Here is a 576,716-nt window from a genome sequence, read left to right as displayed (position 1 = left end):
CTGTAGAAGTTATCTTAAGTACTGCTTTTTTTTACTGATCTTGTTTTGCATCTATATTTTAGCCGTATTTTGCCTGAATTATTGGCTCCAATTTTGAAGTACATCCGTCCACAAACTCAATTTAGCCCTAACACCTCTTTTAGAAGTATGAGCATAAACCTGGTGTTCTGGACGGTGAAAAATAGATGGCGTTCTGTGGGGAAAACCGACAGGAGGAAAACATGCTGCAATTTTGTCAGCCTGATCAATGGCCCGTGGGGAAAACTGCTTATGTGAAGTTACCCATTCCGTTGAATGAGTCCGTATTCAGCGCTGTCTGTTGTAAACTCGGACAGCAACCAGTTAGGAAAAATGTCCATGTGAAATTAGCCTTGAAGGGAATCTGTCACCACGATCCTGGACTATTATCTGAAGTAATACATAAATAGTAATGCACATAAACAGACCAGATGGACATTTTTTTTTATTTTCCTACAGCCCCCCTTCCCCCGCTGTCAGAATTTAAAGCTGCACTGAAATACATTGTCCGGACTGCTGTGCATGCACACAATAGTCCTCTCCATTATGTTAGCACAGCACAGCCTGGACTGTGGATTTCAATGCAGCTTTGAGAGCAGACTGCGGGACAAACGGGAGACAGTAAGAAAATAAAAAATGGACTCCTTATGTGCAGTGCTACTTATGTATTACCTCAGATAACTGTCCAAGATCGTGGTGACAGATCCATTACGTTAGCAGCACAGCGGTCTGGACTGTGTATTTCAATGCAGCTTTGAGTCCTGACTGCTGGACAAACTTGAGGCAGTAAGAAAAAAAAATGGTGATCTGGACTCCTTATGTGCCGTACTACTTATGTATTACCTCAGATAATAGTCCAAGATTGTGGTGACAGATTCCCTTAAAATATTAAACACAAATCTAATATGTGGATGCAAGCGTGGAGAAAACAGTCTTTATTACATGTTCATATTCGTCCTGTGTTTCAGCTCTTATATTGGCTGTGGCTATATTCGCCATCTATACAAGACCTATCAATGTCCATTTTTTCCAACCAATAAATGTTCATGGAGGCACAGAATATAGCAGTAATTATGATAAGTAACTAGCAGAATCCGATACATAGCATTTGGTAATAATATACCTATAAGGCTACTTTCACACTTGCGGCAGTGTGATCCGGCGGGCAGTTCCGTCGTCGGAACTGGCCGCCGGATCCGCCGATCTGCTGCTGCCTGAAAGCATTTGTGAGACGGATCCGGATGCGGATCCGTCTCACAAATGCATTGCAAGGACGGATCCGTCTCTCCGCTTGTCATGCGGACCGACGGATCCGTCTTGTACATTTTTCGCATTTTTACCGATCTGCGCATGCGCATGCCGGAACGACGGATCCGGCATTCCGGTATTCTGAATGCCGGATCCGGCGCTAATACATTCCTATGGGAAAAAATGCCGGATCCGGCGTTCAGGCATGTCTTCAGTTTTTTTCGCCGGAGAAAAAACCGTAGCATGCTACGGTTTTCTCTTTTGCCTGATCAGTCAAAACGACTGAACTGAAGACATCCTGATGCAAACTGAACGGATTACTCTCCATTCAGAATGCATGGGGATAAAACTGATCAGTTCTTTTCCGGTATAGAGCCCCTGTGACGGAACTCTATGCCGGAAAAGAAAAACGCTAGTGTGAAAGTACCCTAAGAGATATATATATATATATATATACACTCACCTAAAGAATTATTAGGAACACCATACTAATACGGTGTTGGACCCCCTTTTGCCTTGAGAACTGCCTTAATTCTACGTGGCATTGATTCAACAAGGTGCTGATAGCATTCTTTAGAAATGTTGGCCCATATTGATAGGATAGCATCTTGCAGTTGATGGAGATTTGAGGGATGCACATCCAGGGCACGAAGCTCCCGTTCCACCACATCCCAAAGATGCTCTATTGGGTTGAGATCTGGTGACTGTGGGGGCCATTTTAGTACAGTGAACTCATTGTCATGTTCAAAAAAACTATTTGAAATGATTTGAGATTTGCAACATGGTGCATTATCCTGCTGGAAGTAGCCATCAGAGGATGGGTACATGGTGGTCATGAAGGGATCCACATGGTCAGAAACAATGCTCAGGTAGCCCGTGGCATTTAAACGATGGCCAATTGGCACTAAGGGGCCTAAAGTGTGCCCAGAAAACATCCCCCACACCATTACACCACCACCAGCCTGCACAGTGGTAACAAGGCATGATGGATACATGTTCTCATTCTGTTTACGCCAAATTCGGACTCTACCATTTGACTGTCTCAACAGAAATCGAGACTCATCAGACCAGGTAACATTTTTCCAGTCTTCAACAGTCCAATTTTGGTGAGCTTGTGCAAATTGTAGCCTCTTTTTCCTATTTGTAGTGGAGATGAGTGGTACCCGGTGGGGTCTTCTGCTGTTGTAGCCCATCCGTCTCAAGGTTGTGCGTGTTGTGGCTTCACAAATGCTTTGCTGCATACCTCGGTTGTAACGAGTGGTTATTTCAGTCAACGTTGCTCTTCTATCATCTTGAATCAGTCGGCCCATTCTCCTCTGACCTCTAGCATCAACAAGGCATTTTCGCCCACAGGACTGCCGCATACTGGATGTTTTACCCTTTTCACACCATTCTTTGTAAACCCTAGAAATGGTTGTGCGTGAAAATCCCAGTAACTGAGCAGATTGTGAAATACTCAGACCGGCCCGTCTGGCACCAACAACCATGCCACGCTCAAAACTGCTTAAATCACCTTTCTTTCCCATTCTGACATTCAGTTTGGAGTTCAGGAGATTGTCTTGACCAGGACCACAACCCTACATGCATTGAAGCAACTGCCATGTGATTGGTTGACTAGATAATCGCATTAATGAGAAATAGAACAGGTGTTTCTAATAATTCTTTAGGTGAGTGTATATATCTATATATATATATATATATATATATATATATCTATATATATATATATATATATATTTATATTTATATATATAAGAAATCCCTCTGTAAATGGTGAAAAAAACAAGTGTATGTATTCACACACACACACACACATATATATATGTATACATATATATATATTTACTATAATATAAATAAGTGATTAAAAGCTAACAAAAAAAATCTCTTTAACCCATTGTAAATATGCCTGAGAAATCTTGGCACCTGGCACCACCAAGGGATCTACTTCTTTAAATGCGGAATTCTTCATGTGTCGGAAACAATGGCCACATGTCACTTCCTATTGTCTTGTTAGGGACGAAGATAAATGAGCCTCTGTCGTAATTTAGATCAACTGCTCCTCTGCTAACTTCTATTATTTGCTTATTTATGGAGTGGTATCTAATTAAAAGCACAGTCAGGTGCGTGCACTGCATACAAAGTGAATTTGGAAGCGGTCTGGGCAAATCAATACTCATTTTTGAAGGTGCATTTAAAGCACATTTACAACAGAGGTATGCAAAGTACACAGTACACACATTAGGACTATCGAGTGCAAACAATAAGAAAGATGGATTATTCTGTCTCCGGACGCGCTGCTAAGACTGCTTCTCCCATGCACATTTAACCGCTTTCTTGCTGGCACATTTTCTACAGTATTCTTGAGTGTATCACAACATACAGCACAGCATTGCCACGACTACTTGCTAAATTTGGTATTCCTCTAGGTTTTCACTCCCTGTTTTTGGATGATTCCACATAATCTATTGAAATGTTAGTAGTGTGGTTTAATTAATCATTGATTTCACCATGAAAGGTTCGTAAATTAAAGAATATTGTTAGTGGCGAAATAACAAAGCCATCCCAGTGTATGGAATAGTTATTTATCGTGTTCAGAGCTATCAGGTACAGGATGGTCATGGTAGGGATTATCCCATGACTAATAGAACAAATGAAAATCAGACATCATATAGTACATGACAATCTCTTTCTAACAAAGCTAGAACCAGCCCTGTACCTCACATGGATCCAGAGATCTCTCCATTCATTGTCCGCTAGATTTATATCAAGATGAAAGCTAAAGGGGAGTGTCTTTTCTCTTGAAGCTCAGGGGGCGTGTCTTGGCTCTCCCTATCACAGCTCAGGAGGCGTGTCTCAGCTCTCCCTATCACAGCTCAGGAGGCATGTCTCAGCTCTCCCTATCACAGCTCAGGAGGCGTGTCTCAGCTCTCCCTATCACAGCTCAGGAGGCGTGTCTCAGCTCTCCCTATCACAGCTCAGGAGGCGTGTCTCAGATCTCCCTATCACAGCTCAGGAGGCGTGTCTCAGATCTCCCTAACCCAGCTCAGGAGGCAGTTGAAGGATGAAACTGAGCATGTGCGGCCTTCTCAGTGATCCGGTCAAAGAAATAAGAAAAAAACAGACTGCAGGTGGCGCTATACAAATACATTTTATTGAATAATTCAGTGTCTGTGCAAAATTTTTCTAATCCAGGTGCTGGTTCGAAAACTGTAGAATATTTTTTGTGAGGACAACCCCGTTAAGACAGTTATAAATAAAAATCATTACCTCCACCAATCCCTGCTGCTGCTATCATGTAATACACATTGTGAATAGCCACATCCTGATGTGTATTGTGTCATTTGCTTCTTCCAAGGGGGTGAACAGCATAACATATTTATTATGTGTTTTAGATCATTTTTGCGCCTATCTCCATGGTGTAATTTAATTTATAAAGAGCACCTGGTGCAAAACTCTGGTATGCAGTTCTCCAGCTAGGTAGTGAACACACGACAAAAGTGTCTACCATGTATCACCAGTTTTATCATAGCATATTCAATTTTGGATACATCTGGCATAATTTGTGCCATGTGCATCTTCTTGCTAGGCTACATTCACACAACCATATCTGTCTGGCGGTCTGCGTTTGCTGCCTGCATCCTTATGTCTGTTCCGCAAAGTATAGAGCGCGCCCTATTCTGGTCTGCGGACCAGTGACCCATTGAAGTCAATAAGTCTGCAACAAAATGCGAACTGTACATGGATGGTATCTGTGATAACGCTACATCTCGCCATAATATTGATAAAGCTCCTCCATCAACTTTTATTCATCGCTGACAGTATATTCCAGGAAGTATGGCCAGATTTTGCCCTGCTGTGAGGGCAGTTGCTCCCAGTACTCCCAGTCATTGGTTGATAAAGAATAGTGATTAGTGAATTATTGAAAAATTCAATATGGCTGCTTTGCCGAATTTTACAAAAAAATTGGCTTTCTGATGAATTACATTGTCACAAAACGCATTTGTTTATAAGTAGTGGGTGCAATGACAGGGAGAGGCGCTGTCCCCGTCATTGTACCCCTCAGATGCCACGTTCATAATTAATCGCGGCATCTGACAGCAATAATACAGTGTAAATTTTACTTACCTAATCCATTTCATAGCGAAGACCCGGCCGCCGCCATCGTCATTGAAGATCTGTCTCGAAATGTTGTGTGCCCCGTGATAACTTTGTATGTCACCACGCAAAGGATTTCTTGCGAGATCTTAAATCAAGATGATCAAACGGATGAGTTAAGTACAATCTTTTTTATTTTTTTAACGTCATTCCCTGAAATTCGTATCGAAGTCCACATGCTCAACACTAGATAATATGATTTACTGTACCTGCCATTCAGGGTCAGGGCAAAGCTGTGAAAATCATAAACCGTACATAGTACCCATTTTATTGCGAAGAGCTGGCCATCTTGATTGAATATCTACCGTGAAATCTCACACGGTGACGGTGACCTATGACGTCGGCCAGCGTGGTAACGTCATACGTCACCGCATACGGGATTTTGTGTGAGATCTTCAATCAAAACGTAGTACGCCGGCTCTTCACGCTCAAACGGAGGATGTAAGTATGATTTGTTTTCTTTTTTACCGCCATTCAGGGAAAATCGATTCGCTACCACAAAGCACCAGGAAATTTGGCTTTGCGGTGGATCGAATTTTTCCTGAAATTCGGATGGAAGGTTCGATTCGCTCAACACCAATAAAGAGTGTTGATGCTGTACCGCCACATAAAGTCTGCTGGATTCATGAGACTTAGGGCTCATGTCCATGAACGTAAGGGCTCCGTGCCCATGCTGCGGTCCGCAATGCACGGGCACCGATCATGGGTCAGCCGCATGTGGATCAAGTGAATGCTTATGCGGGCCACAATACGGCCACGGCGGGGCAACGACCATGTGCAGGAGCCCTTAGGCCACCATGATCTGTGTCCTACAGTAACTTGCCGCTTGTTCTCGGCTCATTTTTCAGTTGTGGGTAGACTTGTAGCAGTATGGTGGCTTCTTTACTCCCCAGATAATTACAGGTTTGTGGAACACTCAGCTCGAGGACTTTGCTGATAATTTGCAGCTTCACAGTCACTGCTGTTGCTTGAGTGAAATAGCAATAAAATTGGGGATTACCATATGTTTTATTGATATGTAACATTTAGGTCTTGTTAATACAGTAACTGTGAGGATATTAGCATTCTCGCCTCAAAGAGGTGAACCCATGGGGAAACCACTTTTTTCTCAATTACTTGCTTGAATACCTGAGCTTTTCAGTTAGAAATTTTAGGAAACACTTAACAGAACAGATTTGTATGCAGAAACAATAGGCTGCCTGTTAGGCTCCACAGTATAAGCTTTGTGTATTATTGGGAAGGCACTGCCGGCAATTGTAAATTGATGCCGGCAATTGAATGGATAAAAACCTAAAATCAGGTAGGTTGGTGGGACACAAAGTAACTTATACTTAAGAAAATATAATATGCTCTTTTAAAGGGGTTCTACCATGGAACATAGTCTACATTTTCCAAACCAACACCTGCTGTTTGTTCTGTTCCTTATTTCTTGTCCACCTCACTGAGGTGGTCGCACGCGCTCAGTTGAAATCTTCAACTACCACCAACCATATGTTAGAAGCTGTGACACAGCCCCAAGAAAAGACAACACCTTAGCTGCAGCCTGAAGAGAATCTACCAAACCAATTGGAGCAATCGATGGGGAGATCTCTGAATCCATGTGAGATACACGGCTGGTTCTAGCTTTGTTATGACTGGTGTAAATAATGACTGAAATCTCCAACAGCTCCGAGCTGCCACAGATTTCATTCCGGCGCACGGACCGCCAGAGATGCCATGCAATTTATGTTGAACAGACACCACTGGGCTTGATGAATCAGGGCCAAAGTGTTCTGTTTTAATCCAAAAGGGTAATTTTGGCTGTAATGGCCTTTCTCAAGCATCCCACCCACTCACCCACACCACAATTATTAATAATTTTTCAGGAAGTGTGGTTCAAATATCATTGTGGATTACTTACCTGTCTCAGCAGTCCATACCTGTACCTACATTTCTAGACACTCAAACCACTCTTAAAATCATTGTTTGAATCAAGCATCAGGACACTGGGGGACAAAAAGTGTTTTTAAAAAAATATATATAATAATGCCTGCAAACACTATACCGAAAAAATAATAGTGCCGTACATATAGTCCACCCATAGTAATCGTGCTCCCCAAATTCCCACCAATTGTAGTAATTCTCTCCCAGACTGCCCTCATTAGTAATAGTTTCCCCTACAGTGCCCACATGAGCAATAATGCTCCTAGAGTCCCCTCAGTAGTAATGACGACTGCCCCCATAGTGCTCAATAGTAGAAATATGTTCCCCCTATAGTGCCCCAAGTAATAACAATGACCCCTGTAGTACCAGTATGTATAATGTCCCCTGTATTATAATTCAAGCTATAGTGCTAGTATATACACTCACCTAAAGAATTATTAGTAACACCCTACTAATACGGTGTTGGACCCCCTTTTGCCTTCAGAACTGCCTTAATTCTACAAGGCATTGATTCAACAAGGTGCTGATAGCATTCTTCAGAAATGTTGGCCCATATTGATAGGATAGCATCTTGCAGTTGATGGAGATTTGAGGGATGCACATCCAGGGCACGAAGCTCTCGTTTCACCACATCCCAAAGATGCTCTATTGGGTTGAGATCTGGTGACTGTGGGGGCCATTTTAGTACAGTGAACTCATTGTCATGTTCAAGAAACCAATTTGAAATGATTCGAGCTTTGTGGCATGGTGCATTATCCTGCTGGAAGTAGCCATCAGAGGATGGGTACATGGTGGTCATGAAGGGATGGACATGGTCAGAAACAATGCCCAGGTAACCCGTGGCATTTAAACCATGGCCAATTGGCACTAAGGGGCCTGAAGTGTGCCCAGAAAACATCCCCCACACCATTACACCACCACCACCAGCCTGCACAGTGGTAACAAGGCATGATGGATACATGTTCTCATTCTGTTTACGCCAAATTCGGACTCTACCATTTGAATGTCTCAACAGAAATCGAGACTCATCAGACCAGGCAACATTTTTCCAGTCTTCAACAGTCCAATTTTGGTGAGCTCGTGCAAATTGTAGCCTCTTTTTCCTATTTGTAGTGGAGATGAGTGGTACCCGGTGGGGTCTTCTGCTGTTGTAGCCCACCTTTATTTCCCATTCTGACATTCAGTTTGGAGTTCAGGAGATTGTCTTGACCAGGACCACAACCCTACATGCATTGAAGCAACTACCATGTGATTGGTTGACTAGATAATCGCATTCATGAGAAATAGAACAGGTGTTCCTAATAATTCTTTAGGTGAGTGTATAATATTCCCTGTAGTGTCCCCTTTATTATAATTCTCTCTGTAGTGCCAGCATGTATAATGCTCCCAGTGGTGCAGACATATAGAAAAAAATAAAAATACTCACCAGACCCCTGCTCCACACCACTGTCTATGATGCAGGCCATAGACCTCTTCCAGCCTACATCTTCAGTCCGGCATAGATGGCTCTGCCTACTTATCTCTTTCTCACATCTTGGTTCTTAAAATTATTATTATTTATTTTAAGGCACCATTAATTCCATGGCATTGTACATCCAGAAGGGGTTACACAAATATAAAAATAAACAAACTATTAACAGACTGTTACAGATGGGTAGACCGGGACCCTGCCCACAAAAGCTTGCAATCTATAAGAAAAGGGGAGAACACATTAGGTGAGGGTATAGGCTGCTCATGTGGCTATGTGGTGGCAGCATGCTATTGCAGGTGGTAGGCTTTCCTGAAGAGGTGGGTTTTCAGGTTACTCTTGAAGGTTTAGGTGTTGGGGGAGAGTCTGATGTGCTGAGATAACGAGTTCCAGAGTTGGGGAGATGCACGTGAGAAATCTTGTAGTCGACTGTATGAAGAACAGATGAGAGGAGAACAGAGGAGGAGGTCCTGTAAGGATCTGAGATTACGTGTGGGGACGTATCGAGAAAGCAGGTCAGAGATGTAAGGAGGGGACAGGTTGTGGACGGCCTTATATATAGTTGTAAGTATTTTAAACTGAATTCGCTGGGCAATGGGGAGCCAGTGAGGGATTGGCAGAGGGGGGAAGCAGAGCCAAAATGAGGGGAGAGGTGGATTAGCCTGTCAGGGGAGTTGAGAATAAAATGGAGGGGAGCGATAGTGCTGGTTGGGAGGCCGCATAGGAGGATGTTGCAGTAGTCCAGGCGGGAGATGAGAAGAGCATGCACTAGTATTTTAGTTGACTCGGGGGTGAGGAAGGTGCAAATAAGAGAGATGTTCTTTAGTTGAAAATGGCAGGTGGACGTGAGGGTTTGAAAGTGTGGCTTAAAGGACAGAGCAGAATCCAATGTTATGCTCAGGCAGCGGGCCTGGAAGACAGGAGAAAGTGTTGGGCTATTAACTGTGATGGACAGGTCATGTAGGGGGGCTGAGTGACATGGGGGAAAGACAATGAATTCAGTTTTCTCAATGTTGAGTTTTAGGAAGCGGGTGGAGAAGAATGAAGATATTGCTGACAGACACGGTGGGATTCTGGATAGCAGGGAAGTAACATCTGGGCCAGAGAGGTGGATTTGAGTGTCCTCAGCATAGAAGTGGTATTGGAAGCCATGTGTCATGTTCGGGTGTGGGAGGGAAACACCACAACGAACATAGGAGGGAAAGGGGTGAGGGAATAAGACCTGGAAACTAGGGAAAGGAGATGGACACCTCATAGTAAAACCCTAATCAAAGTCCTGACTAACTACCAGTATGAACAAACCCTAGTGGTAGGTGAGTTCATACACAGGAATACCTAGTGTCCTAACTCACCCTATAGGACCCTGGTACTAATGTCAGGGGTGAGAAAATCCTGTTCCTCCAAAAGGAAGGACGAACATGAGTTTCCCTCAGGCCTTAATACAAATGACAGGGAAATGCAACACACAAAAACACCAAAACAAAATACAAAAGGGAAAGAAAACTATTTAAGTGGCTATGGCAGCACCAGGAACTCAGCTGAGATCCACACACCAGCTATCCACAACTCCAACAGAAGCTATAAACCGCATAGCATAGTGGGAGAAACAATAAAATAGAGAAGGTTAAATGACCATAAAAGCCACACCTGGGGAAAGAAGGTGTGGCAAGCAGCAGAAACAACACAGATTTAATCCAAATGGAAAACATGTCAGATTAAACCACTTGTTGCCAGTCTCACCGATCTCTTGTCACGAACGTCCGTGACACCATGGGATTCTATGAGCTGTCCCAGGCCGAATGTATAAATGGAGAAATGTAGGGGACCCAGGACAGACCTTGAGGGACACCAACAGAGAGTGGTTGTAAAGACGAGGTGATGGATGAATGGGAAACACTGAAGGTTCTGTTGGTGAGGATACGAGGAGATCCAGGAGAGACCTAGGTCTTTGATGCTTTGGGAAGAGAGGATTGGTAAGGCTACTTTCACACTCGTGTTTTGTGCAGATTCCGTCATGGATCTGCAAAAATTGATCCGTTACAATAATACAACCGCATGCATCAGTCAGGAACGGATCCGTTTGTATTATATGTAACATAGCCAAGACGGATCCGTTATGAACTCTATTGAAAGTCAATGGGAGACAGATCTGTTTTCTTTTGTGCCAGATTGTGTCAGAGAAAACAGATCCGTCCCCATTGACTTACACTGTGTGCCAGGACGGATCCGTTTGGCTCAGTTTCATCAAGCGGACAGCAAAACGCTGCAGGCAGCATTTTGGTGTCCGCCTCCAGAGCGGAATGGAGACTGATCGGAGGCAAACTAATGCATTCTGATCCTTTTCCATTTAGAATGCATTAGGGCAAAACTGATCCGTTTTTGGACCGTTTTGGTCAACAGTGTCAAAGGCAGAGGAAAGATCAAGAAGGAGGAGCACAGAGTAGTGACGTTTATCTTTGACAGCTAGCAGATCGTTGGCGACTTTGGCTAGGGCTGTTCCGGTGTAGTGATTGGGTGGAAGCTGGATTAGAGTGGATCAAAAAGAGAGTGGGGTGAGAGGACAATTCCAGATCAACATTTTGTTCTAGGAGTTTGGATGCAAATGAGAGCAGTAAAATGGGATTACAGCTGGATAAAGAGGATGGGTCCAGAGAAGGCTTCCATCTTGAGTATGGGTGTGATGGTTGTATGTTTAAAAGAGGAAGGGAAGATGCCAGTGGTTACCAATAGGTTGAAGAGGTGGGTTAGGGCAGGGCTAACTATAGTGGTGAGGTTAGGGATAAGGTGGGATGGGATTGGGTCAAGGGCACAGGTGGTGAGGTGTGACTTGGAGACTAAAGTGGAACACTTTTCTTCTGTGGCCGTGGTAAAGCTGTACATAATATGACTGGTCTGACTAGTGATTTATATCATTAAGTTCTTAGAATCTTCAAATGTTTCTGTTGATGTGTCCCATGCTCTTATCTGCTTTAGGGCTCATGCACACAAACGTATTTTCTTTCCGCTTCCGTTCCATCTTTTTTGCAAAAAATTTGTGCATGTCCTATTATTGTCCGCAAATCACGATCCGAGGCCCCATTCAAGTCAATGGGTTCGCAAAAAATTAGGAACGCACACGGAACACATCTGTATGTCATCCGTATTTCATCTGTATTTTGCGGATCCATACTGTAGAAATGCTATGCCCAGCCCAAATTGCTCATGTATTTGGTGATTAATAAGTTACTGTTTCCATTTCCGATCCACAAAAAACGGATCGCATACGGAAACCACACGGATATGTTTTGTGGAATAAGGGAACGGAAGAGGACTTAAATCAGAGGGGAAAAAACCTCAGATACGGAACAACAGATCGGTGAAATCCGCACAGACAACTGATGTATGTTTTAATATGTAATGGTGAAATGTTGTCTCTCCACCTAAGCCTAGGTGCCTAGTTGCATAGAAGCAGAATATCGGAATCGCCAGATCCGGCATTTGACAGATACTGCCAACATTTGCTTGATCATATTAACTATAATGGGGTCTGCTGGCTTCCAGCATGAGTACCAAAGTTTTAGTGGCATTTTGCTGGATGAAATAGTGATGCATGTAGTGGTTAGTGATGAGCAGCATAGGCAATATTCGTTTTTGCGATATTTTGCTAATTCTTGGCCTAATATTTGCAATAAATTAGCAAATTCTAGAATTCGTGATTTCCAGTCATTATTTTCTTGATTGCGAAAATTGGCAATGTAATATGCGCGTATTGCGTGTGCAATACAGACGTGGGTCACTTTTGCAAAATTTTTCAAGCTGCTAGAAGTTTCCTGAGACTGGAGAAAATGCACAGTACAGTAATCCCTATCACACTACCTAACACCCTGCACTGGAACCTATCAGCTACACTATATCAGGATCTAACCTACACTGACTATCTCCCACTAACTATCTGTATAATATATATGAGCTAACCAGGGCCGAAATCCCGTGAGATGTGGGCGTCCATGTTCCTGGGTTAGAACGGAGCAAACGCGAATTCAGCCATGAGGCTACAGGTGCGTTTTTCTAATTGCCAAAAATGGATTTAATCAATGTGGGTATCTAAGGTGGGTTGGTCACGGTGGAGGGATGCACCCCCAGGAGGAAGCAAAGGCGAAACGCGCGTCGGGGTTGAAGCCCCCCCCCACTCCTGGTATATACTACTCTGTGCTATGCAAGTGTTACACTCCTTTTAGACCATGGCTTATGTGCCCCTGCCTTTAGCCATTGAAGCAGTGGCGTACCTCCAATAGAGGCAGACCACGCAGCTGCTATGGGGCCCCTGGGGGAAGGGGGCCCGCAGTGGAGGATAGGCCCCGCCCACTAATTACACTTGTATGGCTACCTGAGAAAGTAAGAGGTGGAGAAGGACCTTTGGTGATGTCATCAACCATGTGACCAGTGCAGGAAGCCAATGAATAGCAGAGCAGCAGAAGTCTAAAGGACCTTTGGTGATGTCATCAACCATGTGACCAGTGCAGGAAGCCAATGAATAGCAGAGCAGCAGAAGTCTAAAGGACCTTTGGTGATGTCATCAACCATGTGACCAGTGCAGAAAGCCAATAAATAGCAGAGCAGCAGAAGTCTAAAGGACCTTTGGTGATGTCATCATCGTGTGACCAGTGCATAGGACTGGTGAAAGACCTGTGGCATATCACTGTGAGGGGGCGGAGCTTCTGTGTGGTGCCTGCTGGAGGAGAGGTTAGTGGTGTTCTGGGATAACCCATAACATCCTAGAAAAGCTGGGAGTTGTAGTTTTGTCGTATTATATGTTTCTCAATGTAATTTAAACGTATGCCCTAGTACAGGCTGGTAATGCTGGGAGTTGTAGTTCTCTCTTATACCCCCTGGAATGTATACTGATGCCCCATAATAAGTCTGGCCATACTGGGGGTTATAGTTATTTATTTTTAAAGCTCTTACCTGGTACAACTAGATGATGTCCTATAATCTGGACATGCTGAGAGTTGTAGTTCTCTTTTCTTAGGCTGGATTCTCATCACAGTTTAGTTTTCCGTTTTGCATGCAGGACTTTTTTCTGTCTAAAATAACGGATCTCCGACAGAAATGGCATAAACGGATGCCAAATGTGCAGAACTGATGCTTGAAATACAGGATCATTTTTTTTCTTTATTTTTCTGTTCATCTGACGGATCAGAAGAACTGAAAACTAAACGGTGATATGAACCCGGCCTAATACTCTGTGTAATGTCTGCTTGTATCTGATCATAACAGCCTGGACATGCTGGAAATTGTAGTTCTCTCCACTTTCACCTCTCCCTGTGTTGCTCCCTAATTTCCAATAATAATCTGGTGATGATGAGACTTGTAGTTCCCTTGTCACTATTATAATGTTCTGCAGCAGCTGAGGTGTGTATTACTTGTTCACTTCTGTGCTGGTGACGGTCGCTGTTCTGCTGTCATAGGAGCAAATCAACGAAAATCACTGCAGTTCCGGATCTGGCACTTCATGGACGACAACACCTGACGGTTCCCGCTGACTATGATGAGATGTCAGGTTTCCATCTTCCAGGCTATAAAATTGTGTCCAGCATTTATGACCTGATCCACGAATGAGGCCCCAACACAGATGTGAACGAAGCTTTATATGTTCTGCAGCAGCTGAGGTATGCATTAGGAGGTTCTGACAGTTCATAAGGCAAGGGGGGATATGGTGGCACTGGTATACTATTATGCCAGCACCACCATAGCCCACCCCCCCCATGAGCTGTGCCTGTGTGCTGCTTATAGTGGACAGTGCCCTCAGACAATGAATGGGGACAATCAAAAGTGTTTTTTTTTCCGGTATTGAGACCCTATGACGGATCTCAATACCGGAAAATAGAAATGCAAGTGTGAAAGTAGCTCCTAATGTCTACACGGCTGCAACTGCTGGGGGTATGGCAGGGGAGAAGCCAGGGCAGGTGGTGGGATGGGCAAGTGGATGGAGTTAGTGGGGCCCCAATAAGATTCTTGCTATGGGGCCCAATGATTTCTATGTACGCCCCTGCATTGAAGCATTTATAGATGTTATAATAAGGTTATGGTTACGTAAGAATCCCCTTTTGGGAGACTTTGTACACTTGTATAGCAGTATATGGCAGTTAACCATTTGTAATCTGGACTTACCTGTTATTAGTGACTGTACAATAGCATTATAATTGTGCATAGATCTTGCAAATATTGTACTGTGCCCAGCAGGAGTGATGTGAGGGGGGGACCTTTTGTGTTCTCGCAGTACTGTCCTGTAGTCGCTGCCATTAAATGTAATCTGTCCATAATAATGTATTTATATATATTTTTAAACAATAAAGATTGAATTTATAATATATGTCTGTGTTTATATATTTGGTGAATCATTATAAGCTGGCCCACGTATTAAGCTGGTGTTTTGTAAATATCAGTGTTTCTAACCAGGGACGTCTTTAATGCGGGGCAAAAGGGGCAGCTGCCCCGAGCCCAGTTGCTCCTGGGGGGCCCAAGGCAGTTGCCTATTGAGCCCCACTGTGGCCCTGGTGACAAGTAGGGGGCGGCGGCAGGGCACAGGGAGATGAGCGTTTCTAATGTGGAAGCGCTCATCTCCATAGTCATCTGTATCACCGTCCTCAGGATACAGATGGAAGTGCTGCGGCGGAGCAGGGGAGGGAGAGGCATATCCCTTCCCCGCTCCTCTGATAGGCTGCAGGCACTAGGCCGGCAGCCTATCAGAGGCCAGTGCAGGCGGCGCAATGACGCCATCGCGCCACCTGAGCCATATAGAGCGGGACACAGGCCGGAAGAGGCCTGCATCGCATCGCATCGCTGACATGGAGGTATAAGTGTTTATTTTTTTCATTTATTTGTGGGGGCATCTATGGGGGCACCTGTTACTGGCACATGATTGGGGGGCATCTATGGGGGCACTTGTTACTGGCACATGATTAGGGGGCATCTATGGGGCACTTGTTACTGGCACATGATTAGGGGGCATCTATGGGGGCACTTGTTACTGGCACATGATTGGGGGGCATCTATGGGGGCACTTGTTACTGGCACATGATTAGGGGGCATCTATGGGGCACTTGTTACTGGCACATAATTGGAGGGCATCTATGAGGGCACTTGTTACTGGCACATGATTGGGGGGCATCTATGGGGGCACTTGTTATTGGCACATGATTGGGGGGCAACTATGGGGGTACTTGTTACTGGCACATGATTGGTGGGCATCTATGGGGGTACTTGCTACTGGACCATGATTGGGGGGCATCTATGATGGTATTTGTTACTGGCACATGATTGGGGGGCATCTATGAGGGCACTTGTTATTGGCACATTATTGGGGGCATCTATGGGAGCACATCTTACTGGCACATTTTTTGGGGGAACTGTGGGGGCATCTATGGGAGCACATCTTACTAGCACATTATTGGGGGGCACTGTGGGGGCATCTGTGGGGGCACTTCTTACTGGCACATTATTGGTGGTACTTTTTACTGGCACATTATTGGGTGGCATTATGGGGGCACTTCTTACTGGCACATTATTGGGGCACTATGGGGGCATCTACTGAGGCCACAAAGAAGGGGTATTTTATATGGGGGGCTCTGTATAGGGGCCTTTTATACTGGGGCACATTATGTTGGGTACTATTCATCTACTGCGGCACTATATATGGAGCATTTTATGCTGGTACATTATGGGGGGCAATAGGAAGAAGGGGGAGAGAAGCATTATGGGGGCATTTACTGGGGGCACTATATAGGGGTATTTTATACTGTCACATTATGGGGGCACTATGGGGACATTAGCTCAACTGGGGGCATTAAAAGTGGGTATTTTTTGCACTGGCACATTACAAGGAGAATTATTACTACTGGGGGGCATTATGATGAGCTTTACTACTACTGGGGGTCTATGGGAAACATGATTACTAGTATGGGCACTATGGGAGCATTATTACTTCTGGGGCACAGTGGGGACATGTTGGGGGCACTGTAGGAGCACTATTACTACCATGTGTGCTCTAGCAGATAATTATTCCTATTGGTGGGACTTTTGGGAGCACTATTACTGTGGGGGCACCTTGGCACAGTATCAGCTTACCACAATTATTTTTGGGGGACGTTATGTTTACACTATTAGTGTCAGGGGCACTATTTGCTGGGCGCAGTTATTTTAGGATCCTGTGTGGCAATAATTATTGAAGGGCACTATCTGCATGGTACTACTATTATCAGGGGGTTTATCTGTTTCTGCAGTATAGTATTGGGGAGCACAGCGGCACAGTATTGGGGTGGTAGGATGATGGAAAAGTAGTAAACTATGATTTTGTTTGTCAAACTGCAGAGACGAGAAATGGCTGAAAAATGGTGGTCTGGTCTGAAGGTGTGAAAGGAGAAGATGAGGAAAGAGAACATCTACATCAAAGAGACGTCACTGGATGTAAGAGGTATGTGGCGCTGTATTACACTATATGTAGGGGTGGATGGAGGGGTTAGTAGTACAGTACTATCTGCACATTGTAAAAATATAGTAATCTGGAAAATGCTTTATATTTGTGTCAGAAGTTGTGCTTTATTAATTTTTAGAATAATGATACAGCCATTTTATTTGATACTTTTGTTCTGATTCTTTTTTTTCTCTCTATATTAAGGGACACCATAGTCACCAGAACCACAACAGCTAAACGTAGTAGTTCTGGTGTCTATAGCATGTCTCTGCAAGCTTTGTAATGTTAATACTGCCTTTTCAGAAAAAAAGGCTGTATTTACATTACTGCCAAGGAACATCTCTAGTGGCCACTTATCATTATTAACGTTTGCTACTCTACGAACTGTGTGGATTGTTTTTTTTTTTTGTGTGTGTTGTGGTGGAGGGCGTGATTGCATGCTAGGGTGTGGGAAGGCGGGATGTAGGCGGCCCAAGTAAATTCTTGCCTAGGGTCCAATTAATATTAAAGCTAACTATCTAATGTAATTGGCTAAGGAATAGGATCCAGATGACAGCACAGAGCACAGTAATGACACTGCTCTCTCTCTCAGAAAATGGCTGCTGGGGAGGTTCTTATATAGTAAGGGGTGAGCAGCTTTCCTATTGGTTGCTAGGGATGTTGCTAAGCTCTGACAAAGACATTGCAGCCTTCTCATTGGCCCACAAGCAAGAAGGGAGGTTACTGATAAAAAAAATAATAATAGAATATTCGCGATTACGAAGATATAGCACTATATTCTACTTCTTCGCAAATTCTAAAAGTGCCGATATTCGCAATAAAAATGCAAAATTTGAATAATCGCGATCAACACTAGTAGTGGTATTTTGTCCTTTTATTTTTGCAGGAATCTACCCTAAACCAAATGATAGTTTATACACAATTCTTTATTCACATAGCAGCAGCTCACCTATAAAAAACATTGACTGCCACAAACTTTATTAAATGGTGCAGGTCCCTTAATACATTTTTGGATTTTGGACTGTCCTAAAGAAAATAAATCTCACACTCCGGGTAAACCACACCCACTTCTTGGACTTTTGGCAAGCATTAACTCTTTAAAATTTTGTGCAATTTGAAACTTTTTGAAACTTTTTGTGCAAATTGTGACTTTTTAAAGCAACAAACTGCTGCAATTCGGTTGTTAAATTTCATCTAATAATTTGAAACTAAAAAGAATTATAATTTTCTTTTTTGCTGTTTATTATAACATAAACTATCCTAGAGTTAGTAACCTGCAGGGTTACCACCGTGTGAACATTGAGTTATTTTATGCGTACTCGGTAACCCAAAACAGGCAAAGACCTCCTAGCGATCAACTGATCTCCAGGGGTGATCTCCATGGGTGCTACAAGTAGAAAGGAGGTTGACCTTATTACACATCCCATAACTCAAATTGCAGCTTCAGCAAATACGTGTGTATGCAGCTCAACACAGACACTGAGGAGAGAAGGTGACTTTCTCAGGGGTAGTAGAGAGGTCACTTTCTCAGGGGTAGTAGAGAGGTCACTTTCTCAGGGGTAGTAGAGAGGTCACTTTCTCAGGGGGTGTATACTTTCTGGGGCAGCTGGTGGCAGTTGAAGGATGGAACTGAGCATGTGAGTTAACCTCAGTGAGCTGGACAGAGAATTTAGAAAAAGAGCAAACAGCAGGTGGCGCTGTACAGATAGATTTCAGTGAATAACTCAGTTGGTATACAACATTTTTTATTACATGCAATTACAAACGTATTCAGATCCAGGTGCTGGTTTTAAAAATGTCAACTATTTTTTGTTGGACAACCCCTTTAACCACCTCCGGAGTTCGCGCCGGCATTTCGCACAGAGGTATTTCGTCAGCAACCTGCCAGCCAATGATCGTGGCTGGCAGGTTGCTGATTTTTAAAAAATCCAATCAAAGTGCCAGATAGCAGATCATATTAGTAAATATGATCTGTTATATGGCTGCCTGCTCCTCTGCTGGTTCTTTTCGTCGGTTGGATCCAGCAGAGGAGCAGGCTTCACAGTGAGTACACCAAACACTACACTTTAGCCCCAGATCACCCCCCTGAACCCCAATTAACCCTTTGATCACCCCTGTCAATCACAAGTGAAAAGAAAAAAGTGATCAGTGCAAACTGTCACTTTTTTTTTCACTGTTATTGACCGTTAGGTTTTAGGTATAGTTTAGGTCCCTTGGTTAGGTAGTTAGCGATCAGTTAGCGCCCAGCCCACCGCACCGCAGTCCGTTATTCGCTGATTAGCGTATCGCTAATCAGCATTTGTACTTTTATAGTATCTGGAAGTGATCAAAACTGATCACGGTCAGATCTATAATTGTATTAGTGTCACTTTAGTTCGCCCTCCACCCAAAACGCAGTGTTTGCCAGATCAGGCCTGATCGGTCGCCCACACGTGTGTTCGCCCACACCCGCCCCACCGCAGTGACAAAAAAAAAATTTTTTTTTGATCACTAACGCAGATGTGCGGTCCGGAGGTGGCAGCCCTGCGCACAGTCACGCATATATGCGTCATCTCGCGAGACGCGAGATTTCCTGTGAACGCGCGCACACAGGCGCGCGCGCTCACAGGAACGGAAGGTAAGCGAGTGGATCTCCAGCCTGCCAGCGGCGATCGCTCGCTGGGACGCTGGAGATCCGAATTTTTTAACCCCTAACAGGTATATTAGACGCTGTTTTCATAACAGCGTCTAATATACCTCCTACCTGGTCCTCTGGTGGTCCCTTTTGTTAGGATCGACCACCAGAGGACTCAGGTAGGTCAGTACAGTCGCACCAAACACCACACTACACTACACTACACTACACCCCCCCCGTCACTTATTAACCCCTTATAAACCCCTGATCACCCATGATCACCCCATATAAACTCCCTGATCACCCCCCTGTCATTGATCACCGCCCTGTCATTGATCACCCCCCTGTCAGGCTCCGTTCAGACGTCCGTATGATTTTTACGGATCCACGGATACATGGATCGGATCCGCAAAACGCATACGGACGTCTAAATGGAGCCTTACAGGGGGGTGATCAATGACAGGCGGGTGATCACCCATATACACTCCCTGATCACCCCCTGTCATTGATCACCCCCTGTCATTGATAACCCCCCTGTAAGGCTCCATTCAGACGTCCGCATGTGTTTTGTGGATCCGATCCATGTATCCATGGATCCGTAAAAAATCATGCGGATGTCTGAATGGATCCTTACAGGGGGGGTGATCAGTGACAGGGGGGTGATCACCCTGATCACCCTGATCACCCCCTGTCATTGATAACCCCCCTGTAAGGCTCCATTCAGACGTCCGCATGTGTTTTGTGGATCCGATCCATGTATCCATGGATCCGTAAAAAATCATGCGGATGTCTGAATGGAGCCTTACAGGGGGGGTGATCAGTGACAGGGGGGTGATCACCCTGATCACCCCCTGTCATTGATAACCCCCCTGTAAGGCTCCATTCAGACGTCCGCATGTGTTTTGTGGATCCGATCCATGTATCCATGGATCCGTAAAAAATCATGCGGATGTCTGAATGGAGCCTTACAGGGGGGGTGATCAGTGACAGGGGGGTGATCCGGGAGTCTATATGGGTGATTACCCCCCTGTCATTGATCACCCCCCTGTCATTGATCACCCCCCCTGTCATTGATCACCCCCCCTGTCATTGATCACCCCCCCCCCCCTGTAAGGCTCCATTCAGACATTTTTTTGGGCACAAGTTAGCGGAAATTTTTTGTTTGTTTTTGTTTTTTTCTTACTAAGTCTCATATTCTACTAACTTGTGTCAAAAAATAAAATCTCACATGGACGCACCATACCCCTCACGGAATCCAAATGCGTAAACATTTTTAGACATTTATATTCCAGACTTCTTCTCACGCTTTAGGGCCCCTAAAAAGCCAGGGCAGTATAAATACCCCACATGTGACCCCATTTCGGAAAGAAGACACCCCAAGGTATTCGCTGAGGGGCATATTGAGTCCATGAAAGATTGAAATTTTTGTCCTAAGTTAGCGGAAAGTGAGACTTTGTGAGAAAAAAACCAAAAAAATCCATTTCCGCTAACTTATGCAAAAAATAAAAAATTTCTAGGAACTCGCCAGGCCTCTCATTGAATACCTTGGGGTGTCTTCTTTCCAAAGTGGGGTCACATGTGGGGTATTTATACTGCCCTGGCTTTTTAGGGGCCCGAAAGTGTGAGAAGAAGTCTGGGATCCAAATGTCTAAAAATGCCCTCCTAAAAGGAATTTGGGCACCTTTGCGCATCTAGGCTGCAAAAAAGTGTCACACATCTGGTATCGCCGTACTCAGGAGAAGTTGGGGAATGTGTTTTGGGGTGTCATTTTACATATACCCATGCTGGGTGAGAAAAATATCTTGGTCAAATGCCAACTTTGTATAAAAAAATAGGAAAAGTTGTCTTTTGCCAAGATATTTCTCTCACCCAGCATGGTTATATGTAAAATGGCACCCCAAAACACATTCCCCAACTTCTCCTGAGTACGGCGATACCAGATGTGTCACACTTTTTTGCTGCCAAGGTGGGCAAAGGGGCACATATTCCAAAGTGCACCTTTCAGATTTTGCAGGCCATTTTTTACACATTTTGATTGCAAGGTACTTCTCACACATTTGGGCCCCTAAATTGCCAGGGCAGTATAACTACGCCACAAGTGACCCCATTTTGGAAAGAAGACACCCCAAGGTATTCCGTGAGGGGCATGGCGAGTTCCTAGAATTTTTTATTTTTTGTCGCAAGTTAGTGGAATATGAGACTTTGTAAGGAAAAAAGAGAAAAAAAAAATCATCATTTTCCGCTAACTTGTGACAAAAAATAAAAAATTCTAGGAACTCGCCATGCCCCTCACGGAATACCTTGGGGTGTCTTCTTTCCAAAATGGGGTCACTTGTGGCGTAGTTATACTGCCCTGGCAATTTAGGGGCCCAAATGTGTGAGAAGTACCTTGCAATCAAAATGTGTAAAAAATGGCCTGCAAAATCTGAAAGGTGCACTTTGGAATATGTGCCCCTTTGCCCACCTTGGCAGCAAAAAAGTGTGACACATCTGGTATCGCCGTACTCAGGAGAAGTTGGGGAATGTGTTTTGGGGTGTCATTTTACATATACCCATGCTGGATGAGAGAAATATCTTGGCAAAAGACAACTTTTCCCATTTTTTTATACAAAGTTGGCATTTGACCAAGATATTTTTCTCACCCAGCATGGGTATATGTAAAATGACACCCCAAAACACATTCCCCAACTTCTCCTGAGTACGGCGATACCAGATGTGTGACACTTTTTTGCTGCCAAGGTGGGCAAAGGGGCACATATTCCAAAGTGCACCTTTCGGATTTCACCGGTCATTTTTTACACATTTTGATTGCAAAGTTCTTCTCACACATTTGGGCCCCTAAATTGCCAGGGCAGTATAACTACCCCACAAGTGACCCCATTTTGGAAAGAAGACACCCCAAGGTATTCCGTAAGGGGCATGGCGAGTTCCTAGAATTTTTTATTTTTTGTCGCAAGTTAGTGGAATATGAGACTTTGTAAGAAAGAAAAAAAAAAAAAAATCATCATCATTTTCCGCTAACTTGTGACAAAAAATAAAAAGTTCTATGAACTCACTATGCCCATCAGCGAATACCTTAGGGTGTCTACTTTCCGAAATGGGGTCATTTGTGGGGGTTTTCTACTGTTTGGGCATTGTAGAACCTCAGGAATCATGACAGGTGCTCAGAAAGTCAGAGCTGTTTCAAAAAGCGGAAATTCACATTTTTGTACCATAGTTTGTAAATGCTATAACTTTTACCCAAACCATTTTTTTTTTGCCCAAACATTTTTTTTTATCAAAGACATGTAGAACAATAAATTTGGTGAAAAATTTATATATGGATGTCGTTTTTTTTGCAAAAAAATCGTTACATTTTGATTAATAACAAAAAAAGTAAAAATGTCAGCAGCAATGAAATACCACCAAATGAAAGCTCTATTAGTGAGAAGAAAAGGAGGTAAAATTCATTTGGGTGGTAAGTTGCATGACCGAGCGATAAACGGTGAAAGGAGTGTAGTGCCGAAGTGTAAAAAGTGCTCTGGTCATGAAGGGGGTTTCACCTAGCGGGGCTGAAGTGGTTAACTTCATCCCCTTTTATACCGATATCATTACAGTTGCTAAATATATTAACATTGCATTACTGTTTCTGTAGATCCCAACTTCTCCAGTCCTTAGCTTTTGGTGTTTTATGCCTAAACAGGCAGCATGTTCGGTGCACATTATTTGTCATTTGCAGCTGACATTACTGAAGTGAGGTCATACGTCGTATATTTTGTGTGTGACAATATCAAGGGAAATTGTCACACTCCCTAAAACACAAATGATGTTCAGATGTGGACTGGAGATACTACAAGGACAAGCCAAGGGTGTATCATGCACTGAGACAATAATGCAAGGAGAGAGACACAAAGGGCATCATTCATCACACAGTGGACACTGGCACCATTTGTTCAGGCTTTACCATCCCTTAGCAGAGGCGACGAACTGTCAGCGAGAGGAATACATTTCACATGTGTCCCATGTGCATCCTGGCTGTAGTATCTAACAGGAGAAAGAGGCTCCACTTCTATTAGTAAAAGTTATAAAAGTTCTGACTCCACATCGACTACAGTTCATACAGGACTGTTAGTCACAGCCATAGGAAGTACTTATGAGGACTATGGAGGTAGAAGAGCATAAAAAACTGAATGCAGGTCAATGAGAGACCAAGGAATGTAACCCCTGAGCTGAGATCAATATATGCATTATCCTTGTACTGTGACATCACTATGTGCATTATTCCTGTACATTATCCTTGTACTGTGACATCATTATGTGCATTATCCCTGTACATTATCCTTGTACTGTGACATCACCAGGCTCGGACTGGCCCACAGGGGTACAGGGGAATTCCCCGGTGGGCCCCTGGGCAAAGTGGGCCCCTAGTCTCCCACCCCCTGCACAAGTGGCACATAACACATTAGCTTTACTGCACTACATACATATATTCAATGTACAGCACCTCAACCCGCCTATGTTCATATAAAAAACTTGTTAGATTATTTATTATATTTGAATGTATCCATACGGTGGGCCCCCAAAATAAATTTTACTGGTGGGCCCTAGGTACCCCAGTCCGACACTGGACATCACTATGTGCATTATTCCTGTACATTATCCTTGTACTGTGACATCATTATGTGCATTATCCCTGTACATTATCCTTGTACTGTGACATCACTATGTGCATTATTCCTGTACATTATCCTTGTACTGTGACATCATTATGTGCATTATCCCTGTACATTATCCTTGTACTGTGACATCACTATGTGCATTATTCCTGTACATTATCCTTGTACTGTGACATCATTATGTGCATTATCCCTGTACATTATCCTTGTACTGTGACATCACTATGTGCATTATTCCTGTACATTATCCTTGTACTGTGACATCATTATGTGCATTATCCCTGTACATTACCCTTGTACTGTAATATCACTATGTGTATTATTTTTGTGCATAATCCTTGTAGTGTGACATCGTTATGTGCATTATTGATGTATGTTATCCTTGTACTGTGACATCACTATGTGCATTATTTCTGTACATTTTCCTTGCACTGTGACATCTAGGGATGGCCTTGTGGTTCGCCCGGTGGTCGTTTCGCGGTGAACTTTGCTCGTTTGCAGTTCACCGAACAGGCGAACATATGGCGATGTCCGCCGGCGCCATATTCTTTGGCATTGTGCAGAATTTTAACCCATGATGCATCCATCAGGTTTAACAGGACAGCCAATTGAGATGTTTCAGCACATAGATACACATTGCTGTGTGGAGCAGGGACAGACTGTAAGGGACACCAAACACTAGCTGATAGGGCCACAAAAGTCCTTTTAAGGACTAGTATAGGTGTGCTATCAATAGGTGTGACTTACTGAGGGGTGTGATATACTTATAATATACTTTCTAACATAGAAAGTATATTATAGTGCATTTGTATTGTGCAGCAGTTGTGTGCGGTTCTGCTGAGATACCACAGCTAGATGGAGGGACAAACGCTATTGGAATAACTAATTGCAACTGGTGTGATATACCTGTTGCCCCCCCAAAAAAAACTGATTGAGGGGTGTGATACACCTATAATATACCTTCTAACATAGAAAGTATATTATAGTGCATTTGTATTGTGCAGCAGTTGTGTGCGGTTCTGCTGAGATACTGCAGCTATATACAGGGACAAACGCTATTCAGCCTAACTAATTGCAACTGGTGTAAGATACCTGTTGCCCCCCAAAAAAACTGATTACGGGGTGCGATTTACCTGCTTCCACAAAATAATGATTAAGGGGTTTGATATACCAGCTTCCCCAAAATATCGATTGAGGGGTTTGTTATACCGGCTTGCAGCAAATACTCATTAATGGGTTCTATATACCTGTTTCCACAAAATACTGATAGAGGGTATTGATTCACCCCCTTCTACAAAATATTGATTGAGGCCTGCGATACACCAGCTTCCACCAAATATTGATTAATAAGTTTGATTTACTGGCTTCCAGCAAATACTCATTATTGGGTACTATATACCTGTTTCCACAAAATACTGATACAGGGTACTGATATACCTGCTTCCACCAAATATTTTTGAGGCCTGCGATACACCGGATTCCACTAAATATTGATTAAGGGGTTTGATTTACCAACTTCCAGCAAATACTCATTAAGGGGTTCTATATACCTGTTTCCACAAAATACTGATAGAGTGTATTGATAGACCTGCTTCCACCAAATACTGATTGAGGCCTGCGATATACCTGCTTCTACAAATACTGCTCTTCTATAGGGACTTTGTCACAGGGTCATGAAAATGACAGGCAGAGGAAGAGGCAGGCCATTCCGCTGGGGTAGTAGGGGTCGGGCAGGTGCACCAGGACGGAGCCTAAGTGGGCAGTTGGAGAAGGTGCGTGCGATTATGTCAAAGGACGCACCAGACTTGGTTGAGTGGCTCACTCAGCCTTCCGCTTCTGCACCCTCCTCATCCTCTGTATCAGCACCCTCCTCACTCTCTGCTGAATGCACCCCCAAAGACACCACCACCACCACCATAGCCCCTCCACTCGAGTCAGAGGAATTATTTTCCCATCCATTCCCAGACCTTACCGATGCGCAGCCATTCTTGGCATCGGATCAGAAAGAGGAGGTAGCAACGGTCGCCACCCAGCGTTCTGACCACAGTACTTAGATCAGCCCAAGGAAGGGGGTCCCCGCTGTTGCTGCCTACTCTGAGATCTCTAATGTCAGTGGTGGTGAAGGTGACGATGATGATGATGATGTGTCGATGGCACGTGGGTGTCCACAAAAGAGGAAGAGGAGGGGAGATCAGAGGGAGAGACAGAGCAGCAGATAGGGGGTAGAAGGAGGAGAAGCAGGCAGAACTTGCAGTGCACAGGAGGCAAAAAGCAGACTGCAAATGTATATGGAGCGAGCCATCCACCATGCACGATCACATCTGGCGCTCCCAGGACACCGGCACATGGCTGCGCAGTGTGTTTTTTTTTTAACGTGTCAGCTGCTGACAATAATGTTGCCATCTGCAGCCTGTGCTGTCAACGCATAAGTCGTGGTAAGCCCAACACTCACCTAGGGAGGACCGCCTTAAGAAGGCACCTGGCCTCCCATCACCGAGCCCAGTGGGAGCAACAGTGTCAGAACCCACAAAGCCACACTCCCGGTGCTACACGTCCTGCCTCTTCTTCTTCTCCTCTCTCCTCCCATTTGTCCACTACTCTACCTTCCACCATGCCGTCATCGCGTTCATCTGGCAAAAGGCAGGCTTCCGTGGCCCAAATGTTCGAACGTAAAAAGTTGATGAGGCCGGATAACCCTCTTGCCCAACGGCTGACTGCTAGCTGCTCATGCGCGACGCATGCAGACTTCTGCGGCCATTTGATGAGATCACCAAACTGGTCAGTCGCAGCCAAGGCACCATCAGTGACATCGGACCTTACTCCTTCTTTCTGGAGTGTGCATTGCTTTGTGTCATTGATCAAGCTGTCGAGGAGCAGGAGCTGGAAGATGAGGAAGTCGCAATGCTGGATGAATTCCCAGGGGGGCTACTCCATCTGAGACAAGTCAGCAGGAGTCTGAAGAGGTGTCAGAGGAGGATGGTGGCTGGGGGGAGGAGGTGGAGGAGGTGCAAGCAGGATTTAAACTTTTCAGGGATCCCTGGTGTTGTCCATGGCTGGGGAAGGAGACCGAGGACGACATTCTCCTGGGCGATGAGCAGGAACCAGGGCACTCCTACTTAGACCTCAATACAAACACAAAATGGCGGACATGTTACCAGCATCACAGAGGGCTGTCAGAATGCAGCATTTCCAGGCCTTACTGCGAGAGATGCTGCATTCTGCTGTTGCAGGCAATGGCAGAGGAATTTCCATCGACAGCGAAACAGGTGCAGGTACCAAACCTACCGCACATGCAAGAAGAGGGCGGTTTAAAGATATGTTGATCACTTCAGATATGAGATCATTCTTGCAACCAACCCATCGACACAGCTGCCCTCCGGATCCAGCCTCAGGGAACGCCTAGACCGACAGGTGTCCGACCACATCGGGTTAACGGCCAATGTGGACGCTCTGAGAAGTGAGGAACCCCTGGACTACGGGGTGTGCAAGCTTGACCTGTGGTCATAGCTGGCACAATTTACAATGGAACTCTTGGCTTGCCCCTCGTTGAGTGTCCAGTCCGAAAGGACGTTCAGCACAGCAGGGGGGATCGTGACCGATAAGCGCACTTGCCTAGCTCACGACAGTGTGGACTACCTCACATTTCTAAAAATGAATTAAGCATGGATATCGGAGGAATTCAACACCTGTGATGACCACATGCAATTTCCTCATGCCCAGACATAGCCGCTACTACCCAGAACAAAGAATGGTCCTTGCCTTATGTTTATACAGCAGCATAAAAGGCCTTTTATGTCAGGTGAATGTCTAATTTTTGTGGCATGTACTGGCCAACAGTTACATGTTTATCCTGTGACTGCCTAATGTCCCTCCAGCCGCAGAATCCTAAGTTCTTTGCTGTCAGGTGAATGCCTATTAGCTAATTTTTGGAGCCTGCACTGACCGACAGTTAAATGTTTTATCCTGTGACCGCCTAATGTACCTTCAGACACAGAATCCTACAAAGTTGTTTGCTGTCAGGTGAATGACTTTTGGCTAATTTTTGGGGCCTGTACTGGCCGACAGTTATATTTGTATCCTCTGACTGCCTAATGTCCATTTACCTGCTGTTATGTGTCGGCCTTATTCTACAGCATTACCATTTACCTGCAGCTGTCAGAGGTGTTTAAGTTCATTTTAGGTGTTGCCCCGGTCTGGTAGTGGGCCATTCCTGGGAACACATGCATGCTAAGAACCTGTGCTGTCTGTTCCTGCTGAGTTTTGTGTAGGCCTTATACTCAACCGTTACCTTTACCTGATGATGATGATGATGATGATGATGATGCTGTCTGTCCTGATCCTGTTGAGTTTGCCCTGGACTAAAGGGGCCTTACGAAGGTGGAGAGCGAACTAGATGTTTTTAAGGTATTTTTTCAAAGCTAATTGCTGGTCCATTCAATGGTTAATATGTCTTAATTTATTCATTTGTTTAACTGTTCAATAACGTTGGCCGTGGCCTAATTTATCCATTTATATTATGTGTCCATGTTTCTTATTTTATTATTGGTTAATTAGGTTACGTTACTGGGGTGTGTGTATATATATATATATATATATATATATACAGTACAGACCAAAAGTTTGGACACACCTTCTCATTCAAAGAGTTTTCTTTATTTTCATGACTATGAAAATTGTAGATTCACACTGAAGGCATCAAAACTATGAATTAACACATGTATATACATAACAAAAAAGTGTGAAACAACTGAAAATATGTCATATTATAGGTTCTTCAAAGTAGCCACCTTTTGCTTTGATTACTGCTTTGCACACTCTTGGCATTCTCTTGATGAGCTTCAAGAGGTAGTCACCTGAAATGGTTTTCCAACAGTCTTGAAGGAGTTCCCAGAGATGCTTAGCACTTGTTGGCCCTTTTGCCTTCACTCTGCGGTCCAGCTCACCCCAAACCATCTCCATTGGGTTCAGGTCCGGTGACTGTGGAGGCCAGGTCATCTGGCGCAGCACCCCATCACTCTCCTTCATGGTCAAATAGCCCTTACACAGCCTGGAGGTGTGTTTGGGGTCATTGTCCTGTTGAAAAATAAATGATGGTCCAACTAAACGCAAACCGGATGGAATAGCATGCCACCGCAAGATGCTGTGGTAGCCATGCTGGTTCAGTATGCCTTCAATTTTGAACAAATCCCCAACAGTGTCACCAGCAAAGCACCCACACACCATCACACCTCCTCCTCCATGCTTCACGGTGGGAACCAGGCATGTAGAGTCCATCCGTTCCCCTTTTCTGCGTCGCACAAAGACACCGTGGTTGGAACCAAAGATCTCAAATTTGGACTCATCAGACCAAAGCACAGATTTCCACTGGTCTAATGTCCATTCCTTGTGTTCTTTAGCCCAAACAATTCTCTTATGCTTGTTGCCTGTCCTTAGCAGTGGTTTCCTAGCAGATATTCTACCATGAAGGCCTGATTCACACAGTCTCCTCTTAACAGTTGTTCTAGAGATGTGTCTGCTGCTAGAACTCTGTGTGGCATTGACCTGGTCTCTTATCTGAGCTGCTGTTAACCTACGATATTAACTTATCCTCCGCAGCAGAGGTGACTCTTGGTCTTCCTTTCCTGGGGTGGTCCGCATGTGAGCCAGTTTCTTTGTAGCGCTTGATGGTTTTTGTGACTGCACTTGGGGACACTTTCAAAGTTTTCCCAATTTTTCGGACTGACTGACCTTCATTTCTTAAAGTAATGATGACCACTAGTTTTTCTTTACTTAGCTGCTTTTTTCTTGCCATAATACAAATTCTAACAGTCTATTCAGTAGGACTATCAGCTGTGTATCCACCTGACTTCTCCACAACGCAACTGATGGTCCCAACCCCATTTATAAGGCAAGAAATCCCACTTATTAAACCTGACAGGGCACACCTGTGAAGTGAAAACCATTTCAGGTGACTACCTCTTGAAGCTCATCAAGAGAATGCCAAGAGTGTGCAAAGCAGTAATCAAAGCAAAAGGTGGCTCCTTTGAAGAACCTAGAATGACATATTTTCAGTTGTTTCACACTTTTTTGTATTGTATATAATTCCACATGTGTTAATTCATAGTTTTGATGCCTTCAGTGTGAATCTACAATTTTCATAGTCATGAAAATAAAGAAAACTCTTTGAATGAGAAGGTGTGTCCAAACTTTTGGTCTGTACTGTATATATATATATTCTATAATCCCATGCAATTTAAGTGGGGGATGTACGAAATCAGCCGGTTACATCATAAATCTCTACCTTGCTGTGTGTATAAATATATATATATATATACACTCATGGCGAGGTAGAGATGTATGATGTAAACTGCTGATTTGCTACGTGTCACACCAGGTACTAAGTAACGATTTGTGAAGGCATGAAATACGTATTTGCATAACTGTATGTATACATTACAGAGTGTTGGCGAGAGATACAAAAGTAATGTACCTGGGCATGTTCGGTCTCAGATCTCTCTGATCCACTCTGGATTCCTCCGCTTTAAATCGGACCATTTTTTTTATAAGGGCCATTCTGTGGTGCTTAACTTTGAACTTCTGCAACAGCTCGTAGCCTAGTTCACGGACTATCCTCTGTTTTCAGCATGGGCCCGGGTCAGATGGTATCCCCGCCGCCCAAGATAAAGATGCAAGCATATAATCCCAATTTTTTTAAATACTAGTATTGAAAATAATGTCCTCAACAAAACAGCAAAAGTATTTAAGTCTTTGAAGGGGAAATATTAGATTTACTGTTACAGTTAGAAGATCAGATTGTACTGCGACTGTATGTGTGTGGGGTCTGAGTGAGCTATCACATACTGCCCAGCTGAGCAGAGATGTACATGTCTAGTGAAGTGACGGTATGGGGTGTACAGCTGGTTCGTCTCCCCGTGATGCACCCTGGGTAACTCTAAATGAACCAGCAAATACTGGCGGTCTGACAAATAAAGCTTCTCCTGAGTCCTGACCAACAGGACACAAACTATAATCTATACACTGCGTGTGGGGGGGGGGGGGTTATATAGTGTGTGTGCGCGGTATATAGTGTGTGTGCGGTATATATTGTGTGTGTGGTATATAGTGTGTGGCAGGAAAATGGATGTGCAATGTGCAATGTGAGAGAGATTTCTCTGCTGTCCATACAGACATGCTACAGACATAGTGCTGTGATGTCACAACAATAATTAGTGCACCAATCAGTAATATCCACCGAGACCTTATAAAATGTGAAGTTCTGTGTACTGAGAATAAAAAAAAATCGCATCATTAGGGATTTTCACAATGGCGCATTTTTTTAAACACTCTATCTGCAAAAACAGCGATTGTTCTGACATGCATGTGAAATGTAATCAAATACACTGCTGTGATGTCAAATGAATTACAGTGATCAGGAGTTCTTCCCCAATGTCGCTGCCAACCGACTTTTCTGATCACATCCAACTTCAGGTCGGTGGAAACCGGTTGCTGTAATGTGCCGCGGCTATTTTGCACATGCGCATACGCGGAAATTACATATTAATATTTCACAATGAAAAAAATAATGAATAGAGAACGCAAATTCGCATAATACATCTGGTATGTCACTGTCCATGTTGTGGGACGATTTGTGCACTTCTAGTAAGTATTTGGTGGCTGCAAATATGAGCTGAGGGTTTTTCAGGTTCACCTGCCATTAAAGTCAATGGGGTCAGCCGCGAACTTGCGGTTCGCTAACATTTGATCGCGTTTGCGAATCGTCCCAGTCGATGTTCGTCCATCACTAGTGACATCACTATGTGCATTATTCCTGTATGTTATCTTTGTACTGTGACATCATTATGAGCATTATTCCTGTACATTACCCTCGCACTGTAACATGTGTTTTATTTCTGTACATTATCCTTGTACTGTGACATCACTATGTGCTTTATCGCTGTACATTATCCTTGTACTGTGACATCATTATGTGCATTATCCCTGTACATTATCCTTGTACTGTGACATCACTATGTGCTTTATTGCTGTACATTATCCTTGTACTGTGACATCACTATGTGCTTTATTGCTGTACATTATCCTTGTACTGTGACATCATTATGTGCATTATCCCTGTACATTATCCTTGTACTGTGACATCACTATGTGCTTTATCGCTGTACATTATCCTTGTACTGTGACATCATTATGTGCATTATCCCTGTACATTATCCTTGTACTGTGACATCACTATGTGCTTTATCGCTGTACATTATCCTTGTACTGTGACATCATTATGTGCATTATCCCTGTACATTATCCTTGTACTGTGACATCACTATGTGCTTTATTGCTGTACATTATCCTTGTACTGTGACATCACTATGTGCTTTATTGCTGTACATTATCCTTGTACTGTGACATCACTATGTGCTTTATTGCTGTACATTATCCTTGTACTGTGACATCACTATGTGCTTTATTGCTGTACATTACCTTTGTACTGTGACATCACTATGTGCACTATGTACTTTTTTCTGTTTTTGTGAAATCATTGAGTATATTTCCTTTGCTGTGACATAGGTATATAGCTGTGACATTGTTTTGTGCATTTTGCTTGTAGTTTTTATTATTTTTGCACGTGACATCACTGGTTACAGTTTCCCTGTGCTGTGACACTAATATTTACTTTATCAAACTATTGCTACATCACTGTTTGCATATTTCTATGTAGTATCATTACTGTGTGCATTATCGCTGTGCTGTGACATCACAGAATGCACTATCCCTGTGCAGTGACATCACAGTGAACATTGAGTAGACATTAAACCCCAAAGTAATATGAGTTTCTTCTTCAGGACTCATCCCCCACCCAAAGTGTTTCCTGAATTTTTTGAGATGATCTGAAAAGAAATACTGAATAAAGTAGTAGTAGTAGTAGTAGTAGTAGTTGTTGTGGTGGTAGTAATAGTAGTTGTAGTTGTTGTGGTGGTGGTAGTAATAGTAGTTGTAGTTGTTGTGGTGGTAGTAGTAGTAGTTGTAGTTGTTGTGGTGGTAGTAGTAGTAGTAGCAGTAGCAGTATTTTCCCTTCTGGCTTTCCTTGCTAGAATAGACTATACTGATGACATCATCACATCATTCAAACATCACCTTTTCTAATCCATTTCACAAAATACTGACAAACATCATTTGGATGCTGTTGGTTTCTGGCGTTTTCATGTACATCATTTCTAATATGTATCCAGTAATACGAGGAGGATTTCATGGCACCTCCAAGGGCATTTTTCTTTTAACATGTATATATAAACATATATATTTTTATTTTTTTTTCAAATTTAAATTGGTCCAAAACTCAAAGCTGATTAACCCCTTAAATACTGCTACTTAAGTAAATCCTTTTTAGGGTGGGTTCACATAATGTTTTTGTCATATGTTTATTGTTTAACATGCTCAAAGATCTTCTATGTTAACAGATACCTCAAACAGATGTCATACCGTGGCATCCGCCATCGCCGTACAGTTCCATTGTAAAAAAAAAAAAGGATACGTTAATATGTTTGAGGGATACGTTAACTTCAAAGATTTTTTGTATACGTTAAATGCGTGACAAAAACGTGATGTGAACTCACTCTTTCATGTTGGTTAAATAGATCAACTTATTTTTCAAGTGGTTCTTGCATCTTTTTAGTGCAGAAAGAGCTTTGTCGCACTTTCTCCCCCTTAGTTGATCTGCTCCTTGTTGTGTAAGAATAAGACTAAACCACATCCTTGTTTTTCAACTTTTGGCAGACTTTCTGTAAAAAGTGAACATTTTGCACAATTTGAAACAATGTTTTGCGCAAACTGTGACTTTTTAACAGCCATAAAATCGCCTCAAAGCTGTTGATAAACCCCACCATAGTGTTTTTTTTATGATAGTGCTTTAAATCTTTTCTACCGTTCTACCACTTTTTATATATAACAATGCCTTTTTAGAAAAATTTCATGAGGACTGTGGGTTTTTGTTTTATTTTTATTTAATAAAATATTTATATATTTTTATTAATTTCGCTTTTTTCCATTTTAAAATTACATTTTGTGCACTAAGTATAGAATAGACCCTGGTGGAGCATTTCTTAACTGCATATTACACCTGATGCTGGAGTTACCTGCCATAACAGTCCAAGCTAGAGCTGAAGCCGCCCTGATGAAGCAATAGTTGTCACAGTCTAGTCTCTGTTGGGTGACTGCTCTCGGGCATCGGGTGATCACTGGGCCCAGTCTAGGCAATGGCACTGTTGCCACCTATATTGTATGTACGGTGCTCGGTGAACACTCTATATGCACAGATTAAGAAGATAAAAATGGTAAAAAAAAATAATTCTCTATAGTGGGTGTATGACCTGTGCTACCTGACTCTGTGCTGCCTCTATTCTAAAACAATGTACAATTGTTAAGGGGTTAACAACCCTTATGGAAGGTACAGTATATTGTCAGTCATATTGATTTTAACCCAGAAGGATATTTTATTATGTTTGCAGAAAAGGGAGACCTTGGGGGGGTGTATGACACGGGCATTCAAAAAACATCATCAGACCGCCCCATCAGACCCTGCAACAGACATGACCCAGTGGTCCAGAGTTACATATCCTGTAGATGGTCCCAACGTGGACCTGTCTAGACCTGCACCAGATTTATCCCAGGGGCTGAGGCTGGAGGATAAATGTGGTGCAGGGATAGACACTTTTGTCTAACATTACACCAACTATTGGTTGGCTTACAGAATTTTACACCAGAATTGTGGCACATGTTAGGCCACGCCCCTTCCACTGAAGCCCCACCCCTTGTCATAAACCCCTATGCCAAATATGGCATTAAAAAATGTAGAAACCCTAGTTGCCCCCAAATAATTGCTCCAATTTATGCAACTTTTTAGACAGATTTTAGGTACTGACGCATTAGTAAATGCCCTCCAAGCCCCCAGCTACCGTTATGGAAGCGCGGTCACTTATGTTTGTCTACCTCTTGTCCTCTTGAGTGTAACGAAGAAAAAGAACTTTGACTGCATTTAGGTGCCAGTAAGACATCACAGAAGTGAAGCTGCTCTCCCAAATGTTCCTTCTCCTGCCTTGGCTGACGCACCACAGGCTGGGTACATCATCCACCCTCCAGCACATGCGCAGTAAACCAAGGTGTATCTGTTTTTAGGTCTGTGGAATTACCAGACATTTACCAAGATCGCCATAATGGCTCATGCACGTTCTTTTTTTACTCCTGCAAATACCTGTATGTCCTATTCTTGTTCGCAAAATGGACAAGAATAGGACATGTTCTATTTTTTTGTGGGGGCCACGGAACGGACTTGCGGAGGCAAACAGCGCATGGGTGAGATGAATAGGAGCGCATCCAAAAAAACAAGGACTGAATCTATGGCCGTGTGCATGAGCCCTTAATTATGCTTTTCAATTGATTTGCTACTAGATGAGTTGTTTGCTGATAGGGTAAATAATATAAATGCAATGGTTTCCCTATATAATATAAAGAAGGTGGTGCATTGCAGAAATGGTTAACTCCATGTATTTGCACGCAGATATTTATTAGACACTATCCCTAGGAGAAGAAAAAGCATTTGTGTATAATACGATCACTTTTATAATGCCTTCAGGGATGTCATACCTTTACTTAGAATATCTGTGTCTTATGCAGTTTTCCCAAGTAGTAAAAGCTGTCGGATTCTGCAATAACGATAAATGAATATATGAAGCCACAATAATCGCAGGCCCCGGGATGTAACAAAGCTATTGAACAAGTCAGCTCCTCTTCTGTTGCTGGGACCTGATTACACGCGCTTTACTGTGTAGAGTTTCCACCTGAAACACCTTTGTGGGCCACTAGAGGGCAGTATAAAGTCACCGAAAAAAATGCGCAGAGAAATTTCAGCGGAACAAAAGGTTTTCTATCAAGAGGCGTGTTTTTGTAGAGCAGACTGCCGCTGAAATCAATAGCACCTTCTGATGAAACAAGAGAGGAGAAAATCATTCCGCAGTCATATTTAAAGAGTGATTAATTTATAAGATTTAAATCTGCGCTGTAACATAATAACTCCAGCCATCACACTCTGTATGGTAATCCGAGCTAATGGATGCCAACTTTCCAAAATAGATTTCAGCGACAGCTTTCCGAATAATTTTGGGGCACAAGGTCCGGAATTCCATCTGCCAATGGGTGTGACAGTTTTGGATGTTCACAAGATCCGCCACTGTTGAAAAGCAATGGGTTACCCAGTTGTCCCATTTGGTTGTTTTGGCTGATGGAACAGTTCCACTGTCACTCCATAAACTCATCACAGAAGCAGGAGACCAGAATGTGGTTGGGGGAAATAAAACGTAAACCGTTCAAATATTTATAGTGTCGTTCTATCAGAGGAACTCACTGGGGATCACTTTTGCAATTTTTTGCAATTGCAATTACTTTACTACATCACATGCATCTAAAGTTCTGTCGCTCCATTCGAGATTCCCATGGTTTATTCTAGGCACACTGTACAAAACCTGGATTTTGCAATAGAACAAGATACAAGAAGATAAGATATCACTTTTATCATTTAAACAAGGTGTCGTTCTTTATAAGTAAAGCTCATGTGGCATACTTACAGGTGAAACTCCAAAAATGTGAATATCGTGCAAAGTTCATTTATTTCAGTAATGCAACTTAAAAGGTGAAACTAACATATGAGACTCATTACATGCAAAGCGAGATATTTCAAGCCTTTATTTGGTATAATTTGGATGATAATCGCTAAGTTTATGAAAGCCCAAAGTCACAATCTCAGGTCCCCTTTGCTCGGGGGGTATGGATTAATTAGCTGACTAGAGGGCGACACTTTGAGCCTAGAATATTGAACCTTTTCACAAAATTCTAATTTTAAGCTGCATTAATGCAATTCCTTTTAATTTGCATTACTGAAATAAATGGACTTTTGCATGATAGTCTAATTTTTCGCCTGAGTTTTTTGTAAGGTAACCTGTCTGTCAGTTGTCAGAATCTTTTTACGAAACCTCTCCAACAATTTATGTGGATAACCTCTCTTTGAGAATTTCTCACACATTTCAGTAATGCAACTTAAAAGGTGAAACTAACATATGAGACTCATTACATGCAAAGCGAGATATTTCAAGCCTTTATTTGTTATAATTTGGATGATAATCGCTTACAGTTTATGAAACCCCAAAGTCACAATCTCAGGTACCCTTTGCTCGGGGGGTATGGATTAATTAGCTGACTAGAGTGTGACACTTTGAGCCTAGAATATTGAGCCTTTTCACAAAATTCTAACTTTAAGCTGCATTAATGCAGTTCCTTTTAATTTGCATTACTGAAATAAATGGACTTTTGCACGATATTCTAATTTTTCGAGTTTCACCTGTAATGATGGGGGCTCTCTATGTAGACAACTAGTATATATACAGTACTTTTAGTCCGGCTGCCTCTCGCCATGCTCTGCCGTGCTGCCGCCGGAACTCCACCTCCGCCCCCATTATAGTCAATGGGGATGGAGCGACAGTCGGGGGGCACACGTGAACTAGCGGCAGGATGTATCCAACAGGCTGTTCACCCGCCAGAACAGCCTGCCGGACTCCCCCACTGCTAGTGTGAAACTAGCCTTAGCCAGTAAAAAAAAGATGAAAAAAAGATTGAGATTTCTCAGTGGTTGATACGTTTTAATGGCTAACTAAAAAGATGATGACCAAATTGCAAGGTTTCGAGGCTACGTGGGCCTCTTCATCAGGCGTCTCTAGCCCTAGTAGCCTCGAAAGCTTACAATTTTGTCATCATCTTTGCAGTAAGCCATTAAAAGGTATCAACCACTGAGGAATCTCAATCTTTTTTTCATCTTTTATCTTCCTCCCATGTTGATCCAGGGAGGTTTTCTGATTGCCTGATTGAAGTCGGAGAGGAATTTTTTTCCCCTTAAATAAGGAAAATTGGCTTCTACCTCACAGGGTTTTTTTTTTTTTGCCTTGCTCTGGATCAACTTGCAGGATGACAGGCCGAACTGGATGGACAGATGTCTTTTTTCAGCCTTATAAACTATGTTAGTATGTATGTTACTATGTTTTATCCTATACTCAAAAAAATAAATAAAGTTGCTCCTATGAAATTAGCCAATTGGCCTAAATTTCGGCCGACACCTGTTACTCCAGACTCCACCGTAAATATGCATGCTAGGCCATGTGTGCATGTTGTTTTTCAGTTGGGAGATTAGCTACCAGACTCCTCAGGTTGTAGCTTATCTATCAGGGGAACAAAGAATGGGTCATGTTAAAATCTAACATGCCCTGTCCTTATTTCTCCTAAATGTGCCACCAAGGCAGACTCGAGAGATCCCATGCACATTAGTATCATTTATTATTATTTACATTTATTTACATTTACCGGTATTTATGTATTATTATTTACATTTAGTCTTATTTATTTATTTGTTTACATTTGTTTATTATTATTATTTACATTTATTTATTTACATTTACCGGTATATATGTATTATTATTTACATTTAGTCTTATTTATTTATTTGTTTATGTTTATTATTATTTACATTTAGTATTTATTTGCTTACATTTGTTTATTATTATTTACATTTAGTATCATTTACTTATTTATTTATCAGTATCACATCTCATTTTGTGAACATGCTCGGTGTGATTTCAGTGCATACACCATTACACCAAACATTTCCACATGTCCCCAATGCACCCAGTATATGCCAAAAGACAGGGGCGGACTGGGAGCTTAAAGTGGCCCTGGAAAAAATACTAAAAGTGCCATAGTTTTGTAGTCGGGTCTAAATTGATGGAAGGCAGGGCCAACAGTACCATATTGTGGCACATTATACCACCCCAACAGAGCCAAATACCACAGTCCATCACAAAATACCGCCATCCCCAAAAACTTTTACTGGCAGGCTGTGAGGAGGGCCCAGGTGGACCCCTGGGCATTGGCCCACTGGGAACTTTCCCTGTAAGGTCTATGGCCAATCCACCCCTGCCAAAAGAGAATCCTTTTGGCTTATGCTGGACTGCTATGTGTCTGTATCCTATGTTTTTACTGTATAAGAAAGCGTAGGTAATGTATGTCATATGTTACTACCTTCCACTGAAGATATATATCAGGAAATACTCCTAAAGTGCACCTACAATGGAAGAAAAGACAAGATGTGAATGCCGATGGTGGGTATGGCTGGCTTTGGTGTGTAGATTATGAGCTTCTCTGAGGTCAGGAACTGCTGTGATCCTCCGTACAACCCTGTGGAATATGTTGGTGCTATATAAGCAATGGGAAATACATGAGTAAATAATTGTCCTGAAGGAAAATGTTTATAGCAGCTATGATAGCAGTAAAGGTATAAGGCTACTTTCACACTTGAAAAACAGATCCGTTACAATAATACAACTGCATGCATCCTTCAGGAACGGATCAGTTTGTATTATCTGTAACATGGCCAAGACGGATCCGTCATGAACTCCATTGAAAGTCAATAGGAGACGGATCCGTTTTCTATTGTTCCAGATTGTGTCAGAGAAAACTGATCCGTTCCCATTGACTTACACTGTGTGCCAGGACGGATCCGTTTTAACTCAGTTTCGGCAGGCGGACAACAAAATGCAGTGTTTTGGTGTCCGCCTCCAGAGCAGAATGGAAACTCATCGGAGGCAAACTGACGCATTCTGAGCGGATCCTTTTCCAATCAGAATGGATTAAGGTCAAGACTGATCCGGTGTGGACGCTTGCGAGAGCCCTGAACGGATCTCAGAAACGGAAAGCCAAAACGCCAGTGTGAAAGTAGCCTTAGTCATTGCTATGAATACAGTTGTCAGTTGTAGATGGAGGTGGATATGTGCCCGTCCAGGGACCTGCAGGGACCCGCTGTATTCCATTGTCAATACTGTGAAGTATTAAAAATGTCTTTTCCTTTTCTATTACAGAAGAAAGGAATAAGTGCCTCGTAATTTAGCAAATCTCCGTGAGTGATAACGAGCATTTCTGACGGTGACAAGCGCTAATTGTCACCCCAGAGAGAAGTCCTAAGTGACTGCTCACCACATCGCGCTGCGATTCTGGAGAGGACCCGGACGGAGCACGTCTCCATGTTTAGTAAAACTTTTCTTGCATTTTGTCAGGAAATGGCTATTTTCATCTACTTTTTGCTGCCTGTCTCCTGAATGACTTATTGAAAGTCTGGCAGAGAGACCATAAAGAGGAGAAATACAATTAGAAGCAAATGAATGTTCCCGATATCGAGGTCCAGCCTGCCTCGCCGGACATTACCTGCACCTGCCGTAATCCCTATTAATCTCTCATTTCAGACGCGTTATGCACAGACAATGGACAGATATTGATTGATATTTGCAGGGTGTGAAAAGCTTTAACCATAAGATTAGGCTGATACTCCATATTCAAACACAAGCCCTGATATATGTGCCAGTGCTATTGACCTTAATCTCTGCCTTTTCCTGACAGCCGTCACTGGCTATTGACAGAGCAAACAGTGGTGACAAAGTAAGGGGCAAAGTGTAACCTTTCATTTACCTTCATGTCCCTCAAATGACTGCTCTAGGTATATTTAGCGCCACCTCTCCAGTTCACTACCCTCCTCACTTTACTCCGTGGCCTTTTGTCTTTAACCCCATCCGTTCCCAGTTCTGAATTAAGTTGTTGGTCTCTTTGACCAGTTTTACGTCTGATAACACTTGGATATTTTTCTTTTATGCACAATTTGCATTTTTATTCTATTAAACTAAAAAGTGACAATGCTAGACAACATCCACCTGCAAATAACATACAATTCCAGCGTTTCTGGATAGAAGAAAACACAAATTATTGCCAACAATCACTTAGAGACGAGTCAACTGCAAAAATATTGGCTCTCCAGTCAAATTCTACATTTTGTACAAACTAAAAAACACGTTCCTCCCTTTTCTGCATCAGTTCTAAACTATGATTGTCAGCGTCTTCAATAAAGAAGCCGAGCTGGGAGGTGCAGGAATACTTATAATACACAACTGCCTGGCACAATAACCAATCCCAAATAGTGCCAGTCACAGTGCATCTAAGCAGTGTCTGCCCTGCCAACAATGTCAATCATAAACCCATCCAATAGTCAGCTAAAGTACCCCCAAGATGGTGCTGGTCATGATGCTCGTAAACAGTATGACCCATTTGGGGGAATTTATCAAAACTGGCATTTGTAACATCATTCTTGATCTCCAAAGCGGTGGCTGAAACTATTAAGAGGAACATACACCACTTAAATAATCCTGGCACACCTCGGCCAGTCTGCGCCAGAACCTGAAAGCTCCGCCAGCTAGGAGCTGGTATAAGTTTCAGGCAATACGAAACTAGTGTAAGTAATGATAAATGTGTCTGCCCACCTGGGCACCATCCTTCCTGTCCATGCACAGCCCACTTTTAACAAAAGTGGCAACTGTGGTGTAAAAGGGGCAAAAAGTTGCCAAAATCTACAAAGCAATGTACTTATATACGCCTCAGATGCAAAACCATGGCTGCGAAAATTAAAGGAGTTGGTCAAGTTTATGGTAAATGTGAATGCTCTACAGAAGATTACGTAGCTCAGAAGTCATCCATTTACATTGTCTTGCCCAGCTTTGTGATGCATCTTTACTTTGATGCTTTAAGTGCTTCCTGTGGGCAGGATTTCCATGTAAAGAACTACAGTTCCCATGATTCCACTCGCCTCTCACAGACATTGCATCTATTTACAGCCGCCTGTCTGCCCCTCTATTACAAGGGGCAAAGTAATGCTGTGAGTGCTCACTGTCTTCACATACAACACAGACCTGCTATTGACACTACATGATCTGCTGCCCAGCATGTGATACATGATCCCTCCATGTCAGGATGGGAGGGGGAGAACCAGGTAGTAGTGGAGATAAGAGGCATGTTTTACGTAAACGTCTGTACTACAGAGGTACTAACCATATGGTCAGAGTAGGAGACAAAAAACAGGACCAGGTGAAGAGAATATATATTAGGCTACTTTCACACTAGCGGCACGGACCTCCGTCAGGCTGTTCCATCGGGAGAGCAGCCTGTTGGATCCGTCCTGCCGCTAGTGACCGTGTGCCCCCGGACTGCTGCTCCGTCCCCAATGACTAAAATGGGGGGGGGGGCAGGGCGGAGTTCCTGCGGAGGCACGGCAGCGCACGGCGAGAGGCTGCCGGAATGAATGTCGGACATGTCGTAGTTTTATTCCGGCAGCCTCTCAGTTACATGTCACTACCTGTAAAATATATGCACATATTTTTAAAATCAGAAAACCCCTTTAAGGCTTAGATAGATTATAGCTAGTTCACTGAGTTCATAACACAGAAGTCATCCTGACTTGGTACTAATTCATAACTTAGGATGGTGGCATACCTACCATAGTGGTTATAGAGAAGTCCTCACAATCAAATGTTCCTGCTCCTTTCCTTCTCAGTAAAATGTTGGTTACCTCCAAGGGCAGCACACTGCATACGGGGTTAACCCTAATTCACACGTTAGTGTTCCATGGACGTGTGCTGTACGTCTTCTCCACGGACAGAACACGTCCCCATTCATTTTGATGTGTTTATTCACACATCAGTGTTTTAGCACGGTCCGTGGGTCCGTGTTTTTAGCACGGATGCATACTCTATTTTGTCTGTGTTCACAGATCCATCACGCCCATTATAGTCTATGGGTCCGTGAAGACCACGGATGCGATCCTTGTGGCATCCGTGTTTCACTGATCAATAAGAGATGCTTTGAAAATTATTTTTCAGCTGTTCAGTGTCCGTGAAACATGGATGGCACACGGACAGTAAAAAATGGATACATGAACCCAACACGGATCCTTCATAGCTTCACGGCTGCATCACTGACCACCTTCTCACGGATTTGAGTACGGACGTGTGAATGAGGCTTTTTTTCAGGTCCCTTTAAGTACATTAAGACCTGTATGCATCTACAGTATATACAGTGCCGTAACTAGAAATGACTGGGCCCCACAGCAAATTTTTGAACAGGACCCCCCACCCAGAAACTTCTTCGCAAACCCCTCCTTCCATGCAACTCCTTCCTGTGGTTAGTGAGGATCGCCCTCTCAGATCAGGCCCATTTCCTACAGTATCACTGTACAGGTGAAACTCGAAAAATTAGAATATTGTGCAAAGTTCATTTATTTCAGTAATGCAACTTTGGCCTCATGCACACGACCGTTGTGTGCATCCGTGGCCGTTGTGGCGTTTTCCGTTTTTTTTCGCGGACCCATTGACTTTCAATGGGTTCGTGGAAAAATCGGAAAATGCACCGTTTTGCAGCCGAGGCCGTGATCCGTGTATCCTGTCCGTCAAAAAAATATGACCTGTCCTATTTTTTTGACGGACAACGGTTCACGGACCCATTCAAGTCAATGGGTCCGTGAAAGAACACGGATGCACACAAGATTGGCATCCGTGTCCGTGATCCGTGGCCGTAGGTTGCTTTCATACAGACGGATCCGAAGATCCGTCTGCATAAAAGCTTTTTCTGATCTAAGTTTTCACTTCGTGAAAACTCATATCCGACAGTATATTCTAACACAGAAGCGTTCCCATGGTGATGGGAACGCTTCTAGTTAGAATACACTGCAAACTTTGTACAAGACTGCCCCCTGCTACCTGGCAGCACCCGATCTCTTACAGGGGGATATGATAGCACAATTAACCCCTTCAGGTGCGGCACCTAAAGGGGTTAATTGTACTATCATATTCCCCTGTAAGAGATCAGGGCTGCCAGGCAGCAGGGAGCAGACCCCCCCCCCTCCCCAGTTTGAATATCGTTGGTGGCACAGTGTGCGCCCCCCATCAGACCCCCCTTCCTCCCTCTAATGTTAGAAATCGTTGTTGGCACAGTGTGCGCCCACCATCGCCCCCCCCCCCCTCCCTCCCTCTATTGTAAAAAATCGTTGGTGGCACAGTGTGCCAACCACCATCGGCCCCCCCCCTCCCTCTATAGCAGTAACAACATTGGTGGCAGTGTGCGGCCTCCCATTCCCCCCCCCCCATCATTGGTGGCAGCGGAGTTCCGATCGGAGTCCCAGTTTAATCGCTGGGGCTCCGATCGGTAACCATGGCAACCAGGAAGCTACTGCAGCCCTGGTTGCCATGGTTACTTAGCAATAGTACAACAGTATAAGATTCATACTTACCTGCTTGCTGCTGCGATGTCTGTGACCGGCCGGGAGCTCCTCCTACTGGTAAGTGACAGTTCTTTAGCAATGCGCCGCACAGACCTTTCACTTACCAGTAGGAGGAGCTCCCGGCCGTTCACAGACATCGCAGCAGCAAGCAGGTAAGTATGAATCTTCTACTGTTGTACTATTGCTAAGTAACCATGGCAACCAGGACTGCAGTATCGTCCTGGTTGCCATGGTTACCGATCGGAGCCCCAGCGATTAAACTGGGACTCCGATCGGAACTCCGCTGCCACCAATGATGGGGGGGGGGGAATGGGAGGCCGCACACTGCCACCAATGTTGTTACTGCTATAGAGGGAGGGGGGGCCGATGGTGGTTGGCACACTGTGCCACCAACGATTTAATACAATAGAGGGAGGGAGGGGGGGCGATGGTGGGCGCACACTGTGCCACCAACGATTTATTACAATAGAGGGAGGGAGGGGGGGGGCGATGGTGGGCGCACACTGTGCCACCAAAGATTTCTAACATTAGAGGGAGGGAGGGGGGGCCCGATGGGGGGCGCACACTGTGCCACCAACGATATTCAAACTGGGGAGGGGGGGGTCTGCCCCCTGCTGCCTGGCAGCCCTGATCTCTTACAGGGGAATATGATAGTACAATTAACCCCTTTAGGTGCCGCACCTGAAGGGGTTAATTGTGCTATCATATCCCCCTGTAAGAGATCGGGTGCTGCCAGGCAGCAGGGGGCAGTCTTGTACAAAGTTTGTAGTGTATTCTAACCTGAAGCGTCCCCATCACCATGGGAACGCCTCTGTGTTAGAATATACTGTCGGATCTGAGGTTCACGAAGTAGCTCATATCCGACAGTATATTCTAACATAGAGGCGTTCCCATGGTGATGGGGACGCTTCAAGTTAAAATATACCATCGGATTGGAGAAAACTCCAATCCGATGGTATAAAAGAACTCCAGACTTTACATTGAAAGTCAATGGGGATGGATCCGTTTGAAATGGCACCATATTGTGTCAACATCAAACGGATCCGTCCCCATTGACTTGCATTGTAATTCAGGACGGATCCGTTTGGCTCCGCACGGCCAGGCGGACACCAAAACGACTTTTTTTTCATGTCCGTGGATCCTCCAAAAATCAAGGAAGACCCACGGACGAAAAAACGGTCACGGATCACGGACCCACGGACCCCGTTTTTGCGGACCGTGAAAAAAAACTGTCGTGTGCATGAGGCCTTAAAAGGTGAAACTAACATATGAGATAGACTCATTACATGCAAAGCGAGATATTTCAAGCCTTTAGTTGTTATAATTTGGATGATTATGGCTTACAGCTTATGAAACCCCAAAGTCACAATCTCAGGTCCCCTTTGCTCAGGGGGTATGGATTAATTAGCTGACTAGAGGGCGACACTTTGAGCCTAGAATATTGAACCTTTTCACAAAATTCTAATTTTAAGCTGCATTAATGTAATTCCTTTTCATTTGAATTACTGAAATAAATGGACTTTTGCACGATATTCTAATTTTCCGAGTTTCACCTGTATGTAATGTCATTGCATAACACTGAGGGGGCCCTGGCAATAACATTTTTTAGTCCTTACCCTGGGTGGGCCCCTTCAGAGTTCAGGCCCCAAAGCAACTGCTATGTCCCTTTCTATATATTGGCAGTTTCACCTACTAGTAGCTACAGCCAACACAGAATTTAGGACTTGGAGTGTCAAGGTCTATCCCAATGGTCTTTTTTCATTGATCCAAGTCAACTGTACAACATTTATTTCAGCAATAGAAAGAACCAAGGTATTAATGCACCATAGACCAACATACCAGGTTTTCTCTACACATACATATCCTAGTCTAATTCCTAATTACTCTTGATACTGGAAGATGGTAAAGAAATTTTGAAATTAAGATTTAGTGCTTGACAGTCATATTATGTAATATGTTTCATGCACCCAAATCAAGCATTGCTATGTAATAATCCTGCCCAACAGCTGGTGTCCAGCACAGTGGTTGCACTAGTAATGGCACGACATGCTATACATACAGTATAAGGGCCGGATGTGTTTGTTCAGATAAGGCACACATTAGGACATGTTTGCTTTTTCACTTTATCTCTTTAGTTTGTTGTAAAGATAGATGGTTTCACGGAAACTCCCCATAGTCAGCTGTGAATGACATTGGACCTCATGTCTGTAATCTACATTAGGTCAATAACAGAAAAATAATAATTTATTACACAGGCAGTATTGTCCACCCAACATCTCACCTGCGGCCCAAACTAAAAGCCCTTGAGAGGGGTTTAAGGCTCTTTCACACTTGCGTTGTCCGGATCCGGCGTGTACTCCACTTGCCGGAATTACACGCCGGATCCGGAAAAACGCAAGTGAACTGAAAGCATTTGAAGACGTATCCGTCTTCAAAATGCGTTCAGTGTTACTATGGCAGCCAGGACGCTATTAAAGTCCTGGTTGCCATAGTAGGAGCGGGGAGCGGGGGAGCGGTATACTTACAGTCCGCGCGGCTCCCGGGGCGCTCCAGAATGACGTCAGAGCGCCCCATGCGCATGGATCACGTCATCCATGCGCGTGGGGCGCCCTGACGTCACTCTGGAGCGCCCCGGGAGCCGCACGGACGGTAAGTATGCTGCTCCCCCGCTACACTTTACCATGGCTGCCTGGACTTTAGCGTCCCGGCAGCCATGGTAACCATTCAGAAAAAGCTAAACGTCGGATCCGGCAATGCGCCGAAACGACGTTTAGCTTAAGGCCGGATTCGGATCAATGCCTTTCAATGGGCATTAATTCCGGATCCGGCCTTGCGGCAAGTCTTCAGGATTTTTGGCCGGAGCAAAAAGCGCAGCATGCTGCGGTATTTTCTCCGGCCAAAAAACATTCCGGTCCAGAACTGAAGACATCCTGATGCATCCTGAACGGATTTATCTCCATTCAGAATGCATTAGGATAAAACTGATCAGGATTCTTCCGGCATACAGCCCCGACGACGGAACTCTATGCCGGAAGACCATAACGCAGGTGTGAAAGAGCCCCTAGCCAGTAACCCAACAGAGCATTATGACGTGCAGTTACATACAGTACCCACATCTTGTACTACATATGAAGTCATCATTTTGCTGTTGATAGTGTCTGTGCATAAAGCATTACAGGTGATGATGAAGAAGCCTACAGCCATGTCAGCACTGGTGGAGTGAGGACGACCTGCTTACCTTGGTTCATTCCTGTATCCATTAGTCCAAATGCTTGTTGCTGGATATTAGTTAGGACGGTTTGACCTACGATCACTTATGTACATCATTGACTAGTAGGATCCATCCATGATCTGCTATCAAGTTGTGAACTTGCTTAAATCTTTCCATCTTGGTGCTATGCATTTTCTTTCTCATTAAGGGTACGACCACACGGTCAGGTTATCTGATGCAGGTTATCTGATGCACACTGCATGCAGAAACCTGACCTTGTGGCTGTACCCTTCTGTAACTAGTCCACCAATAATTGTCTTTTGCAATTATTTGACTTGCCATCATATGATATATACACAAACCTAATTTCTATGGGCACTCAAGTTCTGCCTGATCTCCACTTTTCTTGTCACAGACCTGTCTGTCTCCAGCTGGTTTACAATTCACCTGCACCTACAGGACACAAGCATTAGTTCCCTCTCGACTTGACCAGACAAGGCTGGGAACAAGGTCCTTTAAAGCTCGGTTTTTTCATTGTCTTTTCAGCCCTATTTTTTGGTTTTCTTCACCTTCTCAAATTTCCACCCCCTCAGCTTAGCATTTATGGGGCGAGCAACGATGGACAAGGCATGCTATGATGACGTTTCTCTTAAAACAACACATCAGCAGGATCAAGTCTATTAAACAAGACATATTAACTGATATGGCCGAACCTGCTGATTAAAATGATACCTGTCTTGTCAAAAACTCCTGACACATTCCCAGAAAAAAAAAAAAAACATTTTTCTTTATCAGATCAAAAAGCAGGGAAATTACATTGTTACGTCACAGCAGCATAAAATGCCATACAAAGAACAGGAAAGAAATAAAAATGAGACAAACACTAATTAAATACATTTTAAAACTAGATAGTAAAAATAAATACCGTATTTTTTGCCCCATAAGATGCAAAAGTGGGGGGAAAATAGAAGCGCTCATTAGTACCAGAGGACCAGGAAGCGGTAAAGGCTTTGTACTCACCGCTTCCTGGTCTTCGGCTGTCGGCTGTGCAGGACTGTGCACAACGTGAGGCACTATGTGACGTCACGCTGTGCGCAGCCTTCACAGCACAGCCGACAGCAGAAGGATGCAGATCGCGCTGGAGGAGAGGAGCGGGGGCGTCCAGGAGCAGGTGAGGTTAGTGGTTTATTTTATTTTATATTTATGAGGCAGATGGACACTTCTGGAGGCTGGTAAGAGGCTGCTGGGAGTTGATGAGAAGCTACTGGGGGCTGATGAGAGGCTACTAGGGGCTGCTATAAGACTACTGGGGGCTGCTATGAGGCTAATGGGGGCTGCTATGAGGATACTGGTGGCTGCTATGAGGCAACTGGGGGCTGGTATAAGGCTACTGGGGGCTGGTATAAGGCTACTGGGGGCTGGTATAAGGCTACTGGGTTCTGCTATAAGGCTACTGGGGCTGCTATGAGGCTAATGGAGGCTGCTATGAGGCTACTGGGGGCTGCTATAAGGCTACTGGTGGCTGCTATGAGACTACTGGGGGATGATATGAGGCTACTGGGGGCTAATATGAGGCTTCTGGGGGCTAATAAGAGGCTTCTGGGGGCTGATATGAGGCTACTGGGGGCTGATGAGAGGCATCGGGCTCTTATCTGAGGTCTGATTGGGGGTCATTCATATTGGGGTCTGAGCTGAGGTCTGATTGGTGGTCTGACCTGAGGTATAATGAAAAATATTTTATTCTTATTGTCCCCCTCTAAAACCTAGGTGCATCTTATGGGAGAAAAATACGGGGGGGGGGGGGGGGTTTTGGCTACAAAACCCATTTACCAAATATACATCAGCACTCTTTTATAAACTACCAACCTGCAAAGATTTATTATAAATAGTAATAGAATTGGGCAAGAAGGACTTCCTGTACGGATCCGTACAAGATCTCTTAGCCAAAAATGTGTCCCAGTAAGCCGAAAACCTTTCCACCCAAAACTTTAGACCAACTTTAAAGTAGCTAATTTGTGCCACTTTAATGCATGAGAATCATGGATTTCTGCTAAACCAATTCAACAGAAAGTTTTTTCACTCTTCATTACTTGCAAACATTTTCTGACTGTCCTCACGAGAACTTACTTTGCTCGCTTTTAGCGTTTTTCAAGTGTTTTTCTTAGAAAATCAAGATCATCTCTTAATTTTTAAATAATGCATTCTTTGACACTGGCATTTTAGACAAACTTTTCCTTTACATCCTGCAGCTGAGGGACAAATGCACAGCTCTGAAGCTAATAGAGATCCAAAAGAAACAGCTTCAGGGTACGTCCACTTGGCCAGGTTTCTGCAGGTGATTTTGGAAGACAGAAATGGATCATTAAAGAAGAGAAAGCATCAAGGACAGTTCTTCTCTGTTTGGAATTTACTCCTGGTTTAGACTTCCAAAACTGCATGCAGAAACCTGACAATGTGATCATACCTTTACGGTACAACGGCCATTTTCAGAACCGTTGCAGTCTATGGGTCTATTCACACGGTCATTTATTCATGGTCATGTGAATGTAGCCTTAGAGCTAGTTTACAAAGGGGTTGTCTCATTTCAGCAAATGGCATTTATCATGTGTAGAAAGTAAGTACAAGGCAGTTACTAATGTATTGTGATTGTCCATATTGCTTCCTTTGCTGGCACGATTCATATTTCCATCAGGTTTACACAGTTTATTTCCAACAGCGATGGCCGTGCTACAAGAAAAAGGTCTGGCCCCTCTGGCATCCGCACTGCAGCAGAGGCCTGGAAACAAGCAGTGAATAGCATAATGGAAAAATAAATCAAGCCAGCAGAGGAGGTAATATATGCAGCGAGCCCCATAGGAGCTGGTGCAGAGAATTGGAGTGGTAGTGGCTCTGATGAGGCGTGTCACAGTGTACTCCTTCAGGCTGTTGCTCCCTGGGGATAAGTGCAGTGGAAAGGTAGTTTGAAGACTCAGGTTAGAAGAAAACACATATAAGTCTCTCTTTACTTAGTGCAAAATATAACTTGAGGCACATTCAGCAGTACTGAGTACAAAGTGCAGTTTCTGGCACCAGATGAGGAGGTACAGTGATAGGCTGGAAGGCTATTTAATTGGCACTAGCAGGCACTTGTGAATATAGGTGTCCACTGTGATACAGGCTTGAAGTTAGTATGTCCTGCAGGATATTCTAGGTGATGAGTGTCTGACCTGTTTTACCTCACCGGCAGCAGGGTCTGTAAAGCCGAATCTTGCTGATCACCCTGCTGTCTTTATCCACTGTAGCTATTGGGAAAGCTGTATCTTGACTCTTCCTGGAGTAAGGGTCTCACAGGAAAAAATAGGAGCGCTAGCATGTGCTTCCTTCCTGTAAACTATCTGGACTTGAACTCCCCCTCCTGGCCGGAAGCAGCACCAGCCCACTCCTACCAAGAGTGGAGGAACAGGGTGCTGTTGGAATCAATGGCATAAACATAATACAGCAATACATAATAAAATGTTCTAAAACTTTTGCAGATACTCCTAGGTCTGGTGTACTGCATACGGACAATCACAATACATTAGTAAGGGCCTTGTATTAACTGTGTCTACATGATAAATGCCATTTACTGAAGTGAGACAACCCCTTTAACCACTTCCAGACCCGGCCATTTACCCCCTTCCTGACCAGGCCTAATTTAGCAAATCTGACATGTGTCAATTTATGTGGTAATAACTTTGGAACGCTTTTACTTATCCAAGCCATTCAGAGACAGTTTTCTCGTGACACATTGTACTTCTTGACAGTGGTAAATGTGAGTCGATATATTTCATCTTTATTTATAAAAATATCCAAAAGTTAACCATTTAAAAAAATTCACCGTTTTCTAAATTTGAATCTCTCTGCTTTTAAGACAGATAGTGATGCCTCCTAAAATATTCATTAATTAACATTACCTATATTTCTACTTTATGTGGGCGTCATTTTTGTAATGTAATTTTATTTTTTTAGGACGCTAGAAGGATTAGAATTTTTGAAACAATATTTGAAATTTTTAAGAATATTTCCAAAGTCAACTTTTTTAAGGACCAGTTCAGTTCTGAAGTCACTGTGTGGGGCTTACATAGTGGCTACCCCCCATAAATGACCCTATTGTAGAAACTACACCCCTCAAGTTACTCAAAACTGATTTTACTAACTTTGTTAACCCTTTTAGGTGTTCCACAAGAATTAAAGGAAAATGGAGATGAGATTTCAAAATGTAACTTTTTGGGCAGATTTTCCATTTTAATCCATTTTTTCTTTAACACATCGAGGGTTAACAGCCAAACAAAACTTAATATTAATTACCCTGATTCTTCAGTGAACATAAACACCCCATATGTGGTCGTAAACTTATGTAAGGGCACATGGCAGGGCGCAAAGAAAAGAAGAGCCATATGGATTTTGGAAGGAAGATTTTGCTGAACTGGTTTTTAGATGCCATATCTCATTTGAAGCACCCCTTATGCACCCATACAGTAGAAACTCCCAAAAAGTGACCCCATTTTGGAAACTAGGGGATAAGGTGCCAGTTTTATTGGTACTATTTTGGGGTACGTATGAATTTTAATTGCTCTATATTACTTTTTTTGTGAGGCAAGGTAACCAAAAATGGCAGTTTTGGCACTGTTATTTTTTACAACATTCATCTAACACGGTAGATCATGTGCTATTTTTACAGAACAGACTGATGCAATGATATCAAATATGTCTACTTTCTTAGTTTTTTTGTTTCAGTTTGAGGCTACTTTCACACTAGCGTTCGTCGGTCCGCTCGTGAGCTCCGTTTGAAGGGGCTCACGAGCGGACCCGAACGCAGCCGTCCAGCCCTGATGCAGTCTGAATGGAGCGGATTCGCTCAGACTGCATCAGTCTGGCGGCGTTCAGCCTCCGCTCCGCTTGCCTCCGCACGGACAGGCGGACAGCTGAACGCTGCTTGCAGCGTTCGGGTGTCCGCCTGGCCGTGCGGAGGCGTGCGGATCCGTCCAGACTTACAATGTAAGTCAATGGGGACGGATCCGTTTGAAGATGCCACAATATGGCTCAATCTTCAAGCGGATCCGTCCCCCATTGACTTTACATTGAAAGTCTGAACGGATCCGCGCAGGCTACTTGCGCACTTGCGAATTTTTTTTAAGTTATTAATGCAGACGGATCCGTACTGAACGGAGCCTCCGTCTGCATTAATATGATCGGATCCGTTCAGAACGGATCCGATCAAGCGCAAGTGTGAAAGTAGCCTTACATAGTAAAGTTTTTGTGTCTCCATTTTCTGAACGCCATTTTTATTTTATTTTCTGCAGATCGTCTTGTAATGGGGCTCGTTTGTTGCAGGAACAGTTGATTTTTTTATTAGTACCCTTTTTGGCTACATATGACTTTTTTATCATTCATTATTACACTTTATGGGGCAAGGTGACCAAAAAAGTGGTTGTTTTAGCACAGTTTTTATTTATTTATTTTAAAGCGTTCATCTGATGCGTCATGTGACATTTTTATAGAGCAGATCGTTTCGGACGCGGCAATACCTAATATGTATACTTTTTCTTATTTATTTAAGTTTTACACAATAATAGCATTTGTGAAACAAATAAAAAGATGTTTTAGTGTCTCCATAGTCTGAGAGCCCTAGCTCTTTTATTTTTTAACCGATTGTGTTAGGCAGAGTCTCATTTTTTATAGGATGAGGTGACAATTTTATTGGTACTATTTTGGGGGGCATACGCCTTTTTGATCGCTTGGTGCTACATTTTATGTGATGTTAGGTGACAAAAAATGGCTTTTTTGGCAGTTTTTATTTTTTATTTTTACGGTGTTCACCTGAGGGGGTAGATCATGTGATTTTTTAGAGCTGGTTTTTACGGACGCGCCGATACCTAATATGTATAATTTTTTTTATTTATTTCACTTTAACACAATAATAGTATTTTTGAAACAAAAAAATGTATGTCTCCGTGTTCTGAGAGCTATAGTTTTTTTTTATTAGCCAATTAGTCAATTAGCAGAGAGATGCTGTGTTCCCTGCTCTGCTTATTGACCAGCTGACACTATGGCACTATGACCTGAACTGTCCTCCAGTCTTCACTCTGCAGCTTCACTGTCTGATGTGTCTAGCATTATTACAGCAGCAGAGCTCCGTTACAGAGGGGGGCCCGGCAACTTCAGCAGAGCTTCACTGCCCTTGTAATACCCCAGAGTTGTATTACTACACACCTCTACCCCACTACTATCTTCTAAGAACTTTTGGACTGTCATCAGAAATGTGCAAAAAGCTATGTTAAATGTAATGGTTCATGTAATTATCCTGGTTACCAGCGGGTGGCAGTATCATTGGTAGATATAGTCTTAATGTTATGGCAGTTCAAAGTGGAACAATCCTGTTCTATTCTACCCCCCCTTCCCCCCCCCCCCCCCCCCCACACACACACACACACACACTTCTAGAGGGAGTGGGCTAGTCCGTCTTCCTGCAGCAAGGGAGGGAAAAATCAGTAAGAGCCAGATATAGTTTACCCCCTGCATAGGGAAGACGGCAAGGACCTAGTCTCGGCTGAGACTTGGCCATATACACAGTCTGAGCACCTTCAGCTCTGCTGGATGAGGAAAGAAGATACTACAGGCAAACTCCAGAGTTCCAGGAAGAAAGCATCCCCTGAGAATCCATCAGTGAGAAAAGTCCAGTATCCTAGGAGAAGCCCTTCCTCCTCAGCTAGTCTGTCCCCACACAGCAGAAGTTACAGATAAGTGCAGAAGCTAACCCTGCCACAGTTGCAGAGCTACCAAGCAGACATTTATCCTGCAAGCTCCACATTTAAAGCAGAAGTACTTATTACTGCCAATCATTGCTAAAACCTGCTGGGACCAAGAGACTAAAGCTGTATACTGTTTGGATGCAAGTTACCTCAAGTAAAGCAACGTTTGAACTTCATCTAAAGGTCTGGACATCATTTATTCTGCAAAGTTCATCTATTACTCCTACTATCACTACACTCAAATTTATTGCAAATGAGCCAGGAGCCAGGAGTCCGGTCGTACCCAGGTAGAAGACACTTTGACACAACTCCCACAAAACTATAGAGACATTATAGGCCATTACACCACTCTGGCATTTCTAATCTGGGATGTACATTATAACACCTTGGAATGGCCCTGAGATAGTACCCTGTGCACGCTGCAATTGGCGTCACGACAAATACAGAATATTATCCACCCATATCTGGCCACTGCACCCTGACCTCCCAACAAGTGACCTCCCAAACTGAGCCGGTACAGGCCCAGCAGACAGTGAGATCACTACAATAATCATAGGTGACTGCTGGCTGAGAATAGGTGTGTAATATATGTGTAGCAGGGACAGGGTTAGTAGGAGTGCTGGTGTGCGTTTATATACTGTGTGTGCATATAAATATATATATATACACTGCTCACTGACTACACAGCAGCCTCCATATGCTTCCTACCACTCACAGACACATGATTGAAATTCAGGGAATTCAGTCTTTGCCCCTCATTGCCCTATTACAAATAGCTTATTTCTAATAGGATAAGAGACAGGGACTGAACCCTCTCTATATATTTTTTTAGATAGAGAGAGAGAGAAAGAATGAGATCTCTCTCTCTCTCTCTCCATATATATATATATATATATATATATATATATATGTATGCCAGAAATAGGACAGCACTCCAAGACTTGAAAAAAGGGTGTCTTTATTCACCCATGTGAAGCAGTAGCGACGTTTCAGCTCACAACTGAGCCTTTCTCAAGCAAAGAAATACAAGCTTGTGCCTTCCTTAAATAGCACTCAAATAATCAGGCGACCAATGAACATGCAGATCAAAAACACGTGACCAATTAACATGTGAAGACCATTTACCTAATTGAGTCATGTGAGCAATTACATATGCAAAATATCCTATAATATCCATATGCTATTTCAGGAAGGCACAAGCTTGTATTTCTTTGCTTGAGAAAGGCTCAGTTGTGAGCTGAAACGTCGCTACTGCTTCACATGGGTGAATAAAGACACCCTTTTTTCAAGTCTTGGAGTGCTGTCCTATTTCTGGCATATATTAAGGGTGAGAAGCTCATTCCCTTGGACGCTGCACCTGAGCTAGTTTACTGGTGCCGCCGAATCCTCATTTTAACCCCTTAGGGACCCATGACGTACCGGTACGGCATGGATCCCGAATCCTTAAGGACCCATGACGTACCGGTACGTCATGGCTTTAATTTGCGATTCTGGCGCCGCGGGAGTTAATCTGAACGGGCTGACATTGGGAAACTGGCTGACATTGGGAAATCATTCAGCCGGCATCCCGTAACAATGCAGGGGGGGTCATTTGACACCCCCCCCCCCCCCGTATCGACGATCGCAGAAAACCGCAGTTCAATTCAGACCTGCGGTTTTCTGCGTTTCCGGTCCATTCGGGTGTCCTGTGACCCGATGAACCGGAAAAAGACTGCGATCGGTGGCGTGATTACACAACACCAATCGCAGTACGAAGCTTTGGAGAGGCGGTGCTGGCCCTGGTGCTGAACACTGCTGTCCAGGGTGCTGATTGGTGCAGGGGAGAGAGGCGCGAGATTCAAACCTCCTGCGCTCCTCTCTCCCCTCCTCTTCCTGTCCAGCACCCTGACCGTGCAGCATCGTCCAGCACCAGCTCCTGCGTCCCCCTAATTGTTATCCATCACCCTCCTGCACCCATCACCACCCAGGTAGGTTAGGGTCAGTGAGGGAGAGGCACCATTAGGAAGGGAAAAGTTAGTTAGGAAAAAAAAAATAACTTTTACACTAAACTTTCTTTGATCCATCTATCAGACCCCAGACCCCCCCCTGCCCACCCCCTCCAGGTACCTATCCCCAGGGGTGAGACCCGTGCACTTACCAGTGAAACCTGTTGCTGGTCAGGTATAAGGACAAAAGGGATGTCCTTATGCTGTCCACAATCCACGGTAACAGCACCACCCCTGTCCCTGTGCAAGGTACCGCGGCAACGGTCCTCAAGCCCGATTGTATCATCGACTACAATCGATATATGGGAGGAGTTGATCTCTCTGATCAAGTCCTCAAGCCATATAATGCCATGCGCAAAACCCGGGCATGGTACAAAAAAGTTGCGGTCTACTTGGTACAGGTTGCCTTGTACAACTCTTTTGTACTATCCCGAAGCGCTGGCAGCCCAGGGACATTCCTCCAGTTCTATGAGGCAGTCCTCAAAGACCTGATCTTTTAGGACTGGGAAAGAGCAGGCCGGAGTACCTCGGGAACTGGAGGCGCCCGGATCGTCCCTGGCCAACACTTTCCAGGTGTGGTCCCCCATACTGGAAAGAAGGGACGAACCCAAAAAAGATGCAGAGTGTGTCACAAGAGGGGGATACGGAAGGACACTACTACTCAATGTGACACGTGCCCCGATCATCCGGGCCTCTGCGTTATCGATTGCTTCAGGGAGTATCACACTTCCATAGAGTACAACATTTTTATAATCCCCAACAGTCCACTAGAGCAGTGGTCCCCAACCGCCGGGCCGCGGCCCGGGACCGGGCCCTGGAGGATGGCTTGCCGGGCCGCGGCGATCAGGGCAGTCTTTAACGCTGTACTAATGAAGCGCTTCCATTATGGAAGTGCTTCATTAGTACAGAAGGACCAGGAAGCGGTGAAGGCTCTGTACTCACCACTTCCTGGTCCTCGGCTCGGCTATCGGCTGTGCAGGGCTGCGCACAGAGTGAGGTCTCTCTGTGACCTCACACTGTGCGCCGGTATACACAGCCAGCTGACAGCAGAATGAAGAATGAAGAGGATCGCGATGGTGACCAGGAGCGATAAGTGTTTATTTTATTTTATTTGCACTGGGGGCTGATGGCTGACCTGGGGGACATGGGGCAGACATGAGGGGCTAATGGGGGCTTATGTCTGACATGAGGGGCTAATGGGGGGGCTTATGGCTGACATGAGGGGCTAATGGCGGGCTTATGGCTGACATGAGGGGCTAATGGGGGCTTATGGTTGACATGAGGGGCTAATGGGGGGCTTATGGCTGACATGAGGGGCTAATGGGGGGCTTATGGCTGACATGAGGGGCTAATGGGGGGCTTATGGCTGACATGAGGGGCTAATGGGGGCTTAAGGCTGACATGAGGGGCTAATGGGGGCTTATGGCTGACATGAGGGGCTAATGGGGGCTTATGGCTGACATGAGGGGCTAATGGGGGCTTATGGCTGACATGAGGGGCTAGTGGGGGCTTATGGCTGACATGAGGGGCTAATGGGGGGCTTATGGCTGACATGAGGGGCTAATGGGGGGCTTATGGCTGACATGAGGGGCTAATGGGGGGCTTATGGCTGACATGAGGGGCTAATGGGGGGGCTTATGGCTGACATGAGGGGCTAATAGGGGGCTTATGGCTGACATGAGGGGCTAATGGGGGCTTATGGCTGACATGAGGGGCTAATGGGGGCTTATGGCTGACATGAGCGGCTAATGGGGGGCTTATGGCTGACATTGGGGGGGTTTATGGCTGACATTGGGGGCTGATAGATGGCTAAAGGTTTAGGGGTCTGATCTGAGGCCTGATTAACATTGGGGGTCTGATTGCTAGTCTGACCTGAGGTGTAATGAAAAATATTTTTTTCTTATTGTTCTCCTCTAAAACTAGGTGCATCTTATAGGGTGAAAAATACGGTACAGTGCAGCAGAGACCAGTGCAGCAGAGACCAGTGCAGCAGAGACCATAGTCAGTTTATATAGTCGTTATATAGTGTTATATATTTTAATATGCCTCAATAAATCTATAAATGTCGCACTAGGACACTGAAACCACACCAGGTGCTCCTGTAAATTGAGACCACTCTCTCAATACAGCAAATAATGTAAAATGGATAAACAGGGCACTCACGGATAGCCGAGACCAAGTATTAGAAGCAATTGTTAGCTTTTATTTTATCAGGATATTAAATTCGGCTCGTTTTTTTCCGTTACGGTCGGTTGGTTGGTAACTTCAATATTTCAGTACAGCAATGGGGTGTAGCACCAATTGCTACACCCCATTGCTGTACTGAAATATTGAAGTTACCAACCAACCGACCGTAACGGAAAAAAACGAGCCGAATTTAATATCCTGATGGAATAGTGCTAAAATACAACAAAAGGCATATTCTGGGAACAAAACATCTGAAGGCTTAAAGTGATATTTCCGGATGAACTACAGGTCGATGTAAAGGTAACGGATTATCTTTCTTTGCAAGCTATTCAGGAGCGGGACGCCGCTACCTTTATTGCTTCGGCGTGACGCCGCCATTCTCAATTGAAACACTGCAGTCAATGAATCATTGATAGTATTTTCGGATGCAACGTCATTGGACTGGAAATAAATTAGATCGCATTATTGAACATTTTTCAGCTGGTCAATAGACTACAACATATTCTATCCACAGCTCACCTACGATATTGATTTTTGTGATACATTGTTATATCTATTATAATTGTGCCACACTGTGCTACATTGTTTTATCAACTTTATTTGTTGTAATATTTTAATATGCACCTTGTGTTTTGTTATGTTCATGAATCAGTCAGCCCCGCCCACCCCCTAAGCACCGCCCCAGAACCCCCGCCCCCTTCCCCCCCACCCGGTCCCTGGGAAAATTGTATTGCATGAAACCGGTCCTTGGTGCAAAAAAGGTTGGGGACAACTGCACTAGAGAACATAAAAAACTATGGCTCTCAGACTTTGGAGACATGGAAACAATTTTTTTTCCCCAAAAAAGTTTTAGAGCAGGCATCCTCAAACTGCGGCCCTCCAGATGTTGTAAAACTATAACTCCCAGCATGTCCAGACAACCTACAGCCATCAGCAGGGCATGGTGGGAATTGTAGTTTTACAACATCTGGAGGGCCGCAGTTTTTAGGATGCCTGCTTAGTGTCTCCAAAGTCTGAGAGCCATACATATTGGGCATCGTCGCGTGCGTAAAAGTCGTCGCTATAAAAATAACTTTTGACCAAACGCCTCGGATTGTCACAACCAGACAGCTGAGAAGCTCTGACAGAGGCCTTTCAGAACCTCCTCCTTGAGTTTCTGTGTTGTGGTATTCAGCTCCTCCTCTCATTAGCCTCTCTCAGCTGTTATGTGTTGGACTAATTGCTTCCCTTTAAATTCTTCCCCAGAAGGCTTTTCTGGGCGGCTTATATTTCTTCCTGGAGCATGTGTGCATGCCCATCTGGTTCTCCTCTCCTCTACAAAGTTAAGTGTTATACTGTTATCTGTTATTTTCTGTTTGCTGGATCCCAGGTGACCCTGACTCCCTCCGTGTCTGGTGTAGGGAGCCGGTGGTCGTGTCCCCTCACTATTGCAGGGTGCTCAGGGGTTATATAGTCAAGGTACGTGGATATGCATACCTCCACCATTCGGATCTATGCATAGGCTGAGCAGCCAGGGAAAGTCCCAGGTCTTCTACAGGGGTCCCCCTTTTGTTCCTTAGCTTCTGGATCCAGCGAGTCATTTATGCATGTTGTTTTGCCTTGTTTCCTGTACACCGTCCGTGACATTATAAGCCGCCATAACCGTCTCAAGCATGGATCCGGTTTCACTTTTGGCTGAACGCCTTCAGGGTCTTTCATTGGAGGTAGCTGATCTCCGCAGGACTTTTTCTCAGCTTCAAGTGACCGGTTCAGCTGGCGTTCATGGAGTTTGTTCTGAGCCTAAGATCTCGCTCCCGGATACGTTCTCCGGGGGTAGTGAGAATTTTGTGCGTTTTAGAGAGGCTTGCAAACTCCATTTTCGCCTTCTTCCCCATTCTTCTGGTGATGAGGAACGGAGGGTGGGGATCATTATATCGCTGCTCAGGGGTAACGCTCAGTCCTGGGCCTTTTCACTGCCGGAGGGGGCACGGCCCCTCCGTTCAGTGGATGAATTCTTTATAGCCCTGGGTCAGATATATGATGATCCGGATCGTATTGCTCTGGCGGAGTCTAGACTACGTCTCCTATGCCAGGGTAAACAATCCGCAGAAATATACTGCTCAGAATTTCGGAGATGGGCAGCTGATACTGGTTGGAATGATGCTGCACTCCGAAGTTAATTTTGCCATGGTCTTTCAGAGGGATTGAAAGATGCATTTGCCTTTCATGAAAGGCCTATTTCTTTGGACTCTGCTATGTCTCAGGCCGTTCGTATTGACAGGCGTCTTAGAGAGAGAGGAGAGATCTCTCCTTCCTGTCATACTCGGTCCCAGGACTGTGCAGCGGTCCCATTCTCTGCGCAGGGGTCTCAGTCGCTGTCAGCCCCTTCTGAGCAGGAGCCCATGCAGCTGGGGTTGATTGCTTCTGACAATAGAAGATTCAGCCCGCATGGGAGGGTTTGTTTTTGTTGTGGAGGTATTAATCATTTGGCAAATATTTGTCCCTCTAGGAGATTCAGGCAGTTCTCTGGGTATAATAAAGAAACAAAGAGGAAAAAATCTTTGAAAAATGTTCCGTCTGTTACTATTGGCAGGATTGAGGCGGAGATTGAAGATTTTCCGTTTGCTTGTAGTTCCCGTTTTGTCCTGCAAGAAGCAAGAACATTTTTTGTGAGATTTTTGTGGATAGTGGAGCAGCGGTCAATCTCATTGATAATCACTTTGCGATAACTCATGGTTTCCAGGTGTACGCTTTGAGAAAGGATATTCCTGTTTTTGCTATCGATTCCGCTCCACTTTCTCAGAAATCATTAAAGGGCATAGTTCACAATATCCGTTTAATTGTGAGTGATGCTCATGTTGAGGATGTGTCATGTTTCGTCCTTAGCGGTTTTCCCACCCCTCTGGTGTTGGGGCTGCCCTGGCTCACTAAGCATAACCCCACCATTGATTGGCAAGCGAAGCAAATAAATGGTTGGAGTGACTTTTGCAGAGAGAATTGCCTCATGACATCTGTTTCTGAGGTTGCTACTAAGACTATACCATCTTTTCTCTCTGAATTTTCGGATGTCTTCTCTGAGAGTGGAGTTCAGGATTTGCCCCCGCACAGGGAGTACGATTGCCCTATTAATCTCATCCCAGACGCCAAGCTGCCTAAATCTCGTTTATACAATCTTTCCCAACCTGAGAGGATCGCTATGCATGCTTATATCTCTGAGAGTCTGAGAAAGGGACACATACGACCCTCGAAGTCACCTGTTGCCGCTGGTTTTTTCTTTGTTAAGAAAAAAGATGGTTCTTTAAGACCTTGTCTGGATTTCAGGGAGCTGAACAATATCACAATTCGTGACCCTTATCCGCTTCCTCTGATCCCGGACCTATTTAACCAGGTTGTTGGGGCTAAAGTCTTTTCCAAATTAGATTTAAGAGGGGCATACAACCTGGTCAGGGTCAGAGAAGGGGACGAATGGAAGACGGCCTTCAATACCCCTGAGGGCCATTTTGAAAACTTGGTTATGCCTTTTGGTTTGATGAATGCCCCAGCCGTTTTCCAGCATTTCGTGAACAGCATTTTTTATCATTTGATGGGAAAATTTGTATTGGTGTATTTGGATGACATTTTGATTTTTTCTCCCGATTTCAAAACTCATAAGGAACATTTACGTCAGGTCTTGCTCATCCTGCGGGAGAATAAATTATACGCGAAACTGGAAAAATGTGTGTTTGCGGTTCCAGAAATTCAATTTCTGGGGTTTCTTCTCTCCGCTTCTGGTTTTCGCATGGACCCCGAGAAGGTCCGCGCTGTGCTTGAGTGGGAGCTTCCTGAGAATCAAAAGGCGCTGATGCGTTTTTTGGGCTTTGCCAATTATTACAGGAAGTTCATTTTGAATTATTCTTCTATTGTTAAACCACTCACTGATATGACCAGAAAGGGGGTAGATTTTTCTTCTTGGTCAGTAGAGGCGCGTAAGGCTTTTTCTGATATCAAGGAGAGTTTTGCTTCCGCTCCCATCTTGGTGCAACCTGATGTTTCGTTACCCTTCATAGTTGAGGTTGATGCTTCTGAGGTGGGTGTGGGGGCGGTCTTGTCTCAGGGTTCCTCTCCTGCCAATTGGCGACCGTGTGCCTTTTTCTCAAGAAAACTCTCCTCCGCAGAGAGAAATTACGATGTGGGAGATAGGGAATTGTTGGCCATCAAGTTGGCTTTTGAGGAATGGCGCCATTGGCTAGAGGGAGCCAGACACCCTATTACCGTATTTACTGACCATAAAAATCTGGCCTACTTGGAGTCAGCCAAGCGTCTGAACCCGAGACAGGCCAGATGGTCGTTGTTCTTTTCTAGGTTTAATTTTGTTGTCACGTTCCGCCCTGGAGTTAAGAATGTGAAGGCAGATGCCCTGTCACGTTGTTTTCCGGGAGGCGGGAATTTTGAAGACCCGGGTCCCATTTTGGCTGAAGGTGTGGTGGTCTCTGCTCTTTTTCCTGAATTGGAGGCAGAGGTGCAGGCAGCCCAGTCAGAGGCTCCTGATCTTTGTCCTCCTGGGAGCTTGTTTGTGCCTCTCGCTTTAAGACACAAGATTTTTAAAGAACACCACGATACAGTCCTTGCTGGGCACCCGGGGGTAAGAGCTACACTGGATCTCATCGCTCGGAGATTCTGGTGGCCTGCGCTTCGTAAGTCGGTTGAGGGTTTTGTGGCAGCCTGCGAGACGTGCGCTCGTGCCAAAGTTCCTCATTCACGGCCATCAGGTCCTCTCCTTCCCTTACCCATTCCTTCCCGTCCTTGGACACATCTGTCCATGGACTTTATCACGGACCTGCCTCGTTCCTCGGGGAAGACTGTGATTCTGGTGGTGGTGGACCGTTTTAGCAAAATGGTGCATTTCATCCCTTTTCCTGGTTTGCCCAATGCTAAGACGCTGGCGCAGGCATTTGTTGATCATATTGTCAAATTGCACGGTATTCCTTCAGACATAGTCTCTGATAGGGGCACGCAGTTTGTTTCCAGATTCTGGAAGGCTTTCTGTTCTCGCTTGGGGGTTCGGTTGTCATTCTCTTCTGCTTTCCACCCGCAGTCGAATGGCCAGATAGAGCGCGTCAATCAGAATCTGGAGACATATCTGCGTTGTTTTGTGGCGGAGAATCAAGAGGATTGGTGTTCTTTTTTGTCCCTTGCTGAGTTTGCTTTAAATAATCGTCGTCAGGAGTCCTCTGATAAGTCACCATTTTTTGGTGCATATGGGTTTCATCCACAGTTTGGGACTTTCTCGGGAGAGGGGTCTTCTGGTTTACCTGATGAGGACAGATTCTCCTCGTCTTTGTCATCTATTTGGCAAAAGATTCAAGATAATCTAAAGAGCATGAGTGAGAGATATAAGCGTGTGGCTGATAAGAGACGTGTGCTTGGTCCGGACCTGAATGTTGGTGATCTGGTGTGGTTGTCTACCAAGAATATCAAATTGAAGGTTCCCTCCTGGAAGTTGGGTCCTAGGTTTATTGGGCCTTACAAAATCCTGTCTGTCATCAATCCTGTTGCATACCGTCTTGATCTTCCTCAGACTTGGAAGATCCATAATGTTTTTCATAAGTCCTTATTGAAACCTTATGTTCAACCCATTGTACCCTCGCCTTTGCCTCCTCCTCCGATTATGGTTGATGGGAATCTTGAATTTCAGGTCTCTAGGATTGTGGATTCTCGTCTTGTCCGCGGTTCTCTTCAGTACCTTGTTCACTGGGAGGGGTATGGTCCTGAGGAGAGGATGTGGGTCTCAGTGACGGACATTAAAGCCTCTCGTCTCATCAGGGCTTTCCATAGGTCCCATCCTGAGAAGGTGGGTTCTGAGTGTCCGGAGTCCACTCGTAGAGGGAGGGGTACTGTCACAACCAGACAGCTGAGAAGCTCTGACAGAGACCTTTCAGAACCTCCTCCTTGAGTTTCTGTGTTGTGGTATTCAGCTCCTCCTCTCATTAGCCTCTCTCAGCTGTTATGTGTTGGACTAATTGCTTCCCTTTAAATTCTTCCCCAGAAGGCTTTTCTGGGCGGCTTATATTTCTTCCTGGAGTATGTGTGCATGCCCATCTGGTTCTCCTCTCCTCTACAAAGTTAAGTGTTATACTGTTATCTGTTATTTTCTGTTTGCTGGATCCCAGGTGACCCTGACTCCCTCCGTGTCTGGTGTAGGGAGCCGGTGGTCGTGTCCCCTCACTATTGCAGGGTGCTCAGGGGTTATATAGTCAAGGTACGAGGATATGCATACCTCCACCATTCGGATCTATGCATAGGCTGAGCAGCCAGGGAAAGTCCCAGGTCTTCTACAGGGGTCTCCCTTTTGTTCCTTAGCTTCTGGATCCAGCGAGTCATTTATGCATGTTGTTTTGCCTTGTTTCCTGTACACCGTCCGTGACACGGATGAACGGTGCCAAAACACCAATTTTTGGGCCAAATTTTCATTTGAATCCTTTTTGCCGGTAATAAAGCAAGGGTTAACAGCCAAACAAAACTCAATTTTTATGGCCCTGATTCTGTAGTTTTCAGAAACACCCCATATGTGGTCGTAAATGGCTATATAGCTGCACGGCAGGGGATAGAACGAAGGGAACTCCATATGGTTTCTGGAAGGCAGATTTTGATGGACAGGTTTTTTTTTTACACCATGTTCCATTAGAAGCCCCCCCTGATGTAGCCTAGACTAGAAAGTCCAAAAAAGTGACCCCATCTAAGAAACTACACCCCTCAAGGTATTCGAAAGTTACTTTACAAACTATGTTAACCCTTTAGGTGTTCCACAAAACTAAATAGCGAATGTAGAAACTATTTTAGAATTAAATTTTTTGTTACATTGCCTCAAAAAAGAGTAATATAGAGCAACCAAAAATCATATTTACCCCTAAAATAGTCCCAAAACAACAACCACCTTATCCCGTAGTTTCCTAGATGGGGGTCACTTTTATGGAGTTTCTACTCTAGGGGTGCATCAGGGGGCCTGAAAGGGTACATGGTGTAAATAAACCAGTCCAGCAAAATCTGCCTTCCAAAAACCATATGACGTTCCCCTTCTTCTATGTCCTGCCGTTTAGCCAAATAGTAGTTTACGACCACATATGGGGTGTTTCTGCAAACGACAGAATCAGGGCAACCAATTTTGAGTTTTGTTTGGCTGCTAACCCATTTTTTCCAGTAATAAAGTAAGGGTTAAAATGGAAAATTTTCCAAAAAATAGAAATTTCAAAATTGTTTCTCCATCTGCCATTAACTCTTGTGGAACACCTAAAGGGTTAACAAAGTTTGTAAACCCAGTTTTGAATACCTTGAGGGGTGTACTTTCTTAGATGGAGTCACTTTTTTGAAATTTCTATTCTAGGGGTGCAACAGGGGGCTTCAAATGGGACATGGTATAAACAAAACCAGTCCTGCAAAATCTGCCTTCCAAAACCCATATGGTGTTCCCCTCCTTCTATGTGCTCCTGTTTGGCCAAACAGTAGTTTATGACCACATATGGGGTGTTTTTGCAAACTACAGAATCAGGGCAACCCATTTTGAGTTTCGTTTGGCAGTTAACCCTTGTTTTACTCCTGGAAAAAATTGATTATATTGGAAAATTTTCAAAAATATAGAATTTTCAAAATTGTTTCTCAATCTGCCATTAACTCTTGTGGAAGACCTAAAGGGTTAATAAAGTTTGAAAAAACAGTTTTGAATACCTTGAGGGGTGTAGTTTCTAGAATGGGGTAATTTTTGGGAGGTTTCTATTATGTAAGCCTCGCAATATGACTTCAAACCCGAACTGGGATTTTGAAGATTTCTGAAAAATTTCAAAATTTGCTTCTAAACTTCTAAGCCTTGTAACATCCCCAAAAAATAAAATATCATTCCCAAAATGCTACAAACATGAAGTAGACATATGGGAATGTAAAGTCATCACAATTTTTGGGGTTATTACTATGTATTACAGAAGTAGAGAAACTGAAACTTTGAAATTTGCTAATTTTTCAAAGTTTTTGATAAAAATTGTATTTTTTTATGCAAAAAAAATTTAATTTTTTGACCCAATTTTACCAGTGTCATGAAGTACAATATGTGATGAAAAAACAATCTCAGAACGGCCTGGGTAAGTTAAAGCGTTTTAAAGTTATGAGTATTTAAAGTGACACTGGTCAGATTTGCAAAAAATGGGCAAGTCCTTAAGGTGAAATAGGGCTGAGTCCTTAAGGGGTTAATATATATATATATATATATATATATATATATACATACATACATATATGTAGGAAAAAGGCAGCACTCCAAAAATAAAAATTAAGAACACTCTTTATTCACCTCAGTGGCAATGGTGACGTTTCGGCTCTACACTAGAGCCCTTCTCAAGCAAAGTAACAGGACATAGTGAACAATATATATACACCCACAAATGATTACATCATATCATGTGACCAATACATAATTAGTGAATTAACTCCTTGGTGTCAGAATACAAAAAATAAAAACATCTCTTAATCACAAAATTACATAATAGTGGTAATAAAATGCTATTACAGCTATTAAACTTTAATTTGTGAAATTACATATGACATATACATGTGACCTATACAGATACATTTTATTCACTTATATAGCCTCCAAACATCAGATCTTTCTGTAGCTCAAGTGCTGAAATAGTTAATAAAGTAACATGTGCAAATGATTAGTGATGCTTAGGAAAAGTAACATGACAGCTGGGAGAACACTGACCCGATTAACCGCGATCCCGTACATGCAGCAATGTATTAGATCTTACTGCGCATGCCCCGGTTTGCGTGTAAAGCCTATACGTCATTATGACGAAGGAGGATCTCTGAGAGTGTGCGCAGATCGGTCTCTCACTTCAAACGGCCATCTTGAAAGAGGTCAATGACCACACGAGTCGCAGCAAACAAACCGGATTGTCGCGTAGGTCCAGACCTCCTCCAAAGGGGCCACTCTCATTCATATTTGCATTCATACGGCTATATAATGACGGATCAAAGCGAGAGACAATTGTTCACCATCAAGTGGACATCGTCATCACATAACACTGGGAAGGTGGAATGGATACCTGCATGATCATGCTGCATCCATTACTATTATCCCTGTGGATCCTTGCGAAGAGAATTCCATTTATCTCTACATATACGGAACATAGTCTAGACATTTCCAAAATAATTTAAAGACATTGGAATATACTAAAGGGTTGTCATAAATCAGTTATTGAATTTCAGTCACCACCAATAATGTCATACCGTAAATCAAAAAGTTTGCGTGACCAACTTGTAAGAGCCGATGTTGGTCAAAGTAAGATATTGAAACAAACCACATTGGCTTCGGCCGGACTCGGTTGCTTTCCATGCCTTAGTTGCGTACATTGCCGCTACATAGTGAAAGAGAAATTTTTTCTGCATCCCCACAGAGGGGTACAATACCCAATACGGTTTCATTTAACTTGTAATTCAAGTTATGTTGTGTATGTCCTTACCTGCCCCTGTAAACTACTGTATGTGGGGAAACTTCTACGGTTTTAAAAACATGTCTCAACAACCATAGATTATCAATTAGGAAAAAGCGTTCTGATCTGCCGGTCTCAAAACTTTTTTTTTTTTTATGAAGCACACTGAAAGGGACCTCAGATGTTATATAATTGATCATGTACCTATGCCAAGACGAGGAGGTAATAGATCCACTCTGTTGAAGAAGAAAGAACTAGAGTGGATCTATGCAATTCAATTTCCTTTAAACCTAGGGGTCTCAATGTAGAATATAATGTAGGGATGGTTAGGTAGGATTGTGGTTTGCCCCTGGTTCCCTTCTGCTCTGGTCCGACCATTGATGCTATTCTATGCTAGTATTTGGACTGTTATTAGTCTACTATCACCCATATACTAAAAGACTTTTCTTTCTCTCCACCCCTTTTTTGTTTAGATATGCTGATGGATGATTGACATGAAGAGATCTGGGCAACACACTGGTCTGATGTCCCTGCGACCTCCGATTATATATGATTTACATGTGTTGTAATATACTGTATGTCCCCGGATTGCGTAAATAAGATATGAATGGATCTCCTTGATATGTCTCTCTATGGAATGCTGCATGGTTTAGAGGAGATCCCTCCTGGGCTTTGCAAGGATCCACAGGGATAATAGTAATGGATGCGGCATGATCATGCAGGTATCCATTCCACCTTCCCAGTGTTATGTGATGACGATGTCCACTTGAACAATTGTCTCTCGCTTTGATCCATCATTATATAGCCGTATGAATGCAAATATGAATGAGAGTGGCCCCTTTGGAGGAGGTCTGGACCTACGCGACAATCCGGTTTGTTTGCTGCGACTCGTGTGGTCATTGACCTCTTTCAAGATGGCCGTTTGAAGTGAGAGACCGATCTGCGCACACTCTCAGAGATCCTCCTTCGTCATAATGACGTATAGGCTTTACACGCAAACCGGGGCATGCGCACGTAAGATCTAATACACGCCAATGCCGACATTGCTGCATGTACGGGATCGCGGTTCATCGGGTCAGTGTTCTCCCAGCTGTCGTGTTACTTTTCCTCAGCATCACTAATCATTTGCACATGTCACTTTATTAACTATTTCAGCACTTGGGCTACACAAAGATCTGATGTTTGGAGGCTATATAAGCGAATGAAATGTATCTGTATAGGTCACATGTATATGTCATATGTAATTTCACTAATTAAGTTTTAATAGCTGTAATAGCATTTTATTACCACTATTATGCAATTTTGTGATTAAGAGATGTTTTTATTTTTTGCATTCTGACACCAAGGAGTTAATGCACTAATTATGTATTGGTCACATGATATGATGTAATCATTTGTGGGTGTATATATATTGTTCACTATGTCCTGTTACTTTGCTTGAGAAGGGCTCTAGTGTAGAGCCGAAACGTCACCATTGCCACTGAGGTGAATAAAGAGTGTTCTTAATTTTTTGAGTGCTGCATTTTTCCTACCTACAATTGTGGCTTTTCCCAGCGGGCCGTGCACCCATATCTGGCTTTAGGCTGTGCTGCCCTTTTTTTCATTTGTATACATATATAGGGAAGGCTAAATATTCAGCCTGCAATTGTGGGAGGGGCGGAAGGTCTTTATATTCTCCGCCTACTATTCACCTGTGCACATGCATTTCCGGTGCCAGGGGCGTTCCTGAGCTGAATTTGCGCGCTACTACGAGCCTCCAGGAGTTGCTTGGGTAAGTTACCTACCTCACCGCAGTACAATCCGGCCTGTAGCCAGCATACAGGTAAGTGCCGCTACACACGCCACTAGCTCCTTACCCGTGGTTCGGGCTAAATAGCGCGGCTACATGCATTGCAGTCTGCCACTTTTCAGGACACCGGCTCGGTCCCTGTCTGCAGGGAAACTTTCCGGCCTCACACTACGCACCCACAGAATAGTCCTACTTCTGTCCCAGTGTAGACTGCACTTCCCGCTTCGCAGTCACACAAGTCATCAGCTCCAGGCCGGAGTCCTGCACAGCATCACTTACCTGCCCAAGGATCGCCCCGATCCGGAGAGAGAAGCAGCAGCAGCCTGTTTATCCGATGGCTGCAGCTGTCCATGAGGAGCTGGGAAGGTTTCCAGGTCCCACCCGGCTCTCTCCTCCAATAGTGACAGGCGCCCCTTCCCCGCTGTGTTCAGCGTGCGCTGCTGCCCGCGTCCTCACATTTGTAGAGCCATGTAGTGCCACTCCTCTCTGTGTCCTAGATTAAAAAAAAAAAAGGTTTCTATCGCCACCAAGTGGACGTGGCGCGGAATGCCTCCTCAAAAAGAAAATATAAATCACTACCAGGCGGTCACGTCCCTGGCTTACGTTGCTCAAGTTTTAATGTCTAGCCTATTACGTTTCCAGGCTTACATTTGTTTAAGTTTAGCCTAGCCGGCCGCGCTTCTAGGCTTAGGTTTGTTAAAATCAATGTCTAGCCTATTACATTTCCAGGCTTACGTTTGTTTAAGTTTAATGCCTAGCCGGTTACGTTTCCAGGCTTACGTTTGTTAAAATCAATGTCTAGCCGGTCACGTTTTCCAGGCTTACGTTTGTTAAATTAAGGTTTCTGCCGGATACATTTCCAGGCTCACGGTTGTTAAAATCAATGTCTAGCCGGTCACGCTTCTAGGCTTACGTTTGTTAAAATCAATGTCTAGCCTATCACGTTTCCAGGCTTACGTTTGTTTAAGTTTACTGTCTAGCCGGTTACGTTTCCAGGCTTACATTTGTTAATTAATGTTTCAGCCGGTTACGTTTCCAGGCTTACGTTTGTTAAAAAAATTGTTTTTTTATGTAAGCACATACAGGGGGCACACAATCTGGCGGCGGATGCGTTATCACATTTCAATTTCCCTACTTTCTTTCAGGCAATGCCGGAGGCAGAACAGACAGGACTATTCCCGCCAGCGTCCACAGCACTGATAATGGATTAATGAGTCATATCTCAGCAGCCAAGTCACTCATCCGCAAATCACTATCAATCAACACCGCTAGGCATTACAAAACGGTCTGGAATACCTTTATCCGATTCACAAACCGTCATCCCAGGAATAACGTCAACAGAACCACATACATTATGGCTTTTCTAGCCTACTGTCACAAAGAACTCAAACTTTCCTATAACACAATCAGGTTATATTTGGCCAGGGTACATCACCAGTACATGCTGACACCCAGACAGCAGGTCATTGTTTGCTTCACAAGCAATCAAAGCAACCTTAAGGGGCATACTGAAGAGTTCCAAGAATCCAAGCCCAGGTAGACAACCAGTTTCAGGAGAGCTATTTGGAAAACTGTCCACCTCCCTAGACGGCAATCTTTTTGGGCCCTATACCAGTACAATCATTAAAGCAGCGATGTATCTCAGATTTTACGGCTTTTTAAGACCCGGAGAGTTCACTCGCACCTCTCCTAGGGTCAAAGGCTTGTCCATAAGTCAATTGGTACAGCACAGTAATAATTTCAGTTTATATCTATATTCGACCAATACTTCGCAAGTAGGGCCCCCGATAAAAATAAATTATTTTCAGACAATCAAGAGTGGTGCCCCGTCAGGGTCTTTAAAAAGTTACTGTCTGTTTTGGGCAACTCCTCACCAGATAGCCCATTATTACCTTTTAAAAACCGACCTCACTTCAACGCAGTTCATCACCCACATTCACACCCTGGTTTAGGTTTCAACTCCAAATTAATCTCTGGACATTCCTTCCGCATTGGAGCTGCATCATCGGCTTCTAGACATGGGGTTTTTGCCCACATCATTCGTAAAATGGGGCGCTGGCAATCATCCTGTTTTGCTCGTTACGTTCCGAACCCACAGGCAGAGATATCCTAAGCTTTTTTCAGCCTGGCATTGTAAGTTGTTGTTTTTCAATAAATTGCTATATACTAAATGGTTTGGTTTTTGCCCCCTTATAAGCATACCCTCACTCTTGGCTAAGGGCACACCACTAGCCATCTTAGATAGGTTCGGTATCAGTAAGTGAGATAGGTAACTTGCCTCCAGTCAGGTTCCTCGTCCCCTGCAGCCTTGACCACAAATATGGAAGGTGGAATATTCAGCCTGCAATTGTGGGAGGGGCGGAAGGTCTTTATATTCTCCGCCTACCATTCACATGTGCACGTGCTTTTCTGGTGCCCCACCTAGGGCCGTCTTTAATATTGATTGGACCCTGGGCAAAAATTTACTTGGGCCCCCAGGATCCCGCCTTTCCACACCTTAGCAGGCAATCACGCCCTCCACCACAACACACACACAAAAAAACCACACATCTGGTAGAGTACAGTGAATGACTGTAAATACTTCCAGTTCTGAAGACTCCAGCGGCTCAGGATCAGTGCTTTGGGCTCAGGCTGGAAGTGGGCACCGCTCTGCAGGAAGGAGACCAGGGCTCGGCTCACCCTAGTGTTACAGTGCACCCCAGCACCCCACAGTATGCAGTATAGCACCCTATAGTATACAGCACCACAAAGTATGCAGTATAGCACCCCACACTATACAGTACCCCACAGTATATAGTAGAGCAATATAGCAGCCCACAGTATACAGCACCCCACAGTATACAACACCTCGCAGTATAGCACCTCACCGTATACAGCACCCCAAACTATACATGATACAGCCCCCCACACTATACAGTACAGCAGTATAGCACTACACACTATACAGCACCCACAGTATACAGACCCCCACAGTATATAGCCCCCCCACACTATACAGGCCCCCCACAGTACACAGGCCCCCAACAGTATACAGCCCCCCACACAGTATACAGCCCCCCACACAGTATACAACCCCCCACTATACAGGCCCCCCCACACTATACAGGCCCCCCACAGTATACAGGCCCCCCACAGTATACAGCCCCCCCCCACAGTATACAGGCCCCCCACAGTATACAGGCCCCCCCACAGTATACAGTCCCACACAGTATACAGGCCCCCCACAGTATACAGCCCCCCACAGTATACAGGCCCCCACACAGTATACAGCACCCCACTATACAGTAGTTTACAGTATATTAGCATAACAGCCCCTGTCACCTTTTTTCTGATGTAATCTTCACAAAAAAAAGCTCCACAGTTAAGGCAAACTTCTCCTGAAACACTGCTGGTAGAACCTGTGATGACCTCATAGCCATGTGACCAGTAGTATTGCTAGGTTACTGGTCACATGGTGATGATGTAATCTAAGGTCCTAGATCACAGCTCTAACACAGTACGATGCCTGGACTCAGTGCCGGCAGGCATGGCAGCACCCCCTGGGTAGCTGACAGCCTGACACCCGGGGCATTGGCTAGCAAGGCTCAAGAGGCAGCTGCCTTGGGCCCCCCAGGAGCAACTGGGCCCAGGGCAGCTGCCCTTTTGCCCCTTGGTAAAGATGGCCCTGGCCCCACCCCCCCTTCCCCATTCTTCTATATGTCCCTAGGGTATGCCCCCTTATAGGCATACCCTCGCTCATGGCTAAGGGCACACCACCAGCCATCTTAGATAGGTTTGGTATCAGTAAGTGAGATAGGTAACTTGCCTCCAGTATATAGCTGATACATTGCTCAAACTGACAGATGTGAACTAGCTCCAGTTCTGCCATTTTAACCCTTTGGGGGGGGGGGGCAATTCTGAGTTTTGCTATGGGGCCCCATGATTACTATGTACGCCCCTGCATGGGAGGTTTAATTTTAGCAGTTTATACTTGTTACCTAAAGGAATACATTTTTTTGTGCAAATACTCAATGTGGATTTAAAACTCTCCCATTTATCCTCAGTATTATTATGTGACAGTAGCTGCTCCCAGTCTATCCCCTGAAATGCTGCCCTCAACCCAGGGAAATTAGCCTTTTTAAAATTCAGTGTTTTTGCTCTGCCTGACAGAGTTTGCTTCTTATAGTTTAGGGGGAATATAATATAGACTTCTGTCTGTAACATAGGTCCCCGTTAATGGACCACTAGTCATTGACCATAACATGGTGCAGTGCGGATGAGACTGTATTCCTCCAAAAGAACACTCCCGAAGTTGGGGACTGACTTGGTCTGTCTGAGTTTCCAGTCTGGCAGCATCAGGCATTTATGCAACCAGCCAGCCCCGCAAGCAGCCTTTTTAATCCAACCGTATCGCCATCTTTAGGACAGCCATACAGTTGATTACTGTTGTGGGCCATGGGAGTCGATGGTATTTAGCCCCATAGGTTTCAGGCCTCAAGGACAGAAGCCGATAAGATGGTGTGTGAACGGGACACTGGACACAGACATCTCAGGCTGCAGGCCAAGACAGGCCTGTGTCCTGCACTGCAGACAGCTGCATGGAATGGGAGTGAGCTGAGTATTTTTATATATTTTTTTACTTTCGGACACTTGTGGAGTGTACAACTGGGTCACTATAGAGTTGTTTTTTACTGTTACGGGGGGCACTATAAGGGCATTATTACTACTGTGGGGCACTATGGGGGGCATTATTACTACTGGGGAGCTTTAGGAGGGCTTTGTTAATAATGGGGGTATTAGAGGGGCAATTATTAATACGTGGGCACTAAAAGGGCATTATTATTACTGTGGGCACCAGTGGCATAGGGTGGGGGAACAGAGGAATGGTTGCCCTGGGTGAAAAATCCCAAGGGGGTGACTGCCGCAGGTTGGGTGTAGCTGAGCCCACTGACACTGTTAACACTGATGAATCATCAGGGTGCGCACAAATACTGATGCATCATTATGGTTTCCACATCCTCATAGGTCGCAAGTCAGGCCTAAATCAGCTTTTGCGCTGATTAAGTGTACCATGGACAGTGTTTATCTTTCTCTCGCAGGCCACAGAACACACATACCGCAGGAGGACTCATTTAAACAGCACAGAGGGTAGACTTTAGTGAGTAGGGCAGGCCAAGGGGGGCTTGAATGCAAATTACAATCAGAGGTGACTGGATGTGATATGCATGTAGTGCTATATGTTTGGTAGAGCTGAAAGACCAGGCTACATGCAGTTCATAGGTCTGAATTGGTGCTGTGTCCATGCCTTACCTCCTCAGCCTTCTACTCCATATCTTAATTAGCAAAAAGGAGGACACGAGAATGGTGCTCATAGGGTGAAAATGTATGAAATGTATGCCTTCACTAGGAAGAATGATGCTCACCTTCTTTAGTTGTGCAGATAGGCACAACACTAGTATACAGCCTGTAGAAGTAGCTGGTCGGTGCTGCCACTGTTAGATTACAGTCCTAACTGGTTGGGTGGCAACCACGGGAGGTCAAAGAGAACATAATGTAGATAAAATATTACTGTTGGGCCAAAGCGCCATATTTGTTTGCATCACCTCAGGGCAAATAAACACAACCACTTTAGGAGTAGGATGAACCTTCTTTAATAGTACATTTTTAAAACAAGTGTAGCACTCCTTTTTCAAGTCTTTAGAGAGGAGAACATCCTTGGAGAGCATCTCCAACACAACGTGCTCCTCTCTAAAGACTTGAAAAAGGAGTGCTATGCCCTGAAACGCGTTGTTTTAAAGAGATACTATTAAAGACAGTTCATCCTACTCCTAACATGGTTGTGTTTAAGCGGCCTGAGATGGTGCAGATCAAATATGGAGCTTCAGACCAGCAGTAATCTTTTACCTACACTATGTATATCTTAATTAGAGGACTAGGGCTCTACAATGTCCTCTAGTTGTGTTACTTTAAAAGGGTTAACCAATGAAAAGTGTCACTTATCCTGTGGATAGGTGACAACTGTTCGATTGCTAAGTGTCTAACTGCTGGGACCCCCAGAGATCCCAAGAGTCTGTGAATCCTTTCTCTAAATGAAGTAGTAATGTGCATGTCGGACCACTGCTTCACTTTATCTTTAATATTTCCACACGGTTAAAAATATAGGTAATCAGTTGTGCAACAGTCATGGTAACCCACAGATTTTACTACAGCTATGGCTGTGGAGCCTAATCCTTATTGGCAGTATGATCAAATTAAAATACCATGTTTTTGCCATCTCATAGTTGAAAAGAGACGTTTGTTATCTACCATCTAAGCATTACTATAGCAGTATATGCAATGAGCCAGACCGCAGGGGAAACACGTTAGGCTACGGTGGGCCGATGGGGGTAGTAGTTCATGTACTCACGGTTAGCAGAGCCTCCCTGGATCGGCAGTGCAGTGGATGGGAAGACAGCACTAAATCCTCCGGGGCAATCTCTACTGCAGGGAACACCAGCCAGATGGAAGTTGAGGTGCCCTTGATGGTATAGGTGTTTAAGGTGCTTTGGTGGCTGGGCCTTTGTGTTCCTGATGCCAGCATCGTAAGGTGCAAATTTTGAGTGTAGTAGAAATGATGAGAAGTCGATTGTAATCAAATAGTTGAACATTTACTGAATCAATTGTCTTCAGGTAGTCAGTACAGATACAGTTCATTTGTATGGCATGAGTGATGATTCAGAAATACGTTCAGTAGTATTCCTTTTATCAGATTTAGGCAATTGTCAGTTGAGGAGTTCTCTTTAAGGCTGACACTTTACAGGCACGACTTCTGTAATTATTCTACAGGCAAGACTTCTGTAATTATTCTAAGTCCAAACTATAGCACTCTGGTACTAAATATGCTGTTTTCTACTTATCTTGAGCTATCCAATAAGGGCGTTTCTCCCTCGCGGCAGGCAAACTCTCTGCGACATTATTTGCAGGATGCTCTCCTGAAGGATTCAGGTTCACTATATCCCAGTAGGCTTCTAGAAAATAAGGATAATTATGGCCTTTAATCATCCAGTCGTCTCAAGGAACTTGGAAAGTTACTCTTGGTCACTTGTGCTTGTGAAGTCCATAGGCCAGACTCAGCTCTAAACTTCACTAGGCTTACTTCATATTTAGACATATACTTACTGTCTGGTGCTTGGCTGCTGTAACTGTCACAAAGAGGGGGAGGGGATGGTGCACCACTGACTCCACCCACACCCCTGTCCCTGCCTACTTGCACTATCTGTCCTAGGTAACGGTGCACAACTGGGCAGCGTTCCCTAGCCTTAGTAAGTGCGGAGGGACAAACAAGACCGACAAACATAGAATGGTCAACAAGCTGAGTCAGAACCAGGAGATAACTACAGTACCAGAGCATAAGCAAAGACGGGTCAAAAACAAGCCAAAGTCAAAAACCAGGAGAAGCGAAGCAGACACAAGGTGCAAGCAAGGACAGAGACAATAAACCAGTCAGGATTCAAAAGCCACGGAATCACACCAAGGAACACTGGATAGGACCTTATTCACAGGCAACCTGTGGCCAGCAGGTTGCCTGTATATATAGTAGGGAAGATGAGTCTTTGTCACGGCGGGGAGTGGGGAAAACCCCCCACCGTACAATGTCATTGATATAAGGTAGCAACTAAGCCTGGATGCTGGGATCAGGGAGCAGGTCACCTCCTAAAGCATCCCTAAATCTCGCCCTAATCTCCTATCTGTATGAGCCGACCCTGAAGGTAGGAGGCCCCATACGCTGGAACCTCAGAACCCTGAAATACTTGAAATACCCTGAGGTATGAAGAAAGGACAAGAGACCAACTGGTTCATCCACGACATGGATGAACCAGAGTCTCCCACAGGCCTAGCAGCAAAGGACAAACAACACCAAGGAAATGGAAGGTAAGTAACCAGTGGCCAGAGACAACTGAACCAACCACAACAGTAAATCTGATCACTTACCTGATGCAGCTGCTGAAACACACCAAAGAAGAACACAGCTGAAGTAACCTGGAAACCAAACAGACGCGCTGCCATCCAAACACCTTCTGGATGCAGTCCGTACTGACACACAGGAAACAGGACTCCAGCAACAGCACATCCTAGGAAAATGGTTCACCCCTTCCGGAGGGACAACACACACAGGGAAAACGTCTTGCACTCATGCAGGGACAAACACCAACAACATCCCAACCATGTAACAACAAACAAGACGTACAACAAACCCTGAACATAAACCCACACTAAACATACAACAAGTGAGGTTGGGTACATAGAGGATACAAGGGAGACAAAGGAATGACATTGCTAAGAGACCTCAATGTCCAACAAGGTGACCCTCAATGACTGAACAGATGGAATAGCCACAGAATGGAGCATAGCTTCCAGCCCACAGCAAGGCTAGAGCACAACTAAATATTTCTGAAAAACTCTGCTAGGAAATTTACGTTTCATGATCATTAAAGGAGTCACAGCTGGAAGAAACGTTGTGATTAAGCTAAAACATAAATTTATTGCATATACACTAAAACTAGGGAGAAGTGTGAGAGTCCCTAAATCTACAAACAAACAAAAATTATTATATACTCTATGTTGACACTAGACGTATAAGAGATGCGTGAGGATCCCACCAGTACATGTGGCTGTACAGGAGGTGCGGAGCAACCACAGCACCAGCTAGTCATACAACATATGATAAACAATGGCAACCTCATGCAATGACAGCACCTGTGTAAGAACCACTGTGGTGTGCTCAAATCACAGGTAATCATGTGCTATGACATCAAGTACAGTGTTGCCAAGTTTAGGACTAAAAAGTTGCCAGGGGGAGGGGAGTAAGCACCTTTGCATAGGTGACCCTCAAAAATGAACACCCGGTGAAAAAATCCTCCCTACGAGCCCCTCCATGCAGCAAACACTTAAAGTCCTAACTAATCCAGCTGATGGCTATCTGGCCTAAATAGCATGTGAATGCACTCTGTCCGTGCCCTAAACCTATTATTCAAGCTCAACGTTTCACCTTGTAGAGGCTCATCAGGAGCTAGGTTAAATGTTGGACAAACAAACATGTAGGTGCCGTTAGCCTCTGGTGGTGAGGCGACAGCTCCGGCGCTATGATGGCTTTGACAGCTTTGGCGGTATAGAGCACAACTAACCTCCAACCTACAAGTAAAAGCTAAATAGCTAGAAGAGACCACACCCTGATCTAGTCAAGTCAGGATATTAACCCCACGCACACCACACAGCAAGGAGACACAACTTAAAGGGGAAGTGCACGAGCAAACCACAAACTACACGTTGCCACAAGCAGCGAGTCTGCACGGCAACCACATCACGGTCAAACACCAATATGACCGTGACAGTCTTGGGCAGCGCCACATGATTCTCCTGCAAAAAGCCGAGCGCCGAGTGCTCAGCTCGGTCCTCGGACTCCTTACAGTCGTCATGAGAGTGGAGGCTGCCGACCGCGCTAAGGAGGTGAGTGCAGCCGGGTCCTCCCCCCCCCCCGTTGCTGTAGAGACAAGGACGCATCACCACATCTTCGCTTCGTACTAGACGCAGGGCGCCGGCGGCACTGAGGAGCGAGAACATGAAGCCGGCATCTCATGACAGTAACTACTCCTAGTTTGTCCTCTCCAGGATTGATTGCAGCTACATTGTGGATAAGGCCTGTTTCTCTCCTCCATACACTTGCTTTCCTCCTCTCCTTCATTACACTCTGAACTAACTGAATTTACTTCCTGTTAACTAACTTTATTAGCGAACCCCTGGCCATACATAATATGTGGCTCCAGCACCACCTAGGGGCGAATGGGTGTAATGACATTGCCAGCCTGATAAATAGGAAATACCATACATTGAAAATACATTAGATAAATCGGCAGATGTTTTAAGTGTCCCTTTTACACACATACAGTACAGACCAAAAGTTTGGACACACTTTCTCATTCAAAGAGTTTTCTTTATTTTTTTGACTATGAAAATTGCAGATTCACACTGAAGGCATCAAAACTATGAAATAACACATGTGGAATTATATACATAACAAAAAAGTTTGAAACAACTTAAAATATGTCATATTCTAGGTTCTTCAGAGTAGCCACCTTTTGCTTTGATTACTGCTTTGCACACTCTTGGCATTCTCTTGATGAGCTTCAAGAGGTAGTCACCTGAAATGGTTTTCACTTCACAGGTGTGCCCTGTCAGGTTTAATAAGTGGGATTTCTTGCCTTATAAATGTGGTTGGGACCATCAGTTGCGTTGTGGAGAAGTCAGGTGGATATACAGCTGATAGTCCTACTGAATAGACTGTTAGAATTTGTATTATGGCAAGAAAAAAATCAGCTAAGTAAAGAAAAACGAGTGGCCATCATTACTTTAAGAAATGAAGGTCAGTCAGTCTGAAAAATTGGAAAAACTTTGAAAGTGTCCCCAAGTGCAGTCACAAAAACCATCAAGCGCTACAAAGAAACTGGCTCACATGCGGACCGCTCCAGGAAAGGAAGACCAAGAGTCACCTCTGCTGCGGAGGATAAGTTCATCCGAGTCACCATCCTCAGAAATCGCAGGTTAACAGCAGCTCAGATTAGAGACCAGGTCAATGCCACACAGAGTTCTAGCAGCAGACACATCTCTAAAACAACTGTTAAGAAGAGGCTGTGTGAATCAGGCCTTCGTGGTAGAATATGTGCTAGGAAACCACTGCTAAGGACAGGCAACAAGCAGAAGAGACTTGTTTGGGCTAAAGAACACAAGGAATGGACATTAGACCAGTGGAAATCTGTGCTTTGGTCTGATGAGTCCAAATTTGAGATCTTTGGTTCCAACCACCGTGTCTTTGTGCGACGCAGAAAAGGTGAACGGATGGACTCTACATGCCTGGTTCCCACCGTGAAGCATGGAGGAGGAGGTGTGATGGTGTGGGGGTGCTTTGCTGGTGACACTGGTGGGGATTTATTCAAAATTGAAGGCATACTGAACCAGCATGGCTACCACAGCATCTTGCAGCGACATGCTATTCCATCCGGTTTGCGTTTAGTTGGACCAGCATTTATTTTTCAACAGGACAATGACCCCAAACACACCTCCAGGCTGTGTAAGGGCTATTTGACCATGAAGGAGAGTGATGGGGTGCTGCGCCAGATGACCTGGCCTCCACAGTCACCGGACCTGAACCCAATTGAGATGGTTTGGGGTGAGCTGGACCGCAGAGTGAAGGCAAAAGGGCCAACAAGTGCTAAGCATCTCTGGAAACTCCTTCAAGACTGTTGGAAGACCATTTCAGTTGACTACCTCTTGAAGCTCATCAAGAGAATGCCAAGAGTGTGCAAAGCAGTAATCAAAGCAAAAGGTGGCTACTTTGAAGAACCTAGAATATGACATATTTTCAGTTGTTTCACACTTTTTTGTTATGTAAATAATTCAACATGTGTTAATTCATAGTTTTGATGCCTTAAGTGTGAATCTACAATTTTCATAGTCATGAAAATAAAGAAAACTCTTTGAATGAGAAGGTGTGTCCAAACTTTTGGTCTGTACTGTATGTGTGACGCTGCATATAGGCAACTTGCAGGCCTATATTATTCTGGATCATCACACCCACAATCATTATAATGCAACCTAATCATGTCACCTTTTAATTCTGTTACTTGGTGGGCGTGATGCAATGCCTTGCTAGGTTCTGAACATTAATGATACAGATGCAACTGTTTCCAAAAATGTTACTGAGATTTGACTTTACTACACTCCCGTTGATTTGAATGCATTTGTTGTACTTTTATCATAAACCACTTGTAATAAAATAGACAGGTCTATGCAAAACAAGGGATGCACTTCAATCTGTCTACAGTTACAGGCAAACATCTACAAAATGGATGGGTTAAATATCCATTATGCTAAAGAGAGGAAATGTGGAGTGATATGATATATTAATGTACAGCCGTAGATCTCAATACTTGAAAGCACCTTATCCTGGGTGAAGACATGATAGATGGAAAGGGTGTGATTGAGTCCTAATATCAGTGTCAAATCATTTAGATTTCAGAGGTCTGAATGGAAAACTGACATTTTAATGTTATCGTAGAGATATCTATTTGCAGGAGATGTTACTATGATATCAGCTCTGTCAAGTTTCATTTAGGTGAATACTGTGTTATAGGGCAACGAACTCTGGTTCCATCATATTTTAAGTATGGTTTCAGGCTAAAGATAAAAGTTCTGCTGTTGACTTGTGGGCCTAGTACATCTGCCATGTCTAATGATTCTGCCACATTGGTTGCTTTAGACCAAAGTGAAGCTATACATGACATGAGCAACATCCAAAAAAAATGGCAGGGTAAAATATAATTTATTTATCTAAGTATCAAAATGGGCGAAAATGTTTTTAAAGGGGTTTTGCCACAATAAAATAGTCTACATTTTTTAAACCAGCACTGTAATCTGAATACTTTTGTAACTGCATGTAATTAAAAATGTAGTATAGCCACTAAGCTATTCAATAAAATATATATTTTCATAGCGCCACCTGCTGTTTGTTTCTTTCCTTATTTCTTGTCCACCTCATTGAGGTGGTCACATGTGCTCAGTTTAAATCTTCAACTGCCACCGGTGATATCATCTGTTAGAAGTTGTGGTAGTTACAGGGAAAATACTGCAGCAGGAAGGACAGGCTCCCTGAGCTTCCAGCCTTTAATAAATGGAGCAATGAATGGAGGAGATCTCTGGAACCATGTGAGATACAGGGCTGGGTCTAGCTTTGTTAGAAAGAGATTGTCATGTACTATATGATGTCTGATTAAAATTTTCTACATGAATCATGGCATAACTCCTTTAAGTAAACCTTATGTAAAGATGATTTTGGAGCTTTACATAAAAAAATAAGGTACAAGTTAGCAATCATAAGTAAGACGCTGCAAACATAAATAAAGAAGATGCACAAATGTAAGAGATCTCCAAGGCTCACAACTATCTTTATAACCAGAAAGTCCTAACGGGTTCCCAAGTAAAAGAAGAGAAAGGGAAACATAAGAAACTGTAACAGTACTGGGAGGTAATAATACTACAAAACTGGATTTCACCTACAGCAGTTGCCTTTTCTGGGTACCAGCTGTGTATCCCAGATACCCCCAGGACTTACAGTAGGGTCAAAATGTATAATGACCGGAAAGTCACAACAATATTATTATGAAGCACATATGGAAAATGGTAGTTAATAAATATACAGAAGTAGAAATCCACCAATAGATGGCAGGAATCGAATGATGAGCAAAAAGATGATGGCACAAATGGTTAAAGTAGATGTCAGTCAGGTAATGAAGCAGTGAAATAAACAAAAAAATCATACTTACCTGATCCATATGCTCACAATGGGCCAGCCACCGCCATCTTGCTTGAAGAACTTAAAGGGACACTGACAGGGCCAATAAGCATATTGAGGTCTATATATGTCACTACAGGTCTTATAATGGGTATTACAATCATATAAGTATCCCCCCTGTCCACATTATACAAACAGTAAACTTTAAGTTTTATAACCTGCTCCAAGGTCTGCAACCTGCCCAAGGGGCGGCGTTTCACTTCTCTTGCGCCCAGCCAGCCTCCCCAATTGCCGATTTGAAGTGCCGCCCAGCTCATGAATATTCAGTTTGCTGGGCGGCTTCTGCGGTCCCCGCTCTGAAGCGCTTCGCTTAACAGTGCCCGGCGCATGCGCCCGGATCTTGTGAAGTCCGGTAAGTAAGCGCCGCCCAGCTCATCAATATTCACTTCGCTGGGCGGCGCTTACTGTCCCCGACTTCACAAGATCCGGCACATGCGCAAACTGAATATTCATGAGCTGGGCGGCGCTTCAAATCGGCAGTTGGGGAGGCTGGCTGGGCGCAAGAGAAGTGAAACGCCGCCCCTTGGGCAGATTGCAGACCGTTGGAGCAGGTTATAAAACTTAAAGTTTACTGTTTGTATAATGTGGACAGGGGGGACACTTATATGATTGTAATACCCTGTATAAGACCTGTAGTCACATATATAGACCTCAATATGCTTATTGGCCCTGTCAGTGTCCCTTTAAGAAGAAGAAGAAAATCCCTTTATTGTCCCTCAGTGGGGAAATTTGGGCATAACAGCAGCAATCACATTCACAACAGGAGCAAAATAAGAGCAATTACAAATTAAAGAGTAAAATACAAGAAAAACGTAACACAGAATTTACTTTAAAAATTCACTACTGGGTTTCTGGGAACAGTGGTGTTATAAATCCTAACCGCTGCTGGGAGGAAGGACCTCCAATAACGTTCCTTCGTGCACCTAGGATGCAGCAGTCTGTCACTGAAGGAGCTCTCCAGCTCCACAACAGCTTCATGCATGGGGTGCATCTTGCACGAAATCTCGTGCACTGTAACGTATGGCCGATCGTGAGAAAATGGATCAGGTACAGTAAGTATGATTTTTTATCTTTTAAAAAAAAAAATCACATCCTGTTATTTATATCAGATATCACGATAAGGAAGAACGTGGTATCTGAGTGGTACAATGGCAGAGAGCAGTACAATTGCAATTCACAAAGAAATGCACTTCATGACAAAGTAATTCATCACATGGCAAATTTTTTTTCTTTTTTAAATTTGGAGAAGCAGCCGAATCGAAGTTTTTAAAAATTTGCTCATCTCTAATGATGACGGTGACAGTCAGGTAAACAAGCAGCTTGATCAAGATAGCCATGGATAACTGACAATAACTGACCATGACTCAAGCCTTTCCCTTACTCTTTCCCTAGGTCTATCCCTGAACATTGACCCTCAAACAAAGCGCTTTCACTGTTCCTGAATATATCCCTGAAACAAAAAAATCTAAACTACTCACCCTGACAAGAACAACAGAAAGGTGCTAGAAGAAAAAATGAGCAAAGCTGAACTGGAATCAAAGCAAAAAGAATCAAATGTCAAGGACACAACTACAAGACTCAGAATAAAGATCTAGACTAAAAATAATCATATGACGTACACAGACTTGGAGGGACTAGATGTAGATACAAGACATCTGAGTAATAATTGCCCCAAACAAACTAATAGACAGTAGGGGGATGACAAATCAGGCGAAACCCTGCTGGTCAAAACAGAAACTAGAAAGCACACAACAAAAACAGAAGCCTAATCGCCCTTAGTCACCTTCCGACATTCATGCATAACTGCTCAGAGGACTTGGCTTGGGGCCCTTTTACATGGGCTGATGATTGGGCAGGAATGTTTGTGTGAACATTCGTTCATCCGAGCATGGCCTCATGTAAGTAATCCACCGATCACCCACCAAACGAGAAAACACTTGTTTGTCGGTTGATTGCATCTTCTATGCGGCATGAAAAATCATCAGTTGTTGGCAGAACATTACCCTGTGTACTCAGAGATGTGAAAGTATAATGTGCCCGAACGAGCGCATTAATGACACATACAGCGCCAATGATTGCCCCACGTAAATGGAGTTAGGCAAGCAGCAGCAGTCTAGCTTTATTCATCATTCATCAAACCATTTCAGGTGAAATCTGCCCACGTAAAAGGACCTTTAGTCTTTATTTAAAACAAAGTGCAATTATTCATTAATTATTTTGGAAAATGTACACTTGACCAAATCTATTTTTAGCAGCAAGTAGTGTTGAGCGAGCACCAAAGTGCTCGTGTGCTCGAGTAGAACACTTCACGATGCTCAGGTGTTCTACAATGGAAGTCAATAGGAGAACCCCAGGCACCCTCTGCTCTGAAGAGGGGAGGGTGTCGGGACTCTAGTTCGGCTTATGGAGTCAGTGCTTGGGGACGCCCCAGTGTATTTAAATCTAATTTAGGGCTCTTTCACACCTGCGTTATAGTCTTCCGGCATAGAGTTCCGTCGTCGGGGCTCTATGCCGGAAGAATACTGATCAGGATTTTCCTAATGCATTCTGAATGGACAGTCCGTCCTTCAGGATGCATCAGGATGTCTTCAGTTCCGGAACGGAACGTTTTTTGGCCGCAGCAAATAGCGCAGCATGCTGCGCTTTTTGCTCCGGCCAAAAATCCGGAACACTTGCCGCAAGGCCGGATCCGGAATGAATGCCCGTTGAAAGGCATTGATCCGGCCTTAAGCTAAACGTCGTTTCGGCGCATTGCCGGATGCGACGTTTAGCTTTTTCTCAATGGTTACCATGGCTGCCGGGACGCTAAAGTGTAGTGGGGAGCGGGGGAGCAGCATACTTACCGTCCGTGCGGCTCCCGGGGCGCTCCAGAGTGACGTCAGGGCGCCTCAAGCGCATGGATCACGTGATCGCATGTACACGTCATCCATGCGCCTGGGGCGCTCTGACGTCATTCTGGAGCGCCCCGGGAGCCGCACGGATGGTAAGTATACCGCTCCCCCGCTCCCCACTACTACTATGGCAACCAGGACTTTAATAGCGTCCTGGGTGCCATAGTAACACTGAAAGCATTTTGAAGACGGATCCGTCTTCAAATGCTTTCAGTACACTTGCGTTTTTCCGGATCCGGCGTGTAATTCCGGCAAGTGGAGTACACGCCGGATCCGGACAACGCAAGTGTGAAAGAGGCCTTAGCCTGTATTTCAGAAAAGTTTCTGCCGGGATTCAAACTCATGACCTTCTGTATTAGAAAAAAAGGCACGTAACCACTCAGCTATAATAGCTGCATAACCAGTTACTTGAAAAAATTAAAATATGAGACTTCTACTGTACTGGACTTCTACTGAGACCTATACAGTAGAAGTCTCATATTTTTATTTTTTTTGTGACTTGCTATGCAGCTATATAGTAAAGTGGTTAAAGTTCTGGGCTGTGATGCAAAAGCTCTGAGTTAAAATCCTGTCAAACTTTTTTAAGAAATAGAGGCTAAACTTAATATATATATAGTTTTTAGCCATAATATATTTACACATATTATATATTTAGAATATATCATATATTATAATATATGTAAATATATTATGGCTAAAACATCAGTAGTAGTTTCCCACATATTATGCATTCATATATATCAGAAGTATGATTTTATCTATATATCTTGACAAAGACTGCATTGAGCAGTTGAAACGTTGCAGTGTGGTAAAATAAAAGGATCCACTTTTTCACTATAAGGGTCCATTCACACGTCCGTTGTTTCTTTCCTGATCTGTTCCGTTTTTTGCTGAACAGATCTGGACCCATTCATTTTCAATGGGTCCTGAAAAAAGGTCTGACATTGTGCTGTCTGTTTTTTTTCAGGACCCATTGAAAATGAATGGGTCCAGATCTGTTCAGCAAAAAACTGAACAGATTAGGAAACAAACAACGGACGTGTGAATAGACCCTTAGGGTCCATTCACACGTCCGTTGTTTCTTTCCTGATCTGTTCCATTTTTTGCGGAACAGATCTGGACCAGATCTGGACCCATTCATTTTCAATGGGTCCTGAAAAAAATCGGACAGCACAATGTCTGATTTTTTTCAGGACCCATTGAAAATGAATGGGTCCAGATCTGGTCCAGATCTGTTCCGCAAAAAACGGAACAGATCAGGTAAGAAACAACGGACGTGTGAATGGACCCTAATGGAGTGCTGCCTTCATATTGTTCTATTCACTGTGGATTTTTGCCCAAAGGAATCTGGATTTGCACAGGGGCTTTTTGTTTGGAGTGCTGCTATATACTAATTTTTTTGCTCTCTCTCTCTATATATCTATATATATATGTATGAAGGTATTGTGTGGCCTGTAATTGTACCATGTAATTTGTCTATTGGGCACTTTTCGTGGGTTTAGTGTCTGGAGATAATAAGTTATACAGTGTCTGGACTAATTATCTCCAGGCAGACAAAGGGGGAGACCTGTGAAGGTATGCGTATTGTGTTGTCACGGCCACGGTTATGGTCGTGACTCCTTGGGAGCCGCATACAGTTGCCCGCGGTTGTGGTTGTTGTGTCAACCGCAGCTGAGGCATAATGTAGTTGGCCTCAGTGCGGTTGCCGCGGACAACAGCTATGTGTGCGGTTCCCAGGGAGTTGTGTGCGTGTGTGGATGCACTTTGTTTGTATGTATGGTGTGCACTTGTTGTTGATTGGTGCGCACGTGCATCTTCCTTTCACTGTGGCTGCCCGTGGCAGCGTCTGGTATGTTGTACATGTGGTGGCAGTGTCCTGGCCTCCGGGCTGTCTTTCTAGACAGCTGCCACCCATGTCGTTGCCAGCCACAGTGTTATCTGTTGGACACTTCCCCTGTCTGTGACTTTCCCTTCTGTGGTGCTGGAAGGGTTAACTCCCTTCCCAGTGTGTGAGTGATGTCACTGGGTGTGTCTGACTGTGGGTGTGGCTTCTTGGCCTATAAAGCCTGAGTGTTTTGCATGGTTCAGTAGGTTGCTTCAGCCCTGCTAGCTGGAGCAGCCTCCTGTGTATTTGACCTGCCTGTGAGAGCCACCCCTGTGGTCATAAAAATTATAGTTCTTGTTGATGTCTTTATGTTGGTGAGGTTGTATGTTCTTCTGTTGGGAGCTTTCTATGTTTTGGTGCAGCTAATGGTTCTGGATTCCTGTCTCTTGAGGGATCCAGTCAGCAAGGCTGTGGCAGGTTGGTAGAACTACTTAGTTTGCCTGCCATTTCCATTAGTCTGTTAGTGTTCCTCTTTTCCCAACAGCTTGGCCATTGAGACTCCTGCTCCTCCGTGCCTAGGAGGAGTAGGTCGTCTACCCAGCTCCTAGCGCAGGGATCTGCGGAGGGTAAGATAGGGCTCCGAGGTTCCTGCGCATGGGTCCTCCTACCTTAAAGGTCGGCCCATGCTGGTTAGGAGTTAGGGTCAGGTTAGGGATGCGTTGAGGAGGTGACCTGCTCCCTATCCTGTGCTCATGGCCGAGTAGCCACTACAACACCTGGCATCGCACGGCGGAGGGTTTCCCCCATCCTCAGCCGTGACATGTGTGGCCTGTAATTGTACCATGTAATTTTTCTATGGGGTAATTTTCGTGGGTTTATTGGCTGGAGATAGTTAGTTTATACAGTGTCTGGACTAATTGTCTCCAGGCAAAAAAGGGAGGAACCAAATTGTAACGCATGTACTTTTGGTTGTTTCTTGCCTCCCCCGAGGAAGGCCCCCCCCTTTTCAGGGGGTACAGTATAAATACAAGTTCGGGTCAATAAAAACAGAGTCTTCTTACACCCTTCATCACGTTTCAGCTGTTGTTTGGGTACTTGTGATGTGTGTGGGAGTGATACCGCTGGCAGTTACACCTTGGGAATCTACCGAACCAGCACCGAACGGAGGGCTATACTTACTGCGTTCTTCTCCGTTCGGGTAAACCAGACGAACCAGACGCTACTACTAACGGGGTTTGTTACAATATATATATATATATATATATATATATATATACACTCACCTAAAGAATTATTAGGAACACCTGTTCTATTTCTCATTAATGCGATTATCTAGTCAACCAATCACATGGCAGTTGCTTCAATGCATGTAGGGTTGTGGTCCTGGTCAAGACAATCTCCTGAACTCCAAACTGAATGTCAGAATGGGAAAGAAAGGTGATTTAAGCAATTTTGAGCGTGGCATGGTTGTTGGTGCCAGACTGGCCAGTCTGAGTATTTCACAATCTGCTCAGTTACTGGGATTTTCACGCACAACCATGTCTAGGGTTTACAAAGAACGGTGTGAAAAGGGAAAAACATCCAGTATGCGGCAGTCCTGTGGGCGAAAATGCCTTGTTGATGCTAGAGGTCAGAGGAGAATGGGCCGACTGATTCAAGCTGATAGAAGAGCAACGTTGACTGAAATAACCACTCGTTAAAACCGAGGTATGCAGCAAAGCATTTGTGAAGCCACAACACGCACAACCTTGAGGCGGCTGGGCTACAACAGCAGAAGACCCCACCGGGTACCACTCATCTCCACTACAAATAGGAAAAAGAGGCTACAATTTGCACGCGCTCACCAAAATTGGACTGTTGAAGACTGGAAAAATGTTGCCTGGTCTGATGAGTCTCAATTTCTGTTGAGATATTCAAATGGTAGAGTCCGAATTTGGCGTAAACAGAATAAGAACATGTATCCATTATGCCTTGTTACCACTGTGCAGGCTGGTGGTGTTGGTGTAATGGTGTGAGGGATGTTTTCTGGGCACACTTTAGGCCCCTTAGTGCTAATTGGCCATCGTTTAAATGCCATGGGCTACCTGAGCATTGTTTCTGACCATGTGGATCCCTTCATGACCACCATGTACCCATCCTCTGATGGCTACTTCCAGCAGGATAATGCACCAATGTCACAAAGCTCGAATCATTTCAAATTGGTTTCTTGAACATGACAATGAGTTCACTGTACTAAAATGGCCCCCACAGTCACCAGATCTCAACCCAATAGAGCATCTTTGGGATGTGGTGGAACGGGAGCTTCGTGCCCTGGATGTGCATTCCTCAAATCTCCATTAACTGCAAGATGCTATCCTATCAATATGGGCCAACATTTCTAAAGAATACTATCAGCACCTTGTTGAATCAATGCCACGTAGAATTAAGGCAGTTCTGAAGGCAAAAGGGGGTCCAACACCTTATTAGTATGGTATTCCTAATAATTCTTTAGGTGAGTGTATATATATATATATATATATATATATATATCCAACAAAGAAAAAACAGCAGCAGTTATATGATAAATCCTGGTGCAAATTCCTCAGACCACGGGAAAAGTAGTCATCAATGGTAGTAGTGCTCCAAAAAAGAGGCAGCACTCCAATATAAAAGGTGAAATTACCTGCTTTATTCCCTTCTGCTGCCTCTTTTTTGGAGAACTACTACTATATATATATATATATATTTTATATATATATTTTTATTTTTATTTTTTTTTATTTTCTAGTAATTACACATTTATTTTGTGCCATACATTTTTTGAAATTACAAAAAAAAATATAAAATATATAAATCTAATTTAACCTCTATTTCTGAAAAAGTTTGCGACAGGATTTGAACTCACAGCTTTTGCATCATAGCCCAGAACTTTAACCACTACACTATATAGCTGCACAGCCAATCATAAAAAAATATATATATGAGACTTCTACTGTATAGGTCTCAGTAGAAGTACAGTACAGTAGAAGTCTCATCTTTATATTTTTTTATTTTTTTAAGTAACTGGCTATGATACTATTATAGCTGAGTGGTTAAGTGCATTGCCTCTAATACAAAAGGTTGTGAGTTTGAATCCTGGCAGAAAATTTTCTGAAATACAGGCTAAATTAGATTTAAATACACTGACTTGATCGAGCATCGCGCTTGAGCACACTTGATATTCGGCCGAACATAGCGATGCTCGAGCCGAACTGGTGTCCGGCAGAGCATGCTCACTCAACACTAGCAGCAAGAAAGAGTAGGTAGCAACCAGTGTGTAAGGGGGTAAACCATATAGCATACTTCCGCCTTGATCGGTTGAGAAAATGTTCTGCTGCTTAAAGTAAATGTATTGTCAAAAATGTTATCTCCTAGTTCAATCCAGATAGTAATACGTATCCTTTTTTTCTAATCTGGTTTTATTTTCTGAAGACAGTTTTTTTTTATTTCCTAAAAATTATTATGGGGCAGCCATCTTGCCTGAGCTTTTCTTAACAGCATTTAGAGAGCATTTAAAAAATTGCTTTACAGCGGCCCCATGGTCCATAGACACAATGATCAGGATGGGACCTCATTGAGTTCTTTGGGAGAGTTTTCTAGGCATGTTCTCTGACCCATGCTCTCCCATCTGAGGTCAGGTGGGAGCTGATAAGCTGCGATATCACATTTTTTGCTAAATTACATGCAATTTCAAAAGTATTCAGATCCAGGGGCTGGTTTGAAAACTGTAGAATATTTTTTCTTGGGACAACCCCTTTAAAGAGGTCTACTTTATTGTTATTGCTTTGTACATGCAATTTAAATATAATGTATAGATGTACGTTATACTCTGTGGATGTGATTATGCATTATAAGTACCTTAAGGTCCTGGGCTGCTGAGGCTGGCCGCAAAGCCCTGTCACGGTGGTTGACAGTGAGAATAGGAGGAGGCCCAGGAAGAGCCTGACACAGATGTGGACATGCGCATTGTGATGCGGGAGAACATTTTGGTGTCAAGAAAACTAGCTTGATTGGCTTGTGTTAAGCCTGGGGCTTGTTTATCTGAAGTTCATTGATTTGCTGGAGGCCAAATTGAATGATGCTGGGTCTGTGAAGATGCTGCAGAGAGGGTTACTTGGCGTGCTCTTGGTAGATCCATAAGGCAAGAAGAGTCACTGCGGCACCAACTAAGCATGGAGAGTCCTGGTGGGAAGCAGATGATGAGCTGGACTAGGAAATTGTTGCTGCTTGGAAGTAGAGGCCCTTGAAAATCTAACCATGGCAAGGGACAGCTTGCAGTTCTCTGTGTACGTCATTGAGCAACCAGCTTGGTCTGAGTTGAGTCATTCTTGGGAGCGGAAAGCACTAGTGGCTTGGATAGCGCTAGTTTCAAACCCAGGGAAGTTACAAATAAGGCTGCTTTCAGACTGCCGTTTTGGTTTCCGTTTGTAAGATCCGTTTCAAAACGGATTAGTTTTGCCCTATTGCATTCTGAATGGATAAGGATCCGCTTAGAATGCTTCAGTTTGCCTCCGTTCCGTCTCCATTCCACTTTGGAGGTGGACACCAAAACCCTGCTTGCAGCGTTTTCGTGTCTGTCTGACGAAACTGAGCCAAACGGATCCGTCCTGACACACAATGTCAGGGGACGGATCCGTTTTCACTGACACAATGTGGCACAATAGAAAACGGATCCGTCCCCTATTGACTTTTAATAGTGTTCAAGACGGATCCGTTTTGGCTATGTTAAAGATAATACAAACGGATCCGTTCTGAACTGATGCATGCGGTTGTATTATCGGTGCGGATCCGTCTCTGCAGATCTATGACGGATCCGCACCAAACGGCAGTGTCAAAGTAGCCTAAGTCTTGAAGGAGCTGTGTGAGTAGATGGCTGAAAGGTAGCTGGAGGTTAGCTGCCCTCAAGGCTGTAGTTTGGCCTCAATGCTTTGGTCCTGTGTTAGAACTGACTGAATAGGAGTAGTAGGAGAGGTTAATTGAGAATGGGCTCTCAGAAGAAGGGTCACTGTTACCAGGGGTCAAGTCCTGGGAAAAAAAGTGTGGGAACTCACCCAAGATCCACTGCAACCCCCCCCCCCCCCCCCCCCTCCAAAAAATAAAAAAGCACAGAAAATCTAGCATGCTGTAATTTGTGTCGCTGCGGACTAAAAAATAAATTAAAAAAATAGCACTTTTAGAAAAGTTTGTCCTGGGATTCGATCTCATGACCTCTACACAGCAGAAGCAAGGCATATGCCCTCACAGCTATGAAAGCTGTCTAGCTTGCTACTTAAAAAAAAATATATATAAGACTTCTACTGTAGGTAACTTTGCCCACTGTGTATGGATGTAGCAGAGCTGGGTGTGTTGGGGCAGCTGTCATGTGTATGGTTGTACACTAGGTATCAGTACACAAGGTATCAGTAGAAGTATCAGAAAAAGAAAAAAAAACACTTTTAGTTTGTCCTGGGATTCGAACTCATGACCTCTACACATTACAGGCAAGGCATTTACCCTCACAGCCATAAAAGCTGTTGAGGTAGTTGCTTAAAAAAAAAAAACTAAGACTTCTACTTATACCTAGTGTACTGATACCTAGTGTACAACCATACACATGACAGCTGCCCCAACACACCCAGCTCTGCTACATCCATACACAGTGGGCAGCTGTCATGTGTATGGTTGTACACTTGGTATCAGTAAACTAGGTATCAGTAGAAGTCTTATAAAAAAAAAAAACACTTTTAGAAAAGTTTGGCCTGGGATTCGAACTCATGACCTCTACACATTACAGGCAAGGCATTTACCCTCACAGCCATAAAAGCTGTTGAGGTAGTTGCTTAAAAAAAAAAAAAACTAAGACTTCTACTTATACCTAGTGTACTGATACCTAGTGTACAACCATACACATGACAGCTGCCCCAACACACCCAGCCCTGCTACATCCATACACAGTGGGCAGCTGTCATGTGTATGGTTGTACACTTGGTATCAGTAAACTAGGTATCAGTAGAAGTCTTATAAAAAAAAAAAAACACTTTTAGAAAAGTTTGTCCTGGGATTCGAACTCATGACCTCTACACATCAGAGGCAAGGCATTTACCCTCACAGCCATAAAAGCTGTTGAGGTAGTTGCTTAAAAAAAAAAAACTAAGACTTCTACTTATACCTAGTGTACTGATACCTAGTGTACAACCATACACATGACAGCTGCCCCAACACACCCAGCTCTGCTACATCCATACACAGTGGGCAGCTGTCATGTGTATGGTTGTACACTAGATATCAGTACACTAGGTATAATTAGAAGTCTTATATTTTTTTTTTTAAGCATTTACCTAGACGGCTTTCATGGCTGTGAGGGTAAATGCCTTCCTCTGATGTGTAGAGGTCGTGAGTTCGAATCCCAGGACAAACTTTTCTAAAAGACATTCTAAATGATCTCGTAGTGAAGGAGATGATGTCATTAGGGGGCGGGGCGCCATGAGAGGAGTCGCAGGCACCGCACAGACAGCTTCCTCTCAACTGAAGCCGCCCCTCCTCCCTTAACCTGCCCTGCACAGTGCGCTCCGTCTCCCCTGTGAATCTGATTCAGCCGTGTTCTCCTGGCTTGAGGCTGAAAGGGAACGGCGTTCCTGCCATGAAAAAAGTGCAGGAACGCCGTTCCCATGCGTTCCCCCTCCACTCGACCCCTGACTGTTACTCATGATCCTATTCCTAACCCCATATCTTAGCATAGTTTTGCTCAGGGCTGACATCTCCTGTGAGGCTCTGTGGGCATTCCTGTTGATTTCACATGCACCAGCATAAGCTCTGCTACCCCGCCCCCACATCCTGTTCTATTTTACACCAGTTTGATAAATGACATATATATATTGCAGAAGGGCGCAAGGGTCCGTCGTTGACGGAAGGTATGTGTCACCGAGGTTCCTGGCCTCGGTGAAGTAAAAGCCGGTATTTTCAAGTGTCAGCGGCAGCTAGTGCTGGTTGACACGTTGCTATTTTAGTATGGCTATAAGCTGATCCAGGCCGGCTTTTAATGGGAGAAGCCAAAGTGGTTGGGTGGGTGGCTTCTGCCCAAGCTCCAGGCAGGGTCTTTTACTGGCCTATATCAAACCCAGCCAGCAGTCTCAGCTGGGTGTAGATTACTCCTCTCTGACAGTCCCTGTGTGTTTTGGGATCTGAAAACATGTGCTGTGCAAAAGTGCTGGGAGCCGCATCGTGAGAAACAGGCCCCTAAAGCCTGCTGTGAAGAAACTGTAAACCAGGTTAAGGTTTTTTGTTCTCTGGACTTTTCCATTGTGTGAACTAACACCAAGACTGCAAAGTGTCGTATTGTTTTTGCCTTATGTGTGAATAAACACTGAAGTTTTGCTTTATAAATTGGCTTTTGCCTCTGTACTGTGTCCGCTTACCCTGCCTACCAGAGCGAATCCCCACAATATATATATTGTAAGAAGGTACAAGGAATCATCGTGGATGATAGGTATGTGTCACTGAGGTTCCTGGCCTCGGTGGAGTAAGAGCCGTTATTTATGTGTCAGCAGCAGTTGCTGTTTGACACCTCGGTACTTAGCATGGCTGTAATAGCTGATCCGGGATGGCTCTTACTGGGAGTAGTCAAAGTGCTGGGTAGGTGACTACTCATCACGTTCCAGGCCTGGTTTTGCCAGGCATAAAAACCAGCCAGCACTGCCAGGTGGAGAGGATTACCTCCGTCTGACAGTGGAGCTCAGGAGGTCTGTGTGCTGGGATCTGAGGCCTGTGCTGGGCTGGAGAGCGGAGACCCGTGTGTCAGGGGAACAAGCCGCCTAAAGCCAGTATTTGAACTTTCTGAGACAGAACTGCCACCAAGGTGACTTTTATTTTATTAACTTGCCATTGGGTGTGAAGTAACACCAACACTGCAAAAGTGAAGTTTTGTTTTTGGCATCATGTGTGAATAAACACTGAAGTTTGAATTACGAACTTTTGCCTCTGTTCTGCACCAGCTTATCCTAACTACCAGAGCAAATCCCCACAATATATATATATATATATATATATATATATATATTGTGACGCAGTGAGGGTTTGTGTCTGGCAAGGCAGGTATTTTCCTCCCAGCATGTGTGGCTGGGCTGGTTTCCAGACAGATGAGGTCAAATACTGGACCGGAGTTTAAGTGCCGGTCCAGGTTTTGGCAGCACCTGGCTGTCCTTAAATAGGTAGCTTAGCAGAAATGTCTCTGTTTTTAGGATCTGAGTCTTTGTGCCCCCTAAAGCCTGCTGTGGACTACTGGAAGCAGAACTGCCAGCAAGGTGACTTGTGTTATATTAATTTTCCATTGTGTGTGAGTTGACACCAAGACTGCAAAGTTATGTGCTGTTTTGTGCGATTGCCTCAAGTGTGAATAAACACTGACCTTTGAGTTAAGAACTTGTATTTTGCCTGTGTACTGTGCCTGCCTACCCTATCTACCAGAGCGAAACCCCACAATATATACAGTGAATTGCAAAATTATTCACCCCCCTTAATTTTTTTGTATTTTGTTACATTACAGCCTTAAGTTCAAGTATTTGTTCATCTGAATTTTATGTGATGGATCAGAACACAATAGTCCAAGTTGGTGAAGTGAAATGAGAAAAATATATAAATCAAACTATTGTTTAGAAATAGAAAACAGAAGATTGGCATGTGAGTATGTATTCACCCCCTTTTTTAGGAAGCCCATAAAAAGCTCTGGTGCAACCAATTACCTTCTGAAGTCACATAATTTGTGAAATGATGTCCACCTGTGTGCAATCTAAGTGTCACATGATCTGTCATTACATATACACACCTTTTTTGAAAGGCCCCAAAGGCTGCAACACCTAAGCAAGAGGCATCACTAGCCAAACACTGCCATGAAGACCAAGGAACTCTCCAAACAAGTAAGGGACAATGTTGTTGAGAAGTACAAGTCAGGGTTAGGTTACAAAAAAATATCCAAATCTTTGATGATCCCTAAGAGCACCAACAAATCTATCATAACCACATGTAAAGAACATTGAACAACAGCAAACCTGCCAAAAGACGGCCGCCCACCAAAACTCATGGACCGGGAAAGTAGGGCATTAATCTGAGAGGCAGCACAGAGACCTAAGGTAACCCTGAAGGAGCTGCAGAGTTCCACAGCAGAGACTGGAGTATCTGTACATAGGACGACAATAAGCAGTACGCTCCATAGAATTGGGTTTTATGGCAGAGTGGCCAGAAGAAAGCCATTACTTTCAGCTAAAAACAATAAGACACGTTGTGAGTTTGCGAAAAGGCATGTGGGAGACTCGCAAAATGTATGGAGGAAGGTGCTCTGGTCTGATGAGACTCAAATGGAACTTTTCATCCATCAAAGAAAACGCTATGTCTGGTGCAAACCCAACACCTCACATCACCCAAAGAACACCATCCGCACAGTAAAACAAGGTGGTGGCTGCATCATGCTGTGGGGACTGGGAAACTGGTCAGAGTTAAGGGAAAGATGGATGGTGCTAAATACAGGGATATTCTTGAGCAAAACCTGTACCACTCTGTGCGTGATTTGAGGCTAGGACGGAGGTTCACCTTCCAGCAGGACAATGACCCCCAAACACACTGCTAAAGCAACACTTGAGTGGTTTAAGGGGAAACATGGAGATGTGTTGGAATGGCCGAGTCACAGCCCAGATCTCAATCCAATAGACAATCTGTGGTCAGACCTAAAGGTTGCTGTTCACAAGTGCAAACCATCCAACCTGAAGGAGCTGGAGCAGTTTTGCCAGGAGGAATGGGCAAAAATCCCAGTGGTAAGATGTGGCAAGCTCAAGGAGACTTATCCAAAGCGACTTGTAGCTGTGATTGCCGCAAAAGGTGGCTCTACAAAGTATTGACTTTAGGGGGTGAATAGTTATGCACAAATAATAAAAAAAACATCTTCAATGTTGTGGGCATGTTCTGTACATTGAATTATCCAAATTCTCAAACAATCCATGTTAATTCCAGGTTGTAAGGCACCAAAAATACGAAAAAAGTCAAGGCACTATATATAAAGAAATAAAAGACAGCATTCTCAAACACGTGGTCGCACTGTCTGCATCCGGCAGTGACGGATCCGGTGAATTCCGGCAGGCTATTCTCTACCTGAACAGCCTGCCAGAATTCACACCGCTGGTGGAAAACTAGCCTGCGTGTTCAGCCAACAGCTGTCTCTCCTGATTACCTTCTACACATACACGCTCAGTATAGCCGGCCATGTATGTGTTGGTAATGGGGAGAGAGGAAAAAGCCACCTCTGACGTTGAAGGTCAGATGGATGGGGGAATGTTGTGATCTTTTAATGCACATTCCATTGTCAGCCAGCCCCAACGAAAATAGTGGGTTATCATTGTTTTTTATAAATAGATTGATAGAACATAACATTATTTATATGACTCCATTGACTCACTGAACCGGGGTGAGTCAATAGATGTCATCTATCTTGACTTCTCCAAAGCATTGCACCGTGGAGGGCGCATTGCGCATGCGCAGCTGCTGTACATTCATTTCTATGAGGCCGCCAAAAATAGCTGAGCGCTGGCTTGGCTATTTCCGTTGGGTCCATAGAAGTGAACGGGAGTGGTGGCCAGTCCGGCCAGACCGGAGTTCTCCAGTCACTACTTTGCGGGGCTCTGTTTAGGAGATAGGTGTCAGTTCCAGCGGTGGGGCCCACACCTATCAGACAATGGGGACATATCCTAGCGATATACCTCCATTGTCTGAGATGAGACAACCCCTTTAAAGTCTACAGTACATTGTAATTTTTGATGATGTTATCCAGTATTTCCCTATGAATATTTGCTCAGATCTGAGAATGTAGCTGACTTTTTACATGCAACATTTTTGTTGAGTAAAACCTTCATTCGGTCTGTTTTCCGTGTACTCAAGGGTAACAGTTTCTTGGCAGTCTTGATTTAAGAAGATGCAGTAACTTCCTGCCCTAAATCACTTCATTGTAACATCTGCCCTGCTATTTCCTTGCTGTACTTCCATCAGATAATGAGGCCTCGTGTGTCACACTTGTGTCCACCCATCCGTACTTGTGTCCCAATATTAGGTCTTTGCTTTCAGGCTACTTTCCAATTACAAATCAAATGTGATCATGCAGACAACACCTATCCAGATCATCCCTTTGTGTTCTGCTGCCTCACTAATGCAGATTAGCCCTGAGCTGTCAGTTGACAAAGATTAATAACACTGCACCAAGTCCTTTGTTTCTCTCTGTGGCCGTTTAGTGTGAAATACTATCCAAAAACATTATCCATCCTCTATTAATCCCACAAATTTGTTCACACCATGCACACTGTTTAGGGCAATTTACAACAGGAACATACTGAGCACAATTGCATTTAATTACTTGGGTTCTAATTACATTCATTAAAGGCTAATAAAATAAATGAAAGAAGCAGCTTTAAAGACTTTTGTAAAATACACAGGCCTCGTCTCTGCCGTGAAACATGGCTGACAGCTTGTAGGGGGTAAAACTTTTACGGGAGTGTGCACGCTGCAATTTGAAAAGCCTCCTTTGAGGCCCCATTCCCAGTTTGTTACATTTCTTATAGAAGTTTCGGAAGTTATTCTAGCACTTTTTATTTTATTTCCAGGTATGAACCTAGCCACTGTCAGGGAAGTTATCATTTATAGCTACGAGATAGCGGATAACCACAGTGGTTTTACTATACCACTGCCCTAACCTACTCCTTGTCGATAGACAGTGCCGGTGGGCCCACCGGAGGAAATTATTCTGAGGACTCACTATACCTTATATGCACATCCACTTTAAAGTCATTTTTGTTATCATTGCACATGCATGACTTATCTTCAATAAGGTTTAACCCCTTCCCAACATCAGCCATACGTGTACAGCACAGCAGGAATTGACTTCCCAACAGCTGTCGTACAGATATGGCATGCATGAAGGTGGAAATACTCATACACCGTAGCCTAGTTCCTGAAGACCCTGGAAGGCCCTAGGAATGATGGCAGGGAATGAGCCTACAGGTTACTTCCCAGAGGAAGGAACCAGCGTCTCCCTGAGGCCTAGACAACAACACACACAAGCAAACAACAAAATGCAAGACAAAATGCACTTAGCTTAAAAAAAAAAAAAAAGAAAAGCAGAATGGAGGAGCAGGAGATCCAAAGGAACAACACACCAGCTCAACCAACTCCAGCAAGAAATATCAACTGCATGGTGAGCATGTGAGTCAGAACTAAATATGGCCTTAGTAATGACTAGTGTTGAGCATGAATATTCTTATTACAAATTTTTCTCAAAATGACCGTGACAGACAGTAAATGCAATACAATGCACTATGTATTGTAATGCATTATAGAGGGGATCAGACCCCAGAAGTTAATGTCCCAGAGAGGGACAAAAATAATGTTTTTTTTAAAAGTTAAAAAAGTGTTTGCTTTTTTAAATAAAAAAAATAAAAGTTTCAAGTTAAAAAAAGTCAAGCCACATACAATAAAAATAAAATAAAAATAGACATATTAGGTATCGCGGTTTCTGTAATTACCAGCTCTATAAAAATATGACATGATCTACCCTGTCAGATGAATGCCGTAAAAAAAAAAAAAGACTTGAATAACGACTCATTTATCACTCGATGAAATCAATTATGTACTTGTGCAAAGGGACCTTAAATCTACCTAATTATGCCCCTTTACACTCTCCCTATACTCTCTTCACACCTAGCATTAGTAGCATGTGTATGTATTCGCTTTTTGTCAGACACAGGCAAGACACATGCTCTCAGGTCACAAGCTGCACAAATAATGAAGTTCTATGGTGTTCTCAGCAAAATGACCTGTCAGAATCCTGCCCCCTGATTGGCTGACAGGCTGTCTGTCAGCCTCTGAGCCATTCAGGACAACCCCTCCCCCCTCCCAGGGTCATGTGACCCTACATCTTCCTCCTTCTTCTCGTTTTTCCCGCTAATTTTCACAGTAAAATGGTGCTGTGCTGTTTTTGCACTATTCATCGAAGCAAATCTCAAAACTTAGAATTCGTTTGGCAAAATTTTTGTGAAATTCGTAACAAGTCGGATTAGTTCAGAATCAAATTTCTCATCTCTAAAAGAGACGTTTACTGTAACTAATCCCTCTAAGAATGAGATTTCAGGTTAAACGTCTTTCTTATTCATCCTTAAAGGGGTTATCCAATTCTAAAAGTGCCCCCCACTATCCCCGGGCCCCTCCTATAGATCATACTTACCCCGCTCCACGACACCTGCGTTACTCGGAATCCATGACAGCAGTCGCTGCATCTCCCTGCCACGCAGATCAAAACAGCTGGTGACGGGGGTGCAGCCAATAACAGGTCACGTCGGTGACCAGCCCCCTTGCATCGTGAGTGACATCACTCATGCTGGTAGGGAGGCTAGTCACCATTGTGGCCTGCTGTTGGCGGCACCACCATCGCCAGCTGTTTTGATCCGTAAGATGCGGAGATGCAGCGATTGCTGTCAGGGATCCGGAGTGATGTGGGTGCCGGGGAGCGGGGTAAGTATGATCTATAGGAGGAGCCCGGGCATTGTGGGGGGCATTTTTAGAATTGGATAACCATTTTACCTGTTTTGCAGTACATAAAACAATGAAATAATGCTTTGCGGTGTGTGGACATGAATGGTTGACATCACAAGATAAATGTTATGCAGTGATTTGCATTGAAATGTCACACTTCATACAATGTTAAATAAGTGAAAAAATAAATAAAAAATTACGACTTTATTTGGATTCGCAGGGCACCTCATTTTCCATTAAAACGGCAAATAGTTTAATTACATTTACTTAGTTGAAGCTGCACTTTCTTTTCTCAATAGGAGCCAAGCTGTTTCATTATAAAACCTGATGGCCTCACTACATGATGTCATTTATAGGCTGAACCAATCACTGGATTTGTTAGAGGGAGGCTGATCCTTAGGCTATGTTCACCGGGGTCGCATTTCCAAAGGCAAATACATTTACTGTTGATTTTTCAAAAATTCACAGCAAAAATCTAGATTAGCCCTATTATAATTGAAAGTAGCAAATGGGGGTCATTTACTAAAGACCAGCATTTCACACAAAACTGCGACCAATTTGTTAAGAGGTGCAGGCCTCTTGGTAAAATTGACGCTTCTTCTGTTGTCCGTGCAAGAGAACAGGAATAAACTCTGGCCAGAGGACCACTGGTTTTCTGGCCCAGCATCTCCTGCTTACACCTCGCCCACTTTTTGAAAAACGGGCAAGGGTGTTGGAAAAGTGCGAATAATTTACAAAATCTGTTTAAAACAAGCACTTGCAACAACATTTGCAACTTTTCTACGCGAAAAAAACTGGAGTAGAACATTAGGACATGACCCACAATCTGTGGCTTTTCATTCATGGCAGTAATGAACATACTTTGGATTTTAAAATAAATTTTGTACTGCCGATGTAATGTCAGTGGATTCTGCAAGGATTTAGCCTAAAATCTTGACTGTGTGAATATGACTGGGGTTTTGTCACTTCAGCAAATAGCATTTATCATGTGGATAAAGGTAATATAAGGCACTTACTAATGTATTGTTATTATCCATATTGCCTCTTTTGCTGGCTGGATTCATTTTTCCATCACATTATACACTGCTCGTTTCCATTGTTACGACCACCCTGCAATCCATCAGCGGTGGTCGTGCTTGCACACTATAGAATAAAGAACCAGCCTACCTGTGTTCTCGTGGTCTTGACCACCAGAGAGGCTGTCACTTTTCCTATTGTGTGCAAGCACGGCCACCATTGATGGATCCCAGGATGGTCGTAACCATGGAAACGAGTAGGGTACGGTATAATGTGATGGAAAGATGAATCCAGCCACTGAAGGAAGCAATATGGACAATCACAATACATTAGTAAGTGCCTTGTATTAACTTTCTCTACATGATAAATGCAACTTGCTGCAGTGACACAACCCCTTTAAGTGTTCTATCCAGGACAAACATCAGGACAGTAGGGGAAGTGAAGTAAACTAGGGAAATAAGTAACCTGATTTTAGTATTATTTTGTGTGCATGTGACTGTAAAGTAAGGTGCAAAAAGGAACTTTTCTTAAATGGGTTATCCCATGATTAATGTAGAAAATTCTAATCAGACATCATATAGTACATTACAATCTAGAACCAGCCGTGTACCTCACATGGATCCAGAGATCCCCCATTCATTGCTCCAATTGTTCTGCTAGGCATGTCCTTACATACGTTAATTTTTACACAACATCTTGTACCTACATAATTACATAAGTTAATTACATATACATATTCCCCCCCCCCCTCCCCACCCATGGTTAGTCGGTTGCCAAAAAAAAAAAAAAAAGGAAAGTTTTCCAATGTTCCGTCCTCCCTCCACTGCCCCTCTCCTCCCCCATCCCTCAATTTTTATTTAGCCATCTCCGCCACAGCCTGGCAAATCTATGTTTTTTCATCAATCCGGTCAAGCAGAGCTCCTCACTGGCTATCGACATCCTTGTGCGATTTTCTCGTTCTTTAACTGTGGGGGCCTCACTCCCCATCCCCCCCCCCAGTGCCCAACTATACATTTCCTGGCTTGGAACAGTAGTTTGGTTGCAATCTCCCTATGTTGAGACCCTTCCACACCATCCAGCACCTATAGGATGCATTCCTCAAAATGTCTGGGCACTGTAAGCTGATGGTATTCCTCTATTTTTTCAATTATTTTTGCCCAGTAGTTTTGAATTTTTATACATGTCCATAATATACGTATATCGTCCACCCCTATCTCTCCGCACTTTTGACAAATAAAGACTTTAGTACTATAGTACTTCATTAGCTTTTTAGGAGAGTAGTAGAGACGATACATTATATTAAATTGGATTATTCTATAAGAGAAATTCCTTGAAACCCTAGACTTCCTTGAGTCCCAAAAGTCTTCCCGCACAGGTTCCAGAGTACCCTGCCATTTATGAGATAGATTGTCAATTGCTCTTCTATTATTTTTTTGATGCGATAGCCATTGGTATATTCTTGAGATCAATTTCTTGCCAGGTCTTAACTCAATAATATTTTCCAAAGGCTGTGGCAGAGTAGCTATTAGTGTGCCCTTCCCTATCGTCTTATACAATGCATGTTTTAGTTGTAAGTAATAGAACCTCAGCCCTATCTCTCTCAGTTGGTGTTTCCTTTTTAACTCTTCATAAGATATTATATCCCCCGCCTCCCATACCTGTCCCAATTTATATATCCCATATTTCCACCTGATCTTCTGCTCGATTAATTCTAACTCTATGAGGCTAGTATTGTCCCATAGTATGGTGTCTACATGTAACACAGTTTGGGGCCATAGTTCCTTTACCGTCTCCAAGCTCTTGGCCATCAAGAAAATCAAAGGTCTATATTTACCTCCCTGTTGGGCAAGAATCACATTTAGTCTAACATAATCATTGGGATCCGAAGTGATCTGAATTCCCAAATATTTAACGGGTTCATTCATCATCTTAATTTCCAACTGGCCCGGTCTAAAGTCGTTTAGAGGGTCAATCGGATTGCATGCCGATTTAGACCAGTTTATACTGAGTCCTGCATGTCTACCAAATTGTTCGAATACCTGAAATATCCTGTTTAATGATCCATGTGAACCCACAAATAGCATGATGTCGTCCGCATACAAGGCAAATTTTTCCTCATGGGTACGATATCTGAACCCCACAATTCCCGGATCCTGTCTAATCATATCTGCAAGGCATGTCCTTTCTGATGTTGCTCTTTACCTGCCACAGCTTTTAAAATTAGATATGGCTGGTGACAGTTGAAGATTTAAACTGAGCGTGTGTGACCACCTCAGTGTGGTGAACAAGAAATAAAAAAAAGATAGCTCAGTGACTATACTAAAAAAAATTATTACATACAATTAAAAAGGTATTCAGTTCCAGGTGCTGGTTTGAAAAATGTAGAATTTAATTTTGTGACACAACCCCTTTAAGTCAAAGTCAAAACTCCTGGTCACAGTTCAAGGTAAAACACAGCAGCTCTAAGGCTGTTATCAGGGCACAGAAACTGAATAGTACAAAAATGTACATTTTGCCAACGTAGCATACGTACACATAAAACTGACCTACTGGCACATTCCTTCCATCTGGATTCATAGGGTTCACCAAAGTTCTAAGATTTACACCTTCCCACCTTCTGCATAGCTGGAAACAGTCCTGAATTTGCCAGGATTGCCCTGAATTTTCAAACACAATTCCGGCAAAACACAATTCCGGAATTTGCCAGGATCCCACCCAGAGGTGGACGTTCCATCAAGTGGTTGGGTGTGTACCATGCAGGGATTGAATACCCCAAATCTATCAACACAAATGCTGGTAAGTATGCCTTCAGCCTCTTGCCTCCCTGGTTGAACTCGATGGGCAGTGGCGTACATAGAGAAGTAAGGGCCCCATAGCAAGGATCAAACCGCACAGGACAGAAGGGTTTCTGCCTAAGCCTCGTTCAGTGACCCATGGGCCATTTTTACCCACTGCCTCATTTGCTAAAAGTTGTTTCTTTAGAGGGTAGAGTCCTGACCAAGTTTTCACCCCCAGTAGAAGAGGGAATGGTCCTAACTGGGCCCTCTCTTGCCCTGGGCCCCATAGCAGTTGCATGGTCTGCCGCTATGGTAGTTACGCCCCTGGGCATGGGTAATGAATGGGGAAAGTCCACACATGGTTTTTTGGAGGTGGTTTTAAGGCAGATTTCCTTCAGGTTTTTCTGACAAAGCCAGAAGTGTATTTGAAAGGAAACAGAAATATGAAGGAAGTGCAGTCTGTGCCGTGTCCCACTACTATGTTAGTGCTCCACTGCAAAATGGCATTTTTTTAGGCATTTATTAAATTTATGCTGCTAGAGAGCAGGCCTGTAAGTTATTGTCTCACTGTATACGGTCTGAGTATTAAAGGGACACTGACAGGCAAATTCAGCATATTGTGTTATATATCTGACATTACAGGTCTTATACAGTCTATTAAAAGCATGTAAGTATCCCCCCTGTCCACCTTCTAAATACCGAAATATAAAGTTTTATAACCTGTCTGTCTCCTCACCAATCTGCCCAAGGGGCGGCGTTTCATCTGAAAATGCGCCCAGCCAGCTGCTCCCAACTGCCGTTCTGTAGCCCCGCCCAGCTCATCAATATTCACTTCGCTGGGCGGGGCTACAACTCTCCCCAGTCACAATCCTGCCTATGGTTGATAGAATCCTCTTGGCAGCGTCCATCTAATCCTCTGCGCCTGCGCCCCGCCGTGGTTAGATCGCGCCTGCTGTACACATCCTGCCTGCGTTCCCAGAGGCAGCTGCAGCCTCTGCCTCATGCGCATGCCCCAGGCACTGTTCAAAGCAGCGCTTCAGAGCGCTGCTCACTCACATCTCCAAAGGGGTTAATGATAGTGCGGAGAGTTGTAGCCCTATAAAAAAGAAGCACTAAACATTTTGAACGATAAAAATTACTACCAGAAAATAACGGAAAATCCCTTCCCCAGTATAATAAAAAAACTAACCACCTTTATTAAAAATGCGCACGAGAACCAATACATTAACAAAAAAGAAAAAAATTTCCTGACCCCAAAATCACCCTCTAACCCATACTTCTACCATCTGCCCAAAAATACATAAAAACATCACAAATCCTCCAGGGAGACCCATAGTATCAAACACCAATTCAGCAACAAGCAACCTATCACACTACCTCGATCTATTTTTACAGCCCTATGTACGAAATCAAAACAGCTACCTGCATGACTCCAGACAACTAATTCAGGAACTAGCAGACATCCCCTGGAAGGATACATATGCCTTACTTTGTTCAAGATGTGAGCAAATTACCCGTTTGGAATCGCTAATCGAGTCTCTAAATGGGCAAATTGCAACACTGAGAGGCATTGACAATTTGCTAAAGAGTTTGCTTCTCACCGAGCAAGCACTCTTTGGGGTAGATGAGGGGGAGGGTGACAGAGAGGAGGCTGAGGAAAGTGAGGTAGCTAGCTGGGTAACATTAAGAAAGCGGGGTAGAGGGAAGAGTGTCAGGGAGGCTAGCCCTGATCTGACACACCCCAACAAGTTTGCACGTTTGGCAGATGAGGGGGATGTCAGTCCAGGGATGGCACTGCTGCAGCCAGACACTTCCTCTGCCAGTCAGGGGAATGTCAGCTCCGGTAAGCAGGGGCCCAGGAGAGCAGGGCAGGCCAGACAGGTGCTGGTAGTGGGAGACTCAATTATTAGGGGAACAGATAGGGAAATATGTCACAAAGACCGTGATCGCCGAACAGTGTGCTGTCTTCCTGGCGCTAGAGTTCGACACATCGCGGATCGGGTTGACAGATTACTGGGAGGGGCTGGAGAAGATCCAGCGGTCATGGTCCATATCGGAACCAATGACAAAGTTAGGGGTAGGTGGAGAGTCCTTAAAAATGATTTCAGGGATTTAGGTCAAAAGCTGAGGGCAAGGACCTCAAAGGTAGTATTTTCCGAAATACTACCTGTACCACGGGCCACACAAGAGAGGCAGCGGGAGATTAGGGAAATTAGCAAGTGGCTCAAAAACTGGTGTAGGAAGGAGGGGTTTGGGTTCCTGGAGAACTGGGCCGACTTCTCTATCGGCTACAGGCTCTATCGTAGGGACGGGCTGCACCTCAATGGGGAAGGGGCAGCTGTGTTGGGGAAGAAGATGGCTAGAAGGTTGGAGGAGTGTTTAAACTAGGGACTGGGGGGAGGGTAATTATGTTATAGAATGGGAAGATAGTGCAGATAGAGACCGGGGGCAAGGTAGTGAGACTGGGGGAGGAATGGAAGGAGGGACTAGAACAGTTCAGAAGGAAAGGTGTAGAGTAAAAAAGATACATAAACCTCTCAAATGTATGTATACTAATGCCAGAAGCCTGACTAATAAAACTGGTGAACTGGAATTAGTGATGTGTGAGGAGGACTATGACATAGTGGGAATAACTGAGACATGGCTGGATGATAGCTATGACTGGGCAGTTAATGTACAGGGTTACAGCCTGTTTAGAAAGGATCGTCAAAACCGGAGAGGGGGAGGGGTCTTGCCTTTATGTAAAGTCCTGTCTAAAGCCCACACTCCGTGAAGATATAAGTGAGGGACATGAACATGTGGAGTCACTGTGGGTAGAGATAATTGGCGATAAAAACAATAATAAATTACTAATAGGAGTTTACTATAAACCACCTAATATACCAGAGTCCACAGAAAATCTACTACTAAACGAGATAGACGAGGCGGCAAATCATAATGAGGTGGTTATTATGGGGTACTTCAACTACCCAGATATAGACTGGGAAACTGAAACTTGTGTATCTCATAAAGGAAACAGGTTCTTGGCAATAACCAAAGACAATTACCTCTCCCAACTGGTTCAGGACCCGACTAGAGGGATGGCCATACTGGACTTAGTATTAACCAATAGGCCTGACAGAACAACAGATGTGCAGGTCGGGGGACACCTGGGAAATAGTGACCACAAAGTAATAACCTTCCAATTATCATTCAAGAGAGCGGTTGTACAGGGAGGAATAAAAATACCAAACTTCAAAAAAGCTAAATTTAGCCAACTAAGAGAGGCCATAGGCCTAACTAACTGGGATAAAGTCCTCACAAATAAAAATACAGCCACAAAATGGGATATCTTTAAAAGCATCCTACAATCTCATTGTGAGAGGTACATACCGTATGGGAATAAAAGGTTAAGGAACAAAAAGAAACCAATGTGGATAAACAGAACTGTAAAGAAAGCAATAAATGACAAAAAGAAAGCATATAAAACACTAAAACAGGAAGGTAGCACGGAAGCACTGAAAAACTATAAAGAAAAAAATAGAACATGTAAAAAACAAATAAAAGCGGCCAAACTAGAGACCGAGAGATTAATTGCCAAAGAGAGTAAAACTAACCCTAAAATGTTCTTCAATTATATAAATGTTAAAAAGTATAAATCTGAAGGTGTCGGCCCGTTAAAGAGTAATGAGGGGGAAGTCGCAGAGAGCGACGAGGAGAAAGCAAGGCTGTTAAATATTTTTTTCTCCAATGTATTCACTGAGGAAAATAAACTGTCAGATGACATGCCGAATGTTGAAATAAATTCCCCATTAAAAGTGTCCTGTCTGACCCAGGAAGAAGTACATCAGCGACTTAAAAAGATTAAAATAGACAAATCGCCAGGACCGGATGGCATACACCCTCGTATCCTAAGGGAATTAAGTAATGTCATAGCCAGACCCTTATTTCTGATATTTGCAGATTCTATATTGACAGGGAATGTCCCACAGGATTGGCGCATGGCAAATGTGGTGCCAATATTCAAAAAGGGTCCAAAAACAGAGCCTGGAAACTATAGGCCGGTAAGTTTAACATCTGTTGTGGGTAAACTGTTTGAAGGTTTTCTGAGAGATGCTATGTTAGAGCATCTTAACGGAAATAAGCAAATAACGCCATATCAGCATGGCTTCGTGAGGGATCGGTCATGTCAAACAAATTTAATCAGTTTCTATGAGGAGGTAAGTTCTAGACTTGACAGCGGCGAATCAATGGATGTCGTGTATCTTGACTTCTCCAAAGCATTTGACACTGTACCACATAAAAGGTTAGTATATAAAATGAGAATGCTCGGACTGGGAGAAAACGTCTGTAAGTGGGTAAGTAACTGGCTCAGTGATAGAAAACAGAGGGTGGTTATTAATGGTAAATACTCAGATTGGGTCACTGTCACTAGTGGGGTACCTCAGGGGTCAGTATTGGGCCCTATTCTCTTGAATATATTTATTAATGATCTTGTAGAAGGCTTGCATAGTAAAATATCAATTTTTGCAGATGACACTAAACAGTGTAAAGTAATTAACACTGAAGAGGACAGTATACTACTACAGAGGGATCTGGATAGATTGCAGGCTTGGGCAGATAAGTGGCAGATGAGGTTTAACACTGACAAATGTAAAGTTATGCACATGGGAAGGAATAATGCAAGTCACCCGTACTTATTAAATGGTAAAACACTCGGTAACACTGACATGGAAAAGAATCTAGGAATTTTAATAAACAGCAAACTAAGCTGCAAAAAACAGTGTCAGGCAGCTGCTGCCAAGGCAAATAAGATAATGGGTTGCATCAAAAGGGGCATAGATGCCCGTGATGAGAACATAGTCCTACCACTTTACAAATCATTAGTCAGACCACACATGGAGTACTGTGTACAGTTCTGGGCTCCAGTGAACAAAACAGACATAGCAGAGCTGGAGAGGGTCCAGAGGAGGGCAACTAAAGTAATAACTGGAATGGGGCAACTACAGTACCCTGAAAGATTATCAAAATTAGGGTTATTCACTTTAGAAAAAAGACGACTGAGAGGAGATCTAATTAATATGTATAAATATATCAGGGGTCAGTACAGAGATCTATCCCGTCATCTATTTATCCCCAGGACGGTGACTGTGACAAGGGGACATCCTATGCGTCTGGAGGAAAGAAGGTTTGTACACAAACATAGAAGAGGATTCTTTACGGTAAGAGCGGTGAGACTATGGAACTCTCTGCCTGAGGAGGTGGTGATGGTGAGTACAATAAAGGAATTCAAGAGGGGCCTGGACGTATTTCTGGAGCGTAATAATATTACAGGCTATAGCTACTAGAGAGGGGTCGTTGATCCAGGGAGTTATTCTGATTGCCTGATTGGAGTCGGGAAGGAATTTTTATTCCCCTAAAGTGAGGAAAATTGGCTTCTACCTCACAGGGGTTTTTTGCCTTCCTCTGGATCAACTTGCAGGATGACAGGTCGAACTGGATGGACAAATGTCTTTTTTCGGCCTTATGTACTATGTTACTATGTTACTAACAATGGACGTAACAGCACTCTACTCCAACATACGACATGATTTAGGCATCAAATGTGTAGAAAACACACTGAGAGAAGACCACACACTCAAACCACAACAAATCCAATTCCTGCTAGAAAGCCTCCGTTTTATTTTAGAAAACAATTTTTTCATCTACAATGATCAGACATACCATCAATGCCGCGGGACCGCGATGGGCACGAAAGTGGCACCGGCCTTTGCAAATATTTTTATGGGCCATTTTGAAAAAAGTCTATGAAAGCAATAGGAAAGAAATCATATATTACAAAAGATACATAGACGATATCTTTATCATCTGGGACAGAAACGAATCTGCATCAATAGAATTTTGCCAAAACCTAAACAGCACCGACTGGGGGATTACCCTAACCCCAAACTTCAACAGAAGCCACATAGATTTTTTAGACATCTCAATCACTATCACAAACAACACCATCATAACAAAAACTTTTTTTAAACAGGTAGACACAAACAGCTACATACACTACAAAAGCTTCCACCACAAAAAATGGTTACAGAACGTGCCATATAGTCAATACAAACGGGTCAGGCGCAACTGCACAGAGGATTCAGACTTCAAAAAACAAGCCAAAATTCTACAAAAACGCTTCATTGAAAAAGGGTACCCAAAAAGTCTCGTTACAGACGCATACAAAAGAAGCATTAAAAATACTCAAAAAGATTGCCTGACCAAAAAAATGACAGAGGAAAACGGAACCCAAACAGAACGACATCTCAACCTCATCACACAATACAATACATCCAATAATGACATACGCATAATATTAACAAAACATTGGCACATTCTGAAACAAGACCCTTATCTCGAAAAATACCTACCCAATAAACCAATAATTACATACAGAAGAGCCCCCACAATCAAGAGTACCGTGGCCCCAAACAAACCAAAACAGGACACAGGAGAAAAAAAGTGCACAACACAGAAAATAACGGGCAGCTATAAATGTAACGAAAGACGCTGCCTCTGTTGTAATACCATTACACATAAAAGCACAACCTTTACATCAACAAAAAACGGTGCCACTTTCAAAATCAAACATAACCTCACCTGCAAAAGCAGCTATGTCATCTACCTGATTGAATGCCAATGCGGCCTCCAATATGTGGGCCGTACCACACACCCACTACATTGCAGATTAAATCAACACAGATATAATATACGGAAACAGAGCATGAAACACAGCATCTCCAGACACTGCATGACCACAGCAGAAAAAGACAAACACGAGATAAAAATCACACCCATTGACTACGTACCAGCAAACCCCTACAACAGATTCACCAGCCTGCAGAGACGAGAAGTATTTTGGATATTCCAACTGGACACCCTAACCCCCTTTGGATTAAATGAGATCAGTGAAACCATCCTGTAATTCTGAACTATACTCATGCCCCACAACACCTACAGACACACATACGTGCGCCCATGCGCACTAAACATGTAGCTCACTTTATGTTGAGCACACTTATGGGTATGTATTAATATTGACCATTCTAGGATTCCGCACTTACCCTTTACCCTCACCACCCTACCCTCTCTTTGCCCCCGAAAGAGAAAAAAAACCTCCTACAATTGACCCCCACAACATACAGACATAAACCCCTCATCGACCCTCACCTACTACTATCTACGATAGACGGACCCCAGCTCGATGGAAAATATACATCCCTTTCACAACAAGAACACCTAGAGTGATAAGACCCTCAGACTAACAGTCCCACCTCTTCACTCCATCCCCTTTTCCAATACGTTCTCGTCCTTCATCACGACCACCACGAGCATGTATATATATGTATATACATTTTTATATATATACACTATCTCTATTATATTACTAATACTCCTATTCCAACTATAATTATATTTATTTTCATTTTTATATTTATTTTATATTTATTCTTATTTTTATCTATTTATATTTATTTTTACTATTTTTATTATTTTTTCCTCTATTCACACTAGCCCCGTGTGTACCTACACTTGAGATTCATTTCATCTCCCTTTCTTCATGATCATCGGTTTTACACACTTTACGCCCCGCCCACACGCCGCTTATAGACAGAAACACCTGCCCATACCCCAACCACAAGAATAACCCCTCTATAGACGCCTACACATGTTGCGGCATGTAACATATCCATATGAATCTAGGCCACATGTTGCGGCATGTAACATATCCATATGAATCTAGGCCAGATACGGGAACAATTGTCTATACCCTTTACACACAAATTATCTCAACACAGAACCACACATATGCTTGGGGCATATTAATAACCCCTTTTTGAGTCTGACAGATCACCCCCATTGAAGACCCGAAACAGCACCCGAGCCACACCACTCACTTCTCTATAAGACAGAACGCAGCAGACCAGCGCTACCCTAGCCACGCCTACCACTATGATGGACACACCAAGCAAGCGAGGATGGTAACCGCCCCCAAACACGGTAACACGAGGACCACCGCACCGCCCACAGAATACGTCACCTAAGCCCTCCCAGGAGACGCAAGGAAAGCCGGCCCATACACCAATAAGCCGTGCAAGAGCACTACAGTCCGACCGCCCACTTTAAGACGTCAGCAAAACTAAGCCGGCCCAGACACCAACGAGATAACCAGGAGAGTGACGTCACCACCCCGCCCAAGCTAGGTCCTACAACAACCGGCTGGGAATATAGACATAGCCAATAACATACCAGCAAGCGCCATAGCAACGAGAACAACAAAAGCACGTGCGGACACGCCCCCCGCCGGCGCCTCCACGCCCACAGAATCCCGTACTTTTTGCGCCAAAAACCCCAATAAAAAGCACAGTAACAATAAACCCCCAATGAACAGACCCATTGTCCTGATGAAGGGGGCAGTCCGCCCCAGAAACGCGTAGACTTATATTAATAAAGAACCTACTTTATTTTACCTATCTGAGTCCTGTCTTCTGCAGCAGCGCCGTTATAAATAAGGTTCTATATTTTTTATCACTATCCACCACTGCAATATAACCCAGCTAGACAGCCAAGACAAAAGAAAACAGAATCACAACATACACAATAACTATGCTAGCAGAGATGAAATACAGTAGAACCACAGGTCCCAGGATACACTGACACAATACATAAGAGTATGATACAAGAATCTGGAAACAAATGCACACAGCTTTTGCCAAGAAGCACAGAAACTCTCTAAAACTTAAAAGAAAGGCTACACAATCAAATACTCCTCTCTATATTAAAGGGGTTGCCTGACGTTATTACATTGTCTGCATCTAGCAAATAAAAAGAAAAAATGAAATCCTGGACAACCCCTTTGAAGATCAATTAAAGGCCAGGACATTTACAAATTGTACGTTTAAAGATATCAAAGTCTTTTTGATAAGCTTTTAGGGTCTCCCTAATGGCAGCTGCAGGCAGACAACTAACTAGAATGGTGCACATATGATTGACCTTTCTTCACATACTAAAGTAAGAGATTTTGTGGCAGGTATAAAATAATCGATTTCAGTGAATGGCAATGTCTATAACTACGGCTTTTGAGACTTAGAAGTTCAAATGAACAGTGGCTTTGGCCGAGTAATTAGGGCTGCTGGTTAGCCACAAAGACAGTAATGAGAAGCCAGTTCCATCCAAACCGTGGAGTCCAGCACAATTAAGATTTGTATTCAGCTCTGCAATGCTACACCCCATCTCCAAACCCTGTAGTAGGCACCAAGAATAAAAAAAAGACCTTTGTGGCAAGTTCTTGTATGTTATTACTATTGTTGGACTAAGCCGGTAAGAAATATCAAGACAACAACACACAAGTTCAACATGATAGATTCTTCTTGGTTTAAAGACAATAGTCCACCTCATAAACACAGAAATCATGCAGGGCCACCATCTAATATGTACGAGGAGCTCCCAATGTTCTCCCAATAGATAATGTCATGGAGAGAACTATCGGGAGAGTTTAATTGTTTTACTTTTATTTTCCAGGAGTCAATACTTTTGTTCTCCAGAAGTTGTCAAGTTCATCCAGAAGGTGTCTAGCAGCAGCTTTCCCCTCTCTCCCCGCTGAAAACACATACACACTGAGCTTGTATCGGGGAGTCGCAGGAGATTCAGATGACAGCTATTTAGGTGTTTGGGCACCTTTCTAAAAATTTGCCTACTTGGTGGAGTAAAGCCAGCAGCTATCATTCCCGATCCGCTCATAGACATACATGCCCACATCAATGGTTCTCAATAGGAAAGAGAGGGGAAGCCGCTGCCAGACTTTTCTCCCCGAGATTAAATGGATCGAGCAGCTGAAATCCAGCATCTGTCATCAAGGGAGGGATAGGAGGCCTCCTACACCACTGCTGGATCCTCCATGATCTGACAAGGTATATCTGGAGCTAGGTAGTTATAGGATTTTTTATTTTTAGAATCAGGTCGGTTCTCATCCTTTTTCATGGCCTGCGTACAGATTTGTGTCTTCACAGGTAACCATTTCATAAATAAACCAGTCACGTCAATGACCAGTAGTTTGTTCCAAAGTGAAGCAGGAAATGAACTAAACACAATAGAATTGTGAACAATCAGGGATTTAAGAATATAGTCGTACCATGAGAATTTCTAAATTTGCCTTTCGTTAATAGAAGCTGGTCCATTTTCAAAAGGAAATGGACCTTGTCAAGAACCGAGGAAACAGGAAGCGTTGTATCAGTCAGCTATGTACTGTACCAATGCGATATTGTATTGTGTCGGATCACAACCACCACAAATAGCACATTTTATCTCCAGGCTTTAAATTTCTAGCTGTCAGATTATTAAAAATAACCATTTTGAGAGTCATGAAGCAGATGTGTAGATTGTTCGATACAATGCCTCTAAAACTTTCCGGGTTATTGTGGTTATAATGAATGTTACAACCAGTGATTTATTTTATATTGCAGAGGTCAACGGATGGTTCTGTTTTCAAAGGGCTTTATTCACATGCAACAGGTAGTGATGACCCCAAGAAAGCCTTGGAAACCTACTGTTAAAACTCAAAAGGGTTTTCCGAGACTTTAATACTGATGACCCAGTTCATAAATATCTGATCGGTGGGGGTATGACACCCGGGACCCCCGCTGATTGAGAAGGCAGCGGTGCTCCTTGGAGTGCGGCAGTCTTCTCTCTGCTCACCAAGCACAGTGCTGTCCATTTGATAGCACCTGTGCTTAATATTGCAGCTCAGCCTCATTCACTTCTATGGGGCTGGGCTGCGTCTAGACCATGTGACCAATGAACGTGATGTCACACGGCCTAGACTAAGCTGTCAGAAGGCTGTGGCACTACTGTGAGCACTGGTGCCCTCTCAAACACCTGACTGGCAGGGGTCCTGGATGACGGACTCCCACTGATCAGATACTGATGATGTCAGGGTATGACGAAACAGTATTGCATACACACTTCCCAGACCCACTATCCCTGCCTCCTCGCATAGTCACCCTACGCGGTGACCCCACAACTGGTCGACGGTCCATATACTAAGTAAGTGAAGGAGCGACTCACATACAGGAAACAAACAAACAGACAATTGCAGTAGTTATACGATATCATGTCAAAAGCCAATCAACAAAGTACCCAGAACATCAGAAGCAAACGAGAGAGCCAGAAACTCCAGAAGTCAAAACCAGGAGAGCAATACAATACCAAATTACAACTGGACGCTGCTGACGCTCAGAGGCTGCAGCTGGGGGAACCGTGACAAATGACCTATGCAGAGGATAGGTCATCAGTATAAAGATCTCAGAAAACACCTTTAAGGAGATATTTCTGAGACTTTAATATTGATTATCTATCATTCTTAAAATAATTCATCAATACAGGGGTGGACCTTACCACCACACAAACCAAGCAGATGCTTAGGCTCCTGTCCTATGTCCAGCCGAGCAGTGCTTCCTGCTTCTGATCCTGTCCTATGTCCAGCCGAGCAGTGCTTCCTGCTTCTGATCCTGTCCTATGTCCAGCCGAGCAGTGCTTCCTGCTTCTGATCCTGTCCTATGTCCAGCCGGGCAGTGCTTCCTGCTTCTGATCCTGTCCTATGTCCAGCCGGGCAGTGCTTCCTGCTTCTGATCCTGTCCTATGTCCAGCCGAGCAGTGCTTCCTGCTTCTGATCCTGTCCTATGTCCAGCCGGGCAGTGCTTCCTGCTTCTGATCCTGTCCTATGTCCAGCCGGGCAGTGCTTCCTGCTTCTGATCCTGTCCTATGTCCAGCCGGGCAGTGCTTCCTGCTTCTGATCCTGTCCTATGTCCAGCCGAGCAGTGCTTCCTGCTTCTGATCCTGTCCTATGTCCAGCCGGGCAGTGCTTCCTGCTTCTGATCCTGTCCTATGTCCAGCCGGGCAGTGCTTCCTGCTTCTGATCCTGTCCTATGTCCAGCCGGGCAGTGCTTCCTGCTTCTGATCCTGTCCTATGTCCAGCCGGGCAGTGCTTCCTGCTTCTGATCCTGTCCTATGTCCAGCCGGGCAGTGCTTCCTGCTTCTGATCCTGTCCTATGTCCAGCCCGGCAGTGCTTCCTGCTTCTGATCCTGTCCTATGTCCAGCCGGGCAGTGCTTCCTGCTTCTGATCCTGTCCTATGTCCAGCCGGGCAGTGCTTCCTGCTTCTGATCCTGTCCTATGTCCAGCCGGGCAGTGCTTCCTGCTTCTGATCCTGTCCTATGTCCAGCCGGGCAGTGCTTCCTGCTTCTGATCCAGTCCTATGTCCAGCCGGGCAGTGCTTCCTGCTTCTGATCTAGTCCATTCCTTGTCTGTCCTGCAGTGCCTTACTCCTTCTGTTCCTGTGTTTGTCCTGCCTTCGTGAGAGGGCCCCTGGGTTCTCTGTAGGGAGGATCTCTAGTCTGTGTGCAGCTCTGCCTGTGACCGCCATGCTTGCGGTTCTGCATGGGGTCCAGGCATCTGCTTCTGTGCTGGTTCCCGTTTGTCTTGTTGTCTGTTCCATGTCCTTTCTTTGTTTATGTTCCAGTCCTACTGTCTGTATCCGCTGGTGCTTGCACTAGCGTGGTTCTCTGCAGTTAGGGGCCAAGTGTACTGGAACCTTCCTGGAGGTGCGACCAGTAAGCCCTCGGCCCAGTTCATCCCCACCTCCAGGGGCTCTGTGAAGAACGGGGCTGACTGGCTCTTCACCCTCTGGGGTTTGCCTCTGGTCTGCCGTTGCACTTGGTTCTGTTGTAGTGCTACCAATATTGCCTAACCTGCATATTATACTGTCATGTGCTTTAATTACATGTGTAATAAGGTGTACTCTGTTGGTCTGTTTTGCCTGTGTCCTGTTTGCAAGACGTCCCGGAGATCTGCCTTGGGCCTCCGGTATGTGACAATAACACATTTACACCCTCTTATAACGTGCAGTACTACTTTATAATACATGTACACCTTCTTATAATGTGCAGTACTAGTGTATAACACATGTAGATCCTCTTATAAAGTACAGTACTACTTTATAATACATGTAGGCCCTCTTATAATGTGCAGTACTAGTGTATAACACATGTAGACCCTCTTATATTGTACAGTAGTACTTGATAACACTTGTTATACACTAGTACTGTATATTATAAGAGGGTCTACATGTGTTATAAAGTAGTACTGTACTTTATAAAAGTGTGAGCAGGTGTTATAAAGTACTGTAGTAGTGTACATTATAAGAGGGCCTACATGTGTTATACACTAGTACTGCACATTATGAGAGGGTCTACATGTGTTATACACTAGTACTGTACATTATAGGAGGGTCTACGTGTGTTATATACTAGTACTGTACTTTATAAGAGGGTGAACATGTTTTATAAAGTACTGTAGTAGTGTACATTATAAGAGTCTACTTGTATTATACACTAGTACTGTACATTATAAGAGGGTCTACATGTGTTATAAAGTAGAACTATATTACATGAGGGTCTAAATACATTACAGTGGCGTAACTGGAAAAGACTGGACCCCACAGCAGGTTTTTAAATGCCACATACATTATAATGGACTGTACTTTATAAGGGAGTCTGCATACATAATAATGGACTGTACAATACATGAGGGTCTATATACTTTATAATAGACTGTACATTATAAGAGGGTCTACACACAATATAATGGACTGTACACTACATGAGGGTCTACATACATTATAACAGACTGTACGTTATAATAGGGTATGCACACATTATAATGGCCTGTACATTACACGAGGGTCTTCATATATTATAATGGACTGTACATTATAAGAGATAGACTACATAGATTATAAAGAGCTATACAATATAAGAGTTTTAATGGGTCTCACTCTATACATTTTAAAGGACTGTGTACATAATGGGGGCTTGATTCATAAATGTCTTTATACTCTGTAAGGAGATATAACATCATTTATGTTTTCGTTCTCTTTCTTGCCCCTTTACACCCCTCAGGTAAAGGGTAAGGGTGCAAAGGTGTTAATGTGGACTATTGTGACCAGCTCTGTTTTCTTGCACTGGGAATATTTATGTATTTTGTAAGATTTTGGAATAAAAAGAATTAAAAAACTATAACATGTATAACAGGGTATACAGTATAATAATCATAACTAAGGCTACTTTCACACTAGCGTTTTTACTGGATCCGGCAGGTTTCAGCAAAAACACTTCCGTTACTGACAATACAACCATCTGCATCCGTTATCAACGGATCCGGTTGTATTATCTTTAACATAGCTGAGACGTATCCATCATGAACTCCATTGAAAGTCAGAGAAAACTGATCCGTCCCCATTGACTTGCATTGGGGGTCATGCTCCGCATCCCAGGACGGAAAGCAAACTACAACATGTTGCGGTTTTCTCTCCGGTATGGGAACGCAACTAAACGTAATGGAATGCATTTTGGAGCATTCCGTTCTGTTGAATTCAGTTTTGTCCCCATTGACAATGAATGGGGACAAAACTGAAGCGTTTTTCTCCTGTATTGAGCCCCTATGACCGATCTCAATACCGGAAAACTAAAATGCTAGCGTGAAAGTAGCCTTACTCTAGTGCTGATCCTTCATTACAGAGCTCTGCTTCCTACTATTGGAAACAGTCAGTAGCTTGTAAACAGTAGCTGAACTCCAAAGATCCATATTTCAGGTGTGACACCAAAAGAACTGTGATTGCAGCTCTGGAGCATAATGCAGGCTGTTACACAGAAACAAAATAAATAATGGAAATCATTATGCAGAGTACTTATAGACGTAAACTGTGCAATAGTGTAACTGTACGCTGTAGTTTATAAACGTCGAGGCGACAAAACGTCTTTACTTAAACAGAAGGAATCCTACTGAATACATCGTCTTAGAACTTTATTACAAGGGTCCTAAATAGGGAATGCGATTTTACATAAATTTATAACTGTTTTGATATTAATCTTTTATCCTTTTTTTTCCAGACCATCTGAACATTATTTTTGAATAGAACATTCATCAAGGGTGAGAATTCCTTCCCCCTTTTACCGCTCTTCTCCCATCCCTTCCTCCTTCTTTTCCCATACCTCCCAACAGTCCTGAATTTCAGTGGCTATTGCGCGGTCAGGCCACGGCTATGGTAGGTATGTCCCGTTCCCTGCTGATTGTAATGGTGAAGCAGGGAGCCATCCGCTCTCCGCTTCACCATTCGCCTCGGCTGCTGGCGCTCCCCAGCGGCACAGTATACTGTCACACATCACTCTGCTGGACGGTGTAGGAGCGGTGGAATCAGCCTGTGGACGCCTTCTCCTACACAGCCTGCAAGCACAATGTGTAACCGAATCCTGCCTGCTGGGGAGCACCGGCGGCTGAGCTGTCAGCATCGGAGGAACTAGCTATTTACTGTTTGGGGGCACATCTGGGCATAGCTACTATAAAGGGGGCACATCTGGGCATAGCTACTATAAAGGGGCACATCTGGGCATAGCTACTATAATGGGGGCATATCTGGGCATAGCTACTATAATGGGGGAATATCTGGGCATAGCTTCTATAAAGGGGCACATCTGGGCATAACTACTATAAAGGGGGCACATCTGGGCATAGCTACTATAAAGGGTGCACATCTGGACATAGCTACTATTAAGGGGGCACATCTGGGCATAGCTACTATAAAGGGGGCACATCTGGGCATAGCTACTATAAAGGGGCACATCTGGGCATAGCTACTATAAAGGGGGCACATCTGGGCATAGCTACTATAAAGGGGGCACATCTGGGCATAGCTACTATAAAGGGGCACATCTGGGCATAGCTACTATAAAGGAGGCAGATCTGGGCATAGCTACTATAAAGGGGGCACATCTGGGCATAGCTACTATAAAGGAGGCACATCTGGGCATAGCTACTATAAAGGGGGCACACCTGGGCATAGCTACTATAAAGGGGCACATCTGGGCATAGCTACTATAAAGGAGGCACATCTGGGCATAGCTACTATAAAGAGGGCACATCTGGGCATAGCTACCATAATAGGGGAACATTTGGGCATAGCTACTATAAAGGGGGCACATCTGGGCATAGCTACTATAAAGGGGGCACATCTGGGCATAGCTACTATAAAGGGGGCACATCTGGGCATAGCTACTATAAAGGGGGCACATCTGGGCATAGCTACTATAAAGAGGGCACATCTGGGCATAGCTACTATAAAGAGGGCACATCTGGGCATAGCGACTATAAAGGGGGCACATCTGGGCATAGCTACTATAAAGGGGGCACATCTGGGCATAGCTACTATAAAGGAGGCACATCTGGGCATAGCTACTATAAAGGAGGCACATCTGGGCATAGCTACTATAAAGGGGGCACATCTGGGCATAGCTACTATAAAGGGGCACATCTGGGCATAGCTACTATAAAGGAGGCACATCTGGGCATAGCTACTATAAAGAGGGCACATCTGGGCATAGCTACCATAATAGGGGAACATTTGGGCATAGCTACTATAAAGGGGGCACATCTGGGCATAGCTACTATAAAGGGGGCACATCTGGGCATAGCTACTATAAAGGGGGCACATCTGGGCATAGCTACTATAAAGAGGGCACATCTGGGCATAGCTACTATAAAGAGGGCACATCTGGGCATAGCTACTATAAAGAGGGCACATCTGGGCATAGCGACTATAAAGGGGGCACATCTGGGCATAGCTACTATAAAGAGGGCACATCTGGGCATAGATGTCCACCTTGTATATTATTTATTTGATGCAATTTGGATTTTAGACATTTCTACATTCAGATAATTTTCCCTGTTGTGTAAATGTGCAGGACAATGGGGCTCTCACAGGATGAGCCATGGGTGTATATAGCTGTGCTTTAGGTGGAGTTAAAGGTGTGGCCTAAAAATACTGTCCCTCTTTGCAATTTTTAAAAGTTGGGAAGTATGTGTCCCCCCCCCCCCCCCCTCTTTTTCTTTAATTTCCACTTATCCTTCTCTTCCTGCTCCTTCTTCTTCCCCCCTTTACTGTTTTTCTATGTGTCCTTCCTAATATCTTCTCCCCCGTTCTTCTTTTTTTTCCCTTTTCCTTTCTCACTCGTCTGCTTTCAGTATCCTTTTACATTACATTTCCACATTCACGCGCCATTGCCAGTTTCCAATATGGCCGCCGCATGCACTCGTCCTTAGTGCACATGCCCAGGACATACCCACAATCCCTCAGCACGTCAGCTCTGTGTAAACTCCCGGGCATCCTCGCGCAGGAGCAGTACTACTCCTGGACGCACACCAGTGACGTCACAGCTACAAATACACGCTGCCTCTGCTCAGGTATTTATTCCAGGGCTCGTGCCTCCTCCACCACCATTGTACTGATAGCAGCCAGCCCTGCTGTGTCCCTACTGTCCCCCTGAGTACACGCAGTTGGTGACATGCTCCAGGCTGGTCACATATTATGTATTGTTTTTTCAATGGTTTCTCTGCTGTATTAGTCCCTGTGCTGCTGAAGGTCTTAGGACAGAAACGTCCAATTTCTGGCAATTACGCATCTACTTGTGTACGGACTATATGCGCCAATAATATGCATATGATATTGTATACATCCTGGCCCATGACTGGCCACCACATAGCAGGACTGCTGGTTTGTCCTGTTCACACAGTGCGTTTTCTTCTTACACAGGTTTTGATGGTCTCAGACGGCTTTACCTCCAGTGTGTACATGTCCTGTTCATGTGATGATCACCAGCAGAGGACCTACCTGTCCATCACATGACCAGAACTTAAAGGGGTATTCCAGTTCTTGCAGACTGCTGGATCCTCATTGACTGCAGGGAGGTCCGGCGGGATCAGGCCTATTTTCATCATAAACGCCGGGTTTCGGCTGGACAAAATCTGTTGCATGCAACAGTCTCTTGCCTGGCTGACTGTTGGCATTCGCGCCGGATCTCCGATGTGATGTGAACGCAGTCTTATTTGTTTAACCCCTTCAAGACCAAGCCAGTTTTCACCATCAGGACCAAGCCACATTTTGCAAATCTGACATGTTTCACTTTATGCGGTAATAACTCTGGAACGCTTTTATATAAGCAATTCTGAGAGTGCTTTCTCGTGACATATTGTACTTCATATTAGTGGTAAATTTGAGTCAATGTTTCACCTTTTATTTAAAATAAATAAATAAATATTTCCAGAAAATTTAGAAAAATTCACATTTTTTATTTGAATGTCTCTGCTTTTAAAGCAGATAGTGATACCTCATAAAATAGTTGTTACTGTACATTCCCCATATGTCTACTTTATGTTGTCATCATTTTTTGTAAACGTAATTTAATTTTTTTAAGACATTAGAAGGCTTAGAATTTTAGAAGCAATTCTTAACATTTTTAAGAAAATTTCCAAAACCCACTTTTTAACCCCTTAAGGACCGGGCTCATTTTCACCTTAAGGACCGGGCCATTTTTTGCAAATCTGACCAGTGTCACTTTAAGTGCTCATAACTTTCAAACGCTTTGACTTACCCAGGCCGTTCTGAGATTGTTTTTTCGTCACATATTGTACTTCATGACACTGCTAAAATTGGGTCAAAAAAGTTATTTTTTTTGCATAAAAAAATACATTTTTTACCCAAAATTTTGAAAAATTAGCAAATTTCAAAGTTTCAGTTTCTCTACTTCTGTAATACATAGTAATACCCCCAAAAATTGTGATGACTTTACATTCCCCATATGTCTACTTCATGTTTGTAGCATTTTGGGAATGATATTTTATTTTTTGGGGATGTTACAAGGCTTAGAAGTTTAGAAGCAAATTTTGAAATTTTTGAGAAATCTTCAAAATCCCACTTTTTATGGACCAGTTCAGGTTTGAAGTCATATTGTGAGGCTTAGATAATAGAAACCTCCCAAAAATGACCCCATTCTAGAAACTACACCCCTCAAGGTATTCAAAACTGTTTTTTCAAACTTTATTAACCCTTTAGGTGTTCCACAAGAGTTAATGGCAGATGGAGAAACAATTTTGAAATTTCTATTTTTTGGAAAATTTTCCAATATAATCAATTTTTTCCAGGAGTAAAACAAGGGTTAACTGCCAAACAACACTCAAAATGGGTTGCCCTGATTCTGTAGTTTGCAAAAACACCCCATATGTGGTCGTAAACTACTGTTTGGCCGAACGGGAGGACATAGAAGGAGGGGAACACCATATGGGTTTTGGAAGGCAGATTTTGCAGGACTGGTTTTGTTTATACCATGTCCCATTTGAAGCCCCCTGTTGCACCCCTAGAATAGAAATTTCAAAAAAGTGACTCCATCTAAGAAAGTACACCCCTCAAGGTATTCAAAACTGGGTTTACAAACTTTGTTAACCCTTTAGGTGTTCCACAAGAGTTAATGGCAGATGGAGAAACAATTATGAAATTTCAATTTTTTGGAAAATTTTCCAATATAATCAATTTTTTCTAGGAGTAAAACAAGGGTTAACTGCCAAACAACACTCAAAATGGGTTGCCCTGATTCTGTAGTTTGCAAAAACACCCCATATGTGGTCGTAAACTACTGTTTGGCCGAACGGTAGCACATAGAAGGAGGGGAACACCATATGGGTTTTGGAAGGCAGATTTTGCAGGACTGGTTTTGTTTATACCATGTCCCATTTGAAGCCCCCTGTTGCACCCCTAGAATAGAAATTTCAAAAAAGTGACTCCATCTAAGAAAGTACACCCCTCAAGGTATTCAAAACTGGGTTTACAAACTTTGTTAACCCTTTAGGTGTTCCACAAGAGTTAATGGCAGATGGAGAAACAATTATGAAATTTCAATTTTTTGGAAAATTTTCCAATATAATCAATTTTTTCTAGGAGTAAAACAAGGGTTAACTGCCAAACAACACTCAAAATGGGTTGCCCTGATTCTGTAGTTTGCAAAAACACCCCATATGTGGTCGTAAACTACTGTTTGGCCGAACGGTAGCACATAGAAGGAGGGGAACACCATATGGGTTTTGGAAGGCAGATTTTGCAGGACTGGTTTTGTTTATACCATGTCCCATTTGAAGCCCCCTGTTGCACCCCTAGAATAGAAATTTCAAAAAAGTGACTCCATCTAAGAAAGTACACCCCTCAAGGTATTCAAAACTGGGTTTACAAACTTTGTTAACCCTTTAGGTGTTCCACAAGAGTTAATGGCAGATGGAGAAACAATTATGAAATTTCAATTTTTTGGAAAATTTTCCAATATAATCAATTTTTTCTAGGAGTAAAACAAGGGTTAACTGCCAAACAACACTCAAAATGGGTTGCCCTGATTCTGTAGTTTGCAAAAACACCCCATATGTGGTCGTAAACTACTGTTTGGCCGAACGGTAGCACATAGAAGGAGGGGAACACCATATGGGTTTTGGAAGGCAGATTTTGCAGGACTGGTTTTGTTTATACCATGTCCCATTTGAAGCCCCCTGTTGCACCCCTAGAATAGAAATTTCAAAAAAGTGACTCCATCTAAGAAAGTACACCCCTCAAGGTATTCAAAACTGGGTTTACAAACTTTGTTAACCCTTTAGGTGTTCCACAAGAGTTAATGGCAGATGGAGAAACAATTATGAAATTTCAATTTTTTGGAAAATTTTCCAATATAATCAATTTTTTCTAGGAGTAAAACAAGGGTTAACTGCCAAACAACACTCAAAATGGGTTGCCCTGATTCTGTAGTTTGCAGAAACACCCCATATGTGGTGGTAAACTACTATTTGGCTAAACGGCAGGACATAGAAGAAGGGGAACGCCATATGGTTTTTGGAAGGCAGATTTTGCTGGACTGGTTTATTTACACCATGTACCCTTTCAAGCCCCCTGATGCACCCCTAGAGTAGAAACTCCATAAAAGTGACCCCATCTAGGAAACTACGGGATAAGGTGGTTGTTGTTTTGGGACTATTTTTGGGGTAAATTTGATATTTGGTTGCTCTATATTACTCTTTTTTGAGGCAATGTAACAAAAAAATTAAAATCTAAAATTGTTTCTACATTCGCTATTTAGTTTTGTGGAACACCTAAAGGGTTAACATAGTTTGTAAAGTAACTTTTGAATACCTTGAGGGGTGTAGTTTCTTAGATGGGGTCACTTTTTTGGAGTTTCTAGTCTGGGCTACATCAGGGGGGGCTTCTAATGGGACATGGTGTCAAAAAAAAAACTGTCCATCAAAATCTGCCTTCCAGAAACCGTATGGCGTTCCCTTCGTTCTATGCCCTGCCGTGCGGCTATATAGCCATTTACGACCACATATGGGGTGTTTCTGCAAACGACAGAATCGGGGCAATAAATATTTAGTTTTGTTTGGCTGTTAACCCTTGCTTTATTACCGGCAAAATGGATTTAAATTGAAATTTTGCCCAAAAATAGGTGTTTTGGCACCGTTTTTATTTTATATTTTTAACACCGTTCATCCGAGGCGTTTGGTCAAAAGTTATTTTTATAGCGACGACTTTTACGCACGCGACGATGCCCAATATGTATGGCTCTCAGACTTTGGAGACACTAAGCAGGCATCCTAAAACTGCGGCCCTCCAGATGTAAAACTACAATTCACACCATGCCCTGCTGATGGCTGTAGGTTGTCTGGGCATGCTGGGAGTTATAGTTTTACAACATCTGGAGGGCCGCAGTTTGAGGATGCCTGCACTAAAACTAATATTTTTGGGGGAAAGAAAAATAGTTTTCGTGTCTCCAAAGTCTGAGAGCCATAGTGTTTTATGTTCTCTAGTGAACTGTTGGGGATTATAAAAATTTAGTACTCCATGGAAGTGTGATACTCCCTGAAGCAATCGATAACGCAGAGGCCCGGATGATCGGGGCACGTGTCGCACTGAGTGGTGGTGTCCTTCCGTATCCCCCTCCTGCGACACACTCTGCACTTTTTTTGGGTTCGTCCCTTCTTTCCAGTATAGGGGACCACACCTGGAAAGTGTTGGCCAGGGACGATCCGGGCGCCTCCAGTTCCCGAGGTACTCCGGCCTGCTCTTTCCCGGTCCGAAAAGATCAGGTCCTTGAGGACTGCCTCATAGAATTGGAGGAATGTCCCTGTGCTGCCAGCGCTTCGGGATAGTACAAAAGAGTTGTACATGGCAACCTGCACCAAGTAGACCGCAACTTTTTTGTACCATGCCCGGGTTTTGCGCATGGCGTTATATGGCGTGAGGACTTGATCCGAGAGATCAACTCCTCCCATATACCGATTGTAGTCGACGATACAATCGGGCTTGAGGACCGTTGCCGCGGTACCTCGCACAGGGACTGGGGTGGTGCCGTTACCGTGGATTGTGGACAGCATAAGGACATCCCTCTTGTCCTTATACCTGACCAGCAACAGGTTTCCACTGGTAAGTGCACGGGTCTCACCCCTGGGGATAGGTACCTGGAGGGGGTAGGCAGGGAGGCCGCGCTGATTTTTCCGCACGGTCCCACAAGCGAACGTAGATCTGGCGGCAAGGGACCTGAACAAGGGAATGCTGGTATAAAAGTTATCCACGTACAAGTGGTAACCATTATCCAGCAGTGGGTACATAAGGTCCCACACGAGTTTCCCGCTAACACCCAGAGTGGGGGGACATTCTGGGGGTTGAATACGGGAATCTCGCCCCTCGTACACACGAAATTTGTAAGTGTACCCTGAGGTACTCTCACAAATTTTGTATAGCTTCACGCCATACCTCGCTCGCTTTGTGGGAATATATTGGCGGAAACTGAGTCTCCCCTTGAACGCAATGAGCGACTCATCAACCGCGACCTCCCTTCCAGGTACGTAGGCCTGCTGAAATGTGGCCCCAAAGTGATCGATGACAGGCCGTATCTTATACAGCCGGTCATAGGCAGGATCACCTCGGGGTGGACATGCTGCATTATCGGAATAATGCAGACATTTCCGGATGGCCTCAAACCGGGAGCGTGTCATGACCATACTGTACAGTGGGGTCTGGTACAGGACGTCCCCACTCCAGTATTGCCTGACACTGGGTTTTTGGACTAGACCCATATGCAGCACGAGGCCCCAAAATGTCCTCATTTCGGCTGCACTGACCGGCGTCCAGCCACCGGGTCTAGCCAAAACTGAGCCTGGGTTTTGAGCGACGAACTGTTGGGCGTACAGATTCGTCTGCTCCACCATCAAATTCACCAGTGGGTTACTGAAAAAAAAACTAAAATAGTCAATTTCAGTAAACCCCACTGTGGGAATCTGGATTCCAGGATTGCCAGCGAAATCCGGAATCTCAGGCTCAAAGTCCACTGGGGGACACCAGCTAAGTTCATCGGCAGGGGTCTCCGGTGAACTTATTTGGTGGGCCGGGAAACCAGTACGAACCCCAGGGCGGCTCGTACTAGGGTGGGCCACAGGATCCCTAGCATGTGCGGCCCCTGGCTCCGCCTGGCGGCGTCTCCGCCGCCTTGGTGGCTCATCGTCATCCGATGATGATGAGGAGGATGCTGATGATAAGAGGAATGTGGGGTCATCCTCATCCTCACTGGGGCTCTCGGAGTCGGAGGCAATCTGGGCATATGCCTCCTCGGCCGAGAACACCCGGCGGGCCATGGGTGTGTGTGCGTGTAGGTGTGCGTGTGTGTAAAACTTTATTATATGTGCGTGTGTGTGGGGGCAACGGGTGTTCGCGTACTAAAAAAAGGAAAAAAGGGCAAGTGTTAGGAAAAAAAAAAAGTTGCTGATTAGCGGTACAACGCTGATCAGCGGTGGGGCAGGCGATGCGCTAACAGTGGACGGACGCTAAAAAGTGCCGACCAGTCAGCGAACGCAGAAAAAAAGTGGTGGTGAGGGGGCTAGTGGTGGTGGTGGGGGGGGGGGGTTGGGGGGAGTGGTGGGGGGATGGGTGGAGGGGGTGGGGGGGCTGGTGGTGGTGGGGGGCTGGTAGGGGGGGGCAAGTGGCAGGGGGGGGTCTGGGGTCTGTTAGATGGATCAAAAAAAGTTTTGTGTAAAAGTTAAAAGTTTTTTTTTTTTTTTTTTTTTCCTAACTAACTTTTCCCTTCTTTCCCTGCCTAACGATGCCTCTCCCTCACTGACCCTAACCTACCTGGGTGGCGATGGGTGCAGGAGGGTGATGGATGGCGATTAGGGGGACACAGGAGCTGGTGCTGGACGATGCTGCCGGGTGCTCGTGCAGAACAGGAAGAGGAGGGGAGAGAGGAGCGCAGGAAGTTTGAATCTCGCGCCTCTCTCCCCTGCACCAATCAGCACCCTGGACAGCAGTGTTCAGCACCAGGGCCAGCACCGCCTCCTCAAATCCTCGGACTGCGATTGGTGGTGTATAATTACGCCACCGATCGCAGTCTTTTTCCGGTTCATCGGGTCACCGGACACCCGAATGGACCGGAAACGCAGAAAACCGCAGGTCTGAATTGACCTGCGGTTTTCTGCGATCGCCGATACGGGGGGGTCAAATGACCCCCCCCTGCGTTGTTACGGGATGCCGGCTGAATGATTTCAGCCGAAATCCCGTTCCGATTAACCCCCGCGGCGCCGGAATGCCGATTTTAAGTCAGGACGTACCGGTACGCCCTTGGTCCTTAAGGACTCGGGAAATAGGGCGTACCGGTACGCCCTGTGTCCTTAAGGGGTTAAGGACCAGTTCAGGTCTGAAGTCACTTTGTGAGGCTTACATAGTAGAAACCACTCATAAATAACCCCATTTTAGAAACTACACCCCTCAAGGTATTCAAAACAGATTTTACAAACTTTGTTAACCCTTTAGGTGTTTCACAAGAATGAAGGTAAAATGGAGGTGAAATTTTAAAATTTAACATTTTTTTGCAGATTTTCCATTTTAATCAATTTTTCCCCGTAAGTCAGCAAAGTTTAACAGCCAAACAAAACTCTATGTATTACCCTGATTCTGCAATTTACAGAAACACCCCATATGTGGTTGTAAACTGCTGTACGGGCACATGGCAGGGCGCAGAAGCAAAGGAGCGTCATTTGGGTTTTGAAGGGCAGATTTCACTGGGATAATTTTAAGCTGCCATGTCACATTTGAAGACCCCCTTATGCACCCCTAGAGTAGAAACTCCAAAAAAGTGTCCCCATTTTGTAAACTACGGAATGAGTTGACAGTTTTTTGGGTACTATTTTGGGGTACATATGATTTTTGATTGCTCGATTATTATGCTTTTGTGAGGCAAGGCGGCACAGTTTTTATTTTAGTTTTTTTACAGAGTTCTCCTGACAGGATAGATGATGTGTTGTCTTTATAGAGCAGGTTGATACGGATGCGACAATGACAAATATGTGTATTTTTTGTTGTTTCAGTTTTACATAATAAAGGATTTTTGAAAACAAAAATAATGTTTTTGTGTCTTCATTTACTGAAAGCTCCATTTTTTTTTTCCTGCCAATCGTCTTGTGCAGGGGCTCTTTTTTTTGCAGGAAGAGCTGACATTTTTATTGGTACCATTTTTGGGTATATATGATTTTTTGATAATTCAATATGACACTTTTTTGGGGCAAGGTGACAGTGTTAGGCTACTTTCACACTAGCGTTCGATCGGATCCGTTCTGAACGGATCCGATCATAATAATGCAGACGGAGGCTCCGTTCAGAACGGATCCGTCTGCATTATTTTAGCATAGAACAGCTAAGTGTGAAAATAGCCTCGTACGGATCCGTCCAGACTTTCAATGTAAAGTCAATGGGGGACGGATCCGCCTGAAGATTGAGCCATATTGTGGCATCTTCAAACGGATCCGTCCCCATTGACTTACATTGTAAGTCTGGACGGATCCGCACGCCTCCGCACGGCCAGGCGGACACCCGAACGCTGCAAGCAGCGTTCAGCTGTCCGCCTGTCCGTGCGGAGGCTGAACGCCGCCAGACTGATGCAGTCTGAGCGGATCCGCTCCATTCAGACTGCATCAGGGCTGGACGGCTGCGTTCGGGTCCGCTCGTGAGCCCCATCAAACGGAGCTCACGAGCGGACCGACGAACGCTAGTGTGAAAGTAGCCTTAGGGCTCATGCACACGACCGTAGGACCTCAGAGACATACGGTCCGTGAGCGGGCCATATGTCCCGTAGCGGCATACATAGGTTACTATGATGCTGTGTGCATCGGGCCGCCCGTGGACTATTGTCCCAGACTCATATGATATTGTGATATTTTTATAGAGCAGGTTTTTACGGACGCAGCAATACCTAATATGTCTATGTTTTAGCATCTCCATTTTCTGAAGGCCATATTTTTCTTTTATTATTTGGGCGATTGTCTTATGTAGGGTCTCATTTTTTGCGGAAGAGAAGACGTTTGGTACTATTTTGGGTTGCATATGACTTTTTGATCGCTTGGTATTACAGTTTTTGTGATGAAAGGTAACAGAAAATTGCATTTTTTGCACAATTTTTATTAGATTTTTCATGGTGTTCACCTTAGGGGGAAAGTCATATAATATTTTTATAGAGCAAGTTATTACAGACGTGGAGATACCCAATATGTCTACTTATTTATTTATTTTCAGTTTTACACTTTAAAGAGGACCTTTCACTAGTTTAAAAACTAACTATATCAGTGGGCAGAGCGGCGCCCAGGGGTCCCCCTGCACTTACTAGTATGTCTGGGCGCTGCTCCGTTCGCCCGGTATAGGCTCCGGTGTCTGCAGCTCCCTCTGTTGTACTTGTCAGAGTTTTTGTATTAGACTCCTTTCACACAGGCGAGTTTTCCGTGCGGGTGCGATGCGTGAGGTGAACGCATTGCACCCGCACTGAATCCGGACCCATTCATTTCTATGGGGCTGTGCACATGAGCGGTGATTTTCACGCATCACTTGTGCGTTGAGTGAAAATCGCAGCATGCTCTATATTGTGCGATTTTCACGTGACGCAGGCCCCATAGAAGTGAATGGGGTGCGTGAAAATCGCATAGCATCCGCAAGCAAGTGCGGATGTGGTGCGATTTTCACGCATGGTTGCTAGGTGACAGTCTATTCACTGTATTATTTTCCCTTATAACATGGTTATAAGGGAAAATAATAGCATTCTGAATACAGAATGCATAGTAAAACAGTGCTGGAGGGGTTAAAATAAATAAATAAAAATTTAACTCACCTTAGTCCACTTGATCGCGAAGCCCGGCATCTCCTTCTGTCTCCTTTGTTGACTAGGACCTGTGGTGAGCATTAAATAGAGGTAAAGAACCTTTGATGACGTCACTCCGGTTCTGTATTCAGAATGCTATTATTTTCCCTTATAACCATGTTATAAGGGAAAATAATACAATCTTCAGAAAATCAATCCCAAGCCTGAACTTCTGTGAAGAAGTTCGGGTTTGGGTACCAAACATGCGCGATTTTTCTCACGCGAGTGCAACGCATGACAATGTTTTGCACTCGCGCTAAAAAATCGCGCATTTTCCCGCAACGCACCCGCCTCTTATCCGGGCCAAAAAACTGACGCCCGTGTGAAAGAGGCCTTAGGGTTGTCCCTTGCTGCAGCGCTGGCCAATCGTAGTGCACAGCTCATAGCCTGGGAGTCTCAGGCTATGACATCAGCGCAGGTCCTTTTGCAGGTCCTGCAAGAAGAAGAAAGAAGACTGCCCGATCAAGTGGATGAGGTGAGTAATTTTTTTATTCTTTTTTAACCTTCAAGGGAAATTTTACTTATCATTCTGTATTAAAGAATGATATTATTTTCCCTTATAACCATGTTATAATGGAAAATAATAAAATCTACAGAACACCGAACCCAAACCTGAACTTCAGTGCAGAAGTCCTGGTTCGGGTCTGGGTACTACATTCAGTTTTTTATCACGCGCGTGCAAAACGCATTCAAAGGCTTTGCACTTGTGCAGGAAAAAGTGAACAACTGAACGCAATCGCAGACAAAACTGAATGAAATTGCGTGCCTACTCGCGCGGGTTTGCCGCAATGCACTCACAACGCTTCCGGCCCTCACCCACGACGCTCGTGTGAAAGAGGCCTTGGTACTATTTGGGGGTACGTATGTCTTTTTGATTGTAATTACACTTTTTGTGATGTAAGGTGACAAAAAAAATAACACTATTTTATGGTGAGGGGGCTTTATTTTTTTTTTTACTTGAAACTTTAATTTTTTTATTATAAAAAAAACACTTTTTTTTACTTTTTATATTTGTCCCACTGTGGGACTTCACCTTTTCAGGGTTTGATCCCTATTTCAATTCAGTAAAATACATTCTATATTGTACTGAATTGAACTGTCAGCCTCTTACGCAGTAAGAGGCTGACATTTGCCTAGGAGACCCAGCCCTCAGGCTGGATCTCCTGGGCTTCTGTAGCTGGCAGGGGCTGCCATGGCAGCCATCGGCCCCCTGTCAGCGTGGGAGGCCGATGGAGTCAGAGGGAGCTTGCTCCCTCTGTAACCCCCGCACGTGCCGCTGTCAGCGGCATGTAAAAGAGTTAATCCACCGGCATCACTTCATACATCGATGCCGGGGGATGTAACAGCCGGGCCTGTGCTGTGGATCGGGCGGTTACAGCTCCTGCACCCGCCCAATCACATCACGTACAGGCACGTGAGGATGCGGCAAGAAGGGGGTTAAATAATAGGAAATCATAAAACTTTCTAATATACATGCATTTAGAATTCTGCATACATACCTTTGTCGTATCAGGAGGTTGACCCCTATATGCAGAAGAATGGTATAGCCCATGTATCAGTCCTGTGTAATGTAGCCATGGCCTGACATGCCATCAGTCATGTGACACACTTTACACCCCGACATTCAGTAAAACATAGAGGACACATTCATGGGATAAGTACTAGGTCTAGTGGTGGAGTCATGATTTTATTGTGGTTATTGCAGTAACTACATCATTATGTGCCTGTTTGTTGGTAATTCGTAAAATGGCTGCTTGTCTCTAAGTGATGTCATGTTTTGTGTAAAAACAAACACACACTCCTAGATCTGCTTGTACACTAGCAGACATGATGAGGTGCTGCTGTAGGTAGGAATGCTGTATATACTACACATGTTGTGCTCCCAGTACACTACTATTCACCTAGTAGATACCTGGGCAGTTAACTGAAAGCCGGGTCACACGATACTTGTCAGGGTTACTTGACGGCTAACATGACTAGAGCTATGTTTAGTCCTATCTAGTTCTCCTATGGATGCAGTTTACAGGACTAAAATGGACTGTACCGGTTTTTTCTATAGGGATAGGCAAATGCACGAATATAGTAAAGGTCTGCTAACAAAATTTTATATAGATATATTAGAAAAGTATATTAGTATAGTATATTTAAAAAATGTTCCATACCCTAACATAATAAATGTACCGTAATCGCTAACACCAGAATACTACTTAAAAAAAAAAAGGTTTACTGTCAATAAGCAGAGATCTAGAACATCTAGTTAATGCACTTCTCATTCTAAAGGAATAGATGTCATACAGATTTGGGGCTCATGCACACAACCGTGGTTTTGGTCCACACTCGATCGGCATTTTTTGGGGATCAGACGCGGAGCCATTCACTTTAATAGGGCTGCTCTGCGGCCCGCTAAAAAAATATAAAAATAGAACATGTCCTTTTCTTGTACGTTTTACGGACAAAGATAGGACATTTCTGTAGAGGGTAGGACGTTCCATTCGGCAAAATGCGGAACGCACATGGCCAGTATCTGTGCTTTGCAGATCCACAATTGGTGGACCGCAAAAACAGCAATGACCGTGTACATGAGCCCTTAAAGGAACTACCTCAATAACTGGAGTCTGTCAGCAGGGAATTCACTGGTAAACCAGGCACAATGTCTGTGGTGCCACTGCGGCTGAACAGCACATTTTACTTTCACAGTGAACACTGAGGAAGAAAAGACTGACCCTGAGGTTTGCGGCTTTAGCCTCATTCAGCGGAGCTAATCTGTATTTGAACACCACACCAAAGAGGGATATGTTCTTTCTTGACCCAGTTTGGATATCTGCTGTGTGCACGCGCCCTATGCGCTTATGTACACAACAGAGGGGTATGTATGGCCTCCAGCATGGATCTGTAAATCCTCTGTGCACTGCCATGCAGGCTGCAATGGACTCTGTGTGTACAGAGATATTGTTTTAACGTGAATTCATTTGAGAATAAATAGGCTTAAACAGGCTAAGTGAATAAATATATTTATGTAATAAAAAACATAGAGAGTAGTAAAAGTGCGGTAAATAACAATCACTGGCTGCAACACAATAGGGGTAAACTCCTGTCGCTATGTCGTAGCATATGTTCGACATCCTATGGTGATGCAAGAGAGTGATAGTGACCTTACAACATCCAAACTGGATGATGTTCTCAGCTAAGTTCCCCTATTTGCCTTGATGCTTAAAACTATACCTTTTCCGCCCTCCTCCTAAGGATGTCCAGTGTGCAGCATGCATGTAATAATTCAGTAATGCAGCTTATCAGCACAATGGGGGATTTGTCTATCTAACTATCCCTAATCACTCCATTACACAGAATATAGAAGATGGTATAATTAAAGGGGACATAACCAATCAGTAGTTAATTAAGTAGGTAAAATACCTGTACAACAGATATTCTTCTCTAGAAGCCATGCCCTACCTCTGATGGAGCAGGGCTTGGTTTATGAACAATTCATATGGAGTCAGAAGGTAAAAAATAACCTGTGTATAACTCCAGTATCATTGAGTACAGTAGGGGGACGTGGGAGCCCTATTGCAAGACAGGGCTGTGTGCATGAGCCCCAAGACTAAGCACCTCAAGTGTTACAAGCTTATCATATTAAAATGTTGCCTCTGAGCAATAATGTCTATTTGCTTGTACAGTATGGACATATTTAAGATTCGATGAGGAATCTGGAAAATGTAATGTTGAGTGTTCAGGATTGCGGAATAGCGGCCCATAGCAATGCCCATGACTAGAAGGAGCATGTCCGTTCTCCGTGCATCTGCAACTTTAACCCTGGGTTTAGACCTGAGCGTTCTGAAACGAGCGCTCTGTATGCGCGATTGTACCGGCGTTTACAATCGCGCATACAGAGACAAGCGAACACACATTGTCGCGCGTTCCCGAAAGTCTATGTACGGGAACGCGCGACAAACGCCCCCAAAAAAGCTCAAGAACTTGTTTGAGCGTCGGGCGTTTTGTAAAACGCCCAGGTGAGAACCATTCCCATAGGGAAGCATTGGTTTCTCCTTGTTGAGCGTTTTACAGCGCATAGGAACGCGCTGTAAAACGCTCAGGTGTGAACTTAGGGTAAGGCTGAGTTCACATCAGCGTTCAGCCTTTCCGTTCCGTTATAGGAGCAGGAGAACGGAAAGGACAGATTCCCCACATAACTGAGCCGAACAGAGCCTACAGCCCCATAGACCATAATGGGGTCCATTAGGCTTCTGCTCAGAGGAAGATTTTTTTAAGAGGAGACAAAAGTTGTGCGTGCGGGAATCCGAATCCGTCCTTTCCGTTCTTCTGCTTCTATAATGGAGCAGGAGGATGGAAAGGCTGAACGCTGCCGCTCCGCAATCCTCAGTGCTGCCTCCCGTTGATATGAATGGGAGGCAGAAAGTAGGCGGTTGCTGCTGGGTTTTTGATGAAAATTTGGCGCGGCTGTCCATGTCAAATTCTGCTGTAAAACCTAGTGTGTGAACGGACCTCAAGTGAAATAGTCTTAGACTCCTGCAGAGCTGGCCATATTCAGTCCTTCCTGCTCTTCTCCCACAAACTCATTTCTGCTCTGTACGACATTTGAGAAATGTGATGTCCACTTTCACCACTTTAATCTCTAGCTCTAAAAGTTAGTGCCTTGTGAGCGGTGCGATCACAGCAGAATGCGCAGTGTGGGTGGAAGTCCTGTACGGCTTTGTCTTGCACCCTTTTCTACCATACAGAGTAATTTGGATCTTCCTGTGATTTGTGTGTCTTCTAGATGCCACGTATTATGGGCTCTAAGTGAATTTCTCTTTTAACTGGTGAAAATCTTATTCTCTTTGAATTTACTTTGCCGGGAATGGACAAAATCCAGCTAATGTTACTAATGTGCTTACAAATTACAGCCGGTGTCTAATCCTGACATTTCTTTTTATTCATCCTCGCTGAAATCATATCTTCTCTAATGGCTTCTCCAGATCTATAAATGCTGCGTTCTGTTACTGGCTCCACATATGGGCAAAGTCAATTAGATGAGTAGTTTTTCTTCTTTAAACTACATGAAAACTTTGTCACACAGAAGATAGCAGTAAAAGTGAGAACGAATGGCCCAGATATCGCACCGACCCAGTCACGAGCATCTGTCTGCTGTGGTAGATGCCAAGGGAATGCCCTGTGTGAGACTGGCTGCCGTTTGTATGAATATTCTGCTAATCCTTTCCAGAAGAACTGGAAGGACTAGAGAACCTGGACCATTATTTTGTGTTTGGTAAAAGTAAATTTCCTCCATTTTTCATCTTACTAGGTCCAGAATTCTGTGATCATGATTTCTTTCTTTATTTTACAAATTTGTGAGCCCCTTTTTCTGTTCCACAGCTCTTTATCCCCTACAGTAGTGTTATATGATAACATTCTGCCACCACTAGGGGGAGCTTACTGCATACTGTGTATACAGCTAGCTCCTAAGCTCCCCCAACTGGTGGCAGAATGTTACCATTTAATGTACCCATGTGGTTGTAGCACTGGCTGGTATATATAAATTACTCAACACACATTACTGAACCTAAAACCGACCTGGTGTTTATTGGGGGTCATTTGCTGTAAGATAAAGCCTAGAAATAATCAGTTGCTGTTTGTTTTGCAGGGATTCTATAAAGGTTGACCTCTACCCTTGCTTCTTTTGACTGAAGCTGAACCGGTTTAGCGCAGAGATGAAGCTGAGTAAAGCGCAATACGATGAAGTCGCCCGCTTCATTACTAGACTGAAGCCCACAAGGCAATGCATGAGGCATCTGAAGGAGAGGTTCCCCCAGTAAGTCGGGCTTATGCCCTTTATTTTCTGTATCGGTAAATCCTCAACCAGTCGTTTGGGTGTCACATGTAGGCCTTCATGATGCCTGCTTGTAGCTGCAGCACCATTAATTGAGGTCTAGCAAATGGGTCATAACGAAATGACGGGCTCAGGGTCGCTTGTACAGGTGACATAGATGGCAATAACGAAGCTCCTTACTGTCAGCCAGTGGTAGGCAACGCCGGCAGAGAGTGAGGAGCTTGTTCTTGCTAACCTCTTAATGCAAAATGATGTAAATGTACGTTATCTGCATGTTGGGGGAGAGTGGAGTGAGCTCACTCCATACATGATGGATGCTGTCTGTGCAATGCAGCTGACACCCCACCGCAATGACCTGAATGGGAGTTACCCCATGTCCTGGGATGTCACGGTTAATACAATGCCGCATTTAAGAGCTTAGACACAGGGGGCTCCCTCTATTCTGAGCACCATAGGACTGACACTTGGCTCCTAGGTCAGCGCCATATAGCACCATAACTGCCTCACAAACCTTCCAGGGCAGGAGCGCTGCACTGCAAAATAATGTTGAACCCTGAGCAGGGTGGATTTGATTTAAATCATAGTTTTCTACATAAAGACTAATTCTTGCTGGTATAACTTATAATATGCAAGTAGATGAAGATTTTTAGAACAACAACTTTTCATATTAGTTTGATTAGGTTGATTCTGTATTCATAAGGTTTGTAGAAGTTATGATTAAGGTATTTTTCTCAACTCTGTTCATGTAACATTTTTGCTGTGAAGAAGAGGCATGTGATCTCTGCTGAGTCAAATTCTGTTTTGGAAACTGCAAAAGTAAACCAAGCATCTGTGATAATATCTTGTAGGCAGAGAAACTGCCCAATAATCTTACAAAAACCTCTGGAAGAGCATGACATTGTGAATGGATTAATGGAATTTATTTACCAAAAAAACTACACATATAGAAACAGTAGAATGTGTCGGCAGATAAGAACCATTTGGCCCATCTAGTCTGCCCAATATACTGAATACTATGAATAGTCCTTGGCACTATCCTATATTAAGGATGGCCTTAATCTCCTTCACTGTATTTGCAGCTACCACGTCTGCAGGAAGGCTATTCCATGCATCCACTACTCTCTCAGTAAAGTGATACTTCCTGATATTACTTTTAAACCTTTGCCCCTCTAATTTAAAACTATGTCCTCTTGTAGCAGTTTTTGTTCTTTTAAATATTCTCTCCTCTTTTACCTTGCTGATTCCCTTTATGTATTTAGCAGTTTCTATCATATCCCCTCTGTCTCGTCTTTCTTCCAAGCTATACATGTTAAGGTCCTTTAATCTTTCCTGGTAAGTTTTATCCTGCAATCCATGTACCAGTCTAGTAGCTCTTCTCTGAACTCTCTCCAAAGTATCAATATCCTTCTGGAGATATGGCCTCCAGTACTCAGCACAATACTCCAAATGAGGTCTCACTAGTGCTCTGTAGAGCGGCATGAGCACCTCCCTCTTTCTACTGGTAATGCCTCTCCCTATACACCCAAGCATTCTGCTAGCATCTCCTGCTGCTCTATAACATTGTATGCCTACTTTTAAGTCTTCTGAAATAATGACCCCTAAATCCCTTTTCTCAGATACTGAGGTTAGGACTGTATCACTGATTTATATTCTGCTCTTGGGTTTTTACGCCCCAGGTGCATTATCTTGCACTTATTAACATTACATTTTAGTTGCCATATTTTTGACCATTCCTCTAGTTTTCCTAAATCTATATATTTTCCTCAAAAAGCATTTTATATAAAAAAAAATCTGATTTAAATAAAAAAAATATTGATTTTTATCCACCCTGACCCTGAGAGTATTTACATATTATGGTGTATGAATTGATGGTAGTGACCTATGGCACACGCCCAGTCCCGCTATTACAAATGGCACATTTTCACCTCTGTTCTTTTTCATTAGTAATGCTGTGTAAATGCAGGTAACATTTAATTTGGGTCTCTTCAATAAAAGGGTAACAGTACTGTCCTGTTCATGCGGTCGTTGTGATGAGATGCAAGGTGGTGTCACACACAGTCCTTTTTTATCATGTTTGTGGACCTTTGCATTTTTTGTTATGTTTTTTTCCTGTCGTTTTGTGCTGCATTTTTTTGGTAAAAGAACATTATTAGTGTACTATTATTATTAATTTACAAACATGCATTTTTTATGAGTGTGTAAACAAAAAATGCTGCAAAAAGCTACAAAATGCCACAAAAAAAAACTGGAAAAAACCCCCCACTTAAAGCTGATATATATATATTTTACGAAAAAAATGCACACTTCATGACCACTACGTGGTGGATAGAACCTCTTTACTTCCTGCTCCATTCACTGTATAGTTCCAGCGTTGGCAGTTGCCCAAAACAGTTGATTGGTGGAGGTGGCGGGTGTCAAGCTTCTAATTACATATTGGTGGCCCATCTGGAGGATAGGTCATGAGTATCAAGAAGCTTGCAATACCCATTTAAGGGGTATGCGCACAGCCATGTTTTTCTTCAGTATGCTACCCATTTTTTTTTACGAATAGCAAACTGACCTACACATTTGTGCGGTTCCATGTGTCCAATCTGTAGATCCCATCACAGGTCCTAATTCTAAACATACTTGTGGATGAGAAGAACCTTTCTAGTGGTGGGGGTGAGAAAATACTTTTTGTGAACTGAAAATACAACCATGTGTATGAGGCCTGAGTGTGGTTCTTGACCGAGGACAAAAACTGAATAAATCTCAAGGAGAATATATTCACGCTTGGCAGATTTGTTCTAGAAGTTTCTGTGACTGTCCCATTCATTTGATAGGGGCTTAGAGTAATGCATGTGATTGCTGCCACACAAATCCCATACAAATGAATGGAAAATTTTCAACTACAAATCTGCTGCTTGAGAAAAATACCCTTAGGCTCTATTCACACGGTTGATTTTGAACCACAGTGGTTTCTGCTGTGGGCGGTCATTTCAGACTCCGCAGACCTGCTGGTGGCTTAGCGCCACTCAATGAAGCTTAGTTGCGGCTTCAATGGAGGGCTTCCCACACACTGCACCAGGAAAGGACACACCAAGAAGATGTGACGGCTGGCTATGAACTGCAACACTGCCTCCTATTGAGAACACCACACGACCGCTGCAAGAATTTTGGTGTGGTGTCCGTGCCAAAATTCCAGGGGCAAAATCCACCCTATGAACAACCCTTTTTTTTTTTTGCTAAAAAAAAAAAGCCTGCAACAATGCATGCTTTCTTTCATGTTATTTTTTACAATAGTTGGGCCCCCCCCCCCCCCCCCAAGAGTATAGGAAAACACCAGAACATGCTGGCATAAAATAAAAAATGCAAAATAATAAATAAATACCAAAGTAAATAAAAAATGCTGCCTAAATGCTTTTTATAGACTTTTATAGCAAACATCTGGAGTTGACACAGCAAAAAAGCATCTAAATAAACTTCGCAAACTAAATTTTGCAAATTAAACTTTTTATCTAATGAAACTTTCCAGCAAACACTATAGCTGTCCGCACACTTCCCTTCCTCAGTGTAAATGGGGATCAACATCACCAAAGCAAAGACACTAGTCTTTTCTGCTGCTGTTTTGGGATGGAATCCTTGTTTCAGTGGATTTTGGTAGGTGGTACAGTAAACAGCTGGATTGCTCAGCACAGTAAACAGCACATTGCTATTGCCCGCAGTAGTAAGTGGTTTCAGTCTGACTGCTGCTAAAGGAAAAATGGCATTTTATTCTATAGCGTTGCTGGGTTAACAGTGATGCTTTGGATTGTCTTCTCGTGCAGATTGCACCCAGTGGCTAGTGATTATGTGGAGGTGGCCCCTCTCTGGCAGCGCCCAGCCGCTATAAAACCGATGGGTTATGTGCTCCGTGATAATCTCTGAGTTGCAGAGTGAAACTCTTCTCTGTTCTGCTGCCAGGAGGATGTTGGCACGGGCCGAGCTTGTGTTTGCTCATCCAGAGTATTTGAGGAGGAAGCTAATATCGTGTAGCATTAGCTTGCACTTCAGGGTCCATTTAGCTAAGCTGGCAAACGGGCCAAGCCCATACCAGTAACTAAAAGGTACATGAGGGAGTCAGTGTGGTTTTCCTGGCATAACAGGCTGCTTGGTTGTAATTATCAAATTGGGAGCTATTCACTCAGCTAACAGTCTGGATGTGATGTGAAGGGAGGAGAATGATGACATCCCCTCTCTATGTGCGGGCGCTAAGAACTTAAAGAACTGCGATGTAATACGGACTGATTAACTGTCATCTGCGAAATCACTTTACAGAGTTTTCCATTTTTAAGATTTTCTTTGCAGTCTTAGGGCTCGTGCACACGACCGTCGCCTGTTTTGTGTTCTGCAAATTGTGCATCCTCGGAACACAGATACCGGATGTGTACGTTCCGCATTTTAACGGCCCATAATAGAACAGTCCTATCCTTTTCTGTCATGCGGACAAGAATAGGACATGTTCTATATTTTTATTTTTAGCTCACAGTGTGCTGTCCGCATCTTTTCCGGTCCCAGTGAAATGAATGGGTCGGCGTCCTACCAACTAAAAATGCGGATTGAATACAGAGAAAAAATGCGTTCGTGTGCATGAGCCCTAATTCTTATGACTTCACATTTCCCCCTTAAGAGGTTATCGGCTATAAATATTTCCCTTCCCCGTCCGGCAACTTACTAATACACTTGTGCTACTTTTTCTGTCTCACTCTGGAGAGTGGTCATGTGACTGCGCCCTCTGTGGAGACTGCATTTCCTCTGACATCACAAGGAATCTCCGCCCGAATGGTCGTGCTGTCAGACCCATGTGATCTTGGACTGGGCTGGTTGACGCTCTCAATCCACTAGCAGGGTAGGCAGAGTCCACTTCTTGTCATATAGAGGCTGTGTGGGAGGAGACAGCAAGGAGATGATGCAGAGTGCAGCGGGTGGAGTTTTTGGCCCAGGGAAGGGTGTAGTGGGTGCTTACATGTCTGGCAGATCCTGTAGCGTACAGCACTGTGGGAAGTGTTGTGGCTGCTGCTCTTCTACGCCCACAACCTGGAAGTTCGCATTGTAAACTATGGAGCAGAGCGGGAGCATGGAGACTGAAGTGAAGAGGTACACTATTATGTTCTGTATGAGAGCTGATGAGGTTTACACTTTTAACTGACGTTTTTTAGCATTCCGCACAACCCCTTTAAAGGCATTGTACACCTGTGGGGGCAATTTGTTTATTATTGCATTATACTTATTTTGAGCTAAAAATCTTTTTTTTTCACTTGGTCTTTATTAAAAAATATGGTCCCTTTTTTCTGTACAGAGCTGAGATGCTGTAGTAGCAGCCTATGGATTTTCTGTCTTTCCCGTCAGTTGGGGAGGTGACGGGCTCCTTATATCTGCTCTCTGACATTATAAACGCTTATTATAGCTCAGTTCATATCTTAATGATAAGGATGTGGCTTAAAGGGGTTGACCCACAAATTTTTTCAAGCCAGCACCTGGATCTGAATTGTTTTGTTATTGCATGTAATTAAAAATTTAGCATAGCCACTGAGTTATTCAATAAAATGTATCTGTACAGCGCCACCTGCTGCTTGTTTTTTTCTTATTTCTTTGCCCTGCTCACTGAGAAGGCCGCAGATGCTCAGTTTCATCCTTCAACTGCCTCCTGAGCTGTGATAGGGAGAGCTAAGACACGCCTCCTGAGCTGTGATAGGGAGAGCTGAGACACGCCTCCTTAGCTGCAGCAGAAAAGACACTCCCCTTCAGCTGTCAGCTTGATATAAATCTAGCAGAGCAATGAATGGGCAGATCTCTGGATCTATGTGAGGTACGGGGCTGGTTCTAGCTTTGTTAGAAAGAGGTTGTCATGTACTATGGGATGACCTCTCAGTAGTTTAGACATAAGGATTATTAGGGGACCGGCACAAAGTTAACATACCAGTCACACAGCTAGAAAAACAGTTAACCGTTTGTGACAGGATGGCTCAATATTTTTTATAAAGGCCAATTGAAAAAAAAAGTTTTTTTGCCAAAAATTTGTAAAATGCAATCATAAACAAAAATTGCCTCCGAAGGTGTACATAGCCTTTAACCATCTCCCGTCAGCACGTTGCCTTTAAACGTCCGGGAGGTGGTTTTCTATCTTTGAATGGACGTTTCTGAACATCCATTCAGAAACTGCAGCTGCACGCTAATCGTGCAGCTTCAGATTGGGTTGCCTTCTATCAGTGACAGCAGGGCAACCCTTAGAGAAGGCAGGGACAGTTCCCAGGTGTCCCTGCCTTCTAGATCACTGTATACACATAGCTCGATCAGCCCTGCACTGAGGCTGTACTGCGCAGTATACCGCTGTACAGTCTCTCTGGGGGGGTGTATGTCCACTGTAACTGGGGCTACTACGTCAGCCCCAGTTACAGGAGAAATCAATAGTGGAGGAAAAAAAAAATTAAGTTAAATGTTCACCAGAGGTCTTGTATGACCTTATGGGGGACGCAAAGTGTAAAATAAAAAAAGGTTTCATATGTAAAAAAAAAAAGAAATTCCCCAAGTAAGGAATAAAAAACAAAAGTTAAAAATAGAAAAAAAAAAAAAAAATAGACATATTTGGTATTGCCGTGTCCGTGACGGTCGGCTCTATAAATATATCACGTGATCCACACAGTCCGATAAACACCATAATAAATAAAAACTGTGTCAAAAAAAGAAATTTTTGTCACCTAACATCACAAAAAGTGCAGCACCAAGTAAGGCTACTTTCACACAAGCGTTTGGGGCTCCGCTTGTGAGTTCCGTTTGAAGGCTCTCACAAGCGGCCCCGAACGCATCTGTACAGAATGCTCAGAATGCATCAGTCTGGCAGCGTTTGGCCTCCGCTCCGCTCAGCAGGCGGACACCTGAACGCTGCTTGCAGGCAAACGGATCCGTCCAGACTTACAATGTAAGTCAATGGGGACGGATCCGTTTGAAGTTGACACAATACGGCTCAATTTTCAAACCGATCCGTCCCCCATTGACTTTCAATGTTAGTCAAAACTGATCCGTTTGCATTATCGTAAACCAAAAACGGTAATGCAAACGGATCCGTTCTGAACGGATCTAAGCGTTTGCATTATAGGTGCGGATCCGTCTGTGCAGATACCAGACGGATCCGCACCTAAACGCAGGTGTGAAAGTAGCCTAATCAAAAAGGCGTATGTCCCACAAAATGGTACCAATAAAACCATCACCCCATTCCGCAAAAAATGAGCCCCTACATAAAAAAAAATCGCTCAAAAAACAAATAAAAATATAGCTCTCAGAACATAGACACATTAAAACATTTTTTTTTGTTTCAAAAATGTTATTATTGTGTAAAACTTGAATAAATAAGAAAAAGGTTGCATATTAGGTATTGCCACATCTGTAATGATCTGCTCTATAAAAATGTCACATGACCTAACCCCTCAGGAGAATGCTCTTAAAATAAATAAATTAAAACTGTGCTAAAACAACCAATTTTTTGGTCACCTTGCCCCATAAAGTATTTAAAAAATCATATGTCCCCAAAAATAGTACCAATAAAACTGCCACCTTATCCCCTAGTTTCCAAAATGGGGTCCATTTTTGGGAGTTTCTACTGTAAGGGTGCATCAGGGGGGCTTCAAATGGGACATGGCATCTAAAAAACAGTTCAGCAAAATCTGCCTTCCAAAAACCATGTGGCACTCCTTTTCTTCTGCGCCCTGCCGTGTGCCCATACAGCAGTTTATGATCACATGTGGAGTGTTTCTGTAAACCGCAGAATCAGGGTAAGGCCCCCTGCACACGGCCGTGTTTCACAGCCGTGTGCGGGCCGTGGAACCGCGGCCTGGATCCCTCCTGAGGCAGCAGGGAGCGCACGGCGTCATAGCAACCAGTGACGCCGTGCGCTCCCTGCTGCCGCCGCAATACAGTAATACACTGGTATAGATCATACCAGTGTATTACTGTACTGTGCCGGCAGCAGGGAGCGCACGGCGTCATAGCAACCAGTGACGCCGTGCGCTCCTGCTCTCAGGAGGGATCCAGGCCGCGGTTCCACGGCCCGCACACGGCTGTGAAACACGGCCGTGTGCAGGGGGCCTAATAAATATTGAGTTTTGTTTGGCTGTTAACTCTCGATGTGTTAAAGAAAAATATTGATTAAAATTGAAAATGTGCCAAAAAAGTGAAATTTCAAAATTTGATCTCCATTTTCCTTTAATTCTTGTGGAATGCCTAAAGGCTTAACAAAGTTTGTAAAATCAGTTTTAAGTAACTTGAGGGGTGTAGTTTCTACAATGTGCTCATTTTTGGGGGTATCCACTATGTAAGCCCCACAAAGTGACTTCAGACCTGAACTGGTCCTTAAAAAGTGGGATTTGTCAATTTTCTTCAAAATTTGAATAATTGCTTCTAAAATTCTAAGCCTTCTAATGTCCTAAAAAAATGAAATGACATTTCCAAAATGATGCCAACATAAAGTAGACATATGGGGAATGTTAAGTAATAAATATTTTATGAGGTATAACTTTCCGATTTACAAGCAAATGTTCAAAATTTTAGGTACATTTGGGATTTTTTCATAAAGGTGAAATATATTGACTAAAATTTATGACTGTCATGACGTACAATGTGTCACGAGAAAACAATCTCTGAATGGCTTGGATAAGTGAAAGTGTTGTCAGATTTGCAAAATAAGGCTCTGTCAGGAAGGTGGTTAAGGAGGTTGTTCGAGACTGGACAAAAATTCTCAGGGGCCTGAAAATGATGTACATGATAAAAAATAAAAAAAACACTCTGCTTCATCACAGCAGTCACGTGTTGTTCCTACACACTGTACCACTGAGGCCATTGCTTGGCTGGCAGCGGATACATACATGATGTGCTGTCACATTTCGGGTCCGGTAAACACAGAAGCCACACACAGTGTTTTACCTTGTACACCATTATTTTACACCATTTTTTTTTCTGGTCTTGAACAAAGATCTATAAATAATAGTGTAGGGGATGTTCACCTATCCTCATTTGCAGGCAGAATTTGGCATGGCTGCTGGATGGCCGTTCAGAAATGTCTCGTACTGTTTTCATGTCCATGTTTGGTGCGGTTGTGGCAAAAACTGCAGCCTTCCATTAATAACAGTGTTCGCCGGCCTCCACACAGGATTTGCACCAGGTCCTGTCTGCAAAACTGCTTCTTAGATATCTATGGCAAGAAGATTAAATCTCTGCAAACATCTTATTCATCCTGACGAGGTTTGCAGAAGACCATGCAGCGAAACCATGTGTGAAACTGATTGCATTTTGCAACTAATTTGCTGCTTGTGAACATAATATTGCAGTTACAGAGTACCTGTGTATGGACAAGCGACGGCATTAGCGATCATTCCTCCCCATACAGTGAAGGAGATCGCTGCCTGTAATTGTAGTGGTCTCCTTCACTGACGAGCAGGCGATTGTCAGGAAGGAACGCTTCTCCGCTAAATTGTGCAGTGTAAAAGGGGCTTTAGTCTCAAGATGCTCCAGATTGATCGCAGAGGCCATGCTGGAAGCTAAATTTGGTGTACCTGTAGACTGACTCTACAAATTTTCAGCACATGTTGTCGTGTCTTAAATCCTATCCCCTTGATGAACGATCCAAAAAAGGCATTGGTATCTATACTATTTTTTCGCCCAAATGGCAGCAGAATACTGATGCGTTTTGATGAGTAATTCTCCCATAAAGGAGGTCTGCCACCTTTTCATCAGGAGTCCTAGCAAGAACAAGCCATTGAATGCTTCTGCAGTTACTGATCCAATCCCTGTTCTAGACCCTGATAAAAAAATGTGCCCCCCTGTGCTAATCGGGAATTTGAGCTGGAGCATCTTGAGTATAAATGCGGCCGGGATGTGGCTCCATAGTAGTGTCGGAGGCGTAGTTTGCACGCTATGCTCTGTTACGTTCTCCTTCCATTGGATATATGCATTTTGGTAGGATTTCACAGCATATGCGACTAAGACCACGTTCACATCAGCATTAACAATTTCCATTGTTCTGCCCAGTTAGAGGAGTAGAACAACGAAAATAACGGAATGGCCGAATTCAGCACATAGCTTAAATGAAGGGAGCCGAACAGACCACCATTGGATATAAAGGGGTTTGTTTGGTGTCCGATTATGTGCTTTTTTTATTTTTGCATCAAAGAAAATCTGGTTGTAGGACTTTTTTGTCCGCTCTTTTTGTCGGAGTATGTGACGGAGGTCCAGAACGGAGACTCCAACGCAGATCTGATGCCCTAGGCATAAAGTGGGATATGCTGCTTATAGGTATGCTGCTTATAGGCTCCCATGTAAGACAAACAAAAAAAATGTGTACCTCACATTATACTTTTTTATTGCGTGGTGCCTCTGCATTGAAGAGTGCAGTCACCTCCTCTTGCTATATGGCATTGTAGGGGGGTACTATCTCTCCTTAGGGAGATCGTCCTAATCGGTGTGAGGAGACTTATAGGCCATACATGCTCCTCTTGAATTCTGGGAAGAAAGGGATTCAAATGCTTAACAAGCTCTGCCTCTAATGTCACCAGATGTAAGGCAGCTATCCTGTAAGTCAATGTTTAACCCTTATGGAGGAAGACGTGGTGCCAAACACAGCCCATGGCCAATAGTTATGTCAGTGTTGTGTTTGCTCTTTCTTAATTTGGTGCACCCTCCCAAGGAAAAAGAGAGCGTCTCATTGTTTGGCTTGACTATTTACATTATTTTAATGGCTAAGGCCGTGTTCACATCTCCGGCAGACTGGCACAAATGCCGGCTGTTGGCTGGCCCGAAAACCGTTGCATGCAATGGTTTTTGTCAGGGTGAAACCCAGCATTTATGCTGGAAAGTGGCTAGATAACCGCTGGAACTCATTACAGTCAATAGGAAGCCGGCGGTGAACTATAGAATCAGGGAAAATCTGCTGCCGGAGATGTGAACAAGGCCTTATGGTTAGAAACTGCTTCTTTTCTGGACTAATGGACTCGGAGCAGATCTGTTTCCTCGACATTCAAAATCTTTTTCTTCTAGACACGAATGGTAGTTTGGACTAAAGATGAACATGACAAGGGATGAAATGAACCCAATTTACTTGCCGTCCACAGAACGAGCCGTGGTTTCTGCCGTTTCTTTTCCATGGTTGCTGCACAGCATTATATTATCTTCAGTGTAACTGCTGTAATGAAATATAGCAATGTATGTCTCCACATTGTACGCAAACCCAGAATGGCCCGTGTCAATTACTTTGTGAATGCCAGTATCCTAAGGGAGCAGAATTCCAGGGACAAGTTGATTTCACTTTGGACAAGTCACTTTGTCACGTTACACTGAATTAGATTGTATACTCCTTAGGGTACAGATACAGGGTCTGACTTCGCCATTAGTCTTTGCCTCCATTTCTTCGCAGCGGCAATCCGAAGTATGGCATTGGTGGCGACTTGGGTATTGTTCTGTTCCACTCTTCTCATTGACTCCAAATTAGGAGGAGATGACGTGGGGCATCCATCATTTACCAGCCCAGCTCTTATGTGCGTGAGGAGCACTCACTTAGTAAATACTCGCCTCCTACAGAGAGAAGCATCTGATTGCAGCACGTCTGTAAGTGGCCTGTCATGGTCACTGCCTCCATGCCGTGTACACCGCATTATTAATATTTCTTCCTACAGAAAGATAATGGACTTCAGCTTCAAGGTTTTAACTCATCTGTTCCTTGAAGAGATAAAGAGTTCTTGAGGATGACTTAGGTGGCTATACAATGTGTATACATTTAGTAGAGTTCCTGTTTCATTTGGCCTATCTACTTATAAGCCCAGGTAGGTAGTCAGTGCCCTTAGATTCTTTTTGGGGTTGTTTACTGTTAAAGTGGCTTCTGGGAGTTAAATAACGATGAGGCACGTGGCATTTTTCTGCTGCTTCATTCATCTCTATGGGACCGCTGGAGCCAAGGACGGTTCTCGGCTACCTCCGTCCCCCAGAGACGACCAAAGTGACTGCATCCATGCCTGACTACCACTTTTATATTGGGGTGGGACACAGGAGCCGCATTATTGTGATCAGTGAGGGTCCCCGTGGTGGTTCAGCACTTTAGCTTGTGAGTGCTCCCATACGGCGCACATGACCGTATGTATTTTGTGGTGTTGCAGCACGAACGTCACATGGACGTCATCGTATTTTGCAGATCTGCTTTTTGTGGACTGCAAAATACATATGGTCGTGTGATTGCACCCTTATACTGATAAAGTAGGGGTATCAGACACCCTTAATTAGCAAAGTTCACCTGGGAAATGCTTGACTCCCCTGCCAAACAGCAGTTGTCATTGCTGGGTGCCCATTGAAATAAACGGGTGTCCATAGTTTTGATGGATGCGATTGGCCACAGTTCTGGTGTCCAGCTGGTGGACAGTAATCTATAGAATACTGGTTTATGGACAGATTTTGTTTTTTTTAGGTTGTCCCTTCCTTGAGAAATCCCGCTCCTCCTATGACTCTTTTCTCCTTATTGATCAGTTTGCACCCACAGGGTGACAGGTGCCCACGGACGTTGGCAGGGTGGACAGATGGGAAGGCTCGGCTAGCTTCTAGTTCATCTTTATGTTCTTGGCACATTTTTGTGACCACTGTTAAATATTAAATGACTTAATTGATTTAGTTTCCTCTTTAAGCACTAGCCGTTCCACGTAAGTACATAAAGAGCGTGCGTCTAACTGGATGTGCCAGTAACATCTGCTGAGGGAGTATGGCATTGATCCGTGCAGAATAATGGCTCGCATGAGTTGTGAGTTTTCATGAACTGTTGTGATTATTACTTTTACAATTAAATCTTTTTATGTCCTAGACATCACACCTACTAAACCAGCAATAATGAATGCCGTTACTACAGTTTAAATGCTCCCAGAAGCGACCAAGGAACATTGTCTGGAATACAGTGCTGTAAGCGAAAAAAACGGAGATGGCACCAGACACACAGATCTGTATTACGGCAGGGTCTTACTGGCCACTCTTATTTTCCTTAGTGTTCGGTTTGTAGTTATTGTAGTTCATGGTGAACGCGGTCTGCTACTGTGGCTCTCCTCCATGCTTTAGGTCGCCTTCACACAGTCAGTGTTTGATACCAAACCAGCGGAGTGAAGGCTACGCAGAGATAAGGTCTAATGGAAAGATTTGCATCTGTTCTGTGTTTTTGGCTCACAATAAGGCCTCATGCACTTGTGGTCCCCAATGCACGTGCAACATCCGTGCAGCGGGCCGGACCCATTCAACTTGAATGGGTTCGTGGTCAGTCCACACCGCAAAAATATATGACACGTCCCATATACTTTCTATGGATCCTTGATCTGCCTGCTGCAGGAGCAGATTGCTCTGAGAAATGCCGCTACATCTACCGTGCTTTGTGTAAAGGTTATCAGATGAATAATGTCAAAATGTGTCCATGCTCTCCCTATCACAGCTCAGGAGGTGTGTCCATGCTCTCCCTATCACAGCTCAGGAGGTGTGTCTATGCTCTCCCTATCACAGCTCAGGAGGTGTGTCCATGCTCTCCCTATCACAGCTCAGGAGGTGTGTCCATGCTCTCCCTATCACAGCTCAGGAGGTGTGTCTATGCTCTCCCTATCACAGCTCAGGAGGTGTGTCCATGCTCTCCCTATCACAGCTCAGGAGGTGTGTCCATGCTCTCCCTGTTAAAAAATAAAAAAATTCTAGGAACTCGCCGTGCCCCTCACGGAATACCTTGGGGTGTCTTCTTTCCAAAATGGGGTCACTTGTGGCGTAGTTATACTGCTCTGGCAATTTAGGGGCCCAAATGTGTGAGAAGTACCTTGCAATCAAAATCTGTAAAAAATGGCCTGTGAAATCCGAAAGGTGCACTTTGGAATGTGTGCCCCTTTGCCCACCTAGGCTGCAAAAAAGTGTGACACATCTGGTATCGCCGTACTCAGGAGAAGTTGGGGAATGTGTTTTGGGGTGTCATTTTACATATACCCATGCTGGGTGAGAGAAATATCTTGGCAAAAGACAACTTTTCCCATTTTTTTATACAAAGTTGGCATTTGACCAAGATATTTCTCTCACCCAGCATGGGTATATGTAAAATGACACCCCAAAACACATTGCCCAACTTCTCCTGAGTACGGCGATACCACACGTGTGACACTTTTTTGCAGCCTAGATGCGCAAAGGTGCCCAAATTCCTTTTAGGAGGGCATTTTTAGACATTTGGATCCCAGACTTCTTCTCACGCTTTAGGGCCCCTAAAAAGCCAGGGCAGTATAAATACCCCACATGTGACCCCACTTTGGAAAGAAGACACCCCAAGGTATTCAATGAGGGGCCTGGCGAGTTCATAGAATTTTTATTTTTTTGCATAAGTTAGCGGAAATTGATTTTTTTTTGTTTTTTTCTCACAAAGTCTCACTTTCCGCTAACTTAGGACAAAAATTTCAATCTTTCATGGACTCAATATGCCCCTCACGGAATACCTTGGGGTGTCTTCTTTCCGAAATGGGGTCACATGTGGGGTATTTATACTGCCCTGGCTTTTTAGGGGCCCTAAAGCGTGAGAAGAAGTCTGGAATATAAATGTCTAAAAATGTTTACGCATTTGGATTCCGTGAGGGGTATGGCGAGTGCATGTGAGATTTTATTTTTTGACACAAGTTAGTGGAATATGAGACTTAGTAAGAAAAAAAAAATATATATATATATATTTCCGCTAACTTGAGCCAAAAAAATATCTGAATGGAGCCTTACAGGGGGGGTGATCAATGACAGGGGGGTGATCACCCATATAGACTCCCTGATCACCTCCATCATTGATCACCCCCCTGTCACTGATCACCCCCCCTGTCAGGCTCCATTCAGACGTCCGTATGATTTTTACGGATCCATGGATACATGGATCGGATCCGCAAAACACATGCGGACGTCTGAATGGAGCCTTACAGGGGGGTGATCAATGAAAGGGGGTGATCAATGACAGGGGGTGATCAGGGAGTGTATATGGGTGATCACCCCCTGTCATTGATCACCCCCCTGGTAAGGCTCCATTCAGACGTCCGCATGATTTTTACGGATCCATGGATACATGGATCGGATCCGCAAAACACATGCGGACGTCTGAATGGAGCCTTACAGGGGGGTGATCAATGACAGGGGGTGATCAGGGAGTGTATATGGGTGATCACCCCCTGTCATTGATCACCCCCCTGGTAAGGCTCCATTCAGACGTCCGCATGATTTTTACGGATCCATGGATACATGGATCGGATCCGCAAAACACATGCGGACATCTGAATGGAGCCTTACAGGGGGGTGATCAATGACAGGGGGTGATCAGGGAGTGTATATGGGTGATCACCCCCTGTCATTGATCACCCCCTGTAAGGCTCCATTCAGACGTCCGCATGATTTTTACGGATCCATGGATACATGGATCGGATCCGCAAAACACATGCGGACGTCTGAATGGAGCCTTACAGGGGGGTGATCAATGACGGGGGGTGATCAGAGAGTGTATATGGGTGATCACCCCCTGTCATTGATCACCCCCTGTCATTGATCACCCCCTGTAAGGCTCTATTCAGACGTCCGCATGATTTTTACGGATACATGGATCGGATCCGCAAAACACATGTGGACGTCTGAATGGAGCCTTACAGGGGGGTGATCAATGACAGGGGGTGATCAGGGAGTGTATATGGGTGATCACCCCCTGTAAGGCTCCATTCAGATGTCCGCATGATTTTTACGGATCCATGGATACATGGATCGGATCCGCAAAACACATGCGGACGTCTGAATGGAGCCTTACAGGGGGGTGATCAATGACAGAGGGTGATCAGGGAGTGTATATGGGATGATCACCCCCCTGTAAGGCTCCATTCAGACGTCCGCATGTGTTTTGCGGATCCGATCCATGTATCCATGGATCCGTAAAAATCATACGGACGTCTGAATGGAGCCTTGCAGGGGGGTGATCAATGACAGGGAGGTGATCAATGACAGGGGGTGATCAGGGAGTTTATATGGGGTGATCAGGGGTTTATAAGGGGTTAATAAGTGACGGGGGGGGGGGGGGGGTGGAGTGTAGTGTTTGGTGCGACTTCACTGACCTACCTGTGTCCTCTGGTGGTCGATCCTAACAAAAGGGACCACCAGAGGACCAGGTAGTAGGTATATTAGACGCTGTGATCAAAACAGCGTCTAATATACCTTTAGGTGTTAAAAAAAAATCACATCTCCAGCCTGCCAGCGAGCGATCGCCGCTGGCAGGCTGGAGATCCACTCGCTTACCTTCTGTTCCTGTGAGCGCGCGCGCCTGCGTGCGCGCGTTCACAGGAAATCTCGGGTATCGCGAGATGACGCGCCGATGCGTCCAGGAGGAACAAATCAACCACCTCCCGGACGCATCGGCGCGTTAGGCGGTCGGGAGGTGGTTAAAGAACAGAACTTGGTAATGAAACTTGATTTGTATAAAATTTGGTGCTTCTATAACAGGGATCAGTAACCTCCGGCACTCCAGCTGTTCTAAAACTACAACTCTCAGTATCCTCCTTTCACTTCTATGAGAGTTACAAGAATAGATGAGTAATAGTGCATGCTGGGAGTTGTAGTTTGATCGCAGCTGGAGTGCCGAAGGTTGCTGGTCCCTGTTCTATATTATGAGGTCCTCTGCACCTTCCATAGTGTATGTTCCCAGAGGCCACAACTTCAGCCATCCCGGACTACACTCCAGTCAAACTACACTCCAGTCAAGTGGTCAATGTGTCCTGTTGCTTCTGGCAAACAGAGATTAGGCTCATTTTTAATTCCAAAAGTAATGAATCATGACCTTCCCCAGCAGAGACATGCCGTTCAACCAGTCCACATAGCCAGAGGAGATGTGTCTGATGCCCACTGTAGGTTTCTGTTCAGTGTGTGGACCTTCACTCGCTGCTTGGTGTCATCTTTGCAGTTCTTTGCTCAGGGAGGCCTGCTTAACCCCCCCCCCCCCCCTTCCCAGACTGTTTTGACTCTGTTTCCTGGTCACCAAAACCTGCTCCTCGGACTTACTGGAAGAGTAGAAACAGGCCTCAGACTCTGGCCTGCCGGTCATATTGCCCCTGGTGTTTAGGTTACTCTAACTCAACATTGCAGCAGCCAGGATTGTATCCCTGCAGCCGAGCATGTCAGTTGGGGACCCTCTCTAGGAGAATGGACCCAGTCACCAGAGACGGGGAGCCAGCCGGTGCAGGCTATCGTGTAAATGCCTGGCTACACTGCAGGCTATAGTGTAGATGTCCCGATGTACTGCAGGCTAATCACGTCAATTGTTTATGCAATCCAGCACCATCTGTAGAGTGGTTTTCCCCATAGACTTTACCCCTTCCTGTCGTTGGGAGTCGGGTATTTCAATATGGAGCCCGCTTACAAGCGCAGTGGGTGCCATAGCCATTGGGCGCCTACTGTTTTAAACACCAGACACCCAAGGCTAATGTATGCTATAGAGGACAACTTTGATGCACACATTTAACCTTCAACTGCCGTGGTCTGTTGTGACCACGGCATCTAGGAGCTCAAAAACCCAGGAGAAGCACGCTCCTGGTCGTGCAATGGCTCCCCCTAGTGAGGATGGGGGGAACCGGATCCCAGACTGCTGCAGATAGGCTCCTATGGAACATAGTGAAATGCTAATACATTGTAGTCTGAGAGAAGCAATCTTCAAAACACTTTGATATGGCAATGCAAAGAAAACATTTTTTTTAAAAGTTTTTACTTTTTTTTTTTTTTTACTTTACTTTTACACAAGAAAAGCTATATAGATGCGGTATCACTGTAATTGTACTGACCCGGAGAATGAAGGTAACAGGTGAGTTTTATCGTATAGTGAACATTGTAAAAACAAAACCCATAAAACTGTGGCAGAATTGTGTGGGTGTTTTTATTTTTTTTTATTTTTATTTCACCCCATTACCCCATTAAAAAAAAAAATTCCAGCTCCCCACTACATCGTGTACAATATTAAATGATGCCATTAGAAAGTACAACTTGTCCTGCAAAAACATTCCCTCATATCTATGTGTGAGTGGAAAAAAAAAAAGGTTATGCCTCTGGGAAGGCAGGGGGTGAACAACTAAAACAAAAAATGGAAAATGGCCTGGCCCTGAAGGCGTTACAATTGTTGTCAACATAAACAGAAAATACTCAACAAAATATGCAATAAAACCACAATAAATGCACTAAAATCTGATAAAGGGTCCATTTACACGTCTGCAATTTCGTTCCACATTTTGCAGAACGGAATTGCGGACTCATCCATTTCTATGGGGCAGTACGGTGTGCTGCCGGATCCAGAATTGCAGATCCGCACTTCCAGGTCCGCAATTCCGTTTCCGAAAAAAAATAGAACATGTCCTATTCTTGCCCGCAATTGCGGACAAGAATAGGCATTTTCTATTAAGTGTCGGCGATGTGCGATCCGCAAAATGTGGAACGCACATCGCCGATGTCCCTGTTTTGCGGATCCGTGGATCCGCAAAATACACACGGACGTGTGAATGGACCCAAATAGTGTGGATTTATGTGTGGCTTTTATGCAGATTGATGCGGATTTCATGCAGGTACCCTAAAGGTGTCAAAGTGCAGAAAACCCACATGAATTTCCATGCGTTTCTGCACTAGAAACCGCAATACATAACTGTGGATTTGATGCGGTTTTGCCGTAGATTTCACCCTTTATATGAAAATGATGAATTCTGAAGCTAAAACCGCAAACATAATTGACATGATGCGGAGTTTGAAATCCTCACAGCAGGTCAATATCCGCACAAAAAAAAAATCCGAAATGGGAATCCATGAATGTGTGCAGGTGGCCTTAGGGTACCGGCTCACAGCACAGATTACATGTGTTTTCAGTGTGGATTTTCATGTGGAAAAACCTCAGTGTAAGGCCCCATGCACACTGCCGTGTTTCACAGCCGTGTGCGGGCCGTGGAACCGCGGCCTGGATCCCTCCTGAGAGCAGGAGCGCACGGCGTCACTGGTTGCTATGACGCCGTGCGCTCCCTGCTGCCGCCGCAATACAGTAATACACTGGTATGATCTATACCAGTGTATTACTGTACTGTGCCGGCAGCAGGGAGCGCACGGCGTCATAGCAACCAGGGACGCCGTGCGCTCCTGCTCTCAGGAGGGATCCAGGCCGCGGTTCCACGGCCCGCACACGGCTGTGAAACACGGCAGTGTGCATGGGGCCTTAACACAGTACCAGAAAAGTGTATGAGATTAGACAAATCTCCTGTACACCTGCCGTGTGGATTACAAAATATGCATAATGTCAGTTGTTTGTGTGTTTCTGCACCTTGTGTAGAATGGTTCCCCCGTAGGGTTGTTTACGTAAACAAAAAATCAGCGACAAAACCCCCCCCCAAAAACCGTGATAAATAGTGCAGATTTATGTTTGTTTCTTTGTGCAGTTTTGGCACAGATTCTCTGCCCTGTGTGCAGGTACCCTAAATGTCCCGATATACATTCTGATATACACTACGCGCTGTAGTGTAAAAAAATATATACATTTCTAACTTCTTGTAACGCAGAAATTCAAAGTACAAATAATGACAATGTAGAAATTTTGGTAACGCCCTAAAGTAATGTATATAATATAGTCAATACACCGACATGTCTCAATTAGGACGCTGTATTTTGTCATGAAGGCCTGAGACATCCCAGGCATTAATAGGTTAATCACGGAGCAGCCGCTTTCTAGTATCCACCACCCAGTCAGTCTGTGCTACCGTTAACCAGGCGAATGTGTAAACTGGAAGCGGCCCCTCGCTGCACTGGATTTCTTTTCCCTGCTGCTTTGGTTTTCGACTCTGTTACAAGGCGCTTCTATTGTTGGCAGTGTTTCAGAGGACCCCGTAATATAAATCATTGATTCTAGCAGCATGGGGGCGGCTGTGATGTGGCCTCTGGCTTCTTCTTCTCCCCAGGAAAGGATCCAATTGGCCTCATGGTGCAGTTAGCGGGAACGACCTTACCAGCGACACAAAAGATCAGACTCCAGGTTCTTAAGTGCAGTATTTACTCTTTAACCTGTAACATCTCCAGCTCCCTGGTGGCGCCTGAAATTACGCTTTTACAGATCTGTCACTTCTCCGCTTCTCTAATTTGGTGTCGCTACAAAAAAAAAAAAAAGCTGTTTTGCTTTCTAACAAATCTGTTGCTGCCGCCTAACCATGTAGCTGTCCTCTACAAACCTGTCATTAGGTGACTAGGTAAGGCTGCCCTCCATGTCCTCACTATGCAGTAGTGTATCCAGACCGCAGACTGCAAAACGGATACGGTCGCGTGCATGAGGCCTGATTCTGCATTTTGGCAATTGGGCATTAAACTGAGGAATCCGCCGTGTTTTCATGATAAGGGCTCATGCACACAGCCATTGCCGTGTTTGCGGTCCATACAAAACATAGATACCAGCCGTGTGTTTTCTGCATTTTGTAGAACGTCCTGGCCATAAAAGGACACGAATAGGACATGTTCGGTATTTTGTGGGGCCGCGGAAAACACACGGATGCGGACAGCACATGGATGTGCTGTCCGCATCTTTTCTGGTCCCATTGAAGTGAACGGGTTCGCATCCGACCTGTAAAATCAGATGCAGACCAATAATACGTTTGTGTGCATGAGCCTTAAGGCTAAGCTGCTTGTATCAGTGACATCTTGGAAATTTTAGATGGATGCTGCCATCCTAAAGTTATTGTAATGTGTATTTGAAACATTTCTATTGATATCGTCATATAATTTTTTTCCTGTATAGACAGAGAGCGAGCCCCTCACAAACATTTCCTCTGAAGGTAGCAAGACATGGTCTCATAGGAAGCTTAGATACCTACTCCTAGTGCATCAGGCATAAGGAATCAGCATGGCTACTGATATATAGGAGCGCAAAGAAATTCCTACATGTTTGTCACATACATCCTTGTTCACCAGACGTTTCTTGGCTTAAAGGGGTTGTCCTCAGGATAGGTCATCAATATCAGATCGGCCTGGGTCAGACTCTCGGTACCCCCACGATCAGTGACTACTACTGAGCTGTCCCATAGAGGTGAATGGGGACGCCATACTTGTAATTACACTGCTCACCACTGCAATTGCTTCAGCGAAAACAGGTAACCAGAGGAGAGAAGGCAGCGCTTGTATGAGCTCTGCTCTCTCCTCAAACAGCTCATTGGTGGGGGTGCCAGGAGTCTGACCCCCGCCGATCTGATATTGTTAACCTATCCTGAGGGTACGTCACCAATAGTAAAAAGTAGACAACCCCTTTAACTCCCTGTAAATCCATTATATGTCATATTCAAATAAAAGCAGCTTTAGTAAACAAAATTACTACTTGGGGTGTCAAAATACAGGACGTAGCTAAAGGTTTGTGGACCCTGGAGCCCCAACACCCCCTTCCCCTCCAGCTTTATTTTTTATGGCCTGTCTGTAACTTTCTGTGCCATTCCTGGCTAGATATGGCACAACCCCCTAAACATATACGTCCCCTCCCCCAAATTATGTTGACATTACTGCCAGTGGATGCTCCTAATGGTGTGGGTGTGGGGAGGGCCTATTTCCTAACGGATTTGAGCCTTTGCCATAGGGTTGTATCTGGTATCTGTCGTTCCATTAAAGGGGTCCTCAGGATAGGTCATCAATGCCAGATTGGTGGGGGGCTGACTCCCGGCACCCCTGCCTATAATCAGTTTGAAGAGAACGAGCGCTGCCTTCTCCTCACGGTTTACCTGCTCACCATTGCATCTACAGCGGTGAGCATCCCCGTTCACTTCTATGGAATAGCTCCCTTCATTTGAGGGCTTATTTTTTGCTGGAAATTTTTAATTTTTTAGTGATATGGTTTAATTTTTCATATATTATATTGGAAAATGGGGAAAAAATATTTGTGGGATGAAATTGGAAAAAAAAAAAAACAATTACCAACAAGGTTTATTAGGTTTTACTATTACAGCGTTCACTATACTCTAAAAATGACGTGACCTCCTTATTCTGCAGGTCAGTACGTATTATGGCGATTCCAGATTTGTATAGTTTGTATAATTATAGGAACCCGGCACGGCCACTAAAACCACACAGTGCACATTCCAGTGCCGGGGGAACTGCTGATCAGAGGGGCTACGGCTTGTCAGATTCTCACCCATCGGATATTATTGCCCTGTCCTGAGGATGCGTCATCAATATCAGGAGCCTGGAAAACCCCTTTAACTTTTCAGGAGTCGATTAAAAAGCAGCAACTCCCTAAGGAAATTCATAGAAGGAAAGCATCACCTATAGTTAATGACTTGCACATCATTTTTGACCTTCTGAATGGACAGTTGTGGTGGTGATATACATTAGGTGTCTGCCTGCAGATTAGCGAGTTCGGTCTGATGTCCCATATAGACATTAAGAGAGTCTGTCTGTTTGGTGCAGATTCTGTTGCACGCCATGCTGCGGCAGAGTCTGTGACTTCTTCCCTGATCACGCCAGGTCTAAAATAAAGTCGGATCGCTGTAGGGCGCAAAAACACAGAGGACGGATGTTGCTGATTTTGAGATCTTCTTTTTTTGAAAGTGAATGCATCAACAGGAAACTACGCGTTTCGGGGATACTCGGGTCCCCTTCACCAAGGTTAGGTTAAGCATCTCAAATCTGATGAAGGTGACCTGAGTATCCCCGAAACGTGTAGTTTCCTGTTGATACATTCACTTTGAATAAAGAAGATCTCAAATATGTACAGCAACAGCCGTCCTCTGTGTTTTTACGCTCTACAGCGATCCGACCCTAACTACGATATACCTTCCTGCGAGATTGGGCTTCTCCATCTTAATGGTTCGATCCTGCGGCAGCATACCCGGTGAACAACTATATATCAAAGCATACAATAGGTTTGGGCCTATGTCTAGCACAACCCAATAAGGTGAGCGTCCAATTTTGCTGTTTATTACTGACAATTTTGTTTGGATATACTACCCTATGGTGCGCTCTCTCTACTTGTCTCTATACATCTAGCGACAATACGCCCTTATTCCCGAGGTCTAAAAAAGAGGGCATGCCGCGGGTTGGATTGGCGGTGGATGTGCTTCTATATAACTTTGGAAATTTACCGCCAGCTATAGGGGTTATTAAAATGTTGGTCTTAATAATTGACTCCCAGGGGTGCACCTAGCCTTTCTGCTGCCTGAGGCGAAAACTTAAATGGCGCCCCCCCAAGCCAATTTCTGAACCTAACTCCTTTGCCACAATGAAAGCGCTCTTGCCCCTTCCTGGTGCTGCCCGAGGCGATCGCCTCACCTGGCCTCATTGGTGGTGCACCCCTGATGAACCTGTAATTTCTCAGCTGACCTCACCAAAATGGCTGCATTGTTCAAAAAATATCTGCTACCCTCTGCAGTGTCTATAATGCAATGGTAGCCATATTTTTGTATCTACAGTATTGATGGTATGTGGACAGGCTGTTAGCTTTCTGTAGGTGTCTGTGGATTTTCCACACATATGGACGCCCACGGATGCACAGAAAAATGGACAACTGAATAAGGCTCTGTTCACATCTGTATGAAGCCTTTAGTATGGATTACAGTAAAAGCATAACAGTACTGTCTTATAACTATTGTTTTTGGAGCGGCGTGCAGACCTGCCAGGATAGGAAGAGACCCTAACAGGCAGACATACTTGATTTTCTTACATACCAGTATAACTGCTCCCATAGCTGTGAGTATCCAGATGAACGTATACTAGACGGCAAGTGCACTTTCCTCTGGGTGGACTAGTCCTTTAACCCAGGAACAGATGCTTTCTCACACCTTACCAAGCAGAGAGCCTTCACTTTTCTGATGTATTGTTATAATTACCAGTCCTCGTATAATCCCCGATAATAATCTCTCCACAGTATATATTGATTTCACACTTCGGAGACAAAGGGAAAAATCTATTTGTTAAAAGTGGTTTATCCACAGAAATTGTACTTTAGTAAATATTAATTTTTACATTTTTTTTGTAAATTCTGCAGGTGTCGGGTATGGGAACGTTTTGATGGAGACTACTTGGTAAAATGCTACTTTTCTAATTTAGCGATGTCATTTTATTCTGCTGGGTTAAATAATCACCTGTGTTCGTATATTCTGCATTGCAGTTTCCTTTTTGTGGTGATTTGCTTAAAGGGGTTCTTCGGGGATTAAGAAAATGAAAATACTTAAATATTACTTTATTATAAATATATTCACAAATACCTTTCATTATTTATAATGGCTCATTTTGTCTAGGGAGCAATCATCAGGGGAAACAAAACGGACGCTGTCCCATTAGTTTGCACAAAACCTGTCCTGATCACACAGCAGGACAAGTTACTTTACAACACTGAGGTAAAGAGCTGCCTCATCCTCCTCCTCTCTACTTGTCAGGGATTATGATCCTGAATACAGATGATAAGAACTTTAGCTTAACCCATTAGGGACACATGACGTACTGGTACGGCATGTTTCCCGAGTCCTTAAAGAGGACCTTTCATCAGAATTAAACTTCTAAAGTAACTATACAGGCATGTAGAGTGGCGCCCAGGGACCCCCCTGCACTTACTGGTATACCTGGGCGCCGCTCCGTTCTCCGGTAATTGCCTCCGGTATCTTTACAGTAGGCTCCACCCAGGGGAACCTGCCGGCGCCTCCTTCTCCCATGCTGCAGCGCTGGCCAATCACAGCGCTCAGCTCTCTCTGAGGCTATGAGCTGAGAGTGAGTGCAGGGGGGTCCCTGGGTGCCGCTCTACACGCCTGTATAGTTAATTTAGAAGTTTAATTCTGATGAAAGGTCCTCTTTAAGGACACATGACGTACCGGTATGTCATGTGTTGATCCGATCACCGCCGCCCGGCGGGCGGTGATCGGAACAAGGTGCCTGCTCAAATTATTGAGCAGGCACCTCGGCTAAATGCGCGCAGGGGTCGGCGATCGCCGCAAACCGCAGGTCAATTCAGACCTGCGGTTTGCGGCTTTTACCTGGTGTGGAGGCGGTGCCATCGGGTCCCCATGGGGCTGTGGGGGGGACCCGATGGCATGAAAGGCAGCGTGATGCCTTCCTGAGGCATCTGCGCTGCCTTCCGGTGAAGAGCCTGTGAGATCCATCCCCCTGGATCTCACAGGCCCCGGAAGCTGTATGAGTAATACACACTGTATTACTCATACAGCCAATGCATTCCAATACAGAAGTATTGGAATGCATTGTAAAGGATTTGACCCCCGAAAGTTGAAGTCCCAAAGTGGGACAAAAAATGAAGTGAAAAAAAAAACAGTTGAAAAAATAAAGTTTTCCCCCCCAAAAATTAAGTTTCAAGTAAAAATAAACAAAAACGTCATTTTCCCTAAATAAAGTTAAAAAAAATTGGTAAAAAATAGGGGCAAAAAAAAAAGTATACATATTAGGTATCGACGCGTCCGTATCGACCGGCTCTATAAACATATCACATGACCTAACCCCTCAGATGAACACCGTAAAAAATAAAAAATTAAAACTGTGCTAAATAAATCATTTTTTTGTCACCTTACATCACAAAAAGTACAACAGCAAGTAAAAAAAAAAAAAGTCTGCCCACCAAAATAGCACCAATCTAACCGTCACCTCATCCCGCAAAAAATGAGCCCCTACCTGAGACATTCGCCCAAAAAATAAAAAAACTATGGCTCAGAATATGGAGACACTAAAACATCATTTTTTGTGTTAGAAAAAAGCTGTTATTGTGTAAAACTTACATAAATAAATAAAAAGTATACATATTTGGTATCGCTGCGTTCGTATCAACCGGCTCTATATAAATATCACATGACCTAACCCCTCAGATGAACACCGTAACATTTTTTAAATAAAACTGCTAAATAAACAATTTTTTGTCACCTTACATCACAAAAAGTGTAATAGCAAGCGATTAAAAAGTCACACGCACTCCAAAATAGTGCCAATAAAACAGTCATCTCATCCTGCAAAAATCATACCCTACCCAAGGTAATCGCCCAAAAACTGAAAAAATGATGACTCTCAGACTATGGAAACACTAAAACATGATTTTTTTTTGCTTCAAAAATTAAATCTTTGTGTAAAACTTACATACATAAAAAAAGTATACATATTAGGTATCGCCGCATCCGTGACAACCTGGTCTATAAAAATATCACATGATCTAACCTGTCAGATGAATGTTGTAAATAACAAAAAAAAAAACGGTGCCAAAACAGCTATTTCTTGTTATCTTGCCTCACAAAAAGTGTAATATAGAGCAACCAAAAATCATATGTACCCTAAACTAATACCAACAATACTGCCACCCTATCACGTAGTTTCTAAAATGGGGTCACTTTTTTGGAGTTTCTATTCTAGGGGTGCATCAGGGGGGCTTCAAATGGGACATGGTGTAAAAAAAAACAGTCCAGCAAAACCTGCCTTCCAAAACCGTATGGCATTCCTTTCCTTCTGCACCCTGCCGTGTGCCCGTACAGCTGTTTACGACCACATATGGGGTGTTTCTGTAAACTACAGAATCAGGGCCATAAATATTGAGTTTGGTTTGGCTGTTAACCCTTGCTTTGTTACTGGGGAAAATGGATTAAAATGGAAATTCTGAAATTTCATCTCCATTTGCCAATAACTCTTGTGGAACACCTAAAGGGTTAACAACGTTTGTAAAATCTGTTTTTAATACCTTGAGGGGTGTAGTTTCTTAGATGGGGTCACTTTTATGGAGTTTCTACTCTAGGGGTGTATCAGGGGGCTTCAAATGGGACATGGTGTCAAAAAAACAGTCCAGCAAAACCTGCCTTCCAAAAACCGTATGGCTCTCCTTTCCTTCTGCGCTCTGCCGTGTGCCCGTACAGCGGTTTACGACCACATATGGGGTGTTTCTGTAAACTACAGAATCAGGGCCATAAATATTGAGTTTGGTTTGGCTGTTAACCCTTGCTTTGTAACTGGAAAAAAATTATTAAAATTGAAAATCTGCCAATAAAGTAAAATTTTTAAATTGTATCTCTATTTTCCATTAATTCTTGTGGAACACCTAAAGGGTTAACAAAGTTTGTAAAATCAGTTTTGAATACCTTGAGGGGTGTAGTTTATAGAATGGGGTCATTTTTGGGTGGTTTCTATTATGGCGAAGAAGATAAGTAGAAAAACAGCTCCAGATTCAATAAACGTCCTCTAAAACTTCTCCTTTATTTCGATAAAATTAGTACAGCAGACACATCCACCTTGTATACAGTGATTGTTGACGCGTTTCAGACACTACGTTCTTAGTCGTAACAAAGTATCATAATGGAGAGCATGAATTTAAGTGTGCCCTAATCCCTCCTCTACAAAATCAAGGGGAGGGAAAGGCCTCCACCATTGGTCACTCCATCATGATTAACACCTGTCACCTAAACACATATAATCAAGTTGTAGAAGCCCATCACACTGTGCACTGGTTTCTTTCCCAGATTAACCCCTACTGATCACTGATCATGGGGCACTGACAGTCTCCACCTCCAGACTTCCAAAATCTAACTGGATAAAAAACCGCACAGTGTGAACAGCAAACTACCTAATAAAACATATGGTGACTAACACTTGCATGTCCCCACCCTATACCATAAAGAACCTTCATACAGGGATCCAAAAATGACCAGCTTGGAAAAACATCCCTTTGCTGATCTTTAGCATACCTTATTGATAAATATACACTTATTGGTAAATATACATCAGCTCCTTTTTTAGATTCAGGCCCGCAGGAGCTCTGCTATTCAGCCTGAATATCCAATACGCCTCACGAAGGAGGCGTTTTTTGCGGTGGTCGCCACCTCTCGGCGGTGCAAAGACCCTCTCAATTGCAAAGGCACTAAAACCCTTTGTCCTGCGGGCGTGAACTTGCACAAAATGTTTTGCTACATTGGAGATCTTTACAGCATTGGGATTACTGATATACTTGAGATGTTCCAGTAATCTGTTTTTAAATTTACGTATAGTGCTTCCTATGTACATAAGGTCACATTCAGTGCAGTAGATTATATACACCACACCTGTGGTATTACATTTAATGTAACTCTTGATTGGAAAGCTGCAGGAATGGTCTGAATTTTCAAAAGTTTGTAATGGAATCACATAATTGCATGTTTTGCATGGGCTACCACCACATTTCGTGAAGCCTTTATAACTAAGCCAATTGTCTCTTTTTAACATTTGTGTTGGATGAGAATAATGACGGTGACTAGGAGCAGGACAAAGTGGGAGCCCTCCTTGGCACTATTTTGCATCCAGATTTGAATGCATCATATAATATCCCATCATCATACAGAATCGGCAGACAGCCGTTTACTATATTCCGTATTTTGCTAAATTGTTTACTGTATGTTAAAGTCAAGATGGGAACACAGTCCTGCCCCTTGCTGCCATGATCATCTACATTTTTTACCAGATTTATGCTGTTGTTCTTGCCATTCTTTAGACCAAAGAGCATATGAAATCTACTTTTTTGTATTGCTATACGCCTGCCTCTCTGGAGCATCCAGTCCGGATAATTTCTCGCCTTCAGTTTTTTATCTATCGCAATAAATTCCTCTTCAAGAGAAAGAGAAGAACTACAATTCCTAGCGGCCCGTATATATTCACCCACAGGGATCGCTTTAATGACATGTAATGGATGGTGGCTTTTTGCATTCCGAATAGAATTTCCTGCTTTCTCTTTCCTATAAGTTTGTGTGTGTATGATCTCATCTGGAAAACCAGTAAGTGTCAGATCCAGAAAATTGATGCTGGATTCTTCCACTATACACGTGAAGCGTAAATTGTATGCATTATCATTTCTATCATTTGGTTTCTATTATGTAAGCCTCGCAAAGTGACTTCAGACCTGAACTGGTCCCTAAAAATTGGGTTTTTGAAAATTTCTGAAAAATTTCAAGATTTGCTTCTAAACTTCTAAGCCTTGTAACATCCCCCAAAAATAAAATATTATTCTCAAAATAATCCAAACATGAAGTAGACATATGGGTAATGTAAAGTAATAACTATTTTTGCATGTATTACTATGTATTATAGAAGTAGAGAAATAGAAACTTGGAAATTTGCAATTTTTTTTCAAATTTTTGGTCAATTTGGTATTTTTTTATAAATAAAAATGGATTTTGTTTACTTCATTTTACCATGAAGTACAATATGTGACGAAAAAACCATCTCAGAACGGCCTGGATAAGTCAAAGCGTTTTAAAGTTATCAGCACTTAAAGTGACACTGGTCAGATTTGCAAAAAATGGCCTGGTCCTTAAGGGGTTAATCTCTGGGGAATTTAGTTCATGAGGAGACACGAAGTACAGAGAGGACAGACAGGTCAGGCTGTGGTAATGGAGACTGTATACAAGTGCTGCTGCTCATTAGCCACACTTCACCCTCCTCTCATGTCTCCTCATCATCTCCATTCCCACAGAGATTCACCTGTCTTCGGGATCATGATTCCTGACAAGCAGAGCAGAGGATGAGGCAGCTCTATGGCTCATTGTGGTGAAGTAACTTGTCGTTCTGTGTGATTAGGACAGGTTTTGTGTGTACTGATAGGACGGCAGCCATTTTATTACTCCTAATGATTGCTCCCTAGACAAAAAAAGCCATTCTAAGTAATGAAAGGTATTTGTGAATATATTTATTATAAAATAATATTTTAAAGAGGACCTTTCATCTGGCAAAAAATTCTGAACTAAGTATCATGATCTGTACAGCGACGCCCAGGGATCTCACTGCACTTACTATTATCCCCGGGTGTCGCTCCGTTCTCCTGCTATGCCCTCCGGTATGTTCGATCATTTGGTTATAGTAGAAGGAGACTTAGGACTCTTGGTTATAGTAGGAGGAGACTTCCCTTGTTCTCCTGGGCGTCTCCTTCTCCCAGGCTGCAGCGCTGGCCAATCGCAGCGCAGAGCTCACAGCCTGGGAGTTTTTTTTTTCTCCCAGGCTGTCAGCTCTGCGCTGCGATTGGTCATCGCTACAGCCTAGGAGAAGGAGACGCCCAGGAGAACAAGGGCAGTCTCCTCCTACTATAACCAAGAGTCCTAAGTCTCCTTCTACTATAACCAAGAACATACTGGAGGGCATAACAGGAGAACGGAACGGCGCCCGGGTATAATAGTAAGTGCAGTGAGATCCCTGGGCTCCGCTGTACAGATCATGATACTTAGTTCACAATTTTTTTGCCAGATGAAAGGTCCTCTTTAAGTATTTTAATTTTTTTAATTTCTGGAGAACCTAAAAATGTCTTAACTGTCTGTTGCTATACCAGACGTATGTTTAAATGTGTCTACAAGCCATCCCCTTCTATGCTTAGTTTAATAGGCAAAAATCTGCCGACCGAGACTCCCTTTAATTAGGTGTATTTAATATTTTGTCATATTTTGAGTGTGCACCATTTTTGTATGTCTTTTTGTTGTTGGACATAGACCTAAGAGTAAATTATCAGTACTTTGTATAGCATGGATTTGTTGTAGATTTGGTGGCAAAATTGCAGCTCTTGCATTTGAGTGGGATTTCTGCAATCACATTCAGGTGCATAATAAAGAAAAATATCCCCATGGAAATCAATGGCCTTTTACTTTTACAGGTGGAACATTTGAGCATTATCCCCACATCAGTGACCCAACCCATGTATTTCTCTGCAGTGGTGCAGCCTGGAAATCTGTGGCACATCTGTGGCAGAAGTCTGATCATTTTAACGCAGCCTTAGGGGAGACTATGTCAGACATATGGTGTTGTGCGGCAAACAGTGTCTCTTACTTAGATCCAGAGGTACTCTGCCTGCCATCCTGTAGGTTCCTGCATGTGTTTTCAAGGGAGCTTCCAGATTGGACCTCCTGGATCTTGGATCCTAAAGCGTTCTTACTATAGAAGTGTTACGGTAGTAATAATAGTAGAGAGATACACTTTGGGAGCAGTATGGTGAAAGTTGCCCCAGTTTATGGTGTGGGGCCCATTAGTGTGCCTAGAAGCAGGCTGACCATTGATGAGGGCAATGTCTGGTGGTGATCTCCTGGTTGAGGACAACATGCTGGAAACATTGTAGATTTAGCGTAAGGTAGTATTTTTCCAGTGATCCGCAACTTGGACACAATTTAGTAAAAGGACCCTTAATAATCTGGCGTTCACCCCACATTCTCTTTTGGGTGGAGCTTTGATTTTTTTCCTATCAACAATAAACTAGACGACGAATGATTCTCTCCAATAAGCCAATTTCCTATGCAAATGGTTTACTGATTGGCCTTTATGGTCAGCGTCTCTTACTATGACACTTCTGCGTCTTCGCTTCCAGGCTGTCGTGCTCTTCTTTTTTTTTATCTGTGAATTTTTTTTCCTGCTGGTGGAAGAATGTCAACATCTTCTTAACCCTGAATGAGTTTACGTCCCTATTGATTAAGATTTGTGCAGAGGGACTTGTGTAATGAGTGTGTGGTTTTTCATTGTTCTCCTCCATTTAAAAAGAAGGCTTCAATAAAAAATAGTGAGTAAATGTGAGTGAAAGCTTGAGTTAGATGACAGCTTAGGAGCAGGAACCTAAGCCCAGCCGGCCACATAACACAGATGTCTGAGGGAGTCATCTGCCAGCTATGCCTATCCCATGGTGCTGGACTTTCCCTAGGTGAACGCATTCGTCACAGTGCTGTCAAGGATGCAAATTACACAATAGAATAGCATGCAAATTGTGAGCCCCTGTCGTGTAGCACTGCCCTATTAGCTGCTGACCGCCAGTGAGAACCATTATAGGAGCGGGACTTTAAGAGCTCCGGGGCCAGCAAAGGTCAACAGCCATGGGCATTAGACTTGGAAATTGTCTGCTCTCATTTCTAAAAGAGGGAGAGCTCTGGGGATAGACAGACATAGGGTGCTGTGTATAACTGAATATCTGTCTGTCTATTCATTCTATCTCATATCTATCTGTCTAATCTCTCAAGCCTATATATCGAATCCATCTCATATCTATCCACCTAATATCTATCTAGCTATAATCTATCTATCCTTCTATCTCATATCTATCTATCTATCTAATCTCTCAAGCCTATATATCGAATCCATCTCATATCTATCAATCATCTATCTATCTATCAAGTCTATATATCGAATCCATCTCATATCTATCTATCTATCTATCTATCTATCTAATCTCTCAACCTATATATCGAATCCATCTCATATCTATCTATCTTATATCTATCTATCTAATCTCTCAAGCCTATATATCGAATCCACCTAATATCTATCAATCTGATCTATTGATCAAATCTTTCTATCTATCTAATCTCTCAAATCTATATATCTGATCTATCTCATATCTTTCCATCTAATATCTAGCTATGAATCACCTATCTCATATCTATCTATCTAACCATTCTTGCCACCTTGTATAACTTTTTAAACGATAAATGTCTTTCAGAACTATCAAGCGCCATTTACGATCCTGGCCGTTGGGTATCTGTACAGTGGGCATACTGTGGGTACAAATGCCCTCTAATTCCTGTGTGTTGCCCCCTGTCAGATGTCACACTGCACTTAGCCACTCAGTTCACTTGTCATTTTTTCCAGAATTCATTAGCCATCATAAAAGCGTGCTGTGTCTTTTAGGTCCAGGATGGAAAATGACTGATTTGTGAACGAAGCGTTAAAATAAAGGAACAAAAGATAAATCTGGCATCATTTTAAGTGCAAAGAATATAGAACCGCACATTTGTCACAGCTCATAGATACAATTAGTCCTTTGTAATAGGGGCAGCACACAATATGGACATGTATATTAATAGTGTCGTCATTTAAATGAGAACAAACACCCAATGAATATTTTTGAATGTAATACTCTTAGTTTACCCACTTTCCATTGATGTAGACCTGAATATTCATTTTTCATGCCTGAATCTGCAGACTGTCTCCACCTCTGAATAATTATATAGGGTTAGGATTTTCCAGATGATCTGTGCCTTCTTCGGAGCGCTCTAATTTATATCTATTGTAAGACTTATTAAACATGGTAAATGACTTTCTCGGCGGCTCTAGTTAACAATACAAGAATATGACAAATGTTCAGTACAAAGCCGACTAATTCACTTTATTGCAGCCTATAAACTCCACCTAAAATTTGTGTTCCCTGTAAACTGTTTCTTCAGCTACAGAGACCTGATTTAGTCTTTAACGTTTACCAGCAAAATGTGGTCAAAGATATTTATCTTATGTAGACTACGTTCACATAGGCTTTTGTGAACCCCGGTGGTCTGCTCCAGCACCAGGTTTCTGGTATAAATGCCAGCTTTTTGCCATATTGCATGCAGTATTTTTGTCTGGCCGAAAGCTGGCATTTATGCTGGAAACTCATCGAATCCTATCATAGTCCATGGGGATCTGGTAGTGTCCGGCTTTGCTGGATACAGTGAACTCTGGTATTCTCCAGAAGTCTGTTCTGCTGGAACGGATTACCGGCGTTCACAACGCATATGTGAACATAGGAGCATAACTGGCGTTTTAGACCCTAAACTGGCGGTGGATCCGTAGAAGTTATGAAGAGGTGATGGCATTTTCATAACTTTGGCAGATCCTCCGCCAGTTCTAAATGTAAGACAGCTTCCTAACCTTGGGTTGGGTAGGAGACAGGGTAATGTTTTTTGCTTTCAGGTTTCTCTGAAGTCTAGAGGTAAAAATTGGCCTTCAAAGTCAAATGTAATGGACACTGTAAATAGTTCCTACAGCAACGCTTTAAAGGAGGGCATAACTTTCTTCCTTCAGTGCACACTCTGATGTTGGGGCTCTGGCCTGATGATAGTTGGGGTGCCCTTGGTGTTATGAGTGTTATAAGGGTGTAACACAGGACATGTAGATGTAGTGGACGGCGAATGGTGCTGGAGTCAGTAACGAGGCCAGTTGTAGAAAATAAATGTCTCTCTTTACTACAGTGCAGAATGGGAGTAGTAGTACATCCAGCAGTATCAAACAGATTCCAAACAATGCACAGTGCAAATCTTCCCAGATAGAGATGTATGGATTTAAGCAAGGATCAGGGTAAGGTTGCACCGGCTATCGAATTATCGATACCCAATCGATATTTATGTACCGGTATCGATTCTATACCGGGATTTGCCTTTTGTCCCTCCAAAAAGAATAGGATAGAACTGTTCTATTATGGGCCGGACGTTCCATAAAATGCAGAGTGTGGAAGGTGTATTAGTAATGTCCCTCTTGCTGCAGTAAAGTCTATATCAGACTAAGGCCCCATGCACACGGCTGTGTTTCACAGCCGTGTGCGGGCCGTGGAACCGCGGCCTGGATCCCTCCTGAGAGCAGGAGCGCACGGCGTCACTGGTTGCTATGACGCCGTGCGCTCCCTGCTGCCGGCACAAGTACAGTAATACACTGGTATAGATCATACCAGTGTATTACTGTATTGCGGCGGCAGCAGGGAGCGCACGGCGTCATAGCAACCAGTGACGCCGTGCGCTCCTGCTCTCAGGAGGGATCCAGGCCGCGGTTCCACGGCCCGCACACGGCTGTGAAACACAGCCGTGTGCATGGGGCCTTAAACAGCAAATACCTTACTGACTGTTTACAATGCTCGGCCATGCAGATTCTGGACCTTCTAGTTTTCTCTCTCTCTCACTTTCTAGTGTAGAAGAGATGGCTTTCTTAATGCAAAGATCCAAGGAGCGAGCACAGCTAGCACGGTAACACTCTACAGGGGCAGAATCAGGGTTGTTAATGCTGGCTTAGCCATGGAAAACTATACTGGGTAGTACAATACACTAGAGCAATACATAATGTGACACAGTGAGGGGTTGTATCTGGCAAGGCAGGTATTTTCCTCCCAGCATGTGCGGCTGGGCTGGTTTCCAGACAGATGAGGTCAAATACCGGACCGGAGTTTAAGTGCCCTTAAACTGTCCTTAAATAGGCTTAGCAGAGATGTCTGTTTTTGGGATCTGAACGCTTTGTGCCATGCTGGAGGGCTGAGAGCCGCATACTTGGGAAATAGGCCCCCTAAAGCCTGCTGTGGACTGCTGGAGGCAGAACTGCCAACAAGGTGACTTGTGTTATATGAACTTTCCATTGTGTGTGAATTAACACCAAGACTGCAAAGATACGTGCTATTTTGTGCAATTGCCTCAAGTGTGAATAAACACTGACGTTTTGAGTTAAGAACTTGTATTTGCCTCTGTACTGCGCGCCCCTTACCCTATCTACCAAAACGAAACCCCACAATTAGTGGAGGATGCGGGCAAGAGCAGTGAGGCTGGCGTGAATGATCAATATTTTTAGTTTCTGCATTTTTCATGCATGGTTGTATGTCGTACATTAAACCAGCTGTATAACAACCAGTGCCCCACAACAAAATGGAGGCTGTTGTGAAGACCCTCATGGAGGCTAATCTGCAGCAGCGAGAGACAAACCTGCAGCAATGCAAGGCTAATAAGCAGCAGCAGGAGACTAACCAGTTACTGCTACAACACATGATGGCTTTGCAGACAGGAGGAGCAACCCTGAGCGTCCACGATGCCCAGAAAGCAGTCCGTGCCGTGATTCCTAAGATGACCCCCGCAGAAGACATCAAAACCTACCTGGCGATGTATGAGAAAGTGGCCATCAGGGAAAAGCTACCCCGTGACCAGTGGGCTGAGGTCGTCGCTCCATTCCTGGCATCCGATTCCCAGCAGGTGTATTTCGACTTGCCAGACGATCAAGAGGCCAACTACCAAAAAGTAAAGGGTGAGAGTTTGGCAAGACTGGGGGTGAATGTGTTGGTCCGGGCCCAGCGGGTACATCAGTGGGGGTTTAAGCCGGCTGAGCCTGCGAGGACCCAGTTTTATGACTTACTCCGCGTCTTGCAAAAGTGTCTACAGCCTGATGTGCTGAGTCCCACGGCTATGCTGGATAGACTATTGGCTGATATGTTCTGGAGGGCTTTACCACCCCTCTCCAGCACTGGATCGGTCAGGTGTCTCCTGGCAATGCCCTAGAAATGGTGGACCTGGTGAAGCGCTATGAGGCTACTAAGGCTGTTACAGGGGGTTCTTTTGGGAGTGGGGCAGTCAAACCCCGTAAATCTCCATCCCAGACCCGATGACTTGTACCAACCAAACCCACTCGGGGTGTACCCTCTACGGACCTGGCTCCGATAGTCTGCTGGTGGTGTCAGGAGCCGGGCCATGTAAGAGCTGACTGTCCCCATCAGGTGGAACCCATGGATACTAACTATGGCTACCGTCAGTCGCTATATGCCAGGAAGCTGTGTGCAGCAGGTACCCCAAAAACTCTAAACCTCCTGTGCCAGGTGGAGGTAGGGGACACTCCAGCTGAGGCTCTGCTGGACTCGGGGTGTCTGGTGTCCCTCATAAGGGCTCCCCTGGTATGGTCAGCGGAGTATACTGGCCGGAAAGTCTGGGTCATGTGCATCCATGGAGACCACAGGTGCTGGCAGATGGACTTATGAAGTTGCAGTTTTCCCAAATTTACACTATGAACTTATAATAGGGAGAGACTTCCCGGGCTTCTCGGCACTGTGGCCTGCTATAAGAGTGACTGATACCCTTGAGACAGGTGTAACCCTAGCAGAGTGGCCCGGCTCAGGGGGAAGACCAAAACCCTGGGAACCTGAGACCGAAGGGCCAGCGGTAGGGATGACAGTCACTTCAGTGGAAGAGGGGGAGACAACCCCGCTAAGTGTGATAGTGGGAGACGTGGAGGACTTGCCGCCGGGTCCTGAATTGGCAGACCTCAATGTCTCCAGGGATAATTTTGGCACTGCCCAGCGTCGGGACCCAACCCTATCCTGCGCCTGGGAATATGTGTTAATAGTAGATGGTGAACCACAACAACCTGATGTTTAACATCAGGTTTTAAGCATATCAGGCAGGCTATTCTGGACGGGAACACCCTGACGGATCCATCACTGCAGGGCGATGCCGGAATTCCATCCAGCCCTATTTATTACAATGGGGACCAGCAGAGATCCGGGTGCAACACAATAAATATGCCAAGAAGCCGCCAGACGAATACAGCCTTCTGGAACTGCATAAACACAGATGTGAAATGCGCAAGCTGTGTGTTTGTAACTTTTTAAATGTGACTTTTTGAGAGAAAAAAAGTCGGAAATGCCTCTTTTTACACCGCTCTCCCCACTTGTCTAAAAGGGGGCATGGCAAGGGTGGGAAAGGGGTGTGGCCAACAGCCAAGACAAATTTATCTTCATGTACACTAGTTTTTTTGGTGCAAATAAATCCAGAAATCTACGGCAGCTCTGAGCTGTTGTAGGATTCTGTTTAGGTGCATGGAATGGCGGGCGCATGCGCCTAATTTATGACAAAGCTTGTACTTCATCATAAATTAGTCGCATCCTCCAGCAGCACAGGGGATATCACGACCTGCAGAGAAAGTGCCTGTCTTGACAAATCTCCCCCTTAGTGCTGTTATAGAAATTATTAAACTCCTAAATGTATTTATTTTTTGCTTGATGTAAAACTTCTGTCCCTTCTTGGCTCATGTAGTTCTGATCAGTGGGTGTGGTTTGTCGGCTGGGGGTTGGTCAACGACTTTCTGGCAGATTTATTAAAGGGAACCTGTCACTGGGATTTTGGGTATAGAGCTGAGGACATGGGCTGCTAGATGGCCGCTAGCACATCCGCAATACCCAGTCCCCAAAGCTCTGTGTGCTTTTATTGTGTATAAACAAACGATTTGATACATATGCAAATTAACATAAAAGAGTCATATCTTACTTGTGTGACCAGAGAAGTCATATTTTCCAGCTCTGACTCATCTCAGGTTAATTTGCATATGTATCAGATCGGTTTTTATACACAATAAAAGCACACAGAGATTTGGGGACTGGGTATTGTGGATGTGCTAGCGGCCATCTAGCAACCCCTGTCCTCAGCTCTATACACAAAATCCCGGTGACAGTTTCCCTTTAAGCTCAGAGACAGAAAATGTGGTAAATTGTGGTGTAGGTTTTGATCTTATTTTCTTACTTAAAGAGATAATCCCATGACTAATGTAAGAAATGAAAATCAGACATCATCTAGTACATGATAATCTCTTTCTAACAAAGCTAGAACAGCCCTGTACCTCACATGGATCCAGAGATCTCCTCATTCATTGCTCTGCTAGATTTATATCAAGCTGACCGCTCAAGGGGAGTGTCTTATCTGCTGCAGCTAAAAGGGAGAGCTGATACACGCCCCATCACAGCTCAAGAGGCGTGTCTATGCTCTCCCTATCACAGCTCAGGGGGCGTGTCCATGCTCTCCCTATCACAGCTCAGGGGGCGTGTCCATGCTATCCCTATCACAGCTCAGGAGGTGTGTCTCAGCTCTCCCTATCACAGCTCAGGGGGCGTGTCTCAGCTCTCCCTATCACAGCTCAGGAGGCAGTTGAAGGATGAAACTGAGTATGTGCTGCCTTCTCAGTGAGCAGGTCAAAGAAATTAGACAAAAAAACTGCAGATGGCGCTATTCAGATAAATGTTATTGAATAAATCTGTGGCTATGCTACATTTTTAATTACATGCAATTACAAAAGTATTCAGATGAAGCTGCAACCCCTTTGAAGACAGCTCAAGACATGCCAAATTTATGAAGAGGTGTGCACCTTTGAATAAAATTGGTGACTTTACTCCACTAAACTTCATTTTTACATTGATAATTTCACCTCTTTTTCTCTTTAGTCCAGTTGTTCTGAATCCATGCGCAACACATTTTGAGCGAGCACTGTGGGCTCTTATAACACAGGGCATATTATAACATTTTTTCTAAGTATTTGGCATTGTTATAAACCAGCATTGTTGGCAGTACTGATAGTCATCTCTTCTAGAATGGATGGGGCCAGACAGCGGATCTACATGACATCTTGGGCGGTGTCATCCTGGAGAACAGAGTAGACTTCATCTGGAGGAAGGACAGGGACACAATATGCTTTGTGCCTCTCTCTAGGGGCACATGAATGCAGATGAAGAATCCTCCCAGGCTTAACGTTTTCAGAGCAGTGTCAGAATAATGGATGTTGAGCACATGTCAAGCATTTGTTAATTTCTCTGTTATTTGGAGTTTATCTACCATGATCAATCTAGTAAACGAGCGCTTGGCTCCTGTGGCATGTGCCATTGAAATGGTGATTAGGCAGGCTGGCGGAGCCTTCTGCCTTCTAGTTTCCTTCTTTGCCAGGTAACCAGCTACGTATGAATAGCAATCGCTTTCCAATTAAGGGCCGGTTTACAGTTTAAATTGGTGGAAATGTATTTGGAAACTGCCACATTAACTTAATGCTTTGCAGCTAACAAAAGTCCTCTACTCGATTCTAATTCTGCACTTAACAAGGACGAAATGAACCCAGGATAATGCGATTAGGAAGGAGATAAATACGGATACCTCCCTCTGCTCTTCTGTTTCATAATTGCAAATATAATGCTGTTTTGTCTTTGAAAATGTAAATGATGATTTCAAGATTTGCCAGAGGGAGATCACTTTCAATTTAGTTTACACATGACGAAAAAGAAAGGCAGTGGAAATACAGTATGTGCGCTTGGAAGCGCTCGCATTGAAATTGTATTCTCCGACTCATCATGGCAGAACAGTTCTAGTTGCTGTGTGCTTCTATAACATATATATACACTCAGGTAACCTAGATCCTGACCAAATTGTCCTGTGCACTCCCCGTGTGTTTTTTAGCTTCTTCCTTTTGGAGGCCCACCCGTCTAGAAAACCATGTTTCTTTACAATTTTAAGTGGATATATAGTAACAAGTTTATGAACAGATAGCTCTGGATTCCAAAGATGCCTCTCTATAGATGGACAACGATTTCCATGGAGAAGTTTAACCAAACCAAGCAGGACTATAGGGGAAGAAGGTGGAATTTGCAGAGTTGGGAGAATCCAAAGGCTCCAGCATCCTCACAGTAATGTCAGCAAGTTACTGGTAGACACACCAAGTCCAAAGTCTGCTAGTGTGGCTCAAGGCGATGTATCATAAAGCCAGTGGCAGCAAAGACTCCAAACCCCGCTATACGTAATCTGCATGTTAAAAAAACTAAGGATCAGAAATACGTCTGTATTTCTGGTGCAGATTGTGACGCCAGGCCTAAAAAAGGGAGCGGGGAAGGTGCGAACCAGCTGGCGCGTTTCATTCATCATCTTCTATGCTTGTTTTAGGTTTAATAAATTACCCCCTAAGTCATAGAGGTGTTGTCTGGCTGGTGTTTTGTCTTTTTCTTTATTTTAAAAGGGGTCATATTGGCTTGAAAAAAAAAAAATAAGTGATTCCTCACCCGCTGGTCTGATTCCACTTTCTGGTCCCAATTAACACACAGAAAATGATAACTCTTTTCATCCAGTGTTTGGTCATTTTCTGTGTGCCTAGATGGACCAGGAATGAGAGATCCGTGGAGACCAGGTAAATGATATAATGGGAGTAGCAGAGGATCTGTGAGGTGAGTTTCATTATTATTATTTTTTATTTATTTATTTATATTTAAATGTCATTTTGACTCATTTTAGTTAATGGCAAGTGGTGGTAATGGTTTGGATTAGGGCTGCACGATATGGGAATTTTGTGCGATTGCGATTAGGGCCCTAAAAATTGCGATAACGATATGCGATGCGATATTTCACACACACACTAGTAAAATACTTTACACGCAAAGGCAGTTATGTGCGCAGGGCCCCTTTATATATAATCGTGGCATTTTCGGGTCGGCCAAATCGCCATATCGCATTTGCCGATTATCGCGATTCGATTATTTTTTCGATTTATCGTGCAGCCCTAGTTTGGATGTGTCGTTTGAAGGACAGGGCAGAATTCTTGCCACTCACAGACAAGTGATATTGAATCATTCTCAATAAATGACCAAGTCTATAATGTTTAACTAATTTGTTTGTCTACTTTTTGGACTTGCGTGAAAATATGCAGAATTTTCTATATTTCTGCATACATTTTACCTACACCGTAGGTAAAATTTATGCAGAAATCTCGAAAATTCAGAAACTTTCAAGTAGGGCTGTTTTGAGTATCGAAATTTCGATACCCAATAGATACTTTTGTACAGGTTTCGATATGATACCGGAATTTCCATTTTATCGATATTGGGCTGCACTGCTGCGCAGTCTAGTACCACAGAGCTTGGAGCGTGCTGCTCTAAGCGCGCTCCACATTCCCTTAGAAGCACAGGGGAGAATGAAGCAGTCTCTCCCTCCCCTTGTGCCGCCGCTGCCAATGAGGAGAGACGGGAGGAGGAGGGGCGGGTGCACTGCGCCACCAATGAAAGTTTACTTCTAATACAAATACAGGAGGCAGCAGAATCACATAGCCGGCACCCTGCCTCTATGACATGGCGCTGCAATCAACCGCAGTTAACCCCTCAGATGCCACACCTGAGGGGTTAACTGCCGCTGATCGCAGCTCCTTGTCAGAGGCAGGGTGCCGGCTATGGGATTCTGACGGCACCGCCGCCTCCTGTATTAAAGGTTAACTATCATTGGTGGCTCAGTGCGCCCTCCCCAGTATCAAAATCATTGGTGGCAGTGGCCACAGGGTCCCCTCCCCTCCTCCTCATTGGTGGCAGTGGCAACTTCTGATCGGAGTCCCAGCAGTGTAATCCTGTGGCTCCGATTGGTTACCATGGCAGCCAGGACCCTACTGAAGCCCTGGCTGCCATGGTAATCTCCCTGCTGCTGTGTGTACTATGTACAGGGCAGCAGGGAGAGTGTAAGATCCTATTCACCCTGATAGAGCTCTATTAGGGTGAATAGGACAAGGGATTAAAAGATCCCAGGTTCTGGCCCCTAAGGGTGGAAATAGTTCATAAATAAACAGTAAAAAAAAAAAAAAAAAGAAAGTTGAAAAAAACACCAAAATACTAAGTATAAATCAAATCCTTTCCCAATTTTACATATAAAATATATAAACAATAAATAAACATATCGCATATTGCCACGTCCAAAAAGTCCAGACTATTAAAATATAAAAAAAATCTCCTATGCGGTGAACGCCAGAACAGAAAAAAATATATAAAAACTGTGTGATTTGCCATTTTTTTTGTCATCTTGTCCCCCCAAAAAATAGGATCGGACTGTTCGATTATGAGCCGGACGCTCCATAAAATGCGGAATGCTCATGGATTTTTGGGGTGTTTTTATTTTTTTGCGTAGTCATACACGCTGGCTCCCGTGTGTCCACCTTCCAGTCCGTGGCTTGTTTACTTTCTCTTCAGCATGGACATGGTCACTTGCTCCGCTGTGTCTTATGTGGACACTTCACTGCTGAAGCAAGTCATTGGCTGCAGCGGAGCAGGTGATCATGCCCAAGCCGCAGGATCCAGTGCGCAGGACCAGAGCTGCAGATAGCAGGCACCGTAAGTATGCATCTTTCTGTAGCAGAGGCAGGCTGCGGGCCCCTGTGAAATGTTATTTATTCCCAGACAACCCTCTTATGGCAGCACTGACTATAGCAGCTAGACTTTTTAAGTGTTTTAGTTTATTCCCATTTAGACTTGTACATGATTTTCTGCATTTCCACAATGTATACACGTGTATAGCGTTTCTAACGGAGTCGTAAATTTCTTTAAATTATTAATTGTATAAGTATTTTCCAGTTAGTAAATGCATAGTGCATGTTTACTTACAGGAATTTAGAAAATTTCAGGAAGTTCCGAATTGTATTCTAATAAATATTTTTAATGTTCTGTCTAAGTACCGTATCCTGATTACTTGCATGATGGTGAGAAAAAAGCCTGATGTTTACCATAATTTACCATAATGTTTTTCTGTTAAACAAATTTTTTAAGAATTTATGGTGATGTTATTTAAAGAGGACCTTTCACCGCTCCTGACTTGTCTGTTTTAATACCTTCATGCATTCCCCATGTAATAACAATTCTGGAGCATCTATTCTTATGTCTCTATGCTGTGCCATTCCTCTGTTATTTCTACAAGAAGTTATGAATGAATTGCTAACAGTCTGCAGTAAGGGTACAGAGGGGAGGTAACAAGTTGGGGGCGTGTCCCTGCACAGACTGAAAATGTCAGCACTGATTGGATACAGTGAGTCTGTGCAGGTACACCCCCCCCCCCCCCCCCAACTGGTTACCTCCCCTCTGTACACTTACTGAAGGCTAATAGCAATTAATTCACAACTTCTAGTAGGAATAATAAAGGAATGGCACAACATAGAGTCATAAGAATAGATGCTCCAGAATTGTTATTACATGGGGAATGCATGCAACTAGTAAAACAGGCAAGTCAGGAGAGGTGAAAGGTCCTCTTTAAACAAAAAACATAAAATCCTGTAGATTTCACACTGGCCACTAGGCCTAAAAATGCAAGTCATTTCTGGGTCTGTACAGATGCATTTTGCATTCCGATTTTGAGATCCGGCAGAGGATCTCAAAACTGGAGCAAAACGGTTCAGTTCTATTTAATACATCCAGATGCATCTGTTCCATTCAGATGCTGTTGTATTAAATCGAAACTGAACTAACCGGATCCATCACCAAAGACATTGGGTCAATGGGTGCTGGATCAGTTGTTTTTAGTGCTGGATCCAGTTTGTTCAGTTTCGCAGACCGGACACAAAACTGCAGCTTGCAATGGTTTTGTGTCCGGTCAAAAAACTGAACAAACCGGAATGGAATGCATCCTGATCTGGTTGGTTCTGTTTTGCCCCCATTGCAATGAATGAGGACAAACCGGAAGCGTTTTTCTCCGGTATTGAGATCCTCTGTCGGAGCGTTATCATTACAGGCAGGCTTAGAATTACAGAAGACACCTCTGTGTATAGAGAATACAGGATCCACCATTAACAATAGGTGATATCACAAATCATCTACTCCCTCCTGACCTCTGCATGCATAGAAAACTCTCCCACAGAAGTCAATGAGGGCCCCTTCTGTCCATTGTGTTTATGGCCTCAGTGGTGTCTGGCATGAGACAGCTGAGGCCAGTGGCTGCAGCAGTGTACGGGATGTCACCACTGCAGCCAGAACAATAAACCGCAGCTGCAGCCCAGAGGAGAGGATGGGATGTGGAGCTGGAGCTGGGGGACATCTAGAAGGTGAACGGTTTAAGAGTGTTTTTACATTGTCAGCCTCTCTGCAGTTTGCCCCCAAACCTTTCAACACGTTTTTTATTTATTTAATTATATATATATATATGCCCCGTTTAATTATCCCAAGGTGGGATATATTACAAAAAGTTAGGTCTTGAAGTTTGAAATGTGTTGGAAGCTGGAAAGATAGGCAACACAAAGGAGTTGAAGGACTGTGACAAGGGACAGTTTATGATGGCCAGACAGCTTGGTCAGAGCTTCAGGTTGGGATGTTAATGGTAGCCATTGGTTTGTACTTACAAAAAGTTGCCCAAGGAAGGACTACAGGGATTTGGCGATAAGGTCGTGGGCACCCAAAGCGTATTAATGTGTGTCCGATCCCTGGATCCCTCCCTACCTCACAACCTACAGATCTTAAAGGGTTTTTTCAGCCCCAAACCCTATTTTAATCCCAGTGAACATTATTGTACATAAAGTAATTAAGTCGCTTGCTCATTGCTGCCCTGTTTCACGCTTTTTCCAGTCCCTGATGTGTAACCTTTAAGATGGGATTATGTATGGCGCAGGAGCCATTAACTGGCCTCAGCAGTGACCTGTTCCCATGTGGCAAGTGACACCCAGCAATGACATACCACTTCGGGACATGTCACCTCTGAGGCCAGTAAATGGCTGAAGCAGCCCATGTAACCACGTCCAGAAGTTCAGAAGGTACGTGAAACAGGGCCTTCCGTGCTGGGATGGAGCTATGGGGCACAGGTGAGCGTGTAATAGTCTCAAGTCCCTAATTAAAATGAGGTTTGGGGCTTGAAAACCCCTTTTAAAGGAGCTACTGCTATTGTCTTAGTGCCATATACCGCAGAAGACCTCCAAAGGTCAGAGCTGTTTTGGTGGCACAATGATGATTTTAATGGCAGCCGTGTAAATCGCCATTTCCCCCATGGTGATGCAGCAATGTTTTCCCACCGATCACAAGAGTGGCAAGCTTATCACTTCTTATCACAGAGATTTCCTAACGTGGACAATCCCTTTGAGGCCTCTTTCACTCGAACCATACGGATTGTGTCAGGCTGTGCGCCATTTCACAAGCAAGTTCAGTCAATTTTGAATGCAATTGCATTCAGTGTTTTCATTATTTATTTTTTTTTGCGTGGGTGCAATCCGTTTTAATGCTTTACAAAAAACGGAAGATTTGCAAACAAAATCTCCTAGCAACCATCAGTTTTTTACTGAAGCCCCATTTCCTTTGGGGGCCAAGGCTGCGTGAAAAACGCAGAACATACAACATACTTCGATTCTCACACAATGCAGAAAAGAAAAGCGTGAAAAAACAACGCTCATGTGCACAGACCCATAGAAATGAATGGGTCAGGATTCAGTGTGGGTGCAATGCGTTCAATTCACGCATTGCACCCCCACAGAAAACTCACTCGTGTGAAAGGTGCCTAAGGCGACCTTCATACATGGTTGTGGGTAAACATGAAGAAGATCTGCACGAATTTCTGTGTGGATTTCTGGATGTTTCTGAAAACTGGATGTCCTAGGCTGGGTTCACATCACCATTTCATTTTCCGTTCTTCTGATCCAGGCATCCTCAAACTGCGGCCCTCCAGCTGTTGCAAAACTACAACTCCCAGCATGCCCGGACAGCCTACATGTATCAGCCTACAGCAGGGCATTGTGGGAGTTGTAGTTTTACAACAGCTGGAGGGGCGCAGTTTGATGATGCCTGTTCTGATCCTTCAGAAGAACAGAAAAAAATAGGATCCTGTAAAAAAACAACCAGATCCTGAGCATCCTGGAAAAAAAAGTCCTGCAGACATAACTGATGCACAGAATCCACTACAATCAGCCTAAGGGTCCATAACCTACAGAACCATTTTTCAGCTATCCCAAATAGCACCGATACTTGTGTACCGTATGTTTTATGCAAGCTCTTGTTTATTCTGCGCGTCTGATTTGGGTTTCGGAGCATTCATGGTATCAGTGATATCATTGTATCGTATCGCTTTTGCAATGTGCTCGTTAAAAGACTAAAATCTTTGTATCCAAGATGTTTAATGTATTTAGTACGGGGCCATCTACGGTTTGTCTGAATAAAGAGATATCCGCACATTACTGCGCAGTAAACGAATAGTGTGGAAATACCACGTGTTTTCTAATATCATATGGCCCTTTCTATATACAGATTTTTCAGATTCGTGTTCTAGTTAACAATTTGTGATATAAAGTCTATTTCAGCTCATTGTTGCAGTTAGCAATGACATCTGCAATCGGCTACTACTCCCTGGTGCAACTTCATGTAGGGTATTTGAAGCTCCGCTGAGTTTTATGGCTGTGACACAGCGGAGAGTGTCGCAGATACTACAGGTGAAGTAATGGCGTTAACTATGTGTTATAGCTCCGCAGAGTGTCTAGAATAGCCAGCTGTACATCCTGATCCAATAAAGCCACCGATAGTGAGGGGTTAATGCTGCATAGAGCTCTCTAGACTAATTAAGGACGCCTGGCTCAATCTGCTCGCTTAGCCTCCCTCTATACTTTATGCATTAGTGCATCCCTCTCTATGGACAACAGTGTAAACATGTGGGATCATTAGTACTCTGCTTATGGCTACCAAAACTGGTGATATGTTCTGTTTCTAATACTTTTGGAGAAAATAAAGTTTATTTAACTTGACGTTTTTGATAGCACTATGACCTATTTCAGTTGGACACCTCAGAAGGTGACATGGTTGCAGATGTTGGGGCCCTTGATGATGCTTCACCTGGTAGCCATCTCTTCACTGACAACAATTGGATATTTCTCTCTGTGCATGTGTGGGTGCGCGCCCATTATGTCAAAAGCGGGTTAACTTTTACAGCAGACGCGATTTTCGCATCCATTTTCAGACTGCTGCTCATGCAAATGCTTGCTAACCTTTTACCATAACTCCCATAGACCTGAATGTAGACATTCACCGGACCTCTCGGTCTATGGCTACAGCCATGCTTTTCAGCTTTCATTCAACCCTTTTAATTCTCCACATGCTTAGGCTGGAACTACACGGCGATAGCCAATGATCCCTGTGTATTAGTGCAACCATTGAACTGAATGGGGTTCCACTTCCACGACTCGCAGGTTGCTGCAGTCACGTCCCCAGAATTGCAAAAAAAGCTGTGTTGGGTTATTTTTTATATTTTATTGTGATTCTGGGGTTGTTGCAGCTTGTGAGTTGTGCTGTGACCCCATTCAGTTCAATGGTGGCTAATATCTTCATGTAGTCCTAGCCTTATTTCTAGAACTTCCTGTGGAGAAGGAGATCCTTGCGCAGATTCTAAATATATCAAAAGTAGTCAACCTGGTCTTTTCACCCCCCTTCCTTTTCTAGGATCACCCTTGGAGCTCTGTCCTATCATAGAAAAGAGCCATCTCTGATCCTGCGGCGGATTAAGTGCATGATGGGCCCGGGGCTGTCTACCCAACTCGGGCCCCTCCCTCCATTTTAGTTTAGTTTTTTTTCTCTATATTTAGAGGCTGTAGTGCTTAGCGCCACAGTCTCTTTCTAGGCCATAGGACATCACATTCATCGTTACATGGCCTAGGTGCAGCTCAGTTCTATCCGAGTGATTGGGGCTGAGCTGCAATACCAAGCATGGTGCTATCAAATGACAGCGCTGAGCAAAGAGGCTGCGGCGCTTACTGGAACATCGCGGTCTCCTCAAACAGCTTATTGGCTAGGGTGCCAGGAGTCAGACCCCCACCAATCTCCTATTGATGACCTATCCTGAGGATGGGCCATCAATATATAAATCCCAGATAACCCTTTTACCTTATGCTATCTGTAGTGTTACATCGGACTGCAAAAATAGGAGCCAAATAAAAATAATTGTTGCCAAATTTAAAATACATACCGTATTTGTCGCTTTATAAGACGCACCCCAGATTTAGGGGAGGAAAATAATAAAAAAACATTTTCAACCTGAAGGTGGGCTAAAATATGTGCAGTACATGGGTGCATACCTATGGATGAAGGGGTTTATAGTCATATAATATAAAGACTGTCCAGTGTACCGTAATTCACCTGTGTTATAACCCCCCTCATCCATAGGAATGCACCCACATACTGCAGTACATGGGTGTGTTCCTATAGATGAGGGGCTTATGGTCACATTTAATATATACAGGTCAATTATGGTACAATCCCTGGACAGTGTTAATATTAAATGTGACTATAACCCCCCTTATCCATAGAAATTCACCCATGCACTGCTGCAGATGGGTGTATTCCTATGAATGAGGGGGGTTATAGTCACATTTAATGCAAACACTTAGGCCAATAATAGTACAGCTCCTGGACAGTGTTTATATTAAATGTGACTGTAACCCCCCTCATCCTAAAGAGTGCATCCATGTACTGCATCACATGGGTGTATTACTATAGATGAGAGGTTATAGCCATATGTAATACGTATTTGTCCAGGTCGGCCCTTGAGCTCCCCTTTTTATATCCAGGCTGTCACTCATCAAGTCTCAGGTAGGGAGCGCCCAGTAGTCCCAGGAGGTTCAGTAGTGACGAGCAGTTGGTAGTGGCGAGCAGTCGGGTAACTGACTAAACTGATTGGAGGCGACAGAGCAGCAGTTCCTGCCGTGCTCACCACCAGTCAGCTCAACATACAGGGCAGCAGTGCCGGAGCGCGTCACAGTAGCGGAGGGAGGTGATGTTCGGAGGACAGCACAGCGTCAGTGCTGCTACGCAACAGCAGACTGAGCGCTCACACGTCCTATTAAACATGCCTGCTGGTGGCATTTAGCTTCAATGACCGCCGCCCGCCCCACACTTCCTACTAGAGGGCGCCGCCTCACATTATTAACACTGGAGGTGCGTCTCTAGATAGCAGCCTGCAATGTGAGGGCCATATTTCTGGGCACGTTTGCTTTATAAGATGCATTGACTTCTTCCTCCCATTTTGGGGGGGAAAAGTGCGTCTTATAAAGCGAAAAATACGGTAAATTATAATTAAAAAAGACTTGGAGGAGAAGATGAGACGCAGCTCACAGTAGAAAGCCAGCTCTCCATATAATAGAATACAGCACCACCTCTTACTTCCAGTGACATCTCCTGTCATGTAGATCTTCTCTTTCCTCTTCTCCTCCGTTTGCCCCAGAACGCCATGACTAATTCTTTTAGCCGCATGACAGACATGTTAGATTTCACATAATTGGGGTCATTTATCAAACTGGTGTAAAGTACAACTGGCTTAGTTGCCCTTAGCAACTAATCAGAGTCCACCTTTCATTTTCAAAAGGCGCTGTCTAAAATTAAAAGTGGAATCTGGTTGCTATGGGCAACTAAGCCAGTTCTACGTTACACCAGTTTGATAAATGACCCCCAAATGTCCCTATAGTGTCTACAGCAATTATAATGTCCCCTAGAGTACCCCCAGTAATAATAACATCCTATATTGTGCTCCAGGTAATGCCTGTATAGTGTCCTTGAAAAATAATGTCCCCTAATATGTCCTTGTAATAGAAATGCCCCTATAGTTCATACCCAATAGCAACATCCCCCACTCTACCTCTATATAGTAGTTTGCCCCCACAGTATTAATTTCCCCACACTTCCCCCACAGTATTAATTCACCTCATGGTAGTAATTTCCCCACACTTCCCCCACAGTATTAATTCACCCCATGGTAGTAATTTTCCGCCACACTGCCCCCACAGTATTAATTGTCCCCCACACTGCCCCCACAGTATTAATATACCCCCACGTAGTAGTTTGCCCCCACTGTCTCTTCAGTAATATTCTCCTGTGCCCACCTGTAATGTCCCCCAAAGTCGGCACACAAAGAGAAAAAAAAAGAAAAAAGCTAATACTTACCTGTTTCTAAGTCACGCTCACTCGTAGATGGTAGGCAGGTGCGCTGCGCACACACGTAAGTGTGCTGCGTCAGGGCACAGGGGCGTGATGACGTCATCACGCCCACAGGGATTTTATTACCACATAGTAGAGATGAGCGAACTTCTGTTTTAAGTTCGGCGTCTAAAGTTCGGGGGCGGGTTAGCGGAGAATCCCGATCTGGAACCGGATATGGATTCCGACTTCCGTTGTGGTCCGTGGTAGCGGAATCAATAATGGCCGATTATTGATTCCGCTACCACGGACCACAACGGAAGTCGGAATCCATATCCGGTTCCAGATCGGGATTCTCCGCTAACCCGCCCCCGAACTTTAGACGCCGAACTTAAAACAGAAGTTCGCTCATCTCTACCACATAGGCTTCAGGCCTACTAGGCCTAAAGCCTATAGTGGTGATCGGGGGGTTTGGGGGCGTTTGGGTCAGCGCTGGGCCTCCCAGCGATGCCGAGCCCGATGCTACAGACCCAAACGCCCTAATTATAATCCGCCACTGCTCTGATCACTTTAACTTAGTGGTAGGAAATAAGTTGGGATTGTTAATTTTTGTCACAGACTCCAATGGTTTGCGGTTAATGGTATGGGGTACCTGTAGTTGGCACTGGAACATTCATTGAAAACTGGGTGTTACCCTTCTGCTTGGTGTTTGAAATAATAATGGTCTTGGATTATCCTTTTAACATCGGAAGTTTATAAAACCTTGTATGAGTCCACCTTTAACCTCTTAAGGACATAGGGCGTACAGGTACGCCCTTGTGCCCTGGTACTTAAGGACACAGGGCGTACATGTACGCCCTGTGCATTTTCGATCACCGCCGCACGGCGGGCGGTGATCGGAACCCCGTGCCTGCTCAAATCATTGAGCAGGCACTTGGAGCAAATGCGCCGGGGGGTCCGGTGACCCCCCCCATGTATGCGATCGCAGAAAACCGCAGGTCAATTCAGACCTGCGGTTTTCTGCGTTTCCGGGTTATTCGGGTCTCTGAAGTCCCGATAACCCGGAACAGGATGGTGATGGTGGTGTGATTTCACCCCACCAATCACCATCCAGCGATCCTGAGTGGTGATGGTGACATCACCACTCAGGATCGCTTTCTGATTGGTCTGTGGGCGGTCCGGCGGCAGATTCAAAAGAGGCAGGCGCTCCTCTCCTCCTCCTTTTGTGTTCCGCAGCCGGAGGAGAGAGGAGCTGCCTGCACGTGTCTGCCACCGCTGCCTGCACCCCGATCTGTGCCCCCCAGGACCCCATCAGGTACATAGGGACAGCTAGGGAAAGTTTGGTTTAGGCAGGGAAAAAAAAGGGAAAGTTAGTTTTTGAACTTTGATTGCATCACCCTAAGTTAGGGTGTCTGGGGTCCACAGCACAGCTGTGTGACCCTAGACCCCCCAGGGGTGCTGCCACTTGCCCCCCCCCCCCCCCTGCCCCCCCCCCCACCTTTTTTGGGGTGCATTTTTTTTTTTTTCGTGTACGCTGACTGTGGCCGGCACTTAGTGTCCGGCCACTGTTAGCGCATCGCACACCCCACCGCTGATCAACTTCGGACGGTTGATCAGCGGTTTTGAATTTTTTTCCCCACATTTTTTGCCCTTTTTTTTTGTTAGTTTATTTTATTTTTTTTCTGTTAGTTTTAGGCCTCTTTCACACGACCGTTTTTTTTTTCCGTTTTGCGGGCCGTTTTTTGCGGTCCGTATACGGTCCGTATACGGAACCATTCATTTCAATGGTTCCGCAAAAAAAACGGAATGTACTCCGTGTGCATTCCGTTTCCGTATTTCCGTTTTTCCGTTCCGTTTAAAGATAGAACATGTCCTATATTTGGCCGCAAATCACGTTCCGTGGCTCCATTAAAGTCTATGGGTCCGCAAAAAACGGAATGCATACGGAAATGCATCCGTATGTCTTCCGTATCCGTTCCGTTTTTTGCGGAACCATCTATTGAAAATGTTATGCCCAGCCCAATTTTTTATATGAAATTACTGTATACTGTATTTGCCATACGGAAAAACGGAACGGAACAACGGAAGGAAACGGAACCACAACGGAAGCAAAAAACGGAACAACGGATCCGTGAAAAACGGACCGCAAAACACTGAAATGGACATACTGTCGTGTGAAAGAGGCCTTAGGGTGAGTTCGTGAACACCCGTGCCCCCACACACACGCACACAAAATAAAGAGTTACACACACGCACATATACACGCAGACACACACTCCCCTATGGCCCGCCGGACGTTCTCGGCCGAGGAGGCATACGCCCAGATTGCCTCTGACTCCGAGAGTCCCAGTGAGGATGAGGATGACCCCACATTCCTGTTGTCATCCGCATCCTCCTCATCATCTAGCGATGATGATGAGCCCCCAAGGCGGCGGAGACGCCGCCAGGCGGAGCAAGGGGACCGCCATGTTAGGGACCCTGTGGCCCACACTAGTACGAGCAGCTCTGGGGCTCGTACTGGTTTCCCGGCCCACCAGTTAAATCCACCGGAGCCCCCTGCCGGTGAACTTGTCTGGTGTAGCCCAGAGCGATACGAGCCCGTGATTCCTGATTTTGTAGGCCAATCAGGAATCCAGATTTCCACAGTGGGCTACACTGAATATGACTTTTTTTGTCATTTTTTCAGTGACCCACTGGTAAATCTGATGGTGGAGCAGACGAATCTGTACGCCCAACAGTTCGTCGCTCAACACCCGGGCTCCTTTTTGGCCAGGCCCGGTGGCTGGACGCCGGTCAGTGCAGCCGAAATGAGGACATTTTGGGGCCTCGTGCTGCATATGGGCCTGGTCAAAAAACCCAGTGTCAGGCTGTACTGGAGTGGGGACGTCCTATACCAGGCCCCACTTTACAGTACAGCCATGACACGCTCCCGGTTTGAGGCCATCCGGAAATGTCTGCATTATTCCGATAATGCAGCATGTCCCCCCCGAGGTGATCCTGCCCGTGACCGTCTGTACAAGATACGGCCGGTCATCGATCACTTTGGGGCCAAATTCATGGAGGCCTATGTACCTGGAAGAGAGGTCGCGGTTGATGAGTCTCTCATTGCGTTCAAGGGGAGACTCATTTTCCGCCAGTATGTGCCCTCCAAGCGGGCGAGGTATGGCGTGAAGCTATACAAAATTTGTGAGAGTACCTCAGGGTACACTTACAAATTTCGTGTGTACGAGGGGCGAGATTCCCGGATTCAACCCCCAGAATGTCCCCCCACTCTGGGTGTTACCGGGAAACTTGTGTGGGACCTTATGTACCCACTGCTGGATAAGGGTTACCACCTTTACGTGGATAACTTTTATACCAGTATCCCCTTGTTCCAGTCCCTTGCCGCCAGATCCACGTCCGCTTGTGGGACCGTGCGGAAAAATCAACGCGGCCTCCCTGCCCACCCCCTCCAGGTACCTATCCCCAGGGGTGAGACCCGTGCCCTTACCACTGGAAACCTGTTGCTGGTCAGGTATAAGGACAAGAGGGATGTCCTTATGCTGTCCACAATTCATGGTAACGGCATCACCCCTGTCCCTGTGCGAGGTACCGCGGCAACGGTCCTCAAGCCCGATTGTATCGTCGCTTACAATCGGTATATGGGAGGAGTTGATCTCTCTGATCAAGTCCTCAAGCCATATAACGCCATGCGCAAAACCCGGGCATGGTACAAAAAAGTTGCGGTCTACTTGGTGCAGGTTGCCATGTACAACTCTTTTGTACTATCCCGAAGCGCTGGCAGCACAGGGACATTCCTCCAGTTCTATGAGGCAGTCCTCAAGGCCCTGATCTTTTCGGACCGGGAAAGAGCAGGCCGGAGTACCTCGGGAACTGTAGGTGCCCGGATCGTCCCTGGCCAACACTTTCCAGGTGTGGTCCCCCATACTGGAAAGAAGGGACGAACCCAAAAAAAGTGCAGAGTGTGTCGCAGGAGGGGGATACGGAAGGACACAACTACTCAGTGCGACACTTGCCCCGATCATCCGGGCCTCTGCATTGACGATTGCTTCAGGGAGTATCACACTTCCATGGAGTACTAAATTTATATCCCAATTTAGCACTGACATCGGATAAAAAAAACTGGTTCTCAGACTTGAGACACCCAAAAAAAACTAAAATAATTTATTAAAAGTAGACATATTAGGTATCGCCGCGTCGGTAATAATCTCCTCTATAAAACTACCCCATGACCTAACCCCCCAGATTAACACGGTCAAGGAAAAAAAAAAAAAAAAGGTGCAAAAAAAGTTTTTTTTTGTCACCTTACATAATAAAAAGTTTAATAGCAAGCGATCAAAAAGTCATATAGCCCCCCAAAAGTGCCAATAAAGCCGTCCGCTCATCCCACAAAAAATGAGCCCCCACATGAGATAATTGGATAATTTTTTTTTTTACAAAAATGACCCTTAGACTTTAGAGATACCCCCAAAAAAATTTGAATCAAAAAAGATAATATAGTCTAAAACCAAAATAATTGTAAAAAAAGTTGACTTATCAGGTATTGCCGCGTCCGTAAGAATCTCCTCTATAAAAATACCCCATGACCCAACCCCCCAGATTAACACGGTCAAAAAAAAAAAAAAAATAGGTGCAAAAAAATAATTTTTTTGTCACCTTACATAACAAAAAGTTTAATAGCAAGCGATAAAAAAGTCATATAGCCCCCAAAATAGTGCCAATAAAACCGTCCGCTCATCCCGCAAAAAATGAGTCCCCACATGAGATAATTGGATAAAAAAAAAAAAAAAAAATGACCCTTAGGCTGAGTTCACACGGGCGAGATTTCCGCGCGGGTGCAATGCAGTAGGTGAACGCATTGCACCTGCACTGAATCCTGACCCATTCATTTCAATGGGGCTGTGCACATGAGCATTTTTTTTCACACATCAGTTCTGCAATGCTTTAAAATCGCAGCATGTTCTATATTCTGCGTTTTTCACGCAGCCCTGGCTCCATAGAAGTGAATGGGGCTGCGTTAATAACGCATTGCATCTGCAAGCAAGTGCGGATGCAATGCGTTTTTCACTGATGGTTGCTAGGAGATGTTGTTTGTAAACCTTCAGTTTTTTATCACGCGCGTGAAAAACGCATCAAAACGCATTGCACCCGCGCGGAAAAAAACTGAACAACTAAACGCAATTGCAGCCAAAACTGACTGAACTTGCATGCAAAATGGTGCAAGTTTAACTGAACGCACCCTGAACGCATCTGGACCAAATCTGTCACGCTCGTGTGAACTCAGCCTTAGGCCTCATGCACACGACCGTTGTGTGCATCCGTGGCCGTTGTGCCGTTTTCCGTTTTTTTTCACGGACCCATTGACTTTCAATGGGTCCGTGGAAAAATCGGAAAATGCACCGTTTGGCAGCCGCATCCGTGAGCCGTGTTTCCTGGCCGTGAAAAAAATATGACCTGTCCTATTTTTTTCACGGCCAACGGTTCACGGGCCCATTCAAGTCAATGGGTCCGTGAAAGAACACGGATGCACACAAGATTGGCATCCGTGTCCGTGATCCGTGGCCGTAGGTTGCTTTCATACAGACGGATCCGAAGATCCGTCTGCATAAAAGCTTTTTCTGATCTAAGTTTTCACTTCGTGAAAACTCATTTCCGACAGTATATTCTAACACAGAAGCGTTCCCATGGTGATGGGGACGCTTCTAGTTAGAATACACTGCAAACTTTGTACAAGACTGCCCCCTGCTGCCTGGCAGCACCCGATCTCTTACAGGGGGATATGATAGTACAATTAACCCCATCATATCCCCCTGTAAGAGATCAGGGCTGCCAGGCAGCAGGGGGCAGACCCCCCCCCCCCTCCCCAGTTTGAATATCATTGTGCGGCCCCCCCCCCCCCTGTTGTTAACTCGTTGGTGGCCAGTGTGCGCACCCCCCTCCCTCCCTCCCTCTATTGTTTTAATACATTGGGGCCAGTGTGCGCGCCCACCCAACCCCCCCCCCCCCTCCCTCCCTCTATTGTAATCATCATCGGTGGCAGCGGAGTAGAAGATTTTCATACTTACCTGGCTGCTGGCTGCTGCGATGTCTGCGTCCGGCCGGGAGCTCCTCCTACTGGTAAGTGACAGCAATGCGCCGCACAGACCTGTCACTTACCAGTAGGAGGAGCTCCCGGCCGGACACAGAGATCGCAGCAGCCAGCAGCCAGGTAAAGTATGAAAATCTTCTACTCCGCTGCCACCGATGATGATTACAATAGAGGGAGGGAGGGGGGGGGGGGGGGTTGGGGGGGTGCGCACACTGGCCCCAATGTATTAAAACAATAGAGGGAGGGAGGGGGGGTTGGGGGGGCCCGCGCACACTGGCCCCAATGTATTAAAACAATAGAGGGAGGGAGGGGGGGTTGGGGGGGCGCGCGCACACTGGCCCCAATGTATTAAAACAATAGAGGGAGGGAGGGAGGGGGGTGCGCACACTGGCCACCAACGAGTTAACAACAGGGGAGGGGGGGCCCACTGGCCACCAATGAGTTAAAAACAGGGGGGGGGGGGGGGGGGTCTGCCCCCTGCTGCCTGGCAGCACCTGCCAGGCAGCAGGGGACAGTCATGTACACAGTTTTTTTGTATATTCTAACCTGAAGCGTCTCCATCACCATGGGAACGCCTCTGTGTTAGAATATACTGTCGGAAATGAGTTTCACGATGTAGCTCATATCCGACAGTATATTCTAACATAGAGGCGTTCCCATGGTGATGGGGACGCTACAAGTTAAAATATACCATCGGATTGGAGAAAACTCCAATCCGATGGTATAACAGAACTCCAGACTTTACATTGAAAGTCAATGGGGACGGATCCGTTTGAAATGGCACCATATTGTGTCAACATCAAACGGATCCGTCCCCATTGACTTGCATTGTAATTCAGGACGGATCCGTTTGGCTCCGCACGGCCAGGCGGACACCAAAATGACTTTTTTTTCATGTCCGTGGATCCTCCAAAAATCAAGGAAGACCCACGGACGGAAAAACGGTCACGGATCACGGACCAACGGAACCCCGTTTTGCGGACCGTGAAAAAAAACGTCCGTGTGCATGAGGCCTTAGACTTTAGAGATACCCAAAAAAAGATTTGTATCAAAAAAGATAATATAGTCAAAAACCTAAATAATTGTAAAAAAAAAGTAGACTTATTAGGTATTGCCGCGTCCGTAAAAATCTCCTCTATAAAAATATCCCATTACCTAACCCCCCAGATTAACACAGTAAAAAAAAAAAAAAAAAACAGTGCCAAAACCGCTATTTTTGGCACTTTTCCATTTCAATCAGTTTTTTCCGGTAATAAAACAAGGGTTAACAACCAAACAAAACTTAATATTTATTACCCTGATACTGCAGTTCACAGAAACACCACATTTGTGGTCGTAAACTGCTGTATCAGTAAAAGGGAGGCCGCAAAAGGAAAGGACCGACATGGTTTCTGGAAGGCCGATTTTGATGGCCTTTTTTATTGACACCATGTCCCTTTTGAAGCCCCCCTGATGTACCCTAGAGTAAAAACTCCCCAAAACTGACCCCATCTAAGAAACTACACCCCTCAAGGTATTCAAAACTGATTATACAAACTTCATTAACCCTTTAGGTGTTCCTCAACAGTTAATGGCAAATGGAGATGAAATTTCAGAATTTCAATTTTTGGTAACCTTGCGTCACAAAAATGTAATATAGAGCAACCAAAAATCATATTTACCCTAAAAATAGTCCCCAAAAAAATGCCACCTTATCCCGTAGTTTCCAAAATGCGGTCACTTTTAGGGAGTTTCTACTCTAGGGGTGCATCAGGGGGCTTCAAATGGGACATGGTGTAAATAAACCAGTCCATAAAAATCAGCCCTCCAAAAACCAAACGGCGCACCTTTCCCTCTACGCCCCGCTGTGTGGCCGTACAGTAGTTTACGGCCACATATTGGGTGTTTCTGTAAACGGCAGAGTCAGGGCAATAAAGATACAGTCTTGTTTGGCTGTTAACCCTTGATTTGTTAGTGGAAAAAATGGGTTAAAATGGAAAATTAGACAAAAAAATGAAATTTGCAAATTTCATCCCCATTTGCCAATAACTCTTGCGCAACACCTAAAGGGTTAACAACGAATGTAAAATCAGTTTTGAATACCTTGAGGGGTGTAGTTTCTTAGATGGGGTCACTTTTAGGGAGTTTCTACTCTAGGGGTGCATCAGGGGTCTTCAAATGGGACATGGTGTAAATAAACCAGTTCATAAAAATCAGCCCGCCAAAAACCAAACGGCGCACCTTTCCCTCTACGCCCCGCTGTGTGGCCGTACAGTAGTTTACGGCCACATATTGGGTGTTTCTGTAAACGGCAGAGTCAGGGCAATAAAGATACAGTCTTGTTTGGCTGTTAACCCTTGATTTGTTAGTGGAAAAAATGGGTTAAAATGGAAAATTAGACAAAAAAATGAAATTTGCAAATTTCATCCCCATTTGCCAATAACTCTTGCGCAACACCTAAAGGGTTAACGACGAATGTAAAATCAGTTTTGAATACCTTGAGGGGTGTAGTTTCTTAGATGGGGTCACTTTTAGGGAGTTTCTACTCTAGGGGTGCATCAGGGGTCTTCAAATGGGACATGGTGTAAATAAACCAGTTCATAAAAATCAGCCCTCCAAAAACCAAACGGCGCACCTTTCCCTCTACGCCCCGCTGTGTGGCCGTACAGTAGTTTACGGCCACATATTGGGTGTTTCTGTAAACGGCAGAGTCAGGGCAATAAAGATACAGTCTTGTTTGGCTGTTAATCCTTGATTTGTTAGTGGAAAAAATGGGTTAAAATGGAAAATTAGACAAAAAAATGAAATTTGCTAATTTCATCCCCATTTGCCAATAACTCTTGTGCAACACCTAAAGGGTTAACGACGTATGTAAAATCAGTTTTGAATACCTTGAGGGGTGTATTTTCTTAGATGGGGTCACTTTTAGGGAGTTTCTACTCTAGGGGTGCATCAGGGGGCTTCAAATGGGACATGGTGTAAATAAACCAGTCCATAAAAATCAGCCCTCCAAAAACCAAACGGCGCACCTTTCACTCTATGCCCCGCTGTGTGGCCGTACAGTAGTTTACGGCCACATATTGGGTGTTTCTGTAAACGGCAGAGTCAGGGTAATAAAGATACAGTCTTGTTTGGCTGTTAACCCTTGCTTTGTTAGTGGAAAAAATGGGTTAAAATAAAAAATTTGACAAAAAAAAAGAAATTCTCAAATTTCATCCCCATTTGCCAATAACTCTTGTGCAACACCTAAAGGGTTAACAACGTATGTAAAATCAGTTTTGAATACCTTGAGGGGTGTAGTTTCTTAGATGGGGTCATTTTTGGGTGGTTTCTATTATGTAAGCCTCGCAAAGTGACTTCAGACCTGAACTGGTCCCTAAAAATGTCGTTTTTGTAAATTGCTGAAAAATTTCAAGATTTGCTTCTAAACTTCTAAGCCTTATAACATCCCCAAAAAATAAAATATCATTCCCAAAACAATTCAAACATAAAGTAGACATATGGGGAATGTAAAGTCATCACAATTTTTGGGGGTATTACTATGTATTACAGAAGTAGAGAAACTGAAACTTTGAAATTTGCTAATTTTTCCAAAAATTTGTTAAATTAGGTATTTTTTGGTGCAAAAAAAATATTTTTTTGACTTCATTTCACCAGTGTCATGAAGTACAATATGTGACGAAAAAACAATCTCAGAACGGCCTGGATAAGTCAAAGCGTTTTAAAGTTATCAGCACTTAAAGTGACACTGGTCAGATTTGCAAAAAATGGCCTGGTCCTAAGGTGTAAAAAGGCTGTGTCCTTAAGGGGTTAAAGTCTGTATGCAGCCATCCTCCACTCCAAGTCTTTAAACAGTGGTCCAAGATGATGATGTCCACTCTGCTGAATCAGGCTCCTAAGCACTGAGACCTCTTCTAGTTGTCCCCCTTTCTCCTGTAAGGTGGGGGATAGTGTGTTCTATCTCGTTGACTCTCGTTGTCACAGACGTACAGAGACATACGGATGTTCCCGCAACAGGTGACAGGAGATCTGTGAGAATGGCAACATGTGATTTCATCTGACATGTTTTCCTTTTGGATCAAATTACTTCTGTATTTTTCTGGTGTTTGCCACACCATCTTTCCCCAGGTGTGGCTATTGTGGTCATTTAACCTTTTCAGGCCCGGGCCATTTTTCATTTTTCACTCCCCCCTTCCCATAGTCCTAACTTTTTTTATTTTTCCATTTACATAGCCTTATAAGGGCTTATTGTTTGAGGGACAAGTTGTACTTTCTAATGGCATACCATGTAGTGGGAAGCGGAAACAAAATTCCAAATTGGGTAGAATTGTGAAAAAACAGAATTCTGATAAAGGTTTTTATTTTTTATTACACTGTACAGTATGCGGTAAAATTTACCTGTTATCTTCATTCTCCAGGTCAGTACGGTTCCAAGGATACCACACTTGTATAATTTCTTGCGTTTTAATACTGAATTTTTTTTTTAAACCTTTTGAGGAAAAAATATACATTTCAGAACCATATTCTGACCCCTATCACTTTTTTTTAGTTATATGTACGGGGCTAATTTTTTTGCGGGATGATCTGTTCTTTTCAGTGATACCAATTTGAAGTGTGTGCGACTTTTAGATCACTTGTTATTTTAAAAATTATTGGGTAGTTGAAGTGACAAAAAATGGCAATTTGCCGTAGGCCCTTAATATTGTTATATATTTAGTATTATTATTTTTTTTAAGCAAGGGGGGGTGATTTGAACGTTTGTTTTTTCTTTTGATATTTGTAAAAAAAAAAAAAAAACTTTTTTTTTTTTTACTTTTTTTTTTTTTACTTTTTTTTTTTTTACTTTTTTTTAAGTCGCCTTGTGTTCATTGATGTCTATATAGACATCATTGAACGCTTAATTTGCACTATACTAATACAATGCTGCCACCTAGTGGCCTGTATTGGTTTAGTCCTTAAATAAGCTCCGAAGCCTGCTTGAGGCTTTGGGCTATTTCATAGATATAACAGGTTCTCCGATCTCAGTCAGGGAACGCTGTTACCGGAGCGGAAGTGCGCAACTTCCGCTTCCGGACTGCAAAAATGCCATGGTCACATTTGACCCACGGCATGTGAAAAAAAGCCTTATGGCACGCGGGATCGGGCGCCATGTTTAAAGACTGGCCCGATGACATACATGTACGTCATCGGGCGTGAAAAGGTTAACCTTCTCTATTTATTGTTGTTTCTCCCACTATGCTATGCGGTTTATAGCTTCAGTTGGACTTGTGGTTAGCTTGTGTTTGGTTCTCAGCTGAGTTCCTGGTGCTACGAAAGCTTCATTGAAGATAAGTGTTTCCTTTCCCTTTTTGTATTTTGTTTATATATATATATATATATATGTGTTGCCTTTCCCTGTTGTTTGTCATTAGGCCTGAGGGAAACTCCTGTTCGTCCTTCCCTTTGGAGGAACAGGTAGACTCAGTCCTGACATTAGTTCCAGGGTCTTATAGGATTCTAGATATCCAGTGTATGAACTTGCCTACCTTTGGGGGCTGTTCATACTGGTAGTCTGTCAGGACTGGAGTTAGGGTTTTCTCTAGGAGGTGTCCATCTTTCTTCCCTAGTTTCCAGGCCTTATTCCGGTATCCCCTTTCCCTCCTATGCTCGGTGTGGTGTTTTCCTCCCACACACGAGTGTGACATTGACCCTACAGAACCACATTTTTGTTAAATAGAATTTCACCTGCACCCACCTTGTTCCCTTCATGTTACAGAAAGGCACAAAGTCAGTCATAATATGGCTGCAAGTTAGTGTTCATTTTATGGACCCAGTGGCAACAACATAATTCAGTTAGGTAGAACTGCAGGGAATTCAAGTGTTAATAGTGTAATTAGTAGGAGGTTTACTCTAGGTTCACATCTGCAGTTCCTGTAACAGAACAGAAAATGGAAGCCCGGGATCCAGGAATGGTGTCTGAGGAATCCCATTGACTATAATGGATCATTTGGGTTTTCATTAAAGGGGTTATGCCATGATTGTTTGATAAAAAATCAGACATCATATAGTACATGACAATCTCTTTCTAACAAAGCCAGAACCAGCCCTGTACCTGATTTAGTTTTACCCTGGCAGCACAAGGGGCGTGTATTTATGCTGCAGCCCAGGGGGTGTGTCCTTTCTGCTGCAGCTCTCTCCCTATAACTGCCACAGCTTCTAACAGAACATATGGCTGGTGGCAGTTCAAGATTTATACTAAGCACATTCGACCAGCTCAGTGAGATGGTCAAAAATATGAGTAAAAGAACAAACAGCAGGTGGCGCTATACAGATACATTTTATTGAATAACTCAGTGGCTATGAATTTTTTTTAATGACATGCAATTACAAAAGTATTCAGATCCAGGTGCTCGTTTGAAAAATGTAGAACAGGGATCAGCAACCTTCGGGACTCCAGCTGCTGTGAAACTACAACTCACAGCATGCACACTTACTTGCTGTTTTTGGAACTCCCATAGAAGAGAAATGTGTATTCTGGGAGTTGTAGTTTCAGAATAGCTGGAGTACCGGAGGTTGCTGATCCCTAATGTAGAATATGCTTAGTGACACAATCCTTTAACCCCATAGGGACACAGCCTTATTTCACCTTAAGGACCAGGCCATTTTTTGCAAAATCTGACCACTGTCACTTTAAGTGCACATAACTTTAAAACGCTTTGACTTATCCAGGCCGTTCTGAGATTGTTTTTTCGTCACATATTGTACTTCATGACAGTGGTAAAATGAAGTCAAAAAAATTATTTTTTTTCCACAAAATAATACCTAATTTACCCCAAAATTGCAAAAATTAGCAAATTTCAAAGTTTCAGTTTCTCTACTTCTGTAATACATAGTAATACCCCCAAAAATTGTGATGACTTTACATTCCCCATATGTCTACTTCATGTTTGTAGCATTTTGGGAATGATATTTTATTTTTTGGGGATGTTACAAGGCTTAGAAGTTTAGAAGCAAATTTTGAAATTTTTCAGAAATCTTCAAAATCCCACTTTTTATGGACCAGTTCAGGTTTGAAGTCATATTGTGAGGCTTAGATAATAGAAACCTCCCAAAAATGACCCCATCTAAGAAACTACACCCCTCAAGGTATTCAAAACTGATTTTACATACGTCGTTAACCCTTTAGGTGTTGCACAAGAGTTATTGGCAAATGGGGAAGAAATTTGAGAATTTCATTTTTTTGTCTAATTTTCCATTTTAACCCATTTTTTCCACTAACAAAGCAAGGGTTAACAGCCAAACAAGACTGTATCTTTATTGCCCTGACTCTGCCGTTTACAGAAACACCCAATATGTGGCCGTAAACTACTGTACGGCCACACAGCGGGGCGTAGAGTGAAAGGTGCGCCGTATGGTTTTTGGAAGGCTGATTTTTATGGACTGGTTTATTTACACCATGTCCCATTTGAAGCCCCCTGATGCACCCCTAGAGCAGAAACTCCCTAAAAGTGACCCCATCTAAGAAAGTACACCCCTCAAGGTATTCAAAACTGATTTTACATACGTCGTTAACCCTTTAGGCGTTGCGCAAGAGTTATTGACAAATGGGGATGAAATTTGAGAATTAGATTTTTTTGTCTAATTTTCCATTTTAACCCATTTTTTCCACTAACAAAGCAAGGGTTAACAGCCAAACAAGACTGTATCTTTATTGCCCTGACTCTGCCGTTTACAGAAACACCCAATATGTGGCCGTAAACTACTGTACGGCCACACAGCGGGGCGTAGAGTGAAAGGTGCGCCGTTTGGTTTTTGGAGGGCTGATTTTTATGGACCGGTTTATTTACACCGTGTCCTGTTTCAACCCCCCTGATGCACCCCATGAGTAGAAACTCCCTAAAAGTGACCCCATCTAAGAAAGTAAACCCCTCAAGGTATTCAAAACTGATTTTACATACGTCGTTAACCCTTTAGGTGTTGCGCAAGAGTTATTGACAAATGGGGATGAAATTTGAGAATTAGATTTTTTTGTCTAATTTTCCATTTTAACCCATTTTTTCCACTAACAAAGCAAGGGTTAACAGCCAAACAAGACTGTATCTTTATTGCCCTGACTCTGCCGTTTACAGAAACACCCAATATGTGGCCGTAAACTACTGTACGGCCACACAGCGGGGCGTAGAGTGAAAGGTGCGCTGTTTGGTTTTTGGAGGGCTGATTTTTATGGACCGGTTTATTTACACCGTGTCCTGTTTCAACCCCCCTGATGCACCCCTGGAGTAGAAACTCCCTAAAAGTGACCCCATTTTGGAAACTATGGGATAAGGTGGCATTATTTGGGGGACTATTTTTAGGGTACATATGATTTTTGGTTGCTCTATATTACATTTTTGTGAGGCAAGGTTACCAAAAATTGAGATTCTGAAATTTCATCTCCATTTGCCATTAACTGTTGAGGAACACCTAAAGGGTTAATAAAGTTTGTATAATCAGTTTTGAATACCTTGAGGGGTGTAGTTTCTTAGATGGGGTCACTTTTAGGGAGTTTTTACTCTAGGGGGGCATCAGGGGGGCTTCAAAAGGGACATGGTGTCAATAAAAAAGGCCATCAAAATCGGCCTTCCAGAAACCATGTCGGTCCTTTCCTTTTGCGGCCTCCCTTTTACTGATACAGCAGTTTACGACCACAAATATGGCATTTCTGTAAACTGCAGTATCAGGGTAATAAATATTAACTTTTGTTTGGCTGTTAACCCTTGTTTTGTTACCGAAAAAAACTGATTGAAATTGAGTTTTTGGCACCGTTTTCATTTTTTTTTTTAACCGTTTTAATCTGGGGGGTTAGGTCATGGGATATTTTTATAGAGGAGATTCTTACGGACGCGGCGATACCTAATAAGTCTACTTTTTTTTTATAATTATTTAGGTTTTTGACTATATTATCCTTTTTGATACCCAAACATTTTTTTGGTATCTCTAAAGTCTAGGTGTCATTTTTTTAATTTATTTTTTATCTGATTATCTTATGTGGGGGCTCATTTTTTGCGGGACGAGCGGACGGTTTTTCTGGCACTATTTTGGGGGCTATATGACTTTTTGATCGCTTGCTATTAAATTTTTTGTTATGTTTGGTTTCAAAAATAAAATCTTTTTTTGCACTTTTTTTTTTTTTTTTTTGGACCGTGTTAATCTGGGGGGGGGTTGGATCATGGGGTATTTTTATAGAGGAGATTATTACCGACGCGGCGATACCTAATATGTATACTTTTAATAAATTATTTTAGTTTTTTTGGGTGTCTCAAGTCTGAGAACCATTTTTTTTTTATCCCATGTCAGTCCTAAATTGGGATATAAATTTAGTACTCCATGGAAGTGTGATACTCCCTGAAGCAACCAATAATGCAGAGGCCCGGATGATCGGTTGCTCCCTGAAGCAACCAATAATGCCCGGAGGCCCTATCTGGCGGCAAGGGACTGGAACAAGGGGATACTGGTATAAAAGTTATCCACGTAAAGGTGGTAACCCTTATCCAGCAGTGGGAACATAAGGTCCCACACAAGTTTCCCGGTAACACCCAGAGTGGGGGGACATTCTGGGGGTTGAATCCGGGAATCTCGCCCCTCGTATATACGAAATTTGTAAGTGTACCCTGAGGTACTCTCACATATTTTGTATAGCTTCACGCCATACCTCGCCCGCTTGGTGGGCACATACTGGCGGAAAATGAGTCTCCCCTTGAACGCAATGAGAGACTCATCAACCGCGACCTCTCTTCCAGGTACATAGGCCTCCATGAATTTGGCCCCAAAGTGATCGATGACCGGCCGTATCTTGTACAGACGGTCATGGGCAGGATCACCTCGGGGGGGGACATGCTGCATTATCGGAATAATGCAGACATTTCCGGATGGCCTCAAACCGGGAGCGTGTCATGGCCGTACTGTAAAGTGGGGTCTGGTATAGGACGTCCCCACTCCAGTACAGCCTGACACTGGGTTTCTTGACCAGGCCCATATGCAGCACGAGGCCCCAAAATGTCCTCATTTCGGCTGCACTGACCGGCGTCCAGCCACCGGGCCTGGCCAAAAAGGAGCCCGGGTTTTGAGCGACGAACTGTTGGGCGTACAGATTCGTCTGCTCCACCATCAGATTTACCAGTGGGTCACTGAAAAAATGACGAAAAAAGTCATATTCAGTGTAGCCCACTGTGGAAATCTGGATTCCTGATTGGCCTACAAAATCAGGAATCACGGGCTCGTATCGCTCTGGGCTACACCAGACAAATTCACCGGCAGGGTGCTCCGGTGGATTTAACTGGTGGGCCGGGAAACCAGTACGAGCCCCAGAGCTGCTCGTACTAGGCTGGGCCACAGGGTCCCTAACATGGCGGTCCCCTTGCTCCGCCTGGCGGCGTCTCCGCCGCCTTGGGGGCTCATCATCATCGCTAGATGATGAGGAGGATGCGGATGACAACAGGAATGTGGGGTCATCCTCATCCTCACTGGGACTCTCGGATTCGGAGGCAAGCTGGGCGTATGCCTCCTCGGCCGAGAACGTCCGGCGGGCCATAGGGGAGTGTGTGTCTGCGTGTATATGTGCGTGTGTGTAACTCTTTATTTTGTGTGCGTGTGTGTGGGGGCACGGGTGTTCACGAACTCACCCTAAAACTAAAAAAAAAAAACTGACTAAAAAAAAGGCCAAAAAATGTGGAAAAAAAAATTCAAAACCGCTGATCAACCGTCCGAAGTTGATCAGCGGTGGGGTGTGCGATGCGCTAACAGTGGCCGGACACTAAGAGTGCCGGCCACAGTCAGCGTACACAAAAAAAAATAATAATAATCCTGCACCCCAAAAAAGTGGGGGAAGGGGGGAGGGGGGGGCAGGGGGGGGGGGGCAAGTGGCAGCACCCCTGGGGGGTCTAGGGTCACACAGCTGTGCTGTGGACCCCAGACACCCTAACTAGGGTGATGCAATGAAAAGTAAAAAAACTAACTTTCCCTTTTTTTCCCTGCCTAACCCAAACTTTCCCTAGCTGTCCCTATGTACCTGATGGGGGGGTGCTGGTGGCAGAGATCGGGTCCTGGGGGCACAGATCGGGTGCAGGCAGCGGCAGCAGACACGTGCAGGCAGCTCCTCTCTCCTCCGGCTCCGGAACACAAAAGGAGGAGGAGAGGAGCGCCTGCCTCTTTTGAATCTGCCGCCGGACCGCCCACTGACCAATCAGAAAGCGATCCTGAGTGGTGATGTCACCATCACCACTCAGGATCGCTGGATGGTGATTGGTGGAGTGAAATCACACCACCATCACCATCCTGTTCCGGGTTATCGGGTCTTCAGAGACCCGAATAACCCGGAAACGCAGAAAACCGCAGGTCTGAATTGACCTGCGGTTTTCTGCGATCGCCGACATGGGGGGGTCACAGGACCCCCCGGCGCATTTGCCCCAGGTGCCTGCTCAATGATTTGAGCAGGCACCGGGTTCCGATCACCGCCCGCCGAGCGGCGGTGATCGGAACCATTCATGACGTACCGGTACGTCATGTGTCCTTAAGTACCAGGACATCATGACGTACCGGTACGTCATGTGTCCTTAAGAGGTTAAAGGGGTTGTCCCACAAAAAAAATTGTTCAGTTTTCAAACCAGCACCTGGATCTGAATACTTTTGTAATTGCATGCAATTAAAATGTTTGCATAGCCACTGAGTCATTCAATATAATCTATTTGTAGAGAGCCCCCTGCTGTTAGTTTTTTTCTTATTTCTTTGACCTGCTCACTGAGAAGGCCGCACATGCTCAGTTTCATACTTGAACTGCCTCCTGAGCTGTCATGGGGAGAGCTGAGACACGCCCCCTGAGCTGTGATAGGGAGAGCTGAGACACTCCTCCTGAGCTGTGATGGGGAGAGCTGAGACACGCCTCCTGAGCTGTGATGGGGAGAGCTGAGACACGCCTCCTGAGCTGTGATGGGGAGAGCTGAGACACGCCTCCTGAGCTGTGATGGGGAGAGCTGAGACACGCCTCCTGAGCTGTGATGGGCAGAGCAGAGACACGCCTCCTCAGCTGTGATGGGGAGAGCTGAGACACGCCTCCTGAGCTGTTATAGGGAGAGCTGAGACACGCCCCCTTAGCTTCAGGAGAAAAGACACTCCCCTTCATCCTGATCTAAATCTTGCAGAGCAATGAATGGGGAGATCTCTGGACCCATGTGAGGTACAGGGCTGGTTCTGGCTTTGTTAGAAAGAGATTGCATACTACAGTATGATTTCATACTATATGATTTTTTACATTACCCATAGGATAACCCCTTTAGCATTTTGGCATTCTGCCTGAGAAAACACTACTGCATGCATGTTCTCGTCAGCACCACTCCAGCGGGTTCTGATTCTCTGCATGCCCTTCTTTTACCCCGTCTGTACCTGACATTTACAGTAGCCCAGCAGGTCAGCAGAACTTCTGGCACTGAAAGAATATGTAGTGTGAAATTGTAGGATGTTACCCGTTGTGATGTAGTGTTCTTCAGTAGATGGATAGAGAAGTGTACGGGGGAGGCCGTAACAGTATTTTTGGGATGCGTCATATTGACTGTACTGACTAAAATGTAACGGTTCAAACTAAGCCCTCATTTTTTCATCTGCCATATGAGAGGCTTTGAAATCTGTTTGGTTTGGCAGAGGACTGGACATTAATCATAGTGAAATGGGCAGGTCTGATCCTAGTAACATTCATTAACTAGCCCTAATGTTCTCCAGGACATGTCATATTATTTTTTTTGTTGTAAATAAATGTTGATCACCATTGCCCTTCTGCATTAGCATATGTACTTCTTGCTCTTTGTTAATATCATTAATACATTTGGGTAGTGTGAGCGTAGATCCTGTTCAGCTGGTTTTGCTTCCCAAGTCTCCCACTGTCCAACCACCATACATATTTATCTCAATACATTGCCACGCTCTGCTGCTCCTTTTGATGCGTGTCCCACACCAGGCTTGACAGAGCACTTATGCCCCCAAGAAGACAGTTCTGTACTCCTACGCACGTTTGACACATGGTTATGCTAAATACTGAAACAGCATGAGGCTCATGTCATTAGCGGTAATTAACTTAATGAAAGCCACCTGGCTTTAAAAAAAATAATTAATTGGTTGTAAATAATAAACTTAGATATAATTTATAGGTTCTGCTATTTGGTTTAGCATACAGTCCCAACAGGCATAGTTTAAAAATACTCCTGAATCGTGACACAGTCGTAAAATCTCGCCTCACGTAGAATACACAAGGCATAGATCCCTTTTATAGGCACGTGTGGCCACAATATCGTTCCATCGGTTTATTACCTGTTTTTTTTTTTAAATACGGTGAAAGTCTATATATTGCTGCTCTCCCTGAATTCATTGGAGGCTTGATGGCCCCAGAAGATGTATCAGATGGGGCAGGTTCAGTACATATGCAGAGCCTGCTTTCCCAAAATTATTTTGATGCCAGTTGGTACAAGAAGAAGTATCGTATAGGGTGGGTTCCCATCCAAAAGAGGTCACCTTGCTGTGGTGGATGGGCACAAATGATTATGATCCAAATATATTTGCTAAGTATCTCACATCTATTTATATAGTGAATGTAGCTTTCGGGGCACATTTATTAAGACGAAGATTTTAGACGCCGATCTTAATAAAGGCCCTGTGCTGGTGGTGGATCCATCAAAGTTATAAAGAGGTGCACCTAAAATACGCCTAATTTAGGCGTATTTCAGATTAGTAAATGACCCCCTTAGTTCATATAGTCTGTGTTTGCAGAGTGCTGTTTCATTATGTTTGATTATGTTCTGTATGTTGTCCTATTCATCTCTATGAGCCACATTCATCTATAATAATGAATTACCAGTAGGGTCACTACAAATATTCATTTGCACTGGTGTTTTTTTACTAGTTAAAATAAAAAAGTATGTCGAATTTTTTAAAAGAAGCCAGCAAAAAACCAAAAACCCAATGAACAAAAAAAACGTCAGGAGCAAAAAATGCTTGTGTGTCCTACGTTTTATATTTCCTGTAGACCTTCCGCTAATATATGTAGCTGTGTTTTTAGCCTGACAAAGCACCAAAAAAGGTAGATGCAAAGAACCCTACATAAACCGCATAAGCGCTCAGAAATAATAGCAAAAACCTTCAGTATGTGTGACAACACCCAGTAGACTCTTCATACTACATCTGCAGTGTTTGTCTGAGGTTTTCATCACCATAGGTGCCTATGTTAAAAACTATTTGATATAGTTTTTACGTGTGTGTGTGTGTATATATATATATATGTATATATACACACATACAAACGCATACAATGCTCAAGTTTAACAGTGAAATTGCAAGAAGGACAAGCCATAAGGTTCTGCAAATCAAAGAAGTAGCAGATGTCGATAATATCTGCTGATGTTCACATTTTCAAGCACCTAGCTCCAATCTTTGGCATGGGGGAGGGTCATAAAAACCAGATTGAAAGCAAAGGGAGTCATTTATTAAATAAGGCCCTGTGCTGGCGGTAGATCCACCAAAGTTATGTAAAGGTGCCGACCTCCGCATAACTTTGGCGGATCCACCTCCGGTTCTAATTCAAGGGAGCTGGCGTAGATTTAGACCATTTTCTACGCCTAAAACTGGCATAGAAAATGATGAATGAAACTGGCCTGCCTGCCCACTCCACACTACCTTTTTTAGACCTGGCTTGAGCGGAGAAAAGTTACAGATTGTGGCGCAAATAACCTTTGCGCCGGAAATACACCTAATATAGAGGTTTTTCTGGTTAGTAGATGACCCCCAAAGTTTATCAGCCACATGAAACCTCCGAAAATTAGGTCAAGTCACGTGGGATGATCGTGCGATTTGTCCATTTTTTTTTTTTTTACTTTACTAGACTCCTCTGTGTGGAACCTGTCCTGTTACTACAGTAAAAAAAACGATTTCTCTGACAGAGGTCAATAGAACATTCTTTTGGCCTCCGTCGGGTAAATATACACTACAGGGAAAAGACCCCAGTTGTTTAAGAAAAAAGAAACATTTTAATAATTGTGTACAGGAAAACAAAGTCCACTCTTTTGCTCATGTTAGGCCTCTTTCACACTTGCGTTGTCCGGATCCGGCGTGTACTCCATTTGCCGGAATTACACGCCGGATCCGGAAAAACGCAAGTAACTGAAAGCATTTGAAGACGGATCTGTCTTCAAAATGCGTTCAGTGTTACTATGGCAGCCAGGACGCTATTAAAGTCCTGGTTGCCATAGTAGTAGTGGGGAGCGGGGGAGTGGTATACTTTCACATCATCCATGCGCGTGGGGCGCCCTGACATCACTCTGGAGCGCCCGGGAGCCACACGGACGGTAAGTATACTGCTCCCCCGCTCCCCACTACACTTTACCATGGCTGCCAGGACTTTAGCGTCCCGGCAGCCATGGTAACCATTCAGAAAAAGCTAAACGTCGGATCCGGCAATGCGCCGAAACGACGTTTAGCTTAAGGCCGGATCCGGATCAATGCCTTTCAATGGGCATTAATTCCGGATCCGGCCTTGCGGCAAGTGTTCAGGATTTTTGGCCGGAGCAAAAAGCGCAGCATGCTGCGGTATTTTCTCCGGCCAAAAAACGTTCCGGTCCGGAACTGAAGACATCCTGATGCATCCTGAACGGATTTGTCTCCATTCAGAATGCATTAGGATAAAACTGATCAGGATTCGTCCGGCATAGAGCCCTGACGACGGAACTCTATGCCGGAACAAAAGAACGCAAGTGTGAAAGAGCCCTTACTCCATAACTTTTTTACTTTTTTTTTTTTTGCTATCAAGTTTCCAATTTTTTGTTTTATGATGCTTTAATATAATAAAAGTTGAGTGACGCTGGGTTCACACGCGCTGTAAAACGCTCAACACATGAAAACCAATGCTTCCCTATGGCCCTGGTTCACACTTGAGCGTTTTACAGCGCGTTTTACAGCGCGTTTGAACGCGCTGAAAAACGCCCTACGCTCAAATAAGTTCTGGAGCTTCTTTGGGGCGTCTTGTCGCGCGTTCCCGTACATAGACTTTCGGGAACGCGCGACAATGGGCGTTTGCTTGTCTCTGTATGCGCGATTGCAAACCCCCGTACAATCGCGCATACAGAGCACTCCTTTCAGAACGCTCAGGTGTGAACCCAGGGTTAGGGTGACTTCACACGTGGCAGATTTTCTGCAGAAAATTCCATTGACTGAAAATCATTCCTGTTCATCTAAATGGAGTTTTGTTGGGAAGCACATGGATTTCTGCAAGCTCCATTTGGGTAAATTTTTATGTAACGGCACCCTTCTATTAAGAATTTTAGCTCAAAGTGCTTTTCCGGGCTTTTAATATAGATGACTTATCCTAAGGATAGGTAATCAATATCAGATTGGCGGGGCTCTGACACCCGGCACCCCACTGATGAGCTGTATGAAGGAAAGGCGCGCAGTGTGCACGAGCCGTCTCTCTTCCTGCTCGCCAAAGACATAGCACAGTGAGCAGGAAGAGAGACAGGAGACGGCAGGCATTCACAGCACGCGCCTTTTCTTCATACAGCCGATAGGCGGTGGGTGGCGGGTGTTGGACTCCGCCGATTTAAAATTGATGACCTATCCTGAGAATAGGTCATCAATATTAAAAGCCCAGAGAACCCCTTTAGCATACCTAGCACCACATAGCTTAGACTACAGTGTCAGTGCCAAGTGGTGTGTCCATTGCTGACTATAGTAGCAGGAATACCATCTTTACCCTGGTGCCCAGTAGCATGGTTAGGATATGTTTACATAACAATTCTTGTTGAGTTCTTTACTACAAATGGCACGAAAATATTTTGCACAAAAATGCACCAACAAAAAACCATAACCACTTGAACATAAAATGAACATTACAATTACCATGAAAATGAACATAACCTCATAGTGCGACTATTCAGTGCCTAGTGCCAGGCATTCAAGATTGAGCTCTTCTTAAGCAAAGCACTAGTGATGGTTATCTGTATTTATCGACTACTCCCTCATGTTACAAGCTCTCTCATCCCTCAGCTTCAGAGACTTTTCCTTCTCCTGGTTCTTCTCATATCTCTTTTCCAAAGAAGCTGTGACAAATGAAAGGTGGAATCTGATTGGTTGCTATGGGCAACTAAGCCATTTCTACTTTACACCAGTTTGATAATGTCTCCCCCACAGTGTCTCCCACTCACACACCGCTTCCTTATCTCACCCTCTCTCGTTCTGTGTCTCTCAAGGCTCTGTCCTGGGACCCCTACTCTTCTTCCTTTTATACCTCTGGCCTGAAACAGCTCAAAGATTCCAATGACTTTCCATACCACATCTATACTGCTGATACTCAGACTTACTTCTCTAGACCAGATGTCACTTCTCTGCTCTGCAGAATCCCAGCATGTCTTTCAGCAAATCTGCCTTCTTTTCATCCTACTTTCTAACTCAGCATGCGTCCCCCATGTTCTGGAACTCGCTACCCCAGCACACCCTCCACTGTCTAAACTTTCAAAAGCTACCTGAGAACCCACCTCTTCGGGAAATTCTACCACATACAATAACCCTACTGTTACTACACAGCTATATGAGCAACTTCTACCCTCACCTGCTGTCTCCTTCCCTTGCAGGTTGTAAGCCTCACGGGCAGTAAGCCTTCTTGTACATGTTTTGTTTTATGTATATATATATACAGCACCCTGGAATTAAGGGGGTTATCCCATCTTAGACAATGGGGGCATATTGTTAGGATATGCCCCCATTGTCTGATAGGTGCGGGTCCCACCTCTGGGACCCACACCTACAAGGAGAACGGAGCGGAGAAAGTTGAGGAGGGTGCACTGCGCATGCGCAGCTGCCCTCCATTCATTTCTATGAAGCTGCCGAAAATAGTCGAGCTGGCTCGGTTATTTCTGTCTGCCCTATAGAAATGAATGGGAGCTGTGGCCGCGCATGCGCTGTGCGCTCCCATTAACGTCAATGGGAGAGGCGGGGATCTGCGCCTGGTTGTGGACGGACCCCGGGCAACCCGGGGTCCTCCAGCCACAACTCTCCCTGGCTCCGTTCTCCTTGTAGGTGCGGGTTCCAGAGGTGGGACCCGCACCAATCAGACAATGGGGGTATATCCTAGCGATATGCCCCCATTGTCTAAGATGGGATAACCCCTTTAAGGGTGCTTTAAAATGTAAAATACAACACTTGGTTGCTAGGCTTGAATTTGACCAAGGACAACATCTGCATGGAGTTTGCATGTTCTCCCCGTGGGTTTCCTCCTGGTTCTCCGCTTTCCTCCCACACTCACCCACACATAAGGATAGGGAACTTAGATGATTGTGATCTCCATTGAGGACAATGAGTGGTGATAATGTCTGTACAACGCTGCGGTCAGCGCTATGTAGGTGCGTAAAATAAAATAAAAAATGAATAAAAGTAAATCATAAGTATGACTCAATATGAAAGGTATTTATTTGTACATTTTAATAGACCCTATTGTTCGGCACAATCACTTTTGATGATCACATTGAGACACTGCCGTATGATAACCAGTTTAGGACTCCTGAGATGTCCTACTTCGTAGTTCGTATTCTTTCAGTTTGACCACATAGAAGATCCCAGGGGGCTTCATGTTCTTTCTTGGAATTTTACAAACTGAAGAAGTGCTCCTTTGAAGTGGTTTAAGTGGTAATTTCTTTTTTTTTTTTATCTGTGCACAGAGGAATAAAACTTGTGGAAGAAGATAATTAATCCTATATTGCATAGCTTCATTGTTGTGTTTGCCTATTGAAATGCCTCTAGAAAGAAAAGAAGCGTAAGACGAAAGAAAAACACAATATGCTAATGATTCTCCCCGTACAGTAAAGCAGATTTATTGGAAATGTAATTTGTGCAAGCTGTGTCCAGTAGGAAAATATATCAGAAGTAATGAATTGTGTTTTAAGACGGGGTGAGGTGTAGATATCCACAGAGGGCAATTGAGCCGAGGCCGTAACAGTCGTTCTTATTGATCAGCGAGTTGGAGGCTGCACAAAGTGTCCCGTGTCTGCCTGGTAACACTTTAGGTGCCAGAGCGGGTTAGCTCAGCCTTGGCAGATATGGTGGACTCTCTCTGGACGGCAAGAAGAGTTAACCATGAAATATGAGGGAGAAATGAGATACAGGTTGAGAGGAAATCCCTGTTGGAGGAGCTGCTTCATTGCCAGGTGCTTGACAACAGAGTCGACTACTGGATGGATGAAGCCTTGGAAATGACCGACTGGAAGGGAAAGAAGCCCTCCTGCTGGGAAAGTTTCTGTTTTCAAAGTCCTGTCGGTTTCAGTGGGAATGTTAGAGTCCCATATGCTGCTACTGACATTGAGTTAAGCCCCCTCGGTCTCTCCCTCCTAGCAGGCTACCCTTTAATAAGACACAGCTACCAAAGAGGTTTCCCTCACTGCTCACAAAATGAATTTCAATATGTTGCCAATGAGCTAAGCGGCATGTTCCCAACTGCTAATGGATCTGAATTTCCATCCATTATTAATAGGAAGTGTACTCTGTTTTCTTTTCTGCCCCCCTCCTCCCTCTCGCTCCTTGTGTTTTACCAGCAGGACATGCCACTAATACAGCTTTGTGGGCCTGGAAAGTGAAAAAGGATCCTGCCAAAACACGAACCTGCTGTACTCCTCGCTGTTCCTGGCCTTCCTACCACATTTCTTCTAAGTTTTCTGCTCCTTGCTCTTCATCCCCTCTCCCAGGTTCCTTGACCCAGGCTTTGTCTGAGGTGTCGGTCTGGAACAAGTTTTCCGCACTTGTTTTCGTGTTCTCTTAGATTACAGGGCAGCGGGGCCTACCTTTGAAACTGACTAGCCTTTTGTCCCCCCCCCCCCCATGCACTCCAGTAATTAACTTTGTCCATCTTTTATTTTCTTGCAGTCAATCGCAGTCCACTCTGCTGAGCATCTTCTCCCAGGAGTACCAGGTTAGAAGTTTCCTCTTTTGTGAAGCTTGACAGGTGCTTAATTGAATGATGAATGTCCCTTTATTTCTTTGTAATTGAACTGCCAGCCCGGTGATTGGTTTGGAAGATGTAAACCCCTCCGCCTCCCTCCCGTCCGCACTACCCCCTCCCCTTATCAAGCGTTGCTTGATCCTGAGTGGATGGCTGCCAAGCTTTACCCATCCATCTGTCTAATAACATCTATCCTTTGCTTATTTGGTGGACCCGTAATAAATTATGCTAAACCATTATTATTCTGACAATAATAATTTCCCTGCGTTGCACGGTTCTGTGTGCTAAATGTTTGCTGACTTGCACTGTCAGGGCTACTTTCCCTCGCTGACAGAGATTATGATAAACGACCCTCTCTTGGACTGGCAGAAGGCAAGAGAGGCAGAAAATGGAGTCATTTATCATCCTGTGACGGGTGTCACTCATATGGCAGCTCTCCAAGGAACCGTCAATGTTTTCCTTTCCCTTTTCTCCCCACTCCTCTGTGTGTATACTGTGTATACTGTGTGTGTGTGTGTGTGTGTGTGTATATATATATATATATTAGAGGTTTTATATACTGTATATATGTGTGTTGTGTATTTTGTCAATTTATAGTTGTGTTGCATCTTCAGTTTGTGTGTGTGTAATATATTATAATTTTATATATAATTTTTATATATTATAATTTATATATATATATATATATATATATATATAAATATATATAAAATGTTTATTATATATATATATATATATATATATATATATACTGTATATACACACGTATATATTATATTTTAGCAACCATTACCTTGTCTTGTCAGAAGAAATGTGTTGAGAGGGACATGAATTGTTGAACCAGTTTAGGGGAACCGCAGCCATAAAGTATAATTATCAAACCAGTCATAGAATTTTATTATGTAATGCACTTACATAACTAGATACACTAGACCAGGGATGTCAAACTCATGGCCCTTCAGCTGTTGCAAAACTACAACTTCCATCATTCCCACACAGCCTACAGCTATCAGGGCATCCTGGCAGTTGTAGTTTTGTAACAGCTGGAGGTCCATGAGTTTGACATTCCTGCAGACTATCTCTGCCAGAGAGTTTGTGGGAGCCAGTAGTAACTGTGCTCACCCTGGTGCCACACATAGATTTCTGTGCTCCCCCTAGTGCCACACATAGATTTCTGTGCTCACCCTGGTGCCACACAGAGATTTCTGTGCCCCCCCTGGTGCCACACACAGATTTCTGTGCTCCCCCTGGTGCCACACACAGATTTCTGTGCTCCCCCTGGTGCCACACACAGATTTCTGTGCTCCCCCTGGTGCCACACACAGATTTCTGTGCTCCCCCTGGTGCCACACACAGATTTCTGTGCTCCCCCTGGTGCCACACACAGATTTCTGTGCTCCCCCTGGTGCCACACACAGATTTCTGTGCTCCCCCTGGTGCCACACACAGAGATTTCTGTGCTCCCCCTGGTGCCACACACAGATTTCTGTGCTCCCTCTGGTGCCACACACAGATTTCTGTGCTCCCCCTTGTGCCACACACAGATTTCTGTGCTCCCCCTTGTGCCACACACAGATTTCTGTGCTCCCCCTGGTGCCACACACAGATTTCTGTGCTCCCCCTGGTGCCACACAGAGATTTCTGTGCTCACCCTGGTGCCACACACAGATTTCTGTGCTCCCCCTGGTGCCACACAGAGATTTCTGTGCTCACCCTGGTGCCACACACAGATTTCTGTGCTCACCCTGGTGCCACACACAGATTTCTGTGCTCCCCCTGGTGCCACACACACATTTCTGTGCTCACCATGGTGCCACACATAGATTTCCCTAGTAACTAGAAAATTACAGCCATTGGGGAAATTTCAAAATTGCCTTTTTTAGCCGGACCGCTCTCTCCTGACACTGCCATTAGTAAACCTATTGTTATTCTGTTTGTTTGCCACGCAGTGCGAGTGCATCTCAGGGTCTAACGCTGATGCCTTGCTTCAAGAAATTGAGATTAAATTACCGTACTAGACAATATATGTAAAAAAAAAAGCTAAAACTATCACATAAACTGGGGAAATTAACATTTTTTTTGTGAAGCATTTAAAATACATCTGAAATCACCAGATTCTCAATGAGATGTCTTCTACCAAAGACATTTGTAGATGTGGACAGTAGACTTCCATGGACTTCACAGAGATGTACAGGGGGTGATAACCTCAATAACGTTTTGCAGGAGTCAGCAAATCACTCCTTCCCAATCCCTGCTGAATGTGCATGCTTCTCATAGAGATGCTTCATGCATAGTTATTTCAGTCCAGCCTATTACCCAGCACTGCTGATCCGAGAAGTGGTTTCCAGTTGTTTTCCCAATCCACAAATCACAGTTACAACAGATCCATGGATCCCATCTTCGCAGGATATTCTATCCTTCTAGGAAGGCATCCAGAGCCATGACCCATCACAACGTCCTGCGGCACCTGAGATCTATAGTCTCTCGGCCCTTACAACAGTGGGTGATGGTGAAAACTTTTTTGTATAATGGAGGAAATTTACTAATCATATTGTGCCAGAATTTTGGTGTAAAAGGCGCTAAAAATGTATATATTTTGATTTGCACCAAATTTATCAACTGTTTTCCCCTTATTTTTTGCCAGAAAAAATTAAACCGGCCAGAAAAATGTTTTAATTGTCAAAGTCAGTGAAGCTAACAAATTATTACTCCCCCACTGGAATTAATCCCCCTTCCCTTAGTATGTATGACCACCGCTCCACTCACTTCTGTGGTGACTGATGGACATAGCCACGAGTTGTTCTCGTGAATGGAGCAGTGGTCCCTGCAGATTTAGAGACAACTCATGATTGCTGGGGGTCATGATTGCTGGGGGTCCCAACAGACAGCCCCTTGTGTGCATTGTCACCTACCCTGTGGGTAGGTGAGATATGTATAAATGTTTGTAGGTCAATCCCTATAAGGGCACGGTGCTGCAATATAGAGGATCTGTACAAGGTCTTAGGGTACAGTAAGGGCCACACTACAAGAAGATTAGTGAGATATACTTTCTGCAGTGGTCTTGGTGTTTTGTTAAAGAAACCGTCAAAGGAATTTTTTTTCTACAACTGTGGTTTTTACACTTGGTTTTTGAAGGTGTCGGTTTCTTTATTAAAGCCACTGGAGAAAACCACAGCCAATAGCTGCAGGCTCTGGCTTTAATGGGGGTTTACCACCACGACAGACCCCTTTAATTAGAATCTTTCTCCTGACGTGTCTAGACATGTCTCCTGTATTCCCCAATTTAAGGCTAGTTTCACACTAGCAGCAAGGAACTCCGCGTATCCGCGCTGCCACTAGTGCAAGCGTGCTGTAGGACTACCGCTCCGGCCCCATTGACTTTAATGGGGGCAGACCGGAGTTCCGGCGGCAGCACAGCAAACATACCGAGAGGAGGCTGTTATAAAAGTACGACAGCAGCACTGATTGGACAGTGTCATATGATGTAGGAACTAGGGTTACACCAGGTATCGATGTATCGATACCCGAATGATACTTTCAGACTCAGATTGATACGATACTGGGTCTTACTATTTACCGATCAGTTAAAGATCATGGCCCGCGCCGCTCTCAGCGCGCGCCATGTTCTCTTCACTAGCACAGTGGAGAAGGAGGGAGTCCCTCCCTCCCCACTGTGACATGGCTATCTCTGCCACCATTAAGGAGATAGCAGGGAGGAGGAGCGGAGGGACTGCGCCACCAATGAATGTAAAACACATTAATTCAAGTGTAGGCAGCAGGTGCCGGCAGCGGTATCACGCACCCGGCCTCAATAACAGGATGTGAATGTGAACCGCGGCAATTAACCCCTCAGGTGCCTGAGGGGTTAATTGCCGTGGTTCTGTGGATCGCATACCCTGTTATTGAGGCCGGGTGCCAGGACTGTGATACCACTGCCGGCACCCGCTGCCTCCTATACCTGAATTAATGTGTTAATTACATTCATTGGCACAGTGCGGCTGTCACGGATGGTGTTGCAGAAAGCTGGAACTTATAAATAAGCATCTGACTGGCTTGATCCCAAACTAAGGAGCATATGGGTGAGCCCTATAAAACCCATAGAGCTCTCCCTGACTGCTATGCCCATGCAAAAGTCTTTATGGTAGACGATTGCATGCCCACATACCTAATACTGTGTGACACCTGAAAACCCTATAATAGTGAGGGGACATGACCACCGGCTCCCTGCACTTAATACGGACGGAGTCAGGGTGACCTAGAATCAAGCCAGCAAAGAAACACAAATAAAGGAAAAAGACTTATCTGAGGAATCAGCAGCCGCAGCCTCCAGCAGTGAACACCTCACCCAGGAAGTAGTATAAACCGCAACGTGAGGCAGTATGGGATGGAATGTAATGGGAGACAATTAGTGTAAATAGGTGACAGCTGGGAGAAGGAAAGGAGATGACAAAGTGAAACCAAAACAAAGAACGTCATGCAAGAGGCAGAAAAGAACATCTGCCAGACCTTCTCATAGAACTGGCGGTGACAGCGGCCCTCCCAGTATTAGTTGGTGGCGTAGTGGCCACAGGCACACTGCCCAACCCATTGTTAAATTCATTGGTGGCAGTGGCCACAGGGTCCCCACGCCCCCTCTTCATTGATGGCATTGGCAGTTCCGATCAGAGCCCCAGCAGTGTAATCAGGACGCTACTGAAGCCCTGGCTGCCATGGTAAGCTCCCTGCTGCTGTATGCACAAAGCTCAGGGCAGCAGGGAGAGTGTGAGGTCCTAGTCACCCTAACAGAGCTCTATCAGGGTGAATACGACAAGGGTTCTAGCCCCTAAAGGGGGTAAAAGTAAATAAAAAATAAAAAAAAGTTTAAAAAACACCAAAATACTAAAAGTTTAAATCGCCCCCTTTCCCATTTTTAAATATAAAATCTACAAACAAAAAATAAACATATTACATATCGCCACGCCCGAAAAAGTGTGAACTGTTAAAATATTTACAAATATTTCCTATGCGTTGAACGCCGTAACAGAGAAAAAATCAAAACCGCACGATTCACCATTTTTTTGTCACCTTCTCCCCCCAAAAAATAGGATAGGACTGTTCTATTATGGGCCGGACGTTCCATAAAATATGGAATGCACACAGCTTTTTTGGGTGTTTTTATTTATTTTTTGCTTGTTATTGAATGGTATCGAGTATCGCAATACTATTTTTATGGTATCGAAATCGAATCCAAATTTTGGTATCGTGACAACCCTAGTAGGGACACCCTCCAGTTGGTAAAACCCTTATTTATCTTAAGGCATTTTACCGAATCCATTATTCAGATACCTTAAAGTGGTTTTCTAGAATTTAAATATTGATGACCTCATCATAGGTCATCAGTATCAGGTTGTTGGGACTCTGTTTCCTTGCCATCCCGCCTCTCGGCTCCTTAAAGGGGTTGTCAGAGACTATTACATTTCCACCCATATGTCTCTCCCTGTGCCACTCCTGGCCCTTGCACCACCACTGCTGCTTCTCCCAGTGCTCAGATGAAAACATCCAGGGTCAGGGAGGAGCAGCCAATGGCAGACACTTGAGCCTCCCTAGCATCATGGGTGATGGGGTAGCCATGTAAGTATATTCATTGTGAGGGGCCCATGCATATGGGGGAATTTAATAGTCTTGGACAGCCCCTTTAAAAGAGCCCTTTTCATAGTATACTGTGCGCGGTGCCGTACATTGTATAGCAGTTGTGCTTGGTATTGCCGATCAGTCCCATTCACTTGCATTGAACAGAGTTGCACAAGACCATGTGAGTGATCGACATGATTTCACAGGACTCCTTCCAACAGCTGACTTGCAAAGGTGCCAGGAGTCGGACGCTGACCTATCTGATATCCTATTTTGAGGATAGATCTTTAAAGGGGTTAATCACAAATTACCTCATTTTCTGCAGTGGCAAAAACAACTTCTGTGAATGTCAACCGTAGTAGCTGAATGGGCAGTATCTTTAGAACCATGGACCCATTGTCCTGAATGTGCCTTAGTCGCTGTGAGGGCTAACCTCCGGAACTCCAGCTGGGGTAACACTGCGACTCCGAAGATGTACACTTGCTGTTCTCAGAACTCCATAGAAATGAATGGAGCATGCTGGGAGTCGTAGTTTTGCCACAGGAGATTAGCCATCACTGCCTAGTGTGTGTGTGTCTATGATTATATAATATTTCTCTGGTTAGCTTTCTTTCTTTTAATTGCCTTTGGATTGTGTTATTCCCATTTTAGAAGCTTATAAAAAGGACCCATGCAAGACACCATGCTCCTGACACCATTGAAAAGTACTACAGCAGGTAAGTTGTCAAGCCTTTCCCCTGAATGTAGTAGGCATTTGCTTATAACTTGTTAGGGATTTTAGGCTGAGTAAAAAAACAAGGCACTGGCTTGCATCCGTTTTTCAGTGCCCAGTGGGTTAAGTCAACACATTATTTCTGACTGGAATGAAAATCGCGGATACACTTTTTTTTGCATTTACTCTGTGTACAATAATAGAAAAAATTGTTCTGTTTTTGTATGTACTCAAAATCTAAAAACATTTACATATTCCTGCAAAAACAAGCCTCACATTAAAGTACACATGCTGAACTTAAAGGGGTTGTCTGGGTTCAGAGCTGAACCCGGACATACCCATAATTTCATCAAGGTAGCCCCGCTGATTTGAGCATTGGAGCGGTTCATGCTCCAATGCTCTCCCTTGCCCTGCGCAGGATGGCGCAAGGCAAGGGCTCTTTAATTTACCATAGCACACTTCCAGGCGGAGGCTTCTTCCCAGCAGTGTGTTCGGTGATGTCAACGGCTCTGATGGGCGGGCTTTAGTCCTGCCCTCATTGTTTTACAGGCTAGGGCAGCGCTAAAGCCCGGTTCATCACCGGAACTCCACAAAATGCCTTGCACGATTCAGCATCGGACCATAAACTGCTTCACTGCTCAAGGGGGCTGCCTGGGTGAAAATGGGGATATGTCCGGGTTCAGAGCTGAACCCCTTTAATAAGCTTGCAAACGGTCATAATGTACCTAACTTCTCTATATTATGTACCTAAGGGCTCATTCAGATGACCGTAAGAATGAGTCCACATGCGTTCCGGGTGCGGACCCATTCATTTCAATGGGAACGCAAAAGATGCTTGCAGCGCACTGCGTGCTGTCGGCATCCGTTATTCCATTCCGCAGCCCTGCAAAAAATATAGAGCATGCCCTACTTTTGTCCGCGATTGCGGACAAGAATTGGCATTTCTATAATGGGCTGCCCGTTCCATTCTGCAAATTGCGGAACGCACACGGGTGGCATCCGTGTTTTTTGCGGACTGCGAAACATGGCGCGGTTGTCTGAATGCGCCCTTAAATGGGTTGTCCCACAAACAACCTTCAGAACCTACCCACAAGGTAGGTGATAAATGTATGATTGCTGTTGATCACAGGTCCCCGAGTCTACAGTGTGGATATTGTGGTAGTGCGCACCGTTCCATTCACTCGGCAGTTTCATAGGCAGTGACTGGAGAGGTGGTCATGCATGCGGACTACTGCTTTGGTCACACTGGGGAATTGGGACCCCGTCATCCTGAGCAGTGGTGTTCCCACCAGTTGGACCCCCAGCATATTATGCTTCGGCCAACCCGTTTTAAAGGTAATCTTTCACCACAAGCCTTCAAATAAATGCCGCTAACGTTGGAGATGTGCACTTGGCAGCTGAATCCAACTCCATTTGTCCCATGTTAATTGGTAGTCCATATTCAGGTATATAAACATTTTTTAATTATCCAAATTAGCCCCTTGGAGCAATGAGGGTGTTACCGTTGCATCTGAGGGTCCATTCACTTTCTTTGCAGGGCCAGGCAGTGTAGATGTAATTATGCATGGCTATACCTAAGCGTTTACCTCTTTGAATGACGCACATGATCTACAGTACTGAAGCTTGCCAGGGGAATGTATGTGTGCGCGGTACAGGTTCCGTCCGCCCAGGGAGCTTCAGTACTGTACAGTGCATGCGCTGATCAGAGAATGCGCAGCCTTGAGATTTCCGGGCGTAATAACGTCTGCACTGCCTGGCCCCGTCTCTCAGAGCGAGTGGCATCGTGGCTGGCACAGAAAGCGAGCAGAGCTCCAGATGCAACAGCAACGCCCTCCTTGCACCAATGGGGGCTAATTTGCATAATTAAAAATTGCTAATATCTCTGGATAGGGACTACCAAGCAACGTGGGGCAAATGGGGTTGTATTCAGCTCCCGAGCGCACCTATCCAGCGTTATCTGGATTTATTTTGAGGTATGTGGTGACAGATTCGCTTTAAGTATAACTGCAGCCACAGCTGCCAGCATTGCCTGATATTCATCGTCCCTTTGTATTGTAGGTACTTACATGATATAGCAGTGGATCCAGCAGCACCTGTCTTGTTAAACCTGGCCAATGAGGTAAGCCCTCTAAATATGTTCATGGGGGGAAATATTATACATATGATGGACACGCAGGTCCAGTTACAGCACAGTGATTGGAGCTGAGTCATGTGATGGGGTGTGCACCCCTGTGTGTCCATCACATGACCAGGACTTTGGAAGGGAGCAATGATGGCTCCTATCCAGTGACAGCAAGCAGGTAACTTAAAAAAAAATGCTGTGTATTTACTGACCAATACACATATGCAAATAAGGCCTTGACAGTTCAGAGATTCTCCTGGAAACAGTTGGAGCACCGCCAGGCCCCATTAACTAAAGTAGGATCCTGACAGTTTCCGGCATTACGGTTTTTGTCCTGCCGAATCCCGGCACTAATGGCGATTCCCTGCCAACAAGGGATACGATAAACTCCGGCAGGCTGTTCCTCTACTGAAACAGAGGCTGCCGCAGCAGTTTAGCGCTAGTGTGAAACTAGCCTAAGCTGACAAGCAAGTGCACTACCTGTGATGTTTAGAGAGAATGAAAAGCTGCATGTAACCTTTCATGTTTTCGGTAAATGCCATTCCATGGGAAATCCAAGTGCAGAGCGCTGTTTGCACACGTAGCAGTAATGATGTGAGCACGTTTGCCCTTACAGAGGAGAAGAAACGGCCACTGAGGCTTGTGTACTGACTCTTGCCTGTTCCTGGATTCCAACCCTCTGCCGCCTGCCTTGACTCCAGCCTGCCCTCCTGAGCTGCCTGCCCTGACCATCAGACTGTTTTATGAAGAGAGATCCTGGGACCTTGCTGACAACATTAATGCATCGGTTTTCAGTCCGATCTGCCGGCGCCCCGCGCTCTCATTAGACAACTGGGGTCACAGTCAGGAGCTCTGAGATCAGCAGAAAGGGTCTCTTTGCGTGGCATCATTGTAGCAGAGTGCTGCAACAATCCATTGCAGTGTAAAGTAATAAAGCCGGAAAGAGAGTGCCCATTGCTAAAACTGAAATATTGGTCTGGTAAACACATGGTCAATGAAGTGGTTAAAGGAGTTGTTTGGGTTCTACATATTGAGAACCTACTCTAAGGGCGATTGTGAAAGCTGATGGATTATAATATATTGGTTCTTGCTTGTTTCCACCGGCCTGATTACACAGGCCAATGCAAGCTGAACCCCCACCAATCTGATATTGATGATTTATCCTAAGGACAGGTCATAAGTATGGAGACCCCTTCATTTTTCATATTTTAAGTTACTGTACAGTGCTTGGTATATAGACATTTATGAGGAGCTACATCACATTTTATGTCGATTCATTCTAAGTCTATGCTATGTAACAGTGTCCAAAGCACCAAATGGTAGCCATTCCGTGGGCCTCTGTGCTGGAACAGTATGTGGAGCCCTAGCTTTCCAGCTTCTAGTAGACCGAACGCTCCCTCATGGCACTCTACTGTAGTCCATTTTTTTTTTAGCCTCCTGGACCCCTATGCAGTTTGCACATATGAAATATCTGCCCCTGGTTGGGATCCAGTCTCGGACAATACCTGTACGCACCGCTGGCGATCTGCTTTATTATATGGCCAGTTAGGTAATAGTCTTGTGGCTCTCTGTGATTTTTCAGTGTTGTACCCTTATATTGTTTATTAGGATAATAGCCTTTGAATAGATTTAAGCTGGCAATAGGAATACTTTTCAATTTCCCCAATTATCCAGTATTTTTCACTTGGCAACAGAAACGATCAGAACAATTCACCCAAATTGTTCTGATTCTTGCAAATATCATTTATGTGCTCATACGTGAAGCTGCCTAGACAGCAGAGTTGCAGAACCTTTCTGGTCCGAAAGCTAAAACATTAATGACACTCCGGGACACCTACCTATCTAGACAATGGGGAGGGCCCATTCACACTCCAAAAAGGAGGAGGCTATGTTTGGAAGTGTTTAGTTTCTTCATAAACTACAATGAAGGTAGGCGCACACATGCGTCCTCTCCACCTCATCTACTTCTTTATGGAGTATCTCAGGCTACTTTCACACTTGCGTTCGGGGCTCCGCTTGTGAGTTCCGTTTGAAGGCTCTCACAAGCGTCCCCGAACTGATCCGTCCAGCCCTAATGCATTCTGAGTGGATACGGATCCGCTCAGAATGCATCAGTATGGCTCCGTCTGTCCTCCGCTCCGCTCAGCAGGCGGACACCTGAACGCTGCTTGCAGTGTTCGGGTGTCCGCCTGGCCGTGCGGAGGCAAACGGATCCGTCCAGACTTACAATGTAAGTCAATGGGGACGGATCCGTTTGAAGTTGACACAGTATGGCTCAATTTTCAAACGGATCCATCTCCCATTGACTTTCAATGTAAAGTCAAAACGGATCCGTTTGCACTATCATGAACAAAAAAAAAAATTTTTTTTTTTTTTTGTTCATGGTAATGCAAACGGATCCGTTCTGAACGGAGCCACCGTCTGTATTAATATGAGCGGATCCGTTCAGAACGGATCCGATCGAACGCTAGTGTGAAAGTAGCCTCACAGGGGTCATGAGATCCACATTCTGCCAGTGTAAGGGGATAGGTAGCTACTAATGTGTGGCCATGTCTGGGATCAAACTCCCACATTATGCACCACTCCTCTTACATAGAAAATACTGTACATGTGAGCATGTAACCAGATTTTGGGGGCAGCACAGGATGGCATTGAGTGCCGCGGGTTGTGCACCCCTGCTATACAATCTTCTTCAATGCTTTTTCAGGTCGTGAAACACAAGGTAATGGAGTCAGTCTTGGGCTGCTTTCACATGTGCTTTTTTTTCTTTTTCCTTTCCGGTATTGAGATCCGTCATAGGATCTCAAAACCAGAGGGAAAACGCTTCAGTTTTGTTCCCATTCATTGTCAATAGGGACAAAACTGAACTGAACGGAACAAAGTGCACCAGAATGCATTGCGTTCCCATGGCGCACACAAAAAAGCTGCAAGCAGTGGTTTTGAGTGCGTCATGGGATGCAGAGCAAGACGGATCCGTCGTGAAACACAATGTAAGTCAATAGTGCCAGATCCGTTTTCTTGGACACAAAAGAAAACGGATCCGTCCCCCATTGACTTACAGTAGTTTTAGAGATGGATCCGTCATGGCTATTTTAGAGATAATACAACCGGATCCATTCATAATGGATGCAGAAGGTTGTATTATTCTAACGGAAGCGTTTTTACTGATCCATGACGGATCCACCAAAAACGCAGATGTGAAAGTAGCCTTGTATAGATCTAAAGATGATTACAGGGGCAAGGAAAATCTGTATTTATCTTTGCAGATCCGTACGATTGAATGGCGTTATATGTAGAGGTGGCACTACCGCTGCGCATTCTCTCAGCCTCATATATGTATTATGTAGAAATTGAGAGCGTTCATAGCATAAAACAAGGGCATATTTAATATCGGTGTCACGTGGAAGAAAACACAAGCTGGGCATGAATTATACCAAGAAGTTTATGTTTTAGATTGAATTCTGCTTCCAAGGCCGTCTTCTTCCTCCCACCATTCAGACTAGTCGGCATCCTCTACACAACCCCCTCCTCCCTGCCCTGGGCCTTATTGTGTCCTCAATGTGAGCGCTGCTTAATGCATTAGGGAAATGTTGCAATAACCAGTAGCACATTATTACCTCCAAACAATCAAGCTGCCATTTTTATATGATACTTAATATTTAAATGACACCTCGCTGCATCTGCTGACGATTGATGTAACGGCGCTACTTTATGAGTCAATATATATTTAATCAGTGGAAACTGTAAAATCTGATGAGAGATGTATAACATAGTGGCAGGGTATGGTTGCAGAAGGCCAGTTAAATCTGCTTCTCTGTCCTAGGATGCTGTTTTGCATGCAGCTCAATGCGCTCCTATATTTCTTACCTGAGCTCCTGTATATATTTGTCTGATTATATCTTTGCACACACATGAGGCAGTGCCGGAGCTGTAGACTCTATTATTAATGTGTTCGAGAGAGTGCGAACATGGCGAAAAAATAGCTGAATATGTCCAGGTACCATAAACAGCCATGATAATTCAGTCTGCTGGATTCCGAAAATGTTGTGTCCTTGCTTTATTTAGTAGCCTTCCTCCCCACGGAGCTTGGGCCCAATCATTTATTATCATGACTTTCCTTCTAGATATTGGGCAACTTCAGAGTAAAGCAAGTAACTTTTTTCTGATTAACGATATAGGTAGTTTTTGGTCCTACAGGATAGTTTGGAAATAAGACTGTTTATTGTCACATGTTGTTTCGCCACCTTTATTCTCTGCAATTTTTACAAAACCGCAAAAAAACACACAGTGCACATTTGCAAAAATTGATGAATGTGACAAAATGGCAGATGTTAGAATACAGCATAAAATATCCCAATAGTGTGTGACTTTTGGACGTTTACCACTGCTGACGCCACTTTCCACATGCTGGATGCTGCTGTCTTCACTAGCTCTCAGGAGAGCTTCATTCCTAGACTGAATTCTTCTACAGCCCATGAGGGATCTCCTCTCACTTGTACTGACTGATGCTGAGGCTGTGTATAATTTCCTCCCTGCTGCCTGCTGTGTGTACTCCACTTTCATACTTGTACACTGTCATTCTCCCCCTATAGACTGCCTGGCGTGTGCTTTACTCCCTGAAAGCAACTGGTGTGAGCTGCCTTCCTTTGGTGCTTTCTCCCCCTCCACACTCTGATCTGCTATGTCACTGCCACTCCCTGCAGCTATCTCTAAGACCAGTTTCTCCCCAGTGTATTACGGCCTAATAACTCGGCCTGATCAAAACTCTAATGACTTGAACTGACAGCATTGTGGATACCTATCATGCCCTCAGTTTTGGTCATTAGACCCCTACACTAGTGGAACATTTTTTGTAACACTGTGGAAGGGGAGAGCAAAGAGAACTGACACAACGAAGAGTAGTATACTGTTGATCTATGTCAGATGTACAGTATGTCAGGAGCCTTTAAAAGGGTTGTGCCATGAAAAGTATTCTCAATTTTTTAATCCAGCACCTGGATCTGAATACTTTTGTAATTGCATGTAATTACAAATTTAGTATAGCCACTGAGTTAATCAATGAAATCTATCGGTCTAGCACCACCACCTGCTGTTTGTTCTGTTCCTTATTTTTTTGTCCACCTGGAACAGGTGGTCGCACACTCTCAGAATAAATTTTAACTGTCAACAGCTTTGTGTTCTGCTTTGTTAGAAAGAGATTGTCATGTACTATATGATTTCAATTTTTTTCAGCATTCATGGCATAACCTCTTTAAAGGGGTTATCCCATGACTAATAAAAAAAATGAAAATCTGACATCATACAGTACTTGACAATCTATTTCTAACAAAGCTAGATCCAGCCCTGTACCTCACATGGATCCAGAGATCTCCTCATTCATTGCCCTGCTAGATTTATATCAAGCTGAAAGTTTAAGGGGTGTGTCTTTTCTGCCTCAGCTAAGGGGGCGTGTCCATTTTCTCCCTATAACAACTCAGTAGCCAGTTGAAGGATGAAACTGAGCATGTGCGGCCTTCTCAGTGATCAGGTCAAAGAAACAAGGAAAAAACTGACTGCAGGTGGCGCTATTCAGATACATTTTTATTGAATATCTCAGTGGCTATGCTATATTTTTAATTACATGCATTTGCTAAATTATTCAGATGCAGGTGCTGGTTTAAAAACTGTAGATTATTTTTCGTGGGACAACTCCTTTAAGTTACAGGCTTTTCATCCGTTTTTAATACATTTTATACATTGATAAAAAAAATAAAAAAAATGCATTCAGAGTATTTAAAAAAAACACAAAAAAGATTTGACTGAGTATTATGTGAATCAGCTTATGTGCCTATGTGAAATATAGGAGTTTTGTCTAGCTCATGTATTCCTCACCATGTGTCAGATCTTCACCATCTGCAGAGTTCAGCTTCTGTTTCTACTAATGCCATTGACTCAAGATTTTTCTGCAGTTTTGCCAAAATAGCACATAGATATAATTAGGCTGAACAAATGCTTTTTCTTTTGACAGGTTGACTTTAAGATATGATTTTTTTAATTGTACTTGATAGTCGCTTGGAACACTGCTTGTCTAGGTGCCATGAAAATAGGACTCATTAAATGTGATACCTCATTCTCCAGTGCTAGGTCCAAGCAGTACAGAAACAATGACGTCAGAGGACCAGGCACCGTTTACTCATGGATTTGTCAGAAACTGCAAAATCATTCAAGACCTGTTAGCGGTGAAGATGGCCAACAGGTCAACTTCTGGTCGGTGACTGGATAGACCCAGGACTTTATGGAAAACAATTTGAATGAGTTATCATTTACCCCTTTCAGAGATTTCTCTCCAGTGTCTAGATACAGATGAAAAGGAGGTGTAATTATTAGCTTTGAAAAGCTGTCAGGGTATTCATTATACAAAGAAGTCTTCTGCAACTCAACTGTTTGAGGACATTGATTACATTTCAGGGTGTAATTTGAGAATGGAAAATTTTGTGTGGCGTGTGTTCCTACAGGTTTTTCACACATCATCTCCTCTTGTCATGGATGGTTGTGTTATGTCACACTTTTGTTTTGAAGGGCATAAGTTATCCAGTATCACATTTCTGTCTTCAGTAATCATCATTCCAAGGCAGCAAGCAGATGTAGTAGAGTGCAATTGTTCACACTTGTGGAAAAGTGTACAGTATAGAGTTTAGTAAGTGTACAGTAAGCGCTGAGCTCCCTCACGGACATTATTTTATCAGAATTTTTGAGTGCTTGTAAAAAAACTTTTTTGTGAATGAAGCACTTGTGATGTGCTATTAGCTTCATATGTAGCTGTGCAGTCTGCTTGTGCATCTCCTCAGTTCCTCTTTACTCATAGAATTGCATCAACATGTGTGATATGATCTGTCATCAGAATATGCCATCAATATTTGATCCGCGGTGATCAGACACCCTTATCGATCAACTGGTTCAGAATAGCTCTGGCGATGCAGCTTTAAATCTCTGTGTAGTAGAGTGAACTGCTTACTGCAGCACTGCTCCCATTGAAGTGAATGGGGGCAGTGCTGCAGTAACCATCTGGGTCCACTACACACTGGACGGAGCTGTGTAGATCCGGCAGCAGAGCTACTCTGTAACAGCTGGAGGGGGTGCAGGATGTCGGGTGAAGATAGGTCATCAGTAGTAAAGGAGGGTATAACCTCTTTAACCCCTTAAGCAGGCCTCTGCGGTGAGCCCGCTCCATACGCAGAGGGTGGCGGCTGTATAATACAGTAGGCACCCAGCTGCAATGACAGGGAACAGCAATCATGCTGAATCTCATCATTTAACCCCTCAGATGCCGTGTTCAACAGCGATCCCGGCATCTGTGAGGTAAGGAAGAGGGATGCGGCTCCCCCTGCCTTCCTATCGGAGCCCTCACTGTGAAATCTCATGGGTCTGATCGGTTACCATGATAGCCTTGGGCCTGCTGAGGCTGTCATCGTAACCTTCCTGCTAAGCTGTGCATATGGCACATCTCAGCAGGGAGCGCATCTGAGTGTCATTTACCCTTATAGATCCATATTAGGGTGAATGGGACAAGGGATGAAAAGGTCTGATGTACTAGCATCCTAAGGGGGCTAATAGTTACAAAGTAAAAAGAAAAGGTTTAAAACAAAAACACAAATATTAAAACTTTAAATCATCCCCACTTTCCCAATTTTATGTATATAAAAATAAACAAATATATTTTTATATAAAAAAAAATGTAATAAAATTAAACCTATTGGGTATTGCCACATCCTGAAATGTCACGATTTGCCATTTTTAGACACCTTGTCCCCCACAGAAAATTGAATAACAGTGATCAAAAAGTCGTACATGCCACAAAAATGGTACCAATAAAAACTACAGTTCGTTCTGCAAAAAAAAAAAAAGCCCTCATACAGCTCTGTAGACCGAAATATAAAAAAGTTACGGCTGTCAGAAAATGGTAATGCAAAGCAAATAGATTTTTTTTTCAAAGGTTTTTATTTTTTAAAGTAATAAAACAAAAGTATACAAGTTTGTTATCGCCGTAATCGTATTGATCTACAGAATAGTGTTAATATCATGTCATTTTTATCGCACAGTGAATGCCATGATGTCAAAGCCCCCAAAACTTTGGCAGAACTGTGTTTTTTTTTTTCAATCTTAACCCACAAAGAATCTTTTTCCCGTTTTCCAATAATAATAAAATAAGCCCCCATATGGCTATGTGAGCAGAAAAATAAAAAACTTACTGCTATTAGAACGTGGGGAGGAAAAAAATAAAATGAAATGCAAAAATGAAAATAGGCCTTTTAGGCTTCGTTCACATCACCGTTCAGCCTTTCCGTTCTCCTGCTCCGTTTAGGGGCAGGAGAACAGAAAGGACGGATAAGCACATAACCGACACCAAACTGAGCCCTTAGGACCCCATAGACTATAATGGGGTCCGTTATGTTTCCGCTCAGAAGATTATTTTTAAGCGGAGACAAAAGTCCTGCATGCACAACTTTTGTCTCCGCTTAAAAATCATCTTCTGAGCGGAAACATAACGGACCCCATTATAATCTATGGGGTCCTAAGGGCTCCGTTTGACTCAGTTTGGTGTCTGTTATGTGCTTATCAGTCCTTTCCGTTCTCCTGCCCCTAAACGGAGCAGGAGAACGGAAAGGCTGAACGCTGATGTGAACGAAGCCTAAGTGGTTAAAACTGGGAAAATGCTACAAAGTAGTCTAGTCTAAAACTGTTATCTAATTTTAGGTAATTAAAGCTCACTTATTGTGTAAAAAAGTATACAGCAGTTGACTGGTATATGTTGTGTATTAATTGTTCACCGTTGTCAGTGAATGAGAACATTTTTGTTCACATGTGTCTTGATCATGATCGGTTGACATGGGTGCATAGTTCAGGGTATTACCGCTCTCTCTTGTACATAGCTGTATACTTGTGTCTCATCAAGAAGAGATCTTGAAAAAGGGAATTGAAACTTAAAATATGTTAGAAACCTCATATTGTGTGACCTCGTATTGATGGGCTTTCCTAAGGATAATCCATCAATGTTACGTCCAGAAAAACACTTTATGGTTTATTTACATAAGACTGACCGGCCCTAAGTGGTATGTGGTGAGCTATAATTAATAATGTGGTATGGTCATATGTGGTTAGCCCTGAGATTGGAGGAATGAAGCTTATGTGTGGGAATGTATGATTATTCAGTGCCTCTAAGATGAAAAATAAGGCAACCTTACAAATGTGTCTCCATGGTAACAGACTGCAAACATGCCCTTTGTAGTCTGCTCCTGCAGTTATACTCATTCCTATTTGTCTCCTACGTAGGGCTCATTCAGACAACCATATGGATTTTACAGTCCGCCAGTGGCGACTCTAGGAACAATATATAGGGGGGGCACAAAGATACCACAGTCAAAAATGGGGGGGCACAAACAAAATAAGTATATATCAATAAGATTACAAAATACGAGTGAATTGCGATATGCAGGGATACAGTTATAATAAAGCAATTTACTTACAAAAGAAGCTATTCAGTCGTCTGCAGTGCCGTCCTCTGCTTGCTTCCACGGATTCTTTCCCCTTCTTTCTGTCTCTCGTCAGTGCACAGGCGCACTGTTATGGTGGATCTGTGGAAGACACACTGTTATGGGGGCATCTGTGGATGACACATTATGCCTCTCATTAGCCCTCATTATGCCTCTCATATCAGCCCCCATATCAGCCCTTATGCCTCATTAGCCCCCATATCAGCCCTTATGCCTCATTAGCCCCCATATCAGCCCTTATGCCTCATTAGCCCCCATATCAGCCCTTATGCCTCATTAGCCCCCATTATGCCTCTTATTAGCCCCATTATGCCTCTTATTAGCCCCATATGCCTCCTATTAGCCCCCATATGCCTCCTATTAGCCCCCATATGCCTCCAATTAGCCCCCATATGCCTCCTATTAGCCCCCATATGCCTCCAATTAGCCCCCATATGCCTCCAATTAGCCCCCATATGCCTCCTATTAGCCCCCATATGCCTCCTATTAGCCCCCATATGCCTCCTATTAGCCCCCATATGCCTCCTATTAGCCCCCATATGCCTCCTATTAGCCCCATATGCCTCCTATTAGCCCCATATGCCTCCAATTAGCCCCATATGCCTCCAATTAGCCCCCATATGCCTCCAATTAGCCCCCATATGCCTCCTATTAGCCCCCATATGCCTCCTATTAGCCCCCATATGCCTCCAATTAGCCCCATATGCCTCCAATTAGCCCCCATATGCCTCCAATTAGCCCCCATATGCCTCCAATTAGCCCCCATATGCCTCCTATTAGCCCCCATATGCCTCCTATTAGCCCCCATATGCCTCCTATTAGCCCCCATATGCCTCCTATTAGCCCCCATATGCCTCCTATTAGCCCCCATATGCCTCCTATTAGCCCCCATATGCCTCCTATTAGCCCCATATGCCTCCTATTAGCCCCATATGCCTCCAATTAGCCCCATATGCCTCCAATTAGCCCCCATATGCCTCCTATTAGCCCCCATATGCCTCCTATTAGCCCCCATATGCCTCCAATTAGCCCCCATATGCCTCCAATTAGCCCCCATATGCCTCCAATTAGCCCCCATATGCCTCCAATTAGCCCCCATATGCCTCCTATTAGCCCCATTATGCCTCATATTAGCCCCCATATGCCTCCTATTAGCCCCATATGCCTCCTATTAGCCCCATATGCCTCCTATTAGCCCCATATGCCTCCTATTAGCCCCAAATATGCCTCCAATTATCCCCCAAATATGCCACCAATTATCCCCCAAATATGCCACCAATTAGCCCCCATATGCCTCCAAATGCCCCCATATGCCTCCAATTAGCCCCCAAATATGCCTCCAATTAGCCCCCAAATGCCCCATATGCCTCCAATTAGCCCCCATAATGCCCCCAGCTGCCACATTTTCTATAAAATAAAAAATAAAAACACTTACCTCTCCTGCTCCTGGACGGACGCCGCCTGCCATTTTCTCCTCAGTCGACTGTGCTCTAAACTGGCGCGCACAGCGTGAGGTCACAGAGCGACCTTACGCTGTGCGCAGCCCTGCACAGCCGACAGCCGAGGACCAGGAAGTGGTGAGTACAGAGCTTTCACCACTTCCTGGTCCTTCGGTACTAATGAGCGCTTCCATAATGGAAGCGCTCATTAGTATTCACTCTGGGGAATCAGCGGGGGGGCACCCGGGGGGGCAAGGGACAACATAGGGGGGGCAATTGCCCCCCTCTAGCGACGCCACTACAGTCCGCAAATTTTAGATCCACAAAACGCGGATACCAGCCGTGTGCGTTCTGTGGAACGCACGCGACCAGCCCATTGATAGAAATACCTATTCTAGTCCGCAAATGGTTTCAACCATAATAAAATGTACGCGTACTGCTATGTAAAATCTGGTGAACATGGAGATAGAGTACCGCCTCATTGCAGGCTATAGACACTGTGGTTACGCTGTTTGGACTGTAATACAGCTATATGCATGTGCACTTAAGCTAGCCATACATTAAAGTAGAACTCCACTTTTAACAAACTTTGCATTAATCACTAGTACCATGTGTGTACACGAGGATTAACGCTATTTATTACCAAGATATGACTTGTATCTGGCATTTTTTATCAGTTTTCATCTGCACTTCCTGAATATCTGTTTTGCAGCTCTGAGACATGGTGGGTGGAGGCTAGCAAATCTCCTTCCTAACTGTCTCACCGTCACAGAAGCAGCCCCAGAATAATGGAAGACATTACTGAGAAGTACTGACCTGTATTTCTGTGAAGTGAATGAAGCACTTGTGATGAGCTATAAGCTTCATATGTAGGTGTGCAGTCTGCTTGTCTGTGTGCATCTCCTCAGTTCCTCTTTACTCCTCCCCCTCCCCTCTCCATAGTCTTGCATTGACATGTGTAATATGATCCTTCTGCAGAGATGATCCTGCCCTGGACGGGAAAAGGGCATTTTCCAAAGTGAAAAGCAATTCAAACACGAGAACTAGACATTTCTCACTGATAAAACTTATTACAGAGTTTCTTATTCAAAGTTGTGTAAAAGTTAGTGACCATTTAAAGCAGGGATGTCAAACTCATGGCCCTCCAGCTGTTGCAAAACTACAACTCCCATCATGCCTGGGCATACTACAGCTATCAGGGAATGATGGGAGTTGTAGTTTTGCAACATCTGGAGGGCCATGAGTTTGACATCCATGATTTAAAGGGATTGTCCGCTTTTTACAATTGATGACCTATCTACAGGATAGGTCATCAATATCAGATCGGTGGGGGTCTGACTCCCGGCACCCCTAATGATCAGTTGTGTGAAGAGAAGGCAGCGCTTGTTCGAGTGCTGCCTTCTCTGCTCTGTTTACATGCTGGCCGCAGCAATTGCAGTGGTATAGTATGGCGTCCCCACTCACTTCTATAGGACGGCTTCATCTGTTCAAGTGAATACTACAGAACGGTCTTATAGATGTAAATGGGGACGCCATACTTGTAATTACACTGCAATTTCTGCGGCGAGCAGGTAAACAGAGCAGAGAAGGCAGTGCTTGTATGAGAGCTGCCTTCTCTTCAAACAGCTGATCAGCGGGGGTTGGATTTTAGGCAGCTGTTGTATTCATTTTATTTATATAGAGATTGTCATTAGGTAATTTGCATTGTCCCCATCCCTATTGGGGATCTCAGTATGTTTTTAAAGTGTGGGAGGAGACAGATGCAAAACATGAAGCCAGGACCCCAGTGCTGCAAGACAGCAGAGATAACCACTGAGCACCATGTTTTTTATGAAGGTTGTCTTCTTGGATGACAGTGCCATATGTTGAAAGGGAAATTTGGACCAAACGAATGATAAATCTGTGCTGTGATCTGTAGCCTAACCTGCTCTTACATTGAGGGGATGCAGTACCCAACAACATTCAAAAAAATACACAGCAGATCAACCTTCTGATAGGTACCTGCCATCGGTGAACATCTGTCACATGAAAAGGCACCGTTCTGGTGTTCAGCCCCCCCAAGTAAGTTTGACTGTAATGATACCCTTAGACAGATGTATATAGCAAGGGCTATATTCAAAAATGGTGGAGAAAAGAGACAAGCTAAGCGATTCACCTAAGCATTTGCACTCATTATGTCTGTCTTTTATCAGTCTTCGCTGATGCAGCAGACACAGGGAAATCGTTTCTACATTATAATCTATGCGTTCTCTCTACAGGTAGACTTTTCTCCAGCCTTGATCGCACGAACAATTTTGGAGCGATTCCTTCAAGACCAGGATGGAGTCATGCGTAAGTCTTCTTTCCTGGTAAATTAACTTTTATTGTAATGTCTGTAATGGCGAGAGAATATTTCCCTCCTGACTCCTCAATGGCCCATTGCCAAGGATTGAACTTTTATTTTAATTGATTAAAAAGTTTGCAGTTGTATTGTTAACGTGTTTGACAGATTAGCTCTGTATTTCCAACCACCCTTTATTGGTTGGAATACATTAAAATGGCCATTGGAATTTTTTTATATTTTTATATTCTCCAAAAACAGGCTCAGCCTCTTTGACTTGAATGGAGCTGAGCACCAATATCTGACATGGCCAAGAAGGCTGCTGTTTCTGTATAAGAGAGACACTTCATTTATCCTATACAATCACTCTAAAATCCAGTCATTTTAAAGGATCGTCAGGGTTATTTAAAGGGAATGTGTCATCTAAAAATAACCTTTTTGTTTAAGGCCTCATGCACACGACCGTTGTTTGCTTCCGGGTCCGTTCCGCCGATTTTAGCGTTTCAGGTGCGGGCCCATTTATTTCTATGGAGCCGTTAAATAATTGCAGATAGTGCACAGTTTGCCATCCGCGTCCGTGATCCGTGGTTCCAGTCGGTCCAAAAAATATAACCTGTCCTATTCTTGTCCGCACGTCCATTTTATTCCTATCATTTGCATGGCAAACCTAAGTTTTTATGTTTTATAGATCTTTGGGTTAGTTTATTTTGGTTATGTTATTTTTCATTTTCTGTGTTTTTTTTTTAATCCTTCAATTTTAGTCTAATAATAATAATTGCCACTTCCTGTTCTGTACAAATCACTTTTCAGCAGTCATCTCAGTATTATCACAGGCAGGATTACAATCACAGATAACATTTATCTTATAGAAATTGGGTGGCTCACTTGCTGACTATCAGGAATTGGTGCTCTAATCACAATGGCACACCCTGACATTCACAGTTAAAATATATATTGGCATTCTGTCACTGGAATCACTATGAGACATAAAATTAATTAATAACACATTTGTTTTGAATTAAATTCACCTTCATATGATAGAGTTAAAATTGCCCAAAAAAATCCCCAAAAATTGAAGCGTCTATATCCACTCAAGTTATAAAAATATAAAAAAGATAAGAAAGAATAATAATATAGGCAATCTATAATGATGCAGTAACAATACAGTCCTGATGTAATCATCTATGCATCAGATTAGTTGTCCTTAAGCCTCCAAATAAACGTCCTGTCCTTTATATTCTAAATGTCCTTTAGGAAGTAATCAGTTGTTATTTTCCAAATGTTCAGGTAAGTATAAATCCTAGAATATATAGTATCAATAGGTTCCACTATTGGTAATTTTATACTGCAGCCAAGTTTCTTTCTATCATATAAATATGTCCGGTTATATGTCCAGGAACTTTCAATCAAATCTATAGATTAATCTAATTGAATACATAGGGACCTTTCAATCAAATCTCTTAGTGCCAAGGTTGCGATCTTTCATGTATGTTTTTTCTCCTCATACACAAGTGCTCCTTTTTCATGCACGTGGTTATAGACCCACTACTCACGGTTAGTTGCTGAGGGATCGGTACCTCTTGCCGGCTGTGGCGTCCCATGTGTTGCTCGGCATGGAGCGATCTTCCACCCAATGTTGTGTCTCTCTAGCCCCGTGCACCAGGGAGCAATGCCGTGACGTTCGCAATCGGCGTACCACGTGGTATATGTTTAGCAGGCTAGTCCGTCCCTTGTATTCAGCTGAAAGTTGCGGAGCGCTCCATTCCACTTTAAATCATGTAGACTGACCTTTGCTGTGACATTGATTTGCGGGGGTTTCTAAGTACCAAACGCATTTCGAGACCCTCAACGGTTAAGTGGTTAGGCCCCCATATTGTTGAACTACCCTAGGGCCCATGTATCATTGGGTAGTTCATAAGTCATGGACCGGAATTCAGTGGTTGTAACAAGCCATCACTCATTTTCTTTGTGTCAATCAATATCAATATCCACTGTTATAATGTTGCAACCTTACTTATATTCTGACGTTGTTGTTATCCAGCAGGTACATTCAATGTGTCAGGTAGCCTCCAATAAACTTTAATCTAAGGTGCAAGTGAATTTTGAGTCGATGCGTTACTGATGCGGTATCAGTGCGATTCTACTGCTATTAGGGTACTTTCACACTTGCGTTGTTTGATTCCGGCAGGCAGTTCCGTTGCCTGAACTGACTGCCTGATCAGGCAAACTGTATGCAAACGGATGTCATTTTTTCTGACTGATCAGGCATTTTTCTGACTGATCAGGATCCTGATCAGTCAGAAAAATGCCTGATCAGTCAGAAAAATGCATTGCAATACCGGATCCGTTTTTCCGGTGTCGTCAGGCAAAACGGATCCGTTTTTTTTTTTTTTTTTTCATTTTTAAAGGTCTGCGCATGCGCAGACCGGAAGGACGGATCCGGCATTCCGGTATTTTGAATGCCGGATCCGGCACTAATACATTCCTATGGAAAAAAATGCCGGATCCGGCATTCAGGCAAGTCTTCAGTTTTTTTCGCCGGAGATAAAACCGTAGCATGCTACGGTTTTCTCTTTTGCCTGATCAGTCAAAACGACTGAACTGAAGACATCCTGATGCAAACTGAACGGATTACTCTCCATTCAGAATGCATGGGGATATGCCTGATCAGTTATTTTCCGGTATAGAGCCCCTGTGACGGAACTCTATGCCGGAAAAGAAAAACGCAAGTGTGAAAGTACCCTTAATTATACATCAAGTTTGTCATACCTTAATTTCACTTGCATTTACCAACTGTTCTCTTATAATTTAAGGGTGATGCGAATCCCCTTTCAAAAGATTTTTTGGCTTTGTTTATTGCTCCATATTTCTGGAATACGGTATTTCCTTTTTATATATATATATATATATATATATATATATATATATACATAAAGGGATGCCAGCTGACCTTAGACATAACGCAATGAAGACAGATGGATGGGAGCCTCCCGTTAAGGGGGACCAGGATGACATAAGAGTACTCCCCTGGTCTCCCGTCGGCGAAGGGCACCCACCCAATCGTTACAGAAATCCAAACCGTTCTAATTCCGCATTCAAACCTTCAGGTAAGAGAGAATTAAATTCAAAAATTCGTCTCGATTCTAACCTTGACATTCTACTTACCGTATATGGTCACCACCGCTCCAATGTCTTTTACTCTTTCTAGGGCTGCAAATCTTATTCACGATGGATCTTTATTGGGTATTTGTTTAAAATGATTAGACAATGAATGTTTTTCGTATCCATTTCTTATATTGGCAATGTGTTCTGAAATTCTCTTTTTGAGAGTCCTCTTAGTTCTTCCGATATACTGTTTGTTGCAGGGACACTGTATTATATAGCTAACATTGGTGGAATCACATGTTAAGCATTATTTTATTGTGTGTACATATGTATTGGTGGTTGACTTAACCGTCGTAGTTTTTTTAGGGAAGATCGTAGTCCTGCAATTTGTGCATTAAGCCTGTTAACCCAACCCATTATGTACCGGGCTGTCCCTTTCCTTATTTTTCTTGATAGAGGGGGCTACTTTGAGGCCTAAATTCGAGGCTTTAGTAAAGGTTATTAATGGAACATCGGACATGAGGGGGCCTATAGTTTTGTCTGTCAGGATATAGGGCCGATGTTTTTTGATTCTTTGTATTTTCTCCTCTGGTCCATTCGGACATCTAATCTAATCTTTAAAAAAATCCTCTCTATTCATATCTCTAACTTTAATTAGTACATTATCTACTACCGTAGTTGGATACTTTTTTGTTAGAAACTGTTGTTTCATTTTTACTGCTTCCCTTTCAAAGTCGTCTTCTTTTGTGCAGTTTCTCTTAATACGTCTACATTGACCTAAAGGGATATTTACCAACCATTTTGGTTGATGACAGCTAGTATGTAAGATGTAGCTATTTTTACTGGGAGATTTCTGAAATGTGTTACACATTAGATGTCCTTTTTCTATAGAAATCTGAAGGTCTAGAAATTCAATCACAGAGTCGCATATATTAGATGTAAATTGTGAATTTCTGGTGTTAGTGTTAATGTCTTTTAGGAAAGTTTGGAGTTCATCTACTCCCGTGAGTAGTGGGTCTATAACCACGTGCATGAAAAATTAGCACTTGTGTATGAGGAGAAAAAACATACATGAAAGATCGCAACCTTGGCACTAACAGATTTGATTGCAAGGTCCCTATGTATTCAATTAGATTAATCTATAGATTTGACTGAAAGTTCCTGGACATATAACAGGACATATAACAACATATTTATGTGATAGAAAGAAACTTGGCTGCTGTATAAAATTACCAATAGTGGAACCTATTAATACTATATATTCTATGATTTATACTTACCTGTACATTTGGAAAATAACCAAGAACAAAAAAGTATATAACAATATTGCACTAACTGATTACTTCCTATAACTAAGGCTCCTTTCACATCACCGTTTCTCCTTTCCGTTCTCCGCCTCCGTTGAGGAGCAGGAGAACGGAAAGGACGGATTCTGCAGATAACTGAGACCTAACTGAGTGTAACAGAGCCTAAAGACCCCGTAGACTATAATGGGGTCCTTTCGGTGTCCAGAATATGATTTTTGAGCGGAGACAGCTAGGAAGCTCATATTCTGAACTTCCTAGCTGTCTTAAATTTAGACCATTTTCTACCCCTAAAACAGGCGTAGAAAATGGTAAATGAGATGGCTGTCCCCTTCCCCACACACTCCTCCTTTTTTAGACCAGGCCTGAGTAGGGAAAAGTCGCATATTGCGGCTCAAAGGACCTTTGCGCCGCAATCTATGCCAGAAATATGCCTAATTTTGGCGTATTTCTGTTTGCTGAATGACTCCCTTCAGTTTTTGTGTTTTTTTTCTGAGCTGACCAGAACCCAGTCTCTCTATGCAAGCCTTTGAGACTTACATTGAGCATGTTATAGAACTGCATAGAAAAATTGACTTCTGATCCACAAGGCAGATGCTGTAGGACACAGGCAGTCATGTTACAAATCTCCTAGAAACAGGCAGTTGTGTTTTACAAATAAATACACACGCAGAAGTAGTTTTGGTAATGACCGCAATAATTATCATGTTTCCACCATTACTACTATTCATTGTTCAAGGTTATGCAAATCAAGGAAGTAGCAGGTGTCACTAATATCTGCAGATGATCAAATTTTCAAGCACCTAGCTCCAATCTGTACAATGTGGGAGGGGCATAAAAGTCGAATTGAAAGCAAAGTTTTCTTTAGCCAATTGAAACTTAAAAAATCTGATCAAATGCTGATCGACAGGCCAGTTATTGCCAATTATTGCAAATTAAGAGGGACAGAATGCTTGAACTGAGAGACCTTGGTTTATCACTCTGACAGATCGCTAGATGTCAGCATTGTTCAACATTGCATCTCTCAGTAGAACAAGTAAGAGGTGCACAGAGGCGAATCACTGCACAGACGAATCGTCTGATTAGAAGAATGGCGTGTAGTCATCCTTTCTGTACTGCAAGTGAAATTGAACGTCACATCCCAGGCCTAGGGCGGCAAACAGTGTCTACACAGAATGTGTCTGCATGACATTGTTCTACGAGCCAGACATCCAACTACAGGCGTTCCATTGACCTTACGTCACTTCTCTGAAAGGCTATCATGATGCACAGCAAGCAAGATGGCAATGGAAACTGAAATGGAGGTCTGTCCTCTTTTGTCTCGGATGCAGTGATAGACGGAGATTAGAATGGAGCACACTTGGGCAATGAAGGGTTTTTCACAAGAGAACATCACACCGGTCCTACTTCCGGGATTATGGTGTGGGGTGGCATAATGTACGGTAGCCGGACCCTTCTAGTCTTCGTTTCAAGTACACTTATAGCCTGGCGTTTCCATTGATTTGGCCGTAGAATCAGTGGTACAGTCATTTCTCCAATCATTTCCATATCATTAACACGAACATGTCTATCAAACCTTTGATTTCCAGAATTCCATGATTTTTCCTTGGTGTTAGTTTCAATGTTGAGTGTATGTCATGTAACCCTCTTGTATACTGAACTCCACATATCACGTGACATGTAGGATGTCTCATGACTGTTGCTATGTTTAGACCAGTTATTAAAAAGGACCTCTCACCACTCCGTGTTTTATTAGCTTCATGCATTCCCCATGTAATAACAATTCTGGAACATCTATTCTTATGATTCTATGTTGTGCATTTCCTTTATTATTTCTACTAGAAGTTACGAATGAATTACTAGCAGTCTGCAGTAAGGGTACAGAGGGGAGGTAACCAGTTGACGGTGTGTACCTGCACAGACTGAAAATGGCAGCACTGATTGGATAGAGTTATACTGTGCAGGTACACCCCCCAACTGGTTACCTACCTCCCCTCTGTACCCTTACTGCAGACTGCTAGCAATTCATTCATAACTTCTAGTAGAAATAATAGGAATGGCACAACATGATAGCTACAGTGCTTAGTATCGCACCTCAGCCCCATTCACATCAGTGGGGTAGAGCTGCGCCTAGGCCATGTGACCAATGAACATGTCGTCACTTGCCTAGTCTAAGCTGGAGAAGGCCATGGCACTACTGTGAGTGCTGCTGCCTTCTCAAACAGCTGATCGGTGGAGTTCTTGTGTCTCAGACCCCCACTGATCAGATACTAACAATCCAGGGATAGATCATCAGTGTAAAACTCCTCAAAAAACCCTTTAGGCTACATTCACACAACCGTATGTGTTTTGCAGTCCGCAAATTGCAGATCCGCAAAAAATAAAAAAAGGATGACGTTCTGTATAGCATCCGTTTTTTTGCGGATCCTTTTGTAACAATGCCTATCCTTGTCAGCAAAACGGACAAGAATAGGACATGTTCTATCTTTTTTGTGGGGCTACGGAACGAACAGACAGATGCGGACAGCACACACACAAGACTATTCCCTCAGATCAGGGGTTTCCCAATGCTCATAAGAAGTTATCCAACATCCACAGGACAAAGGATATGTATCTGATCAGTGGGGGTCTGACTGCTGGGACACCCACTGATCACAATTATTAGATGCCAGTTTCCGGAGTGGATAGATTAGCAACTAACTTTTTGACGTTCAAAGGTATATGAATTTTATAGAAGAGTGTCTGCTGCTCATGATGGTGGCTTTATTGGTGTGCACTGTTTGATAGCACAGATACTGGCTGCTGACTGTCTCCTGCAAGGTTATGCGTACTTCCCTGTAGTGTAAAAGATTGCTGGACCATTGTGCAGATGAAACCCTTTTCTCTCTTGTATCACCACAGTTTCCTCATAGATTTTAGAGCCACTGTGCAATTTCATTTCAAATAATAACTTTGTATTTGTAACTAGCAAATTTCTAAATCGCTTCATTTAAAAAATGTGCCTGTATCAATATGAAAAAAGCCATGGCCACTAGGGGTCTCACTTCCATCTAAGTTTCAGTCCACTGCCTGTTGTTAGGCAAGATCAGAGACGCAGAAGATAGCCGAGAGGAAGTGGGGGCATGTCAGAGCTAGCTGAGATCCCGAGCCTGATAACGGAACTGCTTCTACACAGCTTCTGAACATCAAAGGAGCCTCCTGTGTGGCTGTGTGATCTCTCCCTCCTTATCTGTTCTGTGAGCTCCAGAGGTTAAAAGTAACATAGTGGGAAGTAAGGGAAAGGACGTCAAAGCAGTACAGTGCTGGCAGATTTCCATAGAAGGGATACACCTTCTTCTTCTGATTGAAATGCATCTAGCTGTGCAGCTCAAACAGGCATTAATATGGATAAAAAAAACATTAGGGAGGTCCAAACATAACTTTTTCACAGATTTCACAGATATGAATTGTACAAACAAGCACATCTATTATTAAAACTTTTTTTTTTGTTATCCGGCCTCTTATTTCTCTGTGGGTTGCTGATTAGTCGGTGACAGTGTGCAGTAGATGTTGGCTCTATATAAAGATAGTGTTTTTTTTTGTTTTTTATTTTATTATTATCCACTACAGGTTGTGTCTCCTGCACTGCACATTGCCACCGTGCATGATCTCCCATCCATACAACACTGCATGGAGCTTCCCATGGCAATCACAACTGTTAGCAGGTCTTGCTACTTGTGGAATGACCCCTTTAAAAATGTTTTCCCATGTGATGAGTCTGATTGGTGTTGGGTCTGTCCGCTTGGGATACCCTAGTCACAAGAGACGGGGTGCTATATAATCTGAGTGGAGCGGCAGTGACTCCATGTAAAGTCTGTGAGAATGACTTGCGTTGCTTGTGTTGTTGTCTCCACTCCATTCAGCATGCATGTAGACACTACAAGCTGTTTTTCTACTATTTATATATATTCCAAGTATTTCTTTCTTGGAAGGAATCATCTATTTTCTCTGTAGTGGTAATATTTCCAGATACCATAGACCACCATGATAACGTGTACTTGTTTCCCCACAGAGGAGCATCCTCATATAACCCCACAATCCAGCCGTCACCAGAAATAAAACCTCGTCACCATCAAACGCCTTTGTTCTGCTTGTGAATTCTTTGCTTGTGTTGTTCTGTTGTCCTTCCGCCCTGGAATCCTCCTCCCGCACAGTAACACCAGGCTCAGCGAGAGGGTAGGAGGAAATACTCTGCTGCTACTAATAATAATAAAAAAATAGATAAAATGAGAAGAGATGAAAAGAGCAGCGCTTCAGGAGGAGGTTCAAACTTAAATTAATTTGCCACTGAAAAAATACATTTTGTTATTTTCTCCGTGTCAACTGCATGATTAAAACTGGCTGTTAAGTGAGCTCAGGGGATCTTCTCGTAAAAGATTTATGAGTAATGTTCAGTGCAATATTCAAAGTGAGCCATGAATATCAGGGTAATTGCTCTCTCTGCTGCTTCTTTTACTAGGCACGAGTTTGTCAACTGCGCCATAAATATTTGCCTAGTCTGGTGAAAAAAAGACAGTTCCATCGCCTGCATTTTTTATTACCTGGTGTTATGTTTACCTTTTGAGTCCCGCCTTTAGGCACATAGGTAATCTAACAATAAAGAAGAAAGGCAGCAAATAATTCTTTGTGGGTTTCATCCTTCCCGTTTTTTTCTTTTTTCTTTTTATAATTCAGTTCGCTTTTAGAGCTCCATTGTGCGCGCTATACCATGCATGCTTAAACCCAGCTCCCCTGCACAGTACATCAGTAGGATCACTGTGCTCAGCGCTTGGCTTTTTATAGGCAGGTGAATTCTGCTTTCCTAACAAAAAGATTTTTATTTTATTTTTGTATTTTTTTTACATTTACCTACCAGTTTTTTTTTTATATACAGTTTTTAACAAATATATTCAAGGCAGCAGCATCAGTGTTTCAATCCTGCAGAACTCCTATTGGAATAATGTAGCAGAGCTCAGCTTGTCTTGATGTCTAGGGTTTTACACATGACTGCAGGTAAACCACCACCATTGGTCCGCACAAAAAATACTGATGACGTCCGTCCGTGTGCATTCCATATTTTGCGTAACGGAACACCTGGTCTCTAATAGAACAGTCATATCCTTGTCCATAATGCAGACAATAATAGGACGTGTTCTATTTTTTTGCGGAACGGACATATAAAAACGAAATGCACACGGAGTAACTTCCGTTTTTTTTTTTTTTTCTGCGGACCCCTTAAAATGAATGGTTCCGCATACGGTCCGCAAATAGAACGGAACAGACATGGAAAGAAAATATGTTTCGCATGCATGAGCCCTAACTGAGAGGATTACCATAGCACACAAACAGTGCAGGTTCCTGGACCAAATAACAACTTGACGCCTGCTACGTCTGCTGATTGTGTATATGTGTTTCCTATTTTTATTAAAAAGCAGAAAGTAAATTTATTGGAAGTGAACCCATCAGGCCATTCTCTATGAAAACACCCACATATTTTTAGGGTGGCTCCTAGTCCTTTAATCCTAGCACGTTTTGCCTTCTTTTTAAAGACCTGGAAATGTAACATTTTATACCCAGCATGCTGAAACGCGCCGACGCTTTGTGAGCAAATCACATGATGTCAGAACAGCACGGCTTTAGATTTAATCAAGAAAGAGATTAAAGTGAATGTGTCTCCACTCCCTCCCGCCCTCCCTCTCCACAAGTCTGCCGCAGCATAGCCATTTGTCAACGTCAGGCGGCCTGATTGCTTTGGACCTACTTCTATCCGACTCCCGTCAGCCAGCACAAGGGCAAAGCAGGCAGATTAGCCTATACCATACCCAGTAAAGCAAAATTCATTGAGTGGGGTAATTGTAAAGTTAATAGGCTGACCGTAAATGTGACGTCTATTAATATATTTCCTTTTCTATTGAATAGCACTCTCTTTTATTTTTGTGTATATTTTTCCCCCTGAGCTTCCTCCAGATCTCATAGAAGAGCATCAATCTTCTTTACACGTAATATCATTTCCCTGAAGTTACATGTGTTCTTTCAGGTGATAACGGAATAGGTTTCCTTGTTCCGATCCGGATATCTGTCCATCAGGGAGAGCAGACCCCTGCATTGATCATGGATTTATCTGATAATGAGTGTCGGCGAGGAGTGGACAGCCAGTAAAAGCAGTAAAAGTCTCTTCCTAGAGCTGTCTGCTATCTGCATTACTTGCGGATGGTACACTGACCCATTCACGGGGGCGTTGCTAGGTCAAAACTTTGGGGACCTGGGCCCCTGATGTTTTGTCCCAGGCCCCAAATGTCCCGCCTTCCTGCTAGATACAACTGTATTGCCATTCTCAGGACGGCAATACAATTGAATTGAATGCCCTGCAAGAGCTGAAGGACCTGTGACCATGTGATCAGTCCTGAATGCAGTAGCTGAAAAGGACCTGCAATGATGTCACTGTCATGTGACCAGTGCAGGAGAGGATGGCTCAGCAGTGAAGAGAAGTCCTGGGAAGAGGCTGAGGTGAGGTCTGCTACATGAGGAGAGGTAAGTGAAGGGGTAGATTACTTAGTTTTAGTGGCAGAGCAATGTTGGGAATTGCAGTTATTTAACTGGGACTGTACGTTAGGGCTGAAGGGAAGTTATTTACATGGGACAGTGGGGTGGAGTGATGTTATTTACATGGGACTGAAAGTTGAGGGAGTGATGTTATTTACAAGGGAATGCATGTTGAAGGTGGCTGGGACAGAGTGATATTATTTACATAGGACTATATGTTGAAGGCGGCTGTGGGAGGGAGTGATATTATTTACATGAGACTGAATGTTGATGGATAATGTAATTTACATGGGACTACATGTTGGAGGTGGCTGGGGAGGGGGTGATTTTATTTACATGAGACTGTATGTTTGAGGTGACTGGGGAGGAAGTGATGTTATTTACCTGGGACTGAATATTGAGGGGGTGATGTTATTTACATGGGACTGTATGTTGAAGGTGGCTGGAGAGGGGGTTATGTTCTTTACATGAGACTGTATGTTGAAGGCAGCTGGGCAGGGGGTAATATTATTTAAGTGGGACTGTATATTGAGGGAGGCAGGAGAGATGGTGTGATGTTATTTACATGGGACTGTATTTTAGAGGGGGCTGTAGATAGAAAGGGATGTTATTTACACAGGACTGTATATTGGAGGGGGCTGGAAAGTTGGTGTGATGGTATTTACATGGCACTCTATGGCGGAGAAGGGAAATAATTTTATTTACATGGGACTGTATGGTGGAGGGGCTGCGTAATTATAATTTTTGAGGACAGTAAACAGAGGAATATAACTACAGGGGGCACTGCAGGGGGCATTATAAATACTGAGAGGGCTTCAGGGCGAGCATTATAACAGTAGGGGGCGATATAAATACTGGGGCACTTCAGGGTGAGCATTATAACATTAGGGGGCATGATAAATACTGGGGGCACTGTGGAGGCATTTTAAATCCAGGAGACATTAGACATTCTTATTACTACTGTTGGCTCAATAGGAGGGACTGACTTATAGATCCGCATTATTTCTACTCAGAGCACTGTGGGGGTATTATTACTACTGAGGGGTCAGTAAATAGCTTTATTACCACTGGGAGAACAATAGGGGGTCTTATTTCTACTAGGAGCTCTGTAAGGGCATTATTACTAATGGAAGGGAATTACTATTAGTGGGACTATTAGGAGCACTGTTACTAATGGGGGCACTTATTTTTCTTTAGAATAGTATTTGGGTGTACAGAAAAGAGGAAGCTAAGATGTCTGTGTGTCGCACTCTGTAGAGACGAGGCGCGGCTGAGATAAATTGTCCGGATGGAATGGAGAAGATGATGTCAGAGAAGATCTACATCAGAGGAGATGTCACCTGGGAGGACCTGGATGTGAGAGGTACGTGCTGCTGTATAGCTATAGCGGGCTTAGGAGTCGGTTGGTCGACTTAGAGAATCGGGCCATATGCATTGGGGCTTGGGCCCGGATCTTTTGAGACCCTAGCAATCGCACCCCTGCCCATTCATTTCTATAGGACGATCCACGTCCACGTGTGGCCGCTCCACAAATTATAGATCAGGTCTGCATTGCAGATAAGAATAGTCCTTTCTATAGACAGGAGTGAGAAAAATACGGAATGCGTACGGAAGATGTCTTTATTTTGCTAATCCGTTTTTTGCAGACTGAAATATAACACAGCAGTGTGCATGAGGCCTAACGCCTATCTCTGTGGAGAGAAGATGGTCCAGTCGTTTTGCAGTTTAGATATAGCAGATATTACTACACATGCATATTTTTAGCGGCGGCATAGCAGCATGTGTAAATGCAATTTCACACTTTATTGCCACATTAAATTAGTTTGCTCACCTTAAAAGGGTTGTCTCATCACAGAGAATGGGGACATATCGCTAGGATATGCCCCCATTGTCCATTAGGTGCGGGTCCCACCACAGTGGACGTGCATGCGCGGTGCGCTCCCATTCAGGTCTATGGAGAGAGCACTTGGTGGTTATCGGACCGGAGTCCTCCAGCTACCAATTTGCTCGCTCTGTTCTCAGTATAGGTGCAGGCTCAGATGAGAAAACCCCTTTAAATAGCCTGCAGTCCTAACAAACATCAAGTCTTTAAAGGGGTTATGGCATAATTGATGTTAAAAATGATAATCAAACATTATATACTACATGACGACCTCTTTTTAGCAAAGCTAGAACCAGCCCTGTACCTCAGATGGATCCAAAGATCTCCCCGTTGATTGCTCCAGTTGTCTGCTAGATTTATTTCAGGCTGGCAGCTCAGTGGTAGTGTCCTTTCTCATAGGGCGTGTCCTTTCTGCTGAAGCTCTCTTCATGTAACAGCCACAGCTTCTAACAGAAGATTTGATTGGTTGCAGTTGAAGATATAAACTGAGCATGTGCGACCACCTCAGTGAGGTGGACAAGAAATAAGCAAAATAACAATCAGATGGCGCTATATAGATACATTTTATTAAATTGCTCAGTGGCTATACTCAATTTTTTATTACAAAAGAATTCCAGGTGCTGGTTTGAAAAATGTAGAATATTTTTCGTGCCACAAACTCTTTAGAGTTGTCTGAATCAAGCAAAAACCTTTTTTGAAATACCATATCAAGGTATTCTGAGCTTAGAGAGGAGGGAGCTACTCATTCAGGACCTCCTTCAGTGACATCAGAGAGGCACAAAAGAGAGTGTCTCTCTCCATGGAGGACCAAGACAGTCCATTGTGTTAAAAGTTCAATCATGTAATGCTTCATTTGTCCTGTAGAGGTGCTGCAGAGGAAATGAAAACTTGCTGATATATTGCCTGCCTGATACCTGGGGGTCCCAGGATCATGACCTTTTGCAACCAGCTTACGGTGGCCAACTGTCTGTAAATTCCTGGACAATCCAGAAAAATAGGGGATTTTTTTTCCAATGTCCATGAAACAAACATAGATGTGTCCATGATTTTTAAGGCTGTTGGTACTTAAAGAACCGGTCGCCTCTCCTGTCTTGTCTGTTACAGTAAATAATTTGGTTCCACTTGAAGTAACAATTTTCTAGCAACTATTCTTAGGACTTATGTTGTGTCTTTCATCTATTATTCCTACTAGAAATTTAGAAATAAATGTAGACGTGTGCCTGCACAGTCCTACCGTGTCCAGTCAGTGCAGACGCACACCCCCAGCTCCCAGGTGTACATTTATTCATACACTTCTAGCAGGAATAATAGCAGACCTGCAGAACATACACTTATGGTGCATTCACACGACTGTACGTATTTTGCGATCCGCAAAAAATACGGATAACGCCCGTGTTGCACAAGGTTTTTGCAGACCCATTGTAACAATGCCTATTCTTGTCCGCAAAACACACAAGAATAGGACGTGTTCTATCTTTTTTGTGGGACTGCGGAGCGGACATACGGATACGGATGCGGACAGCAAGCTCATTTTTTTAGCAGCACCATTGAAATAAATGGGTCCTCCTCCAATCTGCAAAAAATGCGGCAGCAATAACTTATAGCAGGGATGCCCAACCTGCAGCCCTCCAGCTGTTGTAAAACTACAACTCCCACCATGCCCTGCTGTAGGCTGTCCGGGCATGCTGGGGGCTGTAGTTTTGCAATAGCTGGAGGGCCAAAGGTTGAGCATGCCTGATAGGATAGCTGCTGTACCTCTGGTGGCATCAGGGCTTGCTTAGAGCTCATTCACATCCCTTCTTCCAAGTATTGCCCTTGGTTTTTCAAAATGTGCTCCGTGCCAGTGATTGCTGTAAAATAAAGAATCGTCCTATACTGATGTGTTCTCAGCCTCGCGTCTCTGTCCTCCTCCTGGTGTTTGTATACAGCTGTATCATAAAGGTATACAGCACCCAGTGTCTGTCCTCAGCAGTGTACAGCACGAGACTGCTGAGGCCAGTGATTGGCTGCAGCGTTGTATACAAAGACTGGTAGACGGACCGGAGCTATGGCGCCAATAATGGCGGGGGACATACAGATGGGCTGTGCTGGCATGGGGCATGAGTGGGTTTTATTGCAATAATCAGCAGCTGGAAATGAGTTCATATCTATACACTGAGCTATAGACCTGTAGTAATTCTAAGCGTTACCATTCACAGTCTAGCCGCGGTCTGCGTACATCACAGCAGCGCTGTATTGTCACCCGCACCGCTCCGGCCTTGAGTGGAATGGCCCCATAATATCCTTTCACATTCTCACCATTTCAATAATTTCTATTTCAATTTCTGCACAGATTCCTAATAATAATTAAACACAATGCAATTAAAATGATGAATGTCTTTCCTTTCAGTGCTTGCTCAGCAATGTGTGGACCGTATCTGTCCCAATTATATAGCTGCTAGAAGCAGAAGTGGCAGTAGAGGCTGGATCTCCAGGCGTTCTGTTTCAGCACCCAGCCTTACCATTTCTCTCCCTAGAGATGACATTTGCTGCTTACTTTACACTTTGGTCCTTTTTAGGTTGATGAGCTCTCATGTGCGCCTGTAGTTTGTTATACTGTAATTAATGCATTGTAAGAACGAAGCGGGTCTGTGTGTATATAGATAGAGACAGATATATTATATATATGTGTGTGTTACGTATATATATGTTTTATATTATTTTATATATATATTATATATCATACATGTATTTCTTTGGCATGACCTCTTGTATACGAATGCGTAAACACATGAATAATTACATGCCATTACTACAATGGTCAATTAATGGATGAAAGTGATTACGCCCCTCATTGGAAGTGACATGTATTGAACATGTTCTAAAGGGTTACAGATCAATACCAGGAATTATTGAACATATGGTTTTACATTTTAATTTGTAGAGCTCCTTTGTAGTTCAGTTAAATATCTCCAACTCTCCCTGCTAATCTCTGTATAAATGTAGAGTTACATAATTAGATTTTTTCCACCACTAGGGGGCGCATGCTTAACATAGATTGATTACTGACTTCAGTGAGCTCCCCCTAGTGTTGGCTTTGAGGAGCATGATTTTTGTATTATTATTTAGAAGTCCAGTGTCTTCTTTTGACTACTGTTCTGTAGACCCCCAAGAACACGATCAATAGTGACCCTTTCTACCCCTTTATTAGTTCAGCCTGCCTTAATAACGATTGTATAATGCATCTAACCCCTTTAAGGCTGGCACAACTCAGCCCTGATTAATATTTTATCCGGACAGAGTAAATAAAATAAAGAAAAGCTTGTAGACTGTGAGTGTAGGCAATTACTGGATCAATACCCAATTAAAGATGTTTTATTCTGAATAGAGGCGAGGAGTCAGACTTGTGTACACATCCAGCGTGTTGTAGCAGCCATATGCATCCGTAATTCTCTGCCGCGCAGTATAGTGCCACGAGTGCTCTGCTGAGGGGCTTACATGCAAGTTAAAGGGCTGTCACCCCTGTTTAAGTTGCATGTAGCACCCCCCCCCCCCCCCATTCATTTACTAGGATTGTACTGTCTACCAGTCAACATTCAGATAGCTTGGTCACCGATATAGAAACTACAAAAATTAATGGTCTCCTCAACAAGAAGATGCTGTGCTAGGTTCCTGTAGTGTATATATAAGCCGTGGAGATCTGTCCCGTGTGTGGAAGCGATCAGGAGCCCATAGACTCCAACAACATGAGTCTGATCAGGATCAATTCCAAATGATAAGGTAATTTCCAGTGAGATTATGTCTAATCATTGTGCATATCTATCACTGCCGGGAACATGTAGAAGTAGTACTAGGATGGTGGAGCAGAACATCGGACTGGAGTCATCAGCTATCCTTACAGCTGGATAACATCAATATTCTTCTAGAAAGGCACGATCCAATGGCCTGTTGAGAATTTGGACTATGGTACAGAGACTTTAGGGAAGATTTATCAAGTTGAGTGCTTTCTGTACCTGCCTTGATATTCCCTGCGCTCCTGGAGAATGTGCCTAATTTATGACGAGGAGCACGCCTTGTCAAAAATTAGGCGCATCCTCCTGCAGTCCGTACGCCTAACCAGAAATGTTGTCGATTTCTGGCTTCATTTACTCCAGAAAACTGGTGTAAATGAAAATAAATTTGTCGCAGCGGCTGGCCATACCCTTCTCCCACACTTACCATGCCCCTATTTAGAAAAGTGGCAAGATCGGCGAAAAAGGGGAGATGAGTCTAAAATTGATAACTCTCCCCCATAATCTTTGGTCCTGCGAAATGAAAGGGGCACAGTGTTAAAGGGGCTGTCCAGTTTAGAAAACCCAATTTCATACACCCTATTAGGGATTTCTGAGTTAGCACATGGCGGTCCTCAATTCACAGTCCTGATCTTGTCCGGAATTCTCTCAGCCTGGAGGACTTGTCCTGTCCTGCATTACACAAATATCACATTTACATTGATATTGAATTCCGAATGTGCAATGCCTCATTTTTCCTGTGGTGGCGCTGTGGAGGAATAAAGCCTTTAAACAGTTGTCTCCAACAGAAAAGTTAAAAAGTTATGTGTCTCAGAATATGGTGACCAAAAGCAAATTTTTAAAATATTTTTTTTTTTATTAAACTAGTAAAGCTTAACAAAAGCCATAAAAATTTGTTATCACTATAATAGAAATGTCCCACAGAATAAATTTCACATTCTTACCACACAATAAATGTTGTAAAAACACCCCCCCCCCAAAAAAAATAAAAAAAAATTGGGAATTGCCATTCTTTTTCTAATCCACCCCACAAAAAAAGCAAAAACTTTTTCAATACATTATATGACTGTTTGAAATAAACCACTCTTCCTGCAAAAAACAAGCCCTCGTAAGGCTATGTTAATGGGGAAAAAAAACGTATGCGGTAAAGAATAAAGAAAGATATTACTACCACTACTAGGGAGGGGGTGATGTAAAAGTTTTTTTCTGGTTTCATATAAATTAAAGCTATTCTTTGTGCAATGAAGAATTATTCAACCTGTTATATGGTTTTATATCAGTTCGTCAACACGGAGAACCTGGAAACAATAACATTTAGAGGCTGGAAAGCTGTCCAAATCAAAAACATATAAATAATATTCAGAATTCTTGATGTTAAAAATGTGTCCACCGCCCACAGTGCCGTATTTTATTAGATTGCTTTCTATAATTAATCGCTTCTTGCGCAGGATCCATGTTTGAATTCTGCCATGCCATTTCCTCACTCCATTCAAGCTGGTATCAAGATTTAGCCCACTAGTCCCTCCCCTGGCACCATCCATCACTCTGTCACTTATCGGCAGGGTGGGTCGGAATAGAACTCTTGTTACTCCACCAGGATGTGCACTGGAACCACTTCATAGCTGCTAAATGCCTCTTTATTTTATTTTTTGAGTAATGAGTCAGGAGCAGTTCATTAGCTTCTGGGGACAAAAAGACAAGTGCGGCGAGGAGCAGAGCGGCCCCTAATTTGACAAGTAACACTAATTTTTCTGCTCTGTGCTCGGCTGTTGTTCTTTGGGTTTAGGTATAATACTAAAATGTAAGTTTATTCTCTAAATCTGGTGTCTTCCGAATGATTCCAAATACATTAATTCAATAATAGGCGGTACACAATGGTTGTCAGTTCTGCTGCCATAAATCTGATTCTGAGCAGGCTAGTGTCTGTGTTAAAGGGGTTCTCTAGGAAAGATTTATAATGGCCGCCAGCAACCAGTCCTAGTATGTGAGTGGTACTGGTTGCCACCACTTGCAGAGCTGCCTAGGGGGGCCTGACTGCACATTACACTGCTCTACAGTGATGCAATCCTGCCTATGATCTGCCATCATGGCTGAGCAGCCTGACAGGAGAACTCACCAATATGTAGTATGTGCCATAGTGTAATGTGTAGAAAGATCGCTCTGCAAGTGGAGGCAACCAGCCCTGCTCCCATTCTAGGACAGGTTGCTGACAGCCATTTAAAAAAAAAATTCCCAGAGAACCCCTTTAAAAGGGGTTTCCATAACTTATTATATATAACTTGTCCTTAGGATAGGTCATCAGGATGAGATTGGTGGGTATCTCGTCCTCGGCATTCCTAACAATCAGCCGTTTTTTTTTACTAGCTACAGCATCAGAACCATTGAAAAGAACCAGACAGCTCCACACACTGTGTACTTGAAAGTTACCAAACACGTCCGCTATACAGTTCACAGATACAGGGGTCGATACTGCGAATAGATCAGATTGATCTACAGTATCAGACAGAACCCACAGTAGATTGTTAATGGACACCTGGCTTCAAGGGTAAGTCCTCATGCACACGACTGTGTCCATATTTTTATTTTTTTTACCTCCCTATCCTTAAAGGGCTTCTGTCACCCCACTAAACCTTTTTTTTTTTTGCTTACTTATAATCCCTACACTGCGATTTATGGCTACATGATCAAATTAATCATGTAGCCATCCTCCGATCGTAAAGACGCCCCCTCCACATTGTGATTGACAGGGCCAGCGAACGGGATCGTTCTCTGCTGGCCCTGCCTGTTTGCATTTAAAATCTTGCGCCCTCGCTGCGGCCGTACCTGTCTTCAATTGGCGCAGGCGCACTGAGAGGCGGCCGCTCTATCCTCAGTGCGCCTGCGCCGATGACGTCACATCTACACCCGGCGCAGGTGCATTGAGGATGGAGCGGCCGCCTCTCAGTGCGCCTGCGCCAATTGAAGACAGGTACGGCCGCGGCGCAGGCGCAAGATTTTAAATGCAAACAGGCAGGGCCAGCAGAGAACGATCCCGTTCCCTGGCCCTGTCAATCACAATGTGGAGGGGGCGTCTTTACGATGGGAGGATGCGGCTTCTACCAGCAAGTAGCCGCCCTACTTGCTGGTAGCAAGGTAATTAGCATATTTTAAAAGCTTGTTTTAAACTAAATCTACAGGACCAAAATGATTAATTTGATCATGTAGCCATAAATCGCAGTGTAGGGATTATAAGTAAGCAAAAAAAAAAAAAAAAAGGTTTAGTGGGGTGACAGAAGCCCTTTAATAGAAATGACTGTTCTTATCCACAATTTAGAGAAGAATTGGACAGGTTCTATCTTTTTTGCTGTACAGACACATGGATGCGTCAATGGATCTCTGTGCAATCCACAAAAAACGCGGATCGGACACTGATCGTGTGCATGAGGCCTAAAACTGCGATATTACCAGTAAAATCATGTGACCTTTTAACACTCTTTGAAAATCTCATTTATGTGGTCATGGTTCCAACCACACATGGCTTGCTGCAGCGTGGTGACCTGGCCTGATAAATAGCGCATTTGTAACTTATTATTGTAATTGTCCTGAATAAATCTTGCATTGTGTTATATGTGCCTTTGTAAGACAATAATAAAGTAAACGTGATGTTCAATACGTTGCCCATATAGTGAATAGGTAGAGACTGCAGTACCAGGCTCAGCCTGTGCACAAATATAGCGCTGTTTCTGGAAAGAAAGCCGACCTTTTTTCTAGTCCAGCACAACCCCTTCAATGAGCATGGATTTCAGAGGAAATCTGTTAAAGTGAACTTGTTTCCAGAGTGTAAGTAGAAGATAGCGTATCTGCTGAAAGAATAAACGTTAGATTCCATGCACATAATGTCATAACTGGATTCAACTGTTGATGGTGCTGAGCCCCCGTGCCATGTATTAATTGTAGTTATTGTAATTAACTGTAATTCATTTGTACTAAGGTATTGATATCCTGTCCTCAAGATAGGTTATTAATGTCTGATCAGTGGGGGTCTGACTCCTTGCACCCCCACCTGTAACCTGTTGGAAGAGGTCATGGCACTCAGGTGAGTGCTGCATCCTTTTCCTTGGCTTTTGATGTCATGTACATTGGTCACGTGGCCTTTGTGCTGTTCAACTGCAAAAAAAAAGGAGGCCAGTCAGCGCATCCCAATGCACAGGTGCATGCTGCCATGGCTAGAAACACCAAGAAAAAATAACAATGCAATAGCACTCTGCAAACAAAATAAAGTACAATAATGCCATAGTTATAGAAAATATTCTGGTGCTGATGCTGCACTTATTTTATAAATGTGAGATTCTTGGCAAATACATTTTGTACGAAATAGTTTGGACCCGTCTGCCGGCGTCAAGTCGATCTCTATAGGACGGGAACCTAACACTAAAGACTACCTGCAATATGGCACTATAACAGGTAGTATCTAGTGTTAGGTTCCCGTCTTATAGAGATCGCCTTGACGCCAGCAGACAGGTACAAAATGTATTTGCCAAGAATCTCAAATTTATAAAAAATAAGCGTAGCATTAGTAACAGAATATGCAGAGTGTATAGGGGAGTACAGTGGACACAGTATTGGGAGGGTGATGGAAAAGTGAGAAACCTAAGATGTCTGTGGAGATGAGACGTGGCTGAAAGAAATTGGTCTGGTCCGAATGAAGAAGATAAGGAAAGAGGAGAAATCACTTTTGTGTTTTATTTGAAATTAATATGGCCCATCCTAGTTTGAGATCCCTGGTATGGAGGATAAATCTGTCTAGTATAATACTGTGTACATAGTACCACGCCACTGGTTAGTTTATATTAGCAAAGAGCTTTATTGGTGCACATAGTCATAATAAGTTTGGACACAGATAAATGCACGATTGCCAGAAATACTCATTACAATTGGACATGTTGGTCATAAGACCTTCATCAGCAGAATGAGTCTCAAGCAGAAGGCAAAGGCTGTGGATGCCCAGCATTTGAAACGTCCAATTGTAATGAGTATTTCTGGCAATCAAACCTTTATCTTTGTCTGGACTTATTGTGACTATATGCATCAGTAAAGCTCTTTCCTAATATAAATGAGTGCTGTGGTACTATCTACATGGTATTGAGAACATTCACCTCCCACTGGCACAATACTTCCTAAACAGAATGTAGGTGTCAACGTATTATTCTGCTGTCTTATAAGTAATAGGTTATTTCACCATTCTACCACCTTCGTGACTGGTGGATTTTGACTCTCGGGATGTTTGAGGCCCATTTGCAGTTGGTACCTCTACAATCCTTGTAGCTCCTCCACTGCTTGCACCAATAAAATAAGGCCAACAAAAAGTTTGTTGGATGTTAAGACTATGGGGTTCATGTATCATCCAGATATACGCCTATTTCTGGTGCAGATTGCAGTGCGAAGGTTATTTACGCCGCAATCTGAGACTTTTGCCCGCTCACGCCAGGTCTAAGAAAGTGGGCAATGAAGAGGATGGATTGGCAGGCCATTTTCTAAATATAAGCCAGCAAGGAAGCTTGCTGACATTTAGACTGGTGCTGGATGCGCTCAAGGTATGTAGAGGCCGGCGCCTCTTCATAACTTCGGCTATAGAGGTCCAAAACGCCGGTGTTAGTAAATGACCCCCTATGTCTTCCATCTTTACTGATAGCAAATAGTTAAATTGTGCAGTGTGTAAAGTTGTGTGAGCACACAGGTCCTTGCCATGATCCCCTTTGCCAGGTGAGCAGTAGCAGGTGGAAGGGGATTAGTTCTGCCAGAATGGCTCCCCCCTCCTCCTGTGTCTGTCGCCTCCTGGAGCAGCACAAGGGAAAAATATCAGCACTTTTTATTTTTAGTGGGAAGATAAATTTAAAAGGAGTAAATTGGAAAATCAAATGAGGGCTGTGGAAGCCGGGGAGATTTGCAGAGCTGTCTCCCGGCGTTTGAATGAGCCATTCATCATCCCTTAGAAGTAGTCAATTCCTCTAGTATCTGTAAATGTTTTCAGATATTAGCCAATTTATATGCTCTGAGATTCATCATGGAAAATCAGCTTTACCGATGCGCATTATCTCCATCGGAGATGAAGTTTGATGTATGGGCATCTTTGGAACTCAATGAGATGTGCGTTCAGAGAGAGAAAAAATAAAGGGGAGGAATAGAAAAAAGAATCTTTTTTAATTAATAAACAAATTTGCTCAGGAGCTCATCAGTGTCAGAAACAATAAGCAGCGTCGTTCATTACTGTTTATTGCGTTCCACCCTCAACAAATGTTGCCTTCTAATGAGATTTTGTTTCCTCCCCCCCCCCCCCTTTTTTTTAATTTGGTTAATGGCATTCTCAGGAAGAGAAAATGCAAATTTATCCTGAATGAAAAATAAAATTGAGTTCAAATTTCATGTTTCTGGAATTGGAGTAGGATTTCTTTGAAGGCTGACTGGTTGTGGGACAGGCGGCCAGCAGGGGCGGCGAGGTTTCCAAACCTTAGAGCCTCCCAGCGAGTAGTCGCCGGATGTTGATTGGTTCTCTTGGCTGTCGGTTTACATCTTTTCACCTTGTGTCCACTGCAATAGATTTCTTATAAACTTATTAAGTTGGCTGCTTAATATGTCCGGACAGTGGTAATAATGAAAAATATCTGGCGCACACTGATATCCGGAAAAAGTCAGCTTTGTTCAGGCAGTTTTGGGTGATATTTACAATAGGTCTGTTCATATATTTAGGTAATGTTCACAAAAAGGCAGGTGATTCACATAAAGGGAAAATAAGCTACTTGCTAAGAGGGATTATGTAAACTAATTTATTTTTATGAATTAGAATCACAGATATTTTCTGATTGTATGCTCTGTGACCTGTGCAGGGAAGGGGAGTAGGTCAGCTGTGACAATCAACTTTAATGAATGTTGGATCATCTATCTATCTGTTACTTGTCATTGTAATCCTGCCTGTAATGATAATGAGATGACTGCTGAAAAGTGATCTCTACAGAATAGGAGTTGTCAGTCTATTGTGAAGCTCAATGTGAAAACTGCAAGACTATTTCAAAATATACACTGACCTAAAGAATTATTAGGAACACCTGTTCCTTTTCTCATTAATGCGATTATCTAGTCAACCAATACATGGCAGTTGCTTCAATGCATGTAGGGTTGTGGTCCTGGTCAAGACAATCTCCTGAACTCCAAACTGAATGTCAGAATGGGAAAGAAAGGTGGGCTACAACAGCAGAAGACCCCACCGGGTGCCACTCATCTCCACTACAAATAGGAAAAAGAGGCTACAATTTGCACGAGCTCACCAAAATTGGACTGTTGAAGACTGGAAAAATGTTGCCTGGTCTGATGAGTCTCGATTTCTGTTGAGACATTCAAATGGTAGAGTCCGAATTTGGCGTAAACAGAATGAGAACATGTATCCATCATGCCTTGTTACCACTGTGCAGGCTGGTGGTGGTGGTGTAATGGTGTGGGGGATGTTTCTGGGCACACTTTAGGCCCCTTAGTGCCAATTGGGCATCATTTAAATGCCACGGGCGACCTAAGCATTGTTTCTGACCATGTCCATCCCTTCATGACCACCATGTACCCATCCTCTGATGGCTACTTCCAGCAGGATAATGCACCATGTCACAAAGCTCAAATCATTTCAAATTGGTTTCTTGAACATGACAATGAGTTTACTGTACTAAAATGGCCCCCACAGTCACCAGATCTCAACCCAATAGAGCATCTTTGGGATGTGGTGGAACGGGAGCTTCGTGCCCTGGATGTGCATCCCTCAAATCTCCATCAACTGCAAGATGCTATCCAATCAATATGGGCCAACATTTCTAAAGAATGCTATCAGCACCTTGTTGAATCAATGCCACGTAGAATTAAAGCAGTTCTGAAGGCAAAAGAGGGTCCAACACCCTATTAGTATGGTGTTCCTAATAATTCTTTAGGTGAGTGTAGATGGTGACATTAAAATACATAAAACATTTTTATACAATAGATGATGAAATTCTGTGTAAGGCTTCTTGCACACAAGTGAGGATGCATTCCATGTTGCGAACGGACAGCATCCGGACTGAACCCTTAGGCCTCTTTCACACGGGCGTCGCGTGTGAGGGCCAGATAGGATGTGGGTGCATTGCGGGAAAATGCACGATTTTTCAGCGCGAGTGCAGAGTGTTTTAATGCGTTTTGCACGTGCGTGAGAAAAATCGGCATGTTTGGTACCCAGACCCGAACCCGGACTTCTTCACAGAAGTTCAAGTTTGGGTTAGGTGCTGTGTAGATTTTATTATTTTCCCTTATAACATGGTTATAAGGGAAAATAATAGCATTCTTAATACAGAATGCTTACTAAAATAGGGATGGAGGGGTTAAATTAAACTCACCTCATCCACTTGTTCGCGCAGCCCGGCTTCTCTTCTTTCTTCTTCTTTGATGACCTGGGAGGAAAAGGACCTTTGGTGATGTCACTGCGCTCATCACATGGTCCCGCACCATGGTGATGGACCATGTGATGAGCGCAGTGACATCACCAAAGGTCCTTTTCCTCCCAGGTTATCAAAGAAGAAGAAGAAAGAAGGCGAGCCGGGCTGCGCGAACAAGTGGACGAGGTGAGTTTAAATAAAAAAATTAAAAAAATTTAACCCCTCCATCTCTAATTTAGTAAACATTCTGTATTAAGAATGCTATTATAACCATGTTATAATGGAAAATAATAAAGATCGGGTCCCCATCCCAATTGTCTCTTAGCAACCATGCGTAAAAATCGCACCGCATCTGCACTTGCTTGCGATTTTCACGCAGCCCCATTCACTTCTATGGGGCCTGCATTGCGTGAAAAATGCACAATATAGAGCTTGCTGCGATTTTCACGCAACGCACAAGTGATGCGTGAAAATCACCGCTCATGTGCACAGCCCCATAGAAATGAATGGGTCCGGATTTAGTGCGTGTGCAATGCGTTCACCTCACGCATTGCACCCGCGTGGAAAACTTGCTTGTGTGAAAGGGGCCTTACCCATATATTTAAATAGGCATATGCACATGAACGTCGTTTTTTAATGACCATCTTTCTGGTCTGGAGAAATGTTTCTGTCTTGATCTGTTTTTGAAGAAGGATTGGCCCATTCAAGTCATGGGTCAATGCATGGCATCTGGATGCAGTGCATTTTCACTGATGCTAGGATATGTTGTGCTATTTTTCATTTTTTTTCACAAACCGTTGTAAAATGGATGCGATCCTGAAAAAACTGGATACTGAACGCAGTCACAGACAAAACTGATTCAACTTGAATGCAAAGCCACCAGTTTTTCACTGAACAGACCCTGACACATTCCATATTGCTCATATGAAAGAGGTCTAAGGTAGCTAAAGTCCTCAATAGTCTAGTGAAAAAATCACACAAAGTGCATATAGAGCAATACCTGGCAGCAAGTGAGTGAACGGGCTGGAATGAATACCACTCCCCTATGGGGGTTGTCTGAGGGGCACAACAGCTCAAGAGCATATAGAGTGCTGCTGCCACTCTGTCCAACCGGAATGGATCTCCAGGATGTCAAATCATCCATGAAAATTTTAAAAAGTGGTCTGATGCAGTAAAATTGGTATATCTTGCTTTAGACTTACGATATATTTCATGTTTTATATCTGTGTAACCGACTTAAAGGCGTATTCCCATCTGAGACAATGAGGGCATATCGCTAGGATATGTCCCCACAGTTGGGGCCTGCACCTATATTGGGAATGCAGCGGGGAAAGTAGTGGCTGGAAGATCCCGGGTTTCCCGGGTCCAGCCACCACCTTGCACCCTCCCCATAGAGTGAATGGGCGTGCACTGCGCTTGTGCGGCCAATGTTCCCAGTTGTTACCATGGGGCCGACGGAGATAGCTGAGCCACCGCCCAGCTATTTTTGGCAGCCCTATAGAAATTAATGGAGGGCAGCCTGCGTGGTCCGCCCTCCGGGATTTTGCCAGTGGGGTCCGCACCTATCAGACAATGGGGGCATATTCTAGCAATATGCCCCCATTGTCTAAGATGGGAATACCCCTTTCAGGTCCTATGCCGTAGGTGGGCAGACCCATTTATGATATATTTATGTTAGTTTTTTTGTACTTTTATGTGTGTTACCTGAAAGGCCTAATCTAGTCCCGAAACGCGTGGCCTTGCACACAACCTACAATAAATATCTCCTCTGTGGTAACCTGCGCCTTGAATTCTACAGCTTTGGCATCAGTCCACTCTTTACATTTTCACAGATAACGTAGCTGAAGGTTGTTCCTTCCCCTTTTAATTTTAAAGGGTTGTCCATATATAAATATATATTATATATTTTGCTAGAAGAGTCCCTGGCAGTAAACTGATCCCAGGGTGTGCCACCACTTAGACCTCCAGTGATCACCTAATTTTGGTGGGATGCAAATGTTTATCTCACCTAGGGTATCAATGCTGGTCAAATTAAGCAATTTCTTTCAAAATTACTGTGCTTTCCATGTAATGCATGGATCTGCCAGGTCCTGAGGAACTAGAGCTGCTCTGTCTAGCTGCTCCTTACTCTGACTGATGATAGTCCTGAATGGAGGTCTGTCCACTATAAGGACTTATGGGATATTTGAATATGAGGTTTATAAATTAAACAAGCCCTTTAGGATTCCTCAGGTACTGTAAGCCTGCGGGAAGATAAAGGTGCACTTATAATCATTTCTTGTGTTAACAAATAAAGATTCCACTAACTTTCCGTCTAACAAATTGATTTGTTCATCCTAACGAATTGTAAGTCTTTGAGGGCGCGTACCTCTCGCACGACCATGATAATGTTGTGCATGTGCCGTTACCACGGATATTGGTGTGTGTGCAAATGACATGACTAGTTAAACAAGCCAGTGGTTGTGCTTGCACCGACAAATGTCATTTAGCCTTGCGTGCAAATTCTTTGATGCCGATTCATTTAAATATCGGAGCGCATGAACTGATACTACAGTAACGATGCATGCACAAGATTAACAAGGCTGTGCCCGTTATGTGGCCATAGTAATCTGCAGGCAGAGGGAGGGTCTTGAGCTGCAGGGACGCTCCTTAGCTCCTTAAGGACACAGCCATATTTTGTGGCTAATGAGCAGCAGCACTTGTATGCAGTCTCCATTACCACAGCCTGTCCTATCCGTCCTCTCTGTACTTTGTCTCCTCATGAACTAAATTCCCCAGAGGTTAAGCTAAAGTTCTTATCATCTGTATTCAGGATCATAATCCCTGACAAGTAGAGAGGAGGAGGAGGATGAGTCAGCTCTTTACCTCAGTGTTGTAAAGTAACTTGTCATGCTGTGTGATTAGGACAGGTTTTGTGCAAACTAATGGGACAGCGTCCATTTTGTTTCCCCTGATGATTGCTCCCTAGACAAAACGAGCCATTATAAATAATGAAAGGTATTTGAGAATATATTTAGAATAAAGTAATATTTAAGTATTTTCATTTTCTTAATCCCTGGAGAACCCCTTTAACCCCTTAAGGACACAGCCTTATTTCACCTTAAGGACCAGGCCATTTTTTGCAAATCTGACCAGTGTCACTTTAAGTGGCGATAACTTTAAAACGCTTTGACTTATCCAGGCCATTCTGAGATTGTTTGTTCGTCACATATTGTACTTCATGACAATGGTAAAATGGAGTCAAAATAATTCATTTTTATTATAAAAAAAATACAAAATTTGGCAAAAATTTGCAAATTTCCAAGTTTCAATTTCTCTTCTTCTATGGTACATAGTAATACCTACAAAAATAGTTATTACTTTACATTCCCCATATGTCTACTTCATGTTAGGATCATTTTGGGAAAGAAATTTTATTTTTGGGGGACATTACAAGGCTTAGAAGTTTAGAAGCAAATCTTAAAATTTCTCAGAAAAAATAAAAAAAAACTTTTTAAGGACCAGTTCAGGTCTGAAGTCACTTTGTGAGGCTTACATAATAGAAACCACCCAAAAATTACCCCATTCTAGAAGCTACACCCCTCAAGGTATTCAAAACAGATTTTACAAACTTTGTTAACCCTTTAGGTGTTCCACAAGAATTAATAGAAAATAGAGATACAATTTAAAAATTTCACTTTTTTGGCAGATTTTCCATTAAACATATTTTTTTTCCAGTTACAAAGCAAGGGTTAGGCTGGTTTCACACGGGCGTTGCGGAAAAATGTGCGGGTGCGTTGCGGAAACACCCGCGATTTTTCCGCGCGAGTGCAAAACATTGTAATGCGTTTTGCACTCGCGTGAGAAAAATCGCGCATGTTTGGTACCCAAACCCGAACTTCTTCACAGAAGTTCGGGCTTGGGATTGATGTTCTGAAGATTCTATTATTTTCCCTTATAACATGGTTATAAGGGAAAATAATAGCATTCTGAATACAGAATGCTTAGTATAATAGTGCTGGAAGGGGTAAAAAAAAATAAAAACGTTAACTCACCTTATCCCCATGATCTTGTAGTTCCCGGTCGGTCTCTTCTTTAGCTGTGGGCTTGGGCTGAATGACCTTTGGTGATGTCAGATCACATGCTCCAATCACATGGTCCATCACCATGGTGATGGAGCATGTGATCTGACATCACCACAGGTCCTTTAGTCACAGCTAAAGAAGAGACCGACCGGGAACTAGGCGATCATGGGGATAAGGTGAGTTAACTTTTTTATTTTTTTTAACCCTCCCAGCACTATTATACTAAGCATTCTGTAGTCAGAATGCTATTATTTTCCCTTATAACCATGTTATAAGGGAAAATAATACAGTGAATAGACTGTCACCTAGAACCCATGCGTGAAAATCGCACCGCATCCGCACTTGCTTGCGGATGCTTGCGATTTTCACGCAACCCCATTCATTTCTATGGGACCTGCGTTACGTGAAAAACGCAGAATATAGAACATGCTGCGATTTTCACGCAACGCATAAGTGTTGCGTGAAAATCACCGCTCATGTGAACAGCCCCATAGAAATGAATGGGTCAGGATTCAGTGCGGGTGCAATGCGTTCAACTCACGCATCGCACCCGCACGGAAATCTCGCCCGTGTGAAAGGGGCCTTAACAGCCAAACAAAACTCAATATTTTGGGCTCTGATTCTGTAGTTTACAGAAACACCCCGTATGTGGTCGTAAACCACTGTACGGGCACACGGCAGGGCGCAGAAGGAAAGGAATGCATACGGTTTTTGGAAGGCAGATTTTGCTGGACTGTTTTTTTGGCACCATGTCCCATTTGAAGCCCCCCTGATGCATGCCTAGAGTAGAAACTCCATAAAAGTGACCCCATTTTAGAAACTACGGGATAGGGTGGCAGTTTTGTTGGTACGTTTTTTTGTTGTTGTTATTTACAACATTCATCTGACAGGTTAGATCATGTGGTATTTTTATAGAGCAGATTGCCATGGATGCGGCGATACCTAATATGTATACTATTTTTATATTTATGTAAGTTTTGTAGAATAATTTCATTTTTGAAACAAAAAATAATAATGTTTTAGTGTCTCCATAGTCTGCCATAGTTTTTTCAGTTTTTGGGCGATTATCTGAGGTAGGGTATGATTTTTGCGGGATGAGATGACTGTTTGATTGGCAGTATTTTGGGGTGCATATGACTTTTTGATCGCTTGCTATTACACTTTTTGTGATGTAAAGTGACAAAAAAAAATTTTTTTACACAGATGTCAGGTGTTTCAAGCAGAGTGTCAGCAATGTGCGGATGATCGCCACCCCCCCAGCACTGCCCTGATGATCGCGGCCCTCCCGCACCCCCCCCCCTGTGCCCGATGGCACATAACACAGAGGGCTGCAGGGGGGGGGGGCATTAAACATAAAATAAAGGCATTTTTAAAGGGAACCTGTCACCGGGATTTTGGGTATAGAGCTGAGGACATGGGTTGCTAGATCGCCGCTAGCACATCCGGAATATCTAGTCCCCATAGCTCTGTGTGCTTTTATTGTGTATAAAAACCGATTTGTCTGAGATGAGACATCCCCTTTAACCAAATCTAACCTAACTCTCCACTGGAACCAGATGTGATTAGACTAGTTTTTTTAAAAGATAAAGTTTTAAAGGGAATGTGTCACCACCCTAGCGGAGCTGTTCTACATGAATAGGGGGCCTTTGCACGTGGTGGAAAAATCCTGAAGAAAATACAGTATAAAGACTTCCCTCACGTTATCCTATGGGTTTAGGGATTGCTAATCCCCGATTTATGTTCCGCTGTGGAATAACATTCCTCAATGTAAATAATGATGTGTTGCTGCTTTTCTAAAGCAGATTGTCTTCATTCATTTCTGTGGGGAATGTAATCCACCCACAAATCTGTATCAAAATTAAAAATGAAATCGGCATCCTAATCCACGCATAAAAATCCGCACCTGGGATCCCGCCCTACTACTACTCCTGCTAAGTCGGAATTGCATATTTTTATTTTCATATCCCCCCCCCCCCCCCATCCTCCGCTATACACCTGCTAAGCGCTTCTGTAAAACATTTAAAGGATTCAGGAAGACCTCTCCATTATGTGTGCATGGCTCACGAATCCTCCCAATGTATTACAGTGGCGGTTTGCTGACACCCAGCGGGTGTTTATAATTAGTTATCATGTAGTTATGACCGAATAGCTCTGCAGGAAGGTAATACATTCCCTTTAAGATGAACTATTATAAAAATGTATTTGGAAACATTTTAATAAATATGAACAATTTTGCCAAAAACATGGCTAGATCAATAAAAAAAAAAGACTTTGGATGGGAACAATCATTTTGTTAAGTGCAAATGTGTAACTACTTTTTTTGGTCCAAGCTGACGAGTCATTTTTGGTTATAAATATTTTAATGCAATACCCGTAACTCCGCCAATTCATTTTTTTGCTGAACTGTACCCTGGTAGCAAAGAAGCAGATTTTTAAACATTTCCATTAAAGAAACATATCCAGTTAGTTTGGAGGAGGCAAGGCTTAAATGTTGAGAGCTATACAGTGTAGCATTTCCAGTGTATTACCTTTCCTGCTCCGGACACCGCTGTTGTGTTCTGTGACCTCACACAGCATGAGATCACGGTGTGCGCAGGTCATAGCACAGCGTGCAGCCGAAGAGGATCATGAAGCGGTAAGTACAGAGTCTGCACAGGGAGTCCTGCATTCACCACTCCTCGGTCCCCCTGTACAACACACTGACGTTTTCCCTAACTTTGGGGGGGGGGGGGATGTCTTAAAGGGTGAAAATATGGTACATACAATATTAAATAGCTCTCTGACCTGAGTAGACTGGTGTACTTACTTTAAAAATCCATGTCAGAATTGCCCTATATTTGTTTTGGTGGCTGACCGTGCTCACTGCCACTTCAGTCCTCCCATTGGGCACAACTACTTACCTTGCTCGCCCACTCCAGTCCGGTCCCACCTGTGTCCCTCTCGTCCTGCCCAGTGGGCCTGGCTGCCGGAGTACCACTGTCCTTCTTCCACCTCTACACCCAGGATTAACAGAAATGCCTCTCTAAAGCACCATCTCTCACACCTTGCTCTTCCCCAGCCTATGGTTGGTCACCCTGGAGTATCCTGTGGGATGATGGTTATATTTAACTAGTTTCCAGAAAGAATGTGCCATTAGTTATTTGCCTGTTCCATGTACCAACGTCTGCCTGACGTCTAGCTTTGACCCTTGGCTGCCAGACATGACCTCAGCCTGATCTCCATGCTGACCCTGAGCTGCCTGCCTTGATCTCGGACTCTTTATCAGATCACACAAACTCTGCCTGCCGTACACCTCGAACTGTGCCTGGCTACAATTTTGCCAGGTCCATGGTGCATGTGTGTCTCTTCACCCCCTAAGATTGTCAGTCACTTGAATAGAGATTACTCCAAGAGATAAGAGGATCTTCTATCTTCATTCAGCAGGACCTGCGCTGACGTCACCACGTGGTGAGCGCGATTACGTCCTCAAAGGTCCTGAAAGAAGAAGAAAGAAGATGATGTCGGCTGCGCGAACAAGAGGATGAGGTGAGTTGATACTTTTTTTTTAAACCCCTCCATCACTATTTTAGTAAGCATTCTATATTAAGAATGCTATTATTTTCCCTTATAACCATGTTATAAGGGAAAATAATACAGTAAATTGACTTTCATCAATTTACTAACATCATCTCCTAGCAACCATGCGTGAAAATCGCATAGCATCCACACTTGCTTGCGGATGCTTGCGATTTTCACATATCCCCATTCATTTCCATGGGGCCTGCGTTGCGTGAAAAACACAGAATATAGAACATGCTGCGATTTTCACTCAACGCACAAGTGATGCGTGAAAATCACAGCTCATCTGCACAGCCCCATTGAAGTGAATGGGTCTGGATTCAGTGCGGGTGCAATGCGTTCACCTCACGCATTGCACCTGCGTGGTATTCTCGCCCATGTGAAAGGGGCCTAAGAGTCCGGTAAAAAAAAAATATATAAGTTTTTTTTTTTGCAATGGAACTCTATGTTGAACGAATGCCACTGTAAGGCTTCAGTCTAAGGCATCCGTTTAGCATATCCGTTTTTTTGTATACGTTAAACAGATGGGAAAAAACGTGCTGTGAACCCAGCCTAAAGCTGTGTGGATGCATAAAATGCTCATTTTAAAAATGGGCCAAAAAACTTTCAAAAAGGATTAAACAGCCATTTTGACATGACTTTTTAAAGTAAGTACACCAGTCTCTAAGATATCTATCCGATAATGTATTCAGTCTGTAACGTGAAATCTGGCGCCTTTAAAATTCAGAATTTTACTATTTAATCATACAATACTAAAACCATTAACCCATAACCAATATAATGTGGATTGTTACATAATTTATGCAGGGCAGCATAATTATTGGCATTTTTCATGTAAAGAAAGCAGGAGTAAGCAGAGGATGAATGAACATATGCATATGTATGTACACAGAGATTATACTGGTGATTATGTATAATTTATATTGAGGGGTAAAGTATATCACAGTCTGTTTTGCTTATTGCCTTCACTCCTTGTGCGGTTTATTTCCATAAGCCACCGCAGGAGATATTTTACATCTTCAGTTGACACCTGGCAGGTACTGCCTCCACTCTGCATGTTTGCCAGATCCAGGTGCAGGTCCTACTTACATCCCACCGTGCTCCTTCTTGCTTCAAATAGCGCGCTCCTGTGGTTTGTCATCGGTATCATACAGGCCAGAAAGTACACCACAATTTGTATGTACAGGTGGTGTACTATATTTCCAGTTATATTTTACAGGATCATAAAATGGAAAGGAATGATAAATAGCATGTTAGCTAGGGTATTATGTAATACAAATGCTAGGAAGTGATGTATAATGTCACCATATCGTATGGGCATGCATATTACAAGGTAGCAATGCTCTTTTTATTACAGAAGTAAAACATTTATTTTTAAGGTCCTAGAAAATTTAAGGTACAGTTCGGTTGAGCAGTATCTACACTTGAAATTTGTGAATCTCAAATATTACTATATATGTGTGTGTGTGTGTGTGTGTGTATATACTGTATATATAGATATATATATGTGTGTGTGTGTGTATATACTGTATATATAGATATATATATGTGTGTGTGTGTGTGTATATATATATATATATATATATATACAGTACAGACCAAAAGTTTGGACACACCTTCTCATTCAAAGAGTTTTCTTTATTTTCATGACTATGAAAATTGTAGATTCACACTGAAGGCATCAAAACTATGAATTAACACATGTGAAATTATATACATAACAAAAAAGTGTGAAACAACTGAAAACATGTCATATTCTAGGTTCTTCAAAGTAGCCACCTTTTGCTTTGATTACTGCTTTGCACACTCTTGGCATTCTCTTGATGAGCTTCAAGAGGTAGTCACCTGAAATGGTTTTCACTTCACAGGTGTGCCCTGTCAGGTTTAATAAGTGGGATTTCTTGCCTTATAAATGTGGTTGGGACCATCAGTTGCATTGAGGAGAAGTCAGGTGGATACACAGCTGATAGTCCTACTGAATAGACTGTTAGAATTTGTATTATGGCAAGAAAAAAGCAGCTAAGTAAAGAAAAACGAGTGGCCATCATTACTTTAAGAAATAAAGGTCAGTCGGTCCGAAAAATTGGGAAAACTTTGAAAGTGTCCAAATTTTAGATCTTTGGTTCCAACCACCGTGTGTTTGTGCGACGCAGAAAAGGTGAACGGATGGACTCTACATGCCTGGTTCCCACCGTGAAGCATGGAGGAGGAGGTGTGATGGTGTGGGGGTGCTTTGCTGATGACACTGTTGGGGATTTATTCAAAATTGAAGGCATACTGAACCAGCATGGCTACCACAGCATCTTGCAGCGGCATGCTATTCCATCCGGTTTGCGTTTAGTTGGACTATAATTTATTTTTCAACAGGACAATGACCCCAAACACACCTCCAGGCTTTGTAAGGGCTATTTGACCATGAAGGAGAGTGATGGGGTGCTGCGCCAGATGACCTGGCCTCCACAGTCACCGGACCTGAACCCAATCGAGATGGTTTGGGGTGAGCTGGACCGCAGAGTGAAGACCATTTCAGGTGACTACCTCTTGAAGCTCATCAAGAGAATGCCAAGAGTGTACAAAGCAGTAATCAAAGCAAAAGGTGGCTACTTTGAAGAACCTAGAATATGACATATTTTCAGTTGTTTCACACTTGTTTGTTATGTATATAATTCCACATGTGTTAATTCATAGTTTTGATGCCTTCAGTGTGAATCTACAATTTTCATAGTCATGAAAAAAAAGAAAACTCTTTGAATGAGAAGATGTGTCCAAACTTTAGGTCTGTACTGTGTGTATGTGTGTGCGTGTGTATGTGTATGTATATATATATATATATATATATATATATACACACACACACACACACAGTATTTTTTTGTTTTTAAGACGCACCTAGGTGTTAGAAGAGGTAAATCAGAAAAATATATTTTGTCATCAGACTCCCAAACGTTCAAACCTTAGATCACACCCCAATCTTAATTAGACCTCAGATCAGACCCCCCCAATCTGTATCAGACCCCAGATTAAACCCACAATCTGTATATGATCTCAGATCAGACCTCCAATCTGTATCAGACCTCCAATCTGTATCAGACCTCAGATCAGACCCCTATCTGTATCAAACCTCAGATCAGACCCCCAATCTGTATCAAACCTCAGATCAGACCCCCAATCTGTATCAAACCTCAGATCAGACCCCCAATCTGTATCAGACCTCAGATCAGACCCCAATCTGTATCAGACCTCAGATCAGACCCCAATCTGTATCAGACCTCAGATCAGACCCCCAAGCTGTATCAGACCTCAGATCAGACCCCCAAGCTTTATCAGACCTCAGATCAAACCCCAATTTTGTATCAGACCTCAGATCGGACTCCCAATCTTTATCAGACCTCAGATTACAGAGCCCCAATAATCATCAGACCTCAGGTCAGACATAAATAAATGAACTTACTTCTACTGCTCCGGACGGCATGCTCTACCTGCACTCACCACTCCTTGGTCTTCTGCCAGCCCTGTGTCGCACAGCATCATGTCATAGTGTACTATGCACGGACACAGTGTAGTAAAGGCCGGGGAGTGGTGAGTATAGCCAGGATTAGCAGCGCTACAGTCTCAGCTCATTCTGCATACTAATTCATAATAGAAGCTCTGCAATGTAAAGTAGTCAGTGTACAGCTTGTATAACTGTATATTTGGTGTGCCCTCAAAATAACTCAACACACAGCCATTAATGCCTAAATGGCTGGCAACAAAAGTGAGTACACCCCTAATTGAAAATGGCTAATTTGTGCCTAAATTGTAAATATTTTGTGTGGCCACCATTATTTTCCAGCACTGCCTTAACTCTCTTAGGCATGGATTTCACTTGATCTTCACAGGTTGCCACTGGAATCCTCTTCCACTCCTCCATGTAGGCATCACAGAGCTGGTGGATGTTAGAGACCTTGCGCTCCTTCACCTTCCATTTGAGGATGCCCCACAGATGCTCAATAGGGTTTAGATTTTATGCTTGGCCAGTCCAGCATCTTTGCCCTGAGTTTCTTTAGGTGTGTTTAGGGACATTATGTTGGACTTCTGCCCTGCGGCCCAGTTTCCGAAGGGAGGGGCTGATGCTCTGCTTCAGGATGTCACAATACATGTTAGCATTCATGGTTCCCTCATTAAACTGTAGCTCACCACAGCCGGCAGCCCTAAACCATGACACTCCTACCACCATGCTTTACTGTAGGTAAGGCACACTTGTCTTTGTACTCCTCACCTGGTTGCCACCACAAATGCTTGACACCAAGTGAACCAAATAAGTTTATCTTGGTCTCATTAGACCACAGGACATGGTTCCAGTAGTCCATGTCCTTAGTCTACTTGTCTTCAGCAAACTGTTTGCGGGCTTTCTTGTGCATTATCTTTAGAAGAGGCTTCCTTCTGGGACGACAGCTATGCAGACCAATTTGATGTAGAGTGTGGTGTATATGGCCTGAGCACTGACAGGCTGAGCCCCCACCCCTTTAACCTCTGTAGCAATGCTAGCAGCACTCATACATCTATTTTGAAAAGACAACCTCTGGACATAACGCTAAGCACATGCACTAAACTTCTTTGGTCGACCATGGCGAGGCCTGTTCTGAGTGGAACCTGTCTTGTTAAACCGCTGTATGGTCCTGGCCACGCAGCAGCACGCAGCTCAGTATCAGGTTGTTGACAATCTTCTTATCTTTATGTAGAGCAAGAATTCTTTTTTTCAGATCCTCAGAGAGTTCTTTGCTCCCCATTCACACCTGAGACCTTGTAACTCTAACAAGTCACATGACACCGGGGAGGGAAAATGGCTAATTGGGCACAATTTGGCCATTTTCACTTAGGGGTGTACTCACTTTTGTTGTCAGCGGTTTATGCATTAATGGCTGTGTGTTGAGTTATTTTGAGGGCACACCAAATTTACACTGTTATAGAGGCTTACCATGAAAATATATAATAAAATATTTACAAAAATATGAGGGGTCTACTCACTTTTAGGAGATACTTTTTTTTTTGTTTTTTTTGTTTGAGAATTCATAGTGATAATAGGGAATCCCTGTTCAGGATCCTCATCTCCCCCCCCCCCCCCCCCCCCTTAAAGTAGTATTTTCCACTGATATGTTCTGGTTAGTGTAATGACTATTTAAAGGGAAGTCCAGTAACTGTCAGTTATCTCCTATTCATTCAATGGGGGATAGCTGTTAGATCCCTGGGGTCCAACCACTGGGACCACACGATTCATGAGAATGGGTTCCTGCAATTCCTAATTGAATGGAGCAATAATTGAGGATGTGCAGCACCGCGCTATGTAAGACCTGTGGAACTGCTAGACCTTCTCTGGCAGTCTCATAGAGTCGGACGCAGGGCGTACCTGTACGTCCTGTGTATTTCTGATTGCCGCCGCGCGGCGGGCGGTGATCGGAACAAGGTGCCTGCTCAAATCATTGAGCAGGCACCCTGGGACAATGCTCACAGGACCCCCCCCCCCCCCCCCCCCCCTACGTCGGTGATCGCAGCAAACTGCAGGTCAATTCAGACCTGCGGTTTGCGGCGTTTACGGGTAGTTCCTGGGGAAAATCGTCGGTGCCATCGGGTCACCGTGCTGCTGTAGTGGGGACCCGATGGCTTGGAAGGCAGCGCGATGCCTTCCTTAGGCATCGGCGCTGCCTTCCGGTGAAGAGCCTGTGAGATCCAGGAAGCTGTATGAGTAATACACACTGTATTACTCATACAGCCAATGCATTCCAATACAGAAGTATTGGAATGCATTGTAAAGGGGATCAGACCCCCAAAAGTTGAAGTCCCAAAGTGGGAAAAAAATAAAGTGAAAAAAAGTTGAAAAAAAAGTTAAAAGTTTCAAGTAAAAAAAAGAAGTCATTTCCCCCAAATAAAGTAAAAAATAAAATTGGTAAAAAATAGGATAATAGGTAAAAAATAAAAGTTGACATATTAGGTTTTGACGTGTCTGTATCGACCGGCTCTATAAACATATGACATGACCTAACCCTTCAGATGAACACCGTAAAAAATAAAACAAAAAACTGTGCTAAATAAACCATTTTTTTTGTAACCTTACATCTCTAAAAGTACAATAGCAAGCGATCAAAAAGGCGTATGCCCACCAAAATAGTACCAATCTGTCACCTCATCCTGCAAAAAATGAGCCCCTACCTAAGACAATCGCCCAAAAAATAAAAAATAAAATGGCTCAGAATATGGAGACACTAAAACATCACTTTTTTTGTTTAAAAAAAGCTGTTATTGTGTAAAACTAAAGTAAATTAAAAAAGTATACATATTCGGTATCGCCGCGTCCGTGATAACATGCTCTATAAAAATATCACATGACCTAACCCCTCTGGTGAACACCATAAAAAAAAAAGCTATTTTTTTGTAACCCTACATCACAAAAAGCGTAATAGCCAGCGATTAAAAAGTCATACACACCCCAAAATAGTGCCAATAAAACCGTCATCTTTTCCCGAAAAAAAGGACGTGACAACCTGCTCTATAAAAATACCACATGATCTAACCTGTCAGATGAATGTTGTAATTAACAAAAAAATAAAAATGGTGCCTATTTCTTGTCACCTTGCCTCACAAAAAGTGTAATATAGAGTAAACTTTTTTGGAGTTTCTACTCTAGGGATGCATCAGGGGGGTTTCAAATGGGACATGGTGTCAAAAAAACTGTCCAGCAAAATCTGCCTTCCAAAAATCGTATGGCATTCCTTTCCTTCTGCGCTCTGCCGTGTGCCCGTACAGTGGTTTACAACCAAATTTGGGGTATTTCTGTAAACTACAGAATCAGGGCTATAAATATTGAGTTTTGTTTGGCTGTTAACCCTTGCTTTGTAAGTGGAAAAAAATTATTAAAATGGAAAATCTGCCAAAAAAGTGAAATTTTGGAATTGTATCTCTATTTTCCATTAATTCTTGTGGAACACCTAAAGGGTTAACAAAGTTTGTAAAATTAGTTTTGAATACCTTGAGGGGTGTAGTTTCTAGAATGGGGTAATCTTTGGGTGGTTTCTATTATGTAAGCCTCACAAAGTGACTTCAGACCTGAATTGGTCCTTAAAAAGTGTTTTTTTTTTTGAAAATGAGAAATTTCAAGATTTGCTTCTAAACTTCTAAGCCTTGTAACATCCCCAAAAAATAAAATGTCATTCAATTTATCCAAACATGAAGTAGGCATATGTGGAATGTAAAGTAATAACTATTTTTGTAGGTATTACTATGTATTATAGAAGTAGAGAAATTGAAACTTGGAAATTTGCTAATTTTTATAAATTTTTGTTAAAGTTGGTATTTTTCATAAATAAAAATCATTTTTTTACTCCATTTTACCAGTGTCATAAAGTACAATATGTAACGAAAAAACTATTTCAGAATGGCCTGGATAAGTCAAAGCGTTTGAAAGTCATCACCACATAAAGTGACACTGGTCAGATTTGCAAAAAATGGCCTGGTCCTTAAGGTGAAAATGAGCCCGGTCCCTAAGGGGTTAATAAAGAGGGGCAAATTTACTTATGAAAACACCCTACAGTTCTGGCTCAGATCGAACTAGAATACTAATGCACGTGCCATGTGCCACATTTATTAAATGTTGTGATCAACAAAGGTCTGTGGCCAAAGACGCAACACTTTGTGCCAAAATTGTGTCAAAATGTTGGTGCATAGTTCTTGTTCCAAGTAGGCCAACTAAAGGGTGGTATAAACTTAGTCAAGACAGTCTAAAGGTGCGCCAGGCTTATCATTCTGCAACAGCCACTGTGATGAACCTGGTGGACCTTTAGACTGTCTAGGTGGAGGTATTTGTTCTAAAAATTTTAACTACATGAAATAATAATCCTTAACTTTATTGCTTGTTGTTGCATTCATTGCTAGTTCGTCCCCAAGATCATATACTTTGCTAACTACTATTACATTTATGGTTTGACAAGGGGATGTGACATCATTTTTTGATTTATCGCTCTACGTTTGATTGCTGCAAGCAATTATATAAGATAATTTCTTAAATTCGAACGATCATGCAAAAATTACAAAGGATAATGGCTCCATCTTCTAGGCCCGTCTAAATATTAGACTAGTAAATCTGCCCCAATGTACCTGTAAGGCTACTTTCACACTAGCGTTCGATCGGATCCGTTCTGAACGGATCCGATCATATTAATGCAGACGGAGGCTCCGTTCAGTACGGATCCGTCTGCATTAATAACTTAGAAAAAATTCTAAGTGTGAAAGTAGCCTGAGCGGATCCGTTCAGACTTTCAATGTAAAGTCAATGGGGGACGGATCCGCTTGAAGATTGAGCCATATGGTGACATCTTCAAGCGGATCCGTTCCCATTGACTTACATTGTAAGTCTGAACGGATCCGCTCGCCTCCGCACGGCCAGGCGGACAGCTGAATGCTGCAAGCAGCGTTCAGCTGTCCGCCTGTCTGTGCGGAGGCGAGCGGAGCGGAGGCTGAACGCCGCCAGACTGATGCAGTCTGAGCGGATCCGCTCCATTCAGACTGCATCAGGGCTGGACGGAGGCGTTCGGGTCCGCTCGTGAGCTCCTTCAAACGGAGCTCACGAACGGACCTATGAACGCTAGTGTGAAAGTAGCCCAAGTCGTACAGATAAAATACCCAGTACTGTTCCATTGTGCAGTAATCCATGTCATTAAAGGGGTTGTGTCATCTCATACATTGGTGACATATCATTAGGATATGCCATCAATGTCAGAAAGGTGCATTTTCCACCTCTGCTACCTCCTGAACAGGCCCCCCAAAGTGAATGAAAATGCACCATGCAAGGGCGACCACCTTCAACTTGTATGAGAGTCACGAATATAGCCGAGTGCTGACATGTTTTTTTCTGGCGGTCCCATAGAAGAATGTAAAGGTGGCTGTGCATGCACTGTGCATTCTCCATTCACTTCTTTGAGAGTTACAAAAATAGCAGAGCACACTCGCTTGACTATATTCAGAAATTCCCATAGAAGTGAATGTAGAACATTGATATGCTACCAATGTATCAGATGAGCAGTCGCTCTACTTTCACCCAATTTCATTTAATTTATTAGAGAATGGTGTAACTAGCAAATTTCTAAATCACTTCATTAAAAAAATGTACCTGCATCCACCTTAAAAAAAAAAAAAGCTGTTACGGCCACCAGTGGTCTCACTTCCACTTAAGTTGCAGTCCACTGCCTGTTGTCAGACAAGATCCGTCCCTGGTAACAGAGACTGAGAAGATGGCTGAATTTTATTCTGTTAAATTCCTGCTCATTTTGGGCTTTTAAGTCCAGGAGGCGGTCCTATCAGTGATTGACAGCTATCTCTGTATACACAGTCATAGAAGGAAGGCTGTCGATCACTGATAGGAGCGACGCCTTGACTTCAAAGCTCGAAATGAGCAGGGATTTAAATGAATAAAACACAAGTTTTATTGAATGTTCTCCCTTAAAACTATACATCAGTCAGCCCAGCTCTTCCTGCCATTTAACATGCTACCTGCACATAAACTAGCATTTTTATGGTGACAGGTTCCCTATAAGTGTGATTTATCCCTCCTTATCTGTTCTGTGAGCACAGGAGCTGAAAACATAGTGTAAAGTAAGGAAAAGGATGTTACTGCAGTACAGTGCTGTCAGGAGCGAGACATCCCCTGCTTCTGAGTGAAATGCCCCTAGCTGTGCAGCTGAAATAGGTAATAATACGGCTGAAAAAAAAAACATTAGGGAAGCCCATACATAATTGTTCCCTCACAGTCATAATCTCAAAAAACATAGACAGATATATAACACGATAGCAATAGTTCCCTAAAACCACTATTTATTAGAATAATTTAAAATAGACAATATAAGTCTCACTGCCAACCGCCGCAGCCTTCGTCAGTAGGTAAGTACAAAATGAAAATAAAGATAAAGAACAAAAATACATCTAGGGGACTCTCTGTTACACCCAGAGCTGGGGTTATTTTTGCAGGGAAGGAGAGGAATAAAGGGAGAAGTAGGACTTCCCAGCAAAGTGGTTATCCCTACAAAGCACCCTATCCTCGCCCTCTGCCCGGAGACAGCCCCTGATGGTGGAGCTTCTCCGTCCCCGTACCTGGCCTGTCTCACCCTAGTGTGCCCTGATCATCATATTAAATCCCTTTTACCCTGACGTACTGTATATATCACATGTAGAGGCGATCATAGCGATGGAACAGCGTCCACCTAGAACAAAGATTAGGCTCTATAGACAAATCTCTAATCATCTTGGCACTTAAAATAATGATGCCACGAAGTATTACTTACATGTGGGGGTCCCAGTGGTGTAGTCAGAGCTCCAGGGTGCATGATGCCGCAGAGAGCCATTACAGCCAGCACTGGCTTTAAATTTTGGCGCGTACTTCCAGGCCTGTTGAACTCATGTGTTCCCTTCAGGCTGTTGGAGTGCACCGCTGCGGATTCTGGAACGCAGCCGCTGCCAACATAGTAACAAGAGGAGGAGGGAACACATTACAGGAGGCATCTAGGTATAGGCGCAATTGCGTTCTTTAATAGAAATTTAACCCTGGAGTTACTGAATCAATAAAAGGGTCAAGATACCCTCAGGCTGGGCTATGTGCGGATTGCCTCTGCCCCATTGAAGCCCCCATACTAAATACGTGCCCCTGCTATCTTCATGCTCAGCATCCTAAGTAATAATACAAAGGTGGTGTTGTTAATATACATTGATCACTTTTTAAAAAGCTCAACAAATCCCCCCAAAACTATTAATTACGCAAAAGGGCCCTGAAGCAATTCTCATTAGGCATAGGCAAACACAGCTACCATATGGACCCATACTCAAAATGTACCTAACATACACAGGACCCTAAACAGATAAATATATAGAGATCCCCTAAAACAAAAATGTCATACTAGGTTTGAGTGCCTATGTAGTATTTTTATTCTAATTTATTTTGGATGCTTCTTGCATCACTGGCCAATTTGGGATTTACAACTACTCAAAGCTGAAGCAAATATTCTGAGAAAAGAAATGCGGGATAATAACATGAATCCTAGGTAAAACAACCAAAAGTCAATCTTTCATTTAGCCCCAAAGGGGACTGTGATCTAAACCTATAATTCCATTCTGATTCCTTCTGAAGGATTTTTCTATCCCAGTCTCCTTTTCATGGTGATGGGGAAACTACCAAAACGGAAAATTTTAGGACCCGAGGGTCGCCTGCATGTTTCTCAATCAGGTGATTAGCTACAGGAGTGATGTTCTTTTTGTGCATATCATTTACGTGTTCTCATACCCTTCTCCTTAACGGACAAGGACATTGACAAATATAGACTACACCTCTGCTCTTACAATTTATAAAATCCCTAATTGTAAAGATACGATTAGTGACGGAGCACGTAACTGTTTTTGATACAGAAATGAACTGACAAGCTTTGCAAGTCCCGCAACAAAACATCCCCAATGGTTTACGATTCAACCACGTGCCAGTCCCAACTGGGGCTATATAGTGGCTGTGTACCAGACGGTCACGTAGACTTTTCCCCCTCCAATAGGTAATGCTCCCTCCAATAGGTAATGATCGGATAAGGGGAAACCATGTTCAACAAATCCGGGTCCATTTGGAGGATGGGCCAGTATTTGTTTAAAATTTTTGTTTTTATCTCTACATTCGCAGCATCGAATGTTGAGATCAAACGAATTGGTGCCTGTCCCCGTTTTGGTGATCTTTTAGGGGTAAGGAGTGTGGTTCTGTCCTGTATCATAGCATGCCACCCAATTAATACCGAACAGAAGTAAATCACAAAAATTATTGACTCACGAAACGTGAAGCCACTATTATTACCCAAAAATTGAACCACAATCTTCACAAAGTGAAAATCGAATAAACTTTATTGACAATGTAAGAAAATTACGTACATGATGATAAAAGGCAGATTACTGGCGAAGAGGCGTTGGGTTAGGAGGTGGCTGAGAGATCGACACACTATCCAGGGTATGAATATCTTTCTTTAATCACCAGCTTTTTGCCCTTACTTGTTGCCTTTGCTGACGCATAGCTTGGGGCTTACTGCTTATAGTGGTCCTGGCAGTTTTTTCAATTTTTTCATTCTGTATTATTCTTTTCCCTGGTCTCTTGGTGTGCTGACCTCTCAGTCCCCTCTTGGGCCTTGTTCTTCATCCTTGTATCTCACCTTTGTGCTGCCTTTTATCATCATGTATGTAATTTTTTTACATTGTCAATAACGTTTATTTGATTTTCACTTTGTGAAGATTGTTGCTCATTTTTTGGATAATAACTGTATCATAGCATGTTTAAAGGCACCCCGTAGCGTTTTTTGTGGGTAGCTCCTATCTGCAAACCTGTTATACAGTTTTCCGGCTTCAAGGTGGAATTACTCTGATTTTGAACAATTCCTCCGAACCCATAGATATTGTCCCCTTGGAATGCCTCTTTTTAACGCTGGGGGATGGTGACTATCCTAATGCAAGGTGGTATTCGTTGCCGTTGACTTCCTAAAAATTGTAGTTGTCAATTTGTCTCCTTAATTGAATACCCTAACGTCAAGGAATGTAATACTTTCACTATGGATTTTCATAGATTAATTTGAGACCGACCTCATTGACATTCAAGGCATCAACCAAGTCGACAAACTCCTCATTACTCCTATTCCAGAGTACAAAGATATCATCTCTATATCTTGTCCAGAATTATATCTTTTCACTCCACCAAACATCCCGATCAGGGAATACGGTCGTATCCTCCCACCAGCCCAGGAAGAGATTGGCATAAGTGGGCGCATAGGGGCTGCCCATTGCCATCCCCCTGAGCTGGTGCTAAAAGCGCCTGTCAAATAGAAAAAAATTGTGTGTATGACTAAATTCCAAAAGTCTAAGCCCAAAATTACTATGTGCCTTACAGTGCGTACCCCTGGTATGTAGATAGTAGGCCACTGCCAGTAATCCTTTCTCATGTGGAATTGCACTATAGAGTGATTCAACGTCATTGCTGGCCATAAAACAAGAAGAGTTGATATTCAGAGTATCGATTTTATTCAGAAGATCCATAGTGTCTCTTGTATACGAAGGGAGAGACAGGACAAACTGTCTCAAAACCTGATCGATAGAGAGTCCATAGATTTGTGTTACTGAATTTACACACGATACTATAGGACGACCTTTGAGTGGATTTATTCCTTTATGGATTTTTGGGAGTCCGTAGAAGGTTGCGATTTGAGGTGCAGTTGGGAGAATACAATTATACTCTGTTTCACTAATCACTGTCATCTCTAATCCTGATTTTTGAGTTCCATAAGAAAGATGGTATCAGTAGTATCCCTTGGCACCACCTAATATCCCTCCCGGTCCTTAAAAATATCCCAACACATTTTACAGTACCTTTCGTGGTCCAAGACAACTAAGTTGCCACCCTTATCTGGTGGCTTAATAATAATCGATTTGTCCTTTTCCAAGGTCTTTAGGGCCTCGTATTCATTCGTTGATAAATTCCGTGGGTTAGATCGTCTGACCTTCAGTTGTTCAAGGTCCTTCAAGGTCACCATCCTTTGGAAGATAACAATGTGTTCATAGTTGATTTACGGAGGCATCTTGGTACTCTTTGGGCACAGACATACTCGTACAAAGAAGCACAGTAATTATGCAAACTGTTTAAATAGGTGCACTTTAAATATCATACAGAGGGGTGTATTGTACCCTCGTCAGTTAAAGGGACTAGATATAATATGGATCTATAGGGACTCACTGTGAGAATGCAAATTATCTATGCCCAGGCCATCGTGTTGTGCATGTGCCACTTCTTGGACAGTAATGTTTTAGCTACCTTCCACTGCATACAGAAATCACAGTACATGTTCACTTTTGTTGTCTCCATTATTTTTGTGTGTAGAAGGCCCAGAGACTTAGGCCTCATGCACACGAATGTATGCCGGCCGGGCCCGTGCTGTGGACCGCAAATTGCAGTGCGGTGCGGAGGCACATACAGAAACCCCACGGAAGCACTCCATGCCTCTGTTCCGCCCGACCTTCCAGATTGCGGACACATTCAAGTGAATGGGTCTGCATTCGTGATGCGGGGTGCATACAGCCGGTGCCTGTGTATTGCGGACCTGCTGTTTGTGGGCCGCAACATGGCCACGGTCATGTGCATGAGGCCTTATAGTCTTGCACAGGAGTGATTATTGTCTAGGAAACTCAGTATTTTACATTCTTCTTATCTTGGGCTTATTTGTTTCTCTTCCTCCTTGATTTGTAAGAAGCATACTCTGCTTGTGAGTGTGGCAGAAGGTGGTGGCACGGAGAGTTTAATCCACTGCTTTACACCGCAGGATGTTTGTTGCACTCGACCCTACTAGGTTAATGAACCACTTTTCTTTTAAGAGGCATAGGGAGAAAAAAAAGATCAGTTAAGATTCACACTGGGGACCACTTAAGTCATTTAACCTTTTAAGTGCCGAGAGACCTGCAATGCATTAAGTGAAGGTGTTAAATGGTTTTTATTTGCTTCAGGGTTAGTAAAGGCTAGACAACTTTCCTCCCCCTCCTTCCTCTTCTGCTCTGCAAATGGCATTGCAGCTATGATGAATGAGCATTAGGGTAACTCATTTTAAGACGTACTTGATTTATTAGCGCCAAGGTCTCCATTTTCCGGCAGGTCAGTGCTTTACTGAAACACCCAAAGTCATAGTCAAGGTCAGCCTGTTTATGATTTTTTTTTTTTCCTTTTTACACAAATGTCTGAAAAGCATCATCCTCTTAATAAGCCGCGGATGCACTGATGAGATTCCAAGGTTGACCAGAGAAAGAAGAAAAGGTATTTAGATTTTTTATTTTTTTTGTACAAAAGGAAAAAAAAAAGGAAAAAAAATTAAAAGCCGGCGGCGGTGTGGGCCATGCTTCAATTATGACTCCCTAGTAAGACAAGGGCCTTAATGGTCAGTGTTTGCCTTCAGGGATGTTTATTACACACACAACTATTTTGCAGGAGCAGCGTCAAATCTATAAAACTACCATTAGGCTCAAAAATCAATCAAAATGCCATTAAAGTGGAATAAGTTGCCAATATTGCTGATGTGGTAGCAGCTCTTTCGATTTTCCTTCAGATTATTAGGTACAGCCTAGTAGTGACTTTGTTAAGGAAAATAAGTGTTGTTCAGAAGTAATACGTCTCTTTGGCTTCATAAAGTTTGTGGCCTCATATTTCCCACTTTATTGATTACCCATTATCATTTCTCACAAGGCGTCCTAACTCAAGGGGAAAATATAACTCTCTCTCGTTTCTCGCTGAACGGCCATGCCATTATAGATCGGGAGGAAGGTATTTCAGATGAACCAGTCTAGGAGAAAAATGAGCTGAAAATAATATGAGGAGTGTGCCTTCCAGGTTTTAACAGTTAGAAGTAAGAACAAAGCTTTGTCAGCAATCTCCCCTTCAGTCGTCCCCCACCACTACCTCCTTTCTTCTTTCTTACCCTCCTCTCCCTGGTATACCACCACCGTTCTGATGCTTCTCTGTCCTATCCTCTATACAAAACAGCGAACAGCTGGAGCGGCGTTCTGGAGCTATCAGTAGCCTTATAGCGTTTCTGTGCAATATTGGAAATAGTAAGTGGTTAACGAGTGATATAGCAACGAAATTCCAAGCTGCTCTGATGTGTGAAAGGAATTATTTTAGTGTATTTACGTTGCCCTTTTAATTTTTTTCCCTGTTTGTCATGGTTCATTTAAGTCCCTTGGATTTCCCTACCTACCATGAAACAGACCTTGGGTGATCAGGGGGCTTTGTAAAAGACTTGGTGAATAAGATCCTGCTGATTACTATTATAGTAACAGTGTCTGTCACCTCCAAAATTGGTTTTAAAGTAAGGCATGTAGGGTCAGTGCTTCAAAACATAAGTTAAATTTTCTTGTGAAAATGTGGCTAATGAGGTTTTTGGAGCCTCGTAGGTGGGCCCATGCTGTTTGTTGCACCATCACTCCAGCATCTTCCCCCTGTAGGTTGACAGTCCCTGGCTTCTTCAGAGTCATTGCATCCACCAGTGCACCTTGTCAATCAGACCAGAGGGTTAAGGGATGGACAACTTTTCTGGTGGAGTATCTTGTTAGTATAAAAATTAGAAGAAGCATTTGTTAAGATGGGGGGAAAAAGGTCAGTGGGTCTTCCATTATGAAAGTGCTCGTTAGTTCAGGAGAAACTTGGAGCGGTGAATGCAGTGCTCCCTGTGCGGGCTCTGTACTCACCGATTCCTGGTCTTCGTCAGCTGCGCCCTGTCCTGTTACCAGTGCACAGTGTGAGGATGTTGGCACGCGCTGTGACCTCACGCTGTGCGGTGTGGGATCACAGCACAACGTGGAAGGAAGAGCAGAAGCTGGATCTCAGGAGCGGCAGCGGCATCCGGAACAGGAGTGGTAATTGATTTATTTTTCTCTGATCTGATTAACATGGGGGTCTGATTGTGGGTTTTGTCTTATAAACATTGAGGGACTGATCTGAGGCCTTATTGGGGGGTCTTGTCTCATAAAAATTAGGGGTCTGATCTGAGGTCTGATTGGAAGTCTTAAAAACATTGGTGGTCTGTTATGAGGTTTGATCAACATTGAGTGTCTTATTCGGGCTCTGAGCTGAGGTCTGATTAACATTGGGGGTCTGATGAAAAATATATTTTTCTTTTTAATTTTAATTTTCCTTCTAGGTGCGTCTTATGGGCAGGTACATGATATAGGGCGAAAAATACGGTACTTTAAACTAATTTTGGAGGTTAAAGGGTTTGTTCAGTTTCTTTCAACCATTGCTTATATATTATAATGTTCTGTGATTTCTCATTTATTAGGATTTGCGGCTATCTTCGATCATGTAACTGTGCTTAGCCCCACTTGTTATGTTGTCTCATTCATCGTTTGCTTCTGCATCTTACAGTCTCCGCCTGATCCTCCTGATCCTGGCTGCATTTCCACCCATCTGATTTACATGGGTGGGAGTATGAAAGTATATTCATTAATAAGCAATCACAAGACATTATAATATATGAGCAGTTGCTGAAAGACACTGGATTACTTCTCTTAAGGACAAACAATTTTTGTTTTTACATTTAATTTTTTTTACTACCTGCATTATAAGGTCTTGTTTATTGTGAGACAAGTTGTACTTTCTAATAGCACCATTTTATATTGAATATGATGTAATGGTAAGCTGGAAAAATATATACAACTAATGGTGGTCTGTGGATGACACTATTCTGCGGGCATCTGTGGATGACGCACTGTTATGGGGGATCTGTGGATGACGCACTGTTATGGGGGATCTGTGGATGACGCACTGTTATGGGGGATCTGTGGATGACGCACTGTTATGGGGGGATCTGTGGATGACGCACTGTTATAGGAGGATCTGTGGATGACGCACTGTTATGGGGGGATCTGTGGATGACGCACTGTTATGGGGGGATCTGTGGATGACGCACTGTTATGGGGGGATCTGTGGATGACGCACTGTTATGGGGGGATCTGTGGATGACGCACTGTTATGGGGGGATCTGTGGATGACGCACTGTTATGGGGGGATCTGTGGATGACGCACTGTTATGGGAGGATCTGTGGATGACGCACTGTTATGGGGGGATCTGTGGATGACGCACTGTTATGGGGGGATCTGTGGATGACGCACTGTTATGGGAGGATCTGTGGATGACGCACTGTTATGGGGGGATCTGTGGATGACGCACTGTTATGGGGGGATCTGTGGATGACGCACTGTTATGGGGGGATCTGTGGATGACGCACTGTTATGAGGGGATCTGTGGATGACGCACTGTTATGGGGGCATCTGTGGATAACACTGTTAGGGGGGCATCTGTGGATAACACTGTTAGGGGGGCATCTGTGGATAACACTGTTAGGGGGGCATCTGTGGATAACACTGTTAGGGGGGCATCTGTGGATAACACTGTTAGGGGGGCATCTGTGGATAACACTGTTAGGGGGGCATCTGTGGATAACACTGTTAGGGGGGCATCTGTGGATAACACTGTTAGGGGGGCATCTGTGGATAACACTGTTAGGGGGGCATCTGTGGATAACACTGTTAGGGGGGCATCTGTGCATAACACTGTTAGGGGGGCATCTGTGCATAACACTGTTAGGGGGGCATCTGTGCATAACACTGTTAGGGGGGCATCTGTGCATAACACTGTTATGGAGGATCTGTGGATGACATTCTTATGGGGGGATCTGTGGATGACACATTTATAGCATCTTATGCTATATATGTGTCATCCACAAATCCCCCCCATAAGTGTCCCTGTGTAAATAGTGACCCCAATACACCGGGCCCTGCACAGAAATCTTTATATGTTAAGTGTAGTCATATAATTATGATTACATGACTACACTTTACATATGAAGATTGCTGTGTGGGGCCGGTGTAATAGAGTACAGTGACTGCACCGAGCCCCGCCGGGAGTTGCCGGCCTCCAGCCCCTCCTCCCTCCCCGCTGATGCATCGCAGGCCGCGCTTTGCAGCATAGCGGCCGGCGAAGTATCAGTGTCGGCAAAGTAAAAATGGCAGCATTTGCTTTATAAGACGCACTGCCATTGTCCCCCCACTTTTTGGGGGAAAAGTGCCTCTTATAAAGCTAAAAAAAAGTATATAGTTTTTCTTGTGTTTAAGATATTTTTTTTTTCTTTGTGTCACCATATTTTGACCCCTATAAAACTTATAAACTGAAGGGGCTCATTTTTTGCAGGGCAGTCTGTAGTTTTTATTGATACCATTTTGGGGTGTGTAGTACAACTTTTTTTTATCACTTTTTGTTCAGTTTTTTGGGAAGTGAAGCAACGGAATAATGTTGATTCAGTCATTTCGATTTTTTTTTCATTGCAGTGTTCGGCATACAGGATAACATTTATATTTTAATAGTATGTGGGTATGTCAATGATCTTTATTTTTTTATAGGAACATTGCTATGGCAGGCCATGGATCCTTCAGAGGGCCCGAGGCTACTATACCAACAAAATGGGTACCTCAGTCCTGCAGCTGAGGAGCCGTTCGGGCCCCAGGAGCGCAGACTTCTGGGGTTTCACCTCTCAAATGCCATGGTCACAATTAGGGATGAGCGAAACATCCGAAGTCGATTCGCATAAAACTTTGTTTCAATACTGTACGGAGCGAGTGCTCCGTACAGTATTAGAATGTATTGGCTCCGATGAGCCGAAGTTATAACTTCAGAAATTGATTTATACTGTAAAAAAACATTTTCCTGAACTCGGGTTCAGTTCCAAGGTACCACTGTCTGTACTATCTGTATGTGCTGACTCTCCAGTGTAGTTTTATGAGATGTAGCTTCACACTAGTCTCCTTTCCACTTGCATGTAAGAGAGGGCAGACAGGCTCAAGCTGTATCACATAGGAAAACATGGAGACCATGCAGTGTGAGGGGACAGCAGTTATGTGTCATGGCTGCCCTTACACACTGTAGTGTGGTGAGATTCTGCTGTCTCTGCAAAGCCAGGCATAACAGGAAATGTAGGATTCATTATAAAAACCATATCTGAGGGGAAGAAGAAGTCACGATGGCCGACAACCCACAAATTACACATCAAATAAAATAGGTATACAAAAGGCATACACAAGAGCCTCTCTATATTATTCAAGGCCTATTGTGCACTATATAAGCAAAAAAAAATCCTGGAGTGCTTCTTTAAATTTTGTCGGCCCCTATTATACCTCTGTACAACTCAAAGTTGTGCATGAGGTGAGGTTTTAAAGGAGTTATCCATAATTTCATATTGATGTCCTCTCCCTATGGTAGGACATCAATATGAGATCGCTAGGGGTCTGATTCCCAGGACCCCTGCCGATCAGCTCTTTGAGGAAGCTGGTGTGCACACAGGAGAGCTGATCAAACACAGTGCCGTACGTTGTATAGTGGCTGTGCTTGGTATTGCAGCTCAGCCCCATTGACTTGAATGGGGCTGAGCTGTGCCTAGACTATGTGACTAATGTACGGTGATGTGACAGGCCTAGAAGAGGCCTGGGCGCTCACGGAGTGCTGTAGCCTCTTCGTACAGCTGATCGGCGGCAGTCCCAGGTGTCAGACCCCAGTCGATCTGATAATAGATGGCCTTTACTGAGGAGGCAACACGATGGGGGTTACTACATATAGCCCCAGACCTTTCCTGACACTGACAACTTGCAAACTGGACAACCTGCTGCTGTTTGTGTGCAGATCGCCCACACCCAATATGGCAGGAAGTGGTTAATTACAGGGAACACCAGCTATTTTCTAAGAGACTCAACAACTTTGTTTGAAAATCGATGACCTGATTTATTTATGTTTTTAGATTAATCTGGTGTCCATTGCTTATATATGTAAAACTTCGAACCCTTTTAAGAGACAGACTGGCTCCCTGCATTGGCTAGGCATGAGGATTTCCAGCAGCCAATGGCATGATGTCAAGTGCCTAATATACTGAGCATATCACATTTTAATGATTGTGCACTTACCATGAAATATGATCAGCTGTTGCATCTCACAAACACAAGGCTGACATTGGGCTGATTTGTAAATCTGTACCATGATTAGATATAGTCTTTGTCCTATAGATGAGGTTGATGCGTTCAATATAAGGCTCCATGCAGATGCTGGAACGTCTCTGTGTGACAGTCTGCATACTTTGCATGTTGCAGGGCTGGACCAGAGGGTAATTTAGAGGATCTTGTATTGTTCTCACCTGACACATACAGTTGCAAGAAAGTATGTGAACCCTTTGGAATTATATGGATTTCTGCACAAATTGGTCATAAAATGTGATCTAATCTTCATCTAAGGCTACTTTCACACTTTGCGGCAGTGTGATCCGGCGATCTGGATGTGACTGAAAGCATTTGTGAGACGCATCCAGATCCGTCTCACAAATGCATTGCAAGAACGGATCAGTCTCTCCGCTTGTCATGCGGATGGACGGATACGTCTTGCAGTCTTTTTCACAGTTTTACCGGTCTGCGTAAGGACGGAGCCTTACGGGGAAAAATGCCGGATCCGGCATTCCGGCTAGTCTTCTGTTTTTTTTCGCCGGGGATAAAACCGTAGCATGCTTTGGTTTTATCTTTTGCCTGATCAGTCAAAATGACTGAACTGACGACATCCTGATGCATCCTGAACGGATTACTCTCCATTCAGAATGCATGGGGATAAAACTGATCAGTTATTTTCCGGTATAGAGCCCCTGTGACGGAACTCTATGCCGGAAAAGAAAAACGCTAGTGTGAAAGTACCCTAAGTCACAACAATAGACAATCACAGTCTGCTTAAACTAATAACTCACAAAGAATTAAATGTTACCATGTTTTTATTGAACACACCATGTAAACATTCACAGTGCAGGTGGGAAAAGTATGTGAACCCTTGGATTTAATAACTGGTTGAACCTCATTTGGCAGCAATAACTTCAACCAAACGTTTCCTGTAGTTGCAGATCAGACGTGCACAACGGTCAGGAGTAATTCTTGACCATTCCTCTTTACAGAACTGTTTCAGTTCAGCAATATTCTTGGGATGTCTGGTGTGAATCGCTTTCTTGAGGTCATGCCACAGCATCTCAATCGGGTTGAGGTCAGGAATCTGACTGGGCCACTCCAGAAGGCTTATTTTCTTCTGGTTAAGCCATTCTGTTGTTGATTTACTTCTATGCTTTGGGTCCTTGTCATGTTGCAATAACCACCTTCTGTTGAGCTTCAGCTTGTGGACAGATGGCCTTAAGTTCTCTTGCAAAATGTCTTGATAAACTTGGGAATTCATTTTTCCTTCGATGATAGCAATCCGTCCAGGCCCTGACGCAGCAAAGCAGCCCCAGACCATGATGCCCCCACCACCATACCTCACAGTTGGGATGAGGTTTTGATGTTGGTGTGCTGTGCCTCTTTTTCTCCACACATAGTGTTGTGTGTTTCTTCCAAACAACTCAACTTTGGTTTCATCTGTCCACAGAATATTTTGCCAATACTGCTGTGGAACATCCAGGTGCTCTTGTGCAGGCTGTAAGCGTGCAGCAATGGTTTTTTTGGACAGCAGTGGCTTCCTCTGTGGTATCCTCCAATGAAATCCATTCTTGTTTAGTGTTTTACGTATTGTAGATTCACTAACAGGGATGTTAGCATATGCCAGAGACTTTTGTAAGTCTTTTACTGACACTCTAGGATTCTTCTTCACCTCATTGAGCAGTCTGCGCTGTGCTCTTGCAGTCATCTTTACAGGACGGACACTCCTAGGGAGAGTAGCAGCAGTGCTGAACTTTCTCCATTTATAGACAATTTGTCTTACCATGGACTGATGAACAGCAAGGCTTTTGGAGATACTTTTATAACCCTTTCCAGCTTTATGCAAGTCAACAATTCTTAATCGTAGGTCTTCTGAGAGCTCTTTTGTGCAAGGCATCATTCACATCAGGCAATGCTTCTTGTGAAAAGCAAACCCAGAACTAATGTGTGTTTTTTATAGGGCAGGGCAGCTGTAACCTACACCTCCAATCTCATCTCATTGACTGGACTCCAGTTGGCTGACACCTCACTCCAATTAGCTCTTGGAGATGTCATTAGTCTAGGGGTTCACATACTTTTTTCCACCTGCACTGTGAATGTTTACATGGTGTGTTCAATAAAAACATGGTAACATTTAACTCTTTGTGTGTTTTTAGTTTAAGCAGACTGTGATTGTCTATTGTTGTGACTTAGATGAAGATCAGATCACATTTTATGACCAATTTGTGCAGAAATCCATATCATTCCAAAGGGTTCACATACTTTTTCTTGCAACTGTATAGGAGCGTGAATTATCTTTCTCAGACAGAAGATCAGTGATAGAAGCAGTCCAAAGATGCACGCTCTTGCACTCATAAGCAGTATATTTTTAACATTTTATTTTGCAATGACAAAGTGCCGGGATCGAACCAACAAGAAAACTGTAATAGCAAAGGAAGGGGGAAAAGCCACCCAACATGAAATTGTCTCCTGACATTTAATATCTTATATAGAAGGAGCCTAAGCCCTTTTTGCACAAGTACGTAACAAAAGTTTGCATAATGGCGGAGCTTCATAACTGTGAAGAAACTGGAGTGACGTTCTCTCTCTTGCTTTCCACTATGTTTCTTTTTAGCAAAGGAGCTCACAGAACTGATAAGGAAGGATACATCACACTTAGGCCTCGTGCACACGAATGTTGTGTGCCCGTGGCCGCTTTGCGCCCCGCATACATCACCGGCCTGTGTGCACTCTGCATCACGGATGCGGACCCGTTCACTTGAATGGGTCCACCATCACGGAAATGAGGAACGGAAGCACAGCTTAGAACCCCACGGAAGCACTATGGAGTGCTTCCGTGGTGTTTCTGTCTGTGCCTCCCACCGCAAAATAATAGAACTTGTTCTATTTTTTTGCGGTGCGGACAGATCACGGACCCATTCAAGTTGAATGGGTCTCAATCCGTCCCAGCCGCTACATGGACGTTGCCCGTGCATTGGGGACCGCAGATTGCAGTCCCCAATGCACGGAACAGATGCACAACGTTCGTGTGCAAGAGGCGTTACAGAATGGCAGGAGGCTCCTGTGAATTCAGAAGCACTCATCAGGACCTCAGCTAGCTCTGGCACAGCCCCACCTCCTCTCAGCCGTCTTCTGTGTCTCGGTTAGTAGGGACGGATCTTACTTGACATCAGGCAGTGGACTGCAAATCAGAGAAAAAGTGAGACCCCTAGTGGCCATGACTTTACAGCTTTTTTTTTCAGGTGGATGCAGGTAGATTTTATTTTTAATGAAGTGATTTAGAAATTTGCAAGTTACACCATTCTCTATGAAGGCCTCACACACACGAACTTGTGCCGGCCGGGCCCGTGCTGCGGACCGAAAATTGTGGTCCACACATAGGGCCACCACATGCGGACGCTGACCCATTCACTTGGGTCCGCAATCTGCATCCGACAGTCCGCACTACAAAAAAGTAGTGCATGCGCTACTTTTTTGCTGTGCGGTGGCATGAACAGAAACCCCACGGAAGCACTCATTGGTGCTTCCGTAAGGTTCCGTTCCACACTGTCCTTCCGGATTGCGGACCCATTCAAGTGAATGGGTCCACATCCATGATGCGGGGTGCAATACAGCCACGTCCAGGCAACGGCCGTGTGAATAAGGCCTAAATGAAATTTAGATTGTAAGGTTTTGTTTTTTAGGAAGATCTAATATTAATCTTTAATATATTTTTTTTTATATTCCATACATGTTTTTAGTAGTTTGGGTACTTCTGGTTTCTTAAAACTGTATTAAAATGTGTTTGCGCATATTGTTAACCTTTATAGAGAGGGGTTGACTGAAGTTTGAAAAAAGGGTCTTCTTTTCCCCCATAAACGGCATCACCCTTGTCCGAGGGTTGTGTCTGATACTGCAGCTCAACTCCACAGTAAATGGGACTAAGCTGCAATACCAGACACAGCCTATGTAGCGTTACGCTGTTTCCATTAAAAAAATATGCATCTTACTAAACAAAGTAAGATTACCCTTCCATGCACACATGACCTCTGAGGGCATTGATTGGCAGCAGCGGCCACGTCATCGCTGCAGGTACAGTGTGGGAACTGTAGCTTGGCACTAGATTGGCAGGACATATATACGCACGAGTAAGGTTTTTTTCTGGTATTTTACTCACTGAAAAATTTCGGAAAACTCTTAAAATTGAAACCAATGCCATGCGTAGATGCCTGGTGGTTTTATATTGTAAAACCACCGCTTAGGCCGGGTTCGCACTTGTGTTATGGTATTCCGTTATAGGTTCCGTTTATAACGGTCAACAGGACTTTGTTTTCCATCCTACATAACGGAAACCAGATGAATCCGTTATGCTTTCCCATAGACTTCTATTCTGAAGGATCGATGCAAGTGCGAACATAACTTGTTATTATGCTTTTCAGCCATTTATGTAATTGTTCCAATCCAGACCAATCCAAATACCCTTCCATCTTTGGCTCATATGTGTTTAGACCTATAGAAGAATGTTCCTTTTTACAGAAAGTTAAGCAACCAGGAGTTTCCTGTAGCGGTTCGGAGGCAGATCTAGTGCCATTGCAGCTGCTCCAGAGCCTGCCACCAGTTTTCTCACTAGTGTCTATGCCAGAGAGGAAACTAGGCAGGGGAAAAGACTAAGTTGTGAATCTGTCCAATCATGTTTATTTTGGCTTAGGCTACTTTCACACTAGCGCTTGATCGGATCCGTTCTGAACGGATCCGATCATATTAATGCAGACGGTGGCTCCGTTCAGTACGGATCCGTCTGCATTAATAACTTCGAAAAATTTCTAAGTGCGCAAGATGCCTGAGCGGATCCGTTCAGACCTTCAATGTAAAGTCAATGGGGGACGGATCCGCTTGAAGATTGAGCCATATGGTGTCATCTTCAAGCGGATCTGTTCCCATTGACTTACATTGTAAGTCTGAACGGATCCGCTCGCCTCCTCACGGCCAGGCGGACAGCTGAACGCTGAGCGGAGGCTGAACGCCGCCATTCAGACTGCATCAGGGCTGGACGGAGGCGTTCGGGTCCGCTCGTGAGCTCCTTCAAACGGAGCTCACGAGCGGACCGACGAACGCTAGTGTGAAACTAGCCTTAGGCCTCATGCACACGACCGTTGTGTGCATCCGTGGCCGTTGTGCCGTTTTCCATTTTTTTTCGCGGACCCATTGACTTTCAATGGGTCCGTGGAAAAATCGGAAAATGCACCGTTTTGCAGCCGAGGACGTGATCCGTGTATCCTGTCCGTCAAAAAAATATGACCTGTCCTACTTTTTTGACGGACAACGGTTCACGGACCCATTCAAGTCAATGGGTCCGTGAAAGAACACGGATGCACACAAGATTGGCATCCGTGTCCGTGATCCGTGGCCGTAGGTTGCTTTCATACAGACGGATCCGAAGATCCGTCTGCATAAAAGCTTTTTCAGATCTAAGTTTTCACTTCGTGAAAACTCATATCCGACAGTATATTCTAACACAGAAGCGTTCCCATGGTGATGGGGACGCTTCTAGTTAGAATACACTACAAACTTTGTACAAGACTGCCCCCTGATGCCTGGCAGCACCCGATCTCTTACAGGGGGATATGATAGCACAATTAACCCCTCAGGTGCAGCACCTGAAGGGGTTAATTGTACTATCATATCCCCCTGTAAGAGATCAGGGCTGCCAGGCAGCAGGGGGCAGACCCCCCCCCCTCCCCAGTTTGAATATCGTTGGTGGCACAGTGTGCGCCCCCCATCGGGCCCCCCTTCCTCCCTCTATTGTTAGAAATCGTTGGTGGCACAGTGTGCGCCCACCATCGCCCCCCTCCCTCCCTCCCTCTATTGTAATAAATCGTTGGTGGCACAGTGTGCGCCCACCATCGGCCCCCCCTCTCTCTATAGCAGTAACAACATTGGTGGCAGTGTGCGGCCTCCCATCTCCCCCCCCTCCTCCCCCTTCCCCCGATCATTGATGGCAGCGTGGTTCCGATCGGAGTCCCAGTTTAATCGCTGGGGCTCCGATCGGTAACCATGGCAACCAGGAAGCTACTGCAGTCCTGGTTGCCATGGTTACTTCACAATAGTACAATAGTAGAAGATTCATAGTTACCTGCTTGCTGCTGCGATGTCTGTGTCCGGCCGGGAGCTCCACCTACTGGTAAGTGACAGGTCTGTGCGGCGCATTGCTAAAGAACTGTCACTTACCAGTAGGAGGAGCTCCCGGCCGGTCACAGACATCGCAGCAGCAAGCAGGTAAGTATGAATCTTCTACTATTGTACTAATGCTAAGTAACCATGGCAACCAGGGCTGCAGTAGCTTCCTGGTTGCCATGGTTACCGATCGGAGCCCCAGCGATTAAACTGGGACTCCAATCGGAACTACGCTGCCACCAATGATCGGGGGGGGGGAGGGGGGGGGGAGATGGGAGGCCGCCAATGTTGTTACTGCTATAGAGGGAGGGGGGCCAATGGGGGGCGCACTCTGTGCCACCAACGATTTATTACAATAGAGGGAGGAAGGGGGGGGCGATGGTGGGCGCACACTGTGCCACCAACGATTTATTACAATAGAGGGAGGAAGGGGGGGGGGCCCGATGGGGGGCGCACACTGTGCCACCAACGATATTCAAACTGGGGAGGGGGGGGGGGTCTGCCCCCTGCTGCCTGGCAGCCCTGATCTCTTACAGGGGGATATGATAGTACAATTAACCCCTTCAGGTGCGGCACCTGAGGAGTTAATTGTGCTGATCACGGCCCCCTGTAAGAGATCGGGTGCTGCCAGGCAGCAGGGGGCAGTCTTGTACACAGTTTGTAGTATATTCTAACTAGAAGCGTCCCCATCACCATGGGAACGCCTCTGTGTTAGAATATACTGTCGGAAATGAGTTTCACGATGTAGCTCATATCCGACAGTATATTCTAACATAGAGGCGTTCCCATGGTGATGGGGACGCTTCAAGTTATGTTCGGGTGTCCGCCTGGCCGTGCGGAGGCAAGCGGATCCGTCCAGACTTATAATGTAAGTCAATGGGGACGGATCCGTTTGAAGATGACACACTGTGGCTCAATTTTCAAACGGATCCGTCCCCCATTGACTTCCAATGTAAAGTCTGGACGGATCCGTCTGAGGCTATTTTCACACTTTGAAATGTTTTAACAATATAATGCAGACGGATCCGCTCTGAACGGAGCCACCGTCTGCATTATAAGAACGCAAGTGTGAAAGTAAAGGGACTCCTGACTTTACATTGAAAGTCAATGGGGGACGGATCCGTTTGCAATTGCACCATATTGTGTCAACGTCAAACGGATCCGTCCCCATTGACTTGCATTGTAATTCAGGACGGATCCGTTTGGCTCCGCACGGCCAGGCGGACACCAAAACGACATTTTTTTTTCATGTCCGTGGATCCTCCAAAAATCAAGGAAGACCCACGGACGAAAAAACGGTCACGGATCACGGACCCCGTTTTTGCGGACCGTGAAAAAAACCTGTCGTGGGCATGAGGCCTTATTGTTACAATATTAGTTATATTGAATGTAGCTTTTTCTATTAACAGTTTCTATGATTTTTGCTTTCAAGCATTATAAAGTTGTCCCTTCAAGTATGCTCCAGCCCGATCAAAATTGAGAAATTACCTAAACATTTCCGCAGAACCAATAATCCAAACGAAATTAGATATTATGCCTATTTAGAAAAACCTTGGTGTTTTAGGGTTGTCACAATACCAAAATTTTGATTTGATTTCAATACTATAAAAAAGTATTGCGATACTCGATACCATTTGATACCACGCAGAAAAAAATAAAACACCCCAAAAAAAAGCTGTGTGCAGTCCATATTTTATGGAACGTCCGGCTCATAATAGAACAGTCCTATCCTATTTTTTGGGTGTACAAGGTGACAAAAAATGGCGAATCGCGCGGTTTAGATTTTTTCTCTGTTACGGCGTTTACCGCATAGGAAATATTTTTTCACACTTTTTCGGGTGTGGCAATATTTAATATGTTTATTTTTTATTGTTTGTAAACTTTATATGTAAAATTGGGAAAGGGGACAATTTAAACTTCTAGTATTTTGGTGTTTTTTAAACTTTTTTTTTCTACTTTTTATTTACTATTAGCCTCCTTAGGGGCTAGAACCCTTGTCCTATTCACCCTAAAAGAGCTCTATTAGTGTGAATAGGACTTCACACTCTTCCTGCTGCCCTGAGCACACAGCAGCAGGGAGCTTACCATAGCAGCCATGGTAATGTCACGGCTTATGGTATGTTGTGTGACACTTTCCTTCATTTGGTTGTCCGTGGCAACGTGTGGCGTTAAGTGCGTGTAGGGGCAGTGTCCCAGCCCTATGGCTGATCCCCAGGACATGATTGCCACACATGCCGTTGCCCGCGGCAACAGGTGAAGTGTGTGGTTTATGTGTGTATTCCCCTTTTACTGGCCGTCTTCCCTTGCCTTGTGTTTGAAGGGTTAATTCCCTTCTGTGTATGTGAACACTGGGTGTGTCTGTGTGGGTGTGACTACTTGGGCCTATAAAGCCTCAGTGTTATCTCCAGTCTGGGGGGTACTTCAGCCATGGCTAGCTTGAGTAGCCTCCTGTGTATTCCACCTGCCAGTGGGGGCCACCCTTGTGGTCATAAGTTTAAGTTATGTGATGTTCAGTTTATGTTTTCCTTTGTTTTTCGGTGCAGCTATGGATCTGGATTCCTGTGTGTGGATGTGTGTGTGCTGACTTCTGTTTGTATTGTTGTGGACTTCAGCTTGCCTACACACGGATTCAGTCAGCAAGGCTGTGGCAGGTGGCTGGAACTAGTGCAGTTCACCTGCCATATCCATAGGCCTGTTTCTGTTCCCCTTTTTCCTGCAGCTTGGCCAGTGAGACTCCTGTTCCTCCGTGTCCAGAAGGAACAGGTCGTCTTACCCTTCACTCCTAGTTCAGGGACCGGCGGAGGGTGAGTAGGGATCCGAGGTTCCTGAGCATGGGCCCTCCTACCTTCAAGGTCGGCCCATGCAGCTAGGAGTTAGGGACGGATTAGGGATGCGTTAGGAGGTGACCTGCTCCCTAATTCTCTCGTCCTGGCCGAGCAGTGGTTAACATCTTCTGGCATCGCACGGCTGAGGGTTTTCCCCATCCTCAGCCGTGAAAAGTAACCAATCAGGCTGCTGGGGCTCTGATTGGAACTGCCACTGCCATCAATAAAGAGGAGGGGAGGGGACCCTGTGGCCACTGCCACCAATGAATATAACAATGGAGGGGGGGTGCGCCTGTGGCCACTGCGCCACCAATGATACTAATACTGGGAAGAGGGGCGCACTGCGCCACCAATGGCTATAATTTTGCCACCAATTAATGCAATAATACATTATTTGAAGTATATAAGGCAGCGGGTGCCGGTAGCGGTATCACATACCCAGCACCCTGCCTCGATAACGAGGCATATGATCCGCCGAACCGAGGCAATTAACCCCTCAGGTGTGACACCTGCGGGGTTAATTGCCGCGGATCACATTCCCTGTTATTGAGGCCGGGTGCTGGGTATGTGATAGCGTTGCTGGCACCCGCTGCCTACACTTGAATTAATGTGTTTTACATTCATTGGTGGCACAGGGGCCACAGTCCCTCCCCTCCTCCTCCCTGCTTTCTCCCCATTTGTGGCAGCAGCAGCCGCGTCACAGTGGGGAGGGAGGGACTCCCTCATTCTCCACTGTACTAGTGAAGAGAACATGGCGCGCGCTGAGAGCAGTGCGTGCCATGTTCTTTAACTGATACTAGCCTAGTATCGGTAAATAGTAAGACCCAGTATCGTATCAATCTGGTTCTGAAAGTACCATTCGGGTATCGATGCTTTGATACCTGGTACAACCCTAGTTTGAATATTTTTGTCTGTGAAGGTAAATGTGCGTTTTTTCACAGCAGTGAGGGCCTTTTTTTGTCACTAGTTTCTAATAACATTGCTATCTTTGTAAAAAAAAAAAAAAAAAAAAAAGAAACCCTACCGTGCATGCCATATGCCTGAAAGGAATAATTTAGAGCTCTGTCATTTTAATGGAGAGGATCTTCATTTAGTGCAGACTGAAGAGACAAGGAGATTGCTGGAAAGAGGGGAAACCCCCCAGTCCTAAAGGAAGATTAAACCTAGAAATGAATAATGCAATTAAATTAGAAATAAAGTTGTCCTCCATTTTCTGCATGACCCTGAGGCCTTATGCACACGACTGTATGTATTTTGCGGTCCCCAAAAAACGGATCTGCAAAAAATACGGATGACATCCGTGTGCATTCTGTATTTTGCGGAACGGAACAGCTGGCCCCTAATAGAACAGCCCTATCCTTGTTGGTAATGCGGACAATAATAGGACATGTCATATTTTTTTTAGCAGAACGGAAATACGGACATATGGAAACGGAATGCACACAGAGTACCTTCGGCAAAAAAAACGGAACGGATACGGAATTAAAATACGTTTGTGTGCGTGAGGCCTGACACAAACCATCTTGGAGAAATTCCTAGGGGCTGAATACTGGAAAATAACTAATCAGTTTTATCCTAATGCATTCTGAATGGAGAGCAATCCGTTCAGGGTACATCAGGATTAGTGATGGACAAACATCGGCCGGGCCAGTTCGCGAACCGCAAGTTTGTGGCGGGCGGGTCTGCACATGCTCAGTCCGCAAAAAATGTGACACCGGAGAGATGGATCCTGCATTTCAATGCATTTGTCATACGGATCAGGTCTGACAAATGCCATCAGTCTGCATACGTTTTGACGGAACTGCCTGCCGGAATCCTCTGCTGCAAGTGTGAAAGTACTTAATCTGCTGATCTCTTCCATCTTCAGCTGGAGACTGGCTTCACTTTTTGTCCTCCTGCAGACAGGGTAGTACAGCAGGGAGGCTCCTGCTCCAGCCACTTGTCTTACAGCCAGACACATAACAGTGAGGAGGAGGAAGGATGCTGCTGATCTCCTCGGACACAAAGAGAAGATTTATTTAGCAACATACCGTATTTCTTTTTTATTTGTAATATGTGACAAAATATGATGGAGGAGATGAAGGAAGTGCTAAGCTGTGCTTGTTTAGTGTTCCTTGAATTGCATTATCCCCATTCAATTTCTTATGTATATATGTAGAGTATATGTTCATTTTTTAGCATGTGAAGACTTGCAAATCCCATAGCAGAAAAGTCATTCTATTTTTCTATCCATACATCTTTGGGTGGGATTGCTCACTGAGTAGCTCCTGAGTGTGCAGTACAGTGTACAATTCAGCATATATCAGACTTATTTCACATCTGCGTTCAGGTCAGATGATACAGCGTGCCCGCCGGCACCATTGACTATAATAGGACTTGATCACTACACGGCAAATATGCGTGCAGTATTTTTTATTCGGCTGAATGTCAGCATATTTGCTGGGTAGTGGCCAGATCTTCATCGGATCCCAATATAGTCAAAGGCAACTAGTGGGCACGCGGTAACATCAGCCAATGCCGAATCGAGAGAGCTCCCACAGTCAGCTCTCTGCCAGAACAGCCTGCCGGAGACCTCTAACCCTAGTGTGAAGCTAGCCTTACACAACAATTTACCCAGTTTGGCTCAATGTATATTCTCCTCCTAGAAGCTTTTAATGAATTTGGTTCGATCTGTACTGTATCCATTGTAGTATGTAGGCCTTTTTTCTTGTTTGGACAAAAAGAGCGTATTCATAGTGCCATAGGATAACTACCATATTTGAGATCTGTGCATCACTGGACTGCTACACATCCCAAATATGCTTCCATTAATCAGCCCTAAGGGTAGGGTGCGTTTAATAGATCGGGCAGAATACCGCCTGCCGGAGTTCACCGGATCTGGCTTTTCATGTCACGGCACGGTCTAGGTGGCGGGCAGGTCCGGAGCGCGCACGCATCATCAGCGCGTCCAGCGTCGCCCGCGCTCCTGATAATACTATGCACGCCCCCCACACGTCTATGCACATTCATGAGCATTGTTTTAGGGCTGAGCGCCGAGCTAATCGCTCGGCTGTGTAGTCTGTGTGAAGTCATGTGACGCTGGCCACGTCACATGACCCTTCTGGCTCTCTATTTAAACAGGCAGTTTGCTGGCCGCAGATTGCCTGTTATTTAGGTTCCACCTGCGACTTTGTCTTTCCTGGCGTACTTACCTCCTGCTGTTTCCTGACGATCCTCTGCCTGCTCCTTGTGTACTTTGCTGCTCTCCTGGTATTCTGACCCGGCTTCCTCCTGACGATCCTCTGCTGACTCCTTTGGTACTTTGCGACTCTCCTGGTATTTATGACCCCAGCTTCTCCTGACTATTCTCTGCTTGCTCCATTTGTACTTCGTAGCTCTCCTGGTATAGACTCGGTCTGTTCACATTCTGTTGTTTGTCTGGTCTGTCCTCCCTGCACTTATTCCAAGCTAGGGATTGCCGTCCAGTTGTCCCCTGTCATTAGGACTCGCGAGGCAAGTAGGCAGGGCCAGGGGTAAGGGTGGAGCGCAGTGGTCCCTTCCCTCCCCCCTGTGTGTGTGTTTACGCGACCGTTACAGTTCACCATCGTTCAACATTGACTATAACGTGATCCAGCCGCTTTCCGGTATAAGTTCCATTTCGCTGGAAAGCAGCCACATCTCATTTTCGGGGTACGGCAGTGGACGGCAGTATCTGGCTAGGCCTGGTCTGGTAAACTCTGGCAGGTTCTTCTCTGCTGAAACAGCTTGCAAATGTGAACCTACCCTAACACTGCTCGCAGGGTAGGTATCGGCAACCGGCATAGAGCCCAGGACAGTAGAGAGATATGTACAGTTGCTGTGCCTCAACACATTATAACAAACCCTCTACTGTGAGCAGTTATACCATGATATAAATGCTGATTTTATTTCTAGCGCTTGCTTCCAATATCGTTGGTAAAACTTCCAGAACAGTGTCTGCAGTTCATACAAATGCCTGCTGTAGATGGTGGGAGAAACTTATTTAATTATTAAGCCCGTACTTATACAACTTTAATTAACCTTCAATTATCAGTCCACTGACAGTGACGAGTAAAGAAAATCTCCAAGATATGAGAATGTCTTCTTAGCTGGCAACTTATTAGCTTAATGAGAAAGACATTACACATATTATATCCTGAGCAACATCATCATCTCTTTCTTCTTCAAAAGATGCTTCACTCCTCGGATTGAGGCTTTGGTATACAAATTATTTGTTTATGAAGTGCTTTCAGCTAAATCTCATCTTGACCAATTAACTCCCGAGAAGACTTCACTTAATATTTCAGTGTTTGTTGTGCTCAGTCTTGTATCTTCTCGCTTTACTTATTTCAAATGTATGAAACTTAGAGCCTTCACCATGGTCTTCTTAAAGGGCTGATATTTTTGGGTTTTAGCAGGGTGAGTGATAAAAAAACAAAACAAAACATACCTCACTGATCCCTGGCTGCCCCCCATCCAAAGCGTCAGGGGTCCCGCTCAGGTCTCTCATTCTTGGTCCTTTTAGACACACAGGAAATTACCACTCAGTCAATCACTAGTGTTGAGGACGAATATTCGAATGGTGAATTGTAATTGCGAATATCGCCACTTCGAGAATTCGCCAATATTTAGAATATAGTGCTATATATTCGTATTCGCGAATAGTGTTGAATATTCTAATCGCGAATATATTACATTGCCGATTTTCGCAATCAAGTAAACAATGACTAGAGATCACAAATTTGCAAATTTATGGCGAATATTCGGCCAAAAATTCGCAAAATATCGCGAATTCGAATACTGCTATCAATCACTGGCTGAGACAGGTCACCAGGAAGCAATGGCTAGGGATCAGTAAGGTATGACTAATTGTTTTTTTTTTTATTTTATTTTTTATTACATCATTCTGAATCTGTTTAAAAATTAAAACAGCCAAATTCAATCAAATTCTTTAACCCCTTCAGGATCCAGTAATAAAAAATAAAAAAATTCCCAATTTATTTATTTTTTTACGATTTTCATTTCCGGAGCCATAACTTTTTTATTTTTACAATCACATAGCTTTTTGTGGGACAAATTGTACTTTGTATTTGTGCAATTTAATATGTAGTGGAAAGGTGGAAAAATTTCCAAATGGCGTGGAATTGGAAAAATTACCTAACTGTACCATTTTACATCCCTGTCCCACAGGTCAATGCCTCTTTTAACATCAAAACTGCCGCAGACTTCTGAATGAGTGTCATGGCTTGGTTAATGGTGGGCGTCTTGGCAGTTGAACTCCTACCAATCTCTTATTGATGACCCATCCTGAGGGTACATCATCAATATGTAAATCCCCCAGAACCACTTAAACACATTTTTAAGAATTTTTGGTTCTAATTTTATTTTATTTTTTTCATATCACTATATTATAAAAATAAACTAAAAAAAACTAAAATCCTGCAGTTTTCACACCGGCCACCAGGGACTAAAATATGGTAGTACTTTCTGTCTTTTCTGAGCAGCTACATGAGCCGTAGACACAATGGTTAACCCCATTGACTTTGGAAGAGTTTTGTAGGCAGGCTCAGTGACCTGTGCAGAGCTCAGCAGGGAGCTGATAAGCTGAGTTACCACCTATTGTGAATGGTGGATCCGGGTCTTATCTACACAGAGGTGTTACTTATCATTGTAATTCTGCCTGTGGTGATAATGATAATAGCTACTGAAAAGTTACCTGAACAGAACAGGAAAATCATGACCTAGTGGCCAGTGTGAAAATTGCAAGATTATTTACTTTTATAAAATAAAATAAAAATCTGGTTCACAAAAAAGTGATTAAAAAAATGGGTTTGTTTCTGATGACACATTCACTTTCTATACAACCAGCACCTTCTCACAAGAGCCGGTGTGCCATGATTGATTTCTTAACTTGCATGCCTCTTTCAATATCCAACAGTATTCTGCTGGCCTTACAAGCAGCTGATTGATATTGCATGCTGTTATTGAGCCTTCTCCCAGAACCTTCTCAAAATTAATAGTTTTTTACCCTCCCGTACTGAGTTTAGGGGAATATAATTATGGTATGGTCACCATTACCATGGGTTGCACAAACAGTGACATTCCCCACAAGCTCGGCATTGTTAGAAATAACTAGATCCAGCAGAGCATCGCTTCTATTGACTTCTGTCGAGTTTTCCACAGATTGGCCCATAAAGTACGGTAATCCTACAGCACATTGAAGAATTTTCTCCATTTTGCATTTGAATCAACCATGACCTCAATCAATATATGGAAGGTTAAAATCACCAGTATGACCACTGTACCCACCGTGCTGCCCGCTGACCTTCTATCTCCTCTCTAATGGGTCTACAGCCCAAGATTAGGCAGAAGGCATGGCACAGATACCTTCTCAAAATAATGATCAGCGGGGTCCTGGGTGTCAGACCCCAACTATTCAGATACTGATGACCTATCCATAGTCTAGGCCATCAGTAGAAAAGTCTCGGAAAACCCCTTCGAGTAAATACTGTTTTCAGAATACTGATATCTACCAGGACATGTGAGAGGTCATGAAAAGCTGAGATGGGACATCCCCTTTACATAGGAACATAGGGAGTCATTTATTAAACAGATATTAGGCGTATTTCAGGTGCAGATGGCGGCACAAAGGTTCTTTGTGCCGCAATCTGCGACTTTTCCCCGCTCACGCCAGGTCTAAAAAAGTGAGCGTGGCGTGGAAGTGGAGAGGCTGGCAAGGCCTGTCTCATTTACCATTTTGTACGCCTGTTTTAGGCTTAGAAAATGGTCTAAATATAAGCCAACAAGAAAGCTGTCTTACATTTAGAACTGGCGCTGGATGCTCCAAAGATATGTAGAGGCCTGTACCTCTTTGGTGGATCCACCGCAAGCTATGTGGCTTATTAAGACCGGCATCTAAAACACCGGTCTTAATAAATGTGCTCCATAATACTGCAGTTTACAACAATATACCGCAGCTTTTTTTTTTTTTTTTTTTTGCAAGTCCAGAGTATAATCAAACTAATGATCACATGTTTAACCCCCCGAGGGCTAAAAATAAAGTTGAAAAAGTTTCTAGGAACGCAGAATTATAAAACTATGATAATTTATCTGTACCAGTATTTTCTTTGCAGCCACAAAGCCCGTCTTGAACAGTATGCTGCGTGACCCATCTCTGATCCCTGACCCTGTTCTTGCAAATCAGGTCAATCAGGTAACAATGCTTTGCCAACCACATGTGGTCACCATTGCTCTATATTTGTATGTATACAATATATTTACTAGGAATTTCACCTGTGTTTAATTGTGACAGCACAAAGAATGGTCCTGTATATGACTTCACATGCTGGAAGCCGCCTCCTGCAGGAATTAAATGTGTTTTTACCCTTTCCTCAGTATGACTGTAACACCTATCATTTCCACTTGTCTCCTTTACTCAGCGGCCATCTTCTAAAACTCTTAACTTTATACATTTTTCTATTTTGCAGTGTATTGTCAATGACTGCTGCAATGGACCCTTGGTGGATTGCATCAAGCAGTATCCTTTAAAGTTTGCTCATCTTCCTCAAAGAAAAGGTGTTGTGCAGCTGATCATCGGGGACGTCTCACACCCCTATCCTCAGAATAGGTCATCAGTATCTGATCAGTGGGGGGTCTGACTTTTGGCACCCCCACCAATCAGCTTTGAGAAGAGGAGGTAATGCTTGTATTTTGTCTTCAAGATTACCTTGTGTGTCGTCTCGGCGGCACAGTGCTTGTTCTATTCACTTTTTAAAATTATACTGCGCCCCCGCTGCAAGCAGGGTGAGCACGGTGTAATCTTGAAGAGAAAGTAGCATTCACACAAGTGCCACCTTCTCTTCAAACAGCGGATCAGCAGGGGTGCCCGAGAGTCGGTCCCCCACTGATGGATAGGTCATCAATAGTACTGGCTGCACAACCCCTTTTACATTCTCCTACCTGTTTAGGTCTATATTTGTATATTTGTGTGCTTGGAGTTCAGTATTACAGTATTGTTGTGCTGGTGCAGTTTTTCACCCCAGCAGCTGAATAGACTTGAAATCAGTTTTCTCCTGCTAGAAATGTGCACAGGGCAGTTGTCATTTTCTCTCCTCTTAGCTGGTAGAGGTCCTAGAAATGACACAAACAATAAAATAGAAGGTGCACAATATTTTTTCACCATGACACAAACAATAAAATAGAAAATGTTAATGTGCATAAGTATTCACCCCCTGAAAGTCACTACTTCGCAGAGCCACCTTTTGCTGCAGTTACAGGTGCCAGTCACTCGGGGTATGTAGCTTAGCACATCTAAACTCTAACATTTTTGGCCATTACTCCAGGTAAAACTGATCAACTCCTTCAAGTTAGATGGGTTGTGTTGTCGTACAGCATTCTTCAGTCATACCACCGATTCTCAAGTGGATTGAATAGGCAATTTCTAATTTATATGCTTCCCCTTAAACCCCTCGGTTGTAGCAGGCAGTATGTTTAGGGTCATTAGCCAACTGGAAGGTGAGCCTCCATACCAGTCTAAAATCTCTGGCAGATAGCTTTTTCAAGAATTCCCCTGTATTTACTGCCATCCATGTTATGTCACCCCTGACCAGTTTTTCAGTCCCTACCGATGTGAAGTAGCCTCACAACAGGATACTTTACATCAGATAGGTCATCAATATCTGTAGCCTGGACAAGCCCTTTAAAGGGAACCTGTCACCAGGATTTTGTGTATAGAGCTGAGGACATGGGCTGCTAGATGGCTACTAGCACATCCGCATTATCCAGTCCCCATAGCTCTGTGTGCTTTTATTGTGTATAAAAACAGATTTGATGAATATGCTAATTACCCTGAAATGAGTCAGAGCTTGAAAATATGACTCTTCTCTGGTCACACAAGTAAGATATGACTCTTTTATGTTAATTTGCATATGTATCAAATCGTTTTTTTTACACAATAAAAGCACACAAAGCTATGGGGACTGGATATTGCGGATGTGCTAGCGGCCATCTAGCAACCCATGTCCTCAGCTCTATACCCAAAATCCAGGTGACAGGTTCCCTTTAATAGACAGCACATTCAAAATTGTACAAACTATGTCAACCAATAGACAAAAGTGTCTAACAATGAACCACTTTGCTCATACAGTGTGAGCCACTGTGATAAGTTTAGTGCATGTTACATTTCCTAGTATTAGTTTATACTGTCTATATATTAGGATCAGTAGGTCTGCCCCACTGACTTATGGTGGGAAAGTGTCTTCTGTGAGGGTTTATTCAATGATTAACATAAAAAATGAAAATCGGACATCATATGGCAACCTCCTTTTAACAAAACTAGAACCAGCCCTGTACCTCACATGGATTCAGAGATCTCCACATTCATTGCTCCACTTGTTCTGCTAGATTTATATCAACCTGGCACCTCAAGGATGTGTCCAGCTCCTCTATCACAGCTTAAGAGGCGTGTCTCGACTCTCCCTATCACAGCTCAGGAGGCATGTCTCAGCTCTCCCTATCACAGCTCAGGAGGAGTGTCTCAGCTCTCCCTATCACAGCTCAGGAGGCGTGTCTCAGCTCTCCCTATCACAGCTCAGGAGGCGTGTCTCAGCTCTCCCTATCACAGCTCAGGAGGCGTGTCTCGGCTCTCCCTATCACAGCTCAGGAGGCGTGTCTCAGCTCTACCTATCACAGCTCAGGAGGCAGTTGAAGGATGAAACTGAGCATGTGCGGCCTTCTCAGTTAGCAGGACAAAGAAATACCATACAAAACAAACAGCAGGTGGCGCTATATAGATATATTTTATCAAATAACTATTGGCTATGCTACATTGTTAATTACATGCAATTACAAAAGTATTCCGTTACAGGGTCTGGTTAGAAAACTGTAGAATATTTTTCATGGGACTACCCATTTCATGTAATCTTGTCCTCTCATGAATATTGACTTGAAAGCTAAAGAAAGCTACTGCTTGGCAACTACCTGTGGGCGCTAAGGTACTGTCATTTTACAGAAGGAAGTTGTGGCCATCCAGGCATTTTCTGTACAGCGTCCACTGCAGGGGAAATGTGGTATTACACAGCAGGCATTCATCTGTCTGGATAGAGAGCTACAGATTTCACGAGACAACCACTTTATAAAAGCATAAGTAACACAAATAAGTATGTAATAATAGATCATTTTCCGACATAAGAAGGTTCTCGTATTGGCCTGTGCTTGTCACATGGACTCTTCTATGGCTCTGGGGTAATAGCAGTTTACTGGCAGCTGATATTGGTCTCTCCTGCCTTCAGATTGAGTCACAGGGATTTCCGCCACTCCAATGTAGAGTCTATTAGTTTGAAGTATTAATGCACTTCTCTTAGGCTATACATAGTCCTCCTTTTGTGACCCTGCCTGAGCCTGTACACAGGCAGCACAACTGCGAGCATTATATCTGCAGCTATTGGCAGCAAAGAATGATTTATAATGGGTCGTAATGGCTTTGTGGTTGAAGAAGAAATCATGGCTGGTGAGGAAATAATTGATTAGCATTTGATAGAAACTATCAGGGAAATGGTTGATTGGCCTGTGGAGATATTGAGAAATATCATCCCTGTGATATGAAGTGGCACTACCTTGCCGGCTTTGACTTTGTGCATACTCAAGAGATTTAGCTAAAGAAACTCCATGTGACAGGCCATTAATAAATGTGGGTATTTCGCGTCAGCCGTACAACATAACAAGTAAGATGTGATTTACACATAGTGAAGACTGCAGCCGTTCAGCTGGGTGGTGAGATCCCTGTCTATTCCAGATTGCTAGCGCCTGGAAGTGATGGACATAGGAGAAATATGAGCACGGATCCTGTAGGACTGCAGGCAGATTTCCTGAGGGTCCTTATGGCACCTTTCTTCCTTTCAGGCAAGGCTCCTAGATAGATGTAATGTCCATAACACCTCCTTATTACCACTATATAAAATCATCGGCACATAGAAACCTATGGGTACAGCATATTACCGGCCATTACAGCCTGGATCCAGAATGCCATAGAGATTGTTTCTTTTGGGAAAAAATATTTTCACCATTATATTCTGACCCTTCTAATTTTTTAGTATTTCCATAATTTTCTGTAGTGTGATCTGTACTTTTTATTGATGCCGTTTTGGACTTTTGAGCATTTTGATGAATTTTTTTTTTTTTGTGTGGAAAATCTGTCATTTTATATTTTCTTTCTGTTATGTCATTCACCATACGTTTATATTTTAATAATGCAGGCATTTTGGGTGGCTATTAAGACCGGACCAGCACCTTACATGTACAGAGCTGGTCGGGAAGGGTTAAAGAAACACTCTTGTCCACACTTTGCTTGTTAGCAGTTACATGTTTTTAATTAGGCTATGGCCACACACAACATCCATGCTATGGATTCTCCGCAGCGGGATTGAGTTCAGACAATCCACAGCATTCACAGGAGTAGTAAAGTGGAAATCCACAGCATTTCAATTTATGCTTGCGGATGTCTGGCGTAGATTTAACCCTTTGCAGTCCTGGATGAAATCTGTGGCAAATCTGCAGCATTTCCAACGGAAATCGGCAGCAAAATCCACATGACTTGGTAAAGAGATCAGCCAGATTTGTTATGTGGCTGCACCAGTCTAGTGAAATCTATGTGTTCAACATTTGGTTCAACTTGTGGTTTCTCAGCCCGGCAGCCATGTTATTTCTATCGAGTTTCTGCTTCCATCTCTACGTTGGTACTGTGTTTAGTGCTGTATGATTAGTCTGTACCATGCAGCCAGTGATTTACTTAGGAAAGCATATGTCCAGTGTCGGGAATATAGAAGAAGGGCTTTGTTCACATCTCCATTTGGTAAATTAAAGGGGTTGACCCATGAAAAATATTCTGCAGTTTTCAAACCAGCACCTGGATCTGAATTCTTTTGTAACTGCAAGTAATTAAAAATTTTGCATAGCCACTGAGTTATTCAATAAAAAGCATATGTATAGCGCCACCGGCTATTTATTTTTTCCCAATCGTCAATGACAGCACCAGGAGAGAGGGTCTGCCTCCCAGGATAGGAAACCCACAAGTATAAAAACAGAGGAGCCTCTCCTTTCCTCAGTGGTTTTCTGTCCTAGGAAGTGGATCCTACAGGTGTGTGCAAAAGAGGGGAGTAGTTTCTCCCTGGGCAACTGATGGAAATTTTATTTCAGCTGGGGAGTGTGCGCCGGTTGAGTTCCCCGCTCTACACACCCGGAAGACGCAAGGCTGGGCTGAGGAGCGGCATGTCGCTACTAGCGGGAAGCGCTATACTAAGTATAGGGAGTTGGCTGTGTTTCCTTACTAACCGTGAGCGGTTCCCCGCTATTGTGGGCGCCTTCAGCAGTCGGGGTAGGTTCCCATGCGGCAGGCTAGAGGCCGGGAAGGGTGCGGAGCCACATTATAATAAAAGGGGGCGATCCCACGAGATTTCGTCCCTGAAGTGCGGGAAAAACTTTTAAATTCAAGTGCCCAGCTAGAAGCCGAGGATCATTGTCAGGAATGTCCGGATCCAGGATGTTTAAAGGTCATGGAGAGTACTGGTGATAAGAAGGAACCGTCTACCCCTGCGCCTGTGGTATGGATGGAGGGTATGTACGGTGATATGTTCTGTTCTATTGAATACTGGCTTATGGCAGTCTGTTGTTTTTCAGGATAAACCTAAAAAGGCATCCTCTAAAACAAAGTACAAAGAATGTGGATTGTGTAAAGCAAAGTTGGCTCCCACCTATACTAAGCTTCTTTGTCGCTCTTGTATTGAGTCTACAATTGCAGAAGAGTCGCCTTCCATGATTAAATGCATGATGAAGTTAATTAGAGAGGAAGTGAGGAGCGCACTTAAATCCAAGAAAGTTCCTCATAGGTCCCAGGATAAGTCTCCGTCAGTTTACTCCGATATCTCTAGATCAGAAAATGATGAGTTTTTGTTAGAAAGTGGGGACCTGGGCTCGGATTTGTCTTCTGAGAGGCACAGGGGTGGTAAAACCTTTTTTCCTATTCAGGATACGGATCAGCTATTAAAAGCGGTTAGAGCTATTATGAACATCGAGGACCAGAAATAAGTTCTTTCCATTCACGATGTAATGTTTGAAGGGCTAGAAGGAAAGAAAAAACTGTGTTTATTCATTCATAAAAATGTATCTACTTTAATACCTAATAAATGGAAAAATCCAGATAAACTGAGCTTTATTCCATCATCAGTTAAGTGGAAGGATCCCTTTGAGGAGTCGGATTGCCAATCTTGGGATCGGGCTCCAAAGATTGATGTACCAATAGCAAAAGTTTCCAGTAGATCCTTCCTTCCCTTTGACGATTTAGGTCAGTTAAAGGACACTATTCTTCAATATATTTATTAATGATCTTGTAGAAGGCTTGCATAGTAAAGTATCAATTTTCACAGATGACACTAAACTGTGTAAAGTAATTTACACTGAAGAGGACAGTATAGTGCTACAGAGGGATCTGGATAGACCGGAGGCTTGGGCAGATAAGTGGCAGATGAGGTTTAACACTGACAAATGTAAAGTTATGCACATGGGAAGGAATAATGCAAGTCACCCGTACATACTAAATGATAAAACACTCGGTAACACTGACATGGAAAAGGATCTAGGAATTTTAATAAACAGCAAACTAAGCTGCAAAAACCAGTGTCAGGCAGCTGCTGCCAATGCCAATAAGATAATGGGTTGCATCAGAAGGGGCATAGATGACCGTGATGAGAACATAGTTCTACCACTTTACAAATCGCTAGTCAGACCACACATGGAGTACTGTGTACAGTTCTGGGCTCCAGTGAACAAAGCAGACATAGCAGAGCTGGAGAGGGTCCAGAGGAGGGCAACTAAAGTAATAACTGGAATGGGGCAACTACAGTACACTGAAAGATTATCAAAATTAGGGTTATTCACTTTAGAAAAAAGACGACTGAGGGGAGATCTAATTAAAGGGGTTGTCCAGGTTCAGAGCTGAACCTGGACATCCCTCCATTTTCACCCAGGCAGCCCCCCTGACATGAGCATCGGAGCAGTTCATGCTCCGATGCTCTCCTTTGCCCTGCGCTAAATCGCGCAGGACAAAGGCATTTTTCTGAGTTCCGGTGACATACCGGGCTCTCTATGGGGCTGACAGGCAGCCCGGTGACGTCACCGGCACTGATGGGCGGGATTTGGCTCTGCCCTAGCCAGTAAAACGGCTAGGGCAGAGCTAAAGCCCGCCCCTCAGAGCCGGTGACGTCACCGAACACACTGCTGGGCGGATGTTACCGCCCGGCAGTGTGTTATTGAAAACACAAGAGCCTGTGCCCTGCGCGATCTAGCGCAGGGCACGGGAGCGCATCGGAGCATGAGATGCTCCGATGCCAGGCTCAGGAGGGCTGCCGGGGTGAAAATAAGGGTATGTCCGGGTTCAGCTCTGAACCCGGACAACCCCTTTAATATGTATAAATATATCAGGGGTCAGTACAGAGATCTCTCCCATCATCTATTTATCCCCAGGACTGTGACTGTGACGAGGAGACATCCTCTGCATCTGGAGGAAAGAAGGTTTGTACACAAACATAGAAGAGGATTCTTTACGGTAAGAGCAGTGAGACTTTGGAACTCTCTGCCTGAGGAGGTGGTGATGGTGAATACAATAAAGGAATTCAAGAGGGGCCTGGATGTATTTCTGGAGCATAATAATATTACAGGCTATAGCTACTAGATCGGGTCGTTGATCCAGGGAGTTATTTTGATTGCCTGATTGGAGTCGAGAAGGAATTTTTTATTCCCCTAAAGTGGGGAAAATTGGCTTCTACCTCACATGTTTTTTTTTGTTTTGTTTTTTGGCCTTCCTCTGGATCAACTTGCAGGATAACAGGCCGAACTGGATGGACGAATGTCTTTTTTCGGCCTTATGTACTATGTTACTATGTTAAGGCAGACAGCTTTCTTAGACGTACATGGCAATCAGTGGGGGCCTCATTTAATCCCAATATTGCTGCTACTTGTACAGCCAGAGCCCTTATTTTATGGATCAAAGATAGAGTTTCCAGAGAGCAGTTATTGGAGAATATTCCATTAATTTCTAAGGCAGCAGACTTTTTAGCGGACGCTGTTAAATTATCAGCCAGAGCCGCTTCCTTATCTAACTCTGCCCGGAGAGCTTTATGGTTATAGAATTGGTCAGGAGATGTGGCTTAAAAAAAACCTCCTGTGTAATATTCCTTGTGAAGGTAAGTATTTATTTGGTTTAACCTTACATGAGATTTTGGAAAAAGCTGGTGATAGGAAGAAGGGGTTCCCCGCTGGTTACCACAGGCAATATAAATCCTTTCGTCAGAATAAAAGATTCCCCGGTAAAGATAGGGTAGGAAGAATAACAGGTGGAGATTCTCCTCTTCTAAGTCAAAAAGCTTCCTGTTCAGGGGTCAGGGCTCTGCCCCCAAGAAGGCTAATACACAATGACTCCAGGGTGGGAGGAATATTGTCAATCTTCCTCCCCGCCTGGTCCAGAATTTCCAACAGCTGTTGGATTTTAACCCCTCTAAGAGAGGGGTTCAAGTTGGAGTTCAGTTCTTCCAGAAAGGGGCGCTAAAAAGGGAGTTTCACGCTTCGGTGTGGGAGGGAAACACCACACGGAGCATAGGAGGGAAGGGGGAAACAGGGAATCAGGCCTGAGTACTAGGGAAGGAAAATAGACACCTCCTAGTGAAAACCCTAACCAAAATCCTGACTGACTACCAGTATGAACAGACCTCAAATGTAGGTGAGTTCATACACAGGAATAACTAGAGTCCTATCAAGCCCTATAGGACCCTGGTACTAATGGCAGGGACGAGACTACCTGTTCCTCCAAAAGGAAGGGTGAACAGGAGTCTCCTACAGGCCTAATACAAACAATAGGGAAATGCAACACACAGAACCCAAACAAAATACAACATTTCTGAAATACAGGAAGTTCAAGATGGAGACGTTCAGATCTGTAATAGATCTTCTTTACAAAGATTGCTTTATGGTAGTACTGGATATAAAGGATGCTTATTACAATCTGCCGATTTATCCTGGTCATCAGAAGTTTCTGAGAGTGGCACTGCGATTGAAAGGGAGAGTAAGACATTTTCAGTTCCAGGTGCTTCTGTTCAGGATTTCTATAGCTCACCATATATTTACCAAGCTGGTGGCAGAGATTGCGGCTCACATAAGAGAGAAGGACATCTTATTTGTCCCATACCTGGACGATTTTTTAATAGTCGCCCCATCCAGGCAGAATTGTCTCAAGTAAATCAAGTAATTCAGATCCTGGAATCATTGGGTTGGATCGTGAACAGGGAGAAATCCAGAATGATCCCGCAACAGACACAAAGGTTCCTGGGGATATTGTTGGACTCAACCTCCCAGAGATCCTTGACCTTGGACAAAGTGGAGAAAGTAAGGTCAGTGGTGCGGGATCTGATTCTTTGTTCTTACGTTTCAGTCAGGACAGCTATGTCCATCCTAGGTACCTTAACTTCTTGCATTCCGGCAGTTCTGTGGGCAGAGGCTCATTCCAGGTGTCTACAGTAGGAGATTCTCCAGTCTTGGTCAGGGAGACTGGAGGGGCTTGACAACAAGATTCTCATCTCCAGGGAGACCCGTCGGTGGCTGGTGCAGGAGAATCTAGATCAGGGGGTCCCGTGGAAGTTGATAAACCTTTTAGTAGTTACTACAGATGCCAGTCCGTCTGGTTGGGGGGCCAATGTTCTGGACAGAGTTTTTCACGGATCCTGGGACAGCTCAGATTGGGAGATTTCTTTCAACGCTAAATAATTGACGGTGGTTCTGAAGACTCTGCGGGAGATGCTGCCTTTGCTTCAGAACCGACATTTAAAGGTTTTGTCCGACACTGGTTCTGTGGTGGCCTACTGGAATCATCAGGGGGGGAACCCGATCCAAAGAGTTGATAGGAATTGCGAGTCAGATTTTCTCCTTAGCCCTACATATCAGAGGTTTAGACAATTGGAAAGCATCTTTTTAGTGGCCATCACATCAGCCAGGAGATTGGGTGAAATGCAAGCTCTTTCCATTAACCCTCCTTATATGTCCATTCAGGAGGATAGGATTACCCTTCTTCCCGATCCAGCATTTCTCCACAAGGTAGATTCGGATTTTCACAAGGGCCAGGAAGTAATTCTCCCTTCCTGTTGTGATAAACCTAGAAGTCCTAAAGAGGCCGAACTCAATAATTTGGATGTTAGGAGATGTTTGTTGGCTTATTTAGAGGCTACTATGGGGTGGAGGAAGCAACTTCCATTAGAGGGAAATCAGCTAGTAAGAGTTCCTTAGCCAGGTGGATAAGGCAGGCTCTCTGTTTAGCCTATGTTTCCCTGCAGAAGCCGATTCCCCTAGGGATGGTCGGCTCACTCAATAAGAGCGGTGGCGACTTCTTGGGCAGAGAGAACAGAAACTTCAATTTAAGACATCTGCAAAGCCATAACTTGGTCATCTCTATTGGCCTTCTGTAAGCAGCATAGGTTGGATCTTTCCTCTTCTTCTGACTTGTCCTTTGGTTGTAGGGTTCTCCAGGCCGTGGTCCCACCCTGATTCTTTCTCTGGAATCTCTCCTGGTGCTGTCATGGACGATTGGGAAAAATGATAATTACACCCACTGGTAATTTGATTTTCCAGAGTCCATGACAGAAACCCTATTTTCCCCACCCTTCTGCTTTGGTGTTGGTGACGGTTTTTGGGTATGGTCACGGGTTGTCCAGACATATAAAAAAAAAAGAGAATATACTTAAACATGAAGTGAGCATATGCCTTTAGTCAAGCAAGCAGGAATAGTCGGCTGATTGGATTACGGAGGGCTTCTCGTCTCTGAAAACCACTGATGAAGGGAGAGGCTCCTCCTTTTTTATACCTGTGGGTTCCCTGTCCTGGGAGGCGGACCCTCTCTCCTGGTGCTGTTATGGACTCTGGAAAATCAAATTACAGGTGAGTGTAATTATAATTTTTTCTTATTTCTTTGACCTGATCACTTAGAAGGCCACACATGCCCAGTTTCATCCTTTAACTACCTCCTGAGCTGTGATAGGGAGAGCATGGACACGTTCCCCTGAGCTGCAGGAGAAAAGACACTCCCCTTGAGCTGTGGGCTTGATATAGATCTAGCAGAGCAATGAATGTGGAGATCTCTGGATCCATGTGAGGTACAGGACTGGTTCTAGAAAGAGATTATCATGTTCTATATGATCTCTGATTTACATTTCTCACATTAATCATGAGATAACCCCTTTAACGTATCTAGCATAGCCAGGTACCGCCAGATCTCCATTCACTATAACGGTTTTCCGACATAATTGTCTGCTTTCTGCCAGTGAAATGCCGCAGCATGCAGTAGTTTTTCCATCCAGGTGGTGTCTGGCTATGCCGGATACAGTAATTCCAGTAGTCTACTCCTCTTCTGGAATACAGGGCCTCAGATGTAAACCTACCCTAAGGAAGTGTGTTTTCTATCTTATGCAGGTACTTTTACACCATATCAGGCATTAGCACGGCAGTATAGAATGATTGATAGCTTTTATTGGCTAATTGGGTAGACTGAAGGGGTTTTTCCAGCAGTTGAATAGGACTAAACTTGCAGTACATTTCCCAGATGCTACACGTGGTAAGATGCTGTGCTGGTTCTGCCATCCATCCTTCTGTTACCACTGGGTCATACTAGTAATTCGATAATTCTTCTGTATCAGATTATTTGTGCAATGACATTCTCAATGCATTGATGTTTTGCTAAGATCAGAGTTCTTCCCCTATTATACTGATGGATGGGAGCCCTCCTGAATTCTCTATGCTTAATTTAGAAAATATGGAATAACCCACAGGCGTGAAATGAGATGTGTTTGTGAATATGGTCTCTCGTACGTGTGGCCAGTTCAGCCCTATGGAAGATCCAGCCTGTAAGAAATGTTCAGGGCCCCACAGAGCCTTTGTCGGCCAGCGCTGCGTAAGCCCTATGACTTATGGCCATATGAAAGTGTTACAGCAGGGCGAAAGTTTTCAGAAATTACATGTTAATTTCAGGGCACATAAAATAGTTAAAAATCAATGGAAAGTTTAAGGTTTTAAAAGCATAATGTCTTCTGAAGGATTGTGTATTGATTTTAAATATAACTCTCTAATTATATATGCAGAGAGTAAAGCACGGAGACAGGCTCTTTGCAAATGGCAGGGGGCTATTTCACAGGAAGGGTTCGGAGGATTACGGGAAGCCGGGCCTCAGATTTTCACTGGGCGGAAAATGGCCTGTGAGATTATTTACAAGTTTTGCCTTTTGGTCAGTGGGATACATCAATAACAGGTAGTAACATTATAGACCATCTCTAAGTGTTTCGGCCACTATTACATTAGGAAATCGCTTTGAAGCTCCTGTATTAATCCCTGTTTGTCCTCACCCTCCATCCACTTATCTTCTTCCTCTCGCTCCTCCACTCCCCATGGATCCATATATCTATTTTTATTTTTCTGCTCTTCGGCCTGGTCAGGACTGTGATTTTCACCGGGCAATGTGCATACTATTTGTGGAGTAGTTTATCGTTACACAAGGAGTTCATCATGTGGAGTAACACTTGGAATAAACTTCTTTACCAGAACATTTTTCGGTAGCCCATTGGTACTGGTAGGATTTAAAAGGGGTTTTCCAGGATTGTAATATTGATGACAGATCCTTAGGATAGATCATCAACATCAGATCAGGGGGTTTCTGAAACCTGGCGCGCCCACTGATCAGTTGTTTGAATGGGCTGCTGTGCATCGCTACAGCCCAGCTCTGTACACTTTTAACCTCTTAATGACACAGACCAGTTTGATACTTAAAGGGGTTAAAGGGGTATTCCAGTTGGAAAAATGTATACCCTATCCGCAGGATAAGGGATAACTATTAGATCATTGGGGCTCCTACTGCTGGGGGCCCCACCGATCACGAGAATTAGGAGAAATGAATAGAGAGGCTGCATGCATTCACAAGGCGTATTTCTTAATAGCGCCATTTTGGGGTACCTTAGTTGATTATTATTGTTTTTAGCATTTTTGGGGTGACATTTTGCAAAAACAGCTCAATTCCACCATTGGTTTTAGGGTTTTCGTTTTTATGGCATTCAGTGCACAAGAATAATGACATTTTAACTTAATTATTCAGGACAGTACGATTATGTGGATACCAAATGTATATGGTTTTTATTACGCTTTACTACTTTTTTTTATTCTACGAAAAATTTTTTGTTGAAAGGATTTTTTAAACATTTCATAACAGAAGTGCAGGCATGAAGGGAGGCCAATAGAGAGGCTTTTTTCTCTCTCAGGCTATGAGCTGAGCGCTGTGATTGGCCAGCGCTGCAGCATGGGAGAAGGAGGCGCCGGCAGGTTCCCCTGGGTGGAGCCTAACTATGAAGATACCGGAGGCAATACCGGGAGAACGGAGCGGCGCCCAGGTATAACAGTAAGTGCAGGGGGGTCCCTGGGCGTCGCTCTACATGTCTGTATAGTTAGTTTAGAAGTTTTATTCTGGTGAAAGGTCCTCTTTAAATTGCTCGGTACAGACATCCTGGTCATTTTCTAGTTTTGGAAAAGTGAAGGGTAAAAACCTTTATAATCTCTTTAATTTACATATTTAAGCACAACAGAATTAGACATTGATAAAATGAAACTGTTATTTTACCTTTAACCGCCTGATCGTGCAGCTCTATTGGTCATGAGCATGAAGTTCTTTTAAGAGAGAAACTACTGGAGAATAACCTAGCATTTTTAGGTAAGGCATCTGTAATTTTATTTACTTCATTACTTTTTTATATTTTACATCAAAATGAATCTCACACCATCCGTTATCTATTTCCTTGTCCAGTCTCAAATTTCTTGTAATATAGTATATGAGTCCGGGCATTTGATAAAGATCAACTTGGTTTAACGTTACATTTTGTATATTATATACTCTGATAACAACAGTATCCATTTTTTTCAGCTTTTTTGTCCTACAGGTGGATGTAGCTGTAGAGACCATGCACACAGCTATATTACCAGTCTGGCTTGTTTGGGTTCGTAACAGTGCCTATAGACCGCTGTGTCCCGTGCTGTACCTCTGTGTGCTCCCATTTAATTAGTCTTGTGCCATTTCATATTATTGAAGTAGAAGAAATTTGCCATGGAATGCACATAGGTCGGTAGTACGGACCTGTAGGTGCCATACAGGGACTGTGGACATGGCTTTTAAATCTGTGGGGATCCGACATGAATGGACCAGCAGGTTAAGCATGTGCTGTTACAGTTCCTCAGGTGACTGATGTCAGGAAATCAAGGAGATTGGCTGAGCGTGGAGGAATCTAACAGCCTCCTTGATTTCTCTTGATTCAGTGTTGATAGGGTTAATGACCACTTCCCTTTTCTCAGCTGTTGCTCAGTGGTCATCACTTCTACCCTTTATAGTCTCACCCCAACCTTCTGACTATGCGGTTAATAGCTTCATTTGTGTTTGGCTGAGCTGGTGTGAGATCCTCTCTGGTGTTCCTGTTCTTCCATCTCTACAGAAGTTAAGTGTTGCGTTTGTTTGTCTTTGTTATATTCCCTGTTGTTGTATCTGGGCCTGAGACAGACTTCCATTCGTCCATCTGGGGAGGAATGGGTTGTCTCTGGTCCTATACTTATTCCAGGGCCTTATACGGAAATCAGGGCCTAGGTATCCTGCCTATGAATATTCCTACCTTCAAGGTCTATTCATATTGATAGGTAGTCAGGGCCCGAATTAGGGTTGTCTAGGAGTTGACCTGTTACTTCCATAGTTTCAAGTCCTAGTTACTGTTCCCCTTCCCTCCTGTGTTCAGTGTGGAGTTTCCCCCCACACTGATCGTGACATGTGCACTGCTGCTCCATTCATCTCTGTGGGACTGCTGGAGATGGAGGAGTACAAGTGCTTAGCTATTTCCGGCAGTCTCCTGGAGATGAATGGAGTGGCAGTGCACATGCTCGACCTGTTGTTCCCTCCAGTCATTGTGGGGGGTAGATGGTCCATGTTCCCGTGATCTGGGGAGTTTCACTGGTTGGATCCCTACTGATCTAAAGTTTTCCCTTATCCTGTGGAATACCCCTTTTATTAAAGTTAAAAGGCTGCCAATTTCAGGAGGAAACCAGACAACCCTTGGGATCCGCCAGCAATAAAGATGTGGTAAGTACTTAGGTGACAGATCCCCCATCACTGCCCTGATTCTCCTTGATAGACTCTGTTTACCCGACTGCAGCAGTGAAGCCACGTCGACAACAAATGACTGTTTGAGGCAATCATTGCCCTCAACAGTGCACCTGACATTTTAGACACTTGACAAAAATGCAGAATCATCTGGATCGTTTTTCAATTTGAGGTGGTCCTGTCCTGTTCTGAGAGGCTACTGGGAGCAAGTTTGCAATTTTATTCACAATGCCATGGACAGTGTGGTACCAGACAACCTCAAAACCTGTTTGTTGATGCAGACTGTGTCCTACGATGTGTGACTAGAAACCCCCCCACTAAACTCTGGATGGTCCACATTGCTACAGCTCTCGTGATTGAATCTGTTAATTCCATACTTCCCCTTTAGAAACAAAAGGGTTAAATGTTGTAGTATCTGAAACAGATGGAGAAAGTTCCCAGCTACCGTCTCTTTCTGCTATCCCTATTCTGATGATTCCTATTGCATATACTCACACCCTTAGGCTGGGTTCACACGGGCGAGATTTCCGCGCGGGTGCAATGCGTGAAGTGAACGCATTGCATCCACACTGAATCCAGACCCATTCACTTCTATCGGGCTGTGCACATGAGCGGTGATTTTCACGCATCACTTGTGCGTTGCGTGAAAATCGCAGCATGCTCTATACCAGTGATGGCGAACCTATGACACGCGTGCCAGAGGCGGCACTCAGAGCCGTCTCTGTGGGCACCCGCACCCTGGAAAAAGTCTATGGTGTACCAATAAGCCTTAGACTTTTCCTGTCATTCATCAGCGATGGGCGCGCTATGAACGGCACAGTGAGAGCACTGAATGTAGGCAGTTATTATAGCTAAATGATAGAGTACATGGACGATATACTATATTGGCCTGTAGTATTCAGGTTAAATTGCCGTGTTGGCACTTTGTGATAAATAAGTGGGTTTAGGTTGCAGTTTAGGCACTCAGTCTCTAAAAGGTTCCCCATCACTGCTCTATACTGTGCGTTTTTTTTACGCTACGCAGGCCCCATAGAAGTAAATGAGGCTGTGTGAAAATCGCAAGCATCCCCAAGCAAGTGCGGATGCAGTGCGATTTTCACGCATGGTTGCTAAAATGAAAGTCTATTCACTGTATTATTTTCCCTTATAACATGGTTATAAAGGAAAATAATAGCATTCTTAATACAGAATGCTTAGTAGAAGGTCAATTGAGGGTTAAAAAAAAATTTAAAAAAATTGCTCTCCTCCTCCTTTTGATCGCGTAGTTGCCGATCTCTTCTTACTTCTTTAATCATGAGCTGCTGGTCACATGGTCTAATCACATGGTCCATCACCATGGTGATGGACCATGTGATTGGAACATGTGATAAGCTCATTGACGTCACCACAGGTCCTTTGACAGGTCCTTAAGAAAGAACAGGAGTCCGGCAGCTACGCGATCAATTGGAGGAGGTGAGTTAATACTTTTTTAAAAAATTAACCCTCAGTTGACCTTCTACTAAGCATTCTGTATTAAGAATGCTATTCTTTTCCTTTATAACCATGTTATAAGGGAAAATAATTACATCTACACAACACCGATCCCAAACCTGAACTTCAGTGAAGAAGTTCGGGTCTGGGTACCACATTCAGTGTTTTATCACGCGCGTGCAAAACAACACGCGTGATAAAAACTGAACAACGGAACACAATCGCAGTCAAAACTGACTGCAATTGCGTACCTATTCACGCGGGTTTGCCGCAATGTACCTGGGACGCATCCGGAGCCAAAACGTGACGCCCGTGTGAACCCAGCCTTAGATATCCTTCCCCCTTGCCTAATTTGTGCACCCTTCCTGCAGAGTAGTGTGCTTGCCCCCATTATATATTTGGGTTTTCTTCCTCACTTTGATTTTGGTAATTGCTACTGTGAGGTAGGCTGCATCGGGTTGGTGGTAGGACGTTGGCACACTGCGCTGTGGGTGGTTTGTAATTTGCTCTCTTTTGGTTTAGTAGACGTGTAACAAGCATCTTCTTCCAGGTCACATAGTCTCTGATCTATTGCAATGTTCTGTTCTTTTTGTGTTTTATATTTTCTTCTCTGGTGCATACATTGTTGAGTCCATCCTCGTGTTTCAGTTTAAAAAATATACTGTACATATAGAAATATGTAAAATATGATCTATGCAGATGGGTTTTTCTCATGTCATTGTTTCTGGGAAAGCTGAGTTAAAACTTTCATTGTGGTAGTCACGTTTTCGAGACTCATGAATGTCGCTGTTTTACAGGAGCCAGGAATGTTTCACTACACCACTGCTTGAGGGTACTATATCCCCTTATGGAGAGCACCTAAACAATGTGAGGAGTGTGATAGGGCAGGCAACACTCCTCTGGAATTCTGGGAAGAGGGTATGCAAATGAGCTATTAGCAAGCTCTGCCTTAATGCCACCAGATGTAAGGTAGGTATGCTATAAGTCATTCGTCAACTTTTTAAACAGGCCTTCAGACATAACTTGGATAATAATTCAGCCACCACCTATCTATCTGCAGACAGTACTCTCTGCTAGGCACTGATGAATGGCAATCACCTCAAAACAGTTGTCTGCAGATGAGATGCTGGCTTATTTATTATCCAAGTCATGTCTTAAGGCCTGTTTAAAAGGTTGAACATTGACTTATAGGATAGCTACCTTACATCTGGTGGCATTAGAGGCAGAACTTGTTAAGAGCTTATTCATTACACCACTATGCAGATTTGCCAGCTCTGTATTTGGGAAAGTGGTTGACGGTTGCCATATTGGTAATATCCTAATTTACTTATAGACTGATTAGCAGGAACTGAGAAAAAAATTGAAAGAATATTATCAAAGAGGACATCTCAAGAGTTAGAGGTTTTTGGGCAAAGACAAGACACCGGTTCTCGTTTTGTTGGTCATGAATGTGTTGTTGGTGCAGTTATGTAATTTATTCTTGGTGAATGGGAAGGGTGAATCAGATGGCTAGTTCCCCCTGTGCTGGATGCATCACCACTAACGGCATCACTGGCATCTCCGGTGTTGCTGCAGGTAAGGTTTATGAATTAGGGAAATGATCATGGCTCTGCCTGAATATTACGAGGGAGAGAGTTCAGGATGATTGATGCCAAACAGACTCTTATTGATTTAGGGCCAAGCAGGAACTCTGTTATCTAATCCGTTGCATATACTGCACACCCTCACTGGCGTGTAATTAATATTTTATACTGTAAGTAGTTGGGAGAAAATGCTTTAGTATGTGCTGCAGTATTACTTTCCCTGTCACGAGATAAGAGCCATTGTCTTGTGACACCAGAGGAGCCTCCGAGGAAATGCCAGATGTGAAACCCTCCTTGTATCTGCCCATTTCCATCAGTATACAGGCTCTATGCTCAGGGAGGCCTGTGCACCTTACTACAGGGAGGCCTGTGCACCTTACTACAGGGAGGCCTGTGCACCTTACTACAGGGAGGCCTGTGCACCTTACTACAGGGAGGCCTGTGCACCTTACTACAGGGAGGCCTGTGCACCTTACTACAGGGAGGCCTGTGCACCTTACTACAGGGAGGCCTGTGCACCTTACTACAGAGGGGCCTGTGCACCTTACTACAGGGAGGCTTGTGCACCTTACTACAGAGAGGCTTGTGCACCTTACTACAGGGAGGCCTGTGCACCTTACTACAGGGAGGCCTGTGCACCTTACTACAGGGAGGCCTGTGCACCTTACTACAGGGAGGCCTGTGCACCTTACTACAGGGAGGCCTGTGCACCTTACTACAGAGGGGCCTGTGCACCTTACTACAGGGAGGCCTGTGCACCTTACTACAGGGAGGCCTGTGCACCTTACTACAGAGGGGCCTGTGCACCTTACTACAGGGAGGCTTGTGCACCTTACTACAGGGAGGCTTGTGCACCTTACTACAGGGAGGCTTGTGCACCTTACTACAGGGAGGCCTGTGCACCTTACTACAGGGAGGCCTGTGCACCTTACTACAGGGAGGCCTGTGCACCTTACTACAGGGAGGCCTGTGCACCTTACTACAGGGAGGCCTGTGCACCTTACTACAGGGAGGCCTGTGCACCTTACTACAGGGAGGCCTGTGCACCTTACTACAGGGAGGCCTGTGCACCTTACTACAGAGGGGCCTGTGCACCTTACTACAGGGAGGCTTGTGCACCTTACTACAGGGAGGCCTGTGCACCTTACTACAGGGAGGCCTGTGCACCTTACTACAGAGGGGCCTGTGCACCTTGCTACAGGGAGGCTTGTGCACCTTACTACAGGGAGGCTTGTGCACCTTACTACAGGGAGGCTTGTCCACCTTACTACAGGGAGGCCTGTGCACCTTACTACAGGGAGGCCTGTGCACCTTACTACAGGGAGGCCTGCGCACCTTACTACAGGGAGGCCTGCGCACCTTACTACAGGGGGGCCTGCGCACCTTACTACAGGGAGGCCTGCGCACCTTACTACAGGGAGGCCTGTGCACCTTACTACAGGGAGGCCTGTGCACCTTACTACAGGGAGGCCTGTGCACCTTACTACAGGGAGGCCTGTGCACCTTACTACAGGGAGGCCTGTGCACCTTACTACAGGGAGGCCTGTGCACCTTACTACAGGGAGGCCTGTGCACCTTACTACAGGGAGTCCTGTGCACCTTACTACAGGGAGTCCTGTGCACCTTACTACAGGGAGGCCTGTGCACCTTACTACAGGGAGGCCTGTGCACCTTACTACAGGGAGGCCTGTGCACCTTACTACAGGGAGGCCTGTGCACCTTACTACAGGGAGGCCTGTGCACCTTACTACAGGGAGGCCTGTGCACCTTACTACAGGGAGGCCTGTGCACCTTACTACAGGGAGGCCTGTGCACCTTACTACAGGGAGGCCTGTGCACCTTACTACAGGGAGGCCTGTGCACCTTACTACAGGGAGGCCTGTGCACCTTACTACAGGGAGGCCTGTGCACCTTACTACAGGGAGGCCTGTGCACCTTACTACAGGGAGGCCTGTGCACATTACTACAGGGAGGCCTGTCCACCTTACTACAGGGAGGCCTGTGCACCTTACTACAGGGAGGCCTGCGCACCCTACTACAGGGAGGCCTGCGCACCTTACTACAGGGTGGCCTGTGCACCTTACTACAGGGAGGCCTGTGCACCTTACTACAGGGAGGCCTGTGCACCTTACTACAGGGAGGCCTGTGCACCTTACTACAGGGAGGCCTGTGCACCTTACTACAGGGAGGCCTGTCCTGTGCACTTTACTACAGGGAGGCCTGCGCACCTTACTACAGGGAGGCCTGAGCACCTTACTACAGGGAGACCTGCGCACCTTACTACAGGGAGGCCTGCGCACCTTACTACAGGGAGGCCTGCGCACCTTACTACAGGGAGGCCTGTGCACATTACTACAGGGAGGCCTGTCCACCTTACTACAGGGAGGCCTGTGCACCTTACTACAGGGAGGCCTGCGCACCTTACTACAGGGAGGCCTGTCCACCTTACTACAGGGAGGCCTGTGCACATTACTACAGGGAGGCCTGTCCACCTTACTACAGGGAGGCCTGTGCACCTTACTACAGGGAGGCCTGTGCACCTTACTACAGGGAGGCCTGCGCACCTTACTACAGGGGGGCCTGCGCACCTTACTACAGGGAGGCCTGTGCACCTTACTACAGGGAGGCCTGTGCCCTTACTACAGGGAGGCCTGTCCTGTGCACCTTACTACAGGGAGACCTGCGCACCTTACTACAGGGAGGCCTGCGCACCTTACTACAGGGAGGCCTGTGCACCTTACTACAGAGGGCCTGTGCACCTTACTACAGGGAGGCTGTGCACCTTACTACAGGGAGGCTTGCACCTTACTACAGGGAGGCTGTGGCACCTTACTACAGGGAGGCCTGTGCACCTTACTACAGGGAGGCCTGTGCACCTTACTACAGGGAGGCCTGCGCACCTTACTACAGGGAGGCCTGTGCACCTTACTACAGGGAGGCCTGTGCACCTTACTACAGGAGGCCTGTGCACCTTACTACAGAGGGGCCTGTGCACCTTACTACAGGGAGGCTGTGCACCTTACTACAGGGAGGCCTGTGCACCTTACTACAGGGAGGCCTGTGCACCTTACTACAGAGGGGCCTGTGCACCTTGCTACAGGGAGGCTTGTGCACCTTACTACAGGGAGGCTTGTGCACCTTACTACAGGGAGGCTTGTCCACCTTACTACAGGGAGGCCTGTGCACCTTACTACAGGGAGGCCTGTGCACCTTACTACAGGGAGGCCTGCGCACCTTACTACAGGGAGGCCTGCGCACCTTACTACAGGGGGGCCTGAGCACCTTACTACAGGGAGGCCTGCGCACCTTACTACAGGGAGGCCTGTGCACCTTACTACAGGGAGGCCTGTGCACCTTACTACAGGGAGGCCTGTGCACCTTACTACAGGGAGGCCTGTGCACCTTACTACAGGGAGGCCTGTGCACCTTACTACAGGGAGGCCTGTGCACCTTACTACAGGGAGGCCTGTGCACCTTACTACAGGGAGTCCTGTGCACCTTACTACAGGGAGTCCTGTGCACCTTACTACAGGGAGGCCTGTGCACCTTACTACAGGGAGGCCTGTGCACCTTACTACAGGGAGGCCTGTGCACCTTACTACAGGGAGGCCTGTGCACCTTACTACAGGGAGGCCTGTGCACCTTACTACAGGGAGGCCTGTGCACCTTACTACAGGGAGGCCTGTGCACCTTACTACAGGGAGGCCTGTGCACCTTACTACAGGGAGGCCTGTGCACCTTACTACAGGGAGGCCTGTGCACCTTACTACAGGGAGGCCTGTGCACCTTACTACAGGGAGGCCTGTGCACCTTACTACAGGGAGGCCTGTGCACCTTACTACAGGGAGGCCTGTGCACATTACTACAGGGAGGCCTGTCCACCTTACTACAGGGAGGCCTGTGCACCTTACTACAGGGAGGCCTGCGCACCCTACTACAGGGAGGCCTGCGCACCTTACTACAGGGTGGCCTGTGCACCTTACTACAGGGAGGCCTGTGCACCTTACTACAGGGAGGCCTGTGCACCTTACTACAGGGAGGCCTGTGCACCTTACTACAGGGAGGCCTGTGCACCTTACTACAGGGAGGCCTGTCCTGTGCACTTTACTACAGGGAGGCCTGCGCACCTTACTACAGGGAGGCCTGAGCACCTTACTACAGGGAGGCCTGCGCACCTTACTACAGGGAGGCCTGCGCACCTTACTACAGGGAGGCCTGCGCACCTTACTACAGGGAGGCCTGTGCACATTACTACAGGGAGGCCTGTCCACCTTACTACAGGGAGGCCTGTGCACCTTACTACAGGGAGGCCTGCGCACCTTACTACAGGGAGGCCTGTCCACCTTACTACAGGGAGGCCTGTGCACATTACTACAGGGAGGCCTGTCCACCTTACTACAGGGAGGCCTGTGCACCTTACTACAGGGAGGCCTGTGCACCTTACTACAGGGAGGCCTGCGCACCTTACTACAGGGGGGCCTGCGCACCTTACTACAGGGAGGCCTGTGCACCTTACTACAGGGAGGCCTGTGCACCTTACTACAGGGAGGCCTGTCCTGTGCACCTTACTACAGGGAGACCTGCGCACCTTACTACAGGGAGGCCTGCGCACCTTACTACAGGGAGGCCTGCACACCTTACTACAGGGAGGCCTGTGCACATTACATAGAAACATAGAATGTGTCGGCAGATAAGAACCATTTGGCCCATCTAGTCTGCCCAATATATCTGAATCCTATGAATAGTCCCTGGCCCTATCTTATATGAAGGATAGCCTTATGCCTATCCCATGCATGCTTAAACTCCTTCACTGTATTTGGCGCTACCACTTCTGCAGGAAGGCTATTCCATGCATCCACTACTCTCTCAGTAAAGTAATACTTCCTTATATTACTTTTAAACCTTTGCCCTTCTAATTTAAAACTGTGCCCTCTTGTGGTAGTTTTTCTTCTTTTAAATATGCTCTCCTCCTTTACCGAGTTGATTCCCTTTATGTATTTAAAAGTTTCTATCATATCCCCTCGGTCTCTTCTTTCTTCCAAGCTATACATATTAAGGTCTTTTAACCTTTCCTGGTAAGTTTTATCCTGCAATCCATGGACCAGTTTAGTAGCTCTTCTCTGAACTCTCTCTAGAGTATCTATATCCTTCTGGAGATATGGCCTCCAGTACTGCGCACAATACTCCAGGTGAGGTCTCACCAGTGTTCTGTACAGCGGCATAAGCACTTCACTCTTTCTACTGCTTATACCTCTTCCTATACATCCAAGCATTCTGCTGGCATTTCGTGCTGCTTTATTACATTGTCTTCCCACCTTTAAGTCTTCTGAAATAAGACCAATAGAGAGGGGGGGTGGGAGGATAGGGGTGGGAGGGAACCCACCTTGCAGGAAGGGGTTTTTTTTTTTTTTTTTTTTTTTTTTGTGATTGATGTCCACTAGAATTGTATCCTGGAATGTCAGAGGGCTCGGGGAAAGGGTAAAAAGGCAAGCTATTATGGATGCATTAAAAAGATATCTCCCAGCAATTATCTGCATAGTAGAAACTCACCTCACTAAGGAAACCTTGTCCCGCTTGACAACGGGATGGAATGCTCAATCCTACCACTCCACTTTTAGCGGCTCTTCTAGGGGTGTCTCAGTTCTGATTCATAACTCTGTAGATTTCATCCTTATAAAATCCCATATAGATGATCAGGGCAGATTTATTTTTCTGCATGGTAAGCTGTATGGATACAGTTACATCCTTGCTTTTTTTTATATACCTCCGCCATTTTCAATGTACCCACTTATCCAGTTAACGCTTTTTTTTGAACAGAGACCAGAATGTCGGTTAATCCTGATGGGGGATTTTAACGCGGTTATGGATCCCAAAAAAGACAGATTTAGATCAGATGCAGCACGGGAAAGGAACCTTTGTAATTCGTCGCTGCCCCAGTTCTGCTTGGAAGTAGGAGTGGTGGATATATGGGAACACCTGGGCGGAGGAAAGAGAGTATACTCTTGTGTTAGTAGGAGTGGCAGAGCAATGTCCAGGATCGATCTAGCATTCACTAATGAGAGCAATCTGAGTAACATTCGGAAGATAAGATATGGAGTAAGAACAGTCTCGGACCACTCACCCGTACTAATTGAGGTGCGCACTGGGGAGAATAAGGATGGTGGGGGGCTGGGATTCAAGTTGAATCCATACTGGCTCACTATTCTGGACAATCCACAGTCCATCAGGATACTGATATCCTCCTTTTTGGAGGTGAATTTACCCTCTGCTAACATTAATATAGTGTGGGACTCCATGAAAGCATACCTGAGGGGGGTTTTTATAAGTGAGATCTCGGCAGTAAAGAGAACATTTAGGAAAAAAGAGGAGGAACTGGTCAAGACTGTCGCACTTACAACTGAGCGATTTATCAGTCAACCCACTGAGCACAACAGGGAAGAGCTTCAGAAGGCCAGTTGTTCTCTGGAGAAATATGTAACTGAGAAAGCAAACCATAGAGTATTTTTTAAGGGGATTAAATATTTTTCAGAGTCTGGACGCCCTGGTAAGCTCTTAGCCAGAATTATTACACAACAAGATAAGAAAAAACAATCTATTACTTTGATTCGCAACACAGAGGGGGTAATTATAACAGATTTAGAAGGAGTGAGAGATACTTTTTTACAATACTTTACTCAGATATATAGATCCTCACCTGGTTTGTCATCCGAACTGGCGATGCGGTTCTTGGAGAAAATTCCTCTCTCTACTTTAAATAAAGCTCAAATAGAATGTCTGGAAGAGGAGTTGTCTCTCTCGGAGCTGCAGGAGGCCCTGGGGTCTATCTCGGGGAACTCATCGCCAGGACTGGATGGCCTTCCATATGAGGTTTATCGCAAGTACAGTGAGGTGACTCTCCCTCAGATGCTAGAGGTTTTTACTCAGGCATTAAAGGGAGGGGGACTACCATGCTCTATGATGGAGGCTCTCATTGTTTTAATCCCAAAAAAGGATAAGGACCCGGCAGAATTGAGCTCCTACAGGCCAATCTCCTTATTAAATACTGATGTTAAGTTACTATCAAAAGTTTTGGCTAGGAGGCTTTCGCGAGTAATATCTACTATCATTCATCCAGATCAAAATGGCTTTATGCCAAAAAGAGGCACCCAGCATAATCTCCATAGGCTATTTATGAATATTCAGTCCCCGGAGTGTGGCACTCGCTCCATCCTGTCGCTGGACGCTACTAAAGCCTTCGACAGGGTGGAGTGGACTTTCCTCTGGGAGGTGATGAAAAAAATGGGCTTTGGCCCAAGATTTATGGCGATGGTTCAGCTATTATATAACTCTCCAGTAGCTAGGATTAGGATCAATGATATGACGACAGAGAGCTTCGCTCTAGAAAGAGGTACCCGTCAAGGCTGTCCCCTCTCCCCCCTTTTATTTAACATTTACATCGAACCCCTAGCGGCTAGTATAAGGCAGGATCCGAAGGTGGTCGGCTTCGGTATAATGGGGAAGCACGATCGGGTATCCCTCTATGCAGACGATATTCTGCTCTTTATTCACCAAACAGATACCACTCTCCCTCGTATAATGGACCTGGTTGGTCTCTTTTCTGATCCATCTGGTCTGGAGATCAACTGGGACAAGACCGTTCTTCTCCCTATAGACGAGTTGCGGGGCGAATGGGATAACCAGTTAACGATCTCGGACTCAATAAAGTACCTGGGGATAATAGTTTCTGCTAAACCACAGGAATATTTACAACTCAATTTGATCCCTTTGCTGATAAAACTGAGGGCTAAAATTAAGATATGGCAAAAAATTCTGTTTGCAAGAGCGGACAGAATTTCCTTAATAAAAATGGTAGTGCTTCCCCAGGTTCTTTACGTCCTGCGTAACTCACCTGTTTGGATTGCAGATAAATACTTTAGATTGATAGAGCGGATGCTTAACGACTTAGTATGGGGGAGGAAGCGCGTGAGACTGAAGGCACTTTATTTTTCTATGCCCTATAATCGGGGAGGTCTTAACCTCCCCTATTTTAAGGGCTACTTTGTGGCTTCCCAACTCTGCCTTTTCAATGATTGGGAAAATAGCCATTTCTGCAGCAGAGTGGTGAAGGACTCAGGTTTTTCGGATTTTTTTACCGTATTGGAATCTGACTACTTATTAAACATACTGGGTGGTTATACACTTTTCTGCAGAATGGCTACAAAGACTTGGGCGGCCATAAGGAGTTGGTGCGGAGTCAAGGCATCACTCGTTTGTACCCCATTGTGGCATAATTCAAAGCTTATGAACCTGAGAGATCTGAGCTGTAGCCAGTACTGGAGGACCAAAAATATTCAGTATTTACATCAAGTGGTTAGTGATGGACAAATCCTGCCCCTTAAGGAACTAAAGCAAAGGGCAAATTTAGATGAGGTGGCTTGGTATGCATACTTTCAATTGAGGTCAGCACTCTCTAGCACTACGAATAGTCACGTCTTTATTATAGACACTCCTGAATTTTTACACGATTTAATTTGTAAGAAAACTGTCACGAGAATTAAAATATCACATTGTTATAGTCACTTAATGAAGAATTTTTTTTTAGATGTTCTCTCTCCAGGACAGAAATCCTGGTCTTCTTTGCTCTCAGAGGTGGGCCCTCCAAATTGGGAGAATATAGGGGAAAGTTTAAAGTTGGTTTCACATAATTTTAATCACACGGTTGTACAATTTAATATTATGCATAAAATCTATGTGACACCTGTATGGTTATATAGGAGGGGACTTAGAGCCTCCTCTGACTGCCCACGCTGTGGTGACTCCGAGGCAGATCACTTACATCTGTTTTGGGACTGCCCAATGGTGAGCAGCTATTGGAGACAGGTCCAATCCAATCTGGCTCGTAAACTCGGTATTGTGGTTCCTTTGTCTCCCAGGATATGGGTCCTGGGAGACCTATCGGAGGTGGATTACCAGCCTATAAAACGCTGTTTGTTGATCAAGGTGATGTTTTTGGCTAGGCTTCTCATCTCCAGATCATGGTTTTGCTCTTCTACTCCAGACTGCAGTAATTGGCTGGGTCTGGTTGAGAAAGTGAGAAACTATGAGAGGATTCTGTACAAACAAAGAGGATCCTGCGCAAAGTGGAGTCAGCTGTGGGAAGATTGGGACACGGATAATTAATTGGGAATTATTTTTTTTTTTTTTTTTTTTTTTTTTTTTCCTGCAAGGTGGGGGGTTTGGGGGGCGGGATGGGGAAGATCTCATAAGTCCGGTCTTTTCTACTTGTCTGTATCGGCAAAGAATGTGCAGTTGTTCTGGAGTATTGCAGAAGCTGTAGAGATGCTGGGGGATGGCAGGTCCCTCAGGCATTAAATGATGGATGCTGGGGGATTCTGGCCTCTCCCCCAGAGGGTGGGATCTCCATTTGATTTTCAATACTCATATGGTTATGGGCATTTGTCTTTATGTAATTATTGCCGAGTATGCTCAGGGTTGGAATAGACGGACTTGTGGATTTTATAGTACTACAAATGTTGTATTGATCTGTATTTTTTTGTATTATAATTAATAAAATATTTAAAGTTAAAAAAAAAAAGTCTTCTGAAATAATTACTCCTAAATCCCTTTCCTCAGATACTGAGGTCAGGACGGTGTCAAATATTCTATATTCTGCCCTTGGGTTTTTACGCCCCAGGTGCATTATCTTGCACTTATCCACATTAAATTTCAGTTGCCAGAGTTCTGACCATTCTTCTAGTTTTCCTAAATCCTTTTCCATTTGGCGTTTCCCTCCAAGAACATCAACCCTGTTACATATCTTTGTGTCATCAGCAAAAAGACAAACCTTACCATCGAGGCCTTTTGCAATATCACTTATGAAGATATTAAACAAAATTGGTCCCAGTACAGATCCCTGTGGAATCCCACTGGTAACATGACCTTGTTTTGAATGTTCTCCATTGACTACAACCCTCTGTTGTCTGTCACTCAGCCACTGCCTAATCCACTCAACAATATGGGAGTCCATGCTCAATGACTGCAGTTTATTGATAAGTCTTCTATGTGGGACAGTGTCAAAAGCCTTACTAAAATCTAGATATGCGATGTCTACTGCACCTCCACCGTCTATTATTTTAGTCACCCAGTCAAAAAAATCTATAAGATTTGTTTGACATGATCTCCCTGAAGTAAACCCATGCTGTTTTTCATCTTGCAATCCATGGGATTTTAGATGTTCCACAATCCTATCCTTTAATAGGGTTTCCATTAATTTGCCTACTATTGATGTCAGACTCACTGGTCTATAGTTGCTTGATTCCTGCTTACTACCTTTCTTGTGAATGGGCACGACATTTGCCAATTTCCAATCTTCCGGGACGACTCCTGTTACTAATGATTGGTTAAATATATCTGTTAACGGTTTTGCCAGCTCACCACTAAGCTCTTTTAATAATTTTGGGTGTATCTCATCAGGCCCCTGTGACTTATTTGTCTTCACTTTAGACAGCAAACTTAGAACATCTTCCTCTGTAAAGACATATGCATCAAACGATTTAATAGTCATCCTTTCTAGTGGAGGTCCTTCTCCTTCTTTTTCTTTTGTAAAAACTGAACAGAAGTATTCATTAAGGCAGTCGGCTAGCCCTTTATTCTCTTCTACATACCTTCCGTCCTTTATTTTTAATTTAGTTATTCCTTGTTTTAATTTCCTTTTTTCATTTATATATCTGAAGAATGTCTTATCCCCTTTTTTCATAGACTGAGCTAGTTTTTCTTCTGCCTGAGCTTTAGAAGTTCTTATAACTTGCTTGGCCTCTTTCTGCCTAATCTTGTAGATTTCCTTATCTTCATTGCTCTGGGTTTTTTTATAATTACAAAATGCTAGCTTTTTATTTTTAATGATTTGGGCCACTTCTGCTGAGTACCACAGTGGTCTCTTCCTTTTTTTGCTTTTACTGACAAGTCTAATGCAATTTTCTGTTGCCTTCAATAATGCACCTTTTAAGTAGTCCCATTTCTCCTGGACTCCATGTAATCCGTTCCAGTCTGATAAGGACTCATTTATGACTAATTTCATTTTTGAAAAGTCTGTTTTTCTAAAATCTAAAACTTTTGTTTTTGTGTGGTGGGACTCTTTCACAGTTCTTATATTAAACCACACTGACTGGTGATCACTAGATCCCAAGGTTTCGCCGACAATGACATCATATACCAAATCCCCATTTGTGAATATCAAATCCAAAATGGCCTCCCTCCGGGTTGGCTCCTCAACCATTTGTTGTAGGGATAACCCCAGTAGGGAATTTAGAATATCTGTACTCCTGGTAGAACTTGCTATTTTGGTTTTCCAGTTTATATCTGGAAGATTGAAATCTCCCATAATGATAACTTCTCCTTTCATTGTCATTTTAGCTATTTCTTCAACTAGTAGATCATCTAGTTATTTAACTTGATCAGGTGGTCTATATATCACACCTACACGAGTTACTGCATGATTAGCAAACTGCAACGTAACCCAAATTGACTCTATGTTGGCCTCACCAACTTGTATTAGGTTAGATTTAATGCTATCTTTCACATACAGGGCCACTCCTCCTCCTTTCTTGCCTTCTCTGTCTCTTCTGTATAAAGAGTACCCTGGTATGGTTATGTCCCAGTCATTTCTTTCATTAAACCATGTCTCCGTAACAGCCACTAAATCTACATTCTCAGATGCCATTATTGACCCAAGTTCATTGATTTTTTTACCTAAACTGAGAGCATTTGTAGAGAGGACTCGGAGCTTATTTCTTACCCTCTGTGCTTCTGACCTGTTCTGGCATTGTTTCGGGGGGCAATTGGACTCTTTTATTTTCACTCTTTTGCCCCCCCTTCCTAGTTTAAATACTCTTTCGCAAATTCTTGGAGTTGTTCACTAAGTACATTTGTTCCTTTGAGAGAAAGATGCAAACCATCTTTTTTGTACAGTTCCTTTCTATTCCAAGTAGAGCTATTATGAGAAACAAAGCCAAATCCTTGCTCTTGACACCATTTACCAAGCCATGTGTTGAACTCCTTTATGCGCCTCTGCCTATCATTCTGAACATTATGCACAGGCAGAACTTATGAAAATGAAATGGTGGATGCAAAATCCTGTACGTCATTACCAAGTGTGATAAAAGATTTTTTCACCTCTGACACTTCATTGCAAGCCAGGTCATTTGTCCCTAGATGGACAAGAACATCCACGTCCCCTTCCTGCTTTGCTTGCTTAACAATATTAATAATACGTCTTCTATCTCTTCTAGCAGTAGCCCCAGGGAGACATCTCACAAAACCATTTTCTTTAAGCTCCACACTTCTTATGATTGAATCACCCAGCAACAGCTGCTTCCTTTGAGACTTCACTTTATCTTTTTTGTCCTTGGCTGCAGTCTTGCATACATTAGACATAGGAGTCGATGGTTTCTCACCCTCTGTGCTTGAGTCCATATCCATGTTGTCCTTACATTCTGAGAGTGCTGCAAATGAATTTTGGAGAATCACCGACTGTGGGACATGTCTTCTATCCACCACTCTAAGTCTTCCAGAACCTACAGTAACCCATCTGCCATTTCTGGGGGTCCTCTGTGGCAGTGGCATTGCAGCAGTCCTAGCTGGAGTTTGTTTAACAGATAATTTAAATATCTCAGATTTCAAAAATGCAATTTCCTGCTGCAGTAAGGAGAACTGTCTACAGATCTGACAGCATCCGAATCTCCAAAGAGTGGAACATGAAATAAATGCACAACAATTCCTGCACTGAACAAAGTCTGCCATTTTAAAGAGGAGAAAAAAAAAGAAATAAAAATTTGTCAATTTAAATCAAACAAATCTTACCTTTTTTTTGTATTGTTTCCACCTTCCAGCCTACCTCCTGACTATCTCCTGCAATATCTCTTCACTGTACTTAATGTAGTACTTGAAGGTAGAACTTGCAGCTAATGAATTAGGCCAGCTAATGAGTCTGTCTCTATATATACACACACTCCTTCACAAGCTCCTCCCCCAGCAACAAATGTCTGACATTACAGATCCTACCTGGTGGACAACCATGTGGCAGCTATAATTGCAGCCATATTGGCTGTCTTCCCGCTTCTTCAGAGATGACCTGTAGTAAGGTGCACAGGCCTCCCTGTAGTAAGGTGCACAGGCCTCCCTGTAGTAAGGTGCACAGGCCTCCCTGTAGTAAGGTGCACAGGCCTCCCTGTAGTAAGGTGCACAGGCCTCCCTGTAGTAAGGTGCACAGGCCTCCCTGTAGTAAGGTGCACAGGCCTCCCTGTAGTAAGGTGCACAGGCCTCCCTGTAGTAAGGTGCACAGGCCTCCCTGTAGTAAGGTGCACAGGCCTCCCTGTAGTAAGGTGCACAGGCCTCCCTGTAGTAAGGTGCACAGGCCTCCCTGTAGTAAGGTGCACAGGCCTCCCTGTAGTAAGGTGCACAGGCCTCCCTGTAGTAAGGTGCACAGGCCTCCCTGTAGTAAGGTGCACAGGCCTCCCTGTAGTAAGGTGCACAGGCCTCCCTGTAGTGAGGTGCACAGGCCTCCCTGTAGTGAGGTGCACAGGCCTCCCTGTAGTAAGGTGCGCAGGCCTCCCTGTAGTAAGGTGCGCAGGCCTCCCTGTAGTAAGGTGGACAGGCCTCCCTGTAGTAATGTGCACAGGCCTCCCTGTAGTAAGGTGCACAGGCCTCCCTGTAGTAAGGTGCGCAGGCCTCCCTGTAGTAAGGTGCGCAGGTCTCCCTGTAGTAAGTGGACAGGGAGGCCTGTGAACCTGTAAGGTGGACAGGGAGGCCTGTCCACCTTACTACAGGGAGGCCTGTGAACCTTACTACAGGGAGGCCTGCGCACCTTACTACAGGGAGGCCTGTGCACCTTACTACAGGGAGGCCTGTGCACATTACTACAGGGAGGCCTGTCCACCTTACTACAGGGAGGCCTGCGCACCTTACTACAGGGAGGCCTGCGCACCTTACTACAGGGAGGCCTGCGCACCTTACTACAGGGAGGCCTGCGCACCTTACTACAGGGAGGCCTGTGCACCTTACTTCAGGGAGGCCTGTGCACCTTACTACAGGGAGGCCTGTGCACCTTACTACAGGGGGGCCTGTGCACCTTACTACAGGGAGGCCTGTGCACCTTACTACAGGGAGGCCTGCGCACCTTACTACAGGGAGGCCTGTGCACCTTACTACAGGTCATCTCTGAAGAAGCGGGAAGACAGCCAATATGGCTGCAATTATAGCTGCCACATGGTTGTCCACCAGGTAGGATCTGTAATGTCAGACATGCTGGTTGTCATTCAGCTTTACCATGAACTGAATAAAGTCACAACTGAATAAAAACACACTGTAGCAGAAAATCACCCATGTACACTCTTAAGACTACTTAATGGGGCTGTGCCACAATATCAACTTCTCCTCAAACCTCAGGATACAGGATAAGCATTAGATTGATTGGGCTTGTGATCTGTCAGTCTCTTAGAGAACGAATAGCGTGGCAGTGCACAAGCTTGACATGGCAGTGCACGCGTATGGGGGCACAGGACCCCTGTTGTCGTAATTGGTAGATGCCTAAGTGGTTGTACCCCTTCTGATCAGATGCCTATCTCCTATTCTGTGTCCATGGACTGTCTCCAGTTCCTGGTTTTGGGCGCTGTATGCAATAAAATAAATAATATCTTACAAAATTTCTGTGAGCATCTCATGACTAGGAGATTTTCATCTTCTGGAAGTAAACAATGCAGGATCCTATTCAGTGACAACTAGCAGAGATCATAAAAAACATGGAGAAGTGATACAAAAAGTATATTAGAAAATCGTATATGAGTATGTTTTATTTGCTGAAACTGGAAAACCCCCTCTAAGAGACAGTTTGCCTGTGCTTTTCTACTAGAAATATTAATCGGAAACATTTGGGCCCCCCATTTAGAGACTGTGGGTGCCCTTAAGTCTAGCTTTTAACCTGGACCTCCTAACATCAGCTGTTACCACTGGTACGAGTGAAAAATGACTGCTGCTCCCTGTAAAAAAAATCACAATTTCTTGCTTTTAGTTGCTAAGTTCTGATGTTGTATTGTATGTATTGATGTCTCTGCTGTTTAGCTTTCTTTTGCTGTGCTTGCCCTTTACATCAGATGGTTTGTATGTGCGCTGCACATTAACCCCACAGAAGGTACCAAATGGCCTCTGTGAAATCCTTGTTCCAGGCTGATAGATGGATGGGAGTTGAGCGCACAACTTCTGGGAGCCATCATTAATTCTAATCAAAGGTGAAGCAGAAAGAGCAGTGAGAAGGCCGTGTCAGCAGCCCAGCAGGTGTTAGGACAGGACCACACAGCCTTCCCGTTATAATATCCAGGTCATTAGTTAAGGATGGATGGAGACATGAAGCAAGGCAGTAATGGGCCTCTACAAAATGCTATAACGCACGCCAGGGTTTCAGAAGTCAAGGGCGATCTGTTATGACATACTGGGGGCTCCTCATCATGCTACGACGCCTAGTAAGGGAAAAATAACACTAAACCCGGTATGATTAACCTTGTCATAGAAGAACATTGGTGGAACAGCAAGATCTTCTGGTCATGGGGAGTGAAATACCTAATGCATCCAGATACAAGCAGAAATGCAGATCTAGCGTTTAGTGACGTCATTGCATTAACTTTAATTAAAATAATAAAATATATGGATTGTAAGAATTAAAATAAATGCCTTGGGTGGCTGATTTTTTTTGTAGATATCCTTATTTCTTGCTGCCTTGTACAGAAGTCCAACGTTTCACACAGCTTTCCCAAAATCCAGAAAAATACATTCCCCTGCATTCCCCAAGACTTTGAGAAAGGTTATTGACAATCCCTGTCTGAGCTATAAGGAGAGTTATGTGGGATGTTGCCCAGCCATCTTAGAATCAAAACCTAAGGAATAGCTATTGATGGCCTCTCTTCTGGGTCCCCCGCTGATTGTGACCCATTAAAGGGGTTGTCTCACTACAGCAAATTATGGCCAGAGGGTAGAGAGAGGCGCTCATTCAATAAGTGGGTAATCCACTATAAGACATTTTTTAGGTATGCTCACCTAATTGGGTGCAATCCCAGTAGAGTTTGTATGTAGATGGTTCACAGTTAGTGCAGCCCAGATATATCCAAATCCCTTGGGTGGGAGCCACCCCACCACTCGGGTCAGACAGTAGAAACGAGAAGAAAGGACGCTTGACTTTTTCAGTCGAATGTATGGACAGTAGGAGGCGCACTATCACAACTGGGTAATTTGCAATTTTCAGGTTTATTGGTAGACAACGCGTTTCGGGTACTTCTGACCCCTTTATCAAGTCAGAGGTTTTTTGATCGTTAATGAAAACCTTGTGTCAGCGGTGCGGGCGGCACGGCTGGCGTATCAGGAGCACGAGGTGAACGCTGACACATGGCATTTATCATGAAGAGAAAATTAATACAAGGCCCTTACTAATGTATTGTTATTGACCATATTGCCTCCTTTGCTGGCTGGATTCATTTTTCCATCACATTATACACTGCTCGTTTCCAGAGGTTACGACCACCCTGCAATCCAACAGAGGTGGTCGTGCTTCCACACTTTAGGAAAAAGCGATGTTGTGGTGGCCGGAACTGTGGGAGTACGCAAAGGGCAGCACTTTTTCCTATAGTGTGCAAGCAAGACCACCAGTGCTGGATTACAGGGTGGTCATAACCCCTAGATAGGAGCAGTGTATAATGTGATGGAAAAATGAATCCAGCCAGTAAAGGAAGCAATATGGATAATAACAATACATTAGTAAGTGCCCACATAATAACTGACACTTGCTGACGTGAGACAACCCCTTTAAGTGTTTATCCAGACAAAGTGGCTCGTCTGTATCTGGTCCAGCAGCTCCCCTCATTCAGGCAGTGCTGCAGGCCCTTCATTTTTCTGACCCCAAGGATTAGACTGTGCCAATGATACATTGATGGTGTATGTTAAAGATAGGCCGTTAGTGTGTTGTTGTTTGTTTGTTAAAATCTCTTTAATACAAAACGTAATGATTTAAAATATACTTTTATATTGTAGTTATTGAATTGGCCTTGCAGTGCTGGTGTCTGGAGTCAGGAGTATTTTTAGTATGATTTGAGTTTATCTTTCCCTTATTGGAGGAATACATTTCTCAATAGTCTTCTTTTAATTGCAACTTTTAAACTTTTTCCTTTGTAAATGTCTTCCTTATCACCGGCCTTTTTTATGATATGATAGTCTTGTGTAACATATTAATGCAAGTTATTAAAAGCTCTTGCCCTGATTGTAGATGAAGACCAGCTGCGTATGAAGGGCTACGATAAAACTCCCGACTTCATTCTGGAGGTGCCAGTAGGTGAGTCTGACATTGTAGGGTTCAACTATTTTATTTGCCGACTAGATATGTTATTGTTGCCCAGTGGACTTCGCCATCTTGTGACATGATGTGATACTGAGAAAACACCAGTTTGCTATCGACACTGCTAATGAGCTCTTACAGAGGAGGCCGTCACACTGTGGAGCTCTCAGTCCACTTAAGGGCTCATAAGCACTCTATTAGGCCTAGTTCACACCTCAGTGATCGTGAGCCTAAGGCTGGGTTCAGACCTGAGCGTTCTGAAACGAGCGCTCTGTATGCGCGATTGTACGGGCGTTTACAATCGCGCATACAGAGACTGGCGTTCACACATTGTCGCGCGTTCCCGAATTTCTATGTGCGGGAACGCGCGACAAACGCCCCAAAAAAAGCTCAAGCACTTGTTTGAGCGTCGGGCGTTTTACAGCGCGATCGTACGCGCTGTAAAACGCCCAGGTGAGAACCATTCCCATAGGGAATCATTGGTTCTTGCCTGTTGTGCGTTTTACAGCACGTAGGAACGCGCTGTAAAACGCTCAGGTGTGAACCCAGCCTAAGAGTGCGGCCTATGGCTGTATTGTGGCCGGCTAACAGCGAGTCCACAATATCTGGGCACCAGCCGTGTGCGCTCCATATCATGGATTCATTTGAATGGGTCCACATGATGGAGTACAGAATGGAAGCACTACAGAGCACTTCTGTGGGATATAAAAAAAATAGAACATGTACATCCACAAACAGTGGGCACGCGTTCGCTGCCTGTGCATTGCAAACCACTATTTGTAGTCAGCAGCACGGGCACGAGGCATACACGTTTGTGTGCATAAGCTCTAATCCAGAAGTGGATCCTACGCAGTGATAAAGTACAATGCAGACATCTGCACCTGTTCTGTGTTCTTGACCTGCACCTGGCTATGGCTCATAATCACTGATGGAAATCACTGACCAAAACACTAAAGTGTGAACTAGACCATAAAGAAGCACTCTCATAAGAGTTTTTATTCTCTTACTTGCTAGAAAGGTACATGATGTAATCTGTAGTGAAGGTAATCTTCTTACCGGTGGCTGTATGTGTGAGTTATAACCTCCCTTCAGATCCTCAGCTGTGTCATGTGAACAACAGTTTGCGGGAGATTTATCAAAACTGGTGAAAAGGAAAACAGGAGCTCTGAAAATTGAAAGGTGGTTCTATGGGCAACTAAGCCAGCTTTCCTTTACACTAGTTTTGATAAATCTCCTCCTTTGACTTTCCAAATGACACATCTTATGTGTGGACAGGATGCCAGTTTCTCTATGTATTCCTATGTGATCTTCACTGTCAGTCTCACAGGAATGAATAGAGAAGTAACTGACTTCCTGTCCTGGGTCAGAACACGACACAGCTGAGCATCAGAAGGGAGGTTATAACTCACAAAAACAGTCACTAGTAAGAAGGTTACCTTCATTACAATTTACATCATGTACCTTTCTAACAGGTAAGAGAATAAAAACTTTGTTGGAGTGCTTCTTTAAGCTAAATTCATAAAGGAAAACTGTCACCAGAATCATCACCATTAGGCCTCATGCACACGACCGTTGTGTGCATCCGTGTCCGTTGTTCCATTTTCCGTGATTTTCTGCAGACCCATTGACTTTCAATAGGTCAGTTGAAAACTCGGCTAATACACCGTTGTTCATCCGCGTCCGTGTTTCCTGTCCGTCCCAAAAATATAACCTGTCCTATTTTTTTGACGGTCAACGGTTCGCGGACCCATTCAAGTCAATGGGTCTGTGAAAAAAACACGGATGCACACAAGATTGTCATCCGTGTCCGTAGGCTACTTTCACACTTTCACAGATCCGTCTGCATAAAAGCTTTTTCAGAGCTGAGTTTTCACTTCATGAAAACTCAGATCTGACAGTATATTCTAACACAGAGGCGTTCCCATAGTGATGGGGACGCTTCAAGTTAGAATATACTAAGAACTGTGTACATGACTGCCCCCTGCTGCCTGGCAGCACCCGATCTCTTACAGGGGGCTGTGATCCGCACAATTAACCGCACCTGAGGGGTTAATTGTGCGTTTTATAGCCCCCTGTAAGAGATCAGGTGCTGCCAGGCAGGAGGGGGCAGACCCCCTCCCTCCCCAGTTTAAAATTCATTGTTAGCCAGTGCGGCCTCCCCTCTCCCCCCCCCATCTAATTAAAATCCCCCCCATATACTATGGCCCCAGTTGTGCCCCCATCTTTATATTATGGCCCCAGTTGTGCCCTCATACATATACTATGACCCCGGATGTGTCCCTATACATATATTACGGTCCCAGTTGTGCCCGCATACATTTATTACGGTCCCAGTTGTGCCCCCATACATTTATTACGGTCCGAGTTGTGCCCCCATATATATATACGATGGCCCCAGTTGTGCCCCCATACATATACGATGGCCCCAGTTGGCGGCAGCGGAGAGTTCTGATCGGAGTCCCAGTTTAATCGCTGGGACTCCGATCGGTAACCATGGCAACCACTACGCTACTGCAGTCTTGGCTGCCATGGTTGCATTATACTTACCTGCGCTGTCTGTGACCGGCCGGGCGCTCCTCCTACTGGTAAGTGACAGGTCTGTGCGGCACCTGAGGGGATAATTGTGCGTATCATAGCCCCCTGTAAGAGATCAGGTGCTGCCAGGCAGGAGTGGGCAGACCCCCCCCCTCCCTCCCCAGTTTTAAATTCATTGTTAGCCAGTGCGGCCTCCCCTCCCCCCCCCCCCCCTCCTAATTAAAATCCCCCCCCCCCATATACTATGGCCCCAGTTGTGCCCCCATCTTTATATTATAGCCCCAGTTGTGCCCTCATACATATACTATGACCCCCAGATGTGTCCCTATACATATATTACGGTCCCAGTTGTGACCCCATACATTTATTACGGTCCCAGTTGTGACCCCATACATTTATTACGGTCCCAGTTGTGCCCCCATATATATACGATGGCCCCAGTTGTGCCCCCATACATATACGATGGCCCCAGTTGTGCCCCCATACATATACGATAGCCCCAGTTGTGCCCCCATACATATACGATGGCCCCAGTTGGTGGCAGTGCAAAGTTCCGATCGGAGTCCCAGTTTAATCGCTGGGGCTCCGATCGGTAACCATGGCAACCACTACGCTACTGCAGTCCTGGCTGCCATGGTTACTTAGCAATTTTAGAAGCATTATATTTACCTGCGATGTCTGTGACTGGCCGGGCGCTCCTCCTACTGGTAAGTGAAAGGTCTGTGCGGCGCTTTGCTTATAGCACAGACCTGTCACTTAATTGTGTGGATCACAGCCCCCTGTAAGAGATCGGGTCCTGCCAGGCAGCAGGGGGCAGTCATGTACACAGTTCTTAGTATATTCTAACTTGAAGCGTCCCCATCCCCATCAGCCTCTGTGTTAGAATATACTGTCAGATTTGAGTTTTCACAATATAACTCAAATCCGATGGTATATTGTAACATAGAAGAAAACCACAGAAACAAGATAATAATGCACTTATTAAAGCAGATGCAAGCACTATATATGGACTAAGTCCTCACCCTGATATGATAATGTCTGAGACACTTAGTCAATATATTTTGATCAAAACACATCTAAGCCCGCCACCAAGCGTCAAGGTGGTCTCAGGTCAGGCGGGTCCTACGCTAAACCTACCTAAGCCATTGGGCTTCTATGTTCAGGAGCGCAAACCCCGCACATATGGTGTGCACTTTTGCCCCCCTCCTCTATCCAATGAGCGCCTTAATTAGGTTGTACATATGGCTGTGCTTGCTCCTCCTCCCATTGGTTGCTTGATGCACATGGAGGTTACTAGGAGCAGCACACCATATGTGCGGTGTCTGCGCTCCTGAACATAGAAGCCCAATGGCTTAGGTAGGTTTAGCGTAGGACCCGCCTGACCTGAGACCACCTTGACGCTTGGTGGCGGGCTTAGATGTGTTTTGATCAAAATATATTGACTAAGTGTCTCAGACATTATCATATCAGGGTGAGGACTTAGTCCATATATAGTGCTTGCATCTGCTTTAATAAGTGCATTATTATCTTGTTTCTGTGGTTTTCTTCAATAATATGGCCAGGGACATCCGCAAATTTGTATCATATCGTGCAGGATGTTTTTATCTTAGTTTTTTCTGTGAATTTTTTTTGTTTATGTAGTGTTTGCTTGAGGGAGTGGCACCTTCAAGTGTGAATGCGCACCTAGTATCTTGGGAGTAGCATTCCTCTGCACTTTTGCCCCCCTCCCCTATCCAATGAGCGCCTTAATTAGGTGGTACATATGGCTGTGCTTGCTCCTCCTCCCATTGGTTGCTTGATGCACATGGAGGTTACTAGGAGCAGCACACCATATGTGCGGTGTCTGCACTCCTGAACATAGAAGCCCAATGGCTTAGGTAGGTTTAGCGTAGGACCCGCCTGACCTGAGACCACCTTGACGCTTGGTGGCGGGCTTAGATGTGTTTTGATCAAAATATATTGACTAAGTGTCTCAGACATTATCATATCAGGGTGAGGACTTAGTCCATATATAGTGCTTGCATCTGCTTTAATAAGTGCATTATTATCTTGTTTCTGTGGTTTTCTTCAATAATATGGCCAGGGACATCCGCAAATTTGTATCATATCGTGCAGGATGTTTTTATCGTAGTTTTTTCTGTGAATTTTTTTTTGTTTATATATTGTAACATAGAGGCGTTCCCATGGTGATGGGTACGCTTCAAGTTAAAATATACCCTGACTTTACATTGAAAGTCAATGGGGGACGGATCTGTTTGCAATTGCACCATATTATGTCAACGTCAAACGGATCCGTCCCCATTGACTTGCATTGTAAGTCAAGACGGATCCGTTTGGCTCCGCACAGCCAGGCGGACACCAAAACGCCTTCATGTCTGGTGATCCTCCAAAAATCACGGAAGACACACGGAAAAAAAAACGGACACGGAACCCTGTTTTGCGGACCGTGAAAAAAAACTGTTGTGTGCATGAGGCCTTACACTAAAACCATTGTCTTGCAGCACTTACTACCTCCTTTCCAGACGTGCTTTTCTTTCCTTGCTGCTTGGTTTCTATCTTGAAAAAATCCACTTTATTCCTTATGCAAAGGAGCCAGTAAGGTGCCCAGAGGGGCGTTATATTTGTTCAAAGGTGCCCAGGAACGCCCCCCGGCAGAGCCCAAGCACGCTTCTCCTCGGCTCATACTCTACGCCCCCAGCAGCGCCGTTGCTGACACCCACTACATCACTAATAGCAGAGAACCCCCCCGCTTTCAGTGTCACTTACAAATCTTGCCGCACTTCTCTCTTCCAGCAGAAGATGAAACAGTCACTGGGCTCGGCGCATGCCCAGTCAAATATCTGAGGCTGATGCCCTCAGTTCCGAACACTGCCTGTGTCTCCGCTCTTCTGGTTTAACTGAGGGCATCAGCCTCTAATGTTTTGCTGGGCATGCGCCGAGCCCAGTGATGGTTTCATCCTCTGCTGGAAGAGAAGGAGAAGAAGCATGGCGGGATTTGTCAGCGAGCTCTCAGCAATGCAGAGATGAGGACTAGAGAACAAGCCTCCAGAACAGCGAAGGAGACAGAGTAGCCTACGATATGTATAAATCGGTATTGGCTGTACAGGACAAAAACTTTGTACTAAATTACTATTTCAAAAATGGCCTTTATACAAATATATTGCAGTGTATTAAAGGGGTTTTCCCATCACAGACAATGGGGGCATATCGCTAGGATATGCCCCCATTGTCTTAGAGATGTGGGCCCCACCTCTGGGACCCGTACCTACGCCGAGAACGGAGAAGGGAGAGTAGTGGCTGGAGGACCCCAGGCTTCCCATGTCCGGCCACCGCCAAGCTCTTTCCCTATACAAGTGAATGGGAGCGCACCGCGCTTGCACGGACACCGCTTCCATTAATTTCTATGGCGCTGACGGAAATTTTCAGCAACCCGATAGAAATGAATGGAGGGCGGCTGCGCAAGTACAGTGTGCCCCCCTCCACCTTTTCCCGCTCTGTTCTCACTGTAGGTGCGGGTCCCAGAGATGGGACGCCCCCTTTCAGACAATGGGCGCATATCCTAGAGATATGCCCCCATTGTCTGTGATGGGAAAACCCCTTTAATTAAAAAAGCTCACAGAGGTGTCCGTGATCTTTCACTCTCACTGAGCCACCTCTGTGAGGGGAGATGCTGGAAGGTACAGACCTCTTCCTGACCACTCTCTACATAAATGATTTAGGAATGATAGCATGTATGCCTGCATACAACACACGGGAACCGCTATAGTGTTACATAGAAGTGACCCTACTCTAACTCTGTGTTGGTTTTAGCCGGAAACTCCACAGCAGTATCCTGGCTAAGGCTACTTTCACACTTGCGTTTTGTGCGGATCCGTCATGGATCTGCACAGGTGGATCCGTTCAGATAATACAACCGCATGCATCCGTTCAGAACGGATCCGTTTGTATTATCTTTAACATAACCAAAACGGATCCGTCTTGAACACCACTGAAAGTCAATGGACGACGGATCTGTTTTCTATTGTGCCAGATTGTGTCAGTGAAAACTGTCCCCATTGACTTACATTGTGTGTCAGGACGGATCTGTTCGGCTCAGCAAGCAGTGTTTTGGTGTCCTCCAAAGCGGAATGGAGGTGCATCAGAGCCAATCTGACGCATTCTGAGCGGATCCTTATCCATTCAGAATGCATTAGGGCAAAACTGATCTGTTTTGGACCGCTTGTGAGAGCCCTGAACGGATCTCACAAACGGAAAGCCAAAACGCCAGTGTGAAAGTAGCCTAAGGCTACCGTACCATCACAGAGTTCCTACAAACATAAAGGATTAGATAATGCTTCATGCAGTGAATGGGTTGTCGGGTGGCGGCAATATACGGCATATGTCTTAGGCTACTTTCACACTAGCGGCACGGACCTCCGGCAGGCTGTTCCATCAGGTGAACAGTTTGCCGGATCCGTCCTGCCGCTAGTGAACGTGTGCCCCCGGACTGCCGCTCCCTCCCTATTGTCTATAATGGGGGCGGAGTTCCGGCAGAAGGCGAGAGGCTGCCGGAATAAAACTATGGCATGTCTGACATTTATTCCGCCAGCCTGTCGCCGTGCGCTGCCGTGCCTCGATGGAACTCCGCCCCGCCCTAATTATAGTAAATGGGGACAGAGCGGCAGTCCGGGGGCACACGGTCACTAGCGGCAAGACGGATCTGGCAAATTGTTCACCCGACGTAACAGCCCGAGGTCCGTGCCGCTAGTGTGAAAGTAGCCTAATCCGGTGATTCCAGTATTCTGTTCCTATGTTGAACAGAATACCAGAATCTTGGTTCAAGTGTGGACCTAGCCTGAGCTGCGTCTTTACTGAAGGTGTTCTTGCTTGTGTCGTTTGCTCTTCAGCTGTCGAAGGCCATGTTATTCATTGGATAGAAAGTAAAGCATCCTTTGGCGATGAGAGTAGTCACCGCATGTATCTGCAGGATCAGTTCTGGAGCTACTGGAACAGGTGAGTCCTCCTGCATGGGACTGCTGTGACGTTACAATATGCACTGGTGAATGTGTGCACTTCAGTCTGCAAACAATGCAGGCACATACGTTTCTAGAGAGGCCGAGAGAGGCCGCCATCAGACTGTTCTAGATTACAGCTTCTCTTTCTACTGTACATGATCTGCCATAGACCAGGTTCAAAGTGGTTTCATGATCTGAGACCCAAAAACTGGGATACATGAAGTGGCTGCAGCACTCTACTGTGCACTACAGGGCAGATTTCCTAATCCTGTCCAATATTGAGACCAGGCCATCTAAAGATTTATCACAGTGCTGATAAGCTTCGTGCATGAATAGACAATAAAAAACTTTTAAAACACATGCAAAGAATGTACAGTAGGTTTTTAGATCGACTCGTTGGGTAGGAGGAGCTATAAACTAGCTGGGTGTTAGACACTCCCCTATCACTGCCCCTAACACCCAGCTAGTTTATAGCTCCTCCCACCAGCTGGTTACATAGATACTCCCCTATCACTGCCCCTAACACCCAGCTAGTTTATAGCTCCTCCCACCAGCTATATACACAGACACTCCCCTATCACTGCCCCTAACACCCAGCTAGTTTATAGCTCTTCCCACCAGCTATATACATAGACACTCCCCTATCACTGCCCCTATGTATTTAGCTGGTGGGAGGAGCTATAAACTAGCTGGGTGTTAGGGGCAGTGATAGGGGAGTGTCTGTGTATATAGCTGGTGGGAGGAGCTATAAACTATCTGGGTGTTAGGGGCAGTGACAGGGAAGTGTCTGTGTATATAGCTGGTGGGAGGAGCTATAAACTAGCTGGGTGTTAGGGGCAGTGATAGGGGAATGTCTATGTATATATAGCTGGTGGGAGGAGCTATAAACTAGCTGGGTATTATGGGCAGTGATAGGGGAGTGGCTATGTAACTAGCTCTGTGAGAGGAGCTATAAACTAGCTGAGTGTTAGGGGCAGTGCTAGAGCTCTGGCAGAGGAAGTGCATCATGGGTTTGGTTGGATACAGCAACAGGAAGTGCTACATACAGGATGGAAACTATTCAGAGTGATTTGTACACATGGTTGAAAATAGGTCAAGAGGATTAAAATAAAAATAAAAAAAGCACGGAGAAGATGTACATACTGGAGGTAACAGCTGCATAAGTATATCTTTTAAAAACTATTAGTAATCCTAGAAGCTCCCCATTAAGGATGGAGACACCTCTTGTTACATATAAGGAGGTCTTAGAGGGTTATTCCTATCTCAGACTTTCAATGTTAAGTTTGGAAAAACCTGAGCAAGATCCGGCCGTTAACTTGCAGAAGCAGCATAGCTGTGGTGAGCAGCAGACTCTTCTGTTTCCATTACTGCGGCCGCCGCTTCCTCGCCCATGAAAGACTGAGAAAAACCCTCTAAATTTAGTATCCTTTGGATTGAGATGATTGAATTGACCCCCATGACTTTATAGCTGGTTGTTTCAAACACTTCTGAATCATATCGCTTTGCAAATGTCACATTCTGTTTCTATACAAGTCTTGCCTTCTATAATTATTTCTGAAACTTGCTTTTACAGATTGTGGTGATTTTCTATACCTGCAGGTTTTAAAGGGGTTCTCCAGGATTTTTATACTGATGACCTATCCTCAGATTGGTTCCAACACCTTGGACCCCCGCCAGTCAGCTGTACAAAGAGGTCCTGGTGCTCCGTGAGCACTTAGGCCTCTTCCTAAGTCAGTGACGTCATCATATATCGTTCACGTGGCCTAAGTGCAGCTCGCTACCATTCAAGTGAATGGGGTTCAGCTGAAAAACCAAGCACTGCCACTATATAATGTATGGCTCAGTGATTGGTTAGCAGTGAGGAAGCCAAAGCACCCACCGGAGCTCCGGTAAGAACAGCAGCTTCTTCAGACTTCTGATAGCCGGGGTGTCTGGTGCCCTGAAGATAGGCCATTAATTAAAAATTTCTGGATAACCCCTTTTGTCCATTTGATAGAAATATTTTTGCTCCTGAAAGAATATTTCTGAAATCAAGTTGCCATCTTGACACGAGTCCGCAGCCAGTCAGGACTTGTGCCAGCATTGTAACGGCTTTCATGATAAGAAGCCAACACTGTTATCACTCCCCAGTAATGTCTCCGCTCCTCACCATAAGGAACACTTCATTTGCAGTAATTAAGAGCACTCAAGCATTTTCATTGCCCTGTTGATGAGAGACTGGGCACTGAGGTATCATGAAGGCCGTGCTGTGGCCTCTATAGGCAGGCACAGGCACTGGAAGCGTGGCTCAGCCGTCTGTCTGTCTTTACTAGTCGGAGCTTTGTTTTCTTTTACTAACTAAATATTTTTACAGTTTTTAATCTTTCAGGTTTATTAAGTTCTACTTTTTCTATATTCATATAGTATAAACCATAAAAAAAAGTGTATTTTAAAAGTATATATTAATTAGGGATGCATGTACAGTACAGACCAAAAGTTTGGACACACCTTCTCATTCAAAGCGTTTTCTTTATTTTCATGACTATGAAAATTGTAGATTCACACTGAAGGCATCGAAACTATGAATTAACACATGTGGAATTATATACATAACAAAAACGTGTGAAACAACTGAAAATATGTCATATTCTAGGTTCTTCAAAGTAGCCACCTTTTGCTTTGATTACTGCTTTGCACACTCTTGGCATTCTCTTGATGAGCTTCAAGAGGTAGTCACCTGAAATGGTCTTCCAACAGTCTTGAAGGAGTTCCCAGAGATGCTTAGCACTTGTTGGCCCTTTTGCCTTCACTCTGCGGTCCAGCTCACCTCAAACCATCTCGATTGGGTTCAGGTCCGGTGACTGTGGGGGCCAGGTCATCTGGCGCAGCACCCCTTCACTCTCCTTCATGGTCAAATAGCCCTTACACAGCCTGGAGGTGTGTTTGGGGTCATTGTCCTGTTGAAAAATAAATGATGGTCCAACTAAACGCAAACCGTTTCCCCTGATTTTATAATAAAAAATAGAAAAAAATAGAAAACCGCACATATTAGGTATCGCCGCATCCGTAACGACTGGCTCTATGACTATATCACATGATCCACCCCGTTCGATAGACACCATAAAAAATTAAAAACTGTAAAAAAAAAAAAAAAAAAGCCATTTTTGTCACCTTACATCACTAAAAGTGCAACACCAAGTGATCAAAAATGCGTATGCCCCCCCAAAAATGTACCAATCTAACAGTCACCTGATCCCACAAAAAATTAGCCCCTACATAGGACAATTCCCCAAAAAATATATGGGAGTCACTAAAACATGATTTTTTTTGTTTAAAAAAAATGCTTTTATTGTGTTAAATGTAAAAAATTAATTAAAAAAAGTTTACATATTAGGTATAGCCGCGTCCGTAGAAACCTGCTCTATAAAAATACCACATGACCTAACCCCTTACGGTAAACACCGTAAAAAATTAAAATAAAAACTGTCAAAAAGCCATTTTGTCACCTTACATCACATAAAGTGTAATAGCATGCGATCAGAAAGTCATATGCACCCCCAAAATTGTACCAAACAAACCATCATCTCATACAGAAAAAAATGAGCCCCTACATAAGACATTCGCCCAAACATTTTTAAAAAAACTATAGTTTTTAGAATATGAGACACTAAAAAATCCTTTTTTTTTTCAAAAATGCTTTATTATGTAAAACTAAAAACAAACAACCAAAAAAGTCATATTTGGTATTGTCGCGTCCTTAACAACCTGCTCTATAAAAATAGCTCATGATCTAACCTGTCAGATGAAAGTTGTAAATAACAAAAAATAAAAACGGTGGCAAAACAGCTATTTTTTTTGTTACCTTGCTTCACAATAAGTGTAATATAGAGCAACCAAAAATCATCTGTACCCTAAAATAGTACCAACAAAACTGCCACCTTATCCCGTAGTTTCCAAAATAGGGTAACTTTTTGGGAGTTTGTACACTAGTGGTGCATCAGGGGGTCTTCAAATGCGACATAGCAAGTTAAAATTATCCCAGTGAAATCTGCCCTCCAAAAACCATATGGCGTTCCTTTCCTTCTGCGCCCTGCCGTGCAGCCATACAGCAGTTTTTGACCACATATGGGGTGTTTCTGTAAACTACAGAATCAGGGCAAAAACAATATTGCGTTTTGTTTGGCTGTTAACCTTTGCTTGTTAACGGAAAAAAATTATTAAAATGGAAAATCTGCCAAAAAAGTGAAATTCTCAGGCCTCAGGTCAGGTATACAGTTGAGGTTTCATTATATTTCACCTATTACCCATGATTCAATGTTTGCCTTCTATCCTATGGATAAGTGATAAATACTTGTGGGATAATCCTTTTAATCCTAAACTGGAAAACCTGTACATTTGTCCCAGACATGGCCAGCATTTTTCGGTTCGCAGGTGGAGTCTCATGTCATACCTGGTAGAACCTTTATTTCATAGCATTGCATGCTAGTGATGCATATCATATCTGGTAGGGAACAGTGAAGCCACACCACTGACCTCCACCCACACCACTGTCCCTACCTTCTAGGACAATCCACCCCAAATGGCAGCCCCCAACTGAGCGACAGTCCCAGACCTAACTGAGTGTGCAGGACCTTTTGATGGGAGACAAAAGGGAAAGTCAGAACCAAGGAAGACACAAACATAGAGTAATGTACCAAGAAGGGCCAAATATAATGTCATTAATCAGAATCAACAGTCAGATGTGAAGTCACTAACAGGTGGAAGATCAGAAGTCCATGAATCAAAGAAACACAAACTAGGCGTGTGAGGCAAGTAAACCAATCTCGGGCAACTGTGGCCAGCAATTGTCTGTTTAAATACCTTGCCTTTAAGAGGCCAATAACACCATGTATCCCTGTTCCCTGATAAACTAAACAGCCCCACTGTCAGTGGGGCAGGCTGCCAAGGTGATTGAGTAACACCGGCGGTGCCGCATTACATCGGTCAGTCTTGCCGCAGGGTCATATATGAATAAGTACATGACGCTGCCCTTCTGTATACTTCTCCATTACCTTACCTCAAATAAGGATAATTTTAGTTTCCTGTTCTATTTCTTTTAATACAGGGTGGCCCACAAAAAAAGTAGCCCCCCACAAATATCTCCAAATCAAACGACCTAATAGTAAATCTGTCTTAGTTATCCATAGCAACCAATCAGAGCTCAGCTTTCATTTTTTTCAGATCCTTGTAGGAACTGCAAGCTGAGCTCTGATTGGTTGCTATAGACAAATAAGACTGATTTACTACTCAGTTTGATAAAAGTTGCCAATTGTGCCAAAAAGATGGTGTCCTCCCTGGAACAACGAATAGTGATTGTGGAAGGCTATGTGCCAAGCAGATCGATTAAGGAAACGCAAAATACATTTGCCGATATTCAGAGCCTGGTTCAGACATGGCATCAAACTGGCTCTGCTGCAAACATGAAGAAACCGAGGCCTCCATCGATCAGGATGAAACAATAGCTGATCTTAGGGAGACCAGCTACAGAAAACACTGTGGACCTCATTTAAGAGTCTCGACACAGCAATCCAAAGTGCAAAGCTCCTTGGGAAACAGTAATATGCAAAATAACTGTGGAGCCCCAGCTATAGGTCTTCAACCCGAAACAGCTGTCTGGGGATGGATAACTGGCTTAGGTCTTCCCCGTCACATCCTTAAAGCTTGTAAAAGAGCGGGATCTTGACATAGGGGCCACTTAATATGGTGGATTTGGTGATCTCTGTAATGGGGACACCCCTTTGCTCGGTTTTCCTTCCTTTGAGGGATATCGGTCTTTCACTGTGTTGAAGACCCATAGCTGGGGCTCCAGAGTTATTTTGCATATTATCGATCAGGATGGTTGAAGTTGTACCTGAAATTCAGCAGCAGATTGTAAGTAGCCTCCAAAAGTCAACCCGAAGACTGTCTCAGCAAGATGGTGTATCACTAACAAGGTGTCAGTGAGTGCTGAAATCTCTGAACCTGAAACCGTAGAGAATAATGTGTGTGCAGGAACTGAGTCCGACAAAGGTAAGCGCGCAAATTCCTGGACTTGGTTGTTGACTATGATTGCTGACAGACATTTGGAGCCATTGTTGTACTTCATGATGGACGAAGCTTGGTTTCACTTATCAGGCCACGTAAATTCCCAGAATAGGAGGTACTGGTCTGCTGAAAATCCCCATTTGACTCACGAAACACCACTTCACGACCAGAAAATTGGCGTTTGGTGTGCAGTGTCAGGAACATATATAGTGGGCCCAATTTTCTTAAAATCAACTGTATATGGAGGAGTGAACTGTGAGCGTGGGGTTATGGCAACCACGTTCCACAGACTTGTCCACATGCGATTTTTATCTGTGGGAAAATGTAAAACAGAAAGTGTCCGCTAACAATCCACATCCCCTGGATGACTCAAGGAGAACATCACAAACACCATCACTGCTGAAGAGCTGCAAGCCGTCCGTATCAGCCAACATAATCCGACGTGCCCAAAGATGCATAGACCTGAAAGTGGATCACTTTCAGCATCTTTTGTGACTTGTGGGGAATTAAAAAAATAAATAAAATCCACTTGCTCATCTTGTCATACTATAGCTGGAGGCGGGCTATTTTTTCATGGGCCACCCTGTATAACGCACATGTAATACTATAGAAATCAGTCAAGAAAATTACGTATTTTATAGATATGCCCAAAAATATTTTCCATTGATTTATATATTTAGAAAATGTTTTCTGACATATTGACCTTAAAACACCCCGAATGTACCATTGATATTACAGAACTAAGCAGGTATACTTGTTAGCTGATTTGTTTGGAAAAACTCAGAAAAGTGGCAAGATTGGTAAATTTTTGCAATATCTAAAATATCGGGCATAAAATGCTTTCAGATCTGCATGTAGCATGTGGGTAAACATCACGTAGTGTGGACACCTGGGGTCATCTACAAGGAACCTGGCTTCTGATGAAATACACAGAGCGGCTTTATTCTGCTTCACCTTAAAATGCTTTTCTGAGGTTAGATATCCAGGAATCTGTCAGGTATGAGCTGGTCATGCACAGGCAGTTTCCACATCTCCACAGGCAGCCAAGGCTAGGCCACCAAAGGTCATCCTTCATGTCACAGTACGTCAGCTGGTTGACATGTTGTGATGCCAGCCTGCCACGCTCTGCAGTTCTGACCCTGACTGCACTGGAGGATTCCTGTCTGCAGCCCTGGCACAATGAATATTCATTGGTGAGAAGAACCTTTTGTTAATGAACTAGTGGTGACTCAGTACAAGTAATGGATAGGTACCACAGCTCTCCTGCTTTCAGTTTAATGGCTATAGCTTGGATGGGTTTGTTACCTACTAGTAACTGAGAAATATTAATCTTTCAAAAGCTTTGCTCATGCTAGATTTGTGATTATGCATCCATCGCATGCATGCTTTATACTGCACGTTAACCCTAAATATTACAGTTTAGAAATAACCTACAGGTAAAGTTGAGTCACTTTGCTATTGCATTTCATTTCTTGTCTTGTACATTCACAAATCTGTAGGCTCCAGTCCTGAAATGAGTGTAATGCCAGCAGAGATTTTAAACTATGAGAAATTCATACAGAAAGTATATAAACGGTATATTAGATAATGGCCGTAAAGTTATGGAAATCAAGGAAGTTGCAGGTGTTGATAAGATCAAATTTTCAAGCACCTAGCTCCAATCTGTGGTATGTGGTATGAGCATAAAAGCCAGAAATTAAAGCCAAGTTTTTTTATCCACATGAAACCTCAAAAATTGGATCAAATTGTGTTGGATGATTGTGCGATGCCTCCTTTTTGTCGACGTGACATTTTTGCCATTTGTCACAATTTGAGAGGGACAGAATGCTTGAACTGAGATACCTTAGCTTATCACTCTGGCTACATGCCTAGGCTGATATGTCAGCATTGTTGGACGGATTGTCTGATGAGAAGAATAGAGGTAAAGATCCATTCTGTACTGCAAGTGAAATTAGAAGTCAGAATCCAAGTCTAGGGAGGCAAACAGTGTCTACACAAACCATTAGAAGGCGTTTGCATGACATTGGGCTAGGAGCTAGTCTTAATTTCAGTTACACTAACAGCTCAGCGTTACCCTGATTTAGTCGTGAAACCAGTGGTTCAGCCATTTCTCCAGTGTCCCAGCAGCTGTCAACAGGACAGTGCCAGGCCGCATGTTACTCATGCTACTGTGAGCAGCCTGTGTGACTTAAACATGCTACTATGGCCTGCAGTGTCTCCAGACATATTTCCCATCAAGTACATCTGGGATTTCATTGGTTGGTAATTGCAAAAGGAGCCTCCAGCAGTGGATCTTGATGATTTGTGTGCCAAAGTGCATTCAGCATCACAAAACATTCCTCGGACAACCATTAATCACCTCACTAATAGCATGCCAAGGCGTGCAAGTGCGTGTATTTCTACACGTGGCACTTGTACACGATAAATAAGTACTGAATAAATCTAGATGTTTTGAATATGTTGTTTCTATTTTTATTAATCCAGTGATTTTCATAATTCCATGACTTCCTTTTTGGGGTTGCAGTGCCATCTGGCCCCATTAACTATAATGGGGACCGACGGAGATCTGGCAGATCTCCGCCGGTCCCTATTGTAGTTAATTGGGCCAGATGGCATTTCAACACCAACATCCGCTGAACTGGCCACTTAAAGGGAACCTGTCACCGGGATTTTGTGTATAGAGCTGAGGCCATGGGCTGCTAGATGGCCGCTAGCACATCCGCAATACCCAGTCCCCATAGCTCTGTGTGCTTTTATTGTTTAAAAATAACGATTTGATAGATATGCAAATTACCCTGAGATGAGTCCTGTACGTGAGATGAGTCAGGGACAGGACTCATCTCAGGTTAATTTGCATATGTATCAAATCAGTTTTTTTACACAATAAAAGCACACAGAGCTATGGGGACTGGGTATTGTGGATGTGCTAGCGGCCATCTAGCAACCCATGTCCTCAGCTCTATACCTAAAATCCCGGTGACAGGTTCCCTTTAACTGCATATTTGCCGGGTTGTGGCCAGATCTCTGCCGGTCCCCTTTAAAATTTATGGGGCCGGACGGTGACATTTAACCACCTCCCGTCCGCCCATAGACTAAAAACGTCTGGGAGGTGGTTCTCTATCTCTGAATGGACGTTCCTGAATGTCTATTCAGAAACTGCAGCTGCACGCTAATCGTGCAGCTGCAGATCATGTTGCCCACTGTCAGTGACAGTAGGGCAACCTTTAGAGAAGGCAGGGACAGTGCCCAGGTGTCCCTGCCTTCTAGATCGCTGTATACACAGCGCTCACCAAGCGCTGTGCATACAGAGCAGGAAGCGCTATGCGATCGCTGGGAACAGAGAGTGCAGGAGCTGTGTGAGGTCTTTCAGAGACCACGATCAGCCCTGCACTGAGGCTGTACAGCCTCTCTGGGGGAGTGTATTTTTCCTGTAACTGGGGCTACTATGTCAACAGTCTTGTATGACCTTATGGGGGAGGAAAATTGTAAAATGAAAAAATAAAGTGTTAAGAAAATTTAATTAAAAAAAAGGTTTCACATGTTAAAAAAATATTCCTCAAGTAAGGAATAAAAAAAATGTTAAAAATAGAAAAAATAAAATAAAATAGACATATTTGGTATTGCCGCGTCCGTGACGGTCGGCTCTATAAATATATCACATGATCGACCCAGTTCGATATAAACACCATAAATAAAAATAATAATAATGACTGTCAAAAAAATGCTATTTTTGTCACCTTACATCACAAAAAGTGCAGCACCAAGTGATCAAAAGGCGTATGTCCCACAAAATGGTACCAATAAAACCGTCACCTCATCCTGCAAGAAATAAAAAAAACTATAGCTCTCAGAACATGGAGACACTAAAACATCATTTTTGGGGGGTTTAAAAAATGCTATTATTGTGTTAAAGTGAAATACTTTATTTTTTTATATACATATTAGGTATTGCCGCGTCCGTAACAACCAGCTCTATTAAAATATTACATGACCTAAAAATAAAAAGGGTCAAAACAAGCAATTTTTGTCCCCTCACATCACAAAAAGTGCAACACCAAGTGATCAAAAAGGCGTATGTCCCACAAAATGGTACCAATAAAACCGTCACCTCATCCCGCAAAAAATGAGCCCCTACATAAGAAAATCTCTAAAAAAAAATAAAAAAAACTATGGCTCTCAGAACATGGACACATTAAAACATTATTTTTTTGTTTCAAAAATGCTATTATTGTGTAAAACTTAAATAAATAAGAAAAAGTATACATATTAGGTATCGCCACATCCGTAACGATCTGCTCTATAAAAATGTCACTTGACTGAACCCCTCAGGTGAACGCTGTAAAAATAAATTGTGTAAAAACTGTGCTAAAACAACAAATTTTTTAGTCACCTTGCCCCATAAAGTGTTATAATGAATGATCAAAAAATCATATGTACCCAAAAATAGTACCAATAAAACTGGCACCTTACCCCTTAGTTTCCAAAATGGGGTCACACCTGTAAGGGTGCATCAGGGGGAGTTCAAATGGGACATGGCATCTAAAAACCATGTGGAGTTCCTTTTCTTCTGTGCCCTGCCGTGTGCCCATACAGCAGTTTTTCGACCACATGTGGGGTGTTTCTGTAAACCCCAGAATCTGGGTATATATATTGAGTTTTGTTTGGCTGTTAACCATCGATGTGTTAAAGAAAAAATTGGATTAAAATGGAAAATCTGCCAAAAAAGTGAAATTAAAAAATTTGATCTCCATTTTCCTTTAATTCTTGTGAAATTCCTAAAGGGTTAACAAAGTTTGTAAAAATCGATTTTAAGTAACTTGAGGGGTGTAGTTTCTACATATGGGGAATGTTAAGTAATAAATAATTTATGAGGTATCACTTTCTGTTTTAAAAGCAGAGAAATTGAAATTTAGAAAATTGCGAATTTTTCAAAATGTTTGGTAAATTTGGGATTTTTTCATAAATAAAGGTGAAATATATTGACTCAAACTATCATGAAGTACAATGTGTCACGAGAAAACAATCTCTGAATGACTTGGATAAATAAAAGCATTCCAAAGCTATTACCACATAAAGTCAGATATGATATGTCAGATTTGCAAAATTAGGCCTGGTCAGGAAGGGGGCAAATGGCCCAGATGGGAAGTGGTTAAGCTACCATCAATGCCGGAATGCAGCCGTCGGAACAGCCTGCCGGATCCCAAGCGCTAGTGTGAAACTAGCCTTAGTTATACAAGTTTAGCACTGTGTAAGAAGAGCAGTATCTTTATGCACTCTATGTGATGTCCTATGAAGATGGCGATTTCCACACTGTTCCATAACTGAGGTCTGCTTGCTTTTCGCAGTTAATGCACACAAGGCTGGAAGTTTTTGTAGCGTTGTTGATTTGGAAATAAAAAAGCTGAAATACTCTTTGTTAGGCCTTCTGCACACGACCGTATGGCTTTTTCAGTATTTTTTGGTCCGTTTTTTTTTGTTTCAGTAGTGTTTCCGCTTCCGTTCAATTTTGCCGTTCCGTATTTCAGTTTGGTTTCCGTTTTTGCAGATCGCAAACGGAAACTGAAGCATACAATAATGTTTAAACAGTAAGTACATAAAAAAATCGGGCTGGCCATAAAATTTTCAATAGATGGTTCCGCAAAAACGGAACGGATACGGAAGACGTACAGTAGCATTCCGGTTTTTTTTGCAGACCCATTTACTTGAATGGAGCCACGGATCGTTATTTGCGAGCAATAATAGGACTTGTTCTATGTTTGAACGGAAATACGGAAACGTTTTTTTTTGTGGATCCATTGAAATGAATGCAAAACGCCAAAAACAGAACGTAAACGGAAAAAAACAAACATCCGTGTGCAGGAGGCCTTACTCTGTAATTCCTACTCTAAATACTAATTCCTGCCGTCTCTCCTGTTATCAGCGGAGATTCGCCGGTTATCTCTATTTTGGTGATCTAGTTTTCCGTCCATCTGTCTGGACAATACGTGTAATACTTCTTGAAGGGGTGAGCCGATTATCCTAGTAATTTGTAGGATGAATGATGTTATTTTTGTAAGGTATTTGGTATATTGCTTTTCTGCTGTAGCAAGAAGAGGTTAATTTACCTTCCCTGTATTCCTCTCATTGACTGGCTCAGGGTATGAGGAGCCGTCAGATTCTATCTAGTCTCCAGCCTTGGCCGTCTAAAGATGTAGGCCAGTTGACAATGCAAATGCTGTTTTTTTTCCCTTCTCCGTTTAATGTCCCTTCACCCAACCCTCAATCCTCCCCCCATCTCACTCTTTCAAATATTGTTATATCACCCAAGAGCTCAGCGCCATTCCGACAGCGCTTTCAGCACATATCTACTTTACCGCAAGGCTTCTACTCCACATCCACCCTCCAAACCCACATTCGACAAGCATCTCGCCTCACAAACGATAAGAGCTGACAGAGCAGATCTTGAAATTTCCTTATCTTTTCCCCCCTTTCTTATTTTGCCACAGGCCGTGGTCAGATGTTCTCCTCCATGTCAGGAGACTGTCAGCATCCACAAACCCTACCTTTCAGAACTTCCTGTAATTTCTTAATTGGCATTTACAAGTGACATTTCCAATGTGGGCTCTGGAACTGACCGCACAAGGCAGTAAAGAGACATCTCTTTTCATCTCTTCCTCTAAAATGTTTTTTTTATTTTTTTTATTGACTTTTTATTCTGTATTTATTTTACTCACTTGTACAGCGCTGACATATTCTGCATTGCTTTACAGAGATTAGCATCACGCTGTCCCCAAAATTCCCTATCAGTATGTCTTTGGTCAGATTCGAACCTAGGACCCCAGTGCTGCCAGCACCAGTGCTAACCACTGAGCCACCTGCTGCACCACAGCTGACCACTGAGCCACCTGCTGCACCAGTGCTAACCACTGAGCCACCTGCTGCACCAGTGCTAACCACTGAGCCACCTGCTGCATTAGTGCTAACCACTGAGCCACCTGCTGCACCAGTGCTAACCACTGAGCCACCATGCTGAACCAGTGCTAACCACTGAGCCACCATGCTGCCCATGTGGTATAGTTTATATTGCAAAATATCACATTGTGTAGACCGTTACATGCTGTGTTGATACCAGGGATTCTATGCGCACAGGTAAGGAAAGTTAATGGTGGCATTCAGGATCTTTAAGGTGCGGCCACATGGGGAGGATTTTCTGCTGGTTAATATCCTGCATGGATTTTGCTGCCAATCCGCATGAGTTACGCCAGGATTTGTTGAAGGTTTTGCTGCAGTTTTTTCCCTATGCATTGCAAAGGCTGAAGTCCACCGTGGAAATCTACAGCATAAGGGCTCATGCACACAAAGGTATTTTCTTTCCGTGTCCCTTCCGTTTTAGTTTTTTTTGCGGACCGTACGAAGAACCATTTATTTCAATGGGTCCACAAAAAAACTAGAAGTTACTCTGTGTGCATTCTGTTTCCGTAATGTCCGTTTTTCTATTAAGGGCCAGCTGTTCCGGAAAATACGGAATGCACATGGACATCACCTGTATTTTTTGCGGATCCGTGTTTTGTGGACAGTAAAATACATACGGTCGTGTGCATGAGCCCTAAAATGATGTGTTTTGAATGTAAAATCTGCACAGCATGTCAATTTCCAGTGCAAATTTTTCAGCTTTGTGTGGATGTGAATTGGTACAATCTCGCCCGCTCTGCTGGTAGTACTGTTATATGCGGCATTTTTATTATTCACAATACATTTAGATGATAAACACATGCCGCTATTACCTAGTCATGTTTTTTATTTTAGTCCTGATTGATTTCATAATGTTTCAAAATCCCTATAAACAGACGGTGTAGAGCGTTGATGTTCGCTGGGGACCTAAACTGACCATTGGCGTTTAAAGAGATGGTTCTGGATAGGAAATCAATGGCTGATCATCCTGGGGGGTCTCGCACCCCACACCCCTGCCGATCAGCTGTTCTGCAGTGGCTTTGGTGCTGGAAGGTGGCATTAGAACTACACAGCTCGATCCACTCTATGGCGCACTGCCTCTACTCAGGATGCGCTATTCTGTCCCTAAGGCTTCATGCATACGGTCATAGTTTCAGTCCACATCCGATCCAAATTTTTTTGCAAATAATACGGACCCGTTCATTAAAAAAAATAATTAAAGTGTCCTATTGTCTGTTTTGCGGACCGGAATAGAACATTTGAAATATACTGCGAGATCTGCAGAAGGGAAAATGCGGGATGCACACGATCGCTATACGTGTTTTACAGATCTGCCATTTTTGGACCGCATAAATTGATACGGCCGTGTGCATGAGGCCTAATAGTCATGGATTGTGGAAGCATTTCTGTGGGCATGTTTTATTTCATTTGCAATCATCTGATTTTCATTTAGCATTTTTTTTACAATCATCTGATAAGATGTGGACGTTGTTTTTTTTCTGAATATTTTTTCAGCTTCAAATGTTGTTGTCGGTTGAGATTTATGATCAGTATTGTCAATGAGAACCCGCTGAACATTTGCCTAAACTTCCCTGTTATATTGTAATAATGGTCACCTGAAAGTACTGAGCTTTTTGTGAATCTTTAAGAGACTGTCGCCCCGAAAACCCCAACTAAATGATATATTAATCAGTCAATAGTTTAAAGGGTGGCCAGTCTCCAATAGGTAATTATTATTTTAATCCTCACTCCCATATGGAGAATAAGTCTTGGGGTCCTTTCCATTATGTACATGCCCTCAGGAGTCTTCTCAGGAGGCTCCTCAGCAGCCGGAGCGCAGTAGACTCATGAAGCCTGCCTCCTGCGGCAACTGCCAGGATCGGAGATGGCCAGAATTACTATTTTTGTTGTTCCCAAAATACATAATGAAGAGTGACCAGAAAATGGCACTACAGAAAGTATAACCGTAATGCACAAAATAGCGCTCTCACACAGCTCCATCAACGGAAAAATAAAAAAGTTACGACTCTTAGAATATGGCGACGCCAAGAAAACAAATAGTTAATAATAATTATTATTTATATAGCGCCACCAGATTCCGCAGCGCTTTACAATTCAGAGGGTTCATGTACAAAACAAAAGACATTACAACATAACTGGCTGATGCACAACTGAAACACTGGGAGTCAGGGCCCTGCTCAAGAGCTTACAATCTATGAGGAAGTGGGGTGACCTAAAAGGTGGTTGTAATATGTAGTGGTCCAGCCATCTTTGTACTGAAAGCAGTGCTGTAGGCCGATCTGCTTCGGGTGTGTGGACTGTTAGGAGACCGAGTTCAGTTCTGAGGAGTTGGGGGGGGGGGGGGGACTCGGGGAACAGTCAGTTTTGGAAGCATGACATTGTTAATGTGTTTTTGTTGCTAGAAAGTAGAAAAACATAGAAGACCTGTATCAATTGGGTGTTGAAGTTATGATATCACCCTCAGAATAAAGTTATCATGTCGTTTATACCGTACGGTGAACACCATAAAATAAAACCCCAAAAGTTACTGAATTGCATTTATTTATTTTTTTTTATTCCTATCCACCCTCCAAAAAAAAAGAAATTAAATTTTTCAGTGCATTCTATGTAAATTCATCTTATCCCACAAAAACACTCCTTAATATGGCTGCATCCGCGGAAAAGGATGTTATGGCTCTTGGAAGATTATCCAACCCCTATAATGCCCCTCAAAATGCTTGTCAGACTTACCCCTCTCCCCGGCACTCGCTGCGCAGATCAAAGCATATATAGCAGGCCACGACAGGAACGAGCCCCTAGCGTCACCCGCAATGCCGGGGAGGCCCGTCCGGATTGCTCTATTCTGCTGTGGACAAGACATATCCTTCCATAAATCTCCCATACTGTTCCTCATGACACATATTTTACCAGTGATACCGATAGCTGCATATTATCTTAGGAGGCGAAGCAGTTTGGCAGTAGGAGTTACCCTGCGCCCTCCGTGTCAGCCCAGCAGTGACGGCCACAGTCCATCCTTACCTCGAATTATCTGCTGTTTGTGCTGCCATAAATATAACTGACTTCCCTCATTGTCCCCTTTGTATGAAAAATTAGCCGGACACCTAATATATTTAATATTCGCCAGCGTGTGAGAATAATTTTTATGCAACTCTGATAGTTAGAAAGATAGATAACTCAATTATTCCATCATCTATCAAAATATTCAGATGTATAACAGCTCACTAGGAAGATTGATGGCACGCAGAGTCCACCGGCTTCAGAGCCCTTATAATATTCACACATTTGGCTCAACAACTTTTTTTTTTTTTTCTTGACTCACATTTTTTTTTTTTATCTCAATTGCATTCACAAGCAAGCTTCATTACCCATCACTCTAGCGGAGAGGTTTTATTATAAGGATGCCATCTTGGCAAGGCTGTTATTTAGATGATAAATGTAAGGAAGAGAGAGTATGTCTAGAAATCCCACTTATTTATGTGTTTGAGCATAAAAGAGAGCGAGCGAGAAAAGGAGGGAGCTTTAGTATTTGACAGGTAAAACAAACAGCATCTACATTCCTAATGAACCTCGATTTTACAGATACAAATACAGGTCACTTAACTCCGTGATGTATTGCTGGGTTTATTTTCCAGCAGGAATTTCATCATTAATTTATAAAATGTAAATTAACTAATTAGGAAGAATATGTTTTATTTGTGACAATTTGCTATTCATTTCTCTTCTCTCTGCATATATTTATGATAGATTTAGTTTTCTTTCTTTTTTTTTTTTTGTTTCTTGCATTTCTTTGTCTTGATATTATTACAATTATCGTTTTTGTACATTTACCGTAATTACAGAGCAGTGATCACACACACAAAATTATATGTATTTTAAAAATAAATTATATTTATTAAATACTATATATATACAGTATGTGTGTGTATGTGTATATATATATATATTTATATATACACACATATATATATATATATATATATAAACATATAATATATACAGTACAGACCAAAACACCCCTTCTCATTCACTGTATATATACATATGTTTATAGTTGTATATTTTTTATATATGAATATATATATATTTGTGGTCATGGCTGCGGAGATAATGACCCAACCTAAAGGGTGAAACAGCTTACCTGAAAGTCATGAACTAACTAAAGATGGCTAGCGGTGCAGGTACGCTGGGGGTTTTAAAGAACCCTTCTCCCCCTCCCACAAAAGCAGGCTGAGAATCTCAGCCTGCTGGATATATAAAAATAAATAAATAAAATGTATTTATCCAATAAATATGTACATATAATTGTGTATATACAGTACAGACCAAAAGTTTGGACACACCTTCTCATTCAAAGAGTTTTCTTTATTTTCATGACTATGAAAATTGTAGATTCACACTGAAGGCATCAAAACTATGAATTAACACGTGTGGAATTACAGGTCCTTCTAAAAAAATTAGCATATTGTGATAAAGTTCATTGTTTTCTGTAATGTACTGATAAACATTAGACTTTAATATATTTTAGATTCATTACACACAACTGAAGTAGTTCAAGCCTTTTATTGTTTTAATATTGATGATTTTGGCATACAGCTCATGAAAACCCAAAATTCCTATCTCAAAAAATTAGCATATCATGAAAAGGTTCTCTAAACGAGCTATTAACCTAATCATCTGAATCAACTAAATAACTCTAAACACCTGCAAAAGATTCCTGAGGCTTTTAAAAACTCCCAGCCTGGTTCATTACTCAAAACCGCAATCATGGGTAAGACTGCCGACCTGACTGCTGTCCAGAAGGCCATCATTGACACCCTCAAGCAAGAGGGTAAGACACAGAAAGAAATTTCTGAACGAATAGGCTGTTCCCAGAATGCTGTATCAAGGCACCTCAGTGAGAAGTCTATGGGAAGGAAAAAGTGTGGCAGAAAACGCTGCCCAACGAGAAGAGGTGACCGGACCCTTAGGAAGATTGTGGAGAAGGACCGATTCCAGACCTTGGGGGACCTGCGGAAGCAGTGGACTGAGTCTGGAGTAGAAACATCCAGAGCCACCGTGTACAGGCGTGTGCAGGAAATGGGCTACAGGTGCCGCATTCCCCAGGTCAAGCCACTTTTGAACCAGAAACAGCGGCAGAAGCGCCTGACCTGGGCTACAGAGAAGCAGCACGGGACTGTTGCTCAGTGGTCCAAAGTACTTTTTTCGGATGAAAGCAAATTTTGCATGTCATTCGGAAATCAAGGTGCCAGAGTCTGGAGGAAGACTTCTTGGCATTCTCTTGATGATCTCTTGATGATCGTTTTTCTTTACTTAGCTGATTTTTTCTTGCCATAATACAAATTCTAACAGTCTATTCAGTAGGACTATCAGCTGTGTATCCACCTGACTTCTCCACAACGCAACTGATGGTCCCAACCCCATTTATAAGGCAAGAAATCCCACTTATTAAACCTGACAGGGCACACCTGTGAAGTGAAAACCATTTCAGGTGACTACCTCTTGAAGCTCATAAAGAGAATGCCAAGAGTGTGCAAAGCAGTAATCAAAGAAAAAGGTGGCTACTTTGAAGAACCTAGAATATGACATATTTTCAGTTGTTTCACACTTTTTTGTTATGTATATAATTCCACATGTGTTAATTCATAGTTTTGATGCCTTCAGTGTGAATCTACAATTTTCATAGTCATGAAAATAAAGAAAACTCTTTGAATGAGAAGGTGTGTCCAAACTTTTGGTCTGTACTGTATATACACAATTATATGTACATATTTTTTGGATAAATAAATTTTATTTATTTATATAAATATATATATATATCCAGCAGGCTGAGATTCGCAGCCTGCTTTTGTGGGAGGGGGAGAAGGGTTCTTTAAAACCCCCAGCGTACCTGCACCGCTAGCCATCTTTAGTTAGTTCATGACTTTCAGGTAAGCTGTTTAACCCTTTAGGTCGGGTCATTATCTCCGCAGCCATGACCACAAATATATATATATTCATATATAAAAAATATACAACTATAAACATATTTATATATACAGTATATATATATATATATATATTTACACTCACCCATAGTATTTTAAGGAGATTGTCTCACCTTGAACATTGATGACATATCGCACCTATGTCTAGAACTGATCAGCCAAAGTTCAGGAGATCGCACCGCGCATGTGCAGCTGGACTCCATTCATTTCTATGGTAGCATTGAAAATAGCTGAGTGACGCATTCGACTATTTTAGGAAGTCCCATAGAAATAAATGGAGAGCGCACCACGCAAGCACGGCCACCGCCACTTTCACTTCAGTGGAACTGCCGGAAATAAAATGAATGGAGGGTGACCACGCAGTCCACTCCGATTCTCTTCAGGAGCTTTGTTCTAGCGATATGCCACCAGTGTTCCAGGTGAGACAATCCCTTTAATATTATTTTAGTAGCATACCTAGGTGCTGCCATCTCCCTACCCCCTCTGACAGTTTTATCTATACTGGCAGTGGTAACTGCACATGTTGCTGATTCTCATGCTCAGAAGCCTCCGTGTAATACAGTGCCAGAAAAAGCGAATGGGATTTGACAAATCTCATATACACTTAGCTTTTTTCTTCTGTGTGGAAACAGACCTGCCGTGCGGATTTTGAAATCCAAAGCCTGTCAACTGTGTGTGTGATTCCACTCCTTCTGTACAGTGGTTTTCCCCCATACACTTCAATGAGGTTGTAATTCCACAAGAACCCCATAAAAACTGCACAATAAATAGTACGGATCATTGTGCTTCTTTTTATGCTATTTATGGTGCAAATTTTCTGCACTTACATATGCACCGTGTACAGGCACCCTTCCGTCCGTAGTGCATGGCGGATCTGCAATACTCCAGACCAGCACCCCCATAGAAATGCCTTTTATTGTCCGCAATTACAGACAAGAATAGGACATGCTCTATTTTCTAGCGGAGCTGCAGACCAGAAGATCCGGGGTGCGGTCTGGAAATGCGGATGCGGAGAGCATATAGTGTGCTCTCCGCATCTCTTCCGGCCCCATAGAGAATGAATGGGTCCGCACACGTTCCGGATAATTGCGAAAAGGATGCGGATCACACTTGCGGACGTCTTAATGGAGCCTTAGGCCTCTTTTACACAAATGTTACAGATTCTGTCAGGATCTGTTCAGGAAAAAAACTGAAGGTTTTTTTCCTGAACAGATCCTGACAGGAAAAAAACGGAAGTTACTCTGTATGCATTCCATTGTCCGTTCCGCAGAAAAATAGAACCTGACCTATTGATGTCCACATTACGGACAAGGATAGGACTGTTCTATTAGGGGCCAGCTGTTCCTTTCTGCAAAATACAGTATGCACACGGAAGTCATCCATATTTTTTTCGGACCGCAAAATACATACGGTCGTGTGCATGCGCCCTAAGGCTGTGTATGGAAACAGCATATTAACAAGCAGGACGGCAAAGTCAGTAAGTTCCCCCATTAAGCTAACTTTACTGCGTTTATTAGCCGTGTCAGAGAATTTGTTTGGTATCAAAATGAAATGACGCACGTGTAACTGCGACATAGCCGTAGATTTCTGTGTGCCCGAAGAGTCTACAAAAAAATGCATGGCCTCAGTAATAGGTGCACTTAGTCAGCGGTGCTCTGCGCTTTTTCTAGTCTGAGGACTACTCTGCAGTTTGTCTACATTTTCGCAACTTACGCTCTAACAATATGGGATCGATACAGTGAGAGAAACTTGTCAGTGGTGTCAGGAGATACACACATTTATGTAATTGAAAATGGCAGATACTTGACCGATTTTTTGGCAAAACGGCTCATGTGGCATAATCTGTGTGGAAAGTTCTGGACACACGTCCTGTATACCGTCTTATTACTGGCGTATGTGCACTTCAAAGTATCAAGTGTGTCTCTTAACGACAGATTTACTAATGGTACAGATGGTGTAAGATCAGAGACCTGCACCAGAGGTATGGATAGGCTGTCTAACTCTATACCCACTATTGATTGGCCTAGTATGACCTTATGCCACAATTGTGGTGCTAAATGTCACAAATTAGGCCAAGTGGCGCCACAGCCCTCTCCTGATAAGCTGCACCCCTAGTTGGACTAGGCGCATTTTATCTCTCTAAACCTAGATGTGCCAAATTATGTCACATTTTGGCACCGTTTTTGCCAGAATGTACATTACTAAATATGGGTCAATGCCTTAAAGGGGCTGTCTCGCCTTATACATTGCTATAGATGTTGAAGCAAACGCTGTAATTAACAACCTCCCAATATAGTTCTGTTTTCCATGTTGCCTCTTCTCCAAGCTGCGTGTCATTTTCCATTCCTTTCAGCAGCGGTGGTCGCGTCTGCTCACTACACACAGAGCTTTGGTGGCCGGGATCAGATGCGCCTAGCCGCGCATGTGCAGTAGCTCCCCTCCCGGCAGTGACAGAAGCCTCGGAGCTGTTCAACACAGTAAAAGCAGGTCAAAGCATGCAGGGGGGAAGGTGTTTTGCTGTCCGCTTGACAAAACTGAGCCAAACAACTGAGCTTGACAACAACGGAGCCGTTCTGACACACAATGTAAGTCAATGTGGACGGGTCCATTTTCTCTGACGCAATCTGGCACAATAGAAAACGGATCCGTCTCCCATTGACTTTCAATGGAGTTCATGACGGATCCGTCTGGCTATGCTACAGATAATACAAACTGATCGGTTCATGACGGATGCATGCGGTTGTATTATTGTAGCGGATCATTTTTTGCAGATCCATGACGGATCTGCAAATAACGTGAGTGTGAAAGTATCCTAAGTCTTAGCGCTCATCTGCTGATAGATGACTGCCGTTCAGGGATGTCCTTCTTGTTGTTTTATTTTTATGGTCTGTGCTATGTTCCATGACACTGTTATCACTATATGCAAATATAAAGATAACACTGGAGTTTGAGAACACTTTTATGAAACTGGAGCAGCCCCGGGAGCATGCACTGCAGAGGCAGGGGGCAGGATTACACTATTCCAGCACCACTTACCTCTGCCATCAATCAAGGCAAGAGTAAACGCCCCCTGCAACTCTGGTCAGTGGGCCTTGTGAACAGCATGAGAGAGCAGAAAGGAGGAGGTGAGACAACCCCTTTAAGAATCTGCCATGTACTCACATTTTGCTCTGTATTTCTGGAGCGTTAATTTTTTGTTGTTGTGCTCTGTGCATCAGAAAAGTAGCACCAAAACATCACACATTTTTCCTGCAATGGTACCTCATCCATAACCATGGTCTCCAAGATCTGATTTGATGGATCAGATTTGTAGTAGTAATGTGCTAAATAATATGCCCTGAATAAGGTCACCATTTTCTGTATACCCTTTTGTTTCTATTTTGCAGCAGGGTTGTAGTAGAGTCCGTCTTCCGGCTCTATGTTGTGCCATTCCTTTATTATTTCTACTAGATGTTATGAATGAATTGCTAGCAGTCTGCAGTAAGGGTACAGAGGGGTGGTAACCAGTTAGGGGTGTGTACCTTCACAGTCTGAAAATGGCAGCACTGATTGGTTAGAGTTAGTCTGTGCAGATACACCCCCCCCCTCCCCAATTTGTTACCACCCCAATGTACCCTTACTGCAGACTGCTAGCAATTCATTCATAACTTCTAGTTGAAATAATAAAGGAACGGCGCAACATACAGACAAAGGAATAGATGTTCTAGAATTGTTATTACATGGGGAATGCATGAAGGTATTAAAACAGGCAAGTCAGGAGTGGTGAGAGGTCCTCTTTAAAGGGGTTTTCCATATGAAAAGATTGGAAAACCCTTTTAAAGCATCGCACCCAGCCAGCCAGAATCCTACTCTGTACTGTCAAGGGGGAATCACCCCGAAACAGCTGTCTACAGATGGATATCTGACTCTGCTATATGCCCTTTTCAAATCCCAAGGCTTGTTGGAGAGTCGGATTTTGACTCATAGGGAGCTACTTCCAATAGGTGACACTGGTGAGATGGTTCTCTTTCTTGGGAGATACCTTTTTGCACACACATATAATCAGTATTTTAATTGGTGTAGATATTCCAGAAGGTTTCCTAAACTGGTTTGAATAGCTGGTTCTAGACACCAATTATGATGCTAGCAGTAATGTGTGATAGAAATAACACATGTTTCGCCCTATAAGACGCATTGGCCCATAAGACGCACCTAGGTTTTAGAGGAGGACAATAAGAAAAAAATATTTTCCATTACACCTCAGGTCAGACCAGCAGTCAGACCCCCAATGTTAATCACACCTCAGCTGACAGCCCCAATCAGACCCCCAATGTTAATAAGACCCTCAATCAGACCATATACCTGCCCCCCAGCCTCATATATCAGCCCCCCAGCCTCATATACCAGCCCCCCAGCCTCATATACCAGCCCCCAGCCTCATATATCAGCCCCCGAGCCTCCTATATCAGCCCCCCCCATATCAGCCTCCCAGCCTCATATATCAGCCCCCCATTCTTATATATCAGCCCCCCATCCTTAAATATCAGCCCCCAGCCTCATATATCAGCCCCAAGCCTCATATATCAGCCGCCAGCCATCAGCGCAAATAAGATAAATAAACCACTTACCTCTCCTGGACAACGAAGCTCCTTACCACCAGCGCTCTCTTCTTCCTGGTACTCGGCTGTCAGCTGTGAACTCTGCGCACAGTGTGAGGTCACACTGTGCGCAGCCCTGCACAGCCAACAGCCGAAGACCAGGAACCGGTGAGTGCAGAGCTTTCACCGCTTCCTGGTCCAACGGTACTAATCATGCTTCCATAATGAAAGTGCTGATTAGTTTTCACCCCATAAAAGCAGGGACAGTCGCCCCCCCCCCCCCCCAGTTTTTTGGGGGGAAATGTGTCTTATGGGGCGAAATGTAAGACACTTGCGGAATATGTTAGTGATATATCAGATAATGCTGGCAACATCTGTACAACATCATAATGTACATTTACTGCCCTTTAAAGGAACACTTGATGTGCCGTTGTCTCTCTTTTTTTTTTTTTTTTTTTGTAGCAGTGAAAGTAGGGTTGTACCAGCACTCCAGCAAATATGGCATCCATTTCTCATCATATATTCGCGGGGAAATGATGTCTGGAGTATGGTAAATAAGGCATGGGGAACTCCAGACACTGGAGAGGCTTAGTGCAAAGCTGCTGGAGTGCAGAATGAGGTGTGAAATGAAATAGCCGCGGAGGCACCAGCTTAGCTAATAGACAGCAGTCAGATACAATACAGCCTCGTCTTCCCTGATTGAAACGTCTGTGCTTGAGAGCGTATGAGAGGCTCCTGCACATGTACCTGCTAGGAAATACATTTGCTGGGCACATGAGCAGAACACAGGCAGCAACCCAACAAGACGCATAATTGAATGCAGAGGCGTAAAAGTGAACAAAGCCGTTAAAAGTGGGATACTAGATGGCAGCATCAAGAATTATGGCTCACCGTCCCGATTTATTAAAAAATAAAATGCTAATGGGCCTTCAGAAGCCGTATATAGTTTCTTCCTTCTGTACAACTGATTAAAAGAATTGTTCATTCCTTGCCTGTGTAGTTGGCATTATAGCATGTGACTTATACTCACCTTTTATTACTGGGCTCCCAGCCCTTCCCAAACGTGCTTCAATAAAACAGCAATTTCTATTAAAAGGAGAAAATCAGAAGTGAAGTGAAATCTCCTCTTCAGTACTATCTGTGGATGAGGATAGATGAAACAGACCTTGCCGTTATTGCTCCCCTATGGGTTGTCACCCAGCTTTAACTCAACCTTGAGCAAGACTTGTGCCTAAATGTACAGAGGCCCCTAGACCTTCAGGACTCCAGGATATTTGCACAACCACCGGATGTGATGGCTGACATATTGGTTAATACACCAAACAGTATATCCAATATAACACAACATATGTGTGGTCCTAATCAAATACAACACCACGACACCACACCGTTATTACATATCAGATAACATCTTTATTTCAAATACATCTGTAAAAATTACATTATGCTAATCATCATCAATAAAATGGATCCCAAATGTGGCGGCGGACCAAGAGTACTACAGGTCACATAGTCAACGCAGAATGAAAAATAAGGAAAATTCATACAAACCCAAAGGGAGCATCAATACACTCCCTGCAGTATCACATCTCCATTATACTTGCCATCCAAATGAGTGGGCACCAAAAGTAATGGGAGATCTTATAGTAGAACCCCGCATACACACCACTGGGTAAACAGGTAGACAAAGGTCAATGCTGTATATAAACACCCAAACAATAATAAGATGGGAGGTATATCAAAGTCTTACATGAATCAAGCGAATAAACCACAGCCAAGATAATAATCAAATGGATACAGACCACAGTGCCTCTGGACCACCACCGTTACCCCGACGCGCGTTTCGCCCTTCCGTTTCTTCCAGGGGGCATATTGGTTGCCACACATGGCTATAAAGGCTGCCATGTGGACGCTTGGTCTACACACAGGACACTACACTTGGTTTTTATTCCTTGTTTCACTGGGGTGTAATTACACCGTTCGCCACAGGTTATGTAATGGAGACATGATTAACTAATCTGATATCACTTTTGGCTGCTGAACATGAAAGTGACGTTGAAAATTGCAAGATTGGTATTTGTTTGGAAGTTACAGAGGGAAAAAGGAGAGAACACTGAGGGGTATTTATCAAGCTATTTACGCCACTATTGGGCATTAAAAAGTTTTTCGACCTTCCCAACACTTTTCTTGGTGGGAGGGAGCATAGTCTTGGGCCGCCAGATTTTCTATAACTTACACCAGAAATTGGCATAAGTAATAACTGGAAAGGATTTTCCAAGTGTTTACAACTGATAAACTTCCTCAGGATAGGTCATCAGTATCTGAATGGCGGGGTTCCGACACTCGAGACCCCCACAGCTCAGCTGTTTGAGAAGGCACCAGTGCTCCTATGAGCACTGCGCAGTAGATTGTAGAGAGGCTGTGCTTGGTATCGCGCCCAGCCCCATTCACAGTGAAAAGGTCAGAGTAGGCCTCTGCACTACTGACAGCGCTGCTGCCTTCTGAAACAGCTGATTGCGAGGGCCCCAGATGTCAGGCCCCTCCGATCAGATACTGATGATCAGTACAAAGGTCTCGGAAAACCCCTTTAAGTTTACACCAGCCCTTAGCTAGCGTAGAATAGAGATTCTGGCCCCCGGAGTGGCAGAGATGTGCCTATCTTTTTGAGTCATCTGCCTCTTAATAAATTAGACGCATCCGACTCCAGTGCACAGGAGATCAAGACCGGAGTGTGGGAACACCAGTCCTGATAAATCTCCCCCACTGAGTATCATGAGAAATGCTGAAACATGCTTCATATAGGATGTCTTTTTGTTTGTCTCTTGTACTCCATTTCTGGAGCGTCTCTCGGTGACTGCGATATACTGAGGACACCACAGTTAGTGAGGAAAACATCTGAATGGCAATAGAAGATATGCGGCATCAGGGACATCCTGCAGCCCGTTAGGCCTTCATCTACACACTGATGGAAATATTTCATTCTGACATTTCCTAACAAACAAGTTGACATAATTGTGAAAACCTTCCATGCTTCTTTTTCACTGTCCTTCATCTGTCTCTCAAATTTTCGTTTTTTTCATTTATTTTTAATTTTTTTACTTTTTCCTCTGTAACTTCCAAACAAGAACCAAACTCACATTTGTAACTTTATGTTCAGCACCACAAAATTATGTACAATTATTTATTAATCATGTCTCTGTTATAAAACAATTCCTAATTTTTGTACAACAGTGTAATCAGGACATTTGTATCTTTGTGTTAATGTATCCTGTAGTGATCCTATGTGCAGTATGGATCTGACAAAGAAATGACTGAATGACTACTTAAAGTATAAAGGGGTTGTCTGGTTTAGAAAACGTATACTCTGTTAACAGAGTCCAGAGACCATTTCTTGTCTATTAACTGGAATTCCAGGAGGAGCTTGTATGGCCTATAATTCTCCTCATGCCAACTAAGGCGCTCTCTCTCCGATAAGAGATAATACCCCCAAATCTTGTCTATTAATGAGTATATAAAATTCCAATTGGCACCATGTTAGCGGGAGCAGTGTAGTATGGACCACTCTGCTCTTTCTGTAACCTGGCCACCACTGGAAGAAATGAGTATTGTGATATCAACCCTGAATGGCTAAGACAGGAATACCCTTTTAATACTATTAAGAATATTCTTCCATACATTTAGATGGTGTTCAGATCTGCATTGGAGGTTCCTTTAAAAGCCCTTGTTACAGATTGCATCCAAAATTTGGGGGGAAAATGGTGCAGCATGCTACACTATCTTTTTTGTGATAAAATAGAGTCTATTATAGCTGTTAGGGTCCACCGGGTGCTGTTCGGTATCCGTCCCCTACCTTGATTTTTGTTTTTCTGAAGGGACAGAAAAACAAAAATCAGCTTGCTCGTGTAAGTGTTATTTAATTTAGAGCAATACACCCTTCTGAAACGGTCATTTTTCAGGGGAAGGCATTTGAGAGGTGGAGACAGTCCTCTCCTTAGTTTGCCAACAATAGGACACATTTCTCAGTTCAGTTACGGTATTGTCTTGAATGCCATAATGTGGTGACACCCTGCTCTTCCTCTGCTTTACAAGCTGTGTCATTCAGCAAAAGGGAGTCTGCCCTAGGAGCGCTCGTACGGACCCTGAATGCTTGGTGCAGGCTTGTCTCTTTAAGTTTTGTTATTGTGACCTGATGCCTAGTTAGTTCTTATCAGGACTAATACCATGTGAAGCACTAGCCTTCCACTCGTCACACAAACCTTCATCAAGATCCTCGCCTTCTGACGGAAATCGCTCAAGGCAGTTAGCTCTCCTCCACACAGCCAGAGATTTTTCTTCCATAACTCCTTCCTTGCCACTTCCAACTAGGCTCACCACTTCCAGCTCAACGCATTGGGCACTGGTTTTCATGTCTCTTGCTCCATCTGCTTCCAACCACTATGCAGAAATCTTGTTCAACATAAATTTGGTTTAAAAAAATTAAATAAATAAAAAACATAAAGAAATCAGGATGGTTTTACTGAATATCTAGCATGACTCCAAAACCTTTTTATTTTCCATACATTATTTATACACCGCACTATTGGAATATTAGGCATTCTTTAAAGCAATTTCAGATTAAAATCATGGTTAACGAGTTAAACACACGAAATAAATTCTGTTCTCTACAGCCCCAGTCCAGATTTCATATTAAACACAAGTGTTAAAGGGAATGTGTCACCAGCTTTATGTTCCTATCTGAGGGTGGCATAAACTGGTCAAAACGCTGGCTCACTCACTTGAATTGACCCAGTCGTTTTTTCTGAAATCCATATTGAGCAGCTCCAGCATGAGCGCAGCGCTGGTCTCCACCCTGAAGACAGAGCAGACTTAGGAGTCATAAGCTCCCTGCTCCCCATCCCTCTGACGCTGATTGACAGCTTTTTTTATTGGCAGTTCAGTACTTTTTATTTAACTTATGTAACACTGTGTATGGTACTGGAAGGGGCTGAATTTTTAAGAACTGGTGGGTAGAGGGACCTGTCATTCCCCACATTTCCAGTATGGTATTTTCCCCTAGCCTGAGATGAACCCAGGTGTAGCTGCTGGGCTCATTGCTGTGGGGTAAAGGCAAGGCTGAGCTTCATTCAGTTTCAGTGCCTGGAGGCTGCTTGGCCTTTGTCGGCTCTGTAAAGCCCAAACTTTGGATTTGAGGTATATAGGTAAGGTAACCTGGTGTATAGTTAGTGCTCACATGGGTAAGGTGATTTATGTTTGTATGCCACACACATGTGCATGTGTAAAAAGTGACTAATGAACTTGCATGCCACTGCCTTGTGTTGGATGGAAATAAAAGATGTTTGGACTTTTAACCCCTTAAACTTGTGAGTCTGTCATTGCCGACCCCGCCACAAGCACACAGACCCGTGACACTTATAAGAGCCTCAATGTGAAGGAGGTCTAGTTACCGCTAGATTGTCCTTGTGATGCAAACCAAGACACATACACCAAGCTGCTTTGTGCCAATTTACAACCCTTCTTAATTGAGAACATCGTATACTGGCTGACTAATTAGCTCTTGTACACAAATACTAACACATAGAGATTTCTGAATATAACTAATGTGTTCACCATTGTCACTTCTTGAGGTCACCTGGCAATCTGACCCCTTTTGAAAAAAATGGCTTCGAGAAGACTCATGGACCAGTAACAGTATTGCAATGTTTTCTTCACACCTTTCTTTTCCATTAACTGTACATTCATTTTCAGTGTCGGTTTTGCACTGCAGAAAGCTAAGCTGCCATTTCACTGTTTCATTGCAATTCTTAGACTTGTCATATTTAAAAAGGTTTTCATCCATTGTGTTATCAGCTCCTGATTAATCATTTTAATATGTGTACAAAGACCAATGGAGAATACTCGCTACTTACGTTCAAAAGGATGTAAACATCTATATGTCCTTGACGAACATGTTATTCACAAACCCTAACCATTCATATGGGTCTACTGCCAACTCTGCTCCAATAACCGCCTCTGATGCAAGATCATCGACAAGATGGGAGACTAATGTTGGGTGATATGGCCTGGCTCTTAGTCATGTTGGGCTTGTGTTGAAGACTTTGAAGGCCAGTCCTCACACTAGACCTAGCAACTATTATTATTATTTTTTTTAATCAGTCTTGATTTGTGAACATGGTCATTGTCCTATTAAAACAAACAAGTTTTTCCAAACTAGAATGTCATTGTATCTTGAGCATTAAATGTTTGTTTTACTAAAATGAAGTGACCCCACACAAACCATTTAAGAGTAACTATACCGTTAATGAAGTTGTTTTTTAAATGTCCCAAATGCCCTCATAATACTTTTTCTAATATACTTTATTTATTGATTTAGCATTTTAAAGGGGTTCTCCGGGAATATTTCGTTTTGTCTGGGGATCAATCATCAACAGAAATAAAATTTCCTATTTGTACACACAAAACCTGTCCTAATCACACAGCAGGACAAGTTACTTCACAACACTGAGCTAAAGAGCTGCCTCATCCTCTGCTCTGCTTGTCAGATATTATGATCCCGAATACAGATGATTAGCTCTTCAGGTGAATCTCTGTAGGAATGGAGCTCGTGAGAAGACCTGAAGTACAGAGCGAAGGGTCGGGATCTGGCTAATGAGCAGCAGCACTGGTATGCAGTATCCATTATGACAGCCCCACATTACCACAGTCTGTCCTCTCTGTACTTCATTTCTCCTCAGAGATTCAGCTGAAGATCTTAACAGCTGTATTCAGGATCACAATCCCTGACAAATCAAGCGGAGGATGAGGTAGCTCTTTGGCTCAGTATTGTGAAGTAACTGGTCCTCCTGTGTGATTAGGACAGGTTTTGTGTACACTAATAGGACTTCGGCCATTTTATTTCTCCTAATGATTGCTCCCTAGACAAAACGAGCCAGTTTTTTCATTTTCTTAATTCCTGGAGAACCCCTTTAATAAAGATATTCCCCCCTTAAAGCCCTGATTTTCCTGCACGCTTTAAATTCACTATTCTCAACACCGCTGACTCTACACTTTATGAATGGGGCCGCGGAGAACAGAGTACGGGCAGGAGCACACATTGCTGCTCCTCCCTGTGCTCACCGAGGTTTACTAAAGGCTGGCATAGCACATGGTTTGTTACAGGGTACCCACGTGCTATGCCAGTGTTTAGTAAACCTCAGTGGGCACAGGCAGGAGCAGTAATGTGTGCTCCTGCCCATACTCCGTTCTCTGCGGCCGCATTCAAAAAGTCAGCACTGTGGAGAATAGTGAATTTAAAACGCACAGGGAAATCTGCGCTTTATGGGGGAATATCTCTAGCGAAAATGAAATATCAATAAATAAAATACATTAGAAAAATTATTATGAGGGCAATTGGGACATTTTAAAATAAACTTTATTAAAAGTTTAAATACTCTTTAAATACTTTCTCAGGTCATTATAATTACCATGTGTAAAGGTACCACCAACGTTTAAGAAGCTTTACACTACACAATAACCATTCTCATTTTAATGTACAGTGCATTCAGAAAGTCCTCAGACCCTTCACATTTTAAGTTGTAGCTTTGTACTAAAATTAAAAAAAGATTCCCTGTCATTCTGCACTCAAATGAAAATGGAAAGTTTGAAATAGTAGCTAATTTATGGAAAAGTAAAAACAAAAACTCTTGCATTGATACATACGGTATGTATTCAGACCCTTTACTCAGGGCGTAGTTTAAGCTCCTTTGTCAGTGATTGCAGCCTCCAGTCTACTTGGGTATGATCCCATAAGGTTTGCACACCTGGATTTAGTAATTTTCTGCCATTCTGAAGCTCTGTCAGGTATGATGGAGACTGTCTATAGACAGCCATTTTCAAGTCTCTACAGAGATGTTCGATTATCTTCAAGTCAGGGCTCTGGCTAGGCCACTTAAAGACATTTACAAGGTTGTCACTAAGCCATTCCTGTGTTGTCTTGAGTGTGTGCTTGGGGTCATTGTCTTGTTGGAAGGCGAACCTTCAGATTCAAAGCACTGTGGAGTAGGTTTTCATTAAGAATATCTCTGAACTCTGCTCCATTAAGCTTACCCTCAACTCTGTCCAGTCTCCCTGTCCCAGCCACTAATAAACACCCCCACTGCCACCACCACCATGCTTCACTGTAGGGATGTTTTGGGACAGGTGATGAGCAGTTCCTGTTTTTTTCCAAAAAAGTTCAATCTTGGTTTCATCAGACCAGAGCATTTGGTTTCTCACAGTCAGAGAGTCCTTTAGGTGCCATTCTGCAAACTTTCCTTTGACCCTTACTTTCGAGAAACTTCTTTCTGGTTACTCTGCCATAAAGCCCATATTGATGGACTGCTGCGTTGATTGTTGACCTACTGGACGTTTTTACCATCTACACGCAGGAACTTTGGAGCTTAGCCAGAGTGACTATTGGGCTCTTGGTCTCAATTCTTACTAAGGCCCTTCTTGTCCGATTACTTAGTTTAGTGGGGAGTCCTGCTCTTGGCCGCTTTCAGTGCAGCAAAAATATTTCTTTTTACCCTTCTCCAGATCTGCTCCTCCACACACCATCTCACTCCAGTACATGGGCATTAAAGAAACACAGACATATTTAAAGATGCAACAAATGTATCATCATCTTGTGAGATTTTGATTGATATGCCCCCATAACTGTGCCATCGTGTCCAGTAAAACTGACTTGAGAAATACTGCACTGCTCCATATGTCTAAAAATTTTGAGACCGGAAATTTTTTGATTTGAATTGTTTTGTTCACTAGTGTAGAAAGGCTCATTTCAGCTGAGCCTCCCAGAAATTTGGTAGCTTTGTCTTTCATCTGATACCACTGCTATTATATTATATTTGTATCTGTTTAAAGCACTTCTCAGATACAATTAAAGTATCACTAGCATTAGATTACACAGGTTATTACTGGCTCCCATTTCATCTGTTTCAGGAAGATGAAAGGCTAATTGACCTCACTGATGTCTGAACCTATGACCTTGAGGTCACAGAGACCTTTTCTGTATGAGGCTTTATAGATGAATTCTATATGTATTTATTGCATTGTGACTTTCAGTATGTTGCATTAACCCTGCAGGTAATTGCTAAAGTTGCTTATTTTTTCTAGGAAGTGAAATTCTCTTTTGTACTTTTCTGCCTGTTGTCGCTGACTTTGATTTTCTCATAGAAAAAGTATACAAATACATGGAAACCATATCTACTTTCATATTGGATACAGTTCTGAAGCCAGAGAAGTGTTTTGGGACTTGATTGTGTATTGAAATCTACAACCCCAAAGTTATAGCACTTTAATGTAACTCTGCTACATGTGAAGTGCTGAATTCATCATATCTGGTACTGAGGGTTTTACTGTGGGCTCTGCCACCCAAACCAGCCTGACGATTTCTACACACTTTCTATGATTCCCTCGATCATGTGTGTTGCCAGTCTGTATTGGCAATGTGTTTGAAATGACTAAATATACAATAAGATACCCCAATGCCTGCTCTCAGTGCTGGTCCCAGGTCCCGCAGGTTCACTTCCAGCCTCGGCACAGGACCTTTACTGTGTGTGAAGGAGCTGCCTGGCTCATTTCACTCGCACTTAGTGAAGAGGAGATCATATGGATCGGTGGTTAAGCATGCAGAGGGACAGGACACTCTGGACCCCTGTACTAGTGATTATGAGATCCCAGTAATGTGCATAGGTGATTAAAAGATCACTTTACGTTCACACGGAGTAGGGAGACACGCTTCATACAATGTTAACATCTGGGACCTTACACATATTTTGGAAGACGCCCTTTGGCTTTAAAATATGCTAAGTATTTTCTATTCACAATACTGCATGGAGTTGGTGTGTTCTCCCTGGTTTTGTGTGGCTTTTCTCTGGGTACCCCAAAGACATACTGTTAGGGAACTTAGATTGTGAGCTCCACTGGGAACAGCAAGTGATGATAATGTCTGTGCAGTGCTGCGGAATATGTCAGCGCTATAAAAGTGCGTAAAGTACAGAAAACATCGTAATCTAATGTTATAGTAAAAAAAAACTTCGCTTTACTCACTGAAAGGGAGTTTTCGATATAGTAAAACTACAACTAAATACTACTATATGTGCAATTCTCTAACATGGGCTGTAATATAAATTCAACCTTTAAAAAAATAAAGACTAATATACTATTTATGCTGTTCCTAGTTTCCAAGAAGGTTGACTTTCATGTTACAGCTTACAGCGATTGTAAGCTCCTGCGAACTTGGCTCTCACTCCTATTCTTTGTATTGTTAAAAGGGAATCTGTCAGAAGTTTTGACCATGCTATACTGTTGACAGCAATCACTGGGGGCTGGGGGTGAGCAGTCTTTTGAGTGGATTTTACATCCTGTTCTTTGTTGGATGCTATGGTTGCCACTCAGAGTAGAGGGCAGGACCCGTGAAGCAGCTCAATGCAGAGACCATTTCACAGTAAACTCAACCTCCAGTTCACATAAGCAGAATCTGGCAGAATGAAACTTCAAACTCACACTACTCCTGATCATAAAAGCTCCACCAAAGGTATGATTCTAATGTTCTTACCGAACCTCTACCTATTGCTGTTGAAAGCTTAGAATGGACACAATTGCTGCCAGATTCTCTTTATTAGCTCTTTACTGTGTAATGTCTGATTTTGTTTGCACATCTACCCTCTCAAAGGTGCTGCAAAATATATTGCCACTACATTATTAAGGGGTTATCCAATAATTACTGTAACAAAATTGAAAATCAGATTCATATAGTACATGACGATCTCTTTCTAAAAAAAAAAGTTAGAACCAGTCCTGTACCTCACATGGATCCAGAGATTTCCCCTTTAATTGCTCCATTTGTTCTGCTAGATTTATGTCCTTTCTGCTGCAGTTCAGGGGGCATGTCCTTTCTACTGCAGCTCTATCTTTCCACAGCTCAGGAGGCAGTTGAAGGATGGAACTGAGCATGTGCGTCCACGTCAGTCAGGTGGACAGAGAATAATCAAGCTGCTTAGAACGTAAAATATATTTAAGAATACAATTTTTTAACAAAAAACTTTCTAAATTGCAACTATGCAGTACACTGTGCAATAAATAAATAGAAATAATGTTTTTTAAACTGCAGTGCACTAAGCAAAATTTGTGCAGGAAATATATTTCTTTGACTGCATTCAAACAGCCTGTTGACTATGTAAGTCCAGGCGGTCTGGATTTTACTGTACAAGAACATGTCTGGCAGAAGTAGCAGCTGCACAAAACTTCTGCAGCTGTAGGAGTGGGGAGCTGGCTGTCAGTGACAGCTGTGCTCCTCATAGAGAAGGCAGAGGTGTTTTTACCATCCCGGCCTTCTCCATCAATGTATACACAGCAGTCAGTGAGTGCTTTCTGTACAGACAGAGCAGCTGGTCCTAGTGATCTTGTGAGCGCTGGGAGCTAGGTAACTGCATGAGCTGTTGGGTCTTAGCAGACCCAGATAAGCCCTGCAGCAAGGCTCAACAGCTTTTTTGAAACCTCCTGGGGTTGTATTGAAACTTTAACTTGGGCTCTAATATGTCAGCCCTAGTTACAGGAGAAATATTATTATGGTATTAATACCCCCAAAAGATCTTGTTTAACTTCATGAGGGGCACAAAGTCTATAAGTAAAAAAATGTAAAAGACAAAAAAATTTTTTGTAATAATAAAAAAAACACCATATATCAGTCCCATATATCAAAACAACTGGAATAGAAACAAGACATAATTTTAAAATATATATAAATTTCAGAATTGAAAACCACTTTGAAATTGTGAAAAGCTAAATATTTTCCCCTTTTTTTTTAACATTTTCCCCAGTATAAAAAAAACTAAAAATACTGCAATGAAAATGACTAAAATGAAAGCCCATGTTTCATAAAAAATGTAAAAAGTGGTTTTAATAACCAAATAGGAAAAATGTTCTGACTTTTGAAGACACACTAAAAGGAACATAAATGTATCTGGTCAGGAGGGGCGAGTGTAAATAGTACTGAACTGGTTAATAAACATATGCACAACAAACAGAAGTATCAATAATAAAGAACCTGAACAAAAACCCTGTCATACATTTAATGGTCAGTTTCCGACGAGCGAGTGGTCCGCGTGGGAGCGTAATTTCCCCTTCTGGACGCTGCTCTTGTAACGGGACCTCACAGCATTATAATGTGGTGTGTCCCTGCCCAACATCAGCTGTGATGATTTGTACTGACGGCATTATGTCAGTACAGTTCATTACAAATGATGTTGGGCAGGGACACACCACATTATAAATCATTATAATGCCATGAGGTCCCGTTACAAGTGTTTTCCGCTGTGAACTCGCTCGTCTGATGCTGGGAAATATTTGTAAAACGTCTATGAATTTGTCCTCAGAATATAATTGCCTCAGATCCACTTTCATGGTCAAATCTTATCTAATTATCACTGTTTGATAAATAGGGTCCTTAGATTGATGGAACATATATATTTATATGATTAAGCTTCCAAACTTTCCTAAATTTATATTTAAGTGTGTATATATATATATATATATATATATATATATACAACAAGTTCTGCATTTAAGAAACTGATTATACAATATTGATAATATACACAGTGGAGTCCCATTATTATGAGCACCAGCTAATATCCAGAGTGACCTCTGTGTGCGGCACAGACAGATGCTGATGGGCTGGGAGTGACTCAGTAAGGTCCTGGTAGGTTGTCACAGGTGTCTGGAGCATGCTGACCGCAGTGCTATGTGTGGGACGATCCATAGAGCAAACACAATGATCAAGGTGGTCCCACAGATGATCAATTGGGTTCATGTCTGGGGAATTAGGAGGCCAGGGTAGTACTTGGAAATCTCGGTCATGCTCTTCCAGCCATTGTCAGACATGTTTAGCCGTGTGACATGTTGCATTGTATTGTTGGAAGATCCCATCTGCCCGAGCTAGACAATCAGCTTGTATTGGTGTATGTGATCTGCAAGAAAGGCTTTATACCCAAATCGGTTAAGAGTGCCGTCCACATAGAGGAGTGGGCCCAGAGAATACCAGGAAAACATTTCCCAGACCAAAATGCTGCCACCACCAGCTTGTCTTCTTCCAGTGTTTGCTCTCTGATGTTTCTTACCTGGCATGCTAACGTTCATCTGTTTGATAAAGCAGAAAGCGTGACTCATTGGATAAGGTAACCCATTGTCGATCAACAGAGGTTTAACCACTTCAGCCCCGCTAGCTGAAACCCCCTTCATGACCAGAGCACTTTTTACACTTCGGCACTACACTACTTTCACCGTTTATCGCTCGGTCATGCAACTTACCACCCAAATGAATTTTACCTCCTTTTCTTCTCACTAATAGAGCTTTCATTTGGTGGTATTTTATTGCTGCTGACATTTTTACTTTTTTTGTTATTAATCGAAATGTAACGATTTTTTTGCAAATAAATGACATTTTTCACTTTCAGCTGTAAAATTTTGCAAAAAAAACGACAGCCATATATAAATTTTTCGCTAAATTTATAGTTCTACATGTCTTTGATAAAAAAAAAAATGTTTGGGCAAAAAAAAAAAATTGTTTGGGTAAAAGTTATAGCGTTTACAAACTATGGTACAAAAATGTGAATTTCCGCTTTTTGAAGCAGCTCTGACTTTCTGAGCACCTGTCATGTTTCCTGAGGTTCTACAATGCCCAAACAGTAGAAAAACCCCACAAATGACCCCATTTCGGAAAGTAGACACCCTAAGGTATTCGCTGATGGGCATAGTGAGTTCATAGAACTTTTTATTTTTTGTCACAAGTTAGCGGAAAATGATGATGATTTTTTATTTTTATTTTTTTCTTACAAAGTCTCATATTCCACTAACTTGCGACAAAAAATAAAAAATTCTAGGAACTCGCCATGCCCCTCACGGAATACCTTGAGGTGTCTTCTTTCCAAAATGGGGTCACTTGTGGGGTAGTTATACTGCCCTGGCTATTTAGGGGCCCAAATGTGTGAGAAGAACTTTGCAATCAAAATGTGTAAAAAATGACCGGTGAAATCCGAAAGGTGCACTTTGGAATATGTGCCTCTTTGCCCACCTTGGCTGCAAAAAAGTGTCACACATCTGGTATCGCCGTACTCAGGAGAAGTTGGGGAATGTGTTTTGGGGTGTCATTTTACATATACCCATGCTGGGTGAGAGAAATATCTTGGCAAAAGACAACTTTTCCAATTTTTTTATACAAAGTTGGCATTTGACCAAGATATTTCTCTCACCCAGCATAGGTATATGTAAAATGACAGCCCAAAACACATTCCCCAACTTCTCCTGAGTACGGCGATACCAGATCTGTGACACTTTTTTGCAGCCAAGGTGGGCAAAGGGGCACATATTCCAAAGTGCACCTTTCGGATTTGGATCGGATCCGCAAAACACATGCGGACGTCTGAATGGAGCCTTACAGGGGGGTTATCAATGACAGGGGGTGATCAGAAATGGTACCAATACTGCAGTTCCTCCTGCAAAAAACAAGCCCTTGTACAGCTTTGTAGATAAAAATATAAAAAGTTATGGCTGTCAGAAAATGGCAAAGCCCCCCCAAATTTTTTTTTTCTTAAAGATGGTAAAACAAAAAAAATAAAGTATACAAGTTTGGTATCACCGTATTTGTATTGAGCCGCAGAATAAGGACATCATGTTAGTTTTAGCGGGCTGTGAACAACGTAACATCAAAACCCCAAAAATGGTGGCAGAATTGTGTGTGTGTGGGAGGGGGTTCAATTTAACCCCACAAAGAATGTTTTTTCCTGTTTTCCAATACAATACATGGCAAGTGAAATGGTGCCTTTAAAAAAATACAACTTGTCCTGCAAAAAATAAAAATAAGATTTAAAAAGTTATGGCTATTGGATTGTGGGAAGGAAAAAAAAACGTAAGGGTGCTTAAGGGATTAAAGAGGCTTTCTGAGACTTTTCACTGATGACCTATCCATCTATCTACCTCATATGTATCTATGTGTGTTCTCCCCATGTTTGCGTAGATTTCCTCCCACACTCCAAAGACGTACTGATAGGGAACCTAGATTGTGAGATCCACTGGGGACAGTTGGATGCTAATGTCTGTAAAGTGCTGCAGAATATAGTAGCGCTATATAAGTGCATCAAATAACTAATACATTTAAATATCTATCTATTTTCTATTTGATCCCCCCGACTCCTCTGCTGACAGATCTTCTGCTATCCTCCACGCTCTGCGGTGTTAGGTGGCAGCATGCATTGCTGGCTCCAGACAAGGAATACAGCTGGACCAAGACAATGAGAGCAGCGAGGCGCTGTCCTGACTTAATCAGCTGCAGAATTTGTAAACTGCACGTGTCATAGCTGGAAATGTTAGCCCTTTAGTAGAAGCTTGAAAAGGTTAGATCTGATAAAAGCCGTCAGCAGAGGAGGAAAGTGATTTATGAGGATGTAATGACACAGAATGCCTCATTTATCACTCCTATGCAGATAGGTTAACGTCTTCATGTCATTCTTTTAAAAACTGGACTGCTTAGAATTGTCAAAATAGGTGCTTAATTACCCGCTCTGCCTTTGATTTGGAATGATTTTCCTGTTCAATTTTGGTCATTTATGACTCAGATTAATTTCCAAAATTTCATCTGGTTTTACTTAAAGACAATCATATTTCAGATTTTTGCCGCTGCATATTAGCGGGCTGTTTGAAGTTTTATTAGCTTAAGCTGTTGAGGAGGGGGCGCTGAGGCTGCGCTAGTTAAGGCTGTTCCTGAGTCTATATTTTGCTACAAGATAAATGGGGTGTAGAAACAGGAATCATTTTCTAGTCCAGGTTTGTTTTTTTTGTTTTTTTTCTTTCCTAATAGAAAATAATTTTCTCCCAGTTGGCACCAATTTTTTGAGCGGCGTCCAATGATTGTCCTTTTATTTCAAGCGAATAAAGATTAAAAAATTCTGAAAAAGTATATTTTACTGTGTGTGTTCTGTCAAGTGAAGCAAGTGTAATCTCATTGCTGGGAACGGCTTTGTTTAAAAGTTATTTGTCATAATTGCATTTTCTTGTCAATCGTGGCTGCTCGAATCCCAAGAGCTAGTTATCCATGATGCCTAAAATTGTTGGCGCCTAGCTACTTCCTTTGATTTTTCTCAGATCCTTACCGATTCACCCTTTTCTTCCCTCCAATAAAGTGACGTCAACTCTTGCGCTTTGTTTTTGGCTGCCTTAGTTCCTTGCTCTCACCTGCAAGTGAAATATGTCCCACTAGCTTTCTGGGGCTTTCTACTGTGGTACAGTAAACTGTAGCAGAGCTGAGCTTGTCATTTGGCACAGTGAAAAATGTAATATAAGTGGTTTACCATGTACTACAACCGAAGCAATGAAATAACATCTCCAGCTCTACTACATCTGCGCTGTATGTGTGCATGCCTGCATAACATGCCAGTTACACAGACTAAAGCCTCATAGACAGAAAAAATATGGCGGCATGTTTATATGCCGTATTCCAGAGGTAATCTCTCCAGAAGCAATGCACCTATGACACTGTAGCGCTACGCTGTGGAGCCCATGTGTGATCATACATGCTGCTGCATCGGGTGCATAATTACTAAGGCCACCATAAAATTAGCACCATTTTCTTCAAAATCACTAATGCATTGTCTGTATAGCAGAGCCCGTGTAAACCCCTTGAGCCCCCGGAGGGTTTTAAATATTTTTTTTTTTTTTTTTTTTTTTTTTTTTTTTCTTCACTCCTTGCCTTTCCCGAGCCAAATGGTTTTTTTTAGCTATGACTCCTAAAAGGCAGGGAATGGCTTTAGTTCAGCGGGACAAGTTGTACTTTCTTACGACATCAATTAATATTGTATTTCACTTGCTGTGGTTTGAAGCTGGGAAAAATTCCTAAACGTGGTGGAATTGGAAGAAAATGAAATTCTACCACAGTTTTGTTTGTACTGTAAAACTGACCTGTTGCCTTTATTCTCCGGGCCACCTCCGGGCTTGTATTTTAGTATTCCTGCCTCCAGCAGGCTCCAGCCTATCATGGCAAGTTAACAACTTCCTCCGATCTCAGGAAGGCTAGCTGTTACGGCAGTGTGCGGCTCCTGCATTTTCACTCAGATGCCATGTTCACAATTGACGACTGTCAGATGTTTGCGATTGGCGTTATCGCCAAATTCAGAGATTAGCGTCAGATGTTTGGTCCATGAGACAACAAAAAGTCGGCAGCTCGTGAGTGGGCATCATATTTAAAGTGACCACTTCTGCCGTACATGTACGTGGCGATCTTCTAAGGGTTAATATATGGGGCTTTTCACATATGCTAATTTTATCCAATGAATATCTATGGGTAGTATTAATAACAAAGATGCTTCCGTGTGTCATCAGTATTGCATCCGTATTTGGAGGGACTGTCCTGTGTGTTTACTTTTCATCAGTATTACTGATCCCTAGTATGGATGTAGTACTGATTGCAGGCGGACGCCAGACGATCCTGATAGATAGTTATCCTGCACTAGCCTTGTCCAAACTCACTTTGAGAACATGCACCATGGTAAACGCAAAATGTTGCTGGCTGAACAGTGTGATTTTTAGGAAATTAAAGGAAGATCAAGATAACATTTTTTTATATCATATTCTGTCTTTTTTTTATTAGTCATTCTTTGCCCTTTGTACAACCGAAGAAGTCTTTTTTGAAGTCCGAAATGGAAAAACCAACACATGCATCCTAAGTTTTTATATTTCTAGACTAGCCCGTGTCCTGGTGGCTAAATACAAGACCACAGGACTATGGGCCCTGGAGTCACAGACATATAAAAGAGAATGTGTCTCCTAGATACAGTTAAAACCAGATAGGGTCACAAATAATTTTTCAAATCAGTTTTTATTTTTATTTTTTTTAAATTTGAATTTGGTTTCCTGAACGTGATTACAAGGACATCCATCTTGCTTGGGTTGTTGTTAAGAACATTTAGAGATATGCTTTACAGCAGCCACTAGACACAATAGTCTGAAGGGGACTCATTGACTTCTATGGGAGAGTTTTTTGTTTGTTTTTTTGCGTGCTGACCTGTGCAGAGGGAGTAGATGAGCTTCAACCATCACCTACTGTAAATGGTGGATTTAGTATTTTTATATATCCATTATATATGTCATTGTAATCCTGCTTGTGATGGTAATGAGATGACTGCTTTAAAAAGTGATCTGTACAGACCTAGTGGCCAGTGCAAAAACTGCAGGTTTATAGGATTTAAATATATATTGATTGCGAAATGATAACTTAAAAATAACATCAACAAAAATTCTTTAAAAATATGTTTAACATAAAAACTTGATATAAATAATAGTTTCTGATGGCACATTTCCTCTAAAAGTGAGTAGTAGTAGTTACTTTTGTAGGCACTCTATTTTCAGTGAACCTTTAATATGTCATCTGGACATATCAAAACTTTAGATCGGCAGCGCTCTGACAACTGAGTCCCCCACTGATCCCTAGAACGAGGGGAGAGAATCACTCACTTAGCGCATTCTCTCTCTTCGCTGCAGGACAGGAAACAAGACGGATTCAATAGAATTATATGTCTCTATGACATATAAAAGTTTACCAAAGCTAGAAAATCCCTTTAAGTCCCATGTATAAAAAAAGGTAATTTTCTTAAGTAAAGAAGTGTTAATGTTTTCCGGCTGAATATGTTATATGTAAGGAATTTTTCGGATATGATAAGCTGGCTAACATACCTGCCCAGGATTTAAACAGAACTTCTTTGACACAACAAAACCGGGAGAAAAAGTCAAGTTTTGTTCCACTACGAAGCGCCTCTGCCATTTGATCCCCCTGCATACCTTTAGCAGCACTGAACGGAGCAGTATTAAAGAGTAATTACAGGGTTGGGAAGAGGAGAAAGCTGCACTGTCTCCTACCATGCGATCTCTCAATTGTTCTGTGCCGAATAAAAAGAGCATTCAGGCATACGGGAGAATAACTGTCAGAAATCTTTGGCACCCGGCTCTTTGTGAGGCTTTTAAAGACCTTTCAGGGAATTACATTTAATTAACACAAAAATAAGTGGGAGAATGAAAGAACCCTCGTTTCAGGGAAATGTAAAGTGTTATAAAATTTCATAATGTTAATACATTAGTAATGTAACCAGAATAGGCGACAGCGGAGAAGTGATGATGTTTGACTCACATGGTACTTATTAGAGAAATATTTGTCTTCCTTTTTAGTTTTTTATGAAGGGTAACTTAATGTCTCTAATGCTTTGCCTTTTTATCCCTGTCTCCATTGTGGAAATTACAAATTGAGCTTGTGACATAATGGATCATCCTTCTTTGCCTGAAAGTGCTGCGTGGACTCGTCTCTGCTCGCTTCAGAGAAATACTGGATTTTGCTCTTGGAGAATAGATCTTCTCTTTCACGATCACAACCCAGACTTTACCTCGTGCAGGGTCATTTATCCTGAAGTTCATTTTTCTGGCGTCAGTTCCAGGAACTGGGTGCATGAAACTTGTGCTCATCACCCAGAGATCATAACCTAGATTCAGCCAGAGCTTTTTACATTGGCATCACCCCTTGTGTTGATGCTTGGTTATCTAGACCTTGAATTCCAGACATCACAATTCTACTTTTCACTCTCTGTAAATTTCAACTAAAAGTTAAGAGCAACATGTTTTTCACAAGCTCAGCTAACACCGCTTATCTACGCGGATATAATTGCTGCAGATTTTTAGTGTTTTTTTATTTCTTTTAATTGCAGAAGCAGAACCACTCTTGACCATAAGGTGTGTATTATATAGGGTTTTTATTGTATTGAGTGAAGGTGGATTTAGACGAGAACATAAGCGTTACAATTCCAACGCTAGCCATGGAAGATGAACAATTATCGTTTCATGTAAATGTTTCCAACGATTGAGCAATCTGACCAAAAACGCTGAACGTCTGTGAAATCATTAGTGCCAACAAGTACAACCCTCGGTTGTCGTTAATGAAATGCACGATAATCGTTTTATTTAAATGCTAGTTGTCTGCTACGACGTTTGGTCGTTTAGCCACCGGTGCCTTTGATCGCTTAAGCTATTACCTTTAGACTGTTCTGCCATACCAGACGTAACCCATAGACAAGGGTGGTTCTGTTTTCTCAGACATCCCCTTTAAATAAACACTCTGCTCCCAATGAAAGCATTGCACAGGTCCGGAAGCCTTGCTGCATCAGACAGACATTCGAAGAACATGAAGAGAGAACCCCTGAGTTACACCTTGCCCCTTAGACCCTGCACTAGACAGACGACCATCAGTTTTACTGGAGCGTTATTTTAAGAAACCAGGAGCGATGATGAAAACTATTGCTTCAATAACTGTACTTCATTAGGGGTCTGGGATCCATTTCTTTTGTTTAGATCATTTCTCCTCTAGTTACCTAATATTAGGGATATTAGCATCAGGCTCTCCCCAATGGGGCTCACCTCTAAGTACTAATTAGAGATGAGCGAATCGACTTCGGATGAAACATCCGAAGTCGATTCGCATAAAACTTTGTTCTAATACTGTACGGAGCTATTAGAATGTATTGGCTCCGAAGAGCCGGTTATTGGTTTGCAAAGTCTCGCGAGACTTCGCGCAATAACTTCATAAATTAATTTGTACTGTAAGAATCAATTTCCCGAACTCTGGTTCGGTTCCAAGTTTTACCTTGGAACCGAACCCGAAGCAATAACTTTGGCTCATTGGAGCCAATACATTGTTTTATGCTCATCCCTAGTACTAATCTAATGATTCCAGAATCCTTAGTGCACCAATTAGAGTTTATGACAGAACTTGCTTTTTGAATGTCCTTTTAGCTTGTGGTCATTTTGCCCTATACAAATATGGCGTCTATATGAGATCACAATGCCGGTATATGTGTCTGCAATACCACAAGATCTGGCGTGATGGGTGATGACTTGCGGTTGTGTCATCACGTCGAATCTCACAAGACCTCTTTGGTGCATGGAGAGATGGGTAAGCACGCATCACTGAGAATCTAGTGCGGGATTTTGTCGCGCTTCGTGATAGGGGAATAAGGTTAGGTGACCTGCCTATTAGAATGGGTGGCGTGGTCTCGCGACAATACGCGGGCCTCTAAACTCCATGTGAGGGACGCAGGTGGGAATAATCTGGCGCCATCTTGAGATCTAACTTAATCTAATTTATGAACACATGTGAATCTTAAATTAGATTGGCCATTTGCGATATAAAAACTGAGGGGAAAAGGAGATATGACATGCCCCCAGGAAGAAGCTGGGCGAAACTTACGTCGGGGTGCAGTCATCCCCTTAAGGTCAGGAAGCACTTGTATGTATACATATTGAGGATGGTATTGTATTATGCAATCTTTGCAATTCTTATGTTATGGTGAAAGTTATTTTATACTTTTGCACTGAGACTGACATATGTGCCTGGCATCACATTTTTTTATGTGTTTTAGACCCTTTGTGTCTTGCCAGACAAGTGGTTGTGGCTTAGAAGGAAGAGTTTGGCTAAAAATGAGACTCCCCCCCCCAAAGTTGTGGTGCACAGATTACCAACCAATAAGTGATGTAAAGCTAGGCAAACGTGTCTAAATCTATCATACATCACGAGGCGCTGTGATAAATTCAGTGCATCTTTACACTGTCTGGTCTACGTTTACACTCAGATTTTAGACATGATTACTGTATGTCCCCTTAAGCGCTAGAACCCTTGTCCTATTCACCCTGATATAGCTCTATTAGGGTGAATAGGAGATCACACTGTCCCTGCTGCCCTATGCTCTGTGCCCACGGCAGCAGGGAGCTGACTATGGCAGCCAGGGCTTCAGTAGCGTCCTGGCTGCCATGGTAACTGATTGGAGCCCCAGGATTGCACTGCTGGGGCTCTGATCAGAAGCTGCACCTGACACCAATGAGGAGGAGGGGACCCTGTGGCCACTGCCACCAATGATTAATACTGGAGGGCTTGGGTGGGTGGGGTGCACTGCGCCACCAATGTTTTTAATACTGGGGTTTTGGGAGGTGCACTGCGCCACCAATGAAGATAACGCGCCCATTAATTCATAAACAGGAGGCGGGTGCTGGCTGCAGAATCATATAGCCGCACCCGATCTCTATGAGCGGTAGCTGCGATCCGCGGCAGTTAACGCCTTTGGGGCGGCAGGGGTTAGCTTCTGCGAATGGCAGCTACGTGTGATAGAGGTCGGGTGAGGCTATATGATTCTGCAGTCAGCACCCGCCTCCTGTTAAATTTGAATGATTGAGTGAGTTAACATCATTGGCGGCGCAGTGGCCACAGCCCCGCCCCGCCTCTCTCTTTTCATTGGTGGCAGCGGCACAGGGGGAAGGGAGACACCGCTTCCTTATCCCCTGTGCTGCTGAGGGAACACGGATCGCGCTGACAGCAGCGCGATCCTTGTTCCCGATTCGTTATCGGCAAAATAGATGCCGATACCAATAACTTCGAAAATCCTGAAGATCGGTAAAACCGATAATCAGTCGATCCCTACTTTCTATTACAGTTGTCATTATATTGTTTCCTTTTTTATGGATATAAGATGTGGAGGTATCCCAGTATATAGTCATCATTAAATTCAGCTGGATTACATGTCTGGTGGGCAATTTAGAATAAGAATTAGCTGTTGTTGTACAGCTAGATTTCAGACTGCATTCTTCTAGTTTTAGATATAGTTTTTTACTACAAATTGTCAACAATATTAGAGTTTTATTTGTGTAAATTCATTGCTACTAATATGATCTCATGAGTTCTCTCATGATAATAATTCACTGTCCCTTCTCGGTGTTGCACCTAATGCTAGTGATATCATAAGTGCGGTTTATTGTGGTGGCATAGAAGGTCAGGCCGGCATTGTTTGTGTTATATTGCTTTGTATTGTGCTGGTAGGAGCATTAGACTCTTGATTTTCCGAGGCGATGGGTGGTTGGTAGGAGCATTATGCAAGAAAGAATGTGCATTAGTCCCAAGCATAAAGCATCCAGTTCTAGCTGTCACTATTTTAATTAGATGAAACAAGGCCGAACACTAATGAAACCTGACTCTCTCATTAACATTCTGAAGGGTTTGGGATACATGTCTGAAGGGGAATCTGGTAAGGGAAACATTGTTTGTTTCTCCAGCAATGGTATACAGTGACGCTCCACACAGCTTCAATTATCCTCCAAAGCTTTAGCTTTTTTTATCTGTTCTAGAAATCATTTAAAGTTATAACCGTGACACATAGGTTGACTGGACTCCAAAAAATGTCCAGAATTTAGACCCTATAGATGCTGGACTATCTTTTAAAATATAATAGATAATTCAGGATTCAGAATATCAATAAGACTAGAGAATGTGGTGACTGTGTAACATAAGATCTCAGTGTCACGCTGCTACATCACAACTAATGATAGTGAGTGTGTAGGTTATCACGACACAGCAGTCTTCAGCAAGACCACCATCACTATCACTAGTTGTGATTTTAGCAGGAAGACTCTTGCATTTTAACACCACATGGCCAAAGTCTCTTTGTAGCCCAAGCCTAAATGTGAAACTACAGCTATAAATATATTTTCCACTTTATAAGATTCACCTAGGTTTTAGAGGAAGAAAAAATATTTTTGATCAAACCCTTAGTCTTTATCAAACCCAAATCCTGTATACATATAAGATCAACAATCTGTGTCTGGGAAAGCTAGGTGACCATCAATATACCCTTTACAAGCTGTTATCCAACTTTCCCAGATTTTCATCAAACCTCAGATCAGACCCCCAATCCTCATCAGACCCCCAATCTTCATCAGAACTCAGATCACACCCCAGTCTTCATCAGACCTCAGATCCGATCCCCCAGTCTTCATCAGACCTCATATCAAACCCCGGATCTTCATCAGACCTCAGATCAGATTCCCCAGTCCTCATCAGACCTCATATCAGACGTCTGATCTTCTTTAGAACTCAGATAACACCCCCAGTCTTCATCAGACCTCAGATCAGATCCCCAGTCTTCATCAGACCTCAGATCAGATCCCCCAGTTTTCATCAGACCTCAGATCAGATCCCCCCAGTCTTCATCAGACCTCAGATCAGATACCCCATTCTTCATCAGAACTGCGATCACACCCCCAGTCTTCATCAGACCTCATATCAGACCCCCAGTCTTCATCAGACCTCAGATCAGATCCCCAGTCTTCATCAGACCTCATTTTAGACCTCCAATCTTCATCAGAACTCAGATCAGATCCCCCAGTCTTCATCAGACCTCAGATCAGATCCCCCAGTCTTCATCAGACCTCAGATCAAATCCCTCAGTCTTCATCAGACCTCAGATCAGATCCCTCAGTCTTCATCAGACCTCAGATCAGATCCCCCATTCTTCATCAGAACTCAGATCACACCCCCAGTCTTCATCAGACCTCAGATCAGATCCCCCAGTCTTCATCAGACCTCAGATCAGATCCCCACTCTTCCTCAGACCTCAGATCAGATCCCCCATTCTTCATCAGAACTCAGATCACACCCCCAGTCTTCATCAGACCTCAGATCAGATCCCCTATTCTTCTTCAGACCTCATATCAGACCCCCAATCTTCATCAGACCTCAGATCAGATCCTCCAGTCTTTATCAGACCTCAGATCAGATCCCCCATTCTCCATCAGACCTCACATCAGATCCTACAGTCTTCATCAAACCTCAGATCAGATCCCTCAGTCTTCATCACACCTCAGATCAGATGTCCCAGTCTTCCACAGACCTCAGATCAGATCCCCCAGTCTTCATCAGACCTCTGATAAGACACCCAATCTTCATCAGACCGTAAAATAAATAAATAAAAATCTTCTCCTGGTCTGGACAACGCCACCACTCTGCAGATCCACCGTGTACTACCTGCAGCGCTGAACTGTGACCTGATGTTGCACAGCATCAGGTTATAGTGCAAACCTACATGCTCCACGTCCTGACACTGTATGTTGTCAGGACGCAGCACGTCACCGGCAGTAGACCAGGGAGCGATGAGCAAAGCCCAACACTTACTGTTCCCCATGCCTCCTGCATACTAATGAGCACTTCCATAATGAAAGCACTCATTAGTATCCACTTTATAAGACGCACTGACTTTTGGAGGGAAAATCGAACAGTAGTGTGTACATACACACACAAATAGATATAAAGAAAAGCAGTTTTTTAAGGAGCTACTATGAAAGTGAACACTGAACCCAAGTTTCACTGAGAAAACAGGTTTCAAATGTGATCCACACAAGCTCCATCCCTTGTCAAACCTGCTGTTCTGTTTCACATGGTTTTGCTTTCAAGCCTGTATTTTGTAATAGGATTAAGGGTTCGGCTACACGGCGACATTTGTTGCAGAAAAATAGTGCAACATTTTTTGTAAAGATTGTCAATGGTTTCACAGTGCAACATGCTGTGACAGTAACATGACTGTCTCAAAAAATCCATCCATGTCTGTAACTGTCACATTGCAACATCATTACAAAAAAGTTGGGTGACTTTTCTGCAATAAGAAGTCGCACAACACATCGCCATGTAGCCAGACCCTAAACAGTACCAGCCTTGGCTGTAATCCAGGTCTTCTGACACTTGAGCAGGGTGGTAGGGAAATTTAAGTAGGATTCTTGTGTCACATATACAAATGTGTTTGTTCTTTTTTTTTTTTCCTTTTTTTTTTTTAACTCAATTTTTCGTCTTCTTTAATTGCAATATAGTGCTGAACATGATCCAGAAAGAGAAGGCTATTGTGGAAAGTGTTGCTCATGCTTGGATTTTGCTTTTATTTAATTTAGCTTAAAATCTGTATTCATATTCCTGCCTAAAACACCATTATTAAATGGATACATAAAGTTGGATGTAATGGAGTACAGAAGAGGGGAGAAATATTTAACGGCCTTCATAACTGGCAGCAAGCCCCGGACGGTAACCTGCAATATAATACCGACCATAGACCATGTCCTTCTTATAGCAAAGGCCCAAATTTGAATGGCATGCCCAATAATTATTTTATTGTAATGGGTAGGATCCCTATTGAACTGATCCATAAATGCTATAAAAGTGATATATGGATCCCTTTAGACCTATAAGCTTTCAACTTTATATTGCATTAATATGCTCCAATCAAACCTGAACGGGGTGACCAGTGACAAGTATCTATCTGTGTTATAATGAATGCTGCTCAGTGTATTGATTGTGAATATTTAAGGGAGTAAGACCATTTTTTCTCAAGTACAGAGAATACTGATGACTCAATATTGAAAGACAGTTATCATCCGGACCTCAGAAACTTCTTTATAGGCAATAGTATTTTGGATTGTATTGAACTCCAAATACAATTACCTGCATTTGGTTTACTTGAGTCCAGTGGCTGTGCATGGCTGTCTAATTCTGATGGAATCCTTACAAACTGCTTATATTATTAATCTATTTTATATTTTTTTATAATCTTATTCTACAGTATCAGCATAGTCTGGGCTATGCCCCCTATAGCCTAATCCTTTCAACCATATAGGCCTCCAATTTGTATGTGATATGATTTTTCCGCTCCCTGGGTGAATGGTCTCATCAATTCCATTATACAGCGAGGTCTGCTGGTGCTAGGATAAAATGACGGTTTAATAGAGGTCGTCTTTTTACCACTTTTTCAAAAACAGTCAATAAAAGTCTCATTGATTTTTGGAGGACTGTTGTGGTGGCAGACATGCTGTGATATTAAAACAATTAATGAAAGCCCCTGAAAGGTTGGAATATGTGCGGCCAGCGCATCATTTTTGAAGTGATTAGTTGTGGTTCCGCATGTAACTAATAACACTAATACTTTGTAAATACAGAGTTGTTCATAGTTGCGGCAGTGTATCCAGCAGGCTGTTCAGATAGAGAACAGCCTACTGGATTTCTACAGATCCGACATTGCTGATTCTACAGTTCACCACTGGATCCCCGTTGATTCAGCTGCTTTGCAGCATAAATGCCGTGTTTCGGATGGACAAAAAACTTTGCATGCAACTGTTGTAGTCTGGACGACAGCCAGCATTTATACCGGATCAGGCATGCCACGGATGCGAATGTATACCAAACTGGCCATACACATTATACTTTTGTTGGCCTAACCCACCGAGAACTGCAGGTTCAGCCAACACGCTAATGTGTGTGGGGAGCGTCCAATTCTCCCCCGACAGATGATGTTGGGGGGGACATGATCGAACAAAATCAATATTTTCTCCCAATCCTTTTGTTCTCTTTCTCCACTCTTCCCACAGTATACACGCACTTTCCGCAGAGCATATATGTGTATGGGGGAGACAGAAGAGATAGCTGTTGGCCTTACAATCGAGCGAACAACAGCTTTTGAATGTGTGTGGCCAGCTTTAGATTGTCTGAGATTAGGAAAAAGGAATATTTGTTTTCCAAGAACAGGTCCCCTCTTGTGCATGTGCTGTATCTGGCATAGGGTGAAAGAAAAAAAGGATGGTAGGCGGTGCTAAAAAAATATATACAGTATAGACCAAAAGTTTGGACACACCTTCTCATTCAAAGAGTTTTCTTTATTTTCATGACTATGAAAATTGTAGATTCACACTGAAGGCATCAAAACTATGAATTAACACATGTGGAATTATATACGCTGTGGTAGCCATGCTGGTTCAGTATGCCTTCAATTTTGAATAAATCCCCAACAGTGTCACCAGCAAAGCACCATCACACCTCCTCGTCCATGCTTCACAGTGGGAACCAGGCATGTAGAGTCCATCCGTTCACCTTTTCTGCGTCGCACAAAGACACGGTGGTTGGAACCAAAGATCTCAAATTTGGACTCATCAGACCAAAGCACAGATTTCCACTGGTCTAATGTCCATTCCTTGTGTTCTTTAGCCCAAACAAGTTTCTTCTGCTTGTTGCCTGTCCTTAGCAGTGGTTTCCTAGCAGATATTCTACCATGAAGGCCTGATTCACACAGTCTCCTCTTAACAGTTGTTCTAGAGATGTGTCTGCTGCTAGAACTCTGTGTGGCATTGACCTGGTCTCTAATCTGAGCTGCTGTTAACCTGCGATTTCTGAGGCTGGTGACTCGGATGAACTTATCCTCCGCAGCAGAGGTGACTCTTGGTCTTCCTTTCCTGGGGCGGTCCGCATGTGAGCCAGTTTCTTTGTAGCGCTTGATGGTTTTTGTGACTGCACTTGGGGACACTTTCAAAGTTTTCCCAATTTTTCGGACTGACTGACCTTCATTTCTTAAAGTAATGATGGCCATTCGTTTTTCTTTACTTAGCTGCTTTTTTCTGCCATAATACAAATTCTAATCGTCTATTCAGTAGGACTATCAGCTGTGTATCCACCTGACTTCTCCACAACGCAACTGATGGTCCCAACCCCATTTATAAGGCAAGAAATCCCACTTATTAAACCTGACAGGGCACACCTGTGAAGTGAAAACCATTTCAGGTGACTACCTCTTGAAGCTCATCAAGAGAATGCCAAGAGTGTGCAAAGCAGTAATCAAAGCAAAAGGTGGCTACTTTGAAGAACCTAGAATATGACATATTTTCAGTTGTTTCACACTTTTTTGTTATATATATAATTCCACATGTGTTAATTCATAGTTTTGATGCCTTCAGTGTGAATCTACAATTTTCATAATCATGAAAATAAAGAAAACTCTTTGAATGAGAAGGTGTGTCCAAACTTTTGGTCTGTACTGTATATATAAAAGTTAATGGCGTGAATTCTTAACAGAAATCAATAATGGATAAAAAATGCTGAATAAAAAATAATGAATAATGAAAAATAAGTAGTAAAAAAATGATAAGTAGTAAAAAATAACAAGTGATGGGAATTTGGGGAAATAAATATATATATGATGTATTTCAGTAATGCAAATTGAAAGGAATTGCATTATTGCAGCTTAAAATTAGAATTTTGTGAAAAGGTTCAATATTCTAGGCTCAAAGTGTCGCACTCTAGTCAGCTAATTAGTCTATACCCCCTGAGCAAAGGGTACCTGAGATTGTGACTTTATGGTTTACAGCTTATGAAACCCCAATCATCCAATCATGATAACAAATAAAGGCTTGAAATATCTCGCTTTGCATGTAATGAGTCTATCTCATATGTTAGTTTCACCTTTTAAGTTGCATTACTTAAATAAATGAACTTTGCACGATATTCAAATTTTTCGAGTTTCACTTGTGTGTGTATATACACTCACCTAAAGAATTATTAGGAACACCATACTAATACGATGTTGGACCCCCTTTTGCCTTCAGAACTGCCTTAATTCTACGTGGCATTGATTCAACAAGGTGCTGATAGCATTCTTTAGAAATGTTGGTCCATATTGATTGGATAGCATCTTGCAGTTGATGGAGATTTGAGGGATGCACATCCAGGGCACGAAACTCCCGTTCCACCACATCCCAAAGATACTCTATTGGGTTGAGGTCTGGTGACTGTGGGGGCCATTTTAGTACAGTGAACTCATTGTCATGTACAAGAAACCAATTTGAAATGATTCGAGCTTTGTGACATGGTGCATTATCCTGCTGGAAGTAGCCATCAGAGGATGGGTACATGGGTACATGGTGGTCATGAAGGGATGGACATGGTCAGAAACAATGCTCAGGTAGCCCGTGGCATTTAAACGATGGCCAATTGGCACTAAGGGGCCTAAAGTGTGCCCAGAAAACATCCCCCACACCATTACACCACCACCACCAGCCTGCACAGTGGTAACAAGGCATGATGGATACATGTTCTCATTCTGTTTACGCCAAATTCGGACTCTACCATTTTGAATGTCTCAACAGAAATCGAGACTCATCAGACCAGGCAACATTTTTCCAGTCTTCAACAGTCCAATTTTGGTGAGCTCGTTCAAATTGTAGCCTCTTTTTCCTATTTTTAGTGGAGATGAGTGGTACCCGGTGGGGTCTTCTACTGTTGTAGCCCATCCGCCTCAAGGTTGTGCGTGTTGTGGCTTCACAAATGCTTTGCTGCATACCTCGGTTGTAACGAGTGGTTATTTTAGTCAACGTTGATCTTCTATCAGCTTGAATCAGTCGGCCCATTCTCCTCTGACCTCTAGCATCAACAAGGCATTTTCGCCCACAGGACTGCCACATACTGGATGTTTTTCCCTTTTCACACCATTCTTTGTAAACCCTAGAAATGGTTGTGGTTGAAAATCCGAGTAACTGAGCAGATTGTGAAATACTCAGATCGGCCCGTCTGGCACCAACAACCATGCCACGCTCAAAATTGCTTAAATCACCTTTCTTTCCCATTCTGACATTCAGTTTGGAGTTCAGGACATTGTCTTGACCAGGACCACAACCCTACATGCATTGAAGCAACTGCCATGTGATTGGTTGACTAGATAATCGCATTAATGAGAAATAGAACAGGTGTTTCTAATAATTATTTAGGTGAGTGTATATATATCCAGACATACACACACATATATATATATATATATATATATATATATATATGTATATATACAGTACAGACCAAAAGTTTGGACACACCTTCTCATTCAAAGAATTTTCTTTATTTTCATGACTATGAAAATTGTAGATTCACACTGAAGGCATCAAAACTATGAATTAACACATGTGGAATTATATACATAACAAAAAAGTGTGAAACAACTGAAAATATGTCATATTCTAGTTTCTTCAAAGTAGCCACCTTTTGCTTTGATTACTGCTTTGCACACTCTTGGCATTCTCTTGATGAGCTTCAAGAGGTAGTCACCTGAAATGGTTTTCACTTCACAGGTGTGCCCTGTCAGGTTTAATAAGTGGGATTTCTTGCCTTATAAATGGGGTTGGGACCATCAGTTGCATTGAGGAGAAGTCAAGTGGATACACAGCTAATAGTCCTACTGAATAGACTTTTAGAATTTGTATTATGGCAAGAAAAAAAAGCAGCTAAGTAAAGAAAAACGAGTAGCCATCATTACTTTACGAAATGAAGGTCAGTCAGTCCGAAAGATTGGGAAAAATTTGAAAGTAAGGGCTATTTGACCGTGAAGGAGAGTGATGGGGTGCTGCGCTAGATGACCTGGCCTCCACAGTCACCGGACCTGAACCCAATCGAGATGGTTTGGGGTGAGCTGGACCGCAGAGTGAAGGCAAAAGGGCCAACAAGTGCTAAGCATCTCTGGGAACTCCTTCAAGACTGTTGGAAGACCATTTCAGGTGACTACCTCTTGAAGCTCATCAAGAGAATGCCAAGAGTGTGCAAAGCAGTAATCAAAGCAAAAGGTGGCTACTTTGAAGAACCTAGAATATGACATATTTTCAGTTGTTTCACACTTTTTTGTTATGTATATAATTTCACATGTGTTAATTCATAGTTGTGATGCCTTCATAGTCATGAAAATAAAGAAAACTCTTTGAATGAGAAGGTGTGTCCAAACTTTTGGTTTGTACTGTATATATATTGTACTGTATGTATATATATATATATATATATATATATATACACATACACAAATGCATACACAATGGATAATGCAATATAATATCAGATAAATAAATGGTGAGCGATAAAATTAACCACATATATGAATTTATCAAATGGATTGGAAAAAATGACTAGGACCTGATAGAATCTAAGGATAAGTTGCATTGATAAATGATATACCGTAGTAAAAAAATAAAAATTAAAAATTAAATAAAGGGGTCAAGTATATTGGATGGATCAATGAATGAATCAAACAATGAATGAATGGATGAATCCATTGTAAAGTACATTATAGGGTGGAAGTTACAGTAGTCTGTAGTGCAAGTGCTGCTCAATGATATACAGGATGTAACGATCAATGGATCCGGTGAAAAGATCCCCCTCCTCAGTCATATGGATTGCAGCACCACGAATGTGGTTTATCTGCTCGAGTGCCTATGTGGGCTTCAATATGTTGGCCTTAGCTCTCAAAGTTTTAGGTATCGGCTAAATTTGCACCGTTTGAACATCAACAAGAAATACGCCAAGCACGGTGTCTCTAGACACTTCACACAGACGCCCTCAGGTGATGCATCTCTCCTATGATTAACCCCGATAGAGTGGGTCCCTAAATCCTTCCTGCAATTGTGCAGGTAGGAAATGTATTGGATTTTTCACTTGAATTCTTTGAACCCCTTCTGCCTCAATGAGTCATTGGAACACAGAAACTACTGTAACTTCCACCCTATAATGTACTTTACAATGGATTCATACATTCTTTCATTGTTTTATTCATTCATGGATCCATCCGATATACTTGACCCCTTCATTTAAAAAAAATTTTTTTTTAACTATATCATTTATCAATGCAACAGTTCCTTAGATTCTATAAGGTCCTAGTCATTTTTTCCAATCCATTTAATAAATTCATATATGTGGTTAATTTTATCCCTCACCATTTATTTATCTGATATTATATTGCATTATCATTTGTGTATATGTGTATATGTACAGGGTGGGCCATTTATATGGATACACCTCAATAAAATGGGAATGGTTAGTGATATTAACTTCCTGTTTGTGGCACATTAGTATATGTGAGGGAGGAAACTTTTCAAGATGGGTGGTGACCATGGCGGCCATTTTGAAGTCGGCCACTTTTGTTTTTTCAATAGGAAGAGGGTCATGTGACACATCAAACTTATTGGGAATTTCACAAGAAAAACAATGGTGTGCTTGGTTTTAACATAACTTTATTCTTTCATGAGTTATTTACAAGTTTCTGACCACTTATAAAATGTGTTCAATGTGCTGCCCATTGTGTTGGATTGTCAATGCACCTTTCTTCTCCCACTCTTCACACACTGATAGCAACACCGCAGGAGAAATGCTAGCACAGGCTTCCAGTATCCGTAGTTTCAGGTGCTGCACATCTTGTATCTTCACATCAAAAAGACCCTTTTTTCTGATCTCTGACAACCCCTTTAACCTTTTTCCCTCCCAGGAATTTAAAGGGATTGACCAGTTTCTGGCTAATGTTAACCAGTGTGTATATAAGATTTTATTATGTTGCGGCATTTTGCTAAAATAAAGAAAATCTATTTTTTTCCCATTTTTCTGCACTCTTTCTGAGGAGAGGCTTCTTTCTGGCCACTCTGCCATAAAGCCCAGATTAGTGGAGTGCTGCAGTGATTGTTCACCTTCTGGAAGTTTCTCCCATCTGCACATAGGATCTTTGGAGCTCATCCAGAGTGACCATTTGGCTGCTTGTCACCTCTCCTACCAAGGTCCTTCTCCCCCTACTACTTAGTTTGGTGGGGCAGCAAGATCTAGAAAGAGTCCCAAATGTTCCAAAGGTCTTCCATTTAAGAATTAGGGAGGCTCCTGTGCTCTTGAAAACTTTCAGTGCAGCACAAATGTTTTTGTACCCTACAGAATTGACCACAGGTGGACTCTAATCAAGGTGTAGAAACATCTCAGAGATGATCTAGAGAAATGGGATGCCCTCAGAGATAAATTTCAAATGTCATAGAAGAGGGTCTGAATACTTATGTCCATGTAAAATTAGTTTTTCCTTTTTAATAAACTTATAAAAAGTTCTAAAATTCTTTTTTTTCACTTTGTTACTATGGAGTATTGAGTGCAGATTGATGGGGAAAACATGATTTATTTATTTTAGCGCAAGGCTGCTACATAACAAAATGTGAAAAAAGTAAAAGGGTCTGAAGACCTTCCAAATGCACTGCAACCTGTGTTGATCTTCTGTATTTCATAAGCCCCTTTGTTGGCCAAGTCTTTTGTGCTATCTGCACAGAGGTCCTGTACATAAAATGGCTGCTGATGGAGGGATATGTCGCACTTTCCATCCAAATACACCGCTCCTGCCATCTGCACTTGCAACATTGGGAGTTTAGTGCAGGTGCAGTGTTTCTCAATGGAGGAGGCTGAGTGATGTGTCTGGTCACATGACTCTCATCAGCAGCCATCTTAAGGAGAGGACCTTTATGTGGATAGCACAGGTCTGCCCAGCATGGCTTAGGAAATATGAAAAATGGCACATAATATCAACATATCCTATATTAGAAGGGTCATCTAGTCATCTTATATACACATTGGTTAACATTAGTGAGAAAGTGATCGGCCCCTTAAAGAACATTTTTTTTAAATAAACACCTAGAGGTGTGTTCATTTTGTCATAGGAAAATCTCCTAGCGTACATGCCAAGTATATCTATAGGGCTCCATTCACAATAATTTTCTTTTGCCTTCATTCAAGCTGGTATTCGTTGGTCTATTACAAAGGCTGGTATGAAAGATTGTAGTAGACCAATGTTATTTATATATGCCTATATAGTCTTTTGTCAGAGGTATACGGTGTGAGCCTAGCCCAGTGTATACATCAAGCAGAGGGCCATAGCTGGAAGTGAGCAGGACCTTATACACTGTAATAAATGCCATCCAGTAATTTACACTCATGGGTACCTTCATGCAGCTTTTTCCAAGCGTTACTGTTTGGAAAAACATTTTTTTAAATTCATGCTTGTAGCTAAAAAAATTAATAAAACACATAAGCACCTTGAAAATTAAAGTTTAATAATATTTATTTATATAGCGCCACCAGATTCCGCAGAGCTTTACAAATTCATAGGGTTCATGTACAAAACAAAAGTAACTGGCTAATACACAACTTAAACACTAGGAGCCAGGGTCCTGCTCGCAAGAGCTTACAATCTATGAGGAATTGGGGGTGACACATAAGGTAGTTGATTGTGATAAGTAGGATTCAAGCCATTATTGAACTGAAAGGAGCGGTGCCGGCCGATCTGCTTCAGGCCAGAGGAGTTGGGGGGGGAGATTTAGTCGGGGAATAGTCATTTTTGGTAGCTTGATAAGCCTGCCTGAAAAGATGTGCATACATGCAATTTGTGCTTATGTCTATATGCTTACATCTTCACAAAATCATAAAAAATTCAAATGTCCTGGTTAGGTGCAGGGGGTTGTTAGATGTACAATGGCCCATCGTTTCACTTGAGTAGAAGAAAACATGTCCTCCAATATGTAAGCATATATTCTCTCTAAACAGCTAAAGGGTTTAATAACATAAAGTAAAGTTCTTGCATCACAGGGGAAGAGATGGCAGAAACATACGCACTTTTTTCTTCTTGCTCTCTGTTGCAGCCCCCCTTCGCCCTTCTCCCCTACACAGACACAGCAAGTAGATCTTTCCTCCTGCTCCCTGACTTCAAACAAGTGCTGCCTTTCCACTTTATTGATTCAGCAGAATTTGAATTCTGGGCGTTAAAATGATACCAGAATCTACGCAGTAGCCTTTATATCCTAGTTTCAGAATTGTTTAAAGTCAGTGAGATATTACATATATAATTGGCAGTAAAAGGGTGAATGTTCACTAAAGTGTTATACTGTAAACAAAAGCATCTACACTATGCTAAAATAGGGTTAAAGAGGTTCTCCAACCCCTATAATGACCCCCTAATGCCCAGGCACCTCATAAAGGTTATACTTACCCCAGCACCCGCGTCGCTCCTGCTCCCCGCACGGCCGCCACTGCAGTCCATGACAGGGAGAAGCCTTTCTAGTGTCACGGGTGACTTCAGTGGAAGAAGATGTGGAAATAAGGCTTCACTACAAATTCTCAGTATCGCCCCAAACTGCAGAGGAAGGAATGTGGAAATGAGGCCCCAGTACAAATTCTCATTATTACCCCAAACTCCAGGGGAAGGAGATGTAGAAGTGAAGCTTCACTACAAATTCTCAGTATCGCCCCAAACTCGAGGGGAAGGACATGAAGACTTTCTCCATCAGATGTTTACATTATATATGCGCCGTAAGTCTAATCCATTAGTATGACGTTGCTATTTTATTCTTAATGTTAGCTCTAAAGCCGTTGTGAGCTTAGGTTTATGAGAACCGCACACCTTGTAAATCAGTACCAGCTATTTCACTTCTGCATCCATCCCTCTTTTTCATGAGAATGATGAGATTGTCACAACCACGTCTGTCACTGCCATCACTGAATATTAATATGTTACTGCTGAATTTGTCATTTAACCATTGCTGCTATTAGCTGCAGTTCCAAACACTCAATCCTGCTCTATTGCAAACCCAGCTCTGCCCGTCTGTGTGCTGCCCACAGTGCCTTGCTGTTGGGTCTGGAAACAGGAGAACCAATCACTTCACCCTTTGCACATGTCCTGTCCTGCCTTTCTACGCCCATTAGTCATATACTATATTGTACAGACAGTTTGCACATATGCAGTACATTTATTTATTTAATTTTACGCACTTATATAGCGCTATTATATTCCTCAGCGCTTTACAGACATTAGCATCCAACTGTCCCCAATGGGGCTCACAATCTAAGGTCCCAATCAATATGTCTTTGGAGTGTGGGAGGAAATCAGAGAACCCGGAGGAAACCCACGGAAACACGGGGAGAACATGCAAACTCCATGCAGATGTTGTCCTTGGTAGGATTCAAATCTAGGACCCCAGCGCTGCAAGGCACCAGTGCTAACCACTGAGCCACCGTGCTGCCCTATCCACTCCTACTTGCCACAGACATGGATGGTATCATCGATTCTCTCCATTAAGTCAAACTGATGTATATTCCCTGTGATCCTCTGCAAACCGTTCTCTCTCTGTGAAAAAAGGAATGACCTTGCTAGGTTGGGGGTACATGAAGAGAATAGCCTATTGTAAGGAGCTGCTTCCTTAAATTGTTTCTGCATACTGCACTCTAGCACTTGCATATGCTACACTCTGATAAGTGTTCCTGTCAGGCTGCTCAGCCATGGCGGCATATCGTAGGCAGTATTGCATCATTACCATCTATTGTAGAGCAGTGTAGTGATCCCCCTCACCCCCTAGGCAGCTCTGTCAGTGGATGCAACCAGCTGAGCAGCTCTCATGATGGCAGAACATGCTGGCAGGGGTGGTACCTGCCACGAGAGCGCTGCCAGGTAAATCCATGACAATTTAGACGTGTTAAATTAGTGCATGGGGCCTCATGGCTGTCACTTGCTTTATTTAAGTTTTGATTTTACTGCATATTCTATGAAACAAAAAAGGTGAAGTTTTTCATAGAATTTACGGTTATCTGTGACCGGTACTAATTATAAGAGTCATCTGCTTTCGCCAACATCCTCTGCTTCATAGCAGAGAAAGAATGTGGTCCCCATGCATACTACATTGGTGGGAAAATATTGGGTTTTGTCATATGAAGTAAGAAAGTTTTTATTTATTTTTTTCCCGGGGGTAAATCTTCAAAGTTTTCTGAAATTATAAGGTGTGACTGCAAAACAGTTGCACTTTTTTGCAGATCCTGTGGACAGATTGGTACCTACTGGCCAGACAGATGGTCTCAGCTTTACTGTCCATGGCCTTTTTTGAGATTTGTGTGGAGTTCTCAGCTACTTGGAGAGGCAAACCCTTGTCAAGCCTCATTTAAAAGTTGCCGATTGAAAGTCATCTGGGGCTCCAGCCGGGATGTTGAAAGGTTTGTCTTTCAACAATGGAGAAGGGGCCATCCCTCATCATTAATCTGTTCCATCTACAATTCCCAGATCTTGTTCTTTTTGTAATACATTTAGAGCACAGTGCTCCTAAAGCAGAGCAGAATGTGCCAACAGATCTCAGCATGCTTCAAGTTGTAAGACTTTTTAAAAGTATAGTTGGTTTTCCTGTTAGCCTCTTAGTCAACTTCAACCTTCAACCTCCTCCCGCATGCATCATTGCAAATAAAACTGCTGCACTCTGACAAGAGGATATAAAGTCAGGAGGCCATCAAACAGAAATCTCAGTCTGATTTCACTAAGCTAAACTTAACTTGAACGGAGCTCCCTCCCTGCACAAGACCTTCAATGGGAAGTTAAACACTCGGCCATATCGCTTTAGTTTTGATAATCCCTTCTTTAATAGAAAGAAAAAGGAGAAATATACATAATAAATTATGTTTGACAACTGGAATTCAGTGGTCTCGTTACGGCTTGTCTCAGCCCATTATACAGATTTCTGGTCTTCATTTTAAAGAGTACTCCTTCCAGCAAACTTCATGTGATATTCATATAAACATGGCATTTTGTATACAGAGTCTGAACCAAGTTTCTTCTATGAGAATAAGGCAAACCAGATGGTAGAAAAGCACAACATATCTGTTGTGCTCTCGATGGCTCAGAATAGCGACCTCTTCCTTCTTTCTTTTTTTTATTTCTTGGTTAAATGGTAGAGGAACATACGTAAGTGCGGTGTCCAATCTGTCAAGATATGGGAAGTACATGATAACAGGCAACATAATATCATCAAAGGTGTGTGTATGTATGTATATATATATATACACACACATACTAAGGTCAAGTGTAGTAATATAATAATAATAAAATATCCATAGTTAATGGAACCAAATAGAAACGTTATATGTCGGGTTCCTCTTTCGTACCTGTGGTTCAGACTGTTCTTATACGTAGAGATAGATTTATAATAGTAGAAATGATTTTCTGTATTTTTCTCATTTTAGAAATTTGCATCTTGGACTACAGTAGAAATTTAGTCTTGCATGTCACCCACGTAATATACGGTCATGTTGTTTCTGCCGGAGTGGAAACCACTGTGGTTCTTCTCTCCGGCTCATAGAAGGATGTGGCAATTGCAGCATCCATTTGAACATAGGCATAGGCAGTGTTATACAATTCCACCCTCAAGCTGAACCCGTTTCTGAGTGAAGTGAGATTCCTCTAGTAAAATTCTGATTAAGTGACTTACAAAATTTTATACCTCATTACTAGACAATTTTATACACAACACTAAACAAAGCCACGGACAAGAGTGAAGCTTCCAATACAATTTCAGGCATTATTTGGGAAATGTAGGATTTAGTGTAACTAAGGCTACTTTCACACTCACGTTTGGTGCGGATCTGTCATGGATCTGCACAGACGGATCTGTTCAGATAATGCAAACGTCTGCATCCGTTCAGAACGGATCCGTCTTGAACACCATTGAAATTTAATGGAGGATGGATCCATTTTCTATTGTGCCAGATTGTGTCGTTGAAAACGGATCTGTCCCCGTTGACTTACCTTGTGTGTCAGAACGGATCAGTTTGGCCCAGTTTCGTCAGACGGACACCAAAACGCTGCAAGCAGGGTTTTGGTGTCCACCTCCAAAGTGGAATGGAGATAGAACGGAGGCAAACTGATGCATTCTGAGCGTATCCTTTTCCTTTCAGAATGCATTAGGGCAAAACTGATCTGTTTTAGACCGCTTGTGAGAGCCCTGAACGGATCTCAGAAACGGAAAGCCAAAACGCCAGTGTAAAAAGTAGCCTACGGCTTGTAAAATGGCAATTATGCATATACATTACTGGAAATGTATTGCTTTGCTTGTTATGTTAATTAGATTTTCATCAAAGGCTATGGACATCTTTGCAATTTTTTATCACTGCATTCTACTTATTTTGGGCTAAAAGTAATTTTTTTTATAATCATTATTAAACATTTTCAACAGTTTTTCCTCTACAGCTTTCAGTTGAGTATTGCTCGCCAGGGAGCTGCTCTGACAGCTGGATCTATATCCCTTATCTCAGTTTGATAAGAATTTGGCTTCAATGAGTGTTTATGAGTTGTGAGGAGTTCAGAGATAGGGGCTACAGACCAAGCTGACAAATTCACTTTAAAGCAGAATTAAATCATCTGCAAATTCACTGAAACTTAAAGCTGTAAAAATTTACATTTTTAATAGACTAATAAAAAAAAATGTTTTACCCCAAAATGTTTAAAGTGCAATGGTAAAAAAAAAATGGTACCAAAGATGTTCATAGCTATTAAGTCAACATAATGACAACAGGCAAATTGAATGTAGCTTTGGTTACTTAGAACGCAGGCTTTCTAGACTTAAAGGGGTTGTCCAGGTTCAGGGCTGAACCTTGACATGCCCAAACTTTCACCCCTCCAGCCCCTGTGATATGAGCATCAGAGCATTTCATGCTCCGATGCACTGCCTTGCGCTGGATTGCGCAGGGCAAGGGCTTGTTTGTTTACCTTGGTACACTGCTAGGCGGAGGCCTCTGTCCAGCATTGTATTAGGTGATGTCACCGGCTCTCATGGGCTTTTCAGGCCAGGGCAGCGCTAAAGCCCGCCCATCAGTGCCAGTGATGTGACCGGGCTCACTGCTAGCTGAAGCCTCTGCCTGGCAGTCTCTATGGAGAGCCGGGTACATCACTGGATCTCCATAAAATGCCTTTTCCCTGCGTTTATTCAGTGCAGTGCTCATATTAGCGGGGCTGCCTGGGTGACAATATGGGTATGTCCGGGTTCAGCTCTGAACCCGGACAACCCCTTTACTGTATAGCTGTGCCACTAAAAGTTTTGTACCAATGGTAAAATAATTTTGACAAGAACTAATAAAAGTTGGAAACCCGGATACACATCTCAGCCGGTTGCCACTTCCAGACCGGGCCATTTACTCCCTTTCTGACCAGGCCTAATTTAGAAAATCTGACATGTGTCACTTTAGGGTACTTTCACACTTGCGTTTTTCTTTTCCGGCATAGAGTTCCGTCCTAGGGGCTTTATACCAGAAAAGAACTGATGAGTTTTATCCCCATGCATTCTGAATGTAGAGCAATCCGTTCAGGATGTCTTCAGTTCAGTCTTTTTGACTGATCAGGACAAAGATAAAACTGCAGCATGCTACGGTTTTATCTCCAGCCCAAAAAACTGAAGACTTGCCTGAATTTCTTTCCATAGGAATGTATTAGTGCCGGATCTATTTTTATTTTATTTTTACATTTTACACAATAAGAGCATTTAAAAAAAAAAAATAATCATATTTTTGTGTTGCAATGTTCATATTTTTTAATTTTTCTGGCTATGGTCTGGTGTCGGGGCTAATTTTTTCGGAATGAGGTGCCGTTTTTATTGCTTCCATTTTGGGGTACATATGACTTTTTGATTGATTAACATAATGTTTTTTGGGAGGTGAGCTCACAAAAAATTCTGTTTTGGTGCAATGTTTGTTTACTTTTTTTTACGGCATTCACCTGATGGGGTAGATCATAGCATATTATTATAGAGCCGGTCATTGCGGACTCGGTGATACCAAATATGTCTATTTAATTTTTTTCTTCTATTTTTAACATTTTTTAAATAACGGATTTGAAACTTTTTTATTTATTTTTTTATTTCATACAAGACCTCTGGGGACAGTTAACTTAATTTATTTAATTTTTTTCCACTATTCATTTCTCCTGTTACTGGGGCTGACATAGTAGCCCCAGTTACAGGGGAAATGCACCCCCCAGAGAGGCTATACAGCCTCATTGTAGGGCTGATCGAAGTCTATGGAAGACCCGCCAGCTCCTGCACTGCCCCGGTCACATGACCATTGGGCCAGGACAGGAAGCGGCATAGCACTTCCTGATCTGTATACACAGCGCTAGTTGAGCACTGTGTATACAGCGATCTAGAAGGCAGGGACACCCAGGCACAGTCCCTTCCTTCTCTCTTGGGTGCCCTGCTGTCACTGACATTGCAGAACGTCCATTCAGGGATAAACGACCGCCCATTGTAATTAAGAAGTTGTGTATAGCCAGTGAGCTATTCAATAAAATCTGTATGTACAAAGCAACCTGCTGTCTATCTGACTAAGGTGGACGCACATGCTCAGTTTAAATCTTCAACTGCCAAATTCTGTGTCTACTGCTCGAAGATGGTATAAGATCACCGGAGTGACGTCACCACAGGTCCTGTTCCTCCACACAGCTAAGATGAAGACAGAAGGAGATGCCGGCTTCGCGATCAAGTGGACTAAGGTGAGTTAAATTTTTTTTTATTTTTTTTTAACCCCTCCAGCGCTATTTTACTATGCATTCTGTATTCAGAATGCTATTATTTTCCCTTATAACCATGGTATAAGGGAAAATAATACAATCTACAGAACACTGATCCCACTGATTTTTTTCTCACGCGAGTGCAAAACGCATTACAATGTTTTGCACTCGCGCGTGTTCCCGCAACGCCCATGTGAAAGAGGCCTTAGACTTTTAAGACTTGACGTTAAGTTGATGCACCATATTGTTCATAGTGGTGGATGCTGTATGATAAATTTTCTACATCTTGGTCCATGACTATAATAAATCTGGTGCATCTGGGCAACAAAGTCACATCTGTTTACTGGACACTTTTGAAAAGTCTAGTCTAGTGTCTAGCAAGGCGCAAACATCTGTACTTTTTGCCGCAAATCAGTAATTAATTTGTCTTCATGGATTTGCACCAAAATGATGGTGCAACTATATCCCCATTTACATGGCCTGATGTTCAGGTTATCTGGAACGAATGTTCTAACTAACGCTTCCCGATAATCGGCCCTTGTAAAGTTGCCGCATATCACCTGAGCAAAATGCTTGTTCATCCGGTGACATCATCTGAGGTGCGGACACCTCAATCATCATTCCCGGGCAGCAGATCATGCTATCTAAACAGCACTCTGCTGCCCAGGAACAATGCTAATGCGTTTGCTTTTTCAGCAGCCATCGCTCGTCCTCATACTGCGGAGGTGATCGCTGCATGTAAATGTAGAGCTTCACCTCCACCTAACAAGCAGTCAGTTGTTGGGACGGAACTCTTCCTTCCCAACAATCCTCTGCTCTTCACAGCATCAAAATGCACCAGACAAAAATTTGTACAGAGCAACAATTGTAAATCTGCCCCTTTGTTCATAGATGTGATCCTAAAAGACATCAGTGACCATAGATGTAAAGATTTACCCTTATTTGTCAGGCGGCTGTTGATGAATTACAAACAAATTACCAAAACTGGCAAAAATATTTTCTGCAGGTCAATTATATTTGCAGTGATAAAACCAATAATTACAGGTAAAGTTCAGATTCCAGTGGATCATTTAGCCCAATTACATCATAATTTCTGGTCATCCTTATATGTTACATACAGCAGCTGCTTGCTTCTCCACTCACATTGATACTCTTGCTTCATGGGTTTGGTGAAGTCATTAGTAAGCTACTCTTTTGTTTGCTTTACATTATGTCTCAGTACAATAGACTATTGCTGCTTATCGCTGACAATGTCCTGGGGGAAGGAGAATCTCTTTCCCTTTGTAGTAGAGAGGCACAAAGTCAGACACCTTGACATCCCATACAATTAGCTGTTGTAAAGTGAGACCTGTGCAGAGCACTTCAATATGGATCTTGCCCTAAGATAGTAAAACACAAGAAAATTACAAAAATAAATGGTAAAAATCCTCCTCTTTGTTAGATCACCCTTTAAAAATGTGGCATCCATTTCAGTAAAAATCTGGTTAGGATTAAATTAGAACAGCAGCAAATGCTATAAAAAAGAACCCAAAACAATACTGACCTCTCCAATCCCCTGCCGATCCAGCGCAGAAGCTCGGAAGATCTTCCAGGTATTTGCTTGCAAGCAGCCAGCACTTGACCGCTGCACAAGTGGTCTCCACAGTCAACTGCTATACTCCTGGCCTTACCGCTCAGTGGTGGGAGCCATTATGCCAGGGATACAACATAGGACTGCTGAGTTCCCTGATTGACTGCAGTCGCCACATGCCAGCTGCTTGTTCAAATTAGAATAAATGGGTGGAATAGCTTCTGCAGTGGATCGGTAGGGTTTGGAGCAGTAGATAGGTAATCTTTTTTGTTATTTTATAATATTTGATGCTTGTATTTTTTTTTACCCCTGAAGATCTATTAACCCCTCTAATGACTATGCATTTTAGGGACTGTTCACATCTCGTTTTTACTTAAAGGGTTTCTACCACTTGCTTTGCACCCATTTCGTTTTCAGACACTAGCGATCCGCTAGTGTCTGATGTACAATACAAGCTAAGTATTATCTTATTCTGTCCGGCCGTTTTGTTTAAAAAAGCATTTTTATATTTATGCAAATGAGCCTCTAGGTGCTATGTGGGCGTCTTTCCAGCACCTAGAGGCTCCGTCTACCTTCCTAAACTGCCGCCCAGCTCGTCACTCCAGACCGCCCTTCTCCTAGCGAATTCGATCCTCCCCCTGCTCCTGGCGTCTGAAATCTCGCGCCTGCGCCGTCCGTCTCTGCATTCGGCGGCATTCGGCGCAGGCGCAGTGGAAATGTCTGAGCAGGGAGCGCTCAGACATTTCCACTGCGCCTGCGCCGAATGCCGCCGAATGCAGAGACGGACGGCGCAGGCGCGAGATTTCAGACGCCAGGAGCAGGGGGAGGATCGAATTCGCTAGGAGAAGGGCGGTCTGGAGCGACGAGCTGGGCGGCAGTTTAGGAAGGTAGACGGAGCCTCTAGGTGCTGGAAAGACGCCCACATAGCACCTAGAGGCTCATTTGCATAAATATAAAAGTGCTTTTTTAAACAAAACGGCCGGACAGAATAAGATAATACTTAGCTTGTATTGTACATCAGACACTAGCGGATCGCTAGTGTCTGAAAACGAAATGGGTGCAAAGCAAGTGGTAGAAACCCTTTAACATCAAGCATACGTACAGTAAATGTAGTAAAAATTAATTGAAACAGATCGCTTGATGTACCCATAGATTATAATTGGGCAAATGCAGTCCATTGGTGTCTGAATTTTGACTATGTTTGTTCTTGTTTAGGTTTCTATATTTTTTAAGGACAGAATAGCACAGCATACCACGCTATTCTGTCCTGCAGAAAAATGTATATGCAACGTATACTTTTTTTTAACATTGTAGTGAAGGGAGAAGGATGGAACTATAATAATATATATACAGTGGATATAAAAAGTCTACACACCCCTGTTAAAATGTCAGGTCTCTGTGATGTAAAAAAAAATAGACAAAGAAATTATTTCAGAACTTTAGGGAGATAGGGCAGAGGAAGGTCCCAATCCTTCCCATCTTTAGACACCACCCTTTTTCACATGTTTTTTAATGTTTTGTTAAACCTCTCTACCAGACCATATGTTTTCGGATGGTACACGGACATCCGTAACTGTCTGATATGCAGCAACTTACAGAGTTTCATCATGACCTTGGACATAAAAGTGGTCCCTTGGTCAGTAAGAACCTCTTTTGGTACCCCACTTGGGAGAACATCTTCATTAGCTCCTTAACTATAAGTTTAGCCGATGTATGTCGCAGTGGCACCGCCTCTGGGTACCGAGTGGCGTAGTCTAGGAAGACCAAGATGTGTTGGTGTCCTCTAGCGGACTTCAGTACTGGGCCTACGAGGACCATAGAGATTCACTCAAACGGTACATCGATGATCGGGAGAGGTACCAAGGGACTGGGAAAAGGTGCTGGGGGCTAGTTGCCTGGCAGGTCGGGCGAGACTTACATAATTCGTCCACCTCCCTAAACACACTGAGCCAGTAAAACCGTTGTAGTATCCGGTCCTGAGTTTTATGCCTTCCCAGATTACCCCCAAGAACATGGTGGGCTAACTCTAACACGAGTTTGCGATAAGTCTGGGGCACCACCAACTGTTCAATGGGTTCACCCTGCAGCTGGTTTACCCGATACAACATATCCTGATGAACCACAAAACGGAGAACACCGACTCTGCCCCAGCTTGTTGTGGTTCACCATCTACTATTAATACATTTTCCCAGGCTCGGGATAGGTTTGGGTCCCAGTGTTGTGCAGTACCAAAATTATCCCTGGAGACATTGAGGTCTGCCAGCTCAGGCCCTGGTGGCACGTCCTCCACGTCTCCCACCATTACACTTAGTAGGGTTGTCTCCCCCTCTTCCACCGAAGTGGCGGTCACCCCTACTGCTGGCCCTTCTGCCTCAGGTTCCCAGGGTTCTGGTCTCCCCCCCGGAACAAGGACACTCTGCTGGAGTTACCCCTGTCTCATGGGTTTCAGTCTCTTTCGTAGCAGGCCACAGTGCCGGGAAACCCGGGAAGTCTCTCCCGATTATAAGTTCGTAGTGTAAGTTTGTGGCAACTGCCACTTACCAGGGCGGTGGGATAGTCTTTTAAGTCCCCATAAATGCACAGTATACTCCAACCTTTATACTCAGCGTACCGTACCAGGGGAGCCCTTACTAGGGACACCAGATTCCCTGAGTCCAGCAGGACCTCCTCTGGAGTGTCTCCCACTGGAGTTTCTGGGGTACCTGATGCACACAGCTTCCTGGCATATAGCGACTGACGGTAGCCATAGTTAGTGTCCATGGGCTCAACCCGATGGAGACAGTCATCCCTTACATAACCAGGCTCCTGAGACCGCCAGCAGACTATCAGCACCAAGTCCGCAGTGGGTACATCCTGGGCCGATTTTATCAGCTCAAACCTCCGGGCCTGGGGTGGAGATTTCCGGGTTTTGACTGGTCCCCTCCCGAAAGAACCCCCCTTTAGATTCCTGGTAGCCTCATAGCGTTCCACCAGGTCCACCATCTCAAGGGCATTGCCAGGAGACACCTGGCCGATCCAGTGCTGGAGAGGGGGTGGCAAAGCCCTCCAGAACATAGCTAACAGACGATCCAGCATAGCTGTGGGGCTCAGCACATCAGGCTGTAGCCACTTATGCAAGAAGTGAAGTAAGTTATAATACTGGGGTCTTACAGGCTCAGCCGGGTTGACCCCCCCACTGATGCACCCGCTGGGCCCAGACCAACACATTCACCCCCAGTCTTGCCAGAATCTCACCCTTGACTTTCTGGTAGTCGGCCGCTTGATCGTCCGGCAAGTCGAAATACACCTGCTGGGAATCGGATGCCAGGAACGGAGCGACGACCTCAGTCCACTGATCTTGGGGTAGAGTCTCCCTTGTGGCCACCTTTTCGTACATCGCCAGATAGGTTTCGATGTCATCTGTGGGTGTCATCTTGGGGATCGCCGCACGGACCGCTTTCCGGACATCATGGACACTCTTGGACGCTTCTGCCGTCTGTAAAGCCATCACGTGTTCTAACAGCAGCTGGTTTGTTTCTTGCTGGTGTTGGTTAGCCTCTACAAGAGCTTTCATTACAGCCTCCATTTTGTCACATTACACAGGTTTGAATGTAGCTGCTTTAATCCAGGACATCCAGCCATACCCGAAAACTAAAATATTTCTGCGTTTAACCCAGCCTCTCTGCGCGTTCTAGCATCTTCCACCAATTGTGGGGATTTGCGCTGGTAGACAGGGTATGCGGACGCAGTACAGAGGAAAATAACCAGTTCTTAAATTAAACTTCCGTGTTTATTCACACATAAGGCAAAAACAAATTGTCACTTTGCAGTCTAGGTGTTAGTTCACACACAATGGAAAGTGCACATAGCAAAAATCACCTTGTTGGCAGTTCTATCTGCAGCAGTCCATAGCAGGCTTTTAGGGGGCCTGTTTCCCCTAAAAATGGGTCTCGGCACTCCAGCACGGCACAAGCCTCAGATCCCAGCACACACACACTTTGCTGCTGAGCCCAGCTGTCTTTTAAGAACAGCTAGGTGTTGTCAAAACCCCGACCAGCACTTACAAGCCATTCCGGTGTTTAATCCCACCTGGCTGAAAATCAGCCCAGCCGCACACGCTGGGAGGAAAATACCTATTTTCCCAGTCCATACTCTTCACTGTTACACAATGTTTATGTTTACAAGCAACAATAAAAGTTATGTTTTAATATGTAGCAAAGAGCACATGTAATAAAAAGGTCTTATTGGTCTTCTTGACCTTTTGAAAATAATGAAAGTTATAAATATGCCTTGACATGTGCTTAAAGAGGACCTTTCACCGCTCCTGACATGTCTGTTTTAATAGCTTCATGCATTCCCCATGTAATAACAATTCTGGAGGCTCTGTTCTTATGACTCTATGTTGTGCCATTCCTTTATTATTTGCACTAGAATTTATGAATGAATTGTTATTAGCCTTCAGTAATGGTACAGAGGGGAGGTAACCAGTTGACGGTGTGTACCTGCACACTCTGAAAATGTCAGCACTGATTGGACAGAGTGAGACTGTGCAGGTACACACCCCCAACTGGTTACCTCCCCTCTGTACCCTTACTGAAGGCTAAGAGCAATTCATTCATAACTTTTAGTAGAAATTATAAAGGAACATTTTCAAGCTAAAATTGCTTTTATTAAAACAAAAGCAAGCAATACGACTATACAAAATTGGTATCTCCACATTCTTATCTACCAGTACTATAAAATTATCACATTAATCCAGCATAGTGAACACGTACACCAAATTTCCAAATTGTGCTGCACAAGAATTCATGGAAAATGGAGCTAAAATTTCTGAATTTCACTTTTTTGGCAGATTTTCCATTTTAATTCATTTTTTCCGCTAACAGAGCAAGGGTTAACAGCCAAACAAAACACACTGATTCTGTAGTTTACAGAAACACCCCATATGTGGTCGTGAACTGCTGTACGGGCACACGGCAGGGAGCAGAAGGAAAGGTTTTTGGAAGGCAGATTTTGCTGGACTGTTGCAGGAATGTGTCTTTGCGGCGGCCCTGTTATTCCTCCTGGATGCGCCGGGGCGTCATCTCGCGAGACGCGAGATCTCCTGTGAACACGAGCACACAGGCGCGCGCGTTCACAGGAACTGCAGGTAAACGAGCTGATCTACAGCCTGCCAGCGGCGATCGTTCGCTGGCAGGCTGTACAGGGCTCCAGATGGCGACCAAAATGGTTGCCAATGCGACTTAGAATTTACAAATGGCGACAAGACTTTTTAGTCTTGTCGCCATTTGCGACTACACCCGCCGCCGCAGCTCTGCCGTTGAATACAGCAGCGGGCACAGGAGCTGATAGTTCTCTGCCCCGCTGCCGATGTTCTGAGCAGCGCTGTGGAGAAGGAGTCTGTCCCTCCCCCTGTGCTGCTGCCGCCGCCTCCGCCGATAAGGAGGAGGAGAGGGGCTGTGGCCACTGCGCCACCAATGAAGAAAACTGACCTGTAATGCAAATACAGGAGGCGGGTACCGGAATCAAATAGCCGACACCCGACCTCTATGACAGGGAGCCGGCTGGCTCGGATGCATGGATCGGATCTGCAAAACACATACAGACGTCTGAATGGAGCCTTACAGGGGGGTGATTAATGACAGGGGGGTGATCAGGGAGTCTATATGTCATTGATCACCCCCCTGTAAGGCTCCATTCAGACGTCCGTATGTGTTTTGCGGATCCGCGGTGTCCGTGTTTTGCGGATCCGCAAAACACATACGGACGTCTGAATGGAGCCTTACAGGGGGGTGATCAATAACAGGGGGTGATCACCCCATATAGACTCCCTGATCACCCCCCTGTCATTAATCACCCCCCTGTAAGGCTCCATTCAGACGTCTGTATGTGTTTTTGTGGATCCGCAAAATACGGACACCGCGGATCCGCAAAACACGGACACTGCGAATCCGCAAAACACGGACACCGGCAATGTGCTTTCCGTATTTTGCGGATCCACACATTGCCAGAACTATATAGAAAATGCCTTTTCTGTCCGCAATTGCGGACAAGAATAGGACATGTTCTATAAGCTCTACAAAAAACGCAGTGTTCGCCCGATCAGGCCTGATCTTGTGCGCACACTTGTGTTCAGTCCGCCCCACCGCAGTGACAGAAATATATATATTTTTTTTTTTCTGATAACTGCAAAAACACAGTAAAATCGCTGCGGCGCTATAAAAAGATCACTTTTGAGGGGCATGGCGAGTTCATAGAAGATTATTTATTTTTTGGGCACAAGTTAGCGGAAATCAAATTTTTTTTTTTTTTTTTTTTTTTTTTTTTTTCTTACAAAGTCTCAGTTTCCACTAACTTGTGACAAAAAAATAAAATCTCACATGAACTCACCATACCCCTCACGGAATCCAAATGCGTAATTTTTTTTTGACATTTATATTCCAGACTTCTTCTCACGCTTTAGGGCCCCTAAAATGCCAGGGCAGTATAAATACCCCACATGTGACCCCATTTTGGAAATAAGACACCCCAAGGTATTCGCTGAGGGGCATATTGAGTCCATGAAAGATTGAAATTTTTGTCACAAGTTAGCAGAAAGAGAGACTTTGTGAGAAAAAACAAAAAAAAAAATCTATTTCCGCTAATTTGTGCCCAAAAAAATAAAAATTTCTATGAACTCGCCATGCCCCTCACGGAATACCTTGGGGTGTTTTCTTTCCAAAATGGGGTCACTTGTGGGGTATTTATACTATACTGCCCTAGCATTTTAGGGGACCTAAAGCGTGAGAAGAAGTCTGGAATCCAAATGTCACGACCATGGTTATGGTCGTGACTTTTTGGTCGCATGCGGTTGTCAGCGATTTTGGTCTATGTTTTCAACCACAGGTGAGGGCTTTGGAGGGCTTTGGATTTGTTGGCTTTGGATTTGTTGCCTCACGTGTGGTTGCCGCTGGCAACATAAGGTTGTTGGCAGTGGAGCGGCCTGAGCGGTTGCTAGGAGCTCACTGTCACAGCATGCGGTTGCCGCTGGCAACTTATGTTTGCACTTTCCCTGTTTGGTGTGCACGGGGTTTATTTGTGTGATGTTGTTTGTACACCTCCCTTTTCCGTAGCCTTCTCCCATGCCTGGTGTAGGAAGGGTTAACTCCCTTTTGTGTGTGTGAACGCTGGGTGTGTCTGTGTCGGTGTGGCTACATGGGCTATTTAGCCTCTGCTGAGAGCAGTAGTCAGAGGGGTACTTCAGCCATGGTCTGCTGGAGTCATCCTCCTACTTATATACCATCTGCCAGTGGGGGCCACCCTTGTGGTCTTAAGTTTAAGTTTATGTATAGTTTATGTTATACACGATGTTATGAAGGTGTGTCTTTTGTATGTTTCATTATTGCAGCTTATGGCCCTGGCTTCCTGTGTGATATGTGGTGTGTGCTGTGTCCGTTTATGTTTGGTGTGGACAGCAGCACTTGCACATGGGTTCCAGGCTTTGTGTCTGTAGCAGGTAGGTGTTATTCTTGTTGCATTTACCTGCCATTGCCATAAGTTGTTTGTGTTCCCCTTTTCCTTGCAGCTTGGCCAGTGAGACTCCTGTTCCTCCGTGCCTAGGAGGAACAGATCGTCTTACCCTGCTTCTTGTTCCAGGGCAATCCTGAGGGCTAGCAGGGATTATAGGTTCCGGTGTATGAGCCCTCCCACCATCAGGGTCGGCTCATACAGCTAGGAGTCAGAGTTAGGGATATAATAGGAGGTGACCTGCTCCCTGATCTCTGTCCTGGCCTTGCAGCGACTAACATTTTCTGGCATCGCACGGCTGAGGGTTTTCCCCATCCTCAGCCGTGACACCAAATATCTAAAAATGCCCTCCTAAAAGGAATTTGGGCCCCTTTGCGCACCTAGGCTGCAAAAAAGTGTCACACATGTGGTATCGCCGTACTCAGGAAAAGTTGGGCAATGTGTTTTGGGGTGTCTTTTTACATATACCCATGCTGGGTGAGAGAAATAGCTCTCTATAATGACAACTTTGTATAAAAAAAATTGGAAAAGTTGTCTTTTAGAGAGATATTTCTCTCACCTAGCATGGGTATATGTAAAAAGACACCCCAAAACACATTGCCCTACTTCTTCTAAATACGGCGATACCACATGTGTGACACTTTTTTGCAGCCTAGGTGGGCAAAGGGGCCCAAATTCTAAAGAGCACCTTTAGGATTTCACAGGACATTTTTAACACAGTTGGATTTCAAACTACTTCTCACACGTTAGGGCCCCTAAAATGCCAGGGCAGTATAACTACCCCACAAGTGACCCCATTTTGGAAAGAAGACACCCCAAGGTATTTCATGAGGGGCATAGTGAGTTCATGGAAAAAAAAAATTTTGTCACAAGTTAGTGAAATATGAGACTTTGTAATAAAAAAAAAAATCATCATTTTCCGCTAACTTGTGCCAAAAAAAAAATAAAAAATTCTAGGAACTCGCCATGCCCCTCACGCATAGTGAGTTCATAGAACTTTTTATTTTTTGTCACAGAGATATTTCTCTCACCTAGCATGGGTATATGTAAAAAGACACCCCAAAACACATTGCCCTACTTCTTCTAAATACGGCGATACCACATGTGTGACACTTTTTTGCAGCCTAGGTGGGCAAAGGGGCCCAAATTCTAAAGAGCACCTTTAGGATTTCACAGGACATTTTTTACACATTTGAATTTCAAACTACTTCTCACGCATTAGGGCCCATAAAATGCCAGGGCAGTATAACTACCCCACAAGTGACCCCATTTTGGAAAGACACCCCAAGGTATTTCATGATGGGCATAGTGAGTTCATGGAAGTTTTCATTTTTTGTCACAAGTTAGTGGAATATGAGACTTTTTTAAGAAAAAAGAATTATCATTTTCCACTAACTTGTGACAAAAAATAAAAAGTTCTATGAACTCACTATGCCCATCAGTGAATACCTTAGGGTGTCTACTTTCCGAAATGGGGTCATTTGTGGAGGTTTTCTACTGTCTGGGCATTGTAGAACCTCAGGAAACATGACAGCTGCTCAGAAAGTCAGAGCTGCTTAAAAATGCGGAAATTCAAATTTTTGTACCATAGTTTGTAAACGCTATAACTTTTACCCAAACCAATAAATATACACTTATTGCATTTTTTTTTTTATCAAAGTCATGTAGAACAATAAATGTTGAGAAAAAATTATATAGAAATGTAGTTTCTTTTGAAAAATGTTACAACTGAAAGTGAAAAATGAAATTTTTTTGCAAAAATTTCGGTAAATTTCGATTAATAACAAAAAATGTAAAAATGTCAGCAGCAATGAAATACCACCAAATGAAAGCTCTTTTAGTGAGAAGAAAAGGAGGTAAAATTCATTTGGGTGGTAAGTTGTATGACTGAGCAATAAACCGTGAAAGTAGTGTAGTGCAGAATTGTAAAAAGTGGTCTGGTCATTAAGGGTGTTTAAGCTAGGGGAGCTGAGGTGGTTAAAGGAAAATGGAGATGAAATTTCAGAATTTCACTTTTTTGGCAGATTTTTCTTTTTAATCAATTTTTTCCGCTAACAAAGCAAGGGTTAACAGCCAAACTAAACTCAATATTTATTGCACTGATTCTGGAAGGCAGATTTTGTTGGACTGGTTTTTTGATACCATGTCCCATTTGAAGCCTCCCTGATGCACCCCTAGAGTAGAAACTCCAAAAAAGTGACCCCATTTTGGAAACTACGGGATAAGGTGGCAAGGTAACAAAAAATATGTTTTGGCACCGTTTTTATTTACAACGTTCATTTGACAGGTTAGATTATGTGGTATTTTTATAGAGCAGGTTGTTACAGACTTGACAGTACCAAATATGACAACTTTTTTTGGTTGTTTGTTTTGCTTTTACATAATAAAGCATTTTTGAAAAAAAAGATTTTTTAGTGTCTCCACATTCTGGAAGCCGTATTCTTTTATATTTTTTTGGGCGACTGTCTTATGTAGGGGCTTATTTTTTCGGTATGAGATGACGGTTTGATTGGTACTATTGTGGGGTGCGTATGACTTTTTGATCGCTTAGTATTACACTTTTTGTGATGTAAGGTGACCAAAAATAGCTTTTTTGACACTATTTTATTTTTTTATTTTTTACGGTGTTCACCTAAGGGGTTAGGTCATGTGATTTTTTTATACAGTAGGTCTTTACGGACGCGGTGATAGCTAATATGTCTACTTTTTATATATAGCATTTTTTAAACAAAACAAAAATCATTTTAATGTCTCCATAGTCTGAGATCCATATTTTTTATTTTTTTGGTGATTGTCTTAGGTAGGGTATCATTTTTGCGGATGAGATGACTGTTTAAATGGCACTATTTTTGGGGTGCATATGACTTTTTGATCGCTTGCTATTGCACTTTTTGTTATAGGTGACAAAAAATGGCTTTTCTAACACCGTTTTTTTTACGGTGGTCACCGGCGAGGTTAGGTCATGTGATATTTTTATATAGCAGGTTCTTACAGACGCGGTGATACCTAATATGTATACTTTTTTTTTATTTACTTTTTAGTATGTATACTTTTTTTATTTACTTTGAAACCAAAAAACTAATGTTTTAGTGCCTCCATATTCTGAGAGCGATTGTCTTAGGTAAGGTATAATTTTTAGTGTTGAGCCCGAATATTCAAATTGCGAATTTTAATAGCCACTTCGAGAATTCGCGAATATTTAGAATATAGTGCTATATATTCGTATTCACGATTATGCTGATTGCGAATTTATCGCAATTTTTTCCGCAAATTTAGTGCGAATATCGGCACTTATAGGAAAGTTGCCTACCCCTTAGTGTTGATCGCAAATATTCTAATCATGAATTTTTATCGCGAATATATTTCATTGCCAATTTTCGCATTCAAGTAAATATTTACTTAAGTTTTACACAATAACAGCATTTTTAAAGCCCCCCAAAAATAGTGTTTGTGTCTCCATATTCTGAGAGCCATAGTTTATTTTTTGGGCGATTAGGGTATCATTTTTTGCGGGATGAGGTAACGGTTAGATTGGTACAGATTTTGGGGGGCATACGCCTTTTTGATCGCTTGGTGTTGCACTTTTAGTGGTGTAAGGTGACAAAAAAATGTTTTTTTTAGCACAGTTTTTATTTTGTATTTTTGACGGTGTTCATTTGAGGGGTTAGGTCATGTGATATTTTTATAGAGACGGTCGATACGGATGCGCGATACCGAATATGTCTACAAAATTTTTTTACTTTATTTTGGGAAAAGGATGCTTTTTTTAACTTGAAACTTTTTTGAAAACTTTTTTTTATTATTTCTTTAAAAAAAACAAAAAAAATGTCCCTCTATGGGACTTTAACTTTTGGAAGTCTGATCCCCTTTATAATGCATCACAATACTTCTGTATTGTAATGCATTGGCTGTAAGTGTATTACATTTATAGCCTGCTTGCTTGTGATATCCACAGGGCTGGATCTCACAGGCTCTCACGGAAGGCAGCCACGATGCCTAAGAAAGGCATCGGGCTGCCTTCCCTTCCATCGGGTCCCCGTCACAGAGGCACGGGGATCCGATGGCTGCTCTCTCCCTCCCACCACACATCGCACATGCCAAGGTCAGCGCTGACTGCGGCACATCAAGGGTTAATGCGCCGGCATCTGTGATTTCACCGATGTCGGGACATGCAGTAGTGGTATGGCTATTAGTGACTGCCGAACTGCTGCCGCGGATCGGGCAAGCACATCTCCTACATGCCGGATCACAGCGCCGGATGTACGGCACTGGTCCTTAAGCCACGGACATCTGTGCCGTACATGTACAGCACAGGTCCTTAAGTGGTTAAAGAATTGTCCCCAGGAATGTATACTTGCCTATTTTATTCCCCACTGCTTCTTGGCTGCAGTGATGATATGTCTGTGTACATCTGACTCTGCTGCAGCCAATTACTGATACTCGGCACAGGACCGCTGAGGCCAGTGATTGGCGGCACAGTCTTCTAAGATGTGTCTTATCAGAAATGATACCTTGACAACCACGAGAGATCCAATAGCAGGAGCAAAAAGAAAACCTGGCTGTCATAGAGCCCGTACTCTGGTCATTAGTAGAGAATTTTGATTTCCCTATCACTTCATATGTTTAGTTTCGCCCCTGCGTTCCCAAGATATGTATTTTAGAGAATTGCTAAAAGCGCACCTGTGTTCTGTGCAGCACGTGCTGCTGTCATTCATCTCCCTCTGTTGCTTTAATGCAGCCTTGCTGTATTTTTCGTCAGTGTGAACTACATTGATATAGAGAATGATTTATTTTGAAGCCTCAGGATGTAGCCCAAAATTTCAGTTTAACACAAATCCCAAGCCTTCTGGGAACATACTGATATTGATTGTTTAAAGAGCAGATTTGTGTCTCATCCATTTATCTCCTGGCACTTTTGAAACCACGGGGGGCAATTACCTGATCTGAGAAGGAACATGCACTGGCATTAACAATGCACACCTGAGTTCAGTACGAGGGGTAAAGGAGGGCAGATTGGGTAGGTGACTTAAAACGTTAATGTGTAGGTTCTTTTTTTTTTTTTTACAATGGACCTCTATGGTCAAAGAATGCCACTGTATGGCATCAGTCTATGGCATCTGTTAACGTATGCATTTTTTATGTATATGTTAGGCTACATGCACACGAACTTTGTTTGTTTTCGTGTCCCTTCCATTTTTGGGGCGGATAGGATGCGGACCCAATCATTTCAATGGGTACGCAAAAAATGCGGACAGCACACAGTATGTCCGTTCCGTAGCCCCGCAAAAAAAATAGAGCATGTCCTATTATTGTCTGTTTTCGGCATTGTTACAATGGATCCACACAAAAAAAAAAACGGATGGTATACGGATGTCATCCATTTTTTGCGGACCACAAAACACATATGGTCGTGTTCTTGTAGCCTTAAACCGATAGCAAAAACGTGATGTGAACCCAGCCTAAAATGCGAATCCACCAATTAATTTTCTTTCATTTCTATCGGAATCAAGTTTAGGATTAGATTATATTGTCTTGTTGAAGAGACGTAGTGGTGTATGGAGACTTAGGGGCACATTTATTAAGACCGGCATTTTAGACGCCAGTCTTAATGACCCCTATACCTGGTGGTAGGTCCGCCGGAGTTATGTGGGAGTGCCAACCAGTTCTAAATGTAAGCAGCTCCCGTGCTGTCTTATATTTAGACCTATTTCTTTGTCTGTTTCAGGCGTAGAAAATGCTAGCTGAGACTGGTCTGCGGGGAGAAGTCGCAGATTGCGGCGCAACTAACCATTGCGCCACCATCTGCATCTGAAGTACGCCTAATGTAGGCATATTTCAGCATCATAAATGACCCCGTTATTTTTCAAAAAAATTGTCACTACCAGAGCTTTGAGACGTTCTCACAGCTCTGTGTCTCCACCCCTGTGATAATGTCACTTAGAGTTTGGAGGTGTTCTCACTGTTCTGTTTCTCCGCCCCTGTAATGAGGTCTTTACTCCCAGCTGTTCCTCCTGCGTTTGATTTCCCTGCCTTTAAATCACCCCTCCTCCTATTGCAGGGCGTGGATTATATTTGTCTTTTCAGTTGTAGCTCTGCCTTGAGTATCTTCACTTGTTAAGCTATTAGTTCTCTGGACCTGTGTTCTGTTGCTCCAAGCACTCCGGATATTGCCAGCGGCCCTTGGATCCGTCTTCTCTGCGGCTGCAGCTCCATCATCTAAGTGTGCAGACATTGTTGTGTACCTGGTGATTTTCTCACTGGATCTGAGGTGGCCACGGTTCCCTCCATATTCTGAGCAGGGCATCGGTGGCCGTACCCCTTCCACTATTGTAGGGGTTACAGGGCTCATCAGTCTTAGGCACGCGGGCATGCCTTGTTCCACCACATGGATCCGGGCATGTGCTTTAGCAGCATAGGGAGAGTGTTGAGTGTCTGACAGGGGTCACCCTTTCTCTTCCCTAGTTTGGGTTCGGTCAGTAGCTCTTTTTACTGTGTATGCTCTTGTTACCCTTAAACAGCCGTGACAAAAATGCTACATGGTAAAAGTATGCAAATTAGCTCCAACCAATCACAGGTGGGTGTCTTTGGTTTAGCTGGTATGAGTTAATTTGCATATTGGGTACTGGGCACTGGGCATGTACATCAGATAGCAGTTGGTTACACTATAGTTTGACTGCTAACATTTACAATCTCTTCAGGTATCCAAAGATGTGTCTCACAAGAAAGAGAACCATCTCACCAGCGCCATCTTTTGGAAGTGACCCCTATGAGTCAAGATCCAACTTTCCAACAAGCCTTGGGATTTCACAAGCGTGTTGTTGGAAAGTCGGATCGTAACTCAAAGGGATCCACCTCTATGAGGTGGCACTGGCAACACGGTTCTCTTTCTTGGGAGATACTTCTTTGCATATTAATTTCCCATGGAGCATTGCCATTAAGTCTCCATACCAGGGAGTAATTAAAATTCCATACAGGACTGGTCTTTTTAAGGCACCCTGACTAAGCCAGTCCCTACCATTAACATACAACAGGGCAGAGTAGGCAGCTGCTTGACACCTCTTTGGAGACAGTGGTTTTACTTGTCCCATCCTTGTTGCCTTCAGTAGTTTTCTCCAAGGACTTCTAGACATGAGCATGTTGGTAGATCTTGATCCTACTATATGCAGTATGGATTTCATTCAATTCTCGTTAACTTTAATATCCTGTTTGAATTTGTTTGGTAAATTATTATTTTGTTCCATTGTACGGTATTATAATTTTTGTTTTCAAGAATAGTATACTGGAAACCCATGTTATGATGACAGGAGTGCAGTGAGCAAGCTCCTGCCAGTAAATGGGTGTTTATTCTGTCTCCAGTGCCTACAGACACCATATTCAGTGCTGACCTGGTTAAAGAGGTTTTCCAGGCTCCCGATATTGTCCTCAGTGTAGGTCATTAATATCTGATTGGCAAGGGTTCGACACCCCGCACCTCCACCAATCAGCTGTTCTCTGCACCCTCTGGCCTTCATCTCTTACCCTGGGTTCACACCTGAGCGTTCTGAAAGGAGCGCTCTGTATACGCGATTGTACCGGCATTTGCAATCACGCATACAGAGACAAGTGAGCGCCCATTGTCGCGCGTTCCCGAATGTCTATGTACGGGAACGCGCGACAAAACGCCCCAAAGAAGCTCATGTACTTTTTTGAGCGTAGGGCGTTTTACAGCGCGATCGTACGTGCTGTAAAACGCCCAGGTGTGAACCATTCCCATAGGGAATCATTGGTTTCTCCTTGTGTGAACCCAGTGTCAAATGGAGACGAAAGCACAGCTCATTGAATAGTAACTGAGCTGCAGTAACCCAGCGCGGCCACTAAACTCTGAACGGAGCTTCGCTTCCTGTTCCATTTTCGAGCTGGTTTGAACACCCAAGGCTGCAGGGAACAGCTGATTGGTGGGGATGCGGTGTGTTGGACCCTTACCAATGAGAGGATCAATATTAGGTCCCCACCGGGATTGGTACTAGCTAAAATTCGCCATAGATTTAGACATCCACCTTGAGAAACACATCTAATTTTGCCATATGAAGTCTTAAAAGCAATTTACACCTTCAGTGACAATTTTTTTTATGATTGCATTTTACTCATTTGTGGTTAAAAAATCTTTTTTTTTCAATTAGTCTTTATTAACCACTTCCAGACCGGGCCATTTACCCCCTTCCAGACCAGGCCTAATTTTGAAAATCTGACGTGTGTCACTTTATGTGGTAATAACTTTGAAACGCTTATCCAAGCCATTCAGAGATTGTTTTCTCATGACACATTGTACTTCATGTTAATGGTAGATTTGAGTCAATATGTTTTACCTTTATCTATAAAAAATGTGAAAAAATTCACTATTTTCAAAATTTTTATCTCTCTGCTTTTAAGACAGATAGTGATGCCTCATAAAATATTTATTAACATTCCCCATATGTCTACTTTATGTTTCTTAGGATGCTAGAAGGTTTAGAATTTTAGAAGCAATTTTTGAAATTTTTAAGAAAATTTCCAAAGTCAACTTTTTTAAAGACCAGTTCAGTTCTGAAGTCATTTTCTGGGGCTTACATAATAGAACCAACCCATAAATGACACCCCTCAAACTATTCAAAACTGGTTTTAGAAATGTTGTTAACCCTTTAGGTATTCCACAGGAATTAAAGCAAAAAAAAAGTGAAATTTCAAAATGTCATTTTTTTGGGCAAATTTTCCATTTTAATCAAATTTTTCCTGGAAAATATCAAGGGTTAACAACAAAACAAACCTCAATATTTATTACCTTGAGTCTGAAGTTTGCAGAAACACCCCATATGTGGTCGTATACCGTTGTTTGGGCACAAGAGGCAAGGAGCGCCATATGGTTTTTGGAGGGCAGATTTTTCTGGAATGGTCTTTGGGCACCATGTTACATTTGAAGAGGCCCTGAGGTAACCCCACAGTGAAAACCTTCAAAAAGTGACCACATTTTGTAAACTACACCACCCAACTAATTTTTAAGGAGTGTAGTGAGCACTTCACTTAACAGCTGTTTTATAGAATTTTTTATACTTGGTTGTGAAAATGAAAAATTTATATTTATATTTTTTTTCACAAGAAAATTGTGCTTTAGGCCCAAACTTTCTTTTTCACAAAAGATAACAGGAGAATATCGCGCCCCCCCCCCCCCCCCCCCAATTTGCTACCCACTTTCTCCTGAATACAGTAACACCCAATTGTGGTTGTAAACTGTTATTTGGGGATATGCCAGCGCTCAGAACAGAAGGAGCGGCATCTGGATTTTCTAACATGGAATTTTCTGTCATGGTCTTTAAGAGCAATAACTTTTTTTATTTTTTGTTGAATGAGCCCCATAGCAAGAATCTGAATTGGGCCCCCTAACCCCACACACTACCCACCCCTGGCCCATCCTCAGTTTTGCCGCAAAGGAAATGCCGTAGGAACAAAACTCGTAAAACAGTGGAGAGATTGCATTTTGTTTTTCAAATTCCACCCCATTTGGAATTGGTTTTTTTACCCGCTTCCCACTACGTTGTATGCCATATTAAAGTACAACTTCACCCGCAAAAATAGGCCCTCATACATCTATGTGAACGGAAAAGTAAAAAAGTTATGGCTCAAGGAAGACAGGGAAGAAAAAAGAAAATACAAAAACGAAAAAAACTCCAGTTATCCTAAGAGTTAAAGGGGCTATCTAACACCTATTATGCCCCCCCAAAAAAATGCCCAGGCACCACATACAGATAATAATTATGCACAATGGCGGGGTTCAGCCAATAGCAGACCGAGTCGGAAATGAGCCTCCCTAGTGTCACCTGTGTTGCTAGGGAGGCTTGTTCCCATCGTGGCCTGCTATTGATTGCCCCCCCATGTCGCTGGATGTCTTCATCTGCAGTGGCGGCTGTGCGGGCATCATGAGCAATGCAAGTGCCGGGGAATGAGGTAAGTAAGGTGCCCGGGCATTTTGGGGGGCATTATAGGGGTTCGATAACCCCTTTAACTCCTTGCTACAAGGTGACTGATGTGCTGGGGGGGCCTGTAGTTATATAGAGAACTCAGGAGTACTGTCCTCCTGAGTCCTCTATGAGCCTACAGGGACCTCCTCCCCCAAACCCCACTGCTTGATGCTGCCCTCCCCCATAAAGAATATCCATATATATTAACTTTTTATTAAGTCTGCTGTCCTCTTACTGTGGTTGATGACTTGAAGTTGAGGCAGATGGCGGGCAGCACATGAGCGCAGAGGATCACTGCTATGCCGAGTGCGCGCTTGAGCGGCGCCTGCTCGTGCTGCCTGCCAGCAATACATCGGCCAATCAGCAGCAGGATCTTTGCGCTGCTAAAAGCTGATTGGCCAGTGTGAAATGCAGCAGACACAGTGCTTGGGAGGGAGCCCGCAGCCCGGATCATGGAGGTCAGACAGGGAGGGAGGGGTTGCGTGCGCATCAACCAAGGTGGAGGAGAGGGGGGTTGTTGCCGGAGGGAGAACACAAGTGGGCAGGCCATGGGCCGTCTCAATGCCCGAATAAACTGTCTGTAGTCTTGTGCAGAGATGATGTAGATGTAAGGGGCGGGCCCTTCCATGCGCTCCAGGCTACCCTGTGCCGCGGGCCCCATAGCAACTGCGTGGTCTGCCTATATTGGCAGTACGCCACTGGTGTGAGGGATTATTTTGTGCGAGACAAGCTGTCATTTTTATTGGCACATTTGGTTTTCTGGTTGCTTTTTATCTCATTTTTGGTATGTGAAGTCACAAAAAAAGCTGTTTGGTGTCATTTTTCTATTTATTTATTTTTTTACACCCTTAACTTGATGGGGTAGATCATGTGATATTTTTATAGATCCGGTCATTATGGATGCAACAATACCAAATATGTATTTATTTTTTTTATTTTATTTTTATTACATTTTACACAATAAAAACATTTTTAGAAAAAAAAATCATGTTTTTGTGTTGCCATTTTACTAGAGCCATTTTTTTTTCTGTCTATGGTCTTGTGTGGGGGCTCATTTTTGCGGGAAGAGATTAAATTTGTATTGCTACCATTTTGGGGTACATACGACTTTTTGATTGATATGATTTTTTTTGTGAAAAAATGATGATTTTTTTGGCCATAATTTTTCTTTTTCTTTTTTTTTTCTTTTTCTTTTTTTTTACACCGTTTACTTGATGGGGTAGATCATGTGATATTTGTGTAGAGCCAATTGTTTCAGACGCGGCAATACCAAATATGTATTTTTTTATTTTTTTTTACATTTTACACAATTAGAGCATTTTTAGGAAAAAATAATTATGTTTTTGTGTTGCAATTTTCTCAGAGCCATATTTTTTTATTTTTATGGCTATGGTCTTGTGAGGGGGCTCATTTTTTGCAGGCTGAGGTTACATTTTTATTGCTACCATTTTGGAGTACATATGACTTTTTGATTGATTAACATTATGTTTTTTGGGAGGTGAGCTCACAAAAAAAATATGTTTTGGGGCAATGTTTATTTATTTATATTTTTTACTGCATTCACCTGATAGGGTATATGATAATATTATAGAGCCGGTCATTGCGGACGCGGTGATACCAAATATGTCTATTTTATTTTTTTCCTCTATTTTTTACATTTTTTAAATAACGGATTTGCGGGGTATTTTTTTTATGTGAAACGTTTTTTAGTTTTATTTTTTCAAAACACTTAATTTTTTTATTTTTTACTTTACACTTTGTGTCCCCCATAAGGTCATACAAGACCTTTTTAACTATTGATTTCTCCTGTTACTAGGGCTGGCATAGTAGCCCCAACTACAGTGGAAATTCACCCCCAGAGAGGCTGTACAGCAAAATACAGCGCTGTACAGCCTCAGTGCAGGGCTGATCGAAGTCTATGGAAGACCCGACAGCTCCTGCACTCATCCGACCCCAGTGATCACATGACTGCCGGGCCGGGACAGGAAGCGGCATAGCGCTTCCTTATCTGTATACACAGCGCTCGTTGAGTGCTGTGTATACAGCAATCTAGAAGGCAGGGACATACAGGAACTATCCCTGCCTTCTCTCTGGGTTGCCCTGCTGTCACTGACAGCAGGCCCCCGCGCTTTGCAGCTGCACGATTAGCGTGCAGCTGCGATCTCTGAATAGACGTTCCAGAACATCTATTCAGAGCTAAACGACTAGTCCAAGGATGTTTATAGTCAATGGGCGGTCGTGAAGTCATTCAAAAATATTGAACCGTTCTGTCACAAAGGGTTAACTGTTTTTCTAGCTGTGTGCATCCTACTTTCACTTTGTGCTGGTCATTTAATAACCCTTATCTGTAAATTACTAAGAGGTCACAAACGGTTATTTAAGCCACATCCTTATCAGTAAGATAAGGATTGAACTTTGATGTGTGTTTATAGTGTCACAGAGCAGAGATAAGGAGCCGTCAACTAGCTGTCTGATGGAGTAGAGAGAAAATTTATCTCCGCTCTGTAAAGAGAAAAGGACTCCATATTTTTAATAAAGACCAATTGAACAAATTACTTTTAGCTCATAATGAGTACAATGCACTAATAAAAAGAAAAAATTGCCCCCAAAGGTGTACATAGCCTTTAATGTCCATCTCTGAGTTCCATTGGTCTCATTGATTAGCCCCTATTACAGTATCATCCATGGGTTCTACAGACCCCACATAAAATATACCTTACTATAAAGAGTTACATCTCACTTCCTCTTTCCTCCTGTTGTCTACATGTCAGTCTTCACTATAGTTGTATACATTGAACAATGCTATAGGCGTCTCCTGGATCAGAGATGGTTTGAAACTGTTATGTAGTTCACGCACTTCTTGTGGACAAAGAAGAAGGTCAATTTAAATGCTGAGATAAAAAACATTTTATGAAAAGGGAACATTACCATCAGCAATCAATGCAGTATGTATGTAACACCATGATCCACGGGGGCTACTGGAATAGCCCTTTATATTTGTTTCCTTTGTGTTACTTTGTATGTTGTATTGCTTTGTGTGGATCAATAGTTATATGAATTTTAATCTGTATATGCGGATCACTACAGGCAGTTGCAGCGCTCAAAGCCCTCATATTTCTGTTTGGAAATCTCAGAGAGCAACAGAAAGGAGCTTTAACCTGCAGCACGCTGCTGGAGAAATATGGCTGGAGGTTTCCAGTGATCTTGCAAGGAGACCCATTGTTTAGGATGGATGAGCAAACGTCCTGCAGAGTTACAATCCCAACTTGTTGATTCCTCTCTCTGCTTCTGTTTTGGAGCTTTATTTCAATTTTCCTTTGGTTTTGAATTTCTCAAGCTGTGCTTATCCAGCCATGAAACAACATGAGGAGCAGCTGAAGAAGTATACTTCACCGCTGTTAAGGAGCACTAAACCTGGGGTTTATTCCACGCGGCTAAGGAACAGAAGATTTTTAACTTATAAGTTAGACAGCCAGGTCCTCATCCTCCTGCTTGCTGTCTTTTTCTTGTCTTTAAAGTCGTCATCCTGATGTGTAGTCCTAAAATAAACTTCTTGTATTGGGATTACTGATGTGAATACTGTATATTATAAGAAGACGGTGTCAGCGTGGTTCTTTTTTGTTTCATCTCATCACAGTCCTCCTTTAAAGGACAACCCCTTTTCATATCTGTTATTGAAAGAAAGGGATATTCCAGTTGCTGGGACCCCCACCGATCATAAGAGCGGGTACCTCATATCCCTCGGAGCCCCCTGAAATGAAATGAGGGCAGGTCAAGCAAGCGCACTGCCGCTTTGTTCATGTCTATGGGAGTTTCAGAGACAGCCGAGTACAGCATGCAGACTTGTTCAGTGTCATGCACTTACCTGTCTGGACTCTCGTGGCAAGTATGGCCGCAATATGGAATCAGAGCTAAACACGATCAGGGTCCTGAGAATCTGAAAAAATCCCAATGTATACAAAAAAAAACGGGGTTGTCAAAGAATGCCATCGGGGTTCTGATCAGAAGCCTCCTACTCCTGTTGAGGTCTCCATAATGCTGGATTCCAGGAGAGTGAGAAGCACAGTGCAATGCCTTGAGGGTCCAATGGCCCCTTTTAGAAGGAAGGTACTGCCACACACCTGTCTGTGCTCCTGTGGCGAGTCTGGCTGCAATATGGCGGCAGCGCAGGCACTGTTCTGTTGCTATGGCAAGTGGGGCTGCTTAACCTATTAGGGAGCCAGGACATCAGACCAATCAGGCCCTCTGCCGGTTTTACATGCTTCCTAAACAGGCAGCTCCTGGCCACAGTTGCCTGTGATTGGTTTATTAAGCCTTACTAGCTAGCTGTGTATTTGTTACTCTCGATCATTGACCTTTGCCTGTTTCTTTGACATTGCCTCTGATTACTGATTTTGCCTCTTACGTGACCTCCTGGTATTTGACTCTGCTAGTTTGAGCCTTTGCATGCTGACTTTGTCTCTGACATTATCTCCTGGTTTCACTTTGCTGTGTATTTGTATCTGATTTTGGACCCGGATCCGGACCTGGTTTTGTCTGTCTGGTTTTCACCTCTTTCAGTCTGAATACTCTTTTACCTTTTTGTTTTAGGCCCCTGCACTTAGCTACGAAGGGACTGTCGTCCAGTTGTGGGCCGTTATTTAGGACGGATCATGCAAGTAGGTAGAGACAGTGGTGCAGGTGGAGCATAGAGCTGCACTGTTCCCTATCCTTTCATGACATTCAGCTGTTTTGTAACTCCCATAGAAGTGAATAAGGCATTCTGGGTGTTCTGTCTTTATACACTCTCACACAGTGTGCAGTTTAACATTCAGCATAAACCATTCCTGTCTTCCAAATAAGAGGACTGTTCTTTGTAGTCTAACTTGTTTATTAGTCAACAGGTTGTACATATGTGATTGATTATATACGATTGATTGATTGGTAAAACAGGATTGTTTAGTAAAACTACAAGAATACAAATAACATGTATAAGGATTAAGCATAGCATGTACTAGAACATTACATTAACACTAAAGCACATGGTAAAATGGCTGCCTGTACATAAGATTGAATAACAACTCCCTGAGTAACAATTACAGCTTGCTGAACAGCTCTGCAACACACAATATCCCTAAAACAAAGGAAGATCTCTCACTAGATATGCTTTTACAAGGATGATGGAGTTTGAGAAGGAGACATGCATAGGACAGCTCTGCTGATGTGTCCTGGAGACTGGAGATTTCTCATTCCCAGGATGCTTTGCACTCCCACAATGCAGTGCACCATCCACAATGCAGCAGTATTGTAACAGGCAAATAAAGTGTAATACAATTTAAGACCACTAGATGGTGCTATAATCACACTAAACACTTTAGAATTACCCTGACCCTGGCAGAATGAACTAAAATAATTTTCTTACCCTGCTGGGCAGAACACTGGGAATTGTAGTTTCAGAACAGCTGGAAAGCCGGAGGCTGCTGATTCTTGTTCTAGTTGTTCCCCAAGGCCAAATCCATGAAGTCACATTTCCCACCGTCAGACCAAAAGTTTGGACACACCTTCTCATTCTAAAAGTTTTCTTTATTTTCATGACTATGAAAATTGTAGATTTACACTGAAGGCATCAAAACTATGAATTAACACATGTGGAATTAGATACATAATAAAAAAGTGTGAAACAACTGAAAATATGTCATATTCTAGGTTCTTCAAAGTAGCCTTTTGCTTTGATTACTGCATTGCACACTCTTGGCATTCTCTTGATGAGCTTCAAGAGGTAGTCACCTGAAATGGTTTTCACTTCACAGGTGTGCCCTGTCAGGTTTAATAAGTGGGATTTCTTGCCTTATAAATGGGGTTGGGACCATCAGTTGCGTTGTGGAGAAGTCAGGTGGATACACAGCTGATAGTCCTACTGAATAGACTGTTAGAATTTGTATTATGGCAAGAAAAAAGCAGCTAAGTAAAGAAAAACGAGTGGCCATCATTACTTTAAGAAATGAAGGTCAGTCAGTCCGAAAAATTGGGAAAACTTTGAAAGTGTCCCCAAGTGCAGTCACAAAAACCAAAAAACCATCAAGCGCTACAAAGAAACTGGCTCACATGCGGACCACCCCAGGAAAGGAAGACCAAGAGTCACCTCTGCTGCGGAGGAGAAGTTCATCCGAGTCACCAGCCTCAGAAATCGCAGGCTAACAGCAGCTCAGATTAGAGACCAGGTCAATGCCACACAGAGTTCAAGCAGCAGACACATCTCTAGAACAACTGTTAAGAGGAGACTGTGTGAATCAGGCCTTCATGGTAGAATATCTGCTAGGAAACCACTGCTAAGGACAGGCAACAAGCAGAAGAGACTTGTTTGGGCTAAAGAACACAAGGAATGGACATTAGACCAGTGGAAATCTGTACTTTGGTCTCATGAGTCCAAATTTGAGATCTTTGGTTCCAACCACCGTGTCTTTGTGTGATGCAGAAAAGGTGAACGGGTGGACTCTACATGCCTGGTTCCCACCTTGAAGCATGAAGGAGGAGGTGTGATGGTGTGGGGGTGCTTTGCTGGTGACACTGTTGGGGATTTATTCAAAATTGAAGGCATACTGAACCAGCATGGCTACCACAGCATCTTGCAGCGGCATGCTATTCCATCCGATTTGCGTTTAGTTAGACCATCATTTATTTTTCAACAGGACAATGGCCCCAAACACACCTCCAGGCTGTGTAAGGGCTATTTGACCATGAAGGAGAGTGATGGGGTACTGCGCCACATGACCTGGCCTCCACAGTCACCGGACCTGAACCCAATCGAGATGGTTTGGGGTGAGCTGGACTGCAGAGTGAAGGCAAAAGGGCCAACAAGTGCTAAGCATCTCTGATAACTCCTTCAAGACTGTTGGAAGACCATTTCAGGTGACTACCTCTTGAAGCTCATCAAGAGAATGCCAAGAGTGTGTCATGAAAATAAAGAAAACTCTTAGAATGAGAAGGTGTGTCCAAACTTTTGGTCTGTACTGTAAACACAAGTTGGAGTAAGGGTTTGGAGAATTTTAAACTTTGCTCACTTGACTATGTGAATCACTGTAACGCATCTCTTTTTACAAGCTGGGATGGATCCCATCATGTAAATGTAAGATAACCTTTCTAAATAAAACCTTTGGAGATTGTTTTTCTGCTTTCACAAGATGGCATCTGACTCTGTTTTGGCACATAACTTATGGCTTCTATGGCTGTTGTGAAGGTGTTATCTATGGCTTTACATAGGAATTCAGGTAAACCTTCTGCATTGCCGGTACCCAGCCATCCTACCCACAAGCAAAGCATACCTAATAAAATTAATAACCAATTTTATGTGCATTATTTCCTTATATAACATATAAATTGTTACTCTGTGCTTGAAGTGTTAACATTCAGAATAATGGTTTCTCTCTGTGTTAATTAGTTAGAAGTTCGCTGCATTTGAATTTCCCTGGCCTGTGGCATGCTGCAGTCACTTACTGAGAATATGCTCAATTATTCCAGTTTTTGACTGCTGCCCCTTCTCTATTATTATACTGTACATACGGTATGACAATGATTTCTATACAGATAGCGGTTAACTTTAAGCATGTATATAAAGATGTGACAAAGTTCACATGAGCTTCCACTATTATAGGATATATCCTACTCCTAGGAGAAGCTGTCATTATTAATGAGCTACTTGTCACAGTTTTCGGTCTGGAAGTGCGGGTCTCTGAGGTGACACCTACTGTATATACCTATATGCAGGCACTGGAAAGTCTGAAACTGTATGTGCATGATTGGAGTCATTTGGTCATTTGACCAGCTAAAACTCCAGATGTCAGACTATCTGGATCCCGAGGGTGCCCTTTAATTTTATGCTTTCTCACCGTTGAAAATTTGATTTAATGAAAGCAAAAATATTTAAAGAAATACAGTAAAACACATTAAAAAGTTTAAGTGAAAGAAAACTGACTTTGAAATCTCCTCTCAAAAGGTATTCACTATGCCTGTTGTGTTTAGTGTGTTTGAATAAAAATGTCTTTCTCTTATCTTCATCTTCTCCATTCATACTTTTGATCTTAAAAAAACGTAAATAGCTGAAAAAGGAGAAAAACGATGAATACTTCAGCCAGTGATACTGATTGAGAATTGCCCTCTTCTCTGCTCCTTTCTCTACAGATCTGGATGATTTTACAAGCACATAAATGTTTGCTTTCCTCTAGCCATGGTCCTGCTTATTTACTGCAGAGCCATGCTTGCTGCGGACCTTTACCGTGCCTTGTGAGGGCCCGTGCGACACCTTCCTGACCTTAGGAGAATACCCTGTGCCTAGTATTGGATGTCGAGACTTAATGACTGACTTCAAATCCTTTGTTAACAATCTAAATAGTGGCAGATCTGAAACTTCAAAGCCGGGCAGCTCAGTGTGTTTATGCCTCCAATATGTCAGGGACTTAAGCGTAATGTTTTATGTATATTGCCATTATGACAGTTGGAAAGGCTAAAAAAGAAAAAAGCAATTATATAATTGCTTCAAAGAATTATGCATGGGGGATGGAGGCTTTTAAGGAACGCCAGAACAGCCTTAATTATTATATCACCTGAAGTCGAGCAGCAAAATTATGTCCCAATTATTTGTGATAAGCAATTAAGCCTCGCGTTACAAGGCTTGAAAGAAATTCCTGTAATATTGTTTTCCTTTCAGAATCCAGCAAGGAAAACACTTGGCTTTTATTTTTTAACGGAGTGCGTGGGCCCCGGAGAGAGGGGGGTCATTCAAATCTTTGTAGCTTTATTTCTTTATTTTCGTGTTGATACCGTGAAAGTGTTGTTTGTGATGTTTCACTCACGCTAAGATGATGTATTCTGCAATTCTAATTTTATTTCCCCCCTCCCCGGCTGTTTGAAGCCTAGACAGTGTGTTTTATTATTATTATTTTTTTTTTTGCATCTTTCCTTTGCCAAGCCGCATTGACAGGGTTTCCATTTCCACAATGACAGCAAAGGTAAGGAGCAGTAATTATTAAAATTGCTGATGTTTTTAGAACCTTAATGAAAGCGCGAAAGAGCAGAGGAAAGAATATAGCATTGGTATAAGACTATATACACACACGATGGCGGCATCATTCATCTATAAAAAGAAGGGCTGGCGCAGTATAAGCGGACAGACTGCGGGCCGACTGCTCCGTCCGCCTTACTGTCTTACCCCATTGGTTGGTGTTTACCTTTTATTACGAAGGAAACTGTTTGCAAGACTTCTGCTGGCCTATATTGTATCTGTAAAGAGGACATTTCTGCACAGGGATGCTGTGATATAGGCCTGCAGAAGGCGAAGCCTTTATCTTTTGTATGTGCGCTCTATTCTCCCAAGGATGGCAGTTAAATATACAGAAGCCTACTCGTTCCTTGCTGTCAACAGGCTCTGAATTTAGTGAGTATTTTCCTGCTGTGACAACGCAGGATTAACATCCCCGCGATCACCCAGGCCTCAAACCCTGCAATTTAATAGCTTTTTAGGTTCTCTTCTTTTTCTAAACAGCAATTAATCTCATTTTAGCACAATTTTCTCGTTTCTGAAGTCCTCTCATTGAGGAGCTGTTTTGTTCATATTTGGCTTCATCTACTCTGCATAGTCATTAGAGTCTCCAATTAATGTCACCTTTAGCTGAAGAGTACTCATTTTTATTGAGAAAATGACAGTTGCTACCATGAGCAGTGTAGTGTAATATACATTAATTGCCCCGTAACACTGGTAATTACCAGTTTTTTTCAGGGCTCTCAGTAAACCGTCATGCCTAGACAAGACTAGAGCAGATACAGAGTAGTCATTAGTCAAAGGGGCCAGTCCTGTTTTCTAGTGGTTTCTCGTTTTTGGCTTAACCCTTTACCTAACCACAGCCAGAGCGAGACGCTCAAGAAGCGAGGATCTCGTCAGTTGTAGCCGTTCCCATTGCGTTTCACTGCTGCATGATCTAATGATCAGCAATCTAAACATCTTAGATTTATGCAATCCGTAGGGAGGAAATGTCCATTCTATTGCAGTTCTCAGACATGGACCTCACGGCTCTTTATAGTATGGTCTTATTTTATTTCCATAAATGATTGTCTTTGGGTAAGGTTATTGCGCGATGATTTAACCGTACTTGGAGACATCTGTATACAGGTGCATCTTGTAGCCTGGAGGATACATGACAGTTAAAGTCCATCCTTAACCCCATGTGGACAGGGTGGTTCTGTTTGTTACTACCCGTCTTCCCTTAGCCATAACTTTTTTATTTTTCCTTTCATATAGCCATATTAGGGAATGTTTTTTTGGCAGGACAAGTTGTACTTTTTAATGGCACCATTTAATATTGCATACCATGTAGTGGAGAACTGGCAAAAATTCTAGATGGGATGGAATTGGGGAAAAAAAGCAATTCCACCCCAGTTTTATGGGTTTTGTTTTTATTTTGTTCCCTTTATTCTCCGGGTCAGTATGATTACAGCGATACCAGATTTGTATAGGTTTTTTGTATTTTATACTTAAAACAAAAAATATAAAAACTTTGAAAAAAATGATTTTTGAATTGCATCGCCATATTCTGACCCCCCTCCCCCAATAACATTTTTTTTATATATTTTTTTATTGTTTATTTTTATTGTGGGGGAAGGGGGTGATTTTAATTTAATTTTTTTTATATTTAAATGTTTTTTTTTTTTGTTTTTTTTTACTCGTATTTTAAGTACCCTTAGCAGACTTAAACACGTGATTGTTAGATTGCTTGTCCCATAGAATGCAGTGAATTACCATTGCAGTCTATGCGTTTTGCACTATGTTCCTATGGAGCCCTGTCACCTGCAGATCTCCTTAGGAACTACTGCTGTAGTAGCTTTGGATTCTTTAGAGGGACCAAGGCTACTACAGGGAATAAGCAGTTCACCTAATTGCCGCACAGGAGAGCCGTTTGGATCCAGGGAGCACAGTACTTCCAGAAAAGCCACCTCAGATACACATGGTCACAACTGACCGTGACATCAGAGGGGCTAAATGTCCGCGATTGGTGTTATCGCCAATTGCAGAAATTACCTCAGGGTGTCAGCTGTGTGGTGTCAGCTGTGTGAAACAGCAGAAGTGCGACGGCTAGGGTGCTTGCAACATTTCAGAGCAGTCACCATTTATAAAGTGCAGACGGATGGTCTGAAGGGTTTAAAGAAATCTACAGACCTTCAAAGGGGATTTATCCCAAGCGATGGTGGCTTGTATAGGTGTATATGTATTCAAGAAGAATTTGTAATTTAAACATGTGAGGCCAATGTGCTTATGAACCATGATAAATCACTAAATTAGTCTAAAGCAGTAGGTAATTTTATTCTGATGAAACAAAACCAGAGATCTCATTCTATCACTATGGGTTTTAGCAGTTGACCGCTCTGCTACATCAGTTAAACTCAGCCTTGCTACATACAGTACGTACTTTATGCTCTTAATAAGTATGACACTTTCTGTTAAAGACCTGTATTGGCATTATTACACATGGATGATTTATTATTGCTCCTCTATGTTCTCGACGTTGGATGCATCTTTAGCCTGACAACAGCATTGTTCACATGCCAGGATGACAACCTCTACTAAATGTGGATGATATAAATGCAAGGATCAATTGGCTCAGGAAGAAAATAGCAGAAACCAGACATTGCTCATCACCTGCCCAGTATCATCCCTACAGTGAAGGATGGTGGTGCAGCACCATGTTGTGGCAGTGTTTCTCAGCAGCTGGGACAGGGATACTGATCACGTTTGAGGGAAATCTGAAAGTACAGAGATATTCTTAATAATAACCTGATCCAGGGTGCTCTTGGCCTCTGACTGGGCTGAAGATTCACCTTTCATCAAGATAATGACCCTAAGCAGACGCCAAGACAACACAGGAGTGAATTAGGGACAACTTTGTGAATGTTCTCAAATAGCCTAGCTAGAGCCCTGACCTGAACCATATCAAATATCTCTGGAGAGTCCTTAAAATGGCTGTCCACTGACCTGAGCTTGAGAGGATCTGCAGAGAAGAATAGCCCAAAAAATTCCTCAAATTCAGATGTGCAAACCTTGGGGCATCATACCCAAGAAGAGCAGAGGCTGCAGTCACTGTCAAAGGGGCTTCAACTAAACCCTGAGTAAAAGGTCTGAATACTTAGTTCAAAGCAAGATTTTAGTTTTACCTCCTGTATTTTTTACCCCATTAGACGCATTCCCCCCCCCCCCCCAAGTGTGTGTGTGTGTGGGGGGAAATGCCCCTGTGTCTTATGGAGCGAATACCAGAAGCGGTGAAGGCTCTGTACTCACCGCTTCCTGGCTGTCGGCTGTCCAGGGCTGCGCACAGCGTGAGGGCGCTCTGTGACCTCACGCTGTGCGCGCCGGTTCACAGAGCACAGCCGACAGCAGGATGAAGAGGATCGCAATAGTGAGGAGCTGTGGCGTCCAGGAGCAGGAGAGGTAAGTGTTGTTGTTTTTTTTGTTTTTTTGCGCTGATGGCTGACATATGGCTGATTGCTGACATGAGGGCTGATAGATGGCTGACATGAGGGCTGATAGATGGCTGAAGGTTGGGGGGTTGATCTGAGGCCTGATTGACATTGGGGTCTGATAGGGGCTGTAAGCTGAGGTCTGATTAACATTGGGGGTCTGATTGCTGGTCTGAGGTGTAATGGAAAATATTTTTTTTCTTATTGTCCTCCTCTAAACGTCTTATAGGACGAAAAATACGGTATTTAATACATTTACAAATATTTCTAAAATTTACTTATCACTTTATCATAATGGCGTTTTGAGTGCAGAAAAATTAAAAACCTTTTTTTATTTTTTTTTATCAGAAGACTGCAACATAGCAAATGTAAAAAAAAAGTGATAGTGTCTGAAGACTTTCCGAATGCATTTTATATTACATATGAGGCTTATTATTTTCCAAGACACAGTAGTTGATGTAGTATAGGGTCAGTACTATATATAAATTACATATGAGGGGCGTTATTCTTCAGGACACGGTAGTTGGTGTAGTATAGGTCAGTACTATATATAAATCAGATATGAGGGGCATTATTCTTCAGGAACGGTAGTTGGTGTGGTATAGGTCAGTTCTATATATAAATTATATATGAGGGGTGTTATTATTCAGGACACAGTGGTTGGTGTGGTATAGGTCAGTACTATACAGTCATGTGAAAAAATTAGGACACCCTTTGAAAGCATGTGGTTTTTTGTAACATTTTTAATAAAAGGTTATTTCATCTCCGTTTCAACAATACAGAGAGATTAAAGTAATCCAACTAAACAAAGAAAACTGAAGAAAAGTCTTTTCAAGATCTTCTGTAAATGTCATTCTACAAAAATGCCTATTCTAACTGAGGAAAAAGATAGGACACCCTTGCCCCTAATAGCGAGTGTTACCTCCTTTGGCTGAAATAACTGCAGTGAGACGGTTCTTGTAGCCATCTACCAGTCTTCGACATCGGTCTGAGGAAATTTTACCCCACTCCTCAATGCAGAACTTTTTCAGCTGTGAGATGTTTGAGGGGTTTCTTGCACGTACAGCCCTTTTCAAGTCACCCCACAGCATCTCAATGGGATTCAAATCTGGACTTTGACTTGGCCATTCCAGGACTCTCCATTTCTTCTTTTTCAGCCAATCTTTGGTTGATTTACTAGTATGTTTTGGGTCATTGTCATGTTGCATGGTCCAGTTCCGCTTCAGCTTTAATTTTCTAACTGATGGTCTCACATGTTCTTCAAGCACCTTCTGATACACAGTAGAATTCATCGTGGATTCTATGATGGTGAGCTGACCAGGTCCTGCTGCAGCAAAGCAGCCCCAAACCATGACACTTCCACCTCCATGCTTCACAGTTGGTATGAGGTTCTTTTCTTGGAATGCTGTGTTTGGTTTACGCCAAACATGTCCTCTGCTGTTGTGTCCAAATAATTCAATTTTGGACTCATCTGTCCAAAGAACATTATTCCAGAAGTCCTGGTCTTTGTCAACTTTATCTCTGGCAAATGTCAGTCTGGCCTCGATGTTTCTCTTGGAAAGCAAAGGTTTCCTCCTTGCACACCTCCCATGCAAGTTAAACTTGTACAGTCTCTTTCTGATTGTAGAGGCATGTACTTCTACATCAACAGTAGCCAGAGCCTGCTGTAGTTCTCGAGATGACACTTTAGGGTTTTTGGAGACCTCTTTTAGCATCTTGCGGTCTGCTCTTGGGGTGAACTTGCTGGGGCGACCAGTCCTGGGCATGTTGGCAGTTGTTTTGAAAGCCCTCCACTTGTAGACTATCTTCCGGACAGTGGAATGGCTGATTTCAAAATCTTTTGAGATCTTTTTAAATCCCTTCCCAGACTCATAGGCTGCTACAATCTTTTTTCTGAAGTCCTCTGACAGCTCTTTTGCTCTCACCATGGTGCTCACTCTCACTTCAACAGTCAGGAGCACACCAAACTAAATGTCTGAGGTTTAAATAGGGCAAGCCTCATTCAACATGCAGAGTAACGATCTACTAATTATGTGCACCTGGTGTGATATACCTGTGTGAGATCTGAGCCAATTTAAGAGGGAATACATGTGAGGGTGTCCTATCTTTTTCCTCAGTTAGAATAGGCATTTTTGTAGAATGACATTTACAGAAGATCTTGAAAAGACTTTTCTTCAGTTTTCTTTGTTTAGTTGGATTACTTTAATCTCTCTGTATTGTTGAAACGGAGATGAAATAACCTTTTATTAAAAATGTTACAAAAAACCACATGCTTTCAAAGGGTGTCCTAATTTTTTCACATGACTGTATATATAAATCAGATTTAAGGGACGTTATTCTTCAGGACACGGTAGTTGGTATGGTATAAGTCAGTACTATATACAGTATAAATTACATATGAGGGGTGTTATTCTTCAGGACACAGTAGTTGGTGTGGTATAGGTGAGTACTATATATAAATTACATATGAGGGGCGTAATATTCTTTAGGACACAGTAGTTGGTGTGTTATAGGTCAGTACTATATATAAATTACATATGAGGGGCGTTATTCTTCAGGACATAGTAGTTGGGGTAGTATAGGTCAGTACTACAAATAAATTACATCTGAGGGGCGTAATATTCTTCAGGACACAGTAGTTGGTGTGTTATAGGTTAGTACTATATATTAGGGCTGCAGTAAACGATTATTTTAGAAATCAAGTATTCTACCAATTATTTTTTACGATAAGTCGAGTACTCTAATAAGAAAAAAATGAATTAATAGACCGTTTTCCTTTATAAAAACTCATCAGAGCCCCTGACATCAGTCCCCAACACCCTTCGTTCCCCCCTGTGTGATCAGCCCAAGAGCATTAGTTCCCCCCAGTGCCATCAGCTCCACTATCCCCCAGTGCCATCAGCTTCGTTCCACCAGTGCCTTCAGCTCTCCCCCTCCCCAGTGCCATCAGCTCTCCCTCTCCCCAGTGCCATCAGCTCTCCCTCTCCCCAGTGCCATCCGTTCTCCACCTCCCCAGTGCCATCAGTTCTCCACCTCCCCAGTGCCATCAGCTCCCCCCCCTCTCCAGTGCCATCAGCTCTCCCCCTCCCCAGTGCCATCAGCTCTCCACCTCCCCAGTGCCATCAGCTCTCCCCCTTCCCAGTGCCATCAGCTCTCCCCCTCCCCAGTGCCATCAGCTCTCCCCCTCCCCAGTGCCATCAGCTCTCCCCCTCCCCAGTGCCATCAGCTCTCCCCCTCCCCAGTGCCATCAGCTCTCCCCCTCCCCAGTGCCATCAGCTCTTCCCCTCCCAGTGCCATCAGCTCTCCCCCTCCCCAGTGCCATCAGCTCTTCCCCTCCCCAGTGCCATCAGCTCTCCCCCTCCCCAGTGCCATCAGCTCTTCCCCTCCCCAGTGCCATCAGCTCTCCCCCTCCCCAGTGCCATCAGCTCTCCCTTTCCCATGCCATCAGCTCTCCCCCTCCCCAGTGCCATCAGCTCTCCCCACCCCAGTGCCATCAGCTCCACTCTCCCAGTGCCTTCAGCTATCGCCCACCCAGTGCCATCAACTCCCCCCAATGCCACCAGCTCCCCATGTCATCAGTTGCTCCACCTCCCAGTGCCATCAGCTCCTCCCCAAATGCCACCAGCTCCCCCCACTGCCATCAGTTCCCCCACTCCCCCTTTTAGCCATCAGTGCCCAGCCACAGCGCCAGTGAACTAAAACGTCCTGACGATGTGTGTACGTCAGGATCCAGTGCAGCGTTGTGCGACCAGGCGGGTGACCATGGAGAGTGAGTAATAGCAAGCTTTTCACTCACACTCTGTGGTCATATGGCACAAACAAATCATCGATTCGAGGATTTTTTGTGTTGAGTTAATCGATAAATTCGAGTAATCGTTTCAGCCCTACTATATATAAATAATATATGATGGGCGTTATTCTTCAGGACACAGTAGTTGGTGTGTTATAGGTTATTACTATTTTGAATTAGATATGAGGGGCGTTATTCTTCAGGACACATAGGTTGGTGTGGTATAAGTCAGTACTATATATACATTACATATGAGAGGAGTTATTCTTCAAGTTGCAGTAGTTGGTGTGGTATAGGTCAGTACTATATATAAATTATACATGAGACAAGTTATTTTTCAGGACAAGATAGTTGATGTGGTATAGGTCAGTACTATATATAAATTACACATGAAAGGAGTTATTCTTTAGAACACAGTAGTTGGTGTGTTATAGGTCAGTACTATATATAAATTATATATGAGAGGAGTTATTCTTCAGGACACAGTAGTTGGTGTGTTATAGGTCAGTACTATATATAAATTACATATAACCTATACCACTCCAACTACTGTATCCTAAAGAATATCCCCCATATTTTTTAGGATACAGTAGTTGGTGAGGTATAGGTCCGTACTTTATATACATTACATTTGAGGGATCTTATTTTTCAGGACACAGTAGTTGGTGTGGTATAAGTCAGTACTATATATAAATTACATATGAGGGGTGTTATTCTTCAGGACACAGTAGTTGGTTTGGTATAGGTCAGTACTATATATAAATTACATATGAGGATCGTTATTCTTCAGGACACAGTAGTTGGTGTGGTATAGGTCAGTACTATATATAAATTACATATGAGGGGCGTTATTCTTCAGGACACAGTAGTTGGTTTGGTATAGGTCAGTACTATATATAAATTACATATGAGGATCGTTATTCTTCAGGACACAGTAGTTGGTGTGGTATAGGTCAGTACTATATATAAATTACATATGAGGATCGTTATTCTTCAGGACACAGTAGTTGGTGTAGTATAGATCAGTACTATATATAAATTACATATGAAGGGCTTTATTCTTCAGGACACAGTAGTTGGTGTGGTATAGGTCAGTACCATATATAAATTACATATGAAGGGCTTTATTCTTCAGGACACAGTAGTTGGTGTGGTATAGGTCAGTACTATATATAAATTACATATGAGGGGCGTTATTCTTCAGGACACAGTAGTTGGTGTGGTATAGGTCAGTACTATATATAAATTACATATGAGGGATGTTATTCTTCAGGACACAGTAGTTTGTTTGGTATACAGCAGGTCAGTACTAGATTTAAATTACATATGAGGGGCTTTATTCTTCAGGAGACAGTATTTGGTGTGGTATAGGTCAGTACTATATATAAATTACATATGAGGAGCATTATTCTAAAGGACACAGTAGTTGGTGTGGCATAGATCAGTACTATATATAAATTACATATGAGGGGCATTATTCTTCAGGACACAGTAGTTGGTGTGGTATAGGTCAGTATTATATATAAATTACATATGGGGCATTATTCTTCGGGACACAGTAGTTGGTGTGGTATAGGTCAGTACTATATATAAATTACATATGAGGGGCATTATTCTTCAGGACACAGTAGTTGGTGTGGTATAGGTCAGTACTATATATAAATTACATATGAGGGGCATTATTCTTCGGGACACAGTAGTTGGTGTGGTATAGATCAGTAGTTTCCACACCTGAATGCCAGACCACCTATTGCTGGAAACCGGCAAATAACAGAGACTTTTTTTTTATCGTACTGCTAACACCTGCTTTAGGCAATCACATCTCGCTCTCCGGCAGTCTCCCCAAATGAATTTTGTCACAAGCGTTCACATTCTGTGGAGCTGATGAGCTAATGGAAGTGGATAGCACAATTTGTACTGAACAGGTCCTGATTTCCAGCTCACAGCTGAGAATAGCTCCTAGCCCAGCTCTGGAAGCAGAAGACCTCATGATACAGCTGATTTCACCATTACTGGTCATTAACCAGAGAAATGCGCTCGTGTTTATCTGTTTGTATTGGTGTGTAGCTATCGAATTGTTTATGACAGGACTAATTGAGGTAATTGCAGAGCCCGAAATTACCTGTCAGCTGTTTATTCGCATACTCCCTTCTTCCCTGACAAACAGTGACAAGTGAGGGATCCCATAGCATTGCTCATGATGGCTTTTCCGAGTGATAATGAGGACAGTTGGGGCCCAGGTTAAATTGACACCTGCTGCCTTTATATCCGCAAGTCTGATAAGTGACTTGTTGGCTTAGAAAATGTAAACTGTCCCGTTTCTGTGATTGGTAAGCAAGGACGCACTTGTGAGAGGTTATAGTGATGCAGCAAAGTAGTATGTAGAGCCACAGATCGCACAGAGAACTATCACTGTTTCAGTTCTGTCATGCTTTTAGAGAAGAAGATGCCCCTTACAACAAACAAGGTAGCCATTTCTATACAGATGATTTTGCAAACCTTGTAATATTGCCATATATTATCAAGACAATGGTGCAATGTACAACACACAATGCCACTATATATTACCTAGATAATACTACTACCTTAGAGACCATAAGTTCTGCCATCTACGGTCCGCCTAATAAAGTGGTCACTCAAGTTGGTATTAATTGGTTCTGGGACAACCATTGTATGTTGAAACCTTTTTTTACTTGAGTCCATAACTCTATGAAAAACTGGTAATTTACTCCAGTGGAGCCAAGCTGCAATACCTGACACGACCTGTTGACAGGGTTGATGCTGTTTTTGCAAACAAAATTAGCTATGTATTTCTAATTCTAGACCAAACCTTCAAGATTTAAGAAAAGCAAATAATGAAGACAAAGTTCTTACATATAACAGTCAGGAATAGATGTTGGACGCTGTAAATCACTTTCTAGAATGTGTAGAGGAACATTTTTTTGAGTTCTGTATAGCACACAGTGTATTGGAAAAATAAAATGGAACCATCTTCACCTGTTCCGAGAAGCAGCTCATCGTGGCACAGACAGAGGGCAGTACAGGACATGTAGTTCCACACTGTACTGTAAAGAGGAGCTACAGGACACCAATACAGGTGGTTTACCAGCGAAATAGCCATACTGATTGTTTCAATATGAGCCTGAGGAATAGTATGGTAACACTAGTTTCAACTTAGGGTCAATGTAAGTTGAAAATGTTGAATATTGAAGGACCACTGTGCAGTAATACAATACCACCATGCATGCACCGTTAAAGGAGTTGTCCCACGAAAAGTGGTTATCGTCTGTCATCACAGAATAGATGATAAATATCAGATCAGGAAGGGACTCCCACAGTTCTGAAGCATGAGTGGTCCCTGAGCAATGGACCGACATGCACACTACCGCAGTGCTCAAAGTGGAGACTCTGGTACCCCTCTTTCTCAATCGCTATTGACTACGGTTGAGCGAACCCGTGGAAGTTTGTGTTCGCCGGGTTCAGCCGAACTTCAGGTCAAAGTTTGGGTTGACCCGAACTTGAGCCCAAACCCGGACCCCATTTAAGTCAATAGGGACCCGAACTTCACTTTATTATTTTCCATTATAACATGGTTATAACGGAAAATAATAGCATTCTTAAAACAGAATGCTAAATAAAATGTCTACTGAGGGGTTAAAAATAAAAATAAACTCCCCTCATCCACTTGATTGCGCAGCCGGTATCATCTTTTCTTCAGGATCTGCAAAAGGACCTGCGGTGACGTCACTGCAGGTCCTGCTGAATGAAGATAGAATGACCTGCGGTGACGTTGCCGTGCTCACCACGTGGTGAGCGCGGTGACATCACCGCAGGTCCTTTTGCAGATCCTGAAGAAAAGAAGAAACCGGCTGCGCGATCAAATGGATGAGGGGAGTTTTTTTATTTTTAGCCCCTCAGTAGACATTTTATTTAGCATTCGGTTTTAAGAATGCTATTATTTTCTGTTATAACCATGTTATAACGGAAAATAATAAAATCATCCGAACACCAAACCCAAACTTCAGTGAAAAAGTCTGGGTACCCGAACTCGCAAAGTTCGGTACGAACTCTAACTTTGCAGTTCGGGTTCGCTCAACTCTACTATTGACCCCAGCGTTTGGAGCCCAAACAATCTAACATTTATCACCTGTTCTACCCCTTTTGGGGTGATTTTGTTTGTTTCAATTGTTACTCATCCTCAAAAGAGTTTGTCCATTTGATTCCCTCTAAAACCAGACCATCATTGACTCTGATATCTAGTGTTTTGCCTATTGCTGGAACAGATGGAAAAACACTGGTGTGTGAGATGGCCAAGTTAACATTTACAGTTAGAATACTCTGATTTGGAAAGAAAATAATACCATCACCGCCCAAAAAATGTTTTCCCATGTGGTACGAAATTGTGCTGCTTCCTTTATGAATGAGAAGTAACATGGGAGAGTTGAAAGTGAGAAGAGAATTTACTCTTATTCTGCTATTATTTCAGTCTGTCCTTTAACCGCTTCCCTGTCTTTCTTCTCTCTGCCTGAAGAAGTGTATGGTGAAAGTCATCAGGAGACATTGAAGCATGAAATGATTTCCCCTCTGCATGCAGCTGTAATATAACCTGTCCCACCGAGGTCCACATCTAGGAGGTTTTATTAGAGAGATTTATTCCCTCAACCTCATCAAAACAAAACAGATGCAGGAGGAGAAGAAGAGAGGCGAATCCTCGCTCTAGGTGACTGTGTGAAGAGCGTGTGTAGTATCTCTAATATTATGGTGATCATAAGGAAAGGTGTAGGGTAAAAAATATACAAAAACCTCTCAGTTGTGTGTACACTGATGCCAGAAGCCTGACTAATAAAACTGGGGAACTGGAATTGGTGATGTGTGAGGAGGACTATGTCATAGTGGAAATAACTGAGACATGGCTGGATGATAGCTATGGGTCGGGGTCTGCCTTTATGTAAAGTCCTGTCTAAAACCCACACTCCGGGAAGATATAAGTGAGGGACATGAACATGTGGAGTCACTGTATTTAGGAATACATTACAATAATAATAATTTTGACATCATGAGACCATGACAACACCTAACAATTGAGCCATTGCGAGGCTTCAAGCAGTGTCACAGAGTGTCATCAGAAGGTTGCAACAGAGATACAATATGAGCAGGTATGTCTAGTCAATACAAAATTGCCCTACACTTTGTGAATGGTAAAGTGACAAGCTCATACTACTTGAATAACCTTATTAATCCAGTCATTGTGCCTCTGCATGAACAAACCAGGCTTAATTTAATCTTTATGGACGACAATGCGCCAGCTCATCGAGGTTGCATCATTAGAGAACGGCTGCTGGATACTGAGGTACCTCAAATGGAGTGGCCTGCACTTTCTCCAGACCTGAATCCCATTAAAAACCTATGGGATCAGCTGAGTCGCTGTGTAGAGGCTCGTAACTCTGTACCCCAGAACCTTAATTACCTGAGGGCCGTCCTTCAAGAAGAGTGGGATGCCATGCCTCAGCAGAAAATAAGTTGACTTGTGAACAGCATGAGACATCGTTGTCTAGCTGTAATTGATGCTCAAGGCCACATGACAAGTTATTGAGACATTGGCATTTTTGTGGGGGTATACCCACCACTGTTGCTGGCTTTTGTTTCAATAAATTGAGATGAGGAAATCGCCATTGCATGCTTCTACTTAAATGCCCTACTTTCATGAAATAATATCACCGTAGCCTGAATGTTTTCCAGAAATTTCAAAGGCCCTATCCCTAACTTTTTGTGAGTAGTATAAATGGTAAAAATGTTAAAGGGTTTTCAGCAAATAGTATTTATTATGTAGAGGAAGTTAATACAAAGCACTTACTAATGTACTGTTGTTATTCATATTGCTTCCTTTGCTGGCTTCATTCATTTTTCCATCACATTATACACTGCTTGTTGCCATGGTTACGAAAACTCTGCAATCCATCAGCGGTAGTCTTACTTGCACACTATAGGAAAAATCACTTGCCCATGTGTACTCCCATGGTCCTGGCCACCAAATAAGCCAGCACTTTTTCCTGTAGTGTGCAAGCACGACCACCACTGTTGGATTGCAAGGTGGTCTTACCCATGGAAACGAGCAGTGTATAATGTGATGGAAAAATGGATCCAGCCAGCAAAGGACAATGGACAATCACAATACATTAGTAAGTACCTTGTATTAACTTGCATGATAAATGTCATTTGCTGAAGTGAGACAACCCCTTTAAACCTGAAAGTGTTGACCCCTTAAATGAAATGTCACATGAAACGCAGATTGTCATTAAATGTGGCCTGTCTGACCCATGATGAAGTGCAGCGGCATCTTAAAAAGATTAAAATGGACAAAACATTGGATTCAGATTAAATTCCTCACCCCATCTAAGAGAATTATGTAATGTAAAAGAGAGACCGTTATTTGTAATATTTAAGGACTCTATAATGACAGGGAGTGTTCCACAGGATTGACGCATAGCAAATGTGGTGATAATATTCAAAAAGGGTCCCAAAACAGAGCCCGGAAACTATAGGCCGGTAAGTCTAACATCTGTTGTGGTTAAACTGAAGGGTCACTACTGGGGTACCACAGGGGTCAGTATTGGGCCCCATTATTTTCAATATATTTATAAATGACCGTGTAGAAGGCTTGCACAGTAAATTATAAATTTTTGCAGATGACACTAAACTGTGTAAAGTAATTAACACAAAAGAGGACAGTATACTGCTACAGATGGATCTGGATAGATTGGGGGCTTGGGCAGAGAAGTGGCAGATGAGGTTTAATACTGACAAATGTAAGGTTATGCACATGGGAAGGAATAATGCAAGTCACCTGTACATACTAAATGGTAAAACAGTGGGTAACACTGACATGGAAAAGGACTTAGGAATTTTAGATGACAGTAAACATAGGCTTTGTTCACATCACTGTTCAGCTTCCTTTTTAGGTGCAGGAGAACGGAAAGGATGGATTCTGCACATAACTGAGCCAAATGGAACCTAAGGACCACATAGACTATAATGGGGTCTGTTAGGTTTCTGTTCAGAGGAAGATTTTGGAGCAGAGAAAAAAGTTGTGCATGCAGGCCTTTTGTCTCCGCTTCAAAAATCTTCCTCTGAACGGAAACTTAACGGACCCCACTATAGTCTATGGGGTCCTTATGTTCCGTTCGGCTCAGTTATGTGCAGAATCCATCCTTTCCGTTCTCATGGTGCTATAATGGAGCAGGACAACGGAAAGGCTGAACGGTTATGTGAACAAAGCCATAACTGTAGAAACCAGTGCCATGCAGCTGTTTCCAAGACTAATAAGATAATATATTCCATCAAAAGGCGCATAGATACCCGTGATGAAAACATAGTCCTGCTACTTTACAAATCACTAGTCAGACCACACATGGAGTATTGTATACAATACTGGGCTCATGTGAACAAGGCAGTCATAGCAGAGCTGGAAAGGGTTCACTCTCTACACAGGGAGAGAGGGTCTATGTCTCTCCTCTTTTTCTTGCAGCCTGTCAGCACGTCCCCTACTGGCACTCTACCCCAGTGGTGGTGAACCTATGGCATGGGTGCCACAGGCGGCACTCAGAACCCTCTAATTGGGCACCCGCACCCTGGAAAAAGTCTATGGTGTAACAATATACCTTAAACTTTTCCTGCCAATCATCAGCGCTGGGGGCACTATGAACAGCACAGGCAGCGCAGGGCGCACTGTGAGCAGCACAGGTAGCGCACTGAATGTAGGCAGGCTATTATAGCTAAATAATAAAGAACATGAAAGATATACTATATTGGTATTCAGGTTATGCTGTGTTGGCACTTTGAGATAAATAAGTGGGCTTTGGGTTGCAGTTTGGGGACTCTGTCTCTAAAAGGTTCGCCATCACTGCCCTACCCCATGGTGGCTGAAATCACAGCATTATGCGCCAGCAGTTGTATGGAGCGGGCTGTTGCAGTGAGCCACTCCATACAAGTTGGGTATTATACTGCACGCTGAACCCTGTCATTTAACCCCTCACAGCATCTTTGAGGTAAGGCAGAGGGATGCAGCTCCTCCTGCTTTCCAACTGGAGCCTCCGCAGTGGGGGTTCCAATCGGTTACCATGGCAGCTTGGGGCCTGCTGAATCTTCACAGGGCTGTCATAGTAATCTGCCTGTTGAGCTGGGCATGAAGCACAACTCAGCAGGGAGTGTGTCAAAATCCTATTCGCTCTTATAGATCTCTATTAGGGTGAAAAGGACAACGGATCAAAAGATCCCATGTACTAGCCCTAAAAGGTGGCTAATAGTAAAAAGTAAAATAAATAAATAAACATTAGGTATCACCACACCTGAAAATTTATGAACTATTAAAAAAAAAATCCTGTGTGGTGAGCACTGTAATAGAACAAATCAAAAACATGCAATTGGCCATTTTTTTGTCACCTTGTCCCCACCAAAAATTGAATAACAGTAATCATAAAAACCACACTTCATTCTGCAAAAAAACAAGCCCTCATACAGCTCTGTACACTGAAATATAAAAATGTTATGGCTGTCAGAAAATGGTGATGCCCAAAAATATTTTTTAAAGAGTTTTTATTTTTTTAAAGTAATAAAACAAAATAAAAACTATGCTAGTTTGATATCGCTGTAATCATATTGAGCTACAGATTAAGTATGTCTTGTTATTTTTAGCACTGTGATGTCATAGCCCCAAAAACTTTGGTAGAATGAAAATGCTGTGGCCTCCAGAGAGCTCTGAATAATTGATGAAAACAATAAAGGAGGGACTTCTGGTCAGGGCTTGTGGCCTGTAAAACAAGCATTGACCCACCGTAGTAGCAGTGGTAGTAGTAATTAATAACAGATTTACTTTTTTCCAAAACCAGTTCTACTCTTTTTCGTGGACTGGAGTCCGGAAAGAAATTTTTTCTCCTAAAATAAGGAAAATTATCTTCTTGTCCGTTGACTGAGTTTGCTATGTCAGCTTAGCTCATTTTAGATGGGATTAAGCTGAAATACCTGATACAACCCATGACAAAAGAGTCATTCTTTTTGTCTTGAAAATGAAAGTTATTGTAAAATACTTCTTTATGGCAGGTAAGAGAAGCATACTCGGTTAATCATAACAATGAAAGGTGCATATTCCTGCACTTGGTTGTTTCCAAAAGTCTTCTGTGAAATGGCTTTGCCAAATCATTTTGGCAAAGCATTGAATAAAGAGCCACTTATAAGAAGAAAACGTGGAATACGATGGATATATAAAATGTCTAGTAAAGAGAATTAGCTAGGATACAGACAAATTGTAGATATGGCTTTGGTTTGTCTTCGGTGTCTTTTTTTATGGTTTCACGTTAGTAACTATTAACACGGGTTGTTCAGTTAAAAAATAAAATCTGCATATTTGTTGTAAAAGAAAAAAGCATAAGTTCTAGAACTTACTAATATATTTCAATTACCTATAATGCCCTTATCTTCAGCTATCCTCTGCCGTCCTGCCAACTCCACTTCTTGCTTGCACTCAACAGTGGAGTTTCCTGTGTCAGTGCAGGAACTGGGGGGTTAGCTTAGCTATGGAAAACCACCAGTCAGCCAGCCAGCCAGCCCTCTTTTCTTATGCCAACAGAACAAATGCTGTCCTGTGTCTAGCACAAGCAGGAATACCTTGAATAAATAAATATTATTTATATATGTAAGTTATAGAACTTGTTTTTGGGACATATAAGCAGTTTTATTTACTGGTCAACTTCTTTCAAGAATGAATCATTTTGTTTTTCTGATTATTTGTGGCAACAGGGTGGATTTGTTATTAGCTTAAAGACAGGCTGAGCCAGGCTGAAGATTTTGCAAATATATATCTTAGGTGCATGCTGGTAGATACATCTGGTGCATGTTGGCACAAGTTAGACTGTTTATGTTCTTTATGCCACCTCTTGATCAGTATTTTGCTCCAAAAACTGGTGCATGCCAGTAATCATTCCGGCTCATTTTGTTACTCTACAAAGCCATGCTCCCTGTTCTAGACATTTTGATAGGAGTCTAGCAAGATGCAGAAAGGGTCTTAAACAGTTTCATGGGTAAAATGATACAGGAGTCAAAGAGAGATCCTCCAAATTCTTCACCTCATGGAAACCCTCATCAGGAAAGAAAAGCAAAATACATTAAAAGAAAATTGCTCAGAGCTTCCTCCCTTAGTCTCCTCCCTTCCATTGGCCCTATTTTGTTTCACTTTACAATTAAAACTAAGAAATGTATAGCAAAATCTTCTCTGCATGTCCCAGGAACTCAGCCATGTCCCCCTTTTTCCTCATCACTGTCCTTTGGCTGTAAGACAAGTGACAGGAGCAGGAACTTACTTGCTGTGTGCTGTCTGCAGTAAGACAAAAAGACTGTTAAACCCTGCCTCATTGTTAAGGCCCCGCCATTTCAGCTGACTGTTAAACCCTGCCTTATTGATAAGCCACACCCCTTCATCCAGCGATCATTTGAAGATAGAATAGATCAGGAGATTAACCCCTGTGTTCTCTGCAGGATCTTCCAGTAGGCTGTTTGTTCAGGACCTTTCAGACTACTACAGTCTGACAGACAGGGCAATTATGTTTCTTGTTAACTTTTAGCATTCATTTCTAGGTATAGTGTTTTTTTAAAGGGGTATTCTGTTTATATTAGGTTAACTTCTATCCACAGGATAGGAGATAACTATTAGATCAGTAGGGGTCCTACCACTGGCACCCACACCATTCATGAGAACAAGGGCTTGTACCCCATGGAGCCCTCCAAAATGAACAGAGTGGCTGGTCAGGCATGCGCTCAACCACCCTATTCTTATCTATGGGAGTTCCTAAGATAATCAATACCCCTTTAATAATGGGTTCTGTCTTGGTGACTATTTCCCTTTAACCATATACATTGACAACTGCCTGAATGTAATAACAGTGCATTGACACATCCAGTCTAGTTTTTACATTGCTGCTGGAGAAAATCAGAATCATATGTAAGGAAAAAAAAGGGTAAACTCATTTATTTTGCATAAAATGGGTGATAAATATGTAATGTAACTCATCTGTGAGTAGATTAAATGTAAAAATGCTTATTTACAAAGGAATAAACTGTCAATTTAACAACTTGTAAAGTGCTTTATCACAGCATGAAAGTGAAATCAATACAAGATTGCCTGAGGAATATTATTGATGACCTTCACCCAACGAGCGGCTTTTATCACCTTGTATTTGAGGCTGATCATTTGGTTTCCTTTTTGAATTAATTAGTTTGCTTTGGTTGGCTGTAAATACAAAGCTCTGCTAATAGAAGGCACTTGTCTCGGAGAAGCCAACAACATCCGTATTTCCTTTAGGATCAATCAGCTGTTAAATAACTCATTGAACTTTCTGTTTTTTCAACTAATTTATTTTTGGAAGCGCAACGGGATTTAATTTCCCTGTCCCGCTTTTCACCCTTCCCTATAAAAAACAAATCTGGGCTGAAGCCTGACCCTGTCTGCAGCAAAGGGTTAAAAGTTGAATCTATCTGCCTGTGATCTCCTCACAATATCCTCCAGGTCCTGGATCAGAGAAGGTCGGAGTCTCTGAAACATGTGTTTTCTTTAAGTTCCTTTACACATGTTGCTGCTTTGGATCCTTTGGTGAATTTTGCAGAACCTTTACAAGGTCTCAGCTAGGTCAAGGGGCTGGAATGAACATGTTGCAGTGCCGAGGAACCAATTTAAAACATCCCACCGAGTTTAGGCCTCTTCCAGCCGCTGATTAGATTAGCCTTACATTTGTCAACTTCACTGATATGAATACTTAACCTTTAAACTCTGAGTCTGAAACCTTGTTGCATCAAAGTTCACATCTCCAAGCTTTTTACATTCTGGACTTTTCTTACTATGGCACACTGGTATTTGTGTCCAAATCTTATGTATTTCACTTAGTTACATTTGACAATAATTCTATAGATAATTATAGCATTTACAACTTATGGAAAAATAAAATAACCACTTTTTAAATCTTTGATTGGGCCATAATTGGGGAGTAAAGTTTAAAATACATCTAGCTGGGTAGTTCTCCTTCCTTCTTCTGGATAGGTCATCAATATCAGATCGGCAGGAGTCCAACACCTGTCATCCCAACCTCCCCCCGATCAGCTGTTTAAAGAAGAAGCTGCACTCCATGCAAGTGCTGCCTCCTGTTCATTACACTGCCCATCATCTCGGAAGTGAGTGCAATTACAAGTACTATGCCACTGCTGCAAGGAAGACAACGTGTAGTGTAATGAAGAGGAAGCAGCACTCGCATGGAGCGCCGACTCCTCTTCAAACAGCTGAGGATAGGTCATCAATATAAAACCCCTGCACAACCCCTTTAATTCTTTTAATCCTTCATCATAACTAAGACCCTTCCTGCGCGTTACCAGTTTAGTCGCTCTTCTTTGTACTTTTCCAGCTCCAGGGCATCCTTTCTGTGAACTGGCACCCAGAAAAGAGCTGCATATTCCAGATGAGACAGCACAGACGCTTTGTAAAGTGGTAGTATTACATCCCTGTCCCACGAGTCCATGCCTCATTTAATAGATGACAATATCCTGCCAGCCTTAGAAGCAGCTGATTGACATTGTCTAATCTATGGTCTACAAGTACACCTAAATCTTTCTCTACAAATGACTATCTCAGTGTTACATCCCCTAGGACATATGATGCACAGAGATTATTACTACTCAGATGTTTGACTTTACATTTATTCACATTGAACCTCATTTGCCAAGTTGATGCTCAAAAACTCAGTTTTCCGCTTGCAGTACTACATTCCTTATTGTTATCTGCAAAAATAGAACTAGTGCTATTAATCCAATCCTCAATATCTTTAATAAATAAATAAAATAATAGAGGACCCAGCACTGGACCTTGAGGTACACCACTTATAACCCAGGACAATTCAAAATAGGAATCATTGACCACTACTCTGTGAATATTGTCATTCAGACAGTTTTCAATCCATTTACGAATATATTTGCTAAGCCTATAGACCTTATTTTTACTTTTTATACACCTTTACGGGACAGTATGAAATGCATCTTTAAAATCCCAAAACACGACATACACTGCCCCTTTGTCCAGGCTTCCACTCATCTTATTAAAATAAATCAGGTTAGTCTGATTACATCTGTCATTGGTAAACCCATGCTGGATATCACTTATATGATTAACAGTCACATACTCCTGTTTGAATATGGGGACTAGATTTGCCTTGCACCAGTCACTTGGCACTGTACCAGTCCCTAGAGAATCTTTACAATTTATGAATTTATATTACTAGATGGACTAACAGCCCTGGCACCACCACTTTGTCTTCTTTTGTACATACAGAGCTAAAAGAAAAGAAAAAAACATTTAGTAGGTCTGCATTTTCCTGATCCTCAGTGACAACCCTTCATTAACTTTATTTAGGGAGCCTACCTGCTCTACATTTAAATAATTTTTTGGGGGGGGGTTGTTTTGCTCTCTTTTGGCATGTGTCTTTCATTTAGTTTTTATGCAGAGTTTATTTCTATTTTATAGATTTTATTAAGCTCTTTGTAAATTTAAAAGGCTACAGCTGACCCCTCAGATTTGTATTTTTTATATGCCATTTTTTGCCCAGTTTACAGTAGCTGTAAGCCATGTGAAGTTACATTTTAGCAGTTTATACTTTTATTTAGTGGTTTATACTTTTATTTAGCAGTTTATACTTGTTACTTGTTGGTATATACCCTGTTTTCCGCTTTATAAGACACACTTTTTCCCCTCCAAAAGTGGGGGGGAAATGGCAGTGCGTCTTATAAAGCGAATGCTGCCATTTTTACTCTGGTATAGAACACTGACAGATCTAAATTTCCCCCGGGGTGCAAGGAAAAAGAGAAAAAAGAGCGCACAATAGGGTAGTATGTTCAAACACCGGATAGGGATGTCAGAGTGAGAAATATCCAAACTCACCTTATAGGGTTGTGCTCCGGCAGGCACAACGCTACTGTAGACTTAATAGGAACAAGACCTTTTAAACCAGGATTGCAGCCGCAGATTTTAAGATCTCTTGGCTGGGATGTCCAATCCCCCCAAAAGAATTCGTAGGTAAAGGAAAGAAGAAGTTCTGCATTGGCGCAAATTCACCAGTGAGATCGGTCTTGATAGATAGATTCTTTTTGTTTTAATAAGAAACAACGCGTTTCGGGGATGAAAGACTCCCCTTCATCAGGTTTCAAACCTGATGAAGGGGAGTCTTTCATCCCCGAAACGCATTGTTTCTTATTAAAACAAAAAGAATCTATCTATCAAGACCGATCTCACTGGTGAATTTGCGCCGATGCAGAACTTCTTCTTTATTTTTACTCTGGTGACACTGATACATCGCCGGCTGCTATGCTGCTACATCAGCGGGGAGGGGCTGGAGGCCTGCAACTGGTGATGTAATCGTGACGGGACCCGGTGCAGTCACTGTACTCTATTACACCGTGCCCCGCTCACAGCAATCTTTATATGTAAAGTGTAGTCATGGGAGCTGCTCCACCTGCTTAATTAATGAAGTGGGAGGAGCATGCGTGTGACGGAGTGTACTACTATAGTAGTACTACAGAGGATTGCGATATTTTAACAAAGCTTCCATGACTACACTTTACATATAAAGACTTCTGTGAGCGGGGCCCGGTGTATTAGAGTACCGGGCCCCACCGTGATTTTAACAGCAGTTGACAGCCTCCACCCCCTGTATTGGGGGTCACTATTTACACAGGGACACTGTTATGAGGGGGATCTGTGGATGACACATATATAGCATAAAATGCTATAAATGTGTCATCAACAGATCCCCCCCATAACAGTGTCATCCACAGATCCCCCCCCATAACAGTGTCATCCACAGATCCCCCCATAACAGTGTCATCCACAGCTCCCCCCATAACAGTGTCATCCACAGCTCCCCCCATAACAGTGTCATCCACAGATATCCCCATAACAGTGTCATCCACAGATATCCCCATAACAATGTCATCCACAGATATCCCCATAACAATGTCATCCACAGATATCCCCATAACCGTGTCATCCACAGATATCCCCATAACCTGGTCATCCACAGATATCCCCATAACAGTGTCATCCACAGATATCCCCATAACAGTGTCATCCACAGATATCCCCATAACAGTGTCATCCACAGATATCCCCATAACAGTGTCATCCACAGATATCCCCATAACAGTGTCATCCACAGATATCCCCATAACAGTGTCATCCACAGATATCCCCATAACAGTGTCATCCACAGATATCCCCATAACAGTGTCATCCACAGATATCCCCATAACAGTGTCATCCACAGATATCCCCATAACAGTGTCATCCACAGATATCCCCATAACAGTGTCATCCACAGATATCCCCATAACAGTGTCATCCACAGATATCCCCATTACAGTGTCATCCACAGATATCCCCATAACAGTGTCATCCACAGATATCCCCATAACAGTGTCATCCACAGATATCCCCATAACAGTGTCATCCACAGATATCCCCATAACAGTGTCATCCACAGATATCCCCATAACAGTGTCATCCACAGATATCCCCATAACAGTGTCATCCACAGATATCCCCATAACAGTGTCATCCACAGATATCCCCATAACAGTGTCATCCACAGATATCCCCATAACAGTGTCATCCACAGATATCCCCATAACAGTGTCATCCACAGATATCCCCATAACAGTGTCATCCACAGATGCTCCCATAACAGTGCGTCATCCTCAGATGCCCTCATAGCAGTGCGTCATCAACAGATGCCCCCATAACAGTGCGTCATCCACAGATGCCCCCATAACAGTGTCATCCACAGATCCCCATACCAGTGTCATCCACAGATCCCTCATAATAGTGCGTCATCCACAGATGCCCCAATAACAGTGCGTCATCCACAGATGCCCCATAATAGTGCGCCATCCACAGATGCCCCATAACAGTGCGCCATCTACAGATGCCCCATAACAGTGCATCATCCACAGATCCCCATAACAGTGTCATCCACAGATGCCCCCATAACAGTGCATCATCCACAGATGCCCTATAACAGTGCATCATCCACAGATCCACATAATAGTGTTATCCACAGATCCCCATAACAGTATTATCCGCAGATCCCCATAACAGTGTCATCCGCAGATCCCCATAAGAGTGTCATCCACAGATCCCAATAAGTGTCATCCACAGATCCCAATAAAAGTGTCATCCACAGATCCCAATAACAGTGTCATCCACAGATGCCCCCATAACATTGCGTCATCCACAGATCCCCATAACAATGCGTCATCCATAGATTTCCTCCATAACAGTGTCATCCAAAGATCCCCCATAATAGTGTCATCCACAGACCACCATTAGTTCAAAACCCACCTTTTGGTTCAAAATATTTATTTTCCTCCTCAAAAACCTAGGTGTGTGTTATCAGGTGCGTCATATAAAGCGAAAAATATTGTATTTTTCAGTGCAAATATATCATGTAGATTTATTTAAAAAATGTATTCTGTGTATTATTATGTGACAGTAGCTGTTCCCAATCTTTAACCTCTATCCATGGAAATTGGCTTTTTAAAATGTTGTGTTTTTACCCTCCCAGCCAGAGTTTGATTTTTGCAATTTAGGAGGCATATAATTATTTGGTCACTTTTAACCAAACGTTTCACCAACAGTGACATTCCAAGCAAGCTCTGCATCATTAGAAATTACGAGATCCAACAGAGCATTTCCCCTAGTGGGAGCTTCTACAAATTGTCCCATAAAGTGGTTCTGCAGCAAATTGAGGTATTTTTTACCCTTTGCAGCTGAGGCAGAACCGTGACCCCAATCAATATCTTGGACGTTCAGATCTCCCATTATGACCACTGTACCTGCCTGTGCAGCACCCTATTTGGTTATACAGCAGAACTTCATTCTTCTCTGTGATGTTATGGGGTCTATAGATTACACCAAGTATTATCTCCTCAGTGTTTGTTCCCCTTTTTAATTCCACCCATATGGTTTGGACATCCTCACCAACCACAACTGCTTCTTTCACGCTCGCTTTCATATCACTCCTAACATACATACACCACTTCCTTTTCTATTGACCCTGTCTTCCCTAAGGAGTGTAAACCCCTGAAGATTAATAGCCAGGCCATGTGAATAGTCCAGCCATGTATCTGCCACACAAAATGCATCTATGTGTTCCTCTAGCACAATAGACTCCAGCTCCCCCATTTTGCATGCTAGACGTCTAACATTTGTGAACATACATTTTCAGTTATTCTTTCAGTTACAGGAATGTGAATTCTGGAGTTTTTATTATCACATTGGTTTTTATTTTTGGTTTGTACCATGTGGATCTCCTTATCCACTGTCCTAATAACTGCCCATTATCCATTTCTTCACCCACTAATATATTCTAAACCCTCTCTGACGTATCTACTACTTCATTTTCTTCCTTACCCTCCCCCTTCATACCTAGTTTAAATACTCCTCCACCCTGGCTTGAATTATCTCCTCTAGCCCAGCAGATCCACTTCCATTGAGGTACAATGCATCCTTGGAATACAGTTTGTACCCCAACGAAAAGTCGAAAATGGCACAGATTGTATTCCAGAGAATACCACCTTGGATGTTCTTCTTTCAGCTTGTAACCTACTTCTTTAAAATTATTCTTAAGGACCCCCCATCGATCATGTATTTTGTCATTGATTAATTTCCTACGTTAGCGTCTACATTTTATGAACTTACCCAAATGATGTCCACAATCCTGAAGTGCTGATCCTAATAGGAAGTACCTAATAAATTGGTCACTGAATATGAATTTCAGATAATTAAACACGTTCATACTGTCTGTCAGGTTTCTAAATTTGAAGGCCTGGAACAGATGTCCTCTATACCTCTCTCCTGACATTTAAATGTAATAGATGATGGTGGTCTTTGTTAAAGTGAAAGAAAAGTGCAATTTACTGAAGTGCTACATTTAAAGTGACAACCAGGCAAGTTGTAAAGTGATGTCTGTTAAATGAGGCAGAATAAGACGCTCTGAATAAGGAAACTGTGGCGTGATGTGTGCATCTACTTCTTCGTTGATGTAATGTTCCCAGATAGGACCACTGTACTTCTCTTGCACTAGGAGAAAAAAAATCCACTTTGTTAATGTCAAAAAATATTCCACCAGTATTCCTCCTCGTAGAATTATGAAGTCATGTGATGCTTCAGAAAGTTTAATTGCAAAAGCTCTTATGGAGACATCCATAAGCCGTTTGGAAATCCGGTTGGTGATGGTAGATTATATAAGGACTGTTACGGTATAGAAACAATGCAAATACATGTACAAAACATACATGCGGGAATCTTTCTTTATTCTGAAACCTGATTGGATCGCTTTCCGGGAATTCTCTTTTATAAAAAAAAAAATAGTTGTGGTAATAGTATGGCAAAGGACTAGGAATGTCACGGATGATCTTGCAGATAGCTGGAACTTATGAATAAACGTCTGAGACTGGCTTGATCCCAAACTAAGGAGCATATAGGTGAGCCCTATAAAACCCTAAGAGCTCTTCCTGACTGCTATGCCCATGCAAGGGTCTCAATGGTAGACGATTGCATGCCCCCCGTACCTAATACTGTGTGACACCTGAAAACCCTAGAATAGTGAGGGGACATGACCACCAGCTCCCTGCACTTAATACGGACGGAGTCAGGGTCACCTAGAATTAAGCCAGCAAGGAAACACAATACATGAAAAGACTTATCTGAGTAAACAGCTGAAGTAGCCTCCAGCAGTGAACACTTCATCCAGGAAGTAGCATAAACCGCAAAGTGAGGCAGTATGGGAGGGAATATAAAGGGAGACGATTAGTCTAAATAGGTGACACCTGGGAGAAGGAAAGGAGATGACAAAGTGAAACCAAAACAAAGAACATCATGCAAGAGGTAGAGAAGGACGTCTGCCAGACCTTCTCACAGAACTGGCGGTGACAAGGAAAGGACCTGGATAAGTGTTTGCAAATATTTTTTGTTATTTAAAGGGAAACTCCATAATAAATTGTACCCAGGTCATGCTCTACCAGCATAGTTTTCGGCCCTATTTGACAGACTGAAACCTGTAATGTCATTGCGATGTCTTTGGTTTCCATAACAATGGCCCAACCATGGAAGTTTAAGGGATTCTAAATATATGAGTCATTTTGAGTGCTGTGCGGACAGGGAACGCAACTTGACAATATATTATTGCTGAAAATACAGTTCATTATTATGTCCTCCTTATGTACTTATATGCCATGTATTGTTGCCACAATATGCTGTTTTTAGACTTGCCGAAAATGCCTGGACAGTATGTTCTTTATTTCCTGTAATTTGTTTTACTTGAAAACTTAATACAAATAGAATTGATTTTAAAAAAAAAGTTGACACAGTGACAGCCCCATTGTGTTATACTACACTGGCTGCCATTAGAGCCACCATATAGATTTACTTAGCAGCAGCATGCGGTATGGTGTATAGCGGTGTATTTAATTATCATTGTAGAATATGATAATAAGAAGTTTACATATATTCTATTTAAATCCATTGAGCTTAGTTTTTTCAAACCTTGTATAATTCACTCATAGAGAAAGAGAAGTTACGGCAAAGGTGCGAGACTAGGAGAAGAAAGGGCCAGGCGTGATGATTTTTACACTGCCTGGTCCTGGCAATCACAGCACAGGAGGTGCGGTGGCAGCAGCAGGAAGAACAGAGTCTCTAGGAGTAATGGCGACGCCCCTGTTGCTCCTAAAAGCTCATTTGCATATATTCAAAGTTCACTTTTCTCAGAAATAAAGCCTCAGATGGGTATGGGACCAAGACTGATACACATGTCGCAGGACATCCTGTTTTACTGCAATGATTCTGATTACAGGTCTTTAAAGGGGCTATAGTAGATCATAAAAAGGCTGCCTTTTCTAGAAAGATAGATAGGGTTGTAGCAGCACAAAAGAAAGAAAAAAAAAAGAAAAAAGTATTTTTAGTGGTGGTTCCAGCACCAGAAAACTCACTTGTCTTCAGTTCTTCACAATGTAATCAGCAAAACAATGCGACGTTTGACCAGTATGGTCTTTCTCAAGCTCGAGAAAGCTCAAGCTTGAGAAAGACCATACTGGTCGAAACTTTGCATTACCTTTTTACAGAAGCAGTGCCACTGTTGTCAGAGGCTCTGTCTGGTATTGTAGCTTTGACCCATTCAAATGTATGATGGGTCTGAACTGCAATACCAGACACAGACTATGAACAAGGGTGGCAGTGTTTTTAAAAAAAAAAAGGTAGTGGTGAATAAGTACACTGATGGAAATCGGGGAGCAATTTATTGAACAAATAAAAACAAATGACATAAAATAATAGTTAAAAACTCCTAGTATGAATGTGTTTTCTGAGGTCTGAGGTGTACAGCCTCCTTCCTCAGATACAACCAAACCAAGCAGGAAGCTGAGATTTAAAGGTTACAGAGTAAGGAGGACACATCTACAATTAGCTGAGAGCAAACACATAAGAATAAAAAGTTCAGATTTTCCAACTGCTTATTTATTCATCTCGCCGTTATCTACAAGGATCTGGTTGGACCCTGCAGGTAAGAGAAGCGGTTCCATCTGATACTCACCTGCCACACTTTAAGCAGAGTTGTGCCTGTGTCTCTGCACAACCTTTTCTGGTGAGCATATAATAATATATATGAACAGTCTGCACATTGAAGCTCCTCTTGCCTTTCTCTTTGGACAAAGGCGGGCATGTAAAGTGCACTGCCGGGGCCTAAGAAGCTCCTGCTTCCTCTGCCAGCCCTTCCCTGTCCTTGATTGAAGGGACAGGCAAAATGACTATGCAAGAACCTGGCCTTGTCAAATGAGAAGGAAGTGCCGGCAGAAGGAGTAAGGGTGCACAGAGCGGCTTATGACTACCTTTGGTGCACTTTACATCTAATTTGCATATATATTAAAAGTATTTTTCTCCTCTAATGAAGCAGTGGATCACAAAACCATTACATTCAGCTAAGCTAGCCCTACAAGTCATTGTGCCTGTTTTAACCCCTTCCTGACAGTGTGATTTTCCGTTTTTTGCATTTTCGTTTTTTTCTTCCATGCTTTCTTTGAGCCATAACTTTTTTATTTTCCTGTTCACGTATCCATATGGGGACTTGTTCTTTGCAGGACAAGTCGTACCATTTACTATTGCATACGATGTAGTGTGAAGCTGGAAAATAATTCAAAATGTGGTGAAATTGGAAAAAAAATGCAATTCTGTCACAATTTTTTGGGTTTTCATTTTTTTTAAGCAGAAGCCATCTTTAAAGACCCATCATCCGCCATACATATACGGTGGATGTCTGGAAGGGGTTAACAGTAATTATCCTGGTGACAGACTCTTCAAATTGATTTTCTGGGAGTACAATATTAATAATTTATCCCCAGGATAGGTCACCAATGCCAGATCGGTGGGATTCTGAGTCCCACCAATCAGCTGTATGAAGAGGCTCAGGGTGCTCCAGTCACATTCATCGGTCACATGGCCTGTGTGCACCTCAGTCCAATTCCAGTGAATGGGCCTGGGCAGCAATACCAAGCCTAGCCACTATACAATGTACGGCTCCTTGCTTGGTTTGTTGTGAGGAGCGCTAACCAGAGAGCCACAACCTCTTCAAACAGCTGATCAGCAGGGGGGCCGGGGGTTGGTGTACTCCTGGAAAAGCCCTTTAATTATTATTTCTGTCCCGGGCTGATGTGAGGTCATTTGGCAGGTCTGTGCCTGAAGCAGGTAGTCAGAGTGTTAGAATTTCTTTAGAATGTTACTGTACCGGGAGGTAGTTGTATTGTACTATAAAAGTTGACTTTGGGTTATATAGTTAGCAGTTAATAACTGTTTAAATTCTAACATTTTATAAAGGTGACCAAACAAAAATCTCTAAATAGAGAGATTAAGTGACACTTGGTTTGGTGAACCTGGACAACCCGAGGCAGATGAGCTTGTATCATAAAGGAATTACTAGGAGTCTGCATTGCAAAATGCCTTTGGTAAAAATGCTCTAGAGTATTTCATGTGTCCAGTACAGGGGTTGGGATTAGTGAAATAGTGCTTGAAAGACAAAGATCATGGCACACAAATCCTCCCTTTGAACAATATCTCCAGCCGTCCTCTTCGAATAGAGGAAACCCAGCAGACTTGTGATATTCACATACCTGGCATTGTTTAGTCTAAGGATGAGAGGCTCATTTATAATTTTCTATCCTGGCGAACTCTCCTAACTCTTCAGCTAATGCTAGGTTGGCGAGGTAATCACAGATCCATTCAACCCTTTATTTTTTATCACTAAGATAACTTCTTCTGAATATAATGTATTGTTATGTATGTACACATTCATTTTATAAAAACACCTTCAATAATAACCTATTCCCCATAGACTCTTGGTTCTTGCTCTGCCTTCTATGGATGTGACCTGGTTATTCGGTAGGGAAGTCTTGTGGGACAACGTAGCGTGCTGCCTCAAATATATTCAGAAAACCATGGTATATGTTGACTGTAAAGGGTGTATCAAAGGGTAAAGAAAATATCGAAGCACATGTCTATTTGATGAACGACATTCTTGTATCACAAGCGCGTGTAACTATATCACAAGGTAGCAAACATAGCTTATCAGGTAGTGGCAAGGTCCTGCAGCGATGACATCTTCAGACTCAATATTTTTATGGCATGAAAGCAATGGATTTGCCAAGGTCTTTCTAAATAAGACCATCCTTATCTAAGAAGTTCACATTGCAGTCATTACCCTGTAATAGTCTGCAGTGTGACATATCTCAGTCACAATAAAACCTAGGCTCTATAATACTGGAAATAACTGTGCTTTTTGGTTAGACCTTCTTTTAGTTACTAGTGGTAGAGAAGGAAGGAGTAAGCAAAGAGAAGGAGTGCGTCTTCACATTCTCAGAACTTTTGATGAGGATTCCAGTTATGTTTTATGTAAGGCTACTTTCACACTAGTGTTTTCCCTTTCCGCTATTGTGATCCGTCATAGGGTACATGAATGGGATCAAAACTGAACTGAACGAAACGGAGTGCACCAGAATGCCTTCTGTTCTGTTTGGCTGCATCCCCATCGCGGACAGAATAACGCAGCAAGCAGCCTTTTTCTGTCCGCGATGTTGTGCGGAGCTTGACGGATCCGTCATGACTCATAATATAAGTCAATAGAGACAGATCTGGTTTTTCTGACACAATAGAAAATGTGTTCATGATGGATCCGTCATGGCTATGTTAAAGATAATACAACCAGATCCGTTCATAATGGATGTAGACGATTATATTATCGCGATGGAAGCGTTTTTGCTGATCCATGAGTGATCCAGCAAAAATGCTGGTGTGAAAGCAGCCTAAAGCTTGTTTGCTCAAATGTGGTCATGATGTTAATTATGTAATTTGGTTAAATTTTGTGAAACACTGAAGCATGTATAAATTCTAATATAAGCATACTATAATCAGTATGTACCCTTTCAGCAGGAGCATTCTGATAAACCTGCAGCCACTAGCAGACTTCACATTTCTCACAGCTCCAAAGGCACCGGCATCAGTAGACTGCCCATTTACAATCAGTCTGTAGTGCGATTCCTGTTTACAGTCTACTGACTGATTCACAAGAAAGCCTTAAAGAGTCACTGCACTTTCACACAATTTCATTTCATACAGAATGGAGTAATCAGCAAATTTCTAAATCACTTCATTTAAAAAAATTATGCTTACATCCAGCTGAAAAAAAACCCTGTAAAGTCATGGCCACTAGGGGTCCCGCTTCCACCTAATTTGCAGTCCACTGCCTGTTGTCAGGCAAGATCTGTCCCTGGTAACAGAGTCACAGAAGACAGATGAGAGGGAGAGGGGGATGTGTCAGAGCTAACTGAGATCCTGAGAACTGCTTCTGCACAGCTTGTGATTTATCCCTCCTTATCTTTTCCATGAGCTCTGGAGCTGAAAACAAACATAGTGGGAAGCAAGGGAAAGTATGTCATAGCAGTACAGTGCTGACAGAAAGGAGACCGCTTCTGAGTGATATGCATCTATCTGTGCAGCTGAAACATGTAATAATTTGTCTAAAAAAACATAAGGAAGCCCTTTTTTGAAAACTCAGGTAAATTTTAAGTAATTTGAAATTTCCTTTCACTACAGATATGTCCACCATTACCTTAGCTTCTCGTTGGTTAAAGTGAATCTGTGAGATGATTTATCTCTACCAGACAGCTACCAGTGTGTAGAAAAAAAGTTGTGACCATCTTCATTGTCTAGAGTATCTTCATTGTCTAGAAAATTAACTTAAATCCTTTATGCAAATTATTTGACAAATGCCACAAGGGCAGGCCCAATCCTCCTGGTCTCTTTTGCCTTCTCTTTTGACAAAGGCTGGCCTTGCAAAAGAGACCAGGAGTATTGGGCCTGCCCTTGTGGCACTTGTCAAATAATTTGCATAAAGGATTTGTTAATTTTCTAGACAATTAAGATGGTCACAACTTTTTTTTCTACACACTGGTAGCTGTCTGGTACAGATAAATCATCTCACAGATTCACTTTCACCAAAGAGAAGCTAAGGTAATGGTGGACATATCTTAAAATTTACCTGAGTGTAACTGTCATATTTTTTTTATTTGTTATTTTATTAGAGCTACACATGTATACCTGAGTTAGTCTGTCAAAAGATCTGTAATTACCTTATAATAACAGATTTCTTTAATGTCCTCTGTCCCTTTCTACTGCTTCCTTAAAAGACCGTTGCTAGGGCTTGTCTGTCTTCCTTTTAGTATAAACAGAAGACAAAGGGGCGGTCCTTCACACTGCATGCCTGCATTAGGCTTCAGAGTGAGGAGGTGTGTCTCTCAGTAATCCAATCTTATTGGCTGTCAGGGAGCTGCTGGCTACAGCAAGTGTGTATGGGAAGTGAAGCAAAGCAGTTTTGGCCATCTTGAGAAGGTCCTCATATTGTAAATGTTTAAACAGCCGTAACTAAGGGAAAAACTCAAGGAAAACAGTGATATGTGAAGAAACTAAAGATTGCTTTATGCATAATGCTGCTGCAGCAGTACCATATGCTAAAATAGATTTTTTTATGAAAACATGACAGTTACCCTTTAAGTGCTGTACGAAGCAATATGATACATTTGATAGGGATAAAGCTTCTGACCTTTAACCCCTTCCCACCCTGAGGCATACAATGTCGCTTACGTCGCTTCAAGAAGTGTAATAGTGCAGAGCTGTGGTGGCTCAGGAGCTGTGCCTATGCCATCACTTCTGGGTGCCAGCTGTGTTATACACTCAGCACCCTGGTCTTCCTGGCGGTACCGGAGATAACTGAATAACTTCAATAGTGACCATTGTATCTAAGCGGTTAGAAAGGGGGAGGGGCTTACTCTGTCCTTCGATTTGCAATCAGGTACTGAGAATTTGTTATAGCAGCTGGGGGCCTTCTGAAGACCCCCAGACCTTCCATGTCTCTATTACACTCTGCATCTGGCAAGATGTAATAGTCGGTCAGTAAATATATCAATACACTGTAATACAGAGGGTTCAAATCCCCTAAAAAAAAAAAAAAAACTGTTAATGTTTTAAAGAATGTTGTTAAATACTAAAACTTAAAAAAATAAAATATAAAATTCTCAGTTCTCATATATAAATTGTAGCACTGCATTCACAGATTATTAAAATATCCTGTCATTTATCATGTGGCGAACGCTGTAAAAGTAAATCCCCAATGCCAGAACTGTCGTTCTTTCATCTCTTTGCCTCCCCAACAAAATTGAATAACATTTTTCAAAAGGTTATGTACATCCCAAAATGGTATCAATAAAAACTAATGCTCTCCCTGAAAAAAAAAGTCACCACGCAATCCCATCAGGAGAAATAAAAGCTATAGGTATCAGTATATAGCAACACAAAGCATGTTTAACCCCTTAGTGGCCACTAATACGCCTTTTTACTGACGTAAACAACGGGGGTTTTAGCTAAACAGCTGGCTTTAATCGATCATTACATGTACCCAAAATGGTGCATTAAAAGCTATGACTTGTCCTGCAAATAGTAAGCCCTCATACAAGTACTCTGATGAAAAAACAAAAAAGTTCTAGCTCTTGGAATGCGATTTAAAAAAAATGTGCATGGTCACTACGTTCTTTCATTTTTTTAAGTGGTTAAACATTTTTTAAAAGTATGTAAATTTGATATCTCCATATTCGTACTGACCCGCAGAGTGAAGTTAAGGGGTTGTCCAGGTTCACAGCTCTTCACTCATGTACCATCTATGAGTGGAGCATCAGAGCATTTATTGCTCCTATGCTCCCCTTTGCCCTGCGCTGCATTGAGCAGGGCAAGGGCTTTTTATTTGCTACCGGTGACGTACTGGGATTCTCATGGGTATGCTAGGTGGAGACTTCCACCTAGCAGTGAGTCCGGTGACATCACCGGCACAAATGGACGGCCTTTAGTTCTGCTCTAGGCTGGTTTACAGGCTAGGGCAGCACTAAAGACTGCCCAGTAGTGTCGGTGACGTCGCTGGGATCACTGCTAGATGGAAGCCTCCGCTTAGCATACAGAGAAATGCCGGGTACGTCACTGGCAGTAAACAAACAGCCCTTGTCCTGCACTTTGCAGTGCAGAGCAAGGGGGAGCATCGAAGCTATAAACGCTCCGATGCTCGATTCATTCACGGAAAATGAGTGAAGAAGAGGTTATGTCTGGGTTTGGTTCTGAGCCCGGACAACCCCTTTAACATGTCACTTTTAACACACAGTGAACAGCTTGAAAACGAAATCCTAGAAACAATGGTTGAATTGTATTTTTTTCCACACTTTCTTCCCCAAAGAAATGTTTTAAGTTTCTGCAATACTAGATGTACCCCACAATGGTGCCATTAAAAAATACAACTCGCCCGATAAAAAAAACAAATCCTCCTATGGCTCCTATGGTCATGTGTGCATGAACAGCACGTGACCAGTGATTGGCTGCAGCGGTCATCGGAACAGTGAACGGCATAAGACCACCATTAGCCCAGATGGAATTGAAGCAGTGGCAGGACATTTTTTGTACACAGCCCCTTGCTCCCTGTTAAATGTTGAAAAATCTCGGAGAGCCTCGTTCAGGACTGCTATTTCTCATGGAACCAGTTCAATACAATATCATGACATGCTAACATATCCTTCACAAAACATGTGCATAACTTTTTCCTTAGGAACATGAAAAAATTGAATGTAATGCATAGGAAAAAAATGCGTGGACTTTCTCCAGATGGGCTCTAGATTGCCCATAATATTCTTTATCTTCTGAAAGCATTTTTACATAATAAAACAAAATACATTTTTACATAATAAAACACTAAGCCAATTTGATAGAGGCATTATTTGTATGAAGAGAAAGCATTTTGTATATGTTAGAGCTCATTATGCTACAACTTTGTACTTACATGTCATTTTACTGTACAATTTCTTTACCATATTAAACGAATGTGACTTACATTATGTCAAAAACACTTATCAACACTCCATTTAGTTCATATCCACCATACTGTCTACTGATTTCTTACGTCTTTTACAAATATATTATTACTAAATTACAAATTATATTATTACTTAAAAAGTCTACCTTGTGATGGGGTCATCATAAGATTTTTTTCAACTTTTTTTCTATCTTTCTAATTTTTGTTTTACATTTACTGGAAATTGAAAAAAAAAATTCTCCATAGTTTTTCTTTGTACGGTGTTTTCTATCTGGTAAAACTGGCCTGTTACCGTCATTCTCCAGGTCACTAGGATTACAGCGATTCCACATTAATTTAGTTTTTTTGTGTGTTTTAATACTTTACAAAAATCTTAACTGTAGAAAAAAAATTCTGTGCATCGCACGGCATTTTGCATATTGTTGGATTCCGGAAGGCAGTTCCGTTGCCGGAACTGCTTGCCGGACCTGGAAAACCGTATGCAAACGGATAGCATTTGTTTCCAGATGCGGATCCATCTGAGAAATGCATTAAAACACCGGATCCGTCTCTCCGGTGTAATCCAGAAAAACTGATCCAGTATTTTTTTTCTCACATTTTTAAAGATCTGCGCATGCACAGACCGGGAAACCGGATCCAGTTTTCCAGAACACTTGGTACCGGATCCAGCATTAATAATGGAAATTGATGCCGGATCCGGCATTCTGGCAAGTGTTTTCTCTGGCCAAATACCGTAAGAGTGACTGAACTGAAGACATCCTGATGCATACTGAACGGAATGCTTTCCACTCAGAATGTATTAGGATAAAACTGAAGCGTTATTTTCCGGTATTGAGCCCCTGTGACGGAACTCTATGCCAGAAAAGAATAACGCTAGTGTGAAAGTATCCTAACTTGTTTATATTAACATCTACGAATCTGTGTCAGGGCTAATTTTTTGTGGGGCAATCTGTAGTTTTTATTGATACCATTTCATAATGTGTATGACTTTTTTTAATCCCTTTTTGTTCAAATTTTCTTTTGTAGGTGAAGCGACAGGAAAGTGGCAAATTATGGCATACCCCGGATAAATACGTTTATATTTTAATAGTTCAAGCACTTTTGGATGCAGTGGTGTAAATTATATTTACTTTTTTATTATAGGGAAAGAGGAGTGATTTTAATGTTTCTTCTTTTTTTTTTACTTTATACTTAAATTTTTTTTTTTTTTTTATTTTTTTTTTTTCTATTACTTATATTAAGTCCCCTTAGGGGACTTGAACATGTGATTGTTAGATCACATCTCCCATAGACTGCAGTGAATTACCATTGCAGCTATCGGAGGTTTGCTATGTTCTTACGGAGCCCTGCTATAGGAACATAGCTGTGGTAAGCCTCAGAGCCTTCTCAAGGCTACAACAGCGAATGGACAGAGCGCAGGAGCCGTTCATATGCCATGGTCACCATAGCGTCTGAGCAGTTAAATATCTGTTATTGGCGTTATCACCATTCATAGACATTAGCTCCGGATGTCGCCTGTGTAAAACAGCAGGCATCTGGCAGCTACAATGCCTGCTCTTTAAAGAGCCGACATGCGCCATACACATTTAGGTAGAATAGCTTTTTCCAGTGGCGTGCCTGAGGGGAGGGGGGGGGGGGGATACGGTCTACCCTGGGTGCCGGCTCTCAGGGGGGTGGCAGAAGCAATGAGTGCTTCCATCAATACAGATGGAAGCTCTCATTGCTTTTCCCTTTATAAGATGCATCTTATAAAGGTAATACTAGTAGTGAGCGCTTCCGTAATGGATGCGCTCACTAGTCTGCAGGACTGCTTGCTCTACTCAGGGCCCGCGCTGCTGTGTCCTGAAGAGCGCACTCTGACCTGACGCTGCAGCTGACTGCAGCGCCGGCCCTGAGAAGAGAAGGGAGCCAGGACAGGGAGAATGGCGGCAGGAGAGGTAAGTATTATTTTACAGTCTTGAAAAAATGTTATAGAGATCCGCTCACTCCTGCTCTCTCAGGGCAGGTGCACCAACCAAAATTGAGACACCCCTCAAAAGTGAAATAAATGTAGGAAAAAATATGGATGGGCACTCATATATGGAAAAATGGGACAGAATTTATTTAAACATATAATAAAACATCAATAAAACAAATAAATAGTAAAATGGAAATGTATGAGGATATTTTCTGGTTGGAGGTCACCTGCTCAGATAATCTCCACTAGTACGGATAACTTTCACCAGTACGGATAACTTTCACCAGAAAATATGCAGTCCTCTATACCATTAAGATTGTATTAAACATTAACAATAAATCCTGTATCAAAAATGAAAATGTACACATAGGTGTCAAGCGCTGTTGATTTTCCTTAGTTGATATAATTTGTATCTTATTGTGAATATACAAGTAGCGATATGCAAGTAGCAATATGAATATCAACTATATGTCTTGTTATGGATGCACTAGAATAGTACCAAGTCCGAGTTATTTTTCTATCCAGGTAATGAGAAATGTCCAGTCTCTATTGTTTGCTTGTAAAAAAGCTGGAAGATATTCTTAGCAGATCACTAGATATATTTTATCTGGTCTAGTTTCAATCTTGCTAATATATGAATTTACCGTCTCATAGTTCTTTACCCACTATGTGGGCTTACCTTTGCCTGGTATAGATTCACTGGGACAAGTGGATCGACTGCTGATCTGTGTTAGAAGCCGGCGTCCCGGCTGTAAAGTCCGTAGCGTTCCACGTGTATATCCCAGATACTTCCGGCAGCTGGTTTGGTTTGAGAAGCTGCGTACTCGTACCTTCAGGCGCAGGTAAATGACGTATTGGAGGTCTCGGGCTGGAGAAAGTTTATTTTTTCTTTCTCTTTCTTTTCCTTTAGAGTGCACTTTTGTCCATGGAGACGGGGTATTATTCAATTGTTCACCAAACGCGTTTCGGGGAGACGCTTTCCCCTTCCTCAGTGGTATACCCCGATTTCATAGATTAGGTCTCTTTCAAGATCTGGTTCGGACTCAGAGTTCATCCAAAAAGCCGGTCTGGATCTAATTATTAAGTGTCAATTATCAGTGTTGCGGCTTCTTTGCGATTTCTATGCGTTTTTCATATAAATGCGTTTTTCATTTTTTTGTTGCAATTCTGTATTTTCAGTTGGTTCCATTTCTGATTTTTTAAAGAACATCATTTATATTTCCTAATTGTAAGCTTTAGTATGGAATTTTCATATCTATAATTGTTCAGTATAACAGATATATATTGCTAGATCAGAATATTAATGTATATGTGAAATATAAATTATGTAAATCACAGAAAAATACATATACTTATACTTAAAAATATATATATATATATATAAGAATATATAAAAACAATAAAATCTATAAAAACAAATATAAAAATTGTCTATATAGGGGGGTACTTGTCTGAATAGGTATATCACATTCTATATTATTTCATTTTTTTCTTCCATTTCTATTTGTGTGGATCTTTTTTCTTCTGTACGTAAAACGGGATCTAGTCAAGGGGATATTTTAGGATGATGCAGAAGGAGTTCACAATAAGATACAAATTATATCAACTAAGGAAAATCAACAGCGCTTGACACCTATGTGTACATTTTCATTTTTGATACAGGATTTATTGTTAATGTTTAATACAATCTTAATGGTATAGAGGACTGCATATTTTCTGGTGAAAGTTATCCGTACTGGTGAAAGTTATCCGTACTAGTGGAGATTATCTGAGCAGGTGACCTCCAACCAGAAAATATCCTCATACATTTCCATTTTACTATTTATTTGTTTTATTGATGTTTTATTATATGTTTAAATAAATTCTGTCCCATTTTTCCATATATGAGTGCCCATCCATATTTTTTCCTACATTATTTTACAGTCTTATCTGAGGTCTGATATGGGGGTCTGGAGTGGTCTATGGGGGGTCAGGAGGTCTGACTGGGGGTCTGGAGTGGTCTAATGGGGGTCTGGAGATCTGACTGGGGGGTCTGGAAGTCTTACTTGGGGGGTCTGGAGTGGTCTAATGGGGCGTCTGGAGTAGTCTAATGGGGGGTCTGAAGGTCTCACTGGGGGGGTCTGATTGGGGGTCTGGAGGTCTAATGCGGGCCTGATTGGGGGTCTGGAGGTCTAATGGGGGGTCAGATATGGGGGTCAGTAGGTCTAATGGGGGTCAGATATGGGGTTCTAGAGGTCTAATTGGAGTCTGAGGTCTGAAATGTGCGTCTGGAGGTCTGATATGGGGTCTGGAGGTCTAATGGGGGTCAAATATGGGGGTCTGGAGTTCTAATGGGGGTCTTATATGGGGGTCTGGAGGTCTAATAGGGGTCTTATCTGAGGTCTGATATTAGGTCGGGGTCTTACATGAAGGTCTAATGGGGGTCTGATCGGAGGTTTAAAACTCGGGTCTGACATAGAGGTCTAAAGGGGGGTTTGGTCTGAGATTGGGGGATCTCATTTATCGTTTTATATGGGGGTCTGATCTGAAAGGTAGGGTTTTTTTTTATTACTGCGCACAATATAAAGAAGTGTTTTTGTACTGACACACTATCTATGTGGTACCGGTATTTTCAGGGGGACTGTTTCTGCAGGAAAGTATTGGGGAGCACAGTGGACACAGTATTGGGGGTGGCAGGATGGGGTGTTGAGAAAGTGGGAGGATGAATGGAAAAGTAAGAAAATAAGATGTCTGTTTGCTAAACTCTGCAGAGATGAGGCGCGGCTGAAAGAAGTCACCATGGTGGTCTGGTCTGACAGGAAAAGAAGAGGAAAGAGAATGTCTACATCAGAGAAGAGAAGTCACTGGATGTAAGAGATACACTTATGTCTTTAAACGGGTTGTCCGCTTTTTTGGTATGAGCGCCGCCTTCTCTGCTCTGTTTACCTGCTCATCACTGCAAATGCTCCGGCGAGCAGGTGAACATAACAGAGAAAGCGCTGCCCTCTCTTCAAACAGCACAGAGGGCATTACTACTATGGAGGTGGCACTGAGGGCATTACTACTATGGAGGTGGCACTGAGGGCATTACTAATGGGAAGGGGGCACAATGCACATTTCTACTATGGAGGGGGCACAGAGCCAGAGGCCATTACTACAATGAAGGGGGCACATTGGGCATTATTACTGTGAAGAGGGCACAATGGGGATTTCTACTATGGAGGGGGCACAGGGGGCATTACTACTATTAAGGGGGCACAATGGGCATTATTACTGTGAAGGGGGCACAATGGGCATTATTACTATGGAGGGGGCACAGTGGGAATTATTACTATAAAGGGGGCACAATGGGCATTATTACTATGGAGGGGACACAATGGGGAATTTTACTGTGAAGGGGGCACAAAGAGGGCATTACAACTGTGAAAGAGGCACAATGTGGGCATAACTACTGTGAAGGGGTACACATATGTACAAAACTACTGTGAAGGTCGTACAATGAGGGCAAAACTACTGTGAGGGGGTACAATTTTTGTAAAGTATTGGGTGGGGGGGGGGGGGGGGGCAGAGAAAGGACCCGCCCCGGGTATCTAGTAAAGCAAGAAATGTAATAGAGAACACTGGAATGCTGCCTAAATACAACGTGAAGCAGCCTGTGTGCTGTGAAGGTTTGTGAATTTTTATTAATTCCATCTTAATTTAAGAATTTTTATTAAGTAGCACAATGAGTATAGGCACATCTAGCATCTTTTACTGGTAAAAGCTAGTACAATTCAGCACAGACGGCTCGGCCACCTTAACATCCCTACCGACCTGGAGTTTAACATTAAGAAGAGGAAAAAATGATCTTTTTAGTTTGATGTTTGAGCTGGTGCACATGATGATTACCAAGTAAATAACCTTTAATCCCATCACATTCTTGTCAGGAGGCGTGAGTGATTGATCTCTGCTCTGAAGGCCATAGGGAACATAGCAGAACCATGCAAAAGGTTGATTCCTAGAGGAATAAGCTGTGGAAATGTAAGACAGGCCAATTACTCCTTGTGCTCTAACATACGGTTACTATGTGGAAAAGGCCTAAGGACACTGGAAGACTCTCGATAGGGAGAAATGTTCAGTATGATACTAGAACGATTATCGATGAATTTGGGCACATCTTAAAGAAATTACATACTAAAAGCTGAATATGTGGGTAATAATGTAAAAAATCTGTTGCGTTAATGGTATTAAAAATTCAATTTCATCCTGAGGTGATACTGTACATTGCTTTCTCAGGACCAACCATGGAGCGGACATTTTGCAAGAAAATCTTTATAAAGTACCAACATGTTATGAGGTAGCATTGTGGCTTTGCAGATATTACTTGGCCAGCATGATGTCTGCATCTTCTCATCCTCTAAAGGATTCCTTTATATATTTTTGGGCTTCCTATGTAATGGGATAGCAGAAATGTACACAGTCAAGTCACATTATTATACCTAGAGTTGAGTGACTTGAGCCTCTGATCATAGATCAGAAGTCGATACGTTAAAAAAATCTTCGTTTGTAGCGATGTTTCCGTACAGTATTTACAATGTATTGGCTCCATGTAGGAAAACTTTGTCTCGTCCGAAGTTGCACAAGACGTTGGTAAATGACTTCGGTATTCCTATCTGCGGATTTGAAAACATTTGAAAATAGGAATCCGAAGTCGGCTTCACTAATAATAATAATAATCTTTATTTACCGTATATAGCGCCAACATATTCCGCAGACAAGCCAATAATTACAACAAGAGGAATTAGGGCCCTGCTCGCGAGAGCTTACAATCTATGAGTAGATAGGGGGCGACACAAAAAGTAAGTGTTTGTTTTGTGCAATGGTCCAGCCACCTTGGGAAAATAGGGGAGCAGATATAAAGCTGCGTGCGCCACAGTCACCAGTTGATATTAAGTTTTTCTGGGTGCATGGGTGGCGGCGGAGGATCAGGTTCAGGAAATGTTGATACATCGTCGTAAATCACTTACAGAGCGAAAAACGCAGGAAGGGTGGTAGACAGTAATGAGGGAGAAAATGTAGGGGGTGCAGCACTGTGGAGAGCTTTGTGGGTGAGAATGAGCAGTTTAAATTGGATTCTATACTATATGGGCAATCAGTGCAATGACTGGCACAGGGCAGAGGCATAGGAGTAGCGGTTGGACAGATGAGCAACCCTGGCTGCTGCATTAAGAATAGATTGGAGAGGGGAAAGTCTGGTGAGGGGGAGACCAATTAGTAGTGAGTTAAGCCTCATTTACACGTCCGTTTCCGTGCTCAAATCCGTGAGCAGGTGGTCAGTGATGTATCCATGAAGCTTTCCGTGAAGGATCAGTGTTGGGTCTGTGTGTCCGTTTTTTGCTGTCCATGTGCCATCTGTGTTTCACTGACATTGAACAGCCGAAAAATAATTTTTCAAAGCATCTCTTCTTAATGAACCTTGAAACACGGATGCAACACGGATGGCATCCGTGGTTTTCACTGACCCATAGACTATAATGGGCGTGATGGGTCCATGAACCCGGACAAAATAGAGCGTGCATCCATGCTAAAAAAAACTGACCCACGGACCGTGCTAAAACACTGATGTCTGAATACACACATTAAAATGAATGGGGACGTGTGCTGTCCGTGAATGGGGCTTTACAGTGATTGAGGCGGGAATGGATCAATACGAGTTTTTGTCGTTTCTATAGTGAAAAAGGGGCGGATTTTAGAGATGTTTTTGAGGTAAAGGTGACATGAGCAGACGAGAGACTGAATATAGGGGGTGAAGGAGCGATCAGTGTCAAACATACCACTGAGACAGTGGGCGTGCTGCCTAGGAGTGATGATGGTGTCACACACTGAGAGGGAGATATCAGGTTTGGGTAGGTTAGTAGATAGAGAGAACACAAGAAGTTCAGTTTTTGAAAGATTCAGTTTCAGATAGAGAGAGGACATGATGTTAGAGATGGTGGAGAGACAGTCACTGGTGTTCTGTAATACAGTAGGGGTGATGTCAGGGGATGAAGTGCAGGGCCGGTGCAAGGATTTTTGCCAACTCAAGCGAAGCTTGACCTGGCACTGGTCCCGTCTGCAGCAGCTGGCTTCTCCTCTTTGTGGTTCTAGTATCTTCTCCCTGCTTCAGACGATCGCTGGTTTAAGGACCGTATTTTTCGCCCTCTAAGACGCATCGGCCCATAAGACGCACCTAGGTTTTAGAGGAGGATAATAAGAAAAAAATATTTTCCATTACACCTCAGGTCAGACCAGAAATCAGACCCCCAATGTTAATCAGACCTCAGATCAGACCCTAATGCCTCAGATCATGCCCCCATGTCAGCCATCATGCCCCCATGTCAGCCACCATGCCCCCATTTCAGCCACCATGCCCCCATGTCAGCCACCATGCCTCCATGTCAGCCATCATGCCTCCATGTCAGCCATCATGCCTCCATGTCAGCCATCATGCCCCCATGTCAGCCATCATGCCCCCATGTCAGCCATCATGCCCCCATGTCAGCCATCATGCCCCCATTTCAGCCATAATGCCCGCCATCATTCATGCCCCCCCATGTCAGCCATCAGCCAAAAATAAAAAAATTACTTACCTGTCCTGCTCCTGAACGCCGCCACTCCTCACCACCAGCGCTCTCTCTCTTCTTCCTGGTTCTCGGCTGTCAGCTTTGAAGGCTGCGCACAGCGAGGTCACATGGTGTGCAGCCCTGCACAGCAGACAGCAGAGCAGAGGACCAGGAAGCAGTGAGTACAGATCCTTCACCGCTTCCCGGTCCTCCGGTACTAATGAAGCACTTCTAAAATGGAAGCGCTTCATTAGAATTTGCCCCATAAGACCCAGTGGTGAAAAATACAGGGTATTTAAAAAAAAAATAACTATGTTTCATTTTTCCGCCCCCCCCCGTGTCTGCGCCCTAAGGCAGACGCTTGGTCTGCCTTATTGACTCACTATTTACATTTTCTCTCTCACACACACCCACGAAATCAACACTACCAGCCCTGTTGAAGTATATAGTTGGGTGTCATCCACATAGAGATGGTACTGGAAACCAAATCTGCTGATGGTCTGTCCAATTGGGGCTGTGAAGAGAGAGAAGAGGAGAGGGCCTAGGACTGAACCTTGAGGAACCCCAACAGAGGGAGAGGAGCAGAAGTGGAGCCAGCGAAATGATACACTGAAAGAGCGGCCAGAGGTATAGGAAGAAAACCAGGAGAGGGCAGTGTGCTTTAGGCCGATAGATTGGAGCATGGTGAGTCGGAGATGGTGGTCTACAGTGTCAAAAGCTGCGGAGGGGTCAGGGAGAATGAGCAGATAGTAGTCAGTACTGGCAGGTACCTCAGTACCAGAGCCAACTTTGGATTCCTATTTTAAAATGTTGATCACAAGTATACAGTATATTCTAAGAACCCCATATTAATTTGCATAGTGAATATAGGAGTAATGTGATTTCAGATTCATATATTTAACATTTGCAGAGTGCTGTTTGCTTTTGTATTTCCGGCATGACGTACTTGCACTTGTGCATTGTCTTTGCGGCATGGAGCAGCCATTCTGGCATTCAGCAGGAAATTGACAAGCTTGAAATTCTTCAGACCTGGTGCATTCAACTGTGTACCGTCACGACTTTAGATGGAAAAGAAAAAAGTCCTTTGGAATGGACTGCTATTTTGGTGATTCATTTGAAATTACGTTCTTAGGTTTTTCAGCAACATTAGTAACAAGGTTCAGTAAAACACCACTTATTGTCAATGCTTTTCCATTTACAGAGAGGCAGGCAAATATTTTTGCATATGTATTGTTAGAGTAAGTGCTTCTTTGAATGTCACTTAGGCGATAACTATTAGGATTGTCTACAATTATATGGTAGAAACAGACACAAGCCTATTTTCTCTTGGAGCTCCATTTGGACGGTTGTGCTGTGGGTGTCGGTATGCTGCTGAAAAGGAATTTTCATGTTGTAACTAGCCACTGCGCTCAAGTCAGTAACTAATGAACTGGTCTGGGACCTTTCCTTTTTCTCGAAACAAGTTCAGTGTAATGCACCAAGGAAACAGCTCGTCTCGAAAGATGCAAAAAGCTTGTTTCTTTCTTATTAACAGGCCTGGGCTGGAAAGGGTGGCTCAGCGTGCAGGATGTCTGGGAAATCTCAAACTTGCTTTAGAAAAAGCCCTAATACAACATACAAAGCTGATATTATGTGACCACCAGGTACATTCTCCCAACAACATCTAGGACGAGTGTGTAAACTGGAATTGACTTTTTGAGGCTGTCTTGTGGTTTTGATGCAGTAGAGACAAGGCTTTAGCATACTTCACTTTACAGCTGAGTCTCCTACTAATTTGGAAGATATGGCCGCCATCCAAACAGTAACCTACCAACAAGATGGGTTCGCTTCTTGGATGCAGTTCTCCCCTGTGTAACATAAAACTGATAACAGATCTGACGACACAGTGTCGGACATTAAACAGGAAGAGGCAGAAGTCCAGGAGATAGGGCTAGGCAGAATGACTTACAGCTGGTGCTGTGCCATCTTATTTCTTCTTAACTGGATGATGTGATTGAACTGTTGTGGAACTACGTTTACTGTGCTTGTCCATTAGAAATCCGGTTAATCTGTCTATTGTACTACAGTATATAGGATAGATACTTTTTGGGGCCTTGTACCTCTCAGCAGAAGGCTAGGTCAATAGCTGTGCTGAGGAAGACCCATTTGTAAATGTATGAGAGTGTAAGAATATCCAGAGATCAGCGGGGCCTCAGTGTGGCCTGTTTCCAATCAAACCTTAAAAATAAACTCTGGTTAATCAGCTGAGTAGCTACATGGATTGACCAGAGCTCTGACAGTCCTGAAATCCAGTCCCTGAATCCTTAAATAGCCTGGAGCCATTCTTCTGGTTCTCATTGATGTGATGAATGGCAGAAATTGCAAACTCAAGTAATGTTTTTCTTTTGTGATTGTTGAAGTTTGATTTGTATTTTGTGCTGTGATCAAATTGCTATAGGAAAATGTATTCATGTGATCAATGTAATTAATTACTGGTGCCTCTTTGGCAGCACGCTCGACCAAATATAGCTTTATGGTACGGCTCCTCAGGCATTCTCTGTGCTGCAATATGGTAGTAGACAGGACAACTTTGGAGAGACCAGTACCATCTGGACCAGTACAAAACGAGGCTGTATACTCAGTGGAACTAAAACTTGGATTACAGGACATGACACCAGTGCTTACAATTTTTGTTCTGATTATTTTTAATAATTATTTATTTATTATTTCCTCTTCCTTTAGTGCCAACGTAGTCTGCAGCGTTGTACATTCATCACTCACATGAGTCCTTGTACCCACTGAGGCTCACTATTTAAATTCTCTCTCACACACACACCCACAAAACCAACACTACCAGCCCTACTAATTTATTTTATTTCTGTTATTTGTCAAGTGCTAACATATTCTGTAGCGCTGTAAAGAGATTGCCACCGTTCACATGAGTCCCTGTCCCCAGTGGAGCTCACAATCTAATTTTCTGTTTCCAATGGTCCCTTGACATGGGACGACGATCTAGCAGATTGTGGGGAAGGCAGCGTTCCTTCTTGACAATCTGTTGATCACTAGCGGAGGAGACCAGTGTATTTTCATGCAGCGATCTCCTCCAGAGTAGGGGGAGGAGCGATCACTAATGCCATCGCTCTTCCCCATACTATCTCATTGTTTCCTGGCAGCAGATTGTGTTTCCACAGCACGATCTGCCACCGGGAAACGATGATCTTTTGTGCTGCACAAAAGAAACATTTGCCGAATGAATGAGTGTTTTGCTCGTTTATCGGGTAATCAGAGGTGCATTTACACCGCCAGAGCATCGCTAACAAGCGTTACTAGTAACACTGGTTAGCGATGATCCGTTCAATTAACGGCCCATGTAAAGGACCCTGAAGACACACATTAGGATCAATTTGATAGAAATCTAATTAACTTCTCACTATATTTTGGGAGGAGAACATACAAACCATGCAGATGTTGTCTTTGGCCAGAGTTGAGCCCAGGTTGCCAGCCCTGTAAGACAACAATACTAACCAATAAGCCACCGTGCTGAATACACACTAACATAGTCACCATATAAACAATGTCCTTGATTAAATTCAATCCCAAGACCTCAGTGCTGCAAAACAGTCATACTGACCACTAAGGCTATGTTTACATCTCCTGTAACCTGTTCCTGCTAGAACAGCCTGCCTGACTTTACCCTATCCACCATTGCCAGATACTGCCTTTTACCACCAGACCCCAAAGACTATAGCGGGATATGGCTGGGATCCTGCTGCTTTCCGGCATGAGTGCCCGGTTTCAGCTGGACAAACACCATTGCATGCAGCGGCCCTTAACCCAGCACTCATTCCAGAAAGCAGCCGGATCCCATTATAGTCTATGGGGTCCAGCAGTGAACAGCAGTATCCGGCAATGCCAGATCCGGTGAACTCCGGCAGGCTGTTCTCTGTTGGTTACCGCTGATGTGAACGTAGCCTTAGCCATCCCTGATGCTTCAAAATTTGCCATGTAGATCAGTGCTGAAACGTATGACAATGGTATTGGAGCGGTGACTGAGATTATTGCTCCACAACCCTTTTGAATGTTTTTCAGAGTTGTCCTTTTTGTATAGTTTCATGGAACTCAACCACCACGCTATACCATGGTAGGATGATGTAATGATATCTGCCTAATTAATAGGTACATCATGTTGGGTTGCTTTGTGCGAAAGCTTTCTCCTAAGTTTACATCAGCGGGAATTAGGAAATAATGGGAAATACACGAGCCTGTCTGTGCCCCAACATTATACTGTTACTTCCCATTAGGCACAGCTCCTTATTAAGGAAACAATGTCTGGCTTCTGAGCACTGTTACTTAATATCCCAGGTGATTCGTGTCACTAGGTGAATATTATACCGCTCATGTTGTAAACATTCTTAAAAGGAAGAGCCCAGGCTTTCCCCTCCCGTCTTCTTTTCTAATTTCTGCTTTTCATCTGCTGAAAACATTTTTGGTGCAGACAAAAGAGCAGCCTTGTTGCCAAGTCTGCGCCACGCATCTTTTCAGAGAAGCAGTGTGCACCAGGAAATTCTTCCAAGAAGGTATAATCAAAGCATACTTCACCCCACTCCGTAATGTATCGGCGGCTTTTCACATTCCTCCAGCACAATGCCTTAGAAAGTGAAAACATGCACATGGGGAGACTGCCTGCGACCTATTTGTCATGCAGCCTAGCAGTCTGTAATCAAGCTGCGGCTTAAAATGCACACCGTGTAATTTGTGCGTAAATTAAGAGGTGTTTAGGAGCAGGAGATGTTTGAGAGCTAATGGCTTGTGGCTGACACTCCAGCCTCCAGTTCTGCAGCTCCTCTGACACCTGAGGCCTGCCACCCGTTTCTTTATGCGAGAACAGGTGCCTTGATGTTGGACTTCTGACACCTGCAGTAAATCCCAGCAGTGCTGCAAACTGAGACCTTGCCACACTCTGTGCTACGTACAGATACTATGTAAGGCCATATCTAGGAATTGAGCAGGTTACCAAATTATGATCAGTTTTCCTGTCCTTCATAAAAATCATGGACCACAAGCTGTCCAAGTACTCACAGTGAGCCTAGCAGCTGGTGTTTAATTCTTCCACAGTGCCCCTGCAGGGGGAAACAAAGCATTACACTCCACTCATGTAAATCACTGGGCAGTTTGCATAACGTATTTAACGCATCGGGTCCTCCGGTCTTGGGCACGCACTATGGTTATTTCTTGAAATGGTTTATTCCACTTTTTGAATTCTTAGTACATTTATTATTATTAGTTTATAAATGTATTGACTTCAATACGACTTTCAAGAAATGACCCGAATCCCAATTTCGTGGTAACAAATACATTTTTCTTGAAATGCCGGTAAAAAAAATGCATACTTACCTCACCGTCACGGCCACCTTAGTTGAAGAAAACGCGCCAAATCTCGCACCACATTATCATGGTGGTCGGATGCGGAGACCTCATCACTGTTAATGTCACTGCGTCCGCTCAGCATGATGACATCAGTGTGCAAGAGATTTGGCGTTTTTTCTTCAATCAAGATGGCCGCAACCACCTCTCCTCAAGCAGACGGTTGAGGTGAGGACGAAAAACTAAGTTCTGCATACCGGAAACCAGACAGATCCGTTATGTTTGGCCATAGACCTCTATTATAACGGATCGAAACGGAGTGCCTTTTAAAGGATTCCGTTTTGCATTCCATTGTAGAATTCCGTTATATTCCATTATAACGGTATCGATAATGGGATTCCTCCACTGCCCGAACGCCAAACCCGAATCTGTAAAGTTCGGGTTCGCTCATCCCTACCCCTGATTAACCCCTGAAAGGCCTCAATGTGACTGTCAGATGCCATGATCAGTGTTGAACATGGCATCTGAGTGATTTAATGACGGGGGTGGCGCAATCGCCGTTCCCCGTCATTGCGTCTGCTCCTTACAATGGTATGCGATTTGTGGCTAAGTAATTGGTACCAAATCAAATTTCTTTGTGAACTTCAGCAAAGCAGCCGAATCAAATTTTTGATAACTTCACTCATCTCTAATTATTATACCAATATACTGTATGATCCAAAAACAACATTAGAAGGATTTTTGTAGTTTTTTATAACTAGACATTTTTTCCTGTTATGATTTCTCGTCATCCTGCTTCCTACTTCATGGGGACCACTGGCCATACACATATACTTTTGTCACTCTTTTTAACTCTATCATTAAGATCAAGACTAGGCTAATTGCATGTTCAGTTGCATGTTCCCAGCCAGAGGCAGGTTGTGTGACAAATGGCATGATGCAGCTACTAGGTCCCCACTTACTACTAATGGAGAGGTTCTCTTGTATGTGATGTTGGCCTAAGTCACAACCACTATGCACAGCATTTCAGATGCATCGAGCTGCGTGTAAAGTGAAAACCACAGAATTCCTGTAGTTTTGTCTGTTGTGGCTGAAATTGTAATCCAACCCAGGTATTATTTTTAGTTGTTGCAAGCATAGACAAGGTCACCAGATGCATATATCTAGCCCTATAGACCTTTAATACTCTTAGGTCGCTTTAACATGGCAGCATTCAGGTCAGTGTTTGGTCAGTATTTTGCATCACTGTTTGTAAGCCAAAACCCGGAGTGGGTCCAAAACACAGGAGAGTTGAGAGTCTTTCCATTATTTTTTTTCTTGATTTATGTTCTGGCTTAGAAATACTGAAATACGGAAGTGTGAAAGTGGTAGATTTTATATATGGATGGCTGTTTTGAGTAGGATTTGTGGTTTTTACACTTATGTTTAGAAATGTAATGTTAATTGTGGAAACCCACATGATTAGGTTATTGGTTATTTTCTCAGGGCCTCTATAATCCCCTTAACTTCACCATGTTCCCACCTCACCCGAAAGAAAACGCACGCAGAGCCACCGGTCGGATTAAATCGGCCACAGCAGCTGTTTTATTAATAATAATAAATGAAAAACATAAATAACAATAAATTAACCCTGACGAGGGAGGTCCCAGAAGCCCCAAAATTAGCATCCATGAAAACTAGCATGGCAATTCCATCTTGCCTCCAGCCGTAGAACACCAGCTCGGAGACACCAACTGATGGACGCCTCTCCGAACCAACCAAGTGCCCAACTATGAGAGTCCAGCCCCATCATTGAGGCCCTCCCATTCTCCAGTACCATCCCAAACCACCAGCTTCAAAGACCTCCCACCGCTACGACTGCTGCAACAAACAAACTGACATAACAATTAATGAACCCCAAATCAATGCCAGATTATGCCCTTACTCCTGCTTTCTTCTAGGGAGGGTGGGCGGAAGTTCCCGCTCCTGGTCAAATTAAAATGGCGCCGGCCCCTTACGCTCGCCCCCTTATAAAACCTAAATCCCACCCCCTCTATCTGCCCCTTTAACCCTTTCCTGGCCGGCCCTTGGCCCCAAAACCCATCATGTCGGCCTCCCCTTGCTAAAGTCCTAGTCCAGCCTAACTTAACAGAGGGTTACACCATCTCTAACAGCTAGAAATGCAACCAAGCACATTCATTGTTATTGTGGCCACATTTTCAGAACTGCTTGAATTTAGATACAGTGGTACGTTTTCTTGGTTACCTCCATATCAAAGCATTGTCCAGGCCCTGAGACCCCCCTTACATTAGCACCACTGTCAGTATAATTACTGTGAAATGCTGCTAAAAGATATGTGTCCTCCATGGAGTTCCACCTTATCTGTCTATAGTACGTTTGTGGTTAATAGTAGTTTGTACCTTGCTATTCGCCAAACAAATCTTTCACCGATTACTGTAGAGTCATGAACACTGGCTGTAGCTGAGTAGAGGCCATCAAGTTCATGAATGGAATATTTGGTGACTTCCTTGAAGAAGTTTTGTAAAAAAAATAAAAAAAGGGGGAGGGGCTTAAGCTATTCATACAGAATTAATAAATAATAGCTGCCAGCCGAGGAATTGTTCGGCACACCGCGTACTTTACCGACTCCCACATATATGTTCAGTTCGACCAAACGTGCATGTGTTGTCACAGTGGGGAGAGAGGAGAAAGCCACTGTCAGGCACTTCTGATGGGGGCTTATCTCCTGGGAGAACCAAAGGATCAGGCAAAAAATATTCACTTCATCATCTTTTAGGGGAGATCAGGAGCTCCCCATCAGGGCCGTGACAAGGTATTTTGGTGCCCTAGGCAGAACAGGCAAATAGTGTCCTCCCCCCCCCCCCCCCCCCATGCCCAAATGCTTATACAAATTTAATGTAAGACTACTTTGATAAAAGTGATATAAACATGGTCTAAAGTTTTTGTACCATTTTGAGGTGCATAAGTGCCGTTCATGTACATGAGGCTAGTGATTGGATGCACTGATTACATGAACGATGAACAGCACATGATCGGAGTGACAAGGATAAGTGATGGAGCGGGACCAATGGGACATTTATACTACCTAGGGCTGCAGTAAACGATTATTTTAGAAATCAAGTATTCTACCGATTATTTTTACGATTGAGTACTCTAATAAGAAAAAATTAATTGACTGTTTTCCTTTATAAAAACTCATCAGTCCCCAACACCCTTCATTTCTCTCCTGTGCGATCAGCCCAAGTGCATCAGTTCCTCCCAGTGCCATCAGCGCCACTATCCCCCAGTGCCTTCAGCTCTCCCCCACCCCAGTGCCATCAGCTCTCCCCCACCCCAGTGCCATCAGCTCTCCCCCACCCCAGTGCCATCAGCTCTCCCCCACCCCAGTGCCTTCAGCTCTCCCCCACCCCAGTGCTTTCAGCTCCACTCCCCAATGCCATCAGCTCTCCCCCACCCCAGTGCCATCAGCTCTCCCCCACCCCAGTGCCATCAGCTCCACTCCCCCAGTGCCATCAGCTCCACTCCCCCAGTGCCTTCAGCTCTTCCCCACCCAGTGCCATTAACTTCCCCTCCAATGCCACCAGCTCCCCCATGTCATCAGTTGCTCCCCCTCCCAGTGCCAACAGCTCCTCCCCCAATGCCACCAGCTCCCCTCACTGCCATCAGTTCCCCCACTCCCCCTCCTAGACATCAGTGCCCAGCCGCAGCGCCAGTGAACTAAAATGTCAGGACGATGTGTGTACATCAGGATCCAGTGCAGCGTTGTGCGAGCAGGCGGGTGACCACGGAGCGTGAGTAATAGCAAGCTCTTCACTCACATTCTGTGGTCACATGGCACAAACAAATCATCAATTTGAGGATTTTTTTGTGTCGAGTTAGGCCACGTCTACACGACGACATTTGTTGCGCGACAGATAGGGCACAACTACACTGCAACATTTGTAGCGCAACATTTTGTTGCACTAATGTCGTGCGACAATTTTTATAATGGCAGTCTATGGTGTTGCACTGCAACATGCTGTGACTGCGACGCAACAGTCGCAGAAAAATCCATCTCGAATGGATTTTCTGCGACTGTTGCGTCGCAGTCACAGCATGTTGCATGTTGCAGTGCGACACCATAGACTGCAATTATAAAAATTGTTGCGCGACATTAGTGCAACAAAATGTTGCGCTACAAATGTTGCAGTGTAGTTGTGCCCTATCTGTCGCGCAACAAATGTCGTCGTGTAGACGTGGCCTAAATCGATTAATTGGAGTAATCGTTTCAGCCCTAATACTACCTCACATGGATGCGGGTTTCAAAACAGAACTTTCATGTGGATTTTCGTGCAGATTTCTCTCCGTTTCTGCACCAAATCCATGTCTTATTTGCAGATTTCGATGCGGTTTTGCCCTGATGCATTGCAAAGGGTCAAATCTGCACAAAAAATCTGCAGAAACAGCTGACATGCTGTCGATTTCTAAATCCACACTGCAGGTCAATTTCCGCACAGAAAATATACAAAAAGTGTACATACGATTTGTCAAATGTCATTTACTTAAATGGTACTGTATTACGCTGTGTTTTTTTCGTGTGGAAAAACTGTGCGTAATCCACAGTGTGTGCAGTTACTGTAAGGTGAGCAAGGTTTTTTAAATTTACCCATGTGCTATGCCAGCCTTTAGCCAAGCTCAGGGGGCACAGGCAGGAGCAGCAACATGTGCTCCTCCCCGTACACCGTTTGCTGCGGCCCCGTTGCTACAATGCAGAGCTGTACTCCGAAAAAAGTGAATGTAAAGCGCAGTACAAAACAGGACTTTTGGTGTCAATTTCTTTATTAAAAAGGCAAAATAGTACAAATTACATTATAAAATGATATTTGGGCATTTGGGACATTAAAAAAAACAGATTAATAAATGTTTATTTGCTTTTTTATATTTAAGACTTCAATACAACATATGGAAGTGTTTTTTGTTTTTTTTGTTTGGGGGGGGGGGGCTAAAAACATGGCAACTGCCACACCCTTCAAAAACTGCCTAAAAAAAACCTATGTGGGACACCAGCCTGAGGCCTCATGCACACGACCGTATTTTGTTTCCGTGTCCGATACGTTTTTTTTTGCTGATAGGATGCGGACCCATTCATTTCAATGGTCCGCAAAAAACGCAGACAGCACGCCGTGTGCTTTCCGCATCAGTATGTCCGTTCCGTTGCTCCGCAAAAAAATAATCATGTCTTATTTTTTTGTATCTTGTGACAAGGCTAGGCATTATTACAATGGATCCGCAAAAAAAAAAATTATGCCATACGGAACGTCATCCGTGTTTTTTTTGCAGATCCGCAATTTGTGGACCGCAAAACACATACGGTCGTGTGCATGTAGCCTAAGGGTGATTTCAGAAAGTGATTGCAGTGGCTGCAGTTAGGCTACTTTCACACTCTCATTTTGGCTTTCCGTTTGTGAGATCCGTTCAGGGCTCTCACAAGAGGTCTAATCAATTCTGAATGGAAAAGGATCATCAGTTTGCCTCTGATTCGTCCAGCTGCCTGCAGCGTTTTGCTGTCCGCTTGACGAAACTGGGCCAATTTCTCTGACACAATCCGGCACAATAGAAAACGGATCCGTCTCCCATTGACTTTCAATGGAGTTCATGACGGATCCGTCTTGGCTATGTTACAGATAATACAAACGGATCCGTTCATGACGGATGCATGCGGTTGTATTGTTGTAACGGATCTGTTTTTGCAGATCCATGACGGAGCCGCCCAAAGCGCAAGTGTGAAAGTAGCCTTATGGTACTTTAGGGAGGTTTCGCAATAGATGCCAATGGTATGATTTATAACTAGGCTTGAGTGAATCGAGCTTCGGTTATAGGGGCCAATAGTGCTCAACACTATTTATAATGCGTGAGATTATTATTTTGTGGATGACTGTGTAAGGAATAGCACTTATTATGCCAACATATACCAGCCCAACAGAGGCCAAAAGAGTGTCTCTTTCGAGTGTGTCGAGATCATTCCCATTTCAGGTGGCAAAGGAACATTACAAATGTAGAGTGAATCCATCTAAGGGGGAGGGAAGTAGGGTGTTTCATCATGAACGATATGACTATTGAATGTCTCTGTTTCTTAAATGCACTAATAGTTGAAAATCTGTATTGTCATCATTTACCTGGGTCATGGGCCAATCACAAAAATGCAGTAATAGGAAAATGTTTTTGTCTCTGCCCTGCATGTGCAGGTATACTTATCTGCAATAGTTGTACATGAAAGTGCTGGCTGCCACCACAAGTAATCTATATAGGAATTCATGATGGCCCCACCTTGAAGTAAGCAATTGCCCATATTCTTTTGTGTGTGGTTAGTCATTGTGACTTTCCGTTTTGGTATTGTAACTTGACGTTGATAAATCATAGAACAATGCAGCCTCTTTAGTAACTGGTAGAAAAGTCAATCGGGCAAAACAACTCCATACTTCACGCATGCTGTTGTGTCTTGGCAGAGTAGCAAAAGGCATCTTAACCCACAGCTCATCGTACAGCATGAACTTTGAGGTTTGCAATGAAGAACTGTATGATGTGTACCTTTTGATATGATTTGGGATATATGGATGTCATAGTGGGAGGTCACCTGCTTGGGACCTTACTCTATGAGACTAGGTCCCAAGTTCTAGTAGTTGCACTGGGTATCGAAGTCTCAATGCTTCTTCCGATACTTTGATACCTGGTTGGGTTTGATACTGACTTTGGCATATTTTCGATACTAAGTTGCACTGTTCTGCAGCTTAGTAGATGTTCTGATTAGAGAACATGGCACACTCTGTTTTCATCAGCATGTGGCAGTGGGGCCAAGGGACAACATAGAAACTTAGAAGGCTGCCGGGTGAGAGCAGAGGGAGAGCGCTGGGTGGGATGTCATTGACAACCCTGAGGAGGAAGGAGACCAGGACCTGCTCCCACCCTCAGATCATAGCGCTGAGCTGCTAAGAACATCCCACTGGTGGCAGAGCTCACAGGCCAAGCGCTGGAGGCTGGGCTATGCACTCTGACTATGTGCCCGCAGCTGGTACCTTCTGCACTGCACCATTACATTGCCCTCCGTGTATTCTGGGTGGCCTCCACTTAAATTATATATAAGACATTGAGGTCCAGATTATATACTCCCATTAGTACACTCTGAGTAATTTTCTACTTCTACTATCACTGCAATGGGATGTTTGGCACCGTGCTGGATTCTGGAGGCTGGTGGTGAGTGAGCAGGGGGTGTTAGGAGGAGGGAAGCCCCAGTGTAACCGCCCCCATCTGGGGTGCCCCCAGCTTCTGCCCTACATGAACCACAGTCTTCAGGTGAATGTGTCCAGTGGTTGAGTGAGCAGAGGTCCCTGCAGGTCTATGTGTTGAATAAGAAGGCAGACATGGCTCTCCATGTTGTCCATTATGTGAGGAGGAGGTACTTGATAGGGTTACTATTAATGTGAGACGCATGATTTTATCAATTTAGACCATGTGCCTCTCATGAATAGTAAGTGACCTCCTTACATAATGGGCAATTGATAATTTGCAAAAAAATAAATAAAAAATACTCACATATTAACCCCATGTTGCCCAACAGCATAGGGGTAATGTGTAGGTATTTTTTATTTTTACATGGTATTGAATTGATATCAAGTATTGTAATACTTTTCTTGGTACGGAAATCGAGCTCAAAAGTCTGGTGTCATGCAGGGGCGTACCTAGAGCATTTGGCACCCGGGGCGAACCCTTTGTTTGGCACCCCCCCCCACAAGAAAGTTAAGAAAACATGCACAAACTTTTTTCAATGTTTTCAATAATATTTATTACAAATTACACCCCCTCCCTCCCCACCTTAATTACACCCCCTCCCTTAGTAACACCCCCCCTTAATTACACCCCCTCCCTCCCCACCTTAATTACACCCCCCCTTAATTACACACACCCCCCTTAATTACACCCAAGTTAATTTTAAATTACAACCCCCCCGACCCTTAATACCTCCCCACCTTAATTACACCCCCCTTAATACACACACCCCTTAATTACACCCCCTCTCTTCTCCCCTTAATTACACCTCTCCCTAATACACCCCCCTTAATTACACCCCCTCCCTTAATTACACCCCCTTAATTACACCCCCCCTCCCCCCACTTACCCCCTTGGTACGCCACTGGTGTCATGACAACTTTACGTTCTGGTGAACTTTATGGATGGCCAGCTGTTTATTTGAATGGCCACCAGGTAATACTACATTTCCCCTGTAGTGGTCACTGTAGGGTAAACATCTGGAAAAATCTGCTGTTTAATGGGTGGGCATGGAGTGTGGGACCCATGGCGTTATGCTGGTTGCTGCTGCTGCACATGCATTTGTCTCTGATGGAACAGCCCTTTAAGTCTTTTATATTGTGTTCAGTTTGAGAGACATCATAGCATATTCCTTCTAAGATACTTTCTTTTGATATTTCATAAGTAGGTATCAAACCTTCTAAACCAGCTAAAATAAGAGGAACCTTCTTATTAAGATATCAGCCTTCAGGACATGGAAACTCTTGGAGAAACCTACCTACTTGTTTGACCCATAAACAAAGTGCTGCTTGTAGTATGCTAATATTGAAAATTATTTTCCACCTTATGGTTTTAATTGTTAATAAGAAAACTTTAGTAGATGTTGCATTTAGTGACTGGCCTGTGGGATACGATCCCCTGTCAGGAAGACCCTTGTCCATATTCCCTGTTAGGGCATGTGACCATCATACAAAAGGCATCTCACTGCTGCAGAACCCTCTATATGAGCACAGTGGGGAGAGATATCAGCAGCTTCCACCCTGGCAGACCCTATGTATTACTGTACATAGATGGCAATTCATTTGGCTACCAGGCCAAACCACATTGGTTGTAACTTCTTTTTCAGAAGAGGTGGTGATGATGAGACAATTACTCTAAATATATCTATTACCAAGCTGATTCATTGTTTATAGTCTAACATATTTTTTTTTCCATTTTTACACACATTTCTAGATACTATATTGAATGACAATTTTTTTTTTAGCCTGCGTGTTTCTGTCCAGTAAGTGTGTGATGACTCCTTGGTAAAATAATATGCCATTTTTATAACGGAAATTGTTTTGTTGTGGTTTTACCATGGCAGGCAATAAATAGGTTAACCTCTGGGCAGCTCAGGTTTGGGTGGTTTAACTTCTGATTAGTTTGAAAGGACAGACTATTGCTATGAAATTTAACTTCCTCGCTGTTGAAAGCCCCGCCATACATCCATGTATAAACTGTTACATGACATTGCAGTGAACTCAACAGTTCACATTGTAACAGGCATCTTCCCCCGCAGTGTTTTCTTTGGCAGGATCCCCCAGCAGGCTCTCGTAAATCACCTGGTGAACCCTTGCTCATACTAAGCTGGGGGATGGCTTCCAGTGACGAAGCTCCACAAACTCTACTTTAAAGACGGGCTAAAGTTTTGTAAAATAGGTCTGAGGTTTGGCATTCAAGTAAAAACGATTGGTGGATTCTTACATGACTTCTTCTTTGATCAACTATGGGAGATGTACAAAGTGATCCAAAAACTGTAAACCCACATGTAGACCTAAAAATAACAACACAGCAGAAAACATCAGTAATAAGACATAGTGATCATATATGGCAACGTATGAATGTCTTTAGATATCACTTTAAATGAACTCGAAATAGGAGAAAAATTATAAGATTATTATGAGTTAATCAATATTGATTTATAGCCTCATTTTTTAAAACTATTCTATGAAATATCTGTGACTGAGCCCTGGAGAAGGCCAGAGTAAAGTGTTCTCAGTAGGGGAGAGGGGCCAGTTAAAGCAACCCTCATGTATGTTTATATAAGTGAGGTGAGGTTGATGTGTAGTGCAGCTCTCTGATTGATGGTGATTACTTGTTTATGAACCCTAGGCTGAAGGTCTGAACTTCCTCGAGGGCCAAATAGTTCAGGGGGCTGTTTCCTGAGGCTGCCCGAGGGATCTCTCCATCTGAAAGAAGGAGCGATGGATACGCAGTCACAGGCAGACAGCCAAGTCTGTGTGTAACGAATGCAGAATGATATTGATATGTAGATCTCCTATATTTGTTTTTAAAGTAAAACTGCCGAGATGTAGGACTAAAGTTAGATTGCGGTTGACAGCTTCTTGTTTCTGTGTTTGGAAAGGCTTCAAACCCAGTCTGTTACTTTTCTCTGGGGTCTGACATTTGACAATGTTTTTATTTTTTTATTTTTTAGAAGATTGTTTTGAAAAATAATTTACTTGTTTTCTTGCAATTTCCATAACCTCCATGTATTCCATACATGCATGGTCATCTCTCAAACTAGACCTGCTTGCTCTTCACTTCAGTAGACATCCAAACTTCTAGATCCATCATCCTCACCAATATGTAATGCATGTTTATTTTTTAGGTTTGGGCCTGGCCTGGTCATCTACTGGTATGGATTCATTGAAGAGCTTGACTGCCACCGGGAACGCGGTATACTGTTGAAGGACGAGTTTCCTTCTGACATAGTAACACTGCATTGCTGCATGGCACTGGAAGAAGAGCAAGGCCAGCAAACCGAAGAGCACAAGCCAGAGAAAAGCCAGGAAGCACAGTAATAGTTACACGCAGGTTTTATATGTTGAACTCCACTTGAACTGCAGGATGAGGTTACAGAGCTGCCTTCTCATACAAACACTCAGACAATATGTTTACCTTCCTTCCCAGCTGCCCTTCTGCCCTGTGCTACAGCCCAAAATCCACGCACTATCTCTGACACCTCTGCTTCTGCAGATGCTCTGCGGACATACACACTGGCCTTCCTTCCGTCTGCACCCTTTTACCCTAAGCCAAGAGGAAACCGATGGTTTTCTGACGGCCCTTTCTGGTATTACTGTCCAAATATATTTGCAACGGACCTTTGTTGTTGGGCGTGTAGTTCACTAGGACAATGACAAAGGGTGAGTATAGGAAATTTGTATAACACATCCAGTATCATGCATAAGAAGATTGTAAGCAGTCAGATGTCAGCAGATAGTAAATGAATTGTTACATAATAAAGGCCCTTTTACAAAGGACAGCACAGCAGCTAATTACCTGGAACGAACCAGTCGTTCCCGATAATTGCCTGCTCGTTACAGAAGGTGAAAGCTGCATTTACATGCAACAATCAACTCCCCTGAATGGGGAGAAGTGATCACTACAGTATTCGCTCGTCCCCATACACATTCATTGTTTCTGAGCACAATCTATCCAGAAACTATGATTTTGGTGTCCACCCCAGCAATGTTTTCACCCTAAAAAGCAAACATTTGATCGGAGACCCCTTTAGCGTTCCTGAGAATGTTTCTTCTCAATAAATGGCCTGTGTAAAGCTGCTTTAAGGACTAATTGTTAATGTCTGTTTTAATACAAATAAAGCTTTGTGAAAATGTTGTTGTTTGTGGCTTTTCTCATTTTTAGTACATTAGTCTTTGTGTGTGTGGCTCCTGTTTTATTTGCTTTTTTACTCTAGTTGTATCCCTCTGGAAATGATCAGTCCCAGAATTAGCCATGTATGAGGAGATACTGTGCTAGTGTTTAAAAGAGAGAATTCTCAAAGTCTATTCTGCAATCACCTGATCCTTCCCTTTTCTCACTGGAGTATCTAAAGGCTCATGGGCCATGGCATAAAAGTTCAGCTTGAGCCCCCCTCTTTTATCCCTCATCTACAGCGATACTAAAATCTCCCCTTGTATGCATTTGTATATACATTATATGAGTAAGGACTCTATGCAACTACTGTGATTCCCGTAGCACTCAATGGCACCCTATTTACCTCTTATGCTTTTCATTTCATATGGAGACGGAGCTATTATTCTGTTGGATTAAAAAAAAATCTATCCGCAATGCGTTTGTGGATACCATACTACCAGAGATTAGAAGGCTGCTGTGGCAGTTCTGCAGTTCTGTCATTCTAATGTGTAGATTCTTACTGGGGGACATTTACTAAGCATGTTGCGCCAGAATTATGCCGTAAAATGCGCCAAAAAGAATGGAGTTTTGATTTGCCCCAAATATATCAACTTTTTTCTCCAGAATTTTCATCATAAAGAATGCATTTCACCAGAAATGCGTTATAAATGTCAACGTGGGCGGGGCTATGAAATTGGCACATATTACGCCTCATTTATCATCTCCTTTAAGCAAAAATGGCTCAAATTGTTGCAGCCAATTAAGCGGAGATTATGTGGTGGTGTTTTGTGTAAACAGTCGCCTTTATGGCAGAAAGATGCAACTTAAATTTTTTTTTTTTAAAGAAAACTAACTCGTCATGGGATAGGTAAGTAATAAAACAGGATGCGTTTATTTTTATATACTATAAATGAGCTAAACAGCAGGGTTCTGTCGGTAAATTGATATTCAAGAAAACAATACCAAAAACATCCAGAGTCTGAGAAAAAAAGTTGCAATTTACTACTGGAAATGTCTCAAATATGCTTCAAAAGTGGCAAGTGTGGTCTGACAGGGTTGGCGGAAATGGTGCATTTTAGTTTTAAAAAGCTGCATTTTAGTGCTATTGGTGTTAAAATGTCGGAAATCGATAGAAATAGGCAGTTAATCAAATTTACAGTTAGGTCCATATATATTTTGACAGCGACAACATTTTTAAAATTTTTGTTCTGTACATTAACCTCCTCAGGACCGCCGCACGCAGGGATGCGTCTTTGCGGCGGCCCTGTAATTCCTCCTGGACGCGTCGGTGCGTCATCTCGCGAGACGCGAGATTTTGGTCAGAGCCGGCCCGGCTGTAAACTGTCACTTTTTTTTTTCACTGGTATTGACTGATAGTTTTAGGATAGTTTAGGCCCCTTGGTTAGGTAGTTAGCGATCGTTTAGCGGCCAGCCCACCGCACCGCAGTCACTGATTCGCTGATTAGCGTAACGCTAATCAGCATTTGTACTGTTATAGTATCTGTAAGTGATCAGAACTGATCACAGTCCGATCTATAATAGTATTAGTGTCACCTTAGCTCGCCCTCCACCCAAAACGCAGTGTTTGCCCGATCAGGCCTGATCGGTCGCCCACACGTACGTTCACCCACGCCCGCCCCGCCGCAGTGACAAAAAATGTATATATTTTTTTTATCACTGCACAATCACTTTACAAGCGCTGCGGCGATAAAAAAAATCAGTTTTGATATTTTTTTATCAATCACAGCGGCCTCCGGTACTTCGCTAGCCAGGCTTGCTTTTTTTCTTGGGTAGTCTCAGGGAATACCCCCTAAATTTAGTAGTCCAAATGGCAAATAAGGGGTATTCTTCTGAAGAGGCCTACAGGCTTCTGACCCAGTCGGATGAGGAATGGGAACCCTCATCTGACGAATCCAGCGGGTCAGAATATGAACCTGTAGAAAGCAGAGGCAGTCTGACCCAAAGTTCGGACGAGGAGGTTGAGATCCCTGATACCACCAGGCGTACCCCGCCCCGTGTTGCTAGACCACAGGTTGCGCAGGATCCGCTTCAAGGGCAGCAGAGTGGGGCTGGCGCTGTCGGATTACGTGGTGAGGCATACACCAGCAGCGCAGCCCATCCTGGACCTAGTACCATCACTGCCGTAGAACATGGTGAAATGCAGTTGAAGCTGGTACGGTGACACGTGCAGTAGTTCCCCTGTCGCAGCCACCGCACAGACAGGCCCGTAGAGTCCTTGAGGTGTTGGCAAACCCTGATTGGCAGCCCCCAACCTCAGCCGCACCAGTAGTTCCCCCTTTCACCGCCCAGTCTGGAGTTCGGGTTGAGACAGCTCAGATCGGTTCAGCACTGGGGTTTTTTGAGCTGTTCTTGACTGCAGAGCTGTTGGACTAAGTTGTGGCAGAAACAAATCGATATGCCACTCAATTTATAGCCGCCAACCCGCGAAGCTTTTATGCCCAGTCTTTCTGGTGGAAACCCATCCAAGTTTCCGAAATTAAAACTTTTCTGGGCCTTCTCCTCAACATGGGCCTAACAAAAAAGCATGAATTGCGGTCATATTGGTCCATGAACCCAATTCATCACATGCCCATGTTCTTTGCTGCCATGTCCAGGACACGATTTGAGACCATCCTGAGTTTCCTGCACTTTAGCGACAACAGCACCTCCCGTCCCAGAGGCCATCCAGCTTTTGACCGGCTCCACAAAATTCGGCCCCTCATAGACCACTTCAACACCAAATTTTCAGATTTGTATACCCCTGAGCAAAACATCTGCGTAGATGAGTCTCTTATACATTTTACCGGGCGCCTTGGCTTCAAACAATACATCCCAAGCAAGCGCGCCCAGTATGGGGTCAAATTGTATAAGCTCTGTGAAAGGGCCACAGACTATACTCACAAATTTCGGATCTATGAGGGTAAAGTGTGGGGTATTTATACTGCCCTGGCATTTTAGGGGTCCTAAAGCGTGAGAAGAAGTCTGGAATCCAAATGTCTAAAAATGCCCTCCTAAAAGGAATTTGTGCCCCTTTGCGCCCCTAGGCTGCAAAAAAGTGTCACATGTGGTATCGCCATACTCAGGAGAAGTTGGGCAATGTGTTTTGGGGTGTCTTTTTACATATACCCATGCTGGGTGAGAGAAATATCTCTCTAAAATTACAACTTTGTATAAAAAAAAAGTGAAAAGTTGACTTTTAGAGAGATAGGTATATGTAAAAAGACACCCCAAAACACATTGCCCAACTTCTCCTGAGTACAGCGATACCACATGTATGACACTTTTTTGCAGCCTAGGTGGGCAAAGGGGCACAAATTCTAAAGAGCACCTTTAGGATTTCACAGGACGTTTTTTACATATTTGAATTTCAAACTACTTCTCACGCATTAGGGCCCCTAAAATGCCAAGGCAGTATAACTACCCCACAAGTGACCCCATTTTGGAAAGAAGACACCCCAAGGTATTTTGTGATGGGCATAGTGAGTTCATGGAAGTTTTCATTTTTTGTCACAAGTTGGTGGAATATGAGACTTTGTAAGAAAAAATAAATAAATCATCATGTTCCACTAACTTGTGACAAAAAATAAAAAGTTCTATGAACTTACTATGCCCATCAGTGAATACCTTGGGGTGTCTACTTTCCGAAATGGGGTAATTTGTGGGGGGTTTCTACTGTCTGGGCATTGTAGAACCTCAGGAAACATGACAGGTGCTCAGAAAGTCAGAACTGCTTCAAAATGCAGAAATTCACATTTTTGTACCATAGTTGTAAACGCTATAACTTTTACCCAAACCATTATTTTATTTTTTTTACCCAAACAAACATTATTATATTTTTTTTTATCAAAGACATGTAGAACAATAATTTTAGAGAAAAATTTATATAGAAATGTAGTGAAAGTGAAAAATGTCGGTAAATTTCGATTAATAACAAAAAAAAGTAAAAATGTCAGCAGCAATGAAATACCACCAAATGAAAGCTCTTTTAGTGAGAAGAAAAGGAGGTAATTAATTTGGGTGGTAAGTTGTATGACCGAGCAGTAAACGGTGAGTAGTGTAGTGCAGAATTGTAAAAAGTGGTCTTGTCATTAAGGGTGTTTAAGCTAGGGGAGCTGAGGTGGTTAAGGCCCCATGCACACGACAGTTGTGTGCATCCGTGGCCGTTTTCCGTTTTTTTTTTTCGCTGACCCATTGACTTTCAATGGGTCCGTGAAAAAAAACGGAAAATGCACTGTTTTGCAGCCGAGACCATGATCCGTGTATCCTGTCCGTCAAAAAAATATGACCTGTCCTATTTTTTGGACGGACAACGGTTCACGGACCTATTCAAGTCAATGGGTCCGTGAAAAAACACAGATGCACACAAGATTGGCATCTGTGTCCGTGATCCGTGGCCGTAGGTTACTTTCATACAGACGGATCCGAAGATCTGTCTGCATAAAAGCTTTTTCAGAGCTGAGTTTTCACTTCGTGAAAACTCAGATCCGACAGTATATTCTAACACAGAGGCGTTCCCATAGTGATGGGGACGCTTCTAATTAGAATATACTAAAAGAACTGTGTACATGACTGCCCCCTGCTGCCTGGCAGGTGCTACCAGGCAGCAGGGGGCAGGCCCCCCCCTGTAGTTAACACATTGGTGGCCAGTGCGGCCGGCCCCCCTCCCTCCCCTGTAGTTAACTCGTTGGTGGCCAGTGGGACCCCCCTCCCTCCCCCTCCTAATTAAAATCTCCCCCCCTATCATTGGTGGCAGCGGAGAGTACCGATTGGAGTCCCAGTTTAATCGCTGGGGCTCCGATCGGTAACCATGGCAACAAGGACGCTACTGCAGTCCCGGTTGCCATGGTTACTTAGCAATTTGTAGACGCATCATACTTACCTGCGAGCTGCGATGTCTGTGTCCGGCCGGGAGCTCCTCCTACTGGTAAGTGACAGATCATTAAGCAATGCGCCGCACAGACCTGTCACTTACCAGTAGGAGGAGCTCCCGGCCGGACACAGACATCGCTGCTCGCAGGTAAGTATAATGCTTCTACAAATTACTAAGTAACCATGGCAACCGGGACTGCAGTAGCGTCCTCGTTGCCATGGTTACCGATCGGAGCCCCAGCGATTAAACTGGGACTCCGATCTGTACTCTCCGCTGCCACCAATGATAGGGGGGGAGATTTTAATTAGGAGGGGGAGGGAGGGGGGGCCTACTGGCCACCAACGAGTTAACTACAGGGGAGGGAGGGGGGACGGCCGCACTGGCCACCAATGAGTTAACTACAGGGGAGGGAGGGGGGCCGGCCGCACTGGACAACAAAGAGTTAACTACAGGGGAGGGAGGGGGGCCCACTGGCCACCAATGAGTTAACTACAGGGGAGGGGGGGGCCCACTGGCCATCAATGAGTTAACTACAGGGGAGGTAGGGGGGCCGGCCGCACTGGACAACAAAGAGTTAACTACAGGGGGAGAGGGGGGGCCGGCCGCACTGGCCACCAATGAGTTAAAAACAGGGGGGGGGGGTCTGCTGCCTGGCAGCACCTGCCAGGCAGCAGGGGGCAGTCATGTACACAGTTTTTTTAGTATATTCTAACCTGAAGCTTCCCCATCACCATGGGAACGCCTCTGTGTTAGAATATCCTTTCGGATTTGAGTTTCACTATCTAACTCATATCCGACAGTATATTCTAACATAGAGGCGTTCCCATGGTGATGGGGACGCTTCAAGTTAAAATATACCATCGGATTCGAGAAAACTCCGATCCGATGGTATACAAGGGACTCCTGACTTTACATTGAAAGTCAATGGGGGACGGATCCGTTTGCAATTGCACCATATTGTGTCAACGTCAAACGGATCCGTCCCCATTGACTTGCATTGTAATTCAGGACGGATCCGTTTGGCTCCGCACGGCCTGGCGGACACCAAAACGACTTTTTTTCATGTCCATGGATCCTCCAAAAATCAAGGAAGACCCACGGACGAAAAAACGGTCACGGACCTACGGACCCCGTTTTTGCGGACCGTAAAAAAAAACGGTCGTGTGCATGATGCCTAACAGTGGATTTTGAACAAAACAATTCAGATGCAGTTGAAGTTACGACTTTCAGCTATAATCTCAGTGGGTTGAACAAAATGATTACATAAAAATGTGAGGAACTAAAGCATTTTTAAACTCAATCCCTTCATTTAAGGGGCTCAAAAGTAATTGGACAAATTAAATAATTGTAAATAAAATGATAATTTCTAATACTTGGTTGAAAACCCTTTGTTGGCAATGACTGCCTGAAGTCTTGAGCTCATGGACATCACCAGACGCTGTGATTCCTCCTTTTTAATGCTCGGCCAGGCCTTTACTGCAGCGGTTTTCAGTTGCTGTTTGTTTGTGGCCTTTCTGTCTAAAGTTTAGTCTTTAACAAGTGAAATGCTCTATTGGGTTCAGATCCGGTGACTGACTTGGCCATTCAAGAATATTCCACTTCTTTGCTTTAATAAACTCCTGGGTTGTTTTGGCTTTATGTTTTGGGTCATTGTCCATCTGTATTATGAAACGCTGACCAATCAGATTGGCTACATTTGAGCCCACAGTATGTCTCTGAAAACCCCAGAATTCATCCGGCTGCTTCTGTCCTGTGTCACATCATCAATAAACACTAGGGGCCCAGTGCCACTGGCAGCCATGCATGCCCAAGCCATCACATTGCCTCTGCCATGTTTTACAGATGATGTAAAACTGTTTGAAGGTTTTCTGAGAGATGCTATATTAGAGCATCTCAACAGAAACAAGCAAATAACGCCATATCAGCATGGCTTCGTGAGGGATCGGTCATGTCAGACTAATTTAATCAGTTTCTATGAGGAAGTAAGTTCTAGACTTGACAGCGGCAAATCAATGGATGTCGTATAGCTGGATTTCTCCAAAGCATTTGACACTGTACCACATAAAAGGTTAGTATATAAAATGAGAATGCTCGGACTGGGAGAAAACATCTGTATGTGGGTAAGTAACTGGCTCAGTGATAGAAAACAGAGGGTGGTTATTAACGGTACACACTCAGATTGGGTCACTGTCACTAGTGGGGTACCTCAGGGGTCAGTATTGGGCACTATTCTCTTCAATATATTTATTAATGATCTTGTAGAAGGCTTGCATAGTAAAGTATCAATTTTCGCAGATGACACTAAACTGTGTAAAGTAATTAACACAGAAGAGGACAGTATACTACTACAGAGGGATCTGGATAGATTGGAGGCTTGGGCAGATAAGTGACAGATGAGGTTTAACACTGACAAATGTAAAGTTATGCACATGGGAAGGAATAATGCAAGTCACCCGTACATACTAAATGGTAAAACACTCGGTAACACTGACATGGAAAAGGATCTAGGAATTTTAATAAACAGCAAACTAAGCTGCAAAAACCAGTGTCAGGCAGCTGCTGCCAAGGCCAGTAAGATAATGGGTTGCATCAGAAGGGGCATAGATTCCCGCGATGAGAACATAGTCCTGCCACTTTACAAATCGCTAGTCAGACCACACATGGAGTACTGTGTACAGTTCTGGGCTCCTGTAAACAAGGCAGACATAGCAGAGCTGGAGAAGGTCCAGAGGAGGGCATCTAAAGTAATAACTGGAATGGGGCAACTACAGTACCCTGAAAGATTATCAAAATTAGGGTTATTCACTTTAGAAAAAAGACGACTGAGGGGAGATCTAATTAATATGTATAAATATATCAGGGGTCAGTACAGAGATCTATCCCATCAGCTATTTATCCCCAGGACTGTGACTGTGATGAGGGGACATCCTCTGCGTCTGGAGGAAAGAAGGTTTGTACACAAACATAGAAAAGGATTCTTTACGGTAAGAGCAGTGAGACTATGGAGCTCTCTGCCTGAGGAGGTGGTGATGGTGAGTACAATAAAGGAATTCAAGAGGGGCCTGGACGTATTTCTGGAGCGTAATAATATTACAGGCTATAGCTACTAGAGAGGGGTCGTTGATCCAGGGAGTTATTCTGATTGCCTGATTGGAGTCGGGAAGGAATTTTATATTCCCCTAAAGTGGAGAAAATTGGCTTCTACCGCACAGGTTTTTTTTGTTTGTTTATTTGCCTTCCTCTGGATCAACTTGCAGGATAACAGGCCGAACTGGATGGACAAATGTCTTTTTTCGGCCTTATGTACTATGTTACTATGTGGTATGCTTTGGATCATGAGCTGTTTCATGCCTTCACCATACTTTTTTCTTTCCATCATTCTGGTAGAGGTTGATCTTGGTTTCATCTGTCCAAAGAATGTCCTTCCAGAAGTGTCCTGGTTTTTCAAGATGTTTTTTTGCAAAGTCCAATCTAGCCTTCTTATTCTTGAGGCTTATGAATGACTGGCACCGTGCAATGAAGCCTCTGTATTTCCTTTCATGCAGTTTTCTCTTTATGATAGATTTGGATATTGATACGCCTATATCCTGGAGAGTGGTGTTCATTTGGTTGGCTGTTGTGAAGGGGCTTCTCTTCTCCATGGTAATTCTGCGATCATCCACCACTGTTGGCTTCCATGGGCGTCCAGGTCTTTTTGCATTGTTGGGGGCACCAGTGCTTTCTTTCTTTCTCAGGATGTACCACACTGTAGATTTTGCCACTCCTAATAGTAACTCCAATACAAATAAACAACCAATAATGATTGGATATGTGTGACACTAAATCAATAAATACCAAAAGCAAGACACACATATAATATAATGACATATTTTATTACAAAATTTTCACATAAAGCAAATCTAAAAATTAGAAGCAATACTAGATCAGTGATGGTGAACCTTTTAGAGACCGAGTGTCCAAACTGCAACCAAATACCCACTTATTTATCGCAAAGTGCCAACATGGCAATTTAATCTGAATACCAATATAGTATATCTTCCATGTACTTTATCATTTAGCTATAATAGTTTAATAGCCTACATACAATGCACTGCCTGTGCTGTTCATAGTGCGTCCTGTGATGATGAATGGCAGGAAAAGTCTAAAGCATATTGGTACGCCATAGACTTTTTCCAAGGCGCGGGTGCCAACAGAGAGCGCTCTGAGTGCCGCCTCTGGCACCCGTGCCATAGGTTCACCATCACTGCACTAGATGTTCCCACTAAACCCACAGGGTCAAAAATGACACAAGAGGGACATATATCATCACAAATTACCGGTACCAAATACACTGTCTAATGAAGAACAATGTGTCCTAAACCAGCACATACACAATAATAATATTAGTGCCCATATGGTTAATCCAAATGGATCCAGATCCAGAAAGGAACCTACATCCTTAACATATAATTATATAATATCTGATGTTATAACCTCAGCCAAATAGGCAACCAAATAATCATATATCAAGTAATGCTGGAGTGTCATACAGACCGGGAGTGCAGCCAGAACACCAACCCCAACGCGCGTTTCGCCTACGCTTCCTCCTGGGTTAGGACACATTGTTGTTCATTAGACAGTGTATTTGGTACCGGTAATTTGTGACAATATATGTCATTTTTGACCCTGTGGGTTCAGTGGGAACATCTAGTGCAGGGGTGCACAACCTGGGGCCCGGGGGCCACATGCGGCCCTTGATACCATTCTGTGCGGCCCCCAACCATCTGGTAACAGACATGTATGTCTATGTCTTGTGGCTGCTTACATGTAATTTTCATGTATTCCTCCCATTAGATGGGAGTCCTGGAAGTGTAACTAGACATTAATGGTATATAATGTTTGTTCAATATGCCATAAGTACAAAATTTCAGTTGGTAATACACCTTTAAATTTTAATTTCGGCCCTCGTCATTGGTTCAGTCTGGCAATGTGGCCCCCAACCAGGAAACGTTGTGCACCCCTGATCTAGTGTAATAACACCTCTAACATTGCTGCTAATTTTTAGTTTTGCTTTATGTGTATTGTCACGCCTAATAGTGTAGCAATTTCTCGTATGTTTTTTCTCTGTTTTTGCAGATGAAGGATGGCTTGTTTCACCCGCATGGAGAGCTCCTTGACCGCATGTTTACTGCTCAGCAAAATCTTCAAAATGCAAGCACCACAACTTAAATCAACTCCAGGCCTTTTTTGTGCTTAATTAAGAATGAAATTATTAAGGAATTGCCCACACCTGCCCATGAAACAGCCTTTGAGTCAATTGTCCAATTACTTTTAGTCCCTTTAAAAACAGGATGCCACATGTAGAGGAGCTGAAACTCCTAAACCCTTCATCCAATTTTAATGTGGATACCCTCAAATGAAAGCTAAAAGTCTGGACTTTATGTCCATGTCCATTATATAACTATAACTTGAATATGTTTTAGTAAACAGGTGATAAAAACAAAATGTGTATCAGTGTCCAAATATATATGGACCTAATTGTATATTTAAAAAAGCAGTGTGCAACTTTTGATATATGAGGTGAAACAAATAACCACATTTGATTTGTAATGTTAGTATTTTTTTGCCGCCAATTACGCCATTTTTGATAAGTGTCCCCCTCTGTGTTTTTTGCAGAACGACAGATCCCAAAATAAATTCAGACTGCTAAACAAATCCCGACCATCAGACCACACCCTAAATTTAATCCAGAGAGCACACCAAAATAAATCAAGACCTGCTGCCCCCCCCCCCCCCCACCCGACTGCTAAATTAATTCAGCCCCCTTAATAAATTCAGACCCCTGCCCAGACGCTAAAATTAATTCAGGCCCTAGACCAGACTACAAAATTAATACAGCCCACCCAGAGCTGAACCCCTAGAAAAATTCAAACCCCAAGGTTTATCCTGACTTCAGTATAGACCTCGCATTTAATTTAGACCCCAGACTAAATGCTCAAATACAGACTATAGACCACATAATATATTCAGATCCCAGCATTAATTCAGATAAGACTTTAAAATTAATACATACCCCACACCAGGCCCTTAAATAAATTCAAACTCCTAAATTAATTTAGACCTTATATCAGACACCAATTTATATCCAGACCAGATCCCAAATTTAATTCAGACTCCAGACCATTTAAGTAAGTGAAGAGGGCACTGCAGTTGCAGAGAGAGCAGAGCGTCTAGGTGTAATGGTAACGCCCCCGTTGCTCCTAGGGGCTCATTTGCATATATTAAATCCTCATTTTTCTCAGCAATGCAGGCACACATGAACATGGGACCAACGCAGATGTCTTCAGCTGCCAAGTGCACATGTAACAGGTCAGCCAGTGTCATAGGTACAAGTCTGCTGACAGGTGCCTTTTAATAGAAATAGGTTTATTTAGCTTGATATGATTTCAGAAATGTCTTTTTACTGCTGTCCAACTGATGGCCTAAGATGGCCCATAGATTTTGCTTGACCTAGTCCATACCTTTAATGCTGTGATGACAGCTTATGTCATTGGAGGCTTCTAGCAGATATTTATGACCTCCATTCCAGGCTTCATTAATACGGGTTGGCTAGATATGCAGCAATATGATAATACCAAGTGAAAGCACTAAGTTACTCAGCTATAGAAATCATGAGAGACCGCATGTTGTGTTGATAATAGCATAAGATTAGAGTGAGATCAGGAGTACGAGGAGGTGTGAAATTCTGGTATGAATGAAGTTGCGATGTCTTCTGAAACACATGATCTCGTCTGCAGCAAAACAAATATGCGGGCCTCTGCCAAAGAGATTAAGAACATTAAAATGTTTAGTAGCTTTTTGTGTCGGTAGTCAATCAAGCAAGCAAAAAGAACAGAGAGGTGACTGCGTAAGCAGAGTAGTTAATTTCCCACCATCTGGAAAATGGCTGATATTGAAAGATCAAGCATCCTCAACATCCAAACACTTTCTGAGCTTGGACTGTTAATACAACGAATCGTTTCCAATACAAAATATTTGGCAGCACTTAGCAACCAGCAAAAGTCCACCCGGCCTTGGCTCTTTGTCACAAAATTAAGACTTTTACACTAATTCTAATCAGCCGTGTGCATTGATTGATGCTGATGTCAGACGACAAAACACCCAAGATCAAAGGAATTTGTCTTCTGGCTACAAATATATTACAATACTGGGATAGCATTGTGTAATCCAGATTATGAGCTTTTTTTCCCCTCATATAAGAGGTATCACATATGGTGACCAGACTGTCTAAGACTCCAGCTCACAAGAGAGTAATCTGTTTTGTGTATTGGCTAGCAGTCTGTAACACTGGATATCATTTGCAGTTTTCCACTTGCTATTACGCCTGATGCTTTAAAACTCGGACCAAATGAAGACCTGGCATCTATACTGATGACGGTGGTGATGACATACCAAATCTGTTCTTCAGGCCCATTTACACTGGCTGAATATTCTGACGTCAATCATTCACCAAAGAGCAAAATGTTAGTTTGTTGGCAGTACGAGATATGCTTCCAAAAACTGTGAAACTGTACAACCCCAATGGTTGCTACAGGCAGTGAAAGAGTGGACAATGATTGGGAACAAATTTTTATATGAGCGCTCATTCCTGATTGACGCCTGTTGATATTGGCCAAATACCTACAGTTCATCAGTTAGACTGTGGTCATCACAAAGTCATATGGGTTATGCTGTTGATTAGGCAACAACTATGTATGATCATTTTTCAAGGTTCAACATTTTTGAGGCCTGTCATAATTAAAAGCAGTAGTCCAAACGCTAATTTTACACTATAACCAGCAGTGGGTGTGGACCCACTTTGTCAACTATCCAGCTTGACTTTGGGCTAAACCTAAGGGCCTTGTCCTGGCGGTTCCCTGGTATTCACCCTTTAACCCTGTACAGGGAAATGGACTTTGCCACAGCCAATTATTAGTTTATTTCTTATTATTTATTCTTTTATTCTAAGGGAGTGATTAAAATTTTTGTATTTTTTAAAATATTTTTTTTACTATTTTTAAGTCACCCTAGGTGACTATAGCATGCAATCATCTTGCATTTTGTATTCTATAATGCATATCTATGTATTACAGAATACTAAATTCAGTATATTCCAGTGCAGTGCTGCCACTTGCAGACCTGCATTGGAATATACTAGCAATCGGCCTATAAGCCTTGTACAGGCTTTAGGCCTATTACTAGTACAGACTGCCTTTCTTGATCTCAGCAAGATGAAGTTGGCCAGGTCCGGGAAGCGCAAAGGCTCCCGGTTTCAGCACTCCCAAATACTGTGGTCATATGAGGGGTTAAATATGCGTGATTGGCACCAGAGACCTGGTGGTTATGGCGCCCTCTCCCGAGCAGACCTTGTCTTTAAAGTACAGAGTTCCGCCGTACATGTATGGTGGAGGTCCGGAAAAGGTAAAAGCGATTGTCTTACTTCAGCATCATGTAGAGAAAGTTAAAGGGGTTCTTCACTTTCATTTAACTGATGATCTATCCTCTGGATAGATCATCAGCTTCTAAGCTCCATTCAAGTGAACAGAGCTTAGCCGCGCCCACTCTAGTTGATACAAGTCGTGACGTCAGTGGGCGGGCGGCCCGGCGGTAAACAGTGAGAAGGCCGCGGCGCTGCTGGAGCGCCGCTACCTTCTCAAACAGCTGATCGGCGGGGGTCCCGGGTGTCGGACCCCCGCCGATCAGAAGCTGATGATCTATCCAGAGGATAGATCATCAGTTAAATGAAAGTGAAGAACCCCTTTAATACAAGGCACTTACCAATGTATTGTGATTGCTTCCTTTGCTGGCTGGATTAATTTGTGATTGTCCATATTGCTTCCTTTGCTGGCTGGATTAATTTTTCTATCACATTATACACTGCTCCAGCGGTTATGACCACCCTGCAGTCCAGCAGCAGTGGCCATTCTAGCTCACTATAGAAAAAAAACACCAGCCTCTCTGGAAGCCAGGACCATGGGAGTGTGCGTAGGCACACATGCCCAGCAGCTCACTTCCCGGGCACCTCATATCGGCGCTGCAATGATAACTCCTGGAGACAAACAGTGTAAAATGTGATGGCAAAATGAATTAAGCCAGCAAAGGAGACAATATGGACAATCACAATACATTAATAAGTGCCTTGGATTAAAGGGAACCTGTCACCTGGAAAACATATATTAAACCAACCACAGTACCTTAAAGTATCCCCCAGTGTTTAATATGTGTTTTCCAGGCGACAGGTTCCCTTTAACTTTCTCTACATGATAAATGCCATTTGCTAAAGTGAGACACTCCCTTTAAAGGGGTTGTGCAAGTTGGGGGTGGGGGGGTTACAAAACCTCCCTCTTGGTCAGACCTATGAAGGGAAGCTACCCGCTCCTTCTCATCCAGGCCTGGACTGTTCTGCTGCGCTCCCTCTCCGTAAAGATCCGATTTAACACAGCTGCAGCCAATCTCTGGCTATGGCGGTGACTATTTGTCATGACACAAAGCGAGCTGGTCACCTCCATGGCCTGCAATTGGCTGCAGCCATGTCAAACAGAATGTTTTCATAAGGGCGAAGCAGCCCAGGCCTGTCGGGGAAGGATCGGGGAGTCAGCGATGTAATTAAGCTTCCCATCACAGGTCTGGCCAATAGGATGGTTTCCAAACCCCACTCCAAACTTGCACAACTCCTTTAAGAGGAAAATTCTTAAGATTTTTCAAAATATAGTTCAAAGCTTCACGTCATTGCCTTTCTATTGTGTAGTTGGTGGCACCTAAAATGTAGTAATGAGGAATCAATTTACATAAATTCCACAAAACAGAAAACAATGTGTAATCAGCTCTAGATCTGAGCTTTGAAAATTGTGGAAATAGTCGTCCATAATCTGTTTATGTTATGTGGATGTATTTAAATAGAACTTTTGAAGTCTTTTTGATCAAGCCCTGAGTTTTTGGACACCATTGTATGCATCTCTCGTATAATTTATTGTGTAGACCCATTCTACTCTTTGTGTACTAGCCATATCTGAAACAATTGCAGGAAGGTGGAAACCACAAGAGGAACCGCAGCAGGTTTGTTTATTACGGAGTCCTTAATTATATCTTCCTTATTTAAAGGTTTTCATTTCTGGCACAGTGTTGACTAGTAACTGCTTACATAATATTTCCTTCTACAGAGAGGTTACATTGAGGTAACCTGGTCTCATGAACCGATGTCTGTTAGTCCTAACCTTTAACAGATTGCCCAATTTTCTGTCACTGGAGACGATAGAACATTTGCAGCTTCAGCTAAAATACAAGTAACTATAACCTACCTGTACTGTACTGAGGATATGGCACAAGTGAGATATCACTGGAATGAACACCTTGATCCAGTGAAAAGTTCCTACAATATATTTCTTGCTAAGGCCACATTCACACAACAGTGAAAAAAATGGCCATGACAAACAGACACATTGTCCATTTTTTATGGCCGTTTTTCAAACATTTTTGCATCCATTTATGCCCATCTGTCATTTAAGCTGGTTGATTTTAATTGGCTTTTTTATTTAAATTCCAACCCCTGCAGTATACATAATGTCCCCCATAGTTGCCTCCAGCAGTAATAATGTCCTCCATAGTTGCCCCCAGTAATAATAATGTGCAGCCTTTTTTGAACGCCAAAACTTCCATGCTCAGGGACAGTAATTCTTCATTTGATGCAGAAGAACCTGTGCTCCCAGTGTGATGACATCACCATGTGCTTCCAGCAATCATACTGGAAGCACATGGTGACATCATCACACTGGTAGCACAGGTTCTTCTGCCTCGAGAGTGGAGCCATTGTCTCCAGGTGTGCAAGTGGATGAGGTGAGTAATTCTTTCTCTATTTTAACCTCTGAAAGGCCATTTTTCACTAGCATACCCAATAGATGGGTGCACCACTCCTGCTAAAGTGGCCATTAAAACCAGTCCCTTGACTTCAATAGGTTCCATCTGGAAATGGCCAAAAACAGACCTTTGTGATATTTTGGGGGACGGCCGCTATTCACTAGCCGCTTAGGTTGTAAAGGTTCTAAAAACGTCCGTTAATAAAATGTCCGTCGCACTGCCATTTTTCACCGTCATGTGAATGTAGCCTAAATGTTTCCATATTCTGTTTTCTATATCTTCGGAGAATATTCCACTTCTTTGTCATTAGTCTCATGTTAACGAGTACCTCTCCTTACAAATGAACTTCACAATCGTTCTTTAGACAACTGTAGATGTGTGTTAGATGTGGTTTTGAGAAGGGGGTTATTAATAAGAGAGTTAGAATATTTGAAAGTGAAATTTCCCAGAGTCCCAGTGATATACCAGTTGCCAAAAATTCATAAAAACCTGATACACCCATCGGGAAGACCGATAGTGTTGGGGATTGGTTCCCTGACAAGCAGACTGACTGAATATGTAGACTTTTTTTTACAAAAATACGTGGCTCGAATACCATCATATTTAACCACCTCCCGACCGCCTAACGCACGGATGTGTCCGGAAGGTGGTTGATCTATTCCTCCTGGACGCATCCGTGCGTCATCTCGCGATAGCCGAGATTTCCTGTGAACGCGCGCTCACAGGAACGGAAGGTAAGCGAGTGGATCTCCAGCCTGCCAGTGGCGATCGCTCGCTGGCAGGCTGGAGATGTGATTTTTTTAACCCCTAACAGGTATATTAGACGCTGTTTTGATAACAGCGTCTAATATACCTGCAACCTGGTCCTCTGGTGGTCCCTTTTGTTTGGATCGACCACCAGAGGACACAGGCAGCTCTGTAAAGTACCACAAAACACTACACTATACTACACCCCCCCCCCCGTCACTTATTAACCCTTTATGAACCACTGATCACCCCATATAGACTCCCTGATCACCCCCCTGTCATTGATCACCCCCCTGTCATTGATCACCCCCCCTGTAAGGCTCCATTCAGAGGTCCGTATGATTTTTACGGATCCACGGATACATGGATCGGATCCGCAAAACACATGCGGACGTCTGAATGGAGCCTTACAGGGGGGTGATCAATGACAAGGGGGTGATCACGCATATAGACTTCCTGATCACTTCCCTGTCATTGATCACCCCCCTGTCATTGATCACCCCCCTGTAAGGCTCCATTCAGACGTCCGTATGCGTTTTGCGGATCCGATCCATGTATCCGTGGATCCGTAAAAAATCATACGGACGTCTGAATGGAGCCTTACAGGGGGGTGATCACCCATATAGACTCCCTGATCACCCCCCTGTCATTGATCACCCCCCCTGTAAGGCTCCATTCAGACGTCCGTATGCGTTTTGCGGATCCGATCCATGTATCCGTGGATCCGTAAAAAATCATACGGACGTCTGAATGGAGCCTTACAGGGGGGTGATCAATGACAGGGGGGTGATCACCCCATATAGACTCCCTGATCACCCCCCTGTCATTGATCACCCCCTGTAAGGCTCCATTCAGACGTCCGTATGCGTTTTGCGGATCCGATCCATGTATCCGTGGATCCGTAAAAAATCATACGGACGTCTGAATGGAGCCTTACAGGGGGGGTGATCACCCATATAGACTCCCTGATCACCCCCCTGTCATTGATCACCCCCCCTGTAAGGCTCCATTCAGACGTCCGTATGCGTTTTGCGGATCCGATCCATGTATTCGTGGATCCGTAAAAAATCATACGGACGTCTGAATGGAGCCTTACAGGGGGGTGATCACCCATATAGACTCCCTGATCACCCCCCTGTCATTGATCACCCCCCCTGTAAGGCTCCATTCAGACGTCCGTATGCGTTTTGCGGATCCGATCCATGTATTCGTGGATCCGTAAAAAATCATACGGACGTCTGAATGGAGCCTTACAGGGGGGTGATCAATGACAGGGGGGTGATCACCCCATATAGACTCCCTGATCACCCCCCTGTCATTGATCACCCCCTGTAAGGCTCCATTCAGACGTCCGTATGCGTTTTGCGGATCCGATCCATGTATCCGTGGATCCGTAAAAAATCATACGGACGTCTGAATGGAGCCTTACAGGGGGGTGATCACCCATATAGACTCCCTGATCACCCCCCTGTCATTGATCACCCCCCCTGTAAGGCTCCATTCAGACGTCCGTATGCGTTTTGCGGATCCGATCCATGTATCCGTGGATCCATAAAAAATCATACGGACGTCTGAATGGAGCCTTACAGGGGGGTGATCAATGACAGGGGAGTGATCAATGACAGGGGGGTGATCAATGACAGGGGGGTGATCACCCCATATAGACTCCCTGATCACCCCCTGTAAGGCTCCATTCAGACATTTTTTTGGGCCCAAGTTAGTGGAAATTTTTTGTTTGTTTTTTCTTACTAAGTCTCATATTCCACTAACTTGTGTCAAAAAATAAAATCTCACATGAACTCACCATACCCCTCACGGAACATTTTTTAGACATTTATATTCCAGACTTCTTCTCACGCTTTAGGGCCCTAAAATGCCAGGGCAGTATAAATACCCCACATGTGACCCCATTTCGGAAAGAAGACACCCCAAGGTATTCCGTGAGGGGCATATTGAGTCCATGAAAGATTGAAATTTTTGTCCCAAGTTAGCGGAAAGGGAGACTTTGTGAGAAAATACAAAAAAAATCAATTTCCGCTAGATTGTGCCAAAAAAAAATATATTCTAGGAACTCGCCATGCCCCTCACGGAATACCTTGGGGTGTCTTCTTTCAAAAATGGGGTCACATGTGGGGTATTTATACTGCCCTGGCATGTTAGGTGCCCGAAAGCGTGAGAAGTGGTCTGGGATCCAAATGTCTAAAAATGCCCTCCTAAAAGGAATTTGTGCCGCTTTGCGCATCTAGGCTGCAAAAAAGTGTCACACATCTGGTATCGCCGTACTCAGGAGAAGTTGGGGAATGTGTTTTGGGGTGTCATTTTACATATACCCATGCTGGGTGAGATAAATATCTTGGTCAAATGCCAACTTTGTATAAAAAAATTGGAAAAGTTGTCTTTTGCCAAGATATTTCTCTCACCCAGCATGGGTATATGTAAAATGACACCCCAAAACACATTTCCCAACTTCTCCTGAGTACGGCGATACCAGATGTGTGACACTTTTTTGCAGCCTAGGTGGGCAAAGGGGCACACATTCCAAAGAGCACCTTTCGGATTTCGCAGGCCATTTTTTACACATTTTGATTGCAAACTACTTCTCACACATATGGGCCCCTAAATTGCCAGGGCAGTATAACTACGCCACAAGTGACCCCATTTTGGAAATAAGACACCCCAAGGTATTCCGTGAGGGGCATGGCGAGTTCCTAGAATTTTTTATTTTTTGTCGCAAGTTAGTGGAATATGAGACTTTGTAAGAAAAAAAAAAAAAATCATCATTTTCCGCTAACTTGTGACAAAAAATAAAAAGTTCTATGAACTCACTATGCCCATCAGCGAATACCTTAGGGTGTCTACTTTCCGAAATGGGGTAATTTGTGGGGTTTTTCTACTGTCTGGGCATTGTAAAACCTCAGGAAACATGACAGGTGCTCAGAAAGTCAGAGCTGCTTCAAAAAGCGGAAATTCACATTTTTGTACCATAGTTTGTAAACGCTATAACTTTTACCCAAACCATTTTTTTTTGCCCAAACATTTTTTTTTATCAAAGACATGTAGAACAATAAATTTAGCGAAAAATTTATATATGGATGTCGTTTTTTTTGCCAAATTTTACAGCTGAAAGTGAAAAATGTCTTTTTTTTGCAAAAAAATCTTTAAATTTCGATTAATAACAAAAAAAGTAAAAATGTCAGCAGCAATAAAATACCACCAAATGAAAGCTCTATTAGTGAGAAGAAAAGGAGGTAAAATTCATTTGGGTGGTAAGTTGCATGACCGAGCGATAAACGGTGAAAGTAGTGTAGTGCAGAAGTGTAAAAAGTGGCCTGGTCATTAAGGGGGTTTTAGCTAGCGGGGCTGAAGTGGTTAAAGGACACAGGTAGTGTTATAGAGGTAATTAGTAATTATTGCCCGGTATCCGAACACATCTGGCTGGCTACAGTGGATGTAGCATCCTTGTATACTGGTATCTCAAAAGAGCTAGGGTTGAAAGCTATAAAAGAACAATTGGAGAAGGATCCAGATATGTCTGAGGAACAAGGGTCTTTTATTTGCCAGTGTCTGGGATTTTGCTTAAGTAAAAATTATTTTTGGTTTCAAAATTCGTACTATCTACAGCAGACTGGGACGACGATAGGGGCGAAATTCGCCCCCCAGTTTCGCCAATCTGTTCATGTCATCATGGGAAAATGTCACCATTAACCCCCTCCTACAAAAGACGCAACAGGGAGGTAAAACTTATGTTATGGAAACTTTACATAGACGATTGCTTGATGATATAGGAGGGTGACCAACAGGGTCTAGAGGACTTCATTACTGACATAAATAGGAATGACTGCAATCTGTCTTTCACTAGTGAAATTAGTTCAGAATGCATTAATTTTCTTGACCTCACTATTTTTGCGGAAGAAAACGGAATCAAAACTAAAACGTTTTTTAAAAAAACAGATGTTAATGGATATATCGATGTGAAAAGTTGCCATCATGCTCACTGGATAAAAAATATCCCTAGGGGTCAGTTTGTTAGAGTGCGTAGGAATCATACAATCGTAAGGATTACAGCGAACAGAGTCTAACGCTTTGAGGAAAAGGGGTATAACTAGGAGACTCTAGATAGGGATAGAAAGGAGGTAGAACTCTGGGCTAAAAATGTTGCTAAAGAAACAAATGAGAAAGAAAAAGACTGTAGATTCACCTTTTTCACACGATTTAATGCAACCATAGGACCCTTAAAAAATACTCTGAGAAGGAATTGGACAGTCCTGAAGAATGATCCTACTTTGGGACCTATAATTCCAGTGAGACTGGAGGTAGTATATAGAAAAGCTCCAAATATTAGTGCATAGCTATAGCCCCGTGACAATAGAAAAGACTGAGAAAAACCAATTCACATGGTGCGGTTTCTGCCTTCCGTGCAGAAACCGCAACATATGGGATAAGAAAAAGAAAAATATACAAGCAGTACAATCTAAGAAGGAGTTAACCTGTAAAATCAAAGGAGAAATGACCTGTGAACAGAGGGGGGGGGGGTGTATACTTGCTGGAATGCCCTTGCGGGCTTCAATATATAGGTAGGACTATGCAAAAATTTAAAACCAGGATACAGGAACACATTAGAAACATCAAGAAGGGTTTTGAAAATAATAGTGTGTCGCTGCATTTTTAGAAATCCCATGTGAAGGATCCAAAAGGTTTGAAATTTCTAGGTGTAGAAATAGTGAAGGAAAATTGGCGTGGTGAGGACCCGGTGGCTGGCATTAACCGCCGAGATGGTTGAATGGATTTTCAGAATGAATACCTTATAGCCGCATGGGCTGAATATTGAGTTTGATCTAAAACCTTGTTTACTAGAGTAGCAGAGATGAGTTACCTGTATAGCAGTGTGTTTATATAGTGTATTTAGTGTTTAGTGAGAATAATTCTATTGGGTGTGAGATAAAATGTGATCAAATCGGGGGTGAGAAGATACTGAATGGAGATAGTTGTCCATGTATGTGGTGAGTGCGTGTATGAGCACGTCCATGTATGTGGTGAGTGCGTGTATGAGCGCGTCCATGTATGTGGTGAGTGTGTGTATGAGCACCTCCATGTATGTGGTGAGTGCATGTATGAGCGCGTGCGTGTATGAGTGCGTCCATGTATGTGGTGAGTGCGTGTATATCACCACCAGACATCTGAGAAGCTCTCAAAGACGTTCTTCAGAACCTCCTGCTTGAGGTTCTTTTGTTTTGCTTTCGTTTTGTCATCTCGTTAGCCTCTCTCAGCTGTCATGTAGTTGCACTGATTGCATCCCTTTAAATCCCTTCCCATACTGCATCACTTTGCGGCTTATACAACTTCCTGGATGCTACAACTGATCCTTCTACAGATAAGTCTGTTCATTGATTTGTGTTTTCCTGTTTGATCCTAGGTGACCCTGACTCCCTCCATATTAAGTGTAGGGAGCCGGTGGTCGTGTCCCCTCACTATTATAGGGTATTCAGGTGTCATACAGTCGAGGCACGAGGGCTTGCAATTTTCTATCATAGAGATCTTTGCATGAGCTGAGAAGACAGGGAGAGTTTTAGGGCTTAAATAGGGGTCACCCTTTTGTTCCTTAGTTTCGGATCAAGCCAATCGGATTCTTATTTGTAACTTCTTGTTTTCTGTTACACCATCCGTGACATTATAAACCGCCAAAACCGTCTCAAGCATGGATCCGGTTTCACTTTTGACTGAACACATGCAGGGTCTTTCATTGGAAATAGCAGATCTCTGTAAAACTGTATCTCAGTTTCAGGTGACCGGTTCTGCTGGCGTTCATGGAGTTTGTTCTGAGCCTAAGATCTCGCTCCCGGATACGTTCTCTGGGGGTAGTGAGAATTTTGTTCGTTTTAGAGAGGCTTGCAAACTCCATTTTCGCCTACTTCCCTATTCCTCTGGTGATGAGGAGCAGAGGGTGCGGATCATCATCTTGCTGCTCAGGGATAACGCTCAGTCTTGGGCCTTTTTGCTGCCGGTGGGGGCACGGCCCATCCGTTCAGTGGATTAATTTTTTATTATTTTTTAGCCCTGGGTCAGATATATGATGACCCGGATAGCATTGCTCTGGCTGAGTCTAGACTACGTCTTTTATGCCAGGGTAAACAGTCCGCAGAGATATACTGTTCAGAATTTCGGAGATGGGCAGCTGATACTGGTTGGAATGATGCTGCACTCCGAAGTCAATTTTGCCATGGTCTTTCAGAGGGATTGAAAGATGCATTTGCCTTTCATGAGAGACCTACCTCCTTGGACACTGCCATGTCTCGGGCCGTTCGTATTGACAGGCGTCTTAGAGAGAGAGGAGAGATCACTCCTTCCTGTCATACTCAGTCCAAGGACAGTGCGGCGGTCTCATTCAGTGCGCAGGGGTCTCAGTCTCTCTCAATCCCCTCTGAGCAGGAGCCCATGCAGCTGGGTTTGCTTGCCTTTGACAATAGAAGATTCAGCTCTCAGAGGAGGGTGTGTTTCTGTTGTGGAGGTATAAATCATTTGGCAAATGTTTGTCCCTCTAGGAGATTCAGGCAGTTTTTTGAGAGTTATAAAGAAACAAAAATAAAAAAATCCTCTAAAAATGTTCCATCTGTTACTATTGGCAAGGTTGATGCGGAAATTGAAGGTTTTCCGTTTGCTTGTAGTTCCCGTTTTGTCCTACCTGCCAGGGTGGCGCTAGAGAGCAAGAACATTTTTTGTGAGATTTTTGTAGATAGTGGAGCAGCTGTCAATCTCATTGATAATCAATTTGCTATAATACATGGTTTCCAGGTATGCACTTTGGGAAAGGATATACCTGTTTTTGCTATTGATTCCGTTCCACTTTCTCAGAAATCGTTAAAGGGCATAGTTCACAATATCCGTTTGATTGTGAGTGATACTCATGTTGAGGATGTGTCATGTTTCGTCCTAAACGGGTTGCCTACTCCTCTAGTGTTGGGGCTACCCTGGCTCACTAAACATAACCCCACCATTGATTGGCAAGCGAGGCAAATAAATGGTTGGAGTGACTTTTGCAGAGAGAATTGCCTCACGACATCTGTTTCAGAGGTTTCTACTAAGACTGTACCATCTTTTCTCTCTGAATTTTCGGATGTGTTTTCTGAGAGTGGTGTTCAGGAGTTGCCCCCTCACAGGGAGTACGATTGCCCTATTAATCTCATCCCAGGCGCCAAGCTGCCTAAATCTCGTTTATACAATCTCTCCCAACCTGAAAGGGTCGCTATGCATGCTTATATCTCTGAGAGTCTGAGAAAGGGACACATACGACCCTCAAAGTCGCCTGTTGCCACTGGTTTTTTCTTTAAGAAAAAAGATGGTTCTTTAAGACCATGTCTGGATTTCAGGGAGCTGAACAATATCACAATTCGTGACCCTTATCCGCTTCCTCTGATCCCGGACCTGTTTAACCAGATTGTTGGGGCTAAAGTTTTTTCCAAGTTGGATCTAAGAGGGGCATACAACCTGGTCAGGGTCAGAGAAGGAGACGAATGGAAGACGGCCTTCAATACCCCTGAGGGCCATTTTGAGAATTTGGTTATGCCTTTTGGTTTGATGAATGCTCCAGCCGTCTTTCAGCGTTTTGTGAACAGCATTTTTTATCATTTAATGGGGAAATTTGTACTAGTGTATCTAGATGACATTTTGATTTTTTTTCTCCTGATTTCCAAACTCATAAGGACCACCTACGTCAGGTCTTGCTCATCCTGCGGGAAAATAAATTGTACGCTAAACTGGTTCCAGAAATTAAATTTCTGAGGTTTCTTCTCTCCGCTTCTGGTTTTCGCATGGACCCCGAGAAGGTCCGCGCTGTGCTTGAGTGGGAGCTTCCTGAGAATCAGAAGGCGCTGATGCGTTTTTTGGGTTTTGCCAATTATTACAGGAAGTTTATTTTGAATTATTCCTCACTGATATGACTAGAAAGGGGGTAGATTTTTCCTCCTGGTCGGTAGAGGCACGTAAGGCCTTTTCTAGTATCAAGGAGAGTTTTGCTTCCGCTCCCATCTTGGTACAACCTGATATCTCTCTGCCCTTCATAGTTGAGGTGGACGCTTCTGAGGTGGGTGTGGGTGTGGTCTTGTCTCAGGGTCCCTCTCCTGCCAAATGGCGACCGTGTGCCTTTTTCTCGAAGAAACTCTCCTCCACAGAGATAAATTACAATGTGGGAGATAGGGAGTTGTTGGCCATCAAGTTTACTTTTGAGGAATGGCGCCATTGGCTAGAGGGAGCCAGACACCCTATTACCGTGTTTACCGACCATAAGAATCTGGCCTACTTGGAGTCAGCCAAGCGTCTAAACCCGAGACAGGCCAGATGGTCTTTGTTCTTTTCAAGGTTTCATTTTGTTGTCACGTTCCGTCCTGGGGTTAAGAATGTGAAGGCGGATGCCCTGTCACGTTGTTTTCCGGGAGGTGGGAATTTTGAAGACCCGGGTCCCATTTTGGCTGAAGGTGTGGTGGTCTCTGCTCTTTATCCTGAATTGGAGGCAGAGGTTCAGGCAGCCCAGGCAGAGGCTCCCGATCTTTGTCCTCCTGGGAGGTTGTTTGTGCCTCTCGCTTTAAGACACAAGGTTTTTAAGGAGCACCACGATACTGTCCTTGCTGGGCACCCGGGGGGTAGAGCCACAGTGGATCTCATCGCTCAGAGATTCTGGTGGCCATCGCTTCGTAAGTCGGTTGAGGGTTTTGTGGCAGCCTGCGAGACCTGCGCTAGTGCCAAAGTCCCTCATTCACGGCCATCAGGTCCTCTCCTTCCGTTACCCATTCCTTCCCATCCTTGGACACATCTGTCCATGGACTTTAGTACGGACCTGCCTCGTTCCTCGGGGAAGACTGTGATTCTGGTGGTGGTGGACCGTTTTAGCAAAATGGTACTTTTTCTTCGTGGTTTTTGTTTTTTATATATTTGTATTTTTATTGATTTTGCAGAAGAACCTGTGCTCCCAGCAATCATGCTGGGAGCGCATTGTGACATCACCACACTGGGAGCTTTTTCTCTATTTTAACCTCTGAAAGGCCATTTTTCACTAGCATACCCCATCTGAAAATGGCCAAAAACAGGACTTTGTGATAATTTTTTGGACGACCGCTATTCACAGGCCGCTTAGGTTGTAAAGGTTCTAAAAACAGCAGGTTTTCACTGTCATGTGAATGTAGCCTAAATGTTTCCATATTCTGTTTTCTATATCTTCTAAGAATATTCCACTTCTTTGTCATTAGTCTCATGTTAACGAGTACCTCTCCTTACAAATTAACTTCACAATTGTTCTTTAGACAACTGTAGATGTGTGTTAGATGTGGTGTAGTCAGAAATGTTAGGTCTATACCTTCTCCCCGCTACTTTCTGTAAATTCTCATATATTGCCCCTGCAACCCCCTTATCAGACATAGGCTGATCTCTCCTCCCCTCTCACAGCATGAGTTTCACATAGAAACTGAGAGGGAGCGATACTGCTGGAGCATCCCCTTCTCACCCCTACTCGCTAATATTTACTGTATTACTTTTGGCAAGATTGGAGAGTGGGGACACTTACATATTGGCTGATACTGTCTACTCATAAGAATATAAGATCATTTTCTACCGACGTATTGTTATTTTAAAAAAAAGTTACAACAATGCCTACTTTAAAGGGCATCTCAGACTCCCTACGATGTGCCATCAAAGTCACATTCCTAAAGTGCCTTAGCCTATGCTCAAAAGTATTGTATTCATTTTTTTAAAACACCTTTGAAAAGATCTCTGACGTCATGACCAGGTACCTCATGAAGTCATCAGGGAGGTGTTCTGCCTGAGGGGGCTCACAAGTCATCTCCCTGCTCTTGCGCCCATCTTGTTCTTCAAGACCCCCCTCTGCTTTCCCACACTGCCTCTTTATTTCCTGGTGTTAGTCCTGGACGAGCAGTCTTGCGCAAGCACAGAAGACTTCCATGCAGTGCTGAGATACAGACATGCACAGTGGGCACTTGAAACCAAGGTGCATTCAGTTCCGCTCACTGCGCATAGCCGTATCACAGCAGTGCATGGAAGTGTTCTGCACCGGTGCGAGATTTCACTCCGACGCCACTAACGTCAAGAAACGAAGGGGCGGTGTGGGAGTGGCAGAGGGGAGGTCTTAGAGAATAAAATGAGTGTGAGAGCGGGGAGATGACTCCTGACTTCCCTCAGGCAGAACAACTCCCCAATGAATCCAGGAGTTACCTGGTCCTGACGTCAGAGACATTTTCAAAGTTTTTTTTACATGAATACAATTCTTTTGAGCATAGACTAAGGCAGTTTAGGAATGCACAGTAAGAATAATTAATCAGCTCTATATGTCAATCCTGATGACAGGTTCCTTTTAAAAAAGGACCTACTACCAGGGGCGGACTGGGAACTTAAACTGGTCCTGGAAAAAATACTAAAAGTGGCCCCGTTTTGTAGTCGGGTCCAAATTGATGGAAGGCACGGACAGCAATTCCATATTGTGGCACATTATACCACCCCAAAAGAGCCAAATTCCACAGCCCATTACATAATACCGCCAGCAGCACAAAATACATCCCCAAAAATTCCATTGGCCGGCCGTCAGGAGGGCTCAAGTGAGCCCTTGGGGATCGGCCCACCGTGAAATTTCTCTGCAAGGTCTATGTCCAAACCGCTCCTGCCTACCACATCCTACAACAATGGTTGCCACCACTACCTGACTGTAGCTTTCACTCCACAGATTTCAGTGCTGTTTTTTTTTTTCATAGACGCCATCCAGCCTTTCCCCCCATCCCTTAACAGGGAGTAAATCAGAACTCGGATGCTGTCTGTACTGATTGGACTGTATCAGAGCTGTGGTTCACTCACTGTTAAGAACCATGTCTCCTTGAAATAGTATCTTGGGAGCTGAAATTACCAGCCGAAAATAGCAATGGACTGTGTGGAGCGCCGTACAGCCAGGTAATGTCGGACACCATTGTGAGGATGTGATAGGTCCCCTTTAAGGTTCTTTCTCCACTATTTTAATAAATAAAAATTGCAGCTGTAAGACCCCTTTCACACGGGCGAGTATTCCGCGCGGATGCGATGCGTGAGTTGAACGCATTGCACCCCCACTGAATACCGACCCATTCATTTCTATAGGGCTGTTCACATGAGTGGTGATTTTCACGCATCACTTATGCGTTGTGTGAAAATTGCAGCATGCTCTATTTTGTGCGTTTTTCACGTAACGCAGGCCCCATAGAAATGAATGGGGTTGCGTGAAAATCGCAAGCATCCGCAAGCAAGTGCGGATGCGGTACGATTTTCACGCACGGTTGCTAGGAAACGATCGGGATGGGGACCCGATCATTATTATTTTCCCTTATAACATGCTTATAAGGGAAAATAATAGCATTCTGAATACAGAATGCATAGTAAAATAGCGCTGGAGGGGTTAAAAAAATAAAAATTTAACCCACCTTAATCCACTTGCGCACGCAGCCCGGCATCTCCTTCTGTCTTGATCTTAGCTCTGTGTAGCAACAAGGACCTTTGGTGACATCACAGTCATCACATGATCCATCACATGATCTTTTACCATGGTGATGGATCATGTGATGACCGGAGTGACATCACCACAGGTCCTGTTGCTACACAAAGCTAAGATAAAGACAGAAGGAGATGCCGGCTACGCGAGCAAGTGGACTAAGGTGAGTTAAATAATTTTTTATTTATTTTTAACCCCTCCAGCGCTATTTTACTATGCATTCTGTATTCAGAATGCTATTATTTTCCCTTATAACCATGTTATAAGGGAAAATAATACAATCTACAGAGCACCGATCCCAAGCCCGAACTTCTGTGAAGAAGTTCGGGTTTGGGTACCAAACATGCACGATTTTTCTCACGCGAGAGCAAAACGCATTACAATGTTTTGCACTCGCGCGGAAAAATCGCGGGTGTTTTGCGCATCCCGCACATTTTCCTGCAACGCCCGTCTGAAAGAGGCCTAATAGTTAAAAGGTCATTGCAAGATGCTGGCCTTAGTGGCAGAGAGGGGAAGAAAAAGCCATTAAATGACTTGGAAAGAGAATTATGGATGGTTTACACTAAGTTTGAAGTGTTTGGATAAGGAACATATGTGAGACACAGCAATTGAAAAGATAATAAAGCAGTACCTGACCAGTCAAGCATGGGGGAGGATATCTAATGGAATGAGGGACTACTTTAGTGCTATCTCATAATGCATCAGGACAAAAATCTAAAGAACATTTACTATTGCATTATGCTGCAGAACAGTTTTTGTAGTGATGTGTGTTCTGCTTCATCATAATGTCAGTAAAATGCCTTAAAGTGAACCTGTCAGGTGATTTATGCTTCCCTGTCTGACAACTGGATATAATAAAGGTGGAGACGCTGAGCTCAGTGATATATAAGTTTGTGTGATTTGTGGCAGGATTTCTGTGTAAAAATCATAATAAATCCTGACAGGACTCCTAGAAGAGGCAGTGAGAGTCCTGATTAGCAGGACAGGAGTCGTGTCACGATTTACTTTACTTTTAACACAAAAATCCTGCAGTGGTCCCAATCACTAAGATGGTCCACTACGTGTAATTAAAATTATTTATATTTTAGTTTTGGCGGGGTAATCAGGACTCCTAGGAGATTTACTTTGCATTTTGCTAGGAAATCCGCTTCAGGTACTTTAGACCTATATATTGCAAAGTTCAGCTTCTCTCCCTCTAGGATATTCTGCTCTCAGATTAGGCACCTGGCAAATTAAGTTTAAAATGTACCTAACCTTTCGATAAACTTTGCACTAATCAGTAGTACAGTATGTGTACATGAGGAATAACATTATATCACTTGTGGCCATTTTTATCACTGTCATCTGGCATTTTTAGCAGTTTTCCCCTGTGCATGCTGAATGTCTGGTTTGCAGTTCTTCTAGATCTGGTAGGTGGGGACTAGATGCCATTCACTGCACAGAAAGCAGAGAAGAATCTGCTTCCTAACCTGCTCTTAGTAGGTTCACATAGAGGATTTGGGGTACGTGTTTCAGCACGGATTTGGTGCTGAAACTGCCTCCTATTGTTTTAAAAGGGATTCCGCTACGCAGTTCATGGGCCCAGAGGTTTTTGCGGCTCCAGGTCCATTCTCGGGGCAGTTACCGCACAGGCCCCTCACAAAGCCACAGAGGGAGTCTGCTTCCAGTTTAGGCTACTTTTACACTTGCGCTTTCCCTTTCCGCTATTGAGATCTGTCATAGGATCTCAATACTGGAGGAAAACGCTTCAGTTTTGTCCCCATTCGTTGTCAATAGGGACAAAACTGAACGAAACGGAATGTTCCAGAATGCATTTCGTTCTGTTTGGTTGCTTCCCCATCGCGGACAGAATAACGCTGCAAGCAGCATTTTTCTGTCCGCGATGTAGTGCGGAGCAAGACAGATCCTAACACACAATGTAAGTTAATTAGGACGGATGCGTTTTCTCTGACGCAATCTGACACAATAGAAAAAGGGTCTGTCCCCTATTGACTTTAAATGGAGTTCATGACGGATCCATCTTGGCTATTTTAAAGATAATGCAACCGGGTCCGTTCATAACGGATGTAGATGGTTGTATTATCATGACGGAAGCATTTTTGCTGATTCATGATAGATCCAGCAAAAATGCTAGTTTGAAAGTAGCCTTAGCTCTTTCCCAGTGTGTTTGCCCACTAGCATTTTCTTTATGGCTTTTTCCCCTATAGAGAAGGCGATGTAAAAATGCTTGAAAATAACACGAAGACCTTTGTGAAAAGAAACCAGAAAGATTAAAAATGCCACCTAATTTAAAAATTGGCAGCCGCAAAAATAAACGCTTGTGTGTCCTGCATTTAATACTCCCACAAACTTTCAGCTCTGGAGTTGGTATTTTTACCACAAAAAGCACCAAAAAACTTGTGATGGAAGTGTGAGCCTGCAGCTCCCTCACAAACGCGCCTTAGATCCACCATTATAGCGAGCAGAGAGACATGTGACATGGTGAAAACTGTCAAGGAATGTCCTGGGGAGATGCCTAGCACACCCAAACCATCTGCAAACCAGATGGACATACAGAAATGCTGGAAAAAGCAATCCGGGCAGCCAGTTGGAGATGCATCCAAGATGGCGGGAGCCAAGAGCTTGGGAGATCCATCACCAAAGCTTTCCTCAAAAGAACTATCATCCAGGCCATGAGACCAGTGATGGAGGAACTAGCAGATATAAAAGCTGAACTGCGTCAGATGGGTCAGAGGGTGGAGAACCTTGAAACGGCTCAGTCCGGCATTGTTAATTTCTCAGAGGCAGTGGCTCCTTTCAGCATGCTGAGTTCATCAACAAGGCCCTACTGCTTATCGAGGACCAGGACAATCGGAGTAGGAGAAGAAATATCAGGATTAAAGACCTACCTGAACAGTTTGCACCAGAGTCCCTGAAAAAGGTAGCACTGGAGATTTTTTGTGATTTACTGGGCCAGGACAGAGCTGCAGGAATAGTCATAGAGCGCATACATAGTGTGCTTTGCCCTAAGATCAAGCAGGGAGAACCCCGGCGAGATATTATTTGTGGCCTCCTATCCTTCATGGACACCTCACAAATTTTTACAGCAGCCAGAGATAAACGGCCTGTTCGATACGCTGATGTCATCCTACACCTCTATAAGGACATAGCACCATCTACCCTGGCAAAACGCTGTGTGCTTCGGCCATTGCTGGAGGTCCTTAGATCGAAAAACCTACAATATATGGTGCTTTTTCTGTTCGGCCTGGCTATTTGGAATAATGGCCGGAGGATCACGGTTCATACCCCCGCTGATTTGGAAAAAGTTTGGAGCTTCCTGGAAATCTCACCAGTGGCGATCCAATCTTGGTTACCTATGCTGGATGACCAGGGTATGCTACAACTCTCTACAGTTTAGCCATGGAGGGTGAAGCAAGAGAATACTGCAGCAAAACTCATCACCTGAGTCCATTAGGACAAAGTTTCGCTTATCCTTTGAGTATCTTTTGAGGATTGGATCGATTACAGAGGTTTAGAGGTTTCCTGATCAAGTTCTCACATATAGCGCAAAAAGGCGCTAGTTTTTGTATTTACAGTACGGTTATCATTTGTTATTATTGTGGCAGAATTGGTGTCTTATCATTGGCTCCTAAATTCTGTACTGATGCAAGTTCAGCTGACATAGGCAGTATTACCATCTCTGATCATGCACCATGTCATGCTACTATATCCATGAAACAGTTGCCCTGGGGTAGCTGGTCATGGAAATTGAATGAATCCATTCTTGCCAATGGAACAACACTGGAAAATGCTGCGCTCATCCACAGGAAGCCAGGAGCCCGAACCTCGCCCTGAACCTTGGGCACACAACGGATCCCAAAAGAAAGAAAGATGGTCCAGCTTCACTGAAAAATACTTGAGGCTTTATTCAATCCCGTGCAGATAAAAACCAACATACAGCAATGCAGAAAATCACGAATAATCATTGAATAAAGCCTCAAGTATTTTTCAGTGAAGCTGGACCATCTTTCTTTCTTTTGGGATTCTTGGCAATGACAACGCTTGCCAGGAGGTAGGGAGACATTTGAAAGAGTATTTTGAGTTCAATGCAGGGACAGAAGTTAAAACTCCTGTGCTTTGGGAGGCTTACCAAACCTTCATCAGAGGGATCTTCATAGCTCTGGGCTCTAAACTAAAAAGAGATAAGCAAAAAGAGGTCGAAAGTATCCTCTAACAGCAGCTGAAAGAATCCAAAAGAGATCTAGATCTATCCTTCTCCAAGAGGATCTAGTGATTTTAAGGGACAAACTCAAAACTTACCTCTCAACCCAATCTGCCAAAAAGCTACTATACTTTAAACATTTTTACGCTCATGGGGACAATGTAGGGCGCTTAATGTCCTCTCTCATTAAGATGGCCAGTGCAAAGTCCTTTATACATAAAATCAAAACAGAGTCTGGCAATTTGGTCTCCTCCACAGAAGACATCGCTAAGGCTTTCCATCTCTTCTATTCCAAACTGTACAATCTCAAAAGCCCTGATGATAAGAGAGGGGAAAACAAAGCGATGGAAGCAACTCACAAGTTCTTACATTCCCTAAGACTTCCTACCATAACCACTTCAATGGCGGAGGATTTAGTCTGCCTAGTGTCAGAAGATAAGCTTAAAAAGGTTATCTATAGCTTTTCTCCCAAAAAGAGCCCAGGGCCGGATGTGTTTCCCTTACAATATTTTAAGACGTTCAAAGAAATTATCATCCCCCAGTTTACAGAGGTTTGTAATACCTTGTTTGCTGGTAATCCCTTGCCCCGACAATCTCAAGAAGCTTTCATTACCTTAATCCCTAAAGAGGGAAAGGACCCGACAGACTGTGGTAGCTATAGGCCAATATCTCTGTTAAACCAAGACCTGAAAATATGGGCTAAAGTGCTTGCTAACAGACTCAGGCCTATCATCCCTTCTCTAATAGGACCAGAACAAATAGGTTTTGTTCAAGGTAGAGAGGAGAAAACAAACACCTCCCGACTCTTCCATGCCATCCACTCGGTCCATAGTTCCAACACTCCCCTAGAGCTTCTCAGCATCGATGCTGAGAAGGCTTTTGATAGGGTTAAATGGACATTCATGGAAGCAACCCTCCTAAAGTTTGCCTTCCCAAAACCAATTATACATTCGGTCTTTACATTATATCAAACTCCCCATGCGCGGCTTAATATTAATGGCACAAAGTCCCCAGTATTTGAAATAACAAATGGCACTAGACAAGGCTGTCCTATATCCCCAACTCTCTTTGTGCTTGTAATGGAAACTTTGCTTCAAGCAATCAGGGAGCAAGAACTAATGCAGGGCCCAACCATTGATGGAAAGCAGTTGAAATTCCTAGCTTTTGCAGACGACCTGCTTTTCTTAACAACAAACCCAATGGTCAGTCTTCCCTGGATTTCCGGGCTGCTGTAGGAGTTTGGGGTTATATCCAACTACAAAGTAAACTTAACAGAATTAGAGATTCTAAACATTTCTGTTTCCCAACGGTTAATCCCTGGCTTGAAATCGAGTACTAACTTTGCATGGGCTCCCTCCTCGATTACCTATCTGGGAGTTAACCTCTCGAGACACCTATCTGATCTTTATAGCTAAAATTACGCACCGCTTTTAGTGGAGCTTACTAAAATGTTGAAAATGTATGACACTGTGGTAATCCTAGTTTGGTAGAAGAAACTTATTAAAAACATACATTATGCCAAAAGTATTGTGTATCTTATAGATGGTCCCGATTCTCCTATCCCCGGCATTTTTTGCTTCCATCCGGAGTCTCTTTTTGAGGTTCTTGTGGAAAAGTAGGAGATCACGTCTGTCATATTCGATGTTGATCAGGAACAGAGAGGCGGGAGGTTTGAGCTTACCGATGTACTTTCTTATTACAAGGCAGTACAGCTAAACAGATGATTACAGTTAATGTTTCCAATAGGGGAGAATGACCCCTTTGTAATCGATCTTTCACACAATAGTAGTTATGATTTGAAGAATATGTGGATCCCAGCTCCAAACTCTAGAGTGATTTTGGAATTGAATTCAATGATACAGGGCCCTGTAGATGTTTGGCGACAAATGGGCAATTCTCTGGCCCCACAACTATCCCCACTCTTGCCAATGTCTTTGCTGCCAGCTTTTCTCTCCTCCCCGGGTTCAGCCAAGGAGGGTTTATGGTGCTCATTATATACATGGACGTTGCGGGAACCTTTCACTAGAAATGCAATTCCATCTATGGAAACATTTGGGAGCTTCCTGTCACGACCATGGTCATGGCCGTGACTCCTGGAACCGCATGCAGTTGCCTGCAGTCTTGTCTTCATTCAATCACAAGTGTGGGCTGAAGTAGTTTGCCTCACGTGTGGTTGCTGCTGGCAACATGATCTTCTTTGGCAGTATAGCAGCCTGAGCAGCCGCTAGGCAGCTTGCTGTCAAGTGCATGTGGTTGCACCTGGCAACCTGTCTTTGTAGGTGTGCCTTTTATCTGTTTGGTGTGCACAGGGTTTATATGTGTGTGTGCACTGTGACATTTTCCCTTCACTTGCGGTTGCAACGTGTTGTTTGTGTACATGTGGTGGCAGTGTCTCGGCCTTCTGGCTGGCTCCCAGGACATGGTTGCCACCCATGTCGTTGCCAGCGGTAACAGCTGCAGTGTGATAGTTGTTTGTGCACTTTCCCTTTAAGTTGCTACCTTACCCTCTCTGGTGTTGCAAGGGTTAACTCCCTTCCCAGTCTGTGTGGGTGTGGCTACTGGCTATTTAGCTTCTGCTGAGATCTGTAGCTGAGGGGTACTCCAGCCTTGTTGTAAGCTGGAGTCATCCTCCTGGTCTCTTTTACAATCTGCCAGTGAGCGCCACCCTTGTGGTCATATAAGTTTATGTATGATGCTATAAAGATGTTTCTATGGTCTCTTTGTGTTTATTGCAGCTATGGATCTGGGTTCCTGTGTGTTTATGTGTGTGTGCTGTGTCCTTTATGTTTGGTGTGCACATAAGCATGTGAGCACGGGATCCAGTCAGTGTGTCTGTGGCAGGTATGTGTGGAAGTGGTTTCACTCACCTGCCATATCCATAGGCTGTTTATGTTTCCCCTTCCTTGCAGTTTGGCCAGTATAGACTCCTGTTCCTCCGTGTCTAGGCTTACCCAGCTTCTAGCTCTGAGATCTGCTGAGGGCTAGTAGGGACCCGAGGTTCCTGAGTATGAGCCCTCCTACCATCTGGGTCGGCTCATACAGTTAGGAGTCAGGGTCAGAGTTAGGGACGCTGTAGGAGGTGACCTGCTCCCTAATTCTGTTGTCCTGGCCAAGCAGCTTCCACATACGTGTAACATCACACGGCTGAGGGTTTCCCCCATCCTCAGTTGTGACACTTCCTCCCTGAGGTTATTCCTGAGGTGACGTTGTCCTTGGCCGCCCCGGATAGGGTCCACACAGCCTTTGAGCAACTGATGGTATCAAAGCTGCCTAGCCCTAGGAAAATCTTGCACCGATATCACCATTTCGTGGTCACCCCCCCCCCCCCCCCATCCTCCCAGTCATAACTGATTTTCTTGAGTTCCTGGGAAAGGGAATTAGATATAGTCCTTTCAGACTCTGAAATACGTTTTATATTGTCTCTTTCTCAGGGTTTTTCCCACCCCGGAACTCCTTTTTCATCAGAATGCTGCTGTCTCTGACAGATGTTGGAGATGCCAGAAGTTCAAAGGTTCCTACTTTTTGGTGGACATGCAACTCCATAGCAATCTTCTGGAAACAAATAGAATCTGTCACCCCACAGGTGCGCAAGTCCTCATTCTTAATCTCCCCGACTATGGTCTTTTTGGCCAAACTGAGCAGTACTTACCGTCCATCTAAGTCCAATCTTGTCATTCCATCGCATTGGTTGCAAACTTCACCTCCCTCATTGGAGGAATAGTGTACGAAGGTCGACCAGATGTGCAACTTTGATGAGCTTATTAGCTGGACCGAGAGAACGCATGAGGGTTTTTTGGCAACTTGGAACTCCTGGAAACTTTGGAGAGGCTTAACATGAAGGGCTTACACCCCAACACATTTACCTTTAAGTAGACGTAACAGCCTTGGATTACCCCCCTCCCACCCCCTCAGTGTTTGTCCCTTCTATGTGTTCGTCTATGTGAGAAAATTGTCACTTTGCTTATGATTAGATGCGTTTTTTTTTCTTTTTTGCCATGTAAAAAAACAGATAAGACCAATGATATGTTCATCTTTGTTTATTGTAAGATGTCAAGTTTTATATGTAGCAAAATTAATAAAAAGTGAATTCCTTCCCCCCCCCCCCCCCCCCCCAAAAAAACCCTCAGGTCCAAAAAAACAACACTCAAAGATTAAAAACCTACATGTGGGATCACTCTAAAAGCACTGTAGTTGGTAGTGATGGGCTGAAATTTTTTGTCTCCACAAACTGACAGCTGGAACCTAAAAGCTTAATAAATAGAAGAGTTACATTAAATACAATAGGTTATGCCATTGTTAATGTTCCAACCAGCATTCCTAGACTATATAATGGTATAATATCACTTCTTCCCAAAACAACGTATAAATGACCTATTATGAATACAGTAGTGTCTACAAAAAACAAAACCTGGACACACTGTTCAGTAACCCTGGTTCTGCACCTGTGGACAAGTTGGCCTTACTACAAATGTTATACTGTCTCTGGGGGTTTAATGTTATTTGACAGATGTATCCTAGACACACGCAAACCGCATAAAATCCACACAAGTGTGAACAAGCCATAGCTGTCTGTTCTAGTCACTGATTGTTACACCCGTCAGCAGTGATTTAAATACCAGGCGGCGGAACATCTCACATTCCCAATACAACACTCGACACTAATTCACTATCGAAAATGAGTTTACACTTTACAGTCATAAAGCATCCAGGCTAAACCCCCAGGACAGTCAGCCCACCACAGCTGACATGATATTTAGCAATAACTTTAGTAGTTTTGTCATACTAGCTATCACAATGGCTTCCATTTTTAAGGATCGCAATCTTCCCATGACTCTATGTGTTGAAGCAGATGCTGGTCGAGCCTATACATGCTGGTTAGACTATTTGTCATTTTAATGCATTCCTGGCGTGGGATAATTCATTAGAGCTGTGCAGAATATCCCCATAAAATTTTGGATTTGTAACGTCGAGGCCAACCAACAAGAAAGTGATGCGGAAAAAAAACAGTAACAGAAGCAGGACCCACCTCCCCATGAAGATCAAGGGAGTAAGAAACTTATAGGCGTTGTTCCACCTTTACACTACGGCCTCTTTCACACGGGCGTCGAGTGTGAGGGCCGGATAGGATGCGGGTGCGTCGCAGGAAAATAGTGCGAGTTTGCCTGCGAGTGGGGTGAGTTTTGTATGTAATTGCGTTGCGTTCTTCAGTTTTTTCTGCGCGAGTGCAATGCATTTTGCACGCATGTGAGAAAAAACTGAATGTGCTACCCAGACCCAAACATGGACTTCTTCACTGAAGTTCGGGTTTGGGTTAGGTATTCTGTAGATTTTATTATTTTCCCTTATAACATAGTTATAAGGGAGAATAATAGCATTCTTAATACAGAATGCTAAGTAAATTATGGATGGAGGAGTTAAAAAAAAATTATAAAAAAATTTAACTCACCTCAACCACTTGTTCGCGCAGCCCGGCTTGTCTTCTTTCTTCTTTTTTGAGGACCTGGGAGAAAAGGACCTTTGGTGATGTCACTGCGCTCATCACATAGTCCATCACCATGTGATGAGCGCAGTGACGCCACCAAAGGTCCTTTTCTTCCAGGTCCTCAAAGAAGAAGAAAGAAGACATGCACAATATAGAGCATGCTGCGATTTTCACACAACGCACAAGTGATGCGTGAAAATCACTGCTCATGTGCACAGCCCTATAGAAATGAATGGGTCCGGATTCAGTGAGGGTGCAATGCATTCACCTCACGCATTGCACCCGTGTGGAAAACTTGCCCGTGTGAAAGGGGCCTAAGATGCTGCTCATGTGAATATCCATCAATGCTGACATACAATGCAAGACTCCCTAGTCATAAAGATAGCGATGCAGCAGTGTAGCCATTTACAGAAGATGCCACCTCCTTAAAGGGGTTGTGAAGCACAGTAATATTGATGACCTATCCTCACAATAGGTCATTGATATTAGACTGGTAGAGGTCCGACGCACTTGTAGTGGTGGAGTGAATGGGACGAGTAGTTGTAATTACACTGTGCGACCCCTTCAAACAGCTGATCAGAGTCGGACCCCTGATAACCTGTCATGAGGATAGGTCATCAATATTACTCCCTTTGAGATTTAGCACTGAATGTTCTGAATTCTGAGTGCAGTACCATTAATCACATAAAACTGAAGCACAGAGCAACAAAGAATATTAAAGGGGTTATCCCATGATGAATGTAAAAAATGAAAATCATAGTCTAGTCTAGTATATAAAAACCTCTTTCAAACAAAGCTAGAACCAGCCCTGTACCTGACATGGATCCAGAGATCTCCCCATTCATTGCTTCATTTGTTCTGCTAGGTTTATTTCAAACTGGCATGTCCTTTCTGCTGCAGCTGGTGGTAGTTGAAGGATAGAACTGAGCAATTACAAAAGTATTCAGATCCAGGTACTGGGTTGAAAATTGTAGAATATTCTTTGTGGGACAACCCCTTTAAATTGTAGTCATGTCCATTTTTTTTTCTGCTAAAGGTGTTTATGAACGATGCGATAGGTAGGGGAATCGACAGCCCCACTCACGAGCATGTACCCTATCTGCAGAGTCAGATATTAGATAGACTTGAAGGTAGAAAATAGTGGCAGAGAGCGGCACAGTGTAAAAGGCCTAATCTGTTGTAATGATGTTGGTTGTTTGCAGGAACATCGAACTGGACTTTACCAAGTATTAAGAGTCTCACTTCTCAGATTCCCTCAGGACTTACAGTAGGGCGGATGGTCACAAGAAACATGTATAAACTTCATATCCACACTGGCAGACAACAATGTATAGAAATAAATTTACAGAAACCAAATGATGATGACCATGGATGGAAGAGGTGGAAGTCCAGTACAGGAATAGATGGAAGATGGTAATGGCGTACAGTTCAAGAACAGATGAATGGCAGGGAACGGAAATAAAGATCTACAGAACTGACCCTGCTCTGAAATACAGGTCTTTCTAAAAAAAATTAGCATATTGTGATAAAGTTAATTATTTTCTGTAATGTACTGATAAACATTAGACTTTCATATATTTTAGATTCATTGCACACAACTGAAGTAGTTCAAGCCTTTTATTGTTTTAATATTGATGATTTTGGCATACAGCTCATGAAAACCCAAAATTCCTATCTCAAAAAATTAGCATATCATGAAAAGGTTCGCTAAACGAGCTATTAACCTAATCATCTGAATCAACTAATTAACTCTAAACACCTGCAAAAGATTCCTGAGGCTTTTAAAAACTCCCAGCCTGGTTCATTACTCAAAACCGCAATCATGGGTAAGACTGCCGACCTGACTGCTGTCCAGAAGGCCATCATTGACACCCTCAAGCAAGAGGGTAAGACACAGAAATTTCTGAACGAATAGGCTGTTCCCAGAGTGCTGTATCAAGGCACCTCAGTGGGAAGTCTGTGGGAAGGAAAAAATGTGGCAGAAAACGCTGCACAACGAGAAGAGGTGACCGGACCCTGAGGAAGATTGTGGAGAAGGACCGATTCCAGACCTTGGGGGACCTGCGGAAGCAGTGGACTGAGTCTGGAGTAGAAACATCCAGAGCCACCGTGTACAGGCGTGTGCAGGAAATGGGCTACAGGTGCCGCATTCCCCAGGTCAAGCCACTTTTGAACCAGAAACAGCGTCAGAAGCGCCTGACCTGGGCTACAGAGAAGCAGCACTGGACTGTTGCTCAGTGGTCCAAAGTACTTTTTTCGGATGAAAGCAAATTTTGCATGTCATTCGGAAATCAAGGTGCCAGAGTCTGGAGGAAGACTGGGGAGAGGGAAATGCCAAAATGCCTGAAGTCCAGTGTCAAGTACCCACAGTCAGTGATGGTCTGGGGTGCCATGTCAGCTGCTGGTGTTGGTCCACTGTGTTTTATCAAGGGCAGGGTCAATGCAGCTAGCTATCAGGAGATTTTGGAGCACTTCATGCTTCCATCTGCTGAAAAGCTTTATGGAGATGAAGATTTCATTTTTCAGCACGACCTGGCACCTGCTCACAGTGCCAAAACCACTGGTAAATGGTTTACTGACCATGGTATTACTGTGCTCAATTGGCCTGCCAACTCTCCTGACCTGAACCCCATAGAGAATCTGTGGGATATTGGGAAGAGAAAGTTGAGAGACGCAAGACCCAACACTCTGGATGAGCTTAAGGCCGCTTTCGAAGCATCCTGGGCCTCCATAACACCTCAGCAGTGCCACAGGCTGATTGCCTCCATGCCACGCCGCATTGAAGCAGTCATTTCTGCAAAAGGATTCCCGACCAAGTATTGAGTGCATAACTGAACATAATTATTTGAAGGTTGACTTTTTTTGTATTAAAAACACTTTTCTTTTATTGGTCGGATGAAATATGCTAATTTTTAGAGATAGGAATTTCGGGTTTTCATGAGCTGTATGTCAAAATCATCAATATTAAAACAATAAAAGGCTTGAACTACTTCAGTTGGTGTGTAATGAATCTAAAATATATGAAAGTCTAATGTTTATCAGTACATTACAGAAAATAATGAACTTTATCACAATATGCAATTTTTTTTAGAAGGACCTGTACAACCCTGCTAGAAAAACCAATTATCAAATAGATAATAACGGAATCTCAATGAAATAACTAACTGCTAACCAGTGCTGACAACAGTTAAAGGCTGGAAGACCACAGGTTCCAGGATACACTGATACAATGGAATAGTCTAGAACAAAATACTAATGTTTTTTTTTTATCAAACTGGTGTAAAGTAGAACTGACTTAGTTGCCCATAGCAACCAATCAGATTCCAGCAGGTAGCAGCAAAAACGTTTCCGTTACTGATAATACAATCGTCTGCATCCGTTATGAACGGATCCGGTTATATTATCTTTAAAATAGCAATGACGGATCAGGCATGAACTCCATTGAAAGTCAATGGGGGACGGATCCGTTTTCTATTGTGTCTGAGAAAACAGATCAGGCACCATTGACATGCATTGGGGGTCATGCCGATCTGTTTTGCTCCGCATCCGATGCCTGCAGCGTTTTTCTGTCTGGCATGGGAACACAACCAAATGGAATGCATTTTGGAGCATTCCGTTCTGTTCAGTTCAGTTTTGTCCCCATTGACAATGAATAGGGACAAAATGGAAGCGTTTTTCTCCGGTATTCTCAAAAACAGAAAACTTAAACAAAGATGCGACCTTAGAGTCAGATGCAAGGCAACTGTCTAACAACTGCCCCAAGCAATGTTAGTACAATGTGAAGGAAGAGGCAGCAAATAAATTCTTGTTGTTGATAACATCCGTCACCAGAAATATCCTGCCCCATCTGAGGGCAGCCTAAAGTAGTGACAAACACCCTGATTACGGTGGTGTGTCCTCTCAGTGATGTGCATGCTCTCTGGTTTTCACAGAACATATTCCATATCGCTCATGTGAATGCGGCCTTAGTGTGGAAAGTATTAAAACATAATTCATATATTATTGGGCACAACAAGATCACCCACGATTTCTATCAAAGGCACAGAAAGAGGTCTACACAGTCATACAAGAAAGCCATAGACACTATGGTCCTCATTTATCAAAACTATCTGACAGGAAGACTGCCCTTGTTGCCAACCAATCACAGGACAGCTCTTATTTTTCCTCAGTGGTTTACAGAATGAAAGCTGCGCTGTGATTGGTTGCTGTGGGCAACAAGGACAGTCTTCCTGTCGGATAGTTTTGATAAACGAGGCCTTGTTTTGCCTCATTTCCAGATCCCTATTAGATTATAAAGAAAGCAATACATGTGTGCACCCCTCAGTCATAAGGTTCTGAGAAAGCTGGGTGACAACATGGCTACAAAACTGTAACTGCCACAAGGGTTGTCACCCAGCTTTCTCAGGGTCCCCGAAAGGCACATTTGCCTGGTTATACAGGGATATGTGATTTGTCTGTATGGCGATGTGATTTATTTCGGACATAACAATGTAGATCAGTAGTAATTTCCACGGGTGCCAAATGATCAAATATTCAGCATTATTGGAAGGTCGTAGTACAGGATATGAAATATGCTTATAGTAATAGGAAACCATAATAAAACATTACCATAAAATCTGCTCTAATCACCTCGATTTCTCATCAGAGGAGTCTCATAATTGGTTATCTCTGCTCCTGGTCAGATTCAGATTACCTTCATGTCTGTGTTTTGGAGGTTATCACGTGGCGTATCCTGGCACCTTCATGGCACCCATATACCGTGCAGGAAAGCAATGCATAATATCATTTCTTTCATATCTCTTTTGGAGGGACAGTCCACTTTTGACCCAAGTCCCTCTGTCCCTCTTTGCTCCTCAAATGTCCCTCTTTTTGATCTGAGGGATAGATTTGCATTTTTACACTTACAATATTGATCCAGAAAGTGTTTGTCCGGTTCCTCTCTGTATATTAGTCCACCTGGTATATTATTTTATTATTTGATGCAATTTTTATTTGATTTTAGAAGTGTCCCTTTTTGACCAACCAAAAAGTTGGGAGTTGTGTGCCTCCATAGTGATTAACTGCAGGCTTCCTCTGCCCATATGTTGCTGATCGATAGTTTTTCCCTAATTACAGTAATAGGGAGAAGGCTGTAAATAAGATGGTGGGAAACCCGTTGCTCATAATTATGAGGCATGGCCCACAGTGCACCTAATTTACTGGGATTTTATGGAAACGAATGCATATTGGTTAGCGACACCCCACTATAGTCAATGTGTCTGTCACTGCCAGATGGGGCAGCATAAAACTGGTGACAGATTCAGTTTAAACAAAGATAAAAAGCCTATGTCTGCCTTTAACCTCTTTGCTTACATGTACGGCGCTGGCCAGGACTTTAAAGATAGAGGCCGCTGGTGAGCGGAGTGGGCGCCATAGTATAGCATAGAAATAATGTCTGCAACTAACTCCGATCACTGACTTTTAACACTTCAGATGTCGTGGACAAACCTGAACACGACATCTAAGGGAGCAAAAACCCGGAAGCACGCACTTCTGGGTGTGCTCTGGCTCCCCCAATCCTCGCCCCCACATTATTTCCTATGGAGCCCCTGCCTATGGCAGGGCTCCATAGGAACATAGGGGGTCATTTATTATGAGCGGCGTTTTAGACGCTGTTCTTAATAACCCCTGTGCTGGCGGCAGATCCGCCAAAGTTATGTAGAGACAACTTCGGTGCATCCACCACCGATCTAAATCTACACCAGCTTCCTTGCTGGAGTACATTTAGAACATTTTCTACGCTTAAAACAGGTGAAAAAAATGATAAATGAGACAGGCCTAGTGGCCTGTACCTGTCCCCGCCCACGCCACACTCCAGTCCCCTTTTTAGAACTGGCGTGAGCAGGTAAACGTCGCAGACTGCGGCGAATATCAGTTAGTATATGACCCGCATGGTGTATTACTCCTGGTATTGCTTCAATCAGACTGACCTGGAGAATGAAAGTAACAGGTCAGTTTAAGTGTCAAGGGAATGCCGTAAAAACAAAACCCATAAAACTGTGGTGAATTGTGTTTTCTTTCCCCCATCTTTACCCCCATTTGTAATTTTGAAATTAGAAAGTGCAAAAAAAAAGCCCTCATATGCCTATGTAAACGGAAAAATAAAAAAGTTATGGACCCGGAAAGGCGGGGAGAAAAAAAAACGAAAAAAACCCTGCTGTGTAGAAAGAGTTAAGGGGCATCTATCAGCAAATTTTTACCTATGAAATAGGCTGACCTCTTACATGTGCACTTGGCAGCTGAAGACATGTGTTGGTCCCATGTTCATATATGTCTGCATTGCTGAGAAAAAGTTTAATATTTAATATTTGCAAATGAGCCTCTGTCCTTTGATTGACAAGGCCAGGCAAGGTAAATGTGATCACACGCATTGCCCTGACTTCCAAAGTCTCGCTCTGCGCTTCAGTATCCAGAACAGGTGCAGTACACAAAAGAGGCCCGCAGTACAGCAGTGCACTGCGCAGCTCAAGACTTTGGGAGAAGAAACTTTAGGAGACTTTTTACATACGGTATTCCCAGGGCCATAACTTTTTTATTTTTCCGTTCACATAGCCGTATAAGGTCTTGTTATTTTAGTTCTAATGGCATCTTTTAATATTGAAAAAATTCCTAATAGGGTGGAATTGAAAAAAAAACCCACAATTCCGCCAATGTTTTTATGGGTTTCGTTTTTGCGGCATCCCCTGTGTCTTAAGGCTCCTTTCACACTAGCGTTCGCTGGTCCGCTCGTGAGCTCCGTTTGAAGGGGCTCACGAGCGGACCCGAACGCAGCCGTCCAGCCCTGATGCAGTCTGAATGGAGCGGATCCGCTCAGACTGCATCAGTCTGGCGGCGTTCAGCCTCCGCTCCGCTCGCCTCCGCACGGACAGGCGGACAGCTGAACGCTGCTTGCAGCGTTCGGGTGTCCGCCTGGCCGTGCGGATCCGTGCGGATCCGTCCAGACTTACAATGTAAGTCAATGGGGACGGATCCGTTTGAAGATGCCACAATATGGCTCAATCTTCAGGCGGATCCGTCCCCCATTGACTTTACATTGAAAGTCTGGACGGATCCGTCCGAGGCTATTTTCACACTTAGCTTTTTTTTTGCTAATATAATGCAGACGGATCCGTTCTGAACGGAGCCTCCGTCTGCATTATTACGATCAGATCCGTTCAGAACGGATCCGATCGAACGCTAGTGTGAAAGTAGCCTAAAACTGACCTGTTAACTTCATCCTGTGGATTATTAGGATTACAGCAATACAATTTTATTTTATTTTTTTTAGCGTTTTTTGTTTTTAAATAAAGATTTTTTTTCTTTGCATCGCCATATGCTGACACCCAAAACTTTTTAAATTCATGTCTATTGAGCTGTGGGATTTTTTGCGGGGCGATCTGTAAATTTGATTAATACCATTTTGAAGTGTTTGTGACTTTTTGATCACTTTCTATATTTTTTTTTTTTTTGAGATGAAGAAACAAAAAACACAGCGAATTGGCCATTTTGATTTAGTTTTATTCTGTTACACCGTTCACTATATGGCATAAATATAGTCCATTTTGGACCAGTAATGTGGCACCCTCCTAGTATTACACCTTGCAGATCATGTGTGTAATGTGACTATAGTTGTGATCTTGCTTGGTTCTGAAATCTGAATCTTCTCATCCACGTGTTGCACTATGTGTTCTTTTCCTGGGCACTGCCTGATCTGGCTGACATTCCTGCTCTTATCAGACAGTACCATTTTCGTCCTTCACCCACAGTCCTGGTCTCGATTTACTCCCTGCAGCTCAGTGGGCTGACATTAAGCTTTGAGATGACCCGAGTTGCAGATTCCATGTGATCATGCTGTTCTACAGCAGAAAGCTCAGCAAGAATAATAACATATGTTAATTACGTGCCATGGTTTTATACCAAAAGGCCAGTCTGAGGACCACCTGTCTCACTTAAGACTACAGCTGTTTGTTAACTAGTCTTAACCCTATCATTATCTCAGAAGCGTGCATTGCATTGCGCTGGATTTCCATCCTGCCACTGTAAATAGCTCTTTCACACACTGTTTTGGTCCTGTTGGGTTTTTGTTTGGCCAAAAATAAAGCCTGACTTGACTTGAACGGTATATTTTGTCACATTTTTGAGGCCCATATAGTTTGGTTTAGCACCTGGCATCTTGTATATGCCTGGCTTTTTTAAGTGTTCAGTATGTGCCTCCTTGACTTGCAACACCTGGAACTGCCGATTTTGGCCCAGAAAACTCCAGCAAAAAACTAATTAAACTGCATATGCCCTCAAAAACACCATGTACACAGCTATTTAGGGCACAAAACACATATTTGCAACCGCAACACACTGCTGGCTTTTTTGTAATTTGTGTGTCATGGTCACAGCAAACATGACAATTGTGCTGCCACCCCATTCATTTCTATGGCTGCCCTACTACACTGTGATACTTGGGCACGCGATCCATGTGGCACCCAAAATCACTGCGTAGCCGTACCCTTATGGTGTGCATTTGGCCACCTACAAACTGACAAATGGGGTTCTGCTGAATGCTGCATGCAGGTGTGGATGTAGCCTTAGGGCTGATTCTCATGACAGTGATCGGCCCACAAAATATGGTCCGTGTGTTGGCCCCATCTCCAGGACTGACCCCAGCTCCTCTGACCCAAACTGACTCTATCATATTTTTATATGATACAGTCAGTTCATATTTGATTATGGATCTATTGTACTGTACTCACATCATCATGTGAGTTCAGTACAATAGATCTGCGATCTCATATGAACTGACTGTATCATAAAACAGTATCATACAGTCAGTTCAGGTTGCAGTTGGTCCAGGAGATGCTGCTGACACATGGACTATGTTTCCCGGGCCGATCACAGTTGTGTGAATCAGTCCTAGGGCCTCATGCACACGACTGTTGTTCTGGTCCGCATCCGAGCCCATTCACTTCAATGGGGCCGCAGAAGATGTGTACAGCACTCAGTGTGCTGTCCGCATCCGTTGCTCCGTTCCGTGGCCCCGCAAAAAAAAAAATAACATGTCCTATTCTTGTCCGTTTTGCGGACAAGAATAGGCATTTCTACAATGGGCCTCCTGTTCTGTTCCGCAAATTGTTGAAGGCCCACAAGCGGCTGCCGTGTTTTGCAGATCCGCAATTTGCGGACCGCAAAAAACAGAACAGTCGTGAGCATGAGGCCTTAGTGTGTCATTTTGGAAGTCATGTGCCTAATAAATGGCGAGGTGTGTGCCTTGTTACAAATTTGGCACATCCTCCAGCAGTGTGCACCTGGGTAAAATTCTTTTCCACTCCCTGTGGATTATTTATCATGGGACTTGCAACTATTTTAGACATAAAAATAGTTGCAATTCCGCTTTTTTACTGGTCGTGCTGCAATATTAAGTTGCACGGCCGGTATTAAAAAGTTTTCAACAGTTGGGTGGGATGGGGCTGGAACTCCGGCCTCTGCACATTTACTAACATGTACACCTGGAAACAGGTGTAACTAGGGCTGGCATCGTTTTTCCACCAGGCCCACGGCTGCCGGAGGATTCGCCAAAGTTGAGGCGCACTCCTTGTCATCAATTAGACTAATGTTCCGGCAGCCTAAGGGGACCAAAACCAATGAGTCCAAGACCAGTGTGAAAATGCCCCCCTGAGTGGAGTAGTTTTACAAAACATTTACACTTTGAAATGGCATAAACGTTTTTGAATGTGTCGGGGCTGATTGGACAGCCCCGATTCAGCCCCCACCACCCCCACTGGTAAGGATAGGGTAAAAACGCCCATGCAACAAAATATTGTCAGACAGGCATTTTAAAAAAGGGTTTTGCAATATCTTTTTAACAAATACTGGTGTAGCGCTGTAAGTAAATGACCCCTACTGTCTGTAGCCAGCTGGGAGCTGGTGTCTATCCCTGCCCTTGAATGAAAAAGTGTGGGCTTTTTCTGATCCCATTTTAGTTTTTTTTATTTGTTTGGTAGTGTTACTGTAGGAACTTGCAAAGTTTCCCAGGCCTTCCCTCAGTGGGTGCCTATCGGTGCCAGTATCAAACTGACAGTATAACACTGTACTGCAGTGTATTAAAGATCCTCTTTTGGGACTAATAAATAGTAACAATAAGAGTTTAATAAAGATTTATAAAATAAAATATATATCCAAGTTAAAAAATGTACCTTTTCCATTCACACGACCGTGAATGTTGTGAATGGCCATTTTTCACCCATTTGTGCATCAATTTTCTGTCCATCTGTCCATTTTTAATCATATTTTTGCATCCATTTTCTATGACTGTGAAAAGCAGCTATTGAAAATGAATGACGCCTATAATGTCCCCACCGAAATAGGGAAAAAAAAGGAGAAATTTATTGGGGAAAACTACAATAAAAAAAAGGAGTTTCTTTTCTGGATACAAGATGAGATAGGGTTGGACATGGAGGCATACAAGTTCTGCATGGTATCCTGCAGTACATTTGTCCACCGATAATACAGCTTGGCTTCTAGATCCTGCACACTCATAGGTTTCTGAAGCTGGTGTCTCAGCCGATCCCATAGATGGTCAATTGCCCATAAATCTGGAGACCAGGCAGGCCTAGGAATTGTAATCTAGCGGAAACATTCCTGGGAAACCCTGTGTATGGGGGGCGAGCATTATCCTACTGAAAAATGCCAGTTGGAAGCCCTGCCATGAGAGGCAACACATGTGGCCATCCGATGTCCTGCACATTTAGCTGAGCTGTTAGTGTCCCTCGTATGATGGCTCCTCAGATGATCACACCAGCAGCTGGGGCAGTGTGTCACTCCACAGAAAAGGCAGGATTGAAGTGCCCACCATGTGGCCTCCATGTTTGCATCTGCCCATCGTGGAATCCCAAACAGAAACTGGCTTTGTTGGTATAGATAATACAGTACCAGTCCAGCAGTTCAGGTTTCTTGTTCATGACACCACTGCAAATGCAGGCAGCAGTGGCTGGCTGTCAAAGACAGGACATGTAATGGGTGCTGTGACACCAAATTCCCTTCTGCTAAGCGCCTGGAAATGATTCAGGAGGATCCCTCAAGAGGTATGCTACCCAAAAGTAGTCTTTGAGAACCTTTTTATAGGGCAACAGGGGAAGCACTTTTACACCTTCTTGTAGCAGGACCTAGTGTCTAATCACACCACACCTGTAATCATTTACATACCAGACATTTCTATCTCTCAGACCGTGTTCACACCGTGCCATTGCGTATTGCTGGTAGCATTCTGTTGCCCCTGGTAGCCTGTGTCACGTGGCCTGTTATAGGTGGGGCTTACAGCCTTATCATCTCTCCCACTGCCTGAGTGATCTCACTATGGAGGTATGTGGGAGCCTGGCTGTAAGTTGTATCTTAGCACCTCTCAGACCGTTGTTCACACTCCGTAGGTAGCTTAGTGGTAGGAACCCATGCCACGCTGAGATACCTTGACGGTGGTGCAATAGGGCTCAGATGTGTTCCTGACAGGAATGCATTGGCTAAAGTCTCAGTCCTTAACATCAGCTTGAGGGATTAGCCAGTGTTGTCAGTTGCATATCATTGTGGTGCACCTTTCGCAGTGATTTATGTATTTCTATCTGGGTACATTTTTTTTAGCAATGAGTAAATAATAACTGTAAATAGTTATTAGCACCTTTTGGAAATTATATTTTCTACTAGCTGAAGGACCAGGCTTCGCTTGGGTATATTTATTCTATTTCATTTAATGTTTGTATGTGTCGTTAAAAGATATCAACACTATCCACTATAACAGTAACCTCCACAGCCCCCCACCCCTTAACACTGCCCCCCCCCCACAGTGCCCCGTCCCTTAAAATTGGACCTCCACAGCAGCCTACCCCCTTAACTTTGACCTTTACAGCAGCCTTCCCCTTTAACAGTGACTTTCACAGCATACCACCCCCTTGACAGGGGCCCGCCCCCTTAACAGTGGCCTTTACTGCATCGGGGGCATGTCCTTTTGAAGAGCTCACTCTAAGACAGCAGCACTGTACTGTCTGGGTGTGATCTGAAAGGAGAAAGTCACTCTCCCTTCCACCTCTGCAGCTGACAGAAGTAGATTTTTACCTTCATTTTTTCAATCCGTCGGCTGAGTGGGGGGCGTGGCCTAACCAGATCGGGGTGTGGCTTAGCGCGACCTAGAAGTTGATTGTTAACCACCTCAAATCCGCCCATAGGATATAAACATCCTATGGGTGGATGTTTAACTCTGAATGGACATTCTGAAACATCCATTCAGAGATCGCAGCTGCATGCTAATCGTGCAGCTGCCGAGCAGGGAGCCCACTGTCAGTGACAGCAGGGCAACCCAAACAAAAGGCAGGGACAGTTCCCAGGTGTCCCTGCCTTCTAGAGCGCTGTGTATACAGAGCAGGAAGCGGGATGCGCTTCGTGTCCCGGCCGGGGGGTCATGTGACTGGCGGGGCCGGGAGAGTGCAGGAGCTGTCTGGTCTTCCATAGACCTCGATCAGCCCTGCACTGAGGGTGTACAGCCCTGTATTGCACTGTACAGCCTCTCTGCAGGGTGTATTTCCCCTGTAACTGGGGCTTCTATGTCAGCTCTGGTTACAGAAGAAATCAATAGTGAAAAAAAAAATTCAAATGTCCCTCAGAGGTCTTGTATGACCGTATGGGGATCACAAAGTGTAAAAAAAATAATAGTGTTTTTAAAAAATATAAAAAAGTTTCCCAATTAAGTAATTAAAAATAATATAAAAAATTGGAAAAAATAAATAAAATAGACATATTTGGTATTGACACATCCGTGACGGCCGGCTCTATAAATATATCACATGATCCACCCTGTCCGATAAAAAATTCTATATTTTTTTTTAAAAAATGTGTAAAAAAAGCCATTTTTGTCGACTTACATCACAAAAAGTGCAACAACAAGTGATCAAAAAGGCGTATGTCTCACAAAATGGTACCAATAAAAGTGTCAAATAAAAAATAAAAACTGTGTTACATCACAAAACCAAGTGATCAAAAAGGCGTATGTCCCACAAAATGGTACTAATAAAAGTGTCACCTCATTCTGCAAAAAATGAGCCCCTACATAAGAAAATCGCAAAAAAAACTATGGCTCTCAGAACATGGAGACATTAAAACATATTTTTTTGTTCAAAAATGCTATTATTGTGTTAAAGTGATATAAATAAAAAAAGTATACATATTAGGTATCGCCACGTCCGTAACAACCAGCTCTATAAAAATATCACATTACCCAACCCCTTAGGTGAATTCCATAAAAAAATAAAGCCATTTTGTGTCACCTTACATCACAAAAAGTGTAAAAGCAAGCTATCAAAAAGTCATATGCACCTCAAAATAGTGCCAATCAAACCATCATCTCATCCTGCAAAAAATTATACCTTACTTAACAAAATCACCCAAAAAATTAAAAAACTATGACTTTCAGACTATGGAGACACTAAAACATGATATTTTTTTTGTTTCAAAAATTATATTATTGTATAAAACTTAAATTAATAAAAGAAAGTATACATATTGGGTATTTCCACGTCCGTAACGACTGTCTCTATAAATATATCACATGACCTAACCCCTAAGGTGAACACCATCAAGAAAATAAAACAAAAACGGTGTCAAAAGCCATTTTCTGTGACCTTACATCACAAAAAGTGTAATAGCAAACGATCAGAAAGTCATATGCACCCAAAATAGTGCCAATCAATCCGTCATCTCAACCCGGAAAAAAATGATACTCTACCTAAGACAATCGCCCCCAAAAAAATATATGACTCTCAGACTATGGAGACACTAAAACATGATATATATATTTTTTCAAACATGATATTATTATGTAAAACTTAAATAAATAAAAGAAAGTATACATATTAGGTATTTACACATCCATAACAGCTCTATAAAAATATCACATGACCTAACCCCTAAGGTGAAAACTGTGCTAAAAAACCCCACCAAGCAATCAAAAAGGCGTATGCCCCCCACAATAGTACCAATTTAACAGTCACCTCATCCTGCAAAAAATGAGAACCTATCTATGCCTTAAAAAAAAAAAGAAAAAATAACTATGGCTTTCAGGATATGTAGACACTAAAATATCATTTTTTTGGTTTAAAAAATGCTGTTATTGTATATAACTTAAGTAAATAAAAATGTATACATATTAGGTATCGCCATGTCCGTAAGAACCTGCTCTATAAAAATATCACAAAACCTAACGTCTCAGGTGAACACCATAAAAAATAAAAACGATGTCAAAAAAGCCTTTTTTGTCACCTTACATCTTAACCGCTACCGCCGCACGCAGGATCGCGTCCTGGCGGCGGCCCTGTAATTCCTCCTGGACACGCCGGCGCGTCCTCTCGGGAGACGCAAGATTTCGGTCAAAGCCGTCCCGCGCATGCGCATCGCGGGCCGGCAAAAGTTAGAGCTGTATTTCGTCACCAGCCTGCCAGTCAATGATCGTGGCTGGCAGGCTGGCGATTTAAAAAAAATCTAATCAGAAGCCAGTTAACACTTTATATTTGTAAATATAAGTTGTTAAATGGCTTCTCTGCTCCTCTGCTGGTCCTTTTGGTCGGTTGGTCTCAGCAGAGGAGCAGGCATCACAGTGAGTAGCCACCAAACACTACACTTAGCCCCAGATCACCCCCCAGCACCCCAATTAACCACTTGATCTCCCCTGTCAATCACCTAGTGAAAGCGAAAAAAGTGATCAGTGTAAACTGTCACTTTTTTTTTCACTGGTATTGACTGATAGTTTTAGGATAGTTTAGGCCCCTTGGTTAGGTAGTTTAGCGATCGTTTAGCGCCCAGCCCACCGCACCGCACCGCAGTCACTGATTCGCTGATTAGTGTATCGCTAATCAGCATTTGTACTTTTATAGTAGAACTGATCACAGTCAGATCTATAATAGTATTAGTGTCACCTTAGCTCACCCTCCACCCAAAGCGCAGTGTTTGCCCGATCAGGCCTGATCGGTTGCCCACACGTGCGTTCAACCACGCCCGCCCCGCAGCAGTGACAAAAAAAATATATTTTTTTGATCACTGCACAATCACTTTACAAGCGCTGCGGCGATAAAAAAAAATCAGTTTTGATATTTTTTTATCAATCGCAGCGGCCTCCGGTACGTCGCTAGCCTCCCATTTGTAAGACAGGCTTGCTTTTTTTCTTGGGTAGTCTCAGGGAATACCCCCTAAATTTAGTTGACCAAATGGCAAACAAGGGGTATTCTTCTGAAGAGGCCTACAGGCTTCTGACCCAGTCGGATGAGGAATGGGAACCCTCATCTGACTAATCTAGCGGGTCAGAATATGAACCTGTAGAAAGCAGTGGCAGTCTGACCCAAAGTTTGGACGAGGAGGTTGAGGTCCCTGATAGCACCAGGCGTACCCGGCCCCGTGTTGCTACACCACAGGTTGCGCAGGATCTGCTTCAAGGGCAGCAGAGTGGGGCTGGCTCTGTCGGATTACGTGGTGAGGCCTACAACAGCAGGGCAGCCCATCCTGGACCTAGTACCAGCACTGCCGTACAACATGGTGAAGTGGCGAGCACCAGAAGGGCAGTTGAAGCTGGTACGGTGGCACGTGCAATAGTTACCCCGTCGCAGCCACCGCACAGACAGGCCCGTAGACCCCCTAGAGTCCCTGAGGTGCTGGCAAACCCTGATTGGCAGTCCCCAACTTCAGCCGCACCATTAGTTCCCCCTTTCACCGCCCAGTCTGGAGTTCGGGTTGAGACAGCTCAGATCGGTTCGGCCCTGGGATCTTGTGAGCTGTTCTTGACTGCGGAGCTCTTGGACTTAGTTGTGGCTGAAACAAATCGGTATGCCACTCAATTTATATCCGCCAACCCGGGAAGCTATTATGCCCAGTCTTTCCGGTGGAAACCCGTCCAAGTTTCCGAATTTAAAATTTTTCTGGGCCTTCTCCTCAACATGGGTCTAACCAAAAAGCATGAATTGCGGTCATATTGGTCCACGAACCCAATTCATCACATGCCCATGTTCTCTGCTGCTATGTCCAGGACACGATTTGAGACCATCTTGCGTTTCCTGCACTTTAGTGACAATAGCACCTCTCGTCCCAGAGGCCACCCAGCTTTTGACCGGCTCCACAAAATTCGGCCCCTCATAGACCACTTCAACCAGAGCAAAGATTTGTATACCCCTGAGCAAAACATCTGCGTAGACGAGTCCCTTATACATTTTACCGGGCGCCTTGGCTTCAAACAATACATCCCAAGCAAGCGCGCCCGGTATGGGGTCAAATTGTATAAGCTCTGTGAAAGGTCCACAGGCTATACCCACAAATTTCGGATCTATGAGGGTAAAGATCAGACCCTGGAGCCGGTCGGTTGCCCTGACTACCTGGGGAGCAGTGGGAAGACAGTCTGGGACTTGGTGTCACCCTTATTTGGCAAGGGGTACCATATTTATGTGGACAATTTCTACACAAGTGTGCCCCTCTTCAGGCATTTGTTCCTAGAACAGATTGGCTGCTGTGGCACCGCGCGACCTAGTCGCCGGGGCTTCCCCCAACGGCTTGTTACCACCCGTCTTGCAAGGGGGGAGAGGGCTGCCTTGTGTAACCAACAACTGCTCGCGGTGAAATGGAGAGACAAGCGTGACGTTTACATGCTCTTCTCCATTCACGCAGACACGACAATCCAAATTGAACGAGCAACCAGTGTCATTGAAAAGCCCCTCTGTGTCCACGACTATAATTTGCTCATGGGAGGGGTGGACTTCAATGACCAGGTGTTGGCTCCTTATCTCCTTTCCCGCAGGACCAGACGCTGGTATAAAAAGGTGTCTGTATATTTAATTCAATTGGCTGCATATAATAGTTTTGTTCTCTACAGTAAGGCTGGGAGAACAGGATCCTTCCTCAAATTTCAGGAAGAGATCATCGAGAACTTCCTGTATCCAGGAGGTTCCGTGGCCCCATCCACCAGTGTAGTGAGCCGTCTACACGAGCGACATTTCCCCAGTGTCGTTGCTGGTACCTCAAACCGACCGCCACCCCGAAAAAAATGTTGTGTCTGTAGCAGGAGTGGAATAAGGCGTGACACCCGCTATTTCTGTCTTGACTGCCCTGACCACCCTGCCCTATGCTTAGGGGAGTGTTTCCGGAAGTACCACACTGTCATGGAACCATGAACCAGACGTACAACAAGAGATAAGTGGGAATAAGAAGGCTTTATTGAAAATCAAGCTGTAAGCAAAAGTCCAAACGGATGGCTAAACCGAAGCAGGGTCTTGCGTAGCCAGAGGTCAGGAACCAGAAGGGTAGTCAGACGAAGCCAGGATCAGGAACCAGCGGGGTAGTCAGACGAGGCCAGGATCAGGAACCAGAAGGGTAGTCAGACGAAGCCAGGATCAGGAACCAGCGGGGTAGTCAGACGAGGCCAGGATCAGGAACCAGAAGCAGCAGCAGTCTTAGAAGCATGTGAACACAGGAGGACCAAGCAAGGAACTGAAGCCACAGACCTCCTATATATATGAGCTAGGCATCCAGCTCCTCCCAGTGGGAAGGAGAAGCCGCAGGGTGGGAGGCTACAAGAAACCCAGAAACCAAGATGGCCGCCAGCACATGTCAAACGAAGGAGAACAGCAAGAAGGTAAGACCATGACAGTACCTCCCCCTCAAGGGCCCCTCCTCCGCGGAGTAAGGAACGGTTTCTGAGGGAAGCGTGCGTGGAAGGCTCGGAGCAAAGCAGGAGCATGGACATCTGCGGAGGGAACCCAGGAACGCTCCTCTGGACCATAACCACGCCAATGGACCAAAAACTGCAACCGACCGCGGACCAGGCGTGAGTCCAGGATATTGCTCACCTCATATTCCTCACGATTGCCCACTTGGACCGGACGGGGCCGAGGAACCGAGGAAGTGAAACGATTACACACCAATGGCTTCAACAGGGAGACATGAAACACGTTGGAGATCCGCATGCCAGGAGGAAGCGCAAGGGCATAGGCTACCGGGTTTACCCTGCGAAGCACTCGGAAGGGACCAACAAAGCGAGGCGCCAGCTTGGGAGTGGGTACTCGAAGGTTGAGGTTGCGGGTGGACAACCATACACGGTCTCCGACCTGGTAGGAAGGAGCGGGCGCTCGTCTGCGATCAGCCTGGAGTCTCTGGCGCTGCGCAGAGACCTCAAGGGACCTCTGGATCTGTACCCAAGAAGCACGTAGGACGGAAAGGTGATCCTCCACAGCCGGAATATCCTGGGGAGAGAATACCTCCGGTAACACGGCAGGTTGGAACCCATAATTGGCCATGAAGGGAGACGTCCCAGAGGAAGAGTTCACCGCCGTGTTCCTGGCAAACTCAGCCCAAGGCAGGAGGTCAACCCAATTGTCTTGGTGATCGGAGACATAGCAACGAAGGAATTGCTCCAAGGCCTGATTGGATCGTTCTGCGGCCCCATTGGACTGAGGGTGGTAGGCCGAGGAGAAAGAGAGATGAATCCCCAACTGGGAGCAAAAGGCGCGCCAGAACCTGGACACAAACTGACTCCCCCGATCCGACACAATCTCCTTGGGCAAACCGTGCAACCGGAAGACCTCCCTGGCGAAAATCGTGGCCAACTCTTGGGCAGAAGGTAACTCCTTGAGAGGAACACAGTGGCACATTTTGGAAAACCGATCCACAATCATGAGAATGACCGTATGGCCTCGGGATGCAGGGAGGTCCACAATGAAATCCATCCCCAGGTGTGACCATGGGCGCTCCCCGGTGGCTATGGGTTGCAAAAGGCCCAACGGAAGGTGCCAAGGGGACTTACACTGGGCACAAACGGAGCATGCCGCTACATATGCGGCGATGTCGGAACGTAGAGAAGGCCACCAGAACAGACGTGAAACAGCCCAGGACAGCTGATTCTTTCCAGGATGCCCCGCGGCCTTGGAGTTATGGTAGGTTCGCAACAACCGAGTGTGCAACTCCTCAGGCACAAAACATCTGCCGTTGGGTCTCCCAGAGGGAGCACCAGATTGAGCCGCCAAAATCTGCTCACCCAGGGGAGAGGTCAGACTGGTGCGAATGGCGGCCAGGATCTGATTCGGAGGTATGACCGAAGTCGGAATCGACTCCTCCCTGGACAGCTCGGAGTACTGCCGTGATAAGGCATCCGCTCTGATGTTCTTGGAACCGGGTAGGTAGGAGACCACGTAATTAAAACGTGACAAGAACAGAGCCCATCTGGCCTGACGTGGTGTCAATCTCTTGGCCTCAGAAAGGTAGGTCAGATTCTTGTGGTCCGTCAGGATGAGAACCGGAACCACCGAACCCTCGAGCAAGTGCCTCCATTCTTTAAGGGCCTGCACGATGGCCAATAACTCCCTGTCACCAATCTGATAGTTGCACTCCGCGGAAGACAGTTTCCGGGAGTAAAACCCACAAGGAAGCAGAGGACCCTCTGGTGTTTTACGCTGAGACAGAAGGGCGCCTACTCCCGTCTCAGACGCGTCCACCTCGAGGACAAAGGGCAACCCAGGGTTGGGATGCGACAGAATCGGAGCCGACACAAAGGCGGACTTTAGAGCCTCAAAAGCTCGGATGGCCTCGAGCGGCCAGACCTGGAAATTACTGCCCTTCCTGGTCAGATCCGTGAGAGGCTTGGCTAGCATAGAAAAGTCCCTGATGAACTTCCGATAATAATTGGCGAAGCCCAAAAAGCGCTGCAGGGCACGGAGACCACTGGGCTGGGGCCACTGTAAGACAGCCGAAACCTTCTCAGGATCCATGGAGAACCCCTCAGCGGAAATGATGTAACCTAAGAAGGTTACCTGGGATCGGTGAAATTCGCATTTCTCAAGCTTACCGAACAGCCTGTTCTCTCGTAACCGTTGCAACACTCGTCTGACATCCATAATGTGGGCTTCCATGGATTCAGAATATACCAAGATGTCATCCAAATAGACCACCACACACTGCTGCAACAGGTCACGGAAAACATCGTTGATGAATTCCTGGAAGACTGCGGGCGCATTGCACAACCCAAAGGGCATAACCAAGGATTCATAATGACCGGTCCTGGTGTTAAACGCGGTCTTCCACTCATCGCCCGCCTTGATCCTTACCAGGTTATATGCCGCCCTCAGGTCGAGTTTGGTAAAGACCGTGGCCCCTTTGAGGCGATCGAACAGCTCGGAAATCAAGGGTATCGGGTAAGCGTTCTTGATCGTGATGCGATTGAGACCCCTGTAATCGATGCAAGGCCTCAACTCACCGCCCTTCTTTTTCACAAAGAAAAATCCAGCCCCTGCCGGGGACGAGGATTTGCGAATGTGTCCGCGTGAAAGCGCCTCCCTCACGTACTCCTCCATGGCCTCATTCTCCGCTACCGACAGTGGATAGACTTTGCCACGAGGAGGAACGGCACCAGATTGTAACTCTATGGCACAATCGTATGGGCGGTGCGGAGGTAGGGCAACCGCGCGCACCTTATCGAATACATCCCGGTACTCTTCGTATTCAGGAGGCAACAGAGAGTCCGAGGAAGTACACAGCAACTTGACAGGCCCATGGATGCGGTGACCACGAGAGGATCTCGGCCGATCTCCAATCGAAAGTCGGATTATGCTTCTGGAGCCAGGGGTACCCCAAGACCACCGAGTAGTGTGGAGACGAAATCACCTGGAGACAGACCGACTCTCTGTGAACGGCACCAATGGCTATCCCCACTGAAAGGGTCTCATGAGTCACGTGTGGCGGCAGAAGGGGTCTGCCGTCTATCGCCTCAAGAGCCTGTGGGGAACCTCGAGGCTGCAGAGGAATGGAATTGGCGGCAGCGAACACACTATCAATGAACAAACCACCAGCACCAGAGTCCACCAACGCCTGGGTCGTCACCGAGCCCCCGACCCAGGAGAGGACAACAGTGATCAGTGGTTTGTCAACACGGGAAACCGGGGACGAGGAGACTCCACCCAAGATCTGCCCCCGACAGGATCTCAGGTGCGAGCGTTTCCCGGACGGTTCGGACATGCCAACCGAAAATGCCCACCGAGACCACAGTACATGCATCGGCCCTCGCGTCTCCGGAGTACCCTCTCCCCCTCGGACAGGCGAGCAAACCCCAGCTGCATGGGTTCACCCCCAGACAAGTCATCCCCAGGAGGCGTGGGAGGAGAGGGAGGCACGGGTGGGACAGCAAACGTAGGCGCCAATCTGTTAGAAGGCCTCCGCAGGCTCTCCTTAAAGGAAGGTCTCTCCCTGAGTCTGGTGTCAATCAAAATCAGGAAAGAAATAAGAGACTCGAGCTCCACTGGTAGGTCCTTAGCTGCAACCTCATCCTTCAAGGCATCCGAGAGACCATGAGAGAAAGCAGCGACCAGAGCCTCATTATTCCAGCCCACCTCTGCTGCCAGGGTACAAAACTCAATGGCGTATTCAGCTACGGATCGTGAACCCTGTCTGATGGACATAAGGAGCTTCGCAGCAGAGGCAGCACGAGCCGGCACATCGAATACCCTCCGAAGAGAAGCAACAAAACCGGAAAACTCGGCAACCACCGGATTGTTGTTCTCCCATAAAGGGCTGGCCCAGGCCAAGGCCTTGTCCGAGAGCAGCGAGATCAAGAAGCCCACCTTTGATCTCTCAGTAGGAAAGGCATGTGGCAGCAACTCGAAATAAATGCCCACCTGGTTAAGGAAACCTCGGCACTGAGTTGGCTCTCCCCCAAAGCGCTGTGGAAGGGGGGCAGAACCGGTCATACCCCGAGACACCGCAGGCGCAGCAACAGGTGTCGGGGTAGACTCTGGCGTAACAACCGGAGCGGCAGTAGGAGCGGGCCCAGGAGCGACAACCGACCCATCGGCAACGGAAGCGAAATGAGCCGTGCGTTCAAGCAGTGTTTGCAACGCCACAGCGAACCGACCCAACAGGTGATCCTGCTGATCAAGTCTGGCAATCAGCGTAGGTAGCGAGGATGGCCCTGTACCGTCAGAATTCATGGCTTGGTCCTAATGTCATGGAACCATGAACCAGACGTACAACAAGAGATAAGTGGGAATAAGAAGGCTTTATTGAAAATCAAGCTGTAAGCAAAAGTCCAAACGGATGGCTAAACCGAAGCAGGGTCTTGCGTAGCCAGAGGTCAGGAACCAGAAGGGTAGTCAGACGAAGCCAGGATCAGGAACCAGCGGGGTAGTCAGACGAGGCCAGGATCAGGAACCAGAAGGGTAGTCAGACGAAGCCAGGATCAGGAACCAGCGGGGTAGTCAGACGAGGCCAGGATCAGGAACCAGAAGCAGCAGCAGTCTTAGAAGCATGTGAACACAGGAGGACCAAGCAAGGAACTGAAGCCACAGACCTCCTATATATATGAGCTAGGCATCCAGCTCCTCCCAGTGGGAAGGAGAAGCCGCAGGGTGGGAGGCTACAAGAAACCCAGAAACCAAGATGGCCGCCAGCACATGTCAAACGAAGGAGAACAGCAAGAAGGTAAGACCATGACACACACACACACAGGTACACTTAGCATAGGGATTGCATCTCACAGGACAGGCACACAGGGGCTATTGGGGCCCATTCACACACAGCTGCTGCAAACCTCTCCTTTCACCTGGGACAAAGTGCATAATGTACTTCGCCACATCTTTGGGCGATTTGCGCTTTGCACATTGTCCCATGGGGAAGGAAAGGTTTGTCCTATAAAGGTAAAAAAATAAAAATAAATCACCAGTAAGCAAAAAAGTTAACATTCAGTTCAAAAAGTTAAATAAAGTTTATATGTTCTGTTCAAATGTTATTATAAAGTTAATAAAATGTATTGCGTTGCGGCCTGGTTTTTTCTTTTTTGTTTTGTTTTTTTTACCTTCCAGGTGGACCAACTGATCGACTAGCTGCAACACTGATGTGCATTCTGACAGAAGCATTGCGCTGCTGTCAGATTACACAAAAGTCGGTGTATGCGGCGCTGCAAGACGAGATTTCTCCTCTGCAGTAAAAGATACGTTTGCCGAGGCATATGAGCTGAGGAGGCGGCGGTGTTCATATGCTTTGGCAAACACTTTGTATATAAAAAAATATATAATAAATCCCGGCAATGATTTATTCATCCACATCGATTGATGTAAATGGAGAAATCGGGTTTGCCAGGGCATACGAGCTAAGTGGGTTATGGATGTTGGGTGGAGCTCCTATGTCCTGGCAGACGCCTTTCCCCTCCTTTTTTTTTTTTGGGCAGAGATTTTTTCGTCCACATTGATCGATGTGAATGAAGAAATCTGTGCCGTTCATTTTTTATTTCAGCCTGAACGGAAAAAAAAAATCTCATTACCTGTATGCTCAATATAAGGAGAATAGCAGAAACTCCTAATGCTGGCCATACATGTAATGATTGTGGAGACCCTCAAATGCCAGGGCAGTACAAACACCCCACAAATGACACCATTTTGGAAAGAAGACAGCCCAAAGTATTAGCTGAGGGGCATATTGAGTCCATGAAAGATTGAAATTTTTGTCCCAAGTTAGCGGAAAGTGAGACTTTGTAAGAAAAAAAAAAAAAAAATTTCCGCTAACTTGTGCCAAAAAAATAAAATTTCTATGAACTCGCCATGCCCCTCATTGAATACCTTGGGGTGTCTTCTTTCCAAAATGGGGTCACATGTGGGGTATTTATACTGCCCTGGCTTTTTAGGGGCCCTAAAACGTGAGAAGAAGTCTGGGATCCAAATGTGTAAAAATGCCCTCCTAAAAGGAATTTGGGCACCTTTTGCGCATCTAGGCTGCAAAAAAGTGTCACACATGTGGTATCGCCGTACTCAGGAGAAGTTGTGGAATGTGTTTTGGGGTGTCATTTTACATATACCCATGCTGGGTGAGAGAAATATCTTGGTCAAATGCCAACTTTGTATAACAAAATGGGAAAAGTTGTCTTTTGCCGAGATATTTCTCTCACCCAGCATGAGTATATGTAAAATGACACCCCAAAACACATTCCCCAACTTCTCCTGAGTACGGCGATACCACATGTGTGACACTTTTTTGCAGCCTAGGTGGGCAAATGGGCCCACATTCCAAAGAGCACCTTTCGGATTTCACAGGGCATTTTTTTTACAGATTTTGATTTCAAACTACTTCTCACGCATCTGGGCCCCTAAAATGCCAGGGCAGTATAACTACCCCACAAGTGACCCCATTTTGGAAAGAAGACACCCCAAGGTATTCCGTGAGGGGCATGGCAAGTTCCTAGAATTTTTTTTTTTTGTCACAAGTTAGCGGAAATTTATGATTTTTTTTTTCTTGATTTTTTTTCTTACAAAGTCTCATATTCCACTAACTTGTGACAAAAAATAAAAACTTCCATGAACTCACTATGCCCATCACGAAATACCTTGGGGTGTCTTATTTCCAAAATGGGGTCACTTGGGGGGTAGTTATACTGCCCTGGCATTTTAGGGGCCCAAATGCGTGCGAAGTAGTTTGAAATCAAAATCTGTAAAAAATGGCCTGTGAAATCCGAAAGGTAATCTTTGGAATGTGGGCCCCTTAAAAAGTGGGTTTTTGAAATTTTCAGAAAAATTTCAAGATTTGCTTCTAAACTTCTAAGCCTTCTAACGTCCCCAAAAAATAAAATGACATTCATGAAATCACCCAAACATGAAGTAGACATATGAAGAATGTAAAGTAATAACTATTTTTGGAGGTGTTACTATCTAATTTAAAAATAGATAAATTGAAATTAGCAAATTTGCTAATTTTTCAAAATGTTTGGTAAATTTGGTATTTTCTTATAATTAAAAATGAAATTTTTTGACTCAATTTTACCACTGTCATGAAGTACAATATGTGACTTGAAAACAATTTTTGAATGGCCTGAATCAGTAAAAGCGTTTTAAAGTTATTACCACATAAAGTGACACATGTCAGATTTGCAAAAAATGGCTCTGTCAGGAAGGGGGAAATGGCCCGGAGGCTGAGGAGTGGGAGGGTGTGTGGCCTAACTAGATCGTGGGCGTGTCCTTTTGAACAGCTCACTCTAATGGTCCATTCACACGTCCGTAGAATGGGTCCGCATCCGTTCCGCAATTATGCGGAACGGGTACGGTCCCATTTATTCTCTATTGGGCCAGAAGAGATGCGGACAGCACACAGTGTGCTGTCCGCATCTGTGTGCTGTGCATGTCCTATTCTTGTTTGCAATTGCAGACAAGAATAGGCATTTCTATTGGGGTGCCGGCCGGGTGTATTGCGGATCCGCAATGCACTACGGACGTCTGAATGGAGCCTAAGACAGCAGCACTGTACTGTCTGAGTGTAAGCTGCAGAGAGAAAGTCACCCTCCCTCCCACACCTGCAGCTGACAGAAGTTAATTTTTACCGTCGGCTGAGGAGGGGAGGGGCGTGGCCTAACCAGATCAGGGGTGTGGCTTAGCAGGACCTGGGGACGGGGGTTTTAAGTTCGTCTTTTGAGGGTGGACACATTGTGGCAGGGGGGCGTGTCTGGTCTCCTTCCTGCAAGAGTGACGCCCCTCTGGGCACCTTACTGTCTCATTTACCAAATAAACTGGATTTTCAGAGGATAAAAACATCTATTGCTGGAACAAAGGCACATCTGGAAATAAGGTACTAAATGCTATTAGGCCATGGCTTTACTTCAATAGCAATTATCCTGGTGACAGATTTCCTTAAAGCTCACCTACAGCAGTGAAGAAAAATGGCTGGGTTGTTATGGAAACCTGGAGTAAAATTGTGTATGTGGGGGCTGGAGGACCTGCGAGCTTCTATTGGCTGATAAGGGTCATGTGACCAAGCTTCTATTGGCTGATGCATTTTTGGGGAATATCTCAGGAACGGTACGTCCTAGAGAACTGAGACCTGGTCTAAAACCTTCCCGGACACCTAATGTACCTGTGTGCCAAATTTCATGATTGAAAATGCGACGGTGCGGATTCCTTTAGCGGACATACATACACACACACATACACTCAGCTTTATATATTAGATTTTTTTCCTCCTCTCCTTCCAAGGGTCATAACATTTTTCTTTTCTTTTTATGGTGACACAGCCATATAAGGGCTTGGGTTTGTTTGTTTGTTTTTTTGTGGGACAAGTGTACTTTTTAACGGCACCACTTAATGTTACCTATAATGTTTTGTGAAAAAACACAACTTGGCCAATGTTGTTTAAGTTTTGTGTTTTACAGTAATTAAAATTACTGAAAATTTAATTACATGACTACCTTATTCTGCAGGTCTGTACAATTACAGCGACACCAAATGAATATAGTATTTAAAAAAATAATGATAAAAAAGTGGGGGATTGTGTGACCCTATTCTGTCACCCATAAGCTTATTTGTTTTCCACCGACTAAGGGGTTTGTGTCATCTGAAGGGTTAAACGGGCAGGATCAGAGTTATCACGGATCCCAGCCACAGCTGGCATCTGCTGTGTATGTAGTGGGCTCAGATTGTGAGAATACACATTTCTACAGGTGGAACACGTTAAATAAATGTTTCACCTCCAAAAACTGCAATTGCATGGAAAATCATTGCAAGGTGGGTTTTTTTTCAATGAGGTGCTACATGTGAATATTCTCTAAGAACCAGAAGAAAATGTGCGTCAGTGTCCAGGATAATTGAACTAATAAATAGACTACTGTGTCCTCATTTCAAATCTCAGCCAAACCGCAGCCATCTCAAACCTGTGGGTCTTCAGCTGTTGGAAAACTACAACTCCCTGCATTCCCTGATGGTATACGATCTAGTTGTTTAGCCTCATACTCCCAATGGTAAATTGTATTACCAAGCTGTTCATTATAGCACATTGATATGATGGAAATAGGGCTGCTGGGGACATATCATTCCAATATGTCTCATAAATTACCACCGGGCATCAACATTAGTCTTGTTTGTGGCCAACAGTACATAGACACCTGCAATCCCGGCAATGTTCCAGATGTGTTAGTAATGGATGGAAATAAAAGCACACACATGATTAAATGTAATTAGCTGTAATGGATGAAATGCATAGAAATCACTTTCTATTAGTAGGGGTCATTTATTAGGAAGAGTTTTTATGTGGTCTGTATCCCTGGGGAGTGTTAGGGTTAAGATGTGTGACTGCACCTGTTGGGAGCCCCCATCCGTCTCACAATGGCACATTACAGCCCAGTCAGTGTCCTGTGGAACTGTTCTTAGATGGCTATTTATTGCTGCCAGCTGCATACTAAATAAATAGGTTGTCTGACACCCAGCAATCCTCCTGCAGCAGCCGGAGCCTCCGACTGTTAGCACGATTCACCATGTATATTTTACTTTCTATTCACCGTCCATCATTCCTAAGATTTCTTTAGAAGCGAAGGTGCAGTGAACAAGATGGTTGCCGCAGCACCCTTTCACATGTCCCAAGTTTCATCTGTGTTCACATTCAGAGAATATTTTTTATTAACAAGCAAGCTAAATGTAGAACATTCCCCCAAAATATCCCAACCCTCGTCCCTTCATCTCCTGCTTTCCTTTGATCCTGTTTTGTCTCATATTACAGTCAAACCAGGAGAGACAGATAAAAACATATCTCTGCCTCCCAAGAGATCAGCCATGTCCCCCTCCTCCTCACTGTCCTATGTCTGGCTATGAGACAACTGGCTGGATCTGGAGACTTACCGCTGTGTCCACCCTACAGTAGGACAAAAAAGGTTGGACCAAGAATGAAACTAGAAGACTATATTAGACCGAGCGAATATTGTACTGAATGCCATTAATGCAAACGAAATTGAACGAGCCTTGCGAGATGTGATAAAGTATGAGCAGTCAAACGATGAGGGAGGGATCGATCGTTTCTCGCCAATTGTGATCTTTCATCCTGCTAAAAAAATATATAGTTCCTCGGTCGCAGATCTGTTTGTATAATATGGAGTCGTCTACTCTCTTACAGATCACACAGAGGCGTGGTACTTTGTAGCGATTAATGATCAAAAGAACAAATGAACATTGCTCAATGTAATAAAAGCACATTTTTGGTCGCTAACGAGTTGCAGAATCTTTGATCTATAATCGTTATCTGTAAGACATCTGCTGGTTTACTACAAGCCTTACCACCTATTCACAGGTTAGGTGATAAGCTTCTGATCCCTATTGGTGGGATCCCCACTAATGACAAGAATTGAGGACCTCAGCAATGATCGAGCATGCGAGCTGCCACCTTATTAAAATTCTATGGTGGTGCTGGAGATACAGGACTATCTTCAGGAGCCCCACAGAATTGAATAGAGCAGTGGTGCTCTTGATTGACCACTGCTCCATTCGCATGGGGAACTTGAGGACTTCCATTCTCTTGAATGGCGAGAGACACAGCATTTTGGCCAGACCAATCAAAAACTGTCTTGCACATACAGTCATGTGAAAAAATTAGGACACCCTTTGAAAGCATGTGGTTTTTTGTAACATTTTTAATAAAAGGTTATTTCATCTCCGTTTCAACAATACAGAGAGATTAAAGTAATCCAACTAAACAAAGAAAACTGAAGAAAAGTCTTTTCAAGATCTTCTGTAAATGTCATTCTACAAAAATGCCTATTCTAACTGAGGAAAAAGATAGGACACCCTCACATGTATTCCCTCTTAAATTGGCTCAGATCTCACACAGGTATATCACACCAGGTGCACATAATTAGTAGATCGTTACTCTGCATGTTGAATGAGGCTTTCCCTATTTAAACCTCAGACATTTAGTTTGGTGTGCTCCTGACTGTTGAAGTGAGAGTGAGCACCATGGTGAGAGCAAAAGAGCTGTCAGAGGACTTCAGAAAAAAGATTGTAGCAGCCTATGAGTCTGGGAAGGGATTTAAAAAGATCTCAAAAGATTTTGAAATCAGCCATTCCACTGTCCGGAAGATAGTCTACAAGTGGAGGGCTTTCAAAACAACTGCCAACATTCCCAGGACTGGTCGCCCCAGCAAGTTCACCCCAAGAGCAGACCGCAAGATGCTAAAAGAGGTCTCCAAAAACCCTAAAGTGTCATCTCGAGAACTACAGCAGGCTCTGGCTACTGTTGATGTAGAAGTACATGCCTCTACAATCAGAAAGAGACTGTACAAGTTTAACTTGCATGGGAGGTGTGCAAGGAGGAAACCTTTGCTTTCCAAGAGAAACATCGAGGCCAGACTGACATTTGCCAGAGATAAAGTTGACAAAGACCAGGACTTCTGGAATAATGTTCTTTGGACAGATGAGTCCAAAATTGAATTATTTGGACACAACAGCAGAGGACATGTTTGGCGTAAACCAAACACAGCATTCCAAGAAAAGAACCTCATACCAACTGTGAAGCATGGAGGTGGAAGTGTCATGGTTTGGGGCTGCTTTGCTGCAGCAGGACCTGGTCAGCTCACCATCATAGAATCCACGATGAATTCTACTGTGTATCAGAAGGTGCTTGAAGAACATGTGAGACCATCAGTTAGAAAATTAAAGCTGAAGCGGAACTGGACCATGCAACATGACAATGACCCAAAACATACTAGTAAATCAACCAAAGATTGGCTGAAAAAGAAGAAATGGAGAGTCCTGGAATGGCCAAGTCAAAGTCCAGATTTGAATCCCATTGAGATGCTGTGGGGTGACTTGAAAAGGGCTGTACGTGCAAGAAACCCCTCAAACATCTCACAGCTGAAAAAGTTCTGCATTGAGGAGTGGGGTAAAATTTCCTCAGACCGATGTCGAAGACTGGTAGATGGCTACAAGAACCGTCTCACTGCAGTTATTTCAGCCAAAGGAGGTAACACTCGCTATTAGGGGCAAGGGTGTCCTATCTTTTTCCTCAGTTAGAATAGGCATTTTTGTAGAATGACATTTACAGAAGATCTTGAAAAGACTTTTCTTCAGTTTTCTTTGTTTAGTTGGATTACTTTAATCTCTCTGTATTGTTGAAACGGAGGTGAAATAACCTTTTATTAAAAATGTTACAAAAAACCACATGCTTTCAAAGGGTGTCCTAATTTTTTCACATGACTGTATATGATTCATTTCAAAGAGTCAATGTACTTTCACACAGTTTCATTTAATTTAATAGAGAGTGGTGTAACTAGCATTCTTCTAACTCAGGGCCACTATGGGTCTCACTTTCACCTAATTTGCAGTCCAAAAGCTTATTGTCAGACAAGATCTGTCCCTAGTAACAGAGACTCAGAAGACAGTTTACAGGAAATGGAGGCGAGTCAGAGCTAGCTGAGATCCTGAGCCTGATAAATTAACTGCTTCTACTTAGCTTTTGAAGATCACAGGACCTTCCAGTGTGCCTGTGTGATTTCCCCCTCGTTATCTGTTCTGTGAGCTCCGGAGCTGAAAACAAACATAGTGGGAAGTCAGGGAAAGGACATCACAGCAGTAAAGTGCTGGCAGATTCCACAGAAGGGAGACACCCCCTGCTTCTGAGAGAAATACATCTACCTGTGTAGCTGAAACAGGGAATTATATGTCCGAGGAAGACATTAGGTAAGCTCAAAAAAGACCTGTTCCTTAACAGTTATAATTGTATAAAGAAGCACAGACGTTATGCAATCCTCACAAAAATGGAACACATCAGGAGATTAAGGTTAGGGCTATACAAAGACATGTGTCGCGCAATTATTTGTTGCAGTAATGTTGCGGCACATTTTTTGCAATGATAGTCTCTGGTGTGGCACAGCGACATGCTACGACACGACAGTCGCACAAAAATCCATCCAAGTTGGATTTTTGTGCAACTGTCGTGTCCCAATCGCAGCATGTCGCATGTCGAAGTGCGACACCATAGACTATCATTACAAAAAATGTTGCAGTGCAGTTGTACCTTTTTGTCTCGCAACTTATTGTCGTGCGATAAATGTCATCATGTAGCTGTACCTTAAGGCTTGTGTTCCTTGCAAGATTTCAATGATACTGCAAGATTTTCTGAATGTTCTTGAAAAAAAAAAAATAGAGACAAAATTATCTCCAGTTTAGCTGCTTGTATATTTCTCACAAAAATCAATCCGCAGCAATACAGACACATCCTAAATATGCAAGCTGTTGCTCCCCACAGTTTTTTTTGTTGTTGTTTTTTTCATATGAAAAAGCATGCTGCCTTGAAACATAAAATTACCTTTCGTGTCCTTTTAAAGGGACACATCCCATGAGAAGGGCCACTCCGTGTGGTGCACTAGCTCTCCGTCAGTAACGCAGCCTCTTGCTTAATTGGCAGTCCTGGTAGCAATGACTCGGAGGCAGCCAGGGGCACAACCCCGCCCATGGTGCACTGAAAACCTTATTTGCATAAAACATATAAAGAAACATTCATTAGGATTAGAGGACTGAATTTGTTATGGTTATGTTTTGGCACATATCCTACATGGCTGTATGCTTAGGCTTCGCCTGCACATGTCTGTATCCATTTTGCGGTCCGCAAATTGCGAATCCACAAAATACGGATGCAGTCGGTGTGCCATCCACATTTTTTTTTTTTGCAGACCCTTTAAACTTAACTTCTTGAATCAGCCAAATGTATATGTTTATTTCAATGAGAAACTTCTGTTATTTTCAGGAAAAATTCAATTTGCCACAAATCAAAATTTCTTGTCACTTTGTGGTAGCAAATACATTTTTTCTGAAATGATGGAGAGGCCGTCACGGCCATCACGTCAGCATGCGCAACAATTGGAGCGTTTTCTTCAATCTAGATGGCCACGACGGCCTCTCTGCGATCCAATGGAGGAGGTGGGTATGTATTTTTGGGTTTTAACCTCTGATTAACCCTGTTATAGGCTGAATGTGACTCTCAGATGCCGCGATCAGTGTTGAACGTGGCATCTGAGTGGTTAAAAGACTGGGGCAGCGTGATCGCCTTTCCACGTCATTGCGCCTGCTCCATACAATGGAATGCGACTCGTTCAAAAATTTGCTGTGGGGCCCAGTCAGTTGTAGTTACGCCACTGGAAGCAGCCAAATAAAAATTTTGAAAACTTTGCTCATCACTAATAGCTGTATAGGAGCTGCGGCCACTGCAAATCGGCAAACTGGGATATCAGGAAAAAGAGCCGTGACAGCTTTAATGGATCTGATTTCAGTTGGATCTGAATGAATTGTGAATCCCAATGGTTTAGTATAGATATGTCAGACTTCCATCAGTTGTGGATGGCATAGCATTGAGGAGTATGGTAACGGTGAAGAGAACAAATGAATGATGTTCACCATCCAACGCTTGATCATTGGCCTTCAGACTGAGAACGGCCTGTGGTCCTAATGCTCCTGTTGTGTATGATCCTAATGTTACAGCGCAGTTTACACTATGTGCTGATGTCTTCCCACCAGCTCCACCATCAGATTGGCGAAACCTTACCGTTTATTGTGTGTGCAGGGCAGGCACTCCATGCTGTAGCTTTGATCTCATCACTATAATATGTGCCCCCTTTTGAGACCGAGGACCACATGTTAGTCCTCTGAAAGGATCATATTGAACATGAAAGGATATGAACACGGTCATCTCTGCTTATTTTGCGATTTGGATGTAATACACAAGGTCCCTGTGGACTACTCTGAAGAGAGATTTCAGAAAAAAGATGACAGGGAGATGTTACAGGGCATTCCTATGTAGTACAGGGAGGAAAAGTGACGGCGGGGACACAGGTGCTTAATGTTTACCGTTACTTAGCTGTGATCCAGCATCACATGTCAGATGTGCCCTGACCTCATCTCAGTGACACATAGATTCTTAGTGCTATTCCAGATGATGGCCAAGGAATATCCCAAGGATACAGCAGATACTTGTAACACTCTAGTAAATCAAAAGCTACATGTAGAAGGTGACAATTTTCTTCTGAAACTTTATTTCTCATTTATGTATTTGTGTCACCTAACTGATCAGGACCAGCACCCCCACTGATCAGGTGTTTGAAGAGAAGGCAGCTCTCATACAAGCGCTGCCTTCTCAGCTCTGTTTACCTGCTCGCCGCAGCATTCGCAGTGGTGAGCAGGTGTAATTACAAGTATGGCGTCCCCATTCACTTCTATGGGACAGCTCTGTAGTATTCACTTGAACAGATGGAGCCGTCCCATAAATATGAATAGGGACACCATACTTGTAATTACACCCGCTCACCACTGCAATTGCTGCGGCAAGCAGGTAAACAGAGCAGAGAAGTCAGCGCTCGTATGAGTGCTGCCTTCTCTTCAAACACCTGATTGACAGGGGGGTGCCGGGAGGCGGACTCCGCCAATCTGATATTGATGACCTATCTTGAAGATAGGTCATCAAAAGTAAAAAGCAGACAACCCCTTTAAAAGCCAAACCTTTTATTGTAACCTAACTAATAACATAGGCGGTGTGTACAACCCATAGATCTGCTTACGCATTTCAAAACCCGAACAATGGGGTCAAACAAACACCAATTGTCCCATGTGCTTATGGGTGTGGAGGTGTTAACAAACACCAGAATGGGGCCCATTTTAAACTTTGTTATGAGGTCTGCTCGCCTCTTTGTACACCCCTGTATTCAGGCAAAAAGTGACAAGTACTAAATCAGATGTGAACTCTGGTAGTCTGTTCTGACAGAGGAGTTTACCGGATCCTGCATAGCCGGATCCCCATCGACTACAATGGGATCCGGCCAGACAAATACTGCTGCAGGCATATACCTGATCCATACCTCGAACAGTTGTCATCTCCCTCCTCTCCCCGACTCCGCAGGGGGCGACAATGAGCTCAGAGGACATTATGTTCCAGTATACTGAATTTCTAATGTTGTATCTACTGGGAGCCACGGTGGACAGTCAGAAGAGAGAGAAAAAAGGCAATCTATTTTTAAAAAGTTCCTCGAATGGTTACCGTATCCTACATGGCAGTATCCATTGTCAGGGGAGTAGCCCTTTAAGGAAGTCACATTTTATACTCCACCCTTTCTAAATAATAAATTCTATTTTCTGACTTTTCTGAATAGCCTCACATATAATCGCCAGATTGTTACATTTCTCTACAGTTTGGATTCTTGCCTGAGTATAATCTTGGCCGGGGAGCTCATGTGTGCTGAATTCATCCATGTCAGCCATTGCTTTTTGCCTTGTCATCTAGTAAAATATAGATGGCTGACGCTGCATTGTGGAGGGCTGTATTTCAGGTGAATCTGCAGATAGGAAAGTGATTAAACATGAAGCACGTAGGACTGGATGCCGAATATCTGCTCCCATGTACAGACAGACTATAGTATAAAAATAAACAATTGAACATTTGAGAATCCATATGAACATCACCGTCTTCCATATGTATGACAAGACGCGCCGTGCTGTTTGCAGAAAACTCCGCCGCTCTGGCTGGTGAGAAGCTTGACAGCCAGGAATCAGCATCGAGCTGCGGTGTGACTGTGCAGAAGGGGGGCTCTGCTGCGAATCCTTCCACCGTGACCCAGAGGAACTCGCAATCTGTGATCATTTTATTTTTAACCAATGTTTCTTTTCTTTCTTTTTTTTTCTAATACGCAGACACTGAGCTGGAAGCTGCCAGACAGATGGAAAGAAAAGGAGGAGATTTATTTCAAAATCTCTGCCGACCTTCCTAAGCAGTGACTGCTCCTTTAGTACTTGGATCCGGGTAAACACTGCTATTATTTCCCTCGCTGATATTTTGCCAGTAACTGTGATGAGCCGCAGAGATAACGGACAGTAAAATGTAATCCTACCACAGGCAAATAAAGACACATGCACAGAAACGTGCCAACAGCATTGTTACATGTCATTTACATAAGGAGCACCACCCAACTGAGCACGTTAGATTATACTAACGATGACTATTAAAGGAGCCCTCCGTATAAAACGTACACATTATCAAAATCGGTGCAAAGAAAAACTGACTTATTGTCCATAGCTACCAGTGCCATAGCCAAAAGCCCACAGCAAATTTTGAACAGGCCCCCCCTTAAGTCCCCTTAATGCAGACCTCAGACTGGACCAAAAAACGCTTCTCTTCTCCTACAGGCGTCTCCACTCTTCTTGCAGCATTGCCTCTAGGCACGCACAGCATCAGATCATAGTGCGCTCCTACATCCCATACTGAAGCTGTGTGCTGCTAGGACTTAGGCGCCTGGAGAAAAAGACCAGGGAGCGGTGAGTAACACCGGTGCTAGGACTAGGAGCACCATACTCACCACTCCCTGGGCCCATTTGTCCTCCTCCCAGGCCCCTTCCTGAGTTCGGACCCTGTAGCAGCCGCTTCCCCTGCTTCCATGGTAGCTACGCCCCTGATAGCAACCAATCAGATTGATCCTTTCATTTTCCAAAGGAGCTCTGAAAAATGAAAGATGGAATCTGATTAGTTGCTATAGAAAACTAAGCCACTTTCTGTTTGCACCGGTTTTGCCTAGTGCAGGGGCTGAGGGTTGGGGCTTGACCTCTATTAAAGGGATTTATTGAACCCTAACACCGTGCAATACGACACACTGACGGGTTGTCACATTTCAAGAACTACATTCTACTATATGATAGGGAAAAACATAGGGGCAGATTTGTTTGGGCCGTCGTTTCAGATGCCAGTCTAAAGAAACGTGTTGGAGTGAATTGCACCAAATGTATCAAAAGATGCATCCCTTTTAATACATTGTTAGACTGGTCATGCCATACAGTGTGTTTTTTGTAAAAATGTTGACTTTTGAGGGGTCAATGTATGCCCCAAATTGGAGTAAATGCATTAATAGGTTGAGCCCTAGTTTTTAAAGCGCTATACATGGGAAGAAGTATCCATGGGGCAGGTCCCCTCTGCTAATGAAGTAGAGCCAAGTGGGGAGAAGCCCCAGATTTACTGACCCCAGGATAGGTCGTCAACATCAGATCGGTGGGGGTCCAACACCCAGGACCCCCACGATCAGCTGCTAGAAGAGGCCTGTGCTCCATGCGCCACAGTCTCTTCCGAGGCCATGTGATGTTATCATACATTGGTCACGTCGCCAAGTTGGAGCTCAGCCCAGTTGAAGTGAATGCAGCTGAGCTGCTATACCAAGCACAGCCACTGTACAATATATGGCACTGTGCTTGGAAAGCTGCAGGGAGCTAGATGCGCTCACCAGAGCTCCAGGGCTGCTTCAGTGTTTTGCACTAGCAGCAAAGAGAATGAGACTTTAGGAATCTTATCCATAAACTGTGAACTAATCTATTGCATAATGTGATCCTGCAGCAGTATTTGTCCAATTCTCGCCATATTTGCCAAGTTGCGGCCGGATCTCCGCCGCTCCCCATTATTGTCAGTGGGGCCAGACGGCATTCACGTAGCTTCTGGCAATGCTTGTCAGAACAGCCTGCTGGATCTCTCAAATGCTAGTGTGAAACTAGTGTAAGATATCTCGTCCAACCTCCCCACAGACAAGCACATTCATTCAGTAGAGGAGAGGAAGACAGGCCACTACAGTTTATCTCCCAGAAAAATCCAACATTGTCAGGAGCTCCCCCTACAGGTTAGACCAGCTAATGCTAAACTTATATGTATGAACAGCTTAAAGGCTATGTACACCTTCCAATGCAATTTTTGTTTATGATTGCATTTTACTCATTTTTGGCTAAAAATCATATTTTCAATTGGCCTTTTTTAAAACTATTGAGCCATTCTGTCACAAAGGGTTAATTATCTCTAAACTACTGAGAGGTCATAAACACTTATTTAAGCCACATTCTTATCAGTAAGATAAGAACTGGGCTATAATGAGTGTTTATAATGTCAGAGAGCAGAGATAAGGAGCCCGTCAGCTCCACAACTGACGGAAAAGACAGAAAATCAGAGGCTGCTACTATAGCGGCTCAGCTATGTACACAAAAAAAAGAGTTCCATATTTTTAGTAAAGACCAAATGAAAAAAAGATTTTTAGCTCAAAATAAGTACAATGCAATAATAAAAATAAAAAAATTCCCCCAAAGGTGTACATAGCCTTTAAGGCCTGGGCTACACTGCAACTTTTTGTAGTGTGACTGATTGACTTTAACTATTGGACTGCAGCTGCAGTCCAAATTAATGCATTTATTAGTCAAAATCCAATATTCACGCTACAAAAAGTTATATTGTAAACCAGGCCTTAATTT

General features: G+C 43.5%; 1 protein-coding gene across 2 annotated transcripts; it reads left to right on the top strand.

Moving 5' to 3' along the window:
* Positions 1-122,631: 122,631 nt before the first annotated feature.
* Positions 122,632-501,940, top strand: CDIN1 (CDAN1 interacting nuclease 1). 2 transcript variants are annotated; one of them, XM_044271970.1, is made up of 12 exons: positions 122,632-122,833; positions 138,266-138,433; positions 214,336-214,381; positions 220,673-220,737; positions 222,792-222,852; positions 236,083-236,155; positions 305,474-305,553; positions 305,828-305,877; positions 319,052-319,119; positions 340,882-340,947; positions 348,372-348,477; positions 500,950-501,940. In XM_044271970.1, exons 2-12 carry the CDS (start codon positions 138,333-138,335, stop codon positions 501,140-501,142), a joined length of 909 nt encoding a protein of 302 aa, XP_044127905.1. In that variant the 5' UTR covers positions 122,632-122,833; positions 138,266-138,332; the 3' UTR covers positions 501,143-501,940. The 2 variants fall into 2 exon arrangements, with proteins under 2 accessions (XP_044127905.1, XP_044127907.1); XM_044271972.1 differs by lacking the exon at positions 138,266-138,433 and having other exon boundaries at positions 122,815-122,833; positions 500,950-501,938.
* The last annotated feature ends 74,776 nt before the right edge of the window (positions 501,941-576,716 follow it).

Source organism: Bufo gargarizans, chromosome 11 (genome assembly GCF_014858855.1).
Source record: "Bufo gargarizans isolate SCDJY-AF-19 chromosome 11, ASM1485885v1, whole genome shotgun sequence".
NCBI lineage: Eukaryota > Metazoa > Chordata > Amphibia > Anura > Bufonidae > Bufo > Bufo gargarizans.
This window is presented reverse-complemented; position numbering and strand designations above follow the sequence as displayed.

What these genes read in the sequence shown, in the direction of transcription:
- CDIN1 (XM_044271970.1), top strand. Translation starts at nt 138,333, where the DNA reads ATGAAGCTGAGTAAAGCGCAATACGATGAAGTCGCCCGCTTCATTACT. An exon ending in TTGCAAATCAGGTCAATCAG is followed by an intron (nt 305,554 to 305,827) that starts GTAACAATGCTT and finishes TCTATTTTGCAG; the next exon opens with TGTATTGTCAATGACTGCTG. An exon ending in TTGGTGGATTGCATCAAGCA is followed by an intron (nt 305,878 to 319,051) that starts GTATCCTTTAAA and finishes CTGATCGTGCAG; the next exon opens with CTCTATTGGTCATGAGCATG.